Source organism: Pelobates fuscus, chromosome 6 (assembly GCF_036172605.1).
Source record: "Pelobates fuscus isolate aPelFus1 chromosome 6, aPelFus1.pri, whole genome shotgun sequence".
Classification (NCBI taxonomy): Eukaryota; Metazoa; Chordata; class Amphibia; order Anura; family Pelobatidae; genus Pelobates; species Pelobates fuscus.
Genome location: NC_086322.1, coordinates 117843083 through 118341715, shown reverse-complemented (window position 1 = coordinate 118341715; position 498633 = coordinate 117843083). Strand labels below are relative to the sequence as shown.

Sequence of the window (498633 nt, the reverse complement as noted above, 5' to 3'; positions counted from 1 at the left end):
TCAGGACAGGTGCTTACGGACAGTGTCACCGCTTTGCGCAGTTAACACACCGATTAATTCTACCTACTCTACAGAGGTACAAATACCGCCCCTGTACCTGGATTTAAAGGCAGTATTTGACAAAAAGAATGCTGATACTTTACCTCCACACAGGTCTTTTGATTGTAAGATTAATCTACTACCTGGTACTATGCCCCCCAGGGGTAATGTATATCCTTTGTCCACTAAAGAGAACTTAGTCTTAGAGGAGTATATTCGTGAGAACCTTGAAAAAGGATTCATTAGGAGATCCTCCTCTCCTGCCGGGGCTGGGTTTTTTTTTGTTAAAAAGAAGGATGGTACACTAAGACCTTGCATTGATTATCGAGGTTTGAACAAAATAACCATTAGAAATGCCTACCCAATTCCTTTGATTACCGAGCTCTTTGATCGTCTAAAAGGCTCCAAGATTTTCACCAAGTTAGATCTCAGAGGGGCGTATAACTTGGTGAGAATTCAGCAGGGACACGAGTGGATGACGGCGTTCAATACCCGTTATGGGCACTATGAATACACAGTAATGCCTTTTGGCCTCTGTAATGCACCGGCAGTATTTCAGGACCTGATCAATGAAGTTCTTAGGGAATTTCAACATGACTGCGTTATTGTATATCTGGATGATATACTTATACACTCTAGAGAGATTGAGACTCACCACAGACAAGTCAGAAAGGTATTGCGCAAGCTTCTTCAACATGGCCTGTACTGCAAATTGGAGAAATGCAGCTTTGACCAATCCCAGATAAACTTTCTTGGTTATGTGATTTCTGGGGAAGGGTTTAAGATGGACCCGGATAAGCTCCAGTCCATTTTGGATTGGCCTTTACCCAGGGGCCTCAAGGCCATTCAGAGGTTTATTGGATTCTCCAACTATTATAGGCGCTTCATTAAGGGTTACTCTTCAATTATAGCTCCTATTACCAATATGACCAGACAGGGGGCTGACACTAAGAATTGGTCTACTGAAGCCCTTCTTGCCTTCAAAACACTCAAGGAACTGTTTGCTTCTGCACCAATTTTAGTTCACCCTGATACGACTCTGCCTTTCCTACTCGAGGTAGACGCCTCAGAGACAGGTATAGGTGCTATCCTGTCCCAAAGGTTAGGTGTGGATAAGCCCTTTCGTTCCTCCTGAACTCCAACTGGAACTCTTACAGTGTTTTCACAACAGTAAGGCGGCTGGGCATCCGGGTATTCGCAAGACATGTTCCTTGATCTCTAAAGATTTCTGGTGGCCTTCTTTACGGAAGGATATTAGGGATTTCATCGGAGCATGTGAGGTCTGTATGAAGACTAAGCAACCTCATACGCTTCCATGTGGGTTGTTACATCCCTTGAACATTCCAGAGAGACCATGGTCCTGTTTGGCTATGGACGTCATTGTAGATTTGCCTGTTTCTAAAAAACAGACTGTGATCCTCACGGTGGTTGATAGGTTTACTAAGATGGCTCATTTTGTGCCCTTAACTAAACTCCCGACTTCTCCTGAATTGGCGGAGATATTCGCGAGAGAGATTTTTCGCTTACATGGGATACCTTCCGAAATTGTTTCCGATAGAGGTTCCCAATTTGTTTCACGTTTTTGGAGATCCTTCTGTTCTCAACTAGGCATCAAATTGAATTTTTCTTCTGCCTATCACCCTCAGTCTAACGGAGCTGCTGAACGTACCAATCAAAAGATTGAACAATATTTGCGTTGTATTGTTTCTGAACACCAGGACGATTGGGTCGGTTTGATTCCTTGGGCGGAGTTTGCACACAATAATCTCGTTTGTGATTCTACTCGTTCCAGTCCCTTCTTCATGAATTATGGCTTTCATCCTTCCATTCTTCCCTCGGTTTCTCCTTCCCAAGGGGTACCGTCGGTTGATGTTCATGTTACCAATTTGAGGAAGTTGTGGGATCAGACTCGACAAATTCTCCTACATAATTCCATGTTGTTCAAGAAACACGCTGATAAGCACAGAAGGGCGGCTCCGGTTTTTGTTCCAGGTGATAGGGTATGGTTGAGTACTAGAAACATTCGTTTGAAGGTTCCTTCTATGAAATTCGCTCCTCGTTACATTGGCCCTTACAGGGTTCTTACTCGAATTAACCCAGTTGCGTATCGCCTAGCTCTTCCAGCTGCCTTACGCATTCCTAACTCCTTTCATGTTTCTTTACTGAAACCGCTAGTCTGTAACAGATTTTCCTCCACTATATCCTCTCCTCGCTCTGTTCAGGTTGAGGGTCAGGAGGAGTATGAAATCAACTCCATCATCGATTCTCGAATCTCCCGGGGGAAGTTACAATATCTTATTGACTGGAAGGGATATGGTCCTGAGGAGAGGACTTGGGTACCTCAGGAGGATGTACATGCTCCTCGCCTCCGCAGGGCTTTTCACTCCCGTTTTCCATCTCGTCCCGGTTCCTTCCGCCCGGTGGGCGTTTCTGAGAGGGGGGGTACTGTCAGGGTACCTGTAGTCTCTACCTCAGAGGAGGTGAGAGACTTAGACGTTTATCCTCCCAGAGGGGTTGTTTCTTCCGTTCCTCGCGGTTCTCTCGGCCATTTACAAGCCGACCGCGAGGGATCTACTTCCTTATATGACGCGACGCTCAGTAGTCGACGTCATGGCGCCAACCCGGGTCGACCTGTCAGTCAAGTCCCGAGCACTAATCAGGACTCGTCGGGGGCGTGATTACCCTCTAGAATCAAGGTATAAAGTAAGGCTTTCGGCATCTGCTCATTGCCCTGTCGTGGTTCTAGCCTGTCTAGTCACTCAGTGCTCTTGTATTCTAGTTGTCTCTTTGGTTCTGACCCGGCTTGTTTGTACTACCCTGTTTATCTCTGTTACCCTTTGACTCGGCTTGTCTCTCGCTTACCTGTCCTCTCGTTCCCTCGACCTCGGCTTGTTCCTAGACCATTCTCTACTTACTCCTTACGTTAAGTCCGGCCATTCTAAGGTCCAGTATACGTACCTACCACCTGTTTGTACTCTGCGTGTTGGATCCCTGTCCCGATCCTGACACATACACACTCATCACAGACATGTTACTACAGTTCTGAAGACCCTTCTTGCTAATGGTCTTTATTGCAAACTAGAAAAATGTCTATTCGACCAATCCGAGGTCTAGTTTTTGGGGTATTTGATTTCCGCTAAGGGTTTTCGGATGGATCCCCAGAAGCTCGCTGCGGTCATTGAATGGCCTCTGCCGCAAGGTCTGAAAGCCATCCAGCGTTTTCTGGGTTTCTCTAATTATTATAGACGTTTTATCAAAGGTTTTTCATCTATCGTAGCACCTATTACTCGTATGACTAAAAAGGATGGCAATACACGTGCCTGGTCTACCGAGGCACTTCAGGCTTTGACTTTCTTAAGACTACGTTCGCCTCTGCACCTATTTTACAGCATCCTGTCCCCTCATTGCCATATATACTTGAGGTTGATGCTTCCGATATAGGGGTAGGTGCTGTCTTATCCCAAAGAGAGTCTCCTGACAAGCCATTGCATCCTTGTGGCTTCTTTTCTAAACAAATGTCCAAAGCAGAAAGGAATTATGATGTGGGTAATCGCGAACTCCTTGCTATCATTTTAGCACTCAAAGAATGGAGACATTTGTTAGAGGGCACTAAGGATCCTATCCTCATATTTACGGATCATAAGAACCTATCCTACCTTAGCGAAGCTAAAAGATTGTCTTCCAGGCAGGCTAGGTGGTCACTGTTCTTGTCTCATTTTTATTATATAATCACCTATAGACCAGGTGATCGGAACACTAAAGCGGACGCTCTGTCCAGACAGTTTGAAACTATTGACAAACAGGAGGTTGATGTTACTCCTGTCATCCCCCAGACAGGATGATAGCTACTACTATATTGTCTATTTCCTCGTCCCTCTTGCAGGCCATACAAGCGAAACAAAGCATGGCACCTAGCGAGAGGCCTAACGATAAATTGTTCGTTGTCATTCCCGAGAGAAGGGATATTCTGTCACTGTATCATGATACTAAGACTGCTGGACATCCTGGTATATCCAAAACGGTGTCAGCTGTTTCTTGGTATTTTTGGTGGGATACCTTACGCAAGGATGTCACTGATTATATAAGTGCTTGTACTACTTGTGCCTGTATGAAATCCTCTCGTAGAGTTCCTTGTGGGCTGTTGCATCCATTACCCGTTCCCGAGAGACCTTGGTCTAATCTATCAATGGATTTTATTGTTGAATTACCCCCTTCGAATGGTAACACAGTCATCCTAATGATAGTAGATCGATTTTCCAAAATGGCTCACTTTGTGTCTCTTCGCAAGTTGCCCACTTCCAAGGAACTGGCTCTTATCTTCGCTAGAGAAGTGTTTCGGTTACATGGTATTCCCGTATCTATTGTATCCGATAGGGGTAGCCAATTTATTTCCAGGTTCTGGAAAGCCTTTTGTTCGGAAATGGGTATTTCTCTCTCATTTTCTTCCGCTTACCATCCCCAGTCTAATGGAGCTGCTGAACGTGCCAACCAGTCTCTGGAGCAGTACCTCCGTTGTTTTGTGTCTCACCATCAGGACAATTGGTCTGACCTGCTTCCTTGGGCTGAGTTTGCTCGGAATAACGCCACTCATGATTCTTCCGGCAAAAGCCCTTTTTACGTTGTCTATGGCCAGCATCCCGTTGTTCTTCCGGCTGCATTCTCCTCACAGGGCATGCCAATTCTGGATGAGCATTTGGCTGGTTTACGTAATACTTGGGAACAGGTTCAGCGTTCTTTGGTGGACTCTGCTGCCCGCCAGAAGGCTCAGGCTGACAAGCATCGCAGAGCGGCTCCTTCCTATGTTGTGGGGGACAGGGTTTTGCTTTCCACACGGAATATTCGCCTCCGGGTGCCTTCTATGAAATTGGCTCCCCGCTTCATTGGTCCTTATCGCATTATACATAAGGTTAATCCCGTTTCTTATGCCTTGGGTCTGCCTAAGAATCTGCTTATACCTAATGTCTTTCACACCTCGTTGTTGAAGCCTTACGTACGCAACCGCTTTACCCGGCATACTCCCCCTCCCCCTCCTGTCTCTGTGGAGGGTCATGAGGAGTTCGAAGTGTCTGCTGTTCTTGACTCTCGTTTCCTTAGGGGTCGGCTTCAGTACTTGGTACATTGGAAGGGTTATGGGCCTGAGGAGCGCAGTTGGATTTCTGCGGATGCTGTTCATGCTCCCCGCCTTGTGCGCTCTTTCCATTCGCGTTTTCCTGCCAGGCCTGGTCCTGCCCGCCCAGAGGGCGTGTCCTCGGGGGGGGGGGTACTGTAGCGTTACTTACCTTATCCGGGGGCCGGCCGCGGTCATCTCTTCAAGCCGCGCGCGGTCCTGTGGCTGCACGAGCCGCGTGCGGCTCATCCGACTCTCCAAACAGGAAGACGGGCAGTGACCGCGAGTCGCGGTCACGTGTCCCGCCTGCAGCTAAGAGCGCGCCGCGAGTCTCGGGCGCGCTCTTAAAGAGACAGTGGGAGCCTAAATTGCAAAAAGGCTCCCATTGGCTCCTGTCATGCCAATCACCCCATACACTTACCTTTTGGGGGTGTGGAAGTGACAGGAGCCAATCACATTAGTTTTAAGGCTACTTATACTTACCCTTTTCCCTTAGTTCCTTGCCCTATCGTGGTTTCTGCTACAGTTCCCTTTAGTGCTTGTTGTGTTCAGTTGTGTTTCTCCGTATTTGACCTTGGCTTTGTATTCTGACTTCGTTTTCGCTTTATCTTTGTCTGTATTGTTTGCTGGCTTGCTGATTCCTGTGTACCAGACCCCGGCTAGTTCTCATTTACGCTGTCTCTTTGTGCCCTTGACCTCGGATCGTTCCTGACTCTGTACTTCTCCTATTACGTCGAGTCCGGCCACTCTAAGGTCCGGTAGACGTATCTCTCCTCTTTGCTGTCTTCTGTTTGGCTGGATCCTGCGTGTAGGGGTATATTCTCGTTACAGAAGGGACCTGTTGGTGTGGCTTACATATTTTATTTCCAACAAACTTGCTTGTACTACTTTTTCAACACTTATAAAAATGTTGCTGTTATAAGTCTACATACATAATGTTTACTTGTCAATGATTTTATCACACTTATAATGGGTCTTCCTGATGGTTGTTCCAAATTCTTGTGGAATTTTGGGAGATGATTAAAGGCTGCTGTGCTAGGAAACTTTATAAAAAAAATAAAATCCTTCTTATTTATTGCTTTATTCTTGAGACCATTGTCTAGCAGTTATTTTGACAAAAGCTTAAATCCTTTGCACTCCAGATGTTTTGGACTACATCTAACTTGATGCTGTGCTAGCATTATGGCTGTATGAGCATTATGGGAGATTCAGTCCACAATATTTGGAGTGCCAAAGTTTGCCTACCAGGGCTACCATCAGAAATGTGGGGGCCTCTTACACAGCTCAAGGTCTAGGCCCCGGGGGGCTTGACCTCAAATCCACCCACTAGGCTCGTCCGAAGTCCGCCCAGAAGGTTATAGTGTGTGTGTGTATGTAGAGGTGATTCAGAGTGTGTGTGTAGTGGATGCGTTGTGTTGATAGTGGATGTAGACTGTGTGTGTAGACAGATAGTAAGTGTAGTGGATGCAGAGAGTGTGTTTTATAGGATCAGTGTGTATATAGTGCAGACATCCCAACATTTTATTTGCGGCTCCTGGACGCCCGCAGAGTCTACATAATATCCCAGAAATCTAACTTTTTTTTAAAAAGTGAGAACTCTCTAATAAAAAAAAAAAGATTTCAAAGATATTTCAGTGCGGCTCCATAAGGGAACCGCACTACACTAGCAGGGAGCGCCTCCGCCTCCTGCGCTGCGTAGGAGTCACATGATTATCCAACGCTCATTCTGACAGAGTGAGTCAGGACTTCAAGGAGGACTTCCCCTGCAATTACAGGTTAAAGAGCAGGGAGGGGGGCACCAATCTGTAGGAGTGCAGAGCCATGTTACCTTCACCTAGGGTGCTGGCTCTGTGAAGGAGGCAGCTGTCTGCTGCTTGTAGAGGAAGATGAGAGACTTAGATGGGAGGAAGTGGGGGGGAGACATGGATGGGAGGAAGAGGGTGGAGGGAGACATGGATGGGAGGGAGAGGGAAATGAATGAAAGGGGGTGTAGACATGGGGGAAAGACATGGATGCAAGGACGGAGGGAGACATGGATGGGAGGGAGAGAGATATTGGATGGGAGGGAAGGAGACATTGATGGAACGGGTGAAGAGAGACATGGGAGGGATACATGGATGGGAGTAGGGGAGATAAACACGGGGGAGAAACATAGGAGGGAGACATGGATGGAAGAAAATGGAGAGACATAGATGGGGAACAGAGACATGGATGGAAGGGGGGATGAAAGAGACATTAATGGAAGGGGGCTAGTAATAAGCAGACTTGGGCATTCGTATTCGTACGAATGGATTTTCATACGAAAATATGCATTTTCGTCCATTGGTACGAATACTGAATAACGAATGGCTATACAAACTAATGAACGAACAAACGAATGGTCGTCCATCGGAATTCTTCCATGAGCCTTTCGTAAGTTCGTTCATTCGGCTTTTTGAATTACACTGTGGCTTTTTGAATTACTGACAGGCAGTATTGTAATGTATTGCAATGCAGACTGCTGAACGAGCAACGTTTGTGAACCGAACGAACAAATCATTCGTTCATTTGTGCTTTTTCAATGCATTGCTTTACATGGGGATGGTAGAAACGAATGAACGAATGATCTAATTTGCCTCAATTTGTGTATTAGTTCATTCGGATGCCTTGTATGAAACAAAGAGGAGTCGTATGGGAGTAAGTTTATTTTCATTTGTCCAATCACCTCACTCCTATGACATGATGCTGTAGGGACTTATCCAATGGTATGTACTGTATTGTAGATGGGTTTGGGAGTCAGCTGATTTTTATTTATCTAATCAGCTCACACCTGTGACATGATGCTGTAGGGGCTTATCTAATGGTGAGTGCTTTAGTTGGGATTTGAAAAATAACTAATCAGCAGTATAAAAGCAGGCAGAGGATCTTTCTCCGCCCTTCTTTGACTGAGTTTTGATGGTGAAACACTGTGCTTTTGTGCTGTGCTAGCCTCATTACTTGTCTTAGAGATTTTCTGTTCGTCTTGGTGTGCCTGCCATTTCTCACTTGTTAAATTTGAGACTATTCCTGAGACTTTTTTTTATTTTTAGTGGTGCTTTCTGAGAGCTGTGCACTACTGTGCTGCTGACTGAGTCAGTGTGCCTCACGGTGCCTGGCTGGCACTGCCAGTGCCTGCGTTCCCTGCTTGCTTATATATAATGTTAGATTTTCTTTCCATTTGGTTAAATCTAGATTTTTTGTAATTAGTTTCCAAAACATCCAATCCCAGAGATACATACATTTTGTTGTATTTAATACTTAGAAATTGTTTAATAGAGCCTCATATATCAGAAAGATGCTTTAAAATATAACTTTAAATTTTACGATAAAAACCAAATTATTCCAAATTATTTGATCTACAGTTGTTTTCTCTAAGCCGAGTGTTTCCATCTCATATCAGCTTTTTTTATATTTGATATCCAATTGAACATTATAAATATATGTCTGATAACACTAGCATAATGCAGAATAAATAACAGTTTAGGCACTCCGGAATAACAAACAGCTGTATTGGGGCAAAAACAGCAACATTTCGACCCTACCGGGTCTTTATTAAGCTTGATAAAGACCTGGGAATGTCGAAATGTTGCTATTTTTGCCCCATTAAAGCTGCTATTTTTTGTAATCTCGGAGTGCCTGAACCATTATTTATTCTGCATATCTTAGAAGGTAGGCCTGGCCAGCCCTAGTTTCAGAGCACCTGGGTTACTTGGTGAGTGCGGTATTTTGTACGTCTCTAACACTAGCATTATAACTATAATTAATATGTGAAAAGTTTAGCCCACCTTTTTCTTTTTTCTGGGACAATAATGAAATCTTTTGTCTTGGATGTTTCCCCCTCCAAATGTAAAGATTAAAACTTTGCTGGAGCATCTTTTAAGAGGGGGCATCTGGAACAGGTAGATTAATTTATTAGTTAGTTACAATATTTGCTCTTCCTATCAAAGATAGGGAAAAAAAACTAGTTTTTCCATTCCTTTAAAAGATGATTTGTAGATTTTAGCAATTCCAAGAAGTTGCTTTCAACATATTTTTGAATATTTTTAGATATTTGTATTCTTAGAAATTATAATTTTTTTAGCCCATTTAAATTTATACTTTAATTTTATTTAATTCTATATTTCATATCTGGAGTTAGATTACAGCCCATAATAACCAATTTCTCTATATTGATTTTAAAATTAGAAACCTCAATTATATAGAAAACTCAGTCATAGGGTGATTCAGCGAGGTGGTTGGATCAGTTAATGTTATTAAAGTGTCATCTGTGTATAGATTCATTCTTAGTTCCATTGAGTGAACCAGAAATCCATTGATATTTGTATTCTCCCTTATTCTAGTTGCAAAGGATTCTCATGAAATTACATAGAGTAGGGGGGAGAGTGGACAGCCCTGCTTTGTTCCATTTAGTAATTGAAACCAGTCCAAACGCCTTTTCTGCATCCACCGACATGGTTAGCATGGAAAGGTGGGCATTATTGGCCAGATTTAATATATTTAAAATATTTCTGGACTTGGAGTTATCTGTTCTATTTGGAATGAATCTCACCTGATCTGAATGTACAATTGATTCTACCACTTTCTTAAGTCTATCTGCAAAGTTAGACGTGAATAATTTAACATCATTATGTAGAAGTGAAACAGGTCTATAATTTTCAATGATAATAGGGCATTTTCCTTGTTTTAATATAGATATTATATTAGCTCTGAAAAGCTCATCTGGGAAGGCACCCTTTTCAACTACTAAATTTTGCATTCCAAACAAGTGGGGAGAAAAATAACCACCACATTCTTTTTATAAAAAGGATTACTAAAGTAATCTTGGCCCGGAGTTTTTTGTTTTTCTAGTCTGTGGACCGCCATAGAATGTTAATCCTCTGTAATGGTCCTATTAAGATCAAATCTCAGAATTTTAGATAATTTTAGATTGTAAATATTTTTCAATATCATCCTTCACCATTCTTTAAATTATAGAGTCCACTGTAAAATTATTTAAAGGCCGCCGCACACGCTCACCTCCTCACCACCTGTCCTCCTTATGGTAAGGGTCCCCCAGAGGAGAAGTGGTCTCAGTCCACCCTGTTTAAACTGAAGCCCGGTCTCATCTGACTTCTTTATCCTTCGAACTGCAAATTTCGAGACACAAGAGCGTTTCCCGGTCCGTTGCTCTCTGCAATGCCCTCCACGCTGACACTTTCTTCTCCCCATGAGTTCCCACTCCTCCCCACCTCCTAGCATGCAGGTGTTATCATGCCTCCCATTTATTCAGGTCCCCCTAATGGGCCATTTTTTTTACTGTAAGGCCTCCTTTTCTCCCTCATGACCTAGGAAAACTTATATTGAAGTGGCAACAGGGACCGGGACATGTGGGCCTCTCTCCCCTAGCGGTTGGTGCAACTCTTGTAGGAATTTACATCATGGGTCCCAACTTTTAAAATATGTAGGGTATTCCTAGTCTATAGAACAGTGAGCCTCATCCATACAACTCAGAGTTTCTACTTTCCCTATCCACTCCTGGGAGGAGATAATTCTGGATGATCTCCAAACAGTTTGGATTAAGACTTTAGCTAAACTGGGAAGATGCAGTGTGAGAGCGCCTATATTTCCCTGGAGATAGTGATGTAGTATGGAACAGCATTGTATTAGGTATAAAGGGTATGAGCATTGAGGTTATTGAGCATACCAAATTATGAATCTTAGACCAGAAGATTCGTAGTTTTAAACAGGGCAACCAAATCTGAGCAGCCATGTCAGTTTTTTTCCCACATCTCCCATCTCCAAAGGACAGAAGAATTTACCTGTGACATTGTATGTAGAGTGTGGGGCATCAAGTGCTATCTACTCAATGGCTTGTAATTAACTAATTGAATTTGAGTATAAGAAAAGTTAGTAAGATGGTTTTCTCCCACCCCTGTGAACTCAATTGTAAGTTGAGTTCCCTAGCCCAAGTCCTAATAAATGTTGGTTGTTAATGCATGGTTGATTTTTCTAATATTCAATAGAATAAAGATTGGTGGCATTTAATTGGTTTTGGAGAAGCACACATCTGCTTAAATCCTGTCTTCTCCATCTGTGGTATGGGCTTTGCAATTGTGGACTGTATAAAGTGTTTCAATTGGAAATATAGTTTGTGAGACATAGTATGCTGGGTTTCAGGGATCAACTGTGACAATAGGGTAATATTAGGTGGGTTGGTGCTGGTTCAAAGGTGTCACGATTGTGTTTAGTCTTAGTCTGGTGCAGTACCTCACAGTGCTACTTACTACCTGTTTGTGGTGCTATTCCAGGCTAATGCACCCAGACTGAGATCTCTTTCTGTTTCCAGCTGGCCTTACTTTCTAATTAACCTATCCCTATTTAGTTGAGCCCCACCCTTTCTTCTTTGCCAGTTCAATAATATTTGGTATTGGTCTGGTCCTCTTACCCTGTGATCCTATGCTGGCTGCCCCCCTGTGTTCCTGCCTTGCCTGTCCTGTATCTAGAGCAATGCCCTGCCTTGCCTGTCCTGAATCCAGGGGCACGCTCTGCCTTGCTTATCCTGTATCCAGAGGCCTGCCCTGCCTTGCCTGTCCTGTATCCAGAGGCCTGCCCTGCCTTGCCTGTCCTGTATCTAGAGGCCTGCCCTGCCTTGCCTTGCCTGTCCTCTATCTAGGGGCCTGGCCTGCCTTGCCTGTACTGTAACCAGAGGCCTGCCCTGCCTGTCCCATTTCCAGAGAGGCCTGCCCTGTCCTGTCCTATTTCAAGTGAGGCCTGCCCTGTTTCCAGGGAGGACTGCCCTGCCTGTCCTGTTACAAGTTTTTAAAAGTTACTTTTAAAAATATCTCCAACTCATTGTTCCTGATTCCAACTTTCCACCATCTGGAGAAAGGCTGTTTATGTCCTTAACCCCTTAAGGACACATGACATGTATGACATGTCATGATTCCCTTTTATTCCAGAAGTTTGGCCCTTAAGGGGTTAAAGGAGACATACATGCTCTATAAGTCCAGAGCCAACTTTAATCAGCTCAAACAATTGTGAGTGTTTCGAGCTCTGAACCTCCCTTTTATTCAATATATATACAGATTACACTATGCTGTGTTTTGTTTATATCTCTGTATAGGTAAATTGTACCACCTGTTATCAAGTATACTATATATATATATAGGAAAATTCACCATCCTTTACCAAGTGTACTATATATTCAACGTAATAATTTTCCTTTCTTTTGTGTGCGCTTTGACCTTATCTTTTGACTGTATTCTTGTTTTAAAGGGACACTATAGTCACCCAGACCACTTCAGCTCAATGAAGTGGTCTGGGTGCCAGGTCCCTTTGGGTTAACCCTGCCTGATGTAATCGTAGCAGTTTCAGAGAAAGTGGCCTCTAGTGGCTGTCTTCCGGACTGGTATATTGGACCACTAAGCTTATAAACATGTTGGGTCTAAATAGTAAGCTTTGTGTAAAATATCACAATGGCTGGTCTAAAATGCATGATCTGGTACAAGCTCTAGGAGCCGTCTGCATGGCGGGCATGGAACTTCGCAGGTAGAAGCCGACTTGTGGTTAGCCTATGCCTGATCTGCCATGTCAGTGGGACAGGGTACGATTGTCCGCCAGGGCAGGGATCCGGGCAAAGTCCCTCCAGGCGTGTCGCTGGACTCCTCGTTGTTTTCCTTTGGGCCACAGGCGTGCTGGATGAAGACTGCCACGTCTGGGCAGCAGGAGGTTAGAGTCCGCCGAGCTAGGTAGCTGAACGTAGTCCAGTAAAGTTTGTTGCTGGGTGCCACATGTAACCCCTCTCTGGGGCCGCCGCACTGCAGGATGTGCGTAAAGTGGGTATGTGGTCTGTGGGAATACCTTGCTTGGCGGCAGAGTCTTTAGTCGCTGGCGGGGGTAGTCGCTGTGCGGTGTACCGTCCCTCCAGTGTAGCAGCTGTTATCGGCTCGGCTATGTCTCCGTCGCTGCTTGCCGTTGGCATGGATCGTTGATGGGACGGGTAAGAGATCTCTTGTTGGGCTGCGATGTGGTTTAGGGAAGTCATGGATTTCTCAGACCCTCCGAGTTTCTGTCTGGAAGCCTCACTGATTGCTGTGAGCACTTTGAGCAGCCTTTCTCACCGACCTCGGCACACATGGCATTCGCCATCTTATGTGCTGCGTTTGAGCACCCGATTGGGGTGGTAGTGTCGTTGGGCCTGGATTGCATAGCCTCTGGGTGAGGACCGGGATCACCCCCACCGGTCCTGGGTGCTGTTAGGCAGGATAGTGGTGCAGCGGCCGTCCACCCCTCTCACCTTTGACGAAGCCCCAACTTGGATGTCGAAGACCTCACCTCCAGGGGACTGAAACTCGAGGAGCCGGCCTCGCCCTGCATCCAGTGACCATTTAGTACTGAGGACCATCGCTGTCGGTCTGTGTTTAGGTCGATTTTCATGTCTTATGAACCCTAATTTTAGGGATGTAATTCGTTTTGCCACCTTGCTCTAAGCGCTTATGCCAGTAGATTGCCACAGTTATTGCCATGTATGTAGTAGGTTTGCCTGGTGAGAATTAGTGATCGGTTTAAGCGATAGAAGATCTTTCAATTCAGATCTTGCAGCTGTCAAGAGTTTGTAGTGGTCAACAATTGTTGATGTTCAATTTCTAGCATGCTAATATGTAAAGTGAGATCTGATATACATTGCTGCTTTTGTTTCTTGACTATCTTCCCTATTTGCATTACGGTGCCATCTATGACAGCTTTTTGGACCTCCCATACAGAGATGGGGTTGTCCTTGGTGTCATGATCTGCTCTGCTCTGTTCTGATGTCTGGACTTGACTTCTGGTATCCAGTACTTTTGTTTCAATTCTTGTTTGGTTTTTCTTGGTTTTTGGTTTTCTATTCTATGTCTGGTTTTCTTTATGCTGGGATTTCTGGGTTCATTCCTATAGTTCGTCCCTGGATTTCCCAGTCTCCAGGTTTCCTTTAAATGTTTGTTTTATTTGCCACACCCGTTTGTTTCAGTCATTCATTATGTGTCAGAGTTCCTACAGGCAGCTGCTCTCTGCTTCTGTCCTTTCTTGCAGGTAAGTACTATATATGTGTTCTGAATCTGTGGATGTTTTAGTATACATTAGGCAGTGTAGGACCTGCCAGATATGGGGTACATTGGCGTTGTTGGCAGGCTTATGCAATGTATGATCATATAGTGTGACTAAATCCCCATGATTTCCATATGTAGTACTTAGTTATTTCTCCTCTTGTTTTGCCTATGTTATCTTGTCTTGTTTTAGTTTGTATCCCAGTCCATGTATAGTCCTGTCTAGTCATGCCCATGTTATGTTTGTTTTCCTCTGGTCTTGTGTATATGTTCTGGGTTTAGCTTAGTATCCTTCTCTGGTTCTGGGTTCTACTAGTTCTGTCTTGTTTTCATGTTTGGTGCCTATCTCTAGTCTTGCCTTGTTTCTAGTACTGGATACAATCTTGCTGCAGAGCCTCCCTATTCAGCTCCTGGGAGGTCTGCTAATTACCATGCTCCTAGTTCCTGGTATCCGCTGAAGCTTATTCAGGGTCTTGGTATGTGGCTGCACAAACGCTGGTGCTCAACACCAGGGGGCGTGCGGTTACCCTGCACCAGACCCTGCTAATCCACCTCCACGCTGAAGACTCCTACTTAACATCAGGCATATTGGGTCCCGGTCCACGCACCGCCGCCTGGACACTGTGTCTGGGTTCCGGGCACCGGACCGCCACCCTGACACTTGGATATCTAATTATGCTGGAAGTAAGAGACAACACAACCCTTGATTTCCTTGAGAATGGTCGGATCATTAAAAAGTGTTTCATTTAATTTCCATGCCATTGTTTTGGCATTATGCTGGGTATTCGTAAGGTAATATAGACTGGAGCATGATCAGACCAAGTAATTGGCCATATGGAATACGTCTGCAAGAGCTCTAATTGATTATGTTGTCAGGATAGCATGTTTATCCTAGAGTATGAGATGTTTAGAGCTAAGTAGAAGGTTAAATCTTTTGAGTTGCAGTTCATGACTCTTCAACAGTCAACTAACTGAGTTTGTGTTAGGATTAATGTTGTCTGGTGTGTTAGTTGCAGGGTATAGGCTGTGGATCTGGTAATAAAATTAGATCTGATATACATTGCTGCTTTTGTTTCTTGACTATTTTCCCTATTTGCATTAAGGTGCCATCTATGACAACTTTATGGACCTCCCAAACAGAGATGGGGGTGTCCTTGGATATCTAATTATGCTGGAAGTAAGAGACAACACAACCCTTGATTTCCTTGAGAATGGTCAGATCATTAAAAAGTGTTTCATTTAATCTCCATGCCAATGTTTTGGCATTGTGCTGGGTATTTGTAAGGTAATATAGACTGGAGCATGATCAGACCAAAGTAATTGGCCATAGGGAAGAAGTCTACAAGAGCTCTAAGTGATTATGTTGTCAGGGAAGCATGTTTATCCTAGAGTATGAATTGTTTAAAGCTAAGTAGAAGGTTAAATCTTTTGAGTTGTGGTTCATTACTCTCCAACAGTCAAGTAACTGAGTTTGTGTTAGGATTAATGTTGTCTGGTGTCTAAGTTGCATGGTATAGGCTGTGGGTCTGGTAATAGCCTCAGGTGTGTTGTCTAGTGAGAAATTGAAGTCTCCACCCAATCACTACTATTCCCTCAACAAAGCAATCATGTATTGACATGATCTAATTGAGAAAAACACACTGGCATGTATTAGGTAAATAAATATTAGCAAATGTAAATGCATGGGAAAAGCATGTATGCAAATAGTTGGGCTAAGATAAGTAAACTTGAAATGCCATGGGGAATTACAGTTTTACCAATATTGTGAATCTTACTTGAACGACTCTATTGCTTCAACACTTGAAAACTATTATATGGCAACACGAATATATTTTAGCCACCTGCAACGTCAGTCACTTATATGATTATACCTCATACATTAGACTGTGAATCTATCAAAAAGGTTTTATTAGAAGAAGATACTTTCCCACGTTTTCAGACATAGTTTATTATAGATGGTATCGATCTTTTATTGTCTATTAACTAATTTTGGTATATGAACTCATTTTATTAACAGAAACAAGGGACAGCAATGGGGACCAGGTTCGCCCCCAGTTGTGCAAATCTATTTATGGCAGTTTGGGAGAAAACTGCCATCTGGGCTGATCATTTCTGAAACAAGAACCTGGTCTCCTGTTTCTCCTGCTTCTGCTATCTTTTTCTGTTTTGGTCTAATTATGAACTTGAAGATTTTTAAAATTCTCATAAAAAGAATAATAAAGGTATAATTTTAACTACAGAATACTGTAAACAATATACTAACTTCTTAGATTTGCAATTTTTTATACAAAATATGAAAATACATACATGTACCTGTGGCGAACAGAACCTCGCCACGGGCTTTTGGAGGGGCCTGCTTGCCAGCCTCCTGCCAAAAGACTATGGGCCAGGTCAGTGACTATAAAGACCCATATTTTATTCCCCCTGGTTCGGCACTTTCCATAGAACCGAACGCTAGCTCACTGGCGGCCGTTCGCATGGACCAAAACCACAAATAGATTTCAGGGGGACTTAGCTGCAAATGCCCTGGAACTATTTTCGGCATGAGGACTTTGCAGTTCCCGGTCGATCCCCCAGCGGCACTTAGTCGCGATTCTATGGAACTGTTTTTGGGCATGGGACCATGCGTGCAGTGGGCCAAAACTATGACTTCCAGGAAATTCCCGAACCTCTGAACTGATCTGGGTGATTTTTGGATATGTTATTACCCCGGATTAGGGCTATCATAGGATGTATGTGGGGGATTTGTATGTTTTAAAGGTACTTTTGGGGTTTTATAAAATGTGTGTTTTTTGTGTGTGGAGATAATTGAGTTAGTACAGTTCCTGACTCAATTATCTCCCAGGCAGAGGGGAGGGATTGTATGGGAGTGTCCTGTACTTGAACGAACTGTGTCATTGGTCTGTAACCTTTTACTGTAGTCTTCCATCAGGTCCAGGTGGGAGTACCCCTTGCATGGGGATTGTCATAAAAGGCCAAGTGTGGTCCCAATCAGTTCACTTCACCCTCAACACGCAGCCTTGTTTCGTGATTGTAGGGAACAGCTATACCAGCTATACCAGCTATACCTGCTTCGGATTGCCATACTGGCTATAATCACCTGCTTTTGTTAGAGCTACACAACTATACCTGCAAAACTCTCTGGAATAGGAGAGATCCACCCACTGGAATCTGGGTCCTGGGCTTGGTGTCACGGTAGGTGGAAGACAGCAAGACCCCAGCCAAGCTGCGGTGGCTAAGGGGCTACAGTGCTTATGGTGCCCGGGGTGGCGCTTATAGCACTCCAGACTACTAGGAAGCAGCGATTGGTGGAGGCACCCAGTCGGGGTGCCAGGCTGTCCATCACAGTACCTTTTTAAAAAAGTCCATGACAATGTTTAATTGACCAAACCACTATATAGGCTGGTTAAACCAGATACCAAAAAGTATTTTTTTTAAGTTGAGAATTTCTCAACATTTGCAGATTTTAAAGAACAAGCCCTTGGATTATATATGTACATTATTGTTTATGTGGATGAATATTCATTTAATTTTATATTATATGTTTATATAGATACAATACATAGTTATCTTTCTCACCCGTCGCTCCTCCCATACCTCGTCCCTCTGTCGATCCTTACACTGGCTTTCTGTATCCTATAGGTGTCAATTCAAAATACTAACCCTTACCTATAAAGCTCTAAACAACTCTAACCCCTCTTACATTTCTTCCCTTATTCATAGAAATGCCCCTTCTCGGTCTCTCCGCTCGGGCGGTGACCTTCTCCTGTCCGCTGCTTGCACCCTTACTGCTAACTCGCGCTTGCAGGACTTCTCGCGGGTGGCTCCCTTCTTTTGGAACAGCCTGCCTACCCCCATCAGACTCTCCCTTAGTCTTCAATTGTTTAAGAAGTCCCTCAAAACACATCTGTTCTGAAATTCTTATGGATTTGCAGAGTAACTCATCTACACTTATCCAAATCTGTCTCTCGCTCTCGCTTGTACCCCACCTCATCTAGACTGTAAGCTCGTTTGAGCAGGGTCCTTGTGACGAGACCAATCTCGCACACATTGCATTGGAGGAGCCTGGTTGCCCGCCTGTTGCCTCTGGACTATGACTCTGGGAGATTGGGCCCTTTAAAAACATTATTCGGCCATACCAGAGTGTATGTCACTCATTCTGGCCCTTTAAATACTGTGGGGAAGGATTGGTGCTTTTTATATGGCACTTCGGATGCAGCCGAAGTGCCGAAGTCGTCGAAGTGGCTGCCATTCGACAAAGGAACACGTGGCAGCGGCCATTTTAATTTAGTCGAACGCGGTCAGTGGTGTATGCTAAAGAATCTATGGAACTAAAATCGGCTACGCAAATACACGAATACCGCTGACCCTTACCGTCGCCTCCACTTCGACACTTCGGTTAAAGTCGAAGTACGTTCGACAATGCGAACATCCTGTTGCAATGTGCTATTTGCACAACCGTTCGTGCATTCGAAGGGGACTTAGCCGTTTTTCTGCAGGAAATTGACATCGGTCATAAAGGACTTCCGTCTATCTTATTATCCACTGGAGGGATTGCTATGATTTTTTAGAGTGTTTATGTTTAAAATATGACGAGTTCAAATATGTATTTTTTACGGAGATTAGATGTATGGTTTCAAAGTTACAGGGTATGTGTAAAAACTGTATTTTTACTGTCTGTGATAATTATGTTAAACCATTGTGTAACATAATTATATCACAGGCAGAGGGGAGGATTTTGTGTGTAATTGCTGGGAGTGTTGTCGGTAATGTACGTGTATGATTGGTTGTTTTGTAACACCCTGTGGGTGGTCCTATCTAAGGGAAACCGTCATAAAAGAAGGTTCTTTTGGTGCCAATAAACAGACCACTGCTTGACCCACAACATGGAGCTCTGTCTCGTCTTTGGGGGGATTTACTGTATGCTGTTAGAGACTGATTGCCAGGAGTGTAAGCTGATTGTATGCTTTTCCTGTTCGTCTGCTAGCAGCTATATGTTCCAGTTCGGGAGTTGGAGTGCTATTTTGTATCCAGCTGGGGAGTTTGGTGTTCTGCAGTAGCTGTGCCTGTATCTCTGGAAGGGTAAGATCTTCTAAACGGCGGTTTAACCCTTTTATGCCTGGGGGTGCCGTTACAATTGGTGGCAAGCGGCGGGATCGTTCCTACAGCCAGAAGGACAGCTACAGGAGACACCATTTATTTTGATTTACAAGTTAAGGGCAACGCGTGTCCCAGTACAGCGACCCTGACAGCACCAGGATGGAACCAGCAGTGGAGTACAGATACTCTCTGTGAGAGTATGACCGTATGGTGTGGTTCCAGCTGAGCTTCTTCGGACCCGATCCACTGGAGAGATCCGTGCAGTTCGTGAGGAACTCAGTGTTCGGGATTCTGCTAGACAGGGCAGAGAGAGAGGACCAGCTGGCACTTTGGGAGGAACTCCAGCGGCAGGTACAGTTACGCGAAGAGGAGAGCAGAGTCTCCATTTCCCAGCAGCAGAGTGAATTGCAGGGAATTGGTAGCCCAGTCTCCATTCCCCAGCGGGAGGTACAGCAGGGAATTGGGAGCCCAGTCTCCATTCCCAAGCGGAAGATACAGCAGGAAATTGGGAGCCCAGTCTCCATTCCCCAGTGGGAGATACAGCAGGGAATTGGGAGCCCAGTCTCCATTCCCCAGCGGGAAATACAGCAGGGAATTGGGAGCCCAGTCTCCATTCCCCAGTGGCAGGCTGTGTTACAGGGGGCATAGATAGTTGGTCCTGGCCCCCAGCAGCAGCATGTGTTACTGGGAATTGGGAGCCCAGTCTCCATTCCCCAGCAGCAGAGTGTCCTACAGGGAATAGAGAGCCCAGTCTCCTTTCCCCAGCAGCAGGACTCTGTATTGGGAGCGGAGACAGTCGGTCTCCCTCCCCCGCGGCTGGAAGTATATATGGGAGAGGAGCTTGTTACCCCCTCTCCCCAGTGGCAGCTTAACGTACCAGGGGGAGACAGTAAGCCCCACAACCGTGCAGATGGGACCGTAGTCTCTGCACTTACAGCACAGGGGGTAGGGACGGTCGGTCCTGCCCCCCCACGACAGGGCTGCTTAGCCAAAGGGGAGACAGTTGGTCTCCCCCTCCGGCAGCAGAGCTGTGTATCTAAAGGGGAGACAGTCGGTCTCCAGCAGCAGAGCTGTGTATCTAAAAGGGAGACAATCGGTCTCCCCTTCCCACAACCAGGCTCCAACCAGGCTACTCCCGTGGTAGTGCTGGCACCAGGTCAAAGTACTGCTGGTCTCGGCCCACTCAGCAACCCACCAAGGAAGCTTACCAGTCCCCCACACAGCTGTGGTGAGGCACCTGGACATGGACAAAGTTCTCTTCTACCCAGGTGTAGTAACCAATTGTTGTGGGTGGGCTGTATTACTGATTGTGTTTTGTGGGTGGGCTGCTGGACTAACAAGGGCACTTACCGGCAGGAGGTCATATACACTGTTAGTCTGTGTGGAAAAGGGGAGAGATGTGACGAGACCAATCTCGCCACATTGCATTGGAGGAGCCTGGTTGCCCGCCTGTTGCCTCTGGACTATGGCCCTGGGAGATTGGGCACTTTAAAAACAGTATTCGGCCATACCAGAGTGTATGTCACTCATTCTGACCCTTTAAATACTGTGGGGAAGGATTGGTGCGTTTTATATGGTACTTTTGATGCAGCCGAAGTGCCGAAGTCGTCGAAGTGGCCGCCATTCGATAAAGGAACACGTGGCGGCCATTTTAATTTAGTTGTTTTTCTGCAGGAAATATGTATTTTTTATGGAGATTAGATGTATGGTTTCAAAGTTACAGGGTATGTGTAAAAACTGTATTTTTACTGTCTGTGATAATTATGTTAAACCATTGTGTAACATAATTATATCACAGGCAGAGGGAAGGATTTGGTGTGAAATTGCTGGGAGTGTTGTCGGTAATGTACGTGTATGATTGGTTGTTTTGTAACACCCTGTGGGTGGTCCTATCTAAGGGAAACCGTCATAAAAGAAGGTTCTTTTGGTGCCAATAAACAGAACACTGCTTGACCCTCAACACAGAGCTCTGTCTCGTATTTGGGGGGATTTACTGTATGCTGTTAGAGACTGATTGCCAGGAGTGTAAGCTGATTGTATGCTTTTCCTGTTCGTCTGCTAGCAGCTATTCGTGAGGTTCCAGTTCGGGAGTTAGAGTGCTATTTTGTATCCAGCTCGGGAGTTTGGTGTTCTGCAGTAGCTGTGCCTGTGTCTCTGGAAGGGGAAGATCTTCTAAACGGCGGTTTAACCCTTTTATGCCTGGGGGTGCCGTTACAGTCCTCATCTACCTAGTGTTCCTGTGTCATTGAGTAATTGTCTCATTTATTGTAAATTTCTCCCTTTCATAATATTGTAAAGCGCTTCGGAATTAGGCGCTATATAAATACCAATAATACTAATAATAAGGAAGTGACCCTGGAAGGCACCAGGAGAGATGACAATTCATGGCCTGTTCATATTGGACAGGAATAGCATTTGCCTTCACTACAGTGAGTGGAATCGCAAGAAATAGGCTGAAATCTCAAAAGACGAGGAATACAAGTTTGTGTACGAAATGCTTTTCTCTATCAGATCTTTTGTGAGCAATATGAGTCCAGTTGATATGAAAGAGGGCTTCCTATGCTTTAAAACCAGCAAGTACAAGCTGCATTATTACGAAACACCAAGTGGCTCGAAGATGATCATGAACACAGATCTTAGTGTGGGGAGCATTCGAGAGATCATGCACCAGATATACAGTACAATATATGTATAATACATTGTAAAAAATTATCTCTGTTCTATGAGCGAACCAATTCAAAGTGAACTTTTAAAATCCAAACTTGACTCTTTTATCAGAAGCCTTCCTTTCTTCTCTGTGCTCGAGCTGGCTAAAGGAGACATCGATTTTACTACACACTTCATGTTCATGCCTCAATCTACATTATTTGGTTATGTTGTGTGCTTTTTCCCATTCAAATTCTACTGACTCACAGTGTAAATACAAAGAGAAACTGGAAACTGCAAGGTTAGTTTCTAAAAATATGGGCGTTATCAAAAACCTTCTCGGTTTATTAAAAAATAGAAGATGACTAAGATTCTTCATTTAATACATGGAAAAAAATAATAATATTCTTGCAATAATATTCATGGTGGCTTTAATATGTATCTGTTAGGATCATGACTTCTTAATTATTATTTTTATTATAACTATTTATTTTTCCTTTCACCCTCCATTTCTTCATTTTTCTTGACCCTTATAGCACTTAGTTACATAGTTACATAGTTACACGGGCTAAAAAGAGACGTGTCCATCAAGTTTAGCATTCCTCACATTTGTTTTTTGCTGTTGATCCAAAAGAAGGCAAAAAACCCAGTTTGAAGCACTTCCAATTCTGTAACAAACTAGGAAAAATACTCCATCCTAACCCCAGAATGACAGTCAGATATGTCCTTGGATCAAGAAGCTATTATCCTACATTGAAAAATTATATCCTTGAATATTCTGTTTTTGCAAGTATGCATCTAGTTGCTGTTTAAACATCTGTACTGACTCTGATAAAAAAAAAAAAACACTTCTCCAGGTAAGAATTCCATATCCTTATTGTTCTTACAGTAAAAAAAAAAAACAGTCCATTCGCCTTAGAATAAATCTTCTTTCTTCCAGTCTAAATGCATAACCTCAGGTCCTATGTAAAGTCCTGTTTTGTGAATAGATTTCCACACAATGGTGTGTATTGGCCCTGGTTATATTTGTGTAATGTTATCACATCCCCTCTGAGGTGACTTTTTTCTAAACTAAAGAGGTTTACATTTGTTAACCTTTCTACATAGCTAAAATGCTCTATTCCTTTTATTAATTTTGTAGTGCGCCTCTGCACTCTTTCTAGTGCCATAATATCCTTCTTTAGAACAGGTGCCCAAAATTGCACAGCATATTCAAGATGTGGTCTTACCAGTGATTTATAAAGAGGCAACATTATATTCTCATCCCGACAATTAATGCCCTTTTTCATGCATGAAAATACCATACTGGTCTTAGCCACTGCTGATTGACATTACACATTGTTGCATAGTTTGTTGTCTATTGTTTATAAACATGTTAAATAGAAGGGGTCCCAGAACAGAACCCTGAGGGACACCACTTGCCACCTCTGTCCAGCTTGAAAATGTACCATTAATGATAACTCTCTGTACTCTATATTTAAGTCAATGTTCTACCCAAGAACAAGAATTTTTCACTTGTGCAATAAAAAGGGAGTTATAATTTTAACATGAACTTAATATAGTTCTAAGCACTTTAAAAAACAAACACTATTCATACAATCCAGTTTGTTGGGGATAAAATCAGCCCGAGTCCTTTGTCGATGATGGATATTTGCCAACTCATTCAGAGCTCTGGAAATTGGAAATGAATAGCAGAGACGTGTTCAATAACCAATTCAAATTTTAATTATACGTCAGTTGCATTTATACCCCATTTTCATGTCGGTGGGGGTCATGAGCGTTTATTACATAATATGTTTTTCACAAGTTATAAACAGCTGTTTCTAGTTATAATCTTTCGTTATATAACGCATTACATATTTGATTAAAACCAGATATTTACAAATACCGATATCTTGGACAATTAACAAGTTATTTCGAAATCAGTACTTTTCCCGTAACTAGGATTTTATATAAATCCTATTTCCGAGAATAGGAGATAAAATGGCAAATTTATTCCTGGTTTAAATTAACCCTTATATGAACAGCTAGGATAGATAGCAAAATGGATATTCGTATCTACACAGTTGCCACTGGAACACAGGTCTAATTCAGATAGCGAATATTGGTTCTTGGTCTTGGTAGTACCTGAGTGACTTTACAACATTGCGCCCATACAAACATGTTTTTGATAGATCGGAGTGCTTTTTTTACACCCACACTCCGATCTATCACCACTTTGGTGCCTCACACCTCCCTCTATTTGCAAGGACCAAGCGATTAGTTAATCAACATGCTCGCTTATTTGTTGACATCACGTGGTGCCAGCGGAGAGCATACATGGACATTCTTTCTAACAACCAACCACATAGTGCAATTGTGATTACAGCTTTTAGCTCCAAAACTTCTTTGTACAGTAGTTTCCTAGCCCTTCTCTGGTATATCATGCTTTTTTTTTTGTATTAATAGAAATAAAGTTATTTATATAGATTGTTTTTAATATATGTTATACCAGATCCATAGTTATTTTATACATGTAATAAAAATGTTATTTATTTTTGTTAACTTTATCATCCAACTAAGAATGATCTACATGTGTGTTGTAATGGTCATGTGACCCTGATGATGTCATAAACCTGCCTTTTATCAAATTTGTTTGTACGTTTAGATGCCCTTAAGGCCTATAAGGTGTAACACGCTGTGACTGTAACTTTAGATTGTAAAGCATTTTATTTTATTTATTTTATCTGGTAAATTTCCAATAAATTTGGTTTTACCAGTCATACTTATTTTGGCTGGTCCTTCTTTTATTCATATACATCCATCATCTGGAAGTTTTCTTCAATACTATGCAATGTCAAGGTAATATCCACAGTCAGTGAGCTATATGAATTATACATTAATAAGTAAAAACAGATAAAATTAGATAAAAATGACAAACAGATGCAGATTATAAATATTTAAAGAAAAGGAAAAAATGTTGATAAAGCGCTTGTTCCAATCGGCAACACTGAAATTTGGATGCCATAAGAGAGTATAGTAAAGGTAAAGATAAAAAAACAGGTTTCTCCAAATTTTTGGTGTAGAGTGTTAAACCTCACTAATAATAAAAAGTAGTAAAATAGTGTGACAAATGCTCCTTCCCACGTACATTTGCCATGGACTCATGGAGGGGTGTGGAAGTCGGCCTCCTGCCTTCCGACTATGGTCCAGGTCTGGGACACCGTTTGGGAGTTACCATGCCCAGCCGCCATTACTAGCTTTACCTGGGTGCCCCTGGTCCGGCACTTTCCCTTCTTGCGAATGGACCCGAACGCTAGCTCCCTGGCGGCTGTTCACATGTACCAAACCCATGAATAGTCCTCAGCGGTACTTAGCCGCGACCGCTATGGAACTAATTTCATCATTAGGACTCTGTGGGTTCCAGTCACCTCAGCGGGACTTAGCCGCAGATGTTATTGAACTATTTTCGGCTTGAGGTGACCGTGTGGTTCCTGGACAACTTGGTTCGCGATTTTGAATCACTTTGAAATCCACCAGGAGAACAGTTTTTGGAGGGAAAGTGCATGAGACTAAGGGGAACAAACGGTACCTAAGAGCAAGACGGAGCACCCCATATGGCGGACGCAGGAGCTCCCAAAAGTTGACCGGCAAAAGCGGCAGTGTGGGGTCCAGGGAAAAGAGACAGTCGGTCTCTCTCCCTGTGGTAGAGTATGTTACAGGGAGTGGACACAACCGGTCTCACTCCCCAGCGGCAGTGTGTGTTATTGGGAGTGGAGAAAACTGGTCTCAGTCCCCAGCGGCAGAGTATTTTACAGGGAGTGGAGACAACCGGTCTCACTCCCCAGCGGAAGTGTGCATTCCAGGGAGAGGAGTGTATCGTCCTTCCTCCCCAGCAGCAGTGTGAGTTACAGGGAGTGGAGACAGTCAGCCTTACTGCCCAACGGCAGTGCTTATTGCAGGAAGAGGAGACAACTGGTCTCTCTCCCCAGCGGCAGTGCAAGTTACTGGGAGTGGGGACAGCCGGTTCCACTCCCCAGTGGCAGATTGTGTTACAGGGAGAGGAGACAACCGGCCTCTCTCCCCAGTGGCAGTGCAAGTTACTGGGAGTGGGGACAGCCAGTCCCACTCCCCAGCAGCAAGAGTTATCCCATAGAGAGGAGAATTGTGCCCTCCCCAGCAACAACTTGGTCCACACGGAGTGGAGTGCAGCACATCCTGTTCCTGTCTGCGGATCATTTCTGGCCTTGACTTCTGATATCCAGTACTCTTTTTACTATTCCGGTTTAGTTTTTCTTGGGTTTTCTGGTTTTCTAGTCTATGTCAGGTTTTCTTTATGCTGGGTTTTCTGTTTCATTCCTTTATTCCGTTCCTGTAATTCCCTGTCTCTTGGATTCCTTTAAATGTTTGTTTTTAGTTGCCACACCCGTTCCTTTGAAATTTATCCTTTTTGTTTCAGTGTTCCCAGCTAGCAGTGGTTTCATTCCTCTGCTTCTTTCTTTGCAGGTAAGTACTGTGTCTGTTTTATTGTTGGACTTTTAGTCATGCATATCTACCCAAAAATAGTCCTCAGCGGTACTGAGCCGCAAATGTAATGCAGCTGTTTTCAGCATGAGGTGACCGTGCGGTTGCCGGACAACTTGGTTTGCGATTTTGGACCACTTTGAAATCTGCCAGGAGAGCATTGTTTTGGAGGGAAGGTGCCTGAGACTAAGGGGAACAAATGCTACCTAAAAGTCAGGCATAGCACCCCGTATTGCGGACGCAGGAGCTCCCTAAAGTTGACCGCCCAGGCAAAAGCACAAAATGCCCTGGAACTATTTTGGGCATAGGGCCCTGTGTGCAGCTGGTCAGAACTTTAACATGGTGGTGTTTTCCCTACACTGCATGGATCTGAGCATTATTTGGAGAACTTGGGCGCTCATATCAGGGCTATTGGGGGATGTATTATTTGTAGGGTTGTTTTATGTTTTTATATTTTTGTGTTTGGCTCTCTGTAAGATAATTAGCTTACCGGTCTTTAACGGGAGTGGAGAAAACCGGTCTCACTCCCCAGTAGCAGAATATGTTACAGGGAGTGGAGACTGTCACGTTAAAGGACCACTCTAGGCACCCAGACGACTTCAGCTTAATGAAGTGGTCTGGGTGCCAGGTACCTCTAGGATTAACCCTTTTTTTTTATAAACATAGCAGTTTCAGAGAAACTGCTATGTGTATAATGAGGGTTAATCCAGCCTCTAAATCCTCTAGTGGCTGTCTCATTGACAGCCGCTAGAGGAGCTTGCGTGCTTCTCACTGTGAAAATCACAGTGAGAGCACGCAAGCGTCCATAGGAAAGCATTGTAAATGCTTTCCTATGCGACCGGCTGAATGCGAGCGCGGCTCCTGCCGCGCATGCGCATTCAGCCGATGACGTTGCGATCAAGATGGAGAGGAGGAGGAAAGCTCCCCGCCCGGCGCTGGAAAAAGAGGTAAGTTTAACCCCTTCCTCTCTCCAGAGCCCGGCGGGAGGGGGTCCCTGAGGGTGGGGGCACCCTCAGGGTACTCTAGTGCCAGGAAAACGAGTATGTTTTCCTGGCACTAGAGTGGTCCTTTAAGGGTGCCTAATTTATTATTGCACTATGGAATATTGTCCTTTAATGTAATTTGTGTAGTGCATTAAGGACCTGCCGGCCTTGCAGAGATGGTATTGTCAATGTCAAAAGCTATTAATTTGATTGTATGGAGGTCAAAACGGGTTACATCTTTTGAAGCCGGGACCCCCACATAGGTCAGATGACAGAAGGGGTAATGTGAATGGCATAGCAATGTGAAAAGGATTTTACCATATGGATGTGAATGAATCAAGGCTCTTCAAGGTGTAAGATAGTACACTTTGAAAAGCCTGAATGTCTAGCTGGCTTCAGCCATTTGGCTGTACCTTGTAATTGATGGGTCAATCTCTGTGATATGTTAATGGCCATTAGCCTGGTAACAGTATCATATCCAAAAGAAAGAAACATTAATATTTACTTACAGAATAATAATTAAGCCTAATTTTTGATAGATTTGAAATGCGACCAGCACAATCTTCTAATCAAGCCCAAATATGAGTTGCTGTTGTCTGAACACAAGGGGGTGGTCCCTTAGTGTCTCTATAAATACGATCCCTTCTGGGCACCAGGTGCAGACCCTGGGAGTCCCTGATACCTGGAACAAGAAAGGCAAGTCTCTGGCTGAGTGCCGGGTTTGCGGCTTGAGGTGGTGGAAGCTTGTTTTGTCGGGTGGTCGGATCTGTCCCGGTGGTGCTTCACGTCGGGTGGTGGCTTAAGGTGGAGGCGAGTGCTTGATGTGGGGCAGGCTCTGCATTTCTGTTTGTGCCTCCAGTCCCGTCTTCGACGCCTTTTGCGTTGGTGGATTTTAATGGGGACTGCTTCGCTTAGCTGTGGTGGAGCTTGTTGGGGCTGTGGTGGAGCTTGTTGGGGCTTCCTGCTTGTTATTTGCTTCCAAAATTGATTAAAGAGTCTGTCCAGCTTAGACTCAATATCCTGCCATGCTTTGCTGGTACCAGGAGGACACGCGGCTGCCGCCATATTGGGAGAGTCACAGATGAGTATGTCAGCCTGGGCGGCTGTGCTCTGTGCGTCCATTAGCTCCAGACAGCCTCCCAGGGGTGGACCGGGATAACCCCCACTGGTCCGAGGGGGGGGGGGGAAAACGGAGCTCCTGCCAGGAAGTAGCTGCTCCTGGGCATCCCAGGATCGGGAGATCGGCTGCCTCTCCCGCCCGGTGAGCACCAGGCCACACTTGCCACGCGGAGGTAAGTAAGACTCTGTCGAGTTGCTGACCGCTATTAAGCATGTCGGGTCAGTCAGGTAGGAGCAACATTGCTGGGTCATCCACTTCTGGGGTGAAATTCGCTTGTTGATAGTTGCTTAAAGTGAGATATTGAGGGAGCTCACACGAAGTGCGTCTTTCCTCCATGACAGATAGGCCCCGCCCCCCGGAAGCTGCATTCTTGGTGAAAGGAGGGACAGTGTAGCTGCTGCTGATTTAATAGGGAAATCGATAGCTAGGCTAGTGTATTCAGTGTCCACTACAGTCCTGAAGGACTCATCTAATCTCTGCTGTAAGGACAGCACCCCAAAAAGCCCTTTTTAGGGCTAGAACATCAGTCTGCTTTTTTTTTCCTGTGTAATATAATTGCAGTAGCCTGCCTGCCAGCGTGTGTGTCAGGCTCACAGCGTATACTGTGCCCACTTGCCCAGTGCCACCACTCATATCTGGTGTCACAATAGCTTGCATTTAAAAAAAAAAAAGTTTTTGACTCTAATATAATAGCAGTCAGTTTCCTTCACACGTGTACGTTTCAGGGCCTGCCAGGGCACAGTGTCACACCAGTGCAACTCATATCTGGTGTAACAGTAGTGTACATTTTAAAAAAAAATACAATTTTGACTGTAATAGATTGAATAGCAGTTAGTTGTCTGCAAGCGTGTGTGTCAGGCCTACAGCGTCTACTCTGCCAACTTCTGCCAGTGCACAGTGCCACTCATATCTGTTGTCACAGTAGTTTGCATGCATAGTACCACTAATCGTGGGGGCCGTCGTGGTCGTGGTGCTGTGATTCCCTTTGGCCCTAGAATAATGCCCAGTGTTCAGAGGCCACGTACCCTGAACTCGAAAAGTTCTGAGGACATAGTTGACTGGCTAACACAGGACACCCAATCTTCTACAGCTTCCGCTCGGAACCTTTACGAACCATCCTCCTCCAGCTTAGCTTCGGGCACCTCTCAAGTTACCACTCGCCCGCCTGCCGCCACCACCAACACTAGCACCACAGCCGCTTCACTTGATCTGTCAGAGGAGTTATTTACACATCAGTTGGAAGAAATGAGTGATGCGCAACCATTATTGCCAGAGGATGTAGATAACAGGGATATGTCTCAGTCAGGCAGCATTACACACATGGACGTACGGTGTGATGATGATGATGATGTTGTACCCACTGCTGCTTCCTTTGCTGAGTTGCCTAGGTCAAAAAAGTCTAGATTACCTCACCTTTATTAAGATGAATGAGGGATGAATCCCGAAGGGACTGACAGTGGGCGATACATTCGACTAAAAATGGCCTGATGAGGGGGACTTTTTTTATTTTATTTTTTATTTTTTGTATTTTTTATTCATTTTAGAACAACATATAAAATTGTTTTTTTCCAATATATTCAGATTTAGTGTAATATGTGAGCATATTGACAACGTATTGGGGATAAAGGTAAAGGGTTTAACAGTAGGAAACAATAATACAGTGTAAGGTAGTCACTAAGATGTTACTGTGGTCGTTAGAGGACCTTAAGGATCAGTGTCCAGTTGCAGAATCCTGTGGACCATTGTAGCACGGTGTGTCGCAAAGGGGTCTGTATAACTCCTTCTTTCTCTGTGTGGTCTCTGTTATTTATCGGGTCTGGTTTTCGCAGCTTTAGGTAGTGGAGTCAGCTTCTTAATGGTGATGGTGGGTTGTACACTGTGTCGGCGTTTGCTAACACCCTCTGAGTCCCCCGGGTTTTTGGTGGGAGGGGGGGTGTTTTGCTGTGGAGTGGTTGTCAGGCCTGCCCTTTGTAGAAAGAGCTCCAGGTCGTCTCCTGAGGTGAGTGTACAGCTCTCTCCCTTAATTTCCGTGAGGAGGGACCCTTCCATGCCCCAGCGGTACCTAATACTGGCGTCTCTTAGCTTCCTGGCTATAGGAGCCAGCTGTCTCTTTTCCGTGAGGACGGAGAATGGAGTGTCTGGGTAGACAGCTATTTTGTGGCCGTCCATTGATACTATCCCCATTTCTCTGGATTTTGTGAGTATGGTGGATCTCACGGAGATGTCTCGGGTCATCACGATTACATCTCTAGGTGCTGAGTCTGGTGCTGCCGCTGATTTCCGCACTCTGAACGCCGAGGTGATCTGTGGTAGGTCGGGATTATCGGCAATACCCATGGCTGTCAGGATGCTATGGGAGTAGGGCAGGAGCTCCGTGCTGTCGACTCTTTCGGGGATGCCTCTGAAGCGCAAGTTTTTCCGCCTGTGTCTGACCTCCATTGTGGTGAGTGTACGTTTCATTTGCTTTACCTGTGAGGTGAGCTCTTGTATGTCTCGGCCGGCGGTGCTTATTTTTTCGTCTCTGGAGGTTTCTCTCGTTTCCAGGGAGTTGACTTTCTGTTGTACCCCCTCCACTTCTGTCTGCAGTTTCTGGAGGTCACCCCTCCATATCTGTCTCATCTCCACCAGGAGCCGTTTTATATCACCTCTTGTGGCAGGTGCTTCATCCTCCTCAGATTCTGTGGCAGAGGATCTAGGAGAAGGCAGTGAGTCCTCTTCTTCCAGGGAGGCTTCAGATGCCTCGGGTGTGCAGCAGGCCTCAGGCGCCATCTTAGGTCCCTGTGAGTTCATCGGCCGCTCAAAAGCTAGTCTAATGTCAGGTTGTCGGGGCTTGGCTGGACCTTGGGGCCTCTTATTTTTCTTCCCCATCGTCTCTGCTTAGAATAGTACTACTTAACACACCACTCCTATCTGGTGGCACATTAGATTGCACGCGCAGTGCCCCAAATTTGAAGTAGGAGGATCTTTTTCCAACTCCCATTTCCTAAAATCGATGCCATATACACGTCCCCTGATAGGGGACATAACAGGGATTAAACTGATAGGAATAGTACTACTTAACACACCTTATAATAACGCAGAGAGAGGCAACGCAGAGAGAGGAGTCTGAAGAAGAGGAGTCAGAGGAGGAAGGTGGCTTTGAGGAGGTGGAAGACCAAACACAGCAGGCGTCCCAGGGGGCTTGTTGTCACCTTTCGGGGACCCTTGGTGTTGTACGTGGCTGGGTGGAGGAAGAGACCTTCAATGACATCAGTGAGGACAAGGAACGGGACATGGCTAGCTTGGTATCCAACCTTGTGCAAATGGGGAGTTTGCGGTTGTGCAAATGGACTGTTTGCGGTTGTTTGCGGTGCGTTAAACGGGGAGTTTGGTCTGTCACTGTGAAGCGGGCATAACCCTTACACTACCTGATCGATACAACATCATACCTGATGTTTTAAAGCACGTTTTTCCAAACAATTTAGGAATGTTAGGTGATTTATGCCCTTTATGGATTAAAACCAGACTCTGCATCAACTATGTAATTTTCCATGGGAGTTTTGCCATGGATCCCCCTCCGGCATGCCACAGCCCAGGTGTTAGTCACCCTGAAACAACTTTTCCATCACTATTGTGGCCAGAACGAGTCCCTGTGGGTTTTAAAATTGGCCTGCCTATTGAAGTCTATGGCGGTTCGCCCGTTCGCAAACATTTGCGAAAGTTCGTGTTCGCCGTTTGCGAACGGAAAATGTTAGTGCATAACTTTGCATTTTTCCACATTCAATTTAATTTGCCATTGAGTCTATCTAAATCCCTTTGCAGCAAAGTAGTTGCAGCAAAGTAGTATTCTGCTTACATTGTATTACTTTACAGAGTTTTGTGTCATCTGTAAACACTGAAACATGACTTTCAGTGCCTATTTCAAGATCATTTATAAATATGTTAAAAAGAAGTGGTCTCAGAACAGAAAGCTGAGGGACACAACTTACGACTTCTGTCCAGCTTGAAAATGACAACTCCCTGTGCTCTATTTTTAAGCCAACGTTCTACCCAAGAACAAGAATTTTCATCTTTTAGTTTGAACACTAGCTTATTGTATGGAACCATACAATCAAAGTAGATCACCTACACTGCAACATCCTGATCTATAGTTTTACTTGCTTCTTAGTAGAACGCAATTAAGTTGCTATGAAATTACCTGTTATATAAAACTATGCTGATTTTTGCTAATAATATTCCTCCCAATAAAATCCTGAAATGTATCCCTTAATAATGCTTCAAATATTTTCCCAGTCACAGAAGTTAAGATCACAGATCTATAATTTCCAGGAAAAGATTTTGTTATATTCTTATATTCTGTTTTTGGATATTCTTGGGTAGCGCTTTTATATATATATATATATATATATATATATATATATATATATATATATATATATATATATATATATATATATATATATATATATATATATATATATATATATACAGGGAGTGCAGAATTATTAGGCAAATGAGTATTTTGACCACATCATCCTCTTTATGCATGTTGTCTTACTCCAAGCCTACTACCAATTAAGCATATTAGGTGATGTGCATCTCTGTAATGAGAAGGGGTGTGGTCTAATGACATCAACACCCTATATCAGGTGTGCATAATTATTAGGCAACTTCCTTTCCTTTGGCAAAATGGGTCAAAAGAAGGACTTGACAGGCTCAGAAAAGTCAAAAATAGTGAGATATCTTGCAGAGGGATGCAGCACCCCTAAAATTGCAAAGCTTCTGAAGCGTGATCATCGAACAATCAAGCGTTTCATTCAAAATAGTCAACAGGGTCGCAAGAAGCGTGTGGAAAAACCAAGGCGCAAAATAACTGCCCATGAACTGAGAAAAGTCAAGCGTGCAGTTGCCAAGATGCCACTTGCCACCAGTTTGGCCATATTTCAGAGCTGCAACATCACTGGAGTGCCCAAAAGCACAAGGTGTGCAATACTCAGAGACATGGCCAAGGTAAGAAAGGCTGAAAGACGACCACCACTGAACAAGACACACAAGCTGAAACGTCAAGACTGGGCCAAGAAATATCTCAAGACTGATTTTTCTAAGGTTTTATGGACTGATGAAATGAGAGTGAGTCTTGATGGGCGAGATGGATGGGCCCGTGGCTGGATTGGTAAAGGGCAGAGAGATCCAGTCCGACTCAGACGCCAGCAAGGTGGAGGTGGATGACTGGTTTGGGCTGGTATCATCAAAGATGGGGCCTTTTCGGGTTGAGGATGGAGTCAAGCTCAACTCCCAGTCCTACTGCCAGTTTCTGGAAGACACCTTCTTCAAGCAGTGGTACAGGAAGAAGTCTGCATCCTTCAAGAAAAACATGATTTTCATGCAGGACAATGCTCCATCACACGCGTCCAAGTACTCCACAGCGTGGCTGGCAAGAAAGGGTATAAAAGAAGAAAATCTAATGACATGGCTTCCTTGTTCACCTGATCTGAACCCCATTGAGAACCTGTGGTCCATCATCAAATGTGAGATTTACAAGGAGGGAAAACAGTAAACCTCTCTGAACAGTGTCTGGGAGGCTGTGGTTGCTTCTGCACGCAATGTTGATGGTGAACAGATCAAAACACTGACAGAATCCTTGGATGGCAGGCTTTTGAGTGTCCTTGCAAAGAAAGGTGGCTATATTTGTCCCTAATTTGTTTTTGTTTTGTTTTTGAAAGTCAGAAATGTATATTTGTGAATGTTGAGATGTTATATTGTTTTCACTGGTAAAAATAAATAATTGAAATGGGTATATATTTGTTTTTTGTTAAGTTGCCTAATAATTATGCACAGTAATAGTCACCTGCACACACAGATATCCCCCTAAAATAGCTAAAACTAAAAACAAACTAAAAACTACTTCCAAAAATATTCAGCTTTGATATTAATGAGTTGTTTGGGTTCATTGAGAACATGGTTGTTGTTCAATAATAAAATTAATCCTCAAAAATACAACTTGCCTAATAATTCTGCACTCCCTGTATATATATATATATATATATATATATATATATATATATATATATATATACACAGTATATATTGTTTTTTTTTTTTTGTTTGGTTATCTATATCCAATCATTTGTGATATTAAAGGGATGGAATGTGAGATAATGACCCCTAGTGACCAGTCAAGGGTAATACATGAAAGGAACAATTAGGCATTATATTTATCCTTATTTGATTTTTTTGTTTTAGTGATCTGTATATCCAATATACCTTTGACTTACCAAATATGTTAGGATCATATTTTGTTACCTTTATGATTGGAACTAAGTTTATGGCAATAAATGCCTTTTTAAGAATTTGATTAAATTTTATATTTCATCTAGTTGATATCTTTCCACAGTTTCTGCTTTTTGGGATTTCAAATTGAAGGGTGCGAAAGACTCTACCACAGTTTGTTCTTTGATGAATACTTCTAGTTCCAATGGTGGTGGTGGCAGCAGTGATAGTAATGACAGTGGGGGTACTGGAAGCAGCAGTGGCAGCGTTATCAGTAGTCCTCATGGCTGAGCAAGAGGTGGTAAAACTCTCAGAGACCATGGTACTACTTCATATGGTAGACTGGGAAACAAGACCCCTATCCCTCTTGAGGTTTGAATTGATATTAGTACATAACTAATATTCAGCACTGCGGAATCTGTTGGCACTTTATAAATACCAATATTAAATAAATACACATTAATTGTGTTTGTTTTTCTTAATACAATAAATGAGGTGTGAATGATTGCATATTATGTAAAGTAACAGCAAACATAGGTGTTTGAGTCTCAAAATGGGTTATTGGTTGGTGGATTTACTGTTGTAATGTAAATGTTATTGAAGATAAGAAACACTGCACAGTACTTACACACTTCTACAGTAGAAAGAAAATTACAGTAGAATTTGTTTTCTCCAAACAGTTAACAAAATATATATATATCTTAGAGTGGCTTAGCTTAACACTAATAATAAAAGTAAAAAAGTGAGAAATCAACAAAAACAAGTATACTATCCAAGATCAAGGATTACAGAGAACATAAACAAAAAACCCTCTTTACAGAGGTGATGGGTGAAACTATTCAGAGCCTAAAATACAAAGCAGCTCAAACACATAAAGTGGAATACCCTTATTTTCACAATAAATTAACAATATATAGAAATGTAGTGTAAAATACACCACCTAGTGGAACGCTAATACAAATATGAGTGATAGAGGGGTTCACTTACCCCAACAATTTTGTGTTGTCTTAAATTCAGGAATATGATTTTAAACATACAATCAAGGGAAAAAGAGATAAAAACTACTTTTTTCTTGTAACGGCAGACATCAGTCCCTGTACATTATCATTACACATGAAAGGGGCTGTGCTGCCACCAGATATTTTTTAGAACAATCAAAGGAAGGCATTCACTTAATTTAAACTATCAATTATTTATGGTACCATGGGGATTTTTATCTACAGGCCTGTGGGATGGCGATGGGGACGAGGTTCGCACCCAGCTATGCCAATTTGTTCATGGCCCATTGGGAACTTCAATTTATCATAACGCTGGCTAGGTGGAGGGCCTCGTTACATTTAGCCACTATATAGATGACCTGTTTTTTATTTGGGAAGGGACAGAACTATCCTTACAAAATGTTATCAACAAATGAAATACTTATGACTGGGGGATCATTTTAACTACCAATTTTAGCAAGATTGAAGTTCATTTTTTAGGTTTAGATATTTTTATCGAAGAGAATATAATTAAAACAAGTACACATTTTAAAAAAAGTAGATGTTAGCAGTTTTATATATACTACGAGTTGTCATTTTACACCATGGCTCAATACGATTCCAAAATCAGTTTATTCGCATCAGACGCAATTGCACAGAGGAAAATAAATGAATTGAACAGGCACAAAAATTAAAAGATAAATTGCTAGAAAAAGCATATAAGGAAGAAAATCTAACTAATGGCCTGAATGGCCTCCGTTTTTTTGTTACTTACCTGTTCGCCGGCGATCGCGGTTGGGGGGACTCCCAGGGAGCCCCCCACGGCACATCCTTCCTCCTGGGGGCCCCCCCCCCGGCCATGTGAGAGTGCGGTCCTTGCGAGGACCTCACAATCACATGGCCGGGTTAGCTGCCTGGTGCATTGCCAGCAGGGGGCTAACTGTAATGACAGTTAGTCCACCTGCTGGCTGGAAATAAAATCAAATAAATTAGATAAGTGTAAAAAAAAAAAATAATATACTTAGATCATATATATATATACACATATACATACACACACATACACTGTCTAGGTGTATTTTACTATTAATATATATATTTATATATATATATATATATTATCAAATTACACATAGACTGATACTGATTAAATATATATATATAATTATTGTTATATATATTTATATATAATATAAAAAAAACATTTAAATACGTAAAAAAAAAAAAAAATTAAAAATAAATAACTAAAAAAATATATAGATGTGTTATTTCGTTCTAACTGTATTGTGATATTAATATATATATATATATTTATATCAAAATGCACGTAGAATGAAATAATATATATATATATATCTATATACATAAATACATACGTATATATCACTATATATATATATACCTATATATAAATAAAAATATTTAAAAAATATTATATATATATATATACATATATATATACATACTTATATATATACATATATTAATTCTACACATATATTTATGTAATATTTTTACATAATTAGGTATCTTAATTAATTATAATTAGCGGGACCTGTCTGACAACCCATGCCGAAAGTAAAGGGAATTTAATTTGCTAGCACTATATTTAACCCTATAACTTTCCAAGACACCCTAAAACCTGTACATGGGGGGTACTGTTCTACTCGGGAGACTTTGCTGAACACAAATATTAGTGTTTCAAAACAGTAAAATGTATTACAACGATGATATCGCCAGTAAAAGTGACGTTTTCTGCATTTTTCACGCACAAACAGCACTTACACGGACGATATTATTGCTGCGATACTTTTTACTGTTTTGAAACACAAATATTTGTGTTCAGTGAAGTCTCCCGAGTACAACAGTACTCCTCATGTACAGGTTTTATGGTGTTTTCAAAAGTTACAGCATCAAATATAAGGCTAGTGTTTCATTTTTTTCACATTAAAATTCGCCAGATTGGTTACGTTGCCTTTGAGACCCTATGGTAGCCCAAGAATGAAAATTACCCCTATGATGGCATACCATTTGCAATAGTAGACAACCCAAGGTATTGCAAACGGGGTATGTCCAGTCTTTTTTTAGTAGCCACTTAGTCACAAACACAGGCCAAAATTGGCGTTTTTTGCATTTTTCACACACAAACAAATACTAACGCTAACTTTGGCCAGTGTTTGTGACCAAAGGCTACTAAAAAAGACTGGACATACCCCATTTGCAATACCTTGGGTTCTCTAAGATTGCAAATGGTATGCCATTATGGGTGTAAATTTTATTCCTGGGCTACTATACAGTCTCAAAGGCAACGTAACCAATCTGGCGAATTTCAATTTCAAATGTAACATGCTATATTTGACCCTGTAACTTCCCAAAACACCATAAAACCTGTACATAGGGGGCACTGTTTTACATGTGAGACTTTGCTGAATACAAATATGTGTATTTTATTGCAGTAAAAGCAAACAGTATTATGACATTATGTTTCATAGCTAAATATTTGATATTAAATGAAAGCCCTGTTTCCCCTGAATAAAATGATATATAATGAGGGGGGTGCATTTAATATGAAAGAGGTGAATTACGGTTGGACAGACATATAGCGCAAATGCCAGATTTTGTTTACGTTTTGTTTAGTTCACAATGTGTACATTTGGCTCAGTTCTTAAGGGGTTAATATATACAATTACCGATTCAATTTTCCAACTGACCCCTGAAATTTGTCTCTTTAACAAACTTCAAACTCATTTAGCAAAATACCAAAACATTATTCTAGATCATATTTTAATTGCAGCAACTATCACCATAACTAGATACTGGAACTAGAGACTTGCCAGACATTCAGGAGGTTTTATATTCTTTTCTAGATAAACAACATGAACTGATTTATCGCACATATTCAGAAAATAATATTACATTAAGACAAGAATGGAATGAATGGGAAAAAAATGTCCAAAGCAAATGTAATTTAACAATATGATACCCATTTCATCAAACTATGTGAATAAATACTGTTAATATTATAATAACTTTTTTTCATTTTGTAAATAGGATATATTAAATGAGTACATATGTCGCTTTTTATGGATGATTATACATGTAAAATTTTATTGTTTAATTTATTTTCCTTTTTATTATTTTTCCTCCAATTAATTGTATCTTTATAATTATTCTTATGTTGGTTAGTTCATCAGAGAAACAGAAGCTAAGAGACACCGCTGTTTACTTACCAAAAGTCTGCCTTTCATTAGTTGCTGATCGGGGAGGGATATTTGAAAATCTGTTTAGCTAAGGAGCTGAGCTTTAGGTGTTATCAGCGCCAAACATAGGTTAATACTTGTATAACTAAAACTCTATATGCCTTCTTCACTTGCAAAACAAACTGTTTAAGGCACATCTAATCAATAGTGGATAATTATATTATAGAGCCAAGCGTATTGATTTTTTCAGAGCTGCAAGCAATGATTATGTTATAAAGTATTTAAAAAATATAGATCAGTCAAAATATTGGTGCAAATATGACTAAATGTACTATTTATAATTTATTTATCTACATGTTTTATAATTGAAAAACAAATACACATTTTGAAACAGAGCCTCTATTCTTTAACAGGGATTTTGCATATATGAATATATTTTATGGCAAAAATAAACTGCAGTTCCAATGTTCATTGCATGAGTGTCATTGTTGTAAGAATTTTAAAAAGAAGAATGGAAACTTTTTCTTGTCTTATTTTATAAAAATGTCAATATTTTCCAAATAGTAAATTGGTTTAATTATATTAGTAGAGCACTTATAGTTGCTTAACCTGTTTTTATAGGGTTTTAATTGTATTGTGATAAATGATGTGAAAAAAAGAAACATAGAAGTGCAATTGTGGAATACAGATTAACACACCATAAAAACAGTCTATATATAGTGAGTTAGAATAACTCACACATATTGGAGCCTGATATGGTGGCTCAGATCGTGCGCACTTCTGTGCCTTTAAGATGGCACACCACCTAGACAGCAACATTTGCTTGATAGATCCTGGAAAAATAGATAAAAAAAATAAACAGAATCTAGTATATTATACTTAGTGTGAAGAAATCACAAAGTTATTTTGTCTATTTTACTTAACTATAACTACCGAACAGAGACCATCCCTCTGACTCATTAACTTCAAAGCTAACCATCATTTAAGCCCTCTCCCTGTGTGGTCGCCGTTCGTATAGTCAAACGCCACGTGGATGAGAAAACAGCAGCCATCTTGTTTGCGTGAACAAAGGCAGCGGGTGGTCAAGTGTCTGGAACTAAAATCGGACACTCAACTTCCCGAACACTGGTCCCAATTTACAAACGCTTGCTTCTTCATTTCCCGTACAGCTAGGAGAGCGCTGTTCGGTGCTTTTGTTCATTCGAATGAGGGGAACAATCGCTGCTAGGAGTCAGGGGGAACCGTTCGTGGATTTATTCGCTTTTTGAGACTTTTCGAACTTGACCGGCAAAACCACCAAAACTTGTGGAACTGTTTTGGGCAGTAGCCTCGTGGGTAGCCGGTCACCTAAGACCTCCATGGAATTCGAAAACCCCTGAACTGATCTGGGTGATTTTTGGATATGTTGGTCACCCAGATCAGGGCTATCAGGGATATGATGTTTGTGGGGATATCTTATGTTTTAGGATGTGTTTCAAAGTTGGGGTAAAATTGTGATTTTTCTGCCTGGAGATAATTAAGTTATTTTTTTATCAGCCTTAATTATCTCCAGGTAGAGAGGAGGGGATTATATGTTTGTACTGGGAGTGTTTAAGTGTTTCAGTTCTGTTACACCCTTCATCTAGACTTCGGCTGATGTTTGGGTACCTGTCTGCTTTACTGGGAGAATCTACTTAGGAAGCTGTTAATTCATATGGGAATTTGCTTACTTTATTTACCGAACGGCGACTTATAATCACTCCTACTCTGGCTGTTCGGGAGGGAACTACCGAATAGGTATAGGGTATACCAGGTTTCCCTACACTTAGCATAGTCAAATAACACTTTTTGCACAATTTATTGGGCTCACCTGGTCCAGAGCCTGTTTGGATACTGTATTTAGAGCTTGTGTCAAGTAATGGTGACATCCCTTTTTTCAGGTATCAACAAGTCAGTAACCATAAAAGTAGATATCCAAATGAAAACGGTACAAAACTTACAATTTATTAATTGAAAACTATTAAAAACAGTAAATACGTGGTATCCAAAACATGTTTCGCCTGGAGGCTTTATCAATTGGAATACATGATTTCCTGGCAGATGTTCCAGTTGATTAAGCCTCTGTGTGAATTGCGTTTTGGATACCACTTCTTTAATCATTTTCATTTAATAAATCATATGTTTTCTACCAGCCAGGACCTGCTTTCTGGCCGCACTGATTCCTGGTACTCTGCATTTGAGCTGCAAGTGCCTTTGTAAAGGATGTATATGGAGGAAGCACAGGCCAAAGGGTCTATACCTGCCTGAAAGGAGGAGTGCAGAAAGAGGGTTGATACTTTTAAGTGGATTCGATTCCCGCTTGGAAGGTGGAGCAGCCCCTGGAAAAGGATATAAATGACAGATTGGGCTAGGTCTGGAGCAGTCTACCTTGTTCTTGTTACACCATGGTTAACATTTATGTTGTCTATAATGTCAAGGGTTATTTTCACTAAGGACCTTAATCTGAAGAATCTTGTAGTTCCCAAACAACTGTCATGAATGTGATGTAATAATAAACTTGTCTCAAGAACATATACCTTCAAAGTCTGGAAATTGAAGGTATGAACACAAATGGTGCATAACTTGTCAGCATATTAGATACAGAGCAACACAGTTTGGCTTTTTTTTTTATCAATGATTGAACTTGTTATTTTGGTTCTATCCACCAAAGGTTCACAATTAATAGGTTATACTTCAATATCAGCACAAAAAGAAACATTAGTTCCATTAGATCCCAAAATGCTAAATAAGGAACCAGATTTGAGATTTTTTGATATATTGAATTAAGAATTTAGAAGAAAAAATATACATGTTTATTATTTAGTTTTATAAGAATATTTTTCACTGTATATAATCATTTGCTTATTAACCCCTTCAGGACGGAGTCAATAGTGCATGTTAACAGGTTTTATGGTGTTTTGGAAAATGACAGGGTCAAATATAGAACGTTCCATTTTCAAATTGAAATTTGCCAGATTAGTAATGTTACCTTTGAGACGGTATTGTAGCCCAGGAATGAGAATTACCCCCATAATTGCATACCATTTGAAAAAGTAGACAACCCAAGGTATTGAAAGTGGGGTATGTTTAGTCTTTTTTAGTAGCCACTTAGTCACAAACCCTGGCCAAAGTTAGCGTTCATATTTGTTTTTGTGTGAAAAAAGCAAAAAACTAATATTTGGCCAGTGTTTGTGACTAAGTGGCTACTAAGAAAGACATACCCCACTTGCAATACCTTGGGTTGTCTACTTTTGCAAATGGTATGCCATCATGGGGGACAGAGGCGGCTCTAGACTTTATGAGGCCTTAGGCGAAATGCAAACATGAGGCCCCACTAACAAAAAAGTGTCACATATACACATTGATGCACTGTCTACCTGTGTATGTGCCTGAGAGTGTGTCTGACAGAGAGTATCCTTGTGTGTGTGAATGTATGTCTCTGTGAGCATGTTTGCGTTTTTGTCTGAGACCCTATGTGTATGGGGTAGCTGCTTGAAGTGTGTTGTGTGTATAGGGGGGTGATGGTGAGAGGGAGAGACGGGTGATGGTGAGAGGGGGGTGATGGTGTGGGGGTGATGGTGAGAGGGAGAGGGGGTGCGATGGTGAGAGGGAGAGGGGAGGGTAATGGTGAGAGGGAGAGGGGGTGCGATGGTGAGAGGGAGAGAGGGTGCGATGGTGAGAGGGAGAGGGGGTGCGATGGTGAGAGGGAGAGGGGGTGCGATGGTGAGAGGGAGCGGGGGGTGCGATGGTGAGAGGGAGCGGGGGGTGCGATGGTGAGAGGGAGCGGGGGGTGCGATGGTGAGAGGGAGCGGGGGGTGCGATGGTGAGAGGGAGCGGGGGGTGCGATGGTGAGAGGGAGCGGGGGGTGCGATGGTCAGAGGGAGCGGGGGGTGCGATGGACAGAGGGAGCGGGGGGTGCTGTTATGGTACTTTTTGAAAGTAAACCAAAATGTTCAAAGTCTATCTGTTCCTGTCCAAATCAATAAAATTAAATTGCGTATATACGCTGAAGTAATTAAGTCTGACACACGAGGTTCAGGTTAAAATAACTTCGAGAAAGTTTATTGGCAAGTGAAGTAAAAGCGGGCGCGCAGGCCCTTTTAAGAGGCATTTTGCGTCATCATTGATTATTAGAATATCAGCAAATAAACATCATCAATTGGATTAATTGTTAAGTGACGGAGTTAGTGTCTTACCTATTGGTTAGTAAAATTAAGAGGTTAGTCCCGTGCCCACCCATCAGAGGTGGGATTATTCTGGACACGGGTGGGGGACAAGGGGGTCCTAAGCGTCATTTTACACGGTCAGTGATATCAGGCTTTATGTCCAGGTGCAAGGTCTCTTATGAATAGAACATTTCATTACTACTGTGTTCTGTGGCCTTCAAACTGTACTATCTTACAAGCTCTTAAGGAGTAGCCAGCAAGTCTTAAGGAGTAGCCGGCACCTCCTGGTACTTGTCCTTGAAGGAAACACGGTCTTTGTCTACTGTATTAATTGGGTTGAGAAGTTCAGTCACGTAATGTAGTTTTAAAATGAACAAGTTAAGTCATGAGGACAAAATGGAGGATTGAAGAAGTCAGGTTAGGAGGACAAAATGGAGGACGAAGTCACAGTATAAAGTTAAAATGGAGTTAGTACAATAATTCAATACAAGTACAATAAAGATTTTTAATAATTCCACATCAGTGCGATGGTCAGAGGGAGCGGGGGGTGCGATGGTCAGAGGGAGCGGGGGGTGCGATGGTCAGAGGGAGCGGGGGATGCGATGGTCAGAGGGAGCGGGGGGTGCGATGGTCAGAGGGAGCGGAGGGTGCGATGGTCAGAGGGAGCGGGGGGTGCGATGGTCAGAGGGTGCGGGGGGTGATGGTCAGAGGGAGCGGGGGGTGATGGTCAGAGGGAGCGGGGGGTGATGGTCAGAGGGAGCGGGTGGTGATGGTCAGAGGGAGCGGGGTGTGATGGTCAGAGGGAGCGGGGGGTGATGGTAATGTGAGAGGGAGCGGGGGGTGATGGTAATGTGAGAGGGAGTGGGGGGTGATGGTAATGTGAGAGGGAGGGGGTGGTGGTAATGTGAGAGTGAGGGGGGTTATGTGAGAGTGAGGGGGGGTTAATGTGAGAGTGAGGGTAATGTGAGAGTGAGGGTAATGTGAGAGTGAGGGGGGTAATGTGAGAGTGAGGGGGGTAATGTGAGAGTGAGGGGGGTAATGTGAGAGTGAGGGGGGTAATGTGAGAGTGAGGGTAATGTGAGAGTGAGGGTAATGTGAGAGTGAGGGTAATGTGAGAGTGAGGGTAATGTGAGAGTGAGGGCAATGTGAGAGTGAGGGCAATGTGAGAGTGAGGGCAATGTGAGAGTGAGGGTAATGTGAGAGTGAGGGGGGTAATGTGAGAGTGAGAGTGAGTAATGTGAGAGTGAGAGTGAGTAATGTGAGTGTGAGAGTGAGTAATGTGAGTGTGAGAGTGAGTAATGTGAGTGTGAGAGTGAGTAATGTGAGAGTGAGAGTGAGTAATGTGAGAGTGAGAGTGAGTAATGTGGGAGTGAGGGTAATGTGAGAGTGAGTGAGGGTAATGTGAGAGTGAGAGGGGGTAATGTGGGAGTGAGGGTAATGTGAGAGTGAGTGAGGGTAATGTGAGAGTGAGAGGGGGTAATGTGAGAGTGAGAGGGGGTAATGTGAGAGGGGGTAATGTGAGAGTGAGAGGGGGTGATGGTGGTGAGGGGGTTATGCTGAGGGTGATGAGAGGGTGATGAGAGGGTGATGCTGAGGGTGATGAGAGGGCGATGCTGAGGGTGATGAGAGGGTGATGCTGAAGGTGGTGGGGGGGTGAGGGTGAGGGTGGTGGAGGGTGAGGCTGAGGAAGGTGGAGGGTGATGGTGAGGCTGAGGGTGGAGGGGGTGATGGTGAGGGTGGTGGGGGGGTGATGGTGAGGCTGAGGGTGGTGGGGGGGGTGATGGTGATGGTGGTGGGGGGTGATGGTGAGGGTGGTGGGGGGTGATGGTGAGGGTGGTGGGGGGTGTTGGTGAGGCTGAGGGTGGTGGGGGGTGATGGTGAGGGTGGTGGGGGGTGATGGTGAGGGTGGTGGGGGGTGATGGTGAGGGTGGGGGGTGAGGGTGGTGGGGGGTGATGGTGAGGGTGGGGGGTGATGGTGAGGGTGGTGGGGGGTGATGGTGAGGGTGGTGGGGGTGATGGTGAGGGGTGATGGTGAGGGTGGTGGGGGGTGATGGTGAGGGTGGTGGGGGGGTGAGGGTGGTGGGGGGGTGATGGTGAGGGTGGTGGGGGGGTGATGGTGAGGGTGGTAGGGGGTGATGGTGAGGGTGGTGGGGGTGATGGTGAGGGTGGTGGGGGTGATGGTGAGGGTGGTGGGGGGTGATGGTGAGGGTGGTGGGGGGTGATGGTGAGGGTGGTGGGGGGTGAGGCTGAGGGGGGTGGGGGCTGATGGTGAGGCTTAGGGTGGTGGGGGGGTGATGGGGAGGGAGAGCCTACCTTACCCTGGTGGTCCAGTGGGCTCCCTGGTGGTCCGGTGGCCACTACTCCCGGTCTGCAGCTCCGCAGAGCTGCAGACCGTGTAGTCTCGCGAGATTTCAGAGCGTTGCCGTGGTAACCCGCGGCAACGCTCTGATTGGCCAATTCTCGCGAGTCACATGGTCTGCAGCTCTGCACACTGCGGAGCTGCAGACCAGTGTCTGCGATGGTGGCTGGGCAGCCAGGAGGGGCCTCGCACCCGGCAGCATACCGGGCAAGCCGCCGGGCCCCCTCCTGGTGTCAGGTCCTCGGTCAGTGACCGAGGACCTGACACACTCTGCCAACATGCGGTTTAGGCGGCCGCGAGGCCCCCGCCAGCGCGAGGCCTTAGGCGGCCGCCTAAACCGCCTAATTAGAGAGCCGCCTCTGATGGGGGATAATTCTTATTCCTGGGCTACCATACACTCTTAAAGGCAACGTAACTAATCTGGCAAATTTCAATGTAAAAAAAATGAAATGCAAGTCTTATATGTGACTCTCTAACTTTCTAAAACCCCCTAAAACCTATACATGGGGGACTGTTATTCTCAGGAGACTTCACTAAACACAAATATTAGTGTTTTAAAACAGTAAATCATATTACAACAATAATATAGTCCATACAAGTGCCGTTCGTTTGTTAAAAAAAAATGCAAAACAATTCAATTTACTTAAAATATCATCGTTGTAATCGAATTTACCAGTTTGAAACACTAATATTTGAATTCAGCGAAGTCTCCTGAGTAAAATAGTACCCCCTATGTACAGGTTTTATGGTGTCTTGGAGAGTTACAGGGTCAAATATAGTGCTTGCGAATTAAATTCTCTGCACTTTCTCCCTGTGTTGTCAGGCATGTCAATCAGATTTTAATTAATCAAATCACATAATTATGTTAAAAGATTACTTAAATATACATGTAGAATTTGGGGGCGGACCTTGAACTTGGAGCTGAGCAGCCGCATGCCGAGCGAGCTCCTGCAAAACCTGACACTTATCGGGGTAATACCCCAATTTCCAGCCTGAATGTGGGTATCTATATCCATAAACTCACCTGGGGACAAGCTGCTGATCACACAGACCCCACTCTCGCACCTCTGAGACGCAGTAAGCCCGCGGAGACGAGCTGAGGCCTGCAAGTGACCGGGTGGAGAAAAAGGCGGCCGATTTGTCTCCAAACTCTGCATAAAGACCTCCAAACAGGGGCAGGCGACGGCGGACGAGATGGGGCGAAAAACTAAAAAGCCCAAGCCGGACAGGCCACGGCAAAACCCGAGCATAGGAGACCTATGGAGACAGGCACGGATTGAGGTGAGTCCAAACATGGCCGCCCTTCATGATGAGGATAGCTCTGACATGTCCGATGATTTTTCAACCGGACTGGAGATAGAGCCCCCACCCGCACCCGCACCAAAGGTCCCCCCCTCCACTACCCCGCAACCCGACTCACCCCCGGTCACCATAGCGGTCATGAAGGACCTGCTGGCCGGTGTCCAACATGCTATCCAAGCGGATATGGCGAAAATACGCACAGACCTGCAAGGCCTAACAGGCCGCATCAGCGCCCTGGAACAGGGATCCCTGCACACCAGCACGCACACCAAGCAGCTGCAGCAACTGGTTACTAATCTGCAGCTCCAGAATCTTAAATTTGAGCCCCAATTCTCAGCCCTGGAGGACCAACGACGCTGCCAAAATATTAAGATCCGAGGGATCTCCGAAGAGATACCGGAGGAGGAATTACCTCATTTCACAAGACGATTACTCACAACTCTACTAACAGCTAAACAGGCCAAGCAGATAACCCCAGAAGGGATGTTCCGACTTCCAAGGCCTACTACAGCCCCTACCACGCAACCCAGGGACCTACTGGTACACCTTCCGAACAGCAGAGATAAAACAACAGTGCTGAACGCAACGAGAAACCGCTCGCCCTACCTGTTTGAGTCAGTCGCTCTCATTTTATTCAGACCTCTAACGGTCCACAATGGCCTGGCGCCATTCCCTTCAGCCCTTTACGGCTCTCCTCCGGGTGCAGAACATCACATACAAGTGGAGGGGCTCACGCGCACTACAGCTCTCACACGGAGACTCCCGGTACACCATCCAAGATATGCAGGGCGCGAGAGACCTACTTCCTACACTGGGCCTCAGACAGGACTCCATACCAACGACGGGTCAACTCATCATACCAGCTACTCCTGGATTAGGGGATCCGGCGACAACTTTACCATTCGTCCTCCGACGGCTTGAATCACGGAAAAACGCAGCAGCTGCAACCTGACGGGACTTTGATGGCTACTCAGGCCGCTCCTTGTCATACATGGGGCCCCAGGCCCACAGACTTGCCCAGAGGGCATAAACTGAGAAACACTTAACCGCATGATAGTTTACAGTGCACAAGTTATTTGTTTCCCTTATCTTATATTTCCTAACGTTATGCCCTGTTTTATAGGCAAAAAGTATCGACACAGACTATACCTTTCCTTTAAGGCCTGAGGGCAGGGTGTCCCGCTACAGCAGTCACACCCATGACCACAGAGCGGCCCGACCTACACAGGGCCATCGACGGAGCTCGCACTTCGTTCTACCTCCCCCCCCCCAGGGTTACCGGGGACATTAAACTTACATCTGACTACTAAACACTGGATTATCCACACATGCTAACCACGGATGACCCGAACACACCAAGCACAGGTGAAGACATGCCCCGCAGGAACACTAGGCATTGACAAGACACAGTAGCGAGTTAAACCCACACACTAAACCTGCATCATCCCATTCTATTCTCTAGTTCATGACCACAACTAGTGACTATATACGGCTATGTTTTCACTTAACTATCCTCTACTTCACGACCTTAGCCAGAGACTATCTACATATATGCTATCACTTAAATACTCTCTAATTCACGACCACAGCTAGTGACTATCTACATCTATGTTATCACTTAAATATTCTCTAATTCACGACCACAGCTAGTGAATATCTACATATATGTAATCACTTAAATATTCTCTAATTCACGACCACTGCTAGTGAATATCTACATCACTGTTATCACTTAAATATAAAAATGTGCTGCCTTATTATAACCATGTCATTGTTTTATGCTACTTGTTTGTGATGCGCTTGATACAGCTGTCGTGGCGTCTCAAGCCTGTTTGTCACTCTTTGCACATGAAAAATAAAGAATTAAAAAAAATATATATATACATGTAGAATTTTAATATACATGCATTTATAGGTATTTAAATTCTATGTGTATACTAATGTAATCTTTTATGTAATTATATGTATTTATTGTACTCATAATACAATGGAGTTTAAATATATTTTAAATTACTTTAGTATCACTATCAAATATACATTATCTACACTATCTACACATTCATAGGCTATGCATTTTTATAGATTTGGTATACATTATACCTTTAAATTATGTAAAATTGTAAATGTTGCTTAAGTATTTTTTCCGGCAGCTATGTGAACTCGCCGCCTGCATCTTGTCCACCAAGCAACTTGTCCAAGTTCATCTGCTGTAGAATCATCACATCCAGTAGAGACAGATGAGACATCAGCTGCACTTGCTGGCACAAGTAGATCACCCAATGTAAATGTTATCATCCACACTACCACCACAACTATCCCTACCAATAACACTACTTTCAACTTCACCTGTACTGACAACATCAACAATTCTGTTAGCATCAATCAACCAAGTGCTAGTCTACAGGCTAGTGTTGCAACAGTTCCCATTTACACTGATACAAATCCACCCACAACTTCAGCAGATGCAAGGCAAATGGGGGTGGGGGGGTAGTATATCACACCAACAAAGCAAATTCTGGGATCACTATGAATGCCTCTGACTTGAAAGTGCAAATTGTGTGATTAGAAAGTGAGTAGGGGGCTAATGAAGGGACATCTCACTAATGCTGGTACGATGCAACATCTGCAAAGATAGCACAAGTTTGTATTACTGAGGTAAGAACAAAAAACAAGAAAGCAATGTTGCAGGCAGGAGGTCCACTCATGCTGTATTGTGTTGTTTAAGTAGTTGTCACAACCTACCACTTTTGCTACCTCCTTTGCTAGTTACCACCATCATTAGGCAAAGCAGGGAGAATGGTGAGTATAGTGTCAATAATCGGCAGAAAAAAATGCACTCATCATCCAATGATGTTCCTCTTATATGAAACACTTTGATCCCATTTCCCAATGATTCGTTTTTTTTTTTATTGAATAACTATATAACATAGCTTGAGTACAATAGAAACAATTTTCATTTCTGCCACTGGAGGGCTCTTCATGACCAAAAATGTTATAACTACAAAATAATAGCAAATGCAAAGAAGAACATCTTTAACAGAAGGCAAATATCAAAATGTACTTATTAGAGTAAGTAGATTAAGAATCGTTTAAGACACCAGACCAAGAAATAACAGCCAGCCTTCAGAAAAAGCAGGGCTTTTAAAACATACTGTATTGACCTGTTTTCTGTTATACCGCTTAATCATTGGATCCAGGACTTACATTTTTAGTATGAAGTTGGAAAAAAATAACAATAAAATACTCAATAATTATAGAAAACAATAATAAAATAAATTGTCATGTTGGTAGGACTCTGCTTATACATATATATTTGAACTTTTGTGTCAGGGGCTAGCTACACACATGACACGCCGCTGAGTCCCAAAAAAGGTCAAAATTATCACCCAGGGTTGTTATATCCCCCATGCAGAGAGGACTTGCCAGCATTTTGGTTCTTGACTGCTCTTATGGGTGGGATCATTCTGATATGAAATTGGTATATGTTCTCTTTGTAATGACACAAGTGAGCAAAAATATTTTTAATACCTGGCCGGGGACTGACCAAAGGCCAAGCTACTGAGTTGGTCGAAGGTTTTGCACACTCTCAGAGTTATCATATCCTCCATTTTTGATGCAATGTATTTGCTTAGGCTCTCCCTATTCTAAAAGGCTACTCCAGAATTGAAAACTGGAATCACTGTGCATAGAGGGGTATCACCTACAACTTGCTGACAAGGCCTATAGAAGACCAAAATGATCTTCTGGGATTGCTCTATCTTTCATGCAGAGAGGACTTACCAGCATTTTGGTTCTGGACATCCTTTGTGGGTAGGATCAGTCTGATATGCAAATGGTAAAGTTTCTCTTTGTAGTGGCACAAGTAAGCAAAAATATTTTTGATTAACACTTCTGGGTTCGGCACTCAGCTGTGAGGAGCCAGACCCCGCCCCCCTCTGACACAGCTCTGACGGTATTTAGGGAGACTGGGCCAGAGGGAGGGTGCTTGGTGATTGATTGTGTGAGCTAACGTGTGAGCTGCCTCCGCGAGACCGCGGGCTCCACAGGCTCAGCTACTGGGATCTACTTCCACCGGACTTGCCTCTCCACAAGCTCAGACAAGCCGTTCCAGCCTTTGAGCAAATCCAAGGATTACTGCATGCCATAAAGGATTACTGGACCAGATCTCTGAACTATTGGAGGACTACCCATATTAACCTTAAGTATATCTTTCAGCTTTTTTTGTCTACAAAATCATTTATTAATGAACTAATGCTTGCTTACACAAACCTTCACAACTCCCATCATGCGTATGCACTATGAACTGTTTCTTGCTTTGCAAATACATTCAGTGCTTCAATCTACTAATTACATGAAGGACAACTCCCATCATGCTTATTCACTATAAACTGTTCATGCTTTGCAAATATTCTTAGCTACTTGATTATTGTTCCTATTGAAGATTATCCTTATGAACTTAAAGAATGTTACTTAATAGATCTCTGAAGAAATACTTAATAATGAACTTTGTGTTGTTGATTACTTGCACTTCTTCTTATTGGATTATTGCCTAAATGCAATTCATTTAAGTTTAACACTTATTAAAACTTCGGTTGAATCAAGTTACCAGAGATTCTCTCTTTTCTTAAAGCTACAGTATTGATACTTAAGGATTCTCCATTTCTTCACTATTGTAATTAGGGAGTTTACAAGCTGCAGTTGAGTTCCAACCCAAATCACCCCAAGTAGCGTAACAGGAGAACAGATCAAACGTCCAAACATCGGACAGGGTGCGGAACCAGGTAATTTTATTTTTATTTTTTAAGGTTTATAAAGATGGGCTCTATTTTTTATTTTTTTATAATTCTTTATTTTTCCAAAAAGAGCACAACAAATTATAATAAAATAAAACTATAACAAAATTTAACTTAAAGCATAAATTAAAACATGCATCAAACTTCTTTACTATCTATCACACCCAATTTCCTAGTTAAAAGTGAAATCTAGAGAATACTAAGAACTACAATCTTACATCCGCCATATAAAAGATCCCCCATCGTCTGCACTGCAGAAGCTTACCCAGGAATCCTAAATCTTATCATACTTGGAAACCAAATTTATAGTATTATAGAACAAATGATCAGGCTGCATTAATTTATTAACTCTATTAAACCAATCTTTAAAACTTGTTTTTCTTTCCACTTAGACATGGTAAGATCTTTAGCAACATTGAGTATGCATGTTGCCTTGAAGAGCCAGTTAGTGTCGAAACGCGCATCGAGATAGTTGCATATTAGGGTGGCTTAGATTTGGGGAAGATGCTGCAGCATTTCTATTGATACGTTTGATTGCCACCTCATGTTTTATTTTATATTTTCTCTCCTTCTTTTTCTTTCCACCATTTCTTTTTATCTTGTTATCCAGTTACAGTAAGTCAGGGAAGGGGGGTTAGCCTTTTTTAAGGAGTTCCTTCGAAGGCACCTTAGCTGATTGCTACTTTAGGGGTGCCTACGAAGGCACTATAGGGATTTTTTGTTTCACTGATACTTTACCACTATTCTGTTAATGTATTTACAAGTTCGATAAATTTTTCTACCCTTGATATCTTCCGCTGTCTTTACTGGATACGAGCCTGGTAGTTACATTGTATTTTTTGGTAGCTATATGACTCTTGGCTGTCACATTCCATTTAGAATAGCTACTAATGGTGTTATTTATTTAATTACTGTGTCTAGACCCAAAATGCTTTAGTAAAGACCCTTTTTGGTGCTAATTATCACTTGTGCCATTTGGATTACCTTTTTAATAATGTTAATAAATGTTAAGTTTTATTGTACATACTTCTGTTGATTATTCTATTAGTTTGGGTTGCCTTTTACTATGAAAGTTAAAGTTGGAGTGTCTACCTTTCCTATACGTTAGTTTTGTTTATTTTCATGTCTCTAAAGAATATTTAAAGGAGTTATAAGATACATTATTATGGAGTAAAACAGCCTCAGGTGTAAAGGGAACTTTCTCTACACATATAGAATGATACATTTTTTTACATTTTTAACCAAAAGCTATAAAACAAGGGCCAATTCCAACACAAATAGGTCACCCTTCTCTCTCCCACATTGCCAACAGATTCAAATAAGTTGGCAAAAATCTACTAAGGTAAACTGGGTTCCCATGCCATCTAATAAGAACATTGTAAGATAGTTATTGATACTTACTAGCTCTAGAGTGCATTTTAATAAAATTAAAGCCTTTTCTCAATTATTCAGGAGTAAAGGACATCTTCAAATCTTTCTGTCATAATTTAACAAAATATGGGACCGTTCTTTCCTTTCCTAAATTTAACATTCTTTACATTTTTAATGTAAAACTGGTTCTTTTTGCTCACATATTCTTTCAAAACTCGTAAAACACAGAGGCCTGAGCTTATCATATTTGAATGAATTGACAAAATAATTAATTACCAAGACTCATTGACTTTAACCCCTTAAGGACACATGACGTGTGTGACATGTCATGATTCCCTTTTATTCCAGAAGTTTGGTCCTTAAGGGGTTAAAAATAGCACTGTCATAGGATGTTCATAGATCAGTTCATTTAGATTTCTGCACTACTAGATCTGGTTAACTTTTAGTAAAATTATTAAGAATTAGGTGCATCCAGGAGCAAAAACAGCCCAACCATGGAGTGTTAGACCATGTGTACTCAAAGAGCAGGCTCCACAAGTGGCACATATAAATTGCTTATTATCTGTTGCATTGCTCACTACTGAGTTTCAAACTGCCTTTTGAAACATGAGTTCAAGAACTTTGCTTCACAAGCTTCATGAAATGGGATTTCTATGGCCGGTGTGTACACAAGTATTACATCTACATATACATATGCAGTGTCAAGCATTGACCACTAGACTCTGAAAGAGTGGAAATGTGTTTCAGAATTTGGCAGTCTGCTGGAAGAATCTGTGTGTGGTGACTGCCATTAAAAACTTCCTACTGGCATGCATTGTATCACTGCCTACTAAAAGTTTGATGGAAGAGGAATGCTTCCTGTGGATGCTTTTGTCAGGGTTTGGGCTAGGCCACTTAGTCCAGTGAAGGTTCATCTTAATGCTTCAGGATACAAAGACATTTTCGAAAAGTGGGTGCTTCTAATTTTTCAGCAACAATTAGTGGAAGGCTCTTTCCTGTTCCAGCATGGCTGTGCCCCTTTGCTCAAAGCATTTAGATGTTTGGATGTGTTTTTGATGAACTTCAATGGCCTGCACAGAACTCAGACCTCAAACCCATTGAAGACTTTTGGGATGAATTGGAACACCAACATTAGTGTCTGAACTCACACCTGCTCTTTTGGTTGAAAAGGTACATACCACAGATCCAAAATCTTGTGAAATTTTTTTTTCCAGAAGAGTGATGGTTGTTATAGCCACAATGGGGAAGGAAGACTTCATATTAATGCCTATGGTTTGGGAATGGGATGTCCAACAAGCACATATAGATTTTCAGGTGTCCACATGTCTAATCATATTATTTAGTTTGCTTTTATATAAATAAAAAAAAACCTGTTATGTATCACCTGCATATCTCAAGTTGAACTTTGCCGGACATAGAAACTTGAGAAATTATATGGGAATTTTATTAATCATGTAATAATGCCTTGAGCTGTTCCAGATTCTATATTTCCTTTTATGTGTATTGTTCATTATCCTGCTGAAAGAGGAGCCAATAGACAGGCAACTGTAAGTACCTGTTTAAAATGTCTATGTAGCAGTGTCATGCAGCCATATTGGAATAACTTACCATGTCAAATTTGACAACCATATTAAGTAAAAAAAAAAATTAACATAATAATATGCATTAAATATTATAACTTAATTAAAAAAATAAAATACACCTCTGAATATTCCTATTCCGAAGATTTTCCCCATGGATCTGATCCTCCTAAAGTGACTGCCTTCTAAACATATTGAAACTAGTAAAACACCAGTCTCCCATTGCTTTTAATAATAAATACCTGAGAATGGGCTGGTGCTATGTTTTGTTACAAAGTCACCTTCAAAATACCTACAAATGTGTAAATGAATAATTCTGTCTTAACCAGCATTTCCTTCTTTGAAAAAAAAATAGAATGAATACCCTTCATGAAATTAAATGGCTAAACCAGGCAGTTCGAATTAACTACTGCTTATGGTAGAAGTGCATGTTAGTAGTGTTTAGAAGTGCAAAATAATGCATTTGGCATCATACAAACATCAACAGTGAGTTTTTTTTTTTTTATATTCTTTATTTTGGTTGTGCACAGAATAAACAAATAGCTGGTATGCGCCACAACAGCGACATCCAGTAGAATAGGCAAACATCGGCATTACATGTCATGGCATTCGTAATACAGGCACATTTTTTATAATGTTAATAAGCATAGACAGGCTTAGCAAGATAAAATAGAAATAACAGTCAGGCTATTCATGCTGTCTAAAACGGTTTAACTTGAGCTTATATTAGTACAGTTGGTCATTTGGTATGATTGTACTGTAATAAGGCTTGTTCAGTGTTTAGGCTAGGCTATAGGCAGCACAGATTAAGTATATGTTCAATGGTGGCTAAACAATCAGGCTAGTACTGAACATTGATGGAGTCATGGCAATTTAACATTCTTCTACAATTGATTGACTGTTGCAGAATTAAAAAAACAATGCTTGGTAAAGGATTAACTACTAATATGCCGGACTAAACAGTGCAGCGGGGTCTAAAACACAAAGGAGAATTAGCAAGGTAACATTGCTGTCTAGATTATTAGGTATCAAATATTAACCCCCGGCTGGATCGATCCTGGTAAGGGTAATTGGAGATTTGTCTCAGATCAGTCCGTGTACCGTGCAGCATGAGAGGCGCAGAGGGAGTCAGAGGTCTTCAGCCAATACCTCGTACAAGCCATCGAGGACAGTTCATCCAATGGTCGGGTGAGGCTAGTGTCCTTGAGTCTGCCGGAGGTGCTGCTGAGAGCTGGTCCCTTGTATCCCAGGAGTGTAGTCTGCGAGCCTGGTCAGCGTTGTGAGGGTTACCTCTGTGCTGATTCGGTGCTGTTTGCTCTGCTGGGCGGAAGGTTGGACGGGTGGATCATCTGGTCCTGCTTTGGGGCTTGAGGTCGCTAGCGTTGCTGTGTGTGGGCCTCGGCTCTGTTTCCCGCCTTGCTGAGCGGGGTTCCTTCCGTCTGGAGGCTGCTCGTGGGTTACAAGGTGGGTTATCTGGCAGATGGCGCCGAGTGGCCGGGCGTATCCACGCCTTTACTGCCCTCATCGCTAGTTTGTAGCTTTGTCTCTGAGTTTTGAATTTCGCCCAGAGATTGGTGCTTAGCCGGAACACAAAGTCCAGTGTGTGCTTCGGTGGTTTAATATGTGGTCGCTTGGTAGTCGGTTGCTCCTGAGCCGCCTCTTTGGCCAGGCTCGATTTGTTTTGTTTTGTCTCTCGCTTAAAGCCCTCGCCATGCGGTGTCAAGAGGGAAAGCCCCGCCATTTTGGATCCCCAATCTTGGTCGCGTGGCTTGGTTCAGTAGGTATGTGCGGATCAGGTCTGTAGGTCGCTTGGGAGGGACCGGGATAACCCCCGCCGGTCTAGAGGGGGGGGGGGGTAGGAGTGCTGCAGGCTCCGTTACCAGAGTACGAGCGGATCGGCCGCTTCCACTCAGCTCCGCTCCGGGTAGGCCGCAGCAGAGTTCCCAGGTACTCAAAAAGAGGTACACCCGAGTTTGGTGTCGATCTGTTTGTCTGGGATCCCCCGTCCTGAGGTGGGTATTGGGCTTAAGTATCCGTCGTTTTCGCCTTGTTTAAGCCATTATTTTAGCCCGTTAGCCAGGAGCTCCGGCTTGCTGCGTCCAGCTCGCTCGGCGTTCAGGCTCCGCCCCCCAACAGTGAGTTTTAGCATTATAAGTCATATACATTCTTGTATCTATGGTGCGTATTTAAATTTGATCTACATTTGAATGAACTGGACTGAAGATATATCCATTTCTACTTCAGTCATGTGCTGCCTATCCATTTCTATTTTGCTATGTGATATGCTCAGAAATGCCTTATTTTGGGAAAGAAAAAGGAGAATCCAAAGCTATAAAAGTATTTCGGTCTACCCCTTCCTAGTGACAGCTGTGTAAGTTGCTATTCTGACAAATAAATTAGTCTTTGGTAATGCCAACTAAATATAGCTACTGACTATATGACATGTATTCTTCATTTAAACGTCATTATTTATAACTTGTTTGTTAACTAAAGGATAAAAATAATAAATGCAACCAAAGTCTGTGTACAGTTGTTGACAGGAAATCATGATGTCCAGTGTAACACAAGAGAGAGTTTCTCTGACACAAAAATGAAACCCAAAAATCTCAAACAACTAACTGTGCAGTCAAGAAGATGTAGTCTTGTGGCATGGGAGCTTAAGCTTAATTATGGTCAGGTGGTCTGGTTACTCCACGTTAAGTCCGAATGCTCCCAATTACTAAATATTTGACAACAAGATTTATCACTGTCCAGTTTTTGCAAAGCAGACTCCAAAATAACTTGAATTTAGACTGTATTTCAGTCTTCACTGATGCATCCAAACACAAGTGAGGCTAGCAGTTAAAAACAAACACAGTGTACGTGTTAAACTGTAAAATGAATAAAAAATAAAACATATGGGGTCGATGTCAGCCCCATAATTCCAACCTTACATAATTTGGGTGGGATATGTCCTTTTAAACAGTGAGCAGCCCATGGATGGTCCATTGTTAATATCCCACAATTCCCACCCATAGGTAGGATTAGGGCTAGACTAGAGGTTGGATTATGGGTACGAAATGGGGTTAGATTATGTGTAGGAATATAGGTTGGATTATGGGTAGTATGATAGGGTGGATTATGGGTTGGATTAGGGATTGGATTAGGATATTGATTAGTGTAAGAGGTATGCATGTGTGGTATCACTGTGCTTGAGAACAGTAGCATAATACAAATATGTTGTGTCTGCAGTGAAGGGGCATGAGTGGTCTGTGAATTTTACCACGCACACACATTATACGTGTGTGGGTGGGGGAAACACAAAAATAACTAATTTGAGATAAAATGATTAACTTTAAAAAAAAGTTTCAAAATGCTCTTAGTTGCGCAGCCTGGGGGATGTGCTTTCTACAAATATATACTTTTGTGTGGCGAGTTTGGATTCTGAGACTCGGTTACAAATGTGTATCATCAGAAAAAAAGTGGTTCCTATGCGGTTCATTTTTGGTGTTTTCAATAGTAATGTCAATTGTATGCCAAACCCTCCAACTCTATTTCAACCCTATCTCTAACTCTATGTTTACACTAAATCTAATCATATACCTACTATAACCTTACTCCTAACTTTAACCTTATACTATCCATGAACATAATTCTTCCCAGGATTAACACTTACCTTACACTAACTGTAATCGGTGCTGAGCAGTTGGCAAAGCCCAGAACTCATCATAATCGGCAGATGCCCTTGCAGGGAGACCCTGACAGTCTCATCTGTTAGTCTTGGGTCAAAAATATGACCCCAGCTTAAAGAGGGGAGCCCTAGATATTGATTAGCAGGGATTTAAAGGACCACAAGAAGCACCCAAACCACTTCACTGTAAAACATTGCAGTTTTGTAAAACTTAAAGGCTTCCATTGCAGGGTTAACATACCTCTTCTGGCTTTCTTCTTGACAGCCACTAGATGTGCTTCCAAGAATTGAGTCAAACTCGATTCTCAATCAAATGCTAAACCTAGAGCATTTATCCATCCCCACATAAAAACTACTGGACAACCCATGCCGCCCTAACAAAGTTAAAACCCACTCTTTGGAAGACGGCATTCAACATCCTATCTATAATAAGGGGTTAAAGAGGTTCAAGGAAAACACTGGACAGCAATATCATGGGCAGAGTAATCAACTCCTCCTGTATCTATATTAGAAATATATATATATATATATTTAACTCCATACTCAAACTCTAAAGCTCTGTAAAATATTAAAACCCCTAAAAAATAATCAGTCTTATCTCAGACAACATGCAGATTGCCATGTGTGCAAGCTAGTACACTCTGATCCTCCTGGGTGTCATTGATACATTCCAGAAACCTTTCAAAATGTTCTTATATCAAACCATTGTTGAAGTATGAGAAGTAAATGAGTTCATGTTGATATTGTAAACTTAACAAACAGACATGTTTTGAAAATTTGCTGAAACCAATATTACTTTCTTCCCTTGTGATTATCAGATAAATGCATTTAAACATCTTTTATTTAATAAAATAATTTTTGGCGTTTGGAATTGCACAATGTGCAATAATTAGATATCTTAACATTATGTATTTAATTTTTAGAAATCATTAATTTAAAAAAGGAATTAGTTTAACCCTTTCCCAACATTATACTTCCCCCCTCTTATAATATTGTAAAGCGCTACGGAATCTGTTGGTGCTTTATATAAATGGCAATAATAATAATCATAATTAGGGTGTGCTATGCCATCCTACGAAAGGAAGGCTTTAACGCTGTTAGTGCAGCATAGCACTCCCTAACGATCATGCCCTCCCTCCAGTCCAAATACTCATCCTCCTCATCGGATCTCAAAGAGGGGAGCGCCTGACAACCACTCGAACTAGTGAAATGTGGGCTCTATTGGGTTGAAATCACGTGATTGACTTGGCCATTGCAGAACATTCCAATTATTTGCCTTAAAAACTCCTGGGATGCTTTCGAAGTATGTTTTGGCTAATTGTCCATCTGTAAAGTAAAGCAGCATCTAATCAACTTCACTGAATTTGGTTGAATCTGAGCAGACAATATATCCCTATACACTTCAGAATTTATCCAGCTGCTTCTGTCTTCTATCAGATCATCAATAAACACTGGTGGCCCAATGCCATTTGAAACCATGCATACCTATGCCATCACAATGCTTCCACTGTGGTTAACAGAATGTACAAAACTGTTGATTTGGCCACTCCTAATGTTCCTGCTATCTCTCTGATGTTTTGGGGATTTGTGAAGCCTACGGATGGCCTGTTTCACTCGCATTGAGAGGTCCTTTGGAAGCATGTTGTGGGTTCACAGCTACAGCTTTCAAATGTGAATGCCACACCTGTAATCAACTCCATGCCTTTTACCTGCTTAATATATGAAGAAATAAAAAAGGAATAGCCCATACCTGTCCATAAAACCGTTTTTGAGTGTCTATTGTCCAATTACATTCGGTCCCTTGAAAAAGTGGGGGCTACATATTAAAGAGCTGGGATTCCTAAACCCTTCCTCCAATTTGCCTGTGAATACCCTCAAATAAAGATGATAGAGATTGCACTTTAAGCCCATATTCATTACTTAACTGTAACTTGAATTTATTTCGGCAAATAACCGAAATACAAAAACTTGTGTCAGTGTAATATATATGTACGTATATACTGAAAAAAAATATATATATTTTTTTTATTATTCTAAGTGCATTATTCTTAGATATTTATGTGATTTTATTCAATATATACTAGGAGATCTGCCTGACAACCCTGGCAAAAAGTCCAGAGAATTTGCAAGCCCTGTATTTGACACTATATCTTTCCAAACCCCATAAAACATGTTCATGGGGTATACTGTTGTACTTATAAGACATCACTGAACACAAAGATGACTCTTTTAGAGCGATGAAAACTTATAATGGCGATGAAATCTTGATGAAAAATCTATGAAAAGGCAGTGTTTGTGAAAAAAACGCAAAAAACTAATCTGAACACTAACTTTGGCCAGGATTTGGGCCTAAATAGTCCCTAAAAAGACAGAATATACCCTATTTTGAATACGCTGGATTGTCCATTTTGCAAATGGAATGCCATGATTGGAGTAATTTTCGATCCTGGGCTACCATAACTTCGAAAACGCAAAATAAGCCCAGCAAACTTATCTGACAAGGATCAGTGTGTTAAAAAACTGAAATGGGCAAGCCCTATATTTCATATTGTAACTTTCCAAAAGTCCATAAAACCTATGTTGTGCTCCAGAGACATTGGTGAACACAAATGTGTGGTTTATTGAGGTAAAAGATAACAGTATTATGACAATCACAATTAAAATATCATGCAGAACTTGGAAGATAAAAGTTCTTAATTTCTCACACTTTTTTTTAGAATTTATCCATTTTAAATTATGTTTCATATATGAATATTTGATGTTAAATGAAAGCCCTGTTTCTCCTGAACAAAATGAGATATGATAATTGTCGGTGCACTTAATATGAAATAGGTAAATTATGGAACAGACATACAGCTCAATTTTCAGATTTTGTTTTGATTCTGAACTTGTACAATTGCCTCCATCCATAAGGGGTTAACTTCTCTTTTAATCTTACTTAATGTATCAGGGCTACTTCCATTATCACCTAAAAGTACTTTATATTTAAGCAGGTATTTTCTGCACTTAAAGGTATACTCTAAAAAACCAAAACCACTATATCTCATTGTAGTGGTTATGATGCAATCCCTCTGTTTTTTTCTCAGACTCTTTTAGGTGGTCATCCTATACTGATCCCTCTCTGTTGAATATTTAAACGTGAGGAAATCTGGTACAGAAGCAGGGTTATTGGAGGATTTGGCCATGTAAAATTGTAAAATTTTGGAAGTAATTTCAGCTCATCAAAGGCACTATTAACGTCTTCATCGCTGGTGAACTGACAAAAGCTTAATGTGTCAATCTGGTGCTGCCAGAATTGTTGGAGTAGCCCACTACTCATAATATAAATGAATAGGTGATCAGGCACACGAGAAATAGCAGGCATTAAACCATTATTCCCACAAGGAGTTCAATATATTTCACTCAATGAAGAGTCTTTTTTAGCCTGAAAAAGGCTCTTTATTGAGCTGAAATAACATCAATAGTGGGCAGGAGAGATGTCATCATCAGTAGAATTTGTTCAACCCTTGGGGTCGCAGGTTTAAATCCTGGCAGAGTTTACTCAACCCGTCGTCCTTCTGAAGTAGAGGACAAAAGTAACATCCCCAGGATGTACTTGGAAACCAGGATAATCTGAATGTACCTTTCCTTGTTAAATACTTTGTTATTATAATGTACCCCCTGCTGGAATACAATATTCTTGCCAGATACTTCTTGTGTGCCTAGTCAGGATGCTTCGAACTCCTCATGGATTGTAAACTTGTTTGAGTAAGGCCTTCTTCACCTCTAACATTCTAGAATTATACAGCACTGCTGCACATGTTGGCGCTTTATAACTTGGTCTACAGTCAGGTGTCTAAAAACTGATCTGCTCTTCTATACTTATTTGACTCTTGCCCTTTGTAAAGTTAATTTGACAAGAATTACAATGTTGTAATTTCTAAATATTGTTTGGCGCAAATTTTAATCCGTATGAAGATTTAGTATTCATCCCTGCACACCAGATACCCCCAGCAACATTCAGTAGGATGTCGAGTTATTCCTGTGCTGCATCCAAAGCTATTTAAAGACTTTGTTGAGTGCCTGACCTGCCAATATGCTGTGCAGCTGTGACAAACTAAGTGCTGTCATTTGGCATTTTATTAAGCCAGCACAAATGTTTTACAATACACTTAGGGATCTGTTCACTAAGCAGTGAGTTGTGCGAATGAGGTCACGGCAGACATGTAAAAACTAAGTCAAATTAGCTGAGATAGAAATAATCTTTAACTTTCATTTTCCAACTGGTTTGGCCTATAGTATGTCAGTTGGACAACAACTCAGCAACATTTGCTGATCAGTATATATATTTATTCTACCTATTTATTCTACAATATCTCTAGGTCCCAGATTTGTTTTACAATATGCATATGTTTATCGTCACTCATTTCTAGAGCTTTTGACTTTTTTGTTATTAATGATATAAAAGAGCACAAACCAAGTGTTACGGTTACCCTTAGGCTAGCTGAGAGCTGGACCGTTTAGTCGTCTGGATTCCTAGTTGCTGAAGAGGGGAGAGCCGAGTTCCATAGTATTCCATACGAGTCCTGTAAGTGTGGAATCATCCCACTAGCTATAGCATAGCTAGGATACCTTTTCTACCCACAAAACGAGTCAAAGCAGCGATTTGAGGGTCAAGTAAGAACTGAGGACTGGGCTGACCAGCCTGCTTTTTATTGTGGTTACATGTAAACAGGATACTCCCAGGGGGAGGCATAAAATCACCAATCACATATTGGGTACCTCCCACACATCTCCTCCCCTCAGATAAACAGTTAACCCAATTATACAGTACATATTTTCAACCAAGTTCTGGATGTACCCCGAAACCAGGGGGTACCCCTTTAAATCCTACACCGCTGTACAGGTCTTGTTCAGGGGAGCAACATATCCGAAAACCAACCCGTTCGGATGAACGGTTCAGGAGTTAGGGGTTTTCAAAGTTTCGACCGACCGCACAGACTTTCTGGCCGAAAATAGTTCCACACGTTTAGGCCTTGCGGTCGGTCTCCGTTCGTACGGGAAAACTCCACGAACCCATGGTCATCCATAGTTATCCTGGAGGTCGCTGTACTCCCCATGCGGAGAGTAATCGTCCTACCGAACGGTGGGCTGTTCGGTAGGTCCAGCACGAAGTTATGCTATCCTGGAGGTCTCAGCGGTGTTCGCCTGGGTGCGTCTCCGTTCTTAGTTCCAGACGATTGCTGGCAAACACGCTGTTCGTACGTAAGATGGCCGCGAACACGTGCAAAGTCCCGAAATGGCGGCCACCTATACGCTTACACAAAGGATTCGTGCTGAACCATACCAACGACTGCACATAAGTCAGAAAGGCGAAAATAGCATTTAAAGGTACACAGTGCAATAAGGTTTTTGTAACAGTTTTTGTAACAGTGCTCCCTTTTTGTGGAACACTCTGGCAGACACCGTCTGACCCCTTTTCGGGGCAGACTAAGGCTGTCCAGACCGCTGGTTATGCTGGGCTGAGGTCCGTTTGTCTGGACAACCCGTCCGCATTGCCATTCTGTTTCCCGGGTCGGTAGGAAATGGTGAAATTGAAGGGTTGTAATGATAAGCTCCAACGTAATAACCTGCCGTTATCTCCAGAGACCCGGTTTAGCCACACCAACGGGTTATGGTCGGTGACCAGAGTGAACTCTTGTCCATATAAATAGGGAGTCAATTTCTTTAATGCCCACACCAAGGCCAAACACTCCTTTTCAATCGCTGCATAGCTGACTTCGCGGGGCAGGAGCTTCCGGCTGATGTAGGCCACTGGGTGCTCCCCTCCATCTTCACCTACTTGGCTAAGGACGGCTCCCAGCCCGAACATGGAAGCGTCTGTATGGACGATAAAACGTTTGTTAAGGGCTGGGGCCGCCAAGACAGGAGCATTAACCAGAGCATTTTTGAGGGCCTGAAAAGCCGTTTCACAGTGGGGAGACCACAGGACCTGTCGAGGTAAGTTTTTCTTGGTCAAGTCAGTCAAGGGTTTGGCAAGTGTGCTGTAGTCGGGTACAAATCGTCTATAGTATCCTGCTGTGCCCAGAAAGGCTAAAACCTGGGTTTTTGTGATGGGGGTGGGCCAGTTGGCAACAGCTTCTATCTTGGCCGGCTCTGGTCGCTGTTTTCCGCACCCCACCCGATGACCCAGGTACTGTACCTCGGCCATCCCAAAGTGACATTTTTCCGGTTTCAGAGTCAGGCCCGCCGCCCGGATCTGATCCAGAACCATTCCTACGTGAGCTAAGTGGTCCTCCCAGGACTCACTGTGAATCGCTATGTCGTCCAGGTATGCACAGGCAAAACCCTGGAAGCCATCCAGGAGTCTATCCACCAAGCGCTGGAATGTAGCGGGGGCGTTCTTCATCCCAAACGGCATTACCTTAAACTGGTATAGGCCGAAGGGGGTGACGAAGGCCGACTTGGGGATAGCCTCCGGGGCCAGGGGAATCTGCCAGTAACCCTTACAGAGGTCGATAGTGGTCAGGTAATTTCCCCTGGCTATGCGATCAAGTAGCTCGTCTACCCTGGGCATAGGGTAGGCGTCTGTTACTGTTTTTTCATTGAGTCTCCTATAGTCTACACAGAACCGGGTTGTCCCATCTTTCTTGGGTACCAGGACAACCGGGGAGGCCCAGGGACTATCGGAGGGCTCAATCACCCTGAGTTGGAGCATCTCATCTATCTCCTTCTTCATTCCGGCTCTAACTGCCTCGGGGATGCGATACGGGGGTTGGCGTAAGGGTGTTTGTCCGGGGGTATCGACCTGGTGGGTAGTTAAGGTGGTGTACCCTGGTTTCTGGGAGAACGTGAGGTGCTTGGACTGGAGGAGTGTATTGAGCTGCTCCCTTTCAGTGGGGCTAAGTCGGTCTCCTATCTGAACCTGGGTCACTACCCCTGTGGGTGGACTCTTTTCCAGTAAGTCGGGAATGGGTAGACTGTCGGGGTCTTCCTGGGGAGGACAACATACGGCGGTCACGTTCTCGGGTCGCTCCAAGTATTCCTTGAGCATGTTTACATGGAATGTCTTCCTGAGGTTGTTGTCGTGACAACTGGCTATAACATAAGTGGTGTCGCCCCTTTTTTCTACGATCTGGTATGGGCCCTGCCATGATGCTTGTAACTTGTCTGTCTTTACCGGCTTAAATACTAACACCTTTTGTCCTACGGTAAAGATTCTCCTTCGGGCCCCCCTATCGTACCATACCTTCTGTCTTTTCTGGGCCGACTGGAGGTTAGCCTGCACTGATTTGGCTAGCTGCTCCATGCGGTCCCTGAGTTCCAATACGTATGGCACAATAGGGACACCGTCCGTTTCCGTCTCTCCTTCCCAGTGTTCTCGGATCAGGTTTAGGGGGCCCCGTACCTTTCGTCCGTAGAGCAACTCAAAGGGAGAGAACCCTGTCGTTTCCTGGGGCACCTCCCGATACGCAAATAGGAGATGCGGCAGAAAGCGTTCCCAATCTCGGTACTCCTGTGTGAACGTTTTGAGCATTTGCTTGAGGGTTCCGTTAAACCTCTCACAAAGTCCGTTCGTTTGGGGGTGATAGGGTGAACTCAGGAGGGATTTAATTTTGCACACCTGCCAGAGTTGTTGGGTCAATTCTGCTGTGAATTGGGTGCCCCGGTCGGATAGAATTTCTTTTGGAAATCCTACCCGGGAGAACACTTGCACCAGGGCATTCGCTACCGTATCCGCTTGGATGTTGGACAGGGCGACTGCCTCGGGGTACCGGGTAGCGTAGTCTACTACGGTAAGGATGTAGCGCTTACCGGAGGGACTAGGGGTGGCCAGTGGTCCTACTAGGTCAATAGCAACCCTGCTAAAGGGTTCCTCTACAATGGGCATATTGACTAGATGTGCTTTAGGGTGATCGCCTCGCCTTCCCACTCGTTGACATACATCGCAAGTATTACAGTAATTTTTAACGTCAGCGTGTACTCCTGGCCAAAAGAATGTGTGGGTAATGCGGTGTAGCGTACGTGTTATAGCTAAGTGACCTGCCAAGGGGATGTCGTGTCCTATTTTGAGGATTTCCCGACGGTATTTGTGGGGTACTACCAGCTGTCGCCTACGTTGTCCCTTTTTCTCTGTCAAGCGGTATAGTTTCCCTTTTTCCCATAGAAAAGTTTCGTTATCTGCCCCGCTCCCCCCTGTCTCTGCTCGTTCCCGGTATTTTTGTAAGGTCGGGTCAGTCCTAGACTCGGTCTCAAAGGTAACTGGGGTGTCCCAGGGTATGGGGTCTAACAGGTCAAGAGAAGTCGGGGTTGGTCTTACCTGGGTCTCCCGCACTGGTGAGGGTTCTCGGTCCGTCCGGGCTTGTGCTCGTGTAGTCACTGGGTTCGCTTCGTTGTTATATACTGGTGCATAGGCAGAAGTCATGGGGCCCAAATCGTTGCCCAGTAGTACTTCAGCAGGTAAATGGTCCATTATACCCACGTTCACAGCTCCTTTCCCCGCTCCCCAATCAAGATGTACTTTAGCGGTCGGGACTTTGTACCCATCCCCTCCCGCCACTCTAACGGCTACGGTCTGCCCTGACCTCTTGTGTTCTGGCACCAAATGACTTTGTACCAGTGTTATGGTAGCCCCTGTGTCTCTCAACCCCTCGGTAGATCGCCCTTCGAGCCATACCTTCTGCCGATGGTGCTGTCGGTTATCCGAAGCCGCATATACCGGGTCTGCCTCGTGAAGCGGCCCCAAATATTCCTCCATAGGGGTCTCCTGGTTAACACAGAGGGCTCGGGCAGGACGGTAGGGCCCAGAGGGGTAATTGTAATTCCTGGGCGTCTGGTGTGTGCCAAGCGGGCAGTTGGCCATGAAATGTCCGGGTTGCTTGCATCGGTGGCAAGTGGGCCTAGGACGATCAAAATTGTTATTGGATGACCCTGAGTGTCTGGGGGGCCCGGCGGGTACTGGGGCTCGGAACTCCGTACGAGGAGGTGCACGGTAAACCTCTCTGGGCTCAACCCGTGCTGGAGCCCGGTAGTTTGTGGACTCGTGAAGACGTGAATAATAATGTTCATCAGCTAATTTGGCCGCTTCTTCTAGAGTGGAAGGTCGCCTGTCTCGCAGCCACTCCTTCCCTTTTTGTTCCATGCCATCGTAAAAATGTTCTAAGAGGAATAATTGTAAAATTTCCTCACCAGTCACAGCTTTACTTCCGCTCATCCAGTGATTTACCGCTCTCCGCATTCGGTGCGCCCATTCCATATGTGTATCGTTAGGCTTCTTTTTCGTGCCCCGAAACTGCCGGCGATACGTGTCTGGAGTCACCGCGTATCTTTTTAGCAGAGTCTCTTTAACTCGTTCATACTGTGTCACTTCCTCAGCACCCAAGGTACGAAAAGCTTCCAGGGCTCGCCCGGATAGCTTTCCAGACAAGATCGTGGGCCACTCTCTGGTGGGAATCTGGTGCAGGGCGCATTGCCTTTCGAAGTCTGCCAAGTACTCATCAATTCCTGTCTCGCTCTCCAGGAAGGATCGGAATGCCGCAAAGGGTATTTTAGGCTTCCCAGCAGTTTCAACAGGAACGATTACTTGTGGGGCTTCAGCAGTGCGTTGTGCGTTGGCCATTTCAACGTTGTAGGCTCGGGTCTTTTGTAAATCCGCGTCTGCCTCCACCATCAATTGCTGTATCAGTTCTATAGATGGGTTTGGCCCGTATAAGGGAAGCCTCCCCCGAACAATTCTTGCCTTTGCATCCTCATCCGTGATTGGTGTTTCCGCCATTGTGGAGCTTTGATCCAGTTCTGTCAATTCTGCGATCAGTTCCCTCTTTGGCCGGTTGCTGGCGTGCCTCCCTCTGCTTTCCAATAAATCTTTCAGGGTTGTACGTTTCAATTTTGCGTAGGTGCTCTCCATCCGTTCCGTGCCTCTCCTAGGATATCCAGAATCATCCCACCGCTGCCACCAAATGTTACGGTTACCCTTAGGCTAGCTGAGAGCTGGACCGTTTAGTCGTCTGGATTCCTAGTTGCTGAAGAGGGGAGAGCCGAGTTCCATAGTATTCCATACGAGTCCTGTAAGTGTGGAATCATCCCACTAGCTATAGCATAGCTAGGATACCTTTTCTACCCACAAAACGAGTCAAAGCAGCGATTTGAGGGTCAAGTAAGAACTGAGGACTGGGCTGACCAGCCTGCTTTTTATTGTGGTTACATGTAAACAGGATACTCCCAGGGGGAGGCATAAAATCACCAATCACATATTGGGTACCTCCCACACATCTCCTCCCCTCAGATAAACAGTTAACCCAATTATACAGTACATATTTTCAACCAAGTTCTGGATGTACCCCGAAACCAGAGGGTACCCCTTTAAATCCTACACCGCTGTACAGGTCTTGTTCAGGGGAGCAACATATCCGAAAACCAACCCGTTCGGATGAACGGTTCAGGAGTTAGGGGTTTTCAAAGTTTCGACCGACCGCACAGACTTTCTGGCCGAAAATAGTTCCACACGTTTAGGCCTTGCGGTCGGTCTCCGTTCGTACGGGAAAACTCCACGAACCCATGGTCATCCATAGTTATCCTGGAGGTCGCTGTACTCCCCATGCGGAGAGTAATCGTCCTACCGAACGGTGGGCTGTTCGGTAGGTCCAGCACGAAGTTATGCTATCCTGGAGGTCTCAGCGGTGTTCGCCTGGGTGCGTCTCCGTTCTTAGTTCCAGACGATTGCTGGCAAACACCGCTGTTCGTACGTAAGATGGCCGCGAACACGTGCAAAGTCCCGAAATGGCGGCCACCTATACGCTTACACAAAGGATTCGTGCTGAACCATACCAACGACTGCACATAAGTCAGAAAGGCGAAAATAGCATTTAAAGGTACACAGTGCAATAAGGTTTTTGTAACAGTTTTTGTAACACCAAGGTTATACAACAATTCAAATGGAATATTTATATATTGAGTAATTAATAACATATATCAATATTTTTTATTTGGTTGGAACGGCAAAAAAAAATTAAAAAAAAATAATTTTACATCTCCTCCTGCTATAAAGAAAGAGAACAAAAAAATAATAATAAAGAAGGTTATCTTCTTAGGTTATTGTAAATTGTAGGACGGTAATCTGAGAGTGTATCTTCTTATGTATTTTGCTGCTCATTTTTTTTCAATACCAGTTTTAGTGAATCAACATGTGAAAAGTAAAATATTAATGAATCAATTTTGGAATTGCATTATTACAGCCTTTTTCTGGTATCTTTGTTATTTTCAGGGAATTCTTTCCACAGTCAAATTTTCTTCCTCGTTAGCCAATCTATAAATATGGAAGAGCTTGTGTAGATAATAAAACGAAACACAGAGTTCCTCTGATATCTAAGATGCAAGTGTTGGTGAGTTTATTTCAGCAAGGCCCAACAGCCTTTCTCCTGGAATCCCAGATAGCAGCTCTCTGAAATATGAGTTCAGTTACCAAATATAGATTACTGGAGGAAGAATGACATGGTCCTGTGGGAACAGATGTAAGTTGCAGGCCACATTCACCTCATTTAGTTCCGTGGGGACAAAGCAATCTTTGATGTATAGCTGTACTTTTCATTTTAATAACTGCATTCATCTTTCCATCTCAGACCGCGTGTTTTTGAAGGTACGTAAATATGATTTCCGTTCTAATTCAGTTATTTGCGTAATTAAATGTTTATCTGATTTAATGTGAACGTCTTTCTCCTCTCAATGAACATTAAAAAATACGGGTGCTTTTTTTTTTTAAAAACACATTTTGAAGTAATCATCAAATCTATATTTTACACGTTTACAATATACTTAAATTCTTAATATAGCTGGAGGTGCAAATGTGATGCATGTATATGAGTAGTTTGATAGAGGCATGACTATATGTGTTTATATGCTTCATCAAATCATTAAATATTTAAATTAACATTATTATTCTGTTAATTGATAATATAATTAGTTACTTGAAATTTCAAGTAGTTCATATCAAATTTCAAACTGCATACAATACTTGAAAAGTATTTTTTAACAGCATTTGTATATGTGTATAAATTATGTTGCACAGTTAAAAAAGTGAATTTCAGATTTATTTTACAAAATATCTAAAATGATTAATTATCTGAAAATTCTTCATTTGGTGTCTAAATACTTAAATTATCTAGCAGCTTAGGTATATTTGTGTAAGTTAACCTTTTGAAGACAATTATAACATTCTCTCATGTCTCAAACACTGCATAAATTGAATATATTAATATTCTGTTTAATTTATGAGAGAGGCTTTAATCTTACGTTAGCCATCAGGTAGCCCAACTGCAGTTTTAGAAGTACAAATCACATTTGTGTTGAGGTGTTGTAGTTTCACAACAGCTGAAGTGCCACCTGTTGGCTAAAAGCTGCTATAGTCAACGTATGTCTTGAAAGATAATTATTCTGACACCTGTGTATGTTTACTTCTAGGAAGAAGGTGGTACACAATCCCAAGCAAAGACAAAAATCAATCTGTACCTCTAACATTGGTAATGGAGGAATATTCTAAGGAAAGAACGCTGCGAGAGGGCCTTTCAGAAGACATGTCTGAAGCATCCTCTCATGATTCCTTCTATGATTCCTTATCAGACTTGCATGAGGAGGCCATGGATGGGACTTTCCCTGAACTTTCGGCTTTTCTTAGTCAAGATGAGATCAACAAGAGCCTTGACATTGCCCGTGAAGCTTTTGCGGATTCTAAATATGAGAAACCAATTCAAGGGCAATCTTTGCAACCCTCTTCATTGAATCCAGCTGACAGGTCTATTAAAGAGATTAAATTAAGTAATTCATCGTCAAAACATTCTCAAAAAACAGATCGCTCAGTGCTCGTTAATGTTCCTAAAACCCGATGTGGAATCACTAGTGCTTCAGTCAACACAATTGCCGCAGATGTTCGAGATATGATATCACCCCTTCTAATCACAAGTCCAAGCATAATTCGAACTCTGCAAGCTTCAAAAAAATCAGGGAAAGACAAAATTCCAAACCCAAGATCAAAAGCAAAAACAATTCAATGTGATACTGGTTCCCAAAATGACATGTGTAAAAAGGCAGCAAATTTTATTGAAGAACTTTCAGCAATATTTCGGGAAACTAGTAAAACTAGAGATAGGAGACCAAATGGAGATTCCTCTTCACCTGACAGTGGTTACCTATCTCCCAAAGCAGACAAGCCAACTGATATTAACTGCCTGATTAGTGGAAATGAAGTAGACTTAAAATCAAATATAAAAGCTATGGATGCACCATCTGTAAAAGAACCGGAGAGCAAATCCGAAAAAACAGAGGAGCAAACCGACAAGTCTGATGTAGAAGGAACACAAACTCCAATCAGTAAATCATATACCCCTACTTCAGTTGCTAGATTTATTCAGAAGCTCAAAAGCCAAGAAGTTGATGAGGGAAGTAGAGTTCGATTGGAATGTAAAGTGGCAGGAAACCCATTACCAGAGGTTAGGTAAGTTCAAAATGCATAGCAAATGTGTACTGTAATTATATACCTTTAAAAATTAATTTATTTCACATACACAATTTTAATTTTTCTCGGAACATATTGTATATATACATAACCATCTTGTCTGCGTAGTCTATTTATTCTCTTCTTCTAAAATATAATTTTTATTTTTGTTGTGCATATTGGTACATTAATTAATGAATTAATTAAATTGTGTTTCTGTATAACTTTTTACGAAAGTTGGAAACATAGAATTGGTACCCTGCTGTTTAAATAGAACCTTTGCAGCGTATTTAATCCACAATATGTACTTTGGTATATTCTATAAACATTTTGAGTGGTTATTTGCATGTTTGTTATTAATGTGCATATGATGTATGACACTTGTATGAAAATTTGTTCATAATAAAAATAGATTAATCACATCAGCAAACATTGAGTTTAGATGAGCTTTCATTCAACTAAACATTAGGCCAAAATTGTAAAAGCTGAAATAATAAAAACAGATGAGTTAGAGACTATGTCCAGCACCTGTCCTAAATTTTAAAATTTGATTATCAGCTGACCCTAACTAGCAGTGAAAAAATCCTATGTGTAAGTAGGTTGCAAAATATTGGGAAATTATGGACATTTTTTTAGATCTACACATAAATCAGTTATTAATTTTAGTACTGGAGATTCTAAAGACATATTTTTGCATTTGTGCTATTAAGATAATTTAATAGCACTGTAACATGTTTTCGTTTTTTCAAATTCCACAATATTTTAGTGAAAGCTAGTGCAGTGGAAAAAGCAGATACCAATTTTGGGTTTGGGGTCATATTCTAGCATGCAAAAGGAAAAGCCAAACTGTAGCTACTGTATATGAAGTAATAAACCTTTAATGTCTCATGGAGAATGCTCTCCAGGATAACATGGCTTGTGTGAAGTAATGAGCCTGCCTTGGAAATAATGACCCTCAAAACTCAGAAGTCCCAACAGCTGATGATTTCCAAAGCTGGGATTAGTATCTCGTTGCTTGTACTGGGGCTTAATATCCTGAGACTTCTTAGAAAACACTCGTGGGCTTTGCATTAGCACTATTAAAGGGTTCATTTGTGAAAAATATGGGTTGGATGGACGGACTGACTGACTACTGGGAAATTTAATTAAGAATTTGTGCACTTATACTAGCAACCACAGAAACAAGGCCAGAAACTCCATTTATTTTAACATGAACTTTCGTTCTTTTAACAGGTAGGTCGTGTTTTAAAATTCCATACTGTATTACAGTCTCATCATAAGATTGTAATATCCACTAAACTTGGACATGATAGTTTGTATATATGTATGTATATATATATATATATATATATATATATATATATATAAATTATTTGGTATCCCCAGCACTCACGTGTATCATAAGCCAATGCCGGGCGCCAGACCAAAGCTCCAAAATGATAAATAATCCAAACGAAATAGGCTGCTCTCCGGACTTAAAAATTCCAATTTTTATTAAAGTTGATTAAAAATTACGACCAACGTTTCGGTCCCCGTTCGGGACCTTATTCAGGGTCAAATTCAACAGGACAATACAACACATTACCTATGTAATGTGTTGTATTGTCCTGTTGAATTTGACCCTGAAGAAGGTCCCGAACGGGGACCGAAACGTTGGTCGTAATTTTTAATCAACTTTAATAAAAATGTGAATTTTTAAGTCCGGAGAGCAGCCTATTTCATTTGGATTATATATATATATATATATATATATATATATAAAATTTATTTTTTAAAAACAGAACTTTAGAATTGAGTATCTTCCTTTCATTTTGTGTTGAATTGTTTTTATTACGTTTACATATGTTAAGCGTACATACAGCATATACAAACTTTTACTGCATCATTGCCAGGGCCGGATTAAGAGCCCAGTGGGCCTGGTGCTGATAATTATGATGGGCCTAATTACAAAATCTTATTGACCAAAAACACTAAAACAGTCCTACCTCCTAAGCGTCATGTATCTGATGGAGATGGTGCTGGAGGGAAACTCATAGGATGCAACTATGAGAAAACATACCCTTTGCTAATCTCACGCTTCCATCTTTTAAGTCAACCCATATCCCCTAACAGCAGTGTCCAGTAAAGCAGGAAGTCTATGGATGCGGTAAAAGGGTGGGCCACTGACACAAATCACATAACCAGAACAGCCGAAAGGGCGAACATACACAAAAAGGGGGCATGTCTGTGTCCCCATGTCTCCCAGTCCTCTAGTGTCTGTGTCCCCATGTCTCCCAGTGCCCCCATGTCACTAGGACACTAGGGGACATTGAGAGACATGGGGACACTGGGAGACATGGGGGCACAGATGCTAGGGAACACTGCAAGACCTGGGGACACTGAGACTCTTGGGGACATTGGGAGACATGGGGACACTGGGTGACAGACACAAGGGGACACTGGGAGACATGGGGCACTGAGACACTGTGATATAGGGGACACTGGAGACTTGATAAAGACCTAGGTACAGGTCAAAATGTTGCGGTGTCCAATAAACCTGGCTAAATCTATCACAGTGAGTGCCTGAGATTTTTTTATTTTATACTAGGTGACACAGAGACACTACGGGCACAGAGACACTATGGGCACAGAGAGACATGGGGCACTGAGAGATATGGTGCACTGAGACACTCTGATACATAGGGGACACTGATACATAGGGAACATTGGAGACTTGATAAAGACCTGGGTACAGGTCGAAACGTTGCAGTGTCCAATAAACCTGCCTAAATCAATCACTGTGAGTGCCTGAGATTTTTTCTTTTATACTAGGGGACACTGAGACACTAGGAGACATGGGGACACTGGGAGACATTGGGAGACTAGGGGACTTTGGGAGACTAGGAAACATTGAGACACTAGGGACACTGGCACACTACAGACACTGAGATACACCAGGGACACATGGGGATACTGAGATACTATGGACACTGGCTGGGAGACATGGGGACACTGGGAGTGCCCCATGTTTCCTAGGTCTCAAAGTCGCCCAGTGTCCCCATGTCTCCCTGTGTCCCCCAGTGTCTCCATGTCTCTCAGTGTACCCTAGTGTCTCAGTGTGTCTGTGTCCCCATGTCTCCCAGTGTCCCAATTTCACTGAGACACTAGGGACAGTGGCTGGGAGACATGGGGACACAGACTAGGGGCCACTGGGAGACATGGGTCCCTAGTGTCTCTGGGTCCCCATGTTCCCCAGTGTCCCAATGTCTCAGCGTCCCCATGTCTCGGAGCTGCTGTCTGGACTCTCAGTGAGTAGAGAGAGGCAGGGAGGGAGATGCCGTAACTTCTTATCACTGCCTCTCTCCACACAAACAGCGACCCCTACTGGCCGGCGTTGGTATTGCAGAACAATCTCTGTTTATACTGAGACAGACATTTGTATTGCCGGTATTACTGCAATACAGGCACCGGCTAGGCAGCCTCAAATACCTGAGAAATACTTCTGAGAAATACCTGGAAACCCTAAGAAATACATGAGAAATACCTGGCAACCCTAAGAGTAGTGTGTAAAAAAAAAATATATATATATTTTTTTAAATCAATGGGCCTATTCCATGGGCCTGGGCCTGGAGCTGCAGCTCCATCAGCCCCTATGTTAATCCGGCCCTGATCATTGCTTACGCAGAGGCTCTGCTTGTATAACAAAGGTAGTCAAAAATGCGCCTACGCAGAGGCTAACTTTTAGCAATACTTCACAGTTTCGTAGTGTTGTATGTGTTATCAGCGTATTGGCTCGGTTATTTGCAACATTGGCCTATGTCAGTACGTACTGTGGTTGACTCTCATATAGTTAAATGTGGGTTGGTTTGTGGTGTTTGGGAGGTCTGTGGTGTTAAGAGTATGCGTCCTCGGGATCCCTATGATTAGGCGTTTGGTCCAGTGGGTTTGATCCCTTTCGTGTACTCCTGTCGGGTGTAATATAGCAGTCAGAGGTGTCGATGTCATCAGGGTCGTTAAATGGCGTGGTTTACCCAGGCTGTCTGAAGACTTGTGACGTCGTGCGTCCCGGTGTGTCGTTTGGTTGGTTTGGCGTCGGTCGGTGTCCCGTTCCATAGCAGTTCATGTCGTGGCCCTGTCCATAACTATGCTGTGTAAGGCTAGCCTATTGCTTGGCCCTCTCTATGGGTTCCTGTAGTGGGTGCCGTGTGGTTTTTGGTGCTTGTTAGTGTGTATGGTTACCCCGCTTCCCCGCATTTCGGTGTCTGTGGGAGATGGCGCCTGGTGTGATATCAGGAGTTACTGTGTGGCATTGTCCTATCGCTGAAGAAGTGGGTGCCATCTGTGCGTGTTGAGCTGTGTCTCGTGGGTCGTGCAGGGATGTAGCTGTTCTGGGGCTGGCCATGTGTTTGCTCCCGAGTCATGTGGAAAGCTTGGGCATTGTGGGCGGGGTATATTATGTGTCCGTATCACTGGGTTCGAGTGGCAGGGTGTTGTCCGTTACCCTACTGGGTCCTATGCCGACCCGGTTCTTTTGTGGATGTGTGGGTTGTCTGGTTTGGATCTTGTGATTGGTCGGTAATTGGCGTATGTGTGGTGATGTGGTCGACCGTGGGTCTTGGGTGTATGTGTCGCGGTATCAGTAGCCTGTGGAACGTCTGTGGGTGGTGTGTGTCCTCCCGGCTCGGAGCCCGGGTCCACTGGAACGCGGTTAGGGTAGTGCAGTGGTGTATCTGGGTTATAGTGGGTAGTCGTGGTTATTGTCCTTTTTGTAGTGCGTCCGTCCGGGTAGGGGGGGAAAGGGTTCTGTGGGTCTGGGTGGGTTTATGTCCTCCGTCACCGCTCCAGGTCCGCCGTCTCCCGGGCCGCATTCCGATACCCTCTGGGTCCACCCGTGTCTCCCATCTCGTTCCTGCTTATGGCACGGCAATGTGTTGCAGGAAGTCGTCCGAGTTAAGGTGACGTAACCAGTAGAACCAGCGTTTTGTGTAGTTATCTCTCTGTTTTGGGGTGGTTGCTTTCATGTCTTCGTATCTTCTTATGTCCTCTACTTCCTCCACCCAACGTCTCATGGGCGGTGTGCTTGTCTGTTTCCAAAACATGGGGACCGTAGCCTTGGCCGCGTTAAGGAGTCTCGGGATGACGGATCTGGTGTTCGCCGGTGTCGGCATGGTGGAAGGAAGGAGGAGGAAGGCAGCTGGTGTCCGCGGTAGGGTCTCGTCCGTTACGTCTCGTATCACTTTTCAGATCGTCTCCCAGAAGGGTCGGATAGGGGCGCATTCCCACCAGATATGTTTAAAGGTGCCTGCCGCTGTTTCGCATCGCCAGCACGTATCTGGGATCTGAGGGTCTCTGGCATGGAGGCTCGATGGGGTTATGTACCACCTGGTAAGGATTTTGTATGAATTTTCTTTTAGTCTTGCCGAGCCCGGCGTTCTTTGTACGTGGGTGATGATCTTGTCCCAGTCTGCGTCCGTTAGGGACTCGTTGAGATCCTTCTCCCAGCGTCTGATGCACGGTGGTGCCAGGATGTTTACTATGATGGCTGAGTAGATTTGTGATATGGCCCGGGCTGGTTCCTGGTCCTGTGTGCACAGCTGTTCGAACTGTGTCAGTTCTCGTAGTAGGCACGGCCTTTGGGGAATTGATCGGGTGTATTGGCACGATCTGCACTCTTGCTAGGGTGTGTGTGAATGTGTGTGGCTGGTCCGGAAAGAGTTCGGTCGTCGGGCGGACTGCAAATGGTCGTCCGAGTATGTCTTTGATGCGCAGGGTTGGGATGTGTTTGGTCAGGCAGGGCAGCTGGCCCTGATCCCCCGCCGGGAAATCTGGGTTGCCCATCAGTGGGAGTAGCGGGCCTGGATCCATTGTTAAGTATTGTTTCGTGCCCTGTCTGTGCCAGATCTGCATGGTTGCCGTCACAAATGGGCTCAGTATTCGTATGCGGCGGTATGCGGCTTTCGTAATCCATGGCAGGGTACTTGGTTGCCGTTGGTAATGTCTGATTCCAGCTGGGCCCATATTTTTGTGCAGCCCTCCACTGACCAGCTCATGAGCCTATTAAGGTGCGTTGCCTGGTAATATTTTTCAAAATCAGGGAGCGCCAGTCCCCCTCGGAGTTTGGGCAGTGTCAATTGGGAATGGGCTATGCGCGGGGATCTGCCCTTCCATACAAACTTGCGAACCTCCAATTTCAGGGTCGAGAAGAATGAATCAGGGGCCAATATTGGCACTGTCTGGAATATGAAGAGGAGTTTGGGTAGCAGCGTCATCTTGATCGCGTTCACCCTGCCTAGCCAGGAGATATAGTATGGGTTCCATGTGTGTAGTTCTTCAATCGCCTTTTTTAGGATGGGGATGTAGTTATGGGTATATAGATCTGCCGGGTTCGGTGTTAGCCAGACTCCCAGGTATCGCATGTGTTGGCCGCACCAGCGGTATGGGTATTGTCGCTGGAGTGTCTGTCTGAGCGTGTGGTCGATAGATAGACCTAGGATTTCTGACTTCGTAAAATTGATTTGGAGGTTCGAAACTCGGCCGTACGCTTCGTATTCCGACTGGATGGCTTGCAAGGTCGATTCTGGGGTCGTGACTAAGAATAGGAGGTCACCTGTGTAGGCCAGGGTTTGGTGGTGAGTCCGTCCTATTTTCATCCCTTGTATGCCGTCATTTTGTCTAATTCTATTTAGGAAGGGTTCCAGTGTCAGTGCAAAGAGCAGGGGTGATAGCGGGCAGCCCTGTCTGGTCCCATTATGGATCTGGAATGGGTCCGTTAGTGCTCCGTTGATCCGAATGCAGGCTGTCGGGCGCGTGTATAGTGCCTTCACCCAGGAGAGGTAGTGTGGTTCGACGCCGAGATTCTGGAGTGTGCCGAACATGAGGTCCCAGTCCACCCGGTCGAACGCTTTTTCTGTGTCTGTGGACAGGAGGAGTGTTGGGGTCTTCAGCGATCTGGCGTGGGCTATGATATTCAGGGCTCTGATGGTGTTGTCCCGTACTTCTCTCCCTGGGATGAATCCCGTTTGGTCCGGGTGTACTGTTGTGGGTAGTAGAGGAAGGCGCGCCGCCAGGACACTTGCCAGGAGTTTGAGGTCTGTGTTCAGTACAGAGATCGGGCGGTAGCTTGGGCATAGTGTAGGGTCTTTACCTTCCTTAGGTAGTAGGGTGATGTTTGCGGCTGTGAATTGGGCCGTTGGCGCGGCCCCTTCCAGGATGGAGTTGAGGGCCGTTTGCAGTTTCGGGAGGAGGTCTGTTGAGAAGGTCTTGTAGTATGTGAGGGGGAAGCCATCAGGGCCCGGTGCCTTGCCTGTCTTTGCCCTTTTGATTGCGTGCGCCAGTTCTTCAGTCGTGATGGGTGTTTCTAAGTTCTCCCGGTCTGCGTTTTCCAGTCCGGGTCCGTTTGCTGTGTCAAGGTATCGCTGGATCTCATCGAGTTTTTGGGGGTGCGGCCCCCCTGGTGCGTCTTGGCGCAGGTGGTGTAATCCTTGGTAGTAAGAGAGAAACGCAGATGAAATTTGGTCCGGGAGGTGTAAGTGTTGCTGTTGTGGGCCTTTGATTTTTGGGATATACAGCTGGGACTTTTAGGAGGTTCGCCAGTAGCCTCCCACACTTGTTCCCATGTTCATATATTACGTGTTTGAAGTGTTGGTATGATCGCTGTATCGAGCGGTTCAGGTGCGTGGAGAGTTGTTCCCTTTTGATGACCAGGTCCCTGTAGACCTCCGCGTCCAAGGTGCGTTTGTGTTTGGCTTCCAGGGTTGCGATCTCCTTACTGAGGGCTATCGTTGCCTGTGTTGCTTCCCGCTTACAGGCGGAGCACGTTGTGATCAGCTGGCCCCGGATCACTGCTTTATGGGCCTCCCAGCACATCAGGGGTGTCGTCTCCCCCAGCTCGTTGTCCGTAAAATATTCTTGTATGGACTGTCTGGTCCTGTCCACCACCAGTGTATCAGAGAGAATCGATTCATTCAATCTCCAGGAGGTTTGTCTCGGTCTGTACAGGGGTGATTGTATTTTTATGCGGATAGGGCAATGGTCCGACCATGTCATGGGTAGTATTTCCGCCTCTTTGAGTAGGATGAGGTTGCGGTGGGGCACTAGGAAATAGTCTAATCTCAAGTATGAGGAGTGTGTCATGGAGTAGAAAGTGTAGTCGCGGGTCGAGGGGTGTAGTGCCCGCCAGCAGTCCGCGAGTTGATGGTAGTGGATGGTGCGGAGTGTGTTGGCGTTTCTATTGTCTGGTGTGGATCCTTGTTTGGCTGACGAATCTTGCCCGGGGTGTAGCGTCAGGTTTAGGTCACCGCCGATGATGAGGGTGCCTTCCGTGAATTTCATTAGTGTGTTCAGCACAGTGCGTAGGAATTGGTGTTGCTTTGAGTTTGGGGAATAGAGGTTGGCGAAGGTGTAGGTCTGGTCCAAAATGGTGCCTTTCGTGAAGATATATCTGCCCTGTTTGCATCTGAGCGTGGCTTGTTCAATGTACGGGATCCGGCTAGAGAAGAGAATGCCAACTCCTAGTGTACGTCGGTCTGGGTTGTTGCTGAAGTATCCCTGTCGATAATGGCGGTCTTTCAGTGCTGGAGCTCTGTCTTCTTGGATATGTGTTTCCTGGAGGAAAGCGATAGATGCCTTATAGTGTTTAAGGTCCCGCAGGAGTCTGGAGCGCTTCTCTCGTATGTTGAGGTTGTGTACGTTGAGATAGGAGATGACGGAGAGGTCCTCTCGGGCGAATCGGTCCGACCCCGGGGCCTGCATCTCCGGAGCGGCCGGGGGGGCTGTGCGGTATAACGTGAGGAGGGGGAGGGTGGATTTGTCCGGCTATGGGTGGTGGGTATGTGTGTTTGTATGCTGTTGTAGTTGTACCGATGCGTGTGGCCAAGTTAGTCGTGGTTCTTACTGTAACGTCGGAACCTAGTTCGGTATAGGATAATGGACAAGTGTCCCGGTGTCAGGTTCCCTACACCCGCTGTGTGCTGGGGTTGGGTCTGATCCGAGAGTGGAGTCACACCCCCGATGCGGGGTATCATTATGTCCTGTTCCTGTGAGGGCGGCGGGTGGTCGGGCTGGGTTGATGGATCCTGCGCTGTTCTGTTGTGGTATGCTCCGCTGAGCCGTGGGCTCGTCAGAAAAGTTTGCCTGTTGTTTGTAGTACGTGGGTATCCATCTCCTATGTGGCCTTGGGTTTAATTAGTCTGCTGCACCTTTCGTAGTGGTGCATGCATGGGTCGTCTGCTGCATGTGGTCTGTTTCGTGGCAGCAGGTCTAGTTTGGTATGCGTTCGCCTGCCTTGGCGGTGTCTGTGTCTAGGTCTCTTGGGGTTCCCGTGTCTGGTTTCGGGGTTTAGGCCGTCGGCCTTGTGTTTGGGGTGGGTGTTAAATTCTAGATCCTACATTCGTTTTGGCGTGCTGTATGTGATAGGTCTATGTGGGGTAGGGGGTCCCATTGGTGGCTGGCCTTGTGTATTGTGGGATTTGGTAGCGTCGTATGGGTGCGTTCGGAAATGGTATGTCGTGTGCAGTGGTGGTATCAAGTCGGCGTGTGTGTCCCTGGTGAATATGCGGTGTATGTTGCCGCGGAACCGGCTTGTCGTCTGAGGCTACCTGCCCCCATTCCCACCCCTCTGTCCGCTAGGGCCAGTCTCAACCCCCAATGTCTGTATGGTGTCGTGCGGCTGGGCAATTGTGCATTCGCCTCTTTGTAGTTGCTGTATCTGCGTAAGTAGTTGGGCACTGGAATAGCACTTTATCCACAGCTGTGCGATATCAGTATTCGACAGTGGTGGGGCCTAGCTGTTCACCGTGTGGTTGTGTCCTGAGCGGTGGTGTAATAGGGGGCCTTAATTCAATCTAGAGTCCCTCCCTCCTCCCACTCCCTCCCCCCCTTTGCGTGCTTAAACTTCAAAACAACATGTAGGGTTCGAGCTATTGTGTCAAATTGGGGCCTCTAGGCTGTGTGTATTGGGCAATTAGCGTGTGCATATAGTTATCAGCGAGGATCATGCAGGTGTTGAGCCTTCGATTCTCCCATTAGTATCCCTTCCATGGCAGTCCTAGGGAGAGTGTCCTGGTAACCCCTCTTGCCTCCCCTGCCCCCTCCCCCTCCCACGTCTGCCATCCCCCCCCCCACTCCAGCATCCCCCCCATGTATGTCCATTCTGTAGAGTTGAGCTATGCGTCCCGTCCCCCTCCCAAAAAGCTGTTGGATTCCACCCTCGCGGTACGTGGGGTCTACAATAAGGCTTATCTCTGTATGTTTGGCCAGTGTCTCGTGTATTCCGCTCCCCCCCCTTTCCCCTCCCCCACCCCAATCCCCAAAAGTTAAGCTCAAGATCCGTCACTTGCCCCCATACAGGGTACTCACGGTCTGTCATATTAGTCTGCGGTTAAGTGGGTCTCCTTTTTACCGCCAAGGCAGTGCGGTGCGGTGTGGGTTTTACATCTCGTGCCTGGCTTGGCCAGGGCGTCCATCACGGTGGCGTTGTGGCTGGGGTCTTTGCTGGCCCGGGTCCCTTCCTTGCGGCTGTTGGGGTCTGTTAGGTTGTAAGAGGAACAACCTCACCAGCCAGTTGGGAATCGGAACTGGTGGGAATCCCAGGGTGCGCATAAATGTAGGGACGTCGTCAGGCTTCCGTATCGTCAAATAATCCGGGCCGTGTCGGGCTGAGAGGGAGAAGGGGTAGCCCCAGCGGTATTGTATGCCGGCATATTGCAGGGCGGTGGTGATCGGGCGCAGGGCACGCCTGGCTTGAAGTGTGTAGCGGGAAAGGTCTTGAAAGATTGCGATTGTCTGGCCTTCCAAACGAATGGTGCCTATGTGTCTTGCTGTGCGCAGAATTTCTTCCTTCAATTGAAAATTATCTAGACAGCACACTATATCTCTGGGCTGATCCTCCGGTGCTGGTGGAGGTTGTATTGCCCGGTGGGCCCTGACTAGGCCGAGTCTGGGCATATTCTGATTGCCCAATACCTGGCTGAAGATCTGCCTCAATAGCTCTGGGATGTTTTCAGCTGGGCCCCCCTCTCTGACTCCGCGGACTTGCAGGTTCATCCTGCGTCCGCGGTTATCTAAGTCGTCCACCCACGTGGTCAGGTGGGCTATGTCGGCTTCTTGGGTGGTTACTGCTGTGTTAGTTTGCTCTAGGTCTGTGCGGAGCGCCCTGGTTTTCGGCCTCCGCCACAGACATCCGTGCTTCCACGTTCGACAGGTCTGCTCTCAATTGGGCCACTTCCTCCCGGACCACGCGGCCCAGGCAGTCAGAGAGGGCTTCGAAGTCTGCCTTAGTGAGTAGATTGGGCAGTATCACCCTCCACTCACCGTCCGGTTGCGGCTGTTGCTCCGATACCAGGGAGGGTGACGGTGAGAACCTCAGTGGGGTAGAGGGTGAGGAGTCCCTGGTCGGGCTTGCGGCCTCCATTTCGCGCTGCGGCGTTCTGTCGCGGGCCGTGGAGTGTAGGAAGGACCGGATAGTTTGCTCGCCTCCCGGTCCCGTCGATCTCGGGGTGCCGGCGGCATCTGCCATACGTTTGCAAACCATCCGTAATCTCGTCGGAGTGTGGGGTGAGCTATTTAGGCTATTTGTTTGCGGGTGCCACACGGAGCTGTGCGGTTATGCGGCCATGTTCTCCGGCTCCTTCCTTTCATTTTGGATGTGTGGTAACTAATTAAATATGAATACAGAGAATTGCATTGCCTTCACTTTAAATTGATAGTTGGTCTCACATTGTCTTCCTTCCCTAAAAGTGCTTAGTCTTCTCTGCACCCTACAGCCACCTGCTGCATGGCTAGATAATAGTGCAAGGATGCAAGTTTAACCACGCCAGGACAAGAATATATGCTGTCTCAAAGATTATTCACAGAAAGCATGTATGTCGGCAGCAGCAGCTGCTGAGATTCTCAAACAGAGATAAAATATGCAGTTTGGTTTAGAAGATGAATGTAAAATGAAGTGGGGCTTGTGTCTTTTTTGTAAGCCTTTCTATTTATTTCTGAACCCCATGTTGGGCTGAAGAGATAGCAAGTTATCGGTGTCAAAATGCTTTAAAAAACAGAAAAACACAAGATTCAGATCAGCATACTATTATAACAGGCTGTAATGTTTATGGTGCTTGGAGTGCCACTGTAAACTGTGATTGTCTTCAGTGTTTTTAGTTTTTATACTGCTTAAAGGAAAACTCTAACATTAAAAATAAATATACAAATAGATGTATTCCTTTTATAATTTAGGTTTTAAAAACCCACTGGAACACACTCTTCTCTACGTCTTGATTCACCAATCATTAGAAAATCAATTCTGATTATCTCTGGTCCAATCATATTCCTCCCATAGAAGCAATCTACCAATCCAGTCTTGATGACACAGAATGTGAAGAGCTTCAAAAATTGAAGCTGTTGTATGAGGAACTGGATCTAAGAGCTGGCTGGCTGACTGACAATTAAAAAAGTATGTTTTTTTTTGACAAACGTAAACATTGCCGTTACCCAGAAACAGCTGTTTTACACTATCTGAGAAAAATACATAGTCTTTGCACCTAAACCACTACATTAAGATGAAGTCATTTTGGTGCTTAGAGTTCACTTTTATGTAATAAACACAACTAATCCACTTAGTGTTGCTTTAATGTTTTTCATGGCAACCAGGTTTTTAAATTAATTAATATCCAAGTTATGAAAATATTGCCATTTTGGCCAATTTAATTCAGTTATCTGATCAGTCTCTGAGTTACTATTTAAATGTAGAGCAGTGAAAGTTAATTTTGAATTGTTGAGATAAATAGAACATGCCTGTACACAGTTAACCAGCACAAAGACATGAGTACGTCATGGTTACGCTTTTCTCACAAGGTTAAAATACTTCCATTATCTGACTTTAACAAGTCAACGAGCAATTTAACAATTAAACCAAAATCAAGTTATGACAAGCAGCAACCATAAACATATTTTTTACAATTATTGGAAGGAGAGAGAAACAAACCCAAACCCATTAAATGGAATTTATAAAAATAATTATTTTTCAGGGTTTTTTTTTTTTTTGTACTCCCTGATCTTGTGTTACTAGGATAATATTACATTTTTTTAAATGTTAAAGGGGAAAGAATTAGTTTTCTCATAATCTCATTTACAATGTTGTTGAAAGCTGAAGGAAAATGTACTTTTCAAATTAAAAAAGTAAATACCCTTGTTTAGTGCATCTCCTGGCTTATACTTTTGACAATCTTCAACCCTCCTTGCACAAAAGCATACATCCCAACATTTCAAACAGACAAAAATGGACAATTTAATTTTAGGGGTGTGAGTGGTGGTATGGCCAGGTGCAAGGCTGATTTTATATATTTGAGGGGACTAATAATTTTTGGAACTAAAATTTAATTTATAACAAGGATAATGTATCTTATTTAAACAGACTGATTTCTAAACATAAATATTGTGGTTTAAAGACCAATTACTGGGGGGACAGAACCAGCGCCTGAGCGAGCAAGACGCACATCGAGGCAGCTCTGCATGAGCCCTGCGATCTGCCGGTCTTTTCCAACCTATCAGGCACACATAGTGAGCGCTGAATGAACCTGTCGAGTACCCAACAACATGGGGAAGAAAAATAAAAAGCAGCAGGCAGACCTGGGATTGGGTACCCAAGGTATCGGGGCTTTAATGTGCTCGGCTAGGCAGCCAGATAAATCCAAGATGGTGCCTAGTGAGGCCTACACCTCAGCCTCATCGGATGATGACAGCATCTATGCTAACCCCCAGCTCAGCTGCGCTCAACACCACAGACATCCATGGAACTGGGATGGGCATAGAGGGCACCAAGCTAGCGCAAACGGCTACAGATGCCGCATTGAGAGCACTGCAAAAACAGTGCGCTAACTAGCAGGCATAACTGTCCAACATGGAGGATAAGGCAAGGGCCCGAAATCTGAGAACCCGCGGAGTGCCGGAGGCAATCTCAGGAGCTGAGATCCCTTACTGTTGCATGAGGCTTATTGCCACTTTACTGATGCCCAAGCAAGCCAAGCAACTGACAGTCGACTCCCGCTTCTGACTTGCTAGAGTTACTATAGCGCCTCAAGATAGGGACTCTGACAGGGGAGTACTCATGGGAACAGCGAGGGGCTCTCCCACAGTGTCCTTTGAGGGGGCACAACAGGCTTTTTACAGGGACTTTTTAAGGCACACCCTCATGTGGTGGAGGTCCCTCCGACAAGTTACCCAGTTCTTAAGAGAGCACTCAATCGTATAAGTGGGGCCTGCATCGGTTACAAGCTGAAATTTCTGGCAAGACCCACTTGCTCTCTCACCTCATGGACGCACCAGCATTCCTCCAAAACCTGGGCTTACCGGTGGACAAAGCGCGGAGACCTGAACGCCCAACATGGACTGTTGCAGATATAGCTCCCTTTGTTCCAAGAGGCGGATCGCCCGGGGCACATGCCTTGCCTATCTAATTCCAGCAGCAAAGGACCCCTTGGTCCTACACATACTACCATACTTGCTATGTGTTAAACATAATTTTAAATTTTCTATCCTGGCTCTGTAAGCTATTGTTTGCGTTATTTGTTTAGTTATTCCCTCCCTCCCACCTTATAGAGCGTGAACAGTGATTATTTTCAGTTTGTTGTTACTATAGGTTTGACATAGCCTTCTGCCTGGGCGTCAGTCTACTATACATGATTCCTTAAGCTTATGAAGTCTACAGAGCTATAATACCCCCCCTAAGTACCTTACTAAGCCACGATTAACTGCGTTATGATCCTGATATATAGGCACCAGAAGCTTCATATAAGCACCCCTAAGACGTGCCTCACACCAATCTAGTCTGGGCAAGAGAGGGTCCCTTAGACATGTACCTTTTAAAAGAAAAAAAAATGAGTAGATGCCAGCAATGTGTAATTACTGCTAAAATGTATTTTGTATTCAGTGTACCATTCCTGCAAGCACATGACATGCTGTAATGATTGCACTAACTTGAAAAAATAAAGAACTAAAAAAAAAAAATACAATTAAAAAAAATATTTTTGCTGTGGAGTTCTGTGATACACTCGGACTACAAAACCATAAAAGGTGGGCGAATGCAAGATGTCTTTTTTATTGTTAAGGAAACAGTGTGACATGTGATCAAATTCTCACCAGAACACACCTTGCATGTGCCCATCTTTTGTGGTATTTGGTTTGTGTTTATTTTTATTTGGAAAGAATAGCCAGGTTGTGGTAGCAGTTTGGGTGTACACTTCAAACTAGTGGTTTTAATACACTCGGACACACCAACAATATGAAGCTCCTAGAAAAGAGGGACATTAGCATAGAAAAGAGGGTCAGAGGGATTTTGGACCAAAATAGTGTGTGTCCCTTCCGTATAGGGACACTTTTGCAAAAAAGGCAATTATCTTCTGAAAATGTGTCTAAAACCATCCCATAGTTATTTTGAGATGCCCAACATTTGCTCTAGATTTCAGGAATCGTGAACAAAAACTCTTGATTGCCAATATGGGTTTTGGTCAGATAAACTTTGCTTCTGATGAATGAGGGAAAAAAGTGGCTGATGAAGGTGGACACCCCACAGAACAAGGGTCAGCCAGAGATGCACTGTATTTATATTTTCTTATACACAGGTATTACAAAATACTACACACAAATGTTATGAAGTTAAAGCATCATAAAGCTGCTTAAAGAATTCACCAAGATAAATATGGATTTTCAAATGCAATGAACTTCCTTTTGGCTGGCAATGTTGCGGTCACCGGCCCGCCGAGCCTCACGGTCGTGCCCGACCGGCACGACCGCTCCGACTACACGAGCTTACCTGCTCGTTGGCGAGCCGGGAACCGCGCGTGTAGTTCTTCCGGGCATCACGCCCGAATCCAATATGGCGCCGACCACGTGGTCGCGTCTATGGATAGCCCCGCCCCCGAGAATTATACTAAATTGTGTGCGTGACGTCACGACGTCAACGCACACGTACGTTCTGGGGTCAGAGGTCGCCCTCTGACCAATCATAGCTTAGAGAGGGGTATTTAAACCCCTAATTCACCCTAGTACTTTGCCATGTCGTGGTTTCAGTTTCCTGGTTTCCTGAAAGTGCTAGTTTCGTGTTTCTGATTTCCTGGTATCCTGATCCTTGGCGTTTCCCTGGTTATTCTGATCTCTGGTTTCCCTGACTTGGCTTGTCTTATCGGTATTGAGTATTTTCTGGCTTCCTTGACCTCGGCTTTCCCTTTGACCATTCTCTGTCTCTAGCGTATTAGTCCGGCCATTCTAAGGTCCGGTTTACGCTCTGTCTTGTTATTTTTCCTTTTCTGACTTATGTATATGTTTACATAGATTCTGCGTGCTGGACCACATTACTAGTCGTGACATTACGACATGGCCATGGATCCTGCAGAACTATGCAAACATATGATCGCCTGTGAAAATAGGGTGGAGGATATGGACCACAGGTTAGACCAATTTTCTCAGGCATTTCAGACCTTGCTCCAGAGGACTGCCTATTTAGAGGTCCCTCCTGTACCACCTGTGGTTCCGCCACCTGTAGTGGTTCCCGTACCACATAAACCACCGTCCATAACTTTGTCACCGCCCCCTCGTTATGGAGGTGATTCTAAGGAATTTAGAGGTTTTTTAAACCAAATAGAATACCACTTTGAGGCCTCCCCAGGTTCATTCCCAACAGATAGATCTAAAATAGGCTATCTGATGAACCAATTAACTGGAAAAGCCTTGACTTGGGCTAACCCCTTATGGGAAAGTGGTGACGCAATAGCCCGTGATTACAGTACCTTTCTTACGGCCTTTAAGGCTACATTTGAACCTAAAGGCAGGGAGAAGAACGCTGCCAAAGCCCTTATGAGAATCAGGCAAGGCAATCGTTCTGTAGCCGATTATGCAATAGAATTCAGGACATTAGCGTCTGAGGTTGATTGGACCAATAGCGGTCTGGTGGCTGCTTTCTCTGAAGGTTTAGCTGAGAATATACAAGATGAAACTGCAGCTAGAGACCTTCCGGTTAGTCTTAATGAGTTTATTGCCTACATGATAAACATTGATAACCGGCTCAGAGAGAGAGAGAAAAACAAACAACGTAACAGACGTTCTAATTTGTCCATAGCTCCTCGTTTCTCTAACCCAGTGGTGAGTAGCCAAACGCCTCTTCCAGAACCTGAACCCATGCAATTGGGTAGTGCTAAACTCACTGAGGCAGAGAGACAACACAGACGTAACGAGGGGTTATGTATGTATTGTGGCAAGAAGGGACATCTAAGATCGTCATGCCCGGTTCGGCCGGAAAACTTGCACACCTAAGGCACGTACGGGGACCGACCTTAGGTGTGATGTATATGTCCCCTAAATTGACTAAGAACCGTTTCCTGGTCAAAGTAACCTTATCTTTCGAGAACACTACTGTTCAGTGTGAGGCTATGATTGACTCTGGGGCAGCGGAGAATTTCCTAGACAAAGAGTTCTCTGCTAAACATCTCCTGCCCTTAAGACATAAAGAGAAACCTATAGCAGTCGAGGCCATTGATGGAAGGCCTCTTACCCAGCCTTTCATCACACACGAAACTCTGCCAATCCCTGTTTCAGTGGGTATTCTCCACTCTGAAGAAATTACCTTTCAAATCATATCTTCACCTACAGTTCCGATAATACTCGGTTTCCCTTGGCTCCTGAAACACAATCCACGTTTAGATTGGATTGAAGGAGAGATTGTGAGTTGGGGTGAGAGATGCAAAGGTGTTTGCTTTAAGCAAATCCCACAACCTATTGGCACCATTAATGTTCCTGTTACACCTCCCTTGACCACACAAATTCCTCAGCAGTATATGGATTTGAAAGAGGTATTTAACAAGGTCCAGTCAGAAGGGTTACCTCCTCATAGACCTTATGACTGTACTATAAACTTATTACCAGGGACTATGCCTCCCAAGGGAGGAGTCTATGCCTTGTCCCCCCAGGAAAATCTTTGTTTGGAGGAATATATTAAGGATGCTCTCAGAAAGGGTCATATCCGTAGGTCCTCCTCACCAGCCGGGGCTGGATTCTTCTTTGTCTCTAAAAAAGAAGGAGACCTACGCCCTTGTATTGATTATAGGGGTTTGAATAGGATTACCATAAAAAATGCCTACCCTATTCCCCTTATATCAGAGCTATTCGACAGATTAAAGGGAGCTCGAGTCTTTACCAAGCTCGATCTCCGAAGTGCCTACAATCTAGTCAGAATTAAGGACGGTCACGAATGGAAGACCGCATTTAACACCAGAATGGGACATTACGAATACCTGGTTATGCCGTTTGGATTATGTAACGCTCCAGCGGTATTCCAGGATTTTATCAACGATGTCCTAAGAGAGTACCTTCACATGTTCGTTCTAGTGTATTTGGACGACATTCTCATCTATTCCCCAGACCTAGAGACACATCACGAACATGTGAGAATTGTACTGAAAACCCTGTTACAGAACGGCCTTTACTGTAAACTGGAGAAATGCCAGTTTGACCAAACGGAGATACAATTCCTTGGATACGTTATATCTCCGTCTGGTTTCCAGATGGATCCTCGTAAACTGGAGGCAGTCTTACAGTGGCCATTACCCAAGGGCCTTAAAGCTACTCAACGCTTTATAGGTTTTGCGAATTACTACCGCAAATTCATAAGGGGATTTTCCTCCGTGATTTCCCCTATAACCAATTTAACAAAAAAAGGAGCAAATTGTATATCTTGGCCCAAAGAAGCAAGAGAGGCATTTGAACGATTAAAATCTTTATTTTCCTCAGCACCTGTCCTGACCCATCCTGATCCATCCAAACCATTTATCCTAGAGGTGGATGCATCAGAGACAGGAGTTGGAGCCATTCTGTCTCAAAGAGAGAGTCCTGATACGCCTTTACATCCCTGTGGATTTTACTCTCGCAAACTCACACCTGCAGAGAGGAATTACGACATAGGGAATAGGGAACTTTTGGCCATTGTACTTGCCCTTAAGGAATGGAGGCATCTCTTGGAAGGTTCCAAAGAGCCACTTTTGATCTTTACTGATCATAAGAATTTGGCTTATATTGGGGACGCTAAGAGACTGTCCTCTCGTCAGGCTAGGTGGTCATTGTTCCTCTCCCGATTCAATTTCGTAATTACATACAGACCTGGTACTAAAAACACCAAGGCAGATGCACTTTCTCGGCAGTTTGAGACAGATGAAGTTCCGGAACAGGTGATATATCCTATTGTACCTCCTGAATGCCTCATTGCCACTACAGTTTCCGAAGTGTCTTCTCCACTCTTCTGTGCCATAATAGCAGATCAAACTCAGGCACCTGTGGGAAAACCTCCGGACAAACTGTATGTGTCACCTCAGTTTCAAAAGAAGGTACTAGATTTGTTCCATGACAGCCTCACAGCGGGCCATCCTGGAGTCCATAAAACTCTCTCTGCCATCTCCAGGAGATTTTGGTGGCCTGCTCTTAGAAACGATGTCAAAGATTATGTTGGGGCATGTCAAATATGTGCTGTTTCTAAAGTTCCTCCCAGGTCACCTCCTGGACTATTACAACCACTGCCCATACCTAGTGCTCCATGGACCCACTTGGCCATGGATTTCATTGTGGATCTACCCAGTTCAAACGGGTTTAATACAGTCCTTATGGTCATTGATAGATTCACGAAGATGGCACATTTCGTCCCACTTAAAAAATTACCATCTGCTCAAGATCTAGTTCAAATATTCTTGAGAGAGATCTTTCGGTTGCACGGTGTACCCAAAAGCATAGTATCTGACAGAGGTACCCAGTTTGTTTCTAGGTTTTGGCGTTCCTTTTGCAAACAATTGGGCATCGAACTCTCCTTTTCGTCAGCATATCACCCTCAAACAAATGGAGCAGCAGAGAGGGCGAATCAGTCTTTAGAAGCCTATTTACGTTGCTTTATAAATGCCAATCAATCTAACTGGTACAAGCTCTTACCCATGGCTGAGTTCGCCAGAAACAACGCCACTCATGAATCTTCTAATCACAGTCCATTCTTTGTTAATCAGGGTTATCACCCCACTGTTTTTCCTTCTGCATTCTCAGACACAGAAATCCCCGCTTTGAACACCCGTTTAGATTCGATTCATGATACTTGGGATTCCGTCCATTCAGCTCTGCAAAAAGCCTCATTACGAGCGAAGGTCCAAGCTGACAAGAAACGGGGCGCTAATCCTGTCTATATTCCAGGTGACAGGGTGTGGCTCTCCACAAGACATAAGGTCCCGTCCATGAAATTTGCCCCTCGGTACATTGGTCCCTTTCGAGTTACCCAACGTATTAATCCAGTGACCTATACTTTGGCACTACCGGCTCATATGAGAATTGCGAATACTTTCCATGTGTCTCTGCTCAAGCCCCTTACTTGCAATCGCTTCACAAGGGTATCCACTCCTCCTCCGCCCTTGGTAGTGGGTGATCAAGAGGAATACGAAGTCCGTTCTATCATGGACTCCAAATTATCCAGAGGTGTCTTGTCCTATCTCGTTGACTGGAAGGGTTATGGTCCCGAGGAACGTTGTTGGGTTCCTGCTGACCGGGTCCATGCGCCCCGTCTTATCCGGTCATTTCACAACCGCTTTCCTCTTAAGCCGGGTCCTTCCCGCTCGGTGCGCGGTCTTCGAGTGGGGGGTACTGTTGCGGTCACCGGCCCGCCGAGCCTCACGGTCGTGCCCGACCGGCACGACCGCTCCGACTACACGAGCTTACCTGCTCGTCGGCGAGCCGGGAACCGCGCGTGTAGTTCTTCCGGGCATCACGCCCGAATCCAATATGGCGCCGACCACGTGGTCGCGTCTATGGATAGCCCCGCCCCCGAGAATTATACTAACGTGTGCGTGACGTCACGACGTCAACGCACACGTACGTTCTGGGGTCAGAGGTCGCCCTCTGACCAATCATAGCTTAGAGAGGGGTATTTAAACCCCTAATTCACCCTAGTACTTTGCCATGTCGTGGTTTCAGTTTCCTGGTTTCCTGAAAGTGCTAGTTTCGTGTTTCTGATTTCCTGGTATCCTGATCCTTGGCGTTTCCCTGGTTATTCTGATCTCTGGTTTCCCTGACTTGGCTTGTCTTATCGGTATTGAGTATTTTCTGGCTTCCTTGACCTCGGCTTTCCCTTTGACCATTCTCTGTCTCTAGCGTATTAGTCCGGCCATTCTAAGGTCCGGTTTACGCTCTGTCTTGTTATTTTTCCTTTTCTGACTTATGTATATGTTTACATAGATTCTGCGTGCTGGACCACATTACTAGTCGTGACAGGCAATGTGTACATCAAGTTCAGTCAGCAAATTTTAACATTTGCTTAAAGGGACACTAAAGTCAACAGAACAACTACAGCTTAATGTATTTGTTCTGATGAGTATAGTCAGTTGTTGCAGACATTTTGCTGTAAACACTGTCATGTCAGAGAAAAGGCAGTGTTTACATTATGGCCCAGGGACACCTCTAGTGACAGTCACTCAACGGGCAGACTTGGCGTTCAGCGTCTCCACGCTCTGCATGGAGACACTGAACTTTCTATGAGGAGATGCTGATTGGTAAATTGGTCTACATCCACCCTGGCTCCTTAGCTGAAATCATCAGAATTGACTAACTCAGCCAATCCGATGCCTTACTATGGGAAAGCATTGTATTGGCTGAGATCATCAGTTTTTATGATATCAGCCATGAAGACGGATCGGGTCGGAGCCAAAGCTGGTGGACCCACATGGTGCTGTAATAAAGATACGTTTTCAACCTTTTATTTAAGGCAAGGGGGCAGGAGGACTAGCATGGTTTTAACACTATAGAGTCAGGAATACACATTTGTGTTCCTGACCCTATAGTTTTCCTTTAATTGAAGATAGCAGGGATTGCTGTCAATTATCACGCAGAGAAACAGAAATAATTCCTTTGGGATCTATCAATCAATTCTTGAATGTATTACATTTATTAAACAGAGACTTATGGTAAGTGAATAATCAACTTAAGTAAGTTGAAAATAATTGGCTTTGTTAGTCTTACAGAATGTTCACTAATCATAACACAATTTTGGTTCCAATCCGTGGCAGCTGATTAAGTTTAAAGATGCTGCCCTGCAGACTTAAAAAGCCATGCCCTGTTCAAACCCAGCTGCATCTCCAGTCTTCAATAAAGAGGAGAATGGAAACAGACAGACACATGTTTTCTGTAACATACAGCAGTCTTTACAATGCCAGTAAATTTGAGGTGGTGATGCTCCACCAGCCCCCATGGACCAGCCTCTACTTTGCCACCCGCCTTTTTACTTTCATATACAGCGACAGCGGATATCCACTTCCAAGCACTACATTCTTATACTCTAAGTTGTACTCAATGCAGCACTCTCCCTCTTAGCTTCCCCTTCCAGCATCTGCTTTCTTGCACATGTTTCCCATACCCCCTCTCCATTCATTGTAGCACACTATTCATCCACATAATCGTACACAGAAGGGCAAAGATCTGTCTAATTGTTTTCAGCTGCCATGGCCATTTTATTTCCGTAAATGGCTTCAACATGACAAGAAATGCTTCACACACAGTTTGATGACCAACTGTGATGACTTGCTGATGTCACATTCACAGTAAGTGTCATTTTGAAGTCAGGACACACATTTCTTTATGAGGTCTTGCAAAGTACAGTACAGAAATGACTTAAGTTGCAAATAAACATCACATAAAATGAAGTTAAAGTGAAACAAAATATATGTATGTGTGTGTATGTATGTATGTGTGTGTGTGTATGTGTGTGTGTGTGTATGTATGTGTGTGTGTGTGTGTATGTGCGTATATAAGTGTGTATTTTGTGTGTATGTATGTATGTATGTATGTGTGTGTGTGTGTGTGTGTGTGTGTGTGTGTGTATGTATGTATGTATGTATGTATATATATGTGTGTGTGTGTCATAGTAGTTGAGGATTCTGTGGTAACCATATAATCACTTTCATTCTACTTAGTGGTCATATGACAGTGAGTGGTTGAGTGGTGATATTGCAGTTAAAAAAAAGTAGAAAAAAAATAAATTACAATAATTCAAAGCAATATTTGGAAAGTTACAGTTTGAAAAAGATTTCAGAGGAGTAAATACAATTAATCTGAAAACAACCAAAACGGCTACGCCCTTCAGATTATAATGTATTACTAAAGGGTTCAGTATAAAATTGTAATGTTTCAATACATGTTTGCAGCCATGATGGGTACATACACTGTTCATGTGCTCTGGGCAATAATCTAAATATCCTAGCGTTGTCTTCAGTTGTCTAGCGTCCTCCTTATGTATGCTTTTCATAGGGTGTAATGGACTTTTATAGGTTATGATGATTACACCACCCTGTAAAATTAAGTCAAGTTCACTCAAGCTTGTTCACTAGCATGTAAATTGTGAAGGATTTAAAGTCACTTGTTATCAATTCAGATACTATGTCCTAAAATTTGCCATTAACTCTGTATTCCTGAAAATCACACTTTAATTGATAACCCTAACTGATATACATGCCTCCCAATTTTGTAGTCCTGTCACACCATCCCCCTTTAGCATCCTGGTGTCCCGCATTTGAACACGACAGGGAACTGTCCTCAGGCAGCATAGTGCAAGCAAGCATATGCACTCCCAGAATGGTCCACAAGTTTGTCAGTGGGCTGACCAACCCCCTACTTAGGCAAGATGGCTTCTCTGCCATCACTGACAATGCTCACACCCACCCTCTCCCAAGTTCCCAAGGCAATATGGTTATAAGTATGGATTTAGGCCATTTGCAGGACTCTATACTTTCAATGATAGGGAAGTATGAGCCTACAGAGCGGGTGGTGACATGATCTACATCACTGGCACCACACAAAAGAGACAGGTCCACTCAGAATGGGATCGGCCCACCAAAAAAAGGAGCATTTCAGCCTGATGTGAATACATATAAGGCTGACTTCCACTCATGCCTGCCCAACTGATGGCTGTGCATACACATAGCTTTTTTACAACACTGAGCATGGTATCCGTGGTATTAGTGTAGTACAAGATCATCCAAGTGCACTTGCTCTAAGGAAACAGATCCCAAGTGTCAACAAAAAGAGAAACCAGGAAGTAAACATTGAACATGGGACAGTAGGGAGATCCAAGGCTCATACGCCTCCCTTAAGTAAGTCCTTCTTTAGTTAAGTAATAGTTAATAGCTAAGAATTGATAGAATCTTTGCAATATTTAGAATCAACAAAAGCTGAAATAAAATATGTATTTTTGATAGCATTCATTTTGGAATGAAGAAACAATGAGGAAAAGCACAATTGGATTGAAAGCAGATGGGATATGTGCTGACAATGTATTTCAATGAGCTGTGTTTTCAATCACACTGTAAATGTACTGTACACACACAGCAAACACTTTATTATTTCCCTTCTTTAGTCCAAGTTATATTAGATTACTATTACACTGAGATTACCTAAGTGAAAAAAAAGATTCATGAGGCAATTATGACCTTCAAACCCAGATATATTTTTGGATTTGTGAGACAAAATTCAAATGCTGAAACAAAGTTTTCACCCCAACATTTTTTTTTTGTAAACCTATATTTAGCAATACTTTCCGTTTAATTAATACAGAGCAGAATATTTAAATTGTCCTTTTTACAAATGATTTTAATCTGCATTGATAATTGTGGCGATGAAGAACATAAATCAATGAAAAAATGTCAAATGCCAGTCCTCTGGCCTTTCATGTCTTTCTGTGTTTTTCCAAATACCAAAAGTACATACATAGCCCTCATAGGGATTTTCATAGGATGGACCAAACGAAGGAACTGCCAGCGTCTCACTTGGCCAAACTCCATTGTTGGAGCATAATCTATATTTTGATACAAACAAGGTTTTCTTGACTTATGACAGCATAAGGGAAAGGTCCCCTACATCTTAAGAGAAATTGCAAACTAGTACGTGTTTCAAATTCTGTGTAAAAAATAGTATAGAAATTGAATTACGTTGATGACAATAAGAATAGAGCGAAAAAAAATCGATTTTGATCCTTTTGGAAAAGAATGCATTTTCTACCTCTACAGGACAATTCTAAAAACAGTTTTTGCCAGTGTGGAAGTAGCTGCATTTATAGGAGTGTATGCAGGAAAAATTAGCATAGTTATGTTCTCAGTTCTATATAACAGTTCACACTAATACTAAAGTAATTTCAACAACGGCTGTGAAGAAAGTATTAAACAACCTAGTAAGTTTAATCTTCATAGTAGTAGCTGTAGAAAAATATTAATAAGTTATGCATAAAATGTAAATGATTAATTTTAAGGTATGTCACAATATTGTATAGTGTGGACAGTATGTAGTATTCCTGGGCAGAAGTCCACAGACTCACAATGTATGCACTACTATTGTTAAAGGTGATAATACTATAATACACAATATGTTAGCACTGTTTGATCGGTTCTCAAATTGAAAATAATGTATTTGCATCTATAATTTGTATATAATACTATATGTAGTAGATATAATGATGAAAATATTTGGGGATATATGGTTTGTGTTAATTATATTTGTTACTGAAATGGAGCATACATCAAAAGGGCTCTGACCAATCCTTAATGCTTGTCATTACAATGGGCGCACATTTTGGCCAAATTTAGTATCAGTATTTTAGTACCCGCTTTTAACCCCTTAAGAACACGACATGTGTGACATGTCATGATTCCCTTTTATTCCAGAAGTTTGATCCTTAAGGGGTTAAAAAACAAACACATTTAGGGCAACTTTATCATTAAGCATTTAAAAAATATAATAAAGATGTACCGTATTTTTCGCTCCATAAGACGCACTTTTATTCCCCTCAAAAGTGAGGGGAAATGTCTGTGCGTCTTATGGAGCGAATATGAAGCTTTACTTACCTGTCTTGCAGCGTTGGCCGGCAGCACAGGGCGCACCGCGGTAGTGGAACTTGAATTTCATGTTCCGGTTTCCGGCGGGACTGAAAGGAAGTGTGCACAAGCTGAGTGCGCACTTCCTTTCAGTCCCGCCGGAAACCGGAACATGAAATTCAAGTTCCACTACCGCGGTGCGCCCTGTGCTGCCGGCCAACGCTGCAAGATAGGTAAGTAATTATGGGACAAGGGGAGGGGGACAGTATGGGAGAGAAGAATATGGGGAGGGGGTGGATGAAGTCTATGGGGAGGGGGATGAAGTCTATGGGGAGGGGGGGAGATGAAGTCTATGGGGAGGGGGGAGATGAAGTCTATGGGGAGGGGGGGAGATGAAGTCTATGGGGAGGGGGGGAGATGAAGTCTATGGGGAGGGGGGGGAGATGAAGTCTATGGGGAGGGGGGGAGATGAAGTCTATGGGGAGGGGGGGAGATGAAGTCTATGGGGAGGGGGGGAGATGAAGTCTATGGGGAGGGGGGGAGATGAAGTCTATGGGGAGGGGGGGAGATGAAGTCTATGGGGAGGGGGTGGGTGAAGACTATGGGGAGGGGGTGAGTGAAGACTATGGGAGAGAGGAGAAGACTATGGGAGGGGGGGACACTATGGGACAGGGGAGAAAAAAAATATTCTGTACAAACTGTCCCATAGTAAGAAACACTATGGGACAGTTTGTTCAGAATATTTTTTTTCTGGGTTTCTTCCTCTAAAAACTAGGTGCGTCTTATGGTGAGGTGCGTCTTATGGAGCGAAAAATACGGTATTTATTTTTTCATTTTGGTGCTTGAAACATTCATACATAAATTAATTTTTTCTACAAGTACCAACATAATGTAATTAACATTAACATGAATGGAGTGCATATTAATACCAGCAATTGAAATATAAATTGTAATATTACATCTTTGTCTGAATAAGAGGTGAGTCCCGAAGAAGGTGAGTACAAATGACATTTACAGGATTATTTTTTAAAGTGTGAATTATGATGAATCTAAAGTGAATTTAAAATTGTAGGTGTGTACTCTAGAAACGGTTAATTCAACCCTAACACAAGCTAAAAAGGTTAGTTAGTTATGTTCTCGCAAGATAGACCCAAAATTAGTTATTGGTTAATAATCTACAAAACTGACAGGCAATTTCTTTAAATAACATGGCACGGTAATACGTTTAGTGTAAATGAGTATACAAAAAGTAAAAATATTGCAGCCACATTAAAATTTACACCTTAAAAATCTAAAAATCAGAAGGAAGACAAATAAAGATTTCAAAAGCATCAGATGTTGTCTGATGTGGATAAATGTTGTCTTTAAGTAGATAAATGATTTAATATGTTTCGATAAACTTTAAAAGTGTTTTGTTTGTTTTTTAAAAAAAATGTTACACATTTTTTATCAGTACATTAAAATATATATCAAAGAAAGTAAACAAGATATTCAAATATGTTTATATTTTTCAAAATATTAAATAATTTTTTAAAAGTTTATCCAAAAAATATTATATCATTTGAAATGTTTATCCCTAAATATTAAATCAAGGGATAACACATGACACTAGTTGATAATACCAGAATCAGAGTTCAAATTTTGTGATAAGACCACATTTATTTGGTTGATAGCACAAAGGAATAAGCAGGGAAGGAGGTTTCTACCAATACAACTAACTTGTGCAATGTATACCTTTCCTGGTATGAATGTAAGTTTTTACAATTTGCATCGTAATTGACTGCAATAGGGAACAGTTGTGTTCAGGAGGAATTAGAGGAATTTGACATTCCAGATGTGGTTTATGTTGGTGTAAACTAGTTTTTGGCTGTGTATTTCCCTGAGAAGCAGTAGGCCAGATTGTAGCAAAAAAAAGGATGTGGAGACAGGGATAGCTAGATATATTAGGAGCCATAGAATGGTCAAGCTTAATGAAATGTCTCCTAGAAGGTGAATAGCAAGATGCCTAGAAACAGGAAACGTGAAGTCTATAACAAGCTGAGGTCAGGATCCAAGAAGTACTCAATAAGAATAAAATCCATCATCAAATATTCTAGAAGATACAGTAAATGAAAACAAGTCAAGTCTAAAACAGATGAATTAATAATCACGCTTAATAGAACACTCTAAACCCCAATACCACTTTAGCGCGCTGAACTGCTTTACGGGTTAACAGCATGTTCTCTCTGTATTATTTTATAAAAGTGCTGATTTGAAGAGAACTCAGCACTTTTATCAACTCCCTTGGTAACACCATTCAGCTGTTAAACAGACGGGTTGGAGAGGGTTTATATCGTTCAATGCAGATTCCTGCCTTCAAAACGGAAAAAATGCTTGTCCATGAGAAGCATTGCTGATGAATCATGGAGATTGATAACGAATCACAGAAATGAACATAGATGACCCCTGTGTCCCAATGCTTCTCTGTGTTGACCACTGGATTGGCCCAGGGATTATCATTAGTTATAGTCTCCCAGGGGCAGAGCAGAGATGTGGTGATACGATGGTTTGGTCACTGGATTAGAGATAATTAATTTCGCCCCTGTTTCCAGTCAGACAAAAATGGCCATGGCTTCTCATTGTGAGCAATTGTCCTGGTTCTCGCCACTGGATCCATATATTACAGCTACAACATGGGGTTAGGAAGTAGAGAAAACTCCTCTCCAGTTAAAAAAATAGATTACTTTTTTAACAATGGTTTATTTTTATTTACTTTATTTTTGTTGTTGTTGTTATAGTTTACAGTCCTATAATTTATTTTGGTTGATGGTTATTCAAGTAAAACATAACTTGGAACTCTTGGCTTCAACAGCTAAGCATGGTTTACAAGTCAGCTACAAGTTGGACGACAACCATACAAAAAGCAGTGCTATGCCACTTTAAAATATATAAAAACAACCAAAGAAAAAAAGATTATTTGCTTGTCAATTAATATTTATATGAGCAGTTGTAAATTAACAGGTTGAAAGGAAGAAAAAAAGAATGAAAGTTCAAGCTATCACAGATTTATTGCTGTTGATAAATGAAAATAAAGTATGCATTGACATATTTTTATTTTTGCTTGAAAATAAAAGGTGTAAGCCCTTACTATATATAAGTAAAACCAATGATGAAGAGGAAATGCGGCCATTGTAAACCAATGTGCCTAACAGAAGGTGACAGAGGTGAATATTCGAGTTATGCAATTCAGGATTGAGAGGCTTATTATTACAAAACAGAGAGGAATGCGCTAAAATATGCACCAGTGCAATTAGACAGGCCGAACTAGGAATTCCAAGGCTGAGTGATGAGGAATAAATGGCATTTTAAATGTCTTGTCTTTTTTGTTTTACCATAAACTATGTGGATGTAGAGAGATGAACCACTCCAGTTTACTAACGCAAAAGCTTGGGCAGCAAATCAATAAAATTCTAAAGTACACATGTTGTAATAACAGCAACGAGAAGCACATTGGTGCGCTATTTAGTATACTATTCAATGTGGAAAAGATCAACCTTCCATTTGCATGTTCTAAATAAAAAAACGACACACTACCTGTATATACTTGACATACTTGAAAACGAGAGAAATCTCAATGTATCTTTCCTGGTAAAATATTTTATAAATAAATAAATATGTGCAGACCAATAGGATTAATTTGAGCTTTCTCTAAGAAACTAAGTTACTGAATGACGTTAAAATGTTATTCTAAGTACCAAATCCACTTACAGAAGAGGTTATAGTACAGTGTGATGCATATAATCCTGTGTTATATTAGAATGATAGCTTAGTGCTACTACAAGCAATTCATACTGAGTTGTAGAGGAGGAATGGGACCTGGGACCAAAGTAAATAGAGTTTCTTGCATGCATTAAAACATCCAAGAATAGACAAAAAGAAACTTGCACCGCAAAAATATTCCATAATTCTTGATTTTTTTTTGCATATAAGGGGAAAAAACCTTATACTGAATAAGACATGACGTTAATACAGCTATGGGAATTAATTATAGGTTAAAGTTAGCATCACACACCAAGAGCTGGAGATGTGTGTCTGTTTCTGAATGATCTTTTGAATGCCGTGATGTCATTAGCAAAACCTCCCTTAGTTTACATTACATTTTTTTTTTAAATAAAATGAATCTGGGCACCTTTTTATTGTAATGAATAATTAATGAGCTCAAGCCTTAAGCCTGACAGAAAGGCGTTCCAAATTCCACATTAACTTAAAATCTGATATCTCTGGTTAAATATGATATTTCTTTCAATCCAAATGCATAACTTTTCAGGTCTCCATGTTGAACTCTTATCACCATTTTCTACAAAACAGTTTGCAGAGAATAAAAATTTTGACTAAGCTGTCTGCCTAAAATTAGAGTTTTGCTGAACTGAGAACTGACTTGCAGGATGTTTATCAACTTATCAGAGATAAGATTTTTAAAGTAGGCTATAACTTGGCTCAGATTTAATATTTACCCATGCTACTTTAACCTACATTTCTCATCAACCCATCTCACTAGTCAGCCTGTTCATAATTCTTTAAAACGCAGTATGTAAAAATAAATATAAAAAAAAATAAGACTGAGAAAGGTCACAAGGCCAAAACATTGATCTGTTGATCTGTTGATCTGTTGCTGATGTGTATTCAATAAATTATATTCATTGACATGGATCTGTGGGTTGAAGTCGATGGTTTTGTTGGAGTATCAATGGGTGACCTGTGGGCCCAATAGCTGCTTGCAGTAGCAGAATTCTGATGAAAGGCGTGAGTGCTTATATTGGAGTGATTTCATTAAAAAATAAAATTGTGCCTACCCAAAAACCATTTCAATGCTGTTGTTTTCCCTCCACATCTGACTGTGGACAATGAAAGCATGGTCCGTTAACATTTTTATTATAAATCCAGATTGTCTGTTAGCAAATTATAACAGACATATTTTTGCCAACATATTTTTTGTATATAAACATACATATCTACAAACATATACCTAAAACTTTACCTTCACGCATTTGCTGTTTCTTTCCTCTCTCCCACCCCCAAGCAATAGTGGTCCTAACTCCTACACCTGCTACAGCATATCTTTTAAAGACTGTTACATGTCATTGCACTCCCACCTCCCTGTAACACGTCTGGATATATGAGAAGAACTCTCAAGAAAAATAATGTGTTACACTGCATAAAAGACTGCAAATACCCATCTCAAAGCATAGCCTACCAAATTCAAATATTATATAACTGAATTCAATAATATATAGCTGAAATAAAACAAATTGAAACACCAATAAAGCTAAACTTAAAAATAAATAAATCCCAATTGTGTATTAACACAGGGTGGAGAGACTCTTCTTTAAATTCTATTAAATTTTTTGATGAATAAAGTTCATTATTAAAATAATTACTAGTGCACACATGCCTCTCAGCTGTCTAGAACAAATGTATAAGACGACCCCTATATTTTTAGCCCAAATTTAAGAAATCAATATTTTAAACATAAAATAAAACAACTTCTATTTGATATATCTACAACACACTTCTGATTCTCATGCCTCCCCATGTGCTATGGCACTCTGTGAAGTTAATGGCTCTATAGTGCATGCTGGGAGACTACAGCTCCCACAATACAGCAGGTGGTGTAAGGACATGCTGGGACATCACTGCAATATTCCCTCTGCTCCCTGATCCCCATTTCCTCCTCCAGAAATATAAATCAGAAAGCAAGACCTACCTGAGGTGGAGCTTACCTTAATATAGCTGCTCCTTTCATGGTGTGGCATGTCTCTGGAGCTACGTTGGTGGTAAGTGCTGATGTCTGCAGCAGCTACCACGCATATAGGGACCTCTTCCTCCTTGCCACAGCATTCAGTAGTGGATTGGTGGGAGGTAGGCCAGGTATGTGTGTGGGCCGTGGCACACTGAAATGCGGCAGGCACCATCTTAACTTTGGCCCCATCTTAACTTAGGCCCCGCAAACAAGTGTTTTTTTAACCCCTGCGGTCACATTCCATGTATAAGACTACCCACAATTTTAGACTAAAAAAATTTAGAAAAAAGGCGACCCCCAATTTTAGACTAAACATTTTTAGAAAAAAACATAGTCTTATACATGGAAAAATACGGTAATTGGTTTGGTGCAGATGAAAGGGATTTGTTCACTAGTCTATAAATAAGTGATCATGAGATGCACTCACACTGTCTAGTGTGCACTAGGACCATGCAGGGAGTGTTTCAGCACTGCTTCTGGCATGGTCCTGAAAGCTGGGGGATGGCCAGACAGTCTGTAAGGGGGAACCAACCCCTTTTCTAGACAGACCCAACCCTTACTGTCATTGCTAGTGATGTGGTCCATGTCTTTTTCTTTTCCCCAATAGCCATAGTGTCTGCCTGAGGTCTGATTAAGCATGAGAATTTACTCAAATATATAATTACTATACGGAAGCAATGGAAGTCCAGGGAGGACAAGGGGAAATTTTGTAGAAATTTGTTACAGACAACATTGTGCTGCCTGTCACTATTAGTTTAAATAACGCCAGCAGCACATTGCATAGTGTAAGCTCAGCTGCCCAAAACAAACCACCTTCTTTAAAGTGCTATGACACCAAGGTCTCCCAATAGTACTGCTGGGACAGTCCCGTTTTCAAAATCCTGTCCTGCTTTAGGTCCCTGGTGTCCCACATCTAGGGACACCAGGGGACGGTCCCCGGGCCACACAGTTTGAGCGCATCATTAGATGCACTCGCGTGATGCAGCAGACACTAGGACCATGCAAAGAACGCTTCAGTAGCACTCCTGGCATTGGTCCTGGAAGGTAGGGGCAGACTGCCAGAGGAAACCCACCCTTTTTTGGATAGGTCCATCTCTTTGTCATCGCTATTGACGTGGTCTGTGTCATTGGTGATACCCCCTCAGGTGCCTGCCCACACAGTCCCAATTCCTTGGTCACAATTGTTGGGAGATATGGACACAACTCTGTGACTAGTTGGACAGTTGTGAAAGCTCCACACTGCAGGACTGGGGCTGTGACTTTTGGGACTGAGCTGATTCTGGTTTCTATCTGTTTCAATCTATAATGTAATCCACGTCAGCTACAGTTGCAAAGGTAATAAGGAGTCTATCAGTATCCTTAACCCTGTGTACACTGTGTGCTGAGCGCTAATAGTAAGTGAGAAGTTGGTGACATGTTAATGTTGTATTGTATCTGGCTCTGTATATTGTTTGGCTATAGAAATGTCTGCATTGTACCTAGTTTTGCGTATTGTATGGATATCTCTAAATGTTAACTAGTTTTAAGTATTGTATGGGCCCCACCATCCTAAAAAGTCATCAGCTGGCACTGCTAGTGAATATTTTATCTCCCTTGGTATTTTATTTTAGATGCATGACTTGGCCAACCATAGGGGGCATTAGAGCATCTTACAAAATGTCTTAGACAATGCAGCTATCCAGTTTTCTTAATAAAGCCATGGCAGAATTGACTTATGAGTAGCTGCTCCCCTTACAGACGAAAAAGCAGAAAATAGACCTATGGAATTAGTATAAAAAGTGCTGACAGCCTATCAAGCAGTCTTTTTTTCTTGTCCTTCATAGCAGAGACAACAATGGCACATGGGTGCATAATGTTTCTAGTTCAAGCAGATTAGACTGTTAGTTTGTAAAATCCCCAGTTGCTGGTGGAACATAGGCCTGCCAATATATCACATGGGCGAAGAAGGACACTTTTTATTTTAGGGGTGTGAGTGGGGGTATGGCCGAGGGCTGTTCTTTTTTAATTTAATTTAGAACAAAAAAATGTACTTTATTTAAACAGACTAATTTCTAAACATACTTACTGTACTTTAAATTCATGTTAGTCTGGGTATTTTTGATGTGGAGCTCTGTTGCAGTCTCAGACACACCAATAATACGGAGTTCATAGAAAAGAGGGGCATTAGGACAGAAAATAAGATTTAAGCCAAAGAGATTTAAGCCCAAAATTGTGACGGTCTCTCCTAAAAAGGGAGGTGTATAGTCGTTATGCCTCTATCCCGGCTATTGAATTTGGTTTTAAGTATGGGGAACATTGGAATCTGCATCCCTAAAACTTTCATTATAACTTCTTATAACAAATGGGTTACCTTGTGGAGGTTATTGTTGAACATCTAGGTAAGTTTTATAGGTATTGTTACACTTTTACACAAAATGCTTAGCAAAATCACCAAGGCACTTTCAGAAGTAGATGATAGGGGCACGGGCAAAATGTACATAGACAAAAATCTAATTTATAGCAGAAGAATTTAAAGAGCCCTTAATGTGTAAAATATAAATCATGTCTATATAAAATAGCACAAGATATATAAAATGCCATGAGATCTGTCATTCTAATGTTGCTAGACACATGCATTTAATCAGCATAGACAAAACATTAAGGAAGAGGCAAAACAATGTTTCTGGTTCTTCTTCTCATTTGCATTGTGTGTCCTGGCTTTGCGATAAAGGAACACTGTAGTGTCACTAACACAAACATGTATTCCTGACACTACAGTACTATAGTGGTAAATAACTGTTTAGATGCACGTGGCCCACTTGACTTCTTTTGAAACGGTGATTTTACTCACCTCTTCCACACGCCACGCCGGTCTCACCATGGTTCGCCCTGCCTCACTCTATCTCCATGGCTCAAAGTTGATGATCTCAGCCAATCAAATGCTTTAACATAGGAAAGCATTGGGAGGGTATTGCATATGTGAAGCAAAAAGCTGCTCTGCGCCAATCAATATCTCCTTATAGAGATGCCTTGGATTAATTCAGAGAGTGAAAATGCTAAATGTGGGAGCTACACACTGTGCAGCACTGACCCAGGAAACACCTCTAGTGGATGTCTGAGTGGCTGCTTCTCGGAAAAGGTATTGTTTACATTGAAAAGCCTGTAGGGACAGCCTATAGACAACAGGACAACTAAATTATGCTGTAGACTATTCTGGAGACTAAAGTATCCCTATAAAGGAACTGGATTGTAATATAATTTGCCAAATGATTAATGTGTAATTGTCAATGTTTTGTTTAATGGTCTACTCTCCAAATAATGGATGGTTCTTTCAATTGAAACTTTACCTTCCCAGTGAGAGAGGATGAGCTTTGCTGCCACAAGGAGTCCTGGTTTAATTCAACAACTCAAAAATGTTGACCTAGAACTAGGGGAAGGCACTCAGCCTACTAGTGCCAACATCATGTAGTATTCTTGATGCTTTAGAAATATCAATACTTTCTACTATTTGTAGATTAAAAAAAAATATGATTTTGAGGCTATTACAAATATTTCTAAATATTAAATTATACTTGCTTGTTAGTTCATGTCCATAACAGCATGGTTTAACAAGCAGTTTCATATAATTTAATTTATAAAAATGAAATTATGTGGTTCTGCTTATTAACCCATGTTAATATTCTCATGCAAAGTCTTTTATATCTCAGTTCCTATTGCGTAGTGAGTTAGCACACTTATCACGATCAAAATTCTGCAAAGGCTCCAATGTGTCTACTCTCTTGCACACAACATGTCTGCATGTTAAAGTGCCACTGACTTAGTTTGCAACATGTTCCAAATGCTATCACAACATTTGGAAAGTAACAATAACCAAAAAGGGAAAATAGTATTGGATACATTGTGGAGTCAAATTGTTTATAAGAGTCAGCCATTATAGCATTTTAAGTATGTGACCAATAAAAAGAAAAAAAGACATAAAACAAACTATAGACTAAATATGAGCTATAATTAGCTGCACTGTGGCTTTCCACAAAACAGTCCAAGTGTTCATAAAACATTGTCTAACTCAGCACTTAAACATTTATGACCTGTCTGGTACATGCTTTAGAAAGGTTCTCGTTGCCAATTTACGATTAACCCCAATAAAAAAATATATGTCTTCATTTATTCCGCAATATGCAGTGAAAAGAATGTCTCTGATTTCAATTTCAATTTGTGAGAGATGTAGAGTTAATGTTAAACAATGATAAGTGATGTCCTAGTTAAAACAGCATTATATATGTTGTAGTTAATGATTTCATCATTAAGAAACATATCTGGGTAGATCAAGAGGTCACATCCTGCTAATAAATGATGACAGGATGGCCCTAATATTACACTGGCTCTAAAAGCCTAGTCTAGCTCACTGACCTTTAGCATTACAGATTTATCAAACTATGCTTCCCATAATGCTGGTCTCAATTATACTAAAGAACTACATCTCACAACTATATCTCACAGACAGAAGAAACAGATTTCTATTTTTACACAGAAAGCACTCTTCCGCTTAAATTAAGCATGAACCAGAGTGATAAGAGTTACAGACCATAACATCATAACGTTAAAATGAAGTAAAGAGGAACTCATTCTATTTTCGCAGCTGCTGGAGAGATAAAAGTGTTCACACTATTGGCTATATTTGTTATTAACATAACTTTTTACTACTATTTAGTTATGGCCTTGCAAACGAGCATAAATTATGTATGGAATACATGATATATTCTGATTATATCACATAATGAGAATAAAGGTGCACCTCCTGATTGAACTGATTGGCTAACCATTGGGACTCTCCACCAATCAATGGCTGTGGGAGGAGGGTTATTTTGGATTGTAACCAACCTAGGATGGTGGTACAGCCATCAAGAATTCTGGACAGTCCTACTGTACCCAGGCCAGTAGGGGGTGTACTATATATTCCTTTTAGTAAGATTGTAGATGTCTGTTCAAGCTTTATTTTATCACTATGGCAACTGGATGTTTATCTTACTTGTCACTACACTGTTGAAACATTGCTGGGTCTGCCTTTTAGATGTTATAGAAAATTAAAAGTCCCTGTATTCCAAAGCCAAGACAGTCTCTCAAATACAGCCTCTCCACCTTCTGTGACATCAATAGCGCTACAATGCAGTTGTGCTTTCTTATATATAAGAACATTTAGTAACTAGAATGTTTGCCTTTTGGAGGGGTGGGGTCAGAAAGTGTGTGTGTGTGTGTGTGTGTTTATAGGGCCTGTGGAGTGTGTAGGCCTAGGGGACTTAGTGTGTGCATGTAAGGGCTGTACAGTGTGTTTGTGAGTGTATCTAGGGGCTCTAGTGTGTGTATGCATATAGGGGCTGTAGAGCATGTGTATTGGTGCGGTAATGTATGCATAGGTGGTGTAGAACGTGTATTTATAGGTGATATAGATTAGTGTGTGCATGCAGGGGGTGTAATTTGTGTATTTATAGAGGGTATAGAGTGTGTGTGTGTGTGTGTGTAAGTGTAGGAGGTGTAGTTTGAATATAGGGGTATAGACTGTGTGTAGTGTGTTTGTGTGTTAATGCAAGGGGTGCAGTGTGTGTAGTGTGTTTGTGTGTGTATGTGAGGTGGGTGTATATAGTGGTTGGATATGGGTTTAAATTATTAATTTAATAATTAAGCAAAAAAAAGTAAAAAATTTAGTTATAAAAACTTATAACCTTGCAGGGGGGAGAGGGACATTGCAGATACCTGGTGGTCCAGTGAGAGGGGGCACGCCGCAAGCAGGTCCCTAGTGGTCAAGCCGGCAGGTTATTTGATCTGTACCTCCGCAGGGTACAAACCATGTCTCTCTCCCTCACGCGAGCAGCATTTTTTCAGAGCGTAGCCACGGATTACCATGGCAACGCTCTGATAATCTAGGAGCTCGCAAGAGGAGGAAAGAAAGTTGCTCAGCACGCATGGAGGGTGTCTGGCTCACTGCCCAATCTCCCCTCTGATCCATTATGGGACAGAACTCCATCTTGGGGTCTGTGCTGCCCTGCATCGGCCGGGAGGGGAGATCTCATGATCTTTCCTGACGGCCTCGGCCCATGGCCATCGCGGCCCACCGGACATTTGCCCGGTTTGCCCGATGGCCAGTCCGGGTCTACCTTCTATATGCAGCTATTCTGCTTTCCACTCATGCACATGCGTTGTGGTTGCTATGGTAACTCCCAAGCCGGCGCGGCTTATCCTGGCTATGGAGTATAGGAAAGTAATAAAACAGCTTAAAAAATCTCAGGTCATTCCATTCAGACTCCAGCATGCTGGCAATGTACGGGCAGTATGTTGTCATCATGGAGGTGGTTTGCCCTGCTTGGGGAAGCATCCCCAAGCAGGGCAAATCAGTGAAGAGACTGGGCGGAGAACAGGTGATGCAGAGGTGGGTGTTACATATTAAATCATATATTCCTTTTGTAAATTTGATGCCACCAAAGAATAGAATGCTACACTCTCACATTCTCGTGGGCCATATGGAATATCACAATTGATAAACAGGTCAGATTAAGAAATCGGAACTGAGTTATATGGACAGTGAGAATTGCATTTTATTGTAAAATTTGCATTATTATGTATCATTTCTGAAATAAAGAATTAGATTGTATATATTATATATTATATTTCAAACTTTATATATATTTTTAATTAATTTATTTATTTTAACCTTTTTTTACTTTGAATCTGCCTGATATCAAGTTCGGTTATTTGTTTTATCTCTGTGTAGACTACCAGCATATTTAAAGTAAAATCTCTAAGTGTTTTGAGAGACTGGAAAATATGTGAATATTATGTTTGCAACATAAATAATACAGTTGATCTCATTTCATTAGATGGTTATTAACAGTAAGCTTGTTGTGTTTTTTTTCTTGAAGTTCAGGCTCCAGAAATTTAGCAGTGAATCTTATGGGCTTTGTAAAAAAAAATTCAACCCACAGTATCTGGCACTGACTTGCAAAACGAATCTACTTCATACTCACATCATCAAATGTAGCTAATTAATTAATTTTAACCCTTTCATATCTCAAGTCAATAAATCAATGTTTAGCTTTCATTTTGTTATTCAGATATCACCCCTATGCAGAAAACCATACTTTGAAAAAAAAAACTTGCGTACACTCCATAGTAATTATGTAGGTCTCCTTTAAGAGTATCAGACACTTTTAAATAACATTTCTCCTGTAGACTACATACACACACTCTATTTGTATGAAATAAAAAGCTAAAATATTAGAATAGAACAGTCTTTACTAGCTACTATATAGTGAATTGGGAAGAGCACCCACGTTTGTCAGTAGTGAATAAGGGACTTCGGTTTCACCCCACCGGTATGAGCTAGCAAAGAACAGATGATGTCAAACATTTCTTACAATTCCAAATGATATCCCTTTATTGGCAACCCAAAAAATGGGGATTGCTTGATAAACACATAGTTGAAATGCTGCTAATATTTGAGGTTGCCAATAAAGGGATATCATTTGGAATTATGAGTACTGGCATTACCTGTTCTTTGCTAGCTTTTACTGGCAGTCACTGAATTGATTTGGGTTTCAAGATTTCAAGCTTAGGCATTATATATAAGATAATAATTGTATGGCTTATTATGCGTGAGAATCATACCATAGAGGGGTTCTGGTCCATTTTAATATGATGAGTGGTTCGTTAATGTCTTCAAACCCTAAAACGGCAGTATTTTCTTCTAATATATACTTTAGCATCTTGTATCTTTACTATTTTATGATTTGTTCTAATTCACAGTTAGTGTAAGAGGAAGAACTAATGTACCATTAACACTAGAACTGATCCAAAACATGTTATAGTGTACCCAATATTGCTGAGATGTTATGCTACTCTCTTAAGACCCCTACCTAGTAATATCAAGTTAATTGAGGAACTGCGGACTGCGGAGTGAGAATTTCACCTTCACTGTCTCCACAGATCTTCTCGTAACATATCAGTTTGAGAGAGGGGCTGAAGAAATGGTGGTAGCTGGAAAGAACAGATATTGTCTGGGAGAGTAACTCCCACTATTCTCGGGCCTGTATATAATGCTTCCCTAAGGTTAAATTTTTTTAATGTACGGTGTGATGTCACTCACCTTGCTTTGTAGGAAACTAAGCAAGTTATACAAATTGTTATTTGCATCATGTCAGCTGGAAAACTATGAACTTGCGTTCTTCAGATGGTCTACGTGAATTACAACCATATGGCATATATTATGTGTTAAGATATACACAGTTCAGAAAGTTTAGCTATGTGCAGTAATGAGATGCAATTTCCTTATCTTAGCTGAATCCATAATTCATGGTGTCAATCTTTCCTCTGAATGTATGTTCCAATATATTTATCTTTGTGTTTGAAAATTCTCCATTAATCTTGGGATCCTAAGATCTTTCATCCCAGACCATATCATCAGAAATGTTCTGCCACTGGTGCATCTGTTTTTTCTTGTCCGCACTATATTTATGTTAGCTTATCTGCTGTTTTGATGGGTCTTCAATGTAACATCAGAATTCTACGGATAACCTATCTCTTACAAGATGTCATTCTTCGACTTTGTGGATCTATGACAAAGAGTCAAATCTAGCTGGACAAAAGTGTCAGTGTGCCAAGAAGGTAGGTATTGACCTAACTCAGAGGTAAGCAACATTTGGCACTCCAAATGTTGTGGACTATATGTACCATCATGGTCTTACAGCCACAATGCTGGTAAAGCATCGGGGATATGTAGTCCATAGCATCTGGAGTGCCGATGGTTGTTTACCTCAACCTAAATCATTGGAATCCATTGTCTTAAAGCAGCCCTGATATATATTTTTTTTATTTTCTCTTTCCTAATGTCCAATTTTTTTTAATGATTACACTATCCCCCTCCCCCCTTACCAATTGCCTTTATTTGTATTTATTATATATTTTTTCTTCTTCTGAGGATTTCAGTTTCTGGGTGCAGCCATTTTGTTCTCTTTCCCATGATGTCTGCTGTTTGCCCTGCTCTGGGATGTATTATTCTTATGGATTGTGAGTGACTCTGATAGGCAAGGAAAAAAGATCCTTGCTTAAGTACCTCCTAAGTGGTTGGAGTAACCCTTTAAAGGCACACACAAATGTGTGTTCCTAATGCTATAGTGCCATAGTAGTCATTTAGGTCACTGGCCAACACCAACAGGAAGTAAAAAGACAGTAAGGTGTGGCTGCCCTATTGCTACTTTGTAATGTTTAGTACATATGCCCCACCAGGCTTTTTTTCCTTTATTTTATTTTTTTACTTTAATGTGGCAGCTAACTATTGTTTTAACTTTTTGCCCGGCAGACTTAACATGATCATTTGCTAGCAAAAAGGAAATAATAATTTGTGAATGTGCATCCTGCCAAATGCATTCGGTCCCAAATGTTTGTAAAACAAGTGTTTTCTGAATATTCGGAATCCTATACTCTATATAGAGTTCTGATGCAAAAACACTGATTTTGCAGCCATTTTCTTCTCTTTCCCATGATGTCTGCTGTTTGCCCTGCTCTGGGATGTATTATTCTTATGGATTGTGAGTGACTCTGATAGGCAAGGAAAAAAGATCCTTGCTTAAGTACCTCCTAAGTGGTTGGAGTAACCCTTTAAAGGCACACACAAATGTGTGTTCCTAATGCTATAGTGCCATAGTAGTCATTTAGGTCACTGGCCAACACCAACAGGAAGTAAAAAGACAGTAAGGTGCCTGGTTTAAAAATGGCTGCCCTATTGCTACTTTGTAATGTTTAGTACATATGCCCCACCAGGCTTTTTTTCCTTTATTTTATTTTTTTACTTTAATGTGGCAGCTAACTATTGTTTTAACTTTTTGCAGACTTAACATGATCATTTGCTAGCAAAAAGGAAATAATAATTTGTGAATGTGCATCCTGCCAAATGCATTCGGTCCCAAATGTTTGTAAAACAAGTGTTTTCTGAATATTCGGAATCCTATACTCTATATAGAGTTCTGATGCAAAAACACTGATTTTAATCCAGTCAACAAATACATTGGGCCGATTACTACAGTTTTGATCGGACAGACTGAATTCTGACCTGAATTAGCAGTAGTAAATATCAGAATTGCCATTCTGGTTGGAATTCGGCCATTTCTGTTGGATTTTTTAGTCTGGACAAAATCCAGTGATTAGAGAATTACCCTGTATATCATATGTAAAGTCTGCTTCATATCCATACACTTAACACCTCTGATATAACCATCCTCACTTCCTCCCTAATGGAACAAATTGTGGAAGGACAATCAGACTATCTTCAGGGTAAACCTGAGAACAATTTATTTGTTCTTTGCTATTTATTGCTTCCAGCGCCCCAGATTCAAAGGAACTGTCCCTTCCCAGAATTCTTTTATCTTTATTGTTGTAAATGTAAAAATCCAGACTACTGTGTGTCTCTATCCTGGATCTCAACGCTTCAACCCTGACTCCCTGTCACTCATTGCCATAAGCTTTACTCTTCGCACCTGTCAGTCATCATTGCAATGTGTACCCTGGCTCTGCTAGAACATACCTGGATAGTTATGTCATATGTCTAAATCTTTAATATACATTTAAATTAAAAAAGTGCATTGTATGAAAAAAAGGATAACGAGTTACGGGTGATTTTCCATGTTTTGTTCAATGAGTCATTTCTAGAATAGAGACGGATAACTTTTAAAGATTTTTTTTATTTATTTACACTTTGTGATTAGGTGCTTCAAGAAACAATCCGGATCTGATCTTCCCTGTTTTCTATCCAATATCTGTCAACACTTTTCTAATATTTTCATTAGAAGCACAAGACAAAAAAAATAAAAAAAAAAGCCATAGCATTGTGTAACTACAGTGCTGCCCAGCTATAATAGCATGGAGTGTGACATGTGAGATCACTGCCTAACATAACAAGCTCATATACCGTCCGGATATACTAACTGACGGAATGCTATATATAGGTTTGGATTCTAGAAAATAATATCTTTATATTGAGCTATGTTATTGTGTCTGACATTTGAACTTTTGTTACCTTTACTGCTTTTATGTCAGGGATTGATCTGAAAGAGTATCTTTTGTTCGTCAAACACAATACTAAAAAATATATATATATAATAGCAAGAGAATGTAGCAAGTGTTTTTCATGAGTAATCTAGGGGATCTAAAAATGAAATAGGAGCTGTGATGTGTCTTCAGTTTAAGTTGGAAACTTTTATTCTATTTTCAGCTACTTGTTATTCACATTGACACTAAGCATGCTTTTCTTCGGGAGAAGTAAACGATAATAATAAATGTGTTTTCACTCTCTATGGAGATCTATTCCATCATCACAATCTGGGTGTTATCGATTGGATTACACTAGTAAAAATCATACTAATTAAGAGAAATTGTGCTCAGCAGAGCTTCTAATAGTAAAAATAGTGTGTTAGGTTATATTTGGAGTTGGGACCCGTCATTTTGACTAGTAACCAATGTTACTATAACACACTATATAAAACCTCTTACATGGTTAATTCTTTAGGGAACGTGGACAAACACAAAACACACAGGCGAGTGTATAAAAAAATAATAATATATACGGATATTGATTGTTAAATTAGGCAGTACTTACAATTTAGTCATAAGTGTATGAATATTTTATTAAATAACAGGCCTTTCATACAGCTGAAGACAATAAAATTTGGATTTTCACTATTTATAATGAGCCGGATTAAGATAGCCAGAGCTCTAGGCAGGATACCAAATTGGGGTACACTTCAAGAGTCGAGTGCTCTGTTCTGTGAATGTGGGCATGGCTGAGTTTGTTTGTGGTGACTTTGTCATGTGGATGGTGTGTGTGTGTAGGGGTGGGGATGCTCGTGTGGGGTGGATGAGTGTTGTTTATGGAGAAGGGTGATTGCTCTATGAGTAGAAAAGAAAGGCTAAGAATGCCTTGGCCTTTCTTTGTGTGGTGGCTGATTTTTGGCTGTTTGAGGTGGCTGAATTTTGTGTGTAGGAGAGGCAGAGTGTTACATGTTTTGTGTGTGGTAAAGACTGTGCTGTGTGCTGAGTGTTGTAAGTGTTATGGAAGAAGATTGAGATGTGTGGAAAGAAGCCTCATAACACATTCCTTTTTTATTTTTATTTTTTTATTTGCCCTTCCTGCTTTTGGCAGGAGGGGTCTAATGCCTGGTGGTCTAGTGAAGGAAACTCTGAGCTGGATCCCTGTTGGTCAAATATGGATTGTAGCTGCAAATCTACTAGTTGTAGATCACTTTAAGATCTCTCTTACAAGAAGCACAAGAACCCCAAGGGGGCTCTTGTAAGAGATGCAGACCACAAGCTCCCTCGAGGTAGTAAGGAAGTGCAGGGCTGAGCAGGGAGATTTTTTGATTGCCCTGTCAGCTCAGGGAGCTCTTTCAGACAGACAGGGCCTGAGCTACAAGCAAATAGAGGGTCCCACCACCTTAGAAGCCACCTGTGCTGCCCGACGAGTAATCTAGCTCTGTACTTACAGTATATATTGTTTGGCGTGTCCCTGTGTCTTCCATGCTTTGGTTGGTTACACATTTGTCTCCATTCGCATGGGCATGATGACAAAAAGAGAGAGAACTTCCCCTAGGTAGTTGGAGTCAGATCCTATCTATAGTAGCACTTGCAAAAGGTAACACCTCTAGTGCAGTTGTGCAGACCTGGTAGTATCAAATTATGTTGACCCTCTTCTTCCCTCTATCTGCTGAGACAGGAAGTCTGCGGAGAATATAGGGGTCTGCGGTGGATGTGGTGTTCTGGTGCAGTGCCGATGGTACTCGCAAGTACTGGGAAGCAGCGATAAACTGAGGTACCCGGTCGGTGTGCAAGGCAATCCGTCACAATATATATTTCCAGTTCTCTTCTATATTTACTTAGGTTAATCTGCTGGAGCCTTTTTGATGGTCAGCACTACTCATTTGTAGTATGAAATAACCTTGCACTGTGAAATCAGATCAGTCCTAACCATATATGTATAGGAACACACGTAAACCTATGTTTCATGACGATGTCATTTTTAATAGACACATCTATCCAGATTTATGTGAAAAATAAAAATAAATCCACACATATCTCCAATGATGAAGGATCACATTTTTTGTAGCTACTATGGTAATTGTACCAGTTTAAAAGTTGCAGGTTTATCCTCAGTAATCTGTTTATATAATCAGATTTTTATGTTAGATCTTTAATATATTTCTGTTTTATTAGATGAAACTTACTAATATGTGAAGCATTGGTATTTCTCCCCAGTGAATAGGCTCCTTAAAACTAAATTATTCAAGGATTTCATAACTTAGTAACATTATTGTTGAATACATCATACAGTGGCATAAGTAGCAGGTAGTGATGTCGCAAACATAAAATTTTCGGTTTGCGAACCGCGAACGCGAATTTCCGCAAAAGTTCGCGAACCGGGCGAACCGGGCGAACCGCCATAGACTTCAATAGGCAGGCAAATTTTAAAATCCACAGGGACTCTTTTTCTGGCCACAATAGTGATTGAAGGGGGGGGGGGAAACCTACTCTCCTTCCTCCCCCCCGGCCCCCACCCCTGTGCGGCGGGTGGGGGCCATAAAGATAATGAGGGGGGGGACCTACTGTCCTCCCCCCCAGGCCCCCACCCCTGTGCGACGGCTGGGGGCCATAATGATAATGAGGGGGGGGGGACCTACTGTCCTCCCCCCCCGGCCCCCACCCCCTGGGCGGCGGGTGGGGGCAATAAAGATAATGAGGGGGGGACCTACTGTCCTCCTCCTCTCCGGCCCCCACCCATGGGCGGCGGGTGGGGGCCATAATAATAATGAGGGGGGACCTACTGTCCTTCCCCCCCCGGCTTCCCCCCCCTCCCCCGGCGCCTTTTTACAGGTTCTTAGTTAAAGGTCCCCCCTCATTATTTTTAGGGTGGGGTAGGGGTTTAGGGGGTAGGTAGGGGAATAATTTTTTTGGGGGGGGAGGGGGTGACTAGGGTTCCCCCCATTTGTATTTAGGGCCCCAACCCGCCGCTCAGGGGTGGGGGCCAGGGGGGAGGACATTAGGTCCCCCCTTATTGTTTTTTGTAGGGCCCACACCCACTTCTCAGGGGTGGGGGCCAGGGGGAGGACAGTAGGTCCCCCCTCATTATTTTTATGGCCCCCACCCAACGCTCAGGGGTGGGGGCCGGGGGGGACAGTAGGTCCCCCCTTATTGTTTTTTTAGGGCCACCACCCACCGCTCAGGGGTGGGGGCCAGGGGGGGACAGTATGTCCCCCACCCCTAATTATTGTTATGGCCCCCACCCAACGCTCAGGGGTGGGGGCTGGGGGGGGGACAGTAGGTCCCCCCCTTATTGTTTTTTTAGGGCCCCCACCCACCGCTCAGGGGTGGGGGCCAGGGGGGGGACAATAGGTCGCCTCCTTAATGTTTTTTTAGGGCCCCCACCCACCGCTCAGGGGTGGGGGCCGGGGGGGGACAGTAGGTCCCCCCATTGTGATTTATGGCCCCCACCCACCGCGCAAGGGTGGGGGCCGTGGGGAGGACAGTAGGTCCCCCCCTCATTATTTTTATGGCCCCCACCCAACGCTCATGGGTGGGGGCGGGGGGGAGGACAGTAGGTCCCCCCATTGTGATTTATGGCCCCCACCCACCGCGCAGGGGTGGGGGCCGGGGGGAGGACAGTAGGTCCCCCACTTATTGTTTTTTTAGGGCCCTTACCCACTGCTCAGGGGTGGGGGCCGGGGGGGGGGCAGTAGGTCCCCCCCTTATTGTTTTTTTTAGGGCCCCCACCCACTGCTCAGGGTGGGGTGGAGGGCATATTCCCCTATATAACAATGTTTGGTATTTAGTGAATATTCCCCTGTAAAACAATGTTTTGCATTTAGTGAATATTTTCCTATATAACAATGTTTTGCATTTAGTGAATATATGGGAATATTCACTAAATGTCAAACATTGTTAAATAGGGGAATATAATAATGTTTGGCATTTAGTGAATATTCCCCTATATAACAATGTTTTGCATTTAGTGAATATTCCCTTGTATAACAATGTTTGGCATTTAGTGAATATTCCCCTATATTCACTAAATGCCAAACATTGTTAAATAGGGGAATATTCACTAAATGCCAAACATTGTTAAATAGGGGAATATTCACTAAATGCCAAACATTGTTATATAGGGGAAAATTCACTAAATGCAAAACATTGTTATATAGGGGAATATTCACTAAATGCCAAACATTGTTATATAGGGGAATATACCAATGTTTGGCATTTAGTGAATATTCCCCTATATACCAATGTTTTGCATTTAGAATTAAAAAAATAAAATAATAAAAAAAAATGATTGCAGCTTCCGAATGAATCTAAAATGCATGCTGTCCAGTAGGTGGGAGGGTCTGCTAGGGAGGGTCTGCTGCTGATTGGCTGTAATGTGTCTGCTGACTGTGAGGTACAGGGTCAAAGTTTACTCAATGATGAGGAATAGCCCACGGTGGCGAACGCGAACATGCTATGTTCACCAGGAACTATTCGCCAACGAATAGTTCGGGACATCACTAGTAGCAGGTCTACCATTCAAGATAGAGAGACTGTCTCAGTTATTTTATTACTCTACACAAACTCTAAACAAATTTGTATGAGAAGACTCACACCAGTGTCCTTATCTTTCATAAATCTTTGACTCCGTACACTGAAAATATTTTCCTCATTTGTGTCTTCATATTTCCAAGTATATAGTTTTGGATTAAGTGGCACGTAATCATTATATGTGGCATGGCTCTGTTACAATAAATAAAAAGTTTGCCGTGACTCGTATACATATCTAAATTTTGGAAACTTTTGCTTGAATCTGACCTTGTGTTTGCCAATAGCTATACAAGTAAAACACAATTTATGTTTTTTTTTAACTATTTAAAGGAACATTATACAGTTGGGGATACAAATGAAATGGTGTGGGTGCCTTTAGTGTCCCTTTAATGCTAGACATTTGATGAGTTATTGTTACTTATTGTGTATGATCTAATTGAACTTCAAACTATTGTTATACCTATTTAAAGGGACACTCCAGGCACCCAGACCACTTCTGACCATTGGAGTGGTCTGGGTGCCAACTCCCACTACCCTTAACCCTGCAAGTGTAATTATTGCAGTTTTTATAAACTGTAATAATTACTTTGCAGGGTTAACTCCTCCTCTAGTGGCTGTCTACTACTAGACGGCCACTTGAGGGCACTTCCTGGTCTATAGCACAGGTTTTCAGTGCTATAGTGTCGCTGGACGTCCTCACGCTAAAATCCCCATAGGAAAGCATTGAAACCATTTTCAATGCATTCCTATGGGGAGGTCTAATGCGCGTGCGCGGATTTGCTGCGCATGCACATTAGGTCTCATGCAGCCACGCATGCGCAATCCGTCCCCCCTGCCGGCTGACGTCAGCAGGGGAGGAGCGTGGGCTGACCCTAAACCACCACCGAGGGACATAGGCGGTGGTCTCAGGTAAGTCACTGAAGGGGTTTTCACCCCTTCAGCAACATGGGATGGGGGTGGGAGTGAGAGGGAACCTGCAGTGCCAGGAAAAGCTGTTATTTATAGTGAATGTGGTATTGACATTTTATGCAGAGGTGTATTGCCTGATTTAGCAGCTTAAAGCCCACAACTATACTATATCACATACATCACAAATCCCTGCTACAGCATACAATCTTTAAGGTAGTATGAGATGGGACATTTCAGTTTCCTTACTCCTTACAGCTAAACATTACACGTTTCCTTTTTTTGGAAAGCCACTTTGCTATCTCAATAAGTGACATCCTGTTTCCTCTAGTGCTGAATGTTAGTAAAACATCAAACCTGGCGTAGAATAATTCCAATGATGGTATTTATCTAGTCCTCTGTTGCATGGAAGAACAACATTAAGGCACCAGTGTCACAGACTGGATATTGCACTGCACATCCACTTCAAGTATGTATGTGTGAGCTAAAGATAGAGGGTATGTGCATATTTGTATATATACCAGTGAAAGACAGATGAATTATGAGTGACAAGAGATATGTGATACACAAGGGATGCTCAAGGAGAGCTATACATACTACTCATAAAACACAGCATTGCAATGCAGCCTACATACATGTTTGTGTTTTCTGCCAATTCGTTTTCTATAAAATAGAACTAAAAAGCTATTTGCCTCGATGTTCATTAAAACGAGTCAATGTGAATAAATGTTGTGTCATTGATGAGAATTAGTAAATAGAGCAACTGCATTCTTTATCAGTAAATATCTGTGATGTGAATTGCATGAGTATTCTATACTCGTTTGCTTCTTCTCAATTTTTCTAATTCAATAAAGGTGAAACCATTTCCAGAGTATACGCTTAGTCTGTCTGTTTTTCTTTTTTTTTTTAGCTATTGTATTCAGAGTATTAAATATCACATTGAGCAGAAAATGATTAAGTCAGCCCATCTGGTAATACACTTGAAAATTGCTTAGTAATTTCACCTATTGTTTCCAATTTACAAATAATAAATAAAACTATATTAAAAGGGAGCAAGACTGAGATTGTCGTGGATATATTATTATTATTATTGCCATTTATATAGCGCCAACAGATTCCGTAGCGCTTTACAATATTATGAGAGGGGATTTAACTATAAATAGGACAATTACAAATAAACTTACAGGAACAATAGGTTGAAGAGGACCCTGCTCAATCGAGCTTACATTCTATAGGATACTATCAACTTGATACAGTTTGATAACTCACATAAAAAACAAAACATATGTAAAACCAATTAGATATTTACAAAATATTTCTGTTCTGCTGAGTGCAAATAAACTTCCTTAGCAAAATGATTGCCAGTTTTTACCCCCCCCCCCCCCCCCAAAAAAAAAATGGAAATCAGGAGGGGAGAAAATCCTTTGTCTCCATAAAGTTAATCTATGAATGAAGCATGGTTGATTACATACAGTGAACTCATGAATGCCCTCGCTTGCAAAACTACAAAACTATTTCAAACTTTCTCTCAAAGGTATCCATATGTGTATGTTTTAACAACTGTATCTATCTATCTGCATTAATATTCTTTTCTAGACATGATGATATTTTATTTGCTTATGCAGCTGCTACTTGACATTGCTGTTACTAAATATGGATTCCTCTAAAACCAACAAATTGTTCTCTCCCAATATTCCCCTAATCCCTGTGTGTCCATATCCAGACAGCAAGGCCCTTGTCTGACCCGAATTATTTAACAGATATGTTAAATTCTTCACATTTATAAGAGTTGTATTTCTCCCAGTCTACTGTATCAGTGTGTCACAGTAGGATTTGCTATTCATTTTACTTACTATATCTATCACTGCAGAATTTGTAGCCATTTAGAAAAACATGCTGCCATTTTTTGTTTTTTTTTACATCCCTACACACTTTGAAAATTGTAATATGTTGTATTTGTTACTGTAATCAGGGCTCCCAACTTTTCTATTTTTGGTAGAATAAATGCTATTAATAAATGCCGAAAGACCTAAGGTAAAGAGTCAAACCCTTCTGTAGTTTGGCCCCTTTAATAATGGCATCCTGGGAGGAAGTGAGTCGAGGTCACTTCTTCCCAGTCTAGAGACGTGAACTGCATGGGAGGGAGAGGAAGGGACAGAGCCAGCAGCCCCAGCCAGCAGAAACCACGCTCCTGCAGGTAAAAAGTAAGAAACAGGAGTATGGCTAAAAGATGACCAGAATGTGTGTCTGCATTTATGTTGAGTGTTTCTGAGTGTTGATCTATTTGTATGTGTGTAAGTGTTTGTATGTGTGTGTCTGTGTATCTGTATGTGTGTCATTGTGTGCATCATTATGTCTGTCTATCTGCATGAGTGTCAGTGTTTGTATCTGTGTGTCTGTGTATCTGCTTCTGTGTAAGTATTTATTTCTGTGTATCTGCCTGTGTATCAGTGTGTGTGTGTGTGTGTGTGTGTGTGACAGTTTATGTGTATATGTTCATACATCTCAGAATTCAAGCAAAACCACTATACACAAATACACCCCTGCATTCAAACGTCAATGCTACACACAAAAAAAAACACTGTATTAAAACACCAACATTATATATAAACACTACCATACATTCAAAAGCAAACAGTAATAAAAGTACATCACTGCTTTAAAATGACTAACAGGCACCCACCCACCCGTGATTCATCAGACCAGGAAACCTTCTTCCATTGCTCTATGGTCCAGTTCTGACACTCACATCCCCATTGGAGGTGCTTTCAGTGACATGGGGTCATTATGGGGACTCTGACAGGTTTACGCTACGCAACCCCATACACAGCAAACTGTAATGCACTGTGTGTTCTGACACCTTTCTATCATGGCCAGCATTATGTTTTTATTACCAATTTGAAATAAACAAATTAAAGATGTTATGACGGCGAGATTGTTCCTTTAACATATGGATACTATGTAAGTGTATGTTAAAAAAATAAAAATAATATTAACAGATGCATATATAGGGCTTATAATTTTTGAGATACCAGAAATGTAAGTAGGTATTTAATTACAACATTTATTTTAAGAAGTAACTAAAATTGCTGTGACAATTGACAGCAACATTACATTGAAATCTATTGTGTGAAACACTGCCTGGGTAAACACAGCAGAACCTGCAGGGACATTGCATTGTGATTGTTATCATAGTTAGCTATCCCAAAGGGAACGAGCACGGTTAAACCAGCTGTATTTATTTCAGCCATCTTGATGTCAGACTCCTTACTCTGAACCATTCCTGGTGTTGTCCCTCTCATATTTCTCATTTCAGTCATCGCTCCCTGTAGAGACAACAACATACATGTTGGAAGAGTTGCAAAGAAAGAGAAAAAATTGTTGTCTGACTGAAATGTATCTGTTGTGTGTGTGGATACTATTACACATTCTTAACCCTAAGTGTACTACATGGGTTAAAGGTTTACTATACAAATGCTGACAATGAGGTGTCTGGAATATCCCATGTTAGTTTTACATGACATTGTCTGCACTCCTTGCCATTCTTTATAAAAACAGGCCACATTCTTGTTTGGTTTATTCGTGACAAAGTAAATTGGGTGAATTCATATCTGAATTGCAAAATTTAAAGTGACGCTCCCTCGGAGCCATGCCATATTTGTGAACCATTTATAAACAGTGTAACACTCACGCAGCTGTGTTCCAGCCCCTTTTCACTGATATCACTAAAGCAGAGTTTCCCCTTCCTCACAAGCATATCAATTACATCCATCTTTGGACAGAATTCATTGGCTAAGAGGACCAGCTGACACTCACACTATAGTGGATAGACAGGAAAATACTGGAGCACTTTTATTATATAGATTTTATATAATATGCTGTTTCTGAGATATCATATTAATTCCCCAAAATGTTCCATCATTTTCCAAATACATAGGTCCAAATATTATTGATTCTATATGTTTACTTAGAAATCACACTGTGCTAAATTATGATTTGATCGTTAGTTGCAAAAATAATAATATTGTTTGCTTACATCTGATTGGTATTTTGAATAAGGCTAAAATCTAAGGCTAAAAGGCTTTTAGCCTTTTTTTTTTTTTTTTTTACAAATTATTTTAGTGTTCAAAAACCTTTTTGTTAACAATTGGGTAACCCTTTTAATTTCCTAGAATGTAGCAAAAACATGTTTAGTTTGTTTGTTCAGTTAATCCATTATAAATGCTGGAATTTCGTTACATTAGCTAATCCTCCTTTTACTTTATATTCATTCCATTTGAAGCTCTTCCATGCACTTTATTTATGATAATTCCCTTCTACAAAAATCTGCTTTCAATATGATCTGGTAAACTTGCTCATCAAGTCTAGTTTGGTAACATAAAAACTACAAACATTAAATTCTTTCAGTCCATTTATTGTAATGACAGGTCTTTGAATTCTAATATGTGATGACATTTTTAGATCATTAAAGAGATGTCAACTCCGAAAATGTGTGTATGTATTATCATATGTGTGTTGACGATACTTTTATGCGTGGCTTGAAGCCATTAGGTATTTAAAAGACAAAATGGCTGTCCTTTCTGTATGAGCTTATATATCTCTCATACTCTTTTTGCATATACCCTTCCTCTTTTGGTGTCTGGGCATTTAATAATAAATTGTGGTGAAAACTAATATTTTCCATGTTTAGGTCACAGTAGCCAAGATGAGAAAATAACAGGTTTACATCATTTTTTTTCACAGTTTAGTGAGTAAATCCCTTAAGAGCCCAAGTTCTCGACTAGAGTTTTGGGGGGAATTGTTATTTTAATTGTCCTCAGAGCCACGATATAGCTGAAATGTTTGGCTTTTATAATGTCTGTTTTTGTTTAACAAGTAAGAGTCTGCTTTGTTTCTGTTTGCTTAGCCTTATTTAAAACTTTATAACACTGTGTTTCCTTAGGTGTCAAATAAAAATATGTTATTATAAGTTGATATGTTACATGCTTTCTTGAAATAAAATGATCCATATGGATAAGATTGCAGGTTTAGTCTTTCCAGTCCTCATAAATATAAGTTTATTTTATTTCCAAGCGTCAAAGATAAGAGAGAGATTGTTTTATCACGGTGGCTTGCCAAAGATGTTTATTTATCTGTCTTCTAATTTCATTTCAAGGCAAGTCTTTGTAAAGCTATAGAATATGAATATATTGTTCTTCTTTTTTTTGTAATCACTAATAATTAGTGATGTCGCGAACATAAAATTTTCCGTTCGCGAATGGCGAACGCGAACTTCCGCAAACGTCATGTCAGCGAACCGCCATAGACTTCAATAGGCAAGCAAATTTTAAAACCCATAGGGACTCTTTCTGGTAACAATAGTGATGGAAAAGTTGTTTCAAGGGGACTAACACCTGGACTGTGGCATGTCGGAGGGGGATCCATGGCAAAACTCCCATGGAAAATTACATAGTTGATGCAGAGTCTGGTTTTAATCCATAAAGGGCATACATCACCTAACATCCCTAAATTGTTTGGAATAACGTGCTTTAAAACATCAGGTATGATGTTGTATCGATCAGGTAGTGTAAGGGTTACGCCCGCTTCACAGTGACAGACCAAACTCCCCATTTGCACAATCGCAAACTCCCCATTTGCACAAGGTTGGATACCAATCTAGCCATGTCCCGTTCCTTGTCCTCACTGATGTAATTGAAGGTCTTTTCCTCCACCCAGCCACGTTCAACACCAAGGGTCCCCGAAAGGTGACAACAAGCCCCCTGTATTTTTTTTTTTTAAATGTACACTACTGTTACACCAGATATGAGTTGCACTGGTGTGACACTGTGCCCTGGGCAGGCCCTGAAACGCACACGTGTGAAGGAAACTGACTTCTATTATATTACAGTCAAAAAAGTTTGTTTTTTTTTTTAAATGCAAACTATTGTGCCCCCAAAAAGTTCGTGTGTGGGGGTGCTGGAATGACGTGGGCCAATGGGAGCCTGAATCAACTTTTGGCTCCCACTGCCCCTTTAAGAGCGAGCTCGTGACTCGAGCCGTGCTCCTAGTGCCAGGCGGGCCACGTGACCGATCACTGCGGTCAGTGCATGCGGCTAAGTCAGAAGAGGAGATCAAGCCGCACGCGGCTCGTGTGGAGGCAGGAGTGATCCAGCCACGCGCGGCTCAAGCTTAGGAGCCAGGTCGGTCCCAGGATAAGGTAAATACAGCCACAACCACTTATCCCAATCACATACCTTTCCTAACGTCCTATCCCATTAAAAGCATATTACCGCGTATTTAATAAAACAGATAGACCCCCTACTTCATCCAGGTTACCGATCGATGGTTCGATATTCTGAGCCCTCTCTGATTTACTGTACATGACTATTCGATATTCCCACAAATTTTATATAGCATTTTGTTTGTTTGAGACCACCTTAAAAATATTGGATATCGCTAAAAATCATGATCACTATATACTTTCTCTACAAACCTCTAAAACGAACCAAACTAATCATCCATCCGCTATACCACTTTATCCCACCTAGAACTAGTGCCCAGTTAAAATACTTGACTCTTACTTACCCACACTCAGTCATGCCACACACATTTCACCACTACTCTCACTGAATCCCTCTGACTACAGCTAAATTCATCTTCTACATCAGAACACTACTCCTAAGATTGGGTTGTATCCATGTCTCGGGTCTTTAATTTAGAATAGGAGCAGCTTCGGTCTCCTTCAACACTGACACTCCAGTGCATATTATTAAAAGATTGAGCAGATGGAAATCCTCAGTCTACAACCGATTATTCCTCATCCCGAGAAAGAAATGAGGAAAGCTTGTAAAAGTTTGGCTTTGTAAATTTGATGCAATAAGTGTGTTTTTCTTTAATACCTTTTCACCCTCTTTGCATGAACCCGATTTACATATATTACTAATATGTTTCTGAACATATATATTATATTATTCACTCACTCACTCTCTGGGCTGGCCTAAGACATCATGCTGCCTAGGTCCAACGATAAATGACTATGGGGATAATGTATAATAAACACAGGTTACTGGCTATGGGGGGGGGATAATGTATAATAAACACAGGTTACTGGCTATGGGAGGATAATGTATAATGAACACAGGTTACTGGCTATGGGAGGATAATGTATAATAAACACAGGTTACTGGCTATGTGGGATAATGTATAATAAACACAGGTTACTGGCTATGGGAGGATAATGTATAATAAACACAGGTTACTGGCTATGGGGGGATAATGTATAATAAACACAGGTTACTGGCTATGGGAGGATAATGTATAATAAACACAGGTTACTGGCTATGGGGGGGATAATGTATAATAAACACAGGTTACTGGCTATGGGGGGATAATGTATAATAAACACAGGTTACTGGCTATGGGGGGGGGGGTAATGTATAATAAACACAGGTTACTGGCTATGGGAGGGATAATGTATAATAAACACAGGTTACTGGCTATGGGGGTAATGTATAATAAACACAGGTTACTGGCTATGGGGGTAATGTATAATAAACACAGGTTACTGGCTATGGGAGGGATAATGTATAATAAACACAGGTTACTGGCTATGGAGATAATGTATAATAAACACAGGTTACTGGCTATGGAGGGATAATGTATAATAAACACAGGATACTGGCAATGGGGGATAATGTATAATAAACACAGGTTACTGGCTATGGAGGATAATGTATAATAAACACAGGTTACTGGCTATGGGGGATAATGTATAATAAACACAGGTTACTGGCTATGGGGGGGATAATGTATAATAAACACAGGTTACTGGCTATGGAGGATAATGTATAATAAACACAGCTTACTGGCTATGGGAGGATAATGTATAATAAACACAGGTTACTGGCTATGGGGGATAATGTTTAATAAACACAGGTTACGGGCTATGGAGGATAATGTATAATAAACACAAACACACAAAAAAAAAGAATACAAAAAAAAATGAATGCAGCTTCAGAATTAATCTAAATTGTATGCTGTCTAGAAGGTGGAAGGGTCTGGGAGGGTCTGCTGCTGATTGGCTGGAATGTGTCTGCTGACTGTGAGGTACAGGGTCAAAGTTTACTCAATGATGACGAATAGGGGGCGGACCGAACATCGCATATGTTCGCCGTCCGTGGCGAACGCGAACACGCTATGTTCGCCAGGAACTATTCGCCAGCAAACCGTTCGGGACATCACTACTAATAATTGATCTGAAAATAGTTGCTGCACACATAAGTCAATTCTGAAAAGTGACATATAGCTATTCTATTCTGCACCAGACCATTTTAATGAGCTAAAGTGCCTACAGGGTAATTTTAATCAAAACACAATATCTATATTTAAATAAAAGCCATTATATAGTTCTTAAAAATATTTTAGCTAGATTTATTGCTTATCTCTTAATCAGTTGGTCTTCTACAACTGCCAGCAACATGTATGACAACCCAGATAGCACTCATCCACTATGCACATTCCCATGCTCACATGCAAAGCATTCATTAAACAGTGCACATTCAGCATGGGCCTCTTCTAATATCATCACGTGTAATAAGGGGCATGCAAAGATCTCAACCTTCTTGTTGGGTGACAGGCTATTAATGTGCTGTAGCAAGAGTTTATTAAAGGGATATTCAGGTCCAATTTCCCCATTCCCTTTTGATCTTGTTTTCTCTTTATTTGTTGTGTTATTTTAATATTTTTTTTCTAATAAGTTTTTTTATTACGTTGTATTTTGTGGGCATTGTCCTCAGTGGCAAATTGACTCTTCCATCTTCTCAACCATCTTCGATTCATGAAAGTAGGTTAGGATTCACTCAGTTTTTTAATGGTTCTAATTGTGATTATGTCAGTTAAATAATTTGCGCTATTCCCTGCTTCCTAGTATTCTGCCTTCTCCTCTTTTTTTTTTTTCTCAATTCTTCATTTTCCTTTTTTTGACAGTGCAATTGATTTATCTTAATCTTAGGTAAGTTATCATAGAGACAGAAACAAATGAACAAGTATGTTACAGATCTAGACATAGTATAGTCTATAGCATCATTGCACATTTATAATAACGCTAGATAGTTATAACGATTCAACTAGTACTAGGAACAGAAAATATAAGTGGACTCTGGCCGCCCAACTTTTATATTAAACATTCATTTTTGAAATTAGGCTAGTTGTGTGTAGGACTCTTGATTAGGTGTCTGGTGTCAAGTAGCAGGCTAGGTGGTTATTTGAGAAGAAGATTAGGTCGCTTGATCTTCTCTTTATGTATGTGCTCCGGGTAGTATTGCCTATCTTATGTAGTTTGGAGAGGTGACCTGTCCTTCGATGCATTAGGGGAAGTCTAGTTGGGTATGACACCATTTTGTACGGTCATGCTGTGAAATATTTACTTACGGGTCAACTGAATGAATAAGCTAGTGAATGTGGAGCGTAAGGAGGCCTGCCTGGATAAGCCTGTCTAACGGAGGGTGGCTGATTTTAAGCCGCGTCTAGTATAGTAGAGCTGCTCGATGAGGCGGCTCCAACGTAAGTAGTACCCCAGTACCATGGGGTATTGGGAGAGGGGAGTGTATCATCTGAATTATTGTTTTATGCCGAAAACTGGCAGAACTTGTGTCGGTCACCAGCAGTGGAACATGTCGTAGGGTCATAGCGTTAAGAGTTAAACATGTATAAACTAAACAAAAACATAAACGATAAAATATAAAAGTAAAGGTGTTAGTGTGCTGGTCCTGAGATTACAGGCTTCAAGTCATGGAGCCTCTCTCTTTATCTGAAGCTGAAATATGGGAGCCTGCAGCATCTCTGGGTTGGGAGTTTGGTAAGCCAGATCTGGCCATGGTATTGTTAGAGAGTCCCATTGTTGGTAGCAGGGCTGGTCAGAGATCTTGTGTGTTTTACCATCTTTCGTAACCCACAACGACCTGGGGGTCGCCCATCGATGGGTGAGTCCTGCGGTCTGGATGTGATTGGTGATATGCTGCATGCCTTTGCGCCAGTAATGTGGCTCTACTGAGGTCCTGAAAGAAGGCGATTTGGCAGGTTTCAAACTCATAGGGGGTCTGTCCCTTAATTGCTGCCATTAGGGTTATCTTATCATAAAGAGTTTGGCATCGTAGAATAATGTCGCGTGGTGCTGAGTTTGGGACCTGTGGTGATTTGGAGATGCATCAAATGCAAAGTACTTGACTTGTTTCATGGGGAGGAGCGAGGATATCAGGCATCTGATGAAGTGTGGAAGTTCGTCTAGGGGCACGGTTTCTGATACCCCCCTTATTTTAAAATTATTCCTCTTACCTCTGTTGTCCAATAGGGTGACTTGCTGGGTTATGTTGGCATGTGAGGTTTGCAGTTGGCGCCCTGTACCTCTATTTCTGTTTCAGCTTGTCAGCTTGTACCTTAGTGGCAAAGACCTTTAAGTCTGCTTCCCACATTTGCTTGAGATTTTGTTGGAATCCAGCCAACACTTCCTGGATGTCTTGTTTAGTGGCAGGGATCGTTTCTCTGGCAGCTTGTGGGGTTGTCCGGTCAGTGGTTGTGGTGGCTAGGCCCTGTATTGAGTCCCCATCAATGGACTGCGTGGGTGAGGTCTTTGGAGGGGCCATGTTCAGGGTTGGCATGGGGGGCTGAAACATGAGACCAATGTTGCGCTGCGGTTTGGGTGTAAGTGGCAGCGTTTTTTGAGACTATCGTCCCATCTCAGTAGGGGTGTAGGAGTCACTGTGTGGAGTGAGTGGTGTAGCTGTGTACCACTCTGGCAATTCTCCGGTGGTTCCAGGGATCGGTAGGCCTTTAGGCCTCTGCAGCTGTATTTTGCCCAGGGAAAGAAAGGCTTCTGCTGGATCGACAGTATGCCCTGAGTGCATGTCCGACCTGGATGTCAGCAGTTGAGTGGGTAATTGATCTGTATGGATTAGATTGTGCTTGATTCTATCGAAGCTGATAAAAATGGTGACTGCTCTGGAGCGCTGTTAGGCTCTGTTCCCCCCCCCCCCCCCTGTCTTCTCCTCTTTAAAATGGGCAATTCAACCCTCTTAAAAAGTATGCACCATCATTCTCTCTCTTTAGCTTCCAACCTATAATAGTCTTGTTTTAAAATGTGAGTGTAAACTGTTCCCAGCATCTCAGTTCAGTTACCGATCTAGTATCAGAAAGTTGTTGATTGAAAAAAGAAGGCATGATTATGGAGCTGGGGTTATGCAAAAGAAAGCTGCAGATTTTTTTCTTTTTTTTTAACATCAAATAAATTGATGAAAGATATTAACTTGATTAGATAACAAGTTAACATACCTCTCAATATTCCATATGGACAAAGAGGAACCGTTTGATTTTAGGGGTGTTAGTGGATGGGGCAAAAGGCCGGGATGGGGCTGTTCTGAAAATTTTTAGCGGTCTACTTAATAATTTATGCAATTGAATTGTAGTTTGGAACAAGAACAGTCCCTCGTTAATAATGCCCCAATAAAAGTCAGGACAGGGTAGCTGAAGACACACTGACCTTGCAGCTAGGATGGGCTCTTTGCTCTGGATTGTGCTAAAGGGTAGGGCTAGTATCGCTGCAGGAATACCACTGAGAGGAGTATTATACTTGTACAACATGGCTCTAGTTTACCTGACAGTATTTAATTAGTTACTCTTCACTAAAAATCATTTTTAGGGAAATGTTTTTGTGATGTAATGTTGTTAGATTGTGATCCTGGACATTTTCCCAATTTAGAAAGAATGTACCTTTAATGTACTTTTGTGCTTTACATAGTGTAACGTTAAATGTTTGGGGTTTTAACGTTAAAATGTTTGCTTTTTAGAAAACATGGTTTTCACAATTTAACTGACCTCCAGATGCAATGCCAAAGGGTTATTCACTCCCCTTGGTATTAATGGTTCCTACCCCCAAGAAAAGTGCCCAAAAAATCCTAATCTAACACAAAATATATTTTTTGCACGGTGGCATTGTATATTTTATGTTACAAAAATTTAATTATATATTTTAATAATTATCTCTACAAATGTCTACTACTGCCTAGATAAACCGGGCCTTCTGTCCATTTAATACATCAAAATACAATGCAACATGAAAAAGATTCATGAGAACAAAAATATGTGCAAAAACATCTTACATCACAAAAAAAAAAATAAATAAGAAAACTGGACATGCTGCTTTAATAGAGGGGATGTACATAACCCATGTCGTATGATCCTGGTAGAGACATTTAGCCAAATACATTGTTCCATCTATTTCCAATGCATTTTCCATGTTCAGGAAATGGGACGGATCAGTACAGCTCCAGTGGCTTTCTTTTGTAGAGATGTCATTGGTCCTTTGTGTCCTTTTTTGTGTTGGTCTTTAAGGGGTTAAGATAATTATTTGGAATTCCAAAAACATCTCTGAGGTGGCTTACGCAGCAATAAATCCCTTCATATTTAATGAATACTTGTGCAATTAGACCTTAGGCTATAAAATGCCCACAAATGCAGAACAAACATTATTCTGTAAGCTATAAAAAAAAAGCATTTTATGATAGAATGTCCTTCTTTTACTATAGGTTCGACATGTGTTCCTAATTTTGACTAATACTCAAAAGCATTTCTCTGCTTAATTATTCATTTGAGGGTTTTTTTCCCATTATATATTCATATACAAACAAAAAAAGCCTGGTCACTCATGGGTATAATAAGATAGCAGGAAAATGTACAATATAAAAGCTTTTATTTTATTACAGAATCATTAAAAAGGAAGATAATGAAATAATTCAGTCTTAGCCACAAACCATTCTCAAGCACTTTCTTAAGAGATTGGTTAGCATGATTGTGTTTTATATATATATATATATATAAAACACAGGCGCCCTGTGCGAGACAATTTTGTGGTGCCCCCCCCCCCCCCCCCCGCCATCTTTGTTTGACCCCCTCTAGACAATTTTAGGCACATTAACAATCTGTCGCCTCCTGCCCCCTTTATCACTAGCCACCTGCTCACTTCAATTAAACGCAATCGTTTTATATCTATCTATATCTATCTAGGGGCTAGTGATAAAGGGGGGCAGGGGGCTAGTGATAAAGGGGGGCAGGGGGCTAGTGATATAAGGGGAAGGGGGCTGGTGATAAACAGTGGGCAGGGGACTGGTGATAAAGTGGGGCAGGGGGCTGATAAAGGGGGCAGGGATTTGTTGAAGAGGGTGCAGGCGACAGATTGTTATATATATATAAAGCAATAAGGACAAGCACTTACATTAAAGGCTGCTGCTCCCTGGATCCAGCTGTCAGTTTTTCCTACTCTGCCTGACGTTACGACTGAAGAGCACCTGCCTCCCTGACACCCACTGAGCGGATCCTTCCGACGTCGGGCCCCCACGCTTCTCCTCCACACTCCTCCTGCATTCCAATTCGGGCTGGTTTGTCAGTGACTGACTGCGAGCTGTGTTGGCCACCTGGCCGCACTACTCACACACCCCAAAGACCAGCTCTGGTTACAGTCACACAAAAAGGCAGACAGTCAGGCACAGTTACAATCAGGTACAGTCTCACACACACAGACAGTCATACACAGAGTACAGTCTCTCTCACACACACACACACACACACACAGGCAGACAGTCAGACACTGCTACAGACAGTCACACAAAGAGTACAGTCTCACACACAGACAGTCAGTTAGCCACACACAGACAGTCAGTCAGCCACACACAGAGTACAGTCTCTCTCTCTCACACACACACACACACACACACAGGCAGACACTCACACACAGGCAGACACTCACACACAGAGTACAGTCACACACAGAGTACAGTCTCTCTCTCACACACACACACACACAGGCAGACACTCACACACAGGCAGACACTCACACACAGAGTACAGTCACACACAGAGTACAGTCTCTCTCTCTCTCACACACACACACACACACACACACACACACACACACAGGCAGACAGTTAGACACTGCTACAGACAGTCACACACAGAGTACAGTCTCTCTCACACACACACACAGAGTACAGTCTCACACACACACACAGACACTATTACAGTCACACACAGAGTACAGCTTCACACACACACACACTACAGTCACACACACAGTTACCTGGAAGGGAGGAGTGGAAGCAGGGATTCTTTTCTCTGCAGCAAGTACTTGGAGCTCCAGTTAGCTGCAAGCTCCGCCCAGGCTGCTTTTTAGCCCCGCCTCCTCTATGCGGTAAGCCCGGCCCCCGCCGTCTGGTAAGCCCTGCACCTTTACTTTCATAGTCCCCGGTGGGAAATTATAAACTCTCCAACCGGGGACTTGCTTCAGCTCCCCGTGCACTCACCCGGCCATGTACAAGCTGTGCCGGCCACATGGCGCCCCCTGCTGCATTGCACCCTGTGCGGCCGCACAGCTCGCACACCCCTAAGGCCGGCCCTGTATATATACACAAGTATAGGTAGGCAGGCTTTAAGCAGGTCTAAACTAATATTATACCTGATAGCAAGTGATATAGATATGTGCACACATACAATGCACTCTTTTTTCTCAAATGTGTTGTACTAGCATGCACAAAAGTAACGCATAGACTACAAGCCATCAGTTTATGGAAAGTTTCCAAAAACTAAATTACATAATGTGATATATTCGCTACACAACAAGTTATATTGAGTTGAAAACAGACTTGAAAAACTGAATTGAACAACTGAGCACAAGGCAGCTGAAAAAATACCCAACTTTGCCAAACTAGAACTTTTTGAAGTTAGTCTAGTTAGTTTAACCTACAGTTTCTAAGTCTGAGTAGTGAATAGATTGCACTGATAAATGGTATATGTTGTGCTTTCTCTATTCTTTTGTTAATGATCTGCCATTTCCAAGTATTGCCAAAGTTGAATGAATAAATGTATTTTATATAAAGGGCTAGTTCAATGTAACTGCTAGAGAAAAGATGTATTATTATGAGAAATGCTGGTTCTCATTCACAATATTCATCATCTCCCATTCGCCTAAAAGGTTCATATTTAGTGATGTCCCGAACAGTTCGCCAGGAACTGTTCACTGGCGAACACGCGCAATGTTCGGTCCGCCCCTATTCGTCATGGAGGTGGGAGGGTCTGGGAGGGAGGGTCTGCTGCTGATTGGCTGGAATGTGTCTGCTGACTGTGAGGTACAGGGTCAAAGCTTACTCAATGATGACGAATAGGGGGCGAACCGAACATCGCGCATGTTCGCGACTGCGATCACGCTATGTTTGCCGGCGAACGGTTCCTGGCGAACTGTTCGGGACATCACTATTCATATATTGTCATAAAATTAAATAAATGATTAATCAAAAAGATGAGCAACATGATGCTTAGTTTATTTAATATGCCATATATGAATCCAGTGCAATTTAGTTATCTTCGCTGTGAAACAATGTAAAATATAGCATTGATTAAATGGAAGAGTACTCAGTTGTATGCCTCATTACTATTTTGAAATCTCTTGCAGAGGGTTCTGTAGAACTTTTACTGTATTTATTTTTCTATCTATTCATTGTTTATACTCTCTGAAAAAGAAGCACCTGCATTAAATCAATCTTGTGGCCAGATGCCAGGAATAATGAGTCATTGAAGATTACAAATAATGTATTGGCTATTTTGGACCCACAGGTGAACTCCATATGGGCCTGATGTTTATTTAAATATGTTGTAGCTTCTTCTGTCAGCAAACGTTACTACTCAAATATCCTTCTAATTTATTAGTTATTGGATGATGTGGGCTTTATAGTAATATAAATTATCCAATCAATTATAATGTTTTAATTTTATCCACTAAATTAATTAACTTAATAAGGGTGTGCCGAGTGCTGCCAGAGCTCATAATGCAGCTGGAGTGTCGACTGCTAGACAAGCTGGCAACGGCTCGAGAAATTAAGCCAAGTGATGGCTGCCAAAGTCACCAGTCAGCCCCTGATCTAAGGGGGAAGAAGGGGAACTTGGTCTGTACTTCCTGGCCAAGTTCTCCTCCTACTGTACTAGAGTACACACAGCAAGCTGTGATAAATTACCTGGCACCGGCCAGAAGTGCTGTCTGCATCGGCTGGAGGTGCAGACAAGCTGCGTTTCCCACCAGACCTCCAGAGATCAGGATTCCAAAGCTAAGCCTCATGGAGGTGGGAAGAAACTGCATTTGTTTTTTGTTTTTTTGTTTGTTTTTTATTAAAGCCATTTATCTGCCCGCTACAACACATAACCCCCCACTTAAGCCCCCCCCCATTACATCCCCTAACCCCCACTACTGCCACTAACCCTACCTAATACTGCCCCTAGCCCGCACCACTGCTCCTAAATCCCCACTACTGCCCTTAATGCCTACTAAAGCTACTTGTCCCCACACTACATCTTCTAACCCACACTTCAGTCCCTTCCTCCACTACAGCCCTAACATCACACTACTGACTTAATATACCCTACAGCTCCTAATCCCCCCAATATGTATTTGTGAATGTGCCTGCATGTATGACTAATTGTGTATCTGTGAGTGTATGCATGTGTGCGTACTTGTGTATGTGAGTGTGTATTTATGTGTGTATACCTGTATCTGTGAGTATGTCTGCATGAATACATATGAGTGTATGTGTGTATTTGTGTGTTTTGAAGTAGATATCCATGAATGTGCAACCATTTCTGTCTGTATTTCTGTATATGTTAGTGTGTCTGTATACATGCATTTGCGTGTGTCCTTATGCATGTATCTGTGTAAATGTGTCTCTGTGTGTGTGACTGTGACTCCCTCTGCCTGGGAGATAATTGGATCAGATACTGTATCAATTCAATTATCTCCAGGCAGAAAAACCACATATTTTACAAAAACCCCAAAACACATTAAATCCCCACAAATGTCACCTCCCCTGATAGCCCTGATCTGGGTGACCAACATATCCAAAAATCACCCAGATCAGTTCAGGGGTTCAGGAATTCTACGGAAGTCTTATTTTGACCGACCGCAAAACAGTTCCAGAGAATCAGGCTGTGCGACCGGTCTTATTCGAGGATTCAAAATAAAGTTTGAAATGCCGAACGTAGCCGTTCGTGAATATAGTCAGTGCATGTCTCTTGTTCTGGAGCATCTTCTTACCGAACGCTGTTCGACTCCCGTTCGAATAGCCGAACATCCATGGAAGGTAAGAGTTTAGCGGTGTTCGTGCGGTTGAGTGTCCGTTTTTAGTTCCATGCACTTAACGACCAAACACCGCTGGATGTGTTCGACTAAACAAGATGGCCACCGCCACATGTTCGAATGGCACTTCGAATGGCTTTGGAAGTTCTGGAGTTTGAAGTGCCACTTCGAAAGTTCGACTGATTCCTGTTATCAGTCCCAACAGGCACAAATGGTGTTTTCAGACATGGTTTAACACAGGAATCATAGTCACAAGGTAGGAGGCTGGCAAATAGGCCCCTCCAAAAGTCAGTGACAAGGTTACTTTCGTCACAAACCCCTATGAATCAGACAACAAGTCCAGTTGCTTCGTGTTAATTTAGCTAAGGGGAGCAAAACTCAAGAGGCAGGAAAGATTTCTCATTGAGCTGCATTGTGGTGTCTATGAGTGGACAGCTACAGAAAGTCTGGCCTGAGCAAAAAGTGGAGGGCCTGGAAAGGTTGCAGACAAAATAGCTGCAGCTTTAGCAAGCTGTTTTTATATATACTCCCCCAAAGAAAACTGCATAATGAAATGTGTTTTTTTTTATGTGGGCAGAGGATTGTCCCTTTAAGTCCATCAGTGTCAGTGTTTTACTTCTCTTTTAACTGTTGTTCATAAAAAAGAGAATACGAAAAACTGTCTTTTAAAGATGTCAACACTTCAAATGTACTAGATGGAACACAAGTGGAAGCAATGTTCCTAGCCATGTAGGGCTCTTATTCAAGCAAAGCTTTAGAAAAACCTCTGTGTGAGTCGAAACATTGCTTCGAGTTGTGTTTAAATCAATCAATTTGATTTCGACCTTTAAGAGTAGAGTACTGGAATCTTTATGTATTCTCATGTTCAGTTGGTTAGGCAAGGCCAGGTCACTTACTGCACCCAAAAAATAAAAACAGAGTTTTGTAAATTGCTCGCAGCTTATTACAATGTTGATTTAAAAAAAAAAAAAAAAAAAAGCAGCTAAAACTAATTTGCAATTTTGCCTCCAAAAGTTATAAACTCCCCAATGAATATAAAACAGCAATAAGAGGTCCTTACATACCAGGCTTTCCATGTCTTAAGAGACTATGATTAGTAAGTTTATATTTACTATATACTAACCCTACATACTTTGCATTGCTTTCCAGTATTAACCCCTTGAGGACCGATGACGGTTCAGGACTGTCATCCGAAACATCCCCTTGAGGACCGATGACGGTCTTGAACTGTCATAACGGAAATATTTACTTACTCGATCGCCGCCGTTTCTCACGGTTTCATTAGGCCCCTGCGGCCATGTGATCGCTCTAACAGAGCGGTCACATGGAAACAATAGGCGTCCATGAATCTGCCTGCAGGGGGACTGCCTGAACTGCCAGGTAGTCCCCCTGCTGGTGAAAAAAGTTTTTAAAAAAGCAATCAGAGTAAAAATAAAAATATATATATTTGTATATATATGATATATACATATATTATATCTATTTATAATATGTATTTATATCTTATCAAACTAAGTGTATTTTTATATTTATATATATATATATATATATATATATATATATATATATATATATACATGTGTAATTTAATTATAAGTGTATTTTTATATTTATATATATATAAATATAAAAATACACTTATAATTAAATTACACATGTATATATATATATATATATATATAAAACTGTATATTGTGTATATATATATATATTATAAAATATAAATAAGTAAATAAAAATAAATTAAAAAATGTAAACATAATTTTTTTTTATTTTATATATATATATATATATATATATGTAATTTTATTCAATCTGTATTTTGATATTAATATATATATATATTGATATCAAAATACACTTAGAATGAAATTATATACATATCTATGTATATATAAATAAAAATAACTTGAAATATATATATCCATATACAAAATTACATAAATAATTTTATTAATATACATGTAGACTTTTAAATATATAAATAAGTAGTAAATATTTTTACATAATTAAGTCACAATGAAGTAATTTTATTGATTTCAATTTGAGGGACCTGCCTAACAACCCAGGCCGAAAGTCTAGAGAATTTAATTTGCTAGCACTTTATACAACCCTGTAACTTTCCATGACACCTTAAAATCTGAACATGGGGGCTACTGTTTTACTCGGGAGACTTCGCTGAACACAAATATTAGTGATTTAAAACAGTTAAACATATCACAGCGATGATATTGTCAGTGAAAGTAAAGCTTTTTGCATTTTCCACACACAAACAACACTTTCACTAATGATATAATTGTTGTGATACGTTTTACTGTTTTGAAACACTAATATTTGTGTTCAGCAAAGTCTCCCGACCGAGTATAACAGTACCCTCCATGTACAGATTGTAAAGTGTTTTTGAAAGTTACAGGGTCAAATGTAAGGCTTGATTTTCCTTCTTTTTTTTTTTTTTACATTAAAATTTGGCAGGTTGGTAATGTTGCCTTTGAGAGCGTATGGTAGCCCAGGAATGAGAATTACCCTCATGATGGCATACCATTTGCAAAAGAAGACAACCCAAGGTATTGCAAATGGGGTATATTCAGTCTTTTTGGTAGCCACTTAGTCACAAACACTGGCCAAAGTTAGCATTCATAATTGTTTTTTGCATTTTTAACACACAAACAAATATAAATGCTAACTTTGGTCAGTGTTTGTGACTAAGTGGCTACTAAAAAAGACTGTAAATACCCCATATTGAATATCCTGGGTTGTCTACTTTAAAAAAAAATATGTACATGTGAGGTGTGATTCAGAGATTTATTACAGATTACATTTTTACAATGTCACCATTGATAAAATAAAAATATATATATTTTGAAACAGCAATTTCCTACTTGTACTTATAGCCCTATAACTTACAAAAAAAAAAAAAAAAGCAAAAAAGCACGTTTTTAAACTCAGGACAACATTTTGAATCTATTTAGCAGTTTTTTTCATTAGCTTTTGTAGATAAGTAAAATATGTTTTTTTCTATTTTTCACCATATTGTATTACTTTTTTATAGTAAATTATATGCCATGATACAAATAATGGTATGTAAAGAAAGCCCTTCTTGTCCTGAAAAAAACAATATATAAAAACAATCTATAATTTGTATGGGAACAGTAAATGAGAGAGAGGAAAATTACAGCTAAACACAAACACCACAAAAGTGTTAACACAGCCTCGATCCTTAAAGGGGTTAAAGGCATCTATTAAATTTGAACTCACACAGGAAATGTATTTAATATTTATATTGTGTTGTATTGAGAACCTTCTCAGTGCTACAGGTATAACCTAATTTAACAGATTACTTCCTGTTTTTTTATTCAGATTTATTAGTGAATTCTTCTACAGAGGATTGTATTGACACAGTTTACATTCATTGTATATGTGTGAAGATTTAGCTAAAATGCTAAGAGAAAAAAAGAAATATATATATTTATGAACTTGCTTCTTTATATGTATGGCATCTGATGGTGCATGCTTTATAAAATAACAATTCATCAAACATTAGTTTTTTTAACTACATGTATTAAAAAATATGAATTTACAAATAATATTAATTCTTCTACTTCATTCATTAAGAATTTAAATTTATTTTGTTGCTTGTATACAACACATAATAGAGTGCACATGAATTGTTTATTTTTAGTTTTTAGACTGCTGTAGGGTGTAAATGGTAACACTTATCAGGTCTATAACAGCCAATAACCCTTGAAAAGGTTGTGACCTTAACAATAAAAATGTTGGGAAAGTGGAATGCGCATAAACATTCCATGGAATGTTGCAATCCACCAATCAGGATTGAAAGTCAATAACCTTTCACATAACTCAACCAGGAGTTCCCTCATTCAACAGTCAACCCAGGATAATGCGTCTGCATAAATCCCAAAAAACATAAAACATAATGCTATAATAATATTTATTTGAAACTGAAATCTGCATTATTAATCTGGCGCAGACAAAGAAAACAATAATGCAGACTATTGCTAAACTGGCATTCTGCTCTTTCTTAAATGTGAATACATTTGTATGTTTTATGAGTAGTTTGAGTGAAAGAATTACAATTCTAGACAATGGAACACTCTTTTGGTGCAACAAAATGTGTAAATATTTATTAATAAATAGAATGCACAATACAAAGATACCCAAAATAATGGATAATGTAAAGGTCGCAAAAGCAATAAATTGTGTAAAAGACTAAGAATTAATAATTCAAATGCAAAAAAAAAAAAAAAATAACACAGAGGCCCTGGTTATTTAAACACCCTTTAATGAATTTCCAGCTATATTTATTATATATTAAATATATATTCATTATATATTTACATTTCATCACCCTGGCAGGCACAGATGAGCGGGCTGTGTATGTGGATTTAGATTTGAAATCAGCAGCATTACATTAGATTGGGTAGCGTGAATTTCAGCCAAGGATTTGCATAGCAGGACATAGCAGTATTTATATTAAAGGAACACATACCCACCTTGGCACCCACCTCCATCAGTGGTGTATTCTGGTTTTGTGCTGCCCTAGGCATGACTAAACTCAGGCACTCACCCCCCTTCTAAATTTAATTTCCTGTTAAAAACCAACAACACGCCTTCACTGATGCATTGTCAGGATCGGGACAGGGATCCAACACGCAGAGTACAAAGAGTAGCAGATACGTATACCGGACCTTAGAATGGCCGGACTTAACGTAATACTACGTATAGAATGGTCAGGGACAAGCCGAGGTCGAGGGAACGAGAAGACAGGTAAGCGAGAGACAAGCCGGGTCAAGGATAACAGAGAAGACAGGTAAGTAATAACAAAGCCGGGTCAGAACCAAAAGACAGGAGAATACAAGAGCACTGTGTGACTAGGCTGGCTAGAACCACGACAGGGCAATGAGCAAATGCTGAGAGCTCCCTTAAATACCCTGGTTCTAGAGACTAATCACGCCTCCGCCGAGACCTGATTCGTGTCCGGGATTTGACTGACAGGTCGGGCTAGAACAGCGTCATGACGTCGACTATTGAGCGTCACGTTACAAAAAGGCATAATTCTCTCGCTGCCGGCGTTTACATGCGCGAGGGGACCGCGAGGAACGGGAGAATCATGCCGTCTGGATGGAAAAACGTCTAAGTCTCTACCCGTCTCAGGGGTAGAGACTACAGGTACCCTGACAGTACCCCCCTCTCAGAAACGCCCACCGGGCGGAAGGAACCGGGACGAGATGGAAAGCGGGAATGAAAATCCCTGCGAAGACGAGGAGCATGGACATCCTCCTGTGGTACCCAGGTCCTCTCTTCTGGACCATATCCCTTCCAGTCAACCAGGTATTGAATTTTCCCCCGGGAGATTCGAGAATCGATGATGGAGTTGATTTCGTACTCCTCCTGACCCTCAACCTGAACAGAGTGAGGAGAGGAGACCTTGGAGGAGAATCTGTTACAGATCAGGGGTTTTAGCAAGGAAACATGAAAGGAATTAGGAATACGTAAGGCAGAGGGGAGCGCTAGGCGATACGCAACAGGATTAATTCGATTCAGGATCCTATAGGGTCCAATGTAGCGAGGAGCGAATTTCATAGACGGTACTTTCAAACGAATGTTTCTAGTACTCAACCATACCCTATCACCAGGGACAAAACTAGGAGCCGGCCTTCTGCGTTTGTCAGCGTGTTTTTTATACAGTATAGAATTATGTAGGAGAATTTGTCGAGTATGATCCCACAACTTCTTCAGATTGGCAACGTGAGTATCAACCGACGGTACCCCCTGGGAAGAAGGAACCGACGGAAGAATGGAAGGATGAAAACCATAATTCATGAAAAAGGGGCTAGAGCGAGTTGAATCGCAAACAAGATTATTGTGTGCGAACTCTGCCCAAGGAATCAGACCGACCCAATCGTCCTGGTGTTCAGAAACAAAACAACGCAAATATTGTTCAATCTTTTGATTGGTACGTTCAGCGGCTCCGTTAGACTGAGGGTGATAAGCAGAAGAAAAATTCAATTTAATGCCTAGTTGAGAACAGAATGATCTCCAGAAACGTGAAACAAACTGGGAACCTCTATCAGAAGTAATCTCGGAAGGTATCCCATGTAAGCGAAAGATCTCTTTAGCAAAAATCTCCGCTAATTCAGGTGAAGTCGGAAGTTTAGGTAAAGGCACGAAATGAGCCATCTTGGTAAACCTATCCACCACTGTGAGAATAACAGTGTGCTTTTTCGAAACAGGCAAATCCACAATAAAATCCATCGCCAAACAGGACCAAGGTTTTTCTGGAACTTCCAGGGGATGTATGAGACCACAAGGAAGCGAATGAGGTAGTTTAGTCTTAGTACAGACCTCACAGGCTCCGATAAAATCCTTAATATCCCTCCGTAAAGAAGGCCACCAGAAATCCTTCGAGATCAAGGAATATGTTTTGCGAACGCCCGGATGACCAGCCACCTTACTCTCGTGAAGACACTGTAAGAGCTCCAGTTGGAGTTCAGGAGGAACGAAGTGTCTAGACGCAGGAGTCAGTCTAGGTGCCAGATGCTGCAAGCTCCTGATCTGATCCAGAAGCGGAGAATGGATTTTGAGAGTCGTGTTAGCGATGATGTTACACTTAGGTACTATAGAGGATAAAACCGGCTCAGATATGGCAGAAGGTTCATGTTGGCGAGACAAGGCATCAGCTTTAGAATTCTTAGAACCAGGCCTATATGTGAGTATGTAATTGAAGTGAGTGAGGAATATAGACCAACGGGCCTGTCTCGATGATAATCGTTTAGCCTCCCCAATATAGGATAAGTTTTTATGATCCGTCAAAATGGTAACAGGATGCAAAGTCCCCTCCAATAGATGTCTCCACTCCTTTAAAGCCATGATAACCGCTAGGAGTTCCCTGTCACCAATGTCATATCTGCTCTCAGTACCCGATAATTTTTTGGAAAAATACCCACATGGATGTAATGGTTTATCCACACCCAACCTTTGGGACAGGATGGCACCTATACCCGTCTCAGAAGCGTCAACTTCGAGTAGGAAAGGCAGAGTAGTATCAGGGTGAACTAAAATTGGTGCGGAAGCAAACAGCTCCTTGAGAGTCTTAAAAGCCAGAAGTGCTTCAGTAGACCAATTCTTAGTGTCAGCCCCTTGTCTGGTCATATTGGTGATAGGAGCAATAATAGAGGAGTAACCCTTAATGAAACGTCTGTAATAATTAGAGAAACCAATAAATCTCTGAATGGCCTTGAGACCCTTAGGTAAAGGCCAATCTAAAATGGATTGGAGTTTCTCCGGATCCATTTCAAACCCCTCTCCAGAAATCACGTAACCAAGAAAGGTAGTCTGGGATTGGTCAAAGCTACATTTCTCTAATTTGCAGTACAAGCCATGTGGAAGAAGTTTGTGCAAAACCCTTCTGACCTGTCCGTGGTGAGTCTCAATCTCCCTGGAATGTATAAGTATATCATCGAGGTATACAATAACACAGTCATGTTGAAACTCCCTGAGAACTTCATTAATTAGATCCTGAAATACCGCCGGGGTATTACAGAGACCAAAAGGCATTACAGTATACTCATAGTGCCCATAACGAGTATTGAACGCAGTATTCCACTCGTGTCCCTGCTGAATTCTCACCAAATTATAAGCACCTCTGAGGTCTAACTTAGTGAAAATCTTGGAACCCTTTAATCGATCAAAAAGCTCGGTGATCAAGGGGATCGGATAGGCATTTCTAATGGTTATCTTGTTCAAACCTCGGTAGTCAATGCAAGGTCTTAAAGAACCATCCTTCTTTTTAACAAAAAAAAATCCAGCCCCAGCAGGGGAGGAGGATCTCCTAATGAACCCTTTGTCTAGGTTTTCACGAATATACTCCTCTAAGACTAAGTTCTCATTCATAGACAAAGGGTATACATGACCCCTGGGAGGCATAGTATCAGGAAGTAAATTAATTTTGCAATCAAAAGGCCTGTGTGGTGGTAAGGTATCAGCCTTTCCTTTGTCAAATACCGCCTTTAAATCTAGATACAAGGACGGTATCTGTACTTTGGTAGAGTCGGTAGAGTTATTAAGTGTGTTAACAATACAAAGGGGTGACACTCTCTTTAAACATCTCTCTTGACAACCCTGACCCCACGAGACTATTTCCCCTGATTTCCAATCTATAATGGGGTTATGTCTCTTCAGCCAGGAGTATCCCAGGACTATGGGAACAGAAGGAGATGAAATGAGTAGTAGAGATATCTCCACCTTGTGTAGAATACCAGTAGTTAAGTTAAGAGGTGTAGTCTCCCGGAAAATCACAGGCTCAACTAAAGGTCTACCATCTATGGCCTCAACAGCCAAAGGTGTCTTCCTTAACTGGGATGGGATAGCGTGTTTGGTGAGAAAAACTTGGTCGATAAAGCTCTCAGCAGCTCCGGAGTCTATCAATGCCACAGTCTCTAAAGTTCCCTTCTCCCAAGTTAAAGAGACGGGTAATAGAAGCCTGTGTTCTTTGTAGTTATGAGTAGAGGACAAAATAGAAACACCCAAGGCCTGTCCTCTAGAGAAACTTAGGTGCGAGCGTTTCCCGGGCGATTGGGACAATTCAAACGTAAGTGACCTCTGACTCCACAATACATACACAGTCCCTCCCTTCTCCTGTACTGTCTCTCCTCTTCTGAGAGGCGAGTAAGGCCTATCTGCATAGGTTCTGGAAACTGTGGAGTTTTGGTTTCAGGACTGGGAAATGAAGGAGCTAGTCTAAAGGAAGATCTACCGGTTCTATCTCGAGTGTTCTGCCTCTCTCTTAGACGTTCGTCAATGCGAGAGATAAAGGAAATTAAGTCCTCCAAATTCTCGGGAAGCTCTCTCGTCGCTACCTCATCAAGTATTACATCGGATAATCCGTTTAAAAATACGTCTATATAAGCCTGTTCATTCCACTTAACCTCTGCCGCCAAAGACCTGAACTCTAGTGCGTAATCCACAAGTGTTCGGTTCTCTTGTCTAAGGCGCAACAGTAATCTAGCTGCATTGACCTTTCTGCCAGGGGGGTCAAAAGTTCTTCTAAAAGCAGCTACAAAGGCATTATAGTTATAGACTAACGGGTTATCATTCTCCCACAACGGATAAGCCCATCTCAGAGCCTTCTCAATGAGTAAAGTGATAATAAATCCCACCTTTGCCCTATCAGTAGGGTAGGAACGGGGTTGTAGCTCGAAATGGATACTGATCTGGTTCAAAAAGCCACGACACCTTTCAGGAGAACAAGCATAACATACAGGTGGGGTAACTCGGGAAGAAGCACCTACAGTGGCTACCTCTAGCCCTGAACTCACAGGAGGAATAGAAGTGTTACGCATCTCCTCAGGTGAATTATTAGGACGTGATAGTAACGCCTATAGTGCTAGTGCCATCTGATCCATTCTATGATCCATGGCGTCAAACCTAGGATCAGGAGAACCAAGCTGACAGTTTGTACCTGCAGGATCCATTGGCCCTGTCGTAATGTCAGGATCGGGACAGGGATCCAACACGCAGAGTACAAAGAGTAGCAGATACGTATACCGGACCTTAGAATGGCCGGACTTAACGTAATACTACGTATAGAATGGTCAGGGACAAGCCGAGGTCGAGGGAACGAGAAGACAGGTAAGCGAGAGACAAGCCGGGTCAAGGATAACAGAGAAGACAGGTAAGTAATAACAAAGCCGGGTCAGAACCAAAAGACAGGAGAATACAAGAGCACTGTGTGACTAGGCTGGCTAGAACCACGACAGGGCAATGAGCAAATGCTGAGAGCTCCCTTAAATACCCTGGTTCTAGAGACTAATCACGCCTCCGCCGAGACCTGATTCGTGTCCGGGATTTGACTGACAGGTCGGGCTAGAATAGCGTCATGACGTCGACTATTGAGCGTCACGTTACAAAAAGGCATAGTTCTCTCGCGGCCGGCGTTGACATGCGCGAGGGGACCGCGAGGAACGGGAGAATCATGCCGTCTGGATGGAAAAACGTCTAAGTCTCGACCCGTCTCAGGGGTAGAGACTACAGGTACCCTGACATGCATACACTGACATACACTCACAACAGATACACCGTCATTGTCACACACACTGTTTAACACACTGACAAACAGACATGCACACTCACATTCACCGACAGACACATTAACTGACACACGCACTCACTGACAGATACACATACACACTCACTGACAAGTCACATACACAAATTTACTGACAGATGCACACTCACTCACTGACAGGCGCACACTCACTCAGCATCAAACACACACTGACAAACACACATGCACACTTACTGACAGACACATATACACGCAGTGTCAGAGACACACATTCGCTAACAGACCTACACATTGACTGACAGATACACACTCTCAGTGACAGACACGCATACACACACTGACAGACAAACACATTCACTAACACACATACTCTTTGACAGACACACACACTCTCACTAACAGACACACACACACACTCTCACTAACAGACACACACACTCTCACTAACAGACATACTAACACTCACCAACAGACACACACTAACACACTCACCAACAGGCACACACTCTCACTGACACACTCACTAACAGACACACACTCTCACTATCAGACACGAACTAACAGACACACACTAACACTCTCACTAACAGATACACTTACAAACACACACACTAGCACACTCACAATTAATTTTTATTATTTGCTTACATTTTGGTGGCTTCTTCCCTGGGGTCCAGTGGGGCTGCTGCTGGGTTGCGCGCCTCTTAGTGACATATTACGGCTCCGGCCAGCTCCTGAGCCCCCAGGACAAGAGGCTGGCAAGGCATTTGCCAGGGCATTTGGGGGGCGCTTTGTGGGCCTCACGTTAAATACACCGCTGACCTCCATGTAAGTAGTCAGACTGTTTGTGAACATTTGACAGCTTACCTGTGGTCCACCATGTGCCAGTCTCTTCCTCTACTGAGAGATAGAAGCTCCTGCTAGGAGATTTTGTAAGCTCTCCTGAGTTCTCTTTAGCTCTCGTTTCCTCTATCATGAAGGGTCTACTTAATGTTTGAGTGTCAGCAGGACCGGACTGGGAATGAAAAGCAGCCCTGGAAAAAAGTCTATACCAGTCCCATAATGCATCGCATTATGCAGCATTGTATGTAGATATGGAAGCGGAAAAAAAAAAACTAAAAACTGAGAACTATCACTTAAATGTGAATGAAAGCACTCATAGGGCTTCAAAATAAACAAAAGAGCGGATTTATTGTAAGCAGACGTGCATTTGCATATAATCGATGTTTCAGTCCAACTACCTTGATATATTAAGGAAAGTTTCATAATTGGACTGAAATTGTGAATGCATGCTATTGCACAGCAGTAATAAAATGACGTTATCCTTGCTTATTTTGAAGTAACAAGAGTGTGCTCTTCACTTTGGCTGACAACTATATGATCTCACTCAACTCAAGTTTAATTCCATAGGAAAGCATTGGAAGGCTATTGCGTATGTGTGGCAAAACGTTGCGCTTCATTGCACCAGTCAGCATCTCCTCATAGAGATGCATTGCATCAATGCATCAATGCATCTCTATGGGGAGCGTTCAGCACCTCTTGCAGAGAATGAAGATTCTCAACATAGGTCTGAGTGACTGTCACTAGAGATGTTCCTCGGAAGCAATGTAAACAATGCCTTTTCCCTGAAAAGGTAGCATTTACAGTGCTCAGCATACAGGGACAGGCTATAGACACTAGCACCACTACAATAAACTGTAGAAGTTCTAGTGACTATAGGGTCCCTTTAATACGAAGTCTTTCTTTCACCGGTCGACTCTAAATTACAGGGAGAGCAGAAGACACCAGTGAAGATGCATTGTGTTTGTGTCTTTCCCGTCCAAGTCCCTTTCATGTGTCTCTTAGCCCCAACCCCTTTGTCTCTTTCTCCCCTGCCCCAGCCCTTCTGTTAGTCTCTTTCCCAGGCCGCAGCACTTTTGTTTGTCTCTTTCCCCACAGCTCCTATGTGTGTCCCATTTTCCCCTTCCCCAGTCCCTCGGTGTGTCTCCTGTTCCCCTTTGCCAGGCCTTCTGTCTTTTTCTCCCCAGACCCCACTGTGTCTTTTTTCTCCCCTGCCCCTCCACGTGTCTCATTACACCCCTCCAGCCTTACATGTGTATGTTTAACCCCGCCACCCTTCCATGCTTCTAAATCCTTTCCACCAGACATCCATGTGTCTCAATCCATCCCCCCAGACCTCCATGTGTCTCATTAGCTCCCTCAGACCCTCCATGTGCCTTATTAGCTCCTCCATGTGCCTTTTAGACCCCCGGCCCTCCATGTGTCTCATTAGCCCCCCATGTTTCCTTATAGCCCACCTCCCAGCCCTCCATGTGTCTCATTCCATCCCCTCCAGCCTTACATGTGTATCATTACCCCCGCCACCCCTCCATGCTTCTAAATCCATCCCCCAGCCCTCTATGTGTCTCATTACCCCCCTCCATGTGCCTTATTATCTCCCTCAGTCCTTCCATATGTGTTCCTATACCCCTCCCAGCCCCCATGTGTCCCATTAGTCCCCCCCAGGTTTCCCATTAGTTATTCCCCTAGGCCCCCATGTGTCCTATTAGTTCCAGCCCCCATGTGTCCCATTAGTTCCACCCAGCTCCCATGTGTCCCATTAGTCCCCTCCCAGGTGTTCCATTAGTTCCCCCCCCCAAGGTGTCCCATTAGTTCCTCCCAGCCCCCATGTATCCCATTAGTCCCCCCCAACCCCCATGTGTCCCATTAGTCCCCCCCAGGTGTCCCAGTAGTTCCTCCCCATCCCCATGTGTACCACTTCCCCCCCAGCCCCCATGTGTTCTATTAGTTCCCCCCAGCCCCCATGTGTCTCATTAGTACCCCCCAGCTCTGCCTGTACCTTGCTGTAGCGTGGCCGAGCAGGCAGACCATGGTGGAGGAGCTCCTGCTCACTGTATCCGGTCTGACAGGAAACAGTTCTATGCTCTCTGTGAGCACTTCCTGACAGACCGGGTAGGGGAACAGAAGCTCCTCTACCTGTGGTCGGCCTGCCCGGCCACGATACATTCTGTGACCGGCAGGAGGAGAGCATGTTCCCTCCTGCCGGTCACTCTGTAATTGCGCCGTGCAGGCCCATGGGCCGGTGTGCACTAGGTGGCCGTGTACCTGCCCGATAGTGTGCCGGCCCACCAGGAGATTTCCCGGTATCCCGGTGGCCCAGTCCGGCCCTGAGTGTCAGCTGATCAGTCTTTTCTCACTACACTGTCAAAATCAGGTCCCTAGTGGGTTCCTCTACATCCCTAATTTCTGTAAGTCCTATATATCTTCTGTTCATTTAATCACGATAAAAACCTGGACCCAACAATAATTCCACCAACGCAGGTCATTTTCAAGCTCCAACCTTTGTTAGACTATACATCCCATAATGCACAGCCAAAGGCAAAAACAAATCTGACAATTCTGTAAACTAACATTCAAAAATGTATCAAAGCACAGCTCAACAATATATGAAATGCTCCAGGAGTATCAATACTATGGAGACTTTGCTGTTATATATGGCATTCTTTGCTTTAAGCACAGATCTACAAACAAAATGTTTCCAGGTTAAAAAATCCACACAGATCCACACAGATCATTACATGGCTCACTCCGCAGTCCTGTTGTCTGTATATTTAATTTAAAATATAATCAATGTCATGAAGGAAACTTGCAGGATCGTGCCAGGAAATTCCTTTCCTAAAGCAAATTATTTTATTCCAGCATTTTAATTCACCGCAACAAAATCAATTTGTGAAGAATGTAAACAGCGTGAGGACTTGATATTCTGCAGTTGGGACTGGTCATATTTTGCAAAGATGTTCTGCATCTTGTATGTATTAAACTGCTTATAAACTGCTTATATAGTTGTATAAGGTGTATACATTTATTAATACCCTTCCCCACACATCCAATTTATCAGCAAGAATGCAGATAATCAGCGCTATCAAAGGGTGGTAATTAGGTTACTCCAATTAGGTTATTTTCCTTTAAATTTAGGAAAAATTAAAGGATTTCACTTATCTTACCTTTAGCGTCGGTAGAAGCGGTTCTTGACTTTCTGTATATCCTACTTAATAAATAGATATATTTAAGATAAATATTGCTTAATACTTTAATTACTTAAAGTATGTAGAGGATAATAGTAGTGGAATAATGGCACGACCCAGGAGACTCTTAGATGGCCGTCAGTGATGGTGGATGGTATCTAGTGTCTGTGAGTGTTAGTGATGTTAGTGCACTCCTGTGATGTTTTGTGTTAAGTGTTGTGTGTGAATTTCCTTTATCTAAGACCTTTCCTTTAGGGCTTGAACAAGATAGTGCCTAATGATGTGATTGGTTTGGATGTGGTCCAGTGAAGTAATTGTAAACTAATTGTATGTATATGCAATGCTTTTAGTTGTCCACCAGAGACAGTATGATACCACCAATTCTGATAACAGGTCTTACCTGAGTGATAACTGTGACTTTCAATTGATTAAAATTATTATGCTTTCTAAGAGATGAATATATCAAGGTTTTTAACAAACCCTCACTATAATCTTATTGAGAGACTTTGTCGCAACCTCCTGGGTCCTTTTGGTCATGCCTGTGAATATATCTTGCTTACTAATAAGGTAAATTCATACCTTAACAAAGCCCTTTTTCTTCATGTCGTCATGTACTACAGTAATTAAAATTATTCAACCCCCATTGAAAATCAGTTTTATTGCCAACATTTACAGGCTTTCAGCTGTTTGAAATGAATAAATCAAACAAAAGAAAGCAATTGAAATGCACAAAGAATGCTTTAAGTCATGGGTCCTCAAACTCCGGCCCCCCAGATGTTGCTGAACTACAACTCCTATGATTCTTTGAATTACATAGATAGCCAGAGAATCATGGGAGTTGTAGTTCAGCAACATCTGGAGTTTGAGGACCCATGCTTTAAGTGGTTTCCCCAAATTCAACTGAAAAACCATAGCATAAAATTGAGGTTTTATGTGTGCTCTAGTGCTTATGTTTTTTCATTTATTTAAAGGATCACTATAGGATCAGAAACACAAACATGTTATCCTGACCCTATAGTGATAAACCCACCATTTAGGTGGCTTGCCCCCTCTTAATCCCCCCTATAAAAAAGTTTAAAACTCACGTTATTTCCAGCGCCACGCAGGTCCGCCCGCGGTGGCTCCACCCCCTTTGTCACATCATCAAAATGGCCGATTTTACCATAGGGAAAGCGTTGGATTGGCTAAAATTGGCAAGGGGGTGGGACCACATGCCATTTTGGCCAATCAGGACCTCCTCATAGAGATAAATTGAATCAATGCATCTCTATGAGGAAAATTCAGTGTCTCCATGCAGAGCGTGGGGACGCTGAATGGCAGGACTGCTTGCTGTGCAGCCCTGAGCCAGGAAGCCCCTCCACTGGCCATCTAAGGAGTGGCCACTTGGAGGTGTCCCTAGCGGCAATGTAAACACTTTTTCTCTGAAAAGGCAATGTTTGCATGAAAATGCCTGAAGGGAGCTATTAAACTCACCAGAACAACTACATTAAAGGGACACTGTAGGCACCCAGACCACTTCTGCCCATTGGAGTGGTATGGGTGCCAACTCCCACTACTCTTAACCCTGCAAGTGTAATTATTGCAGTTTTTTTTATAAACTGCAATAATTAACTTGCAGGGTTAACTCCACCTGTAGTGGACAAGCACTAGAGGACACTAGTGTCCATAGCATAGCAAACCTGTGCTAGAGCGTCGCTGGACGTCCTCACGCTGTGTGAGGACCTCCAGCTTCACTCAATTCCCCATAGGAAAGCATTGAAAAGCATTTTCAATGCTTTCCTATGGAGAGCTCTAATGAGCATGCACGGCATTGCCACGCATGCGCATTAGGTCTCCTCAGCCGGCGGGCGGGATCAGTCTTGCCCACCGGCTAACGTAATCACTGGGAGGAACGGCGGCCAGCAGAAACCACCGCCGAGGGACATCGGCGGGGTCTCAGGTAAGTGACCTGAAGGGGTTTTCACCCCTTCAGCTACTGGGGGATGGGTGGTGGGAGGGAGAGGGGACCTGCAGTGCCAGGAAAACGGATTGTTTTCCTGGCACTGCAGTTTCCCTTTAAGCTGTAGTTGTTCTGGTGACTATAGTGTCCATTTAATGCTTTATTCTCTAAAAAGTAGCTACATTATTTTCCACCAATTTGGGTCAAAACAGTTCAAATCTTTTTTTTAAATATAATATTTTGACCTAAAATTTGCTATGTGGTTTCGGCTCAACATAAATCACTGTTTAACAGAAAGACCCCAAGTTCTTTGAGGGGATTTTCTTTCGTTCATGTTCTTTGATTTGGAAATTTTTCAAATGCCTTCCAATTACCGATGAGCCTGTTGTATACTGCTACGTTTCAAGGACTGCAGCCAATAAAATAACACAAACCAGGTTTCATGGAAAATTATATTGAGAGCATTCGTGTTACCTGCATTGGAATGCTACATTAAATGTTGTTCTCAAATCTACTTTTTATAAACAAACAATTCCCCCCAACCAAGAATTATATTTAGAGAACATAAAGGTCCATAAGCAGTAAACATGCTTCCAAGAAAAGTGTACAAATTATATTAATATAGGGTACATAATGGTGAACTGTGTTATGTGCAAATAATGCTGCAAAGGGGCTCTGGACATATCATAATAAACCACAAGACAGAAGGCTGTTAATAAATCGGGCTATGAGTACATTCCATTTGCCGTGACAAATATAAAACAAATGCTTTATTCAGTATTATTTACTAATGTATATTTGCGGGTCAGGAATTTATATCTAAACAGAGGAAGATATCATGCAAACGTTGTTTGGTATATTCCTTTTTAGATGCTGGCTGTTTTGTCAAAATGTCCTAGCTGTAACTCAGAGAGCTCTATCTGTAACTGTCACAAGCTATTTACAAGCGTACAATGTACTGTGATATTACAATAAGGATGATAAATGCTTGTATATTTATAGAATACACAGAGCTATTAAATGTATTGAAATGCTACTTCTTTACTGATGTGGTCTTATGCATTGATTAAAACAGGTATTAAAGATGCTATATGTAGAGATAATTGTGGTGTGTTAATCATTATGATTCTTTAACACTAGTTATTCTAGTTATTTTTATTTATATAGTGCTGGTTAGGTGAGATAGATAAAAAAAAACATTTTAAGCGCTAAAGATAGATTTATAATATAATCTGAAGGAATTCAAAGGTTTGGGGTCATTATGTGATTTATGTTAGGGTTTCTGTTTAGCCTGCGGCTGGCATGTCAGCAAGGGAGCAATGATCTCCCTGCTCAGCTCCCTCGCCCGCCTCTTTGTGATGCCGGAGCAATGTCATATTCCTGTTCCGGCATCACTGCTGTGCGCGCGAGGCAGCTGAGCAGGGAGATCACTGCTCCCTTGCCACCTGCGGCCATTTTATTTTTGTAAATTTTGGCGGAACCCCAATGTGGGAAGATAAACAACTAGATAGATAGGTATTAGCGCTATATATGAAATAAAGCGTAATAAATGGAATAATACGATATGAAATAGCAGCTAAACAATCGTGTGAAACTTTTCCAAACACAAACAGATAAGCTTAAAATAGAAGAATGTAGCACTTATTAAAAAAGGAGATTTAAATGTAATAATCACCTTAGGAAAAATATTCCAAATATTATGGACAACCTTGATACCTTAGGAATAGTTTTACAAATGTTGTAGACAACCTCAATACATATTAATAAAAATAAGACATGGTACAAATCTTACGGAATCAAGGTGTATAGGTAAATATAATGTGTAAAAAACTCACAAATGGAGAGCTATAAACCAAGCTCTAGTGTGAATAATGTCCGGGTACATACAGGCGACCCACCCCTACAGGAGATATAAATTCTGTCCTGGGGAGAATGTATAAGACGAAAACATAGAGTAGCACAGTATAAAAGAATCAAATCAAATCTAGATGCCAAGTGGGTACTTACATACATAGATCCCCTATGGCTCAGTTGTAGCGTATTGTGCAGTTAGGTACTGCACTCCCCAGATGGATAGTAAGTAGAAACCGGGAACCAGGATAAAAATAAACAATTTATTAAATCACTATAGAAACAAAAAAGGAACAATGTCCATGAGATATACCAGAACGAGTTTCACTACTCCGTGTAGCTTCCTCAGCCGGGTATACTGTCTGATTATCCTTGGTTCACGTTGACTGTTTATATACCCCCTTAATAGGGTGATCGATTTCTGGTGTTTTTCCTCCGCAATGTGATTACCACTTACAGGTAATACGTTTGTGGTTCAAGCCTCCATATGATGCCTTATACATACAACTGATGGACACTCTCACCCGGAGCTCCATCTCATTACCATCATTAATATGTTCCCGTATCTTTCATTTAGTTCCATGTCTCTTTCTCTGGTAATTCCAAGCCTCCTCCTCCTGAGATAATGGTGATCCTAAATTAGTCCATTTACTTTTTCTCGTCCAGTAGTAGTTGATATATACATCCTTACAAGGAGTCCATATACCATTCAGATAAAGTTCTCACATATGTATACTCATATACATAAGGAGCCATATGTTTGCATTTCCAAGATATTGGATATTTTATTTCCAGGCAGCAGGGGGAGTACCTGCCATTACAGGCACTCCCCCGGCTGGCAATGCCTTGGACGGCTATGCCGTCCATGTGATCGTGAGGTCCTTGCGATCACATGGCCCAGGGGGGGCAAAGAGGATGGAGGGGGACTCCCTGGGCTCCCAGGTAAGTCCCCATACCGCAATCGACTGGGTAAGTACAAAAGATTGCAGGGCGTTCTATGCCGCCCTACGGCGTTTAGAGCCATCTAAATAAAGACGGCATAGAACGCCCTGCGGTCTTAAGGGGTTAAAAAACCTGTATATACCAAAAACCCTATTGCTATTGTAATCTATAATGAGGTAATGGTTGATGGTTGAAACAGATAGTAACAAATAATATACAGAGGATGAAACTGTTACTAGAATGTTAGAGGGAGGGTAGGAGTGGTAACAAATGTAATGGAACATCTAACGCTTAAAAGGATTAAGGAAATGGATTATAAAAGATGAATAAAATAATAATTTATAAGAAATGGCATAGTTCAAAATCCGAATCCGAATCCGTTATTAAGGTATTTGATTTAAAAATCCATTCAATTTCTAACTTTCCTAGTTGTTGAATAAAATCTTCTTTACACCCATAAAAAAGATGCCTTTTGGGTCCTGATTGTGAAATATTTTGAAGTGGCTTGATGCACTGTGTTTATCGAAACCTTTTTGGATATTATATATGTGTTCTCTGATTTTATCAAAACCTTTTTGGATATTATATATGTGTTCTCTGATTTTATCAAAACCTTTTTGGATATTATATATGTGTTCTCTGATTTTATCGAAACCTTTTTGGATATTATATATGTGTTCTCTGATTTATCGAAACCTTTTTGGATATTATATATGTGTTCTCTGATTTTATCGAAACCTTTTTGGATATTATAAATGTGTTCTCTGATTTATCAAAACCTTTTTGGATATTATATATGTGTTCTCTGATTTATCGAAACCTTTTTGGATATTATATATGTGTTCTCTGATTTATCAAAATCTTTTTGGATATTAACACCAATTGGGAAACACTGGTGTAGTGTTTGCCTTTAATTGTAAGGGTGTATACAGTGTTGACATTTGAATGCAGGTGTGTATTTGTGTCTAGTGTTGGAGTTTGAATGCTGAGATTTATACACATATACACTGACACACACACAGACACACACTGACACATCTGGATACACAGACACAGGGCTGCGGAATATGTTGGCGCTATATAACACACCCAGGGGCACACATTGACGCACAGATACACATAACATACACACACACAGACACACACAGATAACCACTGATAACACATGCACACAGTTAAAACATACACACACACAGATAACACATACACACACACAACACATAAACAGCTAACACATATATATATACAGAAAACACATGCACACAGTTAAGACACACACACAACACGTACACAGATAATATATATACACATACACAGAGATTACAGATAACACAAACATAAATAGCACATACACACACAAGACATACACAGATAAGAAATATATACACACATAACACATGCACATATAACACATAACACAAACAGATAACACACATATATACACAGAAAACACATGCACACAGTTAAGACACACACACACAACATATACACAGATAGCATATATAGACATACACACAGGTTACACAGATAACACAAACATAAATAGCACATACACACATACAACATACACAGATAACAAATACACACACACATAACACATACACATATAACACATATACACACACACATAACACATAGCACATACACAGATAACACATATACAGATAATACACACATACAGGGAGTGCAGAATTATTAGGCAAGTTGTATTTTTGAGGATTAATTTTATTATTGAACAACAACCATGTTCTCAATGAACCCAAAAAACTCATTAATATCAAAGCTGAATATTTTTGGAAGTAGTTTTTAGTTTGTTTTTAGTTTTAGCTATTTTAGGGGGATATCTGTGTGTGCAGGTGACTATTACTGTGCATAATTATTAGGCAACTTAACAAAAAACAAATATATACCCATTTCAATTATTTATTTTTACCAGTGAAACCAATATAACATCTCAACATTCACAAATATACATTTCTGACATTCAAAAACAAAACAAAAAAAAATCAGTGACCAATATAGCCACCTTTCTTTGCAAGGACACTCAAAAGCCTGCCATCCATGGATTCTGTCAGTGTTTTGATCTGTTCACCATCATCATTGCGTGCAGAAGCAACCACAGCCTCCCAGACACTGTTCAGAGAGGTGTACTGTTTTCCCTCCTTGTAAATCTCGCATTTGATGATGGACCACAGGTTCTCAATGGGGTTCAGATCAGGTAAACAAGGAGGCAATGTCATTATATTTTCTTCTTTTATACCCACAGCCACGCTGTGGAGTACTTGGACGCGTGTGATGGAGCATTGTCCTGCATGAAAATCATGTTTTTCTTGAAGGATGCAGACTTCTTCCTGTACCACTGCTTGAAGAAGGTGTCTTCCAGAAACTGGCAGTAGGACTGGGAGTTGAGCTTGACTCCATCCTCAACCCGAAAAGGCCCCACAAGCTCATCTTTGATGATACCAGCCCAAACCAGTACTCCACCTCCACCTTGCTGGCGTCTGAGTCGGACTGGAGTTCTCTGCCCTTTACCAATCCAGCCACGGGCCCATCCATCAGGCCCATCAAGACTCACTCTCATTTCATCAGTCCATAAAACCTTAGAAAAATCAGTCTTGAGATATTTCTTGGCCCAGTCTTGACGTTTCAGCTTGTGTGTCTTGTTCTTTCAGCCTTTCTTACCTTGGCCATGTCTCTGAGTATTGCACACCTTGTGCTTTTGGGCACTCCAGTGATGTTGCAGCTCTGAAATATGGCCAAACTGGTGGCAAGTGGCATCTTGGCAGCTGCACGCTTGACTTTTCTCAGTTCATGGGCAGTTATTTTGCGCCTTGGTTTTTCCACACGCTTCTTGCGACCCTGTTGACTATTTTGAATGAAACGCTTGATTGTTCGATGATCACGCTTCAGAAGATTTGCAATTTTAAGAGTGCTGCATCCCTCTGCAAGATATCTCACTATTTTTGACTTTTCTGAGCCTGTCAAGTCCTTCTTTTGACCCATTTTGCCAAAGGAAAGGAAGTTGCCTAATAATTATGCACACCTGATATAGGGTGTTGATGTCATTAGACCACACCCCTTCTCATTACAGAGATGCACATCACCTAAAATGCTTAATTGGTAGTAGGCTTTCGAGCCTATACAGCTTGGAGTAAGACAACATGCATAAAGAGGATGATGTGGTCAAAATACTCATTTGCCTAATAATTCTGCACTCCCTGTACACACTGTAGCAGCCCTTTGACATGAATAAAGAAAGGAGAGGAGAGCTTCTGATGGGTGCAGTATTTTATTCTTTGCATAGAAGTGTGCAGAGATGCTCTGAACAACACCAACGTCAATATCTTTGAGCACCGGGAAAACTGTAATATGCACATACAATACAAATACATTTGTTTACAGAGTTTCACTGAAAGGGTTACAAAACAAGATTTTTACAGTGGAGTTCAGTTATCTGCATATATATTGAAGTTTCATTAAAACATTAAAACAACTCTTGTGTGCAGAGATTTGGAGTACAGCACTTAATATACAAACATTGACTAATATACAACATATCTAAACGTCATGAACACACTTTAATGTCTAAAACATATATACTTTTTATAGCGTACCTCGTTATGCTTGCCAAGGGGGAGCAAATTTGAAACTTTGAAATCTTAGACATCGGTCGCCTTTCCACAAGGTGCTGCTAGCTTGCTTGGCATCTAAACACTGTGTCGCAGAGAGCTTTTGCCGCCGGATCTAGAGGAAGGAGGCACTGCTTGACTGTTAAAGTTCCAGGGCAATGGCTCTGATGACATCAGTGTGGAACAACGATTTAAAACTACTAGCCAACACTTAGACACACACACAAACACATACACAAATACATATACACACACACAACACATACACAAATAATACATATACACAGATGACACATATACACAGATAACACAAACACATAACATGTACACAGCCATATACATTCAAAGATTACATAAAATATGTTTAGCCACCCCATATCCTTCCATATCTTTATTGTTCAGGATGGTGGCTTCCCTGGGGTCCAGTAGTGCCTGGATGAGTGTGGTGGGAGTCTGGGCCAAGTTTTCCCTCTTCTGGTCCTGGCTCTCTGACTCCATCCTCTCCAGTCCTCAGCATTCTCCCTCTCCCACGCAGATCGTTTATACACTGGGAGGAAATGACTTGTGTTCACTTCCTCCTTCCTCCCAGCACTGTGGCTTCTCAGAAGCCAGGGTGCCAGTTGCACTGTTAAGGACCGTGGCATCTGACCGGGCCCCTGGTCAAAAATGTCCAACGAGCTGGCAGGCCCCGGTGCAGCTGGCGATAGTTCCACTGCTGTCTTTAACCATAAGGCATGGTATAGCTCAGGTTTAGACTTATATCAATATATATAAGAGAGGCCATTTAATTTTAACATGGCCTGAAACAGCCTGACCAGAATTATTAAGAAACTAAATAAAATATAGCAAAGTTGTGACTTTGCCCTCAACCATTCAGGATTAAGCATGCACTTTCTTTACTGTAAAAGTCAAATAGCCTCATTGTGCTGCAGGATGAGGATTCAGAGGACATTTTACCCAGTCCCTCCCCCAACTTGGTGCAAACTCTGCACAGCCTAGAGGACAAGAGTAGGAAGCTCTCCCCACCACCCACTTGCCACCAGTGGATGAGTGGTTAAAAATGTTATCAGTTTCTCAAAATTGAATTAGTGAACTAAATTATCAAACAACTTGGACAAACCAAATATAATAAAGAATTTCGGCTTTTGGACTATCTGGATCAAATTAATCAATTTTTTTTTTTTTTTAATATGGCCATTGGGTTATTATGGTCCATGTTTCCACAAACAACACAATAGTATAAATAGTGCTGTCTGTGTTACCAAAGAGACATGGTTAGAGCAAACTGGTGTCCATTTATTAAAATTGTTTAAATGTTCGCAGTATCATTTAATGGCCAGCCCATTGTAAATCATAACATATTGATTGCATTTAATTTCATTACACTGACTGTTATTAAACTGCCTGAGTAACATTTCATCTGAACTGGATACATTTGTAAAACATTGATAGAATCAAAAATCTATTTGAAAAATAAATAAAGCATAACATCTTTCTTATAGCCCAACTGACAATGTGTATATGTATGTGTGTATATATATATATATATATATATATATATATATATATATATACGATACCATTAGAGAGCACTCAGGAGTCTTTCAAGGTAAATTTCATCTGTTGCTTTATTGAGCAATTACAAATTCACACAACGTTCCAGTCGACGTTTCAGTCTGTAAAATACTTTTTTCAAGAAGGTCTTGAAAAAAGACTTTTGCAGACTGAAACGTTGACTGGAACGTTGTGTGAAATTGTATTTGCTCAATAAAGCAACAGATGAAATTTACCTTGAAAGACTCCTTAGTGCTCTCTACTGGTATCGTATACAATTTGGTTGGAGACAGCACCGGAGCATTAAAAGACCGGGAGCATTGAGTGCTGGGACCTGGGACGTATATGTATATATATGTGTGTGTGTGTGTATTGATTGAGAGGTATATGTTTTCAAATAATCTAAAGGTCATTACACACAAGTGTGATAGTAGACACACCTTGTTATCCACTTATTTCCCATAACAAACTGACTGGTAGCATTAGCGTGTGATAAGATAACACTACTGTGAGTATTGACACTCCAGTCTCTCTACCAATGTTGTATGACAGTTTTCTGATTAGGAGATAGCCAGCTAGGAATGCTGCTCTGGAAACCACCTGCTCATTGGTACCACATCGGGCTGTGAAATTCCCACATTAGTCTCTCTGGACCTTGACATGGATATTGTTGTTTAAGCACCATGTCTAGCTCTCAATAAACGTGTCTTCTCTACGGGAATACTGTGACATCATTCTAAGTTCATTGGTAAAAAAACAAAAACCTTTGTATATACAGGTTTATACATTTTTCCACATGTTGAGTTATGAACTGAGATTAAAGTGATTTAATTTGAATTGTTACTATTCATGTTAAACATACGTAACACTTTGAATGTGCAATTTATTTTGCATGATAAAAAAAAAATTAAAGGGTCACTCCGGACCCCTAAAGCAGTGTGTCCTCCACCCCCTTGGCTTTCAAGCAGACAATAGGTAATCTTACTTCCTGGTTTTGTTAGCTCAATGCAGCTGACCTCATGAGGCAGCAATTGCACAGCGCACCTGACTTACAAAGACTTCTTATTGAGCTGTGTTGGGAAGTCTGTGATTGGACAGCAACAGAAAGTCTGGGTGGGGTTAGAAAAGGAGAATTTGCAAAGGCAGCAGATAAGAGAACTGTAGGTTTCGCAAGTTGCTTTTAGATATCCTCAATGAAAACATTAATTATTAAATGCATGTAAGTATTCATTTGGGGTATACAGCCTCGGGAGGTGTGGCTAGGGCCGCATAAACAGAAACAAAAGCCTAAATGGCCGAGAATTGAGTCGAGAGCCCACAGGGGCATGATCTATACACCAAAACAGCTTTATAAGCTAAGGTGTTTTAGTGACTATAGTGTCTGGTTAAAATATAAAATGTACACTTCATGCACTTTTTATTTGATAAAAATAATTTTGAAAAATGAATTGGGAAGTGCACACTACCAGGACATTTATTCTCCTAAATCAAGCAAAAATTATAGTTATGCTAAAATATTGAATATATGATAAGAATGCGAGTCATATGAGTTACTAAGGTTTAACAAGGTAATAGATGTGCATTCAAGAACTTGTCTGCTTAATTGTACATTTAATCTTTCGTTGCAAACATTAGGCAACTGATATATCACAGAACTGCCAGACTAGAAGGATACTGATTTTCACACACCGCTGATCTGTGAAAGAAGCAAATCAGGGATTACATATCTGAGTAATGTATTTTCGAAATATACTCCCCATGGATTTATGTTTGCCCGACATAAATCCTTTTCATGTCAACTTTGCAATTAAGCTAACTTGTCTGACTGCTGTTTAAGACATACCACAATGCCCTGAGTCAGTTGGCAAATTGTGCATCTGTTTATAGCAATCCTCCCTCAGTTTCATCTAAATCCGCTTAACACCTCTAAAGGTGTGCAGACATTACAATGATTAAATAATGTCTTAACTCAAGGCAATTTTTTTGTTTTGAGAAAATAAAAAGGCAAAAAATAGTAAGGGAAAAAGTATTTTGGACTGGGGAACAATATATCAAAATTATATAATACTATACACTAAAACCCCTAATTACTTGTACACAGAGAATTTAAAACACAGTGAACGATATGTATAATGTTGCTTTATGACTGTCTTTAATATCATATGGATAATCACATTTTTGTAAAAAGGAACAACTTTCTAAAAAACTAAAATATCAGGGAATTCTGTTGCATTCTGAGAGCAAATAGCAAATGGGTACCATTAGCACACGCAGTTATATATTATTAGTAATTATAGTGCCTACAATGTTTAGGGGTGTATCTACTAAACTGTGAATGCTGAATTAAAAAAAAAAAAAAAGGTTATTCTCTAAACCGTAAATTAATGGAAATAAACAAAGAATTAAAAAAAAATCTTGAAACATTAATTACAGCTTTGCAATTTTGACCTAAAATATTTTTTATTCGCAACAATACATGGTTTTGTGAATAACCCAGAGTTACCATATTACCAATATAAAATTAAGAAATTCTAAGAATTTCTAGACAGCAAGGGACAGACAACCAAAGGTGATAATGAACTGCCTAGATTTGAAGGAGAAACACTGTAGGTGTCCCAGTGTTATTATCTTTGTCTAGCACGGCCTATATAGTTGTAGGTGCAGTAATTTAGTATTTTAGAAATTGGACTTAGCATATTTAAGTTTTATAGGTTAGTTAATGGCCATGCTCTACACAAACAGGAAAAAGTAATTTTTATTTATATATTATATAAATGATTTATGCAAATAACTTCTAGAGCAAATGGAATATTACCATTAGTATTATTTACTTTTTTTCCTATGCCAAATGGACTTGGATACCAATAAGGACCGTGGATTTATTTGTTTAATTGAAGGATCTTTAATTCCAGGATACTGCAGTTTGTGTCCGAAAACTCATAGGGTGGAACATGAATACATAAACTAAGGTCCCTTTAAAACTCTCAAGACCCCTTTTACATGAGATAAGGGCCATGTTCCAAGCGGATGTGGCAGGAGTGAGGGAAGAGGTGGCCGCCCTTGCTGACAGGATTACCAGTATGGAGGATGATATGGAGGCAACACAAGTGGCTCAAACAGCCACAGATACAGCCCTTAACGCACTGCAGTAGAGCAATGAGGATATGGTCAACCGCATGGCCACTACGGAGGACAAGCTGAAGGCTAGAAATGTTAGGATTAGGGGAGTCCCTGAGACTATCACTGCTGGAGAACTACCCCATTTTATCCGGAGACTTCTGGCCACGCTCCTTCCCCCGAAACAGGCAAAACAAGTCGTGATGGATCATTGCTTCCGACTACCTAAGTCCCCCAGAGCCCCTCCTGAGACATCACGAGACGTCCTGGTCAAGCTTGTCCGGGAATCAGACAGGGGCACTATTTTAACGGCAACCAGGGATACTCCCAGTACTGTCTTTGAGGGGCACCAACTGACATTTTATAGAGACATCTCTTGTCACACCATCACCTGGCGGCGGTCACTCCGCCAACTCACCCAGCACCTCAGGGAGAGTAAAGTGCCTTATAAATGGGGCATACACAAGCTGACTGTTGAAAAAGGAAGCAAGACACACTCACTTACACACCTGTCTGAGTCTAATCGTTTCCTACAGGAAGAGTGCCTTTCCTCCGACGCAACGACCCACTTGGTCAGTCGACCGGATTACTCCGTTTGTCCCGGGAGTGACCGCAAGTGGATCCCGCGACCCACCACCGTGAAGAGGACATACGTAGCAACGTGTCCATCCTAACATACAGGCTCCACACGAGCCTACCTCACTCTCTCTGAGTGTTAACATGGACACTAAATATTGTTTTACTGTTTCATATTGTTTTATTGTTTCATGGTTCTCACAATTTTATTTAGTAATGGCTCCGTCAGCTGTAGCTTCACTAGTTTTTCACACCTAAGGTGTCAGTAATACACATTTGTATTTCTGACACTATAGTGTTTCTTTAATTTACATCTGAATCTCTAAGCTGTGCAGCTTCACAATTCTGGAAGGTATTTATTTTGTGATTTAATGCATTACAAATGTGTCATTTTACATCATTGGCTCCCTGCTGTTAAACAAGCGAGTAATTGTTAAATTATTTAAAATCTCCTTCTATTAAACCAGTATAATGTGAAATAAACTGATGGCTTCCAGTCCTGACACATTAATAACAAAATAAGAAATTGAAGCCTAAAACAAAGCTATTGAATGACATTAAATATAAATGATTCCATTATATGTTTTTAAGGGAAAAATTTCCCATTTGCAGAACCTGTAATGGCTCACCTTTCATCATACACTATATTTTCCTACAAAATATAACATGCTTAATTGTTTTTTGTTTTGCCCCATTAAACATGTCATTGCCAGAATTTGGCAGGGAATGGACTAAACCATGGCGTTCTATTGTCATTTTAAGAAAATGTAATTTGACCTGCTTGATTAAGGATAAGCTTGTGTAAACATGTTACCATTAGTGTGCCATAGGTCATTTATTCTGGCTTTTTAAAAAAGAAAAAAAAAATCTTCGTTGTTCTTTTTTTTATTAGTGAACATGGTTTGCGCAGTGAGACCAGGCTTCAGTGGACACTCTAGACACTGTAACTGTTTCATCTCTTCTAATTGGTTATAGTGATGAGTTCTCTGGCGAAAACCTTCCATTTAGCATTAAACCATGTTAATGTTTTATTGCTTAACAAAGTCCCCAGCAGCCAATTCCCTCTATTGGGCAACTGAGTAAACATTTGCCTGAGCAGCAATGGGCAGCTGTGATTGGCTCAGTGTGTCAGCTGACTGCTTTCAACCTATCACAGCGCCCATTCCTGGTATGAATTGATATGGCTAGAATTAAGTTTGCAATCTCTACCTTAATCATACGAAAAAAACAAGATGTTAAGCGCTAAGTGAATAAACCCCTTATATGGCAAGCAGGTTTCACTATGGACAAATGGTGAAGGAAGTCCATATAATATTGTATGACAATTACTGATGTAAATTAACCAGCATAATAGGTGAAAAAAACACACGCAAGGGGGGGGGGAAGAGACAATGCCTGCGACAAAATCCTCCTTCAGGTGATGTACCTTTAAATATAGAAAGAAAAATACATAGTGTGATACCGTAAAATATATATTGGTTTATTAACAATCTGTGGCCCCCAAATTAAAAACTCTCGCAAGAGATATATGTGGTTCTTGTCTCCAAGTCCCACACAACAGCTTGTCTGTTTTAGCCCAGCGGCTCTTTAAAACACGTTACCGATCCCAGTCGTCTGCAGTTGATGTTTAAAGTCCCGTGCACTCGGACAAGTTGTTTATCAATGCAGGTAAATGCTGGAATCTCGGTTTAAATGTTCGGCTTACTGGTGTCTTTAGTAAGTTGATTTCATCAATTTCATAAATGTTCGGCTTACTGGTGTCTTTAGTAAGTTGATTTCATCAATTTCATCCATGAAATTGATTAAATCAACTTACTAAAGACACCAGTAAGCCGAACATTTAAACCGAGATTCCAGCATTTACCTGCATTGATAAACAACTTGTCCGAGTGCACGGGACTTTAACCCCTTAAGACCGCAGCCAAATGTACAAGTTGTGATCAAAAAAAACGTAAACAAAACCTGGCATTTGCGCTATATGTCTGTCCAACCGTAATTCACCTCTTTCATATTAAATGCACCCACACTTATTATATATCATTTTATTCAGGGGAAACAGGGCTTTCGTTTAAGATCAAATATTTAGGTATGGAACATAACTTAATATGAATACAATATAAAAAAATGAGAGAAAATAAGATTTTTTTTACATTTTCTTAGTTCTATGTGACATTCTAACTGTGAATGTCATAATACCGTTTGCTTTTACTGCAATAAAATACACATATTTGTATTCAGCGATGTCTCACGTGTAAAATAGTACGCCCTATGTACAGGTTTTATGGTGTTTTGGGAAGTTACAGGGTCAAATAAAGCATGTTACACTTTTCAGTTTTTTCACATTGAAATTTGCCAGTTTGGTTACGTTGCCTTTGAGACTGTATGGTAGCCCAGGAATGAGAATTACCCCCATGATGGCATACCATTTGCAAAAGTAGACAACCCAAGGTATTGCAAATGGGGTATGTCCAGTCTTTTTTAGTAGCCACTTGGTCACAAACACTAGCCAAAGTTAACGTTAATATTTGTTTGTGTGTGAAAAATGCAAAAAACTAATTTGAAAGCCAATTTTGGCCAGTGTTTGTGACTAAGTGGCTACTAAAAAAGACTGAACATACCCCATTTGCAATACCTTGGGTTGTCTACTTTTGCAAATGGTATGCCATTATGGAGGTAATTCTTATTTCTGGGCTACTATACGGTCTCAAAGCCAACGTAACCAATCTGGCGAATTTCATTGTGAAAAAACTGAAACGCAAGCCTTATGTTTGACTCTGTAACTTTTGAAAACACCCTAAAACCTGTACATGAGGGGTACTGTTATACTCAGGAGACTTTGCTGAACACAAATATTTGTGTTTCAAAACAGTAAAAAGTATTACAGCAAAAATATCGTCAGTGTAAGTGCCGTTTGTGTGCGAAAAATGCAATAAATTTCACTTTCCCTGACGATATCATTGTTGTAATACATTTTACGGTTTTGAAACACAAATATTTGTGTTCAGCAATGTCTCCCGAGTAAAACAGTACCCCCCATGTACAGGTTTTATAGTGTCTTGGAAAGTTATAGGGTTAAATATAGTGCTAGCAAATTAAATTCCCTATACTTTCGGCCTGGGTTGTTAGGCAGGTCCCGCTAATTGTAATTAATTAGGATACCTAATTATGTAAAATTATTACATAAATATATATGTAAAATTATTATATATACACGTGTGTGGATATATATATGTATATATATGTATATAATTTTTTTACAATTATTTTTATTTATATATAGGTATACATATAGTGATGTATACGTATATACTTAGGTATATACATATATATTATTTCGTTCTACGTGTATTTTGATATCAATATATATATATTAATATCAAAATACAGTTAGAACGAAATTACACACATATATATATTTTTAATTATTATTTTTTTATTTTTTTATTTATTTTTTTTAACGTATTTATATTTTTTATTATAAAATATATATATAATTATAATTATGTATATATTTAATCAATATCCTTCTACGTGTATTTTGATATTAATATATATATATATCATTATATATATATAAATATTAAAATACACTTAGTGTATGTGTAAATGTGTGTATATATATATATATATGAATATATATATATATATATATATATACTTAGATCATATATATAATATATATATAAATGATCTAAGTATATTTGATGTGTAAATGTAATTTATTTTATTTTTAACTTTAAGGGGTTAAGAGGGGAGCAGAGGGGCAGAGACAGTGTCAGCCAGTGATTTTACATCACTGGCTGACACACAGGATCAGTGATCACAGTGACAGGCTGTCACTGTGATCACCTCCTGCAGATCACGGTAATTGGCCACAGGGGGAGTGCCTGGGTGGCCAGGCATGCCCCCCACCGTGATCTGCAGGGGGATCCTGCCTGCAGTTACTATGGGTCAGCCAATAGGCTGACACATAGTAACTCTGATCGCAGTGACAGGCTGTCACTGCGATCAGATAGCAGGGAGAGGCTGTCTCTGCATTCAGATCGCAGAGACAGCCTCTCCCTGCGATCATACTCTGCAGATCGCGGTCACTGACCGCAGGGGGACTGCCTGGGGGGCCAGGCATGTCCCCCGACCGCGATCTGCAGATTGAAAATGCCGCGGCTCCATGTGTCAGCCGATTTTAGAATCGGCTGACACATGGTAAATACCGATCGCAGTGACAGCCTGTCACTGCGATCGGAAGCTGCAGACCGCGGTCCCCAGGCACAGGGGGGCTGCCTGGGGGGCCAGGCATGCCCCCCGACCGCGATCTGCAGCGGCCATGTGCCGCCGGCCACGTGGGGGGTAAGACCGCCCAGGACGTACTATGCCGTCCTGCGGCGTTTAGAGCCGCCCAAATAAGGACGGCATAGTACGTCCTGCGGTCTTAAGGGGTTAAACATCAACTGCAGACGACTGGGATCGGTAACGTGTTTTAAAGAGCCGCTGGGCTAAAACAGACAAGCTGTTGTGTGGGACTTGGAGACAAGAACCACATATATCTCTTGTAAGAGTTTTTAATTTGGGGGCCACAGATTGTTAATAAACCAATATATATTTTACGGTATCACACTATGTATTTTTCTTTCTATATTTAAAGGTACATCACCTGAAGGAGGATTTTGTCGCAGGCATTGTCTCTTCCCCCCCACCCCCATGCGTGTTTTTTTCACCTATTATGCTGGTTAATTTACATCAGTAATTGCCATACAATATTATATGGACTTCCTTCACCATGTGTCCATAGTGAAACCTGCTTGCCATATAAGGGGTTTATTCACTTAGCGCTTAACATCTTGTTTTTTTCGTGTTGTTTATATCTGAAAATATCTGAGCATTTTCATGTGTATGTTATAGCAGCTTCCTACAAATTAGTCACTTATTACATCTGTATATATCGCGCTCTCTAAACAGTTTTGTTTTGTGTGTCTACCTTAATCATACCTCCTGTAGGGGTTTGGCTGTGGGTGGCCAGGGACCATTATTTAGTGTTAAACTGCTTGGAAATGGCTTAAGACTGAATGGACGGACATTGAAGGACTCCATGCAGTAAGATTACATGGTTATAGCACCTATAGTGTTCATTTAAAGGGGGGCTGTGGGGTGTTTGGTGATGCTGGACATCCCTATGGATAGTGTGAGGACATCCAGCATCAGTTAGGTGACCAAAAGTCTAACAGCCTGGAAGTCGCTCTAGTTGCCGTCTGGTAGACAGCCACTGGAGCTTGAGTTAACGCTGAAAGGTCATTATTGCAGTTTAAACTGTTTAAAAACTGCAATGATTGCCTTTGCAGGGTTAAGGAATCAATGTATAGAACAACCAGAAATATTTGGGATACGGCTGAGAAATCTAAAATGAAAAGACATAAATATACATAGTGTAAATCTGTATCAAATAGTAGGTAAGTGTTCATGAAATGCACTCACAAGATTAGACGAAAGATAGCGCTCTAGGGTGCCTCCCCCGGTAGTAAAGAGAAAGAAAGAGAAAAGGGAAAAAATAAAGAAAAAAGAAAAAAAAAATTTTATTAGTATTAGTATTTTAATATTTCACATTATTCACAATTAATTTAAGATTATAATTATTTATTTATTTATTTTTAAATTAGATCTATACCAAATACTTATTGGGGATTCTAATATGATAAATTCATGCTTTATAATCATATTCTTCCATGTTGCTGCCGATACTATTATGTATTGTCTTGATAGATATATGACTGTTTCCAATATCTACTATTTGGGACTATTCCCCTGGCGACCACCAGAGGGCCATACTAACAAACATCTTAACATCTTGATCTCCCCTGTTGGAACGCACGATTGAATGGAACGCGGAAGTGAGTGTTCACTTCCGGTTCCGGTTTTCGTCTGACATAGACGGCGGGAATTTTTGACTGCAATCAAAATAAGAAAAAGTCAGCTGGATGTGATCAACCACTTCACCAATCAAGGATGAAACAGAGGAGGACGCCCAGATTACTACCAATCAACTCAGGGGTTAGCCCTATAAAACAGGACTAGTGGGAGGGTGGGATTCGGCTGTATTTTATGCTTTGCTTTTGTTGTATAACATTTGGTTTTAATATTTGGTCCCTGAGGAAGTTCCAGACTGTGAATGAAACGCGTAGGACCTCATTTTAAGTTTATATTTTATTTTTACTGCTGGGTGATGTCTCATCCTTAATAAAGCCGTTTGACTTTTTTCCACCATCCTGGGAGTCCTGTTGTTCATCTATTCTTCTGGAGCAACTGGAGGAAGATAATAGCCCCCCATTACTACCGGGGGAGGCACCCTAGAGCGCTATCTTTCGTCTAATCTTGTGAGTGCATTTCATGAACACTTACCTACTCTTTGATACAGATTTACACTATGTATATTTATGTATTTTAATTTTAGATTTCTCAGCCGTATCCCAATTATTTCTGGTTGTTCTATATTTTGCTGTGTAAAGGTCATTCATTCTGGGTAATGACCTGGGAGGCTGCTTTATTTGAATACTAAGATAAGTATATTTCTCACTTGTATACACTACTCACTAAGTGGTGATATCTGAATATATATATATATACGTTTCCTTTGTTCTTAAGGAATCAATGAGCTGAAATGTTCTAGATGCCTATAGTGTCCCTTTAAAGTCTCACTCGGAAAGCTAGGCAAGAAAAATTAACAAATTAATTAATTAATACATATGCATCTCTACAGATTTCGAAGCAAGTTTTGTAAGAATCAACACGGTGATAGGTCGGCTTGGAATGCTCTGGCTGAGTATTTAACCCCTTAAGGACACATGACATGTGTGACATGTCATGATTCCCTTTTATTTCAGAAGTTTGGTCCTTAAGGGGTTAAAGCATTGGAAGGCATTTATAAGGATTGTTTATTTATTGAATGCTCTGTCAGCTTGGTGCACTCAATGGACTCACTTGAATCCTTTTTTTAGCTTTGCCTTTTTGATTTTTTTTCAGCTACTTTTTGTGATTTAGGTCTTTTTTTTTATCAGGTTGTGTTATGTTGTGCTTTTTTTTATAGCATGTTTTAAATAGTAAGTATAAAAATCTTTTTATTTATGCCTCCCTTGCTATTATTATTGTTAGGGGGTAGAAAAGGACATATTTTGTGAAGTGGCTAAATACTTTCATATACTAACCTCCACCCACAACCTATCATATGGAGAAAGACCAGGACCCTACTTTTTAATTTGTGTTTATTTTCTATGCAGAGAGCTGATGATTCAATTCAGGTCTTGCTTGGATTTGCCACAGTTCCACAAACCTTAGCATATCTTTTTTTGGGGGGGGGTTGTAATATTTATAGTGTGTCACTGTTTACAGCTATAACTGACAGGCTTATTTTCCTATCACCGTGCTTTCTTAGCATTTACGCTAGAGAAAAAGATCTACTGGCTGAGCTCAGTTACACTCAGAAGCCAGCCTGCAATGTACCAAGTATCACAGACCTTTAAACTGACTTGAGAATATAACTGATGTCAGCAGTAGCGTGCCTTTTTAAACCATATAATAAATCAATATGAATCAACCTAGAGTTTTAATATCTTTAAAAAGACAATAAAATATTTCATTCAAAGATCATAAAATATTTATTTATAAATACGTTTGTTTTTTTCTCAGAAGTATTATTTTTCCCCTTGTGATTCATTTCTCCCACAAGATTGTTAGTAATCTGATCCACGTAATTGCTGCCCCTGATTGTATGTGAGTACACAAATTTTTGTAGAATAAATAGTAAATCTCTTGTTACCATGGGACCACCAATAGACTTCAGCACAATTTGTCAGGATGTTTATTAGTAAGGTTCTGTTGTGGCTTTAGGTTTTTACAGTTTATTCCTGGACAAAATACAAATAAATAAAATACCGCACTCATTAATATTGTTTCAAAAATGAAAAAGGTAGAAGTAATATAGTTATACCAAATTTAATATATATACAATCCAAGATTGATATCTATTCATACAAAAAAAATATATAGGATGATCTCAACCAAAATTTGAAAATTCATCTGTATACTGCTCCAACCATTATACAAAACAATGTGTACTAGTAGTCAGTCCTGCGAAATGTATTAAATAGGAGATTGCTAATCCAGAATATATCTCAAAATACATATATACACAATCACAACTCTAATAAAGGACAGACTGTCCAGTCAATCCTGTGAAATATATATGGTTAAAGTAACAAGTGCAAAACCTGCCTCTAAATTCATGTATGTACACATTTGAGAGTCATTCAACAAATCCGATCTCTGTATAGACATCAACCACTAAGTAAATATAGAAGTAGTGTCAGTGGTAATATATATAAACGAGCAAACAGATAAATATACTGTTCAAGCATAAAGGTCAATCCTAAATCAATGCCATGGATCAGAAACTTGTATCACAACATATAGATCTGTATATAGTTCTGTAACATCACAAAGTCCTGGTGGATCCAAATCCTTGCAAGGATGGAAAAAGGAAAAAGATGAAAAATAGAAAAAATGTATGGGAAAAACCACCACATAGAAAAATTAATTGTATGAAAAAAAGAAAAAAAGAAAAAAAGCAAAAAATATAATAAGAAAAAATAATAAGAAAAAAAGAGTCCTGTGCAAAAGTCACTATATACACGTATAGTATTCTTATGGGTGGATCTCACCGCTAAATGGGTAACACTTCCAACTCCCAGTGATACTGCCGTCACTCCTGCGTTGTAATGAGCTGTCCTGGACAATACTAATGAAGTGAAGGGCTCTCTGTTATGGAAGTTGTTTTACGAATTCCTCGTGATGATTCCTACAGTCAGATGAGTGTCGATCAGCTGGATAAAGATACCGGTCCACTGATTGAATTCCTCGGGCTGCGCGCTCGGGACAAACCATCCCTTCAATGGCCCTGGTTTCTCTGCTGAGTCAAAGACTTTTAAATGCCGAATCCGGCGGTAAAACACAGCGTCCACTTCCGTGTGGACGTGATGACGTCATCCTAATACAAAACGCCAAATAAACTTTATTGTCCTTGTAACAACGGTGTAGCAAACACCAAATGTAACATATAAGATGTAACACTAATGTCAATTAGGGACGTCATCCACAATTAAAAGTAAACTTTATTGACCTTAATGTAAAAAAGCCACAGTGTGTAGAGAATTGATCTAACACTGACAGTAAATAGACAGTATTGTGAATACTGGGTTATTTAAATAAAGGGAAGAAACCCTCACTAATTCCAATGTAAAATGTTATACAACTAATAACCATTTGTCTCAGAATGCCTAAAGGAGCTCCTTATAAGTAACAGAGAACTATTGTACTGAATTGGTAACATACCATAGCTAAATTATGCACACGTAGCAGAGTGTTAGGGGTGATATTCAAAACGAATTCATGGCTGAACAAATCTTTATTTATTTGTTAATTATATATTTGAAAATTTTATAAATTTTATAAATTTTATAAAAAATTATTATAAAAATGTGAAGGTATCTTTAAATTAACTCAAATGAAAATGTATACAATTATTTACTCACCGACCTTGAGGTGTATCCCCTTGTCTCGGGATATCCTAGGTGAGGGACCCTGGAGTAATACAGCCAGGTAGCGGACCCACCTGGGTCAAAAGATAGCCGAAAAAGAGAATCGGACCAAACAAAATGGTCTGTTGGGAGCACTGTAGAGAGCACAAGGTATACATTAGCCCAAAGATAAAGAAAACTGATGAATCTTCACAGAAAATGTTTCAAGTCGTAATCTTCATTAAGTCCTGAGGGTGACAGTGTTTCTAGGATACTAATCCATTTAGTCTCCCTCTGCATAAGTACCTTTTGTCTATCCCCACCTCTCCTCAGAGGGGGTATTCTGTCAATGACTTGAAATCTTAATTGGTTGACCGCATGGCCCTGTGTCTTAAAGTGTCTTGCTACTGGGGCCTCACTGGGAGTTGGAAGTGTTACCCATTTAGCGGTGAGATCCACCCATAAGAATACTATACGTGTATATAGTGACTTTTGCACAGGACTCTTTTTTTCTTATTATTTTTTCTTATTATATTTTTTGCTTTTTTTCTTTTTTTCTTTTTTTCATACAATTAATTTTTCTATGTGGTGGTTTTTCCCATACATTTTTTCTATTTTTCATCTTTTTCCTTTTTCCATCCTTGCAAGGATTTGGATCCACCAGGACTTTGTGATGTTACAGAACTATATACAGATCTATATGTTGTGATACAAGTTTCTGATCCATGGCATTGATTTAGGATTGACCTTTATGCTTGAACAGTATATTTATCTGTTTGCTCGTTTATATATATTACCACTGACACTACTTCTATATTTACTTAGTGGTTGATGTCTATACAGAGATCGGATTTGTTGAATGACTCTCAAATGTGTACATACATGAATTTAGAGGCAGGTTTTGCACTTGTTACTTTAACCATATATATTTCACAGGATTGACTGGACAGTCTGTCCTTTATTAGAGTTGTGATTGTGTATATATGTATTTTGAGATATATTCTGGATTAGCAATCTCCTATTTAATACATTTCGCAGGACTGACTACTAGTACACATTGTTTTGTATAATGGTTGGAGCAGTATACAGATGAATTTTCAAATTTTGGTTGAGATCATCCTATATATTTTTTTGTATGAATAGATATCAATCTTGGATTGTATATATATTAAATTTGGTATAACTATATTACTTCTACCTTTTTCATTTTTGAAACAATATTAATGAGTGCGGTATTTTATTTATTTGTATTTTGATTTTCACTAATTTGGAGGTTATAGTAGAGGGATACCTCTTAAATACCAGCACCACCGAGTAATTGAGTGCAAACACTACCTAATATGTTGTATATTCCTGGACAAACCCTGCTTGGAATCTGTCATCTTGCAAGCTGCTCCTGACATGCATATTGAATACCAGTGTGAGAGTCACTCAAATTTCAGTTCTATGAACTGACCTTAAAGCAAGATTACTCTCATTGTAAAATTGAGTACTATGTCAAGACTGGAATATCAGTACATTACCTCTCAGAAACAGTATACTGTATACCATTTTTACTCTAATCAAAAGCGCACCTTTTTTGGCAAAATAAAGCTTCCAAAATTTGAATGCACAGTGGATTAGAACTAGATTCGAGTAAATTCGCCAGTGAATTTCAAAATTCATTAGTGAATTTCGATGGCGAATTTCTCCCTACAAATTTTGCCCCTGCGAGTTTCGCACAGGTGAATTTCGCCCAAAAAAGAGGGCAATCCTCGATTAACGACTGATTGAGGAATGGTACTTGGTCGTCGAGTGAGGAACAATTTTAATTATAAGGAGCTATTAGAAAAAAATAACAAAAAAAAAATAATGTACAGTGTTTTCTAGCAGGCTCTCCTTGCCTAAAAGCGCATTACATTTGCCAGAGAAAACATTTTTCAGCTTCCAGGTTTATAAAATTAAGGTGCGCATTAGATTCAACAGCACTTAAGATTTGAGTAAATACTTTGGCTACTTTACATCAAAGGGACAGCACTAGCAGACTGAACATGAAAATATCTGATATAGATTGGAACATACTATATACAAAGCTTTGTTGTTTTTGTCGTAGAATTATTATATGTTTTCTCCTCATGCATGAAATGACAGTCATGTTGGGGTAGTGTTTGCTTACACAGGTTTAGATAGGACTGATAATATCTAAAGCAAATAATTGCTCTGAGATTAGAACCCTCCCTTTCTCTTTAGACAGATTCCCTTATCTCTTATTTGTCAATTTGCTTTAACTGTAGCATGCCTTATATATGTTACCCATGATACATTGCTCAGTAAAACATAGAGTTACTGTCGATTCTTGTCCTTTGTCAGAATTGTAGAATAGTTTGTATTAATGGAACTCCCGCGGCTAATTTCATAACTCCTATAACAATCCCCAATTTGGTAAACATGTTGACGATTATTATTATTAAAGAAAATAATAAACCAAGGGGGAGAATATATATTTTTTAAAAGGTTCATGTTGTGTTTACAATTCTTCTGACATATGAAAATCGTTTTGTAAGACAAGAAGTCTGTTTGCTCTGCTCATTGTTTTCGCAATGCCTATTGTTGAATCATGCTGCTAATTAAATGGAATCAGAAGCAGACATGCCCCAATATGAAAGGAAAAAAAAACAACGCGAGACATGAGGCATTACTGAAAGTTCTTGACAGTGACATCTTGGAGACAGGTAAACAGAAGCTTAATAACAGTTGATAGAAATGGAGTGTCACTTTGAAACTGCGATAAGTACATTTGGAACCTATTTGGGATACAGAACCAGGAGTTGTGGTGAGCAGACAACAAAGTTACAAACTATGTAGTCAAAAGCTGAGAGTCAGGTGTAGGATATTACTTCTGCTACATCTAAATACATTTTATGGAAGTTCTACACTGGAAAGACAAAATGACCAAAGCCTTTCAGATATCCTCTATATCCACTACTAATAGCTCTGAGCCCACAGTTCTGCTCATATTATTTGAACCCTATATTGGATAAATCGGTAAAACCTTTATGGACGGCATATAGCCCCACATTGTGTGCATGGATCACTGATATTTAACATATCTCACCCCACATCTTCTCCCACCTCCATCACCTGCCACACGGCTCAATTTAAATTGGAACTGATATGTCCCAGCAGCTCCTTCCTGCAGGCTCTCTACTCTACGACTGAATCGATTGCTCCAAAACGAATCAACCAAGGTCTATCCTAGATCCACAGCCCTAACATGTCCTACTACTAAGCCATTTACTGGCATGTATATCACAAATAATTTGGGGAACTGGCTGCACCTATATCAGAATGAAACACAACATAATGTGATACAGTTACAATAGTATTGTGCACTTTAAAGAGTGAAAACTCACAAGATGCCTAAATTGTGGGGGGGCAACTGTAGACCCTCACTTCACTTCCCAGGAGTAGCAGAGGAATACCCCAGCAGGGTAAACAGTAGAAATCGGCTTTATTTTAAATAAAATAATATATATATACAAACAGGTTCTACACGTTTCTGCCCTTGCAAGGGACTTTTTTTTAGAAACTAAATACATTTTTTTAAACATTTAAACTTCTTAATTGGTCCTCTGGGGAAGGGGTTTTAATCATTTGCTGGAAATCAGGTTCATTCACTAAAGTGAGAATTCACAGTAAATTCAAAGTACATTTCCAATTTAGGGCCAGAGTAGCAGAACAGAAAACAAAGCTGACTTACACAATATTTCCAATGCGGCTATTCTAACCTTAAATTTGAAATTCACTTTGGGTTCTATCTTTATTGAATAACCTTATGTGATTCCATATATAGTGGTGCATAACCCTGCTCACAGAATCCTCCTCCTTTTTGTTCTCCTGACATTTATAGAGTGACATTTTGCACAATAGTGCTTGTGTTGTTTTAGCTAAATGGCTGTATTTGAACTGGCTGTGACTTTTTCTTCAATGCTTCTCTGCAATTACTGACATGGCATCCTCTGCCACTACTACAAGTGTCCTATTTCTAAACTCCATTATAGAACACTCTAAAAATATTCCACCAACACCTCCCAACTTGACTTCCATCTTCCATCAAATACTATTTCTCAACACCATCTGTGATATCACCACAGAGTCCTCGATTGGTCGCTGGGTAGAACGCGACTCACCTGACAGAGAGGGATTATACATATGATTAGCTTCTCACTCCCTGTATGGTAATATAGATTACCTGATTCCATTTATGATCCATCAAAACTGTGTTCATAGGTCTCACAAAATAGTCTGACCATGCTTTGGTAAACATAATGATGTTCTATCTCATTATGTTACTAATTCAGCAGTCTTGGGTTCTTCAAGATACACCAAGTAAGACCAACTAAGCCAAATTTTTTTTTTTTACTTGTTGACAAACTGATAAGCATTCGTTTGGTGGAAGACACATAAATACAGTGCTGCACTATTTTATTGCTGTAATTATAATAATGATCCATTTTTTTTCTGATTTTATGTCTTGGCACTGTGAGTGTCAGTGTCACTTTTCAGAAACTGAGATAAAATGGGGAGATATTGTACCCTTCATTTTTTATTTTCATATAGTTTTTATTGAAAATGTTTCAACAATTTTTAACGAACAATAACACAATTTTTAAAGAAAAACAAGATGAGGAGGGGAATCCATTAACAAACATATAATGAGACTTTATATATATATATATATATATATATGTCTGTATAATGACAACACATAACTTACATATAGGGTGCACAGCAGAAAAAAAATAATTCCCTTAAGTTGTTCTGGTAATGGAGAGGGCTGTCAGACAGGATTGTTATAGGTCATATTCTTAGACAGCCACATCTTCTATCCCTCATTGCTTGAAATCGTCATATACCTTTTATTAAAGAGGTTTTGCGTTGAACACTAAATGACAAAATATGCAAGATGACTCTTAGACAGTCCTCTCCGTTATTAGAACCCTTAATATACGAATACTTATTGCAAAGAAATATAATTAAAATATTCACTCCTAAGTAGAATCAGTTATGTACCAGACACATCATTCACCTGCCCACTGCCCCTAAAAGGGTAAAACATGCAAAACAGTTACTATGTACAGTATTGGTTGCTAAATGACCCATATGGAAAATATTACTGAAAAAACTATATATTAACAAATCATTTCATCAGAAAGGTTCACTGGCTTTCAGATATGTTTAGAACTTAACGGGTTAATTTGTCTTTTTAGAACAGACCATCTAGTGACATCACTTCTCAAGTCTGATAGCGAACAGTTTATTGCCATACTGATTTTACATTACACCATGACAGTTTGTCAAAATGGCATCTTTAATCATTTCAAGTTACAATAATCTCACTTTGAAGCATTCATTCACATGTGCTAATATTTTTTTTAGTGTGGGCAAATGATCAAACGTTACCTGCACATTTTCAGATTTGATCGCCTTAGCAGACAACAGTTTGGCTAAATGCCATCTTCTTTTACATTGTGCCTTATCTTGAACTCAAGTATTCACAAATGTTCTTGTTTGTGCAGCTGACTATAGTTAAATACTCACTTTGTTAAATCGAATCACATTGTTTTCGGCAGGTAGTGTTCATCAACTTCCTTGTGTTCTGGTTGCAGTGATATGTTTTTACAGAGCTAGTCTAGAGGTGCCCCTAGGCATCAGTTAATAAAGTAATTCCTAATTCTCTAACCCACCCATTAACTGCTAATCTGTGCCTCTCACTACTCAATACATAATACAACATTGCAACTCATAGCTATAACATCTTCTTTTCAGATTTTATGTCTTTGATAAAATGTTTTGGAACCATAAGTAGCACTTTTGCAAAATGGAGATATAGAGTCCATCAATATCCAATTAGCAAATGTACCTTTTAATTTTCTAAAACCATACACTGTAGGAATACACAATGTGATGGATTGCAAATAATATATTGACCCATACAAAGATTTAGTTCTTGTTTTCATCTAGTATTAATATGTTTTTACAGATCGCTAGTCTACAGATTTGCATAATTAATTAATTATCACTCCTCCAACCTACCAGATAATTACCAAACTATGCAGCACTTCACAGCAATTCAATTGCCTAAGCAATTGTTGGACTTCAATAGCTTCAGGTTTGGCAGAACCCAGTTCAGTAGATAAAATAAATTAGATCTAGGCACTCGGGACTGCTGCAGGAAGGCAGGTTTATTGGAACAAAAAGTGCAACGTTTCAGCCTACACAGAGGCCTTTTTCATTCCTTGATAAAGGCCTTTGTGTAGGCCGAAATGTTGCACTTTTTGTTCCAATACACTTGTCTTCCTGCAGCAGTCCTGAGTGCCTAGACCTAATTTATTTTATTTAGTATATGTCCAGGAAAATCCCATCCATTCTTACTATAACAAGAACGGTTTGCACAACAGCCAAGGAGAGTGGACAGGAAAGCGCATGCGTGAACAATGACGACTTCACTGTACAAGTCAGTTGGGGCTTTAGACGCTGTTGAGTGAGCATGTGTACTGTGTGACAAAATGGCTGAGCAAATAGAGCAACAAATCTGCATCAAGTTTTGCATTTTACATTTCTCCACGGAAACTATTCAGATGATTCAGAAGTTTATTGCAATGAGTGCAGCGCCGACAAAAGTGTAGCACAAACGTTTCAAAGATGGTCGAAAATCTGTACTACTTCAATGCTCTTCATCGGTTAGGGATGCAATACGACATGTTTTTCATCAGTTGAGAGATACAATACAATGAAAATTGATGCAGATACAGGCAATTGTTGACTAGCACAAAAACACCCCTCCTACTCCCCCCCCCCCCCCCCAGTGGAACAGTGGAAGAGACACTGGGAGAACTGCGTGAGGTCCCACGGAGCTTACTATGAAGGGGACTGAGGTGGCATTGTCCTATGAAAATTTTTTCTTGTTTCTTCTTTAATAAATGTCTCTATTTTTCATATTACATGGCTTGATACTTTCCAGCCAGACGTCATATGATATCATGAGCAATTACCTGGACCCACAGCAATCTAGAAAGCATGCGATTTCTCTTACACTCCCATAATGCAATAAAAACAAATGCAAATTAGCACACATTGTATCATCTTAGATTCTAACCCACTTTTCTTTTGTTGATTTTCTTTTCCACTGTTGTGTACTTGAAAACCAAATGTGTGTGTATATAAGATGATCATGTTTTGATATTCAAGCACATCTTTCATTACACATGAATATATGTGCATATAGTAACGCAGGGTATATCTGCAGGTTGAAGTATGTTAGTAGAACAGACATGTTCATAAGCATGATTTCCTAGACTCTTTAAGATAAAGTTACATGTATGGCAAAAGTAACATAAATGGCAATAATAATAACAATGGCATTGCATAAAAAGCAGCAAATCCATCGACAACTCTGAATCTGAGGCCAGTCATAGAATATGGGAGTTGAATAGGCAGGAAACTAACATAATTCGGGTCGCAAGCAGTCTGAACTCACAAACATCCATTGCATATCTTGTTCTGATTTCTCAACTTGGAATATGAGCAGCCAAATGGCACCATTCAACATCAATATAATGTCTGACTGGGCAAGTGTGAAGCTTGAAACATATTTTCGGTATGTCCAAGGTGGATACTTATTGTAGTAAGGTTTCTTACATTTCTCACAGCTGTCAGTGAAAACCCAAGTGTCACAGTTTAGTAGAGTCAAAGTTCAAAGTCATTGGCCATTAGTGTGGTTGCTTCACTTGACCAGGCTTTAATCAGTTTATTTTTTCATTTCTGTTTCAAAGCATTTTCCAGTGGCTTGGCACAAAATGACTTCACAATTCATATTGCTAATCTGGAATATCAATATCCCAAGCAAGGGATCAAACCAGAGAAATCTGATTGACCATCTATTTGTGTTAAACCACTTGAACCAAATAGACAGTGAATTGATACAGTTCATTACTTTACCTGCCATTTAAAGCCACTTAAATAGATCATGTAAATTAAATAGACATGGTAAAATAGCGAAAAACATGAAAAATATGATAGATAGTTTGTAAAATCGAATTTTTCGTTACAATACATAATATATATATACATATACATAGAACTCAAAAGTATCTGATGCTAAAAATAACATATGGTAATTGGCTTTTTGATACTAAACATCTTCAAATTACACATGGCTGCGTGACTCAAAATAATTGGTTTTGTAATGAGAAGAACATACCGTTGGGTATTTTCCACCATTCATACAGTCTGCTGGATGCCAAAGATGATTTACAGAAGACATTGATATGAGAAGGAAAGTTACACCACAATGGGAATTAAGATCTGAAACGTTCAGCTCTGTGTTTTGATCAAAGTCTGCCCACCTCTCAGATGTTCTTTATTCTGTTCTCCAGTCACGAATGGTTTTAAGTCAGGAGATTAACAAGGACACACTTCCTTTGAATGGCCAGCTAATATTATAATGGATACAACATAAAAGGCATATTAAGTTAGACATGCAGCGAAGAGCAGAAATATTACATCAGCATATTTGAGTTTCCTTTTGATTCATATAGGAATAGGTCCTTCTGGACTGGATAGACACTTTATAGTCCCGGAAATGTATACCTACATATAGTATTTTTGAAATTAATCAGTGTAATTAATTAAAAAATAATATATTGTTTTTTTAGTTACATTACATTTTTTCTCATATGTTCTACTTTTTCTTTACAATTCCATAATTTCCATATTTGAATAAAACAAGTCACCATATACATCACTATATGGAATAAACATAGGGTAACACGTTCTGAAAACGTTAATTATCAGCACAAAGATTATTGTGTGTGTTTATACCAGGCCTAGATACATTGCATAAGCCTACCACAATGTCAATGTACCCCATTTGTTTCAGGTCCTATACTAGCAACCTAATGCCTGACTCTCTCTCTCTCTCTCTCTCTCTCTCTCTCTCTCTCTCTCTCTCTCTCTCTCTCTCTCTCTCTCTCTCTCTCTCTCTCTCTCTCTCTCTCTCTCTCTCTCTCTCTCTCTCTCTCTCTCTCTCTCTCTCTCTCTCTCTCTCTCTCTCTCTCTCTCTATATATATATATATATATATATATATAAAATATGACACAGCGACACAACTATATATATAAATATATATATATATAGCTGTGTCATGTTTCGCCTCGCCTCAATCTTTTTGGTACCTAGCTATGTGCTTTCAGAGAGACTACAACTTCCAGACCACATCCAGCACCACGCAATCCATGGCTGGTTTCTGATCACTGATCTTTTTGGATCATAGGCCATGCTTTGGTTTAAAAAAAAAAAAACGTGTTTTAAAAAGTGTATATTTGCTGAGGGTATCTGCAGAAATGCATTTCGTCTGAAACATGATGCGAGTCTGCGCTCATTTGAATGTGAAGTTAAAAACTCTGGGATAGTTGTGGAAACATGATTTCTCAAGTCAAAGTCCAACTTGAGATATGAAGGTGCTGCATAACAGTAATTTTTGGTATTCTACTGTTGGGAGTTGTATATATCGTGTTTGGCCTCACAAAAAAAAATTATATCCATATATATATATATATATATATATATATGTACTTGAGGGTCCAGCACTCACTCGGTCCTGTAGATGCCTGGGTGCAAAACTTCAACCAAAACTATAAAGTAAACGAAAAGTGCACTCACAGGTCTTTTTCAATAATCTTTTTACTGTTTAAACAACAAACACACATCAATTCTGTCGACGTTTCAGTCCACACAGGACTTTTTTCAAGATCTTGAAAAAAGTCCTGTGTGGAATGAAACATCGACAGAACTGAGGTGTATTTATTGATTACTTTACACATTAAAAGGATTATTACAAATATATATAATCTCCTTGAAATATATATCCCTAATCATTAAAATTTTTATAATTTTTTGCCTTTAACAGTATTTTGAAGTGCAGTCCTTCTTACTAACAAACTTTTGAAACCTGTGAAAATCAGCCTATTCAAAAATGTTAATATAAAAACAACCTCACATAGAGAAAAGACGTCATTATGAACATCTTGTACTAACATTTAATAACTTTCCAGGAGGCAGGAGAAATTGTCTGTTTTTGCTAGTTCACAATGGCACTCTCCTAAATTCGGACTGAATTACTTTATCACTTTATCGCATAGTGACTTTTCAAGTACATTCTTAACAAAAACTGAAGCAGTAGGGTTTAATTTTCAAGTCAGGTGAATTCAAAGTGAATTTCAAATTTAAGGCCAGAGTAGCCGAACTGAAATAATAGAGGATTTTTCCAGTTTGACTATTTTGACCTTGTTTGAAATTCACTTTAAATTCTCACTTTAATGAATAACCCTGGTAATGTAAATGACCAACATCATAATCCAATGTGGGGAATGATTTTGTGTTTAATAATTTCAGCTGTAGAGAACTGTGTCATAGACTGGTAATCTTCTTGTTCATCCTCAGTAACATTTTACATTTTAAGATAAACGTTAAACGTATTTAGTTTATGGACTATACAGCTTAGAATATTTCCAAGCACAGTGAATAATTAATTGTCATATCCGTACTCCCTTTCCTCCCTAACAAGCAGGCAATAGTTTTCCATTTTAGGTAAGGATATATGGTGCTTAAATGCTGTTTCCCGTTGCTGGATCTCAAACACTGTCTGGATGTCTGTGGCTGAGGCGTAATGAATGAACTATTACATGCTTAAAAGGACACTAAAGGCACAAAGACCACGTCATCTCATTGAAGTGGTCTGGGTGCAGTAACCCTGTTCTTTTAAACATGTAATGTAAAACATTGCAGTTTTTGAGAAACTGCAATGTTTACATTAAAGGCTTAAGACTGCCTCTAGTGGCGCTTCCTGGAGTTTCAAGGAGTTTGACTCCTTGAAACGACGATGGACATTGTCATGCTTTCCATGAGAACATGCAGCATGTTGAAAATCCCTATAGTAAAAGCAATGCTTTCCTACGGGGAAGGCCTAAAAGGTCCCACATCGGCTGAAAAAGACAGCAACCCAGCGCCGTCGGACATCGGCAAAAGGCTTTTTAACCTTTTATTTGAGACGGGGGGTGGGGGTGGGGAAGATACAAGGGAGGGAGGGTAGGACCAGATGGCACTATAGTGTTAGGAATACCGCTTTGTTTCCTTTAACTGTTATCTGATGTTTGTAGCTTTTATCTTGCTTGAAGGGATCCTATAGTGCCAGGAAAACAAACCTGTTTTCTTGGCACTATAGGGTTAATAGGTCCCCTCCTCCCTCGGGGCCCCCCTCCTGCTGGTCTAAAGGGGTTTAAACCCGTTCAGCCACTTACCTTAATCCAGCCCTGGGCTCCCTCCTGGTGACCTCTCCTCCCCCTGCTGACATCAGCTCCCAAGTGGAGCCGAATGCGCATGCACGGCCAGAGGTGCGCACGCATTCAAACCCGCCCATAGGAAAGCATTACTTAATGCTTTCCTATGGGGATCTGAAAGGACGCTGGACTCCATGAGGATGTCCAGCATCATTTCAGTGCGATTTTCTCACTGAGAATCATGGATGCGGCCTCTATTGTCTGTCAGGCAGACAGCCACTAGAGGCTGGATTAATCCTGCAATGTAAACATAGCAGTTTCTCTGAAACTGTTATGTTTTCAGCTGCAGGGTTAAAACTAGGGGACCTGGCACCCAGACCACTTCATTAAGCTGAAGTGGTCTGGGTGCCGATAGTGGTCCTTTAATGTGCATATTTTAGCGTGTTTGATCATTTTGAATTGACACAGGATGTGGCTCAAGATTCAGGTTTCAAGATAGATTCATTTAGCCAGACGCTTGGCTTCAAACTTCTAATAAAAAGTCTAATTCATGTACAACCAGGCTGAAATATGGTTGTGCTATATGTGGGACTATTCACGAAATGATTGGTTGTAGTATTTTGTCAACCCTATCCAAGATAAGATGGAGATTTTTTTCAATTTATTTTAACCTGGATTTTGCAAGTTCATGTTTAATAAACATTTCTTTCAGTTAAAATTCAGTAGGGCATTTTTTTCTGTTTGTGGAAGAAAGGATCTTAATTTTGTAAAAAAAATTAAAATAAAATAAGAACTTTACTGTTCACAATGGGGAAATAAGTTATGTTATAATTATGCTAACATTCTTGCAAATTAAATTTGAATGGAAAAACTGCAACAAAAAAAAAGCTGAAAATGATCTATCTCAGCTATAATCACAATATGATACTTTTCCTCTGTTTTGCTATTTCTGTTAATGAAAAAAAAATCAGAGTTTAGTGAATAACCCTGATGACATTTATACAATTTGCTCCTCTATTATATTTACGCCTAGCTTAAAAATGATATTGATTTTCATACCCTTACTCATAAGGCTTTTATTAAATGTACAGCAGTGTAATTGATAGATTTACGGCTTTGGCTATAGTAATGAACACAATTAAGGGTTACTATGGATGTATGCTAATGCCTTTTGCTATTGTGTGCAAGGTCAGCAGCTGACACAGCTTACAATTCAACCCAATAAGTAATTTAAAAAATATTTTCTGACTTTCGAGCTGGCCTCACCGAACTTTGCCCCTGTTACAGGAAATTGGAATATAGAACAGGGAGAGATTGAAATCCCTCGATAGTGAAAAGGGGATCACATTTCATTGTATTGCATTCCTGGACTTCTCCTCAGAGACCTATAGTATTATTATTTTTTTTAAATCAGTACTTGAATTGATCGAGATTACACGACTAAGAGCAGAATGCTTTTTTAAAAGCTTAGAGCGTCATACGGGATGCGAAATTTAGTTTTCCACTGCATGGGCTATCATTTTAAACATATCTTACTACTAAAATTTTGGAGAAACAATAACTGTACTTCCATACATGTTTTTATATATTTTATTTGCACTATTGTTCCAAATATAGTAGAACCATCTCAACTTTGGGCCTCTGCTTCAAAGTCCACGGGTAGTGCTTCGATCCACTTCTAGGGCAGCAGAACCAAGTCCACAGAAAAAAAACAGCACAGGTACAGCACAGGTATGTCATTAACCCCTTAAGGACACATGACATGTGTGACATGTCATGATTCCCTTTTATTCCAGAAGTTTGGTCCTTAGGGGGTTAAAGGGCTATAGAATAACCCATACTGGTATAAAAAGTTTACCTGCAATCCCACACTGAGACCACATTCTCCTTGAAGCACAATCTCCCACCGGTAATGTCAGGGAGGATGACAAATGCCCAACATGTGCAAATTTAGGATTTGCCAGCCTGGAACCCTCGCTCCTGGTTGGCTAGTTAAACGACAGACATCTATGTCAGTGTTTCAAGTTGAAATGCCAGTGTTTCAAGTACTATGACCACTTCAAATATATGCATCCTTTAAAGTGTTCTCACTGTGATTATCTAACCCAAGGTACTTCAGTAGAGCTCTGCCCCTTAACTGTGGCATAAACATATCAATTTGCATTACCAATATGCCCTCTTCCATCCCAACTGCATACCTACCAATGTTATTAGGATCTAAATGTGTTGATATACTTACACATATTGTCATTTGCCCATAAATCATGCAGGGTATGTGGTTTTCGCTATTCTTGGAGTCACCAAGGTAGATAAAACCCCATGTAAAAGTGATGAGTGCAGTCAGAAACATTACTGTGATGGAAATGAATCCCCCCCAGTCACTCTGCCTTTATGTGATTATTAGTTGTGCGGGTATGAAGTCAGCCAGGGGCATTTTTATTGTCAGTCTGATTGTTCTAAAATGTTCCTTTGAATTGCAATGGCATGCCAGTTTAACAACATACTTCTAGCATGTGTAACAAAAGCAATGTATACAAAATGATCAAATACTCAGTTCAGTAAAATATCCAATTAACCTTCCAGTTGTTCAAATTGATCCCTGCTTGCTTCTTTTCTTTGCAGAAGTCGAATAGGGGTCATTTACCATTCCTTTGTGCAAGTCAACTAGTCAGAGGGACAAACTAGCTTCTATCCAGGCCTTAATAGTTACTCACTAATGCAAGCCTGGAGGGTCCATGACTTAATCAAAAGGCATACACTTTTCCTCACCAGGGTTAAATTTTCACTTTTCAATGGCTTGCGGTCACTATCTATCACAAGGATGGTTCCAAAGGTGACCTGCTAAGGGAATGCTTGAGAACACAACAGAAAAAGGATATAGAAAAGAAGGCGGGTCCAAGGCAAGTCAAACCTCTATGGGCGTCTCATATTACAAAATCCTACCAGTGGGTGGGAAAGATCAGGGCTGAGAGATAGCACTGAGGCACTAATATTAGCAGTATGATCTACACCAGACAGGACCAAGGTGCAGACTGTACAAAGAGGCCTCCGAAACAATTCATCACATAGTATCCAGGTACAAGATCTTAGCAGGGACACCATACACTGAGAGGCACAAACAAGTTGCTGGGATTGTATACTATAACATCTGCACAGAATATGGGCTGGACCTGTCTAAGTCCAGATTGGAGATACCACAAAGGGTAGTTGAGAATGACAGGGCTAAAATCTTGTGGGAATTTCAGATCCAGACAGACAAGCAAGTACTAGCCAACCAAACCGTCATTGTGGTGATAGACAAGGAACAGAAGGTTGCAGTGGTGGTGTATAGGGCAATACCCAGTAACTATAGCATTAAGAAGAAGGAACATGATAAGATGGACAAATACCAAGGAATGAGAGATGAGCTAAAAAGGATATGGAATGTGGAGGCAGTAATAGTCCCAGTTGTGATAAGAGCTCTCGGGGCTGTAACTCCCAAGTTGGGATAATTGAGATCTCTGTCTAGAAGAGTGCTGTTCTTTGAAAATGTAAGATACTACGGAGAACCATGAGTCCCGGGCCCAAGAATGAGAAAAAGACAAAAAATACTACCCAAAAGGTTGAGGATGTCAATTATAAATATATATATATATATATATATATATCCAAGAAATACCGGCACTCCAGGAATTCTCAATAATATAAGTTTTCTTTTATTCAGTTCAGGACGTCAACGTTTCAGCTCCTCATGGAGCTTTCATCAGGACCATCAGGTCCTGATGAAAGCTCCATGAGGAGCTGAAACGTTGACGTCCTGAACTGAATAAAAGAAAACTTATATTATTGAGAATTCCTGGAGTGCCGGTATTTCTTGGATATGTTATTTTTGCTACCAGAGCACCAGGTACCAATTCATTGTTTTGTTGGAGTGCAAGAATTTTTCTCGTTTTTATATATATATATATATATATATATATATATATATATATATATATATATATATATATATACACACACACACACACGTGTTAAGTTAATTTAGGCTGAAGTGCAAATTTTAGAAAAGAGGCTCAAAAGAGTGGTTTACAAAAATGTAAATTATCTGTTGACTAGAGTATACAAATTATCAATAGAAAATTGAAAGGTATTAGAAGAAAGCTATTAGAAGAGATGGAATGTGAAAAAACCTTTTAACCTACATTACGAGATTCAAACAGAACATAAAGAAAACATATATCTAGGAGAGCATGCCAGAGCAATATGTTATGGCTTGAAGATAGTGTGGGAGGCACAGAAGAATTATGCGAAAGTAATATTCACAAAAAGAGTAGCGAGTCAATGAACTACTGCATGGACAATAGTAGAAATTAATTCAGTATGGAAATTCCAGTACTTTCAATATGTATTAGTTATGTAAAGCAAGAATTGGAAGGGTGCAGGATATTGCATATATTTTATAAAGGATGCACACATTGAAAGATAAAATTTATAACATTAAAATTGTAATATTTTCCCATTAAGGAGCAGTAAAAGCTAATCCTGGCTTTTGGGAGAGAAAGAGATGGAGATTGGGCTACTCTTGAAAATGGAAAGGGAGAATGGGTAAGGAAGGGTCCACGAGATACTATTGGTTATATGAAGAGAAGTACATGGATTACCAAGGGGACTGATGAAGGGAGTAATCAGCTACTATCTTGTAAAATAACAGGAGCAGGGGATACTGTTGGAAGGTCTACAAATATCTATGGAAAGCTGACATACAGTTTACTACTGACTCTGGAGAGGGGAAAGCAAGGACTACTACTGGGAGTTGGGATGGGATAACTTGACTACAATTGACAATGAGAAGGGGGAAGACTCAACCACTACAGGCAGCTGGGAAATGTATTTTGAACTGGACTACTACTGGCAACAGGGTGTAGGTGAAGTTGTCACAATTGAAGAAGAATAGCATAGGGTTCCAAGATAAAAAAAAATTGTGGGAGGACTTTCAGTGTAAAAAAGGAAGACTTTTAGGAAAACTATGAACATTAAAAAAAAACTAAATATTTACCATACACCAGTATTGGTTATCCATGCTTTATAAGTAAATACCTTATATCATTAGATTTATGTAGTAGAAGTGCCCCCTCCCTGTAGCTCATTGGTGTAGGCCATGAATACAGGGGAAAAAGGTGATTGATAGTTAGTGGACAAACACTAAATATTGATTTGTTCACAGATCAAGAGAGAGGTTAAATAAAAGGAGGAACAGCAAAAAATTATCTAAAATTATATATTTAAATATTATATGTTATATAAAGATTACTGCTCCCTAATTTTTCCCTTTAATGGTTACTTCTTTTAACTTGATATCAGGTCCTTGTCACCTCACTCACCTACCTCGCGCTCCCACGCTGTGTCTCTCACTCACTCCACAAGGATGCCATGTTGGAGTGCGTCCCCCCCCCCCCCAAGCAGCGCAATCGGTTCAATTACCCACGCCAACCTCTCAAGTTCATTCGAACAGCACCTCTGTTCGCATGAACGCCACTTACCAGATACAGAAGAAAGAATTCCATGTGTATGAAAGCCACCTCTGTTCATGCGAACGCTACTCACGTATACTACAGACAGAACTCCATTCGTACGGACGCAACAGAAATCTGTTTGTGCGAACACTGCGACCACACAGAAGGAAGAACTTCAGGAGAATCAAAGGGCGCATGGGCGCCAACACAGCCTTTTTAAGGTACAGGAGGTGGAGAACAGGGTGGAAGCTCAATTAACAAGACCACCCACTTCCCCTATTTAAGTCTTCACTCTTCGCTCAGTTGTACTGTGCTCCTGAGTAAAGACCTTCAGAGACTCTCCTGTTGTATCCTGATCCTGTTCCTGATTTTGACACTTGCCTGTATCATCGCTTTTGAACCTGTGCCGCCTGTTCTGACCTTTAGTTTCACCGACTATTCTCTTCGTCTAATCCTTTGGTACTGCAAACTTGGTTCTTTGCCTTCAGCATCTACTTGCATCTTGGTCTCCATCCACTAAACTGTGTCCCCGACACTTGATCTGTGAACTAAATGGCAAAAGGTGTGTATATCAGTGTCCTCATAAAGATATAACTTTTATGAAAAACTGTTGCTGACTACATTAGAATGTCATTGAAATTCCAAGATAATCCACTTTTACCATAAGTAAAACGCAGGGACTACATTGTCATCTAGTAAAGCCTGGGGTTGACAAAAGTTGACAAAAGACAGAGCTCTGCTGTCAACTTTTGTCCATTTCAAGTGACAGCTGTGCAGCTGTGGGATTCAGATATGATATCATTGACAGTGTAACTTCATCTATGGAGGCTTCCACAGTCTTGCTGGGTCCTCCATAAAACTTGGTGTTGTACTCTTACACATGAGCAAGAGCAATGATGCGGCAGAAGCAAAAGAAGACTTTCAGGTAGAAGATGTCACACAAGGGACAGGTTTAGGTAAGTAATCCTACCTTCCACTGCACCCTGCAGCCAATGGACCATAACCAGACATATCAAAGACCCTCAAAAGTGACAGATCCACTATAATGGATATATAGTGTTTGTTTTTGCCTTAAATGTATAATTTGGCATTTCTTGGTATTAAAGCTTGCATCCGCCTTGCTGTTCTTTCCTATGCAGTGAAAGACCATAAGCACTTAAAGAGCCTTATGATAGAAGATAGATATTCTCATCAGCCATCTACAGTACAACAGATAGGAAATGGCAGCAGTTAGAAGCTGCTTGACACTCTGCCCTTTGTCACTTTTTGGCACAAATTGGCTTGTCCATAATGCAAAGTATTCTTTTATTTGTTGTGTGATTATCTTCTTATAAAAAGTTTTAATACGTTTTCGATAAATGTTCGAAATTTATGAAGACCTCAATTTTGACAGTATTGTTTTAAATATTTGCCCATTGGTAATCATGTTTTGAACATTTGTATCAATGACAAAAACGTTTATGAAAAGAATATTTTGTTCCCTCTTTTATAGACTGACTCATTTTCACTCTGTGAGTTATTATTTTGTCTTTTTTTATGCAATTTCCAAAAACTTTGACTCATTTGAACTGAACCTGCTTACATTTCTTATATGATATTGTCTACATAATATAATTTTCCTACTTCATTTGAGAACCTCGTCGGCTTTCATTCCCTTTTAACGTTGTTTTTTTTTAGCAAGTTTCAGATATCTTAAAAAGTATATTTGTTCATTATCTCCCATTGTATCTGCACCCCATTACACAGAAGACTGTTGCAAATTTACAGCAAGACTTTTGTATCTTTAGGTTGAAGGTTAGCATCCGGGGCATTTGAAAGGTGTTGATGTTTGGATACAGGAGACATTAGCATGCAAAGAACTTTCTCAATGAAAGGCAAAGGATTTACATCAGGAGAACTTTTATAAATATCAGCACTCCGTCCAGGGGGTGTGATGTGCAAAAAAGAAAAAGGCACGAAGATGTATTATTGATACTGAGATATGTCTCATTGAAATACTTCTATATATGACACAATATTGAAAAAAAATAACTAGAAAAAATAAGGACATCTGAAAAGTAATGTATTACAAGCTGGGAGTAAAGGAAGCAGATACCAGGATAATCAAGTAGTAATTCAAGACGAGTCAAACCAGAGCACTTTAATCACACAAAGAGAGAGCAGAAATCATAAAAGGGAAATCAGAGAGAGGTAATGATGGTGGGGGAAGCTCAATTATATAATAACCAGGCAGAAGGGACAGGAATTTGGAGAAACTAATGACTCGGGAAAGTTTAGTGACATAAAGACCCAGTTGGGTAAAAACTAAAGAAAACGAAGATGACAAAGGGAAGGTGATAAAATGAAAGAGATTATGTAGAAAGAAATAATGACATGATAAAAGGTTTTAAAGTGAGAGGCATAATGACTTGGGAAAGGCAAAACAAAAAGGAAGCATGGAAGGAATTATTTTCGTTTTGGCAGCTGGAGGAAACATGTTGTGTAGATGGGCACAATTTAAGTGGTCACTTACAGTGTTGACCCAAGTCAGAAGTGCCCACAATTTGTTAAAATATGTGACGCATTGAGGTTACAATTTATTTATTTATTTTTAAACGATCCTAAATAGATTAAATAGGACCTGTTTGTAATTTGATTAAGGCACAAACAAGTAGATATTGGGGCTGCTTTTTTTATTTTTATTTTTTTTATTATTTCGCCCTAGATGTTATGTATTGTACAGTACTGTGGAATTTGTTGGCACTTTATACATAATAATAATAATAATAATAATAATAATAATAATGTCTTTTGATTTGCATGTTATGCCTGGCTGTCCGGTCATGGCATGTAAATTAAATTAACCCTCACATGTGCCACATGAAGGAATGCGAGAGAAAGCATGTACCCATATGGCATTTCTCTATAGATACCCAAATGGACATGTGAAGTTGCGAACTCATCCTGAACAAGAAGAGCAGAGACGTTTGCTTTTATTTACCTCCATTGTTTATTCATCACAGTAAATATTATGTTAAATTAAATATTTATATTTTCCCAGCTATTATGGATTTTTTATATACATTAAAGCACCAGTTGTTCAAATCGTGAGACCAGAGAGTGCGTCCTATTTTTTCGCTTTTTTGGTATATATTGGACATGGAATACGTAGACATGTATTACTATCTTTGTTAATTATTTGGATATCTATCTATCTATCTATCTATCTATCTTTATATCTATCTATCTATCTATCTATAAATCTATCTATCTATCTATCAATTAATCTATCTACCTATCTATCTATCTATCCATCCATCTATATGTCTATCTATCTATCTACCTATCTATCTATCCATCCATCTATATATCTATCTATCTATCTATCTATCTATCTATCTATCTTTATATCTATATATCTATCTATCTATATACCTATCCATCTACTTATCTATCTACCTATCTATCTATCTATCTATCTATCTATCTATCTATAAATATATCTATCTATCTATAAATCTATCTATCTATCTATCTATCTATCTATCTATCTATAAATCTATCTATCTATCTATCTATCTATCCATCCAGCTATATGTCTATCTATCTATAAATATATCTATCTATCTACCTATCTATCTATCTATCTATCTATCTACCTATCTACCTATCTACCTACCTATCTATCTATCTATATATATATATATATCAATCAATATATCTATCTATCTATCTATCTATCTATCTATCTATCTTTAAATCTATCTGTCTGTCTATCTATCTATCTATCTATCTATCTATCTATCTATCTATCTATCTATGTTGTAAATTATTCAGTGCTTTATGACCTAAATGTCCTTTATCAACAAATAATAATTATTAACATTTGCAGTACTGAATTGAAAGAGTTGCAAAACTATATTGATAGGTGTGTGCTCCTGCCATCTAAATCCCAGTAGATGACAGGAGTAAAGTACTTTATGTGGCTCAATACATAGATTGTTAGCTCTGTGGAATAGAGTTGGATGAGAAGCCCAGCTCTAAGCTCAGTGTAGCATGCTGGAGCAGTGACTGACTGGCTTCAGAGGTATTTGTGTTCCTACCTTCTCTGCGGGAGATCTCATCCCAAGACAGCGATAAAGTTTCTGATTTTACACAAATGATAACAGGGAGGAGGAAAGGCAGGAGGATCACAGCAGATCCTTTTTGTTAGTGTTATTTTTGGATGTTAGCATTCCTCCCCAAAATACACACCCTGCTTTACCAGCCCCTATTATGCCCACACAGAACACACACTCCCTCATTCAGTCTGTCTCACATGGACACATTGAAATGTAGCAAGAGCCACAGCTCAGTTTGGTGTGTAGCCAGGAGACTCAGCACACGGCACTTCCTCCTCCTCAGGCAGGAGCCTTTGTTCTGTGGACTCAGGACTGGGAGAAGATCTTCTCGCCGCTCGGTCCGTGTGACTGGATGGAATGTTAGCACATTAAGCAGTTCTCAGGGCTCACACATTGTTCTGCAGGAGAGGAAGCCACACTCAGGGCTGCACACAGCCAGGCATAGCAAGCACATCTTACCCACATCCCCATCCCTGGTAAGTGACATCTCTGCAAGACAAGTATCACCTGTAAACTGCCATAACCCGAGCATACTATTACTGATCGGTTATGGTGATCTGTTTTTTTGGGTTTTTTTGGGGGGGTGGGGGGTATTTTTATTTATTTATCTTTTGGAGCGGGGTGCAGTGGAAAGCCATCAAACAACATTGTAGAGGTCTGAAAATGTCAACGTGGATTTGAAAGTGCTTGTTCAGTGTTCGTTTAGTGCCCCATGTGAATTGGAATAAGGGAATGATCCCCCCGGATAGCTGGCTATTTGTGGCTGCAAACCTAGAGCTGGGGCTTGTTTTTTCAGGCTTTAAGTGACGTTTGTACTGTCACCCAGGAGCCGGCTGCAGGGAGGAGGAGAGGGGGGCTGTCAATCATTAACACGGGACACAGGGACTAGTGTGGTGCGATAGGGACTGCAGCCCTGTGTAAGGCAGGGAATCACAATAAGAAAGTCACGGTGGCAAAGGTCAGATGTGCTGATAAAGGAGGTCAGGCAAGTGACAAGGGAGAGTTTTATTAAGTTTCAGGTGTGCATTGTTAAGAAAGAAACTGCTATGTTAAGGCAATGGGAAGTTTCTGCTGACACCTGTTGAGTGTCTATTCATGGCTGTGCAATGGCAGGTCCCCTGTATACTGTCATCTGTAAAACTGAGCTGTGTGATTTAGCCCTGTGTTCTACTTAATCCCCGGGTCAGCCAACTTTGAAAGGATTTTCTGGATGACAATTGACATAGGCAAAGCCTAGCACATAAGCCTACGTAGAATCTCTGTGACCATAAAGGGAGTGTTGGATGTATTCATTGGATGGTGATTATTCTCTAAACTGAGATTTGTGGAGAACGGACAAAGAAGTGAAAATACCAGGCTATCCCTCCCCCCCCCCCCCCCCATAACACCCCTTTCCCACCACCATCACCACCAATGTCACCAGGAACCACATTTCCTCAAAATTGTCTTATTTGGAACTTTAGAGAAATGTACATTTTAGATCATAATAGACTATGATGGAGGCTTTAGCTATGCTGCCCTAATATTTACAATTCTTGTGTCAATTCTTCACAATTAAAGTATATTGATTGCAATGGAAATATGATTTGTAATAAGTTGGTAACCAACATTCACATTTTATATCAAAGCAAAAAAAAAAAAAGAAAAAAAAAGAGACTCTGTCATGTCAAAAGCATTGAGAAGGATTGCATTGAGAAGGAGTCAGAGCTTGACTGCATTGCAAAAAAAAACAGATAGTTCCAACAGGTGTGTGTGTGTGAGTGTATCCAACAGATAAAGGCTTCCTTAGCCCCTGTGTCTGCATCTGTCATTTTACATTATTGTTTGGAACAATGTGCAAGATTATTAGAAGTGATTTAAAAATATATATATATTTACAAGATACACATTTTATCGATATATATATATATATATATATATATATATATATATGTATATATATGAAACCAAAGGGCTGCACTCACCTGAACATGCATAAATGGGGTGCTGCTGGTTGTGTTTTATATATATATATTCTTAATTGGTGAGCATTAGTGGTAAATAGTCTCATTATTCTGCTTATACAAGTGGGTAAATGTTAGAGACAGTGGGTGTAGTATTAGCCCAATGTGTGTTCCATTACTTTAAGGCTATAAAGGCTAGTAGTGAGCAATTATTATGCTTTAGCTGTGCATCAGAGAATGATGTGCAACCATCATTGTGCTCTGTGAAGAGACGGGTTGTGGAATGCATGAATGAATGACTTGCCCATCCCCCTTTTGTATGCTAAAGAAAACACAATATCTGCATTTGGTGCACATCTATTTTAATCATTACAAAGCGCTTTTGTTGTTGTTTTTAAATAGTATAAGGATTACCATGCACGAACTAGAGAGAAAAAGGAACTTCTGGCTAGATCTTATTTTTCTATGTTGTTTCCTTCTGTGCACGTTGTTGTCAAAAGTAATATGAGAGTGTGACTGGCCAGGATCATAGTCTCAGTGCAAAATAAAACCCGTGCTTTCTTTAGACTTGCTTCTCCTCTGATATAGCACTTTGCAAAGTTTCACGATCACATACACATATAGCTAAGTGGCAGATGCCAAATGCCATACCCTCAAATTAGCAGTATAGCGTATCCATTTGCACCTCACACACACACACACACACACATATATAATGGCGTAACAGTACTAAAAAGCTTCTCACTTGTGCCTTCATGGCTGTTAACTCTCATAGTGTGGAATGTAAGTTCAGGTTTAGAAAATCTGTTACTCATTGAGAGTTATGTATCAAGAGCAATTCTGTGGGGCAAAGTTCTAAAAGCGGAACCAATGGAATGTTACACTTTTAGATCTTTGATTCAAAATTCCTCTTTGTAATTGTATCACTTTTATTCATAATAAGATAGTTGTGAAAAAAATAATAAATCAACAGCTATGTAATAAGTATAGCTGTGCTGTAGTGAATGAGTTACGCATTAACCCTATAGATTCTAGGTGATGTCAAGGCAAGTCTAATGTTTAAAGGACTACTCCAAGCACCATAACCACTACAGCACACCATGTACCCTGGCATACTCCCATTGTATGGAGTCAAACTGTTTTAAGAATGTTTTGACTTCTTACATGGGGTCCAACAGGAGTCGTTTACTGACGTTTCCTGGAAGCTCTTCGTCTGAGATATGCCCTGTGGTGCAGGGTTTAGTTCATTGGATGAGAATGATCAACTGTCTCTGGGGGAATGATCTAGACCTGCTCTTCAGAGTTTAACTCAGTAAAACTAACAGAAACCCATTATTCAGGAGACTTCCAGTTCTAGCTGAGGTAGTAGAGATGGTGATCAGTACCCGGTGGACCCTGGGTAAGAGGTCAAACTGTTCTAAAATAGTTTGACTACCTACAATAGGGGGGATGCACTCCTGGCACCATAACCACTGCAGTGTGCTGCAGTTGATATGGTGCTTGGACTGTTCCTTTAAAGCATGGGTCCTCAAACTCCGGCCCCCCAGATGTTGCTGAACTACAACTCCCATGATTCTCTGGCAATCTATGTAATTCAAAGAATCATGGGAGTTGTAGTTCAGCAACATCTGGGGGGCCGGAGTTTGAGGACCCATGCTTTAAAACATCAGCACAATATTGTTACATTTATGTGGCATGTAATGTGATAATTCACCATCTCATCAAGAATAGCCAGGGATAACTAGCCATAAGCATTCACAGTCTATCACTGCTGTTTAACCCCTTAAGGACCAAACTTCTGGAATAAAAGGGAATCATAAATAGTCACAATTAAAACAGGTAGGCACACTTAATAAGTTAATAAAGAACAGAAAATAACAACTAAACTCGGGTGCTCACTCGTACAAAGCCGTATTCCAAACAGGCCAAAAGAGTTACATGTATTGCTTGAACAAGGAGCACAACCACAAAAGTATATAGAAAAAGATGTTTATTACATGGGTCGAATTGATAGGCTCTCTTAGACAGTATCAATGCATAAAAAAGACAATAAATGTCCAATGAAGAATACAATGCGATATCTATAAGTTCTTAAGTTGCATACAAGCAAATTGCATAAAGCATAAAAAATTATATATAAGTATACAAGACAGCTATATGAGATGCCAAATTCAATAACACCCAAAAAAATAGTAAATAACACAAAAAAAAAAAAAAGGACAACATACCAGACCTAGTGAGAAGAAGGACAAGAGTCAACCAATACACCCCCAACGTTTCGGCAAAATGCCTTTATCAAGGCTCCCTTGAAAAGGCATTTTGCCGAAACATTGGGGGTGTATTGGTTGACTCTTGTCCTTCTAGCTATCTCATATAATAGAATCAATCCTTAGTTGCATACCTAAGGACATGTGTTATTTTTCCGATATGTCACTTTGAGGGACACCAGACAAATTAACATAAAATCAAAGAAACAGCATTTTTTTTAAAAGCAACATTTTTTGCAACATTCACATTTTTGTGTCAGGATTTGGTTACCTAACAGTTATCTACGTCCAGGTTACATCCCCATTTTCTGAGTTCATATTAAGGGCAGGTGGGTTGTGTGTGTCTTTAGGAAGCACAGTGGATTTTCCTTCCAATATAGAATCTCTGGTTTTAGATGTACTGCAATTTTAAAGGATCATGGAGATAAGGTAAAACATTTTAACTATAAACTAGTAATGCCCTTAAAGCTGAAAAGTCTCTACTAGGTCACTAATTAAACAATTATAAGCAGCCCAACCACTTTCAGCAGCAGCTACAAATTGTAAACACTTACGGCATGACATGTCTCCTAAAGAACAAACCCGTAAAACAAAGAACCCAAGAGTAAACGAAAAATATCAAAATACATGAAAAATGATTGTTTTGTGCATTACGAGAACAAAGTAACAAACCTATTCTGAAAGAGTGCAAACTCTGAATCCTGTATAATAAATCAGCGCTCTGCAACTCAAACCACACTGTCTAGAAGGATGCCAAGACCGCTTTATTACCGAAACATACAGAAATACCACAGGCAGCTGGCAAAAGACCTTTTAATTTCATTTACAGAAGGTCTATTGTATGTGTCAGATCTGATCATATTTTAACTTCAAATTTTCATGAAACTTCAAAGAAACTAATCCATTTTATTTGACTACCAGTGATGGGTGAAAGGATTTCAATGTAAAATAACCCCTAGTTCAATAGATGGAAAGGCACTTTTAATTTGTCTTCTGAAATTCATATCATTTTCTAGGTATTGCTGCTGTGGTTGGCATGTAATAATTGCAGGACTAAATTATATAGCAGAAAGAGTTGGGAGAATGTGGGAAAGTGCCCTTCAAAAAAATACTTCCTTGTGTTATTAAGTTAACTGCTCGATATGCAATATAAAACAGTGTTTCTTAATCAGCAGACCTGGGATTAAAAAATAATGTAATGTTTAATTGTACACAATGGTTTCTGAGCTAAGCTCATAACTATATGACTGGTCCAGGGCTAGGGAACCTTCGGCACTCCAATTGTTGTGGACATCTCCCCTAATTATTTACCAGCATTATGGCCATAGGATTATTATGGGAGACACTACATTTGGAGTGCAGTAGGTTGCCTACCCCTGGACTAGACACTCTAACAGTATCATATGAGACAACTCGATTAGTGAATAATTTCCACTGACTTCTCCTGTGTATGATATAGAGCAGGGATAGGCAACCTTCGGTACTCCAGATGTTGTGGACTACATCTCCCATAATGCTGTTACATCCATTATACTTGCAAAGCATCAAGGGAGATGTAGTCCACATTATCTGGAGTGCCGAAGGTTTCCTATCCTTGGAATAGGGATTTGAGGTCTCTATTTAAAAATACACAGCAAGGACTAGTCCTCTGGATGATTTCATCAACATACATTCTTATAATGTCTATGAATGATAAGATGTTGGCTAAATGTTTTTAAACGTACTACCAATGGCATTCATAAGCCTCTGAGGCAACACTCATTGTTTGATTACAAGGTAGCTAACCAATAATTCGTGCACATTAATATGAGTTATGATGTGACCATCTGATAACCTGTAGTTGGGATATCTTCTCTCAGATAGACATCAAGCACTTTAGCAGTCTGCACTTAAAAACAGGTAGAACACTGTTAGGGAGAAATATATTTAGAAAATGGATGGTTATCAGAGTGGGATGGAGTGAGATTGAAGCAACCAAAATGATTGGATAAACACAGAGGGCTGATATATGGAGTTGGGTGAGAAGGAAATAGGGTGGACGAGATTGAAGTAAAACCTTACCTGATGGAGTAAGAGTGAAGAGACAGCCAAATAAATAAACTAATATATCTGTCTGATTCCAGAAGGTATTATATCAAAAAGTGTCAAAGTATATTTAGCTAATTGAAGACTGCAATCTCAGTGTAAATTTGTACAAAGCGCAAAGCAGACAAATGGTTGGCATTTTATCTAGTACCTAACTAAACAATCTCATCGAATTGTCATGCCTTATTAAACAATGGAATCTTAGTGAAAGGAATCAAGTAGGATAGAGGATATATAAAGATAGATTATAGACTAAATGCAGTTTGGGAGAAACAGTCAAAATAAGTGTCTGGAGATTAGCCACAAATAAAAAGACAAATAGAGTCAAGTAGTAGCAAAAGAACCCTATTTAATAAACTATGATATGTTCTAAAGTTGCTAATTAGATGTCTAAGTACCAAACTCAAGCAATCCTCCCCCAAAAAGTCACCAGATAGGGAGCTAGGTACAACGTAACATAGAATAATCGCAACAGAGGCGTAACTAGAAACCACGGGGCCCGGTGCAAAAAAATGTGGCTGCCTCATATTGATTGGAGTCAGAGCTCCCACTCTGACTCTCTCCTCTCCTCGTGCTAGCCCCAAATACCCTCACAACACACTTTATTTTTGACAAATAACGAGATTGTTCGATGTTTAGCCAGAATTACATGCCTACTCCCAGGACCATGAACACTTCAGTGATTTCCAGTGTTGCTTGGAGTCTGTATGTGCTGCATTTCAACTTGAAAGAGTTATAGTCCTTTGCTGCCGGAGATGTAAAATGATGGCAACAGATGGCTAATGGTGGCATGGCCCACTCCTTGCCAGCCAGGACCATTCCTTAGCCTATCCTTTCTGACATCAATACCACTGCAATGATGGGAAGTGACATCACCAGCAGGGAGAACTTGGAGGAGGGGGGAACAATGCCAGTAAGGGTTATACTAAGAAAAAACAGTGTTTTATTAAAACACTTTTTAGGCTGGAGTAAATGTTTCAGGAGGATTTAGTAAATAGCAGGTGGAATTACACAAGGGTACAAATATAAAGAAGGAATATGGAGAACTTTATGACAAGAGTAGAAAAGAAGTTGGAAGGAGAGGGGTCCAGAATGAAGGAGGAGAAGCGAAAACAAACAGAGAAAAGGAGAAAATATAAAAAGATTGGTAGTCTAAAAACAAAAACGATAGAGCAGACTAAAATGTGGAAAGACAAACAAAAATGAGATTTGAGCTTCTTCAAATCTTTTTACTTGATTTGTGCAGAATAATAGGCTTTTTGGATCCAAAACATTCAATATCATGGACCTATCCTAAACCTTCTCAAACAGAACAAATATATCTTGCATGCTTAGCATGCCAGTTAACAGGTTGATGGAGACTGTCTGCCCCAGTGCTCAGATGTAAATAGTTTACGACCCAAACAGTTCCATGTACAGCTGATAGGAATAAATACTTCACTAAATCAAGAACATTTCAGGCAAACCCATTTGTTGCTTTTACAGAAGCCACATGGCTCCCATTTACTTTGCTCATACAGGACAATATCTGGTAAAGAGAAAAAAAACAGTCAGAATTGCTGGGTTGCTTGATGATTGAATGTTGAGAGCTGAAAACAAGTCATTAAAAGTCAGGTCAGGTTTTAAGTAAACAGAAAGTTTCCAGGGAGAGAAAAGGAACATGGGGAGCAGTGTGTGTGATTATAATTGGAGATAACTGGAGTCACATAACTCAGAAGGTTTGAACATATCAATGGAATTCAGGAACAACCTTCCATTCAGTGTTCACCAAGCATCTCCTGTGAAAGCTATGGTGATATGTCATTGTGACCGTGTTATGAGATGCCTGCGCATTCAATGCTGTTACAAAGAGTGCACTTTTGTAAAACATGTTGGGTACTTCTCTAGAGAGAAATGAATGAGCTTATTTGAAACAGTGCTCCTGCTATTATTACGTTTATTGTTAGTTGGGTTGTTAAGTTGATCTATTTTATTTGACATGGTAGAGTTTATAAAAACTATTGATTACACAGACGCAGCATGAGAGTGGTATATATATAGAATTTTTTCAATTAAAGTTTTGGAAAAGCCTAGAGTACCGGCATTTCTGTTTAAAGATATATATATAATTATAAAATGACTCAAGGCAGAGACTAAGAGTCAATCTTGACAGCCGTTACCAGTGATGGCTGCAGGGAATTGGCTTTGTCTATAGAGGATCCCACAGGGTCGTGGAATCCCCCATACTCCTCAACTCCTGATACCTTTACCTGCCCTCCCTCTCCCCCCTCAGACACCGGATCCCCAGCGGCGATGTCGGTACCAATTTAATTTTGTTGTTGATCAGCTGAAATATGCAATGGTGGTATTATGTGTTTATGGGGAATGACTGGCCGTCAAATATGTAACGTAAAACTGACTTTGTTCAGTTTGAAAATCATTCACCTGCTGCTGCTATCTCTCTAACATCCTAGTATCATCTTGACTGCAGCGGTAAATGTGGAATATCTCTTTTCTATTACACTCACTTGATCCACCTATTTCTCTGTCCTGGGCTGCATTCCACAATCCAGTTTCTGCCTGCTGGTTAGAAGGAAGGAAGGATAGACAAGTAAACCTTTCCATTAGATTCTGTAATTAAGCCAATTACAATGAGTGGTTGTTAATGATTTCTGCAAATTCAGTAAATAAAGTCGCTGAGTGATTGCATATAATAATAGAGCTGATAACTATACAGGTAGCACTGTTTTTTCTGTCTCCATTCTCCTAGTCCATTGTTTATTACACAATCTGATATCTAAGATAATCACAGCTAATTGCTCAAAATTGCTTTTGTGGGTGTTGCTGCACCGCCCGCCATTTCTCTAGATCACTCATGGAATTTAAGTGTCCCTAAGTAGAAGAAGGAAACGCATGCTGCCCCGGCTCTTACTACCGCTAGGACTGGGATTTTGACACAGTGGGTAATTAGAATAATCATGGGATGGAGACAGATTTTGAAAGACTTGTTTTATAAGCAGCATATTTAAGACCATTTCCTCTATACAGTGGTCTAGTCCTAGCATGTTACATTCTGCACCTAAGTGGTGTATTTTAATCTGCCGTGGTTTGATACAATTCGCATGTCTGCAATTCTATGCTATATTTCCAGTTATCATACCTCCCAAATGTTCCTAGTTATGAGGGGCAGTCCTATTTATGGACCCAAAATCCCTCTGTCGTGGTTTTCTATCCTAATGTCCCTTTTTTTCTAGTGGCGCCTTATTGTTGGTGTGTCTGAGTGTATAACAGAGCTCCACAATCTGTGTAAATAAGGTACGTTGTTCTTGATCTAAATTGCATTTAAGTTGCATACATCTTTAGCAGTATTTTACTTAATATTTCTCAGAACAGTCCTTTTTTCCCAGTCACACCCTTCAAACTAAAGTTTCCCTCTTAGTCTATATGAAATGTTAGGAGGTAGGGACACTGTTTTGTGAATAGACCACAATATTATCATATCAACCCTCAACAGTAAATAGATAACCATGTGCTACTGAATGTTGCATATTGAATATACCGTGTAATGTTAAATTAACCAAGTTATTCGTTAGTTTTAACAAACGTTTTTCAATAATGAGTTCTGGTTCACAAGATAAGCTCACACCTAACCAACTTATCAGCACCTATATCAGGGATAGGCAACTTTCGGCACTCCAGATGTTTTGGACTACACCTCCCATGATGCTTTGCCAGCATTATGGCTGTTAGAGCATTGTGGTAGATGAAGTCCATGACATCTGCAGTGCCAAAGGTTGCCTACCCCTGTCCTATATGCTATTTAGTTGCAAACTTTGTAAAATTTTAATTTTAAAGGAACACTATACAAACATGTATTTTAAGGGGGCTTGCCCCTTCCACCCCTCCCCCCTTAGCCCACTTAAAAACAATTAAAACTCACCTTGTTTCTAGCACCATGCAAGCCTGCCAGCACTGGCTCTGCCCCCTTGGTGACATCATCAGAATTGTCGAGTTATAGCCAATCCAAAGCTTTCCCATGGGGAAAGCATTGGATTGGCTAAAATCGGCAAGGGGGCATGGCCAAATGCTGTTGGCCAATCAGCATCTCCTCATAGAAATGCATTGAATCAAGGAATCTATGAGGAATCAATGCATCTCTATGTGGGAACGCTGAATAGCAGAGCTGCCTACTGTGCAGCACTGAGCCAGGAAGCACCTCCAGTGGCCATCTGAGGTGTGGCCACTTAAAGGTGTCCCTAGGGGCAATGTAAACACTGCCTTTTTGTTTGCATGAAAATGCCTGGAGGAAATTATTATACTCACCAGAACAACTACATTAAGCTGTAGTTGTTCTGGTGATTATAGTGTCCCTTTAATTCTGTTTTATTCTATAGAATAATATTTTATTCTATAGAACAAAAATTATTTAATTCCCACAAGTCAGTAGTATCCTTTTCTGTCACTAGTAGCCATCTCTGCCATGCATAAACAAGCCCCAAAGCGAAACTGGTCCTAAAGTAGTTACGCTTCTAGACCTGTAACATATCATCAGCTTATTGCAACTTTAAGGTATTTGTTTAATATGTATCAATATATACACAGAAACTGTTTTTCAAGACCAAAGAACTATATCATACTTGTTTGCTTCCATGCCAGACGTGATCGATAGAATTTAATTTTATTAGCAAAACAAACATTGCTGTTTCTTGTTATTATAGTATGTTTAATGTACTAAGAGAACAGGTGCAGACAGGCTGGGGCTTTGAGAATTTGGAAACTAAGAACCGCTCGTGTGTTTTATTTAATAATGTAGGACCTTGATCCGCCAAAGGCATCATTACAATAATGACTTTTATGAATGGTATGCAGGTAATACTTTGTTCTTTTTTGCTAGGTTTCATTGTTTAAGCTTTTATTTATGAGCAATTTAAAGGCTAGTGTATGTTAGCCCCACCCCCATCAAAAAAGTTAAAGTTTTCGCTTGACTGATATTTTGTCCTGGGGGTGCTCCGCCTTTGGTTCGGCTCCTTTGATTGCATTTCCTTTTCCAGGACCTCCCCTTTCCCCTTATATACCGTCTCTTGCCTTTCCCTTCTTCCTATTTTCCATCATTCTTATTGATTTTACCTCTTTTTGTGTGTTCATTCCTATTTTACAGGATGCTATTGTTTTGTTTTGACATTTCCCAAATAAAAAATTGAATTACAAAAAAATGTTTGAGATCACAAGAAATAAACAGCAATTGGTTTATTCAGTTCCCCGAGCTTGTGATAAACAACTTTTTACATCTAGTTACTTGAAACGAAGCAGGGGTCATGTTCCTGACAAATTCAGGCTAATTTCAGAAAATTAAGAAAATACTGCAATCTAAATTTCCAAAACAGAGAATTTGTTTAGCAACAACCAGCACTGCCAACAGAATTTCAACTGAAAAATAATCTTTGTTCAGGAGCAATTAAGAAGCCATAAATGTATACTTTGCAGTGGATTTGTATACTTTCTTACCCCAATTGGCCTTAAAATAAATACATGCATTCATTGTTGGTTTCTAAAAATGTATGCAAATTTCATATGATAAATACCCATCCTTTTCAGCTATTGTATCTGATTTAGATGAAACTATAGCTGAAACGTTAGTGACTCTTCTTAACCTTAGAAGATTGAGGAAATATGACTTAGTTTACATATGTAGCTGAAGATCCAGAACTCATTCTTGAAAAGGGGTAGATTCAACCATGTCATGAAAGAGGTAAAAGAGTAAAAACATTTCAATTCTAATTAAACAGACACTCTTCACTTGCTGAAGTGCTTATGGGTGGAGAGTGTCTGTTTTCAATAGAAATAGGCCTTTTTCTTAATTAACTTTGTTATACCAACCCGGCTGTCAAGCAGACAGCTGGTTCTGTTACTTCCTGGTTTGTTTAAACTCAAGAGGCAGGCGATTGCTTAGAGTCTGCGTAGACTTCTCATTGATCTGTATTAGAACGTCTGTGATTGGACAGAGATAGTCTGATAGCTTGGGAGGAAGGGGTGGGCTTGCAAAGGCTGCAGATTAGAGATCTCCAGATTTTGAATGCTGTTTTCAGTGGTACCCCCAATTAGAAAAAATATGTAATTAAATTGTGGACCATATCTACAACATTGTTAACAATTGAAAAAACAAACATTTTCCATTGTAATTTTTCCTTTTTAATTTATAATTATACTTTTTTTTTTTCAAATAGAAATGTGAAATTAATATACATATTGTTAAAAATGTATATGCTTTATTAAAAATAATTTTACATTTGGGAGTAAATGTGTTATCGTGACTCTTGTTAATTGAGCATAAACAGATAGTCTTCCCACCCTGCGTGATAACACGGATCATACTAATCTTACATGTCTGTGCAACCTGTGCATGGGAAGTCGGAGCATACAATTACAGCGGCACTCCCTGGTATTATAAGGCTATATTGTCAAACAGTGTAGATATTTGGCATTGCTTCAAAATCAACAAGATAGAAAAGTGTGTTATTCTAATCCTAGTAAGTCATCACTGACAGCAACAATTCTAAAAACAACACGGTAGAAACATAATGATTTTTGTTAAAGATTTCTGTAAAAATAAAAGCTTCAACTACAATAATGTGGGACAAAGTGGGGACGAACTGACACAAAAAAAGCAATATGTTGACTTTATGTAATAAAATACAACCTCATATAGACCTCAATTTAATATATTTGGATAAGGTTTTCAAATGATTTTATATTTCTGGATAAACTTTTAGAATTATTTAATATTTTGAAATATATTGTGTTAATATGTTAATATTTTAATACTATTTATATATTTTTATATTGATATATTTATATATATATATTTGATATTTTATTATATTTTATTTTTTTTAGAACAGTTTAAAAGTTTATCCAAAAATATTAAATCATTCGAAAAGCTTATCAAAAAATATTAAATCAAGGCCATAATTTGGGATACTTTTGGCAGGTTGTCTATGAATATAGAAGGCAAGTGGAGGTAGTGACTGTGGAAGGCAGTTATAGAGTAATAGACCATGTATTAATATTTCAAAGTCTCGTGAGGATCCCATTACATTTCATATTTGGGTCTAACACTTCTAGCCCTGTTTTCCCACAAAAGACAGACTTCCTCAGATTAATGTGCCCACTTTAGCCAAAACATAAGTGCAGTGATTCTGCCCACTTCAGTACAATGTTCCCACTTTAAAACCCTCCTCAAGTACTACTACCATCCTATCCAATTTTGGGTTCCTTTCTTGTTATTCTGGGTTGGTTGCCTTATGTCCCAGGATACTGTGCTCGCCTACCGCAACGCAAGTGCATCATTAGACATGTTCACTCTGTACTAAGGTTACTAGGACCAGGCAGACAACACTTCAGAAGCGTTTTGAGCATGAACTGCCCTGAGTAGGGTTGTCAGTCAACCTGGCATTCAATCATTCCAGGAGAGACTGGGAAGGGGGGTGGGAGGGGGAAGGAGAAAAATACACATGGAGAGGCTGATGGGAGAATGAGACACATGGAGGAACTGGGAGTGTGGATGAGACACATGGAGGGACTGGGGAAATGTAACACATGGAGGAGCTGGGGGAATGAGACACATGGAGAGACTGGGGAGGATGAGACACATGGGTGGGCTCAGGGCAATTTTCGCACCAGGGTCTGATGGTTTTTAGTTGTGTCTCTGGCTAATGGCATCACTGGCGCACAACTGGCACACCCCTTTATGCCTGCCTAACCCATACTGATGTAATTCTGCCTCTTCCAAGTCATTTCATGCTCTAAACTCCCACTAGCCATTTCTCACTGCTGCCTACTTTTTTCAGATCAGCCATACCAGTTTAAAACAAAATGAAATTAAAATTAAGATCTCTCTAATACCACTTCATAACTGCATTGCATAACACTTTAATGCATTGCTTCAAAATGCCTGGAATGTCTCATTAAGATGCGCTTTCCTATATATCTTCAAAACATTTGATGTATAGTACCTTTTCCCACATTAATGAAACACTGGCACTTTATTACACTATGGAAATGGTAAGTAAATGTGCAGCTTATATTGCATTTATTGTTGCAGATTGCAGAATATATCTGCATGACATGTACTGGGTTGTGTACATTAAAATACAGATCTCTTATAGCCCGGATATGTATTTTTCAGTGTATGATGTTGCATAAGATGCATTCTTTCACTTTAGATGTCTGGTGAATTTAATGAGCTGTCTAGTTACAGGAATGTCTACTTATATAGCTTTGAATGGAATGATGGATTTTTCCCATAGGATAAACGCATCATTTGTTTACATCTATGTAATAATTAAGATTCTGTGTTTATATGCCTTATATAAATTCTCCTTGATTGTAAAATGATGTTCCTGTACAAACCTGTTGCTGTAGTGTCAGGTGTCGCTCATATTTTATACATAAACAACTGCGTAGTAAGGTAGTAAATATAAAGTTACCATAGAATTCACTACAACAAAATCTAACAATCATTTAAAGGAACACTATAGTGTTAGAAATACAAATGTTTATTGCCAATGCTATAGTGCCCTAGTCATCGATTAGGTGACCTTGCCTCGGCTAAAAGGGTTAAAAGGGTAATTTGATGGTTTCTGGCTTTCGTTTCCACCTCTCTGGCTGTAATCATCGAGATCTATGTTCTCAGACAATCCAATACTCTGGGAGGCTTTTGCACATGCATGGCAAAAAGTTGCACTTCACCAGTCAGCTGATCTCTCTAAGACCAACTGATTGAAATAGTGGCTATCAGTACAGGGCCAGACAGGGGATACAAAGCAGCCCTGGAAAATATCTGGCCCCATAAGTCATTGTGCTATGTAGTGTGTGTGTGTGTGTTTTAATATATATTATTAATATATGAAAAAAAGGGGAAGAAAGAGATAAGGTCTCTTAAATAGGGGATATCCAATTGGTAAGGGCCTAACCCTAATTTTTTAGAGTTGTGAATATGTTATGATTAACATTAGAAATGTGTCCCGGATAAGAGGATAGATCTAATCTGAATAAAAATGCCCTTGTGAGGAGAACGTGTATGTTAGTCAAATATTCGACCGGGGAGGAAGAATCTTTTTAAGTTTCTAATCATTTATGCTGCTCCCCTGTGCGGGTGTAAATACACAATACAGCATTTGGCATTCACACTTTTAAATCCCCGCATGCATTGAGGCATCTATCCGCATTATCTAAACTGTTCTAAAAAGACTACCTTTTACGGGTCTTATTAGGTAAATGCATGTTTATTCAAGATAACCTGGGAATTTAACATTTTAAACATAAATTCAATAGGGGAGGTCACCCTAACATGCTCTATGCCGCTACCACATCCTAATTGGATAATTCCATTAGAGGGGCGGGAATTTAAAATGTTCAATACTCTAACCCATGGTTCGTCAACCTGGTCCCTACCGCCCACTAGTGGGCGTTTCAGGATTTCAGGTGGGCGGTAGGGATTTCCAGGTTGATAGTGCGGGCGGGCGGGTGCGAGCCGGTGGTACCCGTGCGACTGGGTACCGCTGTGACCATTTGCGGCTCCGGCCTGCGCGGTAAACCGCCGGGGCCGCCTTCCAAAGTGTCCATCGGGTGGCCCATGCTGTCAGGGCCACCCGATGGATGCGGATTGTAAGGGGGCCCGGTCAGCGCTGGGTGCTTTAACAGCGTGACCGGGCCCCCTGTGATGACATCACAGAGCTTGGAGGAAGTAATTCCCCGGTCACTCCTCCCAGCTAAAACTGAGAGCCGCGCGGGAGGAAGCAGAGGGAGTCAGAGTGGGAACTCTGACTCCCATCCACATGAGCCACCACTGGACCCCAGGAAAAGTCACCCTCCTGCACCTTAAAGGTAGGAAACAGGAGGGTGACTTAAATATAATGTGTGTGTGTGTGTGTGTCTTTGTAGGTATGTCTTGTGTGTGTGTGTGTCTTTGTATGTCTTGTGTGTGTGTCTGTCTGTATGTGTCTTTGTATGTATGTCTTGTGTGTGTGTGTGTGTCTGTCTGTATATATGTGTGTCTTGTCTTTGTATGTATGTGTCATTGTATGTGTGTCTTGTGTGTCTGCATGTGTGTGTGTCTATATATGTCTTATATGTGTGTGTGCATGTCTGTGTGTGTCTGTTTGTTTGTATGTGTGCCTGTCTGTTTGTATGTATGTGTCTTGTGTGTGTGTGTGTGTGCATGTCTGTGTGTGTGTGTGTGTGTGTGTGTGTGTGTGTGTATGTGTGCCTGTCTGTGTCTGTGTGTGTATGTGTGCCTGTCTGTGTCTTTGTGTGTGTGTATGTATGTGTGTCTTGTGTGTCTGTATGTGTGTATGTATGCCTGTCTGTGTCTGTATGTGTCATATGTGTGTCTTGTGTGTGTGTGTGTGTGTCTTGTATGTGTGTGTGTGTGTGTCTTGCATGTGTGTGTGTCTTGTATGTGTGTCTTGTGTGTGTGTGCATGTCTGTGTGTGTCTGTTTGTATGTGTGCCTGTCTGTTTGTATGTATGTGTCTTGTGTGTGTGTGTGTGTGCCTGTCTGTGTCTTTGTGTGTGTATGTATGTGTGTCTTGTGTGTCTGTATGTGTGTCTGTATGTGTGTGTGTCTGTACGTGTGTGTGTGTCTTGTATGTGTGTGTGTGTGTCTTGTATGTGTGTGTGTGTCTTGTATGTGTGTGTGTGTCTTGTATGTGTGTGTGTGTGTCTTGTATGTGTGTGTGTGTGTCTGTATGTGTGTATGTGTGTGTCTTGTATGTGTGTCTGTATGTGTGCCTGTCTGTTATAGTGGACTATAGTAAGTGGGCTACCTAGCTCAGCCTTCCTACTGGGCATTGCTATAAGGAAGGTTAAAAAATAGAAAAAAGGGGGAAAAAAGGTGGGGAGGGGAATTGAGGAGGGAGAGGAGATGAGCTGACGCACAAATGAGAAATCATATGCGCAAACAGAGAAGTCGTCTGAATATCACTGAAAGAGACCTTTCAGTTCCTTACGAAAATCGAACCAGATATCAAATATTTAGTCTCGCAGCATCAACCTCAAGGATCTCATTAATCACTAGTAAAGGTAATTTCAATTTACTTTATTGTTTTCTCATTAAACTTTATAAAGTTAAAAACCTTATAAACCTGCATTAAGTAGAAATAAAAAGATAAATGTACGTACATTTTTTTTTTTTTTTTTAAAACACCCTCCTTTCTTAAAAATATTCCGCATTTGCGTGAAAACTGGTGGGCAGTAAGGACATTTTTTCAACCAAAAAGATGCATTAGTGGGCGGTAGGTAGAAAAAGGTTGACTACCACTGCTCTAACCTATTCCCAATAAATGCTCTACGCCCCTGTCACATCCTAATTGGATGAATCCATTATAGGGGTGGGACCACATATTTGACACGGATATTTAAACAGGGTCTTAATGGGGGTGTCTTTTCATTAGTCCCAGACGAAGGTGCAATATAGTGGCGCCAAAACACCCGTCAGGCGTTTTTACGCTTAACTCTCACTTATTTTTCTAGTGTTCTATTTTGGGCTATTTTTTGGTGTTCTATTAGGGCAAGGGGGCATGGCACTTAGACCACTGTATCGATATAAATTGTTGTGGGTGCCTACAGAGTCCCTTTATGGTGCTGTATGAATGAGCTAGTTCGAGAAAGGAATATACCTGTAAGAATCGATATATTTTTAGTCTGCCTCAGGACTGTACTAACCTGCTCCAGCTATACTTCTTACACCTACTAAACATGTTTTGTTTTTAATGGAACACTCCAAGCACCATAGCAACTACAGAACGATGTAGTGGTTAAAGTGCCTGTTAAACCTCTCAGCACACTTACAAGGAAAGGTTAAAGGATCTTAACATGTATAGCTTGGAGAAAAGACGAGACAGGGGGGATATGATAGAAACATTTAAATACATAAATAGAATCAACACAGCAAAGGAGGAGACTATATTTAAAAGAAGAAAAACTACCACAACAAGAGGACATAGTCTTAAATTAGAGGGACAAAGGTTTAAAAATAATTTCAGGAAGTATTACTTTACTGGGAGGGTAGTGGATGCATGGAATAGCCTTCTAGCTGAAGTGGTAGAGGTTAACACAGTGAAGGAGTTTAAGCATGCATGGGATAGGCATAAGGCCTATATATATATAGACTAATGAAAGTATTAAGAACATTGGGCAGACTAGATGGGCCGAATGGTTCTTATCTGCCGTCACATTCTATGTTTATTTGTTTCTATGTGACTTATGCAGCCTGGAACAGAATTCTGGGCTGCCTAACATCAATTCTGTGCAGGAGACACGTGCATCTCCCCTCCCTCTTTCATCTAATACCCCCTGCCATCCCCAGCTCCCTATCCCCATTAACAACCTTTTTGGGTTTTTTTTAATATACAAATATATGCGCTCTGAATCCGTGAGTAGATCCAAGTCAAATGCTTCTCTATGAGAAGCATGTGATTGGGCCACACAACTGTGTGGCTGTGATGACTGAAGAGATATGAAAACCAGTTTTGGGAGCTTCGTCAAGCACTAAAATGCAAGTGAGCTTAAACCTTTTTACTAGGTTTAGATTTAATAACTAAAGGGAAGTCAAAAATGCCCGGTAGGGTTGGAGCAGCCTGTTAATGTTCTAAAGATTGTTCAGGATTTAAAAAACGTGTGGTCATTCCAGCAGGTGTCTGTAAAAAAGAATGCATTATGTTTGCATTTCCATTTAGTGATCTGCTTGTTAAATTGCAATTATGTATACATCAAGCAGTTAATCTGATGATATATGCAAATATGTCGAGTTGTGGTGGAGTAACTAATGAAGAGACATATTCATCAATACACCAATCTCCATATTAATGCTTAGAAACGTGTTCTAGTAGATCAAAAATATAAAACACAGATGCCTTATTAACAAAACTAAAGACTGCATAACACATCATGTAAATTCATCTTATTTAAATAAAATACAGTGTTCAAAAAATAATCGAAAAACCAGTTGCAGCCAATCACATTGTAGTAAACATCTCCATTCACTCCAATGTATTTCAATAATATTGCAGTCCATGGTGGTAATTAATTAATCCAGCAAACCCCAAGGGACTGCTTGCAAGATTTGCTGATAATTGTATTGTGTTTGGTTTAGGCTAACACAACCAAACAATGTACAGGGAAGGTAAAAAGCTAGTGACACTGATATGTGAACAGGTGTTGATCCAAGGACAAAATGTGATTGCTACTATGAAGACAGGGATATAAGATGGAAGTACCCAGTCAGGGTAAAGAGGAATGGATTTCTATATCTCATTTTATTTCTCATACCTCACAAATACACATTTGTTAAATATAGGGATAAGTAAACATAATATGAAAATTTCCAGGAAGTGAGAGTACCACTTTAAGGAAAACTCAGAAGAGATTATTATAATTATTATTATTAATAATATTTATAAAGCGCCAACAAATTCTGCAGCGCTTTACAGTGGGTGGGCTAACAGACATGTATTTATAATCAGACGAGTTGGACGGACAGGAACAGAGGGGTTGAGGGCCCTGCTCAATGAGCTTACATTCTACAGAGTGTCCACTGATTGAAATAGTGGAGTTTTACCCCACTATTTTGGTGAAAGTGTCTCTGTGGCTATCAGTATGAAAGCCTCTAGATGTAGGTTAAACACACAATGAAACCATTGCTGTTCCTGCAGAATGTCAATGTTTTCAGATGCACGATTAAGCCCTTAAGGACCAAACTTCTGGAATAAAAGGGAAGCATGACATGTCACACACGTCATGTGTCCTTAAGGGGTTAAAAGGGGCAAGGGAACATGGCACTCAGACCATTGTATCAATATAAATTGTTGTGGGTCCCTATATAGTGGCACAAAAGGTAAGGGTAGGGTAGGGTAGAAAAGTACGTTGCTAGGATAGTCCTGTTTTAAACATGCACTGGGACCTTTCTGTTTTGGTGTTTTTTTGTGTTTTTTTAATTATTATTTTAGGATCCCTTTCCACTAAATCTCAGTTCGAGGAAGATATTTCTGCTTACTAATGGTCGTTATGGGTCAATAGTTTATTATGTCTAGAAGGGAGGTAGGGCTATGACCACAGAAAGCATTGCTGTCTACTGCTGTATAGTTGAACAGGCTCCCTGCTGTACATACTGCCTTGATGAATAGGGGACACAGAGCATACAAGAAAAGTGTATTCCCCCTCCCCACCCCCTGTCACAGCATACATGTATCTTTGAGTGAGTGAGGTTAACACTCATGGGTGCTTCCACGTACCTTTGCCCAGTCCTCTTCTTTGCTATAGTTTGTTCTGGGAGTTTGGTTGCATTTGGGCTGGTGGCAGGTTTTGTAGTGCCTTTGCGTGTGCTTATCCTTATCTCTTTTCAACATGCGTGTTGAACTCATGGGGGAACAAGTCTAGCAGCACTATTCACCCCTCTTACTAAATCGAGCCCAAGCTCTGAATGTAAATCATTACCAATGTCTTTCTTGCAAAGTGTCACATTTCTAAGCCGTGTGTCATACTTTGCATTCATATTCTAATTTGGCGAGACTAGAATTGTGTAATTCCTTTCACTCACAGAGAATGCCTGCTACATTCTGTCTACTTTCCGTCTTCCAACAGGCTCTTGTTTCAAGGATATGATGGGAAAAATAACAGCCATGAGTTTTTACTGCATGACTGATATATTATTATTTTTTCTCTCTTCACAGTGAATCACATAATTAATAACACAGTCTGCTTTGATCTGTGCTTCAGAAGCATATATGTATTACTGACAATGTCTAAAACAGTCTTATCAGGTCAAAGCACAGGGTTATTAGACGTGTATGGTTACATGGTTAGATCATCCAAGTTTCTAGGGAAAGAAACTGTAGTTCATCTGGCTTGCACAGAGATATCAGTATCAGGCATGGTAAATTTAGTTATAATGGGTATTATCTACATCCCAGCTGCTGCGGATTATAACTTCCATGAGTCTCAGCTAGATAACAAGCTTGCTGAGCATCTTGGGAGTCATATTATTCCCAGTGTCTAGTTTGTTAAATTGTTACAGGCAATAAGAACCAATTACAGTTAGACAGAGAGGGGGGCAGTTTTGCACAATGACCTATGCAAGCAGCATGGGCTGGTATGGTGCTGAGCTACAAGTCCAGCTTTCACGTGTTTTTCTCACTTATTAGGCCTACAAGTTAATTAGCTTCTTGATTAGTTGTTGATGACCCAGAACCTTGTTAATTTATTTTCATCATGGTTTACCCTGTGTATTCAATTCAGACCTTGTGTGACCCTGATATTCCTGGTTTGAAATGTGATCCTGTTACCCCTGTTGTCCTGTTTACTTGGATGTCCTGACAATGTGTCCTGACATCTGAATCTATGTCTAAGTGGTCCTTATTATGTAACCCATATTCCAGTACAGGCCAGATATGTTTCCGCTTATGAAGTAGTGGTGAATCCTGATTTCTGATTTTGTCTCAGGCTTGCCTGTACTGTTCTGGGCTGATCATTGATCCACATGGAGAAGCTATGTGGTCATTCCCTAGATCCCAAACACCTAATTTAGCTACAGACTCTTTATTTTTACAGAACATTGAAGCCCACATGGTTGGCATAAAGTGACCAGAGGCTCTGTTTACGTTTCTTTTGCCAAGTCTTGATTTCTGTTCCAGTTTATCTGGGACCTGGATTTCATGCAGAAGGAAGGTGGAGAAAACCACATGCACTCGGCCTCTGCAATCTAGCTAGAAATGGTTGCTGAAGTCACCTGAAGCACTTTGACTAGTATATCTGGTATATTTTCACAGTCCTGTTCTTGTTTTTTTGGGAACCCTCAACTCCAGTTGACACGTCATTCTGGAAAATGTTTGCCTTGTTGCCAGATTCTGTTAGTGCATCCCCCTGTACCCTGGGCTCTAATTCTCCTGGTTGTGACATCGCCACAATTTTCTGTCTGTAGTGATTGAGTGGTTGTATTGTTGATTTTGAACAACTATTAGCAATAGGTGTTAATAAAATAGACAAATCATCTAATGTGAAAGTATATCCATATACTAACAACCTTGTAGAGCATTTATAATAAAACATGGGAAAATGACTATTTTTCATATGTCAAGTTAACAGTTAGACATAAAAAAAGAATGCTCACAACGCAGGTCATTTTGGTCCAAAAGCATTGATTCTGACATGAATTGTAGATTGATTGTTACCTATTGTACAGCACTACAGAATTTGCTGGCTCTACATAAATAATAAAATAATACTAATAATAATAATTGTACTTTGGTCTATATGTATCTAGACATTGATGATATCTTTATTTACACACCTGCTATTGAAAATATCATGTAAAAAAAAAACACAAATAACTAGTGGTTGTGCTTACTTTCTAGTCCTTAGAGCTGTTTTTTTCCAGATACTTTTTTTAGACTCTTAGTAGACTTTTCTGATAATGAATGGATTAAAGGAAAAGTATATTTCTTTATTTTATTTCTACTATTGCAGAATATGTCAGTAGGAAAAGCTTGTTCATTGTTCCTTATCACCAGTTTTGTTGTATAAATGGTGAACTTCATATAATGTGTTTTCTAGGTTAGAGGCTACAAAAATATTTCAGTATTGAAAATATATAATATAAGAAATTATTATTAAGAGATCAGATGAAAAATACAGTATTTGCATTAGGACTAAAATCAACTGATTTGAAACATGTCTACATTTTATGTCTTCTTTGTTTTTATTGTTTTAAAGAGGCTCCGTCACACCCCCCAAAAATTAGTGTTTCATAAAAGTAAATTCTTAATGGAAAGCTCATAAAGGCTGTGTTGCAATTTCATTGAAGGACTACTTTGTCTTGTGTATTTTTCCTACTCCTAACACTGCTCGACAAGAATGCAGATAAACCACTGTCAAGCTTTGTCAAGCCCCAAACCATCATTAGTGATGGCTGACAGGTAAAAGGCTTTGCCTATGGAGGCTCCATTGGTCTTGCAGGATTGCACATGCGCGAGAGTACAGCACTGACATCAGTTTCTAGAAGATTAACTTTTAGTATTCACCAGTTCAAGATGGCAGCATGCTTAGACACGTTCAGGTAAGTAAAGCCAACCTTCACCTGCACTCCCAGGTCACTGCACGGCAAGCGGAGTAGTCACTATTGGGGGGATCAAAAAAAATGAAAAGACCCTGGAAGTTGACATAGCTACCTTAATATCTTTCACATGAAAGAAATACAGGGCACTTTGTTATCATGAGAGCCAATAGTTTTTATTTTAGACAGAGAACTTGGTTTAACATTTGATACATTGCAGAACCACTTCTGTGAAATAGGATATTTGTTTCAAACTTTTATGTTATGAGTGGAAGTATTCACCTGTCACATATAATGTTAATCCCATAGCAGTAGTGCCAAGCTCAGCATTTTGTTTTTTTAAAAATTCTGTTTGTATTAGACCGTGAAATGTGAGACATGCAGCCAAATGCTAAACTTACCCACAGAACAAAATAAATGTGTATTATAGTATTATCATTAGATAGTTATTTGTAACAAAGCATGAATTAACAAGATATATAAAAGCTAATAAGTAAATACGAATCTACAACAGAATGCAAATTGGAGTAGGTTAACCACTAGTGATGTAGGTCACTGGGCTGATTCAATGCATATACTGTGCACTCTAGGAAATTGGCATATTTCTGAAAGGCTTATTTACTAAAGTGAGTTCAGAGTGAATTTCAAATTTAAGACAAGAGTAGCTGAATGGAAGAGTAGCTGACTTAACGAATGCTCTAGTTCAGCTATTTGGATCTTACATTTGAAATTCACTTTAAATTCACCTTGAATCCTCACTTTAGTAAATAAACATTCAATTCATTAAAGGCATCCTATAGTGCAAGGGAAACAAAGCCATTTCCAGGCACTATAAGTTTCTAAGCTGCCCCCTCCCTTGTGCCCCCTCCCGCGGTGCTGAAGAGGTTAAAACCCCTTTCAGTCACTTCCCTGAATCCAGCGCTGCTGTCCCTCAATGCTGGGTCAGGCTTTGCTCACGCTCCTCCCCTGCCGATGTCAGCCAGCGGGGGAGACCCAATGCGCATGTGCGGCAATGACCGTGCTCGCATTAGGATTTCCCCATAGGAAAGCATTTATCAATACTTTTCTATAAGGAAAAATCTGATGATGGAGGTCCTCATGCAGAGTCTGAGGACGTCCAGCATTAGATAACGGACCAAAGGTCGGTTTCGAATCTATTCCAGAAGCCCTCTAGTGACTGTCTGGTAGATAGCCACTGTGGGCAGACTTAGAGCTTGCAGCTTCTCTGGACCTGCAATGTTTTACATTACAGCACGAGGTGCAAAAGGGATACTGTACCCAGACCACTTCATTGAGTTAAAGTGGTCTGGGTGCCTACAGGGTCCCTTTAAAGTCAGAATGGCCCCCATACCAAATGGGGCAAAACCAACTGCTAGGGCCATTTGGACTGCAAAATCCAGAAATTTTCATGCAATTCAACAATGTCCGGATTTTGCAATTCAGGCCACGAATGGACCTCAATTTGGTCTGGATATCAGCTGGACCAAATGCCACTGGATGACTGAAATCCAGACTGAATGCTGAAGACCTGTGCTTAGACGCATCAAACCCTGGCTCGGAAAATACAAATTCTTTGTCTGCTGGCAGTGCTAGCAGCCAGCAGGAAAATACCGGTAGTTAAAAACTGCCAGAGGCATGACAATTAATTAATTATGTGGTGGATGGCCAGGGATATAGTTTTTTTTTTTTTTTTTTTTTTTTACCACTTTTTAGAACCAAACACTTTTAATACAATACCCACTCTGATTTTATTTCTCCTCCTCATTTCCAATATGTGTTCTAGCTAGCTGTGCATGGGTTGAACTATGACCTCATCTGCTAAATCTTTACTATAAATTTTAAAGAAAAAGAACCATTGCATGGAAATAAAAGCAGTTAAAACTAATTATAAATTTTTGTAGGGGGAAAGCACCGTCAAACTGACATGACACCATCTTTCATAGGAGCCCTAAAATATGGCAAAATATCGTTTACCGATAGCCAATTTCACAGCAAAGCCTACAATTTACGCAAAATTTCTTCTCTTTTTGTTGGTTTCCCTTCATGTGTGGTTGTTGCTAGCCTTTAATGGAACTAGGTTATTTATGCATAAACTTATGTTTTTAAGTTATGTTTTCAAACTGTACATGCTTGGAATAAGGCTCTAAGAGTAGGCACATTTTTGTCCACTGGACCACTCAGTGGGGTCTCCACACAGACTTTCCCTTGTATGCCTCTTCTTTTTTATCTTTCTCCTTAACTCTGCTCCTTCTTTCTTTTTCAACTTCTGTGTTTTTCCCTCTTTCTCTCTCTCTCTCTCTACTGCTTATTATATGAAGCTTTTGAACTCCAAAGCTGTTGCAAGCGGCATAGTACTCTAATCCTTAAAGGACCACTCTAGGCACCCAGACCACTTCAGCTCAATGAGGTGGTCTGGGTGCCAGGTCCTTCTAGGGTTAACCCATTTTTTCATAAACATAGCAGTTTCAGAGAAACTGCTATGTTTATGAATGGGTTAAGCCTTCCCCTATTTCCTCTAGTGGCTGTCTCATTGACAGCCGCTAGAGGCGCTTGCGTGATTCTCACTGTGATTTTCACAGTGAGAGCACGTCAGCGTCCATAGGAAAGCATTATGAATGCTTTCCTATGTGACCGGCTAAATGCGCGCGCAGCTCTTGCCGCGCGTACGCATTCAGCCGACGGGGAGGAGAAGAGGCGGATCGGAGGAGGAGAGCAGGAGGAGAGCTCTCCGCCCAGCGCTGGAAAAAGGTAAGATTTAACCCCTTTCCCCTTTCCAGAGCCGGGCGGGAGGGGGTCCCTGAGGGTGGGGGCACCCACAGGGCACTCTAGTGCCAGGAAAACGAGTATGTTTTCCTGGCACTAGAGTGGTCCTTTAAAGCTACATGCACTGTATTGTTGTTCTCATATGGGCTGCTGTATGTCTTGCTCGAGATTTATTGAATAGACAGTTGCTCTTTAATATATTAACTTACGATGCAGCTAATTTGTGAATCTTACGTACATTGTATAGTTCCTTTGAATGCATATGATTGCCTGCCCAATGAGATTTGAATTAAAAACAAAAATAATCATTTGTAGTGTTTTAATCCACGGTAATATGTCCATAAAAGTGATGTTTCCCATTTAAGATGTTGGTTGATTTCATGTTTCCAATGCACACTTTACTCGTGTCGACTGAAAACCAACAACATTTGAGACAGAAGAAGATTATTCCATGTGTTTTGCGGTTTGTCTCTGATTTATTTTAAATATTCCACTTTCAACAGAATGTTTTACTCGAAGAAATAAGAAACGTGTTTCCTTAATTATTTTTGCAGATGATACACGTGGTGACTGTTAACGTTAGCTGTTTTATTTCTAATAAAATATTAAAGTGTATCAGGCAGGCCACTGCTTGCCTTGTGTTGGTATGCAAAGCTGTAATTCCAAACTTTGCTAGCTTGCAATAAAAGACGTTTCATGGCCAGTCGCAGGCCTGCAATATCCAGGTGCTGTGGGATTTCTGGGGGTCACACCTCATAGCAGCTTATGCATATAGCCGTGATACCTTCCTATCATTGTATACATTTACTTGGCTATCAACGCTCAGGGTTTCTTCCCTCATCCATTCTTTTAATTACTCTGAGCAGTGGTGTAGTAGTAAATTAGTTAGTCAGAGGCGTCTTAAATGCATTCAGTGCCAAGTCAGGGTCAAACCAGAATCTGGATTTGAGATATGTTATGAAAATCCAATTTTTGTAGCAGTAGAAATGTTACTCAGGTTTTAAATGCATAACTGAACTTCAAGTCAATTGAAACAATCTATGAGCATAAATGCAAATCTTGCTGTAGATTGGATGCTTTTATCATATCCTTTAAGTTGACTGAGTGCCTTTTGCAATAAGCTAATGATTGCATCTGTATGTATTGCATAGCTGAATAACTGAATATATTTTGGACAGCAATTATAAGAAAAATAAAGGGTTTAATTCGCCAAATAGTCATTTAAATTCAAATTGTTAAATGGATTCTATAGTGTAAGGAATACAAATCAGTTTTCCTTACACAATAGTTCCCTCTGGCCACTCACCCTCCCTTGCAAACACAGGGTTAAAAAAACTCTTTTAACACTTACCCGTATACAGCAGCGATCTCACTTGGCGCTAGGTCGGCACTCTGCCTCCTTCGTCGTCATCCGAAAGGAGGGAGGCGTCATGCGCATTCACAGGAGCACTGCGAGTGCATTAGGCCCTCCCATTGGAAAGCATTGCCGCAGTTCTTTACTATATAGATTTTACTGATGCTGGATGTCCTCATGCAGAGCGTGAGAATGTCAAGCATCAGGTAGGCAACCAAAAGTTGCTAAGCCACCAGGAATTGTCTCTAGTGTCAATCAGGTTTTGTTAGAATTTAATTTAGTTTTTGTTTTGTTTACCTATTTTACAGCCCTGCAGAATATGTTGGCACCGGCTTTGCAACATTAGGGGACACTGGGAGACATGGGGCACTGAGACACTGTGATACATAGGGGACACCGTGATACATAGGGGACACTGGAGATCTGGGGACACAGACACCAGGGGACACTGAGACACTGGGAGATTAGGGGACTGGGAGACTAGGGGATACTGGAAGACATGGGGACACTGAGACTCTGGGAGACATGGGGACACAGACACTGGGAGATTAGGGGACTGGGAGACATGAGGACACTGAGACACTGTGTGACATGGGGACAATGTGATGCATAGGGACACTAATACACTAGGAGATCTGGGAGACTAAGACAGGGAGACACTGGGAGCAATCCATATATACAGTAGAATCCGTATATACAGTAGAATAAAACTGTAAGTAGTTTTTGGTGATTTTACAGAATTATCTCTTATGTCACTCCTTGTGACTTACATCATGTCACACATACAAAGTTTATTATGCAAATAAGTAAGGCCGGTATTTTTTTTTTTTTCAAGAAACGTGGCAACTCAAACTACTTTTCGCATACTCTTGCTTAATTATGGAAACTTAAGAGGGATGTAGAGGAACAAAACTTGTGTGGACTGACTGACAATTAAACTAGTTTAGGTAATGCTGACTTAGGTCTCTCTAACACTGTGGCATGTTTCCTTTTTTTTTACACTCACTACATACACCTTTTCTCTGTCTCAGACTATATACCAGGAGCTTCTCCCTGCTAGTAGGAAGGTAAGGAGACAAGTGTACATATGACTGCTAGGGGACAGTCCTTAGAAAGAGTGGAGCAAGTGCATCATTAGACACATTTATGCCAGGCTCAGGGTGCTGTCTGCATAGTATGCCCTTAGTTGGTCAGACTACATGACTGCATGACTGGTAGGTAGGCTGAAAGGCATTCATGCCAGGCTGTCCTTCAAATTTGTTGGGAAGACATGCTCCCTTTTTGGGTATATTCAACCCTTTCGGCAGTTCTGGTTACGTGATTTGCGTCAGTGGCCCACCCTTTTACCCTGTCCATAGACTTCCTTCTTCACTGGACACTGCTGTTAGGGGGTATGGATTTGCTTGAAAGGTGAAAGAGTGAGATTAGCATAGGGTATGTGTTTTCTCATAGCTGCATCTTATGAGTTTCTTTCCAGCACCATCTCCATCAGATACATGACGCTTGGGAGGTAGGACTATTTTAGTGTTTTTCGTTGATAAGATTTTGTAATTAGGGCCATAATAATTGTAAGCACCAGACCCACTGGGCTCTTAATCTGCCCCTGACTTTATGCCTTATGAATAACAGTATGTGTGGGGAGGTTACCTAAGCAGTGTACTCAGAATGTTGCGAGTAACACGGTTAAAAAGTATTTAAGATCACAACACAACATGGCAACTAACATGTAGCATATAAAATATGAGACTCAGATGTTGAAATACATCAAATAAGGACTAACCCTACAAAATGACTCACACCATAAAACCAGAGTCTCCCACTTATATGAGAAAATAGTATTTCCCCTAAACTCATAAAAGGGCATAAGATAAGTATCCAGAGAGTCCTTAACGTCCAGATTTGGATGTCAAAAACCTTATAATAATGTTCCAAAAATCGTAAATCCAATGTGACAAACTGGAGTCTGTGGAAATAAACCAGAAAAACAAAACTAGTACTCCCCATAAATACTGCACTTTATTAAATGCACATTAAAAATACTTACTAACTCCTGCAGATCAGGTATGATAGGAGAATCATTCCTTTATGGTAGTGATAGCAATCCATTACTTTCATCTTGTGAGTCCAGTAGAGTTTGTGTATATATATGTATGTATGTGTGTGTGTGTGTGTATATGTATGTGTGTGTGTGTGTGTGTGTGTGTGTGTGTGTGTGTGTATGCATATATGTGTGTGTGTGTGTGTGTGCGTGTATGTATGTATGTATGCATATATGTGTGTGTGTGTGTGTATGTATATGCATTTGGTATATAATTATCAAGTAGGTTGGTTGATCTTTCAGTTTATCAATGATTTTTCTTTTCCTCCTCTTTATTTCCTCATTCTCCCTCAGCATGAAAATCTCTCCTGACACACACTTCACTCATCCCCCCAACCAATTTTACATATGCCCCTCTCTGCTACACTCGCCCCTTCTCTCATCGCGCCTTGTACTCATTTTTCTACTCTTTGACCCACAATCGATCTCATCCTAGACCCCATTCATACAAAACCCATTCACACCTCCTGTCACTTTCTCTCCTCCTGCTTCTAGCAGCTGGTGATTTCTTTCCCAATCCTGGGCCCTTCACCTTCTCTACACACACTAAGAAAACCAGAAACCCCACAAACCTCATCATAATACCCTGCCCTTAACCCTCACTTGCCAACATTCAGTGTGCACTCTGGAACGCCTGCTCCGTCTGCGGTAATGTTAAAATAAACAGCCATATACGTATTTTTCATCTCAGACTACTTGCACTTACAGAGACCTGGCTGTCCCCCTCTGATAGCGCTACTCCTGCCTATTTATATTTTGGTGGGCTACAATTCTCACACTCACAGACTCCACTGTAAAGGAGATGGTGTAGGCATCCTTCTCTCCCCTCAATGTACCTTTCAATCAATCATAACTGCCCTTTCCCTATCCTTTTCTTCTTTTTAAGTTCACACTGTCCGCCTATTTAAACCCACTCCTTTAAGAATTGTTATCATTTAGCTACAAATTCTGGTTCTTGCGTTCAAATCTCTACATAATGCTGCTCTCACCTATCTATCCTCCCTAATACACAAGTATGTCCCGTCTAGGTCCTTACACTCAGCTGAAGACTTACGTCTATCTTCTCTCCGTACTCCCACCTCTGATTCTCGCCTAGACTTCTCCAGGGGTGCACCGTTCCTGTGGAACTCGCTTCCCTCCTCCGTTAGATGCTCACCCAGTCTCCACTCCTTCCAAAAATCATTAAAAACCCACTTAAACCCACATAAAAGCGTTTCAATTAAACTATTAACAGCTCCCAACTGATTCCTCTCTTCCAACTGTCATTAGTCTAATACTATCCTTACCTTTTTGTGTCATTTTACCCCACTCCCTCTAGCATGTAAGCTCATTGCGCAGGGCCCTCAACCCCTCTGTTCCTGTGTGTCAAACTTGTCTGGTTACAATTACATGTTTGTTCGTCCACCTACTGTAAAGCGCTGTGGAATTTGTTGGCGCCATATAAATAATAATATAATAATAACAACATAATAATAACATAATAATAATCATCTTAGGGATCAACAAATTGCATTGCACGTGCCTGCCACTTGTTAGCTTGTCACAAATCCTTTTTGTGTGGACCCTAGCACAAATCCCATTTGTAACCTCAGTTGTAAGCTTTCTGCTTTCAATCACTGATGGCTATAAAACACTTTGTGGTTTAGAGAAAAATATGAAGACACTGAAGGTTAAGAGGAAGGTGCACCAAATGTGTGAATGTCCCTTTTGTATAAAGTACCGGTAAATAAATATATCTAAGGTGGGGATGATTATTTAAAAATGTCCTTACCAGTGGGGATGATTTTGAAAGTTCTATAATGCTATACACAGTTATCCGTGTGATTAGCATAGTGAAGCATAATTAGTTATCCCACAATCAGTGAATTGTGGAAGACTTTGACAGAAATAGTAATTAAAAGTTTGGCTCATATGTTGCTAAACAAATTAGGATTGCCTGTTAATTTAAAACAGGTTTGCACTAGTTTTTTTTTTTTAGAAAAAATCCTGATCTAAAGGATTCAAGATCTGGTCCTCTATACTAAGACAGGCAGCAATTATCAACAGTATACACTAACGAGTAAAACATATACTTGTGCATATTATGAAACTAATCATACTTCTGCTTACTCAGTTTTGTCAAAATACGATTCCATAGAGCCAAAGCTATCAAATCTAGATAACCGTGTTCAGAGCAGACAAGCCTGGGGGCAAAGTCCCCTCCCTCCAGATCAGCCAGCCTTGTATGATAGGGACATCCCAGACACATGTATGCGACCATATAATGATATCATTACATTACTCACATGTTATCCTGGAAGAAGGAAGGTGCAGCACTGAATTCATTAAGTAGCATGCAGGATCATGTTCTGTTTAATTAGAAACAAGAATCCTACTTTAGATAAACGTCTTACCATGCCTGGATGGGTAACTTTGTGCAGTTAATAAGGGCTATGTGATTATTGTCTGCCAGAACCAAAGGTTAATACTTTAATCACCTGGCAAACAAAAATGGGGTATCTTTCTTTCTTTTTTTCTTTTTTTTAACCATTATTTTTCCTGTTCACAGTGTATATATCTCTGTATTGCCACACTATTACCTGTTCAATATATCTGCCTATGTGAAGTGTTGCAATACGTAACTATATTTCTAGTTAATCAAGCATTCTTTTAAGAAGCAAATGTAGGACTTTCTGGAACTAAGTAAGCCATTAATCCTTGCAGCTGACGAATTTCACTTATGCTCTTGGTTCCCTTTCCACCTCCCCTGCTTCATCCCTTAAATCAAGTTAGGCCTTCTAAGGAAGATCCCAACTAAGGCCTGGGCTGAATATTTTTGGAAAAACTTTTAAAATGATTTTATATTTTGAAAAATATTTGAATATAAATAAATATATATATATATATATATATATATATATATATATATATATTCATATATGACATGTTTTTGATATTTTAATATTTTTACAAAGTTTATCCAGAAATTTTAACTCATTTGAAAAACATTTTCAAAAATATTAAATCGAGGCCCAAATGGTAACGTAGCGGCAGAGCTGCCGCCAGTGCAGCTGCACCGGGGCCCATATGCAGATTGGGCCCTATATCTTCAGGGGCCCAGTCAGCGCTGCGGCCGTGAACAGCGCGATCGGGCCCCTTTAAAAAAAAAACAGGCAGTGAAGAGGGAGAGCCAGCTGACTCCCATCAGCCCCAGCCACCCTCTTGCAAGGAAAAGGAGGATGGCTGAAAAAATGAGATGCATGTGTGTGTGTCAATGTGTATGTATGTTAGTCTGTATGTCTGTCTGTCTGTATGTATGTATGTCAGTCTGTCTGTTTGTATGTTTGTCTGTATGTCAGTCTGTATGTCAGTCTGTCTGCCTGCATGCCTGCCTGCATGCCTGTCTGAATGCCTGACTGTCTGCATGTCTGTATACCTGCCTGCCTGTCTGCCTTCCTGTCTGCCTGCCTGCCTGTTTGCCTGCCTGCCTGTCTGCATACCTATCTGCCTGCCTGTATCCCTGTCTGTCAGTATGCCTGTTTGTATGCCTGCCTGGATGCCTGTCTATGTTCATGTCTGTATGCCTGTCTGTCAGTATGCCTGTTTGTATGCCTGTCTGTATGCCTGTCTGTATGCCTGTTTGTTTGCATGTCTGTATGCATGTATGTGTGTCTGTATGCCTGTCTGTCTATATGCCTGCCTGTCTGTATGCCTGTATGTATGCCAGTCTGTATGCCAGTCATTCAGTCCGTCTGTCAGTATGTATGTCCGTATGTATGTGTATGGTGTATGTATGTCAGTATGTGTGTTTGTATGTGTCTGTGTATCTATTTCAGTATGTATATATGTATGTGTCTGTATGGATGTATGTATGTGTCTCCTTATGTATTAGTGCGTGTGTTTGTGTCTGTGTGTGTATTCCTGTGGGCGAGATTTAGAGGCATGCCCTGGGGGTGGGATTTGGAGGCATGCCCTGGGGCGGGCTTGGAGGCAGGCCCTGGGAGCCCAGACCGTGAACTGTGTTTGGGCCCCAAAATTTCTGATGTAGGCCCTGCAGATAATTATTAAGAGTTATAAGTGAGGTGGGCATATCATCAACTGTCATTTATCTGCCTCTCACACAACCAAGGTTGTGGAACCGATACCACGATAAAGGAGGCAAAGGAGATCGCTAGGTCTACATCATTCACAAACAGGCCATGCAACGCCAATATCTCCAGTAGTGGCCTCTTGGTTAACACAATAAATGGCAGTAAATGATAACTGACCAGTCAGGCAAATAAACTGATTAACCCAGATAACCATATCCTAACGATGATTTTAGCCTACAGGGCATTTGCATTGTTTGCCCAATGTACATGCATTTGCCCTTTAGGTCTCTACACCTACACAGGCAAGCTTCCAAAAATCTCATTACAAATACCATTGGAAGCTGAAATTAGAAATATTGAAACTCTTGAAGGCTACACTGGATGAATTGGAGACTACACAGTGCTGTCTGCTTCTTACTGATTACAGCCCGAATGTGTGCATTTTTAGTAGCATTCCTAAATAAATAAGTGATGTGATCACCCTGGTAATGTGTAAGTACTACCATAAAAATATGCTTACATAGTTCCCGTAAGCGCTGAAGAAGACAATAAATAAGTTATGTCTTGTTACCACTCTTTATAACTCCACAGCTATTGCTCATTAACAGACCTGAGCAAAATTCTTAGCTGCACTCAACCCTTACATAATGTACATCCTTATCAGGAAACCTAGAAAACACGCATGATTGAATGGTTAAGTGCCAGAAAACATGTGACCCTCCTCACTCATAGGTGATTAAGTACCTTCTGTGCATGTTGAAATCTCATAACTTAATGCGGGGAGCAGGCTGGCTGAAAAATTACTTCTGATAATAACGTCACTCTTGAGCCAAATGTCATCCAAACTAACCTCCTTGGCCTGCTTGGCTCCATTATTCTCCCATTCCTAACAACTAGACTTTTTTTGTTTTAAGGTTTCATCCTCATGTTGAATTTATTGAAGAAAATCAGCACGACTAAGCTCATGATGCAACACACAGAGGGTTCCAGGTGTTTAAGTGGGAACTCTTACATGCTTACTTCTGCTTTGTATAAAATACATATGTACAGAATGGTCTGATTAATATTGATACTTGTCACACATTTTATGGTCCACAGAAAAGCATTCTAACAGTAGTGGTTGGGTCCAATATTTTGAAATTAGCCAATATTAACAGGAACAAACAGAACTATGGTCATCCTCTGGTGCTCCAGCTTCTATAGACCACAAATCATTCCTCTCAAGTGTGCGTTTTCTCTTTTAACTCCCTTTTTACTCCTTCCAATTATGTGGTCCTTCTTTTAAAGAAGTTCTAAATGTTGATGCTTAAGAATGTATCACAGAGTTCTTCTGCAGTGCTCCTCATTGTAATATCATCTGTATCACTGCTGTGTTCTCGCATAAGTGCACTAGACAGTGGAAGATCCCAAAAGACATTTGACGTCAGTAGGATCTTCCACGAGTGTGCATGGAGATGCCATTGTTATCAATTGTAGGTTTCATGAGAACAGGCTCCTGATGTTACCCGTCAACTGCTAGTCAACATCAGTGGAAAAGATTACCAACAACTATTATAAATGTAACAGATAAAGACAGCCACATCACATCCTGGGCACATGCAGAAAACCTAGACATTAGTAGTGTAGACATTCAGACCTAGCTATCTTTTGAGTTTGGTTCTTTTATTGTTGTTGAGGAATTCTTCTGGTAAGCTGACCACTAACAATATAAATGCAAAATATTTGGAATGGTCACTATGGATATTTACAATCTATTTTTTTTTTTTACATCAGAACAATAGATACACATATATGCAAATAACACATGCAGCTTGTCACTTATCTTATTGCCAGCGGTTTGCAGAAAATTGAAGCTGACATGTAGGGATTTTGGCACAAATTCCATGTAGGTAACAACAAGGCTATCGAACAACTGATCTACGCAACCTAAGATGCAGTGCCCCTGTCTTCTGTCTGCAGTTTATTGTTTTTTTTAATATCAGCAAGCAAAAGCTTATTCCATTTTATTCCTTTTACCATAATCAAAGGCGTGTTTAAGACAAAGTAATCCCCACTTTGTCATTTGTATATCTTGTGGCTATGTTGGAACTGAAGCAATATATATGAGCTTCTCATAAAGATTCTAATGGAATTGTCAGGTTAGGCTGTGTGTTTTCAGTATTTTTAGTATATTATGTTCTCAAACATTTACGTCAGTTAGCAAATAAATTGTCACCATGCTACTGAGGAGAATACTCTTAAAGGGTTACTCCAAGCACCATCACCACTTCAATTACTTGATGTGGTCATGGTGTTTTGAGCCTGTATGTGCAGCATTTTAGCTTGAAAAGCTACACATACTTAGATATAGCACAATGCTACCAGGGGTATAACTCCACCTCCGGCAGCATAAATAGCCAGCCCAGAAAGTGCTGGCTAATGTTAATTCTCTGTATATCTGGCTTCTGTTGTCAGCACGCAAAGCATGCTAGTGACAGATGACTAATTCCCCTGTGTGTCTCCCAAGTTGTCCCATCAGCCTTTCTTCCAGGACATTCCTCCCCCTGCAGTGAGGTGGAGTGATGTCAGCAGAGGAGTATCACTACACGGGAGAATATGGCCTTGGCTTGTGATCTAAGTTTTTTGTTTTTGTTTTATGTCTTCCATTCTTTATTTTCTTTTATAGGGCCAACAAGGCTTACTCCATCGAGAAATAGTGTGTTATTGTTAAAACACAGATTTTGGTTGGTGTAACCCATTAACAAGATGCAAGCGAGGAATAAAGGGGGAAGCTTATATGAACTTTTGTGAACTTTTATCTAAAATCTCCCAGTCAGCTATTTTAAATTCAGCTATTTTGGCCTATAATTTTAAATTTATTTTAATTCTATTTAAATTTACAACAATTCAGACTTTAGTTAAAAATAATCCTATATGTTTTTTTGTAGTGAAAGTAGACATGTAAGTGTGGTGGTCTATTCTGTCTATTCTGTTTGTCTTGTAACATACATATAGTGTGTGTTTACTGTCCAGTTCATTTTTTTGTAATGATTGTTCTCAGTATTTTGAAATTAGTTTAGTCACAAAACAAGAATTGCATTTTATGTCCAAAATAGCTGGAAACATTGATTAAAATAATTCTTATAAATAGGCAAGTCTGATCTAAAATGTTCAATCCCATTGTCGGTTTTCCACTATTCTCAGTTGAGTTAATAATTCCACTAATTATTTAAAATAAATGACCGCTGCTCATAAATTCATATTTCTTCAAATTATTGTTTAAGATAAACTAAAAAATACATTAATTTAGCAGCAGCAACAATTTGCAACCCAGTAATTAAAATCAAGCATGCTGGACTAATTCTGGACTCCTCAAACTTTCTCACATCAGATAAATTTTGTCATTAAACAAAATGGACATATTCTGGACTCCTCAAACTTTATCTCACACCAGATACATTTTGTCATTAAACATGATAATGACATTTCCAAGGATGTTGTAGGAGCTTGAAAGGAAGTATTCAATGTTTATTGTTTTAGTCTTGACAGAACAGACTAGTAAATGCTCTCAGTCAATACCATATCCAGGAAATAATTAATCTGTCTTTTATTTTAAACCAGGATCTCCTGCATATAAAGTTATTTGTCACTCCAGTACAAAGCATTTTTCGTAATCTGTTAACTTTTTTTCTGACTATTTATTTGAATCAATCTCTGTAATGAGTCATGTCCATGTCAGTCATCGTTTGCCAAGCTTGTTACAAGTTCACTCTCATATTTGTTTGTCTCTTCCCACCCCATGTTCTCCACCCCTCCTGTTCAGCTTAAATATCTGAGATGTTTGTATGTCTCCAGGTGGTTCTGTGAAGGCAAGGAACTGCAAAACTCCCCAGACATTCAGATCTCCTCTGACAGTGACGGTCTCCACGTGCTTGTCATTGCTGAGGCCTTTGAGGACGACACAGGACGCTACACCTGTGTAGCATCCAATTCACTTGGTTCTGACACTTCTTCAGCAGAAGTATTTGTTGAAGGTAAACAACCCTTTAAAAAAATGTCAACAGAAAATGTAAAATGTTATTACTATTTTATTAACGTTACTAAAAAAAAAATATAGAGTGGCTTGCTTTGCTACTGTAACACGTACATCATGAGTTTATAATATTTGGAAGAATATGAGAATTGGAGATTTTTTTTTTTATTATTTTAAAGCAAACCTATTATAATTTTTTTTGCAGTTTCCTTAAATGAAGCATTGGGAATATTTACACATTTCAAGCATATGGGAAACAATATGATATGATTAAAAACATATAGAGGCTTGCTGAAAAATAGAATAATAATAATAATAATAATAATAATACTGTGTATTTTAGCTTATTGACTTATTTTAAACTATTTTACCTGGAAGGAAACATTAATATTTATTTTATTGTCAAGTATGTCCATGTTTGAAAGCAAGTGCCCAAAATAAAATTGCAGGATTTACAAAAAGAATAAATATTTCTCTGGATAATTTGAATTTCTTGATGAGAACTGGCTGCACACCGTGTGTATATCATTGATGAGCTACATGACTAGACCTTTAATCTCATAGGTAATGTGCAGCACAATATTAATTCAGATCTATGTGTAACTCTGTTTGGTTTTACTTTAGGTGCCAGTTCATCAGATTCGGAAAGTGAAGGCTTTGCTTATAATCCAGGAGCCATGCCACAGTGAGTACATGTGTCCAGTTTACAATTGTCGCCAATAATATGGATTGGTAATAGAACACAAAACTAGTTAAATATTTTACGGATAAACATTCAATTGTATAATGAAAACTTTTTTTTTATAAAATTATTTAAATCTAAAATGATTTGAAAGGAGGAAAAAAATAATATATATATATATATATATTTTATTTTTTATTTTTTTTGCCATGTGATCTGTATTCACTATTTTGCTGAATCAGCTATGTGGGAAAACAATAACTTCACTTATATCAATGATGGAGGTTCAGGTCTCAGGGGTAAATTATTGAAATGTTTAACAGCCCCAGCTCTTAATACCAATTCCAGCTGAACCACTATGCTAATATTAACTCCATAACTTCCAAATTTGTCTCTTTAAGAAATAGCCTAACATTCATTTTAAATATGGAATCTACGCCCAGCACATAGGATGGATGGCAACTGATAGACAGATTGCTTTTCGAGGATGCCTAAAATTTAATTATTTATGCGATTCTAATTCTTCATTAATTCATGCATTTTTTTCTATTTATAGTTTTTATTGAAATAAATGTATAGCATACATTATACATATTTTACAGAAATAATGGAGATAAACATTTTAGAAATGATGTGTTAAATATTATATTGCAAAGTTTCGCCAAGATTCTAAATATTACCACATACTATTTCTGTCACGTAAAATGTTAAAAACTGTGGGATTGATATAATAGAGTCCGGTGGGTTGCAAAGTAATTCCAAAATTGCTCTTTACTAGGTTGTGTAACTTTGCTGCAGCAACTATTAGAAAAGACTTCTGTAAAGAGCTGCATACAAACTGTGGTGCCATTTGGTATTCACTTAAATGGACACCCCAGGCAGATCTTGCTACCAGCACAACTTAAAGTGGTTCGGTCACTTTTGCTGGTCTTTGAATGAAGTTATTGCTTAGAGTGTGGTGGTCCTGAGGGGGTGCAGCAGAAATAACTGGTACTTACCTGAAGCTGTACTCTTCCTCATGCTCAAGAATTCAACACCAATATCCATGGTGGATCTGTGAGACAGCGTGACCCTCCATGAATTATGTCTCAAGATGAGTGAGACAATGGCTTATCACAGATTTCCCGCCTCTCAAGTATTGAAAGGAAATAGATTTTTTTTACAAACATAAAAATATCATCCCTACCTTCAGTACATGACAGGATCCTAAAGCCATATACATGCACTTTGACCAGACAGTTTTTGGATATGACAGTTAGTCTAACTAACGCATGTTGTCGAGCAAGACTAAGCGTCAGTTTCCAAACACTGTCTGGTCAAGGTGTATGGATATGGCTGAAGGATCTTGACATATGCTAAAAGAAGGGCAAAGCTTTTCTCATTTTTTGTTTTACATATTTAAGAGAGAATATATTTATTTTCAATACTTGATGAACAGATCATAATATTAAAAAAAAAAGAGTGGTGGTGATAATTGTCCCTTGAGATTTTACCTATCTTTTGACAGAATCGATAATTCAGTGGAATTCTAAATGCAGTCAGTATGAGCATTTCCTAAAAATTAAATATTTATGAAATTCTCATAAATATGTTTTTGGTAAAATAGTGCTGCGTAAGTGTATTTGATAGATATTGCATGTATTTGATAAATATAGCATGCCTTGTATGCATGCTATATTTTTTGACATTCAAATCTCTTAAGATAAAAAAATAAAACATTTACTGTTTACTGCAATATAAATCCACTCAAATATTTACATTGCATGGTTTAAATACCTCTAGTGGCTGTCAGTCAGACAGTCACTACAGGCACTTCTGACAAAATAGTAGAGTAAAACTCATAGAAACCATCTGGTTGGTGCAGCGTTTTGCTGGCCTCCCGCACTATGGTATCAGGGTTTTCTTCTTGGGGGAAAGATTGGATTGGCCTAGTCATGGAGAGAGCAGCAAAGCATGGTTGAAAAAGTGAGTAAACTCCTTTTTTGATCCTTGCGTGTTGGTCACCTAACTGGTGACAAGGACATCATAGCATTAGGAATAGACATTTGTATTGTTAACGCTATCATGTTCCTTTAAATACATAATATAAAATAAATACGAATCTAATGAAAGTACAAATCTAGTTGCAAGTTCAGTAAGGAATTATTTGTTACCCACATTTTGTGTGTACTGTGTATAATTGTAATACTTGTATCTATACTGCAGCGATACATCCTGGTGTGAGGTGATGTTACACCCTTCCAACTGTTACTATTGTGTTCACACACTTAATCAATAACATTTTTTTGCAGAAAAAAACATTTGCTAAACTAGAACTGTTTTGATTTATCCATTGTAAATGTTCTCTGGGAACTCAGAAAGTAAAACTGATACAATGTATTCTTAACAATTCAAATTTAAAGTTGTAGCTAGGGTTGAATTTAGTTCTTATGAATTTCAGCACCCCTCGTACAAATATCACTTATCTATATCACAAAACACAAGTGACTTAACCGATGTCACATTTCATTTCGTTTTTAGAGTAAAGAATAAATTCTATATTGCTCTAGGCCAGGAATAGGCAACCTTTTAGCAGCACTGTGCCAATATAGGATTGTTATGTCCCGTAGCGTGACGGTCCTATTTTTTTTAAATTGAGGTGTGTATGTTGCCGTATTCTGCTTGTGTTATTTATACTGTAATTGCTTTGTATCTTTGTATTTGTGCGTATATGAGCTATTATATTGTATATGTTCATGAGTCGTTTGTGGTATCGTGTATGATACCTAGGAATGTGGGCTGTGTATGGGGGCTACTTGTGGAATTGTGTGTGGATGGATTTGTCACATTGTGTATTTGGCAGTGTGTGTATGTGAGGGGTTGTTTGGGGTATTGTATGTGAGAGGCTGCATGTGGGGTTGTGTGCATGGATGTGGATTGTTAGCGAGTTATGTTTGTGCAGATTGTGTGTTGCGTTTGTGTGTGGGCTGTTCGTATTATTTGTGTGAGGGGAGGGTTATTCTGCAGCTCTGTGTATATTTAGCAGTGTGAGTGGCTTCCTTGGGTTCCAGTGGGGAACAGGATGGCCAGGTACAGGTCAAGGACAGGAGCTGCAACAGCGGCTGCGGGCTGCTCTACTCCAGTGTGGATTACCATTCACAAGTGCTGGGAGGAAGTGATCTATGATCACTTTCTCTACGTGCTACAATGCATAAATGGAGGATTGTTCTTCACCACCTTTTCGTATTAGCAGATATCTGAAGTTTCACTGAGACTCCTGATAGGACAGAGCCTGCTTGGCTCTAACAGCCTTGAGTGCCGTACAAATACACCTTGAGTGCCGTGCATGGCACTTGTGCCGTAGGTTGCCTACCCCTGCTCTAGGCATTCTGATGCTCAAAGCAGGATATATCTGATTTAGTTGAAATTAAAAGATAACCTTACTATATTTATATTTCACACAAATCTTCTGGTTATTGACTTTGACCCAATAAAAATGACTCTCAATCGCTATGCTGTATGTATACATGGGGACCGCGCCAAGCAGCAACCTTCCTGATGCCCCGCATCCCTCCCCTCTGGACCAGTGGGGGTCATTCCAGTCCCTGTTGGAGAAACCCTCATGCCTGCAACAGAGGAGTACCAATATGGCCACCGAGTCATAACCTCCAAAGCCTCAGGAGAGCCCGGAGGCCTGGAGAGAGTGCTTTGAAGCTAATTTCAGTCGGATCTTACAGGAATCCAGGAGACTCTTAGAATGCAAGCCTATCCACTGCTACTCACCTACGGCACCGGAGAAAAAGGCTGATGCAGCAGCTCACCAACCCGGCGCGCGGTTGGTGCCCAAAATGAAGGCGTGCCCACCCCGCCACCCAACATACCAGAGGTCACTACAGGCATAGGGACGCAAGGTAACACCATACTGCAGAAATTCTGCCTTCCAGACTCAAAACATCGTCAGACCTCAACAACCCCTTGCCTCCACGCGACGCAGACGCTGGCGGAGGCTTCACTCTGCCCCACCGGCAATCATCCAGAGGCCCTGTAGACAACCACGTACCCAGAGACAGGGGCCAAATCCTGGATGGGTGAGCGGAAAACTCAGATTGAAGCTGCAGTACCCGGCACTACACCCCACTGAGCATCCTGATCACCCCTTACACCTCTCCATGTCTGAGCCGCGGGCTCTTTGGACACTGGCTATACCACGGGGCTTTGTCACACCTAGGACTGGCAAGGGTTAAGCAGGACTCAGGTCTCTCTCTTCAGCAATTAGCCATCAGCTTCTGGTTATTGCACCTACTCAATATTAGGCTACAACACAGCAACCACAGTACTTCACTAAGGCCAACCCTTTAGTTAAGGTTTCCCACTCTTCTCCTCTGTATCTCTGGGTTTGGTCTCTATTCATATTCAGGATGCAGTCCTAGCTAGCATGGGTTAGGTTAGACCTATGTTGTTATTATGCCTACCAGGCTTGGCCATTCCTCTATATAATTAAATAGTGTGCAGTGCCTCATAGTAGTCCTAGACATACCCTCGCTTTTCAAATCCCATGTGCTATTTTTAATATATGCTATAGCTGCAATACCAGCATTTTTTCTGTTTTGTTATTCTCCCACAGTTCTATGATGCACCCTGACATTTTCTTTCTGTGTCATTTTAACATAGTCCTGTGTTCCTAATGCTTCTTAATTAGTAAAAATGTGCAGTTTCCTCAACATTTCACATTATACCTTATGTCTTTTGAGAAATGTTTCAGTAAACTTTTTATGCAATGCACAACTAAAATAAAGAATAAAAAAATGGAAACACTCTGACTTTTAGGCAGAACACAGTATGGCTAGTCAGTGGCTACAACAGATGGTCACCACCCGAGCAAAACTCCCTGAATTAAGGTAACCCAAATGACTACTGCAAGAAGACAGGAGATTTGACCAAACAAAGTGAGTGGTACCAAGGGAAATTGCCTTATGTCTTTTGGTCTCTCTTCCCTCAGACATGAAGACATATAAATGTTAGCCTATGCAATCACTAGTGTGTATTTGCATTGGGTTCTTTGTAGCCATTGATTTTTATCGTTATTAAAAGTGAAGATTTACCATAATTTATGAACTCCCTTTGCGTTGGTACCACTCACTTTGTTTCGTCCATTCTTTTTATTTGTTTAGTGAATAAATCTCTCATCAAATATAAACATTATTTGTGAGTTTTAAAATTAACTTAAATTTAAAGTCACCCAGGCCCTATCATCATACGAAATATGAAAAATTCTGCTTTAAAGACAATGCATTCCTATTGGGAAGGTTGAATGTGCATGCATGAGCAATAGGTACCCAGTTCTCCTCTATGAGTCATGCTTCCTCTGTGACCTTGTAAGAAGCGGAGATGTGAGCAATGTCAACGGAGCCTCGGAACTGGAAAAAGGTAAGTAAATTATTAGGAATACAGATTTGTATAGTGTTCCTTTACATTGGAAGTGTGTATGTTACAGGTGAAATGCAATGTTACAGTACCTTAAAGGATCAGGAACACAAACTAGTGTTAAATACACTTTCTAGCCCTGTCCCTTGCCCCTTTAAATAAGTCGGAAACTCACCTTATTTCTATTGCCGTGTGTGTCTGCCTGTGCTCAGGGCCGGCCTTAGGCATTTAGACGCCCTGTGCGAAAAATCTTCACAGCGCCCCCCCCCCCGTCATCCATGTATGCTGTTATGTTTGTGTTGTCTGTGTATGTAATAGTACGTGTGATGACTGTGTGTGATATGTATGCTATGTGTGATATTTGTAATGGGTATATTAACAGTGTGTGATATGCGTGTATTGGTTGTATGTGACACACACACACACACACAGAGTCAGACGGCCATACACACACAGGAAGACATCCACACACACACAAGCAGACAGTCATACACACACACACAGGCAGACAGTCATACACACACACACACACAGACACACAAAGGCAGACAGTCATACACACAGACACACACAGGCAGACAGTCAGTCATACACACAGACAGTAATACACACAGACACACACAGAGGCAGACCGTAATACACACAGACACACACACAGTCATACACACAGAGGCAGACAGTCATACACACACACACACACACACACACACGCAGACAGTCATACACACAGACACACACAGACACACACAGGCAGACAGTCATACACACAGAGGCAGACAGTCATACACACAGAGGCAGACAGTCATACACACAGAGGCAGTCATACACACAGAGGCAGTCATACACAGTCACACACACAGAGGCAGACAGTAATACACACAGACAAACACACAGAGGCAGACAGTAATACACACAGACACACAGTGGCAGACAGTCATATACACACACACACGCAGACAGTCATACACACACACACACGCAGACAGTCATACACACACACACAGACAAACACACAGGCAGATAGTCACACACACAGAGGCAGACAGTAATACACACAGACAAACACACAGAGGCAGACAGTAATACACACAGAGGCAGACAGTTATACACACACACACACACACACGCAGACAGTCATACACACACACACACGCAGACAGTCATACACACACACACAGACACACACAGGCAGATAGTCATACACACAGAGGCAGACAGTCATACACACAGACACACACACAGAGGCAGACAGTCATACACACAGACACACAGAGGCAGACAGTCATACACACACACACAGACAGTAACACACACACACACAGAGGCAGACAGTCATACACATAGGCAGAGAGTCACACTCACCTGACAATCACACAGTTACCTGTGGAGTTAATTGTGGAGGCAGTGCAGCTCCTGGTGACTGTTTGGTGGGGAAGCAGGGACTCCTTCCTGCTTCCCCTGCAGCAGTTTTCTGGCGCTTTTAGCTCCGCCCCCGCCGCACGGTAAGCTCCGCCCCCGCTGCAAATTTAAAAAAAAAAAAAAAAAAAACATATATTTTTTTTTTTTTAAATCGGCTGTGCGGCCGCACGGCGCCCCCTGCTCCATGGCGCCCTGTGCGGCCGCACAGCTCGCACACCCCTAAGGCCGGCCCTGCCTGTGCTGGCCCCACCCCAAGTCAGAATTGATGATCTCAGCCAATAGGAAAGCATTGGATTGGCTGAGATTATACATTTTGTTCATCTCAGCTAAGGAGTCATATGGATGCGGAGCCAAGCCCTGCGCTTTCCAATAAGCATCTACTCATAGAGATGCATTGAATCAATGCCTCTATATGAGGAACATAAGGCGCCTGTGTGCGAAGCAGGTAGACGCTAAACGTCATTAAGCTGTCGTTGTTTTGGTGACTATAGTGTCCCTTTAAGATCTGTTGCCATTGATAATCTGTTATTGTAAATAAAACATTACTATACCATGCCTGTTCCATATTTTTTTTCTTTTAGTTAAAAGGGTTAATTGCTGTGATTAGTACATGGTCAGACAGAGCAGAGGTGCAATTTGATCAGTATGTTTTCCTATTCACGTTCATGAAACAGTCTATATCAGCCGAGTTGGTAAGTCCGAGCCAGGAGTCTGCTCTCACTGTGACTTTCCATAACAGCCAATCTATAGCTTTCATCATAACATTGCTCAGAAAGCCATATATGTATATTTGAGTCACTGTGAGAATGTGTAAGTAGCAGAATATTCATCACCACTGACAGTGTACTTAAAGGATTTTCAGAATAGGAACAAATTAATATATGGAGGTATTTGCTATTATTGCCAAGGCACAGGATGAAGGCAAAGTAAAACCATTAAAGTGAATTTGTCATTCACAATTTGTGTGGATGACAAACACTTCCCAAAGCAAAACGAACATAGCCCATTTCCATGCTTATCCTTAAGTAGCAGTTATTAAAGGGAAACACCAAGCACCATAATCACTAAGGCTGGTACTATTCCACAATAAGATGTCAAAATATCCTATGATTTTGACAACTTACTTGGGTGCCCACACCCTATTCAGTCTTCCTCTGCAGGAGGAGTAGGATGCAACTTTAAAAAAAAAGCGGTACCAAGAGAGCGCCACAATCATTGTCTTAGAGCATGAGCTGTGCACTCTCAGCCAGTAATCGTAGACCTGCATTGGTCCTGCTTTTCTACTAATTTACATCTTGGTTCTACACATGGAGAAGGACGGATGGAACTGATACAGCACAGGCGCTCGACAAGGTCCAGGTAATTTATCCGAAAATTTCATAGGCACAACCCTTTTAGAGAGGGGGGGCAATTGAGTGACTGAAATTCTAACCGGGGGCCAATATGTCAATGAGATAGTTGTGCTTGAGTCTTGGAAGTGAACTTTCTGATCTTTCTCATCTTGATCTACTGTAGACTGCGTGATGAAGTATGTAGAATTCTATGAAGATTTTAAGCTTCTGTGAACCTCCCCAATTTTACCTCTGCTTTACCTCCTTCCCCAACCTCTTCACAGTCACCCCCTGCCATGTGTGTTTAATCCTTTCCCTGCGCCTATGCCCTTTTCACACTTACCCATGTTTCTCTTTGCTGCCCCGCATTTTACAATGGCAATCCAAGCAGTATACCTGGAACACATCATGCTGCTCATCTCCCCAGCATTCACACATGCAGCTCTGCATGTGAGGAGAGAAGGTGGGATGCGAGACCAAGTCATCGCCAGTCTCCACCTCTCATCCTTCACACATAGCTACAAGGCATGAGTTGAAGATGAGGCTTGTCACCAGGTCTCACATAATGGGGGCCTGGCACCAACACATTTCCATTGACCGACTGTGGTGAACAATTTCCTTTGACAACATGCACACATGCTTTGTTGTCATTATGCTCAATTTTGTACGCTGAGGGCTGTGGGCCAGTGGCCACGCATTGCTGGATCTGGCCCAGGGACTGGAGGTTGTGCACCCATGCTAAAATGGCTTGACATCTTTCAATAGAATTCTGCCAGAGCTGTAGTGTTTGTGGTGCTTCAAACGTTCCTTCAAACATTGTTATCAAAAGACAATCATTGTGGCTAAATAATAGCAACATATTTCTAAGGTTTTCAACCTTGTCTTTAATGTCTGTATGCTACTTTCCCCTGCCTCCTCTAATCCTGACCACAGGGTTATTCAATAAAATACAAAGTCACCCAGTCTTGATTATAAAAAAAATGGTCCTGGGCATTCAAGGGGCATTCACACAGCACAATCCAGAGATTACTCTCAGGATTTACCAATATTCAGATTTTCCACTATAACCTCCTCCAGGACTGCTCTGTGTAGCATTGTTTAGGACAGATAGAAATGAAATTGAAATTAAATATAGCAAAAGAAAGGCATTTCTCTGTCTGACTGCTAAAATGAACTTGCATAATCACGTTATAAACTACTGTCATATTAAAAGGGTTGTATTTTAAAAGGTAAAATAAAATTCTCTTTTAGCATGAGATATTGTATGCAGAGTCAGCTACTGCCTTCATATCATCATATAACATCATATAACGTTCATATTTTCCAAGTATAACCATATTTTAAAACCAAACTATTTGCAATATATATTTGTCATGTACATGGTTATTTGCTCAAATATAACTTGTAGATAATTCAAAATAAATTGCAATTGCTAGTTTAAAGCACAGCTTACTTGGAGAATTATTTCAATTCAGCTGTTTTGCCCCAAAATGTGAAATCTACTCTAAATTAACTTTGAATTTCCAACAATTCTCTCTGTAATGAATGTAAATGTGAAAAATATACTTTGACATTTGTCACACAAGGTTATTAACTAAACTCCCAATTGTGCCAAACTAAAATCTGTCTTACAAATACAAATGTATAGCTAAGTTTTCCATTTGGAATTTAGTGAATAATCCTGAAAGTTTGTTTAAAAGGGGTTTCTCCGACCACCGTGACCACTTTAGTGATTTCAAGTGGGTATGGTGGTAGGAGTAAGTATGTGCAGTGTTTCGGCTTGAAACACTGTATATCCAGAGATATTTTTAATGGTGGACTGGGGGCTAGATGCACTCTGTTCCAGGCTACCAATATCAGCTTTGTGCATATTTTGCATCTTACATCACCGTGTACTGTACACTGCCAAAAGACATGTTCATCTTTTCCTTGCAGGTAGAGCGCCTGAAAGGAGATGTTCACAATCCCCTCACTCCCACCTACATTGTGCTCCTGCCATCACCCTCAGTGCATTGCTAAAAAAAAAAAAAGAACCCTTCCTTTCCACTCCCCTTCCCTCGCTTATGCACTCTGAGCTAGCAAAACTGACCAATCAAAGGCTTCTACATAGTGCCCAATAAGGCATTTTACACTAGAAAGGCCCTCCCTCCAAAATGGTTGGAGTGACCCCTTTAAGAAAGTAAAAATGCTTATAAAATGCAGATAAAGCTCTCTGCTTTAGACATGTTTGTAGTTTAAACATGAAGGTTATATGTTAGCCTTACTAATCTGTTTAATTTTGCTGAATTTAAACTATTATTTTATGGTAGCGGCAGATAGGAAGGCTTCAAGTTTAAATGGAGCAGGATATTTGTTGGTTATTTTTGCTCAAAAATGGTTTGATAATACTGTATATCAGTATTATTTTAATGAGAGTTTCCCTGTTAGATTTTTTTTTATTAATTTGACAACACTTACTAAATCTGTATGTTCTGCATAACATTTGTTTTTTTCTTTTAATTTAAAGGGAGCCTGTTGTCTCGAAAATATTATTCACATTTTCTAGACTGTAAAATCCCTGCTGTTACCATGCTCTGTGTCAATCCCCCTGTAAGGTGAAAAAATGCTGTTTAAATATATTTATTTACCTTATTTCCAGTCTCAAGACATCTCCTTGCTGACTTGTCTACCTCTTTGTCTTCTCATCCAAATGAGAGGCGCACGGACGACAAGCACCATGGTCTTCCAATCAAATGCTCTCTGTAACAAGCATCAGAGGAGGAGATGTGTGAGATCTTCAGAGGGGAAGCGCCATTAGTGGCTGTTAACAAAGACGGCCACTAGGGGTGTTTTTAGCACTATAATTAAAACATTGCTCTTTCTACTAAGCATCAATGTTTTAAAGTGCAGGACTAAAACTACAACGCCATGGCACCCAGACCACTTTATTGACATGATGTATACAGGTCCCTTAAAAATGTTGATTTATCCCAGCACATTATTGAAATAAATAAAAATATTTTTTAATTCCCCACAGGGTTCAAAAGAAGTCAACCTCTGTTTCACTGACAATAGGCCCTTCATCACCAAAATGTGGAATAACTACCGCAGTGATGCAGCCAATGTCTGTACCGGTTCAGCAGGTAAGTTAAGTAAAGCAATTTAAAAGGGTTTAAGTGTATAATTTTATAAATATTGAGCTTAAGAGTATAAGGTGAAATATATTCACTCTAGCTGATATCATTCATTCTCACCAGTAAAATGCATATGATGCAATTCAAATTTCTTTGTTCCCTGATACATGAATCACTTTCAGAGTATTAATAATATTTTACAAAACTGTAGTAAATTCACCTGTTTTCCGTACTTGAAAATCTAATATGTAGACTGTCATCCTGGAATTTTATTACCAATTTATTTTAATTGTAATTCACTATAGGCAATTAATACAGATAGACTATATAAAATAATATAATTTAGATAAACTATATAGTCAATTAAAATATTTTTGAAATGAACTATTTTTTATTAAGTAGGGTTATGTTCCTCCACGATGCCGTCATTGACTTTGTTTCCAGTGCATTGGCATCTGAACTCCTGTTATTCCCTAGCCAGCACATCATAGTTGGTTAGGAAGTAATCATGGCAACAACAGTGCTCAATACAATCATAGGCTATTTTTTAAAGTACTTTATGAAAATTTAAAAAAAAAGTATGATTGCATAATCACTTTGTAAGCCGTAATGAATAGTTATTAATAGTAATATATGTGTATACACAGAGATTCTAGAGTATTTTGCCTCTGAGGCAAGACCAGAAAGGTCTCAGCAAGCAGCTTTCAGTCAGACTAGGTAGAGCAGGCTTCCCCAAACTCCGGCCCTCCAGATGTTGTTAAACTACAACATGGGAACTCCCATGATTCTCTGAATGAAATAGATAGGCTGAGAATCATGGGAGTTGTAGTTCGGCAACATCTGGAGGGCCAGAGTTTGGGGAAGCCTGAGGTAGAGGATACAGAAGATCCTGTACTGCAGTCCGCTCGGGCATGCTACATGTAGTGACCACCAGGAGGGTAAGGGCTGAGCAGTGCGCTCCCCTCCTGCCTAGGCGGCTGCTTTGTTTGCCTAGCGGTATCGCCAGCCCTGTGTATACATGGATTTAAGTTGGTATTTAACTGTATATTCCCATATTGGTCTAAAATGTTGTATTTCAATTTGATGAGAGCATTAATCAGGATAATGCTGATTGATTCTCAGAGAAATAATTTGGCAACTTACAAATCACATATACTAAATCATTATTATGTTTCATAGAATAACTGGTTTCAATTGCACACATTTTAATAATAAATATAAGAAAACAAAGGACTGCTTTATAATTAACCACATATATACGTATATATATATATAGTAATCCAAGGTGTAGACAGGTTTCCTCAGCCATAGGCATCTTCAGAAATGTCTCCTGGTGCAGTGGGAAATATGTGAGCTATGTCCCCCTTGTCTATCTTTTCCTGGAACGAATAGGAGTGTTCATTCCTCGTGGTTTAGAAATAGAGCAACATGTACATGTGTTCACACACTTTTATGATGAGCTTCTTTCAACAAATTGATAAGTAATGTAAAACAGTAACATATTACTTTCCAGCAAAGGGTTAGTGCAGTATAAAGAGCCTTGTCAGGATGCCAGGTTAAAGCCTATTTTAACCACAATATTCCGGCAATTTGGTGATATCCAGAATTTACAACTGAAACATGGATCACTGTGCAAGTGCTGCTTACGTTATGTAAGATATTTAAGTAGAGACTCCAGGAACCAGATCCTTATCACGATACCATTTATCCTTAATGTTTCAAACACAGATGGGTGGGATGCACAGTTTTATTTTATAGCCATTTTTTGGAGTACTGAGAATTTACTAATCTTGCTCATACATGCTACACCGCAAGACCCAATTCACATGAAAGAAATCCTTTCTTGTATGCGATTATGTTAATTGTGACGGTAACAAAGTAATTATTGGATGACATTTATTTGACAGGTCCAAAGTCCAATTTCACATCTCTACCGACAAGACGGCAAGTCTAACATCGCAGCTCCGGCTTTCACTAAGGTTTGATGTTATGATTACTACTTTTATGATGCAACTTACCAGCAAACATCAATAAAACATGCTTTCATCGAACAGTAATTTAATTTGTGTGTAGTAAAACTGCCTGTACACACTGATTGGCTAGATTGTTCTCTTTGTGAGAGCGGTTGAGTTTAGAATTCAGATTCACAGGGTTTTTTCTTCTTGACTAGATTAGATGTGTTCAGTGACAGATAATAGAACCCTGAAATATGATCCACACACACCAGCCACCCCAGATTATAGATATTGAACACAAGACTTGTTATACCTACATTGCTACAATAGTTTAGTGCAGTAACAACTTTTCTTGGTGCTGAAAATGCTCAACCAACCATTACAAAAACCCAACATCATGACAAGTGTAGTCCACAGAGGTGTTAAAGCTGTAGTTTCCCGTTCTGGCATTTATTTGGGACCTGTAGAAATGGCATTAGTGTTTTTATTTCACTGATAACAGATAAGTAAAAAATTGGGATTAGATTTACATTTCTTTTTAAACACTTTGGGTTGTACAGGTGTTCATACTCAACGTTTGAAATCACTAACAGAACAGAATGGCATGACTTTAATGTCTAACATATCTATATAATATGCTGATGTTATTATGTATTTAGAAAGTACATGGCTCAGTACTATAATAATGGTTTACAAAGAAGCTGACAACACATTCCACAGAGCAATTAACAATTTTTCAGTGAGGATATAAAACTCTGCAATTTTACAAGGAAGGTCTAAAACAGTAATTGACAAACTAAGAAGGGAAGTGGAACTTGCGGCAGCAGTAATAAGAATGGTCATTTGCTGGTTACATTTGGCTTGGGAGGCATCTGCAAACATATAGTGCAGATTGAGACAAAACCAGCAAATTCCACTCCTTTGGTTAATTTTCTTTTTTCTATTAAATATTTTATATGAATTGTGCATGAAGTAGAATACAATAATATTAAAAGAAGAGTTACATAAATTAGTTTTGTTTTGTGCTGTTAGGGAGGAGCCCACAGTCCTCTCTATCCTTGGGGCAGTTGTCCCCCTGTCCCTCTTGCCAGACCTCCCCTGTGTCAATGGGACAACATCTATTTAGAAACCATAGTTAACTGTATCTATCATAATAGAGTTACCTATCCCATAGTGCTTGATATGGAATGTAAAGGATATTACAAATTTAGTTTGATAAGCTAATGAATACGTTAGATACAACATTGTCGGCAAGTTTGTAATCCAGAGCAGTGGTTCCCAAACCTGTCCTCAAGGCACCCTTACCAGTCCAGGATTTAGGGATTACCCAGTTCTGTCTAAGGTGTTTTTAGAAAAAAAAAAACTAAATTCTGCACTGGTAAGGTTGATTTTGGGACTGGTTTGGAAACAACTGATCTAGAAGAATAATAGTGAGATTTAAAAAAAAATAACTGGGGATTTTGGTGAATTGACCATGGCTTTTTAATGCCCACTCTACTTAATTTAACGTCATATTAATATATTTTCATGCCATACTAGGGAATCATGTTATATTTATACCACAGGCTCTTAAAATATCTGGCTGCCAATATGGGAGTAAGAGATATATGTGCTGGTTGCATAGATCTGGATCTGTGCTATCTTATCTGTGTTAAATTCTCCTGCATTTAACAAAAACTATATACAAGGACACTAGAATTCTCAGATTAGTTGCTATGGAATGTGCAGGCTGCTGTTTGACAGATGACATTGTAAATTTGTGTTACTGAAGATTATCTTGGATTTCCACTCTTGCCCTGAAGTTTAATTTGGATAATGAATTCCAATGAATTTCTATTCTAGCTCGTATCTCTTCAGTCGTTGTTATGATGGTATATTGAGTATTTTTGAGTAATATATTTATTAAGGAGTCATAATATAAATGAAAAATGCAAACAGTAGCATGCAGAAAGACAAGTAGACAGTACTAAATAAATGCATGACATGTTTTTTTTATTGAGAAAACATAAAATACTAGCAAAATAATAAAGAAGCACAAAAAGAATAATGAGGAGGAAAAAAGGTAGGGAAAGGTGGAATGGCTATAAGGTGGGAGGAGAATGGATACCAAAAGTTCTTTAATATTAAGTGGTTTATTAAGAAGAAGCTTGCTTGTATATCAAATAGGATTTTCTAGCATTATGTTGATGCAAGTTTTGGTTTTGGTGTCTAGTAAAGGGAATATATGAGGTCCAAATATGAAGGAAGGTATGTGTCCTAGTCTCCAGGTTAGTCAGTATCTCCAAAAATTCTATTTGGAAGAGTAAGGATAGTTTGTCTGTGAATAATTGTAACAAGGGTGGTGTGTGAGTAATCCAGGTATGCAGAATCTTGTTGTTTTTTTAGTGACTGCAGAGGATGACCAAAAGTTTAGAATGTTTAATAGAGGAATGGGACAATAACCCACACACTGTAACATTGTGTGCTGGATTCGGTAGAGGAAGTTGTAGGAATACAAAAAGTGTTTCCAGAATGTCTGGATAAACTGGCAGGAAGGTGAACAATGGCGAAGAGTGGCATTAGGTAATTTACATCGGTAGCACGCATTAAAGAGCCTAAGTTCCTTCAGGAACCCTTGGTGTGAAGACATATAAGCATAGCAAAGATTTGTTAGTGACATTTCCTATGGTGAGAAGGTGGAAGGTTAATTTGGGCCTAAGTAAGGGCAGTGGCATCCAGGTAGGAATGTGGTTCATTGAGAGATACCAGATTTAAATGATTCTGGAGATATGTAATCTAATAGCTGAATGTAATCTAGAAACTAAATGAAGGGCTAGTGTGAAGTACAGAATAATAAGTGCCTAGCAGGTGTATCCAGTCTGAGTATTTGAAAATACACAAACAACATTTTACAAATGTGAATTTGTTTAGCAATGGGTATACTTGAAACAAGTTAACAGATTAACATTTTGTTAGGAGGACCAGTATGTCACCATATATGAAATGGAGGGGTTATGATGCCCTGTGGAGGCCCAGCCAAGACCTGATGCATTTAATATGTGCTTCTTGGTATGTTAATACACATTAAAGCTCTTACTGTCAAACTGATTATGTTACTCAGAATTGTTCGGTATCATTAGCTGTTGTTAAGACCGTTGTTATATAACAAAGACAACCCAGAGCAACTGTAAGATAACACTGTTAGCTTGGGCTGGTTCATGGTCCATATTTGCTTTTGACTTAATACGTTGTCCCTCGGTAATCATTACTTCTTTATTACTGAAAGTAGCATTATAGTATCTGAAGGGAGCCACATATTGTTAATTTATAAAATACTTTACAAACAAAAAAGTGTGTAACTAAACTCAGCATATAGAACGTGCATGTGTATGTAAATGTAAATATTGCCCATATTCACATATATGTATATATAACACCCTCTGCATTTACTACAAAAAAATGATTCTGTTATCGTTGAATGGTTTGTGATTTAATAGAGAGTCATTATAATGTGACAGATAAGACATTTATTACCTCACTTTAAGCTGGTATCATCTGAACTGAGTAGATAATCTTATCTGCCTTAAAAGCTTCTCTTAATAATATAACGTTAAAATAATGTCTTTATTACTTTTTGAAGGTTGGAAGAGTAAGGATAGTTTGTCTGTGAATAATTGTAACAAGGGTGGTGTGGGAGTAATCCAGGTATGCAGAATCTTGTTGTTTTTTTTTAAGTGACTGCAGAGGATGACCAAAAGTTTAGAATGTTTAATAGAGGAATGGGACAATAACCCACACACTGTAACATTGTGTGTTGGATTCAGTAGAGGAAGTTGTAGGAATACAAAAAGTGTTTCCAGAATGTCTGGATAAACTGGCAGGAAGGTGAACAATGGCGAAGAGTGGCATTAGGTAATTTACATCGGTAGCACGCATTAAAGAGCATGTGTATGTAAATGTAAATATTGCCCATATTCACATATATGTATATATAACACCCTCTGCATTTACTACAAAAAAATTATTCTGTTATCGTTGAATGGTTTGTGATTTAATAGAGAGTCATTATAATGTGACAGATAAGAAATGTATTACCTCACTTTAAGCTGGTATCATCTGAACTGAGTAGATAATCTTATCTGCCTTAAAAGCTTCTCTTAATAATATAACGTTAAAATAATGTCTTTATTAAATTTTGAAGGTTGGAAGAGTAAGGATAGTTTGTCTGTGAATAATTGTAACAAGGGTGGTGTGGGAGTAATCCAGGTATGCAGAATCTTGTTGTTTTTTTAGTGACTGCAGAGGATGACCAAAAGTTTAGAATGTTTAATAGAGGAATGGGACAATAACCCACACACTGTAACATTGTGTGTTGGATTCGGTAGAGGAAGTTGTAGGAATACAAAAAGTGTTTCCAGAATGTCTGGATAAACTGGCAGGAAGGTGAACAATGGCGAAGAGTGGCATTAGGTAATTTACATCGGTAGCACGCATTAAAGAGCATGTGTATGTAAATGTAAATATTGCCCATATTCACATATATGTATATATAACACCCACTGCATATATTACAAAAATAATATTCTGTTATCGTTGAATGGTTTGTGATTTAATAGAGAGTCATTATAATATGACAGATAAGAAATGTATTACCTCACTTTAAGCTGGTATCATCTGAACTGAGTAGATAATCTTATCTGCCTTAAAAGCTTCTCTTAATAATATCAAGTTAAAATAATGTCTTTATTAAATTTTGAAGGTTTTTGTTCTAAATCAGAGAAAGTTACGTAATTGTCTCTTTAGTAAGCTGGTTTTAATTACAAAAAACACTTACTAACAAACTGTTGAATGCCCTACGGTTGGAAGTGAAGTCAAGCTTCGTTCGAATATCTTCTTTCCTATGTCATCAGATATTGACTCACTGTCTGGATACGGCAAACATTCCAGTGCGGATTGGAAGAAATGCTGAAGTCTAAAGACAGACATCAATACCAGACCATGTTGACCGCTGTTAAAAACGCACAGTGGGATTTATTGATAAAGAGCAATTCTGGAGCAAAGTTCTAAAAGTGGAGCAATCAACAGGAACATTCCATTAGTTTCCATGGTGATTGCTCCAGTTATGGTGTATTGCTCCACAGCCATTCTTTTTGTATAATCCCCAGTGTTTCTTATTGTATCTGGTTCTCTGTAACATCTTGTGTGTTTAACTATTTTAATTCTGTAGAGGACTAACACGTATAAATTGTGCAACATTACATTGCAGCATTGTGAAAGAGTACTAGGTGACATAAGTGCTATGGACTACTGGGATGGATCATTACACCAAGAATTCTGGATAATGTAAAAGAGGACAAAGTAACCATGCTGAAAAAAATAGAGAATTTGAAAGTTTAGGTCAAAATTGCGGGAATAATTGAATTCACCTTTTTTTTATTATTATTATTATATATCTATTTAGCTATATTAACTTAATATTTGCCATTCCCTTTTTCAAATTTCCCCATTTTAGTGAACAAACCATCTTTAAGGAGGGACCAGATCCTTATCACTATATCATTATCTCTATTGAGAGAATATAAAGTTACATGTTCTGTGAGTGATAAGCTGCATGTAACAAAATGTGTAAGGCCTTAATAATTCGTTTCTTTTTAATTATATTTTTTTAAATAGCCAAGATTGCATATTTTACTCTTTTGCCTATTTCCACAAACGCGTACATTATAATTGCCAATAAAATGTTTTGTTACATTGTGCTTCTGAATCAGCAACTTAGTGTATGTCCATTTCTCTTTTTGTGTTGAAATCTAGGAACTGCAAAGTCTGACAGCGACTGAAGGACAGGTGGTGGTGCTAGAGTGCCGGGTGAAGGGTACGCCTCCTGTAAGTGTCAAATGGTTCAGACAAGGCACCGAAATTCAGGACTCCCCAGACTTCAGGATACTTCAGAAAAGTAAGGTTGCATTCTATCCTACATTCTGCTTTTAATTATTCAGCTACAATAGGGCTGTAATAACACAGTCTGCAAACACAACCGAACCGGTTTAAATGTAGAAACCTGAACCCAAAGCATCCTGTTTTTACTGCAGTGTTTCAAATACAGAAGGGTTTATTCACTAAAGGGTGAAATGAATGCATAATGCATAACTGAGTCCATTGTAGTGGATTTGGACACATTTGTCCATGTGGTCTTTGAGTTCGGACAATTCCAATGAACCAAAAGGGCACAAAATTTGCCCAATCCGTGTGTATTGAAAAATATAAATATTATTTTATACCACCATTTGGTTCACAAATCAAGTGAGAAGAAGCAACATGTGGAGGGAAAATATATAATACAGAGTTATAGAGATTTTGTTCCCCCTCTATTGGTCACTTCTCACTTAATCTGTGGCTGTCCCCTAGCCACCAATCTTCATCTTTCCCTCCAATCTTCTCTTTTTTTGGCACAGTGGATGGAACTTCACATCACATCTCAGTCTAAAGAGTTTTGCCCACTGTTCATTTTGTTTGTTTCATCTAGGGAGCACTTCTGAACCCAGAAATTCAGGTGACACCCCAATCGCCTAAAATACAGACGAATTGCGATTTGGGTGAAACCGAATGCACAAGTCTACTGTATTGGTCTAATGTCTGCAATACAGGTGTTTTTACATCATAAATACATGTTCACTGAGTAACCCACAAAGTAATTTGCTGCAATTTATGTCACATGCATGGATATGTATGTAAAGGCAGGAGGAGGCAAATAATTTTGAGTGGGACAGTCTCCCCAGCATGATGGTAAATGGTGCCTAAATTAAAGCAACAATGCAAGAGTTATAACTCAAGAGTTATAAACTTATTTTCCTGGCACTGTAGGGTTATTAGGTCCCCCCACCCTCAGGGCCCCCCTCCTGTTGGGCTGAAGAGGTTAAAACACCTTCAGCCACTTACCTTTCTCCAGCGCCGGGCTCCCTGGTGACCTCTCCTCCTCCTGCCGATGTCAGCACCAAATGCGCATGCGCAGCAAGAGCCGCAAGCGCATTCAAACCACCCATAGCAAAGCATTACTCAATGCTTTCCTATGGACGTCCCGCGTCTTCTCACTGTGATTTTCACAGTGAGAATCATGGAAGCGGCCTCTAGTGGCTGTCAGTGAGACAGTCACTAGAGGCTGGATTAACCCTCAGTGTAAACATAGCAGTTTCTCTGATACTGCTATATTTTCCGCTGCAGGGTTAAAACTAGAGGGGCCTGGCACCCGGACCACTTCATTGAGCTTAAGTGGTCTGGGTTCCTATAGTGGTCCTTTAAGTAGCGAAATCTTAATTTTAAATACATCTCTATAAAATAAATTCCATCACCTATTGCAGCATTACTCAGACACTTAGGATGCTTCTGCCAGCCACCACCTTGACTGTGAACCATTTTTGCTTGTACAAAGTCACATGTTTTGTTGAGGGCATCAGATTTCCTTACTAAAGGACTGCCTTCTTGAGGATTATTTGGCTTCTTAAGCCCATGTCCGTTTATTTTATGTATGTAAAGATAAGGATGGATAGAGGAATATACTGAAACAAGGTTACACGTGCTACACATGGGAGCATGAAGAAGGACCGTTTGTGACCCAATACATTTCACTGATAATCACTTGCATTTCTGTTAAAGTTTCTCTTATTTTAAGTGTTTGTCCTAGTTTTACAATACAGTATTAGTTAAATAAATTCAGTTTACATTCATGATGTGGTATATGCTGTTTTGGAGCTTTGGTCAAACTCAGCCTTTTCTGTTGAGCACCAAAAATATTTTAAGGAATCCATTGTATAATGATTTATCACAGCCACTTTTCCAGATGAAAAAATTAGTAACTTCAAGAAAAAAACTAAAGCTTTGTAACCACTACAGATCACTGTGTCCAGGTGCCCCCCAATGTAAAGAGTCAAACCATTTATGAAATATTTTGGTGAATTCCATGTACAAAATGCAATCACAGCCACATTTCCAAATAAATATATTAGTGACTTAAAGAAAACCTTGAAGCTGTGTAACCACTACAGATCCCTGTTGTGAACACTCTCAGCTAATGAGCTAAAATTTAGAAGCGCTAAACTTTTTTTTTTTATGGTCTCAAGCCGCAGCTTTTTGGCAAAAGTCCAAAAAATAACAATGGAATGCATGCACTTTCTATTTTAGGCACCAAATCAGATGTAATTTGTTCTATAGTCATAATCGCACAAGTGGTTGATGACAAGTGCTCAATGGCACTCATGTGCAAGGGTGTGTTAATGCAGATTCACCTTCATCTTAGAAAGTAGTTAATGGCGGGTTACAGTTTGCTCCATGGAATTTGAAGCATCTTTCAACTTAAATGCAGCTGCAATTTGATGGGCAAGTGGTGACTGTCAGTGAACATCTAATGACATCATTACAGAAGTACTGCTTTGACATTAGGCACCTGGTTCAGAAAATGTGAGTACATCTGATTCAGTGCAGACATTCACACAAGAGAATATGTATTTAAACATATTTTCATGACTATCAGGGAACTTGGCTAGTGGAAGGTGCTGAGCAAAGCATCTTATATTTAATAAATATTAAAACTGTTGAAAAAAACTCACCACATTTTTATGACGATATATATATTTTTTTAACCATGCAGAATCCATATATGCTGCTTGTGGGTGTTGTGGAATTTATAGGTACTTTCCACCAATATCTTACTGTTTTGCCAAGCTGAGATGAGCTCAACATTTTTTAAATTACATATTGTAAAATATGTTAAATATTGCATACTGGCAAACTTATTATTCCTATCTTTTTTTTTTACAAAGGGGTAGGAAGTTAAGCTGTGAACAAAACAAATTGAGGCTTCTCTAGACAAATATTGCTCATAGCTTCGGTTGTGATGTAAGGAGGTCCCTGTCATTGCGTTTGTGCGCAAATGTGTTTATAACTGCAGCAATTTGACTGACTGTTCTGACTCGCACAGCGACAAAGCCACTTTGCTCAGACTAATTCATGGCTGCTATAAATTTATTTAGCTGCTCAGTCATCAGATCTGCTTTGGTGAGCTGAACTTCAAATTCCATAAACCCCTGCTGGACATAGATTATGAGATAAGATTAGACACGACACTGAAGAACAAGAGGCCCCTGACTGATGGACTCTTTGCTGCTGCTTACCTATCAAAATGTAAAATGTGGATCATTACCAGCCTGCTATGGACCTTTGATAACACAAGTTATAGTGGTAACATTTATCTAAACTATGGTAGAATAGACAGCTTCTCTAGAGCAGAGGTTCCCCCCTTGAAAAAAAAATTGCATTGTTTTTTGTATATGCCGGTGTGTGTCTGTGTGTCAAGGTGTGTGTATCTGTGTTTGTATGTGCCAGTGTGTGTATCTGACACCCAGATACACACACACACACACACATTGGCACATAGTGGCACACATATACACACACCTTGACACACAGTGTGTATATGTGTGCGTGTATGTATCTGTGTTTCTATGTGTCTATGTATCAAGGTATGTGTATCTGTGTTTGTATGTGTCAGTGTGTGTCAAGGTGTATATATGTGTTTGTATGTGCCAGTGTGGGTATCTCTGTGTCAATGGCACATAGAGGCACACAGATATACACACTTACACATATACACACTGTGTGTGTGTGTATGTATATGTGTGCCAAGGTGGGTGTATCTATGTGTCAAAGTGTGAGTATCTGTGTTTGAATGTGCCAGTGTGTGTATCTGTGTGTCAGTGTGTATCTGTGTGTGTGTGTGTGTGTGTGTGTGTCACTGGCACACCTTAACACACTGACACACAAATACACACACCTTGACACACTGACACACACATCTTGACTAACAAATATACACACACTCAGATACACACAGTGACATATACACACACTTGCCCCCACAGATACACACACTGGCACATACACACACTCAGATACACACATTGACACATACACACAGTGGCATATACACACACTGACACACTCAGATACATACACACACACACACATGGGTACATACAAACACACTGATAAACACTGGCAGATACACACAAACACATACTGACATACACACTTAGATACACACAGTGACACATACACAAACCTTGACACACAAATACACACACTGACACACATACTCTTTGACAGACACACATACACTCTCACTGACAAACACACATACTCTTTGACAAACACACATACACTCTCACTGACACACACACTCTTTGACAGACACACATACACTCTCACTGACAAACACAAATACTCTTTTACAGACACAAATAAAAACACATATACAGTCACTGACAAGAACACATACATTCTCACTGACAAACACATACACACTCACACACTCACTAACAAGCACACATAAACTCTCACTGACAAACACACATATACTCTTTGACAGACACACAAACACATACAAACTCCCTAGCAGACACACATACAATTTTTTATTTCTTTATTTTACTCCACCCAGCCCCCTACCTATAGGAATCTCTATGTCCCATTGGTCCAGTGGGGCTGCTGGGCTGAGCATGCGGTCCTTGGGTTCCAGTGGGGCTGCTGGGCTGAGTGTGCAGTCCCTGGGGTCCAGTGGGGCTGCTGATCGGCTGCAGTGTGGGCGGGGAGGGAGCAATGATCTTGTGCGCCACTTAGTGATATTGGAGCCGGAGTGACGTCATATTCTGGCTCCTGCATCACTGCTGTGCGTGCGAGAGAGCTGAGCAGGAAGATCACTGCCCACTGCTGCCTCGCCACCCGCGGCCATTTTATTTGTAAAAATTTTGCCGGAACCCCAATTGTGTTATCGCAGAAACCTTGGTTCCACGGAACACCGATTGGAAAACGCTGCTCTAGAGGATCATGGGACTTGTAATTCATTAACTTGAGGGCTCATTTGCAGATAGATGATCTTGGAACAAGCTTGATTATTTGTAAAGAAAAACGTCTAAAAGTAAAAAAATAAATAAAAAAAAGTAGTGCAGTCACAGTGGAAAGCAATAAAACACTCCAAATTTAGAAATATGCCCTAAAATAATTTTTTATTCAACACTAATTGCATATAACTAATTGCATATCACTTCCTGTTTCCTATCACTTACTGCTTCCCATGAACCAATTGATTAATTAAGTAATGCTAGCTTTCCCCCGAATAACGTAAACCATTCTTATTTACATATTATGAACCTGCACATACATTCTATGCGTATAAATCCATCAAAAGACTGTTGTTCTTTCTGCTAATCTCTTTACTCATGAAGAGGTTGAGAGGTTATATATTGTATTGTGGGGTCTTTCAGACAGGCAGGAAAGTAATTAAATACTGCTTGTTTTGACAAGCTTGTTGCAAGTGTAAAACATAATAACAAGTGTTCAGGAAGACTCTATGGGGTGTGTGCGTACACTGCTTACTGTGAAGCAGATCTTGGCTCAACATTATACATTTACAGGGTTATTTCTGAAAGCAAGATTTGAAAGTGAATTTCAAATTTAAAGACAGAGTAGTCAAATAGAAAGTATAGCAGGCTTAGAGAATGTTTCTAATTCACCTATTTCAACCTTAAAGGGTTACTTTAACCACCATAACCTTTTCTGCTGGTCATGGTGGTAGGAGTCTGTGCCCCCTCATACACTACCAAACACTACAAACACTATCACCTGACAACCTCATTGCAGCCCTATCACTGTCCCCTCACTCACTGTAGTCTCTATGACCTAAAATATTTTAGCTGAGTGAACATCATGGCAGTCATGATCCACTACATCTAATGCCATCTAAGGTGGCGTATTCCAAAATGTCTGAGCTTGACATCTAATGCTTTCACCTAAAGAGCACTTGAGAGATGTGTCATTGGTTAGTAGCAACATCCAACTGTCACTATAGTGTGTGTACTTTTTTTGTGTTTAGAATTATTATTTTTAGACATGTGCACCGGTGAAATTTTTCGTACAAATGATTTCGTACTAAATAAAAATTTCATTTGTCAATCCCGAATTTCATCCGCAGACCTTTTGTTTTCGAATGAAATTTGTTAAAAAAAATCATTTGTTTTTGTCCATTAGGACGAAAACAGCACTGCAAGTAGGGAGCCGGCAGCACTACCAGCTCCCTCCTTATAATAAATAACTATTCCTACCCCTCCCCTCGTATTAAAACCTTTGGGGGTCACTATGAATAAATTAATAAAAGGGAGTAGGAGCATGTCGCCTAAACAAATTTAAACATACTTGTGACTGGGCAATAAGGGGGGCCTGGTATTGGTCTAGCATGCCCCTCCCTACCTGTGCCAGGTCCCACGGTGTGGTAGGGGTATGTCATTTAAAACTGGATATAAAAATCAGTATTTTATATAGAAGAGATATAGAGATACGGTAAGAGTACATGTAATCAAAAGTTATAGCAACAACTATAATAATGTTGCAATATGAAAAAGTAGCTATGTAGATCTAAATAGCTAATTTTTACACATACTCTTACAGTAGCTCTAACACTTCTATATAGGATACATTTATATCCAGTTTTAAATGACAGCGAGCAGCCAGTGGGCGTTTAGATTAAAGCCCGCACCCGCAGGTCACGGGTGGTGGTGTGGGGGGGCACTGTGTGCCACCCATTTTAGTTATTTGTGCTCCCCTGCAGCATGGAGTCTATTAAACGAACTAAACAAAACAAAAAGGTTATGCATTCGGCATTTGTCCTTTCGTTTCGTTTAAATTTAGTTTGTAGGGCTTTCATTTCCGTTTTAGTAAACCAATACGAAAAAAAACTGAATTTTCTATCGAAATCGTATTTGTATGAAAACGAATGCACGTCTAATTATTTTATTGTAAAGCTACTTTTTAATTACTGCTTGTAGTTGATATATTTTTGATTGGAAAATGTGCAGCACTTTTTCGATCAGGCCTGGCCAAAAAAAGAGAGAGGGTTAGCCAATAAAACGTTCCCTCCCAACAACACAATATTACAAAAACATTTAGCCCATTAAGTCCCAATCACCTACTCCATTGCTCCAACGATGGTTGCACCCTGCAGAAAACCAAACATCTCTGGCAGTGCTTCATTGTGTACCTATACATGTCTGCACAGTGCCACTCATCCTTCAACACTTTACATCAATGTTTGTGTGTGAAACCTAGTGGCTGTCCTCTGGCAAACAGGAAAGGGGGAGGGAGAGAGTGCTGTCAGTGTTGAATTCAGTAGAAGCCACCAATATACCAATGTACAATACAGGTCCTAAATATAAATATGCTTACTGCATTTGCACATTATACAATATAAAGAGAAGAGGATAAAATAAACAATGTTACTCATCTTCATGTGCAATGCTTGCCCTATTTCCTGAATTATGATGTCATTTGTTATATCTTCTCTAAATTTCAAAGAAAACAGAGAACAAGCTATGGTGATTTAAATGTTTTATTCAGTGCTGTTAATTGTAGAGAATTGACAGTTTCCCTTTAGATGAAAATACATTGTAATTGAATGGGTTAATAATGATGTGAAGGTGAAAGGTTTTTCTTTACAAAGCGCCCTTTGTCTGACCTCTACCAGAGAATTCTGAAACGTGGAAAGCGTAAGCTGCACTAAGCGCTGTGATGTCACAGGAAGAACTGTATCAGCTGACACAGTTTAATTCTTTTTGCTTTTGATCAGCAATCATCCGTCTCTTAATCTCAATCAAGAAATGTAAAACATACCCGAACATATGTTGGGGGCCATCTGTCCTTAGTTTGCTTTTTGTTTTCATGTTATTTGGATTAGACACTAATCTAATTCTACACTATCCTGATTTCATGGTTTAATGTGTTTTTAATACATTTAATATGTTTTTCTTTCTCTTCCATGCCAATAATAGAGCCTCGATGTGCATCGGAACCTGGTAAGACATTAACAAACTTTGTATTGTTTAAAGTAGACCTGTCATCATCCCAATTGTTTTCAGAAATCCTGACATAACTTTCATAAAAATGGGGAAACCATTTACTGTACCTTCCCTGATTAAAAGTGATGTCTAGCAATTCCCATGTTTTTTTAACATTATTTATACTGGAGTGCCCAATACGTAGATCCATAGATGTTGTCAAACTACAATGCTCGTGATGTTTTGTCAAATCTTTAGAATGACAAAGCATGATTATAGTTTTAGTTCTAAATATCTCGGGATCTACCTGATTTATATAGTTAATGGATGAATTAAACCACAACGCAATCTAGTAAAAGTAGATTGTGATTTCTATGGCTAGGGCAGTTTCTATATAATCTGGCTCCCAGGGTGAAATTTAAAAATGTGCACCCCAAAATCTAAAGGGCAAGTATACGTGAGTGGTGTATCAGAGTGTGTGTGTATGTGGAGGCTTTGTCTGTTTTGGGAATGCTACGCGTGTGATGTATGTGTGCACGTGGGGAGGCTAAGGTAGGTGCGTGCTGCATTTTCCATCTCCCAACATATTACATTATTAGGTTGAAAAAATATATGCTTTGTTTCCTTCTGTCTTCTTGTATAGAGAGCATTCCCAGACTTTGGTTCTGAGAGAGTATGGAAGTACACAGATAATTACATGTATTCCTCTTTTCCAGAGGTGAAAAGACTGCAAATGTTATTTATATAAACCTGTCAAAGTTTCAGATATTAATGGTGTGCCATAAAAAAGAACTGATTAGAGCAGCACCTCAGGCCTAGTCTAGAACTATGTTTATTTAATTCATGACCAAAAATATGTGAACCCTTACCTACCTGAGAATGGAATGAGAGATTGATTAACTGGTGTTCCTATAATTTGGGCCATGTAGTCTTGTGTTTGTCTTGACTCTGCAACCTCTGTAGCATAAACATGGGCAGGAGGAATGATAAATATAGCAGAACTTATGAGGTGAGAAATTTCATCAAATCAGTACTACGTAGCAAATGTTTAACATGTGGTCATAGTTTTGGGGGGGGGGGGGGTTTGGTTGTTTTTTTCCCCCATAAATTTGTAACCATTCTGTTGGTGTGAGTAATGTGGCCAAGTGTCATTTCTACAAACTTATAAATGTTGGTGGTGTTCAGCCATGACCGATATAGCGGCGAGATGGGAATCTGAAAGCCCTGTGGTTTCCAACATACATTTTCAAGGGTGGTAAAATGGAATATTACGACTTCTTTTTGTACAACAGCTGGTATGAATGGACGTTTTCTGGCAGGTATTCATCAAAAAGAATATTTGCCAAGAATAAGAAAGAAAGATAAAAGGATGGCAGTTACCAAATGAATGTAGAAATGTCATACTTCATGAGGCATTTGCTTAGGGCTTACATTTCATGTCCATGAAAGTTCTGTATATTCATGTATCTCGGGATTCCTTCAACCTTTTCCTTTCACTCTGGGCATGTTTCTAGTTAATGTGTTCTGCACTCTTTCTGTCTAGACAGAAATCACCCATATCACAACCGCCACAGACTGTTTTGTGAGTTAATAAACAATCCAGTTGTTTCAGGCGAACATCCCAGTTTGTCAAATTACCTGCTCGGTTCTCCTTTGTGCTCGTTCTGACACAATGCTGATTGAAACTTTCAAAGTGAGAGCAGCCTGGAAAAGAAAATGAATCATTGGCCAGCTGTTAGAGTGTTTGACCATTACTCAGCTGTCTAGATACAGTCACGGAGCATATCGTATTTCAGCAGAACACTGTCTGTGTAGTGACATACAGAAAGAAAAGCATTTTTATTAGATAAAAGGGAATGGCTTTATGTTATTGTGTGTAAACCGCAAGTATATACTCTGTCAGTTCTGCTCTAATTGTATTAAGTCAATATATAGATAGTGTATATTTTTAAAGTACAGCACTATTTGGGTCAAAAGAACACAGTTCTGGGATTACTGTTAGTAACTTTTTATAGTTAACATATCTTCCAAGTGCCCCTATTTAGGAGGGGCAGTCCCCAAGGCCGGCCCAAGGCATTGTGCTGCCTGGTTCCACAGATAAAAAAACCAACACTCTCCAAAATACGCTTACATTCATTATTTTATGCAGTGTGTAATTAATGAAGTGTGTGAGGTTGTGTATTGTATGCAAAGTGTGTAATGGATGCAGTGTTTGTGTTTGTGTACTGAATGCACTGTGTGTTTGTGTAGTGGATGCAGAGTGTGTTTGTGTAATGGATGCAGTGTCTGTGTTTGTGTAGTTGATGCATCGTCTGTGTAGTGGATGCAGTGTGTGTTTATGTAGTGGATGCAATGTGTGTGTGTTTGTGTAGTGAACACAGTGTTTGTGTAGTGGATGCAGTTTGTGTGTGTTTGTCTAGTGAATACAGTGTGTGTATATATGTAGTGGATACAGTGTGTGTGTTTATATACATATTCATAATGCCGCGCCTGTCAAAGTGCCGCCTGGAGCCATTATCCCACTGGGACCAATGGTTGGGGCGGCCCTGGAAGTCCATATTTCTTATTTTTAGCCCAAACCCTTCTGTCCCTCTTTTCTAGGAGCTCTGTATTGTTGGTGTATCTGAGTGTATAACAGAGCTCCTCGACATTAATACTCACAGTAACAAGTCTTTAAACTACAATAAATGTGTTGAGAAATCAGTCTTTGTAAATAGGATACACCACCTTCCAAACAATGCCAACTCCGCTTAGAGCATGAACCAACATAAGGCAACCAGCTTCCCTTCCATGGGCACCTGTTCTAAAGAAGGATATCATGGCACTAGAAAAAGTGCAGAGGCGGGCTACAAAATTAATAAAAGGAATGGAACATATCAGCTATGAAGAAAGGTTAACAAATTTAAACCTATTTAGTTTAGAAAAACGTCGCCTGAGAGGGGATATGATAACATTATACAAATATATTCGGGGCCAATACAAACCATTGTGTGGAAATCTATTCACAAACCGGACTTTACATAGGACACGAGGCCATGTGTTTAGACTGGAAGAAAGAAGATTTCGTCTAAGGCAAAGGAAAGGTTTTTTTACTGTAAGAACAATCAGGATGTGGAATTCTCTGCCTGAAGAAGTGGTTTTATCAGAGTCCATACAGATGTTCAAACAGCTACTAGATGCATACTTGCAAAGACAGAATATTCAAGGATATAATCTTTCAATGTAGGGTAATAACTGCTTGATTCAAGGATAAATCTGACTGCCATTCTGGGGTCAATAAGGAATTTTTTGTCCTAGCTTGTTGCAAAATTGTGCTTCAAACTGGGGTTTGTTTTTTTTTTTTTTTTTTTTTTTTTTTTTTTTTTTTTTCTCTTTTGGATCAACAGCAAAAAACAGGTGTGAGGAAGGCTGAACTTGATGGACGCAAGTCTCTTTTCAGCTATCTAACTATGTAACTATGTAACTATGTAACCTACAGAAAGAGACCTAAAAATGGATACAAGGTACAGGGGAGCCACCTTTCATCATGCAGAGAATCAGATCCCACTGTCTTTCTGTAAACTTATTTGTGTCTGTCAGTGAACATGTGTGTGTTAGTGAGCTTGTCTGCCAGTGAGCTTCTGTGTGCATGCATGTTTGTGTTCTCACAACGCAATTTGTTTTTCCTACACAAGACTGTAGGGACCCAGTTTGGGGTACAGGCTCAGGATTTAAGAACTAAGCATCATTGACAAAGAAATGTGTCAAAGCTGTCATTTAATTCAATAGAATAATATAAGAAGAGGAAAGATGCATGCAATATGCAAAATTGAAATCAAGGTCGTATTAGCTCATAGCATAGTTTCTAAGAAATGATATGATAAATTAAGGAAAATAATTGAAAGAACTAACAGGAGCCTTGCCTTTCTGCCAATAAAGAGAAAAAGTAGCCAGAAAAATATATGTCTTGGGTCAGCAAAATCTAAAAATAAAAACAAAGACTAATGGAAAATGCAGCTGACCAAAGTGGAAATAGAACCTTTTGTTTTTTTTTTGTATGTAAATGTGCACAGAGATTTGTGTGATATTGTAACATGAGATGCATTACCTCAAGTGAATGTACCTAAGGTTTTATTTCTTGTAAAATATTAGCAGGTAAAATGGAAGCCAGAACCTTCTTTCCAAATTAACTGATACTTCCTCTGGTGCAATTGCAAGAGAAACATAAAATGGATTATTTGTATTCAGGCCAGTGGGATGAAAATGATATTAAATATAAAATAGCCTAAGAACCTAAGAATATACTGAATACATTTGTGTCCCACAATCTTGTTTGCTCAGACCACTTTGTAATGGAGCCAGCTTAGCCTACTTAAAAGTTTAGTTAGTAAACATGGAATTATGGATAATTGAAAACCAAATTGAAATACTTATGCTCTGAATTTGGAACATAAATTGGTCATAAAGGGTTACTCCAAACACCATGACCACTTCAGTGATTTAAAGGGGTCATGATGGTAGGGGTATGTATGTGCAGTGTTTCAAGTTTAAAAACGGCACATCCTGGGTTATTGCTAATTGTGTTCTGGGGCTAGTTGCACCTCTGGCACATGTGTCATTGGCAGTCCAGAACTCTGTCTTAGGCTGCCTAATGTCAATTATATGCATTTTAACGTAAAAATCTTTTACGTAAAAAAGGTTTTTCCTCCCACCCGCTCTCCCAGTGTGTGCTCACTCCCGTCACCCTCCATTGCAGGAAGTTTTTTTTTTAAAACTTCCTCTTCCCAGCTAACTTACTCTGCCTCCCTCCCCTCGCCAACCCAGAGTGTACATATGTGCTCGGAGCCAGCAATCTGAGCCTGGGATTGGACCACTCTTGGTCCCTGTGATGTCTGAGGGGGAACTTTACCCGTCACTGGATTTAAGTTAAGTAAAACCTTTTTTTTTTTTTATCCCAAACAAAAGGGTGAGGGACTTTATCTATAGTGCCCAATGGGGCACAATAAACAGAAAAGCCCCCTTACAAAGGGATAAAGTAAGCTTTAATTTTGTCATTTGGTTTTCAATAATAAACATATGAAAAGACAATACATTTAAAAAAAAGATAAAAGGACCACCAATAATGTTCCTTCAGCTGCAGCTATTTCACAGACAAGCAGTAGCGATGAGCCCTCCCCACACCAAGAAGAGATTCCATCAATTAGGATGTTCATGCTCAGGTCATTAGGGTCTGATTTTATCCCATAAACTACTATTGAGTATATATTCCATATGTACATGGACCTCCAGGTTGGGTAACTGGTACAATAGTTAGCTGAGCTACCTCACAGGTCTATGTATCCTGGGTTCATAATGCTGTTCAGGCTGTAAGGTACTCCCTCTGGCACATTGTAAAGCGGACGTAATTGAAACAGTACATGTTTCAAACAAAATATTACTCAACATACAAAACATGTTTCAAATAAAAAAAATACTCCCTGTCATAACACAGTGAACTTATAGGCAATCATATGAAATGGTACAATCATAGTTGAAATAAATGTTACAATTATAATATGCAAGTTGATTTTGGTTTTCATTAATCTAACTACGGGATTGTATCGTTGACCCCCAACTCTATTCAACCTAGAAATATGCTACCAAAAAAACCCATTGCTCATATAGTTTTACAAGTGATAAATCACATCAGGATATGTTCTACATGTCTGTCTGCTTGTGTTTGGTGACATTCTATTCTCTTTGCAGAAGAGATCTGTACACTGGTGATAGCAGAGACATTTCCAGAAGATGCCGGAATATTCACGTGTACAGCTCAGAATGGCTACGGATCCATCACTTGTACAGCTCAGCTGACAGTTGTACCTGGTAGGTTCCTTAGGATATCTGCTATGCACGCATTGCGTGGTCCATGCTATTACTGATAATCTGGTCTTTTTATTTATGTTAATGCCTCGTCATTTTCATCATTCATCACTCTCCTTAAAGACCTCACATACAGAGTAAATGAAGCACATCAAAATGCAGGGCCAGCAGCACTCTTTCAATAAATCACCATGCCTCGTACTTACTCTATATAAGGGCATGGGAATTAGGAGCAAGCAGGGGATTTTGTTTCATTGTGTCAATTTATTTCACCTGATTTACTGAGGACACCCTGTGAATCACCCCAATTGCCTTACCTGAGGGACTCTGAAATATACTTATCTTTTTCGGAATATTAACCCGATTGAAATTTGCTAATGCAAAGAATGATTTTACAAATTAATTGATGAAGTAATGAATCACTTAATTAATTAAAATATTTATGGTCTGAACACATCCGCATCTTTCGTGATCTTTGTACATCACCTGCCATAAAAGGCGTCACAGGAGAAACAAAAAATGTATTAAAGGAAAACATTAGTTTTTAATATTGCAAACAAATGATTACTTCTTATATAGCAATAGTTTGTATTATTTTGTAAGGCATACACATAAGTCAAGATTTCTTTTACGGGTTTACCCTTTTACAGGGGGGGCGGTCATCTTTAAATCATATTTTGTCAGCAGAATCACATGCCTGTCCAATAATCATGCAGTTAACTGAGAGAGCTAGTGTACATTCATAATTCCTGACATCGTTTGCAAGCACCAGATATCGCCAAACATGCTCTAAGACTGTTTTATTCATTAAAATTGAGTGTGGTCTTGGCAAATACAATTCTCTTCTGATTAAATAAGAAGTAAAGATGGCTGCTCCCACAGAGCAAGGCTAAGCCAGGAGATGCCCTGAGAGAGGTATTAGCTTATACATATATAAATGCCTTACAGTATAGTTTACACAGACAATATTTTAAGACAATGGATTATTGAAAAATAATGTATTTTGGAGGTAAGCGTTTTACTGCTAGAGCTACCACCATGGAAAACCATGGAATTATCCTGCTGGTTGCTTCCTACTAGAATTATACCTCAATGTTCTATTCATAAACCGCATTGTAGAACATCCTGGAAAGTCTAAAATTAATACATACCTATCCAGGCACATCATTACTTTGTGAGACACGATATTCTAGCAGTCCTCCTACCCACCACGCAGACTGGTTCTGTCACCCAGTATTGTTGGGAAGACTGTAACATGTATTAATAACAGTAGAGTGTTTTACCAACTAGAAAGATTTTGCCCCCTCCCCTCAGCATCCATTTTGTAAAGTTATTTACTTACTTTTCATCCCCTGGTGCACTAGTCTCCCCACGACCATTGCTCCTATCCTGGCTGATATCAGTGGGGACCTTGGAAGGCAAAATGTCAGAAAGGGGTTTGCCCTATTACTGGGAAAAAGAACTAGGGTACTCCTACCGAGACCCATACTATCAAGAACTAAGAAGATATACATCCAAAAATCTCTGAATACCTGTACGTTGAACACAAAGTGTGAGTGACCCATTGGCACATATATATTTCCCTATTGGCCTCAACAGTGTTGCACTATATTCTATTAGCTGGATCCTCCCTATATATTATATGAACTAGAGTACTCCTAGAATGATAACCACTATAGCAGGCTGTAATGGCTATGGCGCTTGGAGTAACCCATCAAGTGATTAAATCTAGTTATTATTAAGGATACACCAGTTAGGTGATAGTCTGTGAAATATTCATCCTAATCAGTCAGAATTCAGCTTTAGTTCATCCCTTGGTTTTAGGATGTAAGGGGACCTGAAAGTGACTTACCTTTATGTTGAGCAGTTCAGTATGGAAATGGTTGAAGGAGGACATAATTGCAGGTGTACATTGTGCACCCATTACTAGTGTGCAACATAGGGGTTTTAAATATCACAGAGAGTCTTTTTTATGTTGCGCTGGTCACACTGGTGCACTGGAAGCCAAAAGAGGCCTAAAGCAGTTGCTGGATTAAACAAACACCTACTAGCTATGCCCAATACAGCAGGACCTACTAGCTATGCCCAATACAGCAGGATCATCCCAACTTTGGACCCAAATTAGTCACTTGGCCATTTAGAAAACTAATATAAAATACTAGAACTATCTTATATTCAGAAATAACTGAAGAACCAGAGCTCACACCATAATTGGACTGGAACTTTCAGAGAATTTTGGGAGTTGTATTTCAAATAGGGTTACGCATCAGCTACTCTACATATGGGTAAACACTAACTGCAGCGTAATTAGTTTTTTTAGTTTAGTAGGATATAAGCGCAATTATCTCTTTAATATTGTGGATCAACTGATTCTCAATGTCTTTACATGTCATTTTTTTCTAAGTAAATTTTTAAATAATGACTGACAGTTTAAAAGTTCTTTAAAGCTTCTGTGGCACGTGTCTGGTTTGCTTAATGAAAAATCAATCCCACAGCATGAGCGCAGGGATATGAGGTTTTATTTTCCTTCACTACAACTACATCTGAAACCAGCTGCTGTATTTTCTTATTAAATGAATATTAGTCCCAGTAATTTAGATGTAAATATACCCCAGGGCAACAGTTTCTGTAACCATTTGAAATACACCTGCTAGATAAAGGTTAATTCCGAAAGACTCGAACATACAAAAAGAATACAAGAACGGCAGAAATCACAGCTGTGAACAGTCCCGAGTAGACAGTTTCCATGCTGTGTTTATTTAATGTTCCATGTGTGACAATCCAGTGATTAATAAAGTGCGGCATTCAATGTAAGAACTAATTGAGTGATATGAAATAGTTTAATGCCATAGATCATTTGCTATCATGTCCTGCTGACATTCATCATCCCGAAGGGCCTTCTAACGATCTTTGCAGTTTATTTGTTGTAATAGAAACAATATGTGTTTTCACTGATTATCTCTTAATAAATTGACCCATTACTGGATTATTAAGACATTACGACTAGATTTGCATGTTGGGAAACATTTTTTTTTTTTTTTTTAATAAATCAATTAAATGTTTTACTTTTTCCCTAATATTCTCTAGGAACATTTGTCCACATTTTAATTGTAAAGATTAGATGCAAAAACTAAACCTATTTATAGTGATCATGTTTAAGAATTTTTTAGGGACACTTATAAAATAATTATTTTAAAGGAGCATACACCATATGCTATATATTACATCAAAATGGTTTAGTATATACAATATATATATATGAAACTACTGTTTTACTTGGTGCACTCTCCTTTTTTAGTTTGTTTGTGCACCTTCCTCTCCTCTCTCGTGATAGCTGCCGTGTGCCTTTTTACCATATTTTATGAGATTGGAGAGCATATTGGAAGGGATCTTAGAATGTATCATCATTTTTTTAATCAGAACCTATACCCTGCCATATGTAATTCAACCCAGACTGGAAATTGTTGAGAATGAACCAGGGGATTGCAAATTGTAGATTTAATTAGCCAAACTGGAAAAATTGCTACGTTTGGAGATTTTTCCAATTTTTCTACTTTGGCCCAATATTTGAAATTTCATGACAAATTCCTGATAATTCCCATTTCATTCTGTGGACTTAAATAACCATAGAAAATTTAGATTATTTTTTTTTTGTTAGTTTTTTCAGGTAGTTTTTGTGCATGTAACATCATTATCTTTCTGAAAACATCCACTTGCAGCTAGTATTTAGTGTTTACTAGGTTTTGTGTTAGAATGTCTTGGCACTTGATGTTGTCTACCTTAAAGGACCACTCTAGTGCCAGGAAAACATACTCGTTTTCCTGGCACTAGAGTGCCCTGAGGGTGCCCCCACCCTCAGGGTCCCCCTCCCGCCCGGCTCTGGAAAGGGGAAAAGGGGTAAACTTACCTTTTTCCAGCGCTGGGCAGGGAGATCTCTGCCTCCGATCCTCCTCCGTTCCGCCCCGTCGGTGGAATGCGCACGCGCGGCAAGAGCTGCGCGTGCATTCAGCTGGTTGCATAGGAAAACATTATCAATGCTTTCCTATGGACGCTTGCATGCTCTCACTGTGATTTTCACAGTGAGAATCACGCAAGCGCCTCTAGCGGCTGTCAATGAGACAGCCACTAGAGGATTAGGGGGAAGGCTTAACCAATTTATAAACATAGCAGTTTCTCTGAAACTGCTATGTTTATAAAAAAATGGGTTCACCCTAGCTGGACCTGGCACCCAGACCACTTCATTAAGCTGAAGTGGTCTGGGTGCCTAGAGTGGTCCTTTAACAAGGCCCCAAGTCAAATGGAAACAAAACAGCCATTATATCTAAGCTTCAGTACATTAGATGTAAGTTTTTATTCTGCATATATACATGCTTCTATGAGTGCCAGACATCTGGAGCACCCCTAGATTGAAAGGTCACTGTTTTATTATCATCTGACCATGGCATTCCAGTTCACATAACCATGGCTCTTTTTGTAAATCACAGATGCTTGTGTATATTATTTGCACTTAATAAGTCATTATTGGTGTATAATTTTATGTTTAAAGGGAACAGTCATTTCGTGGGATTTTCAATATTAACACATTTGCCCCCCCCTCTCTCCCCCCTCAATGCAATTGAGAACTGAAGTGGAATGTGAGGTAATTTGCTAAATCTTTACATTTAAAATAAAATGTAACAACACATGAAAGAATAAAGTTCACACAATTTATAGGAATGTTTATTCTTATAAACGATGAACATTTCATTTAATGGTGTCATTTCTAGATAAGCAATAATTCCCCTTTAAGCTATTTTGGATCCCATTGCTTATTTATGAGGGTCAACAACCATTTACCTCACTTCCTTTGTAACTTATTTGCCATTTCTCACTATAGATGACAAATGGAAAACATGTGTGTTCTGTCACTTTTAAATCCCCAATAAACAGGGAGTCAGAGAAGGACACGATACAGCCAGTCTTTTGAGAATGACATGTTCTAAAAAAGTAGGATGTTAATGAAGATGTAATTGTGTTTTATGCTATTTATAAGAATGCTAACAAGTAATTAATTTTTGGGGGATTCTTAATTTATAATTTTGGAAATGCACATTTTAGTTGAGTGGTTAAGAAACTAGAAGAGTGAAACCATATGTTGAAAACCGCTAGTTCATTATCTGTGTATATTTAATGCTTGTCTTTATCGATGGCACCAGTATTTTTTGGAGGCGACTATATGCATAAATATAAATATATTACATAGAGACAGATTAATTCAGTTCCTCTTCTGAAAATGAAATGCGAGCTGAGGAGACAGAATTGGGCAGTTTTTTTTTTTTGCTTTGTTTTTTCCTCAGCCTCAATATCTTTGTCAGGAGTGGCTGAATTTAAAAAAATAATAATAAAATAAAGAGAAGCGAACAAATAGCCCCCAAAGTGAATTAAATTTTATTAATTAACAAATGTATTGATAGCAAAACTATTGACTCAAGAGCTTAACCGGATGGGCAAAATGACAAGCACTTATTGGATATTGTATTTGAAAATATATGGTCATTGTACACAACATAAGTAAAGTATATGCTTACCTATCACCACATAAATAAAGTCAAGCAAACATATGTGCAACAAATAAAAGCCCCCCCCAAAAAATATATAAACACTGACCACTACAAATCTAGCTTGTGAGGGGGCGTGTCCGGTGGCCGAGGAAGATGGACGCCTAACACCAGAGCTCCTCGTGGCGCCCGCTAACATACCGCATACATGCACGGACCCAGCCCGTCCACACGACTGCAATAGGTTGCACAAAGAAGCAGGCAGACCCCAACGGCACCCTGAGACCCTCGGGGCGCGAGGGGGAGCAATCCATACGCTCCTACCTCCAAGCCGCAATCCGCACCCGATCACCGCAGCGGGAGGGGGAGGTCACAAGCCAGGAACTGGATTCCTTCCCCTCCACACTGGCCAGGTTGTCGCCGGTCTGTATCCTCTTCTCACGACGAATCCCATACATGGAGCAAACTACCGTAAGATACAAGCAAGGCAGATACATCTTCACAAAAGGCACAATTTTAGACCAATCATATACATTCACTAATGTGTACGCCCCGAACACGAAACAATACCACTTCCTCCGCAACACATTGAATACGTTGATGAAATTCGCGGAAGGCACCTTGATCATAGGTGGGGATCTCAACTTAGCGATACATCCAGACCAAGACTCCACATCCTCGCAGGGGAACACACCACACAATAGGCATGCCAACACACTCCGCCTCTTACATCTCCATCAGCTGGCGGATTGCTGGCGAGCATTACACCCATCCACCCGGGACTATACGTTTTATTCCACGACCCACTCGACCTACACAAGACTGGACTACTTCCTGGTACCTCATCGCAACCTAGCCCTGCTCAACACCACGGAAATCCTACCGATGACTTGGTCGGACCACAGCCCAATCCGCATACGACTAAACTCACCACTACACAAACCCAGACAAATGTCGTGGCGATTGAACGAATCACTACTGTCAGACATCACGGTCGTGGACCAGATCCAACACCACATCCAGGAGCAGGGCCGCCACCAGAAATTTTGGGGCCCCTGACAAAGCACAAGGTCTGGGCCCCCACTCCCCCCTCCCCCCCCCTGCCCGGCCGGCCTCCTCCCAGCAATGAATGCAGTGTGTGTTAGTGTAATGAATGCAGTGTGTGTGTTAGTGTAATTAATGCAGTGTGTGTGTCAGGGTAGTGAATGCAGTGTGTGTTTTTGTCAGTGTAGTGGATGCAGTGTGTGTGTCAGTGTAGTGAATGCAGAGTGTGTGTTAGTGTAGTGAATGCAGAGTGTGTTAGTGTAATGAATGCAGTGTGTGTTAGTGTAATGAATGCAGTGTGTGTGTTAGTGCAGTGGATGCAGTGTGTGTGTGTGTGTGTTAGTGCAGTGGATGCAGTGTGTGTGTTAGTGCAGTGGATGCAGTGTGTGTGTGTTAGTGCAGTGGATGCAGTGTGTGTGTGTTAGTGCAGTGCATGCAGTGTGTATGTGTGCGTGTGTGTTAGTGCAGTGGATGCACTGTGTGTTAGTGCTGTGGATGCAGTGTGTGTTAGTGCAGTGGATGCAGTGTGTGTGTTAGTGTTGTGGATGCAGTGTATGTGTTAGTGCAGTGGATGCAGTGTATGTGTTAGTGCAGTGGATGCAGTGTGTGTGTTAGTGTTGTGGATGCAGTGTGTGTTAGTGTTGTGGATGCAGTGTGTGTTAGTGTTGTGGATGCAGTGTGTGTGTGTTAGTATAGTGGATGCAGTGTGTGTTAGTGTTGTGGATGCAGTGTATGTGTTAGTGTTGTGGATGCAGTGTGTGTGTGTGTGTGTTAGTGTTGTGGATGCAGTGTATGTGTTAGTGTTGTGGATGCAGTGTGTGTGTGTTAGTATAGTGGATGCAGTGTGTGTGTGTTAGTATAGTGGATGCAGTGTGTGTTAGTGTTGTGGATGCAGTGTATGTGTTAGTGTATGTGTTAGTGTTGTGGATGCAGTGTGTGTGTTAGTATAGTGGATGCAGTTTGTGTTAGTGTTGTGGATGCAGTGTGTGTGTGTTAGTATAGTGGATGCAGTGTGTGTTAGTGTTGTGGATGCAGTGTATGTGTTAGTGTTGTGGATGCAGTGTGTGTGTGTGTTAGTATAGTGGATGCAGTGTGTGTTAGTGTTGTGGATGCAGTGTGTGTTAGTGTTGTGGATGCAGTGTATGTGTTAGTGTTGTGGATGCAGTGTGTGTGTGTTAGTATAGTGGATGCAGTGTGTGTTAGTGTTGTGGATGCAGTGTGTGTTAGTGTTGTGGATGCAGTGTATGTGTTAGTGTTGTGGATGCAGTGTGTGTGTGTGTTAGTATAGTGGATGCAGTGTGTGTTAGTGTTGTGGATGCAGTGTATGTGTTAGTGTTGTGGATGCATGTAAATGTAATGAAAGTTATTCCCCCCTCCCTGTTTCTTACCTGGTTCAGGGAGGGGGGAAGATTCTTTGATCCCTGGTGGTCCGGTCCGGTGCCATTGTGGGGCCCCCCGCAGAGGGGGCCCAGCGAGCTCCAGCTATACTTTCCGGCATTTCCTCGCTCTAACTCCCGCGAGACGTGGTGACCCATGGCAACGCTCTAGCGGCCGCACGTCTCGCGGGAGTTAGAGCGAGGAAATGCCGGAAAGTATAGCTGGAGCTCGCTGGGCCCCCTCTGCAGATACAGGGAGCCGGGGGGCCCGCGGCTGCACCTATATATAGCGATCATCGCTATATATAAGTGCAGAGAGTAATTGTGGGGCCCTGGACTGCCAAAGCAGTTCGGGCCCCCCAGGACCGCCGGGCCCGTGACAACCGTTATGGTTGTCACCCCCTGATGGCGGCCCTGTCCAGGAGTACTTAGAAGACAACGAAACAGATGACGTTACCCCACTGACGTGCTGGGAAGCGCACAAAACAGTTATTCGAGGCAGACTCATCGCGATATGTGCGACCCGCAAGAAGAGGGCGATACAGGCGATACAAGAACTCAGCACAGAAATTGATACATTGGAGGCCAGACACAAACGCACCTTAGACGCGACGATCTACGAGGAACTGTTATCCAAACGGAACCAACTCCCCACACACCTGAACCGCGCAATCCAATGCTCATACCAACACTACAAACATATGATACATAAACACGGTGACAAATGCGGGAGACTGTTAGCGAACCTCCTGAAGCAACGGAGGAACCAATTATACATCCCGAAAATCAAGGACGCACAACAACAACTCAAACATCTACCGGAACAGATTTCGGCAGCATTCCACGCGTACTACCAGGACTTATACTGTCTCCGCCACACCGCTCCGGAGGTACCGAGACCCCAAAAACTAGAGGACATCCGCAGATACCTGGACACGGCGGATATACCGGGAATAAGGGAAGTGGACCAGGAAGCACTGGAGGCCCCCATAACCCCGGAGGAATTAGCGCAAAAAACGGGCAGAGCACCGGGACCAGATGGCCTACCCCTCCAATATTACAAAACCTTTGCAGGGGACCTACTGCAGAAACTCTTGAAACTCGATCCAAGACGGGGCCACACCAACGACCCAATTCACCTCGGCGAACATCACCCTTCTCCCGAAGGAGGATAAGGACCGGACACTATGCCCGAGCTATCGCTCGATCTCTGAACTGAATACGGATCTCAAACTTCTGGCAAGTGTACTGGCAACACGCCTGGCACCGCTACTACCAGCCGTAATTCACCCGGATCAAACGGGCTTCATACCAGGCAGGGAGGTGAGGGACAACACCATCAGAGCCCTAAACCTCATAGCACACGCAAAAATGCAGAAGGCCCCAGCCCTACTCCTGTCCACTGACGCTGAGAAAGCGTTCGACAGGGTGGACTGGGACCTGATGTTCGAAACACTCCGCTCCCTTTGGCATCGGGCCAAATTATATGACCTGGGTGCAGACACTCTACACCAACCCAACGGCGCGAATCCGAATCAATGGCGCACTGACAGACCCGTTTCAGATCCACAACGGAACCAGGCAGGGTTGCCCGCTCTCACCCATACTCTTTGCACTGACACTGGAGCCCTTCCTCAACAAGATTAGACATAACGCGGACATCCGGGGACTAGCAGTCGGTACCGTACACCACAAAACTCTGGCATACGCGGATGACATGCTGTTCGTGGTCACAGACCCAGAAATATCCCTACGAGCGATTCAGACAGAGTTCGACTTATATGGCAGCATCTCGAACCTCCGAATCAATTATACGAAATCGGAGATATTAAACTTAACAGCCAGCCAAACGCTCAAACACGTGATCCAGGGACAACACTCATATCGCTGGTGTGACCAACGCATGAAATACCTGGGGATATGGCTTACACCCAACCCGATAGATCTGTACGACCACAATTATCTCCCGATACTGAGAAAGTCGACGGAGGAACTGCAGAGATAGGGTTCCTACTACATATCCTGGCTGGGCAGAGTGAACACGGTGAAAATGACGCTACTGCCGAAGCTACTCTTCATATTTCAAACGGTGCCGATAAAAATTCCACAAACATTTTTCTCGGCGCTCAAGACGGAGGTCCGCTCCTTTATTTGGAATCGCAAATCCCCACGCATAGCGCACACCCAACTGATCTTAACCAAGCTCAGAGGGGGCCTAGCTCTCCCAGACTTCGAAAAGTACTACCACGCAGCACACATCACCAGGGTCATCAGCTGGTCGGTAGCCAGTGGCACCAAACATTGGGCACAACTAGAAACGGACATAACCAGCTGTGACCTCAGAACCCTACCGTGGATCACCAAGGCAGCATATTGGAGCAAACACATCACCAACCCATTCGTGGCGGCGACCATGCAGGTATGGCACAGGCAGGGCACGAAGCAATATCTGACTATGGACCCGGGCCCGCTCCTACCCCTGAAAGGTAACCCGGATTTTCCGTCCGGAGACTACGGCCCAACACTAGGTCCAGCAAGACACAACGCGATACCCCGCATAAAGGATGTTCTCCACCAACCATTTGACATCCGGCCACTGGGAGAACTGTACCCGGACAGTCCGCACACGTTTGCCCACGCCCTAGCGAAAACGCAAATTGCTCAATATGCCAGATCCATCCCACAAAAACCTTCCCTACTGAGAGACTTAACACAATTTGAACTTCTCTGCACGCAGGACAAGGAACCACCTCGAGCCATCTCACAAATTTACATCTTAATCACGAGCAGATACTTGCTCTCACCACCGTGCATCAGAAAATGGGAGGAGGACCTCGAGGAAACTATGACAGATGCGGACTGGGACAAAAGCATCAACCTGATACAAAAGACTCCGAGCTTGGCACGATACCAAGAAAACTCGTACAAGATCCTTACCAGATGGTACCTGACACCGACAGTGCTACACGCCAGGAACCCAGAACTCCAAGACACATGCTGGCGATGCGGGGAGGAAGCAGGTACATTTATACATACCTGGTGGTCATGCACCCGCATCAGACCGTTCTGGGATAGAATTAGGACAATAATACACAAGGTCACTGAGGAACTCCTGCCACGGTCCCCAGCCACCTTCCTCCTACACCACACCACCATGGCGACACACAAATACAAGAGATCGGTTATTCCTCAACTCTTGAATGCAGCTAAGATGACCATCCCCATCTTCTGGAAACAGACCACCACACCCCCTTTGTCGAGGTGGATAGAGGAGGTAGGAGCCACAAGGTCTTTCGAGGACATGAAAGCAGAAACCCCGAACCTCAGAGACCGCCATACCAAACGCTGGTTCCACTGGACGAGACTAACCACGTCGGGCTCCTTCAGACACCACTTAACCACACCGTAACAGGTGGCAGGAGGAAGAGAACTAGAGAAACACAGGAGGCGGGAGGACTACGGCGGGACACGACGGACCGGGCGGGGGACAGTGGGAGGGCCACAGAATACCGGACCCACCATACCCAACCCCACACACGGATGCCACCTCGCCACAGCGACGGCCACAGTCGACTGAGACGGCCATGACACCCACAGACACGACGACGCTCACACACCACACACATGACCTCATGCCGGGCCACAACTGCGCATAGGGTTGGCTAGACATATAGCCCCCAAGCAAACGGATGACAGACACCACACCACACAGGACCACACACCTAGCCCAACACCGCACCGTGCCCAACCTTTGGACATACAAGACACAGGACGACCACAAAAACAGGTGCTTGACCTGATAAGGAAGACACAATGACATAGGCGCCGAAGGTGTCAGACAAACCACTCAGGGGAACACACGGCCATGCAAGCAAGACACATCCACGCAGACACGAAAGACCACTAACCACACACACACAGACCACACCAATGGACCACCCCACACCACCAGACACCAATGAGGGTCGTATATGCGACGCCACATATGACAGCGGAGACACTATATTCCGGTGTTAGAACACAACGGACTAGACAGCCAGTAGGCGCACCACGCGACACAGAACCATGATGATAGACACTCAACCCAGAGAGAGCGGGAAGACATAGCCGACACAGTACTGATCGAAAACCATGCATCATACACCACACGTGAGACGCACACGCAACGGAGGATACAATACAAATGACCCAACTCACACAAACAACACCATAGAGTCACCACAAATTACGGTGGCTACGAGGACTAACTCACCCGGAACAGATACGATTCCCCATGCAATGTAGCGGGGGACTACGCCCGACACTACTATAGGTATAGACAGACGCATACAGGGGAACACCCTGAGGGTCGCTACAGACCTGCTCTCGCACCACTATGTCCCTTACTGGCGATACCTAACCATTACGCTTCTTTCCATGATTTATATACCAACACAAAGTTTATTTAAGAGCTGTTACGTAACACACAACTGAGTCCTGCAATGGCCGTATGGCACCAGCCAGATACAAGACGTAGACTACACCCACGACGTTTATGATGTAAAACAAATGTTGATGCTGAAGCCTATTCATAGTTCTGTTTATAAGTGCTGATACATAATATATTTGCCCTAATATACCAGCATACTCCTTAACGGCCTGCCAGCACCTAGAGGGTATACACCCGAACATAATATTATGCTAAAAGCTACACACCATTTGACAGGTTCAATGGACCTCTGCGCAGGCCACAACCTGTAAATTCGTTCAGGCAAATTTCACCAGACCTTTACGCAGGCACTGACCCGCCTTTCAAACACTACGTTTGCAATGTAATATGTTAGGAATCCAATGATCAACTTCCACACATGAGAGTTTACGACACAGGGCAACAAAATGTTTACAAAAATGTTACGTTAAACGGTCCTCTGCGCAGGCAACCAAATGTTTAGACTGTTTTAACCTGATGCTTAAGCCCCTGCGTTGGCAATCTCTAGCTTTGGTATTTTACAAATCAGTTTGATACATGTATTTATATTGTGAATACAATAAAAATATTCAAAACAAATCTAGCTTGTGACAGGGAAAGGGAAATACTCTCACCAATACAGAGAAACTCTTACAAGCTTATTGGGATTATTCACTAAAGGGAGACTACAAAGTGAATATAAAATTCAAGAATTAGTACAGTTATTTGTTTGCTGTGTTTCCAGTTCAGCTACTTTGCTTCAAGAAAGTCTTTCTCAAGTGATATATTCTATATTTTTATGTTATTTTCCCAAAACCTCACATTTGCAGTGCTGTTATTTCTGTGTTTCTGGATGGGCATATGAAAATGAGTATTTATTTAAAAAGTATTTGTTAACCACTGATTTTTAGTTGGAAAGGGATTTTCAACCTTTTACACCACCATAACTCTACTGGTTTGTGCTCCACAAGTAACGCCAAGCCACAGTAGCAAGCCAGTAACCAACCTCATGCTGATGAGTTGAATTAACGTCGAAACAGATGTCCATTAGTGGTTCACTGGCTTTGCTCCTCTTCCTGAGTTGTGTTTAAAAGCTGTTGAATACAGCAAACACAAACTCCAAGGAATCCATGTATAAAGTGGAATTTATGAGACAAAAAAGTGGTTCTTTGTTTAACTAATTTGCATATGCCCACCCAGAATCCCTTGCAGTTGTAACAGCACTGCAAATGTGAGATTTCTGTAGGAAAATAAAGTTTTATGGCTTGTCTGGTGAGTGCAAATCTGTGTTTAACTTTATTTATATATATATATTAATATTGGTTTTGCCTTTACATTTCCTTATATTTTTAAATATTGGTAAAAAGGAAATCATTCAGAGGAAACTGTTGCATGCATTCTTATTATTCCAAATTGAAACAATCATTATATTGTCATTTTCCTTTTTTTTTTCTTAGCAAATAATGAGCACACCAGAAATCACGTGTCAAGTGGAGAGATTAGTGGTTATGATTTCCAGACGTTTTCTCCTACTTCTCCAGTGATGAATAATGTTTGTCTTGAAATGCCATCAAAGAAATCATCGGTGGGTTTTCAAGCACATAGTGTCAATGTGCAACTAATTTCAACGGAGAATAAGAGCAATGGTCTGCATGCCAGTAATGGGGTTAATGGCAGTCAAGAAAGAACATACATGTCTCCTACATCTTCTAGTACCTTGTCCTCACCGACGAAAGAACCACCACCAGTGCCTTCAAAACCCAAACTGTGAGTACTCATCGCTTCATTCTTTTTCCTTTTGGTTTATGTTGTTTTACATAAAATGATCATGAGAGGGGATAGTTTTCTAGATAAAGAATAAAGCTATGTATGGGACCTGGTTTTCATCTCTTGAAGAATAACTCAAAACAGCTAGTTCTTAAGTAATAATTAATATCCTAGGATACGTCATGGTAGGGTATGGTGTTTTAAGATAATACTTTCACTTTGTAATGTTTTCTTTGGCACTTCAATGCTTAACGTTAGTCGTTATAACCAGGAATGGATTTCTACCTTAGACACAAAATCTTTTCATAACTGTATACCCACCTGCAACCCTATGTAAATAAAATCATGGTAGCAAATCACACACATTACAAGGAAGAACTGTAGATTTAACCATGTTGCCTAACAATTTTTTTTTATTTTTTTTAATAAACTTGATTTATATTTTAAAATGTAAGTATGGGTATTGGTGATCAATTGGCCACTATCCACTCCTGGAAAACATAGTACTGGTTAGCACTGAATACTTCCTTTTGTATATAAATGGGGAGAATCAGCTGATAGGGAAGCACATCTTTTCAACACATCTCTACTATTTAGGGCCAGATTATTAGTCTGCTGTATTTTTAGAACAATCCTTTCGGTTTTCTCTGTAGGGTAACAGACTATGGTTGTCCAGGGCACTAGGCAGGATTCTGGTGGAGGCTCACTGAATGCAGAATCCCAGCTGGTCTGGTGGGGGGAGAGCCCCCACACACATACTGCCTAGTTCTCAGTTAATGAATCATACACAGAAAAGTAATAACAGTACCTAGAGAGTTAAATAATACAAATGATTTGACCTGAGCTGCAGCCCCTCTCACTGTAGTTCCAGCAATGTACACGGCAAACAGAGAAAAAACTAGGTGTGCACTTCCAGTTGAAGTGTGCACAGAAGTGCTACCAAATATTTATTTGAAGGACAAATAAAACAAGCAGTTTCGGGCACAATCTCATATCAATGCAAATGCCCTTGAATGGACAGAAGCTGTGACTCTGTTATTGAGTCATTGAGAAGTGATGGGGGGAAAGTAAATTGAGAAATTGGGCTATGCCTAATAGAGTTGCAGATCTTAAAACCCCCTTTAGCAGGTGATGGGTGTCAAGACTTAGCAGAGAGATAACTTTGATCTCCCTGCCAGCTTTAAAAAGTGCTATGTTACAGCCAGAGCTCATGGCCCAGACAGGAGGTCAAGGACCTCTGCTTGAGCCTGGGCTACCTTACAGATAATTCTGCTCTTGGAGAATACTTCTTTTTACACCGATGATAAGTTTGTTGCACTTTTACTGATTTAAAAACTGATTCTAATGATACTTACCTATATATGACATTATTTTGTTTATTAGTCGGCTCTATTTTTAGAACAATCCTTTCGGTTTTCTCTGTAGGGTAACACATTGATTGTATTTTGATGTGATTGTGGCATGTTTTCGTTGAACAAATGATTAATTCATATTTATTACCTTTTTAATACCAAGTCATGTTTATATAGATCATTTATATAGCTGGCTATTTTGTTTAGAGAATGCCCAGCACACTTGTTCTAGCACACTTACATTGGTTAGACACTCCTCTTTACTCAACTCACTTGCAACAGAGCTACTTTTTTATGATAAATGAACTTGAACACAAGTTGTTTGGATTTTATTTTGTTGGATTTTCTTTGTTTTTCTGTATTTTTCCAATATGCACAGTCAAAAAGCCTGTGCTCCATCAAGTTCTACAGATAACTGGAGTGAAGTTTAGCATCATTAAACTATATGTTTCTTGAGTGATTTAGTGACTTTATATTACATACTAGTCTATGGATTGCCTTATACAACCTACTGTTTAAATGTCACCTGAGTTTGTGCTGGTGAGTATAGTCAGTCACTGCAGGCTTTTTGCAGTAAACACAGTATTTTCAAAGAAAATACAGTGTTTACATTACAGCCTAGGGACATTTCCAGTGGCCACTCCTCAGATGGCCATTAGAGATGCTTCCTGGGGCAGTGCTGCACACTGCACATTGAACTTTTACCATAGAGATGCATTTAATCAATGCATCTCTAACGGGAGATTCAGATTTGGTCCCAACCCTGGCCCTCTTCCTTGGCTGAGATCAACAGATTTGACAATCTCAGCCAATCCAATGCTTTCCTATTGGAGAGCATTGTGATTGGCTAAGATTCACTTCTGATTATGTCAGTCAACGAGGCAAATCGGAGGGGGAGGGGGGCGGACAGCAACAGCAGACTGGAATAAAGATAAGAAATTACTATATTTAGGGTGGCAAGGTGGACCAGGGGGGCTAGATAGTTTTAACACTATAAGGTCAGGAATGTGTTTGTGTTCCTGACCCTCCAGTGTTCCCTTAAAAAAAATGGTGTACCCACTGAAATTATTTGCTTATAAATTGTATGTTGAAATTTCTACAATTTTAAAGTATGTCCTGGTTTGTTTGAGTATGTCTCTTTAACAAATGAGAATGTCACTGCCATCTGCTTAAAGAAGTAGTGCTTGATTAGATAGATCAAATATTAAACCTCTTGAAACAAATCTCTGGAGGGATAATTTACATTCTGTATGAATGTAGACCAAACAGAGTTACAAATCCAAAAGTAAGTTCCAAGTTATAGTATGAGCTCATGGTCAGTCCTTGAAATGTGTTTTAAATCTGTATTACTAGACCTAATTAGACAATCTGAAATGTTTAGTATCGATCCTTCAGCTACAAAATGACGGGTTTTACCAGTTTAATAGCTTTTTTCATGCACAGAAAACGTGGTTTGCACTTTGTAGGTTATTAATACACTCATCATTTCTGGTTTTGATTCATATTTAAATATTTACCATAAAAAGTTATATATATATATATATATATATATAAACTATTAGATTTATATATTTATATATAAACTAAAAATATAAAAGCCCTTTGAAATGTTCTGAAAAGAAAATTATATTTTTAAATATAATTTGTACTAAATATTTTAGTAGTTTGAAGAATCATAGAAACCTCCTACTAAAATCTGGCTTCTAGATTCTAAACGATATTTCTTGCTATTAAGTTTAAAATAACTTTAAATCTAAATCTGAGATAAAATCATCATATTTTGCAAAACAAATTTCAGCGACAGTGCATTCTTTATGTGGATTGCCTCAAAAACAGAAGGTACAATTTGCAGACGTTATCTTTCATGGTGCCTTGGCGCTCCCCCCGAATCCGCGGCTGAATAACATATTTTACAGAAAATAGCCTATGTTTCCCTGTTATATGATTTTGATATCTTTTATTTTATAACAGGAAAAGTCAAGCACATGTATTATGTTTCCAGAACTGGATTTACAGTAGCAATTATGGTACAACAGGCTAATAATTTGTAATTTGATAAGGTACGCTGTTTTGAAATAGTCGCCTAATGTGGAATCCGTTCTTTCTGAATACAATATCAACACTAATCTGTTGGAAAGAATATAGAATCACTCTTTTAGAACACAGACATTACTCAGACTAGAAGATAAATCATGTTTTACATTAGCAGACCATTGTACAAGTTGTCCAAGTTTTATTCTAACCACATAACTAAACCCTTAGCCAAAATGGCTGCCAATATAGCTTAACAAGCAACCAAACTTGACTGTAAAAGACATTTCACTGCAGGTTTGACTTATTGTTTGACAAAGACAAGTCCTGATGGTCTTTGTAGAAAAAAATGTGCTTATTCTATAAAACTGTTAGAACATCAAAAAGCAACTCATATGCTTTCTCCATCTATTTATTAAATCTTGCAGAACATCTCTCCTTATCAAACTTCTGAAACTGACAGTCAGTCGTGTATGTTTTACATGCATGCAACAAAGGATAAATTGAAAATAAAACGTATATAACTGTTTTGTTTTTCTTAAGAACCAACAACATATACTGAAGTGGCGTACTAATTGTCTGCCTCCTGCTGGGATGACTAAGTCAGGATAGAACATGGATTATTTTTGGTCTTGTGGGTCCATTGTTCTAATGCCAACGGACCACACAAGAAACCGGCTCCTATTAAAAGATATAAGAAACAGTTAGAAATAAATACTTTTCCTGTGGCTTAAAAATGTGATGTCTTCCACAATTTGGACAATCAGCGTTATGAATAGCTGTAATACTGATTTTTATTTTAAACTACAGTACAATCCCTCTGAAAGAAATTAGATAATAGCTGTAATTTATTTAGAAGTGTTAAAGTTCTGGTGGAGACAGTCCCTCTTTCCCTCGATCCAATAAATATTATTGAAGCATTTCCTGTGTTGCATAATGCGTGTAAGTAACAAACACACCTCCAAATTGCATCCTTGTGCAGCTTGATATCATGACCCTGAGTGCGTTTGTGCTTTCAGGCACTCCTTCAAAATTGCTGTACCTCTGTATGTTCCCCAGTGTTCCCCATGACACTGTAGGGTTAAAGTAATTTAAATGGTAACTTTACCAGGGAAGCCTGACATAGAAAGAAACTTAAAATACATAAACGGTGTAGAACCCACCCAAAAAAACAAAACAAGAAAAATGAACTAACTTTTACAGCCATGTCACTGGTCACTTTAAAGTGTCGCTACCACTTATAGGATTTGTGCACAGACCAGTAGCTAATTAAACCTTAGCTTTTCTTGGTTTTCAACAAACCATTGTTTTATAGACTTCACATTATATGCCAAACTTTCAGAGTAGAACCAGGCTTTGCTGCTAGCCAGGTCCTAAAACTTAGTCGCCACTGCAAGCCACACCATAGTCATCATGGGTGAAGTGCTATTTGCCAAGATTGCATTTTCACATGCCCATGGCTAGTGGTGATTGGACATTTTGAGACCTTGTAGAACATACAATCATATGAGCATTCCATCTCTTCCAAGACCCCGGGCAGCTAAAGCAAGTGAATGAATGCGTATCTTTTAAAAAAAACTATATATTTATAAATCCCCCCTTTGCTTTGAACATTTGCTTGCAATTAATTACCTGACAAATGCAAACTCTGTAAAGTGATACCATGTAATATTTGCACAACAGGTACGCTATAAACACATCTTTTTAATATGAAACACACTGTGTTGTATAATATCTGTTACATAAAAATTATAATATTACTTAAATAATTGGCAGTGTACACAGCACATATCTGTTCTAAAAAAATATACATAGGCCTTTGATATAAAAATCAGCTACTTTATGCAGTATTTATACAACTAAAAATGCAAACAAAAAGTAGGTGCTTTAGAAGCAACAGGAATCATAAGAAATTGGTAACACTGTAGTGTATACAAGTCAGTGTATCAAAAGATCCATGCATGGTGTAGATGTGATTGAGATATATTGTGAAATTGTTCAAGTTTCAATTTCTTTGCTTAGTTGTTACAAATGTATCATGATTAAATATCCTTGCTTGGTTTTGCTACTAATTGGGAAAAAAAACAACAATTCATGAGGTTCAAATGCCTGTTTGTGATATGCCAAACACACAACACACAATTGTGTGTGTCTGTGAGTGTGTGTCTGTGAGTGTCTGTGAGTGTGTGTCTGTGAGTGTCTGTGAGTGTGTGTCTGTGAGCCGATGTGTGTTTGTGTCTGAGTGTATGTGTGTATACGAGTGTGTGTGTCTGTTAATGCATGTGTGTGTCTGTCAGTGCACGTGTGTGTGTCTCTACATGTTTTTGTGTGTGTATGTATGTATGTGTTTTTGTATGTATCTGTGTGTATATGTATGTGTCTGTATGTGTGTGTCTACATGAATGTGTGTGTATGCATGTGTATCTGTATGTCTGCATGTGTGTGGGGGGGACCTATTGGGGGGGCCATGGCAATTTTCGCACCAGGTCCCGTGGTTTCTTATTATGCCTCTGTTTGTGGACTATTGATCCAGAGACATATTCAGTTTGTTTTTTATCCATTGTTACAGTGTATATTTTGCACTTGTTTTTAATATTTTTCTTTCATTTCCTGTTTTAATATTTAGTCAATCTACCTTCTTTTTTAAATTCTTTTATTGTATCGACTCCTGGTGGAAAGTTTGAGTATCCATTCTCGTCTTTCCTACACAAAAATGTTGTCTACATGCCAGAATTTAACAACTCCAGGGGATGTGGACTACAAAACCCACCATGCCCTACTAGTTTCCTAGTGTACAATGCAGATATCTCCTGGGGTTTACTTTATCTCAAAGTAGAGATCTCAATATTGGACTCTATGGCTTGCTGTGATAGCTATGAGAATGTATTGTGTGCAGTAAAATGTTCCCCTCAATTTACTGAAACACATTTATCTCTGAGTTGATTTAGTCAGTATTACTCTGTGCATTGTTGTAGTGTGTGTGTGTTTGTGTGTATAGCATGTGAAATTGTGTGTATGATTTAAATTACCACAGCCCATTTCACGATTCTCACCTTTGAACCCAGGATGAATCAGAGGACTGTGATCTGTAAGCAGATTGGTAACAGACAGATTGGTAACCATATGATCATGGTGTATTTTTTTGAAAGGTTTCCATGATAACATGTTGGCTCTGAATGCAGAGAGTACACTTATTCACTTTTGTTGCCAACGGTTTAGACATTAATGGCTGTGTGTGCCATTTTGAGGGGACAGCAAATTTACCGTACCCTGTTATACAGGCTGTACACTTACTACTTTACATTGTAGCAGAATGTCGTTTCTTCAGTGCTGTCACATGAAAATATATAATAAAATATTTACAAAAATGTGAGGGGTGTACTCACTTTTTTGAGATACTGTATGTATTACTATTTACTGTCAAGTAACTGAGGAGTGGCTGCTCTAATTTCTACCACAGAACCCATCAAAGAAGGCTGCATAATGTAAAACAAATAAGCAAATTGTAAACAGGTCACTTTTTCTAGCATGAGATGTTTTACTCTGATGGTTCTTGTGCTCAGCAAAGCAGGAGAATATTCTAAAAGTTACATGGCTAGTGGATATATGATTGCCCATTAAAAACTGTCTCTGCAAAATGTAGAGCTTGTAAGACCTGTGTGACTTGCTATAATTGTTTCTTTGGGTTCTTGGATTTTTTTAAGTCCCACTTTGCAGAAACCTCCTACATAGAACCAGAGCAGGCTTAACCATATGGTCACCATAAGTGATCACCTTGGGCCCAGAGGTTAGACAGGGCCCTGGAACCATGAATTTGCTTGGCCTCATTCACCATGTGAAGAATGAAGGAGGCCTCAAACCAGTGGAATCTTGTTCTTTCTCTGCATAGAACACATGCATAGAAAGCTTCTAATATGTTTCTGCAGGTGAATGTCTTTTATCAATTCCCTGGTAGAGGTAAAAGCAAGCTCTGTGAGCAATCACAGAAGTGGAGTGACCGTATGTGATTATTGGCCATAAGTTTCATCCTTACAGTACGGACATAGCTTTTTAAACTAGAGAGAGGAGAAAGGGAGACCCTTGCAGTTCTCTGCCTATATGTGATTCAGATGTAAATTAATTTCTGTGTATCCATAGTTCCCCCTATGTATCATACAGCTGGTTGTTCTGAAACAAGTTACCACTAGTTATGTAGATGTATAATGCAATCCAATCTTCGAGCTAGTCCAAGAAGACTGAAAGAGGAAGCCGCATACCACTCCAATCTTTTAACATTTTTTACAGCATCTGTTTTCCATTGTGTCTTGTTGTTTAATTAACATCAATATTTCAGATTCAATCAAATCTTTTTTTTTTCTTCAGAAAATAATATCTCTAAGCACATAGTCTTTGTTCCATAAATGCCAATACTTGCTGCATGGATTTGATTAACCTTACTCATTTGCTGATTTTATGTCAGTCTGGTTTTTTATTCCAATGGACAATAGAATTTAACAAAGACATATCCAGCGCCAGATGTTTGGAGACAGTTCTCTTTTCATATAACTGTATGGTAGTTTACATAATTCCATAAATGAGAACAAAATTTAATTTGTATAACATTATATTGAGTGCCACTAGAAAAATCTCCATATTCAAAAATAAGAATAACAAATTTTTCATTATTGTTCTCATATCATATGATGGGCCAGTTCTGGGTGCCAGGTAAAGTCTCTGTTTTGCCAACCTGCTTCTAAAATGTTTGACCTAGAACCAAGGGACATTGTCACTTCACCAACCTGTAACTGGTAATATTGCTTAGCATGTTTCTTTATAGGGACAATATATTCACCAGAATAGCAACAGCTTAGTGTAGTTGTTCTGATGAGTAAAGTCAGTCCCTGCGGGAATTTTGCTGTGAACACTGCCTTTTCAGAGAAAAGGCAGTGTTTACCTTACAGCCTAGGAACACCTCTAGTGGCATTCACTCAGATTGCCACTAGAGGTGGGTCCTTGGGTCAGTGCTGCACAATATGCAGCACTGATGTTCAGCATCTCTGCACTCTGCATGGAGGTGCCTAATGTTCCTTATAGAGATGCATGAGGAGATGCTTTTTGGCACAGAGCTGTGTTTTGCAGTGTATGCACGATAGCCTCCTAATGCTTTCCTATGGGAAAACATTGGATTGGCCAAGATCGTCAATTTTGATTATCTCAGCCAAGGAGGAGGAGCGAGGACAGGGCTTGCGGTGATGGACCTGCGCAACACTGGAAATAAGATGCATTTTTAACTCTTAAAATGGAGGTAAGGGGAGCCTGATGCCTCAACTGTCCTTTTAACACTGTAGCATCAGGAATACACATTTGTGTTCCTTTAAATTATGGCTTTGCATCTGGCTTAAGGGTCACATTGAACTCAGCAGTGATTCTTTTTATACCATCCTAAGCATGTTGCCATAAGGATAATTTTGTGTTACGTGTTTAAGAATGCGTATCTGAAAGTACATGTAATCCCATTTAAATATGTGCATCAAGTGTCACAAGTGCATTGCAGAGATCAAAGGGAAAATAATTAAAGCCAACCACAAATTGGTTTGCATGGTGATAATAATTGTTAGCAGAAAGCCAGAGAATGATTATGTTGAGTATTTATGCAAATAAATATGCTCCAGAATTGATGGTTTAACTCAGTAGGGTCATTCAGTAATTTGGAACCTGCTGGAAACATGTCATGTTTTTCTTGTTAGCACAACTTGAGGAGGACATATGGTCAGATCAAGCGAGGTTTGGTTCCCAGTCCTGTACCACGTTGAGTGCCCTTGCCCAGATAAACATTGTACAAATGTCCTCAGATGATGTACATGTTTGTCAAAACTGGGTGTGCCTGGCAGACAAATTAAATCTAGATAACTGACAACTTGTTCTCTATCCCAAACATTGGGTGCAACATTTCTCCATCTAAGGTACAATCTTCAGGTTCAGCAGGTTCCACATATCCATCAACTTGTTCCTTCTTCGTTTAGGACTCTCTTATCATGGTAATGAAGGTATGTGTTTAGGCATGAGACAAAACATTTTACTGTAATCACACACTTCCTGCAATATCATTGTATGGAGTGATTTCTACGTCACATTACCGTGTATATTAACACTTTATAGTAATTCTACTGTACCCCATTGCTGTGTTTCTCTAATGCATGGGGGAAATATTGCCTAAAGAGGCCTTGCAATATTTTGATCTAACAGGAACATATTGTTTCCATATAGCATATTCATTTGTAAATTAGTAACATTTTTTAAAAAAATGATGTGTAGCTCAGGTGTATTTTAAATATCAGAAGCAAACCTGTTATCTCATATGGTTTATCATACTAATTCAGTGACATTTAGGGTTTGATGAGATATAGAAATGACTTGCTTAATTAGCTAATTGATACCTGCACTCAGCATGCCATGGACTCTAATTAGCATCATTATCAGCAAACTGAAATTTTGCTGAGAGTCCTGGAAGTTACTGTTCACAGCATCTTGGTATGTTATAAGGACAAAGCGTTGCATCTTTCATACACAACTGTACTCTGTACTGGTCAAGGGTTAGCATTATATACCATGCCAGGCGTACACCGGTGTTCATAGTTCCCCTTTAAGCAAACATTAAGTTGCGGGGATATAGCAAATGCATCTAAAAACTGGTGTCAACGTAATACATGCTGTAGATATTGGCTTCCAACTCTGCTATTGTGTCCTTCACTTGCATGCCAATTAACTAAAACTCTCCTTCTATTAAATAAACCCCTTAATATTTGTGATTTACTAACCACCATGTCTGTGTGACAGCACATTTGAAGCGGGTAACAGGTATATCTAATTTATCCACTCCACATCCTCTCTAAGGACCCTGTGTTAATTATTTGGCATGCTCATTGTCTGGTTGCCTAAACAATCTAGTGCTTATTTCCTTAATGACCATAGAAAGAGTTCATACCAGCATATTCACAGACGCAGAGGTGGAGTGTCACTTTTCACTAGTTTCCTGGCTGAAAAAAACAAAACAAAAACCTTCAATGACTTTGGGATACTGTGTTTATCTCCTATCAGAATAATTCGCCTGATTACATCCTTGCTTTTAATGGCACTCTGCCATTATAATAAAAAGGGTGTTACCCTGACCTTCTGGGAATATTGCAAGCAGAAGGTGAGCCAGCAAATTGTACATTTTTTTGATATGACAAGGAATACAATTGAATTAACCCCTCTTGCTCTCAGAAAATGTGAACTACAATGTCAGCTAAAGGGCAATATCTATTCTGGTGTAATTAACAATACATCCTTAATGAACCATGAAAGACAAGGAATACTTAGCGTAAGAAAAGAAAATGACTTCTGTGGTATTACGTGATTTTACAGACATTTCACAAAGCCAAACACTTCAATAGCATTTACTGAGGTGAATAGTCAATAAAATAAACCAGAAACATGGCTCCTCTATATAAATATCTGATGCCTGCTGGTCTTCATGACTCTGGACCTTTCTATATAAGTACACTTAGAAATATCCATAAAATGTTTGACACGGAGCTTATCTCACTAATCTGTTCCACTGCTACTCCAGGAATCAGATACTAATTATTTGGCACAAATTGTGTCGAGTTGCCTAAACAATTCATTGCTTACTTCCTTAATCACCATGGAGATTGTTCTGTGGTAAATGCGTGAAGCTGGAGGCGTAGAGCATTACGTTTCATGAGTTTCCTGACCAAGAATTCTCTCAATGACTTCCGGATATTAAGTTATTTCAGTTATTTGCTTAAAGTACTCCTCCTCATATCAAACACCCTTCCTCTACTATTAGATAATGCAAGGTGAGCTCACACACTTGCTGTCTGCCCCCTGTAGGTAATATGATGGCACTACCAGCTAGAGGTATGAACTTTTCTTCATAATATATCCCAACTTGCCAATTCTATGTAAACACTTCATGAAAGGGAATGGAAGCAGACCCAAAACTTGCTCTCCACTATTTGTTATAGTACGATTCTCAGCACCTTCAGCTATGAAATTGTTTTATCTTTCTTTCATAACAGTAATTATGCATTCGAAGCTATTACAAAGGGGTACAACCAGACAGTAGAAGCAGAATAAGTTGAGGGTCTGGCAAGAACTTACAATCAAGTAGAACAAGGATATTATAGTTGGAGAAGGAATGAGATTGCTTAGAATTTTGTTACTTGTTGGATGTCTGAAATACTGTGGTGTTGGGTCAAGCAGCTGTCCTGGGGGCTATGATATAAATGTATTGCATTTATATAATATATTGATTCATACACTCTACGTCAGTGATGAAAGGGCCAATATGTTAATAAAACCCCTATTCATTGTATTGTCCATTGATAATTTACTTGCTTTTCTTGATAACCACTCTCGATAGGGATTGGCTATTTACTGACTGTGAGAATTGACAGGTGCTGTGGAATGTGTTGGAGCTTTATAAATGCCAGTAATAATACAACATGTGAAATCAGGTGAATGTTTTAATTCTGCTATTTTGGCCTATATTTTAAATGAACTGGACTGGCTTGAAACAGTCATTTTGGCCTGACCATGAAGTAACATTTCCAACTGACTGTCTTCAAAAAGTCTGCTTTTAGTGGATAAAAAAACAAATGTTTGTTATGTAGACAAAATTAAAGGGCAACTCAATTCAACCAGGCCAATTAATCTCAATGAGTGCAGTGACCCTTTTTGTTTAAAAACGGTCATGTGAGGCAGAATCCCCCATAGGAAAGCATTGATCAGCTCACCATTGGGTCCACAATGCTCTTCTATGAGGTTCATTGGATTGGAGGAGGAGGCCGTGCCTCCTAAATGATTTGGGAGATAAAGAGGTAAGCAGTGCTGAGGAATCCTAAAGTTAGTAAATTATCTATCTTCTAAAGCAAATGGCAGGAGGGGGCACATCTGTTTTTAAATAGGGACAGAGTTTAGTCTTCCTTTGACTGGTAAAGTTTTGGTCCAATAAATTACCTTTATCAATAAATAATCTTTGCACACTATATAAATATGATATGCTTTACAGTTCAATTTGTAGATAGTAATAAAGTTTAACATATTGCATGTTTAATGTGTTCAGAGTATATAAATCATATAATAATACCCCTACCTTGCATCGTTATTTGAAGAATACATTTGTTTGCCTCTAAGATTGGTGGTTTAGAACCTGGCTTATTCCTGTCAGAGAGCAGTGTAGCAGACTCCAGATTCTATTCCCACTTCAAAAGACAGGACAATAAGTGATAGTTTACATCCCCCTCAGTATAATCATAAAACAAATAAGAAAAACCCAAGTGTTTGATGTCTGTTCTCCAACATCCCATAACCCAAAGACCTTCTCACTGCGCTCAAGAAATCATTGGCCCTCTGCCTGTCTATTGTTAATCTCAAGTATTTATGAACCAAATGTTTATGATCCCTTTGGGGAATATATTCTCTGTTACATGGTTTACATCTAGAGGATTATTGTTTTACTTTTAAGGTGAGCCAAGGGAAGGAAAAAAAAATGTTTGTTTTAATGGAAAATATCAATGAAGGTCATCAAAGAAACATGTGACTTTTTGGTACAATTTCCTGTCCACGTTAGCTAATAAATTACATATCTTTTCACAGTTAATTGGCTTAGTGAAAGCATATATTCACCCTACACAACCTAAAGAAGAAGATAGTTTGACATTCTTTGCCAAATATTTTGTATCATTGTCATCTTTAGTTCGTAAGCTGTGGTCATCACTGCCATGATGGTAGAGAATTATTTTTTCTCAAACCTTTTCAAAGAACCATGTCACTACATTAAATCGGTCTCAGTACTGCTACCATGTGTCGCTATCAAGTAATGCACACTGCCATAGGCCTGCACAGCCCGTTTCATTTGAGTATGCACCTGGGAATTTTATCCCTGTTGTGTAATGTGAATTTGTTATTAAAATGTTGCTTAGATGTATGTTTTGTGAAACTGTAGAGTGGCTGTGAGTGTTGTGTATCTCTGTGTGTGATATATAAGTCTGGTTTTGTGTAATGGGTGTCTAGCTGAGAGTGTATAGGGAGCTGTAATTGTAGCTGTGAGAGATATGTTCAAGCTACAGTGAGTGATGTGCCGGCTACCACAAGCCTCTCCCAGTACTGCAACAATAGAGGGGTTTTGGCCTCTCAGCCCGGCACATTGCTGGACTTAGGTCACTATAGGAAAACACTTAAAGCCATCGGTCATTTTACATACCCTATGACTGGGGAACACAGGGCGACCTTTGGAGTTCTCTGCCAGCTTGTGCAGCAGCCGGCACTTCGGTTGCGTTAAGGTGTGCCTGGGCACACCCGCTACACCCTTGTGCATGCCCATGTACACTGTGTCAGTGAGAATAGAAGGCAAAAAAAATAACTAGAAAAGTTTTTCAAGGGTGAAACCCAAGTGCCGAAAACACCAGGGATATCAACTCTCAAAATCATTAGAGGTTACCCACCAGGGGAGTTAGCAACTCAATATAACTGGTAAAATTACATGTACTTCAATCATTATTCAGTAAGTAGCGTTAGACGAATAACCACACAAAAAACATGAAAAAGTAGTCATAAGAAAAAAGCGTAAGTGACAAGAAAAATTATAATAAAACAAAAGAGGAAATCTAATAAGCCAGCCTGAGCTAGTCTACAACATTGTAACTTCGAATAGCTACTGGAGCGAGCGATCACTATATACCTACATAAGTGGATTCATATCAAATACAGGACAGGTCAGGCTGGCTTATTAGATTTCTTCTTTTGTTTTATTAAAATTATGCCCATATTACCCACTTAGTCCTCCTCTGTTCCTTTAGTCTTGTTATTTCTGAGAATAGAAGGCAACCTTTCAAAGTAGAATTGTGATACTCAGCTTTACAACAAAACACAATCAACACATTCTATATTTAATTTGGGGAAATATTTAATGATTGTTAGATAAACAGAAATAATTGGCAGAACAGTATATAAGCCACTGGATGGCACTATGTTGACCACTGTCCGGGTCTGAATTCCTGCCAGGCACTTTCTTTATTGTTCTATAGCTTAGTATCGACTCACTTAGGTAAGTGTTAGACTTAAAGTGCACTTGTTATGCTACATAATACACATAGTGGTAAAGACTATATATATATATAGAACTTGTAGGTTTTTTTGTCCCTGTCCCCAATGGCACAGTGACACCTGCACAAGTGGGCATTTTGGCTAAGTAGGAAGTGTTCTCCAAGCCAGTGTAGTTTTTATAATGTAGATTTGCTGAAGATTTCACTAACACAATGTATTCTGACCTGAAAGGGAATTGTCATTCACTTAATGTAAGACCAATCCCAAAAAAGAGGGTCAATGGTGAGGTGCACTACAATAATTAATATTAGATGTAGCCATCTGATGTGTGGATCCTCATACACAAATTGGCTACATACCTCCTTAATACTCCTCTACTACTGAGGTTTTCCAGATCGTCAATCTTATATAATATACATGTAAAACAAAAAAAAGAAAAGAAAACAATAGCATGATACAGTTTACAATTTAAATGGTCACAATAAAATGAAAGAACTTAGAAAACAGAAAGTGTGCTAAAGCAGCATTATGACTCCTTCTAGTCCCCCGGGCAATAGATCTGTGTGTGGATCTTCCATATGAGTCAACTGGTTATGTCTACAAATCAGCATATCAGACTTCTTGAAGGACTGACGCCTGGTAGGAAGATATAAATCTTGTTTGTAAATTAAAATCAGATATATACAGCAGTGTACATATTGATTTTATTAATATACGGTAAGTTCGGAAGCTGGAAAAGATGCGTGTGTGGAAATTGTAGTATTAAAAAGAGCTGCATAGAGACTGCACCACAGAGCAAACCACATACTGATCCATAGCCCAGGGACTGGAAAGGGCCATAATTCTCATGTAGTACTCTTGGTATAGTGATTGGTGTTTTGTTACCATAATATTAACGTCCATTGAAGAAATAGTGGTGCAGCATTCCTGCAAAATATCTCTTATTTAGTATATAGCAGTAAGCATTAGCTTGGCAATATTCTAAATAAGCATGAAAAGACTAAGACTATTGTGTTAGTCGATATGTTACCATTCTTAAATCTGCTGCTACATATTAAAAATTCAAAATAAATCTCTTGTTACATTGGAGGAGTGATAGACAACTATTTCTTCAACCGATGTCTGATACAAGTGTGGTTGAAACCAGAGATCTACAGTAACCACCATCTAAGTAAGTTTCCTGACTTTGCCATAAGATTAACATGGCCATATATTTTTTCCATAAGATTAAAGGAACACTATAGGGTCAGGAACACAAACATGTATTCCTGATGCTATAGTGAAAACCCACCATTTAGCTGGCTTGCCCTCCCCTTATCCCCCTCAGAATGGGTTAAAACTCACCTTATTTTCAACTCTCCATGGGTCCACCGGCGCTGGCCCCACCCCCTTGGTGACATAATCAAAATGGCAGATTTTTAGCCAATTTTTTTTTCCCACAGGGGGCAACGGGGGCTGGGCCAATCAGGACCTCCGCCATTTTGGCCAGTCAGGACCTCCTCAAAGAAATGCATTGAATCAATGCATCTCTATGAGGAAACTTCAGCATCCCCAGCTGAATAGCAGAGCTGCCTACTGTGCAGCACTGAGCCAGAAAGTCCCCCAAGTGGCCATCTGAGGAGTGGCTACTTGGAGGTGTCCCTAGGGGCAATGTAAATACTGCCTTTTCTCTGAAATGGCCATATAAATAGTATTCTTTAGTTTTATTTTGTTCTTTTACATGAATAATACATTTGTGTTCTGAAAAAAACTTAAATAGAAGAGGAGTATTATTGGGGTTTGTTATATTATTTCATTTCATTATTATTATATCACACAACACAATTGTTCTTCCCAGTGGGTTTTGGTTTTATAGTCTGACATTCAGAATGAGGCGTTTGAGGGGCCTGCGCTTATTGTTTGGTGTCATAAATAACCGTTTTTCCTTAAGTTAGTTTTGGTTTCCTTTGATATAAATATATAATACATACAAATATATATTCAAATTCATGCTCAGTCTTAAAAATACTATAACAAAAAGAGATGTTTTTTCTGGGTCCATTCTGATTATTATAACTCAGAAATGAATGCCTATTTTGGAATTTAGGAATGTTCTAATTGAGCACCCTTCTAAATTCATAACTTGAAGCAGATTCTGCTTCCCCCTTGTTTATATCACACCTCCAAACATTACTGGATTCTAATGTATTTTTTAGAACTAAATTTGTCAATTTGTGGAACATGGTAATAGAAAGGGAAATGGAAGAGCTACTCACTCACAAATCAGGTGCCAGCATATTTTTTTCTTCACCTCTTAGCATGCCAGGTTACGTTTATACGCTAGACCAGTGGTTCCCAAACCAGTCCTCATGGCTCACCAACAATCCAGGATTTATGTATTTCCCTTTTTAATTCCGATGGAGATACTGACACAACCTGGACCGTTGGTGGGTCCTAAGGGCTCGTTTGGGAACCACTGCTCTAGACCATGTGCAGAATTACAATGCCTACACAATATCTTGTGGAATATATCACAGATCTTCTAGTCTAAAAGCAGATGAATGGCAATTCTCAAGACAATGTCCCCGCCATCAGCCATCACTCATGGTGACACAGAAACACATTAACATTCCAGCTATGATTTTTTCCAAAGTGTATATTAATAAAGCACCTCTTATAGATATTATTTCATTTCAACTTTCAATGAACATATACATGGCATTTATTAAAACATTATATCTTTATGAAATACGTACTACATATGTGTTAGACCTTTAAAGGGTTACACCAAATACCATAACCACTACCGCCTGCTGTAGTGGTTATATTGCAAGCCATAGCTGGACCCTGTCCCCTCATTTAGCAATGGTTTACCCTCTTACCGGGGTCCCCACTGGGCCTTGAGGATCCTTTCAGCTTTGGTGGTGTGTTTCTGGCTTCTGCGGGTCTGCAGAAGCAGTAAAGCAATGCATTCATTGGCTGAGAGTGTCAACTGACCTCTCACAGCCAATGAATGGTACACTGTGCATACAAATTTGGACAGAATTGGCATCAGAACTCTGGTTACATCCCTGGCAGCAAAGAGATTAAACTCCATGTACAGACTCCAATCATGATGACCACTGCAACTAATTGGAGTGGTCATGGTGCTTGGATTAACCCTTTAAGTCAGCGTTGCTGAAATTCAGTAAAATCTAGGATAAAAATGAGTCAGCAGTCTAGCTGGATAAGGAAAAATATCCAATTTAAAAAAAGGCAAGATGGTTTGGAGTGTAAATCCTCCCTACCTGCTGTATGTATTTCATATGTATATTTTATATGTAATGTGCATTCAGTAAAGTAACATATGGGAGTAGAAACTTAACTGGATCATCCTACTGGTTTTTCCAGATGGAGTTCCCAGAAGAATAGATGCAGCCAATACTCATAGTAATGCAAGTCAACATATGGAAACATTCTATTCACTGAAATCTTGTGGATATAGATACAATGTTAATTCAATATGTGTGTACAGACTGCGTAGGAAAAAAGTCATTCTTCTAGCGCTGGTTGTGTAACTTGTAGTTCTGATATTTTTGTTAATCTATTTCCTCGCACAGTTTACATACATGGAGTTATCTATATTAAAGCGAAAGAAAACTAAACGTCATTTATTGTGAAAAAAAACATTTGGTAACCTTCAAGATACATCAAAATATTCCCATATTTCCCCCAATCTTGAGACATTTAAAATTAAAGACCCTCATATTGGCTCATGGATAGATGCACTGTACTGATATGTCAAACTCCAGCTCAGAAAGTGATCGTTGGAAAAAGAATTTGAGATTATTGTCAATTAAAAAAGCACTCATTTGCAAGATCAATTATCATTTATCAGTATGAACTTTGCTACATATTAGAGGTATCCGTTAAAAAGGAGCCATTAAAATGAAGCTGTTTAAAAGGATTTATAAGGGTGCACTTTGTGGTACTGAATTTAAAGGGACACTCAAACCACCATAAGCACAGCAACTCTTAGTAGTGGTTATAATGCAAATAATCTGTGGTTGGAAATTGTATTTCCTAGGGTTTGTAATCCAGGTCTTCTGATGTGGCTCAGATAATGTAGATGTGGACATCTCCATTATCCCATCCACCTTTTGGTGAAAAGGAAAGATTGAGAGTACTGGGGATGAGTAAATCCAGTGCTCTCAGTCTATCACTGGCACCCAGAGATGGATGAGCTAATGCTAACATTAGAGAATACTCGTGACTAAAGGACACCTGTTGTTAACTTTAGATGGCATTTATTGTTTGGAGGCCTCCATAGTGGCTTATGGGTTATATGTGTTCAACATGCTGTGAACTGTAACTCCAATATTTACTATACAGGAAAAACCATCTCCAGTTTCCAGAGTTACAGCACACCTTACACAATTACTACCTCCTATGGCTGCACTGTAACGATGCTCGGCCTGTTATGTATTTCATTATACGTTATAAACAATTCTGACATGGCACTTATTTTAACTTTTTTAGTGGCAACATTTTTAAGTGAATCCATCCAATGTGACTATCTTGGAATCACATTAATATTGCAAACTTTCTGGCCAATGCATGCTCAGTATTTTATTTATTGCCGCTATATTTTCAACTCATCATTATCCAGTTTAGGGAATCTGCATAGATATGTAACACTATAACAACTTAACAAGTTAATCAAAAATTAAGTTATCCAATAGTAAACCATGTTCCAATAAGAAATCTCCACCAGGATCACATGGTGATCCTTTTCATTCCCATATTTGAGACATGTTATAGTTGGCTATGCAGTGGACTTTGGAGTACTGTACAACAAATATTGTGATTGTTTTCCTTTAGGGGAAAATGATTTATACTCAGAAGGGTCACTAATGTTTATCTTAACGCTTCATGTGTATATGAACATAGGTTCACAACAAGTCACATTGCTCATAAAAGTCTGGAGCAAAAAAAAGTGACTCAACACTTTATTAGCTAAGAATGTCTCCACGCAGTGACTGGGTTCTTTAACCAGGTGTCATGCCAGGTCTGTCTTTGTTCTACAGTATGCAAGAATACAGATGTCTTATAAGGAAAGCTGGCACATCTGTAAATGTGCTGGAATGTTACCTTAACAAATCTCAACCTGCATACTACTTCTGTGTAGTCATCTTTTTCACAAGTTAAAACAATCAGACTACCACACATTGCAGTTCTCATTCTCCAGCTCCCAGGGTAGTGTGCAATATTTTTCATGTCTGTGGCTTTGTGTTTAGCCATTTTTTGAATTATTGCTGCCACACATAGTGATTGCTTTGAATGCCTGACATGAAAGCATTGTTTATCAGATTTACAGGGTGATTTAAGGATGAAGTAAAATAAAACCCAAACTATCTGAGGTTAGCCCACCCAGTATTTCAGCTCAGCGATTGTAACATGTACCTCCAAAAATCTATTGCTCTACAGTGCCCTCCACTAATATTGGCACACTTGGTAAAAATAAGCAGATAAGGCTGTGAATAATTATCTTTATTGTTTAACCTTTTGATCTTTTGTTCAAAAAATACTCTGCTCTCATGCATTTCAAACAATTGCAAACACAACACAGGTTTATGCGAAATTAAAATCTTTCTTAAATATTCATGTGGCACAATTATCAAAATCCTTTTTGTCAATACTTTGTGCTACCTCCATTTTCCAAGCTAACAGCTCTGAGTCTTTTCCTATAATGCCTGAAGAGGTTGGAGAATATATGGCAAGGGATCTGAGACCATTCCTCCATAAATGATCTCTCCACATCCTTCAAATATAGAGGTTGACCCTAGTGGACTCTTTTTTTTGTTCACTTCACAGGTTTTTTTATGGGGTTTAATTTAGGGGACTGATACAGCCATGGCAGGACCTTGATTTTGTGGTCACTAAACCATTTTTGTGTTGATTTTGATGTGTTTGATGTTTTGATGTTGATCCAACCATGGCCCACTTTAAGCTTTCTGGCAGAGACAGTCAGGTGTTCATTTAGTATCTGTTGATAATTGATAGAGTGCATGATGCCGTGTATCCTAACAAAATGTCCACTTCCTCTGGCAGACAAAGAACCCAAAAATTAACAAATTTAAATGTGGGCATGGGTACTTCTCCATATGGCTACCTTTATATGTGCGCCAAATCCATCTCTATTTACCACCAAAATGCTCTATATTGGGTTTATCTAACCATAGAACACAATCACATTTGAAGCTCTAGTAGAGTCTGGAAAACCGAAGACCAGTGGTGGAACTACCGCTGTGCAGCTGTACCAGGTCCAGCACGATTTGGGTCACCTGCTGTCACGATACCTTACCTGTCATCCTCGGACCCACGCAGTACAGCATCCTCCTTCACTGAGCGGCACGGCACCTCTGACGCCGGCCGCTCACTCAGAGCGGAATTTCTAAGTTCGGCGCATGCGCGCCACTGCCGTCGGCTGGAAGCCGACAAGATCATGACGCAACCACGCACCCGGACCTTTTGGGGGCGTGGTTTTAAAGCAAAACACACCACACTATAAAAGGGCTGTCTTGACAGCAGTAAGACGCCCTAGTGAGGTTCTTGCTGGTTCCCATAGTGCTCTTTATGTAATATTGGTATTCTCTCCTGGTATTTGACTTTTGGCTACTCTATTTGACTATTCTACTCTCTGGTTCCCTGTACTTTGGCTTGTTAATCGTTATTCCGTCTTCTGTTATCCCTTGACCTCTGGCTATCCCATTTGACTACTCTAACGTGAGCCCGGCCATTCTAAGGTCCGGTATACGTTCTATAGTTAGGTTGCACTCTGCGTGAAGGGGTCACTGTCGTGACATTACACTAGGGCCATGGACCCTGCAGGTGTTAACCCTCTTGGGCTTGGTGCGGACAATAGGTTTGAGGAGCTGGACCATCGTATGGACCAGATCGCCCTCGCCGTACAGACATTAATCAACCGCACTGCTTATCTCCAGCCGGAGGAGCAGACTCCTAGTCTGAGACCCCAAGAACATCCCATGGAAGTGCTACCTACAGGCACTTCCAATCAGGCTACAGCACCTCTCAGGTATGGGGGTGATCCTAACGGATGCAGGGGGTTCCTAAATCAGATAAGCATATATTTTGAACTCCATCCTAGAGCTTACCCTACCGATAGAGCTAAGATTGGGTATATTATCACCCTGTTAGTAGATAAGGCTTTAACCTGGGCTAATCCCTTGTGGGAGAATGACAACCCCATAGTCTTTAATTACACTAACTTTGTTGCAGCTTTCAGGAGAACTTTTGATACCCCAGGCAGAAAGACTAACGCTGCCAAATCCTTATTGCGTCTAAGACAAAATACCCGTTCTCTAGTAGATTATGCCTTGGAATTCCGTACTTTAGCTGCAGAAGTCAGATGGAACGAACAAGCATTCGTAGATGTGTTCCTGAATGGAGTGTCTGATAGAATCCTAGATGAAGTGGCCACAAGAGATTTACCAGATACTCTAGAGGAGCTAATAACATATTTAGCTCATATTGATGAACGTCTTAGGTATAGGCAGAATACCAGAGAGAGACCTAGGAGAGTACCAGAACGTCTTGCTCTAACCTATCCCTCGTCCGAAACCCCTCCAGAACCCATGCAATTAGGGGCTACAAGATTGTCTGAGACAGAGAGACAATACCGTAGGAGGGAAGGTTTATGTTTGTATTGTGGCAGGAAGGGACATACACGAGTGAATTGTCCTAACCGGCCGGAAAACTCTCGCACCTAAGTTCACAAGGGGGACAGGCCTTGGGTGTTATGTGTATGTCCTCCTTCAATGATAAAAAAGATCTCCGGCTTCTTCTACCTATTACTTTAGAATGGGAGGGAAAGAAAATATCCACCCTTGCTTTAATTGATTCTGGGGCTGCTGAGAATTTTGTAGATCTCTCATTCGGGCAGAAAAATACCCTTCCATTCCAAAAAAGATCGGCACCCTTGGCCGTTGAGGCCATAGATGGTAGACCATTATCTTTACCTCTTATTACCCAGGAGACCATTCCTCTAGTATTATCTACAGGTCTTCTTCATAGGGAGGTTATCATTCTGCAACAGATAACATCTCCTATTTTTCCTGTAATACTTGGGTTTCCTTGGTTAGTCCAGCATAATCCGTCGATTGACTGGGAAAAGAAGGAGATCATTAAGTGGGGAGATTCTTGTCACAGTAAATGCATTACTCCGATTAAACCAGTAGGCTTAATCAATATACCTACTATGGAACCATTGACCACCCAAATACCCAACCAATATATTGATCTTAAAGATGTCTTTGAACCTAAAGAGGCAGAAAAATTACCTCCCCATCGTCCCTATGATTGTCCTATTGAATTGTTGCCTGGTACTATGCGTCCACGAGGTACGGTTTATCCCCTGTCGATGGCCGAGAATAAAGTATTAGAGGAGTACATTGCCGAGAATTTAAAGAAAGGGTTTATCACTAAATCTTCATCGCCCGCGGGTGCTGGGTTTTTCTTTGTATCTAAGAAAGAAGGGGATTTAAGACCCTGTATTGATTACAGAGGTTTGAATAAGATTACTATCCGTAATGCTTATCCTATTCCCTTAGTGACTGAACTATTTGACAGGTTAAAAGGAGCTACTGTCTTTTCTAAACTAGATTTGCGGGGAGCATATAATTTAATCAGAATAAAAGAAGGGCATGAATGGAAGACTGCTTTTAATACTCGTTATGGTCATTATGAGTATCGAGTTATGCCCTTCGGCTTATGCAACGCCCCAGCAGTCTTTCAGGACTTCATTAATGATGTGTTGCGAGACTTTTTACAAATGTTTGTAATCGTATATTTGGATGATATCCTGATTTACTCTAAAAACATGAACGAACACTATGAACATGTCAGATTGGTTCTTTCAAGGTTATTAGAGAATGGTCTCTATTGTAAATTGGAGAAATGTTTGTTCCACAAGGAAGAAGTGCATTTCCTGGGATATATCATTTCTAGTACGGGTTTCCAAATGGAGCCGAAAAAGTTAGAAGCCATTCAGCAATGGCCCTTACCAGTTGGACTTAAAGCAATCCAACGCTTCTTGGGGTTTGCCAATTACTATAGAAAATTCATAAAAGGATTCTCTTCAATAACAGCCCCTATTACTGCTATGACTAAGAAGGGAAGAAATCACAGGGAATGGTGTACTGAAGCTAAAAGAGCTTTTGATTTATTGAAAGAAGCCTTTTCCTCAGCACCAGTATTAAGACACCCTGATCCTTCTCGTCCTTTCATACTGGAAGTAGATGCATCCGAGTCAGGGATAGGAGCAATACTATCTCAAAGACCTTCGGATGATCAACCATTGCATCCTTGTGGGTTTTTTTCTAAAAAATTAACGGAAACTGAGAAGAGATACGATATAGGGGAGAGAGAGTTGTTGGCAATTATTTCTGCCCTTAAAGAATGGCGATACTTGCTTGAAGGGTCACCCATCCCTGTTACCATTTTTACAGATCATAAAAACCTCTCTTACTTCAGTGAAGCCAAGAAAATGTCTGACAGACAAGTACGTTGGTCTTTATACCTCAATCGTTTCAATTATGTTGTTACATACAGGCCAGGGTCAAAAAATACTAAGGCTGATGCTCTATCCCGCCAATATGAACCTGTTACTTCCTCCAATGAAGTTATGTCCTCTTTAATCCCTCATAATCGTATTGTAGCAACTGTCTATGCAAAAGTCTCATCGGGATTAATAGAGGAGATCTCTACATTCCAAGATCGTACTACCTTGACTGTTCCACAAGGAAAACTATATGTGCCATTAACCTATCGGAATAGAGTACTATCCCTCATGCATGACTCCAAAATGGCAGGGCATCAAGGGATACATAAAACCACATCATTGCTGGCGGAACGGTTCTGGTGGCCTTCCTACAAGAAGGATGTGCGTGAGTTTGTCCTTGCTTGTAATATTTGTTCCACTACAAAATCGCCTAAGGGTCGTCCTATAGGACTCCTCATGCCCTTACCTATTCCAGAGACTCCATGGTCAAGTATTGCTATGGATTTCGTAGTAGACCTACCCCCTTCTAAGAACTACACTGTCGTATTAACGATAATTGACAGATTCTCCAAGATGTCTCGTTTGGTTCCTCTTTATAAATTACCTACATCATCTGAACTGGCGTATATATTTATAAGAGAAGTGGTCCGTTTACATGGGGTACCCCATGATATTGTCTCTGATAGAGGGCCTCAATTTATTTCTCGTTTCTGGAAATCATTTTGTGGACAGTTAGGTATCAACCTTAACCTTTCCTCTTCTTATCATCCCCAATCTAATGGGGTTACAGAAAGGATGAACCAATGCCTGGAACAATACATCCGTTGTTTCACTTCGGTTCATCAAGATGACTGGGCGGACTTGTTACCATGGGCAGAATTTGCTCACAATCATCATGTCCATGAATCCACTTTACACAGCCCGTTTTTTATAAATTATGGGTTTAATCCTACAACTTTACCGAGTTCCATTCATTCTACCGGAGTGCCAAGTGTAGATGACACCGTTAGGAACATGAGGGAGACTTGGTTAGGGGTTAAACAAATATTGACTCAAAGGGCTAGTGTGTACAAAGCCAATGCGGATAGGCATCGGAAACCTGCTCCCACGTTCATGATCGGGGATAAAGTGTGGTTAAGTACCCGTAACATTAGACTTAAGGTCCCATCTATGAAATTCGCTCCCAGATTCATTGGTCCATTTCAGGTTCTCAAGTGTATCAACCCTGTTTGTTACAGTCTTCGTTTGCCCTCTAATATGAAAATACCGAATTCGTTCCATGTCTCACTTCTCAAACCATTAATTTGTAATCGGTTTACTCGTAATACCCCTCCTCCTCTTCCTGAAGTTGTGGAGGGACAAAACGAATATGAGGTGAGGTCTATTTTGGATTCTCGTTTTTCTAGGGGTAAACTTCAATACCTTTTAGACTGGAAGGGTTATGGTCCTGAGGATCGTTCGTGGGTGGACGCTTCTGATGTGCACGCCCCCCGCCTGATTCGTTTATTTGAAAGGAGGCGTTCTAACCGCCCTGGGGGCGGTCGTTGTGGGGGGGGTACTGTCACGATACCTTACCTGTCATCCTCGGACCCACGCAGTACAGCATCCTCCTTCACTGAGCGGCACGGCACCTCTGACGCCGGCCGCTCACTCAGAGCGGAATTTCTAAGTTCGGCGCATGCGCGCCACTGCCGTCGGCTGGAAGCCGACAAGATCATGACGCAACCACGCACCCGGACCTTTTGGGGGCGTGGTTTTAAAGCAAAACACACCACACTATAAAAGGGCTGTCTTGACAGCAGTAAGACGCCCTAGTGAGGTTCTTGCTGGTTCCCATAGTGCTCTTTATGTAATATTGGTATTCTCTCCTGGTATTTGACTTTTGGCTACTCTATTTGACTATTCTACTCTCTGGTTCCCTGTACTTTGGCTTGTTAATCGTTATTCCGTCTTCTGTTATCCCTTGACCTCTGGCTATCCCATTTGACTACTCTAACGTGAGCCCGGCCATTCTAAGGTCCGGTATACGTTCTATAGTTAGGTTGCACTCTGCGTGAAGGGGTCACTGTCGTGACACCTGCTGTGTATGATTACTTTATTGCTAAAAAGGAGCCCGGTCGCATTTTTAAAGGGCTGCGACACGCGACGGGGCCCCTGTTTTTTGCCATTTAACCGGAAAGTTGTTAGTTTAACAATAACGTTGTTTACATGAGCACTGATACCAACCTGGTGTGAAAATATGCAGTGAATAAAGTTTTTTGGGGAATCATGACATCTAACATATGCAAAAGGTGATGACACAAATGCCAATGTGTGCTTTGGATTTGCCTTAAGTATGAATTAATTAACTATTATCTTTTACTCAACCTTGCTCTGAGCATTTCCCAGCAGCAAGAAGCCATGCCAGGGCATTAGTATGTTGTTTATTGCAGCTGGAGGAAGTGATGCTATCTACTTGGCCATCCTTTAGACTATCAGATTTGGACTTTCCTGGCTAAGTCAGGACCCCCTGCTGATGTAGAACTTGCTGTGAACTTCTCGAGGATTAAAGGAAAACCACTGCTAATACACGGATTGTACCATGCAAACAGTGATCATAAGACAATAAGAGGGTCATTTACAAAAGTGAGAACGTAAGGCAAAATTGACTTGGTAAATTTTTCTAAATCAGCTATTTTGACTGAATTTTTAAATGCAGTTTGAATTGAGTTTGAATTACTGGCAGTTCCCATTTCAGTTCACAATTATTTATTGTAACATAATCTAATTAATACCAGATAAGATTTTTAAATAATGAATCCAATTTTCCCTTATTGAATTCAACAATTGAAAATATACCCCCAAAATGATCAAACTTAACACTGTGGGTGAGCAAAGCAAACACTGTATGCTTCACCATATTTAATGACTTTAATTCCTTCTTGATTAATACACATAACGTATAAATAGGTAACTATATACAAATATAACTTCACAGCTGACGTTCAGAAACCACTATTATATAAAACCAAGAATGGTAACAGGAAAAAAATGATATCTCAGGATATAAACAGGGACAGAGGATGAATATTTTAAAGAAGGGTTGAGGCTCAAGAAAAAGGACTGTTCCTCTTTAAATCTTTTCGAGAGGTTAATATATTACTTAAAAAAAAATAATTGAAACATTCACACAACTTTAAAACCCAGCATGTTTTTATGATATGGAAACATCGCTGGTGGAGCCACAGCCACAAGTAGCTTCTGAAGAATAAATACTGCCTATTTGTCAGATACTCTGCATGAAGCATTAGGAGGAGTGTATGGAGAACACATCTGATATAAGGTCTCATGCAGAGGTCTAAGCAAGGGTATATTATATGCATATAGCTGTAAGGCATCTGGGACCATCCCCTGCCAAACTTGAGAGAGTCTTTGTGTAGGCTTGGCATCATGCACACAGACTCAAGAATGCTGGTAGCTGTGGGTAAATTCCATACTCATTGTGTTTCATGTTGAAATATATTTCTAAATCTAAAACACACTTGCAGGATTTATATTCAAGATACAAATCTAGAATGACTTTGATTTGTCTGATGAGGGTTCAGGAGGGTTGTTTATGATGTTGCGAAGAATATCATAATTGTTGCTTATAGTTTAATTAGTTCCATCGTCGTACTGATGTTGAGAGAGAGAGAGAATTAAAGGGAATTAACTTGTTTTAGTTATTTGACAACTATTCCTATCTACGGTTGCCAACTTATATGAAAAAAAAAAACTACGGCCACTCTCATTCTGATAAACATTATAACTTACTGTAATCATGAATTTTTTGACCAAATTTGCTGGATTGAAAGAAGGAACATCTTCAGTTTTTGCTTAATTTGCTATTGTGGACTAAATAAAAATTTTTCAAAAGTCAAAGTTAAATCATAATTACTCGCTATTTCATGGAATGGCAAAAAAAATATCTAATTCAAATTGTTATTACACATCATCTACACTTTGGTCAGTAACTAAAAAGACACCAAATGAAGAGAACAGATATCCAGACACACACTGGAAGCCCAAAATGCAGACTTTATTGGTGTCACAGAAGCTGGTGTTTCCCAGGCTGTGCCACAGTCTTTGGACGTCCAGTATGTTGAGAGGGACCTTTCCCATAGTCCTTCTCCTCAGCGGTTCTGACGCAGGTCCCTGTACCTCTGCCTCCTTTTATGATGCAGCACGTGAGCGCCAACGTCAGTATTATTATTATTATTATTACTGGCATTTATATAGCGCCAACAAATTCTGTAGCGCTTTACAATATTATAGGAGGGGGAGATTTAACAATAAATGAGACAATTACAAAAACTTACAGGAATGGTAGGAGGAAGAGGACCCTACTCAAACAAGCTTACAGTCTAGAAGAAGTGGGGCATAAGACACAATAGATCATGACACTAATGATGTCACGGCCCACCAAAACGTTAGAATTTGACCATTTTGGGGGCGTGGTTTTGTGTGCTGCTCCTGTTTTGTATTTTTTTTTATTTTTATAAATTCTTTATTTAAGTTTTGTAAAGAATTTTCACAAGACAACAAAAAAAATGGATGAACAAGTGAACATGGGAATAGGAATACACAGAGTATCTGTATATTCAAGGGTACAAATAATATATGCGAATAACATTTGTTGTCATGTGAGCTGGGTACAGCAGTAATCTGTCTCTTAATACCTGAAATCACAAGACTTGCTTGTAAAGGATATGGGGAACAATTGCGCTTTTCTAAACATTGCTGAGTCACATTGCAATTCCATTATAGGGAAACTATATAAAACTGGGGTAACATACTATTGAGTAACGTGTGTTTAAACTTAGGAATAGTTTTTGTTGGATTCAATAAGTTCTTTGTGAATTGTTGCCTAGGCTAGTAGGTCTACGCTTAGTCTTATGTTCAGGAATGAGGGGGGACGGTGGGGAGGAGGGGAGTAAGTGATAAAGGATATCTAGAGATAAAACTATTTACATATGTGTGATAGGAAAGGGTGGTGAGAGAGAAAGGTAGGAAGGAAAAGAAAGGGAAGGGAAGAGAAGGAACCTAGAGCCACGTGTCTCTATGGTTTCCTATAATCCACTTGACAGACAGGGATCCCTAATTTTTTGGAATAGTTTAGGGGTGTCATTCAATTGTGTGGTCAATTTGTCAAGATCTAATAATTATTTTATTTTCTGAATTGCTTTGGTAGAGGAAGGTGTATATCTATCTGCCCACAATTCACCTATTGCTCTACATCATGGGTTGTCAACCTGGTCCCTACTGCCCACTAGTGGGTCGTTTGGGATTTTAGGTGGGCGGTGGTGGGTTCTGCAGAAAACGCCCGGGTGGGCCTCGATGGCCGTTTACCAAGGCCAGCAGGGGAGATCCTTTCATCTCCCCTGCAGGCCCATGCAGGGCCAGCCTTGCTGTAAGCCCGTCCGGGCTGGTGAGGAGATCAAAGATTTCTCTCACTGGCCCGCTTGCATTTAGTTCCAGCAGAGGGAGGGCCTGGGAGGCTCTGTGTCCCTCCTGCGAGCAGACTGGTCAGAGCATTGCCACGTGTTATCATGGCAACGCTCTGATACAGTGCTTTGCTAGCAGAAGGTCAGGAGAGTTAGCTTACAGCCAGAGGCTAAAGTGAACATGCAACCACTGGACAACCAGGGCTTGCAGCATTATGTCCCCCCTTCCTGGCAAAAGGTAAGAAAAAGGCAGGGGGTATATTAAGATAGATTTTCACATCTCACCCACTTACACACAGCACAGACCCTATGCACCCTTCACATATACTACAACACCCCCCCACACACACACACACACACTGCCCTCTGACACACACACACACTGCACCCCTCACACACACAGACTGCCCACCTTATACACACTACATCCCCCACACACACAAACACACACTGCCCCCTCACACACACTGCACCCCTCACTCACACTGCACCCTACACACTCACACACACACTATCCTACACTGCATCCATCACACACACTGCACCCTTCACACACAAACAGCACCCTTCACACACATCACTCCTCACACACACTGCATCTCAGCTACACACACACACACACTGCCACCCTCACACACTGCCACTCGCATACATAGCACCCTTCACACACACACACACAGCACCCTTCACACACACATAGTAAAAAAGAAGAATAAAAAAAGGGAAAATAAATAGATATATTGAAGTAATAAAAAAAGGGAAAATAAATAGATATATTGAAGTACATTTTAAAAAACATTCCTTTTCTAGTACATTTCCTTTCTAGAAAAAATAAATTCCACATACAATTACTTACTGTGGCACTGGTGGGCGGTAAGGAGATTTTACCATCAACAAAGATACAAAAGTGGGCGGTAGGCATTAAATGGTTGACTACCCCTGCTCTACATACTGCGAGTGCACTACTAGCTGCTAGTTTGTTTTCATGTCTGGTTTTTGAAAGCAAAAGATCCCAGGTGGTTCTCACCATTACCTGTGAGAGGTGGGATTGTATCTAAGTCCAGTAGGGTTTTATCACCAGCAAGGCATGAAGGTGCCAGTTTATCTACATTGTTTCCAGCAATTATCTGTTTGGAGTTGTTGCATTTTATGAAGTCTGATTGGGGTCATTTACCATCTAAAAAGCATTGTGTATACTTGTTTTGTATGTGTGGCACACGTGGCTACGGTCCCTATTGCTTCCTAAATGTCAAGCCAATCACTTGGTGCCTGTTTTGTAATTTAATTACAAAGACACATCCTTTGAAAATAAATGACTAGCTCCATTTTATTAAATGACCATTGCATATCAGAAAAAAATTGCATTGGAAGTCATCAAGGGAGCAATTGGTTAATTAAAAAAGGGGTTGTGGAAAATTAACAAGTCAACTACACATTGTAGGCACACCATTTATTTTTTAAGTTTATCTCATATGATGATCAACTTTACTAATAAAACTCACAGTAATGTATCTTTAAACTGCATTAAGTGATCTATTTATTTTTTACATTTGAGGTGTTAGAATTAGGACTTCCCGTTTAAAAATAATAATAAAATAATATGTTCATCTTTTTCCATCACGAGACAGTCTTTTTATGACGCATTTTCACTGATCTCATCCTGATTGATGATTTCCAAAAAATGCAATGTTTCTTGGATTCAATACTTCGCTGTGAGAGGTATCCAATTGGCAGAGTGAAGTTATTGCCCCATATCCTCAGTAGGTTCTTAATGCTTCTGTATGAGAAGCATGTAATTAGTCAAAGATCATCCGTCAAGTGTCATCTCAGAAGAGGAGTAGCTGCCCAATGAAGAATTGCAGGTGAGTAAAAATATCATTCTATATTGGGGGGGGGGGAGGGGGGCATACTATGAAAACTAAGAACACTCCAACAATTAAAAATATATATTTCTGTGCATCTTTAGGACATCAGCTCATCTAATAGAATTCCTCACTTTCAGAGATGTTGGAATTCACGTTATCCATTATCCATTTACTTGTGCAATATTTCTTTACACTAAACAGCTAAGCTTACTGACAGTGGCAGATCAGTTTGTTATTGTTAATTGAGAGAGGCAAAGAATGCCAATGAGCCAACCCTGGGATCTGTCCAACATTCACCTGGCAGCAGAGTTTGTATCCCATTTATCCAGAGAAAGTGTAATGCAATGTGAGTTCAGAGCTCACAAATATATGTGATGTTTCAGAGCAGTCTCAGGCTTATGAAACATATTTTTAAGTGTGTGTTAGCTGTCCTTAGTTTTGACACCTGCCCTTAAGCTTTCAATGACCTTAGCTATTTATACTTCATAACAGTGTAAGACAACCTGCAAGTGTCTAGCTGTTGCTTGAATTATAACTCCCATGATCCTCTTGATGCCTGAGGTTCATGGAGATGGCCATTCCACGATACTTCTGTTATAAAAACCACAAAGCTACTTCATGCATTGCATACAGTTACTTATAGTATTGCTGCATGTAACTGGGACATTCTATTATGTGCTGGGATTTTATTAATTTAAATCTCCTGTATAAGCAGAATTCTGTCAGAGTAACTAACTAGAGATGACGGGTGTGTAAAGTTGGTTGTGACCTTAATTCACTATTCCAAACAAGGTCACAGGGACTCAACTGACTTGCTGAAGCCAGTATATACATGGATCATGTAGAGGAGAGTTGGCAGTGGGTGTACTACTCAAATAGCAACATAAAAAAACCCTGTTAATGTTTAGAGACTGTCCGTTTACACTAAATGATGGAAAACTATATTAAAATGACTCAGATATGATCGTAGACCCACAGCATTGTCTACAGAGTATTTACAAAGTATATTTGTTCAGTGTTTATGAATAATGGGTGTGTTATTCACAGCAGCTTTGTTGTGTTAAAAGTACACGCTAATAAAGGAAAACTCTATGTCTAAAAATGCAGTTAATATGCATTTGCTAGTGTTTATACCAATTTTTACTAAGAACTTACTTTTGTTAGCTGCAAACCTGGCCTCTGCAGCTAATTAAGATTGACTTGCTTTTTGACCAGCACGTACTTCCTTGTTAATGCTGGGTGTTGTCCAATCAAATGCTACTTGTAGAGAACCATTGAGGACAATACTCCATTCCAAAGCTTCTCATTGAGATTGGTGATTTTAATGGGATTCATATAAAAAATCCTACTTAAGGGCTGTAATACTTTAAGTGTTCTTATTATGTATTACATTTTTATGTGTCCATTAAACTATTATGGGCTAAAATTATTTTCAGGCTCGGCCAAACACTGGATGGAGTTGACTGGAGTTATTTTCCACATAAGCTGTTGCCCTTACTATGCCATTAAACCAGATGCATATTTTAACTCCTGTCACCCTAAGCTAGACTATAACTGTGCATGACAGTTTGACAATTTACCTGGCTCCCCTGGTTTCTCACGGGAGAGTTGGGAAGGAATGTGTCAGTGAATAGTGCACTCATATTTGTGCCATATCAATAGGCAGTCCTGCCAGCCAGCCAACCAACCAGTGCCACCACGTAAAGAAACTCGCTAAAGTGCTTGTTCAAGGCCAGAAATGCCCTACACTGGTCTACTGCGACTGTGAACACAATAAGGCTGCCAAGTCCACAGAGGTTGGGAATCTGTTGTAATTTAATGATCCGTCCTTTCTGTCTACCTCCATGATTTGAGTTCTACATACTGCGTGGCAGCATTTGTCTTGTGCTGTCCATCAGTATGAATAAATGAAATGTGACCAAGAAGCCATGGTTGACCTGGAAAGTCTAGTGCCCCTCCTACCAGTGATATGTCATTGAATCCCCAAATTATTTATTTTAGTCTTTAACACCTTGAAACATTGACTTGCAGATATAGTGCATCAATCAGAGCTATTTTAAATCATTACATTTAAAAAAAGAAAAGACATATTAGCTGCAGTTAGCAAATGTTAGGCTTGGCTTCCCCCTTCCCTATTAAGCTGACCAGAAGGAAAGACAAATGAAAGGAAGGGCGGTAAACTCATTTAGTAAGTTAATGAAAACGTATTCGATTGTGCTTAGGAAGTTGTTTTACATAAAATCACAAATGGAAGAATTTATTTTGGCAGGACAGTGCTCTAATGACATTTTAATCAGCTACAAGACTGGCAGAAAGAAAAACAGTCTCGATAACTTATTAGTCTGAGACGTGCCAGAGCTACAAAATTTTTATATTCCAGTGCCAAGTGCATGAGTGACACAAATAAAAAAAAACAGTGCAAGAAAATTGCTGCTTTACAGGTCTATCATATTCTTTCTAAGTAGCTTAGAGATTGTTTGTTTGTTAACTTCAGCTGGGGTATTTATCATGTCCATCTGGAGATAACTAAAACTGTAGATGGAAATACCAGAAATGAAGCTTTTATATGCGTCCTGCAAGACTTTTTGGATTGTTTTGGTGCTCTATTGTACAACTATTTGGGTAACCACCAGGGTCACCATCAGTGGGGTCAATGCACCGACACATGTAAGGGGCCCTATAGATATATATATATATATATATATATATAGAAAAAATTCCAAAAGCCAGGCACTCCTCCTTTCAACTAGCTTAAAGTATTATGAGCCCAGGTGCAATCCCGCGTTATATACATAAAAAAGTAATGAAGGGAGCACACTAGGTCTTAAAAATAGTGCAAAATTATTTACTGCATTCCAAAGAATACATCGCTGTGGTATACAAACAAATCAACGTTTCGACCCTGCTGGGTCTTTATCAAGATCACGATAAAGATCTTGATAAAGACCCAGCAGGGTCGAAACGTTGATTTGTTTGTATACCACAGCGATGTATTCTTTGGAATGCAGTAAATAATTTTGCACTATTTTTAAGACCTAGTGTGCTCCCTTCATTACTTATATATATATATATATATATATATATATATATATATATATATATATATATATATATATATATATATATACAGGGAGTGCAGAATTATTAGGCAAGTTGTATTTTTGAGGATTAATTTTATTATTGAACAACAACCATGTTCTCAATGAACCCAAAAAACTCATTAATATCAAAGCTGAATATTTTTGGAAGTAGTTTTTAGTTTGTTTTTAGTTATAGCTATTTTAAGGGGATATCTGTGTGTGCAGGTGACTATTACTGTGCATAATTATTAGGCAACTTAACAAAAAACAAATATATACCCATTTCAATTATTTATTTTTACCAGTGAAACCAATATAACATCTCAACATTCACAAATATACATTTCTGACATTCAAAAACAAAACAAAAACAAATCAGTGACCAATATAGCCTCCTTTCTTTGCAAGGACACTCAAAAGCCTGCCATCCATGGATTCTGTCAGTGTTTTGATCTGTTCACCATCAACATTGCGTGCAGAAGCAACCACAGCCTCCCAGACACTGTTCAGAGAGGTGTACTGTTTTCCCTCCTTGTAAATCTCACATTTGATGATGGACCACAGGTTCTCAATGGGGTTCAGATAAGGTGAACAAGGAGGCCATGTCATTAGATTTTCTTCTTTTATACCCTTTCTTGCCAGCCACGCTGTGGAGTACTTGGACGCGTGTGATGGAGCATTGTCCTGCATGAAAATCATGTTTTTCTTGAAGGATGCAGACTTCTTCCTGTACCACTGCTTGTAGAAGGTGTCTTCCAGAAACTGGCAGTAGGACTGGGAGTTGAGTTTGACTCCATCCTCAACCCGAAAAGGCCCCACAAGCTCATCTTTGATGATACCAGCCCAAACCAGTACTCCACCTCCACCTTGCTGGCGTCTGAGTCGGACTGGAGCTCTCTGCCCTTTACCAATCCAGCCACGGGCCCATCCATCTGGCCCATCAAGACTCACTCTCATTTCATCAGTCCATAAAACCTTAGAAAAATCAGTCTTGAGATATTTCTTGGCCCAGTCTTGACGTTTCAGCTTGTGTGTCTTGTTCAGTGGTGGTCGTCTTTCAGCCTTTCTTACCTTGGCCATGTCTCTGAGTATTGCACACCTTGTGCTTTTGGGCACTCCAGTGATGTTGCAGCTCTGAAATATGGCCAAACTGGTGGCAAGTGGCATCTTGGCAGCTGCACGCTTGACTTTTCTCAGTTCATGGGCAGTTATTTTGCGCCTTGGTTTTTCCACACGCTTCTTGCGACCCTGTTGAGTATTTTGAATGAAACGCTTGCTTGTTCGATGATCACGCTTCAGAAGCTTTGCAATTTTAAGAGTGCTGCATCCATCTGCAAGATATCTCACTATTTTTGACTTTCCTGAGCCTGTCAAGTCCTTCTTTTGACCCATTTTGCCAAAGGAAAGGAAGTTGCCTAATAATTATGCACACCTGATATAGGGTGTTGATGTCATTAGACCACACCCCTTCTCATTACAGAGATGCACATCACCTAATATGCTTAATTGGTAGTAGGCTTTCGAGCCTATACAGCTTGGAGTAAGACAACATGCATAAAGAGGATGATGTGGTCAAAATACTCATTTGCCTAATAATTCTGCACTCCCTGTATATATATAGCCGAGAGCAAGGTTGCAGGCATGTACATCAAGTGGGACCAGGAGACTTCAGCTTTTACTTCAGCCAGGTCCTCTCTCTCTTTTACGAGCCACAGTTGGAAGAATATTGCCATGGGTTACCATTCATTAGTCAGTGACCTGATTAAACCATTATTTTTACAGGGTCTGAACATAGGGGAGAGTATTATTCTATGAAGAACACTTTCGCAAGAGAACTTGAAGGAACCCTCCTAATGCTATAACCACTGCAGCTGGTGCATACTGGTTTTAGTGCCCCAACAATGTGGGAACATAATATAGATCCTACTTATGTGCAGAGGGACACAGTAGGACTGGATCACTTGTGTTTTACATATTACACTATGTTGCTCTTTTGTAAAATGTTTTACAGAAGCATCTTCCTTTGTTATGGATGTATCAGTATAATGCTTCTGAAGGTTACGAATAGGGAAGTATTATTATTAGTTTTATTCTTTTGTAAGTAAAAAGGTGATATCATGTTTTGCATTTTGTGCACCCCGCTTGTTTTTCATTTATTCATTTTTTTGATGATAAATGTGGATACATCTATGCTGGTACGCAGCATTTGTACTTGTTCATAACTTTTTTGTCTATGTGTCACTACAGAGCGCCTGATACACATGTTTATTTCTATGTATTTATATAATATGCCAATTTAGAACCATGATTTTGAAAGTTTTAAAACTGGAACAATCGCGTCTCAAGTTCAACATGTTATTACTTATTAAATAGATTAGATTTAACACAGAAACATAACGCTGCCAGGTGAAGGTTTCATTATTACTTAGGAAAGCTTACAATTATTATTATAATTATCATTGGCATTTATATAGCGCCAACAGATTCAGTAGCGCTTTACAATATTATGAGAGGGGGGATTTAACTATAAATAGGACACTTACAAGAAAACTTACAGGAACAATAGGTTGAAGAGGGCCCTGCTCAAACGAGCTTACATTCTATAATAGGTGGAGTGTAAAAAACAAAAAGACAGGAAAAATACATCAAAATAGGTGGGAGCGAAGCAGAGCTGGGGTAGAGAGTAGAGTTCTGCCCTTTAGGAGAGAGAAAGAGACAGGTATGTGAGGTAGAGGTAACTCTGAGAAGGTAGAAGCTTTCCTAAAGACATGGGTTTTAAAGGACCACTCTAGGCACCCAGACCACTTCAGCTTAATGAAGTGGTCTGGGTGCCAGGTCCAGCTAGGGTTAACCCATTTTTTTTATAAACATAGCAGTTTCGGAGAAACTGCTATGTTTATTAATGGGTTAAGCCTTCCCCCTAATCCTCTAGTGGCTGTCTCATTGACAGCCGCTAGAGGCGCTTGCGTGATTCTCACTGTGAAAATCACAGTGAGAGCACGCAAGCGTCCATAGGAAAGCATTGTAAATGCTTTCCTATGAGACCGGCTGAATGCGCGCGCAGCTCTTGCCGCGCGTGCGCATTCAGCCGACGGGGCGGAGAGGAGGCGGAGAGGAGGAGGAGAGCTCTCCGCCCACCGCTGGAAAAAGGTAAGTTTTACCCCTTTTCCCCTTTCCAGAGCCGGGCGGGAGGGGGACCCTGAGGGTGGGGGGACCCTCAGGGCACTCTAGTGCCAGGAAAACTAGTATGTTTTCCTGGCACTAGAGTGGTCCTTTAACCCCTTAAGGACACATGACGTGTGTGACACGTCATGATTCCCTTTTATTCCAGAAGTTTGGTCCTTAAGGGGTTAAGGGACTTCTTAAACGATTGAACACTAGTGGAGAGTCTGATGGCAGTAGGTAGGCTGTTCCATAATGACATCATTCGGTTATTGAAAGAAGAAAAAATACTAATATAGAAGCTTACATTCCTATTAATTATACTTTATGACATGAATAAACATTGTCTGGTATTTAAATAAATGTACACTCATAAATCTAAGTCAACCATCATATTGCACTATCTGTTTTTCAATGTCCACAGAGAGTGCAGAATTAGACATTGGCAAAAAAAGAATGCTCTTAAAATGCCACCTAAGACCATAGGAAGGTGCTGTGGTACCATGTATTATGACTAGAGTACTGTGTCTTGGAGAAAATACACTATGCAAGAAAATCTCTTTGGATCTACAGCCAGATGTATTCGTGCATTCTGTAAATTTTTACATACTACATATTGCAGTATGTTTCCATTAGTCAGAAAATTTGCTTTAATAAGTAGAACGAGCTAGGTGCCATTTGTGGGGGGTGTAAAACGCTTCTCGGTGTTCACTAAGTTGGTTGCTTTCTTTGCTGACCTGCATTATACACAGACTTATGTTTCCAAAGATCCAAACTCCCTCTAGGCCATATGATTTGTGAAAGGAAAGGTACTCCTTAAATGGGCATAACTGCTTGTGTGATTGGCTGAGGAAAACTAAACGAGGCAGTCAGGATGACCTGCTTGTGTGAGTTTGTGTCTATGGAGAGACGTGAGATTGCAGCTGGAGGGGGGGGAGCTGCGATTCAATCTCCTCAGAATGTTCCAGGGAAACAAAGAACATCTCCAGCAACCAAATAAGGAAGTCTGAGCGTAGATTTTCAGAATACAAGTTATTTTTGGGAAATGTTAAAAAGGCTACACGAGAGTTTACTTGTGTATATGCAGAGTTTTCTTTCCAGGTTTGGGAGTAAACAGAAAAAGAAAAACACACATCTTAAATATCTTTTATCCTGTCTGTCTGCAGACAACATGTTTGTTCTTTTACCGTTAAGCCTTTAAGTCAGATGCCTTGTATCACAAAGCTGTGTGTTTTCCAAACGTTAAAGCCTTAAATTTCACATGCCAGAGTGTAACCTGGCTTTCAAGCTGTTGGAAAGGACTGCATTGATGCTGATTGTTCTTTCTAAATTTAAATCAGGTATTGAATTACTAGACCTCATGTTTGTCATTGGGCGTTTATGAAAAATACATAAGATGTCTATTCAGATGGTCAATATTCACCCATTACACAGAAAATAATCAAAAACATAGCATGCCTTCCAAGTGTCCTTATGTAGAAGGCACAGTTCCTATCTTGGGTCCCTATTTCTGTCTCTCTGTTCTGTTCTAGTGTCCCTCTTTTCTATGAGTCCTGTGTTGCTGGTGAGTCTGAGTTTATAAGAAAGCTCCACAACAATATTACTCACAGTATTGTGTAATTAAACTACAAAACGTGTGTAAATAAGATCCATTATTTTTGATCTAACCCAGTGGTTCCCAAACTTTTTAGGTCCAAGGCACCCTCAATATTTCAATATTTTTCCAAGGCGCCCCAAGTAAAAAAAAATTCTAGGTTATAAGTCATAAGTCATACAGCGCTGCGGCATTTACTGGCGCTATTGTCAAATGTATAGTGTTGGTGTCTGAATATAATTTTAGTGTTTTAATACAGCGGTGTGTTTGTATGTAGTGTTTCCCTTTGATTGCAGGGGTGCATTTGAATGTAATGTTCACTTTTAAATGAGGATGTACATTTGTGTGAAATATTTGTGTTGGAGTGAAGGGGCGTGTTTTTATATCATTTTGGAGTTTGAATGCAGGAGTGTACTTATATGAAATATTTGTGTTAGATTGCAGGAGTGTGTGTTTGTATATTGTGCTGTTGTTTGACTGCTTGGATGTATGCACATACACTACCACATACATACATACATACTTACACAGGTATGCATGCACATTAACACACAGATACATATAAATATACTGACACACAGACACAAATTCATATAGACACCAACACATACACACATATATATATACCCACCGACACATACACACACCGACACATACACACACAAACGCACACTCTGACACATAGATACATGCAACGTGACATACACAAATACTGACACATGCACACACAATCACACAGTTACACACACTGACATGAAAACACACACCTTGACACACCGATGCACACCCTGACATATAGATGCACTATACGTTGGCTGGGTACCTCCGCCCAGGATCGCTTCCTAGCTGGAATCGGGGGAAAACTTCTTCCAAGCAGGTATCATCCCCTCTTCCTATTCCGCTACAGCCCTTCTTCCAGGTAGGTATCCATCTCTGCCTGCAATGTGATTTCTATTGCATTTACAAAGGCACTTACGGCTCTCAGGCTTTGTTCTCTTGATTTATCCTTGATGGATCATGTAGCCAGACAACAGGTACGACAACTCTGTGGCTGGGATTTCTAAAAATCCACTCAGGACACTGTTCCAAATGGAACTAACATACAAAACTTTATTTTTTCTTGGGACCGGCCCAAATACTCCTTACATGTAACTTATCGTGACAATTCAATAAAAATACAAATAATCAAAACATAGCAAAAACATACAGGGAATTATAATAATACAATAACATATCTACAAAGGAGTGGGGAAGTTCATAACCAACACAAAATATCTATCCTGCCTGTAGAATTAGCAATATGCAAATCTACCTGAATACTAGGAATACCTGAATTAGTGTTTTATCACTACATTGTAACAACCACAATCACAATGTGTTTATTTCTTCTCATAGTTATGTTATCTCTCTTAGTTAAAGTTCACCCATCATTCTACTGATGGGAGACACTAATTATAAAAACTGGACACATTCTGATAGATGACACTGCTCCACATTCAGCATAGAAAGAAAATCAGAGATATAGGCCTATTCAAGGGTGTGTGACAATCAGTTATTTTCTGTGTGGCTTTCAGCATCGATATCCTGCCTGCCAGTCTCTTTAAGTAAGGCTTTCAGTTTCCATGTCTCTGTCTAAAGTGAAGGCTGCCAATTTGTGTCCACGTGTCAGTCAGTATCTTTGTGTTAAAAAGTCATTTTATACATCTATACAATACATGACTGTGGTGGCTGTCACTATCTATTTACTAAACTGTGCATTGTAGCGAAGTAAAAAAGCTCATTCGAAAATTGTCTTCAACTAACATATTGTCATACAGGGTTAGTTACTAAAGTAAAAATTCAAAGTGAATTTCAAAATTAAAGTCAAAATAGCCGAACTGGAAAAATTCTCTAAATCAGCTGTACTTTCAGTTTGGCTACTCTGGCCTTAAATTTGAAATTCCCTTTGAATTCTAACTTTAGTGAATAACCCTGGCAGTTTGGCTGTTTTAACCTAATTTTTACTATTCGCATATTCATTTGCTACAATTTAGATTTTACTGAATAACGCCTATGATTATCATATCCCGAGCATTCTGAGCATGATTTCATTCTGAGAGCACTCGGCACATTGCCAGAGCTTGTGATGATGTGCTGGGGTTCCAAGATGATTGCACAGGAAATTAGGACTGTCCCTCAAATCTGGGACTGTTAGGAGGTATGGTGGAGTTTGACTCACAGAATGCTGAGTCAGCCAAGGACATATTTTTTCAATTAGGTCATTTCCCCCCTAGTTTCATTGTAAAATGTATGATGCAATTTATCTATCCCATTAGCATAGGTGTAGCTGTCAGAACTGGTTTATTATAGTGAATGCATATGAGCCAATCTGTAAACCACCTACTGATTTATTTGGGAGGATCTGAAGCTGAGATATAGAACCAATGGATTCTGAAGTTATAAAACTTGATGTATACCAGTTATCTGCCAGAATACACAGCTCCATAAATTACAGTGAGCAAATAATAACGGGTGTGGGTTGTGTTGAAAGAAGGAGGGAATTCTGGCATGCAACACATACAGGAGCCTTCAATATAAAGTATCAGGGCAGTGCGATGTGAGTGCAAACCACCTGTCCCAAGTGTGCTCACTGTGCGCTCTATGCACCCTTATTATCACATGTGCTGCAGAAGGCTAAAGAGAAATACGTATTTACGTGAGGTTTACATTTTATAACCCTTGTGCCAAAAGGATTTATTAAATGTAAAAACGTGCAGACGGGAAATGTACTTTCTGTGCCAACAAATCTATTTTATTCTGCTTTAAGGCCATGATCCGCATACCTTTCATGCAGCAAGTGAACTTACGGTAAACTTTAAATGGTATAGAACGTATTAACCCTATATGTGTCAAAATATCACAGAGTACACCTTTGCCCCCACCCCCCTGGCATTAGGGTTATGGGGTTAGTCATTGAAGTGTGAATAGTCAGGAATCACAGTGAATTTCACATGTTAGGCCAAAATAGCAAAAGTGGAAACAAGGCTGGCTTGGAGATTTTTTTTTTTTAATTTTTTTTGCATTTTTGATCAGTTAGCCTAAAATGTTAAACCCACCTTGAGTTCCAGACATTTAGTAAATAACCATAAACCCTATTTTGCAGATGTGATACTTGTTGGATCTGACAACCTGATGCAGCAGTCAGAAGGAATATTTTGATGTTGTGTCCCTTAAAAAAAAACACAGAAAACTAAAATTGTACTGTTTTTGGAAATATATATTCATTCCAGTGGTGTGCCTTAGAACCACCTATTGCTTCACAGTCTCTATACATTATATATACATTGTTGTGGCAAGCAAAGAACTTGTTTTAAAAAACACAACTTTTGCTTAAGATGCTGTCAACACAATGTGTCAAAAACATTTATACCTCTGAGTTTCAATGCTTTAATCCACAAGGGAGTGATGGAAGCAACCAAAATCTGTACATTTTATAGCCTGTTGCCATGGGACTAATACAGGCCTGGAAATGGCAGGTGGGATTTTGCTATGCGAATGTCCTATAGCAAGACTTGAAACCAATCAGCTACATAGTACAGAGCACCACACACATAGCAGAACCGTAAAATTCTAATCAAAATTCAAATTTAAATCCTAAATTATTGTAAAATATAATAAACCATATATTTCATAAACAACCACACATGAACACTTCTAAAACGAACTATGAAGCCCTAACTTTCTTTTAAGATTTACATATACTTTCCATTACCTTAAAGACAATATATGACTATAAGTCACACAGGCCAGCCCACTAAGGATGGACCATGCATAGAGCATAGTTACAGCACTCTCTGCTCGGTCCTAGTGTCCTAGTGTGAGCACAGTGTCGATTGTGGGCAGGTGCACAAGGTGCACAGTGCCCAGACACTCTGTAGATAGAGGTGCATCGGCAGGGTGTAATCACCCCTCATGATCGACATGGGGCAGCAAAACTGGAAGGCAAAGGTTACAAACTGGTTACAAACATGGCACTGGTAAGTGTTTTCAAAGAGAAATTAACTAAAGTACTGATTAGTCATTTGGGCACAAAGATGACACTGATAAGCTATTTTGGGACAAAGATGTAATTGATGAGCTATTTTGTGACACAAATGGCACTGATAAGTGGTTTGGGGACAAAGATGGCACTGGAATGCTGTGTGGGGACAGATATGGCCCTGACCAGCTGCATGGGGACAGAGATGGCCCTGACCAGCTGCGTGGGGACAGAGATGGCTTTGACCACTTGTGTGGTGACAAACATGTTACTGGGAGGCTGGACAGAAAGATGGTGCTGTCAAGATTTTTGGGGACAAAGTTGATAATGTAGGAATTGGGTGACATGTTGCCTGGTGAAGTGGTGGTATGAGGTGGAGTTGTTTCCATAGAAAATTTGTGTAGTTAAAAACATTATGATGGGGAGGAGTTGCAATATAACCAAACCCACCTGGGGCATGAAAAAATATACATTGACAGAGGTGTCAGTGACTTTAGGATCGGCCCTGTGCGAACTCGTCTTGGAGACAGTTCCCTGGTGTCCTCCAATTTAGGACAACAGTGAACAAACTGCAAAGTTGGACAGGACACTCAAATATTACTTTACCACAGAAATGGGAGAGTTGGGAGACCTGTGAAATCTGAAGTAGTGGAGGTGGGAAGCAGTGCCCAGCTGAACCCAGGTAAGTAGTCAGAACATTCTGAAATCGTTTGACTACTCACAATGGGAGTGGGCAGTAGAGCTCACTGTTGTGCTTATGGTGCGTGGAGTGTTCCTTTAATTAAAACATATTTTTATGTATGGTAATTTCTGTATTTTTTTATTTAAAATAGTTTATTTGCTAAAAAGTGCAACAAAGTGAAAACCGAATGGTAAATTCAGGTCAAAACAACTGAGATGAAAAATTACTCTTGTTTACCTGTATTCCCAGTCTACAGCTAGCATATTCATTGTTTAACACAATCCTATATAAAATGAATAATCACACTGTTTTATATAGGCAGTATGGTTATTTTCCATATAAAATCATTCTCTCTTTATGAATACTGGCAGCGTCTTTGCTGACATACCTATTCAATCTCAATTCTATAATGTGACCGTTTTATTCACATTTTTACAGCTGTCTTTAGAAATGGTTGTGGGATGAGTGTGTTCCTTTAGAATCGTGAAACAAAAACAATGCCTGTCTGGGAATTTGATAGATTGCAAGCCTTGATGTCATAAGTAGAGCTGATTACTCAGCGTCTTCAGTTGGGACGGTCTTTTGAATTGGGAGCTGTGTTCACCCTATTCACAGGATATGTATGCTTGTTTATTTTTTCATTAGAGTCATTGTTTTGTTTTGTTTTCTCTTTTGTTATAAAATAATCTTTTACAGTAAAAAAATAAAACAAAACATTTTTTATCAAGCTCAGGGTGCTTATTAATTCTGGTTGCACAATGCAGAAACGTATGAAATAATAAATTCATTAAAGGATCACTATAATGTCAGAAAACTTGTTTTCCTGACACTATATAATCCTTAGGGTCCTCCCACCCTCAGGGCCCCCTCGGCGCTGGTGAACTCTCCTCCCCCTCCGACGTCAGCTCCCGAGTGGAGCCGAATGCGAATGCGTGGCCAGAGCCGCGTGCGCATTAAAAAAGCCCATAGGAAAGCATTTCTTAATGCTTTCTTATGGACGTTCTGCATGCTCAAAACAGCCACTAGAGGCTGGATTAACCCTGCAATGTAAACATAGCAGTTTCTCTGAAACTGCTATGTTTACAGCTGCAGGGTTAAAACCTGGGGGACCTGATAACCAGACCACTTCATTGAGCTTAAGTGGTCTGGGTGACTATAATTCTCTTTAGTAGAACCAGCAATTTAAACAGTAGTTTGTAGAGATCTGAAAGCCAATTGTGAAAATAATGAGCCAAAGTATCCACATATAACTTTTGAACTAGTGTAGCTTGAATGTTGCAAATTATGTAATTTTATTTTTAATCACTGTTCATGAATAAATCACTGAACTTTAAGCTATATGATGTCACATTAAGAAGACATGGTGAATACATGTACTGTAATCCCCAAGCAGAGGATAATATAAATTCCATACCCAAGTTTACATATATTTGAAAGGTATTCTATGTGTGACCTATTTAATATGTACTTACTTGTAGCTGCACAGTTGACCCAAGAGCTCACAAAAATTGACCTGCATGAAGTTACTTGGTTGCACCTTAACTATCTTGGCCTTGCATGAGGGCATTGCTAGGATAATCTGGAAGAACGTCAGTGTAAAGGGCAATTAATATCACCGTTAATGCTCTGGGCAATGAAAAGGGTGGACTGGTGGGCTTTTGGTATGGCATTGTGCAGTCAGAGAGTATTTAACAATGTACTTTATTGTGACTTTTGCCTGGTATCACCAGAAATGGTAAAACAGATTTTAAAAAAACTGATGATTGGAACAGGACCAATCCAGGGGTTGTTTTGCAGATTTGTACTATTGGCAAGTATCTGACACAATTTTGCGTTCCCTGATTCCTACTTGCCAAAGCTGGTGTGTTATGTTGCCGGGATACCACGAACAGTAATTGGTATGTTGGCTAGTTAGTGACACATTCTGTGAATATATTATCATTGCTTACCAGGTTTACACGCTGATTGGCAAAGTCATAGAACCAGGGCACATTTTGATAACATTTCTCTAGTATCCTGCTACAGGGGGAATAAAAACTAAAAAAACGTGTAACTAATTTAAAACTGTTGGTAATTATGCTTCCATTTCATGCATTCATCCTAAAAATTCCTTGCATTGTCCACAACCATTTCATCACCCTAAGCATTAATGTGTTTTGAGGAATTGATCAAATTCTTCCATATATTTGTTACAGGATGAAGGGCAAACTGTTATAATAGACTCAGTTGATTCATGTCCACCTCTAACACTTTCCGCAGGGGGTCTAAATAGTTTTGTTTTTGTCATAGTAATAGGAGGTAAAGTCGTAAGAGCATGAATGACCAAATATGGTTAAACTACGGCTGTGCCAAGGAAAACAGGAATATAGTTTCCACGCAGGATGCTTATAGGTGATAACATTTACTCTTTCAGTGCCCGGGAAGTGCAACAGATTGTAAATACCATTTCAAAAGGCAGTTCAGAAATGGAAAAGGGTTTCAACTGAGAAAGTGGGTTCCACTGCATTGCGATTGGCTGGGCATTTTCTCTCCCAGCAAGTCATCTATCCAGTGAACTAAAATTAATGCACCAGAAAATGTTGTGATAGACGCATTATTTGGATTTATGAAATGTTTGCTTTTTATTTATGTCATTACTTTTTTTTGTTTTGGTTTTTGCTGTACCGGAAGGTATTTAGCAAGTCTCTAATTTATTAATTAATTTATTTATTTTGTGTGCAGAAGCGTGGTTTTATGGAAATAATAGAGAAGCTCTGTGTAATTTTATTAGCGTTCACTTTCATGGAGAGAATTATTTTATTTGTAATTAATGTAAAACTCTAAGCTTGCAGACCTAATGAAATCCAGTGTACGCATGATAAAAGCATATGCTGTGAACATTAATACTAATCCTTCTATTTGAAACAGAAACGCCAGCAGGTCCCATAGAAAACAGCAAACATTGGTCTCATTGGTTAATAATTGCAGATTTTGTTCTGCATAAAGCACCAATGGATTTAAATTTCATTTTTCAAATACAGTGCCTTTTATTGCTATTCAGAGTTTTTGTCTTACTTAAATGTCACGTCCAGCAGAGCAGTAAGCACAGTTAAAGGGTCACTATAGACACCAGAAAAACTACAGCTTATTGGATTTGATCTAGTGAGTAGAATCATTCCCTTCAGACTTTTTGCTGTAAACACTGTCTTTTTAGAGAAAAGGCAGTGTTTACATTACAGCCTAGGGATAACTTCACTGGCCACGCCGCAGATGGCTGCTAGAGCTGCTTCCTATATCAGTCTTGCCTAGTGTGCATCACAACATATCAGTATCTCCTCCCTCTGCATGCAGACACTGAGCTTTCCGCATAGAGATTCATTGCTTCAATTCATCTCTATGAGGAGATGCTGATTGGCCAGGGCTGTGTTTGATTTGTGCTGGCTCTGCCCCTGATCTGCCTCCTACACAGTCTCAGCCAATCCTATGGGGAAGCATTGTGATTGGCTCAGAACAATACATCTGATGATGTCAGCAGACAGCTTGCTCTTCTGAGGCAGACAGGGGCAGAACCAGCAGCTTCAGGCTTGAATACAAGTAAGATTTTACTATATTTAGGGAGGCAAGAGAGGGCCAGGGGGGCCTAGATGGTGGTTTTAACACTACAGGGTCAGACATATATTTTGTGTTCCTGACCCTATAGTGCTTCTTTAACATGCTAATTGATATTGTCAGCGCTTAGAAGAGAATCCCCTTGAAAAGTAACAATCTCTTTTTTAATTTGTAAGTACATTTTGTTTAATGCCTTAGGGTTTTGCCACATATGGTCACTTTTTTTAATGAAGATTTAAGAACAGGAAGCTATACGATCCAACATTCTGCTATGTTTATGTGAAAAATGTGTACACTATGGTGCTTTATTTTGGGGGCAAATTGAATTTAACCTTTAGTATAGGCACCATAATTATGGCCCATAATTACTTAAAATACAATTATGTGCACCCAGTCAATGCACCTAGACATACCTGTCCTTTTAATCCTGCAATATAAAATAAATGGTGTTTTGTAGATACCACAATGCTTTCATTGCAGGGTTGACACCGCTATAGTGGCTTTCTGCCTGACTTCTGCTAGAGGAGCTTTCACTGAATAACTGAGTCAGGCTCGGTTATTCAATCAAATACTGCTCATAAAGAGCATTTGAGTGGAGCCCCAGATGGATTTACTGCACATGCACATTCGCCTCCCAAGTCCTCCCTATAGGGAAGAATTGGATTGGCTAAGATCATTAGGATTGATGATATCAGCAGAGGATGTAGTGCAGCAGTAGTAAGGCCAGCACACCACTGGATATAAGGTATGTAACATGTTTTTTTTAACCCTAGCAGTGGGGGCCGAACATCTAAATAACATGCTTGTATTCCTAACGATAAAGAGTTCCTTTAATTGTAGGTATATTATCAAGGAACTATCAAAAACCAATTAATAAATAATCAGATATTAATATTTATTAGGACGTTGCTCTAAATTAAGGGAGCTGCATGGTAGTTAGTAGGAGAGTTAAAGGACCACTATAGGCACCCAGACCACTTCAGCTCAATGAAGTGGTCTGGGTGCCAGGTCCCTCTAGTTTAAAGGGACACTCCAGGCACCCAGACCATTTCTGCCCATCGCCAACTCCCACTACCCTTAACCCTGCAAGTGTAATTATTGCAGTTTTTTTATAAACTGCAATAATTACCTTGCAGGGTTAACTCCTCCTCTAGTGCCTGTCTACTAGACAGCCACTAGAGGGCACGTCCTGCTCTTTAGCACAGACAAACCTGTGCTAGAGCGTCGCTAGACGTCCTCACACTGTGTGAGGACCTCCAGCGTAGTTCAATTCCCCATAGGAAAGCATTGAAAAGCATTTTCAATGCTTTCCTATGGGGAGCTCTAATGCGCATGCGCGGCATGTGCATTAGGTTTCCCCGGCCAGTGGGCGTGATCAGTCTCTCCCACCGGCCAACGTAATGACTGGGAGGAGCGGCGGCAAGAAGAAAACAACACCGAGGTCTAAGGTAAGTGACCTGAAGGGGTTTTCACCCCTTCAGCAACCGGGGATTGGGAGGTGGGAGGGAGAGGGGACCTGCAGTGCCAGGAAAACGGATTGTTTTCCTGGCACTGGAGTTTCCCTTTAACCCTGCCTGCTGTAAACATAGCAGTTTCAGAGAAACTGCTATGTTTATAATAGGGTTAATCCAGCCTCTAGTGGCTGTCTTGTTGACAGTCGCTAGAGGCGCTCCCACACTTCTCACTGTGATTTTCACAGTGAGAAGACGCCAGCCTCCATAGGAAAGCATTGAGAATGAGTAAGCATTGAGAAAGCATTGAGAGTGAGTGCGCAGCTCTTGCCAAAGGAGGAGGAGAGTCCTCAGCACCGAGGTAGCCCGGCGCTGGAGAAAGGTAAGTGTTTAACCCCTTCCTCCAACTTCAGCCCGGTGGGAGGGGGGCCATGAGGGTGGGGGCAGCCTTAGAGAACTACAGTGCCAGGAAAACTAGTTTGTTTTCCTGGCACTATAGTGGTCCTTTAATAGAGAACATGCTTTGTTAAACTTCAACCTAAAGCTCAGACCATTTCATTTCCAAATATTTTTAATTTCAAATATTTTACAGACTTTAAAAAAAATTATATTTTGTCAGAACCTTTTTGTTGTTGTTGTTGCTGTTATTAATATGAGTCCCATAAAATACGATCACTCCGTTAGTAAATATATGAAAACAAAAAAATTGGTTTGCATGTCAAGAGGAGCAGGCAACATCTGTTTGGGTTAGGGTCATTGAATTGCAACATATCCTTTTTGCATATTGATAACTGCATCCTAAGGGCTACTATCAGTTCCACGCATTATTTTTCCACGCCAGCATGTCAGCGCATTTATGATGTGCCTGCTCACTGGAATGCATTCGTTCTTCATAATTAATCTACTTAATGCTATCTTAACAGATCTGACATAGATGGCATTTTATTTCACGAAACCATATAAATCTGCACTGCTACATACAAAGTACATTTTTCAGATGGGAATTATTAAAATTCTTTAGGTTTTGAAAAAAAAACAAAAATCAATGTCCATGTGATGAGTAAAACCAGTGGTTCAGCCACACAATTTATTGATATGGAATGCAATACTCCTTACACACATAACAGGCCTCCAAATTCCCATGTACCTATGTATTTTTCTTATCCAGAACTCTTGTGTGTGTCATTACAATTTCATGTAGATGTATGGATGTACGGAACGTAATGTTGTCTGAAATTGTTCTTTCTGGATGCTTTGAGTGTTGCAGTATTTGATGGTTTAATAGTGTGTTTGTATGATGCATCACACATCTAGCTCTAGCTTGCGTGACTAATGGAGAACAGAATATTTTCCAATCATATTACTGTGTCTTACGATATGGTCACAAAGGTCAGTGATGTGCATTTTACATGTTATTGTGTGTCCCAGACAGAAGAGCACTAGACTAATAGACTATTGGAGAACTCAAATTCGGGCAGCCAATTTCTTATTCAGAGATCACCAGTTAAATGTCTATAAAAAGGAAATGGAAAAAAAAATCCCTCACTTTCAAAATACACCTTATTGTGATCACTATTTCTCAAGTTCTCCCCTACTTGAATGTTGGTCAAAAGATGAACATTGTTTGTTATAACCAGATCCAGACAAGCATCCTCTCTAGTTGGTGCTTGCACAAATTGTGACATGAAGGCGTCATTTAAAACATTCAAAAACCTAATTCCCCTTGCTGAGCTACTAGTTCCTCTATCCTAATTTATGTCCAAATAATTAAAATCTCCAATAATTAACATGTTACCCAGATGTGCAGCTTTGCTCTAACAGCTGTTTTTCCTCATCAATATTAACATTAGATGGTTTACAACATATCCCAACCAATAATTAATTTCCCTTCTTTTGCCCCAAGCAGATATCTACCCATAAAGCTTACACAGTTTCCATGTCACATTCCACTTTCTTAATATTTAGCTTGAACTCAGGGTTGAAATACAAGCATAGCCCACCACCTTTTGTGTTTCCTCTATCCTTCCTAAATAATGTGTAACCCTTTAAGTTAACTGTCCAGTCATGTGTCTCATCTCACCATGTATCGCTTAGTGTATGCTATTTCCTCTACTTCCCCCATTTTGTTATTTGGGCTCCTTGCAGTAGTAAGCATACATTTAATATCATCAAACTAAATAAAATGCAAACAGAAAATCTATACTGAAACTAAACTAAGGCTTCTTCATCCACAGCAAGCCTCTCAGGTTAAAGAATAGACAATGGAGGGGATCTGTTTCTCTCGTGTTTAGGTGGTGCCATTTAAACCCTGAACAATGGTTTCTTTGTGGTAGTTTCTATGCATATGTACTCTGCCTTCCTTAAACATTCTCAAACTATTTCCACTCATTTGTCAACTTAAACTGGGCTTATCACAAACATATGTCTCTACTCCTCACCTGCCTCTTTTGCCAGACCGAAGAGACAATTGGAAGGTCCAGTTGTGTTTTCATGCTTGTGTCTGTGAGTCACAGGTTAATGGAAACCTAAACTTTGTCACACTGATAGGAGGAGAAAGTTCAAGAGAAAGAACTCCACCATATGTTGTGTACTATATCTATTATTATTGTTTTATTATTTATATAGCGCCAGCAAATTCCGTAGCGCTGTACAATTGGATGAAGGCCCCATGACTATATCCCACTAAATATATCCCACTAAAGTTGCAAACAAGTAAAAGGGGGCATTCACGTGTCAAATGCTCCCTCTAAAGTGCCCCAGGTTGCTTATCTGTGGTAAATATGTTATTGCAAGGACTGATATTAAAAGGTTTTAGCATAATTAATATGTTTATCTGATCACATGATCAGATACATGATCACACTGACCGTATGGATGAGTCATTGAGGGCCAGACAGTGTATTTAGAAGGGGTTCCTTTGCACAGTAATCTGTCAAAAGACGAACATTAGGCAAAGCCCTGTTTATTTGCCCTGCTCACTGTAATGTCTACATTTACACTTTGTGTACACATCCACATCATTACTGTGATTCAAGTTTAGCACAGCTAACAGAGTCATTCAGTTTATAAATAAACTCCGGTTATAATAATATGTAAGTCAAGTCTTTCATCCGCCCCCACCCCTCTGAGCAGTTGGTCAGCCGAAGTCTGTCTTATCTTGGGATTCTTCTGGCTAAGACATTTTATTTTTAATCCTAACTCTTTGAGGAGGACTACATAACTGGGAAATGATGACAAATTTTATGATGTTATAATGTGGAACAAGTAATCATCTTTTATAGTTTCCCATGAACTTTTGCTTTTCTCATTACCATGGGAGCAAAAGTGCAATATAATTCTACTATCACGTGACATTTCCTTAACACTATATGGGCAATTCTTTATTTAAACTCTGCCGTGTTTATAATGATACCAGGAATACAATCTGGGACTCTACTATTCCCTGTGAACAAAGAGCTGCTTTCTATCCCTGTGTAGTGATAATTAGTGATGTCGCGAACATAACATTTTCAGTTCGCAAACGGCGAATGCGAACTTCCGCAAATGTTCACGAACGGGCAAACCGGGCGAACAGCCATAGACTTCAATAGGCAGGTGAATTTTAAAACTCACAGGGACTCTTTCTGGCCACAATAGTGATGGAAAAGTTGTTTCAAGGGGACTAACACCTGGACTGTGGCATGCCGGAGGGGGATCCATGGCAAAACTCCCATGGAAAATTACATAGTTGATGCAGAGTCTGGTTTTAATCCATAAAGGGCATAAATCACCTAACATTCCTAAATTGTTTGGAATAACGTGCTTTAAAACATCAGGTATGATGTTGTATCGATCAGGTAGTGTAAGGGTTACGCCCGCTTCACAGTGACAGACCAAACTCCCCGTTTAACGCACCGCAAACAACCGCAAACAGTCCATTTGCTCAACCGCAAACTCTCCATTTGCACAAGGTTGGATACAAGCTAGCCATGTCCCGTTCCTTGTCCTCATTGATGTCACTGAAGGTCTCTTCCCCCTACCCACTCATGTACAACACCAAGGGTCCCCGAAAGGTGACAACAAGCCCCCTGTATTTTTTTTTAATTGTACACTACTGTTAAGCCAGATATGAGTTGCACTGGTGTGACACTGTGCCCTGGCAGACCCTAAAACGCAAACGTGTGAAGGAAACTGACTGCTATTATGTCACAGTCAAATTTCTAGTTTGTTTTTTTAATGTACACTACTGTTACACCAGATATGAGTTGCACTGGCGTGACACTGTGCCCTGGCAGGCCCTGAAACGCACACGTGTGAAGGAAACTGACTGCTATTATATTACAGTGAAAAAAGTTTTTGTTTTTTTAAATGCAAGCTATTGTGACACCAGATATGAGTGGTGGCACTGGGCAAGTGGGCACAGTATACGCTGTGAGCCTGACACACACGCTGGCAGGCAGGCAACTGCAATTAGATTACACAGGAAAAAAAAAAAGTAGACTGATGTTCTAGCCCTAAAAAGGGCTTTTTGGGGTGCTGTCCTTACAGCAGAGATCAGATGAGTCCTTCAGGACTGTAGTGGACACTGAATACACTAGCCTAGCTATCGATTTCCCTATTAAATCAGCAGCAGCTACACTGTCCCTCCTCTCACTAAGAATGCAGCTTCGGGGGGGGGGGGCTAGCTGTCATGGAGGAAAGACGCATTTCGTGTGAGCTCCCTCAATATCTCACTTTAAGCAGCTATCAACAAGCGAATTTCACCCATCCATGTCTCGAGTCTTTCATTTAGAAAAGGGGCAGCTTCGGTCTCCTTCAACACTGACACTCCAGTGCATATTATTAAAAGATTGGGCAGATGGAAATCCTCAGTCTACAACTGATATATTCCTCATCCCGAGAAAGAAATGAGGAAAGCTTTTAAAAGTTTGGCTTTGTAAATTTGATGCAATAAGTGTGTTTTTCTTTAATACCGTTTCACCCTCTTTGCATGAACCCGATTTACATATATTACTAATATGTTTCTGAACATATATATTATATTATTCACTCACTCACTCTCTGGGCCGGCCTAAGACATCATGCTGCCTAGGTCCAATGATAAATGACTATGGGGGATAATGTATAATAAACACAGGTTACTGGCTATGGGGGGGATAATGTATAATAAACACAGGTTACTGGCTATGGGAGGGATAATGTATAATAAACACAGGTTACTGGCTATGGGGGGATAATGTATAATAAACACAGGTTACTGGCTATGTGGGGTAATGTATAATAAACACAGGTTACTGGCTATGGGAGGAAATGTATAATAAACACAGGTTACTGGCTATGGGAGGATAATGTATAATAAACACAGGTTACTGGCTATGGGGGGAAATGTATAATAAACACAGGTTACTGGCTATGGGAGGAAATGTATAATAAACACAGGTTACTGGCTATGGGGGATAATGTATAATAAACACAGGTTACTGGCTATGGGGAGGATAATGTATAATAAACACAGGTTACTGGCTATGGGGAGGATAATGTATAATAAACACAGGTTACTGGCTATGGGAGGATAATGTATAATAAACACAGGTTACTGGCTATGGGGGATAATGTATAATAAACACAGGTTACTGGCTATGGGGGATAATGTATAATAAACACAGGTTACTGGCTATGGGGGATAATATATAATGAACACAGGTTACTGGCTATGGGAGGATAATGTATAATAAACACAGGTTACTGGCTATGGGGGATAATATATAATGAACACAGGTTACTGGCTATGGGGGATAATGTATAATAAACACAGGTTACTGGCTATGGGAGGGATAATGTATAATAAACACAAACACAAAAAACACAAACACAAAAAAAAAAAAAGAATGCAGCTTCAGAATTAATCTAAATTGTATGCTGTCTAGGAGGTGGGAGGGTCTGGGAGGGAGCGTCTGCTGCTGATTGGCTGGAATGTGTCTGCTGACTGTGAGGTACAGGGTCAAAGTTTACTCAATGATGACGAATAGGGGGCAGACCGAACATCGCATATGTTTGCCGTCCGTGGCGAACGCGAACAAGCTATGTTCGCCAGCGAACCGTTCGGGACATTACTAGTGATAATGCAATTGGTGGATTGCAGGATAATGGCATTGTGCATACATTAATACAGAGCATATCATTGATCACTATGGACTCCAAAAAACAAACAAACATGTAGAACTCACATTTTCTGTTATAAATTAACCTAACTGGGACTGAAAAGTAAGAAGTTCAAAAACATAGGTTTACTTCAGAAAAACAACTAATATTATAGGGTTTATTGAATAATAATTTGTAATTCTTTAGTAAAAATTCTAAAAGTTTTTATTTGAAAAATACACAAACAGATGACATGACTTTAGGCAGGGGATAAGGAATTAAAACAAAAACAAGCTTATCAGTTGTAGTACATTGGTTTATTTTGATATTTATGAAACTCATTAATAACTCTTGCAAATTTCCAAAGCCACAATTACTACTTCAGTTGACTCGCTTGAAAAAGGCATTTTGGCCAAAACATTGGAGGATCATCTCCTTTTGAGCTTCATAATTCCTTTTTGCTGGGTAAGTGGTTATGGTGCCTGTGGTGTCCCTTTAACTTAATTTTTCAGTGTTTTGGGTTTTTTTTTTTGGTTTTTTTTCTTAAATCGTAGCACACAGAAATCGGTCTATGCATTTTGTTCTAGCAATGAATATATTGTCATAAAGTACAGTAGATATACAGAGAAGGATCACTGCTAGATCTGCATCACATTACCTTCTCCCATAATGTATGTGCTGGATGCATACAAATTTATTGATCAAGTGGAAAAAAAAAATCATACAAATACCATATAATATCCTTCACAGTTAAACAATTTCTAAAGGTATATCATTAATTAGACCTGCTGCCTATTTGTGAAATCAAGATGTGGCACAGGTTGTAGGGGCCCAATGCATGCAATTTTACTGGTTGGTGCTCCAAATTGGTATCTCTGTCCTTCCCTCTCCCCATATGTATAATCTGAATAGGATCTATGAATACTGTACCTGCAAAATAATAATATTCAGGGATATCATTTTTAATATGTAATATGTAACAGTTTCTTGATCCAACGAGATACCTGGCTGACGCTCTGGGGTCAAGAAGGAGTTTTTCCTAGTTTGTTGCAATCACTTCAAATTGGGGTTTTGACTTCTTCTGGATAAACTGCAAAAACAGATGTGAGAATGGCTGATCTTGATGGAGGCAGGTCTCTTTTCAGGCTATGTAACTATGAATATCTTTGTATAATCCACTGGCAAATGTGTTTAGATACATTATGTGTAGCTCATTGTAGTGGTTATGGTGCTGTAAGTCCATCAGTGCTTTCCCACTGTTTACTGGTACCGCAAAGCTCAGCCCCTCTACAGATGCTCAGATAATGCAGGCCTTAAACTTCAATATTATTATTATTATTATTATGATGATATTTATAGAGCGCCGTCAAATTCCGCAGCACTTTGCAATGGGTGGACGAACAGACATGTAGTTGTAACCAGACAAGTTGGACACACAGGAAGAGAGGGGTTGAGGGCCCTGCTCAATTAGCTTACATGCTAGAGGGAGTGGGATAAAATGACACAAAAGGTAAGGATAGTATTAGACTAGTGACAGTTGCAGACGAGGAATCAGTTGGGAGATATTAACAGTTTAATACGCTTTTATGAAGAAGTGGGTTTTTAACGATTTTTTGAAGGAGTGGAGACTGGGTGAGCATCTAACGGAGGAGGGAAGCGAGTTCCACAGGAACGGTGCAGCCCTCGAGAAATCTTGAAGGCGAGCATCAGAGGTGGGAGTACAGACAGAAGATAGACGTAAGTCTTCAGCAGATTGTAAGGGCCTAGACGGGACATACTTTTGTATAAGGGAGGATAGATAGGTGGGAGCAGCATTATGTAGAGATTTGAAAGCAAGAACCAGAATTTTAAATTGAGCTCTATATTTTATAGGAAGCCAATGTAGGGACTGACAGAAGGGTGAGGCATGGGAGATGCGGGCGGACAGGAAGATGAGCCTCGCCGCCGCATTCATTATGGACTGTAACGGCGCAAGTTGGGAGCACGTAAGACCACTGAGAAGCGGATTACAGTAGTCAAGGCGAGAAAGGACAGTGGAATGGGCCAACACCTTAGTCGCATCTGGCGTTAAGTAGGGGCGGATGCGCGCAATGTTTTTGAGATGGAAATGACAGGATTTGGCGATAGATTGAATATGAGGCTTGAAGGAGAGGTCGGAGTCAAAGAGAACACCTAGGCAGCGAGCCTGCGTGGTGGAGCTGATGGTAGCACGCTTGACTTGGAGGGAAACAGACACAGGAGTAACAACACTTGAGGGAGGAAAGACCAGAATTTCAGTTTTGGTCAAGTTTAGTTTAAGGAAGTGGGCAGCCATCCAGTTAGAAACAGCAGAGAGGCAGTCAGAGACACTAGTCAAGAGGGACGGGGATAGTATCCATCTAACCTTGCATGTCAGCAATAAATACTGGGGGAGAACTCACAGAGCCATGACTACTTAAGTGAGCTACAGTGGTTATGGTGCCTAGAGTGTCCCTTAACCCTTTAAGGACACATGCCATGTGTGACATGTCATGATTCCCTTTTATTCCAGAAGTTTGGTCCTGAAGGGGTTAATGTAGTTCTTGTTATAAGCCCAGAAGATACTATTACCTGCAAGAGAACCAAAGGAACCAGAGGCCCCGATGTAACCAACATTATTATTTATTGCATTACTTAATTTGCATATAGTGAATTCATACATTTAAAGTTATAATGATATTATTCTAGTATGCAAGAGTTAATTGTTGCCATAACCAGGCAAAGCTGCCCTAGGCATGCCCAATGAGTTTACCAATGTGTATTGTTCTTTGTGGCAGTTAAAGGGTTAACACCCCCTTTTTTCTGTATCTTTTTTTATGGAAAAGCAAACCCATATTTATAGAGAATCTCTTGTTTATTTTTCTCTCCATATGTCATGTTCTCTGTCGCTGGGTTACATAGCCATATCTGGACTTAAAGCAAAATAAATACATCAATAACCTGCATAGGGTTTTTTTTAATTGGCAAATCTTTTAAATATTACTACGGTCCCAGACCCAAGTGCTCTGAATCCCCAGTGGGATGGAGAGAGGGGAAAGCATATAATCTGACTGCCATCAATGTTTAGATCTGCAGCTTCGCCTCCTTTTCTAAACACATGCAGGAATTCAGTACAGAGGGGAGGGACTTTTATTGTGAAAGTGCAGCTGGACAGGAGGAGATGGAGGTTTTTTTTTTTTTGCTCAGTTACTGAGTCATGAAGTTGGTGATTCCAGTTTCTCTGACTAATCCATACATACAGTGCAGTTACATACCTGCTAGACTTCACATCACTTTAGGAAGCGATACATGTCATCCCAGGTCTGAATCCTGCCCCTCACACTGCTCACTTGGAGTTTGCAGACACACAGTCACAGTGGAGTGGTTCCTTTAAGGTAAGGAAGATGCTATACAAAGTATGGTCCACTAATTGTGGGACTTGTGACTTACATGAAGAATTGCAATATATGTGGCTTTACCTATGGCTATTCATTCTATTATTTACCAGGGAGGGTACTTTGAGATCTTACCTGTGTTTGAGAATTCCATTTTACATTCTAATCTAAGCCATTAACCTAACTACAGTGTGCCTTTCAATTTTTCTTCCTGATAATTAGATTGTAAGCTCTTTGCAATTATTTGGTTAAGGTTTTATGTTACATGGTTTTGCTGTTTATTTTATGTTCTTTGAGATTTCTTCTGTGCCTTAAAGACATACAGTACAGAATGAATACACCTATTTGTTGTTTCCCCATTAATGCTGTGATGTAAGGCAGTAACTACCCAGGTTTTAATCACCCCCAGCCCTGGATTTGTGCATAGACCCTTTAAGGACAGAAGCTTAGTAAACCGCTTGATATCATGATGTACATGAAATCTGATAGTAAGGGGTTAAATATGTTTGTGTACATACAGCTGTGCCCAAGCTTTGCACATGAGAATGTTTAAGCCCACAATATAAATGTTTAGCCATGTGTAAACTCCTTTCTTTTGTAATTATCGACTGTCAGATATGATGTACAGTTACCTTCATCATGGCATGAAGATATTTGTGTGCCCTGGCAACACGTTCAACAAGAGGTTAAATAGGTGTAAATTTAAATTTTGAAAAGTTATCATTCATAGTTTTCAAAAAAAGTGTGTGTGTGTGTGTTTTTTTTTTTTTTTTTTATATATATATACATAATTCACTGAATAGCAATTTTAGGGGAATTGGAAAAACACATTTGATACATTTTGCAAGTTAACTGTTTTGACCACAGATCGTTCAGGACCAGGTATAGACAAGTCGATGTTTTCAAAACAGTCCTGGAATGTCAGTCAACATCACCGGATTAATTCTGTATATATGTTTTGTTTGTTTGTTTTTTACTGTTTATTAAGCAAACCCTTACATTATAATTTGCAATATGCCATCATATCCCATTGATAAGAACATACATCACCCTGTGTTTCCTGCATATGGTTCTGCACTAATTAGATCAGCTAGATGTTGCTGCATTTTAACATATTGTGAGTCCAGTGAACTCAAATGCTTTATACAGCCCTGCTGTCTAAATGAGCAGCACACATGCAAGGTCTATTTACCATCCAGTGAGTTGTTCTGACTTGATATCAAATGGGCAACTTGCCTTTAACCCCTTAAGGACACATGACATGTGTGACACGTCGTGATTCCCTTTTATTCCAGAAGTTTGGTCCTTAGGGGGTTAAAATCATCATATCTCATTGTTCAGTGAATAAGCCCTGCTTCCCAAAAAAAAATGTAAAAAAATGTATTTTACTTTTTAATGTAATCATTTTTTTTCAGAATGTATGGTAAGGACAAAATACATTACTCCATTGTTTCAGTATTTGAAAGATGACTTTTTCTGCAGCCAGTCCAACAAAAATAATTTCAGCTGCATCGCTCATAAAATATATGGTGAATTGTGCTTTACAGTTGTGTATAATAATGTGGAATCTGGCATTCATTTCAGAGTTTTTGTGGCCACAAATCTTTCTTCCTTCCCTGTGACAAAGAAAAAATGCTTGCAGCCAGGCTGCAGATTGAGGGTCTCTTCATTTCTGGTTATTATGTAGCATTAAGAGACGCTCTGTCTGCCTTGGTTAGGTAAAGGAAAACAGCCCAGGGCGGCCCACGTTCACTTTGTGGCTCAGAACATTTGTTTAAAATTGGGTCTTGCAGACAGAAATACAGCAAAGTTTCCTGGCAGGAGGAATGTATTTTTAAGGAACGCTGGGAGGAAAATGAAAAAAGACGAGCCTTCTAATGATGTGTTTATAGAAACTTGGAAAGGGGAGATGAAGGGTTGGCTTTTGGAAAGAGCCCAGCATCTGCTGAGACAACTTACTGGAGGGTAGATTCGAACCGGTTCTTCAAGGGGCACACATTTTGTCTTATTTATAGAAGCAGCTTAAGAAGAAACATGTGTAAATATGCTTGGACTATTGGTTGCTGTGCAATCCATTCTTAATCTGTATATTGATCATCTATGTAGCAAGCCAATGCTTAAAGATAGTATCTCCCTTGACATGTATAACTGATGGCAATCAACATATTTTTGCGATTTTAAAGAAATCTTCGCATAGGTTTAAGATGGATATGTTATTGTCTAGATCAGGCATAGGCAACCTTCGGCACTCCAGATGTTTTGGACTACACCTCCCATGATGCTTTGCCAAAAAATATGGGTGTAAAAGCATTATGGGGGATGTAGTCCTCAACATCTGGAGTGCCAAAGGTTGCCTATCCCTTGTCTAGATTAATAATCTAGAATGTGGCGTATATAAGGTTCATCCTTCAGGTACAACATACTATCTAATATTCCAGTTTCATGCCTCTTCATATAGAATTGCAGTGTACCTTGTGTTATTACAGCCAGCTGTGTTTGTACTGGCAGTATATGTTGTCATAATTATCTACTTCATAAAGGGTTACTCCAACCAAAACCAGTATTTTCATAAAACTGGTTTGGGTTAGAGTAACCCTTTCTGTGGTGGTGGGCCTTACTCCCCCAAATGCAAAATAGAAAAAGGCTTAAAGGGACACTATAGACACGCAGACTACTTCAGCTCATTGAAAGGTTTTTGAGAAACTGTAATAATTACATTGCAGGACTAAGACTGCCTCCAGGGGCTGTCAATCAGACAGCTACTAGAGTCACTTCCTGGGGGTTAAGCAACTATTGGTCACCAAACTGACAATGGACATCCTCACACTCTGCATTGAGGACATCTAGCATCCGTAATATCCCCATAGGAAAGCATTGAAACCATACTTTCCTATAGGGAGGACTGAATGCACTGTCAGCGCTCACCGTGCATGGGCATTAACCCCCCCAGATGACGGTGGAGCATTGACCCAGCGCCGGTATCCCTTGGGTAAGTGTTAAAAGGTGTTTTGTTGGTTTTTTTAAGCCAGGTTAGGAGGCTTGGGGAGAGGGGGAGGGGGGGGGGGGGAAGCTTTGTATTCCAAACACTATAGAATCTCTTTAAACTTGCCTCTTTTTAATTTCTGAGTCCAAATGTTCCCGTCAGCCTGATCCTCCTTGGCTGATACCCCTCGCTAGATGAGGAAGGAGGTTATGGAGGGTGGACTGAGGAGTACGGGGGCAGAGGGGCGCTACCATTGGCTGTCTCGAACCAGCATGTGTCACGCCAATTTTGCACAGAATTCATATTGGTGTGTCAGGATCTCTAGTTTAGGACTGACTAATGAGTCCCAATGACACTGTCAGAAGTGGAGTTACTCCTCAGCAAAAGGGGTTCATCTCCATATGTGCAATGTTTCCACATACAGACTCCAGGCACCATGACCACTTCAAATCACTGAAGTGATTATAGTGCTTGGAGTAACCCTTTAAAAATCATATGCCAACATAGAATTTATATGTAACTGCTGAAGTTAAATAAACAGGATATTCTCTATTGCCATATGGGATCTGCATGAATTAGATTATCAGGATGGAAATGGTCCATTAGGGATTGAGGAAAGCCAATGATGAGGGGATATATACCAGTCACTGAATCTGAGTTCATGTAACCATGTATGTATGTCGGTGTCTGTGTACTTAACAGTGATTGCTTTCTTCGTATGTTCATGCATGTTTATGTGTGAACATTGCAGTAGTTCAGTTGTCATTTGGCCTTTTAGGTAATGTTTATGTACCTGGCTATGCTTCACCTTGGAACCTTTTAAAAATCTACACATTTCTAGTTTGCCATGAATTAAATTAATAAGTACTGGTATAATCCTTACTTTTTGAGCCTTGTTTGTTTTTAAAGTACACCTGTAATGACAAGAAATACTTGGTGTCATAAAATGTGTGTATACATTGGGGTAGCCAAATTGCTAGCAGATGTATAGTGCATAGCCTAATCCTGCACGACGCTTCAGATAACAATAGGCACCTCAGTCAGGCAAGAGCATTTATAAATGATTGAGAGAGCCTGCTCCCTAACAAACTGGTGCATATAATGCTTTTATGTTAATCCAGGAATTAATTTGGACACTTAGGACAGATACCCAACAGAAATCCTTATTCAATATGTCCATACATAATGGTGTGGTCAGCTGACCCTCTAAGCTAATCAGTTGCTCTCCATTAATAAAAAGAAAAGTTTCTTTTTAAAAACTTTGATATTATAGGTGAAACATTTACTCAAATTGGGAATGTGGACATCTTTTCTCTTAAAGCTATCCATCTTAAATACATCTTTTGTATTTTGGGACAAACCACAAATTACATTTTTCGTGTTGTCTAGGCAAAATAGTCACACCCTTAGTAATGATTCACCCATATAGATTATTGCTAATACAATATGTTATTGCATTATGTTTACTTTTCCAGATAACCACTTGGGTTCCAGTGTGTGCTAACAAGGTACATGCTATAGGTAATGTTTTGATCTAGGCATGTGAATCCGTAGATGTGTAATCAGAACAGCACCAGGGGATGTTGTTACATAGATAAATCCTTCAGTGGATCATATTGGTTACATACAGAGCATGATCATTGTGCTTTTGAAAGATGACTCCACACTGGAAGGTTCAAAGTGTAGAAGTGTCTCATAGACAGTTTATTCAGCCGAAAGAACAAATGGTTTATTATACATCACAATGATTATTTTTCCAATTTAGGGCATTGACTCGAGCTCTGCAGATTAGTTCTCCATGTGTTTTAGGTTTTTCCTTGTTTGGACCGAAAAGTCTTCAATTCAATTAATAGAATTTACTAAAAGGACAACGGTCATCACATTTCCACTTCTCATTTAAACAAAAGTTAATTAAAAGTTTATTAAATTAAACATAATTATATTTTTTTAAATTATGTATGTTTTTTGAGAGGGTGTGGGGGTTTTAACTTTTATCTGGCTGAGCATCCATGTTGAGTCAGATCACAACAGCAGGCAAGTTAGGTTGAGCAAACGTTGGTCAAATAACAGTAGATTCTGACCCAATATGGCTGCTTAGTCAGATAAAAAAAAAAAAATAAAGTAAAAATTTTCTCAAAAAATAAATCAAAAGACTTTGCTATCATTATGAAAGGCGCACAACAATATTGCTTTCTTTCCCTCAGTAATTAAATTCAAATTGGAACCACATGAATTGCACTGTCAGAGCCCTACCTAAAAGTATGCAGAACACCATAACATTCCAGTAAAACATGGCAATCTGACAACACTACCACAAGCACCATACTGGTTTTCAGAATAGGCCAATTCTGTGTGGAAATGGATTAGTATACGCATAATGTTTAGGCTAACCGTGGCACTCACTGATAGCGAGCCCACAGATTCACAAGTGTCTGGGATGTTCGTGTTAGATATCATTGGCATACCAGTGGTATAAGGCTTGAGACTGGTAATATCACAGTCACAGTGGTACCTTTATCTTCCATCTCATAATAATTCTAGAACATTCTGATTCAGCAAATGTCAGAGCTGTACAAGCTTTATGCCCCTTGCAGTCATTATGGATGGAGAGCGTGGGAGAATTTCCAGAGCAAACACTGTGGAAAAATAAAGAGCAGAATGACATCATGAAACCACAGGCCAGCTTTGGGAGAGATGCTGAAAAGCAGAGCAAGGTCCTTAGGAACATAGTTGGAGATATTGGGAATCAGACAGGCAATCTCTGCCACTTTTTTACTGTAGAAGTTAATAACACCTACTGTGTTGTGGTAATGGGCCTTAATGAGTGTGTAATCCATCCAATTGGATTCCTAAAAAAATGATTATCCGGATTACTGATACATCATCCTAAGAAAGCAAAAGCACAACATTGAAGAGAGATCGTGCAGGATCTATGATTAGAGATCCAGTTCCAACTTGCTTTGGCCTAGATTTTGTCATCCCCGTTCATTTTAGACAACCCTATTTTGGTTAATATTTAGTTTTCACTATACAGCGGTTCGATGTATAGTTAATAATATTGAATGCAGCATTTATTTTGTAGCAATACCATCCTGCAGTGTGTATTTTCCAACATGATCAATGTCGGGTTCATTGTTTAGTAGACGGAGCCCAAGATGCAGAGTAGTGCTGAAAGCAATGGACCAAGTTCACAGTACAAAGGGGATCAGATGAAGAGCGTAGTCGGGGAAAGCCAGAGGTCAGGACAGGCGGCACAGGTTCAAAGGCGATGGTTCAGGCAATGGTCAAAGATCAAGATACAGCAGGACAGTCACTAAAGGTCTTTATACAAACTGAGTGAAGAGTAAAGGGTGTGTGTTTAATAGGAAAAGTGGGTGGTTTTGTTCATTGTAGTTCCTCCCTGGTCTCCACTTCCTGTACCTTTTTAAAAGGATCTGCGCGCCCTTTGATTCTCCCAAAGCTCTGTCTCCTGTGTGGTCGTGTGTGAGAAGCGACAGCATTTGTGCAAACAGAGTTCTATCTCCTGTGTCAGAAAGCGGCGTTCGCATGAACATAAGCAGTCGGCGTGGGTGGTTGAGCCAACCGTGCCGTTTGGGGGCGGTCGCGCTCTGCCATGGCATCCTCTTGGAGTGAGAGAGAGACGCAGCGTTGGAGCACGAGGTAGGTGAGTGTGAGAGTGAGGTCCTGATAATCAATTTCTAAAGCCATATGACAACCTTGAATGATGGTTAAAGGGACACTATATAGGCCCACATCATCTCATTGAAGTGGTCCAGGTGAAGTGTCAATGTCCCTTTTAACCGTGCAATGTAAATCATTGCAGTTTTAGAGAAATGAGGACATCCAGTCCTCAATCCAGATCCACAATCTCCATAGAAAAACATTGAAGCAACACTTTACTATGAGAGGGCCTTATGCGCTCGCCATGCAGAGGGGCCTTATTCGCTCGCCATGCATGCGCAATAGGCCCCCCATCACCCGTCATGATGGATGACATTGGAGGAAGCGCAGCACCAACCCAGTGTCGAAGGAAATCAGTGCTGGAATTTGGTAAGTGTTAAAAGATTTTTTTTTTAACCCTTTCCATGCTGGGGGGAGGGAAGTGGGAACTATAGTGTAAGGAATACAGATTTGTATTCCTTTCACTACAGAATCCCTTTAAAGGGCAAAGATAGAGCGCTGCATTGTGCATGGTTTAATCCGTGCTCTGTAGATGAATAATGGAAGCTGGATTTGTATTGTTTCAGAGCCATTTATTGGATGAAAGGGAAGAAAAGTTGAACCTACATGCTCTCTTCTGCTGTCAAAACAAGGTTTCCCTGCATTTAAATGTTGCGATTTGTCTTTCACCTTGTGAGCTCATAGTAGAACCTTTTTATTTTATTTTTTTATCATCTTTGCAAAAAAAAAAAAAAAAACTTGGACTCCTTTGCCAAAGTGCCAAATCTCCAGTTCTGACCTATACTAATACGATTTTGTATGTGGATACTGAAGCTTTGTATAGCTTATGACACTACCTTTTATGGTTCCAAAATAAAAGCTGTTTGCTCATCATTGTGCCCTTTTAAAGATAATGTGTCTGAAAGAAAATGTTTTATGTTTGTATCCTGGCTGTAAAATGACACGGAATGACACATTGATGAGTATTTGTATCAGCAGAGCACAGTTTCTTTCACTTCTTTTGCTAGTTTAAGAAGTCTCCGAGTAGTCTTTAATATGAAACAAACTAAAAGAGAGTCTGAATCAAGATGAACTTCATTCCATTTATAACGGAGGTGTTAATCGCTTAGGAATGTCTAAAATTTTCAAATACTTCCCAGAATGTTACTTTTTATAGAGGAATAGAGCAAAGTACTGAGAACAAAAAAAAGAAACCATTCAGACTCTTTACTGTATATTGGCCCTATGAGATGAAGTTTTAAGTTTTTTGTTTTTTAAAGTAAAAATTGACAAGCGTTTTGGTGTCTTTTTTTGGATAGCATATTTCTTGCAAGTGAACTTAAGATGTCGTTAAATATAATGAATTCAATGGGTTTAGTACAAGCCCAACTAAACTAGATTGTCCTCGGCCCATTTTCCAGCCATGTTACATTAAGTGCACATATCATTGAATGTCACTGAGTTTTAGCTGTATAAATCGATAGGCCCTGGTTTACACAGTAGTCTGGGAACCAGCTATGTTTAAAAATTACTTTATAGTTATGACATTGTACCAAAATGTTGTTTGGCCCTTGGATGCTGCCAACAAAACAATTACACCTGGCTTCCAACAGGCAATTGTGCTTCCACCATTTTGCTTTTTGTCACCTCATGACACAGAAGCCTCCTGCAACAAACGGCTTGCTACTAGAAGTAATGGCGTGTGGGGAGAATTTGGCCAGACTTAATGGTGAAATGGGTTCAAGGAAGAACCTTGAATAATCCGTGAACAACTCCTTGAGTGTTTCCTGTATTTTCGGTGTGTATTTTCTGTGTATTGCTGACATCATGGTAAAAGTCAGCTTTCCAATATATTGTGAAAAGAATACCATGATATAATGCAGTCAGAGAAACCCCCCCCCCCCATCAAGATAAGTATGTATAATTCAGGAGTAGGATCTGTTGAACATTTCCCAAATGAGTGTTGCTTCAGTATGTGTGAAAATATAAGCAGACCTCGCTGTGGTTGTAGATCCTTTTAAACTAAATAATGGTAAACTTTGGATGGTTCATATTAACCCTTTATTTCAGTAAGAGAGATCTAGAATAAGCGAACCATTATAATATAGCTTCAATACTTGAAGCCTATGTAATGTGTGTGTTTGTGTATGCACAACCTTCAAGAAATTAGATCCTCTTTAACAATTTTAGCAAAAGATAAAGTTGTACGTTAGATGTATTTTTATTTATTTACACAAAAGTTAATAATTGCTTAACCGTTCTTTGCAATATCTGTATGTCTTCTGGTGGACATCGTCAAAAGACCCAAGTATGTCCATTTCAGGTTCGGTAGATTGCCCATTGTTTTTGTAGAACTACTATTCTCTGTTTCAGGCTTGTGGTGTTTTATTTTAGTTATGTAAATATTTAAGATCCTGTCATGTTCTGCCATGTATGAAGTGTTGCTTACATAGTGATGAACAGTTTAATCTAGAATATTCAAAATTAAAGGGACACTGTGGTCACTATAAAAATGCAATATCAATGATTTGGATATAGTGCCTAAAGTCACAGTTCTTAAGGAGTTTAACACTAAATAAGGACCATGATCTTCTGCAACCCACCCCCTGCTAAAGGCATGGCTAAGACAGAGAGTACACAACACTCACTTCTAGACATACAAATTCATACCAGGAATGGGCACAGTGCACCTAAATTCAGAAACTACCAGCTCTGAGAATATATTCCCACAGAATGGCATGACAAATATCCAAATAAGCAGAAACGTCACTTTTTGTCACATTTTTTTCATTTTTTATGCAGATGCATAGCCTATGACCTAAATGGACCGATCTTTTAAGTGAAATTTTGTCCTTCTGGGACTCCTCGCCATACTTTGGTCTAGTAACATTATTATTATTTGCAAAATGTTGTCATGTAGGAACTGTGGTGTGTCATGCCAAGGATGCATAATTCATTGTTGCACTATAGAATATTGCCATTTAATGTAATTTATATAGTGCAGATATGAATTAGCCACTTGGTTGCAAGGATGACTGAAGAGGTAGGGTGAATTGCATAGCAATGTGAAAGGGGGCAGATGATTTGCATATGGTTGATTCCTTAAATAATCTAAGGCTCTGTAAGGTGTGAGAAGTCACACATATGTGGCCTGGAAGTCTAGATCCAATGTAAACTAGCTGACTTCAGCCATATGGCCTCTACCTTTTTAATTGTTGAGTGGATTTCTCTGATATGTTAATGATCATTAGCTTTCAAGAAAACAGAAAAAAAACAAGCCTTGTGTTCCAGTATCATATCCAAAACAAAGAAACATTAATATTAAGCCTCATGTTTGTTATATTTGGAATGTGACAAACGCCATCTTCTAAACAAGCCCAAACATGATTGGCCTAACTTAACCATAGGGGAAGGGATTGTGATGTCTGCTATATTGGGTCACAAGTAAGAAGTGTTACATATCTATGGAAGGGAGAAATGGTAACAAAATCATAAAAGCAATTATTATTTATGTGGCAAGTACAAAAGATGAGATAGAAGGAAAAGTTTTTTTTTTATTTGGATTGATGTGGGTCTAGGACACAAGGGGGTGGTCACTTATTGTCTCTATAGATACACCTTAACTCCATCTCTGGATGGGGCATGGTAATCCACAGGGTATATCTTTAATGATACTGAAGTGTGCATTGTACTTGCTCGAGGGGCTAGAATCTAATTCTAAGTGAGTCACCATCTTTCTTACCAGAGACCCCCTGGGGCAGCAGTTTTACTTTGAAAAGCTGAGTAAGTGATTAGGACTTATGTTATTAATTCCCCTTTGTGTTTATCTGTTGTTAGTGTAAATCATTTGTTTATCATCTATTTTTTTGTATGCACTGTGACTATTTTTTGCTTACAACAAATATTCCTTTATTAAGTTCTGCCTTTGTCTGGTAAAGAATCACGTTACCTGAAGAGACTAATTAGTATTTTGCTGTTACATTTAGTGGGTTTTTATTATTAAGTTATCCGGGGGACCAAGGCACCCCATTTATAAATTGTTTTGGTGGTGGTAGCGTTAAAATAGTAATATTTCTATTATTATTATTAAGTGTGGGTGGTGGTGGTAAGGGGGATTTTATCATTATATCCAGTCTAGTGCAGACAAATAGTGATCTTTAACCCTTTCACCACCACAACTACGTCACGCACACTCTTGAAGTAGGGTGCGTTTATGATCTGGTGCTGTGTGTTTTCTCTGGTCTTGTAGTGAAACTCTATCAGGTTGTGAATAGCTAAGCATTATTAAAGTTGTGGTGTGTTCTTAAAACTCTCTGGTGATTTAATTAAATTTGCACATTTATTGTTGGTCATCATTTATAAATCTCAAGGTGGAGTTTCAAAATTCGGCTTTGGATATTTGATGCATAACCTGTATATTTCAGAAATTTAGACATGAACCATGGATACTTTTAAACCCAAAGCATCCCACAGTGACACATAGCAGATATTTTAGAAACTGCTCTTGAATTATAATCCTTTTGGTTCTTTGAATCATATTATTCATCACCCAGCATTGCTGATTATGGACAAAACTAATTTTAATTATGTATTATTATTCGGGCTTATGCATTAAAATAAAATGGGAAAAAAAACAAGGGTGAGGTAATGGTGAAATACAAAGGCTATAACTTATTCGCTATCAAACAAATTATGTCATCTAACACCTTCAGGGTGTGATTATTTCTTAATCACCACACCCTTTTTATATACTCATTTTGCATTCTAGAAATCTCACTCAGATTAAAATAATCTATTGTTTTTATGGAAAGTGTCATAATCTCACAGACTCAATTCACAAAAAAACGGATATGTTCTTACCTGTCTGTAGAGTATAAAAGGAGCCATTCTGCTTTGTAAGCCTCATATAGCTTATGTTTACTTCTTTTTCTAGCTTAATATTTAACACGTTCCCATGTATATGACCTGAAATTGTTTTTGCAATTAAATGAAGTGCATAAAAGGCATAAGTCAAAATGCAAGTTTGGAGATGATGCTACATGGGTTGTTTTGAAGACTATGTGGTGTATTGAGCTCTTGGGCGTTGCGATAAGCTCTGTGTATCCTTGTAGTCTGGCCTTTTCCAGCAAGTCCTGTTTACATCCTGGCATGTCATCTACCGGAGCCGATGTCTGTACTGTACTATCGCACATGTGCAAGATTACAACAAGGTGTATGGAGGACCTAGTGAGACCACAGGATTCTCATAGACAGAGCTTTTTGAGTATGTGAGTATTTCATTAAAAAATGTATCTTTATGAAATACTCATGTTAGATTGAGGGTTGACAGAGCCGTTTTAAAATAAGACATGCAAAGTAAAGAAAAAAATGCATGGAAAAAATAGAAACAAATTGGTGATATTTTCCAAAATTGACCATGTTGCAGGTTGGTCTCTATACAGATACATAGTCTATGAAAGTTGATTTACATGGCATTCATATTTTAACTTGTATTTCATCACGGGATTAACCTTCCAGTTGGACAGAGGGCTTTTCATTAGCAAGAAATTTGTTTGGCGTGTGTATTTGGCCTTTATTGCAACACATGTAGCTTGGTAATGTTTATCCCTTAAAAGGAGAAAAGGGATTGTTAAAATAAATAAGAGTTAAGCAAAGAAGATATTTAAGTAATGACCCGTCATTATCTGTCATTAAAACTGCATTTTAATACTTCCTGCTTTGCAATCTTGTGGTTAATCCTTTGCCTTCAGTTTGCAGTTGATGCTAAAAAAATATTCTTTTTTTAAATCCCTTATGCCTGCTTGCATTTGAGGAGAGAAAAAGCTATCGAAGCCGGGCTTTTAATAAAAAATATGAGCAAGTCAAATGTTCAGTAGCCTGCAGTTTGCTCTCATCTTCCTAAAAGTTGCTGGCATTCTCTAGACCTTTTGATTTCTAAACGTTGACATCAGACCGGACCACAGCTGACGCCAAAAATGCATGCATGATGCATGCTTTATACGATTGTACTGCTTTAGTCTTACATTTTGCGAAATAAAGGTCTTTGGAACAAACCACTTCTTTAAGATGTGGTGGTTTTGTTGCTTAGTGTCCATTTGACATATATTGTCATGTTTATTTAGTCCTCCAGTCTATATTGATGACATGCATCACTGTTTTTTCTGTCACACAGAATACTCCGTAAATGCAGAAGCTCACACTGGGTTGGATTCTGTTAGTGGACATTAGTTAAATAGCAAGAATTATTCTTATTAGAGTTAAAGGGAATATTGTTAATGAGATACCAGCAAAAAGAAACCCCATAACATAATTAAGCATAGTGTTTTCATTATTATTATTTTATTATTTATATAACGCCATCAGATTCCGTAGCGCTGTACAATGGGTGGACTAACAGACATGCAATTGTAACCAGACAACTGGATGTACAGGAACAGAGAGGTGGAGGGCCCTGCTCAATGAGCTTACATTCTAGAGGGATGGCCCTAAATGGAGAAAAATAGAGAGGTTTATTCATTAAAATGGGAATTGTAAAGAACTGATAAAGGGATTATAAATGCTAGTAAAAAAATATCTAATGTAAAAATAAACCCACATCTGCTATTTTTCCAAGTTCAATCATTATTACCTTCAATTATATAGTATAATAGTTACTTACACACTTGTCCACAGTTGCCTGTTTAATAAATAAATCCATCTGTTTAGAGTCATTAAGAACTAATATAGTGTATTAATTAACAAATCCACATATGGTTAAACTTGAGCCTGTTCTCTTCCTGCAATTTTAAGGTTTTGGCTGTAAGCTCCTGGCATATGAACATATTGCAAGCTTGCTGTTTAAACATGGTTAATCAATGAGGATATTTTACTAAACAAAAAGATAAATGTTAATTATTAATATCTGCCATGTTGTTGCTGTTCTTTGACTACCTTTGATCACCTATATTAATTTGAGAATGGGCTTTTTTAATCACAACTTCATAGATCTATTAAATTACAGTAGGAATCTATTTGTAAGACCAGATATGTTTGTCCACTTAACGTATGAGCAATTTAAACAACATGCAATCGAATCTATCTATTGTGCACACTAAATGGCTGTGGGAGATAGGAAGGTACAGCTAGTGTTATACCCATAGACACAGCATCATGACAGGCACAATTGAGTAATTATTAACTCAAGTTCTAAAGAAATGCAATACAGGTAGTTCCCAACATTACAAACTAATTGGTTCCGAAGCTTAATTCATAAAGTGAGAGTTCATAAAGTGAGAACTAATTTCCCATAGACCGCAATGTAATAAATATGGGTTCCGTTCCTGACCAAAAAAAATTTCCATTGAAAACCTTAATTATGAAGTACAAATACAAGATGAAAGCATAGCAAATACATATATGTTGTAGGAACATTAAAGGAAGACATACCATATTAAAATCTTTATCAAATCATCATCCGTCATCTAATTCCTCAATGACATGTTGCACTTGTTTCTGGTTCGTTTTGAGATGCTCCATGTGTCTCATTCCCCCTCCCAGTGTATCATTACCCCCTCTCAGTCCCTCCAGGTCTCTCATTCCCCCTCATTACCCCCCACCCCTCATGCCCTCCAGGTGTCTCATTCCCCCTCCCAGTGTCTCATTACCCCCCTCACCCAGCCCCTCCAGATGTCTCCTTAACCCCTCCCAGACCACTACAGGTGTCTCCTTCCCCCTCCTAGTATCTCATTACCCCCTGCATGTGTCTCTTTCCCCTCTCTGAGTCCCATCCATGTATCTCATCTCCCCCCTTCCCTTCCAGTCCATGTGTCTCTACTCGCTCCTCTGCTGTACCTGTCCATGTTTCTCTCCCCCCTCCCTTCCTGTACCTGCCTATGTGTCTCTTCCTTCTCCCCTCCTGTACCTGCCCATGTGCGTCTCCTCCCTCCCCTCCTTTCAGGCGTCTCTCCCCCCTCCTATCCTGTACCTGCTCACCATGGTACAGTACCCGGTCTGAGAGGAATTGCTCTCTCAGTGAGCACTTCATGGCAGACTGCAGTCCGCTCGGCCACGCTACAACAGCAGCAGGAGGGGAGCAGCATAGCACAGCATTCCCCTCCTTCCGATCACCATCATTGTTACTTACCTTACACCCTCTTCTCCTGGCCACAAACTCTGCTTCTCGGTCCTTATCCACGGAGCGCTGGCACAAAATGGCAGCAAAATAAAATGGCGGTAGGTCCGTGGAGCGTTCGTAAAGGCAATAAAACCTAAAGCGGGAGTACGGAAACTGGGAAATGCCTGTATTTCATTTGAATTTAGGGCAAATAATATATATTGATTACATAATGAAATCTTTATTAAAAGAGATTGTCTTTCCATAACAGGTTTACTTTATTGGTCAAGTCAGAATTTGATGGACACTAACATCGAGCTGTGGGAAGTAGGTGGACAAGTAATTTAGAACTGGTCCATAATAGCTATCAGTATCTAACCTCCAGATATTCCTATGTTGTCCTGGGTTTGTTTCTTAGTGATCCGCATTTTGGACATGGGAAATGTCTTCAGAAAGTTCAGCATCAGCCCATCGATAGTCACGCTCACACTACACGTCACTAAGCCCGTGACACAGCACATGAGTACCCCTTAGTGGGGCTGGTCAGTCAGTAAGGTAAACTAGGCTTGCATGTCCCCTATCATGTTGGGTCTGCCACCTTTCAGGACTTGCTCACCTTTCATTAGTGCCGCCCATGTCTCATAACTGCTGTTCCCCTTGTAGCCTGCCTTGTCTCAATAGCTCCCATTGTTGGGAAATGTGTTGTAGGGAAATTATATCAGGACCTCTAATAATAAAACATTTCAAGATGAATAGGGAAAACCTATAGAGCACTTAAACAAGATGGTCCTTGCAAGTCATGTAGGGGTTAAACATTCAAAATTTTGCAACCGACAGTTTTTTTCTGACTACATGTGTATTCACTGGGTATTGTATAGATTTGGAAAAACTTTCTGGTGTAATTACTGTCAAAGTGCATGAGATAGGTGACATCCTGAATATTTTCCACTGGAGCTCATTTTAACAGATGTGTTGCCTCTGATTCCTAATGCAATAATGTCATCAGAATGGAGATAAAACATTCTTCTGTGTGGTCCATTTTTAGAACTTACACTGTCCTTGTTGCTAATAACCATGTCTTTGGCTAATTCTATCTTCTTCTTTTTTTTTATTTATTTTTCTGATTACCTAGTATCAAAATGAAAAAGTGACACTGCCGCCAAAATACATACTTAATTTACTTGTTTTAAAATCCAACATTTGTGTGAGATACTGTTTATACTGCACTGAGGGGTAACAAAAACAAAACCTATTTTTACTAACTAGTTATAGTGACATAGTTTCAAGTCAAACAGAACATTTTTATGAATTCTAATTTACTTCAGAGCAAGTACACATTTTAGCTCTCCTAACTCTTTTGATCATGGAAGGATTATTGTATGCTGTGTAATAATGGCTTAACATTAATACTTTATTTGTGCACTGCATTTTATATATGAGAAGATTTATGCATATACTACTAATGCTGTATGCAAAATAGATAACACTAAATAGGTTATCAACTAAAATGCAAAAAGCCAAACTGAGGCTGACGTAATCAAGCTATGACAATAACTTAAGGGATCCTATAGTGCCAGGAAAACAAAGCATTACAGGTTTAATAGGTTCCCGCTCACCCCACCATCCCCTCTCCCCCCCACCCCCCTGCCCACTCTCCCGCAGGGAGAACATGACAAGTGGTTGTCATGTTTAAGTGGCCCTTCAGCCACTTACCTGGCTTACATGCTTTCCCTCCCACCCCCCTCCCCTCCCCCCGCGCACGTCAGCCGGCTAGGGAGACCTAATGTGCATGTGCGGCAATGGCTGCAGCGCATTAGACCTCCTCATAGGAAAGCATTATTCAATGCTTTTTGTATGGGTAAAATCTGATGCTGGAGGTCCTCATGCAGAGAGTGAGGATGTCCAGCGTCAGATAACAGACCAGAGGTCCGTTTCGATTCCGGAAGCGCCCCCAGTGGCTCTCTGGTAGACAGTCACAGAGGTCAGACTTAGAGCTGCAATGTAAACATTGCAGTTCTCTGGAACTGCAATATTTACATTGCAGCATTAAGTGCAATAGGGGCACATTACCCAGACCACTTCAGTGAGCTGAAGTGGTCTGGGTGACTACAGTGTCCCTTTAGTCGGGGATCCTTTGAAATCTGCCACTTTAGCTTGAATTTGTTATTAGGCATTTAAATCTGTTCAATTCAGAGTTTAGTGAATTATCTTAAAACACAAATTACTAAAATAGGGTTACGTACATAAAAAAATTAATATTATGTATACATTTTAATACAACACTGTTAGAGAAACTTCCAAAGCATTGTGTTTCCAACATTAACTTGTCATCATGTGCAGCTGTAAAAGATAACTAATCTCACTTGGGGATCATTTAAGGACTTTCCTTCAGTCCAATTACAAGAACGGATGTGGCAAACATGCTTGATTTGTGTGGAAGAGCCTCATTGCTGGGATTCCCTTTCATAATTGTTTGCTTATGTATCCAGTTAAATTGAACCAAACCCCATTGTGTGCTGGAAATGGCTAAAAGCACTGGTAAACAGTCTGCTAATTTCCTGAACCAGCACTTTGTAAGTTCTTTGTAATACTTAATATTATTCAGCCCCTACTTAATTTGGATCTGAACGTTCTTTAACTAAACATTGGCCTGCTTCTTGTTTAGAAATGAATTCTGCCAAAATCCCCCAAAATCAAAATGTCATATACCAAGGGCACCCAAAGGCAGATCACAGATACAGTATAACTATATTTCTTATTTGTTTTTGCATTAAAGCTGGGAAAGCACCTTGGGATGTTTAGTTCTATATCATCTGGAGGTCTACATTTGTCCATCTCTGTCGACCATAAAGGCATAGGACATGCATCTGTGTGACAACTTAACTATAGTGAGCGTAAAGCACAGTATATTTCATCATTCTCCAGTGTACCCATCACTGTGATATGTTAGAACTAAAATGGCTAATTCTAGAATCCAGATGTTTCATCCTCTAACCTTTCTTGCTTGAGTCATAACCACTGTGGGAAAACACCACTATCTAAGCTGTATGCTCACTAAATCTGTCTCTACCCTCTAGTCTCCAATCAACCCTCAGTCTCTTAGGTTCCTTTCCACATTGCATAGAGGAAGTGAGTCAACCGGCTTTTTCTTCTTGTAGGGCTTCACATGTGGCATAACCTTTCAGGAAATCCGCCATTAGTATACAGACCCTTGAAACATCTGCCTCCCATCCTAAAAGTTGCCACAGTTCCTTTTAATGTTTCATTGCACATGTTCTCTAGGTCGTACCTGGAAAAAAATAGCTTTCCATGTGTTGTCCATGATCACTTTGTAAATTATATATAAATAAAAAGAGGAAAACTTTTACAACATTATTTTCCAAATGGCAGAACACAATCCCTAGCCAGCTGACACACTATAACGTTATGTGTTTGAACCTGCTATATTAAAACTACTTCTGGGTAAAAGATAAATCTTCTTCTTCAATTGGTGAACAAGCAGATTTATTCATTCAGCCACTGGCGGACTTAATATTTCCAACACTGTGTCTTTGATAAATCTGGTGGCACGCAAATGTGAAAGCACTCAATTGGAGGGGAGGAAAAGCGAGCTTGCTTTTTGGTTACAAAATATTCTCTTACTTTGCTTCTGCTTAGAGAAAGGCTGTGCAAACCACTTTGTTGAAAATGTTGGAAAAATACTTTCAACAAAGTGAAAATATCAGATGCTTTGGCCTACATCTCCCATAAGGCTACTCCAGTTATTACGCTGGCAAAGCATCAGGGGAGATCTAGTCCACAATATCTGGATTGACGAATGTTGCCTTCCACTATTCTAGATATTGTTGTGGGTGGGGTTTCAAATCCTACTGTGTCCTTTGGTTCCTGTTTCCTAACTAACACTTTAAGAAATATCCAGAACTGGAGAATTAAACAAGTCGAACAAATTGTGGGATTTAATAAAGTTTTCCTAATAAAGTAGCGTGATGTAACAGCCATGAATTAGAGCCAGATTCTCCACACTCATACTGTTTACGTAAGCTGCATACCAATGGAAACATGCCACACAGCAACCCAAGGCTGGATATATATAACAAAGGAGGTTTAGGGGAAAGTTACGGTTTTCCTGAGATTTATATGGTATAGTAAGTTCTATTTTACTCTAAATGCATTCTGTGTTCATTGACAGGCAGTTAGAATCATTCTAGCAGTTTCTAGTCATTTAGTACAACAAAATATGCACCATTTGTATTTATTGTTTATTTTATATAATGCACAAGGTCTCCAAATCTGAGTGTGGTAGAAACTCTTATAGCTCTGTGCATTTGTAGATTTAATGTAACATGATAGGAAAGCACACCGGGGAGCAGTATAAGAGTATTACTTTGACAAGAATACAAAATACTAATAATTGCCAGCTCTGTTGGTGTAAACCATTTTGGACAGAACAAAAATCTCAGTGCTATAAAACATATATAAATCATGGTAAGATGTGGAGGTGTAAGTCAAGTTGGATTTATTTATTTTTAAATTAATATTATTTTATTTGAAATATTTTCCTTCATTTTCTGTTTTTAATTTTAATTAGATTTTTTTTTGCTATTAGTTCTATGACAGCTTCACATCATAAAAGAGAGTGCTGTCCCCTTCACAAACAACATGATTCATTTCGTTTAATTTGTGACATCAGAATTGGAGCAGGTGTGAAGTGTCAATAAGATTTAATATTCAGGCTCGCAAAAGTCAAATCTCTTCTATTCTCAATCAGGTGTTACTCATCACAGATACATCAACATGTCTAGCCCAGTCATGTGTTGGCTATGTCTGTGATGTATTCTGAATCTCGTTAATTGATTATTTTTAATAAAGTCATTCTAATATATTCTGCTAATTTGTGTTGCTGAATCATCACACTGCAGTAGGTTTTAGACACTGCCTCAATTAAAATAAAATAAGTAAAATGTACCTTATGTATACACCAGCTGTTTATATTTTTTTTTGTTTTTTTTAATATGAGTTGCTCAAATTTGAAATTAACTAAAAGATTGTGGCCATTCTCTCCAGATTTTACATGGGCTGATGGGAAAACCAAACTACATTAGGTGATATCCATGTAAACAACATTCGTACAGTCTTGTCGGATCACATTCAAATTGATATTTATATATTCTGATTGTCTTGTTTTAAACCATGTTCGCTGCCTATGACTACAGATTATCTGACTTCATTTTTTTTACCTTCTTTCCATCACACCTTTTCTCAGGCAATTTTGTACCACCTGATGATACATAATTTGGGCTCCATAAATATTACATCTATTATGAGGTTGCCCCAGAAGTCTCCCACCTGGGGGTTGAGACTAAATTTCTTTTGGATTGTTGGATATGTTGCCCTTAGCTTTCCAAAGATTTGAATTTGCTATGTTTTGTTATTTGAACTTTTTTTTTTGTATACTGTGTTGTAGCTGTTATCTCAGTGGTTTGAACACATTTAGACTTTATCGCCCTTGGGTGAATGTGATCTCTGTCAAATGTATTACTCTGCTATATTAGGGATTCCAAATCTCAAAAACGGTATTGGCAGTAAAAAAAAACAAATTAATACCTGCTTGGAATAAATTCCTTAAAAACCATACAGGTCCCCCATTCATGTTCTACCCAGACTGAAAGGTGGTCAGAAAGTGCACTTAATTTATTGGAGTCCCCTGATAAATGTGTGTTTGTGTATAATAAGAGAAACATGGATATAGGTTTCCTAATACTGATCTACTTCACTACACTAAAAGGTTCTTGAGGAAATGTTCTATTTCTGTTTTCCAAGTCTATTCACAGCTATTTCATTCTTTACATGTTCTCTGCAGGAATTATTTATTGATTCTGTGATTTGAACTTGCTAATATTTGAGTCATATTAAGAAGCAAGGTAAAACCAAGTATAACTGTTAAAGGTGGCAGTTCTGTTCCCATAAAGATTGTGGTAGCTATAGTCTAAAATCAGATGGAAGGCCATTGTTAAACAGCTCCAGTCTCAGGGAAATGGTCATTTGAAATAACTCGCCATGATGTGGCTATAAGGAAAAGTGAAAGCCAATTTGAATGAAGGATGTGCGACCACCCAAGTCACTTATGCTATATTCGATACTTCGATGATAGAGAGGAGCACAGTTACTCTTTGCTACTGCTACTGCCACTACAGTGCTGTATATTCTAGAACAGGGATAGGCAACCTTTGGCACTCCAGATGTTGTGGACCACATCCCCCATAATGCTCTTACACTCATAATGCTGATAAAGCATCAGGGGAGGTATAGTCCAAAACATCTGGAGTGCCGAAGGTTGCCTATGCCTGTTCTAGAACCTTGCTATAGAATCGTGTCAAGCACAGGGATATGTAGAATGATGAGGGGGAAGTCAGACCGTGGGAGTGCATGTAGTTGTCACATAGCAATGAGTGTTTTCTAACAAACAGGCTTGAACAGGGGCTGTCTTCTCTCTGCACTATTACTGGAATCTTGGTTATGTTTCCATATTACTGTTATTTATATACCTCTGTGTTAAAATTCTTTATAACTGCCTTGCCAGTGCCATTATCATTTCTTTATACGACTGCCTTTTAGTATTTTGCTGTATATTACACTTCTGTCAGCTATCCAGGCAGTACGCCCATTCCTGTGCTGGAGTTTGACACTGACTATTTAGGTATCTCGGCATTAAATGCCCAGCCAGTATGAGTAAATTTGTCGTAATGCATATTCGAGTCGTGTATTAACCTGTGATATAATTATAACTTCACTGGAATTCTTTGATGATTACCTCTGTGGTCGTTTGTTGAAAGAAATATAATAGCTCTCCTCCTCTGAGCTTTGCAGACTCTCGTTTTCCATCATGTCTCTTGACTTTTTAATTACACTACGAAGAATAAGGCTTCTCTGCTGGGCATGCAATAAGGAACGCTGACATTCAGGTATTTTTTCTAAAGAATGTAAGCGCAAGGCCTTTCATCTCTGTGCAATCACTACCTGTGCAAAACCAAACCCATAATATTACAGTACTCCCATTTCTCACTAAAGAATTCAGCTTTTCTAGTCAGGGGTGGACGCCAAGCTGGAAAAGTGTTATGGGGGTTGTGGGTCTACATCAGTTTTGGGGGGGCCATGTAGACAATCCTGTAGGAGGTGGAGCAGTAGCAACTAATATATAGCTCCCCAGACTACAGTTCACATCATGCTTTGCAAAACACCAATATGGGAGATTTGCTTAGCAGCAGCTGGAGAGCTACAGGTTTGGCCATCCCTGCTGTTCTCTGGATTTTTTTGCATGATCATGATGTTCAGTGACACAGATGTTCAACATATGTATATCAAGGGGTGTTGCTCAGTTTGTAGGATAAAGATTTGTAATTATTTGGGCATGATGTTTAGTGTTGTTATGAAAGGATAATGTCACTGTCACTATGTCACTAAGCTCTGTTTGTCACTAGGCTTTCCTCTACCAAGCTGCTTTTTCCTATTCTGTGTGTCGCCGCAGCTGTTGACACTATAGCAGAGCGAGCACGTAAACAGAAGGATTTACATCACTTTTTTATTTTATAGGGAACAGATTCTTCGTTTAGTTTTATTTTAAAGCCCCAATATGAAATATATATAAAATAAACTTTAAAATGAAGCACTCATTACCAGGTTTTCTCTCTCTTTTTCTTTCTTTCTTTCTTTGGAACATGTGGTTTAGCATGTCAAACCGTGTTGATCAGGGCAGGTCACTTACACAGCACATAGAATGTAATTAAGAGAATTCCAAAATCGCTCACTCAAAGGAGAGAAACTGCATACCACAGCAATCCAAAACTGAATTACTGCAAAGAGAAATTGAATTAATCACATTTCTTAAAAAGCATGCATTTTAAAAACACTCAAATATATTTATTAAGCACATTTTAAAACCTAGATCATTGTTGTTTTTAAGCTGGCATCTCTCACAATTCTGCTAAACTCCCACACTGCTTTGCCAGCAGGGGTGTCCAGAAAGTAGATCCTCCAATATTGTGCAACTACAATTCTCATCATACTTTGCCAGTCTTACAGCTACAACATGCATGGCAACAGCGTGTTGCAGTCCTGTAACAGATGTGCAACCACCAATTGGCCACCAATGGCAGAGTGTAACTTTTTGGACAATACTATTTCCAATCTGTCATTGTTTAGGATGATTGAGGATGCAATTACTGGATATCATACACATGCTGTTTAGTGAATAATCCCCTTAGTCACTGAATACCTATTATTATTGATCCGAATAATCATTTAGCTGGTGAAGGGTTAGCACTCTTGGGAACCCATATGGATAAAATAAAAAATTGATCAGAGATTCAGGTTTCAATTTTTCTCATAGTGGAACATTGAATAAAATTGCACTATGATCAATTTACATCTTCCCTGGAAAGGATGCCAGCAAAATTAATCTTTAAAGTTCACGTTTTGTTTGTACTTTTTACGAGTACTGATAGAGTAAGTAACAATTCAGTCCTAGCTTTAGGTTTCTAAGGAGCAGAACTGAACTGCAGATTGTGGAAATGTTTCTCTAGAATAATCAGGGCATCATCGCACAGCACGTTATCAGTAGGTCGTGGCAGAAAATGCAAATGGATCAGTGGGATGGTGCTTACAATTAAATGTTTGCTCAAAATTTTTATTGCAGTAAGGTGTCTGGACCAGTGTCCCAGCACTACTGAGGAGTTGCAGGTCAGTTCCATATCTAGAAGTTGGACTCTGAGGTCCTATGGACATGAATTCATTAAACAGTTTACCAGTAGGAGCTTGATCTGCTATAATTTGAATAGTTTGTACACATTTATTTTGTTTTTAACATCCAGTTCCGGATGGGTTCAGATACATCCAGGTCCTAAGGCGACATTTCACATCTGGCTCAGCGTGTTCTCTGCTGCTTTTATGGACAACATCCAGCCCGTTGTAATGAATAACAGTGTGTGCTGAGTAAAACACACCAACATGCATAGAGCTTGTTGGATGAGCTTGTGTGCCAGATAAGGTTTTTATTATTTTTTTTGTTTGTTTTCTTTAATTGTAATTTTTTTAAATTCTTGTTTCATGTGGTTGTGGTTTGCTTAGAAGTCAAAGGTGCTGTCCAATTTCATTTATCATACATCTTTTTTGAGGGGGGGGGGATAAAGCTTATCTCATTTTATAAAGCTTGTACGGTTCTGTGTAGTTATGTGTATATCCTAAAATAATTGCCAATTTAATGTATGACAATTCATAGTTTATACAGTGCCACTTTTTGTTGTCCCGTCAAACCTCAGAATCTCTGGATTCCCCGCAGAGTTTCCTCTGTCTTTCATCTTTCTAAGGTCAATAAAATGAGTACCATTGACATAGGTGGGAAAATCCGTTGTTCCCAGGATACTCTTTGAAATAGATGTATCAAAACATACCTAGAGCAGTGTGAGCAGACAATACTCTTTGTTACCTAATTAAATTGCATCCAACATTATTCCATCTATTATTATAGTTGGTGCATTGCACATATAGAAAAATTGATTATTTCCTGTTTGCAAAAGCAGTCAGATGTGTGTGTGCATGAAAACAGCAGGAATCAAGCTGTTGAGTCTTGTTACATGTTTGAAAATATATGTAGACAAAAAAAAAATCAGAAAAATGGAAAATATGAACTAATTACAGTAGGGTTCAAAACTATAAATCAGCCACAAACATCTCCACATCTGGAAATGTAAAGATGCTGCAAAATGGGGATATAAAATAGAAAGACTCCCAGCAATGGACCGTAAATATGTCTACCAACCCCAGTGGTACTTCTCCCAACCAGTAATACGTTCATGAAATCCGTCACTTCTGTACTGCAGGGAGCAAGCTGAAAAAGCAAGTTTCCTAGTAAGAAAATGTAGAAAGCCCCTTCCTTACACTCACATTTCATACATCACATTTCAAGTGCCAGTCTCCAGATAAACAAAATGACTAGCAAACCAGAGCACATTAAATCTACACATGTGCTCTGCCCGATATATACATTATTCGTTAATGTTCCAAAAGATTGGGGGGTGGGAGGGAGTATGGCAATTATACTTCATTTGTTGTAGTGTAGAATTGAAGGGAAAAATTCAGTCCATACAACTTTCTGCTATTGTACTTATGAGGTGTTGCATAACTCAAACTATTTAAAAAAAGGTTGATGTCACTAATATATGTGGCATATTCTACTTCAGGGGTAGGCAACCTTTGGCAAAGCATCAGGGGAACAGTAGTTCGCAACATCTGGAGTGCCGAAGGTTGACAACTCCTGTTCTAGGTCATGGATGGCGAAGCATGGCAATGCAGATATTTTAGTCTACACTGTCTCACATTGCTCGACCTGGTTGTAGGTTCTGCATATATTAAATTTATAAATCCCTGATCGGCTTTTAAGAATTGTAGAATAGTGGATTTGTGGAACGTCTGTCTGTCTTTCTATCAATCTATCTGTTCTGAACACCGAATTTCAAACAAAATCGATTTAGTCAAGATCCCCTTGAGGTATCAAAATGGGTAAAGGCAATAGTACAGAGGAGGCAACATCACAGAGAGAAGTCATGGCCACCTCCGTGATGGTCCATTCCATGGCTCCTTGTGGAGGATCATTGGGGACCTTATGTACATGCATGGCAAGTGCCACATGTGTATCCAAGCTTCTCCATAGTAAAACATTGAATCAATGCTTTCATGTAGGGGATTCCGAGTCACATGCCATTAAAAACTACAATGTTTTACATTTAAAATGACAGAACCACTGCACTCACGCTGGATGGCACAATCAGCTGCTCCAGATAATTGTTTTCTTCATATTATTTTAGCCACTTTGAAATTTGTGAGAGAGACTACCATAACTAACTGGGATACAGTACATTGCATTACTCTTCCATCTCCCATCTGGTTTTATTGCATTCCTAATTTCCTCTCTGGTATGTTGCAAGTCAAAGAAGACATACATTATGATGTGCTATGTAGCAGAAAGCAGCTCTGTAGCCCATAGTTAACACTATGTTCTGCCTCGTAAAATATTGTAGAGCCAGAGAAGTTTATATATGTCATAAGAGGGAGAATATCTCCTAGTAGTGCATCAATCATAAAAAAAATAATTGTTATTAAACTATGCATTGCCCTATCCATCATGTGGGTGCACACAGCTACCTAAAGGAATCATATACGCACATAAGTATCCAATGGTTATCAGTTATGTGAATCCTACCGTATCATCATACAGCATGGTGAGTGATCAGGCAACATTAAATGCTGTTGGTCACACAAAATTATATATTAAGTGCCTTTGGGCACAGAATTCTCAGGCATACTCTACCTCTTCTTTAAAAACCCGGTTGCCTGCTTGATGATTCGGAGGACATGCAAGAGTTCAGAATTACATCAAAGCTGCACACTGCCTTTACAGCAGTTAATATGCTTTCCAGTAGGTGTGAAAAGGAAAGCATGGTGTAGATTTTCATAAAATGTTATTTACTAAAGTGTCAACTGACAGGAATTCAAAGTGGGCCGAAATTAGCCAAACTGAAACCAGAGCAGTCATTTTTTTCCATTTCTGCTATAGTAGTCTAAATTTTGAAATTTACTTTAACATTTTTCTGTATTCCCAATAATTCAGAAATAACCCTGTCAGTCTGCCGAAGAGTTGGCTGAATATTTTCTGCAGTCTCATACTTGCAAAGAAACTGTATCTACAGCTGGTTCTTTTTAAACAAACATTAACTTCATTTCCTTTGGATAGATGATAAAGCAAGAAAAAAGAGGGAAATGGGCATCGGTTCCGTGGCTTGTTCTTGCTGTAATAAAAGTGTGGGCTGTCAAGAAGCAAATTAGAAGTCACACTACCTTTTAAGGATTTTCTGTGTATCACTTAGTTTTACTAGCTTTTTACCAGCATCCAATTCTTAATAAATCTAGAATAAGAAACATTCCAGGGTTTTATTGTTTTATTTTTTTTAAAGATCACTTGAATAATCACCAGTCAAAATAGTAAAAACTATTACTTGTATTTTGTTTGTGAAACCCATGATGCGCTCACTAAAATCAATGAGCACCAGCTACATTACTGTTGCAAGTTGAGGACTCTAGCTATGTGTACTGAGCAGTATTCATCTGTTGTGTTTGTTTGTTTGTTTGGGGAAGGGGGGGGGTTCTAATACAAAAAAAAAATATATATATATATATATATAGTATTGTATTAGAACCCCCCCCCTCCCCCCTCCCCAAACAAACAAACAAAAAAACACAACAGATGAATACATTACAGTACAGTGCATTACAGTACACATAGCTAGAGTCCTCAACTTCCCCATTTATATATAAATGTCCAAATACTTGCACTCCTGTTGTAATAAAATAGAGCCCGGTGCAGATGAATATTATTTTGTTTTTTATTTTTCTTTACTGTAAAGCTATTTTCTGTTCTCTTTTGCGATATCTTGGAAAAATCCATACTTTTAGCGGTTCTAGTGGCTGTGTTTGTGTTATGTTCTCTTGGGCCTGCATGTGTGCTGGTTACAAGTGCTTCTTGGAAACTTTTGTGACTACCCTGTGTATAGGGTATTTTGGGATGTGTTTCAAGAGCCTGAATTTTTGGGGGTATAAAATAAGTTTAGAGTGATTCTGGGTGTGCTCCTATGCGGGACTACACAAAAACACAGTTGCTCTCCATGGAATCCTGATATTTTTATCGTTGCCCTAAAATTGACTTGGCTATAATTACCATTATAATGAATCCAAGCTTGTCTGATGGCAAGAGCCGTTAAAGACGATTGCATTGCAACAGCTATCTCTTGGCTCAACCACTCTGACAGTCACTATTAGTAGAGGCTCGTCCATAGGGGCACTTGAGTCAGCGCCCCAGCAGCTTTTATGTGGGGAGAATCTTTATTTACAGCAGTTTAGAAACACAAAGATTCTTTTTCTGGAGGGGAGGGTGGTAAGCCCCAAACATATGGGGAAAATTGTCTCTTTAATTATGTGTGTTTATAAATGGAATGTGAAAAATTCAGACTGCAGTCGATTTATCTGAGCAGTAAATTTACAAAAAATGTTTTTTTAAAAACAGTCTTACAGGAACACTATATAGTGTTAAGAATACAGACATGTATTATGAACACTAGTGTGCCGGAGTGACTGTTTAGGTGACAGTCCCCTCTCTATAAAGTAAAAAGCATTTCAATTGACCTTTATTCCCTAGTTGCGCTGGTCTTGCCACTGTTGGCTTGATGATCTCAGCCAATCCAATGCCTTCATATATAGAAAAGTAATAGGAGGCTACTGCACATGTGCATCAAACTCTGTGTTGCGCCATTCAGCATCTCCTCCTAGAAATGCCTTGAAAAAAATGCATCTCAATGGGGAGAGTTCAGCAGCTCCATGCAGGACGTGAGGATGCTAAATGTAGGTGCTGCAGCACTGGACTAGAAAGTTCCTCTAGTGGTCATTGGAGTAAATGCTACTTGAGGTGTTACTAGGCAGCGTTTTCATTGCCCAGCCTGCAGGGACTGACTATAGACACCAGAACCACAACATTGAGTTGTTGTATTTTTGGAGATCTTTGTCCTTTATCATGGAGTGTCTTTATATCTGAGCTGGAGTCCCTTTTCTGAACGCACAAGCTTTCAGAGAATCTCATCTGATGGCATCTTCAGTAAGAACTAATAGAGGTGATCTGAATTAAATCCCATTTATTGATTTCTAATTACTTTGTTCTAAAGATTATTTTGCTGCAGGAAACCTAGGGGGGCGGGGGGGAGGTGGGGGGCGGGGGGGAGGTGGGGGGGGGGGGGGAATATAAATTGTTTGTTTTTACATCTTCACTGAGAGTCCTCAAAGAATTAAATTACAAGCTACCATAAAATGTATCTTGCAGTACTTCCCCACTTACTCTGCCAAAATATCTATCAAAAGAGGTGGTTTGTAGACATATTAACAAAGTATGACATGGTATATAAATTATCAATGTTTCGTGCACTATAATCGATTTTAGAAGGTTAATCAGCAATGGTTTGCTGGACATATATCTGCAGTCTTAAAGTACAAAAATAAATAAATAACGTTTTATGTGTACTTTGGCTAATTCATTGTACAGAACCTTGAATGTATTTTCGTGTCTGTTTTAAATATAACGTTTCTAAAGTTATAGAATTATTTAAGCTGCTGCTTTAGTTTTTAACTAAATATATTATCCAGATGAAAGCTGTACATGCATTATAAATGAATGCTCTTTGTGCATATGTTTTCTGTTCAACAACCTTAATAACTGCTTTTTCACTTGTTTTAATCAGGGATCTTCAGACAATACAGCAATTGCAGAATCAGATACATCAAGAGAAGGAATCTGGTGTCTGGAACCAACAAGCCAGTGTCCTGCAAAATACACCACCATCTCCATCATTTCCTCCTCCACCTTCCTTCCAGGAACTGGAGGCCAGTCAGTTCATCACTTCTCCTGTACAAATGAGTGTCCTCAACTCCCACAATTCTCCTGCAATGCAGCCATCAAGCTCCTTCAATTATGCTCGGCCTAAACAGTTCATAGCTGCCCAGAACGTAAGTGCTACCCCTGGGTATGTGACGCCATCTTCTGGATCATCAACATCTAGTCTACCATCTCCAATGTCACCATCAACACCTCAAAAGCAATTTGGCAGGGTTCCAGTGCCACCTTTCTCTCAATCCTTTCCCAATGATGGGGAACAGTATTGGTCACCAACATCATCATCTCCACCACCGCCTCCACCACCAGTCATGAGTCCAACAGCAAATTATTGTGTTCAGGATTCATTTCCACTACCACCGCCTCCTCCACCACTTCCTGTATCTGCTCCATCACCTACATACAGTCCATCTCCTTCACCAACTGGAAGAGGTCCTAGTTCTTGTCACAGTCCTGCTGCCTTCCTCAGCTCTATGTTGCCATCCCAGCAGTCACCTGTTTCTTTCAATGAGCTTGGTCTCCCAAAAGGTGTAATGCCTCCGTAAGTACTTTTGTTTTAAACTCGGAATACTGTTTAAATCCAGTGATGGTTTTCTTTTAAGTTAGGGAGAGAAAAATGGAACACATTAAAATAGGTGTAGAACTTAAAGCGGCACTGTCATGCCGAACTTACCTTTCCCCAATCGATTCCTCTTCTCTCCCTTTCTCAGGATCTGTTCTTCTTTTCTTCCTATCTGCTATAGTTTTCTTTAAAACTTAAGAAAAAGTAGGGACTATTTCTCTTCTGGAGGTTTCCTACGCAGTGACCAGCGGAGGAGCAAAGTGTGCTTCGTTTCTGGTGGTCACAGCAATTTTCCCATGATCCTTAGCTTTCCTACCTGTTCCCACGATGCTTCCTGTCACTTAGACAGAACGCCGGCAAAACTGCCGAATTGCGTTCTAACAGTTTCTCCATTCGTGTTAGAACGCAATTCGGGACTTTGTTCGGATCGGAATTTCATTCGAATGAATGAAACTCTGATCCTATTCATTGTTGTGGCTGCATCTTGCAGCCGCTTAGTAGATAACTCCCTAATTCCCACGGTATTAGGGAGCTATCTACTAAAAGGCTGAAAGACCTAAATTGGTCTTACAGCCAAATGTACTAATACTAAGTAAAGATTACTTAGTATTAGTAAATAATATGCCCCTACTCGCTATACCGAGAGTAGGGGCATGTCTAGTAAGCAGTGAGCAGCCTGTGGCTGCTCACTGTAGAAAAACAAAACAAAAAAAAACCTATTGGCCCCACCCCTACAGTCCTGCCCCCACCTCTGCGCGGTGGGGGCTATAAATCACAATGGGTGGGACCTATTGCCCACTCCCCGCCCCCACCCCTGCGCGGCGGGTGGGGGCCCTAAATAAGGATAAGGGGGGGCCTACTGTCCTCCCCCAGCCCCCACCCCTGAGCGGTGGGTGGGGGCCCTATATAAGAATGGTGGGGGTGACCTACTGTCCTCCCCCCCGGCCTTAAATAAAAATCCCCCTACCCCCCAATCAAGGTGACTAGGGGTCCCAAGCCCCTAGTCACCCCCCCCCCACCCACCCAAATAAAACTATCCCCTACCTACCCCCCTTACCCTAAAGATAGTGAGGGGGGAATAAAATAACTAATCTGTAAAGAAAAATTCAACTTACCATTTGACGTCGTCTTTTTTCTAAAATCTTAATTTTTCAGCCCCAAAGGCCAAATAAAAAGCCATCATACCCGTCGAATTTAAAATAAAATAAAAAACCTGAGCGCCAAAAAAAAATCCTGCCGAAAAAGAAAAAACCTGACGCTTAAAAAATGAATCCATCTTCACCCATGGAGGGCTCCGCGCAGACTGAGCTCTGCAACGCGGGGGAAGGCTTATAAAGCCTTGCACCGCCCTGCAATTAGGCTAAGAACACTCTGATTGGCTGGTTTAAGCCAATCAGAGTGCTCTTTGTCATTTTACACAGTAGGTCCTCCCCTCTCATCTTTAGGGCCCCCATCCACCGCTCAAGGGTGGGGCTGAAGACGACAGGTGGTTTCCCCCCTCCCCATTGTAATTTATGGCCCCCACCCACCGCGCAGGGGTGGGGGCCGGGGGGGAGGACAGTAGGTCCTCCACCCTCATTATCTTTATGGCCCCGACCCGCCGCGCAGGGGTGGGGGCCGGATAGTAGGTTTTTGCTTTTTTTACAGTGAGCAGCCACAGGCTGCTCACTGTTTAGTGGACATGCCCCTACTCGCGGTATAGCGAGTAGGGGCATTGGGGAGATTCTAATCTCCCTTATGCTATTATGGGGGTCATATTGACCCCCATAGAGTGAGGGGGGGACCTGGGGGGCTTATGAAGTGGCGGGGAGCACTGCTCCCTGCCTCTTCTATCTGTACATATTATATGGAGGGAGCTATTTGCCGGTAGCTCCCTCCTTGTAATAAACTGAATGAACAAACGAACACTGATACAGTGTTAGTTTGTTCGTCTGATTTTTTTCTATTCATTCATTCGTCTGTCTGATGAATGAATGAATAGATGAAATTCCCGTTCGCATGTCCAAGTGTTTAACAGGGCATGTGCGGGAATCTCACAGTCTATCGAGTGTGGGCAGATGACGTGTCCCACAGGGACTTCACCTACCCACACAAAGATGGCAGCGCCCTGAATATAGATCGGGGCAGAAAATAAAGATTCAAAATAGGTAATATGGGGGGCTTAGGGGCATTTGGGGGTGACTAGGGGGTCAATTGGATGTAGTGAAGGCGGGAGGGGGGTTAAAAAAAAAACGGGATTCGGCCATGACCGTGCCGCTTTAAAGGATCACTATAGTGTCAGGAAAACAAACTCGTTTTCCTGACATTATATAATCCTTGGGGGACCCTCCCACTGGGCTAAAGGGTTTAAAACCCCTTCAGCAGCTTACCTTAATCCAGCGCCGGACTCCCTCGGCCCTGGTGACCTCTCCTCATCCTCCCCCGCCGACGTCAGCTCCCGTGTGGAGTGGAATGCGCATGCGCGGTAATAGCTGCATGCGCATTCTAACAGACCACAGGAAGGCATTTCTCAATGCTTTCCTATGGGCGTTCTGCACACTGGATGCGAATTTCGCATCCAGTGTCGCAGAAGCGCCTCTAGCGGCTGTCAGGAAGACAGCCACTAGAGGTTGGATTAACCCTACTATGTAAACATAGCAGTTTTTTCTGAAACTGCTATGTTTACATGTGAAGGGTTAAAACCTGAGAGGCATAGCACACAGACCACTTTATTGAGCTGAAGTGGTCTGGGTGACTATAGAGTCCCTTTAAGGTGCAGCAAACTCTATGTCCACATTGAATTTTATATTGATCATTGTCCATGTTCAGTATTGCAATGCTTATAGTCCTTCTTCTAATTGTAGAGTGCCTACCTCCAACATGTAATGGGTTATTAGAAATATACTTTAATTTTATTTTTAGACAAATATTAGATGACATTATTACACAAAGACTTTGCACCTGACTTATCAAACAGTAAGGAAACAATCCAGAAACCTCTCCCAAGCTACCAATTTGGCAGTAAAATATATAATTATCAAACATATTAACTCTTCCAAGTCTCCTTACCTGGATATTTCGTGACTTTTTTTTTCTATAATTTACTTAATCAAGGGCATGCAAAAGCATAAGCAATAAAATATTGATATAATCATACATAGGATGAGCGTCACAGTGTGTGTGCGTATAACATTCTGAGAAATTTATATATTAAATATAAATTGCAAAATAGAGAGAAACGGTGTAGAAAGCAGAGTAAGAAAAATGTGCAAATAGCAGACCAGGTTATTCACTTAACTCTGGATTTTGGGCCCTTAAATCTGTATGGCAATCTGAGGTAAGACTAAACAAGTTGTAACTTGGAATACCTGGCGTTAGTGGCGGCAAGGACAAAGCCTAGCAAGCCAAATTTTTGTATTGGAGTTTTAGAAATCTAAAAATGCCAACAGAAGATAGTGACCCTGAAGGAATGGTATTGGCTAACAAGACTTCTGTATGCCTGCATGCCATTTTATGTTTACCGAGCTTCTGAAGTGTTGATCGTATAAATCAAAGACGTATTTGATGCAGCTCACATGTATTTGTGTACAGAAACCCAGAAATGTATCAATTTGATACAGACTTGAAACTACAATCGGGATGGTTGTCAGACCACGCTTCACTGACCTGCCAAATCTTCAGAAGTTACTGTTGATGAGAGCAGGGGGTACTGACAGGATGCATGTCCCTGCAGGAAATACCTACGCATACACTGGCAAAGAACAGACAATGATAATCACATTACAGAAGCACATCCAATTCACTCGTTCTTGTTTTAATCTCATACTTTCAATAGTATGTTTGTTCACTAGATTAGAAAACATCATATAAGAGGCATAAAATATAACCAGGCTGGCATAGTCTCTCTAGACGTACTTATTCTGTCATAGAGCTAAGTCGCATGTCTTGGAAAATTTATAGTGTGTTCTTTATATCTGTGGGTGATATCTTTGCTGGACTGACTGTGATAGTTTAGCTCTGCACATATGTATGACCCTTCTGTTCTCATTTAGGTGAATGCTAGTCATCAAATGAAAATAAATATTCTTGAGATAGGTGTAGGGTCATGCTAAAAAGATTTATATGATGAGAATTCCAAAGGTTTATTCATGAAGCAGGCCTAAAAACAATCCGGAGATGATAATTTTAGGTCACATGGACCATTTTATTTTACACCCGGTGTATACATGGTCTTGGCGTGGAATGGTTGTGCATGCATGGTCTTGGCGTGGAATGGTTGTGCATGCATGGTCTTGGCGTGGAATGGTTGAGTATGCATGGTCTTGGCGTGGAATGGTTGAGTATGCATGGTCTTGGCGTGGAATGGTTGAGTATGCATGGTCTTGGCGTGGAATGGTTGAGTATGCGTGGTCTTGGCGTGCAATGGTTGAGTATGCATGGTCTTGGCGTGGAATGGTTGAGTATGCATGGTCTTGGCGTGGAATGGTTGTGCATGCATGGTCTTGGCGTGGAATGGTTGAGTATGCATGGTCTTGGCGTGCAATGGTTGAGTATGCATGGTCTTGGCGTGGAATGGTTGAGTATGCATGGTCTTGGCGTGGAATGGTTGTGCATGCATGGTCTTGGCGTGGAATGGTTGAGTATGCATGGTCTTGGCGTGGAATGGTTGAGTATGCATGGTCTTGGCGTGGAATGGTTGAGTATGCGTGGTCTTGGCGTGCAATGGTCAAGTATGCATGGTCTTGGCGTGGAATGGTTGAGTATGCATGGTCTTGGCATGGAATGGTTGTGTATGCATGGTCTTGGCGTGGAATGGTTGTGTATTCATGGTCTTGGCGTGGAATGGTTGTGTATACATGGTCTTGGCGTGAAATGGTTGTGTATACATGGTCTTGGCATGAAATGGTTGTGTATACAGGGTCTTGGCGTGGAATGGTTGTCTATGCATGGAATGGTTGTGCGTGCATAGAATGGTTGTGCGTGCGTGGTCTTGACATGGAATGCTGTTTGGGTTGAGACTTTGTTCTCCTTTGACAAATGGTTAAATCTGTATAAACCTGTAGATATACACAGCAACTTCCTTATTATACTTGCGTGGTCTTGGCATGGAATGGTTGTGCATGCGTGGTCTTGGCATGGAATGGTTGCGCATGCGTGGTCTTGGCATGGAATGGTTGTGCATGCGTGGTCTTGGCATGGAATGGTTGTGCATGCATGGTCTTGGCATGGAATGGGTGTGTATACGTGGTCTTGACATGAAATGGAATGCTGTGTGGGTTGAGACTTTATTTTGTTCTCCTTTGACAAATGGTTAAATCAGTATCAATCTGTAGATACACACAGCAACTTCCTTATTATACTCCCATATAAATTTATGATGTAGCACGTCTGTGGTTATATGAGAATATAACCACAGACTATTAGCCAATCGTGTAAACAAAAGTGCTACATCATAAATTTAAAGATTCTGACAAAAGTTCTGATATGTTGATGGGAAATAATTTATTTTAAATGAATAATCAAAAACTACTTTAAGTTTAAATTTGGACGTTTACGTTTTAATTTTAATGACACATACTCACAGTTGTATTGCTGTTGCGAGTTTCTGGGGGGGAAACAGATCTAAAAAAAAAAAAAAGAGAATTCTTTTTAATCTATATGTAACTGTCTAGGAATTTTGCAGAATATATATTACCGTATGTGTAATCTGGATTTGATTATAGTAATTTAAACTGTTCATGGCAGAGCTAGAGTAATTTAATAATGTCTAGCATGCTTCAGAAAATCCTAAGGGGAAAGATGTTATGCCGTTTGTTAAATCCAAAATTGTTATACCATTGTTATCAGTATCTGGAATCAAACAAATTCAATTGCAATCTGATTAAATATTTCTTCTTCTTCTTCATAGAGTGGATGCTTTCGTCTCATTTTATCAGTATGCTAATCCTTTCATTAAAAGCACAGTATTATGGCTTGAAGATAAATGATAATTATATTTAACGATTTATTGAAACTGTGTCTGCCTTTTTCCTCTCCTGTACACTGCTCCCACATCATATGGGAAGAGGTTGCAAAATGTGATAGAAAGGAAATTACACATTCATCGTGGACTTCAGGCTGATAAATGTAAAACAAAAGTATCAAACTTAATTATGAAAATAAAAAGTTTATGGAATTCTGCAGTCAACATTACATTGCAGAGGAAATTCGTACATTCACCCATTTAATCCATTAAAGCAACACTCCAAGCACCATAACCACTACAGCTTACTGCAGTGGTTATGGTGCCTCTAATGCAGCTGGAGCACTGGATGTTTTTTTTTAAGCAGGACTTTTCGTTTGCTCTCCAGAGTTCAGCCCTGCAGTGCAGGGTAGCTCATTGGCTGAGGACAGAGCTGTTAATAATGTCTCTGTAAAATGTTATAATTTTTTAAACTGAGCCCAAACCATGATTATATTTTTAATCCTGAAATGTCGAGATTGATAGACAAAAATTGCTAGGTTACCGACAAGGAAAAAAAACGACACATACTCTGGGTTTCAGTTATGTCACAAGCTGAAGGTTGTGAACAGCCCAGTGCGTGATGATGCTAATATGTGGCAGGTGTGTCATTAAACTTTTAATTCACATATGAATGTTTCCGGCACTGAATGCATGTGTATTTATTATGTTATGATTTTGATGGATATGAGTTATAAGCTTTACAACTACGTGTCACATGCAATCTATTAGGGAGGTGTCTTTTTTTTTTTTTTTATTCTGCGAATGTGCTAACCCATGGGGTAATGAATATTTATTAGAGGTTTCAGCACCCCATATGACTTGAAAAGAATTGTAATTACACCCGAGTGTACGTATTGGTTTAGAGCCCTTTAGCACTAAAGTAATAATAGTAAACGTTGTGTCAAAGTATGGTGGCATAGTGATCCTCCCTCCATGGTCTATTTGTCATTATTGTGTGCGGTAATCTATATTGAAAAAAACACTCCCACCCTTTAACTTAATAGTTGTTAATGATGGCAAGAGAGCCCTGTCTTACCTACAGAAGTTAAACCACATTGAATTGTTTTAACACAAATTTGATATCCAGCACCAATCAGCACTGCTTTCCTGAAATCTCCAGCTGCCATACAGTCCAGAAAGCTGAGACCATCAGCTGACTATCTCAGCCGATCACCAGGCACCAAGGCAAAACGTTCTGGACTGTGCAGTGGCAAAAGGAGGAGACCGGAAGCAATGCTTTCAGGTGATAAGGAACCAACTTTTGGGTTTAACACCTAAAGATAAGACGGCGACCAACCTAGGCATTAAACCATTTTAAAACGTTGACAGTAAGCAGTTGTGGGGGATTAAGTCACCTGTGAGCTTTCCTTTTCAGTGTGCATGCGAGTATGTATGTATGTTTATAATGAATTTCCCACTACATCACTGTAATTATTTATTTGGGATATATATTTGTGAATATAACAGATCAATATTGATGTATATTGGTATTCGGTCTTCCCTAGAGAGATCAGTCACTAGCTTGCTTTCAGCTTTCCACCATTGTATTGATTGTTGCTGTTCAAGATCTGCCTAATTCTAGAATTCCCACGGTGCACACATGTTTTTAGATAAAGGATTGTTGTTTTGATTAAAGGGCAAACTAAGTATAGGTAATGTGAATAAGGGTACTTAATGGATGGAGAGTGGAGGAAAAAGGCTTGTGGGTGCTGTGAATGCGTGTTTTTATTGAACATAGGTTTGGCTTCATTAAGATTCTGTCCTTGAAATACAAGACGTAACAGGATATAGCTTATGTGTGTTTATTTTCTGTTATTGAATGCCTTTGACCTGCCATCAGCAGTAATGCTATATTCTGTAGAGAGAGAGGAAATCAAAGAGTCAGGGTGAATTCCCTTGTACTTGTTTGGTCAATTATCATTGTTCCTGCAGCACTTCATTAGCAGGACCGGTGGTTTAAATTGCTGACATTAAGACATTAAGCAAAGTAATCATCTGGACTCTGTGCAGTGATACCAAATGGCAGATTAAATTCCTCTGTACTCGTGAAAATAGCTCTTTACTATTAACATCAACATAACTCTTCAAAAGTTGCGTGCTATAATTCAGGTTTTCAGCATCACTTATTCATTTAAAGGTATTAAAATTCATTCCTGAAATCAGGAGCCCACACTATTCCTACAGCTACAGATGTTTGTTAATGTATCTCCACTTTCATGTTTCTCTATTCATTTGTTTGCCTCTTAATATTGCCTCGCAAGACTTGATACTGTCACTGTCAGAATATGCTTCACACTACCACTAAATATGATATGCCTGTTTATTTCAACAGAGGTTTCCCAAAGCGATCGGGCCGTACTGCCCGCATAGCATCAGATGAAGAGATACAGGGGACAAAAGATGCTGTGATTCAAGACTTGGAGAGAAAGCTGCGTTTCAAAGACGATCTTCTGAACAATGGCCAGCCGGTATTCCATTAAGAGCCCATATAATAGGCCTTTCTGAGCTCTAGTCTAGCTTTCTCTATGTTCCTAGAGTCATTTTAGTTAAAAACATAGTTTAATGATGCATAGCTAAGCCCTTGAATTTACCTTTACTGCTTTGTTACATGGGAAGTCTTTTCCGTTCACTCTAGAAGATTATTTCTTGAATATTAACCGTGAACTGGAACAGGTTATTTGCTATTGTTAGCCCCCAAAACGAGTCCTCATCCAAAAGTAGATTCTGTGACAAGACTGAAAGATTTTATGTTTCGAATAACTTCAATAAATAGGACTGATAAAATACAAAAGTAGAGTGGAATATACTTTGCTTCAATTAGTTCTGCCCATTTCTTTTTTTAAAGACCAAGAAAACCCGTGGTCATTCTGACATTATATCTTGCTTTCAGTCCACCAGCATGAGAATGTAAACATCCTCTATCCCCCATGGAAAAACTGGACATTGCTGAGTAAACAAAACCAGCATTGCTGGATGTGAAAATAGTTATATAGGCGATTCCATGGATAGTATTAGAAATCTGTAATGTCTACTGTTATGGAAACACTTCCAAGAGCAAAAAGTATGTTCTGTATTTGTCAACGCCACCTACCTCTAGCAAATTCCACATCTTTACCCACCTTACTGTACACAAAATGTTTGCTATTCATTGCATTGTAGCCATGGGAGCTTTCATTTTTTTTTAATTAGGAGTTTGCTTTGTGTCCTCTTTATCTAGACGTTAATTCAGAATGTTCTGATATTATGATTATAGAATATTTTGGTAATTTTTTTTTTAACAAAATTGGTGAATGGATCTTCCACATAATGGGACAGCATTAAACACTCAATGCACCATAATGCATAGCTATAGTTCTTACAAAACACCATTTATTTATTTTGTGTATACTGTACATGATATATAAAATGCACTCCATCTTTAGTGGAATGTCTTACTCAATGAGGAATACAAAGAATACTATTTGGGAAAGGCATCCATGAATTTAATCGTGTTCTTGTGTCTTGGAAATAGGAGAGAATAACCAGTAAAAAAAAAATAAAAAATAAACACTAAGTTGTCTTTCTGTTTTTGTTGTTTTCTTGTATATTTAGAAATTGACCTACGAGGAAAAAATGGCACGGCGTTTGCTTGGTGCTGACAGTGCAGCTACAGTGTTTAGCCTCCAAGAACCAGAAGATGATCCTAATATTAATGTAAGATCACATAGTCTAAAACTGTACTTTTAAATTGCATTTGTCACCTGGAAAAAAAATGACATTCCATTTATCACCAGCTGCACATTATTTCAAATGTTGCTTCTTACAATATGTTCACGCTATAAATGTCCCATATTTTTAAATATTTGTAATGTGTTTAAAACAAGTGCTAAACATACATGAAGTAAGCAGGTGAATCAATGACTTCTCATAAATATTTGGTTGCATATCAGACTTTACATCAGGCTAACAGCAACACCGTTCCAGATCAGTCATTTGTGTTGAGTGATGTTAAGTAGTTTTTTTCTCTCTCTCTATTTTATTCAAATGTTACACCACTTTAAGATATTTAACCTTGGTTTTCACTTGTAGCACTGGGGATGTTAAGCAAGTAAATAATGAAAAATCTATTGTTCTGAAGCACTTTTTTGTGTTCTTCTTACTATTTGTAATACCAAAGCCCATTTTTTGTATGTAGCCATCCATAAAAATATTTTACAGTACATTCCACAGTTTATAAGCCATGGAAAATACCCACATATATTTATTTCAGTGTGCATAAAAAAAAATCCAATGCCTGCCAGCAATTCATTCTGATGTGAGTGGAATGTTAACTCCGAGCCATAGAGATTGAAGCAAATAAAAATATAAATTATTTAAACAGGATTTTAGGAACAAGGTGAAACTTGTTATTTAAAAATGCCGATAGATTTCCCTTTTTATTTTGTGTCCTAATTTCTGTTTTATCCATCCGTAAGCTTGAGCCAAATGTTCTTTTTGCAACCTAAGTTAAAGCAGCTCTGTCACTGAAATAATTCTGTATAAAAGTTTAAAACAGGAGTTTAACTATAATTGCTAGTGGAAGTTCTTGGATCTCTAAGAGTAGGGGTGGCCATTTTGGAATGGCATCATCATTTTTAAACTCTGAGACCAAAAAAATGTAAAACTGCTGAGGTTTTTGATGCCAGTAGCCAATCAGAACCTGGCATTTGTGGTGGTGATATTCATCGTTATTACAAGATGTCACTGTCCGGGGAGTTACATTTGAACTCCCTGATGATTTAGGATAGTTCTAAATCCTGGTATTTGGGGAGGGGGGGGGGGGGGGATATTGGAAAATGTTGGAAATGGCTGAATAAATGTATAAGCTACTGGCATTTGTTTGCAGTGCTATTTAATGGGACAAAGGGAATTTCTGATGACTGCGGTGCCTGGAAAGCATTATGAACACATGGAAATGACTTTGGAATGCATTGAATGACGTTATCCAGTGCCATGTTGCTGCAATACAAGCATGCAGAGTGCAGTCTGTGCTGCCAGTGGCTGCTAGTCTCTAAATAGAGGGATAACTAATTATTATAAAATATAACATTTTCTTCTAACTTTTGAAAATGTGCTGTTGCTACAGTTGCCAGGAAGTCTGGTTGCTCACTAAAAATTACACATTAAATGGAGCTTCCCCAGGTTCCTAAACTACCATCACGTATCTGTCCGTGCATCATGAAACAAATTCCGATTATATATAAAGGATACAGTAAAACGAAATGTGCACTAGAGCTTTGTATCATTGATCTCTCACTTCCTCAGTGGAGTGTCTAAAGTGCACATTTCCTACATATTTTTGTGCGGCCTTTTTTGCATGAATCGTGCCACCAGTGCTTGAGCTAAACAGCCATGAGAGGCATTTCATTTGTACACAAGGCAGAATTTAATGATTTGTACAGTGCCTTGAAATGAGTACAAGTTATGCCATCATTCTATGTACAGTACTTTAGGTATTATTATTGTTTCTTTCAATTTATAGACAACCAATGTATTCTGCTGATTTAAACCATGTTTGAAGGTGATATAGGAATAAACAGTGACGTGAGACAAGTTCTGTACAGTGTATTTCAGTTATCTGTCTTAGCAAGGAGTTCAGTAATCCTGGTAAGCTCATATGGATAATATTTTGGTCCTGCATTTATGGACTGAGACACACTGTTGGTGAGCAATACCTCCTAACATCCTGAGCTTGCATAAACTGAATCCACTGATTGCCAAACATTCTCAGACAAGGTAGAATGAGAATGAATGCAGCTAACCTTTATTTGGATAAACACCAGCACATGGCCAGTATATTTTCACCATTGCATATAGATCATGCTCCTGCAGTCTCGCTGCTCAATTCTCTGCCATTTAGGAGTTAATTCATTTTGTTTATACAGCCTTAGTTACACCTCTTTGCATGTGACTTGCACAGCCTTCCTAAACACTTCCTGAAAAGTAACCTATATGTTTTAGGCTTCTGTACTGCACAGTCTGTTTAATCTAGATTTACATATCTCCTGCTCTGCCAATAGCCTCCTATTGTGTGATTAGAGTTCAATTTACAAGAGATCAAAAACTTCTAAATCACTTGCATCTAATTGAAAATAAAACCATTTTGTTTTCATGCAGGTTGTCAGTCAGCCATGTGAGGTGTGGCTCGGTCTGCCTAAACAGAAACAAAAGTGATTTAACTCCTAAATGGCAGAGAATTGAGCAGTGAGACTGCAGACCAAACCTGCTTCATTAACATAAAGTCGATGCCTATAGTATCCCTTAAATATAGCGCTCGGCTCTTCAGAATTAATTGCATCATATAAACTACTGAGAAAGGTTAATAATCTACTGGCTTTGCAAGGGAAAAAAAATCTGAATGTAAAAAATTATGTAGGAAGAATCTTATAACGTGAGGGTTGACACCAACCGGTGGGGGCAGTAATTTATCATCTGTAATATACATAAAGGTGTGCTGTATGAACATATTCCGTCTAACATAGGGCACACTAATTACAAAAAATGCATCAATACATGTTACATAGTAAGTCTATAAAAAAAAAAAATTAAAAAATTGCCCCTTCTTTTTTATCTTGTTTTCTGCCTTTTCAGGAAGTTGCCTCTCTCGATGCCTCTGTAGAAAGCACACTTGATACCCAAAAGGTTATTTTTTTTCCTATCTTTCTCTTTACCTGAATACTTTCCTTTCTGCACTTTTACTCATCTTTATTCTGACTGCACTCTACTCTGACATGGCAGCGGCTGTCTGACACACATCCCATGATGCTTGGCCAGCATTCTGGCTTGCTGAGAATCATGGGGAAAATACATTTCTCAGCACCTGTCATGCCAAAGGTCAGCCAACACTGCTGTACCCCATTTTGTGGAAATATTTGGATATTTTTGAAACCTGCTAAAACAAGCAATATCATATTGTACTTAATTTTATTAGACCTTGATAAAGAAAACATTAAACCTAATAATGTAACAGAGATTTCACATTAACCAGATAGAAGAAAGATTGCTCACTGTATACTGTAAAGTCAGTATAAGCAAAAAAAAATTAAAAGTTTAACTTTTCCAGCAAGTCATCAATGTGTGCTGGTCACGCATGCTTTGCATTGTATTAACTGCATGACGTTGGTGTTATGTTTGTTTTCTCTTAATGCCTCTGAGCCCACGTTAACCAAACAAGGTTACTGACACACCTCTTAAAGGTACAGTAATTCCACAATAAAGGTTGTTTGCCTGGTATGCAATTTTTATTTATCGTGTCCCACATTCAAGGATCAAGGGATTAACCATTTGTTTCAGTGATGTCGTAATTTATGAGCTGCTGATGTTACTTTGTGACTGAGATGGTATCCACTGGTTTAAAAAATTATCAAAGTTTTAGGGAAGGATTGAGATGCCACAGGGCCGAAGGCAAGTTACTGGTTTGGTGCAGCCATTCATTCTTTACATAGATGTGGTGAAAGGAGTTACGCAAATTCTGTGTTCCAGCGCCCCTTTCTAAACACTGGGCCTAGATTGCTGCCAAAGGTCACCTTATGGTTTATCCAGCACTAATCAAAATACTATCTATCCATTGCTTTACATGTTACAATAAAATGATGGTCAGAAATACAGCAGTTTTTATTTGGTGGATTAATGGATACAACTTGTCTTAGACATGGTACTCAACCATATGCTAGCTCGGAACCTCTGAGGACGTAAGACATTCAAAAAGTGTTTTGTACATTCATCAAAAAAGATTCCAGGTGATCTGTCGTCTATGATTCACTAATACATCTGCAACTGACCTAACTAAGGAGGTTTTCCCCCCAAAACATTTGTAGAAACATCTGCCATGTTAATCAAGGGGATTTCTATGTCTTCTAATTCCTATCTGTTCTGTGTAGCTTATTATTATGGTAGCTACGTAAACAAAGGACGTGATTGGAATTGCAACATGATTTCTGGTAACTTTAAACATTAAGGGAATTGCAACAAGTACCAGAAACTGAAAGAAAAAGTAGGAAAGTCCCCTGACGAGGAATGTCCCCAGAAAATACTGACCTGACAAGTCTATTCCTAGTTTATTACATGATTAAGTTAATAGAGTCTTGACCCTTTGACTGTTAGGTCGTTCGCCCCTGTTTACGCTAACAAAGGGTACTGATTGTACAATAAACAAATACTTCTGACACATTTTGTATATCATTACACTCATGTCAAATAAAATGGTCACAAATTCGGTCCATACCTCATTTACCGATTGCCACAAAAAAGTTGGGTCCAGCGTGCATATTTTTCAATATTCATGAAAGAGCAGCATGAACTCGTCTGCTCATCATTTTTATAGCAAAGTGCGGAATTTATGTGAACAGTGTCACAAATCTGTTCCTTTGTAATGAATAAAGACTTATTCTGTTTAAAACTTACATTTACCTCGTCACACGGAAATATTACAATTTAACAGTAGGCTAGTTAACTCCCGGTGCTTTATTTTATCCTATTATTCTAAGTTCTAAAACAGTCATTCCAATGAACTATTTTGTTATTTTCTTTAAAAGAACACTTTAGTGTTAGAAATGCAAAGCTGTATTCCTAACACAAAAGTGTTCCTCCCCCCACCCACACACACACACTTTTTTTACACTCATCTCTCTGAAACAGCTGGAAGCGCCTCTAGTGGCTGTCTAATAGACAGCTACTAGATGCAGGCTTATTACTGCAATGTAAATGTTTTAGTTTGCAGGGTTAAGAGAACAGGGACAGGATACTCAGACCACTTCAATGTGATAAAGTGGTCTGGGTGCCTATAGTGTCCCTTTTAAAATGAATATTCCTTCTTTAGAATACATTTTGCAAATGTTATATATTTTTTTTTTTACTATCATGTGTTCTTCTAGTAGTACCTTTTTAATGGTGGTGTTCGGGGATTGTATATAGTGGAAACTGTTCATGAATTAAATCAAAATTTAAAGATTGTTCAATTTGTATATGTTGTTTTGCCTTATAGGAGTACAAGGTGTCGAGCTTCGAGCAGAGACTTATCAGTGAGATCGAATATCGTCTGGAGCGCTCCCCTGTTGAAGAATCTGATGAGGAAGTGGAGCATGGAGATGAATCTTTGGAAAATGGCACACCTCCTCAATTTGAGACAAAACTGAGGCATTATAAAATATTTGAGGGAATGCCCGCTACATTCACATGCAAAGTTACTGGCAATCCAAGGCCAAAGGTACGAACGAAAGTGATATTGTTAATTCGTGCACATGTATATTTCCATGTCAATCAACGTTGTACTGAAAATACCCTATGTATAAATACTGCCACCTCATACATCCATTCTGTTAAACTTGCATAGTGCTGTTTTGCATGCCAGCTTAACCCCTTAAGGACCAAACTTCTGGAATAAAAGGGAATCATGACATGTCACACACGTCATGTGTCCTTAAGGGGTTAAAGGTGTTAATAAGTTTGCTATTTTTTAGCTTCTTATCGTGTTTATACATTTTTTTATTTTTTTTTATGGACTACCCAGAGCAGGCAACCCAGAATAGTGGCAAGTCACTTTTAAGCATTTTACCTTTGTGGCTTATAACCTTTGACAAGATTCGGTTTGTCTACTGCACGTCATGTCCGCACAAGCAGACATAATGGAATACAAAAATACAGAAAAAAACTGACTGCGCCAAATAAGAAATACTAGATAAACTTATACAGATATAAATGTATACACAATATTATGTATAACAATAAATAAAGGTAGTGCTTTTTTGGAGGTCAGTCTGTTATCCGCCTTAGTGTTCAAAATGATAACAGACTGACCTCCAAAATAGCACTGCCTTCAAAAGGTTTTTATTTCCAAAAAAATAATTTTTCTGTTGGGACTCTTTATTATTGTTATATCTCAATATTTTTATATATAATATTGTGTGTGTGGTGTGTATGTGTGTGTATATATATATATATATATATATATATAAAAATATGTATACATATATATAAATATGTGTGTGTATAAGATTATCTAGTATTTCTTATTTGGCGCAGTCTGTTTCTTTCTGTATTTTTCCTGGTTCCTCTTGGGTTATTAGGGTAACTAATTAACAGACCTTATTCTGCTGCCTTTGGAGTTAGCGCTATTTCTCCCCTTCTTTTTATAGTAATACTATTCTGCATAATAAAACAGTGGTTTCAGCTCGCATCTTTGGTGTCTGCAAGACAATATAGAGAGGCAAGTTATGTCGTAAATAATTTATCTGCCAATGCAGTGTGTGGAAATAAAGTTCATGTTGGAGAATAAGTTAACATTTCTATACTGGAAAATCGATTTACAAAATGGCTTATTGTGTGTATATAATTGATAATGGCTTTGGTTATCTCAATGTCTAGACTTCGAACAATAGTTTGTTTTTAACCAGGGAATGTAGTGTATTTGGCGAGAAAGTACCGCTGGTGCAGAAACAAATCTAGGCCAGACATTTCAATATAACATAACATGATTTTTCCCAAGATAATTGCTTTTTATAAATCAGGAAGTAATTATCTTAAGTGCCAAAAAGAGAAATGGAACAAAAGAATGAGTGAGCAGGTGAGGTCATGTAGGAAGGTAGTGGATCCAGCCGCAGTCCCCATTGAATGATCGTTACGTGTTGCCAGGTACCTTTCTCCATATTATTTTCTTGGCATATTGTACCAAGAAGTGTCTCAACAAATCCTCTGGCAATGAAGGACTGGTAATATAATAACCGTAATGATCTATATGAATAATATGGTCCTTTCAACAGATAGTGTTGTGTAACAGTCATACAACAAAATGATGTCAGTACCACTTATAATATATTCATTAACTCAATTAGGCAATGTATCGGACTTAATTGGATTAATGTATGTTCACTATCTGAATATCCTCTATCTGGCTAAGGCAAATACTGTAGGGGGATTCAATACTGTTTGGGACTGTGCAGAACACCATTATACATGGTAAATATAACTTATGATAAGTAATTTAAATACTATTAAATTATTATAAAGGAAGAACTGATCCAAAAGGGTGAGACTTTATTTTTTTTTATTTTTTGTGAATCGGTTGTGTGCATTTTACTATATGTTTTGCATGTTTGTAATAGCACTTTTAAGTTTCATAACAGGGCCAGTAAGCAGGCTAAATGCTAGTCTTTCAGTTCTGCACATTTTTTTTTTTGTTAGTGTTACCTGATATTACCTATAGCCCATCTCTATCATAGCCCTCTAGAGCATAGATAGGCAACCTGTGGAACTCCAAATGTTGTGGACTACATTTCCCATAATGCTCTTGTAGCAAAGCATAAAGAGCCTTCGTCATTATGTACATGAATTATTTCATTGTTTGATAGATTACAATTTTCATTAACACTGACCAGCCAAATACTTGTGCTCTATCACAAAAGTGGTATTTTAATAACCGGTGAATAGCTGCAGAATTTGTGATCTCTGTCTACCAAACAGCTACTAGAGGCACTTCTGGGAGTTTACCGGATTCTGGGTCCCCTAAATGACGCTGGACGTCCTCACACTCTGCATTAGGACATCTAGCATCTGTGAAATCCACATAGGAAAGCATCGAGGCAATGCTTTCTTATGCAGAGGGCCTAATGCAGCTGCTCGCCGTTCGTGTGCATTAGATCCCCCATCGGATGACGTCGCTGGAATCAGATGAGTAAATAAAGTTGTTTTGTTTTTTTTACCCTTTATCTGCTATGTTGGGGAAGTACAAGAGGGCACTGTAGCGTTTGGAATAACACTATAACACTCGAACACTGTAAAATCCCTTTACCCCTTAAGGACCAAACTTCTGGAATAAAAGGGAAGCATGAGATGTCAGACATGTCATGTGTCCTTAAGGGGTTAAGCACACTTCTTAACAGTCACCAGAACACCGAAGCAGGATATAACCGTTCCAGGGAACAAACCAGTTGTTCACACCTACTCTATATTCTTGAAATATTACTTATGGTATCTCCACTACCCACAGATGACAAAATACAGCAGCTGGGGTTTTTGTTGATGAACTAAAACAAAATATGTAGGTGGACATAATTCCTTTAAAATGTGAGCTATTTAGACTGTGTGTGCATGCTTTACGAAAGTCCAAGCTTTTCCTTACAGTAAGAGAACACATAAATAATGAACAACATAAGAAAATAATATCTTTAGGAAATGCTAACCACAGGGGTGTTGCTTGTTTATTTTCCAAAAATGAAGGCATTTATTATTGTGAATTATATGGTTACATGTCACAAGGTCACACCAATTTTTTCTGAGAAATTCGTATACAGAGCTTTTGTGGCAGTTTGCTAGAAAACTAACATTTTGCCTATACCTGGACATAATGTAGCCAGGCATTATCACTTAAAGGGACTCTATAGTCACCATATAAAAGCAAGAAAGACAGGTCCCCCAGCCTTCCTTCTTGCTTTTATATGAACTTTCATTAATTAAAAAAAAAAAATCGGTGTTTTTATATTAAAAACTTACCTCCGTTCCAGCGCCGAGCTCCCCGCTAGGCCGCGCCCCCTTTTTCGTCAAAATGACGAAATCGCGGGGCCCAATGGGACGGCTTCGCGCTGGACCAATCGCGTTCTTCATAGAGCGGCATTGAATGCCGCCCTATGAAGAACCTGAGCGCTTTACCGCGCATGTGCGCGGAATGCGCGTTCGCGAGCTGAGCTGTCTGACTGACAGCTCAGCTCGCTTTCTAAAATTATCAATAAGGGGGGGGACCTACTGTCCCCCCCCGGCCCCCACCCCTGTGCGGCGGGTGGGGGCCCTAAAATGATCAATGAGGGGGGGGACCTACTGCCCCCCCCGGCCCCCACCCCTGAGCGGCGGGTGGGGGCCCTAAAATTATCAATAAGGGGGGGGACCTACTGTCCCCCCCCGGCCCCCACCCCTGTGCGGCGGGTGGGGGCCCTAAAATTATCAATGAGGGGGGGGACCTACTGCCCCCCCCGGCCCCCACCCCTGAGCGGCGGGTGGGGGCCCTAAAATTATCAATAAGGGGGGACCTACTGTCCCCCCCCGGCCCCCACCCCTGTGCGGCGGGTGGGGGCCCTAAAATTATCAATAAGGGGGGGACCTATTGTCCCCCCCCGGCCCCCACCCCTGAGCGGTGGGTGGGGGCCCTAAAATGATCAATAAGGGGGGGACCTACTGTCCCCCCCCGGCCCCCACCCCTGTGCGGCGGGTGGGGGCCCTACAATTATCAATAAGGGGGGGACCTACTGTCCCCCCCGGCCCCCACCCCTGTGCGGCGGGTGGGGGCCCTAAAATTATCAATGAGGGGGGGGACCTACTGTCCCCCCCCCGGCCCCCACCCCTGAGCGGCGGGTGGGGGCCCTACAATTATCAATAAGGGGGGGACCTACTGTCCCCCCCCGGCCCCCACCCCTGTGCGGCGGGTGGGGGCCCTAAAATTATCAATAAGGGGGGGACCTACTGTCCCCCCCCGGCCCCCACCCCTGTGCGGCGGGTGGGGGCCCTAAAATTATCAATAAGGGGGGGACCTATTGTCCCCCCCCGGCCCCCACCCCTGAGCGGTGGGTGGGGGCCCTAAAATGATCAATAAGGGGGGGACCTACTGTCCCCCCCGGCCCCCACCCCTGAGCGGTGGGTGGGGGCCCTAAATACAAAGGGGGGGGGGACCCTGGTTAACCCTCCCCCCCCCCCAAAAAAAAAATATCTCCCTACCTACCCCCCTCACCCTAAAAATAATGAGGGGGGACCATTAACTAAAAACCTGTAAAAAAGAAAAAATGAGATAAAATCAACTTACCATTCGATGTTTTCTTTCTTCTAAAATCTTCTTTCTTCAGCCCCAAAAAAGGCCAAATAAAAATCCATAATAACCGACGCAATAAAAAAAAAAAAAAAAAAAAACCGAGCGCAAAAAAAAATAATCCATCTTCACCCATGGAGGGCTCCGCGCAGACTGAGCTCCGCAGGGTGGGGAAGGCTTATAAAGCCTTGCCCCGCCCTGCAATTAGGCTAAGAACACTCTGATTGGTGGGTTTGAGCCAATCAGAGTGCTCTTTGTCATTTTACAAGCGTGGGAAAGTTTTTTGGAATTTTCCCACGCTTGTAAAATGACACAGAGCACTGTGATTGGATGGATTTCAAGCCATCCAATCACAGTGCTCTGTGTCATTTTACAAGCGTGGGAAAGTTCTTTGGAATTTTCCCACGCTTGTAAAATGACACAGAGCACTGTGATTGGATGGATTTCAAGCCATCCAATCACAGTGCTCTTTGTCATTTTACAAGCGTGGGAAAGTTCTTTGGAATTTCCCCACGCTTGTAAAATGACACAGAGCACTGTGATTGGATGGGTTTCAAGCCATCCAATCACAGTGCTCTGTGTCATTTTACAAGCGTGGGAAAATTCCAAAGAACTTTCCCACGCTTGTAAAATGACACAGAGCACTGTGATTGGATGGCTTGAAATCCATCCAATCACAGTGCTCTGTGTCATTTTACAAGCGTGGGAAAATTCCAAAGAACTTTCCCACGCTTGTAAAATGACACAGAGCACTGTGATTGGATGGCTTGAAATCCATCCAATCACAGTGCTCTGTGTCATTTTACAAGCGTGGGAAAATTCGAAAGAACTTTCCCACGCTTGTAAAATGACAAAGAGCACTCTGATTGGTTTAAACCCACCAATCAGAGTGTTCTTAGCCTAATTGCAGGGCGGGGCAAGGCTTTATAAGCCTTGCCCACCCTGCGGAGCTCAGTCTGCGCGGAGCCCTCCATGGGTGAAGATGGATTATTTTTTTTGCGCTCGGTTTTTTTTTTTTTTTTTTTTTTAATTGCGTCGGTTATTATGGATTTTTATTTGGCCTTTTTTGGGCTGAAGAAAGAAGATTTTAGAAGAAAGAAAACATCGAATGGTAAGTTTTTTTTATCTCTTTTTATTTTTTTATTTTTTTACAGGTTTTTAGTTAATGTTCCCCCCCTCATTATTTTTAGGGTGAGGGGGGTAGGTAGGGAGATAATTTTTTTTTGGGGGGGGGGGGGAGGGTTAACTAGGGTCCCCCCCCCTTTGTATTTAGGGCCCCCACCCACCGCTCAGGGGTGGGGGCCGGGGGGGACAGTAGGTCCCCCCCTTATTGATAATTTTAGGGCCCCCACCCGCCGCACAGGGGTGGGGGCCGGGGGGGGACAGTAGGTCCCCCCCTTATTGATAATTTTAGGGCCCCCACCCGCCGCACAGGGGTGGGGGCCGGGGGGGACAGTAGGCCCCCCCCCTTATCGATAATTTTAGGGCCCCCACCCACCGCTCAGGGGTGGGGGCCGGGGGGGGACAATAGGTCCCCCCCTTATTGATAATTTTAATTTTAGGGCCCCCACCCGCCGCACAGGGGTGGGGGCCGGGGGGGGGGACAGTAGGTCCCCCTTATTGATAATTTTAGGGCCCCCACCCGCCGCACAGGGGTGGGGGCCGGGGGGGGACAGTAGGTCCCCCCCTTATTGATAATTTTAGGGCCCCCACCCGCCGCACAGGGGTGGGGGCCGGGGGGGGGGACAGTAGGTCCCCCCCCTTATTGATAATTTTAGGGCCCCCACCCGCCGCACAGCGGTGGGGGCGGGGGGGGGGGGGGAAGGAGAGTAGGTCTCCCCCCCCCCCCCCCCCTTCAACCACTATTGTGGACAGTCAGCTCCCTGTGGGTTCGGGCTTCAGCTGTCAGCTGAAGCTGAAGCTGTCAGCTGAAGCCACGCCCGCAGCAGTGCTGACAGGCTATCAGCACACAAAGCGCGTTCACAGTGCTTTGTGTGCTGATAGCCCGTCTGATGCATTCACCCAGAATGCATCGGACGAGAGGCCTTTTTAGGGCCTCTGAACTCGGAAGTCCCTCTGGTGGCCGTCTGATTGACTGCAACAAGAGGTGTTCCAAGCTTCCAATGTAAACACTGCATTTTCTCAGAAAATACAGTGCTTACAAGAAAAAGGCTCCGGGTAGCTGTAGCACTCACCTGAACAACCTCATTAAGCTGAAGTTGTTCAGGTGACTATAGTGTCCCTTTAATGTTTACAACTATGTCAACCTTCATAGAAGCATACATGTGGTTTATAGCTTACTTGGAAGTGTAGCCTTTTCTATTCATTGTTCAGTGACTTGCTCAACACTGCTCTGCTGAGACTGGATTCTATTACAAGAGATGAGTTTGTCTCTGTTAAATTAAATACCACTTTTCCCATCGCAGTCTGTGAATAATACCTCTGTTAATAGCAAAATATAAAAAGCAGGTTGCTCACAAATACAAGCAGATGTACACGGATGGACAAAATAATGGAAATGCCTGACAATGTCATTCTTTGTTTTCTTGAGATGGAGATTTATTTCACACTCTGTGCTACAGAGCCCTCTGTAAAAATGTAGTTGTGGTGATTGGCAAAGCCATGGCAGTGTGAGATTGATCCTGATGTTCAAATAATGGATGGAATAATCATGAAGCAACTGTACCGCAGGGTACAATGGGTCCTACAAAAAAAACAAAAATGCATTTTCATTAAAACACCAGCATAGCCCAAAAACACGGCGATTTAAAACAACTCTTGGAAGCATTAGGTAACATAGAGATGAAACACAAGACGACACCCACTCCTACTCTGGCCGAGACACTCCGAGACACAAGGAGATCACTTACAGAACTATTATTAGACGATGCAGTCAGAGATCTCACCTGGTCCAGGAGAACCTATTATGAAAAAGCAAACAAGTCAGACACTTTACTAGCAAGAGTCCTACGGCCAAGACAAAGAAGATCCCACATAGGAGAAATTAAGCACAACGACGGAACCATAAAAAACGCCCCAGCTGACATAGCCCAAATATTCACGGAGTACTATAGAAAGCTATATAACGACACACCCAAAAATGATAACCAACGACTAATGGTGGAAGACACCATGCTCACCTTTCTACGGAACCTGAACTTGCCGAAACTAACAGGCGAAGCGACACAACACCTAGCGGAAGACATAACTAGTGAGGATATCGACAAGGCCATAGCAAGCCTCAAAAGCCACAAGGCTCCGGGCCCCGACGGTTTCGATGGGGGGTATTATAAAACGTTCCGGGAGGAACTCTCCCCCAAGCTAGCACAGCTATTTAACGACTTTACGGCGGCCAGGCAACCCAGACAAAGGGATGTCTTTGGCAAACATAATCCTCCTCCCGAAGCCAGGCAGGGACCCCATGCTACCAGCAAACTACAGGCCTATTTCCCTGATAAATCACGACATCAAGATACTAGCTAAAGTCTTAGCAGAACGACTCAACCCCATCCTGAAAACATTGATACACCCAGACCAAGTGGGCTTTATACCAGGCCGCCAACTATTTGAGAACACCAGAAGGAACATGGACATCATTTGGTGACAAAAAACAACCAAAACACCCACCTTAGTGGTATCCCTCGACGCTGAGAAGGCGTTCGACAGAGTAGAGTGGCCTTACCTCTTCAAGCTACTAACCTACCTGGGATTCCCTGAAAAATACGTCGCCTCAATAAAAGCAATGTACAGCAACGTAACGGCCCAAGTAAAAATCATAGGCACACGTCCCCAACCCTTTCGCCTTGGCAATGGCACGAGACAAGGATGTCCACTCTCGCCTCTACTATTTGCATTATTCCTAGAACCCATACTACAGGCGATAAGGGAAAAAATTTTGTACTCTCTCTTTTCTGCCTTTCTGGTAAAGATTAAGCCCACGGGCCGACACCAAAAATCGGGAATATACGCAAGACAGGACCTGTCCCAGCCCGGCGGTAGCCGGGGGGCGACGGGGGCCAAGAGCCCGACCAGAGAGGTAGACGACAATATAAGCTTCCATATACATTGTCGAAAAGCTTTGTTACATAGTTTAAACATTATCGTTATTGTGAAGTATTGCAACATCTAAAAATTTAAATAAACAGCAAACCAATGGTACTTAGACAAACCGGAACAAAAGACCAAGTAGGACAGAGGACACTCGGAACAAATACCAATACCAAAGATTCCGACTGTATTAACACAATTGTTACATTGTACCTCGTCAATTCTGTATTTCTGTATTTGTCAAGCGCTTTATCCATAAATAGTATTAAGTATTTAAAAAAAAAACAAAAAAAACAGCATAGCGATCTTTGGACCTAATGATTCCCATGAGATGACTCATGTACCCTTACTGATCCCCAACATGACAACAGTTGATGTTGTGAATTCAACTAATCCTTTGGATGCTTCCAAATGAAAATCCATCCAAAAAAAAAAAAAAAAGAGAGTGAAAGGTTCTTTATCAAACCATGTTAGGTTTTCCCTCTGTTTAGAGGTCCATGGTTTAATCTTTTTAAGTCAGATTATATGGCATTAGCTTTGTATGTTCTGCATAAAAGCTTTTTTCCAAATAGCATCCTGGCCATGTTTGCGCTGTTTCTTAATCTGTATTTTGTATAAATTCTGGTCTCTACAGCAGCACCATTGTTGAGAAATGCATGTTCCGGTTGTGTCCCCAATTCCATTCTTTTTTTTCTATACAGTTTGAAACTAGACTGGGTCGCAAAGGTGTTTATTTAATGTGTTCATTTTAAGGGTTTACTTTTATGACTTTTGTTAATATCCAAATATCTGAATAACCTGCTAATTGTCCATCTATCACTGTTAGAAACTATAGCCTTGTGACCACTGTTTAACTTTACTGATACAATTCATCCATGGATGGTACAAGCTTCTACTAATTTAGACACTTGACATTTTTTTATACATTCATTTTCTAGTTTTTTTTAATCGATTCATCTGCAATTTGGGTGCCAGCTACCTGGTTTATTTTGGACTTTTAGTAGCGTCATTCAGTTTTAGAAATCTACTAATTAAGTGTCAGGGTTTCTTTGCTGTTTTAAACAGCAACCCTTTTCTGTTTCAGTGATTGAGTTTCAGTTGCAATTACTATCAGCTCCTTCTGCTTGTTGCCACGGTTACTCACCTGTGAGTAGTAATCAACCCTGCTGCTAATCAGTTCTGCCTATTTAAGCAGCTAAGCCCAGAACCTCCTTGCCCTTGCGTGGTTTCCTGTTTCCCAGAAGTCTCCTTGTTCCTGTGTTTCCTGTTTGCTCCTGGTTCCTGACTCCGGCCTTGTTCCTGACTCCGCTGCTCTCCGTGCTCCTGATCCTGGCTTGTCTGACTACCCGCTCTGGTGACTGACCCCTGCTTGATTCCTGGACTTTGCTTTTGTTTATTATTTGTTATTTATTAATAAAGGTGTGTTTGCATCTACTTCTGTCTCTGTCTGGTTCCTGGTCCCTGACATTAAGTACTAATTTTGTAGCAGGCATATGCAGCTAATATGACTCCCCTTTGCAACTTCATCTATTATTATGATTTATTTACTTAAGAGTTAAGCTCACACCTCCCCCTATTTAAGTGCAGCTTTGCCTTTAGACTGGAATGAAGCACAATGCCAGTAAAAGAGATTCATTTATCAAGGATTCAAAAGGACTAAAAAGCAGTTGAATAAAACAAATACATTGTGTTTCGTGCCATAAGACACTTACAGATCAACCTTAAAAACTTTCAAAGATATATATATAAACCACATGCCCCATTTGTTCTCCCCACTTCCCTGTCACAAGTCATTTGGTATTACATTAAAGCTTCAATAAAGGATTTCTTTTACCGGAACCATACGGGACTGTGTATATTTCATCACAGTCTCGAGAGAGTAGCACTTATACATAACCTAATATTTTTTGGCTAATCCAATGCATACATGTCTGGTACTTATTTTTGACTCAGGCCTTCTTCTAGAGACATCACTCCCTTCTTATGCAATAAGAAGTTATATAAGTTATGTGTGGCTAGAGTTTACTCTGGAATCTATGCTGTCCCAGTATACTGAGTGAGACTATGCAGCCAGATTATTGGTCAAGAGGAGGTAGTCCCCATTTCTAAATTGAAGGCAGTTAATTTTAATTGAAAAAAACAGAGACCTGTTTTTTTGTGTGTTTTTTTTTTTAAAGTAACACTAAAGTTTTAGGAACCTGCATCCCTGACACGTTATTGTCCCTGTCCTTCGTTATAGTGGCCACCTCATGTATGCCATTAAAGGAAGGATTTTACTCCCCTTTATCCAGCACAGAGGCTCCCTCAGTACTACTTACCTCTCCTCCTCTAGCGACTTCATGGAGTTGGTTTAATCCTATGATCCTGGTAGAGAAGCACTGGGACCTGATGGCCATGCACCGTGAATCTGTGCTTTCTTTTTTTTTAAATTCTTTATTTTTACGTGCATGAGTTAGTTTAACAAGCAGTCGTGTCTTGCCCCAACAGCAGGAACATACATTGAAATAGACAAAGCATAACAGTTGTGGCACAGAAAATCGGTGCACATTTTTGTATAAAAGTTATAAGGAGAATACAAGATGATAAGAGGTGGTGTGGCAACATATCAATTAATAAACTGATCAGGCTATTTCGGCTGACTACATGAGTGTCGCTTGTGAGATTAAACGAGTGTTGCGCATATGCTATCTATTCTGGTTGAGCGAGCTTAAAACTGAAAACTAGGCCCCCATGACAAGAGGGTAGCCAAAGGCAAAGAACACGTTTTAAAGAAGTCATCTTGGCCTATATTAACAGTTCCTGTTGGCTCTGGACAGTAGAAAAAGCAGACTAAGTACACTGGTTGAACATATATGCATTTAACTAGTAATATTTTCGTTACATCTAGCTGTTTGCTGGCTTTCCAGGGTGTGTGGAGCCCGGTGGAGGCCCTACATAACTCGCTAAATTTAGTGCTTATGTGTTGTACCACTCTAATAAAAAGTAGGATCTAACCGGCTAGTTAACTTGTACACTTTCAAAATATAAAAAGCTGAGCTAGGAGGCTCGCACATTTCGTCATATTTATGTCTCGAACGTATTGAGTTATCTCCGCTTGCAGTACTTAAATACTAAAAATCATACATGTTATTAAGCATTTGGAAACCGTTAATTGCAAAATGATAAGCAAAGAAATACTTATTTAGCTCTGCTGACCGAAGTGGTGGTAGGGAGAGAGGTTACTGCAAACCTTCACCCTACGCCACTGGTGTGCTGGAGCAAGTAGTCCGTGTAGTGACTTGTCGATGATGGCAGTTCAAAAGTCTGTACTGTTTGTAAGGAGCAGTTCTTATGTAAAAAGGCATGATGGGGGAGTCCCGCTTTACCAGGATGTGCCTGCCGGACCCTGCGCCGTCTCCTGGGCTCATCCTATTCCCATCCACCCTTCTGGGTGCCGCTCGCTGATCGTGTGAGTCTTTGGTTCCTGGGGCTTCTGTAGCTGGTGTGTGGCTGAGAGCCAGGCATCCGGCGTGTGATGATGTTTCCCGCGGTTCAGCAGGTCGGAGCAATGTTCTAGGCCTCTGAGCTTCGGGCGTGACATGTGGGGCCAGTCAGGTCCGCGGGTTATGGTTGATGAGGGTGTCTGAAATCTGCAGCGATGGGCATAAGGAGTTCTCGCTTGTCGGAGGTTTTGCATCTGCTATAGCTTGCGTTGGGGTGATGTGCAGGGCCCAGTCCGCTGCCTCTGTGTGAGTTTCTTCCCTGCGGGAGCCGCTTGTATTTTCTGTGAGCTGAATACCTGCAGGGGGTCTCCATAGTAGCGTCTGCGGGTCACTGGCCGAATCCACCCGGCCACTGCCTGCGCCGCATGGGAGTGAGGTATACCCCTGCTGCATTGTAGGTTATAGAAGGCTGAGCACAGCCAGTCGAGGACTTCCAAGGAGGAAGGCATTCTTTGAGTGCTCGCGGCTTTCCTCTGTGAGCCGTTACGGGCGGCCATCTTGGACTTGCCTCGCTTGACTCGTGTGTCTGCCACATTAACGAAATCGATCGCCGTCGCTTGTCCGCTTGCTTTGCGGGGACCGGGATGACCCCCACCGGTCCAGGGGGGGGGGGGTTCAGCGGCTAGTCGTGCTTGTCGGGGTGTCCGGCTCCGGAGAGAGCAGCCGCCTCTCCCCAGCTCCATCTCCCACAGGCCTCAGGTAGCTTATTGGGCGGTATGCCCCGATCAGCTTCAGAAGGGTATCCACCGCTTCCTTGGTGTGTCCCCGATGTGGGTGGCACACCTTGGGGGGTCTTTGGGCTATAAAGCCGTAGTTATTGCCCGTTGTTCCGCTTGCCCGTCGGGAGCCCTGTCCCTGCACGTCTGTTCACCTCGGCGGTCAGACTCCGCCCCCGAATCTGTGCTTTCTTATGCGGGATACAACGTCACCTAATACTCAGCCATTCCAGAAGTGCCTCCGATGGCTGTCTGTATGATGGTCACTAGAGGTGTGTTTAACCCTTCACGGTAAACATAGGTAGGCTTCTACAAAACATCAATATTTTATCTTGAAACCTACACATATGTATTGGCACTCTCCTGTTCCTGATGGTGTATATTTTACCTTAAATGGTTAACATGAAAGGACCACTGTACCCAGGCTACCGTATTGAGATGAAGTGGCCTGGGTGACTTTAGTGGTTCTTTAAATATGTCTCATTAAAAGAAATTAAACAACATTGTCTTACATATCCTCTATGGTTATAATGTAACATGAAAACTCTTAAATGCAATATTGGTATTGCCCAGCTGACTTGGCCAGTGGGGGGGGGGGGGGGGGAGGAAAGGGATCGGTGAATAAAAGTGTTTGGAGTTGATGGTGAAACCTGCATTGGATTATTTATTGCATCCATATAAAATTGTCAGGGCTATTGAAAATGTATGCTTTTTGGAAGCTGCTCTCCTCACCCCTATTGGGAGAAAAGGTTTGTTGACATGCCTTTAAAAAAAAATTAAAAAATGTCTTAAATGGACTATGACATACATCTTACGTGTCAATACACATGCCCACTCTTTAATTACGTGTTTTGTTTGGCTTGTATATTGGCTGCATTCCTTAATAAATGTTTAATGTTCCTTTGAAAAAAAAACTAACAAAAAGTAACTCCCTTTCAATTGGCGCACAGGAAATAAATACACGTTTAGTGTATTGCTCAACATATTTTCATTTGCACTGAATGGGATCATTCTTCCATATGACCTAAGAAATCTGAGCTCAATAGACTTAAGAAAATGATTAGCCCTTAGTAAAACAAGCCCCAGATACATTGCTATAGACAAGGCAACTTGTGTCATAGCAACTGTTTATTAGTCAATATGATCGGAATTCCACAAGTAAACGTTCAGCTAATGAACAGGATTATATCACGCCACATGTCCTCAAGAAAGCAAAGAATCTTTTGGTACAGATACTATGAAGCATCTTAGATAAACACAATCATTGGATTAACCATGTTTTTGTCTTTTTTATTTTTTTTACCACAGTGTACTTTCAGACTTTAAATATTGTTACTGGTTTGCTGTTGTTTATCAGAAACCTCCCCCCGTGTTTTAGAAACAGCAACACATAAACACATGTTGGTAAGGAGCTGATCTCCTGGACAGCATGTATTCACGTGTATCACCTGTGCAAAATAAACGCACGTGAATATTGGTGAAGGCATACTAGGTATGGCGACAGGTGGCTTCCATCTCATAAAGTACATTTAATGCAGTAGTGGTTGTGTGCACATGGAATGTGAGATTCTAAGGTCATCTGAAAGAAATAGAAGTGATGTATCCCATTGGCAACTCTAGAGTCAAGTCAATGGGTACTTTGGGGGATCTGCATCAGGTTTTTTATAAAGAACTTTCTAAGACAATTAGAATCCTAGCCATTATTCCATCCATGAGAGTGTGTTGGTCAAAATCTGGTGAGCTCCATAATGCCTTCACTGAAGAGTGTAGTAGCTTAATAATAAAGTATAAAAAGATACTCCTGACGTTCTGTTTGCACGCAATTGCCAATGTGTATTTGTACCTGTGAAAAACAAAAACTAAAATAGTAGCAAAACAATGTTTTTTTTTGTTTTTTTGTTTTTGTTTTTGTGCAATGCTTGCATATCATTTACCATTAATATTAATATTAAGTTTGTTTACCTTACAGACTAAGTCATTATTTAAAAAAGAAACCACTCCCAAGAATCATAAACTTATGAAAAAAATATCCTCAGGCTGAATGCACACAACTTTATATTTACTACAAATGATATGGAATAAAAAAAAATCTGATTGCAACTCGGTCACAGCCCAGATATTTTAGTCTGAATTTTACAAATTGGTTTTTAAATTCTTTATTTTTCATTTTCATAGCGCATATAAGGAATTCACACATTCCTGCATTGCCACAACAGCGATTGCGGGCGTAGTATTGTGCATAGTCATAATATTATGTTGCGCCGTTATGAGTGTTATTCAACTGAGTTACATTTGTCCTGTCCGAAGACGGATCTATACGTGCGATAACTTATAGCCATATATAGAAGTCATTTTGGGAGAGTGGTGAGGAAACAATATTACTTTAAGCAATGGAGCACAGGGAAAAATAAACAAAAAAAAAAAAAAAAAGGGATAGTACTGGTATAGTAAGTTATTCTCTTTGTGAGCTGTACCGGTATGCTCGGTATCTTGTTCAGTGGCCTGTTGGTATGGGGTCATGAGGGCGCTATGGGTAGGATAGTTACTTCATCTGTCTCCCTCCTCTGACCTGGTATACAGGGACGGTTGTTGAGTAACCATTGTGTTATTCGTGGTTGGTCGGGTGTCCGTCCGGTGTTGGCGGCTGGGGCAAATATCCTTATCTTGTCCTTCAATGAGGACCTGGATAATTAAGTGTCGGTGCTATAAGTTCCTGGGTGGGTCTTCGTGTAAGACCTAGTGGGTGTGGTCTGCGTCTGTCTCTGTTCCCCCCTTACTGTAAGTGTGTTGGTGAAACCCATCTGGTCCCCATGGTCTCTACTTGTCCGTGAAGCTCAGTCGTGGTGGGGGTCTGAGTGGTAAAAACAGTCTGAGTAAAAGCATACGTAATGGTAGTTATGGCATTACATTCAAATAAACCGAAAGAAAGAGAAGAGCAAGAAAAAAAAAACAACAATAAGGAATAAAGTACATCAGCTATTAGGAGCACTTGTGTGGCCCTCAGTTATTTACATCATCACATTGGGGTTTGCGTGAAGGCCCTCTATGGGGTTAGTGCGGGTAAGGATTCGCCATCGGGAAGTCCATAAGATCAGTCCCAGGTGTGCTATCATGGTTGGTAGCTGTCCTCCCCTCCCTGCCATCACGGCTGGGTTACCTCTGGAGTCCTATGGAGGGTCTTTCCGGTCTAGTGATTGCGTGTCCCTGGTTGGTCTAGGTCCATGTTTCTTTTTCCATGTGGGGTTCGCGGTCGACTGGGCTGCTACCGCTTGCTGTTCCGCTGGGAGCGGTGCTGGCAGATCAAGGCCTCTCAGGAATTCTGCGTGATCCTCGGAGGCCGATAGTACGTGTACTGTGTCCCCGTGGGGCACCACCAGTGTCCCCGACAGTCCCCAATGGTATTTAATACCTTTGTCTCGAAGGATCCGGGTGGTGGGTGCGAACCTACGCCGTTCGAGTAAAACTGCAAAGGGTAGGTCGTCATATACTGTGATTTTCGTGTTGGCTATTAATAGACTTGGTCTTTGTCTGGACCGCGCCATTATAGAGGACTTCACGTTGGCGTCTCTGGTGATGTCCCGGGGAGCGTCCGCAGGTGCCGTGGGGGCCTTCCGGACTCTGAAGGCTGTCACGATTGGTGGTCGCACTCCATCCGCCTGAACTCTGAGTTCTCTCAGGACCTCGTGGGTAAAACTTATCAGGGCATCTTGGCCTATTGACTCTGGGGCCCCACGGATCCTGATGTTCTTCCGGCGGTGCCGTGTCTCTAGGTAAGTAACTGTGCGGGAGAGGCGCTGCACTTGTTGGGTGAGTGTATTTAGGCGGGAGCTGGTATCGTCCAGCATCTTTCCCCTCTCCACTTCCCTGGACTCCACTTCTCTCATACGGCGGTTCAGGCCTCCGACCTCCACCTGCATTCCAGCGAGGTCGGCCTTCCATACCTCTCTCAGGTCCCACAGGAGGTTTTTAATATCTCCCTTGGTGGAGGGGGATTTGTCTGAGTCTGATTCAGACCTCTGGTATATCCCACTGCTGGATTGGGGTGCACCCCACTCACCTCCGGAGTAGGCCCCAGCCGCGAGGACTGAGGAGCTTCCTCCCGGGGACCGAGGGGAAATATGCAGGCTTAGCCCCGGAACCAGCACCGCTTTACACTATGAGCTGCAGTGTCCAGGCGTCAAGTAGATGAATTATCAGCTTTAATAAGCTTAGTTGTAGGAAAACTGCAGGAGCCGCTTGTTCTTGCGACCACACAGCATGGCGGTCCGGCCCCACCCCTTGCAGGAAGTTTTATATTTTAGTGTATAACATAGTTTCATAGCACTAAAACTCACAGCAAAAAAATAATGTGTTGTAAAATTAGTCCGTATAAAGTAAAGTTTTTAGTCTAAAATACTGCATCAGTTACACAGAGGGTTTTAACAAGTTCTGAATTTTCTTGAAATGCCTGGGATAGCTGGAGCTTATTGCCACATCTCCAACTGTACCCAATAACCACACCAAAAAAATAAAAAAACATCTACTCACTGACCATTTGAAAGGTCAGCAAGTATGCCATACATTGCATCATACAATTCATACCGCTCCAGTACTGATATTTTGTTTATAAACTAAAATCAATGTAAGTAGATATGGCCCCTATTTTCATTGGGGGCCCTATTTTCATATGGCCCCTATTTTCAAGCTGCATTTCTTCTGAACTGCAGCCTTTGCAAGATAACCCCTTTTTCCACAGAAGAGACGAACATTCTCTGCATGAAGAATAAACCCATCAGAGGATTCTAGCTCTCTGAATCTGTGTACTCAGTTGCACGATGAGCGCATGGAGGTGCTACATTGTCTGGTCATTCTGAGGTCTGTGTGGGAGGAAGCTGGCACACTCAAGTAGAGCATGCTTGTCAATTCTGTTAGTTCAGGGGAGCTAATGGAAGGAGAACTCAAACGTCCTGGCTCTCTGACAGCCAGGAGGTGTTCCATAATTTGTTTAATAAAAGTGACGATCTCTTATAAAAAACATTCCTTTTATAAACTAGGATTGAAATGGGATACTCCTTACCCATTGAGCACTTCCGCAAGCTGAAATGCTTTATAGGTGTAGAGTTATCCTTTAAAATGTACAAATAAGTAAAGCATTTACTAAAATATTGTACTGTATGGTAACAATGCATACTTGAAAATGAGAGAAATCTCAATGTATTCTTCCTGGTAAAACATTTTATAAATAAATACACTATAAATTCTCATTTTAGAAAATAACCCTGTATGTGTTCAGAAACATCTCATGAACCTGCCAGCCCTAAGCTCAATGCATTTTTTAATCGGTCGTCGAGGATCACCCAGTTCTGTACTAGTGACGATATCCCTAACACCTGGGAACTGATCTGAATAACTATATAGTCTATTTGACATCACAGGGAGTTGTCAAGTTAGATTCTGCGATGTGTGATAAATAACAATACATGTTTTTTCAAGTACGATCTGTTGTTTGAAATGCAGTATATATTATGCAGGGTTACCATATGCTGTGATAGAGCCATTATGCAATTTCCCTAAATAAGTGTCTTTCAAGGGGTCCAGATTCCTTAGTCTGATTTCATGCTTTTTTTATGCCATCTACGTGGAATGTGTGAACATCCCACAAATACAGGATGCCTTGTAACCTTTCAGAGATTAACATTCTTGGCAAAGCTTTAATCCATTTATATTTTTTATTTATTTATTTATTTTTTCAGTGTGCTTTTTATCTATTTAAATATAGCTTTTGGTTGTAGACAGATACATTCATTTGTTTGGTATCTCTATTCAGAGGAGCCCACATGTACAGCTGTTTTGAGCGTCAGCTGTTCTAATCTGTGCGCATATGCTGTCACTCACTTTAGCTCTCTATAATATCATATAGCATGCAGCTGTGACGTATTGGTATTAATCGAGCTTATTTTGTTTCCTCCCAACTACAGATATATTGGTTCAAGGATGGGAAGCAAATCTCTGTAAGGAGTGAGCACTATAGGATCAAAAGGGAGCCTGACGGAACCTGCTCCCTTCATACCTCAGCCTCAGCCCTTGATGATGATGGAAACTACACTATCATGGCTGCAAACCCACAGGTACTAAAGTCTCACTAATCTTGTGCCACAAAGCTTACCAGTATAGTTAACAAAGGGTTAAACCATGAAGTTATTGTATTAATTCCTTAACACCCAACACCGACGTGTTTGCAATGCATGAACTGAGTGTGATCCATTATTATGATACTTTTTTTGTTTTCTGCTTCGAAAGGGTTGAACAAAAAAAAAAAAACCTTTTTACAGTGAAACAAATTACTAATGATCTGTGGTGGTTTGTTGAGCAGCTGGCAGTCTTTGTTTAACCCCTTAAGGACACATGACATGTGTGACATGTCATGATTCCCTTTTATTCCAGAAGTTTGGTCCTTAAGGGGTTAAAAAGATATTGGGTTTTTTTGTTTTGTTTTTTTAAATCTTTATTTTAGAGGCATGATAGCGGATCCAGTGTTGCAACATAATACAATTGTGAAGACAAATACAAATGAATAAAATAAGGACATGACTTGTAGACCGATTTAAATAGTACAGATTTTTCGAGGTTCACAAATTAATACAAATACAATTCGAAAATAACAACAACAATCCATCCTGTCTGGCCTCAGTGCTTGAGTATAGCGATAATAGTAAACATCGGGCTGTCTGTTATAACATCCTACACTCCAAACCATTTTATATTAGAATTACTAAAATAGAAACTGAAAACTGAGTCAATATTGACAATAACAAGATGGTGAATAGAAGAGAAAGAGAAAGTAAAAAGTGTCATGACTCAAGGCCATTATTCCCGGCCGACGCTCTAGGTCAGATTGTTATTGGAACTATAGTCTTTCCATGAGATCTAGACTTGGAGAAAGAGGATGTGGAACACCTGACCTTAGTTGTCAGTTCTTCCATAAGACCATTGTTCTTGAGCTTCAAAATCACATATTTTAAAAGAAGAGGTACGGTTTGCATCCACCTCTCTGCTACTATCCTAAGGGCTACTAAAGTAATATCATTCAATAGATTTTGTGAATGTTTATGGAAGCCGTCCATTGGGCGTGATAGCAAATATTACCAGAATTTTAGTATTTTTAAATATGGGTCTGAAAGGGGCTCCAGCTAACTAGGCCCAGTCGGGCATACATTTACAGTGAGATTGTCCCAGTAGCTCTAGTACAGGATGGTTACAGTGTGTTCTAAAACAAGACTGTCCCACTAGTTTCTTGAACTATGTGAAGGTCTGTGAAAGCCTCCAGAATTGAATATGGCCACGAACCTATTCAGATTTATACTGAACATACCTTCATAGTTCTATAATGTGTACAGTTCAGTGTGAATTGAGAAATCTGCAAAAACTACACATGAACCCTTAAAGCTTGTAGGATATGATGACTATCACTTGGTGTCAGTGATGTGACTTCTGTTAATCTAGAGGCGCTAGTGCATCAGCCGCTGTACGACCACATTTAGTGCTCCACTAACAGAAGAAAGAGTTAACATTATTTGACCCCTTTTAAACAAGTGATTTCCATTCACCACTCCTTACCTATTCTATGTTATTTTTAATTTTTTTCCACATTAATTATAACACACTAGGTAATTAACGGAATGGCATTATGTAAGCAATCAACTATCCAAGAAACAATGCTTGCTTTGTCTAATTCTTGTCTGCATAATTGTTGTACTTGTTTCTCAAAACAATGTGTCCTCCAGACAATATAGTCCTGACAGGTGGTTTTAATAGACTGAAGAAAATAATACACTATATCGGTCACATGGCAATATACATTTTCAAGATGATCTACTAAAAAAGGAAAAGTTGAAAGGCACCGTTTAATGTAGTTGTTCTGCTTTTTGTTGCATGTCCCTGCAGCCTTAGCACTGTAAACACTGCCTTTTCAGAGAAAAAGCAGCATATACATTGCTGGCTACTTGCATCTCTAGTGACAGTTACTCAGACGGCCACTAAAAGGTACTTCCTGTGCCATTGCTGCACAGCGTGCAGCATTAACGTTCAGCGTCTTTACATGGCGTTGAACGTTCCCCCATAGAGATGCATTATTTAAATGCATCTCTATGAGGAGATGCTGATTGGCACAGAGCAGCATTGTGCCGCTCATGCACAGTAGCCTCCCAATGAAAAACATTGGACTCCCTCCCAAGGCGATCATTGGACTGGCTGAGATCATCAAGATTGGGGTGGGAATTTCTTTTAAGTAAACACTCCTTTTTACGGAGATTGGAGGAAGGGCGGTCACCTAAATAGTTAGCTAAACACTATGGTGTCATGAATACAGGTTTGCATTCCTGACACTGTAGTGTTCCTTTAAAACAACATTCGACTTTTTAAACCGTCACCATGGAAAACTATAGAATTAGGAATACAAACCTGAAACACTGCACATACTAACTCCTACCACCATGACCACTTTAAATCATTGAAGTGGTCATGGTGGTTGGAGTAACACTTTAAACTAAATTTAGGGTTGTGACAACCACCAAGCTTGTGAATCTGTTCATGCTAATCCACTAACATCAAATCCACAAGGTTCTAAGCTCCCGAGAGCCAAGGCCCTCGGTCATGCTGTGCCAGTATTTGACTGTGGGTACAGTATGTTGTATTTTTCATCATTAACTTGCTTGCAACAATATTATTTTGTACAGGGTTTTAGAGCTGGTAGTTTATAGCACGATTTATGACACAATCTAATCGAACCTTTAAAAGTTAGACTTGTTAGACTTGAATTATAGACCTATTTTGTTATTAAACATTGATATAAAGATCTTTTCAAGGATAATAGCTGATAGAATAAAAAAAATTGTCCCGACTTTAATCCATCCAGATCAAGCCGGATTTATCATGGGTAGGAAAGGAGCTCATAATGTACGTAGACTTTTAAATTTAATACAGGTAATAGATGATAATAGGATCCCATCGCTGTTTGTGGCCGTGGATGCAGAGAAGGCCTTCGACAGGGTAAACTGGTTGTTCCTGTCGAGGGTCCTCAAAGCATTTGGGTTTCAAGATTTCATATATGATTTGATCTGGTCTCTCTATACTAACCCAACGGCGAGGGTTATGGGAAGGGGTATTGCATCTGAATGGTTTGATGTAAATAATGGTACACGCCAGGGATGTCCACTCGCCCCATTGCTATATGCCTTGACTATAGAACCACTCGCCTCAGCGATTAGACCAAAAAATTCAAGGGATTCATCTTGCCGGTAAACAAGTCAAGGTTCTATTATACGCAGATGATATAATTTTAACAATAACTGAATGCGAGGATTCATTATATCATTTTATGGAATTAATTGAGAAATATAGATCTATCTCTAATTATAAAATCAATGTAAATAAAACACAGGTGATATACACCAACTTACCAGAACAACAACTTCTAACTTTAAAATCTAAATTTTCATTTATTTGGTCGAGTGAGAGCATAAAATATTTGGGAGTTAAAATAAGCTTTGACTGGAACCAAATAATTAAAATTAATTATTACCCATTGCTCAAAGATATGAAAGATACGTTACTTAAATGGAATAATCTATACGTATCATGGATAGGGAAATCTAAGGCGGTTAGACATTATTTACTACCCAAACTTGAATATATAATGAGAACCATTCCTATGAAAGTCCCAAAAGACATATTAAAAGAATATAAAAAAATATTTTCACAATACCTATGGGGGAAAAAAAAATCAAGAATAGCCCTCAAATATATAACTACAAAATTTAAGGACGGTGGAATATCATTCCCAGATGTGTATCAAATACATGATGCAATTATGTTCTCCCATATCCTAGAATGGAATAACGATAATATGGACAACTTGTGGATAGACCAAGAACAAATCTCGAGTAATATATCTGATATTAAATTGTTATATTGGATTGATTCTTCAACATTTGCTAAATTAAAAATACAAAATAAGATAATAGTGGATATTTTTTCTAATTTACAAACTTTGAAGAAGAAATTACAGATTACAGAACATCTAACTATAAACTCACCAATTGAAATAATACAAATATATATAGAGGATATTAATATTAAAAAATGGAAGGACAACGGTCTTCTAAAATTAGCTGATATTTTAAAACCAGATTTTCAAATAAAATCGTTTCAACAAATTCTTACTGACACAAAAGGACTTGATAACGAACAATTTACATATATTAGAATTAAACACTTTATACAATCTAAACCAGTACATAATATTTCACTTATAGATAATGTTCTTGGTATAGAACATAAGAATAATATGGTCTCAAAAATAAATAAGGTTCTATATAGTAGATACAATAAGGGAAAAATGAAATCTATGTTGAAATGGGAAAATGATATTGGAACTGAGTTTTCATTGGATCAATGGAAGGAATCATTCGATTTGCTTGGAAAAGCGATTCATAGTATAAGTTTGTATGAATTACAGATTAAATTGGTCCATAGGTGGTATATGGTTCCAGCGAGAGTTGCAAGATTTCACTCTCCCACAGATCCTCTCTGTTGGAGATGCTTAAGAAGTGACAGAACGTTTAGACACATATGGTGGGATTGCAATGCTTTAGATTCTTTAAAGCAAGTGACATCCACAAAAATCAATACCATTCTTAAAATAACAATGGACCTTTCTCCACAACTATTCTTGCTACATATGAATATCCCTACTAAAATTAAAATTATAAAATATCTAATAATTCATATTCTAATGGCGGTTAAAATTTGTATCGCCAGATATTGGGAAAACTGTAAATATTCCCTCATGGAGAGAGGTGGAATCCCAAATAGGATATCAACGTTTAATGGAGAAACAGGTATATAGAAACCTTAATATGACAAACAAACACATCAAGATATGGGAACCCTGGACAACTGAGATATCCACTAACCAATAACGTAGAATATACTAAAAGAAACTGGTCCTTAAACTTATAAATTTCCACGATATGTTTCCTAATGCCCCTGGTGCACAATTTTCCACGTATGTTTTGTTTGTTTAGTCTGATAAGATACGACCAGGGGAGCTAGGCATCATTTACTAGCTAATATAGATTATGAGAGGGCAATTGATATGATGCTGATGCTCCATGGCCGGTCTTACGTTAAATTAAAATAACATAATAAAATAAATTTCGATGAAATTTTAAATAGAACTTTTTTATATACAATAACATATGATGAATTGGCATCTACCCTATTCCTAAGCGATACCAACTCATGGGACAGAAGCCGTTCTGATGTAAAAAAAGAAAAGAAAAAAAAAGTTAGACTTGTCATATTTTTACATTTTATTATGGTATCTGTGTTAGATGTGTAATGGTATCTGTGGCCCCTAATAAAACATCCCATTGCCTGCTATTAAACGGGAATGGTCTATTCTCTGGGAATTACACCATTTACTGAAACATTGAAATTCACTAGAACGTGTGTGTAAAGTTTTTTTTTTTTTTTTTTTTTTTAAGTACATTTAAAGATTGTTACATCACAATCCAGTTCAGTCAAGGCACAGCCAGGGCACATCATTCAAATGTAACATTTTTACTGTTTCTCCTCTTCCACTATGTTCAGAGGCAGACAAGGGAAACCTTTATTACAATACATGAAAGAGAGCGAAGACTGAAATGCCAAGTTCCAGGACAGAAGTATAGATCGCAATGTGGATTAGGATTTTCATTTTAAAAAGCCAACCTAATATATAAAAAAAAAAAAACTGGAAAATGATCATTCCCATTTAATTAGACAGCAGGCTAAAATATTCCAGAGCCAAACAACGAAATCTTGTTAGTAGCAAAACAATTTCATAATGTCTCATGATTAACATGTCATCTCTCTCTGCTTCAGTTCCTGCTTTAGTCCAGTTGATTACACTTTCATTTTAATCTTGGACCCTGGGATCTCATTTACTGAAGCTTTTTAAGGCATTAATTGCTATGGAAGCACAGAATGATTCCAGTGGGACACATTATGACAAAAAAACCTTTTATTTTGTGTTCACAAGCGACTGGAGTTATTTGTATCAACTGATGCAGTACATTGATGTGTTCCAAGAAAAAGAAAAAAAGAAAAAAACTCCGAGGATTATTTTCAAAGTAAACAAGCTCTTGTCATTACAGGACAAAATAACCTAAACATTGGGAGCTATGCTATGTTACTGGAGTTGCTAGGATACAGTTTGTCAGTTTTTAGAAAGGTTCATTGCCCCATCCAAAATATTGTTTCAAAGTGGGATGGGAGGTCAACTTCAACCGACCCATATTCCAGGCATCTTCTCACCCACACAGTTCCCAAGATGTATGTTATATAAAATTGTATTTCTCCCATCAGACAAAATGTTAAATGTCTGCCATGTTTCCAGAGCTAATGGAAACAGTCTCAAACGTGTTTTCAAATGTACCATTCCAGTAGTTGAGTTTAACATAAATTGGTGTATTTTCTAGACTTGTTCGGATGTTATCTTAGATAAAATGAGTGAGGCTTTAGACGGACTTTCTATTGCTTTTGCTAGGGGACTGTCCATATTTGGACAAATTCATCTTTAATTCACTTAAGTGCCCTGCTCTGTAGAACATAATGGAAGCACGTTAGGGCAGATTCTGGGTATGGAGACACTCTGCAATTCTTGTTTAAGGATCTTCTAATCTTTTATCTTCTTTTCATTTGCGCTTTCATTTTGTCTCTTTGTCGTCGTCCGCTTCTTTTGTTTCTTGGTTCTTTTCCCAACTTGTTCAGTCCCTTCCATTGTATCTTGTGTGATACCCCGTTTACATTCAACTGATGTTGTTTGAGAGCAGAGATCCCAGTTCTTTCTTTTGGCATCAAATCCTTGTGGTCTCTATTACAGATGACCTACTACTAGTCCATACTACTACAATGTGATACTCCTTGTGAGTAGACCCTTTTGAGCCACTTGGACTAGTCTGCTTGTGATGTAATGGTTTGGTTTAAAGTTTCCACGTTTACAATTAAGCTCATTTTCTGTGTTTCTGTTAAGGTTTGATCACTAAATGATTGTATCTCATGTACAGCGGGGTTAATCTGTTTCACAATAAAACGGTTTACGTAGTTTGAATTCATTTTGTGTATTGTACATCTTTTGATGTGACCGTGACACACAAACATTTGTAATACCAGAAATGAAATGCTTGTATATCAGGCAATTTATAAATCCTCTTCTTTAATAAATTAACGGCAAGACTAAACTTTGCCGATGGAAATACTGCATGTATACAATATAATGTGATGTATTGTTTAGTGAATAACGCTGCTATGCTTAGTATTTATTCTCTTACTCCCAGATAGGTCACCAACACTGTGCCCTAGAATAATTTGTGTTATTTTTGCGTAGCATATAATTTCTCCATATGTTTATGTATTGAATAAACTCATTTTTTTATTTTGTAACAGGGCAGAGTTAGTTGCACAGGAAGGCTGATGGTACAGGCTGTGAACCAGAGGGGAAGAAGCACTCGCACACCAACTTCTCAGCCTCATGTTAGAAGGTAATTTAAAAATGGTTTTCATGCAATTCATCACCAATACACAGCAACTGATACAAATCTATATACATTAGAGTGTATCCCAGTGGTTCCCAAACTTTTTAGGTTCAAGGTGCCCTTACTATTTCAATATTTTTCCAAGGCACCCCAAGTCAAAACAATTTTCTAGGTTGTATATATGTACAGCGCTGCGGCATATACTGGGCCCCTAATCTTGGGAGTGGCACTGGTAAATTATTTAAAGAAACAATTGAGACACAATCACCATTACATTACGTTGTAGTGGTTATGGTGCCAGTAGTGCTGTATTGCCGTCCCAGGGTAAGTATTTAAACAGTTTGACAACTTACCTGGGGTCTGTCGGGATAGGGGCTGGTGTTTGTGTGTGGTGCAATATGTGTGTGTGTACAGGGGTACAGTGTGCGTGAGGGATGCAGTGTGTGTACAGGGGTTCATTGTGTTTGTGAAGGATGTAGTTTGTGTGTGTGTGTGGGTGCAGTGTGTGTGTATGAGAGGGGTAAGTGTGTGTGTGTGTGTGTGTGGGGGAGCTATTGTGTTTTATTGGGTCTGTGGGGGTACGAGGGCAAATTAATAAATATACTTTTTTTATTATTATTAAAAATTATGTCATCCCCCCCTCCCCCTGCTTACATTTGCCTGGGAGGGGGGACATTTCCTGCAATTCCTGGTGGGGAAGCCCTGGTGGTGACAGTCAACTCTAGCAGCCTCAGGAGCTGCTAGAGTTCAATCTTGGAAGGTTCGGAGTATTGTCGTGGTAACTGCAGCAATGCTCTGAACTTGTGAGAGGAGAACCCGGCAGAGCTGCAGGTTAGAGCTCCCGCGGATCCTCCCTCCCTCCCTGCCAGCTGTCAGCAAAGTGCTAGTGGGCCGGAGAGGGAGATCTCTGATCCTGCAGAGCCAGCATGGGAGAGTTCCCCATTTGGGAACCACTGGTGTATCCTATAAGTTTAATTCAGCTTGCCCAAAGAAACTGAAAATGTGTGTAAAAAGGAGGCATGCTGCTAGACTTGTTGTGTACGAGTGCTCCATAAGGCCATAGTGACTACAGTGAACACATTGAAACCAGGAGACCCAATAATAAAGAAAAAAATAAATATCCTGAGGTTCTACTGTTGAGAGATGGGAATAACATATCCCTAGGGCATATGGTTAACACGTGTTAGCATACCTTGTCTTCTGTGTTTTCCAAGTTATTCTGTGGCAGTTACCGGAGATGTGAGCTTTGATTTAATTATTTTGTCCTGCCTGTCCCATCTTTGGGATATGGAGTATGTAATGTTAGACATTCTGGACGTGGTAAATGGTGTCACCAGCAGTTTATCACCTGACTAGGACATTGCAGAACCCATTCATTCTACAAGTTCTTGGTGGTAGCATCTTTATTTTCTAACACTATGACTAATCAATCTGCAAGTCTGACTTCTATCCAGTTGTCCAGTTTCTGTGTTCCTTGACCAAGACAGGTCTCTTTCTCTTATTACACAATCATACAGGCAGGTAAGCACTGATTTCGCAGACTTAAGACTTGACTTTTTTTTATTATTTTTTTGCAAACTTTTTTTATTTTTTTAAATGCAGCATGGGGTTCAGGAAATAAAGGAAAGAGGGATAACAAGTTGAATCAGGCATTGAAAACACAATTTAAAGGGTTTGCTAAAATGTTGCAACACCATCAACAGTCTCATAGTTGGTGTATGGTGGAGCAGCATAGATTCAGGGATTCAGCATAGATGCAGGGATACGTTGTGGGGTCTCTTCCAGGATTTTGGACATTTCATCCTTGATTAGCTTCCAAACAGCGGTAATCAGTGGACACTTTGTCTAGATATGGAACTTGAATGAACATGTTCTCTGTTTGTATGGCCAACCTTGGCCTCAGTATTAAATGCCATTTTCTTCAAATCATTTGACGATCGCTGTTTTTTTTTTGTCTTAAAGATTTACCTTTTTATTTTCCTTGCTGTTTTATATGGTTGTCTTTAATAAATTACAGTTTTAATGCAGTTTACTTATATAAATGCACATGTACATACAGAATGTTTGTACACCAGTTAATGACGATAAAAACTATTTAATAATGAAAAGCCTTTGTTTCAATTGTTTGCTCTTACACTTAGACTGGTTAATCATCATATTATTACGCTGCTTACATATTCAAATACATATAGGATTATTTCAGTATAAACAAAACTCATGTTTTCTAGACCTCGATCTCGGTCAAGAGACAGTGGAGATGAAAATGAACCCATCCAAGAGAGATTTTTCCGCCCTCACTTTCTGCAGGCTCCAGGAGATCTGATTGTTCAAGAAGGAAAACTCTGCAGAATGGACTGCAAGGTAGGTGTCTTCTCCCCCGAAGCTCATCAGGCACCAGATTATAGTTAAGAATGTTGTACTCTTTATACTTATAAAATACTTAAGATGATTTGTAGTAAGCTAGAAAAGCACTATCTGTGACATATGTTACATTTCTGGACCACAATTATTTTTTTTATAACCTTATTAACAAGGGATAGAGAATATTCACATAAAAAAACACCTCTGTCTTTAACCCCTTAAGGACCAAACTTCTGAAATAAAAGGGAATCATGACATGTCACACATGTCATGTGTCCTTAAGGGGTTAAAGGGATCCTATAGTGCCAGGAAACCAAACCCGTTTTCCTGGCACTATAGGCTCTTAGAGAGCTCCCTCGCCGTTGGTGACCTCTCCTCCCCCGCCGCCGACCGCTTCCGAGTGGAACAGAATGCACATACGCAGCCAGAGGCGCGCGTGCATTCAAACCTACCCATAGGAAAGCATGGGGATCTTATTTGACGCTGGACTCCGTGAGGACGTCAGATAAGTGCGATTTACTCCGTGTAGATCGCAGAAGCGCCCTCTAGTGGCTGTCAGGGAGACAGCCACTAGAGGCTGGATTAACCCTGCAGTGAAAACATAGCAGTTTGTCTATAACTGCTATTTTTCAGCTGCAGAGTTAAAACTAGGGGGACCTGGCAACCAGACCACTTCATTGAGCTGAAGTGGTCCTTTAATGAGTGATTTAAAAAAAAAAAAAAAAAAATTATTGGGAGGGGAAAAAAAGTGTCAGCTAAATTCAGTTTACATTCTCCCTATACTATGAAAATGTTTTGGAAGAAGGGGAAACAATGTTACTCATAAACTGTTCTAATTTGCACATCAGTTAATGGAAGCTACATTTAGAATTCTGTTCAGAATGATTAGCATGAATGAGTGCTATAATTTTGTCATGCTAGTCTAATACATCACCTTCTAGGCTAGGCAAAAGGGCAACTACAATTAATAACTACAGCTATTTTCCAGAATTATCTATACAGAACATCATTTCTTGGCAACCATGGTGCATCTCACAGTTTTTCCAAGTTAATCTTCACTCCTGTGTTTAGAGAAGTGTGATTTGCACAATAGGTGACCGTCTGCCTTTATTTGTCTTAAAGCTTAAACGTGGCCGGTGGCATAGAATGTCATATGATGGCTCAACGCATTTTAATACAACGTAGGAGGAATTTAGAAACTAAACATCAGAGGAATGCAATTTAGAGATTATTGGCACATGTACAATGAGGTAATGCTTCAAAGGGATAATTGTTTCACATTTCTTCCTCTCTTGAAAACTTCCCATGGGAAAGGAAACTCGAACAAAGCTTATACCATGCTTAATATGATACCAGGTAATATAGCTGGACTGTGTTGAAAGACAAATTAGCTGTTGTTGCCCTTTGTCACTTAAAGCCGCTTAATGTCATGTTCTAAAGGAACTCTCAGCAGCAGTAAATGGTAAAATTGGTTAGTGTTTGAAACTGATGTAAAGGAAGGGTCATTTCTTAATTTAGTGCAACAGCGTCTATATGAAATAATGTAAAAACAGTGCGTGAACGGTGAGTGACAAGTAGGCATGTGCATGGGACAAAATTTGGTTCGGTTCTGCATTCCGAAATTTGGGACTTCGGAACTTCGGCATTTCGGTACCTTGGGACTTCTCTTGCAGCCGCTTGGTAGATAACTTCCTAATTCCTACGGTATCAGGGAGTTATATACCAAAAGGCTGAAAGACCTAAATTGGTCTTTCAGCCAAATTTACGAATACTAAGTAAAAATTACTTGGTATTAGTAAATTTTGCCCCTACTTGCTATACCGTGAGTAGGGGCATGTCTAGTAAACAGTGAGCAGCCTGTGACTGCTCACTGTTTAAAAAAAAATAAAAAAATAGTGCCTCCCGGCCCCCACCCCTGAGCTCAGGGCCCCCACCCGCCGCTCAGGGGTGGGGGCAAGGGGGGAGGACATTAGGTACCCCCCCTTATTAGTATTTAGGGCCCCCACACGCCGCTCAGGGGTGCGGACCAAGGGGGAGGACCTTAGGTCCCCCCCCTTATTAGTATTTAGGGCCCCCACCCGCTGCTCAGGGGGGAGGACATTAGGTCCCCCCCTTATTAGTATTTAGGGCCCCCACCCGCCGCTGAGGGGTGAGGGCCAGGGGGGAGGACACTAGGTCCCCCCCCTTATTAGTATTTAGGGCCCCCACACGCCGCTCAGGGGTGCGGGCCAAGGGGGAGGACCTTAGGTCCCCCCCCTTATTAGTATTTAGGGCCCCCACCCGCTGCTCAGGGGGGAGGACATTAGGTCCCCCCCTTATTAGTATTTAGGGCCCCCACCCGCCGCTGAGGGGTGAGGGCCAGGGGGGAGGACACTAGGTCCCACCCCCCCCTTATTCTAGTTTAGGGCCCCCACCCATCGCTCAGGGGGGAGGACATTAGGTCCCCCCCTTATTAGTTTTTAGGGCCCCCACCCGCCGCTCAGGGGTGGGGGCCAGGGGGGAGGACATTAGGTCCCCCCCTTATTAGTATTTAGGGTTTTGGTGCTGGTTCCCTTTAAGTAAATGTTAGCAGTGAAATGTCTTGCATTTTAGACTCATCAGATAATGAGATCTCAAAGGGCAACAGAAGAAAAAATCATTTTTGACCTGTTTCCAGGTTGGCTGCTTGGTGGAGTCACCCAGTCAGGATACAGCTCCAATTCAAATAATGGTCACTGACTAGAAGAGTGCCTGTGAATATGAACGAACAGCCTATTCTGCTATACATCATGGAATAATAAAATTAGCCATTGTTCATAGATGACATAAATATTTAGACTTATTTTAAATGTGCCTTTTTATATACAAGATTGACTTACAACCAATCATTATTGTGCTTGCAATTCTATGAAGCTGAGATGCCTGAGAACCTTTATTACAGCATTAACTAACCTATAAAAATTAGGCCAACAGATGTATTTCTTTCAAAGATTTTAGCCTAAACCAAGTTTATTTGTCAACTCACAGCATGTGACAACAAACCATACTCTCCTTTTAGAAATAATTAGTTGTGGGTCAACAGAACATGTCCTTTCCCTCGTTCAGTTTTTTTTATTATTATTTTTATTGGATCCTAAGGTGCTAATTCAATAAACCTGGCCTAATAACACCTGTTCTAGTAAAACCAAGGTGGAATTTGGGTTAAAATATAATGGTCATTCACTTCTTCCATAGTCCATTTGTCCAAAAACTTATAGGAATCCTGGAAAATAATGACTGGAAAAAAAATGCTAATATTTTATATCTCTCATAAATTATAGGTCAGTGGACTCCCAACACCTGATCTAAGTTGGCAGTTAAATGGAAGACCTGTCCGTCCAGATAACTCTCACAAAATGTTAGTGCGTGAGAATGGAGTTCATTCATTGGTCATTGAGCCCGTGACCACAAGAGATGCTGGAATATATACCTGCATTGCCACGAACCGTGCTGGAGAAAATTCATTCAGCTTAGAACTCATTGTTGCAGGTATGTGTCTTGGTAATATAACCCAATCTTTGAATGGCTTTGTGAGACAGAGAGATGTATCCCAAAGCAGTGGGATTCAGGCGATATTTATATATCACAATTTGGGATACAATTTTGGAAAATGAAGCTCCATATGATTTAATGCTTGTGCTATTGGTACATTGTACAGTGTGTATGGATATTAGTCTGTAGTGGACCACCGGTAACCCGACTGGTTACCTCAGCTAAACTCGCCTCTCAGCCAGACTGAAAATGTTAGTAAATATAGCTCTGTTTCCCCCAGTAACCAGACGAGACATAGTTCTGGGAGTAATCTGATTTTATTGCTCAGAATGCAGCCTTTTATGCTCAGACCCCCCAGCATGGTTCTCTGTTCTTTTACGCAGTGATCCCGCCCATGCGTTTCAGTATCTGGGAGATAATTTAATCAAAGACTGGTAAGATAAGTATCTCCCAGATAAAGAGAGCCGAATACAATAAAACCCTGAAAACACATTGAAAATAGTTATGAACCCCCACAAGTTTTATAACCTCAGATTGCTCTCAATGGAGCGCCCAATCTGTCCAAATAGCGCTCTGATCTGTGGGGTTTTGAGGAAATGCCACCCTGTTAAAGTTTAGACCAACAGTTAGCGTGGTCTCCTGCCAAAAACAGTTCGTCAGTTACAGGTATTGGTCGGTCCTTTAACGGAGTCTCTGGGCGACTGTGGAAGGGAGGCTCCCCCAGGCTCATAGGTAGTGATTGTTCCTCTCCCAACCTTGCAGCTCCCCTTCAAAAAGTGTTCTTCTGGGATATCGGAGAAGGGGTGAAAAATGAATGGCAAGTTAGCCAGGACAAGGTGGTCTGTGTGGCTGAGCTTGAGTTCCAGGGTGAACTCATAGAAGTCCCGCTGACACGTTCGGGATGTTGCCGTTCGGGGAATAGCTTGCGAATAGGCAGGGAATATGTGTCTGCTGGGTTTATATAGACAGGGACAGAAAAGTGATACAATCTTTTTGGTAGTTTAAGTGGTGATCGCCACACAGTCCATGTAGAAACAGGCTGTGTTAACAAACTAAAATAACTCACAGTGATCATTAAAGCTCAAATCTTGAAATGTGTAAATGAAACCATAGAATGTTAGGATGAATAATGTATTAATATTTTAAATTACTGAACCTTTTAAACAAATTAGCATGATATATAGAGCTTTTGCTTTACTCTTCATTAAAGTGGACTTTAAGCACCAAAACCACTACATCTTAATGAAGTGCTTTTGGTTCATAGATTGTAAATATTCTGGCCTTTTTCTCTGGCATTGTGTAACTTGGCCTTTTTAGAGAATCCACAATGTTTACATCTAGCTAAAAACACTTCTTTAGTGGCTCCTTTTCTACTATTTCAAATGTCTTTATGTTCAACATCACCAAATGCAGTTAATGCTTCTTATCAAGAAGAATGGGATCCAGTGCTTCTTTGTGAGATTACACTGGGTTGTTTGATTATGACAGTTGTCTGCGCATGAGCCATGGGTCCAAAATCCAAGAGTGATGATCAGGTTGCAGCACATAGTGCAGGATTTCAGGAACGTTATTTTGCTTTTGGAGGGAGGTGTTGTTTTTTTGTATATAAGGAGCCCCCTCCTTATATAAAAAAAAAAACACCTCCCTCCAAAAACAAACCTTAACCCCTTAAGGACACATGACGTGCCTGACATGTCATGATTCCCTTTTATTCCAGAAGTTTGGTCCTTAAGGGGTTAAACTTACATTTAAAACTAGTAAGGAACGCATTATCTTGAAATATATATATTTTTTTGTTATATTTTTCCTTTTAATATAAAGGTTAATATCGGATTACTTACTTTAGTGACAGTCTTTTCTGCACCAACGGTTTGGGAAATGTAAATGTTATGTTCTCTTATAATTGTGTGTTTTTGTTTTTTTTGTGGTGTACTTATAGTCTGTTCCTATATCTTACAATCTAAATTCCTATCTTAGTAAACTAATGTAATTAGAAAACGGAAGGAGAGAATTACGGTAGACTCCAAAGAATAACAGTAACAGAAGTTTTGTTTTCCTACTCATTAGTAAATGTACCCATTAGCCTTTCATTTGTAGGGTGTGCCAACAATCATTCCAAAAACTGAGACAAAAAGTTGTTATAAGAATTTTCCCATTTTTCAGTAAGATATCTATACCCTGTGAGCATGTTATTGCCATAGTAATGTGATCTGGGAGTTAGACTGTTTTTTATTGCTACTAAGGTAATGTCAGGAGGGAGGTTTGGGGACTACCTGTTACTCTCTGGCACACACTATAGATCTCACAGCTATTTTAGTGCATTTGTTTTATGACTTCTGGTTGTATGAAAAATGTATCCGGATCTGGAGAGGAATAGTTCCCTGCAGTGTTCTGCTTATAAGAAGAACCTCAAGACCTTTTTTGGCAATGTCCAATTCACATACAGGCTGGAAAGTGCTGTGCTTGATCTGCTTGTCATCTGTTTGAAGTAGCTGTTGGCAGTGTTTCCTTTCTGTTTAGAATGCCTTGCTGAGGTTCAGAACTGTCCTAATTCTAATGAAATGAGTACAGACTGAGCTTGGCTTAGTGTAACTAGAAGCAGTGGTATGGATATTCTTGCCCTGTGGAAAAAAGGGACAAACATATGATCCTCACAGAAATATATTTTTGGTGTTTGGAGTATTTGATCATTAAAGTATGTAGATTTTGAGGCAGTAATCCCATGAAATGTATGTAAATTATCATAATTTAGAAAAATTGTGCCATAACTTTATTTCAGTGTAATCACTGGCTATGTATAACACCAGGTTAAAGGAACACTCCAGATACCACAACCATCACAGTCAACTGTTATGGGGCTACGAATGCCCTGGCTCCATCCTATGGGAAGAAGTCAAACTGTTTTAGCATGATTTGACAACTTACCTGGGTCCTGCCGGGAGCCCACAGCCACATTCCCTGTTTCTTCCCAGCTAGAGAATCTATAGAGCAAAGCAGGGTCATGCAGGACCAGGCCCATTGTGTGAGAATGTCATCAGAGTGCTCTCAGCAAATCAGTGTGGCCCTGCATCACCACGTGATGAATAGACATAATTTGGGCATGTGTAGACAAAGGTTAAAGTGACATTATAGTCACCCAGACCACTTTACCTCAATGAAGTGTTTTGGTGCAGTGTTCTTGTCCTCTTAACCCTTCAATGTAAACCAATGCAGTTTTTTTTCAGAACTGCATTGTTTACATTGAGCGGTTTGATCCACCTTTTGTGGCTGCCATAAAGAGTGAATTTCTGTCACATGCCGTGGAAGCCCATAGGAAAGCATAGCGTACAATGCTTTCCTGTGGGGAAGCATGAATCTGTTGAATTTGACTATCGCGGTGGAGGTCATGCCACCTTGATGGAGTCATGGGAGACGGAGTGGCCCTGGAAAAAGGTAAGTAAATATAATAATTTGTTAATTAATTTTCATGGCAAGCAATACAATGTATTGTACCTTAATACAACTAGGGACAGGGGCATACGGGTTTGTACTAATAACGCCATAGTGGTTCTTTTAGCAAAAACTGGTTTCTCATATCAAATAACACGTAATAAAAAATACAAATGGTGCAAAATAAAGTTATCTGAAAAGCCTAGAAACACTAAAATACATCAGCCAATAGTATTTGTCTCCAGTCCATACAGTGAGAGACTTCAGAGAGTTCCACTAAAATAGCTGATTGTGCTACCCAAGACGTATATGATACATGAAGCTACTTCAGATAATAGGTCATTCAGTGTCTGAGACATCTTCTCTTACAGGGACACTATAATCACCAAAACAACATTAGCTTTATAAAGCAGTTTTTGTGTATAGATCATGCCTCTGAAGTTTCAATGCTCTGCCGTTTAGGGGTTAAATCCCTTTAGTTTCTGTTTATGCAGACAGAGCCGCGCCTCCCCTGGCTGTGAATCTGTGAATCTGACACAGACTGTATGAAAACAAAATGGTTTCACTTTCAATCATATGTAACTTACTTTAAAAGTTTGTATCTCCTGTTCTGTAAATTGAACTTTAATTACATACAGTAGGCTATAGCAGGGTCTAGCAATCTACGAATAGAGCACTTATTATAAAATTATAAATTAAACAGAATTTGCAAAAGAGAAAGTATAAACATTAGATGACTCTTACAGGAAGTGTTTAAAAAGACTAAGCAAGTCACACACAGGGAGGTGTGACTAGGACTGCATAAACATCGTTCTTAAACTCCTAAATGGCAGAGAATTGAGCAGTGAGACTGCAGGGGCATAATCTAAACACCAAAAGTGCTTAATTAAGCCAAAGTTGTTTTAGTGAATTTAGTGTCCCTTTAATGTGAAGAAAACAATGTCCATATTTAAAAGGAAGCAAGCATATTCACTTATGCACATGCATTATATTTATTTGTTTTTGAAGCTGTGCCTTGTATTGGTGACAGGCAGGTGTAAATCTTATGTTAGAGCCACCAATACATACTAAGCTCACAATGGCAGATTCAGTGGAAAAATTTATATATATATACAAAATAAATTGAAATAACAAAGTATTTTTCATTGGTCAAGTTAAAAAAAAACAAAAAACGGTTGCACATTTTCTTAGCAATACAACACATAACATTAGATCTGTACACAATCAAAGCAGCTATATCGGGACACAATGTGTGATGATCCATTTATAGCCTTGTAGTATATATATATAAAAAGAAACAGGTATGTACTGTATCTACAGTGTGAAAGGAAATTCAAATGTCTGTATTATCCATTCAGTCACTTTCCTTTAAAAGATAAGGTTGGTGCCTCAGCCAAGCTGATTATTTTTTTTCCTGTCTGTTGTCATATGTATGTTTGTATACAGTATGTATATGGTGAAAGATTGTGAAAAAATATCACAAAATATATTTGTATAGGGATTGGGCGTTTTCTAAACACAATATCCACCAAACTCAATGACTGAAAAAGGTCTTTTGATTCACTCTTTATACAAAAAAAGTAAAAAAAAAAAACCATTTACACAAAATCCTCTCAGATTCCTCCTTCGTGACGTGAGGTGGAGGAGAGGTCAACCGCGTTGAGGGAGCCTCAGTACTGGAATAAAGCGAGTAAAACCGAATTCTCTTTAAAACAAATGTTTTGCGCCGGAGAGTGGACCTAGTTAGAGTTAGGGAGAGGGACGTAAAGGCATTAGGAATATAGATTTGTATAATGCTATAGTGTCCTTTTTAAGGGGTTAAAAATAATACGCCTATATTCATGCTATAGAGTACTTAGTCCTATGAATATCACTATTAATACAAGGATATCTTTTAAAAGCACTGCCGACTAATTGGTTCAATTAAATTAACTGAAAAATTATAGCAAGCTGAACATATTGAACTTAATACATTGTAGAAAAGTTGCTCTTTGAAAAGTATATTCACACTGTATCATTCTGTTACATAATCTGTACACTGTAACATAGTGAATGGCACTTTTAAAAGCATAATGTATGTTCCTGGAGAGACTTTAAAGAGACACTATAGTCACCGGAACAACTACAGCTTAATGTATTTGTTATGGTGTCTATAGCGTGTCCCTGCAGGCTTTTTAATGTAAACACAGTTTGTTTTTTTAAATTTAATAAAAAGGCAGTGTTTACATTACAACACTCTTCAAACTGCCACTGGAGGTGCTTCCTGACGTTCAGCACAACAATTAACGTTCCTCATAGAGATTCATTGATTTAATGCATCTCTCTGAGGAGATGCTGATTGGCACAGTGCGAAGATTTGGCGCACATGTGTGATGGCCTCCCATTGGATTAGCTGAGATCATCAAGTTTGGGGTTGGAGCCAGCTGCTACTGACCTGTGCGGCACTGGGAAAAGGTGATTAAACTCACCTGTTACTTTGCTGACAGGGGGCTGGGCACCTAAGCTGTTATTTTAGAACTATAGCATTCCTGACACTATGTATTTATGTCATTTCTTTTTCATAGTGATCTCTTTAAATCATAATACATTCAAACACACTCTACATTTCTACTATTAGTATTGCAGTGAAATCCTTCTTAATCCCCAAAGAAAAAAAACCACCAAAAAGATAGCATCTAATTAGCGATTTCTTACCTATTTCCTCAAAGGAAATTGGTGAAATATCATCTTCTGTTTGAGAACTGCTTGCATGGAGCGGTCAATAGGCAAGAGAGAGAGAGAGATTTTAATATAGGATAAAATAAGGAAGACTTATTTTTAAACTTAATTTGACGGATGGTTTTGTGTTTATTGGAGGTCCATCTTTAGTTTATTGTATCTTGCTGGTTTTTTTCTGTTGTTTTTTTCCCCCTAAAATCCGTAGGATAGGCGGAGTTAGTTTGAATGTTTTAAGTTGGGTATAACTGCAGAACCATTTTTTAAAAATTTTTCTTTTGCAAATCCCTTTATATCAAGTTTCGCATGATTACAGTTCTTTATGTAAAACTAAGCAGAGAAATATGATCTTATTGCCATTTCTTCTCAGCAGATATAATTGTACCTTGTCTCCTTCAGCTAAGGATGCCCACAAGCCACCCGTGTTTGTAGAAAAGCTGCAGAACACAGGAGTAGCTGAGGGATACCCTGTAAGACTGGAGTGCCGCGTGTCTGCAATGCCTCCACCCCAGATCTTCTGGAAGAAGGAGAATGATTCCCTCACTTACAACACAGACAGAGTTAGGTTGGTATTTAAATTCTAACAAAATACTATCACACCCATAACCCACTCGTATATGCGTTTAGCATGATCACTCAGTACGCCACAGCAGCTTAACTTCCCTTTCAAAAGTCATAAAAATAAATAAATGCACATAATAACTATGGTTAAAAGAAAGATAAAAATGCAACCGTAAAAAAATTGAAACGTCTAAATACAGTGCCCACACTCATGAGCAAAACAATTTATGAGTCAATTTCGAAAATTTCTGAAAACAAGTGTATTCTGCTGTAGGAATTGCCCCATTAATGTTCCTTCTATATTTGAAAAGTATAGACAGGGGACTATTTACTAAATATATATTGCTAAAAATAAAAAAAAAGTATATACACTTTCAAGTACTTTTCTGTACAACAGACTGCAGGGCTCTGTTCCATACCAACATTATACAACTCAGTATGTTCAGGGCAGAGGGAATACCTCTCTACTTGTAATCTGGATCATCTTTAGTCCATCCATCTTTTTCCTTGCATAACTGATTTTGAATCTTCCTCTTCCACACTAGGTCAACATCAGCTCGTAATTCTATGAATTTGAAGGCAGTGCTTTTGCTTCCCCCACACACATTATTTTCCTATATATGAACTATTTTATTATTTGTGTATTTATACAGTTATTATGTGTGTATTTATACAGTAATTGTCTCTTGACAGTATGCATCAAGACAACTATGGTTATCTATGCCTACTAATCCAAGGTGCAACAAAAGAAGATGCTGGCTGGTATACGGTTTCAGCAAAAAACGAGGCTGGTATTGTGTCTTGTACTGCAAGACTTGATGTACACAGTAAGTTTCTAAAAATATACCTCCTGTTCAATGTTCACAATTGCTGGTGATCGAGAAAAAACGTAAAATTGAATTTCAGAGATTATCTTGCTCCTGTATTGACCAGGGTTACAAGGGTTTGTTTTTTTTTGAGTTGTATGCAAGCGCAAAAAACCCTCTAGTTTTATATGATCGTTTTTACACCACAAAAAGTAGATGATGGAGTTCTTAAAGGGAATGGTAACTTGCCATGATTTATATTCTGTTTACATATTCTCTGTATTGCATTTCTGAAGTGTGAGAAGTAAAATTGAAAGTCGAAAGCCACACCTCTTTAGTCTGCCAAGGGGCGCTTTTAACTTGACTTCCTGTTAATGAATGTTCTAAACTCTGTCCTTTGCAGTGTACATAAATCATACAGAGAGGAGGAGAAGTGAAACAATGTTTGTTTCTTCTGCCCATTTGCTGTGTGCCCTAGTTGTGCCAGGACTTTACCGAATTGTAATGCAATTTGCAAACTTTTTGAAATATTTTTAAAAGAAGACCGAAGAATATGTGAGAAATTTTAAGTGGTCTGGCACACACATAATTTGGATCTTTTTGGCACCCATATGCAAAGTACAAATCTGTAATAGCCTGAGAGCATTGGGCTATTCATCCTCTAAAACTCTCTGTGCCTGTTTTACATCAGTCACGTGTATTATTTGTATTTTAACACTTTAAGCCAGTGGTTCCAAACACTGTATTCAAAGCACACTAACATACCAGGATTTAGTGATGTCACTGTTCTGTTCCAAAGGTGATACTGAACTATTGGTATGCCTTGAGGACTGGGTTGGGAACCACCCCTTTATCAACTAATCACATTTATGTAATCCTAACACTCATTTAACCTCCCTAGCGGTATTCCCGAGCGTGACTCGGGGTTAATTTTCGCTGCCAGAAGCGGTAACCCCGAGTCACGCTCGGGGTAGATAAGATGTACTTACCTCCGCCGCGATCCGCTTCGGGAGGACTGCCTCACAGCCCAGGCAGCCCTCCCACGGCAAATCAGGCCCCCGGGGGCCATGTGATCGCTCTCAAAGAGCGATCACATGGCCCTCTATAGCTGGCTGTGGATCTGCCAGCAGGGGGACTGTTTGAAATATCAGACAGTCCCCCTGCTGGTGGGAAGTATAAAAAAATAAATAAAAGACAAGTGTAAAAATAAATTAAATATATTTTTATATATATATATATATATAATATGTATATATATTATATAATAATATATATACATATTATATATATGTAACGTCATACAAAGTGTATTTTAATATTAATATAAGTATATATATTAATATTAAAATACACTTAGAATGACGTTACATATATATAATATGTATATATATTATATATATAATAGATGTACATATATATATTATATGTAAATACGTATAATTAAAATAATAAATAAATAAAATAATAAAATAAATAAATAAAATATTGAAACAAAATTTAATATAAATTATATATGCATATGTAATTTCATTCTAACTGTATTTTGTTATTAATATATATATATCGGTAACAAAATACACTTAGAATGACATTCTATATATATCTATATATATATATATATATATATATATAAAATACAAATAACCGCAAATATATATATAGAGATAAATACATATAATTACATTAAAAATTACATTAGTATACACGTAGAATTTAAATACCTATAAATGCATATATATTTAAATTCTACATGTATATTTAAATAATCTTTTAACGTAATTATGTGATTTGATTAATTAAAATTTGATTGACATGCCTGACATGGAGGCGGAACTGGGCGGGTAATTCAAATGCAAAAAAATGGTACCGCTTTTGGTACAAAATTCCTGACATAATCATACCGCCAGGGAGGTTAACAACAGAGGGATTTGTTTTCAATGTTAAATAAGCAAGAGATGCCATGTCCAGAAAAAAAAAATAGAATCTCTAGGAACTGATGGTATCATTATGGCAACAAATATATTATTCTTAAGAGATAAAATGGTAGGCTACATCTAGAAAGTTATATTTTTGGGCAGGGTAGTTCAAATTGTGATATTTACAGACGTAGCCATAGCTATTCTGCCAGACTTCATGCTGTGTCATCTTTGAAATAACTTTCTGTTAATCTAGTTGGCCTAATAAACTCTGTTCGTGATAAACCAAAGCAAATAATTTAGTGAATAAGCCATTAAATGTGGACAACTGTTTTTAATAATGGAATTTTCTATAGGGTTTACTTACTAAACATGGAATTGTGGGGAATTAACCAGAGTATTTTAAGCTGTTTTTTTTTTTTTTTTTTATTGGCTACATAAAACATTTATTTCCCTTGTAAATTGTGAATTTTTTTGTTTAGTGATGGACCTCGAGAAGTATATAAAATATGTATAATGCAGGGTCCTAATTAGCCTTAAATTTCACTTATCAGTTAACTATATTCACTTTTTATTTATTTATTTTAGCTCAATGGCAACAGCAAGCTCCTAAATCAAGAAAGGTTAGGCCTTCAGCCAGTCGATACGCAGCACTTTCTGATCAAGGGCTGGATATCAAAGCAGCTTTCCTGCCAGAGGCCAACCCTGTGCACTTGCAGCCGGCACTGGTGGAGAGCGACGACCTGTAGATTGGACAAGCGTGACCTTTGTGTAAACCTCGAAAGCCTCAGATGACGCCTGGCAACGTCCACATCATGTAACAAATTGAACACGCCTTCAGCTAAACTGATAGGGACATGTTAAACTGCATATTAACCATTTGTATAAGCAGAAAAGATATATAGCATAGGAGGAATAAACTTGATGTATTCCTTGCACAATAAATATCACTCACAGTTCTGCTGTATAAACAAGGTTGTTCTTAAGTTTACCCAATGTCCTACTACAAAACAAAACAAAAACACAATACACAAATTTTTGGTCTCACCTGTGTAGAATACAAGTGTGAAATGCTTTTATGTTGCAGTGCTTCCGACACCAAGAGTATGTTTTTATGTGTCATTATTGTGAAACAGATTGATTCACCAGCATTGAAAAAAGTTAAATGCCAAAGACATTTTATAACATTAAGTCTTGCTTTCTGCATACGATATCTTTTTAAATGTTTTAGCCGATGCAACTGTTGAATATTGGCGTTTATAGGGATTTTTGGTTTTGTTCTTCCTGGTCAGCGCTGAAAGTTCACTGTATACATGGTTCCTGTAGTCAATTGTACAACCATGACAAGCATTGCATTTTCTGTTCTAAATAGTTTGCTTGGCTGTACACATTATGGACTGTCAATCTCCTTCTGCTTGTATATGTACACACCCTGAATTGTTTGCTTGCAAGTATTTACCATGCATTGCGTGACATTTAAACGACTGAAAAAAGATGACCTTTGCTCTCCTTCTTCAAGTATATCCTTGAGGACTTTCTAAAGTTCCAAGTGGTTTATTATCTGTGAACTATACTTAGATTTACAGTAATATCTGCTATGAGTCTCAGAAGGTGGTCTGTAACTTTGCGATAGTCAGGAATGTGTTGACCTCAGTTTCTTAGAGGGTGGCCTCTGACCGTGTAACTCATAACAATGAGGGATAGGGTTGGTAAAAGGCGTCATGTGTGTTGTTTAATGTAACAACCCAAAAAGAACTGCAGGCTGTTTTTAGAGGTATGTAAAAGCAGACTACCACGCACAAAGTCAGTAGTGTGGACAAGTATAGTGTAGGAATTTTAATTAATGTATAATTCAAAATTTCTGAAATAGCCTAAATTTAAATCCGTAAGTGTGTGATGAAAGTGAAGATGATGGACATGTGCTATGAATGGATTCGGTTTACAGAATGAATATATGGGAAGTTGCATGCCTCCATGTTGCCATAGGCACTCCCAGCAGGGATTAGAGTTTAAATATGTAGGCCACAACTATTACTTTTTGCATAGTTTTGGCTTAATGAACAGTATTAGCATACATATTCTATAGAGCCAAGTGGTAATTAGGTGTGGTTTCCCTCAGTGAACATTTGCCCACAGTAACTCTCTGATGATGAAAGAAACCAAAATGTAGCATAGGTTAGAACATTGAACGTGCCAAGTGTGAATATGTTCTATTAATGAAAAATAAAAAGCATTGGCTTCTATGGAACACTAACTCACACAGCTGTCAATCACTATTCCTCAGAGTTGTGCCATACTGTGTTGTCTGTTTTAGGAGAAGATATTTGTGTTGATAAATAGCTCTTCATAGATGTAGGTTTGAGCAGGCAGTGACTAATACCGGGGTGGACAGGAGGACTAATTGACCTAAACCCAGACCAGATTTTGCTTCTTGAGCCTAGGATGGCCACCAGCCCTCTGAGCCAGTGGTAGTTTAATTGTTTTTGTAATTTAGTCAATGACCCACTAAACGAAAAAATATAAATTAATACAATAAACTACATACAGCAACAACTCTTGTAGTTAACTACCTCTAGTGAAACATCACTGCCAGTTTATAAAACATAACCACAAATAAATAAATCCATAGATTTTCATTTAGAAATTTCTCATAGTCATAGATGTTCTCCGAACCCTCCTGATTACTGCAAGTAAGAGGGAGATTGCTTTGATGTGATAAGGACACAGTCACTAAAATGATGCAAGATGCTAGATAGAATTAGATGACCCCAGTACTGGTGTTACTGAAGTGTCCATTATGTTAAAAATGGAGTGTTAATGCTTCGTTCACACTGCATGGTAACAACCATAGAAAATGGATTTGCCAAAAAACTGTTTTTCTTCTAAAGAATCTGCTGCCATCTGGTGTGAACAAAATAGAATACAGATTCATCAGGAAACTTATACCATAGTATTTAACTTTTTTGTTCTTTTTGCTTTTCGGATGGTGCACAAACTATTGCTTAAAAAACAAACAAACCACTACACTAGGGAAATCATCATTTTTGTTAATTTGGGAATCAAACTAAATACATTACAATATTAATGGTACTTTACCAAGAAAGGGAAACAGTGCATTTTCCTTGTAAGAAGCACACATTATTTATATTAAGTATTGACCTGTTTTTTTCTCTGCTATACTACATATGTATCTTTTTTTTACACCTATATCATTCACTGTATGTATTGCTGTAGAGACATGCATTAGTGGCTTTTTTTTTTTATACGAGTTAATTTCTTAATCCTTTTGATGTAGTACAATAGCATAATACAATTTTTGGTGTAGATTGTAAACACAGTTATAGTTAATGCATTTAACACTTATTTACCATAAACTAGGTCCCCATGTTTTACAAGAGATCCAATTATTGCACCAGCAGAGACTCGTGTTGCCCTATTAACCATGCCATGTTTAGATGACGTGTAGCTCATGGAGATGGGCCACACCATCTCTATATTGCTTATTAAAAGGTCAGACAGGAAGCCGTTTGCTCCTGGAATATATTTTTACCACTGAATAAACACGGCTACATAGCTTTCCTATCATTATTCTAAAGAGCTGCTTGTCTTGTATCATCTGCCAAACACCGCTATTGATGTTACTTGCTATTTAGGTAATGGTTCATTTTCGCCCACATTATTGTGCTAATTATCTGTATTTATAAAAAGTGCCTCCATCTGTTAGTGTGACTTATGTAATGAATGGAGACCATTCGGAGTTTAACATCAACATATGTTAAATAACAAGGACAAATGTACGTTTGTGGGGAGGGTTTTTATGAGAATTGCTATGCAAAGTGTTTAAATAAAAGATTGTTTCTTCAAACCACTTATTCCATGTGTAACACTTATTTCTAGGTTGCAAAAAGATTTATTGTAACAGAGCTAAAAATACATGTGTGATAATCAGCATGATGGGAATATCCCATTTAGGAAAAGTTCCTAATAACTTGGATGTCAGTCTTCTAAAACACATCGTTACTTCTGTTACTTTGTGTCCTCTTTATTGCTTAGCAACATAACCCTTTTCCATTCACAATGACCATTATTTGCGGGATGGTTTGGCTTTTTTGTGTTCTGTTAAGTACAACATAATGTACAGTGATGTTATATAGAGTGGTAGCTTTGGACGGTCTTAAAACTATTCAGTTCCTTGCAATGGATATATTTTTATCTTCATGTTTATTCTTGTAGGATTGTATCAGTCACCTTTTCTATAATCAAATCAATGTGACGGCTAGAAGAAAAAATAAAAAAATAAAAACCGCCAGGCCGAAACCTTCGAACGCAGCTGAGGGAGGAGAAAATTCTGGGAACTTCTACATTGTTTGATGGAAAAGTGTGTTAGATATTTGACTAAATTTGCAGCAAATTATATAAATGGATAACATTGACCATTATTCATTAAAGGAGCACTAAATCACCATTGCAACTTCATTGAAATAAACTTATGTTGCCAGGAGGATCCTGGGGCTTCTTTACCCCGAGAGGATAAACCTTTTAATCCAGCGCTGTTCCCAATGATAGTGTCTCAAATTCAGACAGACAAAGCAGGGGAGCTGCTGACTGGCTTACGGTTTAACCGCCTGTCACCATAACAAACTGGTCCTTTAATAAAGACATGAGCAAAATAATGTAAACGCTTAAAAACCTAATTAGTTTAACTCTACTGTAAACAACTATAGAGAAAAGATAGCTATTGCATCTCACACTTAAAGGATCACCACAGGGTCAGGAACACAAACATTTATTCCTGACCCTAAAGTGAAAACCCACCATTTAGGTGGCTTGCCCCACCCTTAGCCCCCTCAGAGTGGGTTAAAACATACCTTATTTTCAGCTCTCCACGGGTCTGCTGGGGCTGGCCCTGCCCCCTTGGTGACATAAAAATTGACGACTTTTAGCCAATCCAATGCTTTTCCCATGAGGAAAGCATTGGATTGGCTCAAATCGACAAGGAGGCGTTTTGGCCAATCAGCACCTCCTCATAGCAATGCATTGAATCAATGCATCTCTATGAGGAAAATTCAGCATCTCCATGCAGAGCGTGGGGACGCTGAATAGCAGAGCTGCTTACTGTGCAGCCCTGAGCCAGGAAGCACCTCCAGTGGCTGTCTGAGGAGTGGACACTTGGAGGTGCCCACATTACGCTGTAGATGGTCTGGTGACTATAGTGTCCCTTTAAGGGGAACTGGCACTTTTTACTCCATTGAATAAAACATTGAAAATCACTTCTAACATGTTAGCCTTTTGTCTCCATTTAAATTAATATTAAAGCTTTAGCAAATTACATCATAATCCAGTTTTGAAAAAGCAAATATTGCATGAAAGAGAAAAAATAGAAACCTTGTCTCACTTTTTTTTCCTGTATGCTTTCTCTGTGCTCACTGGTGGACAGGACAGAGCTTATAACAATGATAGACAGGGAGCTGACATGGAGGATTAAGATTTGTGTCTTTCTCAATTTAATATTTATTGTTTTCTCATCTCACAAATACATATGTTTATTATACAGATAAATTAACATATTAAAAATGGTGGGGATTGGCATTCTTTCTTTTGTGAGAAACGGCAATGCTTACATTTGTCATTCAGTGTGCGTCTAGAGCAGGGGTTCCCAACCCAGTCCTCAAGTACCCCCTACCAGGCCAGGATATAGGGATTACCATGTTGAGTCTAAAGTGGCTTTTTTTTAAATTTTATATATATATATATATATATATATTTTTTTTTTTAAACACCTTAGACACAACTGGGTAATCTCCAAATCCTGGACTGTTGGGGAGTACTCAAACTGGGTTGGGAACCACTGCTTTAGAGCATGGGTGTCCAAAAGGTAGATCCCCAGATGCTGCAGAACTACGACTCCTATGATGCTTTGCATGCCTTTATAATAATAAAGCATCATGGAAGCTGTAGTTTTAAAACATCTGGGAATCTACCTTTGGACACCTCGGTTCTAGAATGTAATATTTCTGTGACTTGGGAGTGGACCAGGGTCTTTTACAACAGCATTGCCTTGCCTTCTTTAGCCCCTTAAGGACCAAACTTCTGGAATAAAAGGGAATCATGACATGTCACACATGTCATGTGTCCTTAAGGGGTTAAAAGAACACTCTAATTTTATAAATTCACTTAGGTTACATTAGGGTGGTCCTAGTTCAATTTAGATTGTTGTTGCCTCCTGCAGAAGTTACAAAATAAAGTAAAAACTCACTTCTCATCTAACGTGTCCGGGCTCCCCACGGCCACTGCTTCTCCTGCTGCAATCATCCAGACAGATGATCTCAGCCAATCAGAAACGTCTCCATTAAAGGCCTAACTGTGCATTCCTGGCAATCTCTGTGCTGCTCTACTGGATACTCTCCCAATGGAAGAATTCCAATGCTTCTCTGTGGTGAGACTTAACTGTGTTCAACGTGGTCATGGCTCCCATTTTAACTTCTTCAGGAATGCACAATAATCTAAAAGGAACCATGAACATTATAGTGTTATCAATAGACATATATATTTATAATGTGTTCTTTTAAATAAGTCAATTCTGTTGCAAAAGACCCCGGTCCACCCCCAAGTCACTACAGTATAATGTAAGGTGCTACTCTCAATTGAAATGAACGAGCCATGTGGCTTTGTTTTTAGGAGATGCCAAGATACCACTTTAAATGTCCACCAATATATGTTGCAGGTGACTCTACTGTGAGTTTGGGTTTTTGCATGCTCAAAGTGCTTTTAATACTAGTGGTGATATTGCAACAAATCAATAGTGTTCCTCAAACAAAAGAAAATATGTTGGGTTCAAAATTAGGTGATCCGCGCAATGAAAAAAAAAATATATATATACACATACGATATAAGGGCAATTCCTAGTATATAAATCTATGAGAAATAGACAAATTATGGTGCAGTACAGTAAATACGTTAAAAGGAATATGAACAAGTCAAGTGCAAACTCACACTTTTTAGAGCTGTACCAGCTCTGTTTAGCAGGCCTGTATGGAATAATCCCCGTCTATGGATATATGTGGAAAGTATGCTCAGCTTGATTCCAAAATTATGGAGATATCATGTAAGAAAACACTGGAAAAATTCCAATGGTATGGTACATAAACTACAGTGGTATATATGGAGGAAATAATCCTACTTACGTAACCTAGAGCAATGTCCTGCTCTGGTGTGGAGAGCGTGAGGTGGAACAATACCCACCCAAGGATATATGTAAAAACCATATAAGTTGTAGCAGCTGTATGGATGGATACCTCACAGACAGGTATGTTTAAAAGGTACTTTATTTTTAAAAGAAAAGGTTGAACATAACAGCTAGTAAAATGTACTGTAAAAACAATTATATGGGTAAATAAAATGAACAAGTCCTCACTTTACGCGTTTCGCCAAAGCTTTCTCATTATATATAGCAAACACCAAAAAAAAGGTTATGGTGGAGAAAAAAATTGTGATTGAAAACCTCTTCCACCTAAAGTCTGTGGATAGTTAATACAATGTTAAAGGAACACTATAGTCACCTAAATTACTTTAGCTAAATAAAGCAGTTTTAGTGTATAGATCATTCCCCTGCAATTTCACTGTTCAATTCACTGTCATTTAGGAATTAAATCACTTTGTTTCTCTTTATGCAGCCCTAGCCACACCTCCTCTGGCTATGGTATAACCCCGTTATACCAATTTTTTATTTTCTCCCCAAAACACATAAACGCCTCCCTAATCCACCAGGGCGCCCTATTATTAGCGGTGTAAATTCTATAACAGCTAACTTATCCGCTTATGTGGACTCTTTCCTGCAAAAGTACGCACAGGGAGCACCGTCCTATGTGCGAGATACTAAATCTCTCCTACAGGAGTTGGAAAGCATCGAATGGAGACCGGAATACAGTTGGGCCACACTGGATGTGACCTCTCTGTATACCGTAATTAGCCATTCTTTGGGCCTGGAATCAGTTGATCACTATATGTCTCAAGACAGCACACTATCGGTAGACCATAGGGAGTTTATTTTTTCTTCAGTTCAATTTATTTTGGATCACAATTATTTTTTCTTCAATGGTGATTATCATTTACAGATCACTGGGACCGCCATGGGTACCAGGTTCGCCCCCAGCTATGCCAACACCTACATAAGAAGATGGGAAGAACTTTTCGTGTGGTCTGGGCATGGCCGGAGGGAGAACCTGGTCCTATGGCGGCGATACATTGATGATGTTATTATTTGGAAGGGGTCTTCAGTTGCTTTTCAGAATTTTGTTTGTTAGCTCAATGAGAACCAGTACAATCTGTTTTTCACCCCAGAATGGAACAAACATGAAATTCATTTTTTGGATCTTGTCCTCTTTTGTGATCAAGATCAAATACAAACTAGGTGTTTTTTCAAAACGACGGATGGCAATGGCTTTGTACACCAACAAAGCTGCCACCATAAACCATGGCTACGGGGCATAGCTAGAAGCCAGTTAACACGCGTGGGACGGAATTGTTCTAATTTCGGGGATTTTAAGACCCAATCATTACACATAAAGAAAAAACTCATCGATAGAGGTTACAACAAAAATTCATTGGATAAAGAAATTTGCTCGATTGGTTCACTACAACGTAACTCCCTGTTAGAGGATAAACACAATTCGTCCAAAAAAAACCACACATTTTCAATCATCTTTTATAACTCAGTATAACACTGACCACTATAAAATAAAAAAGAGCTTACAAGAATTTTGGCCCATTTTGCAGCAGGACCCAGTTTTGGGAGGGTCTTTATCCGACCGCCCGCTGGTGATTTATAAAAAGAACAAAAATCTTAAGAACCTATTAGCTCCTAGTTATGCTATTAAACAACAGAATGTAAATGTTTCTTCAAATTCTGTTTTTTTTAGAGGATGTGGTATGTGCGAGGCTTGCACCACCACATCATTGTTCAAAAGTAAGGTCTTTCATAGTAATATATTGGGGGAAGTTTTTAAGGTGAAATCTGAGATCAGTTGCCACACGGACTATGTAGTTTATCTGCTGCAATGTCCGTGTGGCAAACAATATGTGGGACGCACAAAAAGGATTCTGAAGGTTAGAATAATAGAACACCTAAATAACATCAAGAAAAAACTAGCAACCCATTCAGTTTCAGTTCATTGTTCCAATTGTCCATTATTTTCTTTCAAGGAGTTTAAGTTTATGGGTATCGATAGAGTGTCTCCATTCTGGCAAGGAGGGGATAGGGTCCAAAAATTATCACAGAGGGAAACCTTTTGGATTCATAGGCTGAATACCCTAGAGCCACAAGGTCTTAACATAGGTATTGATTTAGTATGTTTTCTGGATTAGGATTTATATGGTTTATATCATTTTCTGTCTTTAGATATTTATTTCTATTCATATATATATATATATATTTTTTTTTTTTGGACCTCTGTAATTTTATTACAAAACATTAACTATATATAGTTGACTTATCCATTACACTGAGTAGGTGTTAGTGTTGGTCTCCCTTGGAATTTGGAGGTTCAATTGTATCTATATATTAATATTCTTTGTAGTCACTAATGAAATAAAAGGTCCAATATGTTTATATCACAATTAATTAGGATATCAGATATATGTGTCAGTCTATCTAATATTGGAGATCACTTATAGGAACATTGCATATTATTATTTTTTTCATTTCAATTTAGCTCTTTAACACACATCACAGTAGTGATACATAATATATAATATATCTTCACTATGCACATTACACATTGAATCAATATGAGATATATCCCTGGGAAATTGCATTATATATATTATAAATGAAGGTGTTTGTTATACACTTTTCACTCTTTAAATATTTTGCATCACTGTTTACTGACAGCTTAAGGATGGTGTCTTATTATGGTCTGAATTATAGACAAAATGTGCTGTAAATTAAGTTATTAACACTTTTTTCCTCTCAGGAGATAGAATATTTTGTTGTTTTACTGATTTTTCTGATCACACTATGAGATCGGAATAGAATGAAGGTGGAACGCATATGAACCGTGGGTGGAACGCACGTGGAACGCGGAAGTGCAACATGACCCACCCTTCCGGTTCCGGTTAGCCGAACGCGCCAAATTTGATCACCAGCAAAAGGCAGAGAATGGGAATCAGCTGTACTATCTACCTACAGGACCAATCAAGCGACGGACACCGGGTACCACCCATGGAACCACCAATGGACATAGGGAATAGCCCTATTTAAAGAGGACTAGGGGAGGGTGGGAATAGGATGTATTTCTAACTTGTCATTATTGTACATTGTTTTATTTCTACATACGGTCCCTGAGGAAGTTCTCTACAGAACGAAACGCGTAGGACCATACCGTTTTTCATTCATTTTAATATATTTTATTGATGGTGATTATTCACCTTTTATCAATAAAAGCATCTTTTTTTCTACTACTACCCATCTGAAGTCCTGAGTATTATTAAGAAATCCAACGAGGAATCAAAGGATTACCAGCCCCCCATATCCACCGGGGGAGGCACCTTATGAGCGATTTATTCTCCGTTATCTTGTGAGTGCATTTATATATAGCGCATGAGATGTGTTAAACTGTACTTCACTATTTCTGTGTATTTTGTATGTTCCTTTTAGAATTATTCTCAGCCGTATCCCGCAGTCTGTTGTAGTGTTTGTGGTTATATGAAAAGGTCGCCATCTCTGGGTAACGATCTTGGGAGGCTGCATTGTAACATTCAAGCTAAGTATTTGTGTATATATTTCACTACTATCACTGTCTTCAGTAGTGCGTATATTGCATTGTACCATATGATTGACAGAGCCTGCATGAAAAAATAACTGGTTCCACTTTCAAACACATGCAATTTACCTTAAATAATTGTATCTCAATCTCTAAATTGAACTTTAATCACATACAGGAGGCTCTTGCAGGGTCTAGCAAGCTATTAACATAGCAGGGGATAAGAAAATCTTAATTAACCCCTTAAGGACACATGACGTATGACATGTCATGATTCCCTTTTATTCCAGAAGTTTGGTCCTTAAGGGGTTAAACAGAACTTGCAATAAAGAAAGCCTAAACAGGGCTCTCTTTACAGGAAGTGTTTATGGAAGGCTGTGCAAGTCACATGCAGGGAGGTGTAACTAGGGTTCATAAACAAAGGGATTTAACTCCTAAATGGCAGAGGATTGAGCAGTGAGGCTACAGGGGAATGTTCTATACACCAAAACTGCTTCATTAAGCTAAAGTTGTTCAGGTGACTATAGTGTCCCTTTAAAACTGGCTTTTCCCACAGAAATCACAGATCTGCAGTGATGTTACTACCACTTTAACATTGTATTAACTATCCACAGACTTCAGGTGGAAGGGGCTTTCAATCACAATTTTTCCCCACCATAACCTTTTTGGTTTTTGCTTCCCAAGCACTGCCAAGCCTTAATAAGCAAACCAGTAACCAACCTCATGCTGATGAGTTGCATTAACAATGAAACAGCTGTCCATTAATGGTTAACTGGCTTTGCATCTTTTCCTAAATTGTGTTCCAAGCTGTTGTATACAGCAAACACAGACTCCAAGGAATCCATGTTTAAAAATACAATGAGGCAAAAATGTGATTCTTTGCTAAACTAATTTGCATATGCCAACCCAGAATCCTTTGCGGTAGTAACATCACTGCAGATTTGTGATATCTGTGGAAAAAGCAAGTCTTATGGCTTGCCTGGTGTGCAGAGTTTTGTTTAACATTGTATTAACTATCCACAGACATACATATATATATATATATATATATATATATATATATATAAACATATATAATACCTTGCACTCAAGCTGTCCTTTAGTCCTTGCAGTAAACCGGGTGCATTACCAGGGCTCAAAATATCCAAATTCAAAATAGAATGGCTGCACTCACGGAATTTCTTCAGGTTAAAATATAACTTTTAATGGAATCACATAAAAAATCGACGCTTCAGTCCAGCCTGTGGACTTTCATCAGGATATATCATCATTAAGAACATTGCTGTATATATAGGCATACAATCATAGTAATACATTAATTGAACAAACATGTGTAACTCACCCCAGGTGATGTTCGTGCACTGCCAGCGTCCTCCCCGACCAAGTGCGCATGTGCACCAGTGTACTCGCCCCCTCCGTGACGTAATCACGCTACGCTGCCGGCGTAGTCATGGGAACGCGGCTAATCAAATCCCACCTCTCTAGTCATGTGAACTATCACTTACACATGTGAATCACCCCAGGTGTCATTCATATATTGCCGGCATCCTGTCCGGTCATGTGCGCACGCGCGTCATTGTGCCCGCCTCCAACGTGACGTCATCACGTCACGTTTACCAGCGTTGTTATGGCAACGCGGTGTCTCTAAATTCCGTCACCATGGTGATATAAACTACCACTATTTACAACTAAAGGTAGAGTGATCAATACATAATGGATGAAATATGTAAAGACTAAAATACATGATATAAAAGTGCTAAGTGGAAAGAATATTCCTTCTTAAATATAAACCATCAAGTGCATAGTATTAAGGGCAATTTTTAAATTGCTACTATAGTGTTTCCCAGCAATCCTGCATAGAAACAACATGTGATTAAGCCTCCATTACAGAGGTCTATGAATATGAATACTGTGTGTATTTAAAGTGACAAGTGCAGAAATAAAACAAACCAAACAAAAGTGAATACCAAAGTGCCAAAGTGAAAAAACATAATGATTCTATCCTTATATACATGCCAGCACATAAATTTATATTAAAAAATTATTAGATAATTAGACAATACGAATGGATGGCAATAGGCACTCGTAGTACCAGGGGATTACATATGGATTTAACTAAACTCATACATAAATGAGTACTCAGTAAAAATATATGTATCTTTATCAAAAAAGATTATTACTATTAAACAGCATTATCATATACTTACTGTACCATAAACCCCTTACTTCTGCCTCCATTCGCACGTCGGCACTTAAAATAAAAAAACATCAATGCATAAAGTTTAAACATAAAAAAATTTAGAGCAAGTAAACTAGAGCAGTAGAAAATCATTATTGTTATTCACAGAAACGAGTATAACGGCAGTGATTCATTTAACCCTTTAGGTGTTTATTTAGAAGAGGCCCGCCCATAGAGTTTGTGCTAGAACTCCTTACCTTTGTGCTTCAGAACAACTACTTCAGATTTGAAGACATGTGGTACCTCCAAATAGCAGGAACTTCAATGGGGTCACCCATGGCACCCATGTACGCCAACGCGTACATGTTCATCTATGAAGAGACACATATTTTAGATCGATATGGTAGCAGTATTACATCATACCATAGATTTATAGATGACCTGCTCATTATATGGAATAAATCAAGAGAGGATGCAGAAGAGATGATTGAGAACCTTAACCAACTACCATCACCAGTTAGGTTTACGGCAGAGATGAGCAGTGATAGAATACACTACCTGGATCTTCAGATTGAGGTGGGAGAAATAAGCTTGCAGTATTCACTCTATACGAAACCAACAGATAGAAACACTACCTTGCATTACCAGAGTGCACATCCCAAAGCCCTCAAGGACTCGCTACCAAAGGCACAGTTTTTGAGAGTGATTAGAAACAACTCGGATGCTCAAATCATGGGAAATCAACTTCTAGAAATGAAGACCAGGTTCTTACAAAGAGGCTATAATAGCCGTATTCTCGACAAAGCGCTTCAAGAAGCACAGAGTGCACGCGCCGATGAGAGGAAGAAACAGGAGTCTACACAACTAGTTTTTCCCATGATGTATCAACCCGTGTCACCACAAGTAGCAGCGTCGGTCAAGAAAAACTGGAAAATTCTGACAAGTGATACAACATTGCCAAAGGAATTTAAAAAAGCACCATTAATCTGTTTTAAAAGAAATCAAAATTTAAAGGACTTGCTAGTGCGCACGGATCCCGTAGCAAGTTACCATGGTACATCTAAAGAACAGATAAGGGGATCAGTTAGATGCCTTGGATGCGTCACATGTAGTCACATGATTCCGGCCAAACAATTCAATAACCCACATAGTAACAAAATCTATACCATCAGGTTTACAATAACGTGCAAAACAACGCACGTGATATATAAGTTGAATTGCCCATGTGGCCTTTGTTATATTGGCAAAACGGAAACTGCCATCTGTGAACGCATCAGGGGGCACCGCTCCAGTATCCGGCTGGCCTACAGGGATGGTCGAACAGACAAACCAGTGGCAAAACACTTTTTAGAGTTTGGACACCCTTTGGCCACATTAAAATTTGTGGCAATTGACCATATCCCATTGTCGAGAAGAGGTGGTGATCGGGGGAAGATACTTCTAAATAAAGAGGCTTTCTGGATTCATGAGTTAGATACTGTTTCACCTAAAGGGTTAAATGAATCACTGCCGTTATACTCGTTTCTGTGAATAACAATAATGATTTTCTACTGCTCTAGTTTACTTGCTCTAAATTTTTTTATGTTTAAACTTTATGCATTGATGTTTTTTTATTTTAAGTGCCGACGTGCGAATGGAGGCAGAAGTAAGGGGTTTATGGTACAGTAAGTATATGATAATGCTGTTTAATAGTAATAGTAATCTTTTTTGATAAAGATACATATATTTTTACTGAGTACTCATTTATGTATGAGTTTAGTTAAATCCATATATAATCCCCTGGTACTACGAGTGCCTATTGCCATCCATTCGTATTGTCTAATTATCTAATAATTTTTTAATATAAATTTATGTGCTGGCATGTATATAAGGATAGGATCATTATGTTTTTTCACTTTGGCACTTTGGTATTCACTTTTGTTTGGTTTGTTTTATTTCTGCACTTGTCACTTTAAATACACACAGTATTCATATTCATAGACCTCTGTAATGGAGGCTTAATCACATGTTGTTTCTATGCAGGATTGCTGGGAAACACTATAGTAGCAATTTAAAAATTGCCCTTAATACTATGCACTTGATGGTTTATATTTAAGAAGGAATATTCTTTCCACTTAGCACTTTTATATCATGTATTTTAGTCTTTACATATTTCATCCATTATGTATTGATCACTCTACCTTTAGTTGTAAATAGTGGTAGTTTATATCACCATGGTGACGGAATTTAGAGACACCGCGTTGCCATAACAACGCTGGTAAACGTGACGTGATGACGTCACGTTGGAGGCGGGCACAATGACGCGCGTGCGCACATGACCGGACAGGATGCCGGCAATATATGAATGACACCTGGGGTGATTCACATGTGTAAGTGATAGTTCACATGACTAGAGAGGTGGGATTTGATTAGCCGCGTTCCCATGACTACGCCGGCAGCGTAGCGTGATTACGTCACGGAGGGGGCGAGTACACTGGTGCACATGCGCACTTGGTCGGGGAGGACGCTGGCAGTGCACGAACATCACCTGGGGTGAGTTACACATGTTTGTTCAATTAATGTATTACTATGATTGTATGCCTATATATACAGCAATGTTCTTAATGATGATATATCCTGATGAAAGTCCACAGGCTGGACTGAAACGTCGATTTTTTATGTGATTCCATTAAAAGTTATATTTTAACCTGAAGAAATTCCGTGAGTGCAGCCATTCTATTTTGAATTTATATATATATATATATATATATAGATAAATGAAGTAAAGCAAGCTGCACTCACGGACTTATGAATTCAAATGGTGTTTATTCCATCGAAGGAATAAACACCATTTGAATTCATAAGTCCGTGAGTGCAGCTTGCTTTACTTGAGTGCAGCTTGCTTTACTTCATTTATCTACAATTTAACTCCCTGGAAGTCTGGCACCCGGCAAGCCTCTTAAGGCACTACTTCATACGTTGAGCGTGAGTGCTGAGAACTGTTGTATTTCTATATATATATATATATATATATATAAACATTCTGAACATCTCAACCAAGGATGCGGGGCCGAGCCAAGCCCCACGCTGGCAATTAGCATCTCCTCATAGAGATGCATTGAATTAAAGGGGAAAGTTCAGCATCTCCATGCAGAGCGTGGAGAAGCTCAACGTCAGTGCTGCACATGTGTGCAGCACTGATCCAGGAAGCCCTTTTAGGCAGGTCTGAGGAGTGGCTAATAGAGGTGTTATATATAGACTTCCATGTATTAGTGAGCACATGTGTTTGCCCGTATTCGTGTGTGTGTGTCCAAAAAGGCAACAAGGCTGTAAGAAGGGCAAAGGGCAACATCATAGCAATTTAACAACATATATAATAATTATACAATATTTATTTATTTACAACACTATTTTCCTATGTGTATAATTGCATTATTTGGCAAATTATTTTTAACAGCTTGTCTGTCCAACAAAAATGTTTGTTTTTGGCATTATTGAATTTGCGATCTATCAATACTGAAACAAAAAATACTTTTAAACATTACTTTCCAGGACACAGAAAATACTCAGATTCTGGAGGTGTGTTTGTTTTTTTTCCTCTTCAAAATCGCTTGGTAATGAAGGGGTTAAAAGTCAGTAACTTTATTATTGCAGCTCTATACAGCAGATTGACATGTATCATTTGCTATCATGTTAAATTTACTCAGGAGCTCGCCTATTTGGATCCCCAGAACTAATGAGAAACTGGTTCTTGTTATCCACCCAAGAAGGCCTATGTCTATGTCAATTGGAGACACATCTTTGTATTAAAGCAAACAAATTAAAAATATATAGTTTTTTTTATTCAGCAATGTGTCAGTGAATTAGCCCCTGAAGATCCTTGACAGATTATTCTATAGGATGTGACATGTGTTTGAAGATTTCTGTATGAACAATAATTTGAAAACTAACTGTTATTGTTCTGTCAACAATATCCTCTGACAAAAAAAATAAATAATTGTATCTTATTTATAAATAATGGAACCCCCTCCAGATATCAGCAGCTTTCTTTCTGAATGCTGCGCACAGTGTGTGCAAATAGACATGCGCATGCACGTGCAAGTACACATGTGCCCACGGAGGATACCTTCAGAGGCTTCTCGGAAAGCTTACGCTACAAGTATGAAAAATACATGCATGGGGAGGGAATGCAGCAAGAAGACGGTCGGGTCTGTGTTACACAGAGCAGGAGAGCGTCCGCCTCTCGCGCAGACACGAGATGCGTGCTGTCACCATAAAGCACAAGCCCCACCCCATTTATTTTAATAACGTTACCTGTAGAGTGGTCATTTCATTATTCATGGAGCTATAACTGAAACTCTTCCAAATAGGAACGGTGAGGTATGGCTTCATATAAAATAAGAGCACTCGTTTTATATAATTATGTAAAAAGCCAAATGTAAGCATTTATTTTCCGACAGATCTATTAGTATTAAATATCTGTAATGTCTCTCTGTTCCAGTCTAATGATGAAACATATTCCACTTTATATTTGTAGCTGTAAACCCCCATCAACCACTAATACATGACCAGTGATGTAGGAGGACTCAAGTAAGAAGGCAACTGTGTGTGCAACATCCTCCGCCTCTCCAAATCTGCCCAGCGGGATGGTTTTATTCAGCAGATCAACTTCCAAATTTGAGGTCATATCCGTGTGAATGAAGCCTTGGAATATACACAAGCATCAGTGGAGATAAAGGAAGATGCAGAGGGAGTGAACAGAAGAGGATGAAGAAGAGGAAGGGAGAGGAAGAAAGAAAAGAAAAAAAAACTTGAACTTGTACAATAATGTGCACAATGCCAAGCAATTAATCCACTGATGTGCACAAAAACAGCATAATAAAAACAAGTTCAAAATAGGAAATTACTTATATTATTATTATTATTATAAGTCTTTGTGGCCTGGTATAAGCCTGTAGTTAACTTCAACCCAACTGCAAGGTAACAAAGTTTTCAAATGGAATTTCTGTCATAGGTAGTGTGTGAGTTGGGAGCAGAGGAGGACAGGTAGTATGTGAATTGGGAGCAGAGGAGGACAGGTAGTGTGTGAGCTGGGAGCAGAGGAGGACAGGTAGTGTGTGAGCTGGGAGCAGAGGAGGACAGGTAGTGTGTGAGCTGGGAGCAGAGGAGGACAGGTAGTGTGTGAGCTGGGAGCAGAGGAGGACAGGTAGTGTGTGAGCTGGGAGCAAAGTGAGACAGGTAGCATGTGAATTGGGAGCAGAGGAGGACAGGTAGTGTGTGAGTTGGGAGCAGAGGAGGACAGGTAGTGTGTGAGCTGGGAGCAGAGGAGGACAGGTAGTGTGTGAGCTGGGAGCAGAGGAGGACAGGTAGTGTATGAGCTGGGAGCAGAGGAGGACAGGTAGTGTGTGAGCTGGGAGCAGAGGTAGTGTGTGAGCTGGGAGCAGAGGTTGCATGTGAGCTGTGAGCAGAGGAGGACAGGCAGTGTGTGAGTTTGTGAGCAGAGGAGGACATGTAGTGTGTGAGTTGGAAGCAGTGTGGGACAGGTAGTGTGTGAATTGTGAGCAGAGGAGGAAAGGCAGTGTGTGAGTTGGTGAGCAGAGAAGGATAAGTAGTGTGTGAGCTGGGAGCAGAGGAGGAGAGGTTGCATGTGAGCTGTGAGCAGAGGAGGACAGGTAGTGTGTGAATTGTGAGCAGAGGAGGACAGGTAATATGTGAAATGTGAGCAGAGGAGGACAGGTTGTATGTGAGTTGGGAGCAGAGGAGGGCAGGATGTATGTGAGGTGGGAGCAGAGGACGACAGGTAGTGTGTGAGTTAGGGGCAGAGGAAGACATGTAGTGTGTAAATTGTGAGCAGAGGAGGACAGGCTGTGTGTGAGTTGTGAGCAGAGGAGGACAGGTTGTGTGTGAGTTGTGAGCAGAGGAGGACAGGTTGTGTGTGAGTTGTGAGCAGAGGAGGACAGGTAGTGTGCGAGTTGAGAGCAGAGTGGGAACCATGGAACCATTTTAGGCAACAACGTTTAACATAGCATATATGAATATATGTGGTGTCAAAGTATGATACCTAAACAAAATATTAATATATTTCAGTCTGGTCACTTCCCAGAATACACTACATGGCAACCCATAGGGCTTAAAGGGACAATCAAGTGTCAGGAACACAAACGTGTATTCCTGACATAGTTCTAAAACCCCCTTAACATTACCTCAGGTTAGAAAGGTGATTTACTCACCTTTTTCCAGCGCCGCAAGGGGCTCCTCACATCTGGCCCTGCTCCTGATCCGCCTCCTTGGCTGACATGATCAGAGTAGATTATCTAAGCCAATCACAATGCTTTCCCATAGGTAAGCATTGGATTGGCGGAGATTGTCAATTCTGAACATCTCAAACAAGGAGGCAGGGTGGGGCAGAGCCAAACTCCACCCTGGCCTATCAGCATCTTCTCATTGAATTAACGCATCTCTATGGGGAAAGTTCAGCGTCTCCGCGTGCAGTACTGACCCAGGAAGCACTTCTAGGCAGGTCGGAGAAGTGGCTGCTAGAAGTGCTCCTAGGCTGTAATGTAAACAGTGCCTTTTCTCTGAAAATTCTCATGCAAATTGTGTGTACATACCTGCTAGATGTTGGAATAATGCAGTGGGGATTCACTTCCATTCAGCCATAAGAACATTAGTGAATAATGGCACTGATGTTGTTAATCCAATACAAAGTTGTTAATTCAATACATTCAACAAAAGATGCGGAACAGATGTTAAAAGCAACGCAATCAGGTATTTGCGCAGTTTTAACACACTCTTGGCAGTGTTAGACCAGCAATATCAGTGCTCTATCATTGCCATACAGGTTGAACACAACTGACAGTGATGATGCAGAAGTGTATATTCCACCTTATTAATGGGGCTGAGGATGGGTGGTCTCTGGGTGAGAGGAGAACCTTGTATTATGTAAAACCGCTCACAAATTACTACACTGAGATACACCTCCAATAGTTTAAACAAAATGCACAAGTATTTGACAAAAAAAATCTCACCTGGAGCGACCACATTAACCCGAATATTTTTCTTTGCTACTTCTTTTGCAAGAGACTTGGAAAATCCAACTAATCCTTCTTTGCTGGCGCTGTATATACTCTGACCAGAATTCCCTTTGTGTCCAACAATACTTCCTGCAAAAGCATCAGAGTTCAAGTGTGATGTAATTCCAGTAAAATACAAGTTTAGCAGGCTAAGATTGCCACAAGGCATATGTATGTATATGTGTTTGTAGTATCAGTTAGTTAATTACACGTAGCTAAGATACTGTTATCACTGTACTGACCAGGTGCAGGAATGTAAGAACTGGAATTACGCGTCCCTCTCCTTTGTATCAGATGAGCCACGTGGTTAGACCGGATGGATGAGTTTAGACTCTATTTATTAAATAGGTTAAGGGTATGTGTGGGTGTAGTTAATTGTGGGAGGAGCTACAGTGCTATATAAGGAATGTACTCTATGTATTCAGTACTCAGACTTTGCTGTATTTTGGTGACGCTAGTCCCTCTGAGTCCCGATCGGTGATCCAATAAAGAATCTCTTCCTTCCTGAAGAAACCTGTGTCCATCTCTCTGTGCTTGGCTTCCGTCAGTTTCTCCGGTATCATTTGGTGCATTGGCCGGGAAGCTCATCGTTCAACGGTAGCTGAGAGGCAGAGGCGTGAGACGGTCTATCTTTGCCCACGTTCTCTACGGCTGCACCCCTGAACTTCTGCGTGGACCTCCCTTCGTCTCGGCGCCACTGGTCTGTTGTCCAGGAGATCATCGGCCTCTACGTGAGAAGTGCTGGGGTGTCCCCGTCGATGAGTGTGAACTCAGGTTCAGGAACGAGGAGGTAAGACAACTGCTGTTTTAGACGGCAGGACCCACTAGGGGTATACCGATTGTGCGGTAGGCCCAAAGGGGTTTTGAATCTGTGTATCTGCCCCCTCTGTCGGAGGGAAGGAGCGAAGGCGCACCGCTCGATCGAACGCTCTTTAGTCAGACCGTTTGATTTGGTTAGTCAGGCGGGGTCCTGGTGTAAATAGCCCTAGCCGGACACCGGTGTCTTGTCTAGACTAGCGTTCTAGGGTGTATATTACGTTCGCTAGGTCGGAGGGACCGGGAGACTAAGCGGCGCCTGTGTAAATTCGGTTCGCTAGTTCTCATCCTATCTGGGCTAAGTGGGAAGGCGTGTAAATTTGGAACCCACTAGACTTTTGATAGTGCGACTAAGAGGCGCCTGTGTAAATTCGGTTCTCTAGCTCGCTATATATGTGGTGATTGGGCAGTGTGGCTAACCAAAACGGGTGTATATAGTTTTAGGTAGTCCATTCAAGGTACTGGCCAATAGTTTAGTTGGGAATTGTAAATGTGTTAACGATTGTTTTAGTAAAGTGTATATCTTGTTAGATAGCGCGAGCTCAGCCGTCTAGCGAGAGTGTTAATAGTGTGTTGCTGTATTATAGTGCACGGTACCATAACCCTGTATATTTACTGACATTATATAATAAGTACTAATCATTGTCGTCCATTGCATGTTTAACACCATAACCACTAATAATTGTATTGTGACCTTAACTTGTGCTTTGACCTATGCTAACCGTACTGTAACCGCTATTTGTAAAAGACGATGTTACTGGGGTGTGTTATAGACGGGTAATTCGTATATAGAGAATTATAGCGTGGGTGACTGTATAGTTACGCCAAAGGGCATAATATTGATTATATAGTGACTGGTGTAACAGCTGTGTGTGTACGGGAATTCCCTGAGTGTTTATTGTTATTGTGTACGTTTCACTTGGTAACCGTACCACGTGGTGCTGTTGCCAGAGGAAACGGGTGTGACTGTTGAATAGTACGCGTGTATAGTATTCGTTGTCGACGACGTTCCATTGTTAAGTATGGGTGCGTCGCAGTCAACGATTCCGGATCCCTTAGGATGTATGGTTAAGAATTTTAAAAAGGGATTCAAAGTTTGTGATTTTGGGGTAAAGATGTCTCCTGTACGTTTGGTCACTTTGTGTACTAGGGAGTGGCCTACTTTGGTTGCGGCATGGCCGCCACGTGGCAGTTTGGATCCAACTCTGGTACAGCGCTTACACGTGGCTGTATCGGGTAGGCCTGAACTTTACGGCCAGTTTCCTTATATTGACTGTTGGAGACAGGCCGTAAATGACTCGCCAAAATGGCTCCAGACATGCCACGAGGAGCAGTGTCGCCTCATGGTAGCTAGGACTTGCTCGTCCACTAGGACTGGTGTTAGGCCCATTTTGGACACGCCCCCTGAGTCCGAGATCCCTTTGCCGCCCCCTTACTTTCCGTTAAGAAGAAGTGACGCAAACGCAGGAAGTCCTGCACCCCTCCCCTCATTACCCTCATCCACTTCCGCTTCCTCCTCCAGTACAGGATCCACCCCCCCTCGTACTAAATCTCCCCTTCCGGAACCAGAATCCACCCCCATTAGAAACGAATATCCTGATTTGGCGCCACTTCAGACTTCCGGTCAAGCTTCATCTAGCTCGGCTCGAAGTGTTTTATTTACGACCTTTTCCCAAAACCGACCTCCCACATCCCCATACCCTATCTCTCCCCGACCGGAACCCATGACTGACGCCTCTCTACGTAGCCCCATCCAAACCCGACAGTTGACTGGTGCCCAACAATTAAAGCACTATCAGATGCCTCTTCGTCTGAATCCCGGGTCAGCTTATATCGATGCCGCAGGTCAAATGGCACACGCTGACCCAGTCTTCGTATATGTCCCATTTACCACAACCGATCTTTTAAACTGGAAGACCCATAATTCCTCGTATACTGAGAAACCACAAGCTATGACTGATCTGTTCACCTCAATAGTACAGACGCATAATCCGACATGGGCTGATTGCCAGCAGTTACTAATGACTTTATTTAACAATGAGGAAAGGACAAGAATAAATCAAGCAGCCATTAAAGCATTAGAGGATAGAGCCCGTGCTTTGAACCAAGCCAATCCAGCAGCATGGGCCGCGACACACTATCCCAACACCGATCCCGATTGGAACGTAAATGGTGCTGATATGGTTCAACTCAGAGCCTATAGAGACGCTATAATTGCTGGCATGAAAGCCGGAGGAAAGAAAGCCATTAACATGTCGAAGACAGTTGAGGTGATCCAGAAAAGCGATGAAGCGCCCAGTGTCTTTTATGACCGATTATTGGAGGCATACCGCTTGTATACCCCCTTTAATCCGGAAGACGCAGACAATTCCCGAATGGTTAACTCCGCCTTTGTCAGCCAAGCATACGGAGATATTAAGCGCAAGCTACAAAAGTTAGAAGGGTTTGCAGGTATGTCCATCACCCAACTAATGGAGGTAGCAAATAAGGTCTATATGAACAGGGATACAGAAAGTAAGAAAGAGGAAGAGCGCAAGATGCGTAAAAAGGCTGATATGCTAGCGGTAGCGATCGCAGGCGTAGATAAACGGGGCCCAGATAGAGGCAATAATAGATGGAGTAGGGAGCCTTTGAGTAGGGATCAATGCGCGTATTGCAAGGAAGAAGGGCATTGGAGGAACGAATGTCCGCAAAGAGAGCAGTACGAGAGAGACCAACCCAGGGCAGGCTACGGAAACTTTAGAGGTAGAGCGAGAGGTAGAGGAGGCCCCGGAGGGAGTAATGGTTATAGAGGGAGTAATGGGAACAGAGGAAGTGTTAGGGAAGACAGGTATATTCCAGCAGCGCAAAGGTCCCGCGATAGAGAAGGTAGGGACTTTGTAGGATTGGCTGACACTGTCATGGAGGACTATTGATACCGACCGGGCTCCATCCCCCTTGGTCGAGCGGAGCCTATGGTCGATGTATCAATAGGGGGGAAAAGGAGTGCGTTCATGATCGACACTGGTGCTGAACATTCAGTGGTGACTAATCTAGTTGCTCCTCCATCTGGAAGGACTATTACTGTGATAGGAGCAACTGGAAGAAGTGCTGAAAAACCGGTTCTTAAAAGTCGACTCTGTACATTGGGAGGCCACGTAGTAAAACACCAATTCCTTTATATGCCTGAATGTCCAGTCCAATTGCTGGGACGTGATATGCTATCAAAATTACAAGCGCAGATTACGTTCCTACCAAATGGAACAACATCCTTAAAGTTTAATGGACCTTCAGGTATTATGACTTTATCCGTACCAAAGGAAGAAGAGTGGCGACTTTATACAGTGTTGACTAGCCAAAACCCTAGGAGTGATGAGACATTGTTTAACATACCAGGAGTTTGGGCAGAGAACAACCCACCAGGACTGGCCCGCAATATTCCACCAATAAAAATTGAACTGAAACATGGGGTTTATCCAGTGAGCCTAAGACAATATCACATTCCGCAGAAGGCTAAGAAGAACATCCAATCCTATCTGGATAAGTTCATACGGTATGGTATCCTAAAATTCTGTACTTCCCCCTGGAACACCCCATTGCTGCCTGTTCAAAAGCCCGGTACAGATGAGTATCGACCTGTACAGGACTTAAGAGCAGTCAATGATGCGGTTGTTAGCATACATCCAGTTGTACCCAATCCATATAACCTGCTTGCTTTAATTCCGGGCGGGGCTACTTACTTCACAGTCTTAGATCTCAAAGATGCCTTCTTTTGCCTCCGAATTGCCGCAGAAAGCCAATGTATTTTCGCTTTCCAATGGGAGAACGCTGTAACGGGCTCAAAACGCCAAATGACTTGGACAAGACTGCCCCAAGGGTTTAAAAATTCACCTACCCTATTTGGTTCAGCTCTAAGTCAAGATCTACTGGATTTCGAGTCTATCCCAGGAGAATGTGTATTGTTACAATATGTAGATGACTTGTTGATAGCAGCAGTTACAAAAGAAAAATGTCAGCAAGCAACGCACGATCTACTACATATTCTCTGGAAGGCAGGATACAAGGTGTCCAGGAAGAAGGCTCAGTTGTGTTTGCCAACTGTCAAGTATCTGGGATTCCATATCTCTGAAGGTCAAAGGATTATGGGGCCAGAGAGAAAAGAAGCTGTCTGCCAAATACCAATACCCAAGAATAGAAGACAAGTGCGAGAATTCTTGGGGGCAGCAGGCTTCTGTAGGATATGGATTCCCAGCTATGCGATACTGGCAAAACCTCTGTACGCAGCCATCAAAGGTACAGAGCACGACCCCTTCTTATGGACCCAAGAACAGCAAACGGCATTTGAAGATGTGAAGAAGGCTTTGATGAGTGCCCCAGCATTAGGTCTACCTGATCACACACGACCATTCTACTTATATGTACACGAGCAAAGAAGAATGGCTGTGGGAGTATTGACACAGTACTTGGGATCATGGCAAAGACCTGTTGCCTACATGTCTAAGCAACTGGATGCAGTGGCCAGCGGACTTCCACCTTGTCTAAGAGCCGTAGCTGCAGCCGCCCTGCTAGTAGCTGAAGCCGATAAACTCACTCTGGGTCAAGAACTTTATGTACGAGTCCCACATGCAGTACAGACGTTGTTGGATTACAAAGGAAATCATTGGTTTAGTAACAGCCGTATGACCAAGTATCAAGCAATGTTGTGTGAAAACCCAAGAGTGCATTTAGAGACTGTAAACACCTTAAATCCAGCTACCCTTTTGCCGCAACCTACTGAAAGTCAACATGATTGTTTGGAAGTAATGGATGAAGTATTTTCAAGTAGACCAGATCTTCGTGATTTTCCCATCCAGAACCCCGATGTTCAATATTACACCGACGGCAGTAGTTATGTGAAAGAAGGGATCCGCTATGCAGGATATGCAGTGACAACAATAGACAAGGTGATAGAAGCTCGGCCACTGGCGAAAGGAACATCAGCACAAAAGGCAGAATTAATAGCACTAACACGAGCGTTACAATTGGCTGAAGGTTTAAGAGTAAATATCTATACGGACTCTAAGTATGCGTTTTTAACCACTCATGCCCACGGAGCTTTGTATAAAGAAAGAGGACTACTGAATTCAGAAGGCAAAGAAATCAAGTACGCAGCTGAAATCCTACAACTATTGGAAGCAGTGTGGGAGCCGAAAGAAGTCGGTATCATACATTGTCGAGCGCATCTGAGAGGAGATGGTGATGTAACCAAGGGAAATCGGATGGCAGATAGTGCAGCTAAGCGTGCTGCTGAATCAGGAAGACAGGAGTATGTGGGGCATATAGCTGCTCTTATACCAACTCCACTGTCCCAATGGACTCCAGTTTATACAGCTCAAGAAGAGGAGTGGTTAAAGACTGAACCGGGAAAGTATTTGGAGAACAAGTGGTATCAGCTAGAAGATGGAAGAATAGTCATACCAGCATCACTAGCGGTAGAAATTGTCCAAAATTATCACAACGGGACACATTCTGGGAGAGACAGTACTGAAGAATCTCTCAGGAAACATTTCTACATACCAAGATTGTCCAACTTGACTCAGGCCATTGTACGCAGATGTGTAACGTGTGCTAAGAATAATGCAAGACAAGGACCAGTAAAGCCACCAGGAGTCCAGTTTATGGGGGGACTCCCCATGTCCGATCTACAAATAGACTTTACAGTAATGCCTAAATCGGGTGGACATCGTTACCTGTTGGTAATTGTGTGCACCTATTCAGGCTGGGTAGAAGCATGTCCTACTCGTACAGAGAAAGCAGGAGAAGTTGTAAGATTCCTGCTACGAGAAATAATACCCCGATATGGACTACCCTGTTCTATAGGATCGGACAATGGTCCAGCTTTTGTTCATCAGTGCCTACAACAACTGACTCATATGCTTGGTATAAAGTGGAGGCTTCATACTGCATATAGACCCCAGAGTTCTGGTAAGGTAGAGAGAATGAATAGAACTATAAAGAACCAGTTGGCTAAAATGTGTCAGGAAACCCAACTTAAGTGGAACGTTCTCTTACCCATAGCTTTATTGCGAATCCGCAGTACCCCTACCAGAAGGATGGGCCTCTCTCCTTTTGAAATCATGTATGGGCGACCACCTCCCGTACTTGGTAACTTAAGGGGGGACTTGAGTCAGTTGGGAGAAGGAATTACCCGGCAGCAGGTTGTAGAGTTGGGTAAGACTATGGAGGAGGTACAGAAATGGGTACAAGATAGATTACCTGTGAATATTTATCCCCCTGTTCATAGTTATCATCCAGGAGACCAAGTGTGGATTAAAGAGTGGAATAATGTACCGTTAGGGCCCAAGTGGAGAGGTCCTTATGTTGTTCTTTTGTCTACCCCTACAGCGATAAAAGTAGCCGAAGTAACTCCGTGGATACATCACTCCAGGGTTAAACCAGCAGCAGTCGATTCTTGGCAAATTACAGCAGATCCAGAGAATCCCTGCAAGATCCGGTTGAAACGCACTACTCAGTCGGAGTAACGAGGAATTATTGTGGATTACAAATTTTATTGTTACAGGTGTGAGTGAGAAGGCCATAATAAAGCCTGTCCGCTTACCAACACATAGTGTATAAGCCAGGAAAGTCTCGAAGGGACACCTGTGAAGACGAGCAGAACTCCATTCCCTGCAGCCCTCACATCCTGGAAGCTGAGGTTCCATCGCACGGACGAAGACTGAGGATGACGGCGAAAGATGTGCTTTTGATTGTGTTTATTTATATGTGTTTTTATATTCAGGAAGGTAGAGGTACCGACACTCCTAGCTGTGAGGTATGCATTAAGACTACGAGAACAGGTAACCATATTTCCCAAACCCTAATTTGGCATTCACAATACGAATGTAAAGGAGAGGTATCAAGATGTAGATACCTAAATATAGACTATAGTGTGTGCCATTTAGGAGTAGGAGAACCTAAGTGCTTCAGTCCAGAGTATCAACCTCGTACAATTTGGTTGACTCTCAGGAATGGAGATCCTCAGGGGACCCTAATTAATAAGACGGTGTTAGAATCCGTACATTCTTCGGGTGTTCTGCTATTTGATGCATGTAAGGCGATATCAAGTGGTAGAAAACCGTGGAATGTATGTGGGGATCTTAGATGGGAGAGGACGTATGGGTCTAATGATAAATATATTTGTCCCAGTAGTAAAAATAAATATGTGAGTCCTAGATGCCCAAATAAAGACTATAACTTTTGTCCATATTGGTCTTGTGTGGGGTGGGCGACTTGGGGACAGACAGTAGATAAAGACATGATAGTGACTAAGTTGCCGACTAGCCCTTATTGTAAGTCTATGGAATGCAACCCAGTCCATATACTTATTAATAACCCCGACAAGTTCCTAGATAAGTATGGAAATTTATTTGGGTTTCAGATATACGGGACGGGTTTAGATCCTGGGACATTATTGTTTATAGGAATAGAGACTGATACGGTATCCTCCCAGACTCATCAAGTATACCATTCCTTTTATGAAGAGATGAGTATAGATAATAAGATCCCCCATAACGCTAAAAACCTGTTCATTGACCTAGCTGAAAGTATTGCCGGTAGTCTTAATGTTACCAACTGCTATGTGTGTGGAGGTACTAACATGGGAGACCAATGGCCTTGGGAAGCAAAGGAGGTAATGTCCGGTTCTGAGGCAGTTGACCAACTAATATCTACACAAGCCGATTATCATTTGAGTGTTAGAGGTAAATCTGAGTGGAGATTAAAGACCTCCATCATAGGTTATGTTTGCATAGCAAGGAAAGGAATAATGTATAATACTTCTGTAGGAGAATTAACTTGTCTAGGGCAAAAAGCTTATGATGATGATACTAAAAATACAACTTGGTGGTCGGCTTCAAATGTCTCAGAACCATCTAACCCGTTTGCTAGATATGCCAGTTTAAAGGATGTGTGGTTTGATTTATCCATCACATCTACCTGGAGAGCCCCAGCAAATTTGTACTGGATCTGTGGTAAGAAAGCCTATTCGGAGTTGCCACAGGACTGGGAAGGGGCATGTGTGTTGGGTATGCTCAAACCATCCTTCTTCTTGTTACCGATTGAAACAGGTGAGACTTTAGGTGTTAAAGTGTATGATGTGAATCATAGGAAGAAAAGGGGACCCTTAGAGATAGGCACCTGGGAAGATAATGAATGGCCTCCCCAGCGTATCATAGATTATTATGGGCCAGCCACGTGGGCAGAAGATGGTACCTTTGGTTATAGAACCCCAATTTATATGCTCAACCGTATTATAAGATTACAGGCGGTGGTTGAGATTATTACTAATGAGACCTCACAAGCACTCAATCTTCTAGCGAAGCATAATACCAGGATGAGGACAGCAGTGTACCAAAATAGATTAGCCTTGGATTACCTTTTGGCAGTAGAGGGAGGTGTATGTGGGAAGTTTAACCTGAGCAATTGCTGTCTTCAAATAGATGACGAAGGGCAAGCAATAGCTGAGCTTACTAGCCATATGGTTAAACTAGTGCATGTGCCTACTCAGGTATGGAAAGGGTACAATCCAAGTAGTTGGTTTGGTAGCTGGTATGAGTGGTTTGGAGGGCTTAAGGCAGTGGTAGGTGGAGTCCTACTGATTTTACTGTTGTGTCTACTCCTACCGTGTCTTATACCCTTAGTAGTTAGGTCTGTGCAAAGCCTGATAGGAAGTATAGCAGAGAGGAAGGCTGCTGCACAGATAATGGCGATATATAAGTATAAGGCTCTAGATCAAGGAGAACCAATGCAGGAAGATGAGTGTTAAAAGATTCACATCATAAGATAAGTCTGGTCTGGTTCATGGTAACCTGAGGTATATGCAAACCAAGGTTAAGTGATGCCTCAAGTAATTGTGAAATATCAGAGGCATCAAAGGGGGGAATGTGATGTAATTCCAGTAAAATACAAGTTTAGCAGGCTAAGATTGCCACAAGGCATATGTATGTATATGTGTTTGTAGTATCAGTTAGTTAATTACACGTAGCTAAGATACTGTTATCACTGTACTGACCAGGTGCAGGAATGTAAGAACTGGAATTACGCGTCCCTCTCCTTTGTATCAGATGAGCCACGTGGTTAGACCGGATGGATGAGTTTAGACTCTATTTATTAAATAGGTTAAGGGTATGTGTGGGTGTAGTTAATTGTGGGAGGAGCTACAGTGCTATATAAGGAATGTACTCTATGTATTCAGTACTCAGACTTTGCTGTATTTTGGTGACGCTAGTCCCTCTGAGTCCCGATCGGTGATCCAATAAAGAATCTCTTCCTTCCTGAAGAAACCTGTGTCCATCTCTCTGTGCTTGGCTTCCGTCAGTTTCTCCGGTATCACAAGGAAAAATAGTAAATCATATAATTCCTTAGTGTCTTCAGTCAAACCCAATACATCCACCATTTTTTTTAATGCAACTTTCTATAATTATTTTACCAGTCTTGTAGTTTAGTTTAGTTCAGAGAAAGAATTCACATATATCATTTGCATGTAGATATTGATGTTTTTGCACCTCAATCTTATTTGTTTTTCAGTGATAGATGGAAAAACCCAAAATGACTGTACCAGTAGCTGGCCAGCTTATTTGACTCCTTGCATGGTGATAAAAGTAGTACTTGGACTATCCACAAGTGGGGGCAGTGGCGTACTAAGGGGGGGGCGGGGGGTGCGGTCCGCCCCGGGTGCCACCAGTTAGGGAGGTGCCACCAGGTAAGGGGTGCCTCCAGGGCTTGTGACTCTGTGAGCTGTGTGGCTGCACAGGGCGCCGGGAGCCACACAGCTCACACACGCAGGGGCTGGGAATTCAGCAGTACAGTGTACTGCACGGAGAATTGGGGGCGGAGCCAAACCGGATGCGGGGGCGGAGCTACAGCCAGCCTCCATTTGCTGCCTTTCACTGCAGCACACTGAGGGGAAGCAGGAAGGAGGCCCTGCTTCCCCAACTCCAACACCCCAGGGACTCACTGACTCCACTCCTCCACCAGTAAGTAAGAGAGAGAGAGAGAGAGATAGAGAGAAAGAGTGTGTGTGAAACTGCTTGTGACTGTGTGTGTGAATCCCGGCCTTTGACTGTCTGTGACTGTGTGTGTGAATGTCTGCCTGTGACTCTGTGTGAATGTCTGCCTGTGACTATCTGTGACTGTGTGTGAATGTCTGCCTGTGACCAGTGGCGTACACACACTCAATGGGGCCCCGGTGCGAATCTGATCCGTGCCCCCCCCCTACCCTAACCCTCTCCCCCCTGACTGTGGGTCCTTCCCCCACCGACACATACAGACACAAACACATTCACACACCCCCGACAGACACATACATACAGAGACACAGACACACACATACATACACAGCCATACATACAGATACACACATACAGAGACAGATACACACATACAGAGACACACACATACAGAGACACAGACATACAATCATACACACATACAGAGACACATACACACACACACATACAGAGACAAAGACATAGACAAACATACACACAGAGACACACATACATACAAACACAGAGTCACAGACATACATACGGATACGGATACACACACACAGAGACAGACACACATACAGAGACACAGACACACATACACACACACAGACATACATACGGATACACACACACACACAGACATACATACGGATACACACACACAGAGAGACAGACACACATACATACACACATACAGAGACACAGACACACATACATACACACATACAGAGACACAAAATGTTTCCTACCATGTGTGACTTCCCTGGGGTCCAGTGGTGGCTCAGCCTGATGGGAGTCAGAGTTCTCACTCTGACTCCCTTCTCCTTTCTGTTTCCTCCCGCGCGGGCTCTCAGTATGCTGGGAGGAGTGACGTGCGGTCACTTCCTACCAGCGTGTGATGATCTCATCACAGGGGATCCGGTCGCGCTCTTAAAGCGCTCGGCGCAGACCGGGCCCCCTTACAATCCATGTCCATCGGGTGGCCCTGACAGCATGGGCCACCCGATGGACCCCTTAACATGCGGGCCGCAAAGCATGGCAGCTGCTACCCGGTCGCGGGGGGCCGCAGGGCGGCCGGGCCCCCTGGAGTGCCGGGCCCGGTCGCAGCTGCGACCCCTGCGACTGCGGTACGTACGCCACTGCCTGTGACTATCTGTGACTGTGTGTGAATGTCTGCCTGTGACTATCTGTGACTGTGTGTGAATGTCTGCCTGTGACTATCTGTGACTGTGTGTGAATCCCTGCCTTTGACTGTCTGTGACTGTGTGTGAATCCCTGCCTTTGACTGTCTGTGACTGTGTGTGAATGTCTGCCTGTGACTGTCTGTGACTGTGTGTGAATGTCTGCCTGTGACTGTGTCTGTGAATGTGTGTGAATGTCTGCCTGTGACTGTGTGTGTGAATGTCTTCCTGTGACTGTGTGTGTGAATGTCTTCCTGTGACTATCTGTGACTGTGTGTGTGAATGTCTTCCTGTGACTATCTGTGACTGTGTGTGTGAATGTCCTCCTGTGACTATCTGTGACTGTGTGTGTGTGTGAATGTCTGCCTGTGACTATCTGTGACTGTGTGTGTGAATGTCTGCCTGTGACTATCTGTGACTGTGTGTGTGAATGTCTGCATGTGACTATCTGTGACTGTGTGTGAATGTCTGCCTGTGTCTATCTCTGACTGAGTGTGACTGTCTGCCTGTGACTGTGCATGAGACTGACTTTTGGTGACTGTGTGTGTGACTGTCTGCCTGTGCCTGTATGTATGAATGTCTGCCTGTGATTGTCTACCTGGGACTGTCTGCATGTCACTGAGTGTGTGTGACTGTGTGCTGCCTGTAACTATGTTACAGTCTGCCTGTAATTGTGTGTGTGTGTGTGAGACTGTGTGTGTGTGAGACTGTCTGCCTGTAGCTGTGTGTGTGTGACTGTCGGTCTTTAACTGTGTGTGTTACTGTCTGCCTGCAGCTGTGCGTTTGACAGTGTGCAAGTGACTATGTGTTTGGTATGGTGTGCATGTGGCTGTATTTGACAGTATATGCGTATAACTGTGTACATCTGACTGTATCTGACTGTCTTCGCCCTGCAGTGAGTCGGCACATAACATCATCCAAGCATCGGCGTCATATTACAGGATGTGCAAGGGACGTGTGCATGAAGAGCACAGAGATCCCAGCAGCAACCACTGACTACCAGGGACTGAGGATCCACTCTAGCCCTCCCAGAGCAAGGTAGGGAGGCTGGGTGGACCTCTTAATTATTAAATGTGTGCATGTATGTGATGTTTGCGTGTGTATATCTAATTATGTGTGTTTGTAATTGTATGTGTGTGGGTCTGTGATTGTGTATGTCTGTGTTTATGTGTGTGGTTGTGTGTGTATCTCTGTAGTTAAGTGTGTGTGTGTGTGTATGTATATATATATATACACACACACACACACACTTAACTACAGAGATACACATACAACCACACACATAATCACAGACATACACAATCACAGACCCACACACATAAACACAGACATACACAATCACAGACCCACACACATACAATTACAAACACACATAATTAGATATACACACGCAAACATCACATACATACACACGTGTATATATAAACATACACACACACAATCACAGATATACACACAGACATACACCTATTGTGTTATTGTGTGTGTATATAAATGTGTATGTGTTTGGTACATAGCTCCCTTATTTGGTGTCCTTAAATATTGCAATCCCACATAAGGATAACAAATAAGGGCGTTATCTACTAAACAACTGAAATTAGGAAAAGGTTTTTTTTTTATTATTCATCTTTTAGCTGTTTAGTTGATAATTCTCTAAATTGGTGTCCTTATGTGAGATTTCCATATTTAAAGATACCAAATTAGAGTTCTGTTTAGCAGATAGCTCCCTTATCCTTATTTGGTGTCCCTAAATATGGCAATCCCACATAAGGATAGCAAATAAGGGAGTTATCTGATAAACAAAGATCGACTTTAAGAGGTGTCAACTAGCCCACGAACAAGAAATCTGGGTGGCTAATGTGAATTATATGCAAATTTGTTGACTGATGCCAACGTGCACTGCATGCTGCCAATGGCAGCACATTACCCTTAGTGAAAAGTTTTAGTGCCCCCCCCCCCCCAGTTTGGATTGTGGTATCTTACCCCCTATATATTGTTCCTATGTGTCTATGTATCTGCATGTGTGTCAGTGTGTATTTAGGTGTGTGTGTATGTGTATATGTGCATACATCTCAGAATCTCGCCAACACTACACACAAATACACCCATGCATTTCAACGTCACCACTATATATAACCACACCACTGCCTTCAAAAACCACACTAAAACCTGCATTCAAATGCCAACACCACATACAGACACACATCCTACATTCACGCAAACATACTCCATACAAAAACATGCTTACATTTAAAAACATAAACACTGCTTAGTGCTAAATACATAAAAAAAAAAAATGTGGTTGCTTTTTACATTTTAAAGTTGGGGGGTGGAGGGGGGTGCCAAAAATAGGACCCGCCCCGGGTGCCAAATGCTCTAGGTACGCCCCTGAGTGGGGGTGATGCGTAGGGTTTTCAATGCCTGATGTAAGAGCTTATCATTTAAGCAACTAAACAAATAGTCATGACCAAATCAAAACAAAATGTTCATCACTGGCTAGCCATCAAGGTACACAGCAAGGTTGAACCTTGTTTATGAATCACATTTCCTTTGTTGCTCAGCCAGTCTAATAGATTGCATAAGGAATGCATATGATCAGTCCATAAATGTGTGACGTTGAAGTTACATAGAAACAGAATATCTGCATATAAGACCCCTTCGGCCTATCTAGTCTGCCCAATTTCTAAATACTTTCATTAGTTCCTTGCTTATCTTATATGTAGGAAAGCCTTATGCCTATCCCACGCATGATTAAGCTCCCTCACTGTTAACCTCTAACATATCAGCTGAAAAACTATTCCATGCACCCACTTCTCTCTCAGTAAAGTAAGATTTACTGATATTTTTAAATATTTGCCCCTATACTAATTTACTAATATACTAAACTATGTCCCTCTTGTTGTGATAGTTTTTCTTCTTTTAAATATATTCTGCTTCTTTACTGTGTTGATTCCCTTTATGTATTTAAAATATCCCCCCCATCTAGTTTTTCCTCCAAACTATACACGTTAAAGGATCACTATAGTGTCAGGAAAACAAAGCAGTTTTCCTGACACTATAGTGCCCTGAGGGTGCCCCAACACTGAAGAAATGACACTCTGTTACAGTGTAAAGTAGTAAGTGTACAGCCTGTATAACAGTGTAAATGTACTGTCCACTGAAAATAACTCAGCACAGAGCCATTAATGTCTAAACGGTGGCAATAAAAGTGAGCACACCCCTAAGTGGAAATGTCCAAATTGGGCCCAAAGTGTCAATATTTTGTGTGGCCACCATTATTTTCCAGCACTGCCTTAACCCTCATAGGCATGGAGTGCACCAGAGCTTTACAAGTTGCCACTGGAGTCCTCTTCCACTCCTCCATGACGACATCACGGAGCTGGTAGATTTTAGAGACCTTGCGCTCCCCACCTTCCGTTTGAGGATGCCCCACAGATGCTCAATAGGGCAGTCCCTCACCTTTTTCTTCAGCTTCTATAGCAAGGCAGTGGTCATTTGCAGGTGTGTTCGGGGTCCTTATTATCTTGGAATACTGCCCTGTGACCCAGTCTTCGAAGGGAGGGGATCATGCTCTGCTTCAGTATGTCACTGTTCATATTGGCATTCACGGTTCCCTCAATGAATTGTAGCTCCCCAGTGCTGGTAGCACTCATGCAGGTCCAGACCATGACACTCCTACCACCATGCCTGACGGTAGGCAAGACAAACTTGTCTTTGTACTCCTCACCTGGTTGCTGCCACACACACTTTACACCATCTGAACCAAATATGTTTATCTTGGTCTCATCGGACCACAGGACATAGTTCCAGTAATCCATGTCCTTAGTCTGCTTGTCTTCAGAAAACTGTTTGCGTGCTTTCTTGCGCATCATCTTTAGAAGAGGCTATCTTCGGGGACGACAGCCATGCAGACCAATTTGAGGCAGTGTGCGGCATATGGTCTGAGCACTGACAGGCTGACCCCCCACTCCTTCAACCTCTGTAGCAATGCTGGCAGCACTCATACGTCTATTTCCCAAAGACAACCTCTGGATATTACGTGGAGTATGTGCTCTCAACGTCTTTGGTCCACCATGGCGAGGCCTGTTCTGAGTGGAACCTGTCATGTGAAACCACTGTATGGTTTTGCCCAACGTGCTACAGCTCAGTTTCAGGGTCTTGACAATCTAGGTCATCTTTATGTAGAGCAACAATTATTTTTTTCCAGATCCCAGAGAATTCTTTATCATGAGGTGCCATGTTGAACTTCCAGTGACCAGTATGAGAGAGTGTGAGAGGATAACACCAAATTTAACACACCTGCTTCCCATTCACACCTGAGACCTTGTAACACTAACGAGTCACATGACACCAGGGAGGAAAAATGGCTAATTGGGCCCAATTTGGACATTCCCACTTAGGGGTGTGCTCACTTTTATTGCCAACGGTTTAGACATTAATGGCTCTGTGCTGAGTTATTTTCAGTGGACAGTACATTTACACTGTTATACAGGCTATACACTTACTCTTTTACATTCTAGCAGAGTGTCATTTCTTCAGTGTTGTCACATGAAAAGATATAATAAAATATTTACAAAAATGTGAGGAGTGTACTCACTTCTGTGAGATACTGTATGCCATCACTGAAAAGAAAAAAAAAAGAGCAGACCTTTAGTTAGTAGGACTGGGTTTTTATTTTTGTTCTACATTGACAGCTCTCAGATGCCATCTAGTGCTCAAAAAGCACTATGCAATTGCAGCCATAAACTCTGCTGTGAATAAGTGAGCTTATATCATCAATGTTACAAATTCACAAAACAATATCAGATTATTTTGTTGTTTTTTTAAATGTTACATTATAAAACAAAAACAAAAAAAAACATAACGGATACAAAGAAAAAACTAAAAACAAAAAAACATATTTAAAGGCATTACATAACTTAACGCTTAATGGGAGAAAATACCAGACTAGCAAAGCAGGTCGTTTTGTGACCAAAGGTTATTGAGGAAAAAAAGAAAAGTTAAAAAGTTTATAGTTCGGTATTACATTTGAGAGTGGACTATGCAGAGGCATACATTTGCGGATGATGCTCAGTGTGGCAGCTGCCACTGTATTAAACTATGTCACTTCACTGATAAGATCTATACAATCAGGGAAGAGATCTCTCATCTTTCTTCTTCCCCTTACAATACTTCCCCTAACCTCACTCCCTCTGCTGTTCTATGTTCATTCGCACCCACTACATTAGAAGAGGTTTCCTATCTCGCTACTGCCGTTTGCATCCAAGATCCTTGAAAGAGTTGTGTATGCGAGATTGACAGACTTCCTTGAGTCTAACTCTCTGCTAGACCCGCTTCAGTCTGGTTTCCACGCTAAGCACTCTGTGGAAACGGTACTGACCAAAGTATCCAATGATCTACTCGCTGCAATATCTCGTGGTCACTACTCTATCCTAATTCTCCTTGATCTGTCTGCGGCTTTTGACACTGTAGATCATCAACAGCTTCTTCTCATCCTCCGCAATATCGGTCTACTAGATATTACTCTCTCCTGGTGCTCCTCCTACCTCTCCCAGCGCTCTTTCAGTATTTATTTCTCTGTCTCTGCTTCTTCTCTCTGTTGGTGTCCCCCAAAGTTCAGTCCTTGGTCCTCTACTGTTCTACTGTGCCCCCCAAAGGAACACTTCAAGTGTAACAAGCTTTCTAAAATGTCCCAGTTTTAAGGCCAGTTTCATCCCCCTTTCATCCAGTATATTGTGATCATTAATGATTTCTTCATGAACTTTAAGGGGACCTCTGTGTCCAAACCACAAATCCCCACTTAGGCTCCAGTCTGCACTTTTAACATCATTAAACTTAGACCTCACTTAGTGTTGCATTTGACCAGTGCTTTCTATATTTTATGAGTCATTTAACTCCATATCTAGCTATTTGGTAACGCTGTAGAGAGAGAGGAAAATAGAACTTTACTTAAAGTTTACAGTGTTTTGTTAGAAAAAAAAAATGGCATTCATTTTGAAAAACACTTAAAAATATGCTCATATTCATTGATTTTTTTTATTTTTAATTATCTTTTAGAAGCAAAACTAAATGAAAGAATAACTAGTTAATTTTCACTTGTAAGCGGAATTGTAGCTTTTCTGAAAATTACACTACAGAATAACCATTAAAAAATGCCTATAAATCTGTTAACCTTGTTACCCCATCTAATGCTCCTTTTCCTGTTAAAATGTATATTAACGATTTAGCATGTGATGTTACAATCTAGGTCAGTGCAGGCACAGCCAGGGCACACAATGCAAATGATGAGAACAGAAATATTGTTTTGGCTTCTCATTTGCCAGCATATTCACATAAGGGCAACATTTATAAAAACGATAGTCAATGAGCGAAGGTGGAGTCACCCAGTTCTAGGATAGGTGTTTGGATTTCTACATTTAAATTTATTTTTCAGACAAAAAGACAAACAAAAAAAACTATTTGCTAAAATATAGTTTATATATTAAAAATCCTGTTAAAGGGACACTATAGTCACCAGAATAACTACAGCTTATTGCATTTGTTCACCCTTTAGGCGTTTTGCTGTAAACACGGTCTTTTCAGAGAAAATGCAGTGTTTACATTACAGCCTAGTGATAACTTCACAGGCCATTCCTCAGATGGCTGCTAGAGCTGCTTCCTAGCTCAGTCTTGCCTAGTGTGCATCACAACATATGAGTATCTCCTCCCTCTGCATGCAGACACTGAGCTTTCCTCAAAGAGATTCAATGATTCAATTTATCTCTATGAAGAGATGCTGGTTGGCCAGGGCTGTGTTTGATTTGTGCTGGCTCTGCCCCTGATCTGCCTCCTTCATAGTCTTAGCCAATCCTATGGGGATGCATTGTGATTGGCTCAGAACAACACTTCTGATATTGTCAGCAGACAGCTTGCTATTCTGAGCCAGACAGGGGCAAAGCCAGCAGTTTCAGGCTTGAATACAAGTAAGATTTTACTATATTTAGGGAGGCAAGAGAGGGCATGGGGCAGTGGTGTATCCTGGTTTTGTGCTGCCCTAGGCATGACAAAACTCAGACACCTACCCCCCCCACCCCGCCTTCTAAATACACATACACACTCACTGACAGACACATATACACTAGCTAACAGACATACACACTCACTAACAAACACATACAGTCACTAGCAGACACACACACACACACACATTAACACACTCACATTTTTTTTTTTTATTCAATCCCCCCAGCCTCCCTAACTTTGGGAATACTGGGGTCCATTGGGGCTGCAGAGCTGCTGGGCAGCCGATCGGTCACTGCAGTCAGCGAGGGAGCACTAATCCTCCTGTTCAGCTCCCTCGTGTGCCGCGTAGTGATGCCGGAGCCGGAATGACATCATTCACACCTCGCCGCCCACCCAGAAAGCTCCGCCGCTGCCAGCCTGGGGGTCCCTGAGGTGTTTTTTTTGCTGCTCCCCCAGAAAGTGCCACCCAAGGCAAATGCCTTGTTTGCCTCGGGGTAAATACACCCCTGGCCAGAAGGGGCTAGATGGTTGTTTTAACACTAAAGGATCAGAAATAGAAGTTTGTGTTCCTGACCCTATAGTGCTCCTTAAAGTGAAAATTCAGCTTTAAAAGGCTTCAAACAAATATCATTGGCTGAGTCTGTTTTAACTTCCCCTGTGCTTTTTTCCCTTCTTAGCTCACGGAAGAATAGAAAAGATGTAGAAAACTTTCTAACACAAAGTGTTGCAAATGTTAAAAAAAAAAAAAGAGAGAAAGAATTAAAGGCTCAGCAGGAGCATTCCATTGGTTTCCATGTTGACAGCTCAATTTTAAAAACATCGCTCTTACTAAATGACATTCATATAAATTTTCCCAACATATGTTGGTACACAGCCTCACATTTACTTTACTCAGACCTTCACCAACCACTTTTCTTGTAATTATACCCCAGGCACATTGTGGGCCTATACAGCATGGAGAGAGATGTTTCGGGTGGCTTACACACACATATACACAGATAACAGAAAGACTGCACTCGTTTATACATACATACTTTATACTGGATTCAACATACAAATTTTAGGGCACTAGCCTCCAAAATAATTTAAAATGCTATATGAACATGCAATGAACAAAAACAATATGAAGCAAAATGTTCTCACGCACAGAATAGTCAGAGTCAGTTAAAAACACCTGACTTGGGTAAAAATAATAAAGATACACAAACATACATATTAAATATAACAGAACAACTTACATACATCAAATTATTACACTAAAATTGGAGGAAAGTGCTTACACCAAATATAGTATCAGTATAAGAAAAGGGTATAGCAATCAAATAGCAATATCAGATATAAAACAGTAACATGATCCTTGCCAGTTTAATCCCCATCATTGATCTTACCTATGTTAACGATGGCTCCTCCTTGCTGCTGAATCATGCCTTTAATGGCCACTTTGCATGTCTGGATTGGCCCTATGAGATTGACGGACAGTTGTGATAAAATATCCTCTGATGTGGTTCTCAGTAGCAGTGCATTTCTAGGACACAAGACAGCAGGCTTGAGGCATAGACTGTACATTTAATCTGCTTCCTAAAATATTTATCTTATATAGCAACAACACAAAACCTCTGGGGCCAGAAGTGTATATCTTTGTTTAGCTGTTATTGTTATACATAAAATACATTGTGTAAAAAATAGCATTATATATAGAAATCATTGATTGCAGCTGTGTGTGCTTACATATACATATATAATATTTATTTTAAAATATGATTTGTTCTTAGAAAACACTGGATTCCATTAAAAAAGAGAAGAAGAAAAAAAAGCATTACCCTAATTTTTGTAAACGAGCACAAACAACTATATATGTAATTTGAAACTTTTTTTTTATTTTAAACTACATATATACATATTTTAAAGAACCTTCTAGACTACATAAACCCATTAAAGATCAGTGATATTCTATACCGGGGGTAGGTAACCTTCTAGGAAGGCATTTACCATCCAAACAGTCGAAAATTCCTAAATGGAAAATCACACTCAATTAATGACGGCTTGTCAGTAAAGAACTGCCTAAGTTAAATAAAGTAATTCCTGTTGGCCTAAGGTATTTGTAAACCAGATAGTAACAAAATATGGTACATGATATAACAAAAATGTATATAAATATTAAAGGAACACTAGAGTCCCCTGCTGATTGGCCAGGGCTGTGTCTAACTTGTGTTGACTCTGCCCATGAACTGACTCCAGTCTCAGCCAATCCTACAGGAAAGCATTGTCATTGACTCACAGAATCACTTCTGATGATGTCAGGCATGCAGGCAGGCCAGAGGCAGAGACAGCAGCTGCAGACTTGAATACAAGTAAGATTTTACTATATTTTTGGAGGCATGTGGGTGATAGTGGGGGGCTAGATGGTGGTTTTAATACCATAGGGTCAGAAATACATGTTTGTGTTCCGGGTCCTATATAGTGTTCCTTCAACATACAGATCTGTTGCTCCGGGCCCCTGGTTTATAAAAGGACAAAGCAGTCTCACTGCTGTTTGATTAGAATGTGTACATAGATACACATATATATTCATACAATTCATACACACTTTGGCAGTTCCTAATCTGAAACTCTGCCAGTAATTTAAATGGCGCTGAACAATTACATATATATAGTAGGAGAAAGATAAAAGGTCTATTAAGAAAAGCACACCCTGTTAGACTCACACATACCTAATTTACCAACACATTGAGTCATACCTAATCAGCTATTCTTGTATGTACATACCAAAGTAGCCATACTTTCTTCTCAAACCTAATTAGCAGCATACTTGAACACATACTTAACAGTTCACACCTGTGACAAAACCCCTGTTTTGCGGATCAAGGGAAACAGTATTTCGTATGTTTGTCTCTTTCGTGTTTTTAGTAAAATAGCCAAACAAACTCCCGAACCACCTGACCACCTACAATGGTGGTCAGCCTTTGTTTGCCGAACACGTGGCGGCGGTCATTTTAAAATCTAACGCTCAGCCGTAGATTGTCGTTAACGCTCTGGAACTATTTTCGGACACTTATTTAGCCGAACACCGCTGAAGCTTACCAACATCCAGTTCATTTGTTTCTTAACGCACGAACACTCTACCTTTCGGGACTTTCATAACATACGAACTAAACCGACCCCAGGTAGGATAAGTTATGGAACTCTTTTCAGATTCATTGGCATGAACAGCCGGTGAACTAAAACTTTAACTCAATGGCATTTGAACTGTGTTCGTGGTATCTGAGCGCTATTCGTCTATCTTGTGTGCTCAGATTCAAGCTATCTGGGGTATGTTGAACATGGGGACTCCGTTCGGCGAAATATAAGTTTTTGATTTTAGTACAGTTTTGTCAAAATGTAAAAAGAAAATGTTTCTCTCTACCTGGAGATAATTAGGTTTTCTCCGACCACTTGTTGTGGGTGTGTTTAATAATTGTACTGTAAACTAATTGGTTCTGTATTTTGTGTCACAGTTTTCCACAAGGTCCCCTGTGGGAGTTCCCTGGCTGGAAGACCAGCATAAAAGGCCGAGTGTGGCCAGCATTAAAGCAGATCGTTTTACCCTTTCATGAAGTCTTGACTCATGTTTGGGGGATTGGGAGCCGTAATCACTACTCTGCTTTTATTCAGCTGGGATTTCGGGAGAAGTTGCAAGGATCGGTCCTACAGGGATAATAGGATCCTTTACAACACCTATAACTAGCATTTCTAAGCTACCTCAAGCTTGTAATAACCAATGATATGTGATCAAAATGAATATTTACAGTGAAACAATAAAAATATATATAGTGGAGCACTACTAATGGCTACCCTTAACAAATTGTATTAAACGAAAAGAAAGAAAAAAAATCCACTGAGTGAATGAAAAAAGATAAACAAATATAGTTTTTTTTAATGATATGTTGTAAGTGCAAATAGAAGGGAGTTAACATACTCACATGTAATTGAGCCTATTGTGACTGGCTCAAATCTTGTGTGTAGTTATTATTAAGGCAGCACGCCACCTATCTTCTGGAAAATATTGTAACTGGCTCTCAAATAAAAATCCATTTGGATTAAATACAGATTTTTATTGTGACGTTCTTTCGAATAACACTAAATATTTTTTTTTTTTTAGGTTTTAAAGATTTCCTTTTTTTAAATATACATTATATGTATACTATTTACATTTTTGTGTTTAGTATAAAGTATGCTATGCATTTTGCTATCAATGATTTAGCAATCCATATGTAAAATGCAGTATACATAAATAAAATAACTGGGTCAGGGCCTAGTCATCATGGCTGAAAGACGTGCATAGTATGTGCTCCTCACAAAACACTTGTATACTATGGTGTGATAATACCCTCACAAGTTACTCAAATGACTACCTAGCTCTTTGGAGCCCCACTTCATAGCCTGTGGACCAGAATGGTTTTGTGGCCTACACACCTGGGGTGATCCATGAAAGGGAGAAACAGGGCGATCTTCCACTAGTATATGTTCTTTTGCCCTGTCCCCACTCCCTTTGGACCAGCAGGGGATATCACGGTACCCACTGGTGCAATCTGATGGCCTTCTCTACACAGCATTGAAATTATTGGGATTTGCATGGTTGAGGCCCAACAGTCAAGATAGCCGTCCCACCAAGCACCAGGGCCTACTGCAACACACACCCTCCCACAGTCACCCATCCATGTGGACCCGCTTCCTAATGCATTTGACTGCCTATGTGCACAATTTTGAATGAAGCTCAGCACTCGGGTACTCACCACTACTCCCATCTCCTCTCGACTGCAGTCTGCTGGCCGAGGCCTCAGGATTAGGTTTGTACCATGTATCGCAGAGGTGAGGATGCAAGCGGATGGAGCATAAGCTTGATCCCACTCACTTGGACTGCAAGTCATCAGGAATTAGCTCTCCAAGCACAGTTGACCCGGTTGGGATTTCTCGGCTGTGCTTCACGAGGTAAAAGGGACCACAGTATATCTTTTTCCTTCTCTCAGGAATATTTGTGCACTGGAATGTGTCCATGGAAATGGAGATACATTATTATGATGTAACCAGACAGTCCAGACGCCAAGAAGAACTCACGTGCCGCAACTGTGTGATACAGGATTTCCTGAAGCCAAAATGAAGGGCAAGAAGCGGACTCGTGACCTTCATTTAATCTGATTGGTTAATGGACATCATTAACCAAGTAACCAAAAGAAGGGACACAGCTCTAACTTACATAGAGGAAAACTGGAGTTCAACATACACAGATTGAAGAAACACTTATAGCGAATTGCATCTCAACACAAGGGAAAATCCGTCCTGATTTTTTCTTTGCAATGTGTTTAAAATTGTATTTTAATAGTATAGGTTAAATACTTTTAATAAATACTTCAAGGCATTTAGTCTGGGTGGTATCTCCTACAAACTCCAGGTATCCATGTTGGTGTATTTGTTTACCACTGATATCTATTAGCTACAAATTTCTAATAATAATATATCCTAAGATGAGACTTACTTATTAATACCTGCAGCATTCACAAGATAGTTCACATGACCCATACGTTTCACAATGTCCTTAAACGTGCTTTGCACCTCTTGCTCTTTTGCAACATCACAACTAAGAGCCAAGTGAGCTTTTAAAAAAAAAAAAAATGTAAATAAAATTACAAACAAAAAAGTAGCGTTTTAAACGTGTACATATATAGATATAAAATAAAAAAATGGATGTGGCACTTTTGGGTGTCTTTGAAAGCAGTTAAACATGACATGAAACATACACATGTACACCAAGGGAAGAAGAAACTACAGAAGAGTGAGGAAATGGTTTTAGCATGGTTTTAGCATGCCCTGATACATTTTACATTTAGCTACTTTTGACTATATCCTGCTCTTGACATAAGGATGCTTAGACCACGAGAGCTCAATTGTAGAAGGTGCCCAGTCCTCAGTGACAGAATTACTAGGACATTTAGAATGCAGCATTTAAATGCAATAAAAGTAGTAACTGTGATGTAGTTTGAAGGCATGTATGGAAAAACACAAACTGTAGACACAATAACATAAATACTTCTATTTGGGCACAAACCTCCAATCTCGTTTGCTGTGACTTTAGCGACATCCAGATTTCTTGATATAACTGCCACTTTATAGTCTCTTTGAGCCAATAATTTGGCAACAGCTTTACCTATTCCCTTAGAGCCTCCGAACACAGCACACACTTTTGTCATCTAAAAGAAGAGGAAGATAAATATTGTTTAAACATGAGTATATCATGCATTTCTTTTATATTGAATATAGATTTCCACAGAGAGCCCATCAATGGTCACATGGTTAGAAGGCAGTAACAGTATCAGAGAAAAGTCCTATTAACATTAACCTACTTGGATTCCCTCTCTAGTCTATATAACCAAATATTTGCAAATGACATCAGGAAGCAATAGTTAAAGGGAAGCTATGGTCTCACTGCTCAATTCTCTGCCATTTACGAGTCAAATCCCTGTAAAGAGTCATCTAATGTTTACACTTCCTTTATTAACTTATCTCATGCTCTGTTAATAGCTTGCTGTGTGTAATTAAAGTTCAGTTTAACCAGGAAAGGTACACTCTGAGTACTCTGGTTTTAAGTACATCCTGAAGATGTTAAATTAGCCCAACATCCAGGGGTGGTTACTATTACCCAATTTAATGGTACTCATTTTATCTACCTCAGAAGATTTGAACCTGCGACCCAAGGGTTGAACAGATTCTACCGATGATGCATTAGCCAACTGAGCTATCTCTACACTTTTAGAGGTACCATGTGATTGATAATTAAACCAGTTGATACAAGTGCATAGATAGCAACTGGATACAAAATTACTCTAAGTTACATTTTCTTCCATCACTTGTTAAACACACTAAAGAATTGTTATGGTTTTAGGTAACCCTGTTGACCCAAAAGTGTGTCAGGTCCAGACTGCTTAACTGCCTGTGTTCAAAACAGATATTTATGAATTTATATTCTAGAACCCAAGCAAATTAAATAATCACTCCTTAAAGCCTCTTAGCCTCTTAATCCTCATGCTATTTCACCGAGTCCCCAATTGGTAGAACAGGCACATTGTATCCCTTAAGTCACAGAAAACAGTCCAAGTAAATCGATTACTTAGCAAAACTGATTTCCTCTTTACAAAGAAAATTCCCTGATACTAGGAAAGGTCTAATGAGTAAGAATTAATTTTGTTATATATTATTTTTTATTTTTTAATTCTTTATTTTTGTAATGCATGAAGGTTTAACAATGTGTATGTGGTACCCCGACGGCATTCCACACACTTTTAATTTATGACATTTATAACATTGGGGTACATAGGTAAACTTGCATAGATTTTTTTTTTCCATTATGAGAGGTCAGCTTTATGGTCAATAGCTTAGAGGGGAATTCAACGCTTGCGACAAGGGAGAGTTAAGTAACGTCATGTAGAGTTATGCATCAAGACTGTCAAACAATATTGTCAAACAGTGGCAAACAATGGGTCCCTGAGACCTGTTAAGATTTGTAACTGAGCATTTTAAAGTGGTGTGAGAATTACCAAGGTCAATAAGTGAGGTACAAGATGTTGGCATAACATACTGGGAGTAGACTGATGAATATACGGAACTGGCAGGCTATACATGTTATCTAGTGGATGCATAGTTAAACAATATTACAGTATCAAAAATATGTTATGTGTGCAGCACTATGCCACGTTGCTTGCGCTGTGAAATGATTAAAACCAAAAGTGATATTTAAGTAATAATTAAGTAATAAGGCTAAACTTGCGTGAGTCTAATGTGGGGCATGGTCTTGCTATTAAGTCCCCTGAGGTTACACTGATACGAGTCCCTCTTTGGCCGGGTCCGGTTTGCAATGATTATTTCCCTCAGTGCAGTGCCTTGTGACCTGTTCGGTCTCCCGGTCCTGGAACTCGGCTTACAGTGCCTCCTAGTTGGTGCACCTGATGTCTCGTTGGTGGAGAGTTATATCCTGCTTCAAATGCCCGTGGCTCTCCCCGTGGATGCGGTAGGTAATCGGGAGTGGGTGGGGACAGTTGGTACCTTGGTGCCCGCGGGGGGTCCTCTCTGAGGCCTCAGGTGCCCGGAGTGGGCCCTTGCTTAGGTTCTGCAGGCTCTTTCGTGGGGTCGGTCTGTACAGGGAAGGTGCACGCTTTTTAGACTCCATTTTTGTTGAGAGCGTTTGCCGCCATTTTACACGCTGTTAAGGATCTCGTCCGCAGTATGGTGGGAATTCTTTGCCGTAGGTTCACCACTGTTGCATGGGTCTTGAGGCTTGGGCCGGGATAACCCCCACCGGCCCCAGGGGGGAGACAGGGCCTGCTCCGTGACCCTGAGGGGGTCCGGCGTGATTCAGTCGGGCGGGATAGCGGGGCAGCGGCCGTCTACCCCGCTCACCGCCTAAGTAGGCCTCATCCTGTGCGGACGACTTGAGTCTTTCTGGGGGACTAAAACACGGAGTGCAAGCCTCTCCCCAGGTCCAGTGCCCCCTCATGTATCGGACCGCGTTCTCTGGTCGTTACTAAGGTACCCGTTTAACTTTTACTTAGTAAAATTTCGCTCAATTGCAGGAGCACTGTTTTTTTGCGGCCGTTCTGCATGGCGGGCAGGCCCCGCCTCCCCATTTTGTTATATATTATTACAATTAAGAATAGTGTGTGGCGGTATAGCCTCTGGAAGATGGGTTACTACCGCCTAGGTCGCCCCTTCCAAGTTATGAATAGCTCCAGAGTGATTATAGCCTCCTGCACAGGTTACCGCGGTCTCGCCCAAGCAACAGTCCAGACTTTGTGAAGGAGGAAGAAGAACTGGTTTATTGAGGCAAGGTACACTGAATTTATACATAGACCCCCGGCTGGGGGTCTCCATTCAAAGTAACATAAGCCCACCCAGGCCCCGCTGTGTCTGGGAGATAATTGAGGGAGAAAACCGAACATAATAAAACCCCGAAAATACATACAATGAAGTATCGCACCGTCACATGCCATACATCCCCGGCTTTCTGGAGCGCCTAATGTGTCCAAAGAGCGCCTGGATCGGATCTGGCTAGCCCAATTTAGGTGGAAGTCCAAAGTTCAGCGGGACGCTGCTAGCCACCGATCCGGTACAGAGTTTAAGCAGGCTGGGTAGAATTTCCCAGTCACCTTCAAATGCTGCGCTTTTCGCGAATATAAGGAGCTCCCCCAAGTTCTCGGTGTCTTTTGATGCCTCTCCACCTCCTCTATAAACCATCCAATTAGCCCTCTGAAATATGGGCCTGGGACTGAAAGCGCTCTGTTAAAAGTTTTATCGGATCACGGTGGTTGCCTGATCCGATGGAGAGTTCCAGAGAAGATTGTGGTAGCTCCCGGTCCAGCTTACTGTACCTCAGTGGCTGGAGAAGTCTGCAAGTAAAACGCTGTATCGTGGCTGTTGGCCGGTCACATAGTGAATGAGCTAACTCACAAAGCAACTAAGACACTTGTGCATGCTCTCGTATCCCAGATGGATTATTGCACCACTCCATTTGTTGGCCGGAAAAGTGCCAATTTTGCCTACAGGGCCTAATGAATGCCTCTCCCAGACTCGTCTACCTTACGTCCAGCAACTTCCTAACCTCTCCCCTCAGTCAGACTCTACACTGGCTTCCTGTTTTATTTAGGACACAGTTCTCAGTTCTTGTGCTTACTTACAAAGTGTGCCTGTAGGTATTCTCCAGCCTGACCTCTTCGCTTTTCCATCAATCCAATACTGTCCCATTCTCGCACCCCAGACTCTCACCTGCAGGAAGTCTTCAGTGTTGCCCCTTCCTTATGGAATGCCCTCCCATGGGACATCCGACTCTCTGCAGTCCATTAAAATCTCCCTAAAAACACCTTCAGAGAAGCTTATCAGTTAAAGGACCACTATAGTGTCAGGAAAACAAACTTGTTTTCCTGGCACTATAGTGCCCTGAGGGTGCCCCCACCCTCAGGGTCCCACTCCCGCCGGGCTGAAGGGGGAGGAAGGGGTTAAGCTCCCTCTGCGCTGGGGACTCTCCTCCCTTTTCTGACGTCACTGGCTGAATGCGCATGCGCGGCAAGAGCCGCGCGTGCATTCAATCAGTCCATAGGAAAGCATTTCTCAATGCTTTCCTATGGATGCTGGTGTCTTCTCACTGTGAAAATCACAGTGAGAAGCGCGGAAGCGCCTCTAGCGACTGTCAATGAGACAGCCACTACAGGCTGGATTAACCCATATGTAAACATAGCAGTTTCTCTGAAACTGCTATGTTTACAGCAGGCAGGGTTAACCCTAGATGGACCTGGCACCCAGACCACTTCATTGAGCTGAAGTGGTCTGGATGCCTATAGTGGTCCTTTAACTCCTCTTCCCTTACCACCTTACTATGTAATTTCCCATCTACTGTGCAATGAGAGAAACGGTGCATACGCTTAATTTGAAACATTGAGCAGTACACTTCTTATACATAAAGTTTGTATTTCACCTCATCATTAGCAATCTTTGCCCTTTCTGTACCTTGTCTGAGCTGGGTTAGAATGTCTATTGCTAAATCTATAAAAGAAAACATAGCATCTCATGGGAAAAAAAAAAAGTTATTACCGTAGATGTTATTTGTGATTTTCAGAGCCAGTTCCTCTTAGTAGAGAATGATTTTAATGTTCACATTATCAAATGAAAAAAATGCACTGAGGGTAATGATACCGGAGAAACTGACGGAAGCCAAGCACAGAGAGATGGACACAGGTTTCTTCAGGAAGGAAGAGATTCTTTATTGGATCACCGATCGGGACTCAGAGGGACTAGCGTCACCAAAATACAGCAAAGTCTGAGTACTGAATACATAGAGTACATTCCTTATATAGCACTGTAGCTCCTCCCACAATTAACTACACCCACACATACCCTTAACCTATTTAATGAATAGAGTCTAAACTCATCCATCCGGTCTAACCACGTGGCTCATCTGATACAAAGGAGAGGGACGCGTAATTCCAGTTCTTACATTCCTGCACCTGGTCAGTACAGTGATGACAGTATCTTAGCTACGTGTTATTAACTAACTGATACTACAAACACATATACATACATATGCCTTGTGGCAATCTTAGCCTGCTAAACTTGTATTTTACTGGAATTACATCACAGTAATATTTCCGGGAGAAATAAAAAATCATGCCACAGTTGAGAACTTTCTAGAGTTTTATACTTAGCCATGATGTGAACATCTACTTTCAAACTGATTATGCTATGAAGAATTTTAACATAAGCATCATCTTAATGCTTTGCAATAAGCTACTGTTCAATTTATAAATTCTAACATCACATCACAGTTTAGAAACTCTAGAATTTAGCAATTGAATGCAAAGCAGACTTACATCATGGAAATACAAAATTATAGCTACAGATCATTTTAATTCCTACACATGGATGAGAATCAGGTGAAATGACAATTCATAAGATAACTGGGAGATATTCACATGATTTCCATAAATGTTTAAAAGTTATTAGCTCAATATTTACAAACCTAGCTCAAGGATATCTCAAGTACATGAAACTGTGAAACACCAAACATTTATATTTTGCCTTTAAGGCTCCATAAAGTGATCACATGGGTGTCATTTAATGATTATAAATATAAACTTTAAAAGTTGGTGAAATAACTTAGCCTGTCCTAATACAAGGATTGTTTAACAAAATACATACCCTGACCCACTAAATGTCCTTCCTTGTTATTACGTATATAATAGCATCTACAAGCACATAGATCACATAAACCAACACACAGCACACAACCAGGGTAGAGGGCAATGCGTAAATGACAAGGAAGAGATACGCACAGCAAATGAACTACAAGTACGGGTGGGCGGATAGGTCAAAAAGCCGGTAATGTTTATGGGAACTGTTCGCGATTACGGAATATCGGAAGGGTCAATTCTTTACCGATCGCGGTTATTACATGTAACAGACTACTTTTATTTCTACTGTTTTCGCTATTTAATAAATAATGCCCTGTCAATGTGGTGTTGTCACCCAGAGCCTGCTGAGTCTATTACACGTTATGACAAGAAATCTGACCTTTTAATGATTTTTTTTTTTCTGAATAAAGTTTGAAGAGTTCAGGTCAACACATTATTAACTCTTTAAAGGGAAATTGTCATGGAATATTAGCCAATGTTGTAATTTATTAAACAATGTTATTTTTCCAGGTCCGTATGGACATAGCCTCATAGTATTAAAACAGGAATAGAACTTGCTAAATTGTTTTATTTTATTATAGTAAAAGTTGTTTCCTTACATCAATACCAATAACTATAATGTGTATTCTTTTAGGAATTAAAAAATCATTTCAAATGTTAGTTCAATTTAGACAAATATTTTAAACTAAAAATTGAAATTTACTTGACTTGAATTTCAGGCAAATGACCTATTAGTGTTTTTTGGGGGGATGGGGGAGGATGTCAAAAGGGTTTTATAGTGATAGTTCCTGTTTTTCCAATGACACCCCAGCATTTATGGCTGAACTAGGGACACAAATTTGGCCAGAGCATTTAAAGGCAGAGCAGCCCAACAGGAGGGTGTGGGGACAAAAAGAAGACATCTCAATTGATCACCGATGGCACACACGCTCCCTGAAAGTGAACATGTTGTTTGATGTCTCTCCAGAGAATCCCATGTGAAGGGCCCTGCTGAAGTCCTCTTGAATGGAGAAAACGCCCTGTGTTTGTTTCATTCAGCACATGTCAATTAAATCATACTCTTGCTTTGTGTTTACTGATGAATTGTCTCTGGTGTCCCCATTAGTGGAACACCTGAGAATGAAAGTCAGACAGGGGCGATAAAGGATGTTGTGCACATGTGGTGAGGCTGCCTGTTGTGTTGAATGTGTTTGGAGGCTGCATACAAGAAGAACAGTGTCTCCCGAAAACAAAAATGGAGTTCCGCTGCTATGTCGTCAATCCAAAATGGGCACAGTGATTTGCCCATCAGATGGCCCATGCACATATGGCCACCCGATGGGTATTATTGCTGAACACAGACGCGCACGGGTTGACTAGGGTGCCCATGTGTCCCGGGTTGTCTGGGACAGTCCTGTGTTTTGTGGGTCTGTCCCAGGCACCTTCATTCTGGGACAATGTAATGTCCTGGAACAAGCTGGGCCCCAAATAAGTGAAGTGGGGCCCGCGGCGCTGGCATAGTGGGGAAGCCAGCGGGCCCCATTTGCTGCCCACCGGTGGTGATGTGCAAGCGGCAACCAGGCTCCCAGGACCAAGTAAGTGCATGGAATGAGGGAGGGGGGTGAAATCTTTATCATGGACTCACTAGTACTTCTAGTATATATGGGGGGGGATGAACATGAAATATGGGGGGGAATGGACGCTGAAACCTACACTACGCCGCTGTGTCCGGTGTGAAGAGGGGGTCCGGGAGGGGCAAGGTAGTGTCCCTGAATGATATTTTCTAAATGTGGTCACCCTACCCTAATCAAGCCTCAAAATTGAGGTTTCTTGCTGCACTGCTGCTATGCTCTTTAAAAAAAAAATGATGTCGCCATTATGCGAGGGCCGCGGGGCCGGCAATTCACAATGGGAAGGTGCAAGTGTCGCTTTGCCTTTAAGACACTTGGTTCACCTTCCCTAGGGGTTCTGTTTATGTATGTATGTATGCATGCATGCAAGAGTGCATTTGTATATATATATGTGTATGTATGTGTATGTATATATACACGCGACGTGTGTGTTTGTGCTTTGGGGTGCACACCCTAATGCAATAGGCTGCGCACGCTTATGTCGCTGAACAGGGGCCCGGTCGGGTGCCACGCCACTTCCTCGGCCGACTGGGAGGAAGTGACAGTGCTGCACAGTATGAATGGCATGAGGGAGGAGGCTGCTGCACAGACAGGCTGCAGCATGGAGGCAGAGGAGAGGCTGTAGTGAGCTGCTGCATGCTCACTTCCATCAGCTTCAGACAGCATCACCAGTATCCCAAGCAAGCTACCCTTAAGTAAGCTAACAGAGGGAGGCTGCAAAAATAATAATTACAACATGTATGTCAGATTGTGTGTATCTGTGTGTCAGTCTGTGTATCTGTGTGTCAAGGTGTGTATGTGTCACTGTGTGTATCTAAGTGTGTGTGCATGTGCCAGTGTGTGTATCTGTGTGTCAAGGTGTGTGTATGTGTCACTGTGTGTATCTGAGTGTGTGTATGTGCCAGTGTGTGTATCTGTGTGTCACTGTGTCTATCTGAGTGTGTGTGCGTGTGCCCCTGTGTGTATCTGTGTGTATATGTCAGTATGCGTGTATCTGTGTGTGTGTGTTTCACTTTGTGTAGCTAAATGTGTGTGCCTGTGTGTGTGAGTGTGTGTGTGTGTATCTGTGTGTCAGTGTGTATCTCAGTGTGTGTGTGTATGTGCCAGTGTGTTTGTGTGTGTGTGTGTGTGTGTGTGTGTGTGTGTGTGTATATATGGCTGTATGTATCAGTGTGTGTGTGTGTGTGTGTATATCTGTGTGTGTTTGTATGTGTCATTGCGTGCATCTATGTGCCAAGGTGTGTGTATGTGTCACTGTATCTGAGTGTGTGTGTGTGCATGTGACAGTATGTGTATCTGTATATGTGTATGGGTCAGTGTGTGTATCTGTGTGTCAGTGTGTTTGTGTGTGTGTGTGTGTATACATATGTAAGTATGTGTGTATCTGTGTATATATGTGCCATTGTGTGTATCTGTGTCACGGTGTGTGCATGTTTTTTAACCCTCAGGGGTTAACTTTATTTTCTTTTTAACCCTCAGGGGTTAAATATATTTAATTTTTTTTTTTTTTTACTATTATTTTCAGTTAATTAGTTAGCTGGGGTGGATTGAAGCTAGGGGGAATTGGAGAATCTAGCATTAGTGTAGCTAGGAAGCTGAAAAGTTTTAGAAAGTTATTAAAAGTTTGTAAAAGTTATTAAAAGTTTATAAAAGTATAAAAAAAGTGAAAAAAGGAAAAAAGAGGAAAAAGTAGTTTATTTTAAGTCAAAGCATTTCTGCTTTGCTAGGTGTAAGCACTGTGTTTAGCGGTGATCTGATTTCTGTTTTTACCCACAGGGGTTCATTTTTCTAAAAGTTTTTAGAAGTTTTAGAAAGTTTTTAAGAGTTTTAAAAAAGTAAAAAAAAAGTATTAAAAAAAGTTCAGAAAACAAAAAAGTATAAAAAAGTTAAAAAAACAAAACAAAAAAATACGTTATTTAGTTAAAGTTAATTTTAAGCTTTCACCATGCCTAGAAGGTTTAGTGCCGAGGAGGCATATAATATATTAGCAGCCGACTCAGAGGCAACCGACACTGCCTCAGAGAGTGCAGAGGGTGACTATGTGCCAGACACAGATGAAGAGAGTGACGATACCCCTGGCACTGCTCCTGGTGCTGATATCTGGGTGCCCCATAACAATTTTGTCCCCGACATCCCTCTGTTCACTGCGACTCCTGGTATTCAGGGAGACGTGACCAGCTATAACTCCCAGGATTTTATGGAGCTGTTCCTTGGTGATGATTTTTTAGGGCAGATAGTTACACAAACAAATATTTATGCAACGCAGTATCTGGCACAAAATGCAACAAGTCACCTTGCCACAAAAGGGAGCTGGTACCCCACCAGTGTGCCAGAGTTAAAACAGTTCTGGGCACTAACCATGCTGATGGGAATTATAAAAAAGCCCAGCATCCGAATGTACTGGTCCAAAAACCCAGTATGCAATACTCCCATTTTCTCTCAGACCATGAGTAGGCCCCGATACGAATCAGTACTGCGTTTTCTGCACTTCAATGATAATTCGAAGTGCCACCCCAAAGATCATCCGCAGTATGACAAACTCTATAAAATCCGCCCCCTAATTAACCATTTTAATAAAGAATTTGGCATAATTTATACTCCCCAAAAGAATATATGTAATGACGAGTCCCTAGTGAAATACAAGGGTAGACTGGGGTTCAAGCAATACATCCCAGCCAAAAGATCCTGGTATGGCATCAAGCTATACAAGTTATGTGAAAGTGGCAGTGGGTATGTTTATACCTTCAGAGTATATGAAGGTAAAGATAGCCACTTGGATCCCCCAGGTTGCCCTGATGTAGTTGGGACTAGCGGAAAAATAGTTTGGGATCTAATGAACCCGCTACTGAACAAGGGGTACCACCTCTACCTTGATAATTATTACAATAGCATACCCCTCCAAAAAATGCTGTATTGTTTTGAGACTGTGGTCTGCGGCACTATCCGCAAGACACGCACTGGCTTCCCCAAGACTCTGGCAGAGAAAAAAATGAAAAAGGGGGAAACTGCTGCTCTATGCCAGGACGAACTGCTAGCTCTGAAATACAGAGACAAAAAGGAGGTGTTCATACTGACTACCATGCACAGTGAACACACATGCAGGGTCGCAGTCCGTGGCAGACAGGAAACAAGACGGCTGCCTGTCTGCATTAAGCAATACAATAAACACATGGGGGGAGTTGACCTGTCTGATCAACTGCTGCAGCCATATCTGATAATGAGAAAAACCAGGGCCTGGTATAAGAAAGTGGGCATTTATTTAATGCAAATGGCTACTCACAATGCATTCATCCTTTTCAAAAAGGCAAATCCTCAGCTGAAATGTACTTTTCTTACATTTCAGTTTCAGGTAATTTCTGTGCTGCTCACTGAGTGCCACAGTGGGGAGCCATCAGCAGGGCCTAGCAGCAGACATATTCAGACAGGTCACTTCTGCTTTTGGATACCACTAACCCCCCAAAAAATACCCCCCAGAAAAGGTGCAGGCTGTGTTACCAGAGAGGCATTCGAACGGAGACCAGTTTCTACTGCCCTGATTGTCCCTCTCAGCCTGGCCTTTGTATTGGGAACTGTTTTTAATTATTTCATACTCAGGGCCAATAAATTCTCAATACAATTAATATTCTTGTTGTAGTTATTCTGTTATTTAACCACTGACTATATATATATATATTTTTTTTTTTTACCTTTTATTTAGTTAATTGGGGTGGATGATAGTTCCTGGGAAATTGGGGAGTTTAGTGCGTATGCTAGGGGTAAAAATACAAATAAAAAAAAAACCACAAAAAAATAAAATAACATTATTATAACATTGTTTTGTTAAAGTTCTTGTGTAAAAAGTTCAAAATGCTTAGGAAGTACAGTACGAGAATTCTGACAGCGGATTGAGAGGTGACAGACAGTGCCTCAGAGTTTGACCCAAAATGGGACATGGACCCAGCATGCAAATTCAAAGTTTGAAACAAACCTGAAATGGCCGAGTCTCAAATTTGCCCCTTCAACATCCACATATACCTGAGAAAGGTACACACGGGGGTATTGCTGTACTCAGACGACATAGCTGAGTGACATATGAAACGTTATACTGCCGTAGCACACCTAAGGATTGTAAACTATGCAGTAAAATCTCAACGTGTTTGTCAAAAAGGCAGAGAAAATGCTTACTACTACTAGACTTGGTACTCACTAGCTAAAAAATGATCCCACCCTAAGGTTCAAAATGGGCCTTTTGAAATACCCTGGGGTGTCTTCTTTAAAAAATGGTAGGCCTTTGTGGGGGAAGTTTGAATTCTCAACCTGTCAAATGCCCCAAAATGGGACATGGACCCAGCGTAAAAATTCAAAGTTTGAAACAGACCTGAAATTGCCAAGTCTCAAATTTGCCCCTCCAACATCCACATATACCTGGGAAAGGTACACACGGGGGTATTGCTGTACTCAGACGACATAGCTGAGTTACATATGAAGCGTTATACTGCCGTAGCACACCTAAGGATTGTAAACTATGCAGTAAAATCTCAATGTGTGTGTCAAAAAGGCAGAGAAAATGCTTACTACTACTAGACTTGGTACTCACTAGCGAAAAAATGATTCCACCCTAAGATTCAAAATGGGCCTTTTGAAATACCCTGGGGTGTCTACTTTAAAAAACGGTAGGCCTTTGTGGGGAAAGTTTGAATAAGCAACCTGCTATTAGAACCCAAAATGAGTCATAAACCTATACAATTCTGTGAAAACTGAAATGGTCAGGTCTCCTATATGGCAGTGTAGCGTCAGGAAATACGACTAAAGGCATACATTGGGGGTATCGTTTTGCTCACAGGAGATAGCTCAGCATAATTTAGGTTGTTTGATCATATTGGAACATCTCAAATATACAAAATGCCCAGCACAAATGTAACGCATAAGTTAAAAATGCGAAAAATATTTTTTTACCACAAACTTTGACATATAATGGTGAAAAAATGGCGACATGTTAAGGCACAATATTTGCCATATGAGATACCCTGGAGTGTCTACTTTCACAAATGGTAGGCCTTTTTGCGGTTTTTGAAACAGTCAAACTGCTATAATGGCCCAAATTGAAACATAAGCCCTGCAAATCCGTCTTTCAAAATTCTACTCTAAAAACTGAAATGGTCAGGTCTCCTATATGGCACTGTAGCGTCACCAAATAGAGTCAAAGACATACATTGGGGGTATTGTTTTACTCAGAAGACTTAGCTGAGCATAATTAGGGGTGTTTGATCATAGTGGAACATATCAAATATACAAAATGCCCAGCACAAATGTAATGCTTAAGGAAAAAATGCGAAAAATATTTTTTTACCACAAACTTTGACATACAATGGCGAAAATATGGCGACATGTTAAGGCACAATATATGCCATATGAGGTACTCTGGAGTGTCTACTTTTACAAATGGCAGGCCTTTTTGCAGTTATTGAAACAGTCAAACTGCTATAATGGCCCAAATTGAAACATAAGCCCTGCAAATCCGTCTCTCAAAATTCTACTCTAAAAAACTGAAATGGTCAGGTCTCCTATATGGCACTGTAGCGTCACCAAATAGAGTCAAAGACATACATTGGGGGTATTGTTTTACTCAGAAGACTTAGCTGAGCATAATTAGGGGTGTTTGATCATAGTGGAACATATCAAATATACAAAATGCCCAGCACAAATGTAATGCTTAAGGAAAAAATGCGAAAAATATTTTTTTACCACAAACTTTGACATATAATGGCGAAAATATGGCGACATGTTAAGGCACAATATATGCCATATGAGGTACCCTGGAGTGTCTACTTTTACAAATGGCAGGCCTTTTTGCGGTTATTGAAACAGTCAAACTGCTATAATGGCCCAAATTGAAACATAAGCCCTGCAAATCCGTCTCTCAAAATTCTACTCTAAAAACTGAAATGGTCAGGTCTCCTTTATGGCACTGTAGCGTCACCAAATAGTGTCAAAGACATACATTGGGGGTATTGTTTTACTCAGAAGACTTAGCTGAGCATAATTAGGCGTGTTTGATCATAGTGGAACATATCAAATATACAAAATGCCCAGCACAAATGTAATGCTTAAGGAAAAAATTCGAAAAATATTTTTTTACCACAAACTTTGACATATAATGGCGAAAATATGGCGACATGTTAAGGCACAATATATGCCATATGAGATACCCTGGAGTGTCTACTTTCACAAATGGTAGGCCTTTTTGCGGTCATTTGAACAACCAAACTACTATAATGCCCCAAAATAAGACATAGGTCCATTAAATCCATCTTTGAATTTTCTAACTGTAGAAACTGAAAAAGTCTGGCCTCTTATATTTCATTGTAGCTTCCCAAAATAGTGGCAAAGGCATACAATGGGGGTATTGTTGTACTCAGCAGATGTTGCTGAACACAAAATGGGATTTTGACCAGGAATAGCACACAGCAGCTTTACAAAATACACATTTAAAAAAACCTTGTTATATGTGTGTATTTCAAAAAACAGAAAAAACAAAATTTTACTACAATATGTAGCAGAGATTGGTGGGAAAATGGCTATGTAAAAAGTGTCAAAATACCCTTAAATAAATAGCCTGTGATGTCTTCTTTATATAAATATATACTTTTGTGTAGCAATTTTGTTTTCTGTGACAGCTGTCAAACTTACAAGTCAAACATACCAACTTCTAAAAAAAATTCACATTTACATTTTATATTACTCCTTGTATTTTGTGACCTGTAACTTTTAAAATGAGCTGAAATCCTTTACATATTATGCACTTTGAAAAACAAGACACCTAAATGAATTTATTTTGAATTACTTTTCCTAAGCTGGACATATTATACACACACTATTATTGCCAAAACTGTGAAAAATATATATATTTTTTTCATTTTGTTTTTCATTTTTTTATGTTTTTTAATAATAAATTAGATTTAATATATGTATAAGTCACATCAAAGTAAAACCCATCTTGTCCTTTAAAAAATGATATATAATATGTGTTGGTTCAATAAATGAGAGCGATGCAAATTGCAGTTGAACACAAACAACAGAAAATGCAAAAATAGCTTGAGTCCTTAAGGGTATGTCCAGCTTCTGAAGCTGCGTCCTTAAGGGGTTAAGATGCTAAATATATACAAACACCAACTTTACACACAAAAGCACACCTGCTCCTGTACTACAATCTGTTTACTATCTGTAAAAATTAGTGTATATTTAAAAAAATTGTTTTTTTTTAAAGAATTATACTCTGCTAATCAAAAGGTTTGCGCTATGGCCAGGGATGTATTTACCACAAGGCAAACAAGGCATTTGCCTAGGGCGGCACTTTCAGGGGGGGGGGGGGGGGGGCGCTAAAAAATGCCACACCAAGCCTTGTTTGCCTCGTGTTCTGGGGCTGTCCACCTTACTGTGAGTGAGTGAGTGTAGCTGTCAGTGTGTGTCTGTGAGTGAGAATGGGTGTGTCAGTGTGTGTATGTAATTTTATGTGTATCTGAGAGTGTGTGCCTGTCAGTGAGTGAGTGTGTCAGTGTGTGTCTGTCAGTGAAAGTGTGTGTTGGTTAAACAGTGTGTGCCAATGACTATATGTGTTAGCCAATGACTGTGTATCTGTCAGTGAGTGTATATCAGTACATGTATCAATGAGGGCATGTGTCAAATAAATGGCCTTGACACGAATTGGGGGGGGGGGCAAATTTAGACTTTGGGGGTGCCCGAATTTAGTCGTGCCTAGGGCAGCAGAAATCCAAAATACACCACTGGCTATGGCGCATTCATTTTTTTTGGTTCCAATATGTTGGTACACTATGTCAAGTGTTTTCACAGGAAAAATTAATTGGGAACCCCTGGCTTACAGGCAGTTGTAAATGGTGTGGTATGTGTATAAAGGTATTGTTTGTTGTATAGCTAGACACTGTATTGTGTATGTGTGTCCATGGCCTGGAAGTATAGGAAGCATTTGTAAATTGGTTTAAGTTGGTTTTAGGAAAGATTTTTTTTTTTTTTTTAGATGAATCTAACTATGTAAGTAGTCTTTTATTACCTCTTCTCAGGAGAGTGGACAAGGCGTAGAGAGCAGTGTTAGTTTTGGTGGCAAATTTCAATTTAGTTTTAGTCATAGTCATTAGACTAAAATGCCATTTTAGTTTTAGTCATATTTTAGTTATCTGAATAGTTTTAGTTTTAGTCTAGTTTAAACCAAAGTAAAAAAGTTACCTGCGCTCTGTCCTTAATCCCTATGTATATTTAAACAAATGGAGGTCATTTAGTTACTCCAATGGCCATTGGAGGGAATGCCCGCCGGTCAACGTAAAGGCAGCCGCCCCTAAGCGGGTCCTACACTGACCCTTCAGCCTGCTTACTTGAGCTTCTGGCAAAGATATATCTAATGAGACAGAGAGGGATTTTTTATATACACCCCTATATACTTATTAAACCTTAATAGGGAACACATGGGATGGGTGGCAGCATTGTAACAAAGCTGTGTGATACAAAAAGTGAATACAAATACAAAAAGATAAGTCCTGCACTCACTCCCATCACTCCTGGGCGGCAACAAATGACCTCCATTTGTTTAAATATACTTAGGGATTAAGGAGATAGCGCAGAAATATTTTTTTTCTTTGGTTTTTACTATACATATTGTGGCAGATGTGTACTGTGGTCGTTGCTGCCGCCCAGGAGTGATGGGAATGAGTGCAGGACTTCTCTTTTTGTATTAGTCTAGTTTTAGTTGACTAAATCTCAAAAATTTTAGTCAACAAAAATTTGATTGAAATTGTTAGTCAACAAAACTAGCACTGGTAGAGAGTACAGTGCCATTTGTGAAGGCAAGGTTTTTCTAGAAGAGCAGATATAAGGGGAAATGCAGCTGAAAGCCCAGTCATAGCTTCAACCGTTTGTAAGTATCAATTATTCCAGATAGATACATTGTTTTTTTTAATCCAGTTTACACTTATGCCTCGTTTCCACTGAGCGGAACGGTTCGGGTCGGTACAGTTTGCAAGGGTTAGAATGGTCCAGCCAGTGGCGTACATACCGGGGTCCCGACCAGGGGGCCCGGCCGCCCTGCGACCCGGTATGTATGCCAGTGTGGCCAGCCAGTGTGGCCACCGGGCAGGCGGGCGGGCTGGCGCGCGCGTGAGGTAGCACTCTCCCGTGAGTGCTCTCTGCCCAGCTCCCTCGCGTGCACCGCACTGATGCCGGAGCCGGAATATGACGTCATATTCCGGCTCCGGCATCACTAAGCAGCGCGCGAGGGAGCTGAACAGGAGGATCTCAGTGCTCCCTCGCGCACCCACAGGACCTGCCACCCAGCAACACCCCTGGGAATCCCCTCAGCACTCCCAAAGGTAGGGTGTCTGGGGGATCACATTTAAAAAAAACAAACATGTGTTTGTGTATGTGTGTTAGTGATAGAGTGTGTGTGTGTGTGTTAGTGTTAGTTTTTGTGTCAGTGTGTGTGTTACTGTTTGTGTGTGTCTGCTAGTGAGTGTCAGTGAGTGTGTTAGTTTTTGTGTGTGTTAGTTTGTGTGTCTGTTATTGAGTGTGTGTCTGCTAGTGAGTGTCAGTGTGTGTTAGTTATGTGTGTTAGTGTTAGAGTGTGTGTGTTAGTGTTAGTTTTTGTGTCAGTGTGTGTGTTACTGTGTGTGTGTGTGTCTGCTAGTGAGTGTTACTGTGTGTGTCTGTTACTGAGTGTGTTAGTTTGTGTGTGTCTGTTAGTGAGTCTGTTTGATGTCTGTTAGTGAGTGCGTGTTTGTCAGTGAGAGTGTATGTGTGTCTGTCTGTCGCTGAGTGTGTCTCTGTCAGTAAATGTGTGTGTCTGTTAGCTAGTGTGTATGCGTCTGTTCGTGAGAGTGTGTGTGTGTGTTTAAAACCCCTTAAGCACTTACCTTTCTCCAGGCGATCCCTCCGCCCCGATCCGCCTCTCAGCTCCGAATGTGCATGCGTGGCAAGAGCCGCTCACGCATTCAAACCGCCCATAGGAAAGCATTACTCAATGGACGTCCATCCCTTCCTATGGACGTCCATCGTCTTCTCACTGTGATTTTCACAGTGAGAATCGCGGAAATGCCTCTAGCTGCTGTCAGTGAGACAGCCACTAGAGGCTGGATTAACCCTCAGTGAAACATTGCAGTTTCTCTGAAACTGCTATGTTTTCAGCTGCAGGGTTAAAACTAGAGGGACCTGGCACCCAGACCACTTCATTGAGCTGCTGTGATCTGGGTGTCTATAGTGGTCCTTTAAGTGTGTGTGTGTGTATCTGCATGCACTGTAGTACATACCGACCCCTGTGACTATGTGCCTGCCGCCATGTGTTGCGACCCCGGCCCACGCAGAGTAAGCACGGAGGGGGAGGGGGGGCACGGATCAATTTTCGCACCGGGGTCCCATGGGTCGTGTGTACGCCACTGGGTCGAGCCTATTCAGGTGAGCGTTTCCACTGCAAGTCGGATCGCCAGGGGCCATGCGGGGTTTAGACCGAATGCCAAGCGTGTCATTTGTCGTGAGCATTGACGTTTTCATGTCCGCCAATCAATGGATTGTATAATGTGATGCTAGTAGCTCCGCCCTAATTTCCTATGGACCTTCAACTGAAGGGGGCCCAGGAATGGTGCGGGTTGGTTTGGTTGTATGGGCCACTTTCATAATGGAAACACTCAAAATAGGGTACCGTACCGAACCGACCCGAACCGTTCCACTCAGTGGAAACGAGGCAATAGTGACTAAATCTAGCAGACATGTTGCAGTTTGGTGGCTTGGTAAATTGCCCTCAAAGAAGGTATTCACTATATGAAATGTCAAAAATTCAAGGTGAATTCAAGCAGCAATTGAACTATTTTGACATAAATTTGAAATTCACTTTGAATTCCTAACAATTCCCACTTTAGTGATTTTGAAACCTATGTTTTATTATTTTTTCCCCCTTTGCTAAGCAGGATATCCTAAGCAGTACTTGCATTCACTATGCATTTTTGACACAGTTTCCCAACAAGGCACAGTAGTTATATATCATTGTGTCTAGCCTGCAGATGCAAACTGAATATTTGAGCTAAATATAATTATCTATATTTACTAAAAATGGCTACTGCAATGTGTAGATCAATTTGTATACTCTTTACAGAGGACTATAGCTATTTTTATCATGACAGGTGGACTTTATAAATAACAGAATTGTGAAAGAAGACCAAGTTATTTTTATTTTACTAGCACAGTTTAAATTTGATACCGAGGTATTACTTAAACAGCTTACCACCAGGTGGCATTGTCTTCTAACAATACCATTAATGAATGAATCATATATACACATCTGCACACATTAACAATATATTTTAAACTACCTGTAAATGTTTTTGGTATGCAAACGCATAGACAAATAGATATAACAGCCCCCCTTGATGCAAAGTGTAGTTATGAAACTAGTTACAATTAGTAACAGAGATACAAAATTACAAAATGATCAATCCAACCGTGTCCTAATCGTGGCCTAAAGTACATTATAGACATAAAATAACTTTTTTCTCGTCTTTCCTCCAAGCTATACAGGTTAAGTTCCTTTAACCTTTCCTGGTAAGTTTTATCCTGCAATCCATGAACCAGTTTAGTAGCCCTTCTCTGAACTCTCTCTAAAGTATCAATATCCTTCTGGAGATACGGTCTTCAGTACTGTGTACAATACTCCAAGTGAGGTCTCACCAGTGTTATGAGCACTTTTCTACTGCTAATACCCATCCCAGGGCTGGCCTTAGGCCTTTAGGTGCCCTGTGTGAAAAATCTTGAAAGCACCCCCCTTTATCTATTCAGTCTGTGTATAGGGGTATAGTGTTTGTATAGGGGACAGTCATACAACACACACATTTGCAGTCACACACACATTTACAGTCACACATAGTTACAGTCACACACAGTTACAGTCAGTCACACACAATTACAGTCACACAAACACACACACACAGTTACACACACACAGTTGCACTCACACACGCCATTTTAACTCTGCCTCTGCTGCTCAGTAAGCCCCACTACCTCCATTCGTTAAGCCCAGGCAACACGGCCATGTGTTTTTTTGGGGGGAAAGTCCAAGGTGTAGGAAAATGAAATCCAAGCAGTTGCACACACTTCACACCCGGCCATGTGTTAGCTGTGTCAACCGCATGGCGCCCCCTACTGCTATGTTGCACTGTGTTGCCGCACAGCTCGCACACCCCTAAGGCCGGCCCTGACCTCTCCCTATACAATTATGCATTCTGGTAGCATTTCCTGCTGCTCTATTACATTGTCTGCCTACCTTTAAGTAATCTGCAATAATTACCCCTAAATCCCTTTCTTCAGATTTTAAGGTTAGTACGGTATCAAATATTCTATAATCTGCCCTTGGGTTCTTACGTCCATGATGCATTGATGATCTTGCACTTATCCACATTAAATGTCCGTTGCCACAGCTCTGATCATTTTTCTGGTTTACCTAAATAATTTGCCATTTAACTTATCTCTCCTGGAACATCAACCCTGATGTAAATTTTTGTATCATCAGCAAAAAGACATAACTTACCATCAAGACCTTCTGCGATATCACTAATAAAAATATTAAAGAGAATGGGTCCAAGTACAGATCCCTGAGGTACCCCACTGGTAACTAGACCTTGCTTTGAATATACTCCATTGACTACAACCCTCTGTTGCCTGTCACTCAGCCACTCCTTAACCCATTCAACAATACTGGAATCCAAACTTAAAGATTGTGGTTTATTGATGAGCATTCCATGTGCAAGAGTGTCAAAAGCCTTACTGAAATCAAGGTAAGGTACCCAATCAAAAAAATCTATAAAATTTGTTTGGCATGATCTCCCCGAAATAAACCCATGTTGTCTCTGATTTTGAAGTCCATGGGATTTTAGATGTTCAACAATCCTATCCTTTAACATGGTTTCCATCACTTTTCCCACTACTGAAGTAAGGCTTACTGGCCTATAGTTGCCCGACTCCTACCTACTACCTTTCTTGTGAATGGACACGATTTCACTAATTTCCAATCTTATGGGACTACTCCTGTTAACAATGATTGGTTATATAAATCTGTTAATAATTTTGCTAGTACAACACTAAGCTCGCTTAATAACTTTGGGTGTATTCCATCAGGCCCCATTGACTTATTTATCTTTACTTTTGACAGTTGAAATAGGACCTCCTCGTCTGTAAACTGACATATGACTCGTGTGTCCTTTTTCCTAACTGTGGTCTCTTCCTTCAATTTGTTTCTTTTTATGTAGCTTTAGCCAGTGGTGTATCTTGGTTTTGTGCTGCCCTAGGCAGGACAAAACTCAGACCCCCCCCCCGCGCGCGCGCGCCACCCCCACCCAACCCTTCCCCCCTGCCCCGCCTTCTAAATACACACACATTCACTGACAGATACGCATACACTAGCTAACAGACACACACAGTCAGACACACACAGTCGGACACACACAGTCGGACACACACACACACTAACAAACACACACAGTCGGACACACACACACTAACAGACACACACAGTGAGACACACACACACTAACAGACACACACTGTCAGACACACAGTCAGACACACACACTAACAGACACACACACACTAACAGACACACACACACACACTAACACACACAGTAACAGACACACACTAACAGACACACACACACACACTAACACACACACTAACAGACACACACAGTCGGACACACACACACAGTCGGACACACACACTAACAAACACACACAGTCGGACACACACACACTAACAGACACACACAGTGAGACACACACACTAACAGACACACACTGTCGGACACACAGTCAGACACACACACTAACAGACACACACACACTAACACACACACACACACACTAACACACACATACACTGCATTCACTACACTAACACACACACTGCATCCACTACACTAACACACACACTGCATCCACTACACTAACACACACACTGCATCCACTACACTAACACACACTGCATCCACTACATTAACACACACACTGCATCCACTACACTGACACACACACTGCATTCACTACACTAACACACACACTGCATCTACTAAACACACTGTATTCACTACACTAACACACTGTATTCACTACACTGACACACACACTGTATTCACTACACTAACACACACGCTGTATTCACTACACTGACACACAAGCTTTATTCACTACACTGACACACGCTTTATTCACTACACTAACACACATGCTTTATTCACTACACTAACAAACACACTGCATCCACTACACTAACACACACATACTGTATTCATTACACTGACACACACATACTGTATTCACTACACTGACACACTCTGCATTCACTACACTGACACACACTCTGCATCCACTACACTAACACACACACTGCATCCACTACACTAACACACACACTCTGCATTCACTACACTGACACACACTCTGCATTCACTACACTGACACACACACTGAATTTATTACACTAACACACACTCTGCATTCACTACACTGACACACACTCTGCATTAACTATACACACAGCATCCACTACACAAACATCCTGTATTCACAGTACACGCACTACATCCACCACACATTTAAACATTCTGCATTCACTATACAGAGACACTGCGTCTAAAACACACACTACATCCACTAAACACATTGCATCTAGTACACACAAAAACTACATCCACTACACAAACACACCACATCCACTACACACACTGCATCCGCTACACAAACACACACTCTGCATTCACTGCACAAACAGTATCTAATACACACAAACACTACATCCATTACACACATTCTAATTCACTTCCACTATACACACCACATTCAGTCCTGCATCATTGTCTGCGGACTAGGTAAGAGTCCTGTGGGCGGACTCGTGGGCGGGCCTGGGGGGATGGGGCGGGCTGGGGGGATGGGGCGGGGGGGCACAGACCTTGTGCTTTGTCAGGGGCCCCAAAATTTCTGGTGGCGGCCCTGTGCATTTGACACAGTTTCCCAACAAGGCACAGTAGTTATAGGGGCAAAATACCTCACCTGGGTGACAGCGCTATACACATGCCCCACGGCACGAATCAGGATCAACGGCGCACTATCGGACCCCTTCCAGATACACAACGGCACCAGGCAGGGCTGCCCGCTCTCGCCCCTACTTTTTGCGCTGACACTAGAACCCTTCCTCAACACGATCCGACGCAATGCGGACATACAAGGACTAACAATTGGAAACACACACCATAAAATTCTGGCATACGCCGACGACCTCCTGTTCGTAGTCACGAACCCGATGACCTCCCTACAAGCCATACAGACGGAATTCGAGACATACGGCCACCTCTCGAACCTTCAAATCAACCACTCGAAGTCGGAGATACTGAACCTGACCGTCAACCACACACTCAAACAAACGATCCAGAGGCAACACCCATACCGCTGGTGCGACCAACGTATGAGATACTTAGGAATCTGGCTCACTCCAAACCCGGCGGATCTATACGCACACAACTACCTCCCGATACTGAAAACAGCAACAGAAGAACTACACAAATGGAACTCATACTATATGTCGTGGCTGGGAAGGGTGAATGCGGTTAAGATGACGCTATTACCCAAACTGCTATTCATATTCCAAACAATACCGATACTAGCCCCGCAAACGTTCTTCTTGACGCTAAAGACAGAAGTCCGCAGATTCATTTGGAAGGGCAGATCCCCACGTGTAGCACACTCCCAACTGATCCTACCTAAACTCCGAGGGGGCTTGGCGCTGCCGGATTTTGAGAAATATTACCACGCTGCACACCTTACGTGAATTATCAGCTGGTCGGTGTCTAGCGGCACCAAACCGTGGACCCAATTGGAATCGGACATGACCAAATGCGACCTCCGAACACTACCATGGATCCCTAAAACAGCGTACAGACACAAACACATCACCAATCCCTTTGTGGCGGCGACAATGCAAGTCTGGCACAGACAGGGCACGAAACATTACCTGACAACAGACCCGAGCCCACTCCTCCCTCTTAGGGGCAACCCGGACTTCCCAGCGGGAGAACTCGGCCCGACCCTGGGAGCGATAGGACAGAAACCAATCTTCCGCATGAAAGACGTCCTCCAACGCCCATTCATGATCCGCCCGCTGACTGAACTCTTCCCGGATCGACCACACACATTCATGCACACTCTGGCGAGAGCACAAATAGCACAATACGCCCGATCCATCCCTCAAAAACCATCCCTCCTGAGAGACCCAACATCATTCGAACTCCTTTGCACACAGGACAAGGAACCACCACGAGCTATATCGCAGATTTACTCGGTCCTGATCGCAAGCAGATATATACTGGCGCCCCCCTGCATCAGAAACTGGGAGGAAGACATAGACGAACCCATGACCGAGGCAGAATGGGACAAATCCATCACCCTGATACAGAAAACACCGGGTTCCACACGCCTACAGGAAAACTCTTACAAAATATTCACCAGGTGGTACCTAACACCGTCAGCGCTCCACGCGAGAAACCCAGAAATACAAGACACCTGCTGGAGATGCGAAGAGGAGGTGGGCACGTTCACACATATCTGGTGGTCCTGCTCCAGGATCCGTCCTTACTGGGAGACTATCCGTAAAACGATACAGGATGTAACAGACGAACTATTGCCGAGGACCTCGGCCGCCTTCCTCCTACACCGAACCACCATGTCAACACAGACATACGCCAGATCCATCATTCCCAGACTACTTAACGCAGCCAAGGCAACCATCCCCATATACTGGAAGCAGACCACCACACCCCCATTGCGACGATGGGTGGAGGAGGTGGAAGCTACACGGAAATTCGAGGACCTGAAAGCCAATACCCCAACACAAAGGGACCGCTACATAAAACGTTGGTTCCACTGGATACGCCATACTACCTCGGACTCCTTTCAACACCGCCACATAACACAGTAACCGCAGGAAGAGAGGGAGGGAGAAACACAGACCCGAGTGGGGATTCGGAAGGCCGCGGGGCGCGGTGAGCCGGAGTGGCAACGGGAGACAAGACATCCCCCCCCTCAACCTCTCCCACCCCTAACACTTCCAAAACGGACGAACACAGACTCCAACGCAAAAAGACCACGCTACCGAAAAGAGTGAAGACAATTAAACAACACACAAACACGACTACTCGCTACGGCGATCCCCACTGAGACACGGACAAACTAACACATCGAACAACCAACACGACCACACCCGAAACACGCTAAAACAAACACTACACAAAAAGAACACGCACACAAACACACTCACCCAACCCGGAGACCGAATATAAAACCGACGCAGAAAGAGGGGCCAACATGACAAGATACACAAAAGACCCAAGGACACAGCACTACTAGAAAACATCTACTCCGCACCACCCACCAGACCCCAACAAACCCTGCAAACTCTACAGTAGTAAGCACGGCGAGAGGCCGAGACGAGCGGGACTACTGCAGGGGCAAACAGGAGAGATAACATACAGGAGATATGTCACACACAACTACACAATACTACACTCTCATATAACGGCCAACTACACACAGCCATAAGTAAAAATCAACCGCAACATCAGCAATCCCAAAAGACGCGACGAATAGACGAAAACACTAGCACACGCAAAGCACACAGGGACTAACTAGACACAACAAATCCACAACAAGCTCCAAAAATGTACCTGGGTGCCCACCCCAAAAAACACAAACAAAAAAACGTGCACATCCAGACATGCACAAATCGCACAGTATGACAGATAATTACAATGCATAAAGAATGCCAATCTCGCCTCTGCGTAGGCAACCAATGGCTTATAACGCTGTATCGAGACTCATGCCTCTGCGCAGGCACCTGCATGCTATAAAGAAAAAAAAAATGTTTGTTAACCTAGCTTTTGACACGACTACAATAAAAATATTTGAAACAAAAAACTAAAACACACAGCCGTAAAACTAATCTGAGTACATAGGCCAGTTGACAATATGAACCAATCCGTTATGTCACGTTATACAGGCTAAGACTAATTCGCTTCTGCGTAAGCGACAAACTGTCTATACATTTACTTACCAATGCTTATGCCCCTGCGTGGGCAAATATCTGCTTTACTATGACTCAGTTCGATATATGCGTTTATATTGTGACAACAATAAAGATATTCAAAACAAATCACTGTTTAGTGAATAAACCTTCTGTTTGCAAGGAACACATCGGTGGATTTCCTTGATATCCCTGGTTTTATCAGCAGATACCTTCTTTGCCCACCTTAAGTAAAGGTAATATAACTGAGCATTGCCCTTCATTCATGCAAATGCATTTTCCATTCAGCGCGCAGCAAATTATTTCCCTCAGGATCTATCTGATTAAATGTGCTGAATTAATTCCTGCTGTAATATAATTCACGTTCTTTCTTAGGTTAAATTAGCCTGTGATATTGCATTAGACTAGTGATCACATCTTTTATCATTATGTTTTATACTGCATTCTCTTTATAAAATGTCAACTATAAAAGACTGGACTAGTCTTTCATTTTTTATCTGGAGTTAGTGACCAATGCTGGGGACTGCCAGAATCAAGCTAATAAATATAAATGGACATCCAAAGTGCCAAATCACTTTGCTCTGGTTATGGTGCTTTGACGTCCCTGTCCCTGTCTAACTTTTAGTAACTAAAACTGCAGCAAATTGCAAAAATCTGTCCAGCTCTATGGCTACCTCTTTAAATAAATCACAGAGGGAAGCATTGCATTACACGGCCTTTTACTACTTAACATCTTGATCAAGATTTGTAATGTGCTTTAGTTAGAAAAAAATGAAGGAGACTCAAGTACCATAATCACTACACCTTTGTGACTGTCATGGCACAAGGGATATTTGGGTGCCGGGAAGGTCCCCTATTTGGAACAACAGCAAAACAAATAAAAAAAAAGCACCAACACACCACTATAATACGCTAAAGAGGTTATGCTATTTTAATAGTGACATCCTCAGATTTATTAAAATGTATTTATTGTTGTATTTTATTATTTGCAAAATAAAATATATATACTAGTTGTGAATCCTTATGTAAGAGATAAAACGATTTTAATAATACCAACAAATGGAATAATCTTGATGTCATATACAAGGTATGAAAAACCTATAAAGAGAAATACACAACCATAGTGTGACCTGTAAACAGAAATATCCAATAGGGTGTAGAATATGCCCAAAGGGTGTCACAGATGTCCACTTGTCAGGATGAACCACAGGAAAAGTACCAATAAAATCCAGGAAAAAAGTTTTATTGGAACAAATAGGTAAAAGGGTACAATAAGAATGGTGCTTATAGTACCCTTTTACCTATTTGTTCCTGTAACGGATCGCCTGGCACCCTGACTTGGTACCTCCGTTAATGGATGCTCCTAGTGCTTCCTGAGGACTCCAAGCACTCTGGCAGACACCACAATCACCGAATCAGAGAAGCATAGGAATCCTCTCTAGCATATGAATGCTGTAGACCGTTGAATAGGAACCATACGAATAGGCTTACACTTCTAGCAGTCAACTGGAACAGCATGCAATAAATCCTTCCCCCAATAATGAGACGACACATCACTTTGAGGGTAAAACAGGAACTCTGGACTGGCTCATCCAGCCTGGCTTTTATTTCCAACTCACACATACAGGCCACACCCAGGGGGAGGCATAAAAGAACCAATGACATAGATGTTACCTCCCACACATCCCCTCCCCTTAGTGTGACACATAATCCCATTATGCATACAGTGTAAAATATACTTTTACACAACTTTCATAACTTTAAAACCATACATCACATTCACATAAAAATACATATCCACAATCAATCCATTCAGGGGAACAACATATTAAAAAATGGCATGAATCCGACCAGGGGTTCAAAAGTTACTAAAAGTATCTTTTGTTCCTTTCTGGCTGGCAGAAAAACATCCCCACAATGCACCCTGGTTTCCTCCCTTCTGCCCTGGAGTTAATTGGAGAAGTAATCCAATTACCCAGGACTAAAGGCAGACTCCATTAACCACATGGTTGCAAAACGACATAAAACACTTTAAAATACATAAAGTCACATTTACACATAACACACAGACATTTCACCTATCCCCAGATAGCTGGGATCTGCACGCACAAAACTACCGAATAGCGCGCAGATCCTACTCACACTGTACAATTGCCATGGAGCTAAAGTCTTTCCCATAGTCTTTCATTATATGAATAGGCTCCATGGTATGGCTATCTGGGGTATCACATTCCCATAAAGTCTGGTCCATAGTCCAAAGGCAAGAGGCGGGCAATCAGCCCCCTCCAAGGACACGTGGCGAGGTCGGTTTCGCCACAGTCCCAATAAAACTTTTTTCCGGAAGACAGTCAATAGAGGCTGGCTTAACCCCAAATGTAAACCCTCAAGGGTTAACCCTGCCTGTTTTACCCCAAATGTAAACAGGCAGGGTTAACCCTAGAGGGACCTGGCACCCAGACCACTTCATTGAGCTGAAGTGGTCTGGGTTACTATAGTGTCCCTTTAAACAATTGTATCTCTTGCTCTG

At 40.5% G+C, this 498633-nt stretch overlaps 2 protein-coding genes and 1 pseudogene across 4 annotated transcripts; 2 read left to right on the top strand and 1 right to left on the bottom strand.

Moving 5' to 3' along the window:
- The first annotated feature begins 21700 nt into the window (after positions 1-21700).
- LOC134566092 (trafficking protein particle complex subunit 1-like) lies at positions 21701-22234 on the top strand (annotated as a pseudogene).
- Positions 22235-69717: 47483 nt separating this feature from the next.
- Positions 69718-429566, top strand: PALLD (palladin, cytoskeletal associated protein). 3 transcript variants are annotated; one of them, XM_063458192.1, is made up of 22 exons: positions 69718-69877; positions 70699-71728; positions 232659-232837; positions 233461-233521; positions 244688-244793; positions 246692-246763; positions 252530-252671; positions 260587-260610; positions 266317-266436; positions 280295-280604; positions 368099-368791; positions 377128-377263; positions 378387-378488; positions 381405-381455; positions 383797-384018; positions 402802-402951; positions 410312-410406; positions 412629-412761; positions 416061-416268; positions 422815-422980; positions 423670-423803; positions 426287-429566. In XM_063458192.1, the coding sequence occupies exons 2-22, from the start codon at positions 70761-70763 to the stop codon at positions 426445-426447; spliced, it is 4233 nt and encodes a 1410-aa protein (XP_063314262.1). In that variant the 5' UTR covers positions 69718-69877; positions 70699-70760; the 3' UTR covers positions 426448-429566. The 3 variants fall into 3 exon arrangements, with proteins under 3 accessions (XP_063314262.1, XP_063314263.1, XP_063314264.1); XM_063458193.1 differs by lacking the exon at positions 381405-381455; XM_063458194.1 differs by lacking the exons at positions 69718-69877; positions 70699-71728; positions 232659-232837; ... (5 more) ...; positions 266317-266436; positions 280295-280604 and adding an exon at positions 338859-339030.
- A 13101-nt stretch (positions 429567-442667) lies between these two features.
- On the bottom strand, positions 442668-476528 carry CBR4 (carbonyl reductase 4). Its single transcript, XM_063460021.1, has 6 exons — positions 476411-476528; positions 470778-470919; positions 470208-470325; positions 466084-466220; positions 445645-445779; positions 442668-443320 (listed from the first exon to the last, which is right to left on the bottom strand). Exons 2-6 carry the CDS (start codon positions 470917-470919, stop codon positions 443142-443144), a joined length of 711 nt encoding a protein of 236 aa, XP_063316091.1. The 5' UTR covers positions 476411-476528; the 3' UTR covers positions 442668-443141.
- Positions 476529-498633: the final 22105 nt, after the last annotated feature.

What these genes read in the sequence shown, in the direction of transcription:
- PALLD (XM_063458192.1), top strand. Translation starts at nt 70,761, where the DNA reads ATGGAGGAATATTCTAAGGAAAGAACGCTGCGAGAGGGCCTTTCAGAA. An exon ending in CAGCTCCGGCTTTCACTAAG is followed by an intron (nt 246,764 to 252,529) that starts GTTTGATGTTAT and finishes GTTGAAATCTAG; the next exon opens with GAACTGCAAAGTCTGACAGC. An exon ending in GTGCCTTCAAAACCCAAACT is followed by an intron (nt 280,605 to 368,098) that starts GTGAGTACTCAT and finishes TGTTTTAATCAG; the next exon opens with GGATCTTCAGACAATACAGC.
- CBR4 (XM_063460021.1), bottom strand. Translation starts at nt 470,919, where the DNA reads ATGACAAAAGTGTGTGCTGTGTTCGGAGGCTCTAAGGGAATAGGTAAA. An exon ending in CACAGCAAACGAGATTGGAG is followed by an intron (nt 470,326 to 470,777) that starts GTTTGTGCCCAA and finishes TTTTTTTAAAAG; the next exon opens with CTCACTTGGCTCTTAGTTGT. An exon ending in AATGCTGCAGGTATTAATAA is followed by an intron (nt 466,221 to 470,207) that starts GTAAGTCTCATC and finishes CTTGTGTCCTAG; the next exon opens with AAATGCACTGCTACTGAGAA.